This window comes from Cervus elaphus, chromosome 2 (genome assembly GCF_910594005.1).
Source record: "Cervus elaphus chromosome 2, mCerEla1.1, whole genome shotgun sequence".
Classification (NCBI taxonomy): Eukaryota; Metazoa; Chordata; class Mammalia; order Artiodactyla; family Cervidae; genus Cervus; species Cervus elaphus.
The window spans coordinates 32,109,455-32,558,582 of NC_057816.1; the positions used below are offsets into that span (position 1 = coordinate 32,109,455).

General features: G+C 42.3%; 4 protein-coding genes, 2 long non-coding RNA genes, 1 other non-coding gene and 1 pseudogene across 21 annotated transcripts; 3 read left to right on the forward strand and 5 right to left on the reverse strand.

The window, feature by feature from the left end:
• Nucleotides 1-27,487: 27,487 nt before the first annotated feature.
• On the reverse strand, nucleotides 27,488-27,594 carry LOC122677598. The gene has a single exon (XR_006335853.1). It is a non-coding gene; the product is annotated as a U6 spliceosomal RNA (small nuclear RNA).
• A 19,498-nt stretch (nucleotides 27,595-47,092) lies between these two features.
• Nucleotides 47,093-62,330, reverse strand: KCTD21 (potassium channel tetramerization domain containing 21). Of its 3 annotated transcripts, XM_043875579.1 has the most exons (3): nucleotides 62,278-62,309; nucleotides 61,402-61,468; nucleotides 47,093-50,020 (listed from the first exon to the last, which is right to left on the reverse strand). In XM_043875579.1, exons 2-3 carry the CDS (start codon nucleotides 61,407-61,409, stop codon nucleotides 49,207-49,209), a joined length of 822 nt encoding a protein of 273 aa, XP_043731514.1. In that variant the 5' UTR covers nucleotides 61,410-61,468; nucleotides 62,278-62,309; the 3' UTR covers nucleotides 47,093-49,206. The 3 variants fall into 3 exon arrangements, with proteins under 3 accessions (XP_043731514.1, XP_043731523.1, XP_043731505.1); XM_043875588.1 differs by lacking the exon at nucleotides 61,402-61,468 and having other exon boundaries at nucleotides 62,278-62,330; XM_043875570.1 differs by lacking the exons at nucleotides 61,402-61,468; nucleotides 62,278-62,309 and adding an exon at nucleotides 61,108-61,317.
• Nucleotides 62,330-125,943, forward strand: USP35 (ubiquitin specific peptidase 35). The gene is made up of 12 exons (XM_043875596.1): nucleotides 62,330-62,868; nucleotides 69,237-69,919; nucleotides 70,858-70,990; nucleotides 72,540-72,669; nucleotides 73,087-73,188; nucleotides 74,746-74,904; nucleotides 79,563-79,756; nucleotides 120,618-120,711; nucleotides 121,635-121,741; nucleotides 122,208-122,745; nucleotides 122,929-123,738; nucleotides 124,884-125,943. Exons 2-12 carry the CDS (start codon nucleotides 69,247-69,249, stop codon nucleotides 125,049-125,051), a joined length of 3,108 nt encoding a protein of 1,035 aa, XP_043731531.1. The 5' UTR covers nucleotides 62,330-62,868; nucleotides 69,237-69,246; the 3' UTR covers nucleotides 125,052-125,943.
• LOC122676420 lies at nucleotides 107,634-110,544 on the reverse strand. The gene is made up of 3 exons (XR_006335582.1): nucleotides 110,363-110,544; nucleotides 110,066-110,253; nucleotides 107,634-107,882 (listed from the first exon to the last, which is right to left on the reverse strand). It is a non-coding gene; the product is annotated as an uncharacterized LOC122676420 (long non-coding RNA).
• GAB2 (GRB2 associated binding protein 2) lies at nucleotides 124,119-302,047 on the reverse strand. Of its 10 annotated transcripts, none has more exons than XM_043875539.1 (12): nucleotides 301,788-302,047; nucleotides 185,625-185,925; nucleotides 153,012-153,255; nucleotides 137,407-137,999; nucleotides 136,284-136,378; nucleotides 134,974-135,238; nucleotides 133,182-133,272; nucleotides 132,841-132,943; nucleotides 131,181-131,306; nucleotides 128,519-130,395; nucleotides 126,389-127,310; nucleotides 124,119-124,628 (listed from the first exon to the last, which is right to left on the reverse strand). In XM_043875539.1, exons 1-10 carry the CDS (start codon nucleotides 301,866-301,868, stop codon nucleotides 130,252-130,254), a joined length of 2,043 nt encoding a protein of 680 aa, XP_043731474.1. In that variant the 5' UTR covers nucleotides 301,869-302,047; the 3' UTR covers nucleotides 124,119-124,628; nucleotides 126,389-127,310; nucleotides 128,519-130,251. The 10 variants fall into 10 exon arrangements, with proteins under 10 accessions (XP_043731474.1, XP_043731477.1, XP_043731470.1 ...); XM_043875542.1 differs by having other exon boundaries at nucleotides 126,389-126,530; nucleotides 127,058-130,395; XM_043875535.1 differs by having other exon boundaries at nucleotides 126,389-126,721; nucleotides 127,058-130,395.
• On the forward strand, nucleotides 213,735-214,623 carry LOC122677201 (annotated as a pseudogene).
• LOC122676409 lies at nucleotides 300,511-314,976 on the forward strand. 2 transcript variants are annotated; one of them, XR_006335581.1, is made up of 4 exons: nucleotides 300,511-300,636; nucleotides 305,934-306,084; nucleotides 308,733-308,861; nucleotides 314,487-314,976. It is a non-coding gene; the product is annotated as an uncharacterized LOC122676409 (long non-coding RNA). The 2 variants fall into 2 exon arrangements; XR_006335580.1 differs by having other exon boundaries at nucleotides 308,733-308,844.
• Nucleotides 314,977-320,923: 5,947 nt separating this feature from the next.
• NARS2 (asparaginyl-tRNA synthetase 2, mitochondrial) lies at nucleotides 320,924-448,920 on the reverse strand. 3 transcript variants are annotated; one of them, XM_043875631.1, is made up of 15 exons: nucleotides 448,444-448,920; nucleotides 443,640-443,749; nucleotides 443,157-443,277; nucleotides 438,749-438,889; nucleotides 431,761-431,841; nucleotides 389,654-389,748; nucleotides 347,457-347,589; nucleotides 343,028-343,126; nucleotides 342,893-342,930; nucleotides 336,949-337,015; nucleotides 335,347-335,484; nucleotides 327,108-327,205; nucleotides 325,068-325,094; nucleotides 324,951-324,991; nucleotides 321,612-321,748 (listed from the first exon to the last, which is right to left on the reverse strand). In XM_043875631.1, exons 1-14 carry the CDS (start codon nucleotides 448,582-448,584, stop codon nucleotides 324,982-324,984), a joined length of 1,299 nt encoding a protein of 432 aa, XP_043731566.1. In that variant the 5' UTR covers nucleotides 448,585-448,920; the 3' UTR covers nucleotides 321,612-321,748; nucleotides 324,951-324,981. The 3 variants fall into 3 exon arrangements, with proteins under 3 accessions (XP_043731552.1, XP_043731559.1, XP_043731566.1); XM_043875617.1 differs by lacking the exon at nucleotides 324,951-324,991 and having other exon boundaries at nucleotides 320,924-321,748; XM_043875624.1 differs by lacking the exons at nucleotides 324,951-324,991; nucleotides 431,761-431,841 and having other exon boundaries at nucleotides 320,924-321,748.
• Nucleotides 448,921-449,128: the final 208 nt, after the last annotated feature.

A 449,128-nucleotide genomic window follows, 5' to 3' on the forward strand; every position in this document is an offset into this window, starting at 1 on the left:
TCAGACTCTCAATAGGTCTAACGAAGTCCTACAGTGTGTGAATACTGCTGACACCCGCGCCAAAAGAGCCGAGGCACAAAGAATGGAGCTAGTCTTGTCTCCCTCGTGTACTGTCTGATGTTGGACAAATGACTTTTTGAAAAAAAATTTTTTGTTAAGAGTACAGTTGATTTACAATGTGTTAGTTTCTGCTGTAGAGCAAAGTGAATCAATTATTCATATACGTATATATATCCGCTCTTTTTTAGATTTCCTTCCTTTTTAGTTCACCGATGAGTGCTGAGTAGAGCTCCCTGTGCTATACAGTAGGTCCTTAGTATCTATTTTCTACACAGTAGTGTGTATATGTCATCCCCAATCTCCCAATTTATCCTGCCCCCCGAATGACTAACTTTCTAAACCTAGTTTTCCTTTTTAGTAAATAAGAGATAAAAGTGGTGTCTTCTTCCTAGAGTGGTTGTGAGGATTAAATGAGAACACATAAATTGCTTGATATGATGCCAGGACAGAATAAATGTTCAATACACAATGTTTCAGAAAGTGCCTTGCTGAAAGATGAACAGCAGGTGGGTGACAGTGTCACTCTCCTCGTATGAGCGTATGGCCTCTCGCAACTTCACATGCCACCCACATGAATTGTTGTTCAGTCACTAAGTTGCATCCTACTCTTTGCAACCCCATACTGCAGTACACCAGGCTTCCCTGTCCCCACATGAATACGACCCTCAAATTTATATCTCAGGCCCAGCCCTTTTCTCTCACCTCCAGACTGTTATATCCAACTGCCTACCTGCCATCTCTTCATTGTTCAGTCACTCAGTCTACTCTTTGCGACCCCATGGACTGTAACATGCCAGGCTTCCCTTTCCTTCACCATCTCCTGGACTTTGCTCAAACTCATGTCCATTGAGTTGGTAATGCCATCCAACCATTTTGTCCTCTGCCATCCCCTTCTCCTCCTGCCTTCAGTCTTTCCCAGCATCAGAGTCTTTTCCAATGAGTCAGCTCTTTGCTTCAGGTGGCCAAAGTATTGAAGCTTCAGCTTCAGCATCAGTCCTTCCAGTGAATATTCAGGACTAATTTCCTTTAGGATGGACTGGTTGGATCTCCTTGCAGTCCAAGGGACTCTCAAGAGTCTTCTCCAGCACTACAGTTCAAAAGCATCAATTCTTCAGCACTCAACCTGCTTTATGGTCCAACTCTCACATCCATACATGACTACTGGAAAAACCGTATTTTTGGCTATAAGGACCTTTGTCACCAAAATGGTGTCTCTGCTTTTTAATAGGCTGTCTAGGTTTGTCATAGTTTCCTTCCAAGGAGCAACTGTCTTTTAATTTCATGGCTGCAGTCACTGCCCACAGTCATTTTGAAGCCCAGAAAAATAAAGTTTGTTGCTGTTTCCATTGTTTCCTATCTATTTGCCACAAAGTGATGCAACTAGATGGCAGATGGGATCTAGTTCCCTGACCAGAGATCAAACCTGGGGCCTCTTGCTTTAGGAGCACAGAGTCTTAGTCACTGGACCACCAGGAAAGTCCTTCTTAGATGTTTGAAAGGCACCTTACTTTGGTTTCCTAGGTTGCTGTAACAAATTACCAAAAACTTAAAACAACAAAAATGTATTCCTCTACAGTTCTGGAGATCAGATGTCTAAAATCAGTCTCACTAGGCAAAAGTCATGGCGACATCAGCATTGGTGCCTTGTATAGGTTCTGAGAGGAGAATCTTTTCCTTTTCAGCTTTTAGAAGTTGCCTGTATTCCTTGGTTCCTTCCTTGAATCACTCTAACCTCTTGTTTCTACTGACACATCTGTTACTTTTAAGAATCATATCTCCCTTGCTTCCCTTTCATAAGGATACCTGTGAGTGCATCTGGGGTGCTCCCATCTCAAAATATTTAACATAATCACATCTGCAATATCCTGTTTGCCATTTAAGGTAATATTCATGAGTTCCAGGGTTTAGGACACGGTTATCTTTGGAGGCCATTATTCCGTTTACCACACAACTCATACTCATTGTGTCCAAAACTGAACTCATATTTCAGTATTATCCACTCAGAGAGTGACACCAATCATTTCATTTGTTCACCTCTCCTGCCTCACACCTGCAAACTCACTGTGAACTTACTAACTCAATACCCATTCCCAATTCCCCTTCTTCCTTTTCCTTTTCTTCTAAAGAGTCTAGAAAAATTTAACAGTTTATCTTGCAGCTTCCCTGGAAGCTAGGTGTGCCCTGATGACACAGTTCTGTCTAGTAGGGCTTATAGAGAAGTCTGCTGGGGGTTTCTGGGAAAGGATTTCTTTTAAATCCTTCTAAAAGAGGCAGTTGTTATGGATTTTGCCCCTTTTTTCATTCTTCCTGCCTTAGACTTGGTCATGATGCATGGAATAGGACTCTGAGGAAAAGGCACATCATGCTGGCCCTGACATCACTGAGCTGCTAAACAAATCCTGTCCACCTCCAGAATTATTCTTACCTTTTTATTGTCTAAGAAAATTTATTAAGCGAGGAAACACATACACACACATCATCATCCTTATGTATCTGGGCCACTGTTGTTAGATTGTCTGCTCCTTCCAGTTAAAATGTTTCTAACTGCTGTTCCAAATCCTGTCCATTTGACTTCCTTGATGACATCCACTCCTCTCCACCTTCTATTCTCTTGTCTAGCCTGACTGACTTGCTTTCAACTTCTAGTACATGTCATGTTCCCTCCTGTCACTGCACCTTTACACATTCTTTCTCTGTATTTGGAATGTTCTTTCTTCTCCCAGTTGAAAAACAAAATTAAAAAAAAAATTCAACTGAGTAAGTCTTTTTTTTTTTTTAACTGAGTAAGTCTTAAAGATCATATTGGTTTTATTCAATGATTTATGAATTAAGCAGCATCTGTCTAGCAGATAGAAAGGAATTCTGAAGAGCTATATGGAAAAGATGACTTTTATAGGCAGAGGGGAGCAAGAACAAAGAAGTTATGCTAGGCAAAAAAGCAGATTGGTTATTGCCAGGTTTCTTTTCCTGTAGGGGATGCCAGGGGGTTGTCAGGAGGATTATTCACCTAATGATACAGTGATTCCTGATTTTCTGGTTTTTGATTCCATTTCTGGGAGGACAAAACTGTAGTTATATTGACTGGGGGATTTTTGCGGAAACTAATGGCTGTGGCTGGTGATTTTTATTTTGGCCAGCCAAAAACTAATTCTGTTATTTCACCAAAACTTTGTGGCTTATTACATTCAGTAGTTTACCTGACACACCTGTGAAGTCTTCTTCAGCACTGTGAATTTAATTTTCACTTTCCATATCAGAATCAATCACTGAGATTTTTTGTCTTTTTGTTGGTCTAATATTCACATAATCTGAATCAGAACTATATTCTGAGGCAGTAGGTATTTACGTTGCTTGAACAATCAGAGAAAGTATCTGCATAAAATTCACTGAAAATTTTTTCCTCACTCAAAATTTTGTGATATGTCATTTTTTAAAATTTTAAGGTAATAAACTTGCTTTTATAATATACACAAGATTGGAACAAAAACCTAATGGAGCAAAATATGAATGATAATGAATCATAAGTTGTATATGAACTACTGATCAATTTTAAGCTCTAACAACTTTGCACGGTGATGTTAATTGTATCACTCTCTAAAAACATGTTGATTTCCATCTCTGGTCAATAATGTGTTTAGTTAAGTCTTATTTTGGTGATGTGGAGCTTAGCATAAGTGATTCCATTTTGGGCCTATTGTCTTGTTTTTAACTTCTCTTTAAACTATGTGTCTCTCCATTTTTAGCTCTTAGATCAAGCACCACTTTCCCAGGAAAAGCTTCCCTGTCCTCGCTTCAGGCACCTGTCAGCTGAGGGCAATTTTACGTTTATTTGGGTGATTATCTAATTTCCCATTAGATATTCATACCATCAGGGCAGGGACCTTGTCTGTTTTTACTCAAAACTGGCAGAGCAGCCGCTACAACATATGAACTCAATATTTGTTGAATGGCATGAATGTCTGGAACATGATTTCAGCCCAAGTCTCTCCTACCCGAATCACTCTTTTTTCCCCACAGTTTACCTCCCAGAATGAGTAGATTTTAAACCTGGGGAGATATTGTGCCATTTTTCCAACTCCTTGTCACATTTTAGTATTCTTGGAATATTTCATACCTTTTTATTATTGCATTTGTTATGGTGATCCGTGATCAATGATTTTTGATGTTACTGTTGGGGAGGGGGAGCATTTTCCCCTCTACCTCTCTTTAGTTCTTTTTTTTTTCTCTCTTTAGTTCTTGTGGCTGGACTAATAACAGAATTGACAAAAGACAGCTTAACAGAAGAAAAATTAACCAATTTTAATTCATGCACATGGAGGTCCCATAGAAATGGGACCTAAGAAGTGGCCACACAGGAGGCTTTCCTGCTTTTTAGACAAAAAGGAAGAGCAAAATACTAAATTTGTGAGGAATTGATAGGACTAAGAAACTTAGATTTTGGGTGCCCAATTAGTGAAGAAACTGAACAGAGCTTGGACTTGGGATAGTAACTTAAGGAAATAACAGGTTTGTTTTTATAGGCTTCTTGGCTCTGAATTCCCTATCTTTGGCAGTCAGTGTCCTTCTACTTCCAAATGCAGGGAGCACACCTTTCGCATGGGAGAGATTTCTTTCCTGCTTTCAGGGAGACAGAGGGAGACTCAGAGTGTCCTACATTGGCTGTTTCTTATATAACTTTAATTCAGAATAACTAATATACCATCGAGGCCAATTTTGGAGTGGCCTACCTTGGGCTCCAACTTTACTACTGTAATTGTTTTGGTGTGCCACTAGCCATGCCCATAGAAGATGGTAAATTAAATGGATAAATGCTGTGTGTTCTGACTGCGCCACCAACTGGCCATTCCTCTGTCTCTCTACTATTTGCTGAGACACAATAATATTGAAATTAGGCCAACTAATAACTCTACAAAGGCCTCTGAATGTGCAGGTGAAAGGGTGAGTCACACATCTCTTGCTTTAATCAAAACCTAGAAATGATGAAGCTTAGTGAGGTGGGCATGTCCAAGTATTCCTTTTGCACCAGTGGGCCACATTGTGAATACAAAGGAAAAGTTCTTGAAGGACATTAAAAGTGCTACTGTAGTAAACACACAAATAATGAGAAACCAAAGCAGCCTTATTGCTGTTATGGAGGAAGTTTTAGTGGTTTGGATAAAAGGTTAAAGTAGCCACAACATTCCCTTAAGCCATACCCTAGTCAATTCCATGAAAGCTGAGAGAGGCGAGGAACCTGCAGAAGACTTTGAAGCTAGCAGAGGTTGGTCCATGATGTTTAAGGAATGGAGTCATCTCCATAACATAAAAGAGCAAGATAAAACAGCAAGTGGTGATGTAGGAGCTGCAGTAAGTTATCCAGGAGATCTAGCTGAGATAATAAAGGTGGCTATACCAAAAAACAGATTTTCAAAGTAGACGGAATAACCTTATATTAAAAGAAGACACCATCTAGAACTTTCATAGCTAGAGAAGAGAAGTCAGTTCCAGACTTCAAAGGACAGGCTGTTCTCTTGTTAGAGTCGAATGCAGCTAGTGGATGCCAGTGCTCATTTACCATTCTGAAAATCCTAGGACCCTTAAGAATCATGCTAAATCTACTCTGCCCATGCTCTATAAATGGAACAATAAAACCTGGGTGACAACATGGTTTCCTACTCTTTTAAGCACACTGTTGTGACCTACTGCTCAAAAAAAAATTTCTTTCAAAATGTGACTTCTCATTGACAATGCACCTGATCACCTATGAGCCCTGATGGAGATCTACAACAAGATTCATGTTTTCATTCCTGCTCAAACAACATCCCATCTGTAGCCCATGGATCAGGGAGTAACTTTGACTTTCAAATCTTATTATTTAAGAAATACATTTCTTAAGGCTATAAATGCCACAGACAGTGATTCCTCTGTTGAATCTGGGCCAATTCAATTGAAAATCTTCTCAAAAGGATTCACCGTTCTAGATGCCATTAAGAATATTCATATTTCATGGGAAGAAGTAAAAATATCAACATTAACAGGAGTTTGGAGGAAGTGGATTCCAACCCTTATGGATGGCTTTGATGGGTTCAAGACTTCAGAGGATGAAGTAACTGCAGACGTGGAAATAGCAAGAGAATTAGATTTAGAAGTGGGGCCTGAAGATATAACCAAACTGCTGCAATCTCATCATAAGACTTTAACAGATGAGGAGTTGCTTCTTATGGATGAGCAAGGAAAGTGGTTTCTTGAGATAGAAACTACTCCTGGTGATGATGATGTGAAGATTGTCAAAGAGACAAGAAAAGACTTAGAATAGTACATAAACTTAGTTGATAAAGCAGCAGCAGCAGCAGGGTTTGAAAGGATTGACTTCAGTTTTGAAAAAAGTTATACTGTGGGTCAAATGCTATCAAACATCTTTGCACTCTACAGAGAAATTGTTTGTGAAAGGAAGAGCCAATTGATGCAGCAAATTTCATTGTTTTATTTTAAGAAATTGCCACCGGCACCCCAACCTTCAGCAGCCACCACCTTGATCAGTCAGCAGCCATCAACATCAAGGCAAAACCCTCCATCAGCAAAAAGTTTTAGATGATAGTTAGCCTTTTTTAGTAATAAAAAGTATTTAAAAATTAAGGTATGTACATCTTTTTTTTGGACATAATACCATTGCACAATAGACTACAGCATAGTGTAAAGATAACTTTTATATGCACTGGGAAACCCAAAATTCATGGGATTGCTTTACTGCAATATTTGTTTTATTATGGTGGTCTGGAACCAACCCCGAATATTTTTGAGGTAAGCCTGTACTTCCTTAGTTGTGGTTTATATTCTCACCTCATAATCCAGATGGGAAATTCTGCTTATTCACTGGTTTCCAGGCAGATCTGCTCACACACGGTATTTATGAATACAGAAGATTTGACTGTATTTGTCACATAGCAAATCCTTTAAAGTCCACAGGAGTCAGCCTGGCCCTGGCTTTCCCGCTTTGCCCTTTCCTTGTGCAGTACCAATCTCACCATTTCCCTGGTCTCCCCTTACTCTCTGAATCAACAAATCTCTTCCACAAGCAGAGCAATTTCAGAGCACTTTCTGCTCCTAGCCTCTTCTTCCACCCAAGAGCTTATCAAGGTTTTTTCCCAAACAAAGGCAACTCCTTTTCAGAGAGGGATTCTGTGGCCACCTGTTAGGATATCGATTCCTGTTCCTACTTATATGTTTATGAGTGTTGCGCCCATGGGTCTGAATCAGGTCTTACTTGGTTTGTTTTGTTTATCCCAACTTCCTGAGCTGAGCTCTCAGTAACATTTGTAGAATAAATGAATTGATGGTTGAGAAAATGGTTGAAAAGTTGATTCAAAGAATGAATAGGTTGATGTTAATTTGATCTAATGGTTCCCAGGGATCTTTGCTATGTAAAAGAAAGGGGCTGACTGACTAAGAGTCTAGCCCTTATTCTAGTCCCATTTCTGCCTCTAACTTGCTAAATATCCACAGGCTCTCACCTTTCCTTTCTGTAAAGGAAAATTTTGGCTGTAAATCATTTTGGCTGTAAAATGAGAAGGTGGCTCCTAGTTATTCCTTTCTTTTCTATCAACCACACCTCATTCTAATTCCACCTGATACCTGAAGCTTCACTGTGGTTGGCCGGCTGGGTAGCTTATTATTAAAACCCACCTTTCTGGCTAAGAAGTGCTTTCAAAGCGAGGGCCCACCTGGAATTGTTTCAACCAACGCTTCGCCTTCGGCAACACCAGATTTTACCACCTGCACTTCCCTCATTCTCCTCTAATGCCTTAGCTAAGCTGGATGTTGAATGAGCTCCCTTTCATCTTTCCCCAGCTTTATGTATTAAATCTCACCAGCCTTTTCCTAAGCCCAGCCCTCAAGCACAAGGGCTTTGTGTATGCACTTCCTTAACCAGGTTTATTGTCTCTGGAATTTCCTGAAACTTTCTACAGCATTTCTGAAGGAAGTAGGGACCCCATGTGGTATTTTTGGCAACATTTCCATTTTAGCTGCTTTTTCTCTTCTACAGCATTTCTGAAGGAAGTAGGGACCCCATGTGGTATTTTTGGCAACATTTCCATTTTAGCTGCTTTTTCTCTAGGGCCTTACAGCTTGAGCAACTCATCATGAGTCCTCAGAGGAAAGAGTTTGCGAGAACTAACTGACCAATTTTCATTCATTCCCAGCTCATTGGTAGCACTAAGCCTCTGTGCCAGCAACTAAAATTTTACTTTTAGTATCAAAGAATATCCCTGTGTTTCCTTTCATGTGATGTATTTTATTAGTGGTGCCAGGACTCCCATTTCAGTAAACTTTGCTCTGAGGGGTTCTGAGTTAACTTAGGTATAAGCCACAGAATCTTGGAAGATTTGATTGATTCACAGTTTCTTGTGAACTAGGAAATGAATAATTATTTATTATTACTCAATTATACTAATAATTATTCAATTATTAGCATACACATCTCTTTGTCGAACATAGAGCTACATAATGATACATGGGGCATCTCATTTATGTAAACATTATAAGCAGATACCATTGGACAGGTTAAGGAATCCATAGCTGGTGACTGATGGATTTGATGGATTTGGGATTCTAACCGGTCCATTAGATACCAGCGTCTGCATTCCTGACCACCACACTGCTTCTTTCTCCTAGTTACCAAAGTGCTGTTCTGAAGGATTATATACGGAAGAGAAAAACCTCTTTCCCTATTAGCCCTTAGACTTTTACTTTTGACTTGGTAGTGTTTGCTGTGGGGTCCCTTCTTACCTTGTCTTCAGGAGTGTTCTGTACTTTGTAGCTCTCTAACCATAAGCCCAGAGGAGTCCAGACTTCATTGAGTATCTTGGTATTTGGATCCTTCCCCTTGTCCATATCTGAAGATCATACCACTATCAATATTATATGGATCCTGGGTACCAACCAGGAGAAAGATGAAAACAAACTATTCTAAGAGCAAAAGAATTTTTATATATAACTGAATCACTTTGCTGTATACTTGAAACTAACACGACATTGTAAATCAACTATGTGCTTTGTGCTCGTGGGTACTCAGTTGCTTCAGTAGTGTTCGACTCTTTGTGACCCTGTAGACTGAAGCCCAGCAGGCTCTTCTGTCCATGGGATTCTCCAGGCAAGATTACTAGAGTGAGTTGCCATGCTCTTCTCGAGGGGATCTTCCCAACCCAATGACTGAACCCACATCTCCTGCTCTCCTACATCACAGGTGGATTCTTCACCCACTAAGCCACCTGGGAAGCCTGTAAATCAACTATGTGTGTGAGTTGCTCAGTCGTGTGTGTCTCTTTGCAACCCAATGGGCTGTAGCCCACCAGGCTTCTCTGTTCATGGGATTCTCCAGGCAAGAATACTGGAGTGGATTGCCATTACCTTCTTCAGGGGATCTTCCTGACCCAGGGATTGAACCCGGGTCTTCAACTTCTGCATTGGAGGCAGATTTTTTACCGTCTGAGCCACAGGGAAACTCTAGTATAAAAAAACAAAACAAAACACCTTGCTGATTATCACCAGGTGACCCTATTTCATTGGAAGAAAATGTAGATGACATTTTTATGAATAATAGCATTGTTTAATCTTGGAGCACAATGGAGGAAAACATTTGACTCCAAATCCCAGCCACCAAACCAGAAGTCCAAAATAGCCTCTCAATTGTTTAAAACCTTAAAGCATTTGTCTTAGCCTAGTTTTTCCCCAAAGTACACCCTGAAACAAACGCTTATATGAGTATTATAGTAGTTTAATTTGATATGATGATCCCAGGAAGCAGGAAGAAGGGAAAAAGGGAATGAAATAGAACAAATACACGGATAAGACGTCCAGTTGAAAACCATTAAGAGCAGATCCTGGCTCCGACATATGAAACCTTCAGAGAAACTGTATAAAATGCATTTAAGGATTGTCTGCTCAGAGGAAGAAAGGGGGCAGTACCCATCAGCTTCTATCTCCCATTGGTTAAGAATGGCCCCAGGGAACATTTGGATTTCAAGTAAATGAGTGTTAAGTGGACTCCCACAGACATCCCTTGAGGCAGCTCAAAGAGGCTGAAAGACTGCAAATGAGAGGCTTGAGGCGTCACACTGTGAGGCTGTATCTTCATGGAGGTATACTTTGTGCACCTTGGCTGAAACAAGAGGGGAGACTGTTAGGGCTTGAAGTGAAACAGGAGATTTTAGATAGCTCCCCTCCTGCACCATCCAGGCCTGCTTATGCCTTCCTCTGGTGATTCAGACTGTTAAAAGAATCTGCCTGCAATGCCGGAGACCCAGGTTCAATCCCTGAGTTGGGAAGAGAAGGGAACAGCTAACCCATTCCAGTATTCTGGCCTGGAGAATTCTATGGACAGAGGAGCCTGTTGGACTATAGTCCATGGGGTTGCAAAAAGTCAGACACGATTGAGTGACTAATACTTTCACTTTCATATGCCTTCCTCATATGCCTTGGACATATGCCAAGTCCAGTGGGTCATAAAGTCTTCTTCAGTGTGGCTGCTGGCTGCAGTTCCTGCAAACACTTAATAATCTATGAGGATTAGTAAAATAAGTTTTTCCTGCTGCTGCAGTTGGTCCCAAAGCTCTAGCCGATGTTCATCACCGATGTCTTCTACCACCCAGTCTAGATTTTCCTTATCTTAGCCAGCACTTTGGCTGATCTGGATTTCTCATGTGGTGGGGGGTACTATCGCCTTCATCCCCAAAGCCTTTATAGTTGCCTTACCTTTGACAGAAACATAGTTATCATAATTGCTTGCTTATCCTTACCACTGTGTTAGTTAAGTGCCTGACCTGGCACTTAACTAAGCTTTACCTGAATGCTCCACCATTCTGATAACAGTCCTTCTGGGTGGTGAGGTATAGAATCAGTGGGTCCTAAAATAAACACCTTCTTCACTGAAAGTAGGTCCCTTGTTCTGAGTCAATGCTGTGTGTGCACGGGTTCTCATACACTGGTTCTGGTGTGGGCACTTTGGGCAGAGAAGGCAAAATCATTACAAGCTAGGCATCATTTCACTGCTCGCTCCAAGACTAAAGGGGTTCGTTCATTATTGGTTAAGCATCAGCTGTTATGTAGGAAAGAAACAGGCCATAAATTTTTAAAGACATGATGGAGAAGAATGTTAGTATATAGATATATCAGGAAACATTCTCTACACAAATATGCTTAATTTTTGTCTTTTTACATGCTCATTCTGATTTGCCATTTTTATCCATTTGTGTTTAATTTTTCAAGAATGAGATTATGTACCGTACCAATTAACCCTCCACCTTAAAAAATATACAATAAATGATTCTTACTTAAAAAAAAAAAAAAGAATAAAGATGTTCAATGTAATCAACTGGTCACCAAGAGGTGAACTGGTTTCTTTAAGGATTAGAGCTCAGCCTTGCTCTCTGCTACTGACTTTCTAGGCATTTAGCAAAGGTAGTAACTAGATCAGCTTTGATAAGAGGGAACCCATCCTGCTGAGCCCATGCGTTGCCACCATCTTTGTCATCATAGCCACTCAACTCCTGGCCGTATTGTGCTCGCACTGAAGTAGCTGAGGAGAGAGGCTGACTGACATCTACAGGATGAGTCATCTTCTCTCCTGGTTGTTGAGCACCTTCTCTATAGTGGCTGTTCTCTTATGACATTAACTTGGGATACAAAGATCTCTATACCAACTTCCACATGTCCATCCATCTGTTTCTTGCCCAGGTTTCTTTTTTTTTAAAGCATTAAAAATTTTTTAAAAATTTATTTATTTTTGGCTGGGCTAGCTGTTCGTTGTTGAGCAGGCTTTCCTCTAGTTGTGGTGTGCCCGCTTGTCATTGTGGTGGCTTCTCTTGTTGCAGAGCATGGGCTCTAGGGCACACAGGCGTCAGTAGTTGTGGCATGTGGGCTTAGTATTTGCAGCTCCCAGGCTCTAGGCTCAGCTCCCAGGCTCGGCACAGGCTGAGTAGTTATGGTGCTCATGGGGCTAAGCTGCTCCACCGCATGTGGGTTCCTCCCGGATCAGGTGTCAGACCCAGGTCTCCTGCACTGGTCGGCAGATTCCTCACCACTGAGCCACCAGGAAAGCCCCTTGCCCAGATTTCTTTAGTCCAGTCTTCCAGTGGTGTTTCTTTCAAGTCTCTGACCACTCACTTCAAGCCATTCACCTTTGCTCAGGAGACCATGTAGAACTGTACCTCAGGCCACTTTTCTTTCCTTCCAAAGTAATCAGCTGAGAGCACTGATTTTAGCTCTGTCCAGGATTTCCCTTAACTGCTATGCTTTACAACTACCCTTTGAGTCATAAAGCAGTTGTACATTTTTGACTAGTACCAACAAATTGTACCAATTCATTTCTCAAGTAGGGGCTTCCCTGTAACTCAGACAGAAAAGAACCTGCCTGCAATGCAGGAGACCCAGGTTCAACCCCCGGGTGGGGAAGATCCCCTGGAGACGGGCATGGCAATCCACTCCATTATTCTTGCCTAGAGAATCCCATGGACAGAGGAGCCTCGCGGGCTCCAGTCCATGGGGTTGCAAAGAGTCCAACATGACTGAGTGACTGAAGATACAATACATTTCTCAAGTAAGTTTAGTTTTTTCTTTCTCTGTCAGTTGGTTGTATGGTCCTATCCCTTCTACCCACAAACACCATAGGTATGAACTGAAGAAGTGTCTGTGCAACAGAAATCGGGTACATGGGAATCTGGGCATAGTGTAATTGTGCTTTCTGGACCTGCTCATGTCTGATACCTAAGACACAATTTCTATCCTATAATGGGTTGGTTTTCCAATTCTTATGGCTTGGTGGACCTGATAACACTCACTCATGATGGGCAGTGTCTGTCTTATAGTGACTTGGTGAATTAATTTCCTATGGCTGCTGTAACAAATTACCACAAACTTAAAGCTGTGGCTTGAAACAATGGAAATTTATTGTCTTACAGTTCTGGAGGCCAGAAGTTCAGCATCTGTATCACTGGGTGAAATCAAGGTATCATTAGGGCTGTACTCACTCTGGAGGCTTGAGGGGAAAGTTTGTTCCCTGCCTCTTCCAGTCTTTTTGATACCTGCCAGCATTTCTTGATCTGTGGATATATTACTTCAGGGTCTGCCTTCAAGGTCACTTTGCCTTCTCCTCTTTTTATATGCATGCCAAATCTTCTTCTGCTCCTTTCTCATATGGATACATATGATCGCTTTTGGGGCCCAGATGAATCATCCAGAATAATTTCCCCATCTCAAGATTCATGAACTAATCACAAGGCAGACTCTATTTTGTCACTTCAAGGTAGCATTCACAGGTTTTAGGGATTAAGACATGGATATCTTTTGGGAGACTGCTATTCAGCGTGTCACACGTGGTATTCCAAGGTCAAGCAATTACTCTCCACTAGGACCCTGCTGCATTTAGAATCTGGTTTTCAAATGATGAGTGGTTCTGTGCCATAGAAGACATGGTCTTGATCCAGAACTCTAGGGCTGCAGCTCTTGTAGAGTTTTTCAGAAATGCTATATAGCATCCTTATGCCCCACAGATCTTCTGGGTCATATGCATGAGTGTTAAGGTAACTTGAACTGCAGACTGAAACTGCTGCAGAATCCTCTCTTGCCTTGAGCAAAAACAAAACAAAACAGAAATGGCAATCTTCCAAGTCACCAGGTAAATGGACCAGAGTAACATTGTAGTCTATTATATGCTTCCTCCAAAATCCACCAAGCATGTGGTTCTTCTTCAATGATAGGAATGCTACTGCAAAAACTTGTCCTTTACCTTAGGTGGAATGTTTTGCCTACTCTAGGTCACTGAGCCCCTAAAAACTTCTTTAACGTGGTAAGTCCTTGAATCTACCTTGAGTTTTTCTTGCATTCTCTGGAATAATTATGTCTTATTGGGGCATCTAAAGTACTTTTCTTTTCTTGCTCACTAGCATGAGGCCATCATTCTAGAGGACCACTACTAATGTTCTCTGCAATGAGACTACTCTGTGACAGAGCAAGAGAGTTAACACATACTTGGGACAAGATAGCGAATATAGACTAGTATCCTTTCCAAATAAGGATGAACCACTTTAGATCTTTACCAATGGAAATTGAGAAGAACATGTTTGTCAGATCAGTAGTCAGATTTCAAGTTGCAGTAAAGATAGTCCATTCAGCATGGCAGCTACAATTAAAGTTACAAGTTGGTTAAGTTTGTAATAGTCCATTATCATTTACCAGAGCCTGTTTTTTGTAGGGGCAAGTGAGGTGACTTGAATAAGGGTGTAATGGGGATGACCACTCTTGCACCTTTTAAGTCTGTTTGTGCTAGTCTTTGTAATTCCTTCCAGATGCACTGTTGCTTATAATTTTCTCAACTTGATGGGGCAGTGGGCTACCTGGGTAATATCAAAGGCTTCCACTCTGGCTCTTTCTGTGAAATCAAGGCAAAAATTCTGATACCTGCTAAATCTCTACCAATCTCTACTCTCAGAAACTGAGGAATTAATTACAGGGTGGGTCTATGAACGCATTTCACCTTGAGCAATGAACTTGGGCTAGAAGTCCTTTTATCACTTGGCTTCCTTAATTCCCCACTCTAACCAGAGACCTGTAGTGGAGTTTTAGGTCTCCTAGTATAATCAGCATCAGCTTACACTCCATGTCCAATGATCCTGAAAAGTGTTCTTCCCTATCAAGCCATGTATTTCATCCTCCTAAGTCCAATGCCTTCAACCGCATCCACATATGTTTCCCTGATATCTTCCAGTATGTATTAACCAGGGTCTGCAATACCTTCAGTGTGGAAGTTGTCTCCTCCCAGAGATGGTTATTAGCCTGACAACAGATGGAGTGATATTGTCAGATACTGAGGAAGAAGACAAGCACCTGCCTTGGTTTTTGTAGCCTCTCCCAACAAGGAGGGACTACTGTCTTGTGGCGAGACAGAATGAGCTGTTTCTACTGAAACAGAGAATTTTTGAGAATCTGAAAGCTTAAGGTTCTAAGGTTTCCTAGCTAGAATGTCCCCATTTCAGCTGTTAGGATTCTATCCTTTGTCTATTAGGACTCTGACACCCACATAGGAGGCTTAAAAAAAAATAAAAAATTAATTAATTTAGCAGCATCAGGTCTTAGTTGCAGTATGTGGGAATTTTGATCTTTGTTGCAGCCTGTGGGATCTTTTTGTTGTTGCTGCAGTATTATGGACTCAGCTGCAGCATGTGGGATCTAGTTCCCTGACCGGGGGGCAAACCTGGACCCCCTGCATTGGGAGTGCAGAGTCTTAGCCACTGAACAACTAGGGAAGTCCCGTCAGGAGGCGCTTGAGGTTTTGCGTTCAGTCTCTTTTGTAGCTCTGCCACTAGTGCCAAACTGAGAAGGGCTCTCAAAAAGAAAACATGGAGCCTAGTTTTTATAAAATCTTTATTATTTTCTGATTATAAAGTTACTGTATGCTCGTTATAGAAACTCTGTAAAGTATAGAAAAGTATAAAGCTGTAGAAAAGTTCTACCACTCAATGCAGCCGGTGTAATGCCTTCTAATCTTTTTTTTCTGTGAATATTTTAACCTAGTTGAGCTCATATATATATATATATACAGTTTTACTGTTCTTGTAAAGTACTCACTCAACATGAGAAAATTTTCCTGTGCTATTAAAATCCTATTTTTTAGTAACTGAATTTGAATAGAAAGTGAATATAGCAAAATTTACTGAGCTGTTCTTCTGTTATTGAATATTGACTGTGCTGTGCTCAGTCATAGACTATAGCCCACCAGGCTTCTCTGTCCATGGGATTTTTCAGACAAGAATACTGGGTTGCCATTTCCTTCTCCAGGGGATCTTCCCTACCTAGGGATTGAACCCAAGTCTCTTGTGTCTCCTGCATTGACAGGCAGATTCTTTACCACTGAGCTACCTGGGAAGCCCCATTGGGTATTTACTGCTGCTACTGCTGCTAAGTCACTTCAGTCGTGTCCGACTCTGTGCGACCCCATAGACGGCAGCCCACCAGGCTCCCCGTCCCTGGGATTCTCCAGGCAAGAACACCGGAGTGGGCTGCCATTTCCTCCTCCAATGTGTGAAAGTGAAAAGTGAAAGTGAAGTCGCTCAGTCGTGTTCGACTCTTAGTGACCCCATGGACCGCAGCCTATCAGGCTTCTCACCTAGAATTGTGTGGCACATGGTAAGCTCTAGTGTTGTTGTTGTTTTTGTGATTATTATTTGGTCAACTCCATCACTCTGAATTTCTCGCTGGCTGACTTTTTCCCTCAGAAGCCCCATCTAGTGCTCTGTGTCTTAACTCCCCACCCCTTCTTCTCTCTTCTTCCTCCACCAATATTGAATTCTTATTTTATCCTATCTCTATTTAGCTTTTTCCATCCAAATTATACCCACGGGGCTCAACTTTTCTGCAAAATGTAATAATAGAAATATTTACCTAGCACTGACTCTATGCCAGGCACTGTGCTAAATGCTTTATGTGAATTAACTCATTAATTCTCACAACAGTCTTATGTGTACATGAGTGCTCAGTCATGTCCGACTCTTTGCAACCCCCAGGGCTGTAGCCCATTAGGCTCCCTTGTCCATGGCATGTCTCAAGCCAGAACACTGGAGCGGGTTGCCATTTCCTTCTCCAGGGGATCTTCCTGACCTAGGGGTGGAACCCACATCTCTTGTGTCTCCTACCTGGCAGGTGGTTTCTTTACCACCAAGCTACCCGGGAAGCCCAAATATTATGCCTGCTTTATAGATGGGGGACATTATAGTTTTAGAAAGATGTGACAACTTACTCAAGGTCATACTCTAGGAATTGGTAGAGTCTGGAATTGAATACAGCCTGTGGGATTCCATTCCCTGTGCCCTAACCATCAGAGGATGGTATCGCATAGTGATGAAGACTGTACACTCCAGTGTCAGAATATGTTCAAATTCTGGATTTGTTGCGTAGCTTTGTGGCTCCTGAAGGGATTTTTCCATTCCATTTGAGGCAGAAGCATATACAGTCCAGTTGTGTGTGTGTGTGTTTTAATTAGTTAATTTTTGGCTGTGCTGGGTCTTCACTGCTGTGTGCAGGTTTTCTCTAGTTGCGAAAATGGGTATTACTCTTTAGTTTCAGTGCACAGGCTTGTAATTGCAGTGGCTTTCCTGTGGCTCAGACGGTAAAGAATCCACCTGCAATGTGGGAGACCTTGGTTCGATACCTGAGTTGGGAAGATCCCCTGGAGAAGGAAATGGTAACCCACTCCAGTATTCTGGCCTGGAGAATTACATGGACAGAGGAGCCTGGCAGGCTACAGTCCATGGGGTCGAAAACAGTTGTACACGACTGAGCTACTTTGATTTCACTTCACTGCACCTCTCTTGTTACAGAGTACAGGCTCTAGGTGCACGGGATTCAATAATTACAGCACATGGGTTCCACAGTTGCGGCTTGCTGGCTCTCAAGCATGGGCTCAACAGATGAGGCACACAGGCTTAGGTGCTCCATGGCATGTGGAGTCTTCCCAGACCAGGGATCAAACCTGTGTCCTCTGCATTGGCAAGCAGATTCCTATCCACTGAGCCACCAGGGAAGTCTCAGTTGTGTTTTTAAATAGTGCTTCCTCCAATACCCAGCATAGAACCTGCCACAAAACAGATGCCTAATAAACATTTGCTCAAACAAATAAATATATGCAAGATGCTGTTATAGGTACTATGTGGTTATGAAGGTGATTGATTTATTGTCTTTGCCCTCCAAGAACTCACAGACTAGGAGACCCTAATCAGGTGTTTAAATCATCATAATATCAATATGAATATACTAAACACTTCTGTATAGAAATAAAATTATCTCTATAAAAACGAAGAAGAGGGGGAGACTAATTTGGTTGGAGGCATACACTAAGGTTTTCTGGAGATAATCTTAAAGAAACAGTTACCTTTCTCAGAATGGAAGATGGCAAGGAAATAGCATTCTAAGCAGAAGGCACAGAGGAAGGAGAGTTTGGGGTATGTTCAAGGAATGGCAAGTGTCTGGGTAAAATGGAAGTGTAGGTTGTTTGGGGTAGGAGGAGTTGGGTAGGGGCCAGGTGAGTCTGACCTTGGACACCACTGAAATGGCCATTTTGGACTACTTAGTGTTCATTCACCTACTTCCAATAACAACCCCCAGTTTCCATTCAGGGATCTACTGTACGTTATTCTCAGTACATGTTGGTTGAGTAGGCAGGCCCTATCCCTACACACAGTTTAGACCCAGATAAACTGATGCTTGGAGAAGGAAATGGCAACCCACTCCAGTATTCTTGCCTGGAGAATCCTATGGACTGAGGAGCCTGGTGGCTACAGTCCATGGGGTCACAAGAGTTGGACACTACTTAGCGACTAAACCACCACCAACTGATGCTTGGCACATCACTGCTAACAGTAACACACGTCCACATCAGACCAAGCAGAGCCCCCTATGCTCATGTTTTCCCTACAATGTATAGTTGAGATATGGAAGAAATGAGTTCTCTTCTTCCCTAGGAGTGTTCAGGCTGGAACTGCAGCAGCCATCTTGCTACCATGAAGGGACAGCATGACCAAGAAAGGGATTACATTTAAAAAAAAAAGGGACAGCAAAGCTGAGAGATGGAGGGAGAGAAACTATTCCTGGTGAAACCAAAACTTCTTTTAACTTTTTCAGTACATTGAGGCATAAGTCCACACTCCTCCTGCCCTAAAATTTTTTAAGCCAGTTTGAGTTACATCTTCTTTTACTCGCAAACAAAAAAAGATTTAACAAACATAGTCCTGCTAGGAATTTTTATTCCTGTAGATGATAGATTCAATAAAAGGATTCACATAGGGTATGACATGAACCTAGTTGTATTCTGTCAAGCTCAGTCTGACTTCAAATGCTCAAAGTCAGATGGATCTCTATTTGAACCCTGTCTGTATCAATTATTAGGCCTGTGATATCAGAGTGTCATATCATTCAGGATTATACCAGAGAAAGAAAACCTTTAGAAGAAAAAAAAATGTGTATGTGTGTTATATATATGTAATTATAATTTTTTGGGAGGGGCAACAAGTTTTTTTATTGGCGAAAACTTATTCTGACCACGGCCAGTTTACTGGTTCACAAAGGAAGCATGTCACTGCAACACTAGGCAAAAAATATCTACTACTAGATCAGCTGTGTAAATCCATCCTGAGTCAGCAGTGACAAAATGCTTTACTTTGACGTCAGACATTTGACACAACCAAAGCAGAAATAAAATATTTTAAAAATACCTTAACGCTAGCAGCACAAGGGAAAGAATCAGGGCCATGAGCTGTATATCTATATCTATATATATGGACAGGGAGGTGGGAAGGGGGATTGATTGCAACGAATTGGCTTTTGGGATTGTGGGGGCTGGCTAGATAAGTGTGGAATCTGCAGGCAGACCAGCAGGCGGAAACTGTCAGGTAGGAGCTGAAGCAGCAAATATGTGAATTTCTTCCCCTTTTAGGAAACCTCATTTTTGCTCATAAGGCCTTTTTAACTGATTGGGTGAGGTCTATCCAGATTATTGAATATAATCTCCTTTGTCTAAAAGCCAACTGACTGTGCAAAATACCTTGACAGCAACACAGATTTGATTCATGTTTAATTAGAAAACTGGGTAGGATAGCCAAGTTGGAACATAAAATTAACCATCACAGGAAGTTATGTAATTTCTTTAAACCTTTTGTTTTCTCAGCCAGAAAAACTGAGATACTGATACATACTTACCTCAAACATGAAAATATATGTAAAGCAGAACTTTAAATAAAGCTCAGAGCATACAGCTAGACACAGTAGCAGCCCAGTTTATGGGGGAAAAATGAGGCATTTGCAAGAGTTTAGAACATTAGGGTTTGGTTTGGATAAATATATATATTTTTCTTTCCTGAATACTTTTAAAATAAAAGTAATAAAAGGCGAGGGGAATCAAACCAGTTCAAACTGGTAGTCACTGAAAAGTTTGTCACCTCCTACTCCAGAATCTCAGGCCCTTTACTCAGAAGTAACCATTCTTGATGGTTTTCTACCATCTTTCCAGAATTCTGTGTTATATATGTACATATATCCCTTTAAAAATGTTTCTATATATCTTAAATAACATTTTTTATTTAAAAACATTTATTTAATTTATTTAGGCTTCCCTGATAGCTTGGTTGGTAAAGAATCTGCCTGCAATGCAGGAGACCCTGGTTCGATTCCTGGGTCAGGAAGATCCTCTGGAGAAGGGATACGCTACCTACTTTAGTATTCTTGGGCTTTCCTTGTGGCTCAGCTGGTAAAGAATCCGCCTGCAATGTGGGAGACCTGGGTTTGATCCCTGGGTTGGAAAGATCCCCTGGAGAAGGAAAAGGCTACCCACTCCAATATTCTGGCCTGGAGTCCATGGGGTCACAAAGAGATGGACACAACTCTTTTTATTTTATTTATTTGGCTGCACCAGATCTTAATTGCTACATGTGGGATCTAGTTTCCTGACCAGGGATTGAACCTGGACCCCCTGCTTTGGGAGTGTGGAGTCTTAGCCATTGGGCCACAGGGAAATCCTTAAAATTTTTTTAATGTTAAGTTTTAATTTTTTTAAATTGAACTATAGTTGATTTGCAGTGTTTCAGGTATACAGCAAAGTGATTCAGTTATATATATATATACACACACATATATATACACACATATATACATATGTATATATATGTATATAGATAGATCATAGATACAGATATTATAGGCGATGCTAGTGGTAAAGACCTCACCTGCCGATGCAGCAGACCTGAGTTCAATCCCTGAATTGGAAAGATCCCCTGGAGGAGGGCATGACAACCCACTCCTGTATTCTTGCCTCGAGAATCCCATGGACAGAGGAACCTGGCAGGCTATGGCCCATAGGGTTGCAGAGAGTTGGGTGACTTAACACGACTTAGCATGTTATATAGATACATTCTTTTTCAGATTCTTTTCTATGGTTATTACAAGATATTGTATATAGTGATGTGTAGTGGGTCCTTGTTATCTCTTTTACATATAGTAGTGTGTATCTGTTAAACCCAAACTCCTAATTTATCCCTCCCCACCACCCCTTCCCCCTTTGGTAATCATAGGTTTGTTTTCTACGTCTGAGTCTATTTCTGTTTTGTAAGTAAGTTGGTTTGTATCATTTTTTTAGATTCTGTAGGTAAGTGATATTTGTCTTTGTCTTTGTTTTTGTCTGACTTACTTCACTTAGTATGATAATCTCCAAGTCTATCCATGTTGCTGCAGATGGCATTATTTCATTCTTTTTTTTTTTTTTTTCATTCTTTTTTTTAAAAATTATTTATTTATTTTTGGTTGCAGTGGGTCTTTGTTGCTGCCTGCAGGCTTTCTCTAGTGGTGGCGAGCGTGTTCCACTCTTTGTTGTGGTGTGCAGGCTTTCTGTAGTTGCAGTGCTTTTTTTGTTACTGAGCACAGACTCCAGGCTCACAGGTTTCAGTAGCTGTAGCACTGAGGCTCAGTAGTTGTGGCTCACGGACTCTAGAATACAGGCTGAGCGGTTGCGGTGCACAGGCCCAGTTGCTCTGCAGCGTGTGGAATCCTCCCAGGCCAGGGATTGAACCCATGTTCCCTGCAGTGACAGGCAGATTTTTATCCACTGCGCCAGTAGGGAAGTCCTAGTTTATTCTTTTTTCTGTCTGAGTAATACTCCATTGTGTACATGTACCACATCATCTTTATCCATTCATCTATCAGTGGACACTTAGGTTGCTTCCATTCCTTGGCTATTGTAAATATGCTGCTATGAAAATTAGAGTGCAATATATCTTTTTGAATTATGGTTTTCTCCAGATATATGCCCCAGAGTGGGATGCTGGATCTTATGGTAGCTCTGTTTTTAGTTTTTTAAGGAACTTCCATACTGTTCTCCATAGTGGCTGCACTAACTTACATTTCCACCAATAGTGTAGGAAGGTTTCCCCACACACCTTTTTTCACATCCAGCTTCCCCCATTTTGCCCCCAGAATCTTGCTATTTTAATAGTACATCTCAGAGAATGTTTCATTTAGGCACATACAAATCCACTTCCTTTTTAAAATGACTGCAAAATGTTCCATCGTGTATTTTAACAAAATTTACTTAGTAAGTGTCCAGCTGACCGTCATTTAGATTTAGATTACTAACATTTCTGCTATGATATATACAAGAGTAAACATCTTGTACATATATCTGCATAATGTACAAGAACGTCTATAAGATAGATTTCTAGAAGTAGGAGTGCTGCATTAAGGGTTTGTACATTTAAAATGTCAATAAATATTACCAACTTGTCCTTCAAAGAGATCACATTAGTTTACACCCCACTGATAGTATATAAGGATAGTTGTTTCCCTACCCTATTATCAGCACTACCACCCTCGATTTAAACTCACTTTTTTTTTTTTCCTCTGAAGTACCAAAATGCACATTTAGAAGAATAGGCATCATAACGATTCCTTCTCTGGGCAAGAAGTCCAGTTTTGTTTTATCTTTGTGATAATAGAGCTGGGCTTTCTGCCTTGTCCTGTGTTCTCCACTCTGAAGGGTTGGGGCAGATGACCTGACCACAGAATAGCTCCAGGTCACCAGGCAAAAGGGTAGGCCAGACCCGGGCCTGATGATGGAGTGCGAACAAGCCCAGTTCTATAACGGAACACAGAGCCATTGTCGGGAAACCACAAATTGCTGACTTGCTCCTGCAAACAATCAATACTCAGAAGCTGAGTTCAGGAATTCTAAAGCTGCACCCTGCATGAAGGGCTGAGTGGGGGAGGACACTCTTTTAGAAAAGAACCCCACAACAGAGGTCCTGGCGGTGCTTCTTAGAGAGCCATCAAGAAGCCCTTGTGTCCCCTTTGCCATGCCCTCTAATGATCCCAGAACCATAGGCTGCCAGAGCCAGAGTGGATCAGAACATTATCTCACCCTAGTGGAGACAAAGTGAAGAGCCAGGGCAGTTCCAAGAAGTATGTGCTCACTTTCATGGGACGGTGTGGTGCAGTGATTAGTGACCACCCCGAGGCTCAAATTCCAATTCTGCACTTAACAATTGTCTGACCTTGTGCATAGGACTTCAGTCCTCTCAGTCTCAGTTCTTCATCTATAGAATAGAGATAACACTTATCTCAGTAGGACATTGTGAGGATTCAACTGATTATGTTTGTATATAACAGCATGGTGCCTGGCTCTTTGTAAGGGCTTAATGAAATATTATTATTGTTGTATTAATAATAACAATAGGAACTTGTGTGTGTTGTGGGGGGACTAAGGAAGGCTTCCTGGAAGAGGAGCCATTTGAACTAGATCTTAAAGATTTGGGAAGATTTCATACTTGGGATGAATAAAGAGAATGAGTGAAGGCTCTCTTATAGCTTCCTGGGCCTGACCCAGAGACACTTGGAGGCCTCAGTGGTAGGTCAACATGGAGAGGAGGGTGAGGTACAGACAGGGGACCTGCTTTGGAAATTGCCTAGTGGTTTTACAACTGGATAGATGGGTCCAGGGGCCAGAGTGTAGATTGAATGAACTCTACAGTGTCACTGGTATAAGGAGTCCAAACTGGAGCATGTGGCTGGGCACAGTTGTAGGTGTCTTTGCAGACGGTAGTGACATCATAGGAATAATTCAATCCTGGAAATCCTCACACTGAGCTCAGTGGCATATATTCTGATCAAACTGTCTATGTCTCAAATATCTCATCTTTTATTGCAAGGTGACACAGTCTTCTCCCATTGTCCAACTCCCAGCCCGTAATTGCTTTGACAACCCACATCTCGTTACATGTACTGTATACGAAAAATGAAGCTGAGAGCTTGCTAATGCTCTCCTGCCACAGCCTCTTTGGAGACAATTTTTATTGCATCTTCTCCCATAAAATTTGACATTTTATACCCTTCCTGTGAAGTTCATGAATACTGAGTGTTCCCAGATGGATCCAGGTTGCAACAGACATCATGGGAAGAGTACGAGTCTTCCTACTCTTGAAGATAAAGATAAACATAAAAAAAAAAAAGATAAACATAATATTTATACCAGATAAACATAATAATTAAATACATTCTGAATGTAAGCTAGGGGACAGCTGAGGACCAATCTGGGATTTTCACTTATTCATCTGTTTACTTCTTGGGAAAGTGCAGGCAACAGAGGCTGTAACTGCCAAATGCCAGATTTGCATAAAGAGCTTGGACTTTAGGTACTGCTTCATTAAGATCCGTCAGAGAACTTCCCCAGTTCCTACTGAAAATACCTTACCTGCAAGGCCCATAACATAGCAGGAACATCTTTGTTCCAGGGAAGTTGTCCCTATGAAGCAGACATAAACCTGCAACTGGGTAGATGTGTCCAGGGGCCAGAGAGTGGATAGAAGGACTGGCAGAGTCGTATAGTTTTCTGAACCTGTGCAAAGAAGCTAGGGTTAAAGACAAAGTTTTGGCTCCTGGAAGGAGGTCCGAGGGCTTCCCACTTCATTATTCTTGCCTGGAGAATTCCATGGACAGAGGAGCATGGCAGGCTATAGTTCGTGGGGTTGCAAAGAGTCAGACATGACTGAGTGACTAACATACACACACACATACAGGAGAACTGAACCACCTCAGGGTCAAGCAGAAAGCTGGAGCATCAGAGCTCCTCATAGGCTTACTGGACACCAGGCTCATGGGCAGCAAGACCAATTTCAGAAGCGGGATCTGGCTTGGTGTCATGAAACAACCCCTGTTCTTATATGTGTTTCTCTTTTATGAGTAAGGTGAAGATATTTGTTTTAAGTGGGCTATCTGCTGCTGCTAAGTCTCTTTAGTCATGTCTGACTCTGTGCGACCCCATAGACGGCAGCCCACCAGGCTCCTCTGTCCCTGGGATTCTCCAAGCAAGAATACTGGAGTGGGTTGCATTTCCTTCTCCAGTTTGGCTATAAGTGAGAGTAAATAAACAGTAGCTCAAATAAGGTTGACATTCTCAATCACGAAATTGTAGAGGTTGTCAGTCCTGGGCTGATAGAGCACTCCATGATGTCAGTGACCCAGGCTCCTTTCCTGTTGTGGCTCCACCATCCTCAGCATGTGGCTGTCACATCATCATTCATGACGGCTGCTCCTGCCATGTGTCTGACATTCCAGCCAGTATAAAGAAGGAAGGGACAAAGAAGGGCACACTCCCTCACTTTAGAGACATGTCCCAGAAGTTACCTGCACCACTTCTCCTCATATCCTGCTGGTCAGATTTTAGTCATATGGCTATACCTATCTGTAAGGGAGGGTGGGAAATATGGTCTTTCTTCTTAGTGGACAGATTTATGAGTTCCTATTACAGAAAGTAGTAGGAAAAATGAATACTAAGGGACAACCAGCAGCCTCTGCAACAATCAGTTTATCTTCTGTTTTCCTAAGGGACTGGATATCCCTGAAACAAGAGAGTATGGCCATGTTCTTATGGATAGGTAAATCTCTCCTTTAAGGGGGTGATGATTCTTTGTGGAAATTGTAGAGGACAGTTAAGTATAAGAGAGGAAATCAATGTGAAAGATATGCTTGAAATAGGCAAGCTGAAGACCAGCTGTCTGTCTGGATTTCTTCTTGGGAGCTGGGAATCAGAGCAGTCTATATAGGCTGAATAGGATCTTTGGGTGGGGAGGAAAATGGCCTCTGATACACAGAGGGAGGTCTCCCATAGAGTGTTCCTAGCCGAAGAGGAGAGGACCTAACTTTCTAAGGTGATCTAGCTCATGTTGTTCTTAATGTTTATTTCCATTTTGCTGTCCCCTGAACCCTAGGGAAAGTCTTGTTCACTGCCTGTATCTGGTCATAGCTATGTCATTAGAATTATAAGATGGGGTATCTTTCCACATTTGAATGCAGGTTCCATCAGGGCAGACCCCTTTTCTGTTATGTAGTGGCTGCCTGATGATGAAAGGCTCATGCCAGCATGGATTGCTTCTATTACATTCAACAACTGCTGCTTCCCTCCCTTAACACTGCCTGGGAGCCTTTCCCTGTGGCAAGGACTTAGACATGGGATATATCTCTAGTTTAACACTGAATCCCCAGAGCCAGATACACAGGGAACACTTGGTGATTAAATTGAACGAACATAACACAGTAAACTCCGAGAATTGATGATGGACAGGGAGGCCAGGCATACTGCGGTTCATGGGGGTCGCAAAGAGTTGGACACGACTGAGCGACTGAACTGAACTGAACACACAAAACTCTTCACAGTCTGGTCCCAGCATATATTTTATTTATTTATTTATTTTTAAAGAAGTAATGTTATCTTTTAAAAAAAAATATTTGTGTATTTGGCTGTGCCAGGTCTTCGTTGTGGCATGTGGGGTCTGTGATCTTCACTGCAGCAGGTGGGATCTTTTAGCTGTGGCATATGGGATCTAGTTCCCCGATCAGGATCAAACCTAGGTCCCCTGCATTGGGAGCATGGAGTTTTAGCCACTGGAACACCAGGGAAGTCCCCCAGCATATATTTTAGTCTTTTCCCTTAGCCTCGACTCTAGTTAGTCTCTGAAAGTGTTAGTTGCTCAGTCGTGTCCGACTCTTTGCAACCCCATGAACTGTAGCCTGACGGGCCCCTCTCTGTCCATGAAATTCTCCACGCAAGAGTACTGGAGCGGGTTGCCATTCATTTCTTCAGGGGATCTTCCTGACTCAGAGGTCGAACCCAGATCTCCTGCCTTAAAGGCAGACTCACTACTGTCTGAGCCATCAGGGAGGACCAGTTGGTCTCTAGCCTCAACTAACAAAAATGGCAGTATTGATCATTATCATGCATTGAGGGTATAGCAGGTGCCAGTCATTGTTCTTAGCATCTTATGTGCATCGACTTATATAGTACTTATGGAACCCTATCAGGTGAATATAATTATTATCTGCAGTTGTCTGATGAGGAAATTAGAGAGAGGTGAGATACTTTGCTGAAGGCCATGTAGCCAACAAGTACATGCAGCCAGGACTTGAAGTCAGGCAGTATGCCCAGACCCTTAACTATTCCCACTCATCCCTTTTCTAGTGTCACTGTTTCAGAGGCGGCCTTGCTCTTTCCAATCTCAGAGCCTGGGCTCCACTGGAATGCCTTTCTGTAATCTCTGGCTCTAGCAAGCTCTACTTACTTTTTATTTTTTATTTTTTTTAGCCTGTATGAATATATATATTTTAAAAAAGCCTATGTAGTTCTGTAGTTCATGTTCTGTGAGTATTTTTTTTTTTTTTATGGTTGGAGGCTAATTACTTCACAACATTTCAGTGGGTTTTGTCATACATTGACATGAATCAGCCATGGAGTTACACGTATTCCCCATCCCGATCCCCCCTCCCACCTCCCTCTCCACCCGATTCCTCTGGGTCTTCCCAGTGCACCAGGCCCGAGCACTTGTCTCATGCATCCCACCTGGGCTGGTGATCTGTTTCACCATAGATAAAAAATATGGAACGCTTCACAAATTTGCGTGTCATCCTTGCGCAGGGGCCATGCTAATTTTCTCTGTATCGTTCCAATTTTAGTATATGTGCTGCTGAAGCGAGCACTCTACTTACCTTTTAAAGTACTGCCCAAATTTCATCCCTGTTTCCACCTGCCTCTCCAACTAGGGAGGAAGGCTTCCCCTCTCTCCTCTTTGCCCCCTTTACTAGTTGCTCCCAACCCTGACCTGAAAGCTCTCTTGAACTTGGGACTGCATCTCACATCTCAGTATCCCCAACCCTCAGCATGGTACCTGTATGTGGGAGGCCCTTTGTTCATGTTTGTTGAATGAGTAACTGATCCCACTCTTTCACACACAAGAAAACCAGTCCAGAGAGGCGGAGGGACCTGAACACATCACAAAGCAAGTGAGAGAAACAGCCAAGGCCAGATCCCAGGATTCATGATTCTCAGTCCTGCTCTTGTACACAACCATGCTGTCTGTGCAAGGAATATTTGAAAAAGCCTTCATGCGTTTTGAGCCTTTCTTCATTCTGTCTCACATCTTACCCCAAAGAGCACTTCTTTGAGAATGCTGGTGGGAGAGTGAGTTTTGGCAAATCTTGTCTGGAAGTCATGAGGCAACAGGGACAAACAGACAAATAATCTTGGGATGTATTTTGCTGACCCAGTCTTCAAAAACAGCAGAACAAAACACTCCAAACTGAAGCTGTGGCCTCTGGCCAGCAGGGCACCAAGTCAACTTGGACGGAATCCACTAAATGGGTCTCCCTCTTTTTTATTAAAATGGTGGGGCCACTGGATAGGAAATGCTTTCTGATTTGTCTGGATTTTCTTCAAGACAAAGCAAAAAAATATTGAAAATTTCACAAGGTCCTAGAAACTTCCAAATGTAAACTAGCTCTGGGCATATCTTGTCTTGCCCCATCTCATTGTCACATGAGTCCATGTGGCCCAAGACATGGAACTCCCCCCTACGCTGAGGTCAGAAAAGGCTAGAGGAAGAGCTGGTAACCATTAATCACAGCTAGGAAAAAATCAGAGAAATGATTAAGAAAACATTACACTTCTTTTATTAACTCAATTCCAGATGGTAACATGGTGGTGGTGAAAACACAGGCTTTTGAGAAAGTAGACCAGGGTAGGAATCCTGGTCCTACTATTTAACAGTTGTGTGACTTTGAGCAAGTTAATTGCCTTCTTTGAGCTTCAGTTTTATCATCTATAAAAATGATTATAGTACCTATCATGGTGTTGTTGTGGGGGCTGAATGAGATAAAGCAAGTACAGTGCCCAGCATCATGTCTAATATGTAATGAGTGCTTAATTGATATTAGCTATTACTATTACTAGTACATAATGTTCTTTGTGGCTAAAATGCCTTTCCTTGCCTAGGAAACTTCTACTCACCATTCAGTACCTATCATAAGGGTATTCTCCTAGGTGAGGTATCTTTGCCTGTCCCCTGTTTCTTCTCCAACATGGTCCCTAGTTCTTGCAGCTCTCCTTCACCCTTCTCACCTTTACTCTTCTAATAGAGCAATGATCTCACTGTGTAGAAAGTATTTGTTTCTTTGCCTGTTGTCCCCAGTGGGCATGACAGCCAGGAGGAGAGACTCGGGTCTGTGCTCCCAGTCCTAATAGTGCCTACACCCTTAGAATAGAAACACCCCAAGTTCGGGAAGTGGAGGGTGGCAAAGATGACAGATTAGGAAGACCCTGAGCTCACCTCCTCTCACAGGCACACCAAAATTACAATTACTCATAGAGCAACTATCGATGAGAAAGACTAAAAGACTGGCTGAAAAGATCTTTTGCAACTAAAGGTATAAAGAAAGAACTACAATGAGATGGGTAGGAGGGGTGGAGACATGGAATAGTGAAGACCCATACCCCTGGGTGGGTGACCCACTAATGAAGGGTAATTACAATTGCAGAGGTTGTTTCCGGGGACTGAGGGGTCCAAGCCCCACACTGGGCTTACGAGCCCAGGGTTCCTGCACCAGGAAGATAAGCCCCCAGAAAGTTTGGCTTTGAAGGCATGCAGAGCTTTCTTTTGGAGAGCCTGAGGGCAGTGGGAAATAGAGACTACACTTTTAAAGGATGCTCACAAAATCTTACATGTTCTGGGATCCAGAGCAGAAGCAGAAATTTAAAAGGATCCTGGATTAGACCCACTTTCTGATCTTGGAGAGCCTCCCAGAGAGTCAGGAGGCAACAGGAGCTCATGCTGGGGACACAGACACTGGTGGCAGCTATTTGGGGGAGTTCATTCTACCATACGAACCCTGGTACTGGCAAGTGCCTTTATGGGATCCTTCCTCTAACTTATTAGTGCTAGGATCTACTCAACACACCAGCAGGCCGCCACTGGCTCTGAGACATCTTGCACCCCTCAGCCAGCTGCCCTGGGATCTGACAGCATGCCCCAGTGGGCTGACACAAGCTACAGGACACCCCACACCCTGCAGCCAGCTGTGTCAGGAACTGCCCAACAATGGGCTCACGCCAGCTCTGGGACCCCCAGGGCCCTGCAGCCAGAGACCTTGAGGACCTGGCTCTGCCTACTGGTGGGCAGGCACTAGCTCTAGGATTCCCCTGGGCATTGTCCCTGCCCATCAGCAGGCTAACACCAGCATTGAGACACCTTGGACCACTAAGACTGCTGCCCCAGATATAGTTGACCCACTGATAGTGGGTCAACATTAACTTTGGGAAAACACTGGATCCAGCAGAAAGGCATGTCAGGAGCTGGCTCCATCTACTTCTAAGCCAGCTGTCCCCGGGATACAGCCCCACCTACCAGTGGGCCAACATTAACTTTGGGACACCCTAGATCCAGCAGAAGGCATGTCAGGAACTGGTCCCATCCACCAGCAGACCAACACTAGACCTAGGACCCCTGGTCCTGCAACCGCCCACACAGCACCTGGCTCTATCTACCAGTGGGCCAGCCCTAGCCCTGGGCCCCAGGGTATGTAGCCAGCAGCTTCATGACCTGGCTTTGCCCACCAGCAGCTGGCAACCTGTACACAAGGCAGGGCATGGCAACCAGCCAGACCAACGGTCAGCAACTTAAAAACCATCACGTATGTGTATCTGATTGTGTAGCTATACGAAAACCACATGGTAATTGCAAAAGAAAAACCTGTAATAGATATATACACAGAAAAGAAAAAGGAACTCAATCATAACACTAAAAACAGACATCAAATCACAAGAGAACAAAAGAAAGGGGGAAAAAAGACCTCAAAACAAATCCAAAACGATTAACAAAATGGCAATAAGAACGTACATATTGATAATTATCTTAAATGTAAATGGACTAAATACTCCAACCAAAAGACATAGTCAGGCTGAATGGACACAAAAACAAGACCCATTTATTTGCTGCCTGCAAGAAAATCACTTCAGATCGAGAGACACATACAGACTGAAAGTGAGGGGATGGAAAAAGGATGGAAAAGCATCAACACAAATGAAATCAAATGAAGCCAAAGTAGCAACACATATCAGACAGATTAGACTTTAAAATAAAATCATTACAAGAGGCAGAAAATACCACATAATGATCAAGGAATCAATCTAAAAAGATATAACAATTGTAAATATATATGCATCTAGCATAGTAGCACCTCAATATATGAGGCAAATGCTAATAGCCATAAAAGAAGTACTCAACAGTAACATAATAGTAGGGGACTTTAACACCCCACTTACACCAATGGACGGATCATCCAGATAGAAAATAAAGGAGCACAGGCCTTAAATAATATATTAGACCATATGGATTTAAAGCAGCAGAATACATATTCTTTTCAAGTACACATAGAATATTCTCCAGGATATAGCACATGCTAGGGAACAAAACAAGCCTTGGGAAATTTAAGAAAATTGAAATCACACTAAGCATCTTTTCTGACCATAATACCATGAGACTAGAAATCAGCTATAAGGAAAAAAAGCCTGCAAAAAACCCAAACACATGAAAGCTAAACAATATGCTGCTAAACAATATCCAGTGGATCAATGAATAAATCAGAGAAAAAATACAAAAAATACCTAAAGAAAAATGAAAACAAACAAAAAATCCAAAATCTATGGGCTGCAGTAAAAGCAGTTCTTATAGTGATACTATAAGAACTATACTATACTACTTCAGGAAGCAAGACAAATCTCAAATAAACAACCTAACATTACATCTAAAGTAACTAGAAAAATAAGAACAAGCAAGTCCAAAGTTAGCAGAAGGAAAGAAATTATAAAGATCAAAAAAAAGAAAAATACTTAAAAAAGGTAGAAAAGATAAAACCAAGAGCTGGTACTTTGAAAAGATAAAATTGATAAACCTTTAGGCAAATTCATCAAGGAAAAAAGAAGACCCAAATCAATAAGGGTTTCCCAGATAGTGCTAGTGCTAAGGTGCCTGCCAACACAGGAGACCTAAGAGATGGGGGTTCAATCCCTGGGTTGGAAAGATTCTGTGGAATAGGAAATAGCAACCCACTCTAATATTCTTGCCTGGAGAATCCCATGGACAGAGGTACCTGGCAGGCTACAGTCCATGGGTTAGAAAGAATTAAAAGATGCTCCTTGGAAGAAAAGCTATGACCAACCTAGACAGCATATTAAAAAGCAGAGATATTGATTTGCCGACAAAGGTCTGTCTAATCAAAGCTATGGTTTTTCCAGTGGTCATGTATGGATGTGAGAGTTGGACCATAAAGAAAGCTGAGTGCTGAAGAATTGATACTTCTGCAACTGTGGTGTTGCAAAAGACTCTTGAGAGTCCCTTGGACTGCAAGGAGATCCAACCAGTCTATCCTAAAGGAGATCAGTCCTGAGTGTTCATTGGAAGGACTGATGTTGAAGCTGAAACTCCAATATTTTGGCCACCTGATGCAAAGAGCTGACTCCTTGGAAAAGACCCTGATACTGGGAAAGATTGAAGTCAGGAGGAGAAGGGGATGACAGAGGATGAGATGGTTGAATGGCATCACCGACTGGATGGACATGAGTTTGGGCAAGCTCCAGGAGTTGGTGTTGGACAGGGAAGCCTGGTATGCTACAGTTCATAGGGTCACAAAGAGTCGGACATGACTGAGCAACTGAATTGAACTGAGCGACTAACACTTTCACTTTCAAATCAATAAACTCAGAAGTGAAAATGAATTTACAACTGACACCACAGAAATACAAAAGATCATAAGCGATTACTATGAGCAATTATACACCAGTAAATTGGACAACCAAGAAAAAAATGGACAAATTCTTTGAAAGCTACTATCTCCCAAGACTGAACAAGGAATAGAAAATATGAACAGACCAATTATCAGTAATGAAATTGAATCAGTAATTTGAAAATTCCCAACAAACCAAAGTCCAGGACCAGATGGCTTCACAGGTGAATTCTACCAAATATCCAGAGGATAGTTAACACTGATCCTTCTGAAATTATTCCAAAAATATTGCAGAGGAAAGAACAATTCTGAATTTATTCTAAAAGCCAGTATCACCTGATACCAAAACCGACAAAGATATCAGACAAAAGGAAAATTATGGGTCAATATCACTGAAGAATATATAGGCAAAAATCATCAACAAAATACTAGCAAATCAAATTCAACAATGCATTGAAAGAATCATGCACCATGATCAAGTGGGATTTATCTCAGGGATGCAAAGAGGGTTCAATATTTGCAAACCAGTCAATGTGATACACTACTTTAAGAAAATGAGAAAAAAATCATATGGTCATCTCAATAGATGCAGAAAAAGCTTTTGACAAAATTCAATATCAATTTATGATAAAAACTCTCAATAAAGTGGATATTGAGGGAGCCTACCTCAATGTCACTTCATGGCAAAGAGATGGGGGAAGAAGTGGAAAGTGACAGATTTTATTTTCTTGGGCTCCAAAATCACTGCAGACGGTGATGACCATCTGCATGAAGAGCCATGAAATTAAAAAATGCTTGCTCCTTGGAAGAAAAGCTATGACAAACATCAGTGAGTCAGGCAGTCAATTCAGTCACTCAGTCATGTCCAACTCTTTGTGACCCCATGGACTGCAGCACGCCAGGTTTCCCTGTCCATCACCAACTCCTAGAGCCTTCTCAAACTCATGTCCATTGAGTCAGTGATGCCATCCAACCATCTCATCCTCTGTCATCCCCTTCTCCTCCTACCTTCAATCTTTCCCAGCATCAGGGTCTTTTCAAATGAGTCGTTCTTCCCATCAGGTGGCCAAAGTATTGGAGTTTCAGCTTTAGCATCAGTCCTTCCAATGAATACTCAGGATTGATCTCCTTTAGGATGGACTGGTTGGATCTCCTTGCTGTCCAAGGAACTCTCAAGAGTCTTCCCCAACACCACAGTTCAAAAGCATCAATTCTTTGGTGCTCAGCTTTCTTTATAGTCCAACTCTCACATCCATACATGACCACTGGAAAAACCATAGCTTTGACTAGACAGACCTTTGTTGGCAAAGTAATGTCTCTGCTTTTTCATATGCTGTCTAGGTTGGTCATAACTTTTCTTTCAAGGAGCAAGCATCTTTTAATTTCATGGCTGCAGTCACCATCTGCAGTGATTTTGGAGTCCCCCAAAATAAAGTCTGTCACTGTTTTCATTGTTTCTCCATCTATTTACCATGAAGTGATAGGACCAGATGCCATGATCTTAGTTTTCTGAATGTTGAGTTTTAAGCCAATTTTTTTACTCTCCACTTTCACTTTCATTAAGAGGCTCTTTAGTTCTTCTTCCTCCTGAGAAATCTGTATGTAGGTCAAGAAGCAACAGTTAGAACTGGACATGGAAAAACAGACAGGTTCCAAATCAGGAAAGGAGTACGTCAAGGCTGTATTTTGTCACCCTGCTTATTTAACTTATATGCAGAGAACATTATGTGAAATGCCAGGCTGGATGAAGCACAAGCTGGAATCAAGATTGCTGGGAGAAATATCAATAGCCTCAGATATGCAGATGACACCACCCTTATGGCAGAAAATGAAGAGCTAAAGAGGCTCTTGATGACAAATATAGATAGTGCATAAAAAGCAGAGATATCACTTTCTGACAAATGTCTGTTTAGTCAAAGCTATGGTTTTTCCAGTAGTCATGTATAGTTGTGAGAACTCGACCATGAAAAAGGCTGAGCACTGGGGAATTGAGGCTTTTGAACTGTGGTGCTGGAGAAGGCTCTTGAGAGTCTGTTGGACAGTAAGGAGATCCAACCAGTCCGTCCTAAAGGAAATCAGTCCTGAATATTCATTGGAAGGGACTGATGCTGAAGCTGAAGCTCCAGGACTTTGACCATGTTAAACAAAGAGCCTTCATATTGGAAAAGACCCTGATGCTGGGAAAGACTGAAGACAAAAGGAGAAGAGGGTGGCAGAGGATGAAATGGTTAGATAGCATCACTGACTCAATGGACATTTATTTGAGCAAACTCTGGGAGATAGTGGAGGACAGAAGAGCTTGTTATGCTACAGTACATGGGGTCATAAAGAGTCAGACATTATTTAGCAACTGAACAACAATAACAACAACTGGCAGAGGATCAATGAAACAGAATAGCCAAGAAATGAACCCACATTCTGGGCAATTAATCTGTGACAAAGGAGGGAAGAATATATAATGAGAAATGACAATCTCTTCAATAAATGGTGTTGGGAAGATCGGACAGGTACATGCAAAAGAATCAAATTGGACTACTCTCTCACACCAAGCACATAAATAAATTCAAAGTGTATTGAAGATTTAAATGTAAGATCTGAAACCGTAAAACCTGTAGAAGAAAACAGACAGTAAGCTGTTTGACATCAGTCTTAGTAAATATATGTTTTAGAAATGTCTCCTCAGGCAAAGGAAACAGAAGCAAAAAATAAACAAAACTACACCAAACTAAAAAGCTTTTCAAAGTGAAGGAAACTACTGTCAACAAAACGAAAAGGTCACCTACTGAATAGGATATGATACTTGCAAATGATATATCCAGTAAGGGTTAGAAAAGGTAGAGGAACCAGAGATCAAACTGCCAACATCCGCTGGGGGAATTCCCAAGGGAATTCCCCAAATCATCTACTTCTGCTTCATTGACTATGCTACAGCCTTTGACTGTGTGGATCACAACAAACTGTGGAAAATTCTTAGAGACGGGAATACCAGATCACCTTACCTGTCTCCTGAGAAACCTGTGTGCAGGACAAGGAGCAACAGTTAGAACAGGACATGGAACAATGGACTGGTTCCAAATGGGGAAAAGGGTACATCAAGGCTGTATGTTGTCACCCTGCTTATTTAACTTATATGCAGAGTATGTCATGCAAAATGTCAGGCTGGATGACTCACAAGTTGGAATCAAGATAGCTTATGGAATCAATAACCTCACATATGCAAATGACATCACCCTAATGGCAGAAAGGGAAAAGGAATTAAAGAGTCTTTTGATGAAGATGAAAGAGTGAAAAAGATGTCTTAAAACTCAACATTCAAAAAACTAAGATCATGGCATCTAGTCCCATCACTTTGTGGCAAATAGATGGGAAAAATGGAAACAGCAACAAATTTTATTTTTCTGGGCTTCAAAATCACTGTGGGCAGTGACTGCAGCCATGAAATTAAAAGACAGTTGCTCCTTGGAAGGAAACTATGACAAACCTAGACAGCCTATTAAAAAGCAGAGACATCATTTTGCCGACAAATGTCCATATAGTCAAAGCTATGGTTTTTCCAGTAATCATCTATGGATGTGAGAGTTGGACCATAAAGAAGGTTGAGTGCTGAAGAACTGATGCTTTTGAACTGTAGTACTGGAGAAGACTCTTGAGAGTCCCTTGGACAGCAAGGAGATCCAACCAGTCAATTGTAAAGGAAATCATTCCTGAATATTCATTGGAAGGACTGAAGCTGCAGTACTTTGGTCACCTGATGTGAAGAGCTGCCTCACTGGAAAAGACCCTGATGCTGGGGAAAATTGGGGGCAGGAGGAGAAGGGGGTGACAGAGGATGAGATGGTTGGATGGTATCACTGACTCAATAGACATGAGTTTGACCAAGCTCTGGGAGATAGTTAAGGACAGGGAAACCTGGCATGCTGCAGTTCATGAGGTTGCAAGGAGTGGGACACAATTTAGCGACTGAAAAACAACCACCAAAAATATACCAACAAATCATACAACACCACATCAAAACTGCAAACAACCCCATTTCCAAAGATGGCCAACAGGTACATGAAAAGATGCTCAACATCACTATTCATCAGGGAAAACCAAATCAAAACCACAGTGATATCACTTCACACCTGATAGAATGTGAATAGACAATACATATCACTTCACACCTGATAGAATGTGAATAGACAATACATAACAAGTGTTGAACAGGATGTGGAGAAATGGGAATCCTTGTGCACTGTTGGTGGGAGTGTACATTGGTGCATTCACCATGTAAAACAGTATGGAGATTCCTCCAAAAATTAAAAATAGAACTGCAGTATGATCCAGAAATTCCACTTCTGGTTATTTATCCAAAGAAAATGAAAATATTAATTAGAAAATATATGTGTACCCCTATGTTCATTTATAATAACCAAGGTTTGGAAACAACCTCAGTTCCCATCAATAGATGAGTGAATAATGGAACAATGGTCTACCTCTCCATCTGTATCTATTTGCGTATGTAATAGAATATTACTCAGCCATAAAAAGAATAAAATCTTGCCATTTATGACAACATGGATCGACCTGGAGGTTTTGCTAAATGAAATAAAGCAGACAGAAAAGGACAAATACAGTATGATTTCACTTATATGTGGAATCTGAAAACCAAAACAAATGAACAAAGATAACAAAACAAAAACAGAGTTGCAGATACAGGGAATGAACAGGGGGTTGCCTGCGGGGAAAGGGGAGAAGCTGAAGGAAAGAAATAGGTGAGGTAGATTAAGAATTATAAACTTTCAGTTGCAAAGTAAGTGAGTCAGGGTATGAAATATACAGTGTGGGGAATACAGTCAATAGCTCCATAATGGTGACATACTGTGACTATGCTTATTACTGTTAGGCTGTGCTACACGGCTTGTGGGATCTTAGTTCCCAAACTAAGACTTGGACCCAAGCCCTTGGCAGTGAAACTGTGGAGTCCTAATCATTGAACCATCAGGAAATTCCTGTAACTAAGCTTATTTTGGTGGGCATATAGGCATTCCCTGGCCATGGGGCCTTCTCAGTGGTGGAGTGGTAATTTGGAGCATCAGTTACGAAGCCAACTGCCTGTGTGCAAAATCCTCCTTCAGCCTCTTCCTTGCTGTTTTACTTCTCTGTGCCTCAGCTTCTTCACTGACCTAGTCAGCTAAGGGTACCATTACAATGTATCAAAAGCTAGGTGTCTCAAACAACAAAAACTTATTTTCTCATAGTTTTAGAGGTTGGAAGTCTAAAGGCGTTAACAGGGTTGGATTCTTCGGAGACCTTCATCCTAGGTTTGCAGATGGCCATCTTCTCCCTGTGTCTTCACACGGTTTCCCTTGTATGTCTGCCTCTGTCCATGTTTCCTCTTCTTAAAAGAACATCTGGGCTTCGCTGGTGGTCCAGTGGTTAAGAGTCTGCCTGCCAATGCAGGGGACATGGGTTTGATCCCTGGTCAGGGAAGATCCCACATTCTGCGGAGCAACTAAGTCTGTGCACCACCACCAACCATGTCCGTGCACCGCAGCTAGAGCTGGTGCTCCAAAAAAAGAGAAGCCAATGCAATGAGACATCCACACACTGCAATGAAGTGTAGCCCTCTCTCACCACAACTAAAGAAAGCCAGTGTGCAGCAACAAACACCCGGCTTAGCCAAAAATAAATACATAAAAATTAAAAAACAAATGGGCGAGGGAGGAGCAGATGCAGCCCACAGGAAGTTGACCCAGCCCTGCCACCGATTGGCTTTGGGGCCCTGGCCATTTTCCCTACCTGTAAAATAAGGATGGTGGGCCAGAAGTGAAGGAAGTGAGCTTCCAGAGTCGAATTAGCCAAGGCAAAAGGGTATGCAGACCTGCAGTGCCATTGCTTCTGCTGGTAAATGTTGGATTTCATTTACCTAAGACAATTTAAGACACAAGTTTATTTTATATTTTACCACTTAAGAATAAATGCCATCGGGGACTTCCTGGGTGGTCCAGTGGCTAAGACTCTTTGCTCCTAATACAGAGGTCCTGGGTTCAATTCCTGGTCAGGGGACTAGATCCCACATGCCTGAACTTAAAGATCCCACATGTCACAGCTAAGACCCCAGTGCAACCAAACAAATATTTTTTAAAATAAGAATAAAAAATAAAAAAGAATAAATATCGTCAATTGAAAGATCAATTGTTAAATCTCCTCCTGATTTCAGAAATGTTAGAATGTGGAAAAATGTCTTAGAATTGATGAAAGAGAGTGTGTCTTGTTTCTCTCCTTTTGGAAAAATCTACTGAAGGGGAGCAGGCAAGGTCTCTTGGCTTTCACCCTCAGATTTTGGCATTATTGAATGTCAGATTTGTGCAGAGAAGTAGGGTGGTGTTGACACCTTCCCAACTGATGCTCATCACTTGCAGAACTAGCTGAATTCATGGCTAGGGAACAGATCTAAAAAGCAGCATAGACCTCACTTGAGCTTTTGGTGCACCTCATAGAGTGAGTTCATGGCTTTGCGGCCCAATAGACCTGGGTTCTAGTTCTAAGGCTGCTAACTCTGCAACCAAGATGTTAAAAGAAGAAAGACTCCACCCCCCCTAAAAAAACCACACAAAAAAACCAACAAAACAAAAAACAAAATAAAAACCAAAAGAAAAAAAGAAGAAAGGCTCCCATGTGCAAAGAGGGCTTTGCAAGGAGTGGTGTGGACAGGTGCAGTGTATGGAAGAGAGAGAGCCGGGAGTCAAGGGTCCTGGGTCCTCCCTGGCTGTGTAAATGGAACAAGTCCCTCCACCACTCTGAACCTGTCTCCTTATAGGTAAAGCAGTGGCGTTCAGTCATTTATTCAACAAATGTGAACCAAGGAGCTCCCCTTGGAGGCAGTGTGCTGAAGGCTAGGGATCTAGAGGTAGAGAGGTGGTCCTTGCTTTGGGAGTGATCCCCCCATCCAGTGTTCCAGTGTGGTGAGCAAAGAAATCAGAGCCAAGATAAGGGAGCCAGGCGCTATCCATGCATTTCCTCATTTCATTCTTATAATCACTCTATGAGGTAGGTAGCAGGTATTTTTATCCCCACTTCCTAAATGAAGTCATTGAGACTGAGAGAGATGGTGTGCTTGCCAAGGTCACACAGCAGAGCCAACATTTGGACTGGTCTGCTTGACCCAAAGCCAGTTCTCTTTCCTCTTCACCTTTGGTGGTCAGATATAAATTTCCTCCTGTCACAACATTCTCAGATTCTATGCCCAAAATAGCCAATGAATGTCACGTTTTGACAGTCCGTTCTCTTAGCAGGCAAGTAAGGAAGACTCTCAGGAATGCCGGCGGAGGGGGGAGCTCAGCTTGTCTAATCTGCCTCTCCCTCTAAGGATGTGGGGGTGCTGTGTTTCAGTGGAATGAAACATATCCTCACAAAAGCTTTAGGGCTTCACTCTTCACTCAAGGGAATATTGGACTTCCCTGGTGCTCAGATGGTAAAGAATCTGCCTGCAATGCGGGAGATCTGGATTTGATCCCTGGGTTGGGGAGATCCCCTGGAGGAGAACATGGCAACCCACTCCAGTGTTCTTGCCTGGAGAATCCCCACGGACAGAGGAGCCTGGTGGGCTACAGTCCACGGGGTCGCAAAGAGTCGGACACGACTGAGCGACTAAGCACGAGGGAATATTAGTAGTATGATGTGATATCTGAGTGACTCCACTTTGCTTGGTTGTTTTAGCCCCAGAAGCACTTAATAACGTCCAGCATTTCACACTGGACGATACAAAAATTCCAGGACTGCTCTATCACTGAGTGTGTTCACAGGATGAAAAGGTGGCAGAAGACAAGCAGGGCCAGTCCAGTGTCAGAAGCCCCCTGACCACCCCATCAAGGGATTTTAACTCTGCTCACACAGCTCCAGGCTAGGAGGATCATTCTTCCATCCAGCTCTGGCTGGAAGAGACTTCTAGCTGGTAGAGCTGAACTCTACCTTTTTGTCTTCAACCAAGGGTGCTTTCTGACCCAGGACTGGGTGTGATTTGCCGGAGGTCACCTGGAACATTAGTGGAAAAGCCTAGATCAGAGTCCTGGCACCTGGAAGCCTAGTTCTGTTTCTGGCTTCACAACTGAGCGGAATTAATCCTGAAGGAGGGTTCAGACTGGGTTTTCGTCTTGACTTGGCCACTTAACTTGAATCAAATGACGTAGAATTCAATTTCATAATTGGCCACCCTGGTGGATCAGTCGGTAAAGAGTCTGCCTGCAATGCAGGAGACCAGAGGTCAATCCCTGGGTCAGGAAGACCCCCTGGAGGAGGAAATGGTCAACCCACCCCAGTATTCTTGCTTAGAGAAGCCCATGGACAGAGAAGCTTGGCAGGCTACAGTCCATGGGGTCACAAAGAGTCGGACACAACTGAGCGACTAAACCTACCTACCTACCTACCATGTGCCGGCACTGTTCTTACACACGGTGTGTTCACAGGCAAGTCGTTTCATCCTCATCTATTAAAAAAAAAAACCCCTCCTTTGCTTCTTCTCTCAGAGCCTTGTTATGAGGATTAAATGAATAAAAGAGAGCAAATGGCTTTGTAAATGGTAAAGCGGCGTAAACACTGAGGCTAGCCCATCTCTGTGGCCTGCTCCACCTGGAGCAGGCGCCTTAGCACTGCCCACCCGATTGGAATTTGTTTACCTCTCTCCCCCACTGCACACCCTGAGGCAGCAATGTGCAGGGTTCATCTTTACTTTCTCAGAGGCCCAACCCTGGGATCAGTATACGTTAGGCATTTAAAAGAATATGTGAAGAAACAGACCATGTGGTTTGAGAATCTGATTTTCAGACCCATGCATATGCCAACCAGAGGGCACTGAAAGGCCACAGGAGGAAAGGCTTGGTGAGAGGGTGGTGGAGGGTGAGACGGGCGTCCACTGTGGATGGACAGGGTTTGGGTCACTGGAGAGGAAAGGTGGGATGCTTCAAGCAGTAGGAGTGCCTCGGGCAAAGGTCAGGAGTTAGAAATCCGTGCAGATTGCGCAGGGGACATTGACTGCATGAGTGAGTAAGATAGCAATGAAAGATACGGACAAAAGAGACACGTTCACCCCAATGTTCATCGCAGCACTGTTTACAATAGCCAGGACATGGAAGCAACCTAGATGTCAATCGGCAGACGAATGGATAAGAAAGCTGTGGTACATATACACAATGGAATATTACTCAGCTGTTAAAAAGAATGCATTTGAATCAGTTGTAATGCAGTGGATGAAACTGGAGCCTATTATACAGAGTGAAGCAAGTCAGAAAGAAAAACACCAATACAGTATATTAACGCATATATATATGGAATTTAGAAAGATGGTAATGATGATCCTATATGTGAGACAGCAAGAGAGACACAGATGTAAAGAACAGACTTTTGGACTCTGTGGGAGAAGGTGAGGGTGGGATGATTTGAGAGAATAGCACTGAAACATGTATATTATCATATGTGAAATACATCGCCAGCCCAGGTTTGATGCATGAGGCAGGGTGCTCAGGGCTGGTGCACTGGGATGACCCTGAGGGATGGGATGGGGAGGGAGCTGGGAGGGGGGTTCAGGATGGGGAACACATGTACACCCATGGCGGATTCATGTGAATGTATAGCAAAAACCACTAGAATATTGTAATTAGCCTCCAATTAAAATAAATAAATTAATTAAAAAAAACACCAAAGCAGAAAATGAAAAAAAAAAGATACGGACAGAAAATCACGATGATGATGATGATAGTAATGCTTACAGTAATGGTAGTAAGTAATGGTAGTAAGTAGGGTACTTACTGTACTCCTGGTCCTATTCAAAAAGCTGAAGATGTAGTCCTCATCAAACCTTTGGAACAACACTATGAGTTGTAGATACTATCACCATCACTTTACAGACAAGGAAACAGAGAAGTTAAGTAACTTGCTGAAAGTCATATAGGCATTAAGTAGCAAAGCCAGGATTTGATTCCAGGCAGTCTAATTCCAGAACCTGTGCTCTTAAGTAGGTTGAAGCCTGTCTGTAAAAAGCCAGGGACCTTTGGACTTTTTCTTGTGTTATAGGAAAAAGTTTGAGCAAGAATTTTTTTTTCATTTATTTTTATTAGTTGGAGTCTAATTACTTTACAATATTGTAGTGGTTTTTGCCATACATTGACATGAATCAGCCATGGATTTACATGTGTTCCCCATCCTGAACCCCCCTCCCACTTTCCTCCCCATCCCATCCCTCTGGGTCATCCCAGTGCACCAGCCCTGAGCACTTGTCTCATGCATCCAACCTGGACTGGCGATCTGTTTCACACTTGATAGTATACTTGTTTCAATGCTGTTCTCTCAGATCATCCCACCCTCGCCTCCTCCCATAGAGTCCAAAAGTCTGTTCAATACATATGTGTCTCTTTTTCTGTCTTGCATATAGGGTTATTGTTACCATCTTTCTAAATTCCATATATATGCATTAGTATACTGTATTGGTGTTTATCTTTCTGGCTTACTTTACTCTGTATAATGGGCTCCAGTTTTATCCATCTCATTAGAACTGATTCAAATGTATTCTTTTTAATAGCTGAGTAATATTCCACTGTGTATATGTACCACAGCTTTTTTATCCATTCATCTGCTCATGGGCATCTAGGTTTCTTCCATGTCCTGGCTATTGTAAACAGTACTGTGATGAACATTGGGGTACACGTGTCTCTTTAAGATCTGGCTCTTTCAGATCTGGTTTCCTTGGTGTGTATGCCCAGGAGTGGGATTGCTGGGTCATATGACAGTTCTATTTCCAGTTTTTTAAGGAATCTCCACACTGTTCTCCATAGTGGCTGTACTAGTTTGCATTCCCACCAACAGTGTAAGAGGATTCCCTTTTCTCCACTCCCTCTCCAGCACTTATTGCTTATAGACTTTTGGATAGCAGCCATTCTGACTGGCATGTAATGGTACCTCATTGAGGTTTTGATTTGCATTTCTCTGATAATGAGTGATGTTGAGCATCTTTTCATGTGTTTGTTAGCCATCTGTATGTCTTCTTTGGAGAAATGTCTGTTTAGATCTTTGGCCCATTTTTTGATTGGGTCATTTATTTTTCTGGAATTGAGCTGCAGGAGTTGCTTGTATATTTTTGAGATTAATCCTTTGTCTGTTTCTTCATTTGCTATTATTTTCTCCCATTCTGAAGGCTGTCTTTTCACCTTGCTTATAGTTTCCTTTGTTGTGCAAAAACTTTTAAGTTTCATTAGGTCCCATTTGTTTATTTTGAGCAAGACTTTTGAGCAAGATGGAGTTTGAGTAAATTTGTCTTACTGTAATAAGACATGGTAAAAATGTCTTATTTCACAAGTGGAGATATCTTATCTCACAGGTGGAGATGTCTTACTTCACAGGTCCCTCAAACATCATTAAGCACTTTCTGTGTGCTGGGAACTGGCGATACAAAGAGCCAGGCAGACCCCGTTCCCCCAGAAGCACAGGGTTCAGTGGGAGGCACGGACGTGTGCTGGAGCAGGCTCCCTCAGGCTCTCCATAGCCAACTGTGTGCCTCTCTCTCCCCGTGATCAATGACTTCATGTTGGTGCCTTGAAATTGACTATGGTGAGAGTATTTACACCATGAAAATTGGCCAATGCTGCAGATCATTGCTTTTCCCTGAGAGCTAGTTGTTAGATATTTACCAGTATACCACTGCCTGTGAACAGCTGCAGTATGCTGATAAAAGTCCACACCAGATAGAGGGTGGTACAAAGCGGGCTGGAACTAACTCTACTTGGTGAGCCAAGGAGGCAAGGTCTATGCAGAGTGTTGAAGGATGAGCTGATATGGAGGCAGCAGAGTAACGGCAGCCCTGGTGAGGTGTGGAATGGCCTCGCACAGTCATTCTTTTGCTTTGTGAAGGCAGACTATGGATGGCAAGAAGTTTGGCAACCTATGAGATGCCAAACGAAAGGGTGTTTATTAAGCAAATTCAGGACTGGGTTTATTAATTTTATTGATTTATTTTTGGTTGTGCTGGGTCTTGTTTATTTGTGTTGCTGCACTGGCTGTTCTCTAGTTGCGGAGAGTGGGGGCCACACTACAGTTGCGGCACGCAGGCTTTCCAGTGCGGTGGCTTCCCTTGTTCCAGGGCGCGGGCTTCAGGGCACAGACTTCAGCAGCTGTAACACATGGGCTCAGTAGTTGTGGCCCCCAGGCTCTAGAGCACAGGCGCAATAGTTGTGGCACATGGGCTTAGTTGCTCCTTGGCATGTGAGATCTTCCCAAATCAGAGATGGAATCTGTGTCTCCTGCATTGGCAGGTGGATTCTTTACCACTGAGCCACTAGGGAAGCCCGATAATGGGCTTATCAAATGAACTCGTTGGGGTTGGGGAGGGAGAAACCATGTCGCAATGCAGCAGGATCTCCAGAGGATTTGTGAGTCCACTGGGCCTTTACCCAGCAGCTCAGTAAAACAGAACCAAGGCTTTTGGGAGGGACTTGACTTAAGAAAGGTCTCGAACACTCTAGGACTGTCAATTATTTGGAATGTTGACAAATACTACCAGATACATATATTGGGGTGGGAGGGTCAGGTAAGTTGGTGGGAAAGAGGACCAGGAGAGGGGCAGTGAGGTCAGACACACCTGACTGGGCGTGTACTTCCTGCCCAGAAGTCCGAGCTAGGCAGCGGCACCACTGGGCTTGTTGCGTTGTGGGGTGGGGTGCCCTGGATGCTACGGGTTGCTCAGTGATCCTCTGGCTTCCACAGGGCAACTCTTCTCCTCAGGGCCCCGCTTGGTCCCTTTGCCCCAGACTGGGGTAAGCATGCCGCCAGATTGTCTCCATGGCTCTCTGCTTGAGGCCACACTGTCCTGAAGGTTCTGAAGGAGACTGAGGTCACAGAGCTGTCCTGACAGATGGAGGGAGCTGCCAGAGCCAAGACCCCACAAGGCCTGGGAAGGAGCCTGGGCCCCTCTCTGCTGGGCCAGTTGTCAAGGTGGTTTTGCCCTGCAAGATGATCACGGGGTCTTATTTCCCTGCCCAACGCCCCACCAACCCTGAGCCCCCTGGGACACAGGCAGACTCAGGCGGTCAGTTTGAACAGACTGCAGTTCAGGAAATGGACGGGCTGTGAGACTTTGTGTGATTTGAACACATGAGAAATTGGCTCAAGGCTGACCTTGACTATGCCCCCACGTACAGTAGCATGTTTTAGGAATAATTTGTGAGACAAAGCTGGAAGTTTGGGGTGAACAGAGGTGCAGTTACAAAAGTGCCATGCTTTAGGCCACACAGCAGTTTACAAAGCAGTGACTGCATCTCCGCCTGGGGGGCTGTGTAGGGCACTGAGATGTGGGCAAGGGGGCTGGCCACCTCAGCACGGGGAGCTCTGGCCCAAGGGTGGAACCTGGCATCATGAGCTTGTCCTTCAATAAAGGCAAAGGGCTTCAGGTGGTCCTGAGGGTGTGAGGTCTCAGGGAGCGGTGCCTGAGGTGACAGCTCTGCTGGTCTTCCCACAGGTAGGGGCCCTGTTTGATGGCCTCACTAAATGGACACACCAAAATGCCCTAGGGTTTCCCTGAGCACCCTTCCTGACCATCCCTCTGCATGCCCAGGGGACGAACAGAGAGCTGATAACGTCGTGCGTCCAGAAGTGCTCTTTAGTTGGGGACAAAGCTCTCACCTGTGCAAAAAGCTAAATAAACTGAGTCCAGTTGAGATCACTGACCACTATCGGGTCTTGCTCAGGGCAGTAAGGGGCTCAGACAAGCACATACCTGCCTCCCAGCCCACCCTGACTGGTCCTCTGGGATGGGGCCGCCTGCAGGCTTATTATCTGTTGCACCAAGCAGGTGGCTGCACACACCAGAGTGAGATGTGTGCTCAGTGAGTGCCTTGCATGCACTGCCCGTGCCTCCCCTTCTGCTATGGCCCCGAGTGGACACTCACCCACCCTGCTTGGCTCATGGTGTTTCCTGTTACAGTGCAGCCTACTCTTAGAGGCCCAGCTTGACCATCCATTAAGCTCTTTCTGAGAACTAAGTTTGCTTTCCCCAAGTTCCCAAGCCCAGTGTGTGGCCCTCTAATCTTTTCTACACTGAACTTATCTGTGACTGTTCCCATCCTCAGGGCCCATATACCAGGTACCCCAGAAGGCTTGTTAAATTGTTATATGCTTGTGGTGTCTCTGGCACAACAATCCATCATTACTTCTAAGAGAGCAAACATTTATTGAGCTCCTATGTGCCAGGCCTAGCTAGGAATTTTTCACATACACAACCAGGTCACACAACACTGGGAGGTGAGGTTGTCATCAGATGAGGAAACAAATCAGGGAGGCCCAGGGACTTGTCCAAGTTTACACAGCACGCGATGGAGCCAGAATTCAGACTTGGCTCAGCCTGATTCCAAAGCCAAGGTTTTTCCCCTTATATATAGACACAAAATAAAAACAACCATTTATCATTTATACTGTATTCTCATATACATTATTTCATTTGATCCTCACAACAGCCCTGTGAGGTAGATAGGGTTATGGGTTACTGTTATGTCCATTTCACAGATGATGAAACAGAGGTGGCTCAGTGAGGTGAGTGACTTGCATAAAGTCACACAGCAAATTAGTGGCTTCACAGGTCCTGTGCTTTCTCTAAAGTCAAGCTGCTTGAATTAAGAAGCACCAAAAAGATGGAGAAAGAATTTTTATGAAAAGGGACACGGGACAGTAGTGATATATGAAATTTCTAAACTGTTCTGCTGTGGTCACAGCTTCTGCTGGCTGGTCTAAACTGGGTTCTCCTGAGTGGCTTTCCCAAATACCAATAGTCTGGTGGCTGGGACAGTTATGAGTCTCAGGGGTCCCACTGTACGGGGTGGGGGGGGGAGACCTTTATTACTTAAAGGATGTGGCCTTTCCCACAGCCTGGCACACAAGCTCCGTCCTCTGCCCATCCACTGGGGTACCTGTGGCACCAGGCGTCTCTGGCTTTGTCTGAGGGCCCCTGCCTAGTGGGGAGGGCTGTGGGACTTCCAAGGTCACCCTCATTCCAGGGGTGAATCATAACATGCAGTTTTGAGACCTGCACTGCTTATCACCCCTGGGAAGTGGTGGCTCAGGGTGTCTTGCCCTGGGTCTCACCCCAAGGAGGTCAACAGGCACAGAAACAGTACCACATCCCTCAGAGCAGTGCTATAGGGGCTGGACACTTCCTCCAAGGGCAGTGTTATGGTTCAGGCCACTCCTGGGCTCCTTGCTGCACACTGCCGAGACCCTGGTCTCCTTCCTTTGGGGCAGCAATCTTCAAACTTACCAGAAGATGGTCAAAAGCTATGCAGGGTCATGTCTGGTGAGGAGGGAGGGTCATAAACAAAGTGAAGCCGTAAAAAAGAGGGATGACTTACAGGGAATGTCAGGGGGCTAACCTTGGTTTTGAAGACAAATCCCAAGGGGAATCCTAATAATCCCAAGTAGTAATATTTTCAGAATAGGTATGTGGCCTCTCAAAGTGACTATTCTGAGAAAGAAAACAGACATTTGGGTGACAAGAAAGGTCTAACAGGAACAGAAAATGATTGTGGAAGGACAGAATTCAGCTCAAGATAAGGAAGGACTTTCTAACAGCCAACCATGACAGGGGCTGGCTGTGGGGATGATGGACGTTCTGTTGCTGAGAGTACGCAAGCAGAGATAGTTGATCTCCTGAAGGTACTGGGGAAAAGCCCTCGGCCTCAAATGTACTGGGGTGTACTTGGGGTGGGAGAGCACTAAATGACTGTTCAATTATTTTCCAACCCTGAGAGTGCATAATATATTTGTTTAAAAGGTCTGTTTCAATGACACTTCAAATTCTTGGAGAAAGAAGTCAGGGATCAGGCCACATTATGAAGTGCCTTTCACTGTACTGGCTCCAAATACTTTCAAATCTTCACAGGGATTAGCAGCTCATTTCTGAAGCCAGGAATCCCCAAATGCCTAGATTTGGCCCCGTCAAGAGGGACAGCCCCATCTCCTGAACACTGCCTGGAGACTCATTCCTCTATGCCGGGCCAGCTCAAATCCTGCCCCCTACTACCTACTTCATTTCCAAGCCAGCCAAGCAAGCCCCAGGTCCTGGCCACATCCTAGGGATGGAGGGGCAGGCAGGATGGGAATCTCTGCGGACTTTCTGTCCTGAGAAACCACAGAGAGCCTCTTGTTCTCACTTCACCCCCTCTACCAAAGGAACGGCTGCAGGCAGTGCCTCATGGTTCAGAGAGAGCTGGAGTCCAAGGGAAAAGTGCTGTTCTCTATCTAGCCAGGAAGTCCTACAGCCTCCTGTAGGACATGATGGCAGACTTCACTTACAGCAAACTGCCCATCTCCAGCTCAAAGCGGCAAGGAAAAAGATGGCTGTGTCAAGAGGACACATGGATTCCTATAGGTGGACTGCATCGTTGTGGGGGGGGCGGGTAGAATCAAGTCCTGCTATGCGATTAATGCAGATTAGTATGGTACCCTGCCTCACACCGCGGGTGAGACACTCTCCAACATCCTGGCTTTGGGAAGACCCCATCCAGTGTTGCTGGGGTCCTTTTACCTGTACCGTATTAATCGAATTATCTTATTGTTCATAAAATCCACAGCATGTGGGTGAGAAGAGTCGATGCAGAAGCCATCACTCAGAGCGATCTTGAGCACCTCCTCCACAAAGACCTGGAAGCTGTTGATCTGCTTGTTGGCTGGCACCACCCAGAGCCTCTTGAGGTTCTGCTTGGTGTACTCCTCCTCTGGCAGGCCCTCCACGTTGGCCACCCAGTCCAGAGTGAGGTGGTTGGGGTCTTGCAGGTGGCTGGTGATGGAGGAGAGGTTGCCATTGGAGCAGTAGAAGAGCTTGGAGCCGAGGAGCTTGAGGAAGAGGCAAGAGGTGCTGAAGATGTTGGCATTGAAGACCTCCATGCTGGAAGAGGAGAGGCTGTAGATCTGGGGTGCCTCACGCACAGTGAAATGGACCGTCTGCACACGCTGGTTCAGCGTGATGTTGAGCATGGCATTCTTCTCGGCCTTGGACAGCTCCACCTCCTTCTCCTGCAGGGCCTCAATCAGGGGTTGCACCTGGTAGAAGTCGGCCTCCCTGCGCAGCAGGCCCATCTCCTGGAAGTCCTCGGGCAAGTCCAGGTGGGAGGTTCGGAGGAAGTTGAGGATGTAGCGGAACACTTTGCCGTCACGGTCAATGAAGCAGTTGCCCTGGCTGTCCCTCTTGGTGGGCATCTTCCCGCTGAACATGGCGCCCAGCATGGAGTCAGGGAAGCTGGTCAGGGTTGCCAGTGAGGTTGTATAGAGCTTCCCCCCAACATTGAGTGTGATGGGGTCAGACATGGCAGGAAGGCTGGGGTGCAGGAAAATAGTCCTACAGAGAAAAAAGAAAGAAATGACCATTACCCAACCATATCTGATGTCTTAGTCTTTTGGGGCTATAACAAAATACTGTAGAGACTGGGTGGCTTAAGTAACAAACATTTATTTCTCATAGTTCTGGAGGCTGGGAAGTTGAAGGTCACAGTAGAGGCAGATTTGGTGTCTGATGAGGGCTGTCTTCTCACTATGTTCTAATATGGAGAAGGGGCAAGAGAGATCTCTGGAGTCTCTTTTATAAGGACAGTAATCTCGTTCGTGAAGGTGGAGCCCTCTTGATCTAACTCCCAAAGGCTCTACCACCTTATGCCACCCCATTGGAAGTTGGGATTTCAATGTATGAATTCTGGGGGACACAAACATCCAATCCATAACATCTGGGTAGTCACGGTTCTAAATTTCTTATTGTATGTCCTTGGAGTTGAAATGAATGAATAACTCGACGAACAATTGGATGGGTAATAATTGTCACACTGTCTAAGGGAGTTAAAAAAGAAAGAAAGAAATGAAAAAGAAAAAATGAAGCCTGGGTCCCACCCTCCAGAGACTGTTTTAATTGGTGTGGCATGTGGCCCCAGCATTGATACATTTTAAAAGCTGATTCTAAATGTTCAGTTAGGACTTAGAACCACTGGTCTAATGAAAGGCGGAAAATGAGCCTGGACTTAATGCTATGCTGGCTGCTCTTTCGTACATTTGCTTACACACTATCCTTTGACATACACAGTATCACCAATCATCCTTTATACAAGACAGAAAAATGTATTCATGCTTACTAGCCAACTAGTGGGCCATTCTTGGTACTTAACAAATGTTCTGAGGTGTAGAACTCCAAGCCCCATTCTCCTTCTGCTGAATCATTGTTGCCTTCTTATTTATTTTTCTATCTAAAAGAATGCACAACAAATGGCTGTGATTAGTACCACTTCCATCTATCTTCCAGGCCCTCAATGGGTCACTCAGCCCTCTGGGCTCCCAGTGACGCTCCTGCTGGATTCTCACCCTCCCATGATGACCTGCCTGGCCATGAAGATGCCCTTGGCTCCTGAAGGCCTGTCCTTTCCTACCATGATGGAGCCCTCTGGGCTCCCAGTGACGCTCCTTCTGGATTCTCACCCTCCCATGATGCCTGGCCATGAAGATGCCCTTGGCTCCTGAAGGCCTGCCCTTTCCTACCATGATGGAACCCCAGGCTCCTCTGAACCTTGCTTTGTGGTTAGTGCGGCTATGGGCCTCTGCTACCAAGCACCCTTCTGAGGGCTCTTTACCCACTCCGTAACAACTCTCCCCCACTGTCCCCCCACTGACCTCACAGCCTCTTGTGTCCATGGCTGGCGAGTCTCCTTCAACCTGAAGTCCTGGATTCTAACTTTTCTTTAAGGGTCTAGAAATCAGGGGATGTACTGTTTTTGCTCCTAACATGATACCTTCCTAGGAGTCAACTTGTGCAGAGAATCCAGGAATCTTCCCCTAATGTTGGGTGTGGGGGCACAGGTAGGAATCAGTCCCATTGCTGCCCCTGAGAAGAGCCCGAGCTGGCAGAGGAGACCACAACAGGCAGTGACAAGGAAAATGACCAGCTACAGCACAGTGACTACAGCTAATATTTCATAGTAACGTTAAATGGTGTATAATCTATGAAAACCCCGAGTTGCTATGCTGCAAACCCAAAACTAATATTGTAAATCAACTCTACCTCAATAATAAAGAATAAAATAAAAGGAAGGAAGGATGGAAAAAAGGAAGAACAATGTACCAAGAGCTGCAGGAGTAGGTCTGGAATGAATTCTGGCACGTTTACTGTCCAGATGGGAAAACTGAGGTCCAAGCGGGGGACTTCCCTCAAAATTACCCAGCAGGGGTAGCAAGTGGGCCAGGGCAGTTGTCACCAAACATCTGCCTTCTGAGGAGGCTGGCAGCCTCCAACCTGTGAGTCACTCAGTCGAGTCTGACTCTTTGCGACCCCATGGACTATTTTCCCCACCAGGCTCCTCTGTCCATGGGGATTCTCTAGGCAAGAATACTGGAGTGGGTGGCCATTCCCTTCTCCAGGGGATCTTCCGGATTCAGGTATTGAACCTGGGTCTCCCATAGTGCAGGCAGATTCTTTTTTTTTTTTTTTTTTAATTCATACAGATTCTTTTTCTTTTTTTCCTTTTTTTTCCATTTATTTTTATTAGTTGGAGGCTAATTACTTTACAATATTGTAGTGGTTTTTGTCATACATTGACATGAATCAGACATGGATTTACATGTATTCCCCATCCCGATCCCCACTCCCAGCAGATTCTTTACCGTCTGAGCTACCAGGGAAGTCCCGGCTGCACTGAGACCCCTTTACTCCAGAGGGTGGTGGCTGTGCTGGGTGTGGAGGACTCTTGGCTGCCCCACCCAATTCTTTGGCAGGGTGGGGGTGGGAGTGATTCTGTCCCTGTCCAACGGGGCACTTTGATACTGCAGAAAGGCATTAACCATCTGGAGTGTCTGAAGAGAAACAAGCCCATGATGAAGTTACAAAATCATCAGCAGAAGCCTGGAGCAGATGGGCTGCGAGACGGTGGTGGTGGGCGGGGGTGGGGTGGGGGAAGGGGGTGTCCAACAGAGAAGAGTAGGGGAGGGCTCCTAGGAAGGGGCGGTTACCATGGTGCTGAGACTTGCAGCTGAGGCCTATGCTTGGCCTGGGGCCCAAGTCTGACCAATTTTCCCTCCAGGGGGTGTAGGCAGGAGCTGGACCCAGGAGTGGGCTACCTGCTTTCTCATTCCAGCATCTCCTTTTCTTTCTAGATAGTAACCCGCACCTTCTACTTTCCAGTCTCTCTTTCTCTTTAAGGCCCAGGCTCTGTGAAGTGGCTGAGCTCCACGGAAAGGAAAGAGCAGGCTTCAGCGCGGCAGAGAGGCTGTGCTGTCTTTCCTGACAATTCTCTGGGCTGCAAACCCTGTATCTCCTAATACATCAGCTCTGAAGAGCTCAAAGCAGGTGGGGAGGACAATCAGGTGCCACAGAGCATACTGGGGGCCCTTGAATGGGGACCCAAAGTCCTATTTTTCTGCATGCAAAGCAACAGAGCACCCGCCTTCCTGCCCCGGCGCCCTGCTATGCGGCTCCTGGTCATTCATCCAGGGCAGCACCGGGAGTTGCAGTCTGGGCTGAGGCTGGTTAGAAGGAGGTCTCCTGACCCCTGGAATACAGACTCAGACATAGAATAGACTTCCGGACACAATGGGGGAAGGAGAGGGTGGGATGAGTAGAGAGAGTAGCACTGAAATACATGTTACCATATGTAAAATAGACAGCTGATGGGAAGTTTCCATATAGCGCAGGGAGCTCAGCCTGGTGCTCTGGGGTGAGAGGTGGGAGGGAGGGGATATGTGTATACCCATGGCTGATTCGTGTTGCTATATGGCAGAGACCAACACAATGGCGTAAAGCAATTATCCTCCAATTGAAAAAAACAGAAGGTAGGTCTCCTGACCCCAGACTAGGGGGCTCCCTCTGCTCTTCTCCACAGACTTAGGAATCACAGAAGTCAGCCCTTACAGCCCCTATTTCCTAGTCACAGTGCCTGGTGCCCACCATGACAAGTCCACAGGCTCGGTCTGAGAGCCACGACGACACAAGGGGGCAGGAGCTGGCATCCCAAGGCTGAGCAGCTTCACGGAGGGTGGCGGGGGGTTTCACCACTGAGCTCCAGCCCCACTGTGTACCCAGCTGCCTCTTAGACATGACCACCTGTATTTTCTGTGGATACCAGAAGCCTCACAAAGGGTTCCTCCTCCCCAGATCCTGCGGTGACTTCTTCTCAGCCACCCATCTGCATGAGCCCACAGGCAGCCCTGACTCAGCATCCCTGACATCTTTCTCGACTGTCTCCTTGAACCTGTCCCTGTAGGAACTCCTGGAGCTCAGGGTTCACCCCCGTTCCCCCAACATCCTCACGTGGCTCCCTGCCTCCTTTCTGCCCACCTGCCATTTCAGTGCGCAGGCTGATTTTCCTGAAGCAGGGCTGCCTGCTCTGACTACTGTGTGCAGTCCAATCTCACCTTCGACCCCGCCTCTCCCCACACTCTATGCTCCAGCCTTCCTGACACCACGGCATCCGCCCTCCCCTGCCTGCCTTTGCTCTCCTTATACCACCCTTCTTCACTTTTTCCACTTTGTCTGCGTTCAGCCTATGCGTCACTGCCTCGATCTATCCCTAAACCTCTACTTTGCCAGCTCTCCTCTTGGGGCTTCTGGTCCCTCGCACAGCCCACCATTCCATCATGTAATCAATCATGTAATGATCTGTCTTGCATTTGGCCCTCTTTCCTGGCTCTCCCAAGGTGAAGATCACTGGACATCGATATGCACAAAAAGAACCTCAACTCATACCTCGCAACACAGATGAAAAATTAACTCAAAAGAGGTCACAGAAAGATGGACTGTGACTCAGCAATACAAGCCTGCTAGCTACTGACACACAACACAGAAGAATCCTAAAAGCATCCTATTAAGTGGAGGAAGCCAGCCTCAAAAGGTCACATGGTGTTTGATTTTATTTATACAACATTCGGGAAAAGACAAAACTACAGACACAGAAGTCAGATCAGTAATTGGAGAGGCTGAGGGTAAGACTGGCTACAAAGAGACTGGAGGAATATTCTGGAGTGACAGAAATATTCGATATCTTGATGTAGTGGTAGTCACATGACTGTATAAAGATTATAGAAATTCATGTAACTGTACACCTAAAAAGGGTGACTTTTACTGAACATAAATTATGTCTTCATAAACTGGGAAAAAACCAAGATTGTGATTGTGTCATGAATAACATAATACATGGGGTTATGACCAGTTTTATATATATTGTTGTGAAACTTTTGTTTCATTTGTGTGTGTGTGTGAGAGAGAGAGAGAGAGAGAGAGGGGAACTGGAACGTGATATAAAGTGTACCTTCATTACGTGGGTTATGATAAAAGTTGCTTGTGAAAACCGCTGCTTAGTTTGTGATCTCTGACAGCAGTGACCCAGCTCCTGCCCCCGTGTGTTCACTGCCTAGCACACGGGGTGCTGGGGGTACGTGGAGGAGGGGCTGAGGGAGGGAAGAATGAACGTGTACTGAGCATTCTACTACATCCTAGGCCTTTACACCCACCAGCCCTTTTAATTCATATAGCAGTTCTACAAAGCAGGCATCGTTCCATTAGGCAGATAGGAAACAAGAGACTGAGGAGACTGAGGACTTGCCCAGGACTCAGGGCCAGGGAGTGTGGAAAGCTCACTCTCCCCTGCACAGGCTGCTGACAGCTGGAACAGCAACAAAAGGCTGTTTCATAGATTCCACAAGTTTGAGAATCCCTGAAGCAGCCTTTTAAAATAGTGCTAGGCAGCTCGCTTGGCAAGACAGGAGCTACCACCTGCTGAGCACACACTTCCTGCTTTTATAATGCTTTGGCTAACACACAGTAGCATTTTATTTATTTTTAACAAAACTATATAGAGAAGTATACAGAATGACACTACTGTGCTGATTCTTTACCTGCATTACCTCACTTGGTGTCTAGACAAGCACCCTGTCAGACAGATGCTATTATTTCTGTTTTACAGATGAGGAAACCAAGGCTCAGGAAGGTTAAGAGATTGCTCCAGGTTACAGAGCTAGTCACTGGAGGAGCTATGATCTGAATCCAGGTTGATGCGAATCCAACACCTCTCACCATTTCCCCTTCCCACCCTGAGGCCCTAACATGAGTGGGAGGTGCACATTCCCTTATTCTCTGCCCAGATCGGACTGGGGTAGGTCTTTCGGCAGCTGATCTGTGGCTGGCCTGGGACTCTGCCCACTCACATCTGAGGATACGGGGATTGGATCCTGGATGGCCGGGAGCCCCTCTATAGCTGACATACCACAAGTCTAAGCCCTGCTATTTCAATAGCAACCCATGATCCCTAATGACAAAGCAACAAAACACAAAAAGCCAGGTTTTTTTAAAAGCCAGATTAGAAAAGATGAATGAGAATTACAAACCGAACCACGAAACAGGAGATAAAAGAAACTCCACCACTGTGTCTGAACAAATAATTTTTCTTAAACAGGAGAATTTCCAAGTCTGCCCCTCGACTCGAAAAGAACCAAGGAAAAAGATTAACCCATTTCCCTCTCTGAGAAAACCAGGAAATTATGCCAGGTGAATCCTCGGATCATCTGCCTTGGCAGGGAAGGTCAGGGGGCCTGGGAACTTGGGAGGTGGCTGGAATTCTCTCCTCCCTGAAATGGGTCTGTGGCCCAAATGAGGGGTAGTGGATCTTAAGGCCCAGCCTGGTACCATGTGAAGGGCAATCCCAGTATAGAGCCTGAAAATCACCTGGCTGCCACCTCTGATTGTAACAAAGGAAATAGAATTCTTTGAGAGTGGGTGTCCTGTAAGGAAGGGCAGTTAAGATGTTGCTCTAGAGTCCTCCTTTAAAACTATGTCCTTTAAAACATTCCCGCAGGTCTCACAAGAGACACAGCTACTGCCTGGTGAGTACTTATTAGGTACTTGCTAGGTGTCTTAGACACATTAGCTCAGTTAACCCTTGTAACTTCCTTTGAGGAAAGCATTATCTCCACTTCATAAATGAGAATCTGAGGCTCTAAGAGGCAGGTGATTTGCCCAGAGAAATTTGTGGCAGAGTTAGGATTCAAGCCCAGGCCCGTCTGACTGCCATGCTCTGAATGACCTTGGGAATTCAGCAGTCAAACCCCCTGCAGAGGTTTGGCACTTGTCCTCTCCTACCTCTCACCAGGTGCTCTCATACCTGCCACCTCATTTTGATTCTGACATGCACGACCAGTGAGTGTGCAGAAAATCAACATTTCCTGAGCTCTGAGGACATGTCCTGAGCTATGTGAGGCATTTTCCTGTAGATTATCTCACTGCAACACCACACCGAGGCTGTGAGGTAGGTACAATTATTATCTCTATTTTCTGGATTATAAAACTGAAGCACAGAACAGTGAAGACAGCTGCTTAAGATCACATAGCTAGCGGCAGCAGAGCCAGAACTCCAAGTGAGGCCTCTCTTCAAAGCCTGTGCGGCCCAGGGACTTTCCCGGTGGTCTAGTGGTTAAGAACCCACCTTGTAGTGAGGGGACGTGGGTTTGATCCCTGGTTGGGGAACTGAGATCCCACATGCCGTGGGGCAACAAGGAAGTCCATGCACTGCAATGAAAGATCCCATGGATCAGGCCTGCAGGCAGGTAAGTAAATATTTTTTTTAAAAAATTACACCTATCTTAAAAAACCCCTGTGCTCCCTTCGAAAACAAAGCAGCATATGCTTCTTTATTAAGAAGCATAAGCAGGACTTGAATAAATAGAGGCTTGTGATGAGAGGCAGTATCTTAAAGCCGTTCTTCCCTAGTGGCTCAGACAGGAGATCTGCCCACAAGGCGGGAGACCCAGGTTCAGTCCCTTGGCTGGGAAGATCCCCTGGAGAAGGGAGTAGCAATCCACTCCAGTATTCTTGCCTGGAGAACTCCATGGGCAGAGGAGCCTGGCAGGCTATAGTCTATGGGGCTGCAAAGAGTTGGACATGACTGAGCGACTAACACTTTCACACCACTTAAAAATTACTTACAGTTGTTATGCTATTCTAATCCCACTCCTAAAAGTATTTTTTCAAAAGATTAAAAAAAAAGATTAAAATCTTATTTTGGAAAAATTGGTGATAACCTAAAAGAGTATTTGAAAAAGTATATCTTAGTGTAATGTATGAAATCAGTCTGTAAGGCAATGACATTTCAAACTGTAGTGTTAAGCCAATGAAAAGGGGAAGGAATTCTGTAGTACACATGTTGAAAAGACTGATTAGCAATTAAAAAAAAAATAAATATTGATCCTTACAACAACTCTGGGATGCAGGCAAGACAGATCACATTATCTTTATTTCACAGACGCAGTGAGAATGAATCCCTGGCCCAGAGCTTTGTGTCCATTCTTGACCTCTGAGTCATGGCCTCTGGGAGGTTCCAGGTTTGGACACTGATCAGAAGACTTTTGGAGGCAGCCTAGGGTCTTCTCTAACCTGGGTTCTGAACAAGAAACTGAACCCAGATGCAGAGGTCCCAGTTAATAGCCCACACACTAACAGAGCCTTAGAACAACCAAGGGCTCTTTCAGTGCAATTCCCTACATTACTGCCCACTAAGCCTCCATATTGAAGGTATTTTACATGCAATCTACTCCTTCTACACACTGAGGACCAGCTGTTTTAACAATCAATCTACAAGGCATTGATAATTAATCTTTTTATCCATCCATCCATCTATACATCTATCATGTCTCAGCTCTGCTCAGAGCCTAGAAATGAATCCCCAAGTAGCAATGAGCACACCTGACCCCAGATCTTGGTTTTTAAACCTGAACCCCTACAAAAAGAAACCATGGTTTCCTGGCGAAACTGGTGATTCCAGGACTTTGACAGGAAAAGTTCAAGGTGAACCTGGAACATCTCTTTCCAGACAGCAAAGAAGACATCAAAGATTAATGTGATCAAGTCAAAAGAATGCAGATCTCAAAAGTTGTCATCACAAGAAAAAAATTTTTTTGTAACTATGTGATCATTCCACAATATATACAAATATCAGATCATAATTTGCTGTTTTTCTTGTTTAGTTGTTAAGTTGTGTCTGACTCTTTGCGACCCCATGGACAGTAGCCTGCCTGTCCATAGGATTTGCCAGGCAAAAATACTGGAATGGGTTGCCATTTCCTACTCAGGGAGGTCTTCCCAACCCAGGGATTGAACCCATGTCTCTTGTATCTTCTGCATTGGCAGGGGGATTCTTTACCACTGCGCAGCTGGGAAGCCCACTTACTAGTTACAAGAGGGAAAAACTTAACCTTTTATGGAAAGATCAGGCTGTTACGACCTTATCCAATAATCAAACTTAGCATTCATGGATACGATAGTAGGATTCTGATATCATATGCCTCCTAATGTGATGCAATAATAAGTACACAACATTGCCAGAAAAGAAATAAAAAAGCAAGTTGAACCTAACTATTGCTAAAATAAATTTAAACAGGTAGAGGGGCTCTATCTAGATTAAATGAGCTGCTTAAAGAGATATAATTAAATGCAATGAATGAATGAATCTTGACTGCATCTGACTGAAAAAAAATGAGATAATTTTTGACAGTTGGAGAAATTTGAATCTCAACTGTTTAGTAGATGATAGAGTTCTTGCTATTTTTCTTAGGTATGATAATGGTCTTATGGTTATGGTGCAGAATGTTAGGAGATAACATGCTGAAGAATTTAGGGGTCAAGTGTCAAGGCATCTGTAATTTTCAGTAGTTTAGCAAAAAGTGTACCTGTGTAACAACAAAATTGTCAAGTGTGAATAGGTGCATCAGTGAAAGGCTATTCCTTCAATGTTTCTGTAGGCTTAAAAATTCTAAGAATATTTTTATTTTGAAGGAAGAGGGAAGAAAAGAGCACTTCTCTCCTGCGACTACAGATGTAAAGTTCCAGTCAGTGCCTGGCCCTAGTAAATAGCCAGATTCCATAAATATTAGATGTTATTACTACTACTAAGAAGCATTAGCATCTCATGATCTCCTGACATCTCAGTGCTCTGGAGGATGAAGAAGCCAACCAGGGCTCAGCTAAAATAGCCCACAGTTGGTGGAAGGCAACTGAATGTACATCCAAGTGGTCTTCCTACCTAGACTAAACTGCCCACAGGAACCACAAAACTAGGCCTGCCTGTCTCCATGCTGAGATCCAGGCTGGGAGAAGATGGCTGTTTAGGCCTTGTTTCCCCTGCTTCCTTCTGAACCCAGTCTCTGGTACCACCATAGAAAAGAACCTCCTGTGATGGTTTACCAAGAATGTTAACAAGGAGGGGCCGCTTCTGGGCCTCACAGATGTTTGTGGGAAGAGGAAAGTGCATGGGCTTGGTGTCACCTGGGTCTGCATTTGAATCAGGCTCTGCCACTTCATTAGCTGTGTGGCCCTAGACCAATTCTTGGGCACATGATGGTGATCATAACAGCAGCAGCAGTAATAATAATGGCTGATGTTTACCAAACAGTTACTACTATGCTATGCACTTTGCGTGTGATTAGTTGCTCAGACATGTCCGACTCTGCGACCCCATGAACTGCAGCCCACCAGACTTCTCTGTCCATGGGGATTCTCCAGGCAAGAATACTGGGGTGGGTTGCCATGCCCTCCTCCAGGGGACCTCCCCAACCCAGGGATCGAACCCAGGTCTCCCACATTGCAGGTGGATTCTTTACCGACTTAAGCCACCAGGGAAGCCCTTTATGCATGTTAATTTCATAGATGAAGATGATTATTATTATCCCTACTTTACAGACCAACCACATCACGCCCTCTCCTATCTCTGCAGTTTGGCATCTGCTATCCCTCTGCCTGTACTGCGAAGAAGATGCCATTCATCTGCCAGGCCCATTGGCTGCAATTCATTCCTTCCTTCTTTGCATCTCCAGAGCATTTTATTCTAACCCCTTACCAAGGCTCATTTTCCTTAAGTAGACGGTTGCTTGGCCACCCTGTCAGGACAGGGATTGTACCCCAGATCTGTACCCCAAGAAGTTGGCAGGCAGGGGAAGGGGGAAAACTTTCTTCCTGTTTAGTCAGATCCATTTTCCCAGTCCCCTCTGTCATCTACCAATAGGGAAGTTTGCCAATCTCTCCTGAATTTTTAAAACTTTCTATTTTGAAATAGGCTCTTGAATTTTCAGTTTGGAATCTGAGGCACAGGGCAAGGCCCAGGTAATTACCTGGAAGTAAATAAAAGAACTTCCAAAGTGTAGGGGATGCATAGAACATAGCTAGGTAAACTTCAAGGATGACAGCACTCAAAGTGAGTGATGTGTCTCCCAAAAAACTAGAGCAGTCTTCCCCACCTTACACAGCCCACCAGATAAAGAGCCTGGCTCACAGCCCTGGAGACTATCTGGGGATACCGCTCTCCACCTCCCCTTCCTGGCCTCCCCACACCCAACAGCTGTATCTTTAGCTCTGCTTTGCCCAGTTCCTATCTCTAAAAGGCCCAAATGCTGTTTGCTCCATTATGTGCTCACCAGACAGAGAAGGTGCTTCCCAACTCAGATGACACACATGGATCTTTGAAGCAGTCAACCAACAGGGTTGGAGAAGGGAAGTCACCTGACCTGGCTTGCACAGCAAAGTATCTCATCTGGTGTAGATTCCCAACAATCATCACCATCCTCTACCCTCTTCCAGAATCTTCCTTCATCCTTTTGGCTCACCCTTAGGCTTCACCTTCTGGTTTTCCTCAGGCCCAACCACTCTTCCACGGTCTTCCTGCTCCTCACAAGAAAGATAATTTATGAACCAACGGCTTTCAAACCTACCTCCTCATTTCATCCTAACAATAAGCCTCGGAGGTTGGCAGTGAGGAAGCTGGTCCTGTCACACAACCTGTGAAGGACCGGGACACTTGTCATCTATCCCCTGCCATTCGCTACACATTAAATCTCTACTTCCCTGCAGTGCAGGGAAAAAAGCAGTGCCTTGAGAGTAAGGAGTGCTGGGTGGTTTGGGGCAAGTCATTTTACTTCTCTGAGCCTCAGGTTCCTCAACTGTAAACAGATATGGTGACGTCTTCACAGGGTGTGAGTTGAATGAACTCATATGTATGACGCCGAGTTCAAAGAATGGGCTCTTTATTTTCTAGTCACAAGGAAAAGATGCTCCGTTCATCCACAGACATTTGCCCATTTGGGCACCCTCTTACTCAAGTCACATCAGCGCTGCTGACACTGGGCTTTTACAGGGCCGAGAGGGATCCTTTTCATCTTTCTGTCTCCACCCCTCCCTCCCCAACGCTTTTCGGCTCATTCCACCCAATCCAACTCAGGCTTGCTTCCTTGGCCTCTGCACCCATTCCCCAGCCCCTTCTCCGATCTCACGCGCGTTCCACTTCTTATCTAGAGACCCCGCCCCTTCTTGACCCACCCACCGGACTCCTCCCACAGTCTCGGCCCTTATTATCCGGGCTTTTCAGACTATCGCCATCCATCCAGGCTTCTTTCACGAGCTCCGCCCCTTCTTCCCCATAAACACCCCTCCCCCGCAGCCACTGGCGTTGCTATTCCCATTGCACGGATGAGAATGGCGAGGCTAGGATAGGCTAGATGACGTCTCACGGTAGGACAGGTGCCCAGATGGGTCCGTGACCCCTCGCCGGCAGTCCCTGCACCCCACGCCCCCGTCCGTGCCGCACCCACCTCCTGCCCTCGCTCAGCAACCTCCCCTCCGCGGGCGGCCAGCGCAGCTTTGCGAGGGGGGCGGAGGGCCGGAGCCCAGCCCAGGGGCGTGGCGGCCCGGGACCCGCGCGCTGCTTTCTGGGACTTGTAGTCCTCCAATAGGCTCTTTGTAGCTCCGCGCACTGGGCATCGAACTCCATCTCCCGGGAGGCATTGCAGTTAGCCGGCCCGCTCCCGCCCCGCCTCCACCAGCGCTCCGGCCGGCTGGCCTTAAAGGGGACGCAGCTTGAGTGGTGGTTCGCGGGGTGGCCCCCGCTCGGCTCCGCCCCTTTTCCCGCACCTCGCCCCTCCCCCCACTTCGCCCCGCAGCCCCGTGGCTACGCCGCTGAGTCGAGCTCCCCAGTTACAGACTTGTGCAGGGCCGGGTGGAGAGGTTGGGCTTTGCAGTGGAAGCAGCATCCCTGCCGTCTGGGACTTGGCGGAGGGCGTCCCCACTCCGGGGGAAGCCAAGGACCCGCCCTGACCTCGCCTGGCCCAGCCTGGCTCCTTCCCGGCCAGAGCTCCCCTCCTTAGGAGCTGACTCCTGAGGCCGGGGCCACCAGGCTTCCGAAGGTAAGGGGGCTGGGGTGTGTGTGCAGGTTGGGGCAGGGAGTGTCTGAACCATCCTTCTGATGGTTCGAGAGCCCGGACACGCGCGTGGAGCTCTGAGAATCCGGGGCTGGGAGGCGGGAGGTCTGGGTGTATAGTGGGCCTGGCTGTGTGACCTTGGGCGAGTAGCTGCCCCTCTCTGGGCCTCAATCTCCTCCTTCATCAATTGTGTATATAGAGACCCCGCCCCTGCCCCCGCCCCCCTCAGGGTTGAGGGCACCGGCGCCCAGTATATCATTAAGCTCATCGGCCTTCCGTGGGATCCGCAGCCCCACTCTGGGCTGGGAGCAGGTGCAGTGGTATAACTGGAAGGGGTGGGGTGGGGCCGAGGTGGGTTACAAACTGGGAGCGCCCAAGAGGCCACCTGCGCTTGGAATGGGCTCTGCTATTCTCTGCATTCTCGCCCAGGGCGTACTCCAGCTACAAGAAGCCTTGCGGACAGGAGACCCCGGATATGTCAGCCTGGTGCCCGCTCTTCCAGAAAGCCTGGGGTGGGGGTGGGGGCGCGGCCATCAGAAGTGTGTGAGGGGTGGCCCCCATTGCTTATGTGTTTCTGAGACGGGAATATATCCCACCTCCTTCCCTTCTCTTCCTCAGTTCCTCTTCGGTAAAACCGTAGTTGGTTTTTACTGATAACCTCTCCCCACCTCCTTTTTTTTTTTTTTTTTCCTTTTTTCTTTCGGGGCGACAGTTTGGTGGCCCAAATGAAGGTCTCCTTGTAGTGTGGCAAGGGGATCCTTCCCAGGGCTGCCTTGCATAGAAGTTCAGTTAAAAAATACAGAGGGGAATGCTGCTGTCCAGAGGTCTGAGGGGCCAGGGATGGAGAGCTTCTGGGTGTCAGGAAGGACAGCCTGGTGCTCCGCTTTCCCCTCCCACAAGCAGCTCCAGCACCCAGGGGAGCCAAAGGAGGGAGACTGGGTGTGAGGGTCAAAGAGGAAAGGAAATGGGCTCCTCAGTGCTGGGGCGCTGGGGGGAGGGGGGGGTTTGGTTGCTGTGCTCCGGCATCTGAAGAGATTTGAGTGAGTCCTTGAAGCACCCTTCCCTGTCCCAGGAGATTCCGTGAGCTTTCTACCTGAGAGTGAACCAGGAACAGTCTTCTTTGTTTGTTTTCTTTTTCTTCAGCTCTGGTTGTTGGGGTAATTTCTAGAATGGCCCATCCAGTGACCTCTGTAGGGGCTCTCTTGGCTGATGTTTTCAGATCCTCAGGGTTGTGGATACGCACGACTGGACCTGACCAGGGGGCAGTGAATGGACCAAGGGTCAGGCCTGTCCCTGGAAGGAGCTTTTCTAGTGACATCCTTGGTTTTATCTCATCTTGCTGTCACATGTCACTTGGTCACTTGGCACTCCTTCACCTCTGTGCCCGGTCCTGTGCTGGACACTGGGCACAGATAGGGGAATTGGACCTACTTCCTTCCTCCCAAAAGAGATCCCCACCTGGTGGGGGAGATGGATATAAAATCAATCTGGTTCCACTGCTGAGGGATGAGAGAAGTGAAGATGGCCTTGGGAGGCCAGAGCCCAGAGACTTGAGTTGCAGGGGCATTTGGAAAGGCTTCCCAGAGGGAGGGGTCATGTGACCTGGGTATTGAAAAATGAGTCAGAATTTGCCAGGAGAGAAAAGAGAGAAGCCCTTTCCCAGCAGAGAAAACATCCCCAAAGTGTCGAGCAGGAAAAAGCCCACTGCCCAAATTCCTGTAGATTCATCACCACCAAATGGAGTTTGTCAAGTTCATCTGTAACCCTGCCCCATATTAGCTTAGTGTCACAGAAAAGACTTGAATGACAGACTCAGGAGTTTGGACTTTACCTTGAAGGGGTTGGGAAAGCCTTGAGGGTTCTGAGGTTTATTAATTAATGAGGTTAATCTGCCAATATTTGCAGGGTGAGTGGGAGAGACTGGCAAGGGATGGGGAAGTGTGACCTGGGGCCCAGGGATGGGGTGAGGCATTGTACACACATTGTACACATATGCACACACACACGGTGCTTTGGGGTTGATGAGTGATGGACAGTGGATACATTCAGTCTCTACCATGCAGGAACAAAGACTGTCAATACACTGTGGAAAGGTGGAGGGTCACTTAAGAGGGACAGGTAAAGGGACCTGGGCTTTCCAGGGAAGGGGTCATGATTTTCTTCTCGTGTGCTTTCCCACTCCCTGGAGCAGGCTGGATGTTGCTGGGACAGGCTGCCCATGTCAGCAGTGAGAGATATAAGCCAAGGGTGTGGGGAGGAGCCGCAGCACTGGCTGGGAAAGGCTAAGGAGTGAGTAGGTGGTCATCTCCCATGTGGGGCTTCATAGGCTCCGAGAGGTGGAAAAACACCAGCCTTGATGGTTGTGGCCACAATGGGGGTAGCAGCTGGACTAGATCTGAAACCTGGACTCTGTACTGGGAACATGCCTCTAGTGGAGGTTGGATTGGGGAAGGGAAAACGGGGATTGGTTAAGAGGCTACTGCACTAGTCCAGGCAAGAGGTAAAAAGGAGCTGATATTGGGCGGGGCTGTAGCTCAGGAGAAAGAATGGAAATGATAAGTTGACATTGAGGGTTAACGGATGAAATTCCTTCTAGAATCAGCTGGATCAGGAGTATGTGTTTTTTTGTCTCCAGACAGTATCAGTTTTGCTTCTCAGTGCAGATGTCCCAAGAATAGACTCTCATATATTTTTCTCATCTATTATCCAGCTCTTGGGGCTTCCCTAGTGGCTCAGATGGTAAAAGAGTCTGCCTGCAATGCAGGAGACCTGGGTTTGATCCCTGGGTTGGGAAGATCCCTTGGAGAAGGAAATGGCAACCCACTCCAGTACTCTTGCTGGAGAGTTCCATGGATGGAGGAGCCTCGCAGGCTACAGGCCATGGGGTCGCAAAGAGTCAGACACGACTGAGCGGCTAACACTGTATCCAGCCCTTGATGTGCCTCGTGACTTAAGGGATCTCATTTCCCTGACCGAACCGAGGCCATGGCAGTGAAAGCGCGGAATCCTAACCACTAGCCTACCAGGGAACTTCCTGCCCTTATGTTTTTTTTAATATCTTCTCTCAACCTAATCAGTGGTAGGCTCAGAGTGGTCCCCATTTCCAGATGAGAAGGCTGAGGAGTCCCAGGAGGGACGCACCCAAGGTCACCTGGTGATTCTGAGGCAGAGAACCTTCTACCCTGATGCAGGCTTTTCTGGGGGAGGGCACGGCTGCTGCTTGCCGCTGCATTTGGCACGGGGCAGGTGCCTCTTGGGTCAGAGCCAGCGCTGGCAGGGCGTATCCTCCTCCAGAGCCTAGAAGGAACGTAGCTCCCTCCCGTCCCCCCGCCCCCCCCACACACCGAGGAGTGCTGGCGGTCTGCTGCCTCCCCCCAGAGAGGCCGAGTGCAGGTTCTAATCCCACCCTGCCAAGGCGCGTCTTTGTCCCTTGTTGGTTCTCAGCTTCCCCACCCATGCCATGGGGAGAGCAGGCATTGTTCTGCCTCCCTTCTGTGGCCTGGGATGGGTCAGGTGAGGCTAAAAACCCCGTTGCATGAATGCATCCAAGATACTCCTGAGTGGATTCGTTGGTGACCGTGGTGACAGCTGACCTCAGACTGCCTGCGTGGGAGTGGGGGCGGGCAGGCAGGGCTTGCTGGAGTGGTCAGGCCACAGACTGCACGGAGGCTGCAGGGCTGGCCTTGGTGATCACACCGTTGCAGAATGGCTCCACTGACCGAGCTCCCAGCTGCCAGGCCCAGACCACCTTATGAGGCAGGTATCAAACAGAACAATAGGAAATTGCCAGCCTCTGATCCCTTGCTTTGTTGGGGTTCAAACTGATATCATTTATCCCCATTTTACAGAAGAGAGGCTCATGCTATTATGTGGTCAAGGTCACACAATGAGTTGCAGGACTAAATGGGATTTATTCCAGGTCACACTTGAATGCAGGACTCCTAGTTCCTAGTTTGATTTTCTTCCTACTTCCAGAGCCTTCCTTAGCGTCAGAACTCTATTTACGCCTGCCCCAGGTCTTTTTCCTCCACACATGATGTCAATATCTCATTGATTAGGATTTCTCCTTGGTTGCCTGAACACCAGGGTTTCTTGGCATCCTGTGTTGAAAGTATTAAGTCCACTAGTTGGAGGCTAGGGGTTTGGGGGATGGTCTGCAAGGGACTGCCCAGGAAAGAGAGGACCAGAGCTGAAGGTAGACCCATTTTTAAAGACACTTTTAAAGGCCTTTTGAGAGCATGCCTTATGTTGGCACTCCTCCAATGCATCTGTCTCCACTGCCGGACTGGAATCTCCTAAGGGCGAGGACTTTGCTTCTAAAGCAAAAAGCATTGACACTTTCTGAGCACTTTCTTGTGCCCAGCACCGTGCTAAGGCCTTTATATTTGTCTTCACAACAGCCCTACAGGGTGGAAATAGAGGCTCAGAGAGCCTCTATCATTCTGGATGGTAAGCAGAATGGGTCCCGGATGACTCTCAAAGAATAGGGTGTAACACCATTCCAGGTTTGGGGGATATGAACTTGTACTAAATACTCAGGTGATTCTGAAGCAATGAGGCCAGCATTCAGGAACCACTGTCTGTGCCCTCTAACCACAGTAAACTCCTCAGGGGCATCTACTCTGCAGTGACTGGTCCCTGCCTGGAGGAGCTCAGAGTCTGGTGAGAGAGAGAGAAATGAGCCCATTACATTGTAACACTTGTAGTAATGGAGGTTTGGTCTCAGTGGAGAGCTGGGACAGAGAAGGGAGTGTCTCCATAGGGCCTGGCACATAGTTGGGGGTCCCACAGTATCTGTGGCTTTGAATAAAAGTTTCTGGCTCATCATCTATGAAATTTCTGGCATGTCTTCACACCTACTCCAGGTCTTGAGAATAGTTGGTACTGACCCAATAAGTTTAATTAAACAATTAGCCTTATACTGGGTCCTGCCTAGTGTGGGATTAAACAAAAGAAGCAAAGAAATGATCCTGCCTTTTAGGACCTGAACCTGTGGGAACCAGCATGAGAGTCAGGAATCAAAGTGGGTCAGTTTAGGATGAAGTCTTCCAGAAAACAGCTCAAATGGAGAAGGGCAGAGGTAAGTCCATTTTGGCTCAGAGGAATAAGGCAGCAGCAACTCACAGCACACACTGCATCTGCTCATTCAGCAGATCCCTACTGTGTGCCAGGTACTGTGCTAGGTGCTGGGGATACTGCAGTGAACAAAGCCTGACTTGCTTCCTGCCCTCAGGAACCTATATATTGGTATAGTGCAGGAGGATGACCCCAACCGAGTAATCATGATTAGTGCTCTAAAGGAGGATAGGATTCTCTGAAGCTGCTAACAGGGGTGTTTGACCCATACAAGGACGTCAGGCAGGCCCTCCATGAGGAAGAAGTTGCAGCTGAGAGGTTTGTAGTGTTAGCCAACCAGGGAGGGGTGGGACGAGCAAATGTAAGCGCCCAGTGGCAGGGAGGACACAGCCCAGAGTGAGGGGTGGATGTGGGCTGAGGCTCCGGAGGTGGCAGGGACCCCTGTGCAGGGCTGAGCACAGAGATGAGGTGCTCTGCCTTGGTGGAGGAGATTCAAATCTGTACAACCCGGCACTGTGTGATCCCAGCTGCAATGGAGGAAGTGGCCACAGGTGGCTGTAGGAATCCAGGTGAGGGGTGAATTCAGGCCTGGAGGTCCAGGGAGTTCTCATTAAGGTCTGGGTGTTTTAAGTGGGCTTTAGAGGAAAAACAGGACTTTGCCTGGTTGTATGAATATGTGTTCATGGTGGAGGTCTTGGGAGATAGGATGTTTCAGGTGAAAGGCACAGTGAACACAGAGGAAAAGGGTAGGTCATTTGAGAAAGAGCAAGAAGCTGACTGGGGGCAGAATAAAGTGTGCAGGGATCTCTGGAAGAAGCCCTGTCAGCCCTCCCTTCCTGGAGGAGTGATCTGTGTGTGCGCACAGCTCATCTTCCCGCAGGACATGACTTGGCCAGGGCTCTGGACAGCAGCTTCTAGTTCCAGCTCTTAGCTGCCTTGCCAAGAATGGTCGAGGTGGTCAGGGAGGCCCGGGGGTGGGGGGACGGAGGCAAAGGGGCGGAGGCAAGGGGAAGGCTCAAGATGTTGGCTTTGTGAGATGTATCAGCAATAATTACAACCCACTGGGGCTTATTAGGTGCCATGCATTGTGCTTTTATCTCATTAGGATACCTCCCAGGGACTTCGGCATCCTTGCCCCATTTCACGGTTGGGGAGCTGGGGGGCCCAGAAAGGTTGAGCTGCTCGCCCCCAAGTCTCAGCACGCAGGGGACCACGTTGCGGGGGAGGGGGCTCGGTTCTGTCGGGCAGATTGTGACCCTGCTCCCTGTCCCCCGCAGCCTGGCCACCATGGACAAGATCCTGGAGGCCGTGGTGACATCATCATACCCGGCGAGCGTGAAGCAAGGGCTCGTGCGGCGCGTGCTGGAGGCGGCGCGGCAGCCGCTGGAGCGCGAGCAGTGCCTGGCGCTGCTGGCGCTGGGTACGCGCCTCTACGTGAGCGGCGCCGACGAGCTGCCCCGCCGCGTGGGCTGCCAGCTGCTGCACGTGGCCGGCCGCCACCACCCGGAGGTCTTCGCCGAGTTTTTCAGCGCGCGCCGCGTGCTGCGCCTCCTCCAGGGAGGCACCGGGCCGCCGAGCGCCCGCGCGCTAGCCTGCGTACAGCTCTGCCTGCAACTGCTGCCCGAGGGGCCCGGGGCCGACGAGGTGTTCGCGCTGCTGCGGCGCGAGGTGCTGCGCACTGTGTGCGAGCGCCCGGGCCCCGCGGTCTGCGCGCAGGTGGCGCGGCTGCTGGCGCGGCATCCGCGCTGCGTCCCCGACGGCCCTCACCGCCTGCTCTTCTGCCAGCAGCTTGTGCGCTGCCTCGGGCGCTTTCGCTGTCCGGCCGAGGGCGAGGAGGGCGCCGTGGAATTCCTGGAGCAGGCCCAGCAGGTGAGCGGGCTCCTGGCGCAGCTGTGGCGCGCGCAGCCCGCCGCCATCCTGCCCTGCCTCAAGGAGCTCTTCGCCGTCATCTCCTGCACAGGTGCGTGTGCCCTGGGGCCGCAGTGGGGCCCGTGCGTGCAGTCTTCTGCGTGGCGCGCCCCCTTGGCGGTGTGGTGTATGCATGCTAGTGCACAGGGGTGTGTGTGGGGATGTGCTGTGTTCCTTCATTTACTTAGCAGGCCCCTCCTGAGCTCCTGCGGGTGAAGGTGGGAGCTCCGATCCTGTGGTCTGCTCGGTCTGGCCTGGAGGAGTTGGGGGAGGGGGAAGAGTGAGTCAGCAGGAAGCGGGGGTGGTCATCATGCTCTGTGGGTCAGGTGCGTTTCCAAGTGTTGATTTTTGAGGCTGGCCTTGAGAGTTGGGTAGCGCCAAGCAGCAGGGATAGATCGAGACGTGATGGAGCCTGTCCCTGTCAACTGTGAATTGTAAATCTTGGCCCTCTGTTGACAGCTGTGGAAATTGGACTGTAGTTTAAATGACTAAAATAAAATTTGTGCCTTCCCTGATTATAGGGTTGTTCATGGGAAAGGAAGGGAATGCACCTGGCAGGAGGAGGAACCAAGGCTGGGTGTGTAAGGACCTAGGTCTTTTATACAATTGGACAACAAATTTTGATGACTAATTTTTTTTTTTTTAATGTCTATTTGGTTCACCTGGAATGTCCTCCCTCCCCTCAAGTCACATTGCTCTCCTTCCTGTTCTTTCCAGCTCCACTGTTAACTGTCTAAGGGCCTTAGGCGTAGTTAGGGGTTAGTACTTTTTTCTTTGCCCAGCTCAGGGCCAAAGCAGTGCCAGTGAAGGTCTGTTGAGTGAATGAGCTAAGATGAGAAAGAGGCCGGGATGCTGTAGGAGGCAAGGAGGTGGCCCCGATGTGCTCTTTGCACAGGGCCCCTAGTTCCTTGGCAGCATGAAGGACATGGGGTGCTAGGGGAGGTGTGGGCCGCATTTGTCATCTAAGCTCAGCCCCGGCCCCTGTTCCAGAGGAGGAGCCACCGTCTAGCGCCCTCGCCAGTGTGGTCCAGCACCTCCCATTGGAGCTCATGGATGGTGTTGTCCGGAACCTCAGCAATGATGACAGTGTGACGGACTCCCAGATGCTGACTGCCATCAGCAGGTGGGCTGAGAGACAAGTGGTGGTCAGGTCTCTCCCTGTGTCCCAGAAGCCCCTTCCACTGGGTGGGATTGCTGGGCTAGATTTAGTGTCAGAGGGCTCAGGCCCTCGTGCTTGTCCAGTCCATCCATCCTTTGAGCCCTTCCTGTGCCTGGTCCAGGGCTGGGTGTGGGAGACACAGAGAGCTTTGCTCTAGTGATGCCCTTGGGCTGGATACCAGCTCTGTGACCCTAGACCAGTCAGTGGACTCTCTGAGCTTCAGTTCTCCTGTCTGTAATAGCAGAGGTAGTATAAGACGTTGTCAGGCTCCCATGGGGTCAATGGTAGGAGATAAAAGTACTTTATGAAGTACTTTCTGAGTTTGGCAAGTATGGTAAACAGAGTTTGGGTACTTTTCAGCTCACAGAGCTCTTGCACATCCCCCACCTCATTTGAACATCATCACACCTGTGATCTAGCCACATCTGCCTGGCCAGTGATCTCAGAATATGACACCTACCCTCCTGCCTGCGGGCCTTTGGCTCTGCAGACTCCATCTGCCTGGCATCCCCCCTCCCCCTACCATTCTTTCCATTCCTGTGTACAGATCCACTGTCTCCTCCATTGGGCCTTCCCGGATTCCTTGTCTTTAGTGGGTGAGAGAGTGGGCTCTAGAAGTAAACTGCCTGAGTTCAAGTCCTGGCTCTCGCACTTCTTGCCTGTGTGATTCTGGTCAAGTTACTCAACCCCTCTATGCCTCAGCGTCCTCATGTGTAATTTGTAGTATAATTGGACCCATCTTACAGGGTTGTTGTGAGGGTTGAATTAGGTAAAATGAGATGTTATATGGTGCCTAGAATAGTGCCGTGGTAGCTGTTACTACCATATTTACTACTTCTTTGCTTTTCTTTGTAGCAGGAGGTACCGAGTATAAAAATAATGATATTAGTGCTTTTTTTCCCCAAGTACCCACTGTGTGGTAGCTTCATGCTCAGTGCATGCAGGTGTTATCTTGTGGGGGGTCACATGGGTTAATACATGTAAGGCAGAGCAGTGCCTGTTGCGGAATGAATAAATGCAGTTAGCCATGGTTATCTCTTGATCCATACAACAACCCTGTGAGGTAGGTGTTGTCTCTACTTGACAGAGGAAGAAACTGAGGCTAAAGAGAGTAATTGACTTGCTCCAGGTCACAAGCAAAGGTTTGCTGGAGCCAGAGCTTCTGGCCTGGGGGCAGTACTTCTCCTGCCATTGGGTCCCACAGTCCAGGCAGAGGCAGCTGAAAGCCCTGTCCTGCCACCGCAGCGCAGCGTGTGCAGGGTGAGGTTTGGGTCACTGAGAGGGCCCGGCTCCCCCCCTGCCGGGCTGGGAGCCCCAGTCTCTGCCAGGTGCCTGTGCTCGGCTCGTTTGTAGTTCCCCAAGGTGTCCTGTTCATCCCCCAGGTCCCAGGGCTGTCTGGTGCAGGTGTGAGTCAGTGTGGGGGGATCTCAGGTCAGTCTGGCTGGTCCCTGGGCTGCCCCCTCCCAGGCATTTGGGACTCCGGTCCTTGTGTCACTGTCACTCCCCTCACCAGGATGATCGACTGGGTGTCCTGGCCCCTGGGGAAGAATATTGACAAGTGGATCATTGCACTGCTGAAGGGTCTGGCCGCTGTTAAGAAGTTCAGCATCTTGATCGAGGTTTCACTCGCCAAAATTGAGAAGGTTGGTGGGCCCCTGTCCTAGCCCTGGCCTCTGGCCTTTCCCGCTAGTCTCTTGCCAGGGGCAGTGCAGGTCTGGGAGCCAGAGCACTGAGGCTCCCACCCAAGCTCACTGTGACCTGGGACAATTCACTGCTTTCCTCTGGGCCTCAGGTTTCCCCCATTCATTCCTCTGACTCTTCATTCAAGTGTGTGTGTCTATCACTTTTGGTCCATCCATCCATCAGATATCTAACCGTCTTGCTGTCCGTTTCACCGGCTGTCCATCCACCCGAGTCTGTGAGCTCCTCTGTGTTCTTGCTCCCTCATGGGTCTGCTGCTTTGACTCTGGCGTCTCTGGCCCCCTTTCAGGCCTGTGGCTACACTTGGCCCTGGGTGGCCCAGGTCTGGGGGACTCCTGACCAGGGTTTTTTTTTTCCAGGTTTTCTCCAAGCTTTTATATCCCATTGTCCGAGGTGCCGCCTTGTCCGTCCTCAAGTACATGCTCCTGACCTTCCAGCACTCCCATGAGGCCTTCCATCTGGTAAGGACCCCTGCATGTTGCTCCGAGGATGGGTGGGTGGCCCTGCAACCCCAACTGGTCTGGCTAGAGGCCAGATGTGCTCTCTCTGTTGGGGCTTAAGGAGTTGGGGCTTGAAGGCTAAGACCTCCAAGTCCTGGGTATTAGCACTGGAAGAGACTTGAGATCCAATTTTACAGATAGAAAACTGAGGGCAAAGAATGTGTGTGATGCTCCCCCTGGGCCCTGAGTAGAGTGACAGGCCTAGAATGACGGCAGCGGTGTTTCTTGGGTGCCAGCTATGTGGCAGGCACAGTGCTAAGGACATTACACATGTTCGTTCATTTTACTCCCAGAGTAGCCCCAAGACAGAGGTTTTGTCATTTTCTCCATTTTCAACTGAAGAAACCGCAGATTATGGAAATTAGATTGCATGTCGCAGGCACACTGCTGGTGAGTGGTACAGGGAAGATTCCAGCTGAGTTGGTCTGTCTCCTGACCCAACGTCCCTCCTAAACCCCGCTGTCCGTCAGCACCCAGAAGGCCTGTCCTCAGCTTTGGGCCTTCTCGGCTGCCTTCTGGGCCCTCCCTTGGGAAGAGCAGCCTGCAGCCCTGCAGAAAGGGCCTGGGCTTCTTGTGGCCCTTGGTCAGTGCCAAAACATCATTCTTCCTGACTTGTGCAGTGGGAAAAGCACTGAACCAGGGACTGGGGTTGCGTGGGGTTGAGTCTCAGCTTTGCCGTTGACCAGATGTGGTGACCTTGGGCCCGACACTTAGCTCTCAGAGCCTGGGTTGGGGGTAAACCCTTAGGCTGGTGGAACAGGGTTAGATGAGGTCACATTTGTCATAGCTTGTTACACCCAAGGCACTTGATATTACATATATATAGATATATTTTTTAAAATTTTCATCCTTCTCCTGGGCTCCCCTGCCCCCAGTTTCTGTGGCCTGACTCTTTCATCCCTGGTATATTATGGTGTGGCTTCTCTATAGGTTTGAAAGTTAACACTCTGTAGCACAGAGGGAAAAAAATGGGCTTTAGGTTCAGACAGCAACTTCTGCCATAACCCATGGTGAAGTCCTTGGCAAATTGCATCACCTCTCTAATTTAATTTCTTTATCTATAAGATGGGGAGAGTAATCGCCACATGTCACCGTGAGGAGGAAGTACTTCACACTTTAAACGTTTGCTGCCACTCCTGCTCTGTCAGAGCTGCCCCCAGCTGACCACACTGTGGCCCCAGCATCTCTCCTGGGTGACAGAGTAAGCCGGGTCACTCTGGCCTTCGGGCTCTTCAGGCACATCAGTTGGCTGATACTTGGTAGCCTGCCCTCAGCTGTGAGCAGGGAACTGTTTGTCCCATTAAATAGATGATGAGACTGAGGCAGAGTATCCAAGGTCGTGTGTGTTGTAGAGAGTCACCTGCCTGCAGAGCTTAGAGCCCCATGCAGGTAAGGGGCACAGTGGTCAGGCGGGCACACCTCCCTGCTTTTAAGAAGCTCTGGTGCTTCCAGCATTGACCACCACCCCATAAGTCAGGTGGGGAACCTGTGCTGACTCACCCTCCTTTGCTCTCGCAGCTCCTCCCTCACATCCCCCCAATGGTGGCGTCTCTGGTTAAGGAGGACTCCAACTCGGGGACCAGCTGCCTGGAGCAGTTGGCAGAGCTGGTCCACTGCATGGTGTTCCGGTTTCCCGGCTTCCCGGATCTGTATGAACCCGTCATGGAGGCCATCAAGGTGAGCGACAGTCCCCACTGTGCCCGCGCCCCACTCTGACAAAGGTGCCATTTGGGCTTTGCTCAAGGCCACACTGCAGCTTGGTGGCAGCTGTCCATTCTTTGGCCCTTGACTGTCTCCTGTTGTCTCCCCCGGCCCATCTTGTGCTTTAGGCACCCTGAGCCACCTGCCATTCCCCTAGATGGATCTTCCGGTCTTGATTGTTCTGAGCCTTTGTACGTGCCAATCACTCTAACTTAAACTCCTTTCTTGTTCTGCCTGGATCACTCCTGCTCCTCCTCCTAAGCCTTCTTGGAGGCTCTGCTTAAGGGTTACCTCCCTCAGGAAGCCTTCCCTGATGACTCTGAGTGACCACCCCCCCCACTCTGCCCCAGCCCTGCCCCTTGTCTGGATCATGGCCTCTTTGAACTTCCGCAGCCCTCGTACATCCCTCTGCCACACATCGTCACTGTTTGTCTGTGTGTTGGTCTGCTGTTAGACTGAACACTCTCGGAGCAGACATGCCCTACTCTGTGCCAGGCCCAGGCTGGGAACTGGGGATGCAGGCATGAGGCAGATCAAATCTCCTCCCTTTGAGGAGCTCACAGCCTAGTGGGGTGACGGACGTGTTTACCCATAACTCTGACCTAAGCAGCTTATGAAATGCCTGTGAGGATCAGCCCAAGAGCAGTGAGGAGGCAGAGGAGGGACAGATCTCCTCCAGTCAGAGGAGGAGGCTGCAAGGAAGAAAGGGCTTCTGACCCAGCTTCATCTGAACAGCTAGGACAATAACCAGTGTTTATAGCTAGAGTCACACTTGCCAATGTCTTCCAATACATTCTTTCTTCTGTTGCTTACTAGAAACCTATGAGGCAGGTGCTGTTGTTTCAGTTTCATAGATGAGGAAAATGAGACTCTGAGAGGTGTGATGTTTTATTCACAGTCATGGAGATAGTGGGAATCGCAGCCAGGGCGCGGGGTTGCCGAGCCCTTTCCCACTGCGTGATTCAGAGGACAGGTTCAAGTGTGGGTGACGGATGTCCAGGTAGGTGGTGATTCTTTTAGGACCTCTGATCTGACTTCCATTTCTGTAACACAGCAGATAAGTAACCTGAGAAGTGTCCCATTGCCAAACACCTAGAAATGCTTGTTAAAATATAACATCTTTTTAAGTATATAGCTGAGCTTGCAAGAGAGTAAGTGGGGATCCACAGGGGCTGAAAGGAAGAGACAACCAAATTCCAGAGTGGTGAATGAGAGGTGATATTCTTTTGCCATGGGGTGGGAAGGGAGGTTGGGTGAGATGGCCAACCTCAGTCCCCACGGGGCGTGAGCTGGTGGGGACAGGAGTTGAGGTTAGGGCCAGCCCCCAGGAGGGAGTTAGTATCAAGGGGCCCCTGTAATTCAGGACCCAAGAAAGGCTTTACTATTAGCAAAATGATGTTCTATAAAAAATGCACATGGTCCCAAATAGACATCAAGGAAAGCTCTCTGGCTTGGATTGGGAAAAAAGAAATTTGTCGTCACTGGACTGCTCTCATGTGGTTTTAGGGGTTCAGGTTCTTATCTTTTTTTGCAGTTATGGGACCCCTTAAGCTCAGATACTAACACTGAAAGTAGTCATAAGCTTGTAACACCCAAGGGTTGCCTAATAAAAGCAGGAAAGAAACCGCTTTCAAGCCACAAAGATAAAATTCTACTCAAGATGAGTTTATAATCCCCAGATTACAAAACACACAAGGGAACAGTCCACCATGAATGAGAGTTGGTAAACACAACAAACATTTACCTGGCATTTACTTGGATTTTCTCAGTTCTTCCAGTTGAGCATGAGAAAGAGTTTGTTTGTTTGTTTGTTTTTAAAAAGTCAGAACTAGCCAACAGCAGAAGCAACTGCCTTGTTAGATCATGAGCTCCTTGGCACTGGAGGTGGTTGAGCAGAGGAGACAGGGCCCAGACTTGTTGGAAATGACTGTTCCTCTGAGCTTCTGATGGGCAGGGACCGTGTTGTTTTGATCTGTGTGTCTAATAAGTGAATGAATGAACAGGACTGTGGTGTGACGTATGGTATCATGGAGGTGTGAACAAAGAGGGAGCAAGGCCCTGAACTGGGCACCAGGGGAAGCTCACGCTGAGGGAGACCCAGGTTTTGCACAGTGGAGGCTATGGTCTGATCCAGGGGGGCGAGGGGAGACTGCAAATACCTATGCAACTATCTGTAGGCAGTTAAGCTCTGTAAGACAGGTGTAGATAGTGTGAGGGCCCCCCCCTTGAGAAGATTATGGAAAGTCTTCTGCAGAGGGGATATAGGAGTTAGAGCTTGAGGGACAGGAACTGGGAGGAGGAGGCCAGGGGATAAGGTGTGGGAGCAAGAACGTGCATGTCCAGTTTGGTGGAAGGGAGGCGAGATGAGAAGATGAGCAGAAAATGAGGCTGAGTGACTGCTTGGTCCAGCAGATCTGGGCTTCTCAACATCTCCTCTGAAGTACTTGACCCCAGAAGAGGGGACTTACCCCAAGCAGCCTGACACAAGCTCAGTTTCTATAAAGTCTCATGTCATCTCAAAGATTCAAGTATATACTTCATAATTATAAATATCTGTTTTAATAGAAACATATTTTTCTTCCTTGGATTTTAGCTAATATAGATCTAGGAAGATGTGTGATACTTGTGTGGCTTTGACTACCCTTTGGTACAAGCCAATTTGAGAGGCAAAGTCTGCAAAGTATTAATAGGATTTATTGTTTATAAAATTCTTCCACATTTTATTCATCCTTTGAATTGTTGTTTTTTAGTTGCTAAGTCATGTCAGACTCTCTGCAACCCCACTGACTGTGGCCTGCCAATCTCCTCTGTCTATGGGATTTTGCAGGCAAGAATACTGGTGTGGGTTGCCATTTCCTCCTCCAGGGAGTCTTCCCAACCTCTGTATACAGGCACCTTTATAAATTCTGGAAAGTTCTCTCACTTAGGCACTTGTCTTAAGTTATGGCAGTTTCTCTGGGGGCTGTGGTCCTTGCTGAGGGAGCTACATTTTATGTTGATTTATAGTAACAGGAGGAGCTTGAAAGTTATTTGAAAGTTTTTGTTTTATTCTCTTTATTCTCCTATGAGTACAAGTTACCTTCTTTGGGAAAAATGACATTTGAATTTTTTTCTAGTGTGGATATTTTTGCATTTTGTGGTATCTGTTTTGGGGGAGCAGGGAGTGTTGGTTCTGTCTTTTTGTCCCTATTTGTTCATGTTGTGTGTGGGATGGGGTTGGATTTGGGATAGTAGGAAGAAAAAAGAAGGGATTACAAAGTTACTGAGCCCCTAGCTTCTTTTCTTTCGGTTTCTCTGGTGGCTCAGCTGGTAAAGAATCTGCCTACCAGTGCAGCAGACTCAAGAGACGTGGGTTCGATCCCTGGGTCAGGAAGATCCCTCGGAGAAGGAAATGGCAGCCCACTCCAGTATTCTTGCCTGGAAGATTCCATGAACAGAGGAGCCTGGCTGGCTACAGTCCATGTGGCCGTAAAGAGTTGGACACGACGGAGCACACATGCCTAGCTTCTTACCTCAGGCACCTCCTATATTTTTACTATCTGTGGGAGGTGACTGACTAATCTGATAAATTATCTGATAAACAATCGTGGGAAATGAGTGAGCAAATGTATTAAACCACTGCTTGAGCCCTACCTTTTGCAGTGATGAGGTCTGCTAAGCTGGTTTGAAGCTCAGGAACCTTAGACAAATCTAGGAACTGTGCTAGAAAGATCTGGAAATAAGAACGGGGCTAGTGGAACTGTCGTGAATATCACCTAAATCTACTGAATAATACTGCATTATTATGCTTAGGTGTTTTTCTTTAGACTATGTCATCCTTAGAGCCAGTGCTTTGGTTATACTGTCTTCAGTGCTGCTGTCCAGTGTGAAAAAGGGTAGTGAATGGTAAGGTGTGCTACTCCCTGGGCCTGTGACCAAGGACTCATACCTCAGATCCCCAGGATCCTCCCACCGTCCTGACTGTGGGATCAGGTTCCTGGGGCGGGATGTGTGTGTGTGTGTGTGTGTTTGTATGGGGTGTTGACTAATTTGAAAAAGCTGACTCCGCAAACTTGAACATGAAGAAGGTGAACGTAGGAGCAGGCATCATGAAAGTATAGCGTGCTGAAACGTGCTGGACAAACAGTAGGTGGTCCAGGGAGGTTAACTGACTGAGTCAGACTGGCTTACTGACCACAGCTAGGGAGCTGTGAGGACAGGAGTCGGACCAGGGTTGAGATCTCAGCACGGCTGGATTGGGCCGGGGGGCCAGTGTTGTCATTGCTTAAAGTGTGTCCTGTCCTGGACTCATCTTAACATATAATAGAGTCTTCATTTATTGCCTCTCTGTCTGGATCTTGGTTGTTTCATCTACGTCGTGAAGATTTTACCCGTTTCTTTTTTTTTTTTTTTTGATTTTACCCGTTTCTAAAGGCAGTTGTGGCATGAAAGATCATCCGGAAGGCCCACATGTCAAGATGAAAACCTAGAATATGTTTGAAAGCAGGGGATTGTTCACACACATCTCTGTGACATTTTTGGGTGGCGTGCTTGACCCGTGTGTGGTAGACTATACCCTAGGGTTTCCTGGAGGAGGTGGTATTCTTAGAGCTAATGCTGGTGCTCAGTGTCCCTCTGGCTTGTTCCTCACTCAGGACCTCCATGTTCCCAATGAGGACCGAATCAAGCAGCTGCTGGGGCAGGATGCCTGGACCTCGCAGAAGAGTGAGCTGGCTGGCTTTTACCCCCGGCTCATGGCCAAGTCAGACACGGGCAAGATCGGTTTAATCAACCTGGGCAACACGTGCTATGTGAACAGCATTCTTCAGGCCTTGTTTATGGCTTCCGAGTAGGTGCTGCTTTTATATTTCTTGTCTGCCTCTCTCTGCTGGGCTTCCCGGTGTGTGGGGGTGGGGATGGGGGCTCCTGATGTGTATTATCGGCACGGTTCCCTGAGGTCTGTGGGTATGTGAAGGGCAGGTGAGAGCTCCCAGAGGGCTGCAGGCCATTGTCAAGGCAGTAGGTCAAGACTTGATGGGAACTTGAGATGGGGATTTGGGGGCCAGGCTGCAGCGGGAAGTGGGTCTGCTGCGTTGGTCGACATCACTGACTTTTCTCCTGGAGTCTGTGAGGGTGGACAGTGTCTTCCACAGTAGAACTTCCACTTTCCTGGGCATTAGTGAAACAAAATTGTTATCGTCAGTGGGTACCTATTCAACTGATGACTTGCTTAAAGATCAATGAAGGTTTCAGCCACAGAAGCAGACATACTTTCCTCCCTAATTTCCTTTTTTTTTTTTTTAAAATTTATTTATTTATGGCTGCGCTGGGTCTTAGTTGCTTCTCGCCGGCTCCCCCTAGTTGGGGTGAGCGGGAGCTGCTCTGGTTGTGGTGCGCAGGCTTCTTGTTGCGGTGGTTTCTCTTGTTGCAGAGCATGGGCTCCAGGTGCCTGGGTTCAGTAGTTGTGGCACATGGGCTTAGTTGTCCCAAGGCATGTGGGTCTTAGTACCCAGACCAGGGATCGAACCCGTGTCCCCTGCATTGGCAGGCAGATTCCCAACCACTGGACCACCAGGGGAGGCACCTCAATTTTCCTTTTGTGTGTGTGTGTGTGTTTAAAAATGTATATACCTTAAAATTTACCCTATTAACCATTTTTAAGTATACAGTTCAGTGGTGTCAGATTGTATTCACAATTGTGGTGCAACCATCACTACCTTCCATCCCTTTAACTCTTTTCCTGTTGTAAATCTGAAGCTCTATGCCTGTTAAGTAATAGCTTCCCATATTCCCATTCTCCCTCCCCCACAGCCTCTGGTAACCACCATTATACTTTCTGTCTCTGTGATTGTTGTCTCTGCTTCTATGCAGTATTTGTCTTTTTGGCTTATTTCACTTAGTAAATATCCTCGAGATTCATCCATATTGTAGCACATCACAGAATTTCTTTCCTTTTTAAAGGCTGGGTAATATTCCATTGTGTGTATAAGCCACATTTTGGTAATCTGTTAATTGGTAAAATGATAGACACGTGGTTTGCTTCTGTGTTTTACCTGTTATGAACATGGGAGTACAAGTATCTCTTTGAGACCCTGCTTATGATTCTTCCAGATACATACCCAGAAGTGGAATTTCTGGGTCATTTGGTAGTTCTGTTTTTTAGTCTTTTTGAGGAACCTCTGTCTTGTTTTCCACAGTGACAGCACCAGTTTACATTCCTACGAACATTGCATAAAGGTTCAGATTTCTCTATATCTTTCTAAGATTTCTTTTCTGTTTTTTTTCTTCTTTCAGTAGTCATCCTAATAGGTGTAAGGGTTTCCCTGGTGGCTCAGTGGTAAAGAACCCACCTACCCTCCTATAGTTTGATGCAGGAGATGGGAGTTTGACCCCTGAAGAAGGAAATGACAACCCACTCCAGTATTCTTGCCTGGGAAATCCCATGGACAGAGAATCCTGACAGGCTATAGTCCATTGGGTAACGAAAGAGTCAGACATGACTTAGCAATTAAACAACAACAATAACAAATGGGTGTGAGGTGGTATGTCATTATGGTTTTTAATTTGCCATTTCTGTAATAATTAGTGATGTAGAGCATCTTTTTATGTGCTTATTGACCATTTGTGTCTATTCTTTGGCAAAAAGTCTGTTTGAATCCATTGCCTATTTTTGAATCAGGTTGTTTTTGTTGAGGTTTAGGAGTTTTTTTTGGTATGTTCTGAATGTTAATCCCTTATCACATACATGATTTGCAAATATTTTTTCCCAGAGCCTTCTTGGGTTGCCTTTTTACTCTGTGGATAATCTTTTTTTTTAAAAAAATATTTGTTGGAATGTAGTTGATTTACAGTGTTCTGTTAGTTTCTGCTGTATAGCAAAGTGAATCAGGTATACATAGACACATATTCACTCTTTTTTAGATTCTACATAGGCCACTGCAGAATATTGAGTAGAGTTCCCAGTTGTATACAGTAGGTCCTTATTAGTTATCTATTTTATATATAGTAGTATGCCTATATCAATCCCCACATCTCCCCTCCTTTTCCCCCAGTAACTGATAACCATAACCAGTGTTTGTTTGTTTTTTTTTACATCGGTGACTATTTCTACTTTGTAAATAAGTTCATTTGTACCATTTTTAAAGATTCTCTGTGGAATGGATAGTCTTTTTTTTTTTTTAAGTTGTTGAAAGAGGTTGCTTTTTTAAAAATTTACTTTTATTGAGATATAATTGACATATAACATGACATTAATTTCAAGTGTATTGTGTAATGATTCAGTATACCATTAGTTGACCCTTGAACAACATAGGTTTGAATTTCATGGGTCCACTTATATGTGGATTTTTTCCTCATAAATATATTGGGAAAATTTTTGGAGATTTGTGACAATTTGAGAAAAAATTGAAGGCAAACCTTGTAGCCTAGAAGGTATGTCATGAATATATGAAATATATGTTGATATATAAATAACATTAAAAGTATTTATTAACTGCTTATGTTATTGTTAAGGCTTCTAATTGGCAGTAGGCTATTAGCAGTTACGTTTTAGGGGAGTCAAAAGTTATGCATTAAAAAAAAATGTATGCATAGATTTTTGACAGCATGGTTGGCACCCCTCACCTCTGCATTGTTCAAGGGTCAGCCATATGTCTATATTATGAAATGACCACCATAATAAGTCTACTTAACATCCATAGCCACACAGTTACAATTTTTTTTCTTCTGATAAGAAATTTTAAGATTTATTCTCTTAGCAACTTTCATATACAATACAGTATTACTAACTATAGGAACCATGCTGTACATTACATTCTCAGGACTTTTATTTATTTTGCAACTTTAACTTTGTTATCTTTTGACCACCTTCATCTATTTCACCCATACCCAATCCCCATCTCTGGCAACCATCAATCTGTTTTCTGTATCTATGAAATTGTTTTTTTAGATTCCACATATAAGTGAGATCAAACAGTTTGTCTTTTTCTGTCTGACTTATTTTACTTGGTATAATGTCTCCAAGGTTTATCTGTCATAAATGATGAGAGTCCCTTATTTCTTGTGGCTGAATAATATTCCATTGTATATACGCATACCACGTTTTCTTTATCTGTTCGTTTGTCACTGGACACTTAACGTTGTTTCCATGTCTTGGCTATTGTGAATAGTGCTGCTTTGAACATGGGGGTGCATGTATCTTTTTGAATTACAGTTTTGTCAGGTGTGTGCCCAGGTGTGAGATTGCTGGATCATATGGTAATTCTGTTTTTAGTTTTCTGAGAAACCTCCACGCTGTTTTCCTTAATGGCTGTACCAACTTACATTCCCACCAACGGTATAGAAAGGTTTCCACTCCCTCCTCCAGCATTTGTTATTTGTAGACTTTTTAGTGACTTTTCTGACTGGTGTGAGGTGATCCCTCATTGTAGTTTTGACTTGCATTTCTCTGATAATTAGTGATGTTGAGCATCTTCTCATGTGCCTACTGGCCATCTGTATGTCTTCTTTGGAGAAATGTCTATTAAGGTCTTCTGCTGATTTTTAAGTTGGGTTGTTTGTTTGTTTTGTTGAATTGTATGACCTATTTGTATATTTTGGAGATTAAGCCTTCTTTCTTGTTTTTTAATATAAGTGTTGTTTTTAGTTATAAATTTCCCCCTTAGGAGCACCACTTTTGCTGTGTCACATAAGCTTTGGTATGTTGTATTTTTGTTTTTGTTCGTATCTTAAGTATTTTCTAATTTCCCCTTGTGATTTCTTCTTTGATCCATTGGTTGTTTAAAGTGTGTTGTTTAGATTCAACAATTTTGTGAATTTTCCAGTTTTCTCTCTTATTGAATCCTAAGTTTATCTTATGGTAGTCAGAGAAGATACTTTGTATGATATCTATCTTTTAAATCTATTGAGACTTAATTTGTAGCCTAACTTACAGTCTTTTCTGGACAAAGGTCCCTGTGCACTTGAGAAAAATGTGTATGCTGTTGTTGTTGGGTGGAATGTTTTTTAATAAGTTTCCCAGTTTCTCTGTTTATCTTCTGTCTGGTTCTTCTGTTTGTTATTGTGAGTGGGGTCGTGAGGTCTCCAGCTATTAGTGTAGAATTGTCTCTTTCTCTTTTCAATTTTGTTGACTTTTGCATTGTATATTTTGATGGCCTGTAATTAGGCGTGTAAATGTTTGTAATTGTTACGTCTTCTTGCTGTACTGAGCCTTTTATTAATGTGTAACGTCCATTTTTGTCTCTTACTACCTTTCTTGACTTAAGGTCTGTTTTGTCTTAACATTAGTACAGCCATTTCTGTTCTCTTTTGGTTATTATTTGTGTGGCATTTCTTTTTCCAGCCTTTCACTTTCAGCCCCCTTGTGTCTTTGTATCTCAAATGAGTCTCTTATGGACAGTATTACAATTGGATGTATTTTTATCCATTCTGCCAACTGCCAGTCTCTTCTGGTGAGAGAGTTTAATACATTTGCTTTTATTAAAATCCTTTGTAATTTTTTAAAATTTATTTTTTAGTTGGAGGATAATTGCTTTACAGCAGTGTGAAGCAGCTGTATATATGCATACATCCCCTCTCTCTTGAACCTCACTCTCACCTCCCACCCTTCTAGGTCATCCCAGCACAGAACTGAGCTCCCTGTGCTATGGAGCAGCTTTCCACTGTCTGTCTTACACATGGTGGTGTATATGTGTCAGTGCTCCTCTCTTCATTCGTCCCATCCCCTCCTTCCCCCACTGTGTCCACACGCTCATTCTCTACGTCTCTGTCTCTTTTCCTGCCCTGCAAATAGGTTCATCAGTACCATTTTTCTAGAAGGAAACTGACTTCTGTCATTAGGCTATTTATTTCCCATACACCTTCTACCTTTTTTATCCTGCATTTCTTGCATTCCTGTTTTCTTTTGTGTTGATTTTTTTTTTTTTTTTGGGTTCAGTCCCCAGGTTGGGAAGATCCCCTGGAGAAGGGAATGGCGACCCACTCCAGTATTCTTGTCTGGAGAATCCCATGGACAGAGGCGCCTGGCAGGCTACAGTCCATAGGGTTGCAAAGAGTTGGACACGACTGAGTGACTAACACTGCTACTACTACTGTTAATAACAAACAGATACTCTGCTCTTTCACAGCTCTATCCCACCTCACCTTGGTTGTTGATGTCACAGGTTTACATCTTTATCATTGTGTGCCCTAAAACATAAGCAAGTAATTCTTTTAGATGCACTAGTCCCCTGAATTATGCGGAAGAGTTTTGAGTTTCAAACCAAAGTTATAGTAATTGCATCAATAATTGTCTTTTTTCTTTACATATAATCACTCATGTATTTACCTTTGTTGAGATGTGCATTTTTCTATGTGACTTTTAAAAATTTATTTATTTCTAGTTGATTGGTGATTGATTTGCAATATTGGTTTGATTTCTGTCATACATCAACATGAATTAACCACAGGTGTACATATGTCCCCTCCCTCTTGAATCTCCCTCCCACCTCCTGCCCATTCCTACCCCTCTAGGTTATTTATAGAGCCCCAGTTTGAGTGCCCTGAGTCCTCCAGCAAATTCCCATCAGCTGTCTGTTTACATATGTTAGTGTACGTGCTTCCACGCTACTCTCTCCATTCATCACACCCGCTCCCTCCTTTCCCTCATCCTTGTCCATAAATCTGTTCTCTGTGTCTGCATCTTCACTGCTGCTCTGCGAGTAAGTTCATCAGTACCATCTTTCTAGATTCTATATATATATATATATATATGTTAATATATGATATTTGTTTTTTCTCTTTCTGACTTACTTCACTCTGAATAATAGGCTCTAGGTCTATCCACCTCTTTAGAACGAACTCAGATGTGTTCCATTTTATGGCTGAGTAGTATTCCATTGTGTATATGCACCACAGTGTCTTTATCCATTCATCTGTCAATGGACATCTTGATTGCTTCCATGTCCTAGCTATTGTAAATAGTGCTGCAGTGAACACTGAGGAATATGTGTTTTTCAGTTTTGGTTTCTTCAGGGTATATGCCTAGAAGTGGTATTGCTGTGTCCTGTGGTGGTTTTATTCCTAGTTTTTTAAGGAATCTCCCTACTGTCTTCCATAGTGGCTGTATCAATTTACATTCCCACCAGCAGTGCAAGAAGGCTCCTTTTTCTCCACACCCTCTCCAGCACTTCTTGTTTGTGGATTTCTTGATAATGGCCATCCTGACCGGTGTATCTCATTGTCGTTTTGATTTGCATTTCTTTAATTATGAGTGATGTTGAGCATCTCTTCTTCTGTTTATTAGACATCCATATGTCTTTGGAGAAATGTCTGTTTAAGTCTTTTGCCCACCTTTTGATTGGGTTGTTTGTTTTTGTGGTATTGAATTGTATGAGCTCCTTGTATTTTTTGGAGATTAATCCTTTGTCAGTTGTTTCATTTGCTATTATTTTCTCCCATTCTGAGGGTTGTCTTTTCACCTTATTTATAGTTACATTTGCTGTGCAAAAACTTTTAAGTTTAATTAAGTCCCACTTATTAATTTTTGTTTTTATTTCCATTATTCTAGGAGGTGGGTCATAAAGGATCTTGCTATGATTTATGTCATATAGTGTTCTGCCTGTGTTTTCTTCTAAGAATTTTATAGATTCTGGTCTTACATTTAGGTCTTTAATTCATTTCAAGTTTATCTTTGTGTTTGATGTTAGAAGTGTTCTAATTTCATTCTTTTACACAAAGTTGTCCAGTTCTTCCAGCACCACTTATTGAAGAGCTCTTTTTCCCATTGTATATTCTTGCCTCCTTTATTAAAGATAAGGTGCCCATAGGTGCATGGATTTATCTCTGGGCTTTCTATTTTGTTCCGTTGGTGTATACTTCTGTTTTTGTGTGAGTGCCATGCTGTCTTGATGACTCTAGCTTTGCAGTATCGTCTAAAATCAGGTAAGTTGATTCCTCCTGCTCCATTCTTTTTCCTCAAGATTGCTTTGGCTCTTTGGGGTCTTTTGTGTCTCCGTATATTATGAAATTTTTTGTTCTAGCTCTGTGAAAAATGCCATGGTAGCTTGATAGGGATTGCATTGAATCTGTAGATTGCTTTTGGTAGTACAGTCGTTTTCACAATATTGATTCTTCCCACCCAGAAACATGGAATGTATTCCTCCATCTGTTTATGTCATCTTTGATTTCTTTCATCAGTGTCTTAAAGTTTTCTGCATATAGCTCTTTTGTCTCCTTAGGTAGATTTATTCCTAGGTATTTTATTCTTTTTGTTACAATGGTAAATTGGATTGATTCCTTAATTTCTCTTTCTGATTTTCCATTGTTAGTATATGGGAATGCAAGTGATTTCTGTGTATTGATTTTGTATCCTGTGACTTTACTAAATTCACTGATTAGTTCTAGTAGTTTTCTAATAGTATCTTTAGGGTTTTCTATGTACAGTATCTTGTCATCTGCAAACAGTGAGAGTTTTACTTCTTCCTTCCCAATCTGGATTCCTTTTCTTTCTGTTTTCTGATTGCTGTAGCTAGGACTTCCAAAACTATATTGAATAATAGTGGTCAGAGTGGGCAGCCTTCTCTTATTTCTGATCTTAGAGGGAATGCTTTCAGTTTTTCACCTTTGAGAATGTTTGCTGTGGGTTTGTTGTATATGGCCTTTATTATGTTAAGGTAGATTCCTTCTATGCCCATTTTTTGAAGAGTTTTTTTTTTTCATTATAAATGGGTGCTGAATTTTGTTGAAAGCTTTTTCTTCATCTATTGGGATAATCATATGGTTTTATCTTTCAGTTTGTTAACATGGTGTATCAGATTGATTGATTTATATTGAAGAATCCTTGCATCCCAACTTGATCATGGTGTATGATCTTTTTAACATGTTGTTGAATTGTTTGCTAGAATTTTATTATAGCTTTTGCATCTATGTTCATTAGTGATGTTGTCCTGTAATTTTCTTTTTTTGTGATATCTTTGTCTGGTTTTGGTATCAGAATGATTGTGGCCTCATAGAATGAGTTTGGAAATGTTCCTTCCTCTGAAATTTTTTGGAATAGTTTCAGAAGGATAATAGACATTAACTCTTCTCTAAATGTTTAATAGAATTCACGTGTGAAGCCATCTGGTGCTAGGCTTTTGTTTTTTGGAGATTTTTGATCACAGTTTCAATTTCAGTGTACTTGTAATTGGCTTGTTCATAATTTCTGTTTCTTCCTGGTTCAGTCTTGAAAGGTTGAACTTTTCTAAGAACCTGTCCATTTCCTTTAGGTTGTCCATTTTATTAGCGTATAGTTGCTCATAATAGTCTCTTATGATCCTTTGTATTTCTGCATTTTGTAACCTCTTCTTTTTCATTCCTAATTTTGTTTATTTGATTTTTCTCCCTTTTTTTTTTTTTTCCTTGATGAGTCTGGCTAATGGTTTGTCAATTTTGTTTATCTTCTCAAAGAACCAGCTTTTAGTTTTATTAATCTTTGCTATTGTTTCCTTCATTTCTTTTTCAGTTATTTCTGCTCTGATCTTCATGATTTATTTCCTTCTAACTTTGTGGGTTTTTTGTTCTTCCTTTTCCAGCTGCTTTAGGTGTAGAGTTAGGTTGTCCATTCAGTGTTTCTCTTGTTTGTTGAAGTAGGATTGTATTGCTATAAGCTTCTCTCTTAGAAGAACTGCTTTTGCTGCATCCCATAGGTTTTGTGTTGTGTTTTCATTGTCAGTTGTTTCTAGGAATCTTTTGATTTCCTTTCTTATTTCTTCAGTGACCTCTTTGTTACTGAGAAATGTATTATTTAATTTCCATGTGTTTGTGTTTTTTGCAGTTTTTTTCCCCCTGTAATTGATATCTAATCTCATACTGTTGTGGCCAGAGAAGATGCTTGATACAATGTTAACTTTCTTAATTTTACTGAGGCTTGATTTGTGACCCAAGGTTTTCTATGTGACTTTGTGGTTCTGACTAGTGTGTTTTTTTCACCTTGCAAGACTCCTTTGAGCCTTTCTGTATGACAGGTCTAGTGGTCATGAATTCCCTCAGCTTTTGTTTATCTGGAAATGTCTTGATTCTCCCTCACTTTTGAAGAACAATGTTGCCAAATTTAGGATTTTTGGTTGACAGATTTTTTTTCTTTGAGCATTTGAATATATCTGTCCACCTTCTTATGGCCTCCAAAGTTTCTGGTCAGAAAATCTACTGATAATCTTATTAAGGATCCCTTGTATGTGATGATTTGCTTCTCTGTTGCTGCCTTTAGGATTTTGCCATTTGTCTTTTGAAAGTTTGGTTATGATCAGTCTCAGTGTAGGTCTCTGAATTCTTCTAACTTGGATTTTGTTGAACATCTTGGATGTTTACATTTTTGTCTTTCATCAGATCTGAGGAGTTTTCAGTCATTATTTGTTTCAGACGTCCTTTCTGCCCTTTTTTCATTCTCTCTCCTTCTGGGCTTCCCACAGTATTTTGGTCCTTCTCATGGTGTCCCTTGGACCTCTTAGGTTCTGTTCACTCTTCTTCAGTCTTTTTTCTTTCTGTTCCTCAGCCTTGATAAAATCCATTGTCCTGTCTTGAAGGTCACTGAGTTATTCTGCCTGCTCAAACCTGAAAATCTACCTCTAGTAAGTTTTCAATTTTATTTATTGTACGTTTCTGCTCTAGAATTTCTTTTTTTTGTTTCTCTTTTAGTTTTTCTATCTCTGTACTGATATTTCTATTTTGCCCACAAATTGTTTTCTTGACTTTCTCCATTCTTCCTTTAGTTCTTTTATCACCTTGAAGACCATTGCTTTAAAGTCTTGGTCTCATACATCTGCTGTTAAGTCTTTTTCAGGGACAGATTTTGTTGGATTATTTTTTTTTTTCCTCTGAATGGGCTGTACTTTTCTGTTTCTTTGTATGGCTTGTGATTGTGGAGCTCTGGACATCTGTTTAATAATACGGGAACTCTGGAAATCAGATTCTCCTCCTTCCCCTGGGTTTTGTTTTCTTCTGTTTGTTTAATTTTTGGTTGCACTGGGTCTTTATTGTGGTGTGCGGGCTCAGTAGTTGTGATGTGCAGGCTTAGTTGCCCTGTAGCATGTGGGATCTTACTTCCCCAACCAGGGGTTGAACTCGAGTTCCCTGCACTAGAAGACAGATTCTTAACCACGGGACCACCAGGGAAGTCCCTGCTTTTGTTCTTTATTGTTATAGTCTGTCTCTGTGCTGCAGGTCAGCCTGAAGTATAAATTTAATGTCTTCTTAGGTCTTTTCTGAGGCTTTCAAATGGGCATGTGCAGTCACTTTCTAGTTTTCCCCATAGTGTGCAGTTGTTTTTTAATGCCCTAGTCATTAATGTTTAGCTCCTCAAAAGGAAAAAATGAAAAATGAAGTGGTGAAGTAGGAAAGTGAGAGTGGGGAGGGTGCTGGCCTTCTAGGTCTCCTGGAAGTCATAATTTAGCTTGAGATGGAAGGATTTGTAACAGTGGTGGAGACTGTAACAATGATGGCTGCCCATGTCTCTGTCTGCATCTGTGTGATCAGGAGCAGCAGTTGGAGCAGGGTTCCTCAACACTGGGGGAAGAGTCCTTTTTACCCACCCCAGCTCCTGAAAGATGTGTGAAAACCACTCCAGGAAAATGTGCACAGCCGTGCTGCTTCTGAGCAGAGAACTGACAATGACTCCAGCTTACCCTGGAAGCTTTCGCTTGGAAGTTGCAAGCCTTTAACACACTTCAGAGTTCCAAAAATAGTTACATTAGACAGATTCTGCCAGTACAGTTATTGTCGAGGTGGGGAGACAGTTTCCTAATACATCCTACTCTGCCATCTTCCCAGAATCCTCTTTCTTCTTTAGAGTAGGTTTGGTGCCTCAGATGGTAAAAAATCTGCCTGCAATGCAGGAGACCCGGGTTTGGTCCCTGGGTCAGGAAGACCCCCTGGAGAATGATATGGCTACCCACTCCAGTATTCTTGCCTGGAGAATTCTGTGGACAGAGGAGTCTGGCAGGCTACAGTCCATGGGGTCGCAAAGAGTCGGACATGGCTTAGTAACTAACTCTTCACTTAGGTTTACAGAAAATTGAGAGGAAGATTGAGTGATTTCCCATGACCTCTGTTCTCACAGTTGCGTGGCCTCGTCTGTTATCAACATCACTAACCAGAATGGTACTTCTTTTCCCGCTGAGCAGAAACCTACACAAAGACAAATTGTAATCACCCAGAGTCCATAATTAACATTATGTTCACTCTGTATTGTACATTCAGTAGGTTTGGAAAAATGCATAATGCCATCTATCATTATGGTATCATATAGCCTGTTTTTAAAATTTATGTTGGAGCATAGTTGATTTACAGTGTTGTGTTAGTTTCAGGTGTACTTCAAAGCGATTTAGTTACAAATATACAGATGTCTGTTCTTGTTAAGATTTTTTTTCATATAGATTATTATCGAATATTGTTGAGTTCCTTGTGCTATACAAGAGGACCTTGGTGGTTATCTGTTTCATGTATAGTGGTAGTAGTGGTAGTATATACTCGTCTCAGACTCCTCATTTATTCCCCCACCTTTCCCCTTTGGTAGCCATAAATTTGTTTTTTTATGTCTGTGAGTCTGTTTCTGTTGTATACATAAATTCGTTGGTGTCATCTTTTTTTAGATTTGACATAGAAGTGCTGTCACAGGATATTTGTCTCTCTGTCTGATGTACTTTACTAAGTGTGATAACCTCTGCTGCTGCTAAGTCGCTTTAGTCGTGTCCGACTCTGTGCAACCCCATAGACGGCAGCCCACCAGGCTGCCCCGTCCCTGGGATTCTCCAGGCAAGAACACTGGAGTGGGTTGCCATTTCCTTCTCCAACGCATGAAAGTGAAAAGTGAAAGTGAAGTTGCTCCGTCGTGTCCGACTCTTAGCGACCCCATGGACTGCAGCCTACCAGGCTTCTCCATCCATGGGGTTTTCCAGGTGAGAGGACTGGAGTGGGGTGCCACTACCTTCTCTGGTGATAACCTCTAGGTCCATCCATATTGCTGAAAATGGCATTATTCCATCATTTTTTATGGCCGAATAGTATTCCATTGTGTATATTTACCATTCGTTGTTTATCCATTCATCTTTTTATGGACGTTTAGATTGCTTCGGTGGCTTGTTTTTTTTTTTAAATTAATTAATTAATTTTAAGTGGAGGGTAATTACTTTACAGTATTGTAATGGTTTTTGCCATCCAGTGACATGAATCAGCCATGGGTGTACATGTGTCCCCCCTCCTGAACCCCTCTCCCACCTCCCTCCCCATCCCATCCCTCAGGGTTGTCCCAGTACACCAGCTTTGAGTGCCCTGTCTCATGCATCCAATGTGGACTGGTGATCTGTTTCACATGGTAATATACATGTTTCAGTGCTATTCTCTCAAATCATTCCACCCTCGCCTTCTCCCGCAGAGCCCAAAAGTCTGTTCTTTATATCTTTGTCTCTTTTGCTGTCTCGCATAGAGGGTCATTGTTACCATCTTTCTAAATTCCATATGTATGTGTTAGTATACTGTATTGGTATTTTTCTTCCTGACTGACTTCATTCTGTATAGTAGGCTCCGGTTTCATCCACCTAATAATTAGGGTTAGAGTGGATTATAGTAGACTCCAGTTTCCGTCACCTTCACTCAAAGGCATTCTTTTTAATCTCAGTTCAGTTCAGTCGCTCAGTCATGTCCAACTCTTTGTGACCCCACGGACTGCAGCATGCCAGGCTTCCCTGTCCCATCACCAACTCCCAGAGTTCACTCAAACTCATGTCCAGTGAGTCAGTGATGCCATCCAGCCATTTCATCCTCTGTCGTCCCCTTCTCCTGCTTTCAGTCTTTCCCAGCATCAGAGTCTTTTCCAGTGAGTCAGTTCTTTGCATCAGGTGGCCAGAGTATTGGCATTTCAGCTTTAGCATCAGTCCTTCCAATAAATATTCAGGACTGATTTCCCTTAGGATGGACTGGTTGGATCTCTCTGCAGTCCAAGGGACTGTCAAGAGTCTTCTCCAACACCACAGTTCAAAAGCATCAATTCTTTGGTGCTCAGCTTTCTTTATAGTCCAACTCTCACATCCATATATAACTACTGGAAAAACCATAGCTTTGACTAGACGGACCACTCCTCCTGTGCGGTGACTGCTTATTCCTAGGTATTTTCTTCTTTTTGATGCAATGATAAATGGAATTGCTTCTTGATTTCTCTTTCTGATCAATTGTTAGTGTATAGAAATGCAACAGATTTCTGTGTGTTAATTTTGTAACCTGAAACTTTACCAAGTTCGTTGTTGCGTTCTAGTAGTTTTCTGGTACCTCTTTAGGCTCTTCTATGTATGATATCTGCAGACAGTGACAGTTTAACTTATTCTTTTCCAATTTGGATTCAGCTTTTTACCATGGAGTATGATGCTAGCTGTGGGTTTGTCACATATTGACTTGATTATGTTGGAGTATGTACCCTGAATGCTCACTTTCTAGAGAGTTTTTTAAATTATAAATTGCTGCTGAATTTTGTTCAAAGCTGTTTCTTCATCTATTGAGAAGGTCATATGCTTTTTATTCTTTAGTTTATTGATGCCATGTATCACATTGATTGGTTTGTGGATGTTAAAAAATATCCTTGCATCCCTGGGATGAATCCCAGTTGATTAAGGTGTATGATCTTTTTAACGTATTGTTGGATATGGATTGTTAGTATATTGTTGAGAATTTTTGCATCTATATTCATCAGTGATCTTGGCCTGTAATTTTCTTTTTCTGTGATATCTTTTTCTGGTTTTGTCATCAGGGTGATGGTGGCCTTGTAAAACGAGTTGCAAAGGTTTTCTTCCTCTGCAACTTTCTGGAATAGTTTCAGAAGGATAGGTGTTAATTCTTCTCTAAATGTTTTATAAAATTCACCTGTGAAGCCATCAGGTCCTAGACTTTTCTTTATTGGGAGGTTTTTAATCATGGTTTCAATTTCAGTGCTTGTGATTGGCCTGTTTATATTTTCTATTTCTCCATGGTTCAGTCTGGGGAGACTGTGCCTTTCTGAGAATTTGTCTATTTCTTCCAGGTTGTCCATTTTATTGGCATACAGTTGTTCATAGTAGTCTCTTATGTTTCTTGATTTCTGTGGAGTCAGTTATAACTTTCTTTTTTCATTTCTAATTTGACTGATTTGAGTCCTCTCCCTTTTTTTCTTGATGAGTCTGGCTAAAGGTTTATCAATCTTGTTTATCTTTTCAAAGAACCAGCTTTTAGTTGCATTGATCTTTGCACTTGTTTTCTTTGTGTCTATTTTATTTATTTCTGATTTGATCTTTATGATTTCTTTCCTTCTACCAACTTTAGGTTTTGTTCTTCTTTCTCTAGTTGTTTTAGGTGTGAAGTTAGGTTGTTCATTTGAGACTTTTCTTGATTCTCTAGGTAAGGTTGTATTGTTACCAACCTCCATCTAAGAACTGCTTTTGCTGCATCCTGTAAGGTTTGGACCATTGTGCTTTTGTTTTCATTTATCTCTAGGTATATTTTAAATTTCTCCCTTGATTTCTTCAGGAATCCAGTGGTTGTTTAGTAGCATGTTGTTTAATCGTCACATGTTTGTGTTTCTTAGAGTTTCTTTCCTGTAGTTTATTTATAATCTCATAGCATTGTGATCAGAAAACACGCTTTATGTGATCTTGATTTTCTTAAACTTACCATGGCTAGTCTTGTGGCCCAGTATGTAGTCAATCCTGGAGAATGTTCCGTGTGCACTTGAGAAAAATGTGTGGTCTGCTGCTTTTGCATGGAATGCTCTAAAAATATTGATGAAGTCCAACTTATCTAAAGTGTCGTTGAAGGCCTATATTTCCTTATTGATTTTTTTGTGTGGATGATCTGTCCTTTGATGAAACTGGGGTATTAAAGTCCCCCATGATTATTATGTTACTGTCAATCTCTCCCTTTATGTTTGTTAGTATTTGTTTTACATGTTGAAGCACTCCTATGTTGGGTGCATATATATTTATAATTGTTAAATCTTCTTTTTGGTGTGAACCCTTGATCTTTATGTAGTGTCTTGTCTCTTATAACACTTTCATTTAAAGTCTATTTTGTCTGATACGAATATTGCTACTCCAGCTTTCTTATGATTTCTATTTGCATGAAATACCTTCTCCCATCCACTTACTTTCAGTGTGTGAGCGATGGTAGGTATAAAGCAGGTCTCTTGTTGTTCAATGACGCAGTCACGTCTGACTCTTTGCGACCCCATGGACTGTAGCACGCCAGGTTTTCCTGTCCTTAACCGTTTTCCAGAGTCCTCTAAACTCATGTCCATTCAGTTGATGATGCCATCCAACCATCTCATTTTCTGTAGCCCCCTTCTCCTGCCCTCAATCTTTTCCACCATCAGGGTCTTTTCCAGTGAGTTGGCTCTTGGCATCAGATGGCCAAAGTATTGGAGCTTCAGCTTCAGCATCAGTCCTTACAGTGAATATTCAGGTTTCATTTCCTTTAGGATTGACTGGTTTGATCTCTTTGCTGTCCAAGGGACTCTCCAACACCACAGTTTGAAGGCATCAATTCTTTTTCTTTTGTCTTTTTTTTTTTTAGTTTTGTTTTTTTTTGTTGAAGGCATCAATTCTTAAGCACTCAGCCTTTTTTATTGTCCAGCTCTCACATCCATACATGACTCCTGGAAAAACCATAGCTTTGGCTAGACGGACTTTTGTTGGCAAAGTAATGTCTCTGCTTTTTAATATGCTGTCTAGATGACACAACCCTTATGGCAGAAAGTGAAGAACTAAAGAGCCTCTTGATGAAAGTGAAAGAGCCGAGTGAAAAAGTTGGCTTAAAGCTCAACATTCAGAAAACTAAGATCATGGCATCTGGTCCTATCACTTCATGGCAAATAGATGGGGAAACAGTGGAAACAGTGGCTGACTTTATTTTACTGGGTTCCAAAATCACTGCAGATGGTGATTGCAGCCATGGAATTAAAAGATGCTTACTCCTTGGAAGGAAAGTTATGACCAACCTAGACAGCATATTTAAAAAGCAGAGACATTACTTTGCCAACAAAGGTCCATCTGGTCAAGGCTGTGGTTTTTCAAGTGGTTATGTATGGATGTGAGAGTTGGACTATAAAGAAAGCTGAGCACCAAAGAACTGATGCTTTTGAACTGTGGTGTTGGAGAAGACTCTTGAGAGTTCCTTGGACTGCAAGGAGATCCAACCAGTCCATACTAAAGGAGATCAGTCCTGGGTGTTCATTGGAAGGACTGATGTTGAAGCTGAAACTCCAATCCTTTGGCCACCTGATGTGAAGAGCTGACTTATTTGAAAAGACCCTGATGCTGGGAAAGATTGAGGGCAGGAGGAGAAGGGGATGACAGAGGATGAGATGGTTGGATGGCATCACCGACTCAATGGACATGGGTTTGTGTGGACTCCGGGAGTTGGTGATGGACAGAGAGGCCTGGCGTGCTGCAGTTAATGGGGTCACAAAGAGTCGGACACAACTGAGTGACTGAACTGAACTGAACTAGGTTTGCCATAGCTTTTGTTTCAAGGAGCAAGTATCTTTTAATTTTATGGCAGCAGTCGCCATCTGCAGTGATTTTGGAGCCCACGAAAATAAAGTCTGTCACTGTTTCCATTGTTTCTCCATCTATTTGCCATGAAGTGATGGGACCGGATGCCATGACCATTGTTTTTTGAATGTTGAGTTTTAAGCCAACTTTTTCACTCTCTTTCATCTTCATCAAGAGGCTGTTTAGTTTCTCTTCGCTTTCTGCCATAAGGGTGGTGTCAGCTGCATATTGGAGGTTATATATTGATATTACTTCCTGTAAAATTGATTCCAGCTTATGCTTCATTCAGCCTGGCATTTGGATGATGTATTCTGTATATAAGTTAAATAAGCAGGGTGACAATACATAGCCTTGACTTACTCCTTTCCCCATTTTGAATTAGTCCTTTGTTCCATGTCCAGTTCTAACTGTTGCTTCTTGACCTGCATACAGGTTTTGTATGAGGCAGGTAAGGTGGTCTGGTATTCCCATCTCTCTGAGAATTTTCCACAGTTTGTTGTGATCTACACAGCCAAAGGCTTTAGCATAGTCAGTGAAGCATAAGTTGATGTTTTTCTGGAATTCTCTTGCTTTTTCTATGATCCAGCAGAGGTTGATGTTGGCAATTTGATCTCTGATTTCCTGTGCCTTTTTAAAATCCAGCTTGTACATCTACAAGTTCTCGGTTCACGTACTGTTGAAGCTTAGCTTGAAGGATTGTGAGTATTACTTTGCTAGCATGTGAAATTGGTGTAATTGTGAAGTAGTTTGAACATTCTTTAGCATTACCCTTTTTTGAGATTGGAATGAAAACTGACCTTTTCCAGTCCTGTGACTGCTGCTGGGGGCAGTTTAGTCGATAAGTCGTGTCCAACTCTTGCGACCCCATGGACTGTAACCTGCCAGGCTCCTCTGTCCATGGGATTCTCCAGGCAAGAATACTGGAGTGGGTTGCCATTTCCTTCTCCAGGGGATCTTCCCGACCCAGGCATTGAACTCGGGTCTCCTGCACTGCAGGCAGAGTCTACCAACTGAGCTATGAGGGAAGCCCAACCAAATTTGCTGGTATATTGAGTGCAGCACTTTCACAGCATCATCTTTTAGGATTTGAAATAGCTCTACTGGAATTTCATCACCTCCACTAGCTTTGTTCGAAGTGATGCTTCCTAAGGTCCACTTGACTTCACACTCCAGGATGTCTGATTCTAGGTCATCACTGTGGTTATGACAGGTCATCAAGATCTTTTTTGTATAGTTCTTCTGTATATTCTTGCCACCTCTTCTTAATCTCTTCTGTTTCTGTTAGGTCTATACTGTTTCTGTCCTTTATTGTGCCCATCTTTGCATGAGATGTTGCCTTGGTATCTTGAACTTTCTTGAAGAGATCTCTGGTCTTTCCTCTCTCTCTGCATTGTTCTCTAAAAAGGCTTTCTTATCTTTCCTTACTATTCTCTGGAACCCTGCATTCAGATGGGTATATCTTTCCTTTTCTCATTTGCCTTTAGCTTCTCTTCTTTTCTCAGCTATTTATAAGGCCTCCTCAGACAACCATTTTGCCTTTCTTTTTCTTGGGGATGGTTTCTTGTAGAAAGCATATATTGGTCTTGTTTTTGTGTCCACCCAGCCAGTCTATGTCTTTTGGTTGGTACATTTAATCCGTTTACCTTTAAGGTAGTTACTGGTATGTATGATCCTATTACCATTTTGTTCATTGTTTTGGGTTTATTTTTTGTAGATCTTTACCTTCTGTTCTGTTTCTTGCCTAGAGAATTTCATTTACCATTTTTTGCAAAACTGGTTTAGTTTTGCTGAATTCTGGTGCTGAATTCTCTTAACGTTTGCTTGTCTGGAAAGCTTTTGGTTTCTCCTTCAAATCTGAGTGAGAATCTTGCTGGGTATTCTTGTTTTTAGGTTCTTCCCTTTCATCACTTTGAATATTTTGTGCCATTCCCTTCTAGCTTGTAGAGTTTCCATTGAGAAATTGGCTGATAACCTTATGGGTTTTCCCTTGTTTGTTATTTGTCTTTGTTCCCTTGTTGTTTTTAATAGTTTATCCTTGTCTTTAATTTTTGTCAGTTTGATTACGTGTCTTGGTGTGTTCCTCATGGGGTTTATCCTGCCTGGAACTCTCTGTTCTTCCTGGACATGATTGACTATTTCCTTTCCCATGTTTGGGAAGTTTTCAGCTATTATCTCTTCAAATGTTTTCTCGGCTCCTTTGTTTCTCTCTTCTCCTTCTGTGACCCCTATAAGGTGAATATTGGTGCATTTAATGTTGTCCCAGAGGTCTGTTAGTTCAGTTCAGTCACTCAGTTGGGTCCAACTCTTTGTGACCCCATGGACTGCAGCATGCCAGGCTTCTCTGTCCATCACCAACTGCTGAGTGATGTTAAGGGTCTGTTAGGCTGTCTTCATTTCTTTTCATTCTTTTTTCTGCATTCTGCTTTGCAGCATTGATTTCCACTATTCTCCCAGGTCACTTATCCATTCTTCTGCCTTAGTTATTCTGCTAGTGTATTGCTCATCTCTGTTTGTTTGTTCTTTACTTCTTGTTGGTCCTTGGTACACATTTCTTACATCTTCTCAATCTTTGCCTTCCTTCTTTTTCTGAGATCCTGAATCATCTTAACTATCATTATTTTGTATTCTTTTTCTGGGAGGTTGCCTATCTCCATTCCATTTGGTAGTTTTTCTAGGGATTTATCTTGTTTCTTCATCTGGGAAGTAATCCTATTTCTTTTCCTTTGAGGTAGCTTTCTGTGATTGTGGTTTTAGGTCTGGAGGCTGATGGGATTACACTTCTTATTTCTTCCGTCTGCCCTATGGTGGATGAGGATAAGAGGCCTGTGCAAGCTTCCTGATAGGAGGGACTGCTATGGGGAAAACTGGGATTTGCTCTGGTGGGCAGGGCATTGCTCAGTAAAACTTGAATCCAGTTGTCTGCTGATGGGTGGGGTTGTGCTCCCTTCCTATTAGTTCTTTGGCCTGAGGCAACCCAGTCCTAGAGTCTATATGCTTCTATAGTAGGGCTCAAGAAAATAAGGTCTGTCACTGTTTCCATTGTTTCCTTACCTGTTTGCCATGAAGTGATGGGACTGGATGCCATGATCTTAGTTTTTTGAATGTTGAGTTTTAAGCCAACTTTTTCCACTCTCCTCTTTTACCTTCATCAAGAGGCTTTTTAGTTCCTCTTCATTTTCTGCCATAAGGGTGGTGTCATCTGCATATCTGAGGTTATTGATGTTTCTCCTGGCAATCTTGATTCCAGCTTGTGCTTCATCCAGGCTGGAATTTTGCATGATGTGAAACAGTGGAAACAGTGTCAGACTTTTATTTTTTGGGGCTCTAAAATCACTGCAGATGGTGATTGCAGTCATGAAATTAAAAGACGCTTACTCCTTGGAAGGAAAGTTATGACCAACCTAGACAGCATATTAAAAAGCAGAGACATTACTTTGCCAACAAAGGTCCGTCTAGTCAAGGCTATGGTTTTTCCAGTGGTCACGTATGGATGTGAGAATTGGACCATGAAGAAAGCTGAGTGCCGAAAAATTGATGCTTTTGGACTGTGGTGTTGGAGAAGACTCTTGAGAGTCCCTTGGACTGCAACAAGATCCAACCAGTCCATCCTAAAGGGGATCAGTCCTGGGTATTCATTGGAAGGACTGATGCTGAAGCTGAAACTCCAATACTTTGACCACCTCATGTGAAGAGCTGACTCATTGGAAAAGACCCTGATGCTGGGAGGGATTGGGGGCAGGAGGAGAAGGGGACAACAGAGGATGAGATGGCTGGATGGCATCACCAACTCAATGGACATGAGTTTGAGTAAACTCCGGGAGTTGGTGATGGACAGGGAGGCCTGGCATGCTGCGATTCACGGGGTCACAAAGATTCAGACATGAGTGAGCAACTGAACTGAACTGACTCTGCATATAAGTTAAATAAGCAGGTGACAGCTCTGGGAGATGGTTAAGGACATGGAAGCCTGGCGTGAAGCAGTCCTTGGAGTCACATAGAGTTGGACATGACTGAGCGACTGAACAACACCAACAGAAGCAGGGCTATTGATGACCTCCAAGAGGACTTACGTGGAGACACATCTCCTAGGACTGCTGCTTCTGGTGCCCCCATCCCCATGACAGACCACCGTTGACCCACACCTCTGCAGGAGACCCTCAGACACTCACAGGCAGGTCTGGCTCAGTCTCCTGTGGGGTCACTGCACCTTTCCCCTGGGTCCTGGTGAGCACAAGAGTTTCTTTGTGCCCTCCAGGACTCTCTGTTTTCCCCAGTCCTATGGAAGCTCTGTAATCAAATCCTGTTGGCCTTCCAGGTCAGATTCCCTGTGGATTCCCAGTCCCTTGGCTGGATCTTCAGGCTTGGAAACCTAATTTGAGGCTTAGAACCTTCACAACAGTGTGAGAACTTGTTTGGTATTATTGTTCTCCAGTTTTTTGAGTTGCCCACCTGACAGTTATAGAGTTTGATTTTATTGTAATTGTGCCCCTCCTACTGTCTTGTTGTGGCTTCTCCTTTGTTCTTGGATGTGGGGTATCTTTTTTTAGTGGGTTCCAGTGTCTTCCTGTCAATGGTTGTTTAATAGCTAGTTGCAATTTTTGTGCTCTGGTAGGAGAAGGTGAGCACATGTCCTTCTACTCTGCCATCTTGAACCAATCCTTTCATTGTAATTTTGATTTGCATTTCTCTGATAATTAGTGATGTTGAACATCTTTTCATGTGCCTCTTGGCCACCTGTATGTCTTTTTTTTGAGCAATGTTTGTTTTGGCCTTCTGCCCATTTTTTGATTGCATTGTTTGCTTTGATGATATTAAGCCTTATGAGCTCTTCGTAAATTTTGTGGAACAATCCCTTGTCAGTCACATCATTTGCAAATATTTCCTCCCAATCTGTGGTTTGTCTTTTCATTTTATTTATTGTTTCTTTTGCTGTGCAAAAGCCTTTTAGTTTAAGTTGGTCCAATTTGTTTATACATTCTTTTTCACATCCTTTTCCATTATGGTTTATCACAGGATACTGAATATAGTTCCCTGTGCTATACAGTAGGCCCTTATTTATGCATTACATATGTAACCGTTTCCATCTGCTAAACTCAAACTCTCAATCCATTCTCTTCCACCACTGTCCCCCTTGGCAGTCACCAGTCTATTCTCTATGTCTGTGATTCTTTCTGTTTCATATATAGGTTCATTTGTGTCATATTTTAGATTCCACTTAAAAGTGTATCTTATGATACTTGTTTTTCTTTGACTTATTTCACTTAGTATGATAACCTCTAGTTACATCCATGTTGCTGCAAATGGCATCATTTTGTTCTTTTTATGGGTGATTAGTGTATTCCATTGTATATATGTACCACATTTTCTTATTCATTTGTTGATGTACATTTATGTTATTTCCATGTCCTGGCTATTGTGAGTGGTGTTGCTATGCACTTAGGAGTACATATATCTTTTTGAATTATCGTTTTGTCTGTGTAGATGCCCAGGATTGTAATTGCTGGATCATATAGTAATTCTATTTGAACTTTTCTGAGGAACCTCCATACTGTGTTTCCACAGTGGCTGCACCAACCTACCTTCCCACCAACAGAGTTGGAGGATTCCATTTTCTCCACACTCTCTGGCATTTGTTATAAGAAGCCTTTTAAAAGAAAATTGATTATTTATTTATTTTTGGCTGTGCTGGGTCTTCGCTGCTATGCATGGGCTTTCTCCAGTTACATCGAGTGGGGGCTTTTCATTGCGGTGTCTTCTTTTGTGGCAGAGCACTGGCTCTAGGGTACATAGGTTTCAGTAGTTTCAGCACTTGTGGTCAGGCTCTGGAGTTGTGGCATGTGGCCTCCAGCGTGTGTGGGCTTCAGTAGTTGTGGTGCATGGGCTTAGTTGCTTTGTGGTATGTGGAATGTTCCCAGAGCAGGAATTGAACCCATGTCCTTTGCATCGGCAGGCAAATTCTTAACCGCTGGACCATCAGGGAAGTGCCTGTAGACTTTTTAGTGATGGCCATTCTGACTGGCATGTGGTGGTACCTCATTTGATTTGCGTTTCTCTAATAATTAGTGATACTGAGCATCTGTTTTACCGAAAGTTTTCACTTTCGTCTCAGATTCAAAGAATTTATTAACAAAATAAGCTATTTGTTTTATACAAATAATACAGATATTTATTAGAGAATTATTCAGCTTACTTTCAATATACTAACATTAAAAGAAAAGAGGAATAGAAACAGCAGAGGGTGCATCACCAAATTGAATTTTGACCAACATCCAGACTCAAACAGTGCTGGGAAGTCCTGTGTCACAGCACATATGGAGTCCCAACTGGGGAAAGGTCCCAAGTAGTGTGTCCACTCTCAGAGGTTAAAGCGTCTGCCTATAATTCGGGAGACCTGGGTTTGATCCCTGGGTCGGGAAGATCCCCTGGAGAAGGAAATGGCAACCCACTCCAGTATTCTTGCCTGGAGAATCCTATGGACAGAGGAGCCTGGTGGGCTATAGTCCACAGAGTCGCAAAGAGTCGGACATGACTGAGCGACTTTACTTTCACTTTCACTTTCCATGGGTGAGACTTAAAAAATTACAGTTTGCGGTTCATGCTTAAAATCCTTGGATGCAAACTGATGTCATCATCAATCTGCATAAAAGTAGAAGAGCTTTCAAGGTGACTAGAAGAAAGGCTAGCCAGGAGAAGCAGGATCAGATGTTGGACCATGGTGTTAGTGTTTCTCTAAGGATGAGAAGATTGAAGAATTTGGGCTCGTGAAAGATAAAAAGCATTATCTGAAAGCATCTGACTATCTGAAGGCCTGTTTTGTCCCCTTTTCCCGGAGCACGGAGTGAGCGCCTGTTTTCTGATATCCACCCTGAATTGCTTTCAGGGAATGTTGAAGGTCAGCAGTGTCGTGGCCACGATTTAATCTTTGCAGAGGTGGTCTGCTGGTGCCAGTTTCCAGTCAGCAGGGCCCCTTCATGGCCACAGATCAGACTATGCCTTGGGGGCATTTTGTGGCCATCGTGTCCCATGGTGCTAGAAAGGCTCGTTCCCAGGTCTAGAGAGGATTTCATTGATAGGCCACTCAGTGTGCTGCCATTGGACTAGGCCCCATGAATACCAAAAAGTCTCCAGACCATACCTATCTTATTAGCCTCGTGGACCAGGAGAATATCCTCTCTTGTTGCTTCTTCCCATATCTGGAGTTACATTATTAAAACCATTGATTTCATAGGGAACTAAATATATCATTGTATCAGTAGCTCAGTCATATACTTGGTAATGTGAGAGACAACAATTTTCTGGAACAAGTGACATAGAAAATAATATAGCTAGCAGTTATTACTAAGGTCACAAGTAAGAATTTAAGCCAAGAACTATCATTGGGTCTATCTCCAGGTCATCTGACTTAGTTAAATAACTTAGTGTTAATCTTTTGAGTAAACTCCGGGAGTTGGTGATAGACAGGGAGGCCTGGTGTGCTGCAATTCATGGGGTAGCAAAGAGTTGGACACGACTGAGCGACTGAACTGAACTGAACTGAATCTTAGTATTAACTTAGTGTTAACCTCCTGGCTGTAGGTCATGGAGCATCTGATCTTTATCCAAAGATTGACTACTGATATAACAAACAAACTTAGAGTGTCCTTTTAACAACTTAATTAAATTTTAAACAATATAACAACAAGGAACTATATCTCAGAAATGAGTAACAAAACTGGAATTTAATGTTCATTGAAACATAAACATTTTTTTTTGTTTGTTTGTTTTTTGTTTTTTTTTCATAAACATTTTTCATTGTTAAGCACATTAACCCTGCATCCAGGGAAGGCTTTATCCCATCAAATAAACATGAGGTTTATCAGGGAGTAGAGAATAACCATGGAGAAGGCAATGGCACCCCACTCCAGTCCTCTTGCCTGGAAAATCCCATGGATGGAGGAGCCTGGTAGGCTGCAGTCCATGGGATCGCGAAGAGTCGGACACGACTGAGCAACTTCACTTTCACTTTTCACTTTCATGCATTGGAGGAGGAAATGGCAACCCACTCCAGTGTTCTTGCCTGGAGAATCCCAGGGACGGGGCAGCCTGGTGGGCTGCCGTCTGTGGGGTCACACAGAGTCGGACACGACTGAAGTGACTTAGAAGCAGCAGCAGAGAATAGCTAAGTGAATGTTTTGAATTTCCCATAGCCCCTGACTGTTTGATTTTACAGCTATTGCTTACCCATTTTATTATTTATTTATTTTTTTGCTTACCCATTTTAAACTCCCCAATTTAATTGCACTCATCTCACAAGCTAGCAAAGTAATGCTCAAAATTTTCCAAGCCAGGCTTCAACAGTACTTGAACTGTGAACTTCCAGATGTTCAAGCTGGATTTAGAAAAGGCAAAGGAACCAGAGATCAAATTGCTTAATATCCATTGGATCATCAAAAAAGCAAGAGAGTTCCAGAAAAACATTTACTTCTGCTTTATTGACACAGCCTTTGACTGTGTGGATCACAACAAACTGTGGAAAATTCTTAAAGAGATGGGAATACCAGATCACCTGACCTGCTTCCTGAGAAATCTGTATGCAGGTCAAGAAGCATTAGTTAGAACTGGACATGGAACAACAGATTGGTTCCAAATAGGAAAAGGAGTATGTCAAGGCTGTATATTGTCACCCTGCTTGTTTAACTCACATGCAGAGTACATCATGAGAAATGCCAGGCTGGATGAAGCACAAGCTGGAATAAAGATTGCCAAGAGAAATATCAATAACCTCAGATATGCCGATGACAGCAGCCTTATGGCAGAAAGTGAAGAAGAACTAAAGAGCCTCTTGATGAAAGTGAAAGAACAGAGTGAAAAAGTTGGCTTAAAATTCAGCATTCAGAAAACTAAGATCAAGGCATCCAGTCCCATCACTTCATGTCAAATAGATGGGGAAATAATGGAAACAGTGACAAACTTTATTTTTTTGGGCTACAAAATTACTGCAGATGGTGACTGCAGCCATGAAATTAAAAGACACTTGCTCCTTGGAAGGAAAGTTGTGAGCAACCTAGACAGCATATTAAAAAGCAGAGACATTACTTTGCCAACAAAGGTCTGTCTAGTCAAGGCTGTGGTTTTTCCAGTGGTCATGTATGGATGTGAGAGTTGGACCATAAGGAAAGCTCAGTGCCGAAGAATTGATGCTTTTGAACTGTGGTGTTGGGGAAGACTCTTGAGAGTCCCTTGGACTGCAAGGAGATCCAACCAGTCCATCCTAAAGGAGATAAGTCCTGGGTGTTCATTGGACGGACTGATTCTGAAGCTGAAACTCCAATACTTTGGCCACCTGATGTGAAGAACTGACTCTGGATGAGATGGTTGGATGGCATGAATTTAAGGAAGCTCTGGAAGTTGGTGATGGACAGGGAAGTCTGATGTGCTGCAGTCCATGGGGTTGCAAAGAGTCGGACACGACTGAACGACTGAACTGAACTGAATTTAGGAGTAGACTATTGCCATGTTTTAAGGACATCAGAATAGCAATAGTCTGACAGTGCTGGGAAAGCTTGAAGGCAGGAGAAGGGGATGACAGAGGATGAGACGGTAGGATGGCATCACTGACTCAATGGACATGAGTGTGAGGAAACTCCAGGAGATAGTGAAAGACAGGGAAACCTGGTGTGACGCAGTCCACGGGGTCGCAAAGAGTCGGACATGATGGAGTGACAGAACAACAGCAAAACAGAATGAGCTTTATCTTCAGTACTTTATCAGAGTACCATAATCTTCAGAGATCATGGTGAAATAATACTTATTTACTTTACCAAAGGGATAAGAGATTTTAAAAAATAAGATTTTAAAAACAAATATAAATAACTTAAAGGCAAAGAAATTCACAATCTGTAACCAAAGCTGCATTCTAAGAAAACTTTGTTTTCTTAACAAATTACAGTCTGGTACCATGTTACTGTTAATAACAAAATGTGTTTATCTTAGTCTTTTCTATAAATCTTGAAGAAGTAGCAGTATTTTTGCAAAGGCGTGTTTAAAATCTGATTATGTTACAGTTGACAAAGCAACCTGGTCATTGCTGGGACACATAACAGTTTCATATGACAAGTAGAATTTTAATTGACAACATTTTATCAGGACATATCAGGTCTTTATGAATTCCACATAATTTTAGGATATCTATATTAGTAAGTCAGCCATACAGTATAACCTGAGATTTATCACTCCTCCAACAATACTTCTCATGTAATTTAACATGTCAAATGAACCCAGGTAGTTTAATATCTCTCTTTGGGATGTCTCAGGGGCCCTCTAAAGCACCCCAAAGTCAGCTAGAAGTCAGAAGAACTTCATTATATGCAGAGTACATCATGAGAAACACTGGGCTGGATGAAGCACAAGCTGGAATCAAGATTGCTGGGGGAAATACCAATAACCTCAGACATGCAGATGACACCACCCTTATGGCAGAAAGTAAAGAAGAACTAAAGAGCCTCTTGATGAAAGTGAAAGAACAGAGTGAAAAAGTTGGCTTAAAGCTCAACATTCAGAAAACTAAGATCATGGCATCCGGTCCCATCACTTTATCGCAAATAGATGGGAAAACAGTGGAAACAGTGTCAAGACTTTATTTTTTTGGGCTCCAAAATCACTGCAGATGGTGACTGCAGCCATGAAATAAAAAGACACTTACGCCTTGGAAGGAAAGTTATGACCAACCTAGATAGCATATTGAAAAGCAGAGACATTACTTTGCCAACAAAGGTCTGTCTAGTCAGGGCTATGGTTTTTCCAGTGGTCATGTATGGATGTGAGAGTTGAACCATAAGGAAAGCTCAGTGCCGAAGAATTGATGCTTTTGAACTGTGGTGTTGGAGAAGACTCTTGAGAGTCCCTTGGACTGCAACGAGATCCAACTAGTCCATCCTAAAGGAAATCAGTCCTGAATGTTCATTGGAAGGACTGATGTTGAAGCTGAAACTCCAATACTTTGGCCACCTGATGCAAACAGCTGACTCATTTGAAAAAACCCTGATGCTGGGAAAGATTGAAGGCAGGAGGAGAAGGGGACAACAGAGGATGAGATGGTTGGGTGGCATCACCGACTCAATGGACTTGCGTTTGAGTAAACTCCGGGAGTTGGTGTAGGACAGGGAGGCCTGGCACGCTGCTGTCCATGGGGTCGCAGAGTCGGACACGACTGAGCGACTGAACTGAGAATTTAATTTTAGGAAGTTTTGCCAAAACTATCAAAAGGGTTTATAACACTCAGATAGGATCATATAAGTCACTGTGAAACAGTTATTTACTTAGCCAAAGTTACAAAAGATTTTGAAGATAAACATAGAACAGATCACTTTCAGAGGTAAAGAAATTTAAAATCCATTATCAAAGGCAGTTCAATGTCTCAAAACTTGTACTGTGCACAAAACTCTTTTCTTGGGGTCCACCTTCCATAAACCTCTGTTTAAAAAAAGAAAAATCACTTTGTTCATTTAGAAACAGATACCTGTAAGTCAGACCTTTTTTTCTTAATAAAATGTAATTTCATTTTTCATACTTTTTTTAAAACTAAAAACACACATCCTACTTTCCTTAAGCAACCCTGAACTGTCCTTTATATTAGCACTCTGTAACATAGTGAACATAAATACCAGTGATAATTTCTAAAAACATTTGCTTTCTTAGAGAGAAAATCTCAGGATGGTACCAAACATACTCATTAATAGTCCAGAATCTCTTTAGTTTCTCTGTAAGAGGAAGGTAGTGTTCCATAATTAATATTTTAAAATCTTGTTTTATTTGGAAATGACCTAGCTATTCAGTAAACTTTCATCACTTAGTTTAGCACAACTCTAGAAATTCAAGTTACTCCAACCTGGAGAGACTATTTTTAGACAGACATTCCTAAAGCATAATAAAGCATTCATAAATTAATAGAATTTACCTAAAAGCTCCTGTCTCATTTACATTTTTCTTTGTTTAAAAGTTTCTTCACTTGAGTTACTTTCCTTGTGGACAAATTTAGCTTACATTAAACCTAGGCACAATAAAAGTATTACACAGTGTTGATGACTCAAGACCTGTCTTAATTAGATTAGCAAATAAACATTAATGATAAGTTGTTTCAGTTGTGTCTGACTCTCTGTGACCCCATGAACTGTAGCCCACCAGGTTCCTCAGTTCATGGGATTCTTCAGGCAAGAATACTAGAGTGGATTGCCATTTCCTCTGCTAGGGGATCTTCCTGACCCAGGGATCGAACCCTTGTTTCTTATGTCTCCTGCATTGGCAGGCAGGTTCTTTATCACTAGAGCCACCTGGGAAGTCATAAAATATTTACTATTTCCCAATTCATGTCAACCTGAAATTCATTTAGGTTGATTTTCTCTTGTAATTGTTTGATTTGTAAGCGCTTACTTTTCTTTAAGTCAATTGAATTAGAACTCATTTGCAAATTAACCTCAGCAATATTATCCAAAATAAAGACACACTGAGCCATACATAAATCCAGACAGAAATCTCATAGTTTTCCGCTTGAGATTTAAAATGTCTCTTTGACCCCTCCTTTCTTTCTTGGCTTGAAGTTCTAATTTACCCAAGGCTGAGGTCTCAGGCAAAGTGGACATGCAAAGGTTAACTTCAAGTTTTCCCTGTGTGAGTGCTTAGTCACTCAGTTGTGTCTGAGTGGCAGGGTTTATTTAGCCCGCCAGGTTCCTCTGTCCATGGGATTCTCCAGGCAAGAATACTGGAGTGGGTTGCCATTCCCTTCTTCAGGGGATCTCCTGACCCAGGGATCGAACTCTGGTCTCCTGAATGGCAGGCAAATTCTTTACCGTCTGAGCCACCAAGCTATTCCCTAGGCAGTGCTTTTTAACAGGCTAGCTGTTTTTTAACTGCATATGCAAAAAGAACCAGTTTTGCCGTTTCAAAGAGAAAAAAAAAAATGATATTAACCAGTTTTCTCCAAAGTCTAAAATATATCATGGCCATCCTGTGTCCCAAAACAAAAAAAAAAAGTCACCTTTCTATAGTCACAGTTTTACAGCTGAAATATAGACCAAATAGTGCTAAAATTGACCGATAACAGGGGCAGAAGGGCTGATAAAAATCTTGATTTGTCCCCCTGGGGAAGTGGGGTCTTTGTTTGATCAGAAGAATCTGAAAGGGCAAAGAAACTTGCTAGAGTGGGGGAAGCTAGGCTCCTCATTCCCCTGTTAGGGGAAGCTAGAAGGGGATTATCTGATGGAGAGGGAGACAGTGAGTTGGGGAGGTATAAGTCCGCAATAAAGAAAGGAGAGAGGGCAGTGGGGACACGGTTAGAGCTGTGGGCGGGCGCAAGGGAGAGCCTACTTAAAAAGTGAAGATTTAATGCCAGATTTTTTTTAATGCCAGTATAATTTTGGCATTGTAGCATGAACAGTTGCCCTCACAAATCTCATAATCCTTTTTCCAGTTGTAACTTCTTAGACAATTTTAAGTCAGCTTCGTGTACCTTACAGTAGGCAGAGAAGAGGATCCAGCGTCTCACCCAGAGTGTCACATTCTTATCCTCCTTCTGTGTGAGCTGCAAACATTCAGTAACTGCTAAGGGTTTGGACCACTTTTTAAGATTGCAATTCTCACATAATCCAGTGAATACGTACCATTCATTAGCTAACGAGCAATAAGGTGAATCTTCCCATCTGGGAATAAAAGCTTCATCAACATTAATCTTTCTTCTTGAAGAGGGGTGTTTTGTCTCACAGATCCTACTCAGCACCAACTAGTGTCTTGCCAAAAGTTTTCACTTTCGTCTCAGGTTCAAAGGATTTGTTAACAAAATAAGCCACTCCTTATATACAAATAAATAATACAAATATTTATTAGAGAATTATCTAGCTTGGTTTCAATATACTAACATTAAAAGAAAAGAGAAATAGAAACAGCAGAGGATACATTACCAAATAGGCTTTTTGGGAAAAGGTCCCAGCTAGTGCATCCGCTCCATGGGTGAGACTTCAAAAATTGCAGTTCTGGGTTCCTGGTTTTAACCCCTGGATGCAAACTGATACCATCAATCTGTGAGCAAATTGCAGCTCTGGTTTCATGTTAATGCTGTTTTTTTTGTCCTGTGAAACTTGGAATGTTGTTAAGCCTGGGGCTTGGTTGACCAGTACCCCTCCAGAGGCTCAACAATTTCAGAATTTGTCTCCAATCTCATCTATGGTGCCTCAAATCTTGCATTCACTGCAGGCAGTCAGGGCACTCAAAGTCAGGGCAGTGTCCAAGCAGGTGAAAAGCTAGGTCCGAGGCCTGCTCTGCTTTGTCTCTGAAGCCTGAACAAGACTATTGATTTAATTTCCCTAAGAGCATTTTTTCACGTCCTACTGGCCATCTGTTTGTCTACTTTGGAGAAATGTCTGTTTTGGTCTTCTGCCTGTTTTTCTGTTGGGTTGTTTTTTTGGTTGTTGTTGAGTTGTATGAGCTATTTGTATATATTTTGGATATTAAGCCCTTGGTGGTCGCATTGTTTGCAAATATTTTCTTCCATTTTGTAGGTTATTATTTTCATTTTGTTTATTGTTTCCTTTGCTGTGCAAAAACTTTTAAGTTTGATTAGGTCTCATTTGATTTTGTTTTTATTTCTATGGCCTTGGGAGTCTGTCCTAAGGAAACATTGGTATGTTTTGTATTAGACAATGTTTTATGTTCTTTGTTTTGAAGTCTGTTTTGTCTGATAAGAGTATTGCCACTTCTGCTTTCTTTTCATTTCTATTTGCATGAAATAAATTTTCCCATCACCTCACTTTCAATCTTTGTGTGTCCTTTGCCCTAAAGTGGGTCACTTATAGGCAGCATATTGAAGGCTCTTGTTTTTTCATCCAACCTTCCATTCTGTGTCTTTTGATTGGAGTATATTTAGTCCATTGACATTCAAGATAATTATTTATAGATCTGTATTTTTCTTTTTTCTTTTTTTTGCCATTTTAAACCTTGTTTTCCTATTCATTTATTTGGCTGTGCTGGGTCTTTGTCATGGCATGCGCTTTTAGTTGTGGCATGTAAACTGTTAGCTGTGGATGTATGATTTATTTCCCTGATCAGGGATCGAACCCTGGCCCTCTGCATTGAGAGCATGGAATCTAAGCCACTGGACCACCAGGGAAGTCTCCCTGTTGATTTATATTTCTTCTTTGTCCCTTTCTTTTTCCTGCTGTGGTTTGATGATTTTCTTTTGTATTATAGTTCCCTTCTTTGTGTGTGGGTGTGAATGTATTGTATGTTTTTGATTTGTGGTTACCCTGGTTTTCAAGCACGTTCACCCCTTCCTATATACACTTGCCATAGACTGGTAGTCACACCCCCCCAGGTGTAGTCACACTGGATTCCAGCCCTTCAGTCTGTCCCACAGAGCCAGTCCCAGTCCTCTGCCCACTTCTGGTATCTGAAGCCTGAGTTCCAGCGCCCCGCCCTGCCGGCTCCAGTGGACTTGCATGTCAGGCTGGGGCGTGCCTGGTGGCGGCACTGACCGTCTGTGCAGCTCTTCCTCTGCTCCAGCTGCCACAAACAGGCTGCCGCGCTCTCCTCAGAGGCCGTGAAGTTCCCCTTCTATCCTGGCTGATCTCCTTGCCAGTGAGGAGGCTTCCCAGGTGGGAGAGGTCTTTCCTCCTCCATAGCTCCCGCCCCGTGCTAAACATCCCATCCCAATTCCTGTCTTGCTTGCTTGCTTTTTTTTTCCTACTCAGTTACATGGAGATTTTTTTTTTTTGCCTTTTTAGCAGTCTGAGGTCTTCTGCCAGTGTTCAGTAGATATTCTGTGAGAATCATTTCACGTACAGGTGTATTTGTGGCAGAAGGTGAACTTCATGTCCTACTACTCCAACATCTTGATCTCTCCCTGTGGTCAATACTTCTAATCCCATAGCGTTGTAGTGATATGATTCCAAGTTTTCTTAAATTTGCCAAGGCTTGCCTTGTGGCCCAGCATGTGGTCAATCCTGGAGAAGTTCCACCTGCACTTGAAAAAGAATTTGTATTTTGCTTTTAGATAGAATGCTCTATGAATATCAATTAAGTCCATTTTGTCTCATATATCATGCAAGGCCGTTATTTCTCTATTAATTTTCTGTTTGGATGATCTGTCCACTGATGAAAGTGTGTGGGAAGAGTTAGAGTCCCCTACTATTCTTGTACTACAGTTGGTTTCTCCTTTTATGGCTGTTAGCATTTGCCCTATATATTGAGGTGCTCCTGTGTTGGGCACACATATTTATAGTTGTTAGATCTTGGATTGATCCCTTGATCATTATGCAGTGTCCTTCTTTGTCTCTTATAACAGTCTTTATTTTGAAGTCTATTTTGTCTGATGAGCTACTCCAGCTTTCTTTTGATTTTTATTTGCATGGAATGCCTTTTTCCATCTCATTTTCAGTCGTATGTGTCCCTAGATCTGAAGTGAGTTTCTTGTAGACAGCATGTATATAGGACTCATTTTTGTATCCATTCAGCCAGTCTATGTCTTTTGGCTGGAGCATTTGATCCATTTACATTTATCAATATGAATGTTCTTATCGCCATTTTGTTGTTTTGACTTTGTTTTGTAGGTCTTTTCCCTTCCCATCTTCTTTGCTTTCTTCTCTTGTGATTTGTTGACAATCTTTAGTGTGGAGTTTGGATTCCTTTTTCTTTTTTTATGTGTGTATGTAGTGTAGATTTTTGGTTTGCAGTTATTATGAGGCTTTGGTATAGTAGTTTCTACGAGATTGTTTTTTAAGTTGCTAGTCTCTTAATTTCCCATGCATTTCCAATATGCTGCATTTCTACTCTCCTCTTCTTATGTTTGCTGGTCTTGATATCATATTTGTGAGTAGATGATTTCTTACCTTTTTGTATGTTTGCCTTTACCAATGAGCTGTCCCATTCATAAGTTTCTTGTTTCTAGTTGTAGCCTTTTCTGCCTAGAAAAATTCCTTTAACATTTGTTTTAAAGCTGGTTTGGTGGTGCTAAGTTCTCCTAGTTTTTGCTTGTCTCTAAAGCTTTTGATTTCTCTGTCAAATCTGAATGAGAGCCTTGCTGGGTACAGTATTCTTGGTTGTAGTTTTCTCCCTTTTATTACTGTAACTAAACCATACCACTCCCTTCTGGCCTGCAGAGTTTCTGCTGAAAAATCAGCTGATAAAGTTATGGGGATTCCATTTTATGTTATTTGTTACTTTCCCCTTGTTGCTTTTAATATTTTCTGTTTTCAATTTTTTGCAGTTTGATTAATATATGTCTCAGTGTGTTCCTCCTTGGGTTTATCCTGTAAGGGACTTTTTCCTTTCCCATTTTAGGGAAGTTTTCAGCTATTATCTTTTAAAATATTTTCTCAGGCCCTTTCTCTCTCTTCTCCTTCTGGGACCCTATAATGTTGTCCCAGAGGTTCATTTAGTGTATTTTCACTGCCCTAGAAATCCTCTGCTCTATCTGTTCATCCCCTTCCAACTCCTGGCAACCTTTTTACTGTTTTCATAGTTTTGCCTTTTTCAGAATCATACAACTGGAATCATATAGTATGTAGTCTTTGCAGATTGGGTTTTTTAACTTAGTAATATGCATTTAAAGTTCTTCTATTTCTTTTCGTGGCTTGAAAGCTCATTTCTTTTTAGTGCTGAAAAATATCCAGTGTCAGGATGTACCACAGTTCCATTTATCCATTAACCTGTTGAAGGATATAGGATATTTTGTTGCTTCAAAGTTGGCAGTTATGAATAAAGCTTGCATCAACATACTTGTGCAAGGTTTTGTGTGGACATAAGGTCTCACCTCCTTATCTATCCTTAGGGTAGATACCAAAGAGTATGATTACTGCATAGGATGGTGAGAATATATCTGGTTGTGTAAGAAACTGGAAAACTCTCTTCCAAAGTGGCTATACTATTTTACATTTCCACCAGCAATAAATGAGAATTCCTGTTGTTCCCTGTCCTTGCTAGCATTTGGTGTTGTCAGTGTTCAGGATTTTGGCCTTTCTTTTTTTTTTTAAAATTAGTACTTATTGGAATAGAGTTGCTTGCTAATGTTGTGTTAGTTCCTACTGTACAGCAGAATGAATCAACTATATGTATATACATACCCCCTCTTTTTTGGATTTCCTTCTCATACAGGTCACCACAGAGCACTGAGTAATGGCCCCTGAACTATACAATGGTGTCTAATTAGTTATCTGATTTATACATAGTGTCAATAGTGTATGGATTTTGGCCTTTCTAATAGGTGGTTGTTGTTCAGTGGCTCAGCCATGTCTGACTCTTTGTGACCCCATTTACTGCAGCACACAGTAAAGGTTTCCCTGTCCTTCACTGTCTCCCAGAATTTCCTCAAACTCATGTCCATTGAGTTGGTGATGCCATCCAACCATCTCATCCTCTGTCATTCCCTTCTCCTCCTGCCTGCAGTCTTTCCCAGCATCAGGATCTTTTCTAATGAGTCAGCTCTTTGCATCACATGGCGAAAGTATTGGAGCTTCAGCATCAGTCCTTCCAATGAATATTCAGGGTTGATTTCATTTAGGATTGGTGTGATTTCCTTGCTGTCCAAGGGACTCTCAAGAGTTCTCCAACACCACAGTTAGAAAGCATCAATTCTTCGGTGCTGAGCCTTCTTTGTGGTCCAACTCTCACATCTGTACATGACCACTTGGAAAACCATAATTTGACTATACAGACCTTTGTCAGCAAAGTAATGTCTCTGTTTTTTAATATGCTGTCTAGGTTTGTCATAGCTTGTCTTCCAAGGAGCAAACGTCTTTTAATTTCAAGGATGCAGTCACTGTCTGTGGTGATTTTGGAGCCCAAGAAAATAAAGTCTGTCAGTGTTTTCCATTGTTTCCCCAACTATTTGCCATGAAGTGATGGGACTGGATGCCATGATCTTGTTTTTTTGAATGCTGAGTTTTAAGCCAGCTTTTTTACTCTCTTCTTTCACCTTCATCAAGAAGCTCTTTTGTTATTATTTGCTTTCTGCCATAGGAGTGGTGTCATTTGCATATCTGAGGTTATTGATATTTTTCTTGGCAGTCTTCATTCCAGCTTATGCTTTATCCAGCCCAGCATTTCACATGGTGTAACTCTGAATAGAAGTTAAACAAGCAGGGTGACAATAAACAGCCTTGATGTACTTCTTTCCCAATTTTGAACCAGTCTGTTGTTCCATGTCCGGTTCTAACCATTGCTTCTTGACCTGTATGCACACAGGTTTCTCAGGAGGCAGGTAAGGTGGTCTGGTATTTCCATCTCTTTAAGAATTTTCCACAGTTTGTTGTGGTCCACACAGTCAAAGCCTTCATTGGCTAGGCTTTATTGTAGTCAGTGAATCAGAGGTAGATGTTTTTCTGGAATTCCCTTGCTTTCTGTATGATCCAGTGAATGTTGGCAATTTGATCTGTGGTTCCTCTGCCTTTTCTAAATCCATTTTGAACATCTGGAAGTTACATACTGTTGAAGCTTAGATTGGAGGATTTTTAGCATGACCTTGCTAGCATGTAAAATGGGTGCAGTTGTATGGTAGTTTGAACAATATTTGGCATTGCCTTTCTTTGAGATTGGAATGAAAACTGACCTTTTCCAGTCCTGTGGCCACTGCTGAGTTTTCCAAATTTGCTGGCATATTGAGTGTAGCACTTTCACAGCATCATCTTTTAGGATTTGAAATAGCTCAGCTGGAATTCCATCACCTCCACTAGCTTTGTTTGTAGTGATGCTTCCTAAGGCCCACTTGACTTCACATTTCAGGATGTCTGACTCTAGGTGAGTGATCACAGTATTGTGGTTATCCAGGTCATCAGGATCTTTTTTGTACAGTTCTTCTGTGTATTCTTGCCACCTCTTAATATCTTCTGCTTCTGTTACGTCTGTACCATTTCTGTCCTTTATTGTGCCCATCTTTGCATGAGCTGTTCCCTTGGTATCTCTACTTTTCTTGAAGAGATCTCTAGTCTTTCCCATTCTATTGTTTTCTTCCATTTCTTTGCACTGTTCATTTAAGAAGGCTTTCTTATCTCTCCTTGCTATTCTTTGGAACTCTGCATCCAGATGGGTATATCTTCCCTTTTCTCCCTTGCCTTTCACTTCTCCTCTTTTCTCAGCTATTTGTAAGGCCTCCTCAGACAACCATTTTGCCTTTTTGCATGTCTTTTTCTTGGGGATGGTTTTGATCACCACCTCTTGTACAATGCTAAACCTCTGTCCATAGTTCTTCAGGCACTCTGTCTATCAGATCTAATCCCTTGAATCTATTTGTCACTTACACTCTGTAATCATAAGGGATTTGATTTAGGTCATACTTGAATGGTTTAGTGGTTTTCCTTACTTTGTTCAATTTAAGTCTGAATTTAGCAATAACAAGTTCATGAACTGAGCCACAGTCAGCTCCCAGTTTTGTTTTTTGCTGACCTTATAGAGCTTCTCCATCTTTGGCTGCAAAACATACAATCCAATCTGATTTTGATATTGACCATCTGGTGATGTCCATGTGTAAAGTCATCTCTTGTGTTGCTGGAAAAGGGTGTTTGCTATGACCAATGCATTCTCTTGGCAAAACTCTGTTATTTAGCCTTTGCCCTGCTTCATTCTGTACTCCAAGGCCAAACTTTCCTGTTACTCCAGGTGTCTCTTGACTTCCTACTTTTGCATTTCAGTCCCCAGGATGAAAAGGACATTTTTTTTTGGTGTTAGTTCTAGATGGTCTTGCAGGTCTTCTTAGAACCATTGGACTTCAGCTTCTTTGGGATTAGTGGTTGGGGCATAGACTTGGATTACTGTGATAGTGAATGGTTTACCTTGGAAATGAACTGAGATCATTCTGTCATCTTTGAGATTGCATCCAGCTACTGCATTTCAGACTCTTTTGTTGACTATGAGGGCTACTCCATTTCTTCTAAGTGATTCTTGCCCACAGTAGTAGACACAATGGTCATCTGAATTAAATTTGCCCATTCCTATCCATTTTAGTTCACTGATTTCTAAAATGTTGATGTTCCCTCTTGCCATCTCCGGTTTGACCACTTCCAATTTACCTTGATTTATGGACCTAACAGTCCAGGTTCCTGTGCAGTATTGTTCTCTACAGCATGACATGACTTTTACCACCAGACACATCCACAGCTGGGCATTGTTTCTGCTCTGGCCCAGCGTTTTCATTCCTTCTGGAGCTATTTCTCGTCTCTTCTCCAGTAGCATATTGGACACTTGCCAACCTGGGGCGGGGGGGTTCATCTTTCAATGTCATATCTTTTTGCCTTTTCATACTGCTCATGGAGTTCTCAAGGCAAGAATGCTGAAGCGATTTGCCAATCCCTTCTCCAGTGGACCACGTTTTGTCAGAACTCTCCACCACAACCTGTCCATCTTGCCTTAAACATGACAAGGCTCAGAGTTGCGTTGAGTTAGACAAAGCTGTGATCCACATGATCAGTTTGATTCGTTTTCTGTGATTGTAGTTTTTACACTGTCTGCCCTCTGATGGATGAGGATGAGAGGCTTGTGGAAGCTTCTGGATGGGAGGGACTGGCTATGGGGAAAACTGGGTCTTGCTTGGGTGGGAAGGCCATGGTCAGTAAATCTTTAGTCCAGTTTTCTGTTGATGGGTGGGGCTGTGTTTCCTGCTTGTAGTTTGGCCTGAGGTCAAGCTATGGTAGGGGTAATGGCAACCTCCTCCAAAAGGACTTATGCCTGCAAGTGCTCCTCCCGGGACTGCTGTTGTCAGTACACCCGGCCCCGCGGCAGGCCACTGTTGACCCACCCTCCTGCCAGAGACCCTCAGACGCTCACAGGCAGGTCTGTCTGTCTGTCTTGGGGGTCACTACTCCTTTCTTCAATGGCAGTCCACTCCAGTACTCTTGCTTGGAAAATCCCATGGATGGAGGAGCCTGGTAGGCTACAGTCCATGGGGTCGCAAAGAGTCGGACACGACTGAGCGACTTAACTATACTACTAACTATAACTATACTCCTTTCTTCTGGTCCTGGTGGGCACAAGGTTTTGTTTGTGCCCGCCAAGAGCCTCTGTTTCCCCAGTCCTCTGGAAGTTCTGTAATCAAATCCAGCTGACCTTCAAAGCCACATTCCCTGGGAAATCTCAGTCCCTTTGTTGGATCCCCTGCCTCCTGGTGGCTCAGATGGTAAAACATCTGCCTGCAATGCAGGAGACCCGGGTTCAATCCCTGGGTCGGGTAGATCCCCAGGAGAGGGGAACCCACTCCGGTATTCTTGCCTGGAGAGTTCCATGGACAGAAGAGCCTGGTGGGCTATGGTCTATGGGTTTGCAAAGAGTTGGACACAACTGAGCAACTGCCACTTGCCACATCCCCAGGTTGGAAAGTCTGTTTTAGGGCCCAGAACTTTTGCAACAGTGTGAGAACTTCTTTGGTATAATTGTTGTCCAGTTTGTGGGTTGCCCATCTGGTGGCTCTGTGGTGGGACAAATGGTGACCTCCTCCAAGAGGACTTAGGTGACACGCCGCACCTCCCAGGACTGCTGCTGCCAAAGCCCCTGTCCCTGCAGCTGGCCACTGCTGACCATGTGTCCGCAGGAGACTCTCAAACACTCATAAGCAGGTCTGGCTTAGTTTCTTGTGGGGATCACTGCTCCTTTCTCTGAGTCCTTGTGTGCACAAGGTTTTGTGTGCGCCCTCCAAGCGCATCTGGCATGTATGAAGTTTGATTTTAAATGCGATTGTGCCCATCTTGCCATCTTGTTGCAGCTTCTCCTTTGCCCTTGGAGGTGGGGTATCTTTTTTGGTGGGTTCCAACAGTCTCCTGTTGATGGTTGTTCAGCAGCTAGTTGTGATTTTGTTCTCAAAGAACATGAGTGCACATCCTTCTCTGTCATCTTAATACAGTATGTAGTGGTATCTCATTATTATTTTAATATATATTTCCCCGACTGACATGATATTGAGCATCTTTTCACTGCTTATTTGCCATCTGTATGTTCATGTGTGTGTGAGTGTGTGTATTTTTGTGTGTGTGTGAGAGATGTCTGATAAGATGTTTGGCTCATTTTTTAATCAAGTTGTTTGTTTTCTTGTTGAATTTTATGAGTTCTTTGTGTGCATATTTTTAACAGTCCTTTATGAGATGTGTTTTGTACAAATATTTTCTCCCAGTCTCTGGTTTGTCTTCTAATTCTCTTGATACTGTAACAGAAAAGTTTTAACTCTAATGAAATTCAGCTTATTATTCTGGTGATTTTTCTAAAAATGTATTCACCACACTCAAGGTCATTAGGTTTTCTCTTGTTGTTTTCTAGGAGATTTTTACTTGAGCATTTTATGATCCATTTTGAGTTAACTTTTGCGATGAGTGTAGGGTTTGTGTTCAGATTAATTCTTTTTGGTGGGGGACGTGTACTTGTTCCAGTACCATTTTGTTGACCAAAGTGTCTCTGCCACATTATATTGCCTTTGCTCCTTTATTAAAGATTACTTGACTGTGTTTATGGGGGTCTGTTTCTGGGCTGTTTGTTGTATTTATCGGTTCATCTGTTCTTTGATCAGTACCACACTTCAACATCTTTTTGACAAGTCTCAAAGTAAGCCTTGTTTTTGGCTGTGGGAGGAGCTCCAGGCAGTTCCTTCTCTCAGCTTCAGCTCCAGGTTGGGGGACGAGGTTGGAGCTGAACTCCAGGACTTCTCAAGCTGCCTGGGCAAGGACTAGCTTTGTTTTGTTTTTGGATTTCCAGTCTGCTGTAGACTCCTACTTTTGTAGAATATAATGCAATGACTTACTAGGTGATGATCATGTCTGTATGACAGTGATGTCAAATCACTGTACAAGTTTCTAAATGCTCTCTGCGAACTTGCTTTGTTGCAGACTGCTAAGTGGACCACACTTTGGTTACATTGCCCTGTACAGTGGCTGCAGGCTGGAGAGATGCCTGACCCATATGCTAAGAGATTTTTGTGAGAACAAGAGCTTAGCTTGGGCCTGGGAATTGGCTTGTTCCAGGGGATGTGGTTGTCAGGTGGGGCTTCTTCTCATCTCCCACAGGACCAGATGTGTCAAGAGCCCCAGTCTACCCGAGTTGTTCACCTGCCCCCCTGCCCGGCTTCTGGCCCTGAGTTGAGCTAAAAGTGTCTGTCCTGCCTGCAGCTTGGAGGCCTTGGGTTGCCACAGTGTGGGTGAGTTAGAGGCCCTCTGGGTACCCCGGCTTAACCCTGGGTGCGCTGTTTTGCAGTTTCAGACACTGTGTGCTCCGTTTGACCGAAAACAACTCGCAGCCCTTGATGACGAAGCTGCAGTGGCTCTTCGCCTTCCTGGAGCACAGCCAGGTGAGTGTGGGGAGCGGGGTGCGGGGGATGCTGGAGAGGAGGTCTGGTCTGACGCCTCCCCTTCACTGGAACCCGCCTGCTCCTGCCTCTGGGCCCCGGCTTGCGGTAAGCTGTTGGGCCCCAGTCCAGGCAGGCGTGGGTTCACGGGCAGAGCCTGCGGGGCCGGTTCAGTGCCCTGACTGGGCGGGAGAGGGGCCGGCAGAGCCCCCTGTGCGGTGCTGCCCACGTTGCTCCCGTCAGTGGTCTAGTCCACTGTATGAGGTTGTGTCACTCTGTTGGCCGGCTGTCATTTTGGAGCACTCACACTGCCAGGCACCCTGAGGGCTGTATTTGTTTTATTCACGTTGCCTCGTCCTCATGGAACCTAAAGGCCTTGACCAGGCATCCACCAGGCCCTCTGCAGGGGTCGGGGGGGCACGGAGGTGCCATCAGCCACAGTCATGCCTTCACAGGGCGCAGCCTGGTGGGGAAGAGGGCCTGTAGACTGCAGCCGTAGTGCTCAGCAGAGAACAAGGCACGTGTGGTTTCCACGCAGGGTAGGGAGAGGTTGATCATGAGGGGGATGGTGGCCCTTGGAGGACTCCGTGGGACAGGGGACCCTGCATCTGGGACTTGAACTCCAAGCTAAGCTTCTGATAGGGGAAAGGGTGTCTCAGGCAGAGGGAATGGCAACAAACAAGGGAAGAACAGACTCCTGGAGGACTGTTCCTCTCCATGGACCCGATGCCGTGCTCTTAGGCGGCATGGACTTGGTCGGATGGGAAAAGTCAGCTGGGATGGACAGCTGGGAATGAATGGGGAGGCTGGGAGTTTGGGGCAGTGACTCCCCAGAGCCACCCTCAGGCCCGGCACGCTGTGGAGCTGGGAGCTGGCTGGTGAGTGGCCCCCCAGCTCCTGACCCGTCTTTCCCGCTTTGGACGCAGCGGCCTGCCATTTCTCCAGAGAACTTCCTGTCTGCATCCTGGACACCCTGGTTCAGCCCTGGCACCCAGCAGGACTGCTCGGAGTACCTGAAGTACCTGCTGGATCGGTAGGGAGGCGGGGCCTGGCTCTGCTCCGAGCTCCCCGTCTGGAGAGGGTGCTGGTGGGGAAGCCCCATCCCCCTGGGCAGTGCTGTCTCTTCCTGGAGACTGGGGTGTGGCCCAGGGCTTGTGGAAGGCTTGGAGAAGATGGGGCAGGGAGAAGATGGGGCAGGGGCCGCGGGTGGGGGGACGTCCTGGAGGTGCTGACGTGAAGCATGACCGGGGAGGGTAAGTGTGTGTATGTACACTATGCTGTGCTTGCCTGAGCGTGCAAGTTTGTGTTCTCTCATTAGCGCTCTGAGAGGGCACGCGCACGGCTCTTTGTGGCAGGTCTATGAGCTTTATGCAGGTTAACTGTGTAGCGTGCGTGCCTGGCCTCTGAGTGCATGTGCACGGATGCCACCTAGTACACACGTGTGTTCCCTGTGTGTGACCCTCTGAGTGTGGACCAAAGCCCTTTGCTCCCTGCGCCAGGCTGCACGAAGAGGAGAAGACCGGGACGAGGATCTGCCAGAAGCTCAAGCAGTCGAGCTCGCCCTCCCCGCCCGAGGAGCCCCCCGGCCCGAGCGCCACCTCCGTGGAGAAGATGTTCGGGGGCAAGATCGTGACGCGGATATGCTGCCTCCGCTGCCTCAACGTCTCCTCCAGGGAGGAGGCCTTCACGGACCTCTCGCTCGCCTTCCCGCCGCCCGAGCGCTGCCGCCGCCATCACCACCATCACCACCACCACCGCCGCCGCCGCCTGGGCTCGGCGGGGCTCCCCGCGGAGGACGCCGGCGCCCAGGAGCCAAGCCGGGCCGGGCCTCGGAGGCAGAGGAAGCACTGCATCACGGGGGGCGTCCCGCCCACCATCCTGGACATGGAAGGCCTGGGCCCCCACGGCCTCGGGGGGCAGAGCGGTCAGGAGGAGAAGGTGGAGAGGGGGGAGAGCACAGAGGAGGAGGAGGAGGCGGGAGAGGAAGAGAAGGAGGAGGAGAAGGAGGAGGAGGAGAAGGTGAAGGAGGAGGAGAAGGTGAAGGAGAAGGTGGAGGAGAAGTTGGAGGAGGAGGAGAAGGTGGAGGAGAAGGTGAAGGGGGAGAAGAAGGTGGAGGAGAAAGTGAAGGAGAAGGTGGAGGAGAAGGTGGAGGAGGAGGAGAAGGAGATGGAGAAGGTGGAGGAGGAGAAGGAGGAGGAGGTGAAGGAGAAGGTGGAGGAGGAGAGGGCGGCCCAGGACGAGGAGGAGAAGGAGGAGAAGGTGAAGAAGAAAGTGGAGGAGCAGGAGGAGGAGAAAGAGAAGGAGGAGGAGAAGGAGGCCCGGGACGAGAAGGAGGAGTCGGCTGAAGGGGCGGCGGCGGCAGCCGTCCCGGGCCCAGGGCCCCCCCGGAGTGCGGCGGCCGCCTCCGGGGACAGCTCCCGCTCCGTCCTGGACCTGGTCAACTACTTCCTGTCGCCCGAGAGGCTGACGTCGGAGAACCGCTACCACTGCGAGTCGTGCGCGTCCCTGCAGGACGCCGAGAAGGTGGTGGAGCTGAGCCAGGGCCCGCGCTACCTCATCCTGACGCTGCTGCGCTTCTCCTTCGACCTGCGCACCATGCGGCGCCGCAAGATCCTGGACGACGTGTCGGTGCCGCTGCTGCTGCGCCTGCCGCTGGCCGGGGGCCGGGGCCAGGCCTACGACCTGTGCAGCGTCGTGGTGCACTCGGGGCTGTCCTCCGAGAGCGGCCACTACTACTGCTACGCCCGCGAGGGCGCCGCCCGTCCCGCCCCGGCCCCGGGGACCGAGCGGCCGGAGCCCGACAACCAGTGGTACCTGTTCAACGACACCCGCGTATCCTTCTCCTCCTTCGAGTCCGTCAGCAACGTCACCTCCTTCTTCCCCAAGGACACAGCCTACGTGCTCTTCTACCGGCAGCGACCCGAGGAGGGGTCCGAGGCCGAGCCCGGCTCCCCCCGCACCCGGGCAGAACCCACCCTCCACAAGGACTTGATGGAAGCCATTTCCAAAGACAACATCCTTTTCTTGCAGGTGAGCAGACCCCCATGGGCTTCCAGCAGCCCACCGGCTTGGATAAGTGGCTGCTCGTCTCTCAGAGTCTTTTCCTTTTTCCTTTGATCCACTCATCCCGCTTAGTGTTGGGGAAAAAGAAATCAGTGGGCCAGGCAGACCCTCTGCTTTAGAGGGACACACATTCAGTTCAGTTCAGCCACTCAGTGATGTCCGACTCTGCAACCCCATGGACTGCAGCACGCCAGGCCTCCCTGTCCATCACCAACTCCCAGAGCTTACTCAAACTCATGTCCATGCAGTCGGTGATGCCATCCAACCGTCTCATCCTCGGTCGCACCCTTCTCCTCCCCCCTCCTCTCTCCGATCTTTCCCAGCATCAGGGTTCTTTTCAACACACATTAGGAACGACCATTTCTTTATTAAGCTGTCATGTGCTGGAGGAGGGGCTCTGTGAGTGAGCTAGTGGATCCGAGCCGGTGGGGAAGGCCTTTGGGAGGGTTGCCCTCTCACTGTGCCCTCGACTCCACTCCTGAGAGTCTAGGGTGGCATCAAAGTACTTAGCAACTGGAACAGCCAGGGCTCCAAGCAGCGTGAGGCGTGCTGCCGTAAACAGCTGGGGTGGTCACACCAGGACCCCGGCCAGCGGCACCTGGGTGGGGGACTTTGGTTCTGCTTTTCCATTTCTTCTGAGTTCTTCAGGGGGAGATGGGTCTGGGGCCAGTGGCGAGGGGTCTCCAGGGCCGGCCCCAGTGCGGCAGGAGGGAGAGCTTTCTTCTCGGCAGAGTGTCCCTCCTGAGAGGCAGTGAGCCGGACAGTTGCGTCAGGAAGCCTGCAGGGAGGTCCCAGTGGGGTAGGAGGTGACCTTGGAAGTCTCTGGACTGCCTCCTCCAGGATGCTGGGAGCTTATACTGGGAGGGGAGGAGGAATGGTTTTGAAACCTAGATACAGGATGGCTGTGGGTCCGGCCCTCCCATCCTCTGGCTGAGCAGCAGTGCCCCTGTGGGGGAAGCTGGGGCTCCCCTCTGTTGCCCGGCTCTGGGGGCCCTTCGCAGGGGTGAAGCTCCGAAGGGCTGGGTGGCCGCGGGGGCAGGCGGTGAAAGGAGCACTGTGGCTTTGGAGCCTACATTTGAAGCCGCCTGCTTCATCCCCATCTGTGTTTCCAGGAGCAGGAGAAGGAGGCGCGGAGCAGGGCGGCCTACATCTCTGCGCTCCCAGCGTCCCCGCACTGGCGGAGGGGCTTTGACGAAGACAAAGACGAGGACAAAGGTCCCCCAGGGGGCTGCAGCCCTGCAGGTGGCAGTGGTGGTGACTTCCACAGATTGGTCTTCTAATGGGACCCTTGACCCCCGGCCTGCCAGTGCTTGTGGGGGTGCCACAGCCGATCTGGGGGGGGGGGCCCAGGTCCCAGGCAGAGGCGCTCGGCCACATGGGGCCTGGGGGAGGCCGTGGAGGCAGCCCCTTCCAAGGGCGAAAGCGATGGAGCAGGGGCTGCCAGCCTCAGCCTGGAGGGCACACTGAGACACGGAGGTGAGACCTGAGCCCCTTAAACTGGCCCTCGGGCCCCGACACTGGGATCAGCCCCCTTAAGACTTGCACCCGAGAGTTGTGGTCAGCTCGGAGATGCCGAGATGGACACATTCTGGGCCTCAGCCCCTGTCCCGTGCTTGCCATCAAGTAGCAGTTCCCTTCCCTCCCTAGCTCCTTTCAGACAATCCTGGGTCTCTCTAGTATGGACCCGAGGAGGGTCCAAGCCCCAGCACAAACAAGGGGGCTGCGTGGCACCCCTCCGGCTGCCTTCTTGCTTCTCCGAGGGGACTGAGGCGGTGTACGTGGGTGCCGATGCTGCCCTCCTGTGAGGGGCGTAGGTGGGAAGCAGCCTGGCGCGGGAGCAGAGATGGGCCCCCCGACACCGAGCTGCAACGCAGGATGAAGGACAGCCCCTTAGCCCCCTCTCCCGCCTCAGTGCCTGAGATCCCCCCCTTCCGGGTACGAGAGAGAGTCCTTATTTTACTGCAAGTATGTGTGTCTCATGACATCTGTCCTGAGGGACGCTGGCTGGCTCAGGGCCTCAGCTGTTGAGCATTGTCCCCGGGGCCGGTGGGGGCGGTCTGGTGAGGAGCAAATACTGACCTCGTTGTGCCTGACGCTGCTGTACCCTTTCTAAATGGAGAGGAGAGAACCAGGGTCTCAAACAGGAATAAAAAGAGGTTCTCTGAAGCCTTTAAAGCTGTGGTTCTTCCCGCTCTGTCCATGACTTCTCGCCGTGTCTGGGCAGGAAGGCAGGGACACCCCCTTGCCCTGCTGACCTGCGTGCTGCATCAGGGGAGGTGAGTGTGCCGTGCACGGAAGTGCTGTGTAAACATGAGGCCTGGTGGTGGGGATGTGCCCGGATTGGGGGGGGGGGGGTTGGCTCTGGAGGGGGCGGGTGCACAGGCTGGGGGCCACCCGGACGGGACACTGTGGAGGGACTCATCGATCAGCTCTGGGCTGCCCGGAGCTCGTGGCTGCTCCCACACTCCTTTCTTACCCCTGTGGCCCTGGGTGGGGGGGGGCTTCCTGGGCTACAGTGGAAGAGCTGAGGTTTGGCCCCAAAGCCCACGGAGCCCTGAGACTCAGGGACCAGTGCAGGTGGGCTGTCAGAGACCGAACGGTCATGCTCAGAACTCACCTCTCTGGTCCAACGCGCCTTTTAAGAAAGATGAACTGGTAGGGGTCGCTATTACTTCCATTTCACACACCAGGAATACAGATTCCAAGGTAAGGAGGATTCACACTTCTCCCGACAGCCAAGAAAGGTCCCCAGTTGTCTCCTGTTCAATGGAAGGTGGAGTAGCCGGGGATGGGGGCGGACTGTCTGGTCGAGGACGGGTGTCCTGTGCAAGCCCGCCGCCCACTCCCCCTGGATGAGGCAGACGCCGCAGCCCTCTCTGCTTGCTTCTCACGGACTTTATTGTCGTCCAGCTCCACCACCACAGTAACAAGGGCCCTGCAAGCTCCAGGCCTGTACCAAAACAGGACGCCTGAGAATGCATTCCCATCCCTCCCCAGACCTACTCACAGGATAAATACATGTTACAAATTTTTTTTAAAAAGAAAACAATAAATTAATAACTTAAGTGATTAGGCACCAACAGCGATTTGAAAAATTAAATGTCAATTTTAAATGGTAACAGGGCCAGAAACCTAAGACCGGGCTTCTTCTAGCCCGTTTTCTCTTCTCGACAAAGCAACGATTCTGTGGGAAATGATTCTACATTTCAAGACACATGTAACCAACAAACACGTAAGAACACACACCACCAAATATCACGCGCCAGCCCCTCGGTAGGCAGCCCACCTGGCCCCCCGAAGAGCTGAGTGAGTTTCTGAAGGCGGCGGCTTGAGCGCTCCTGTGCGCAGCCTCTGACCCTCGCCGTGTGCAGACGGACAGATGGACGGAGACGGGGAAGGACGTGCCGACTTCCCTCCTGCCCCGCGCTCTGCTTCCAGCTTCCGGAGCTCCGTCAGAGGGCCGTGGGCAGGGCAGGGCGGGGTGGCCACAGCTGGGGGCCTTAGCCCCAGGGCAGGTTGAGAACCGTTGTGCTTCTGTCCTAGGGATGGGACGCAGTTGAACGGTTTCGAGTGTAAAAGTTACTGCAGTCAGGTCTAGGGAGGGCACTGGGTTAACTGGCCCTTGACACAGGTCACAAAGCAGGGAGCAGTCACAGGAGAGCCTCAGGGCCCAGCTGACCCCGCCAAGGTGGGGAGGAGACACAGCTCCCTGCAAGCACTCCTCCCTGCCTTTAACCCCGGGGAGCTGGAATGGGAGACAGCTGCTGCTCCTGGGAGCCCCCGGCAGGAGGGGGCTCTGCTGGCCGGACGCGGGGCCTCCTGGGGTCTCCGTCTGTGCCAGGCCACCAACAGAGATGAACTCTGAGCCACAGACGAGAATGTTAGACACCTGGGACCTGGGGCTTAGCCCCAAGTCTGCTTTCAGCATTCTCTGCTTCTCTTGTACTTCCTCTGGTCTCTGCTCCCGCCTCCACTCTAAGGGTTTGGGGGTTGGAAGAACGAAGAGCTAGAGGGAGGCCTCCTTGGAGGTTAGATTTGAACACCTCCATCTCTTGAGACTCCAGCCAGTCTCACTCACCTTACGGCACATTCAGAAAACACTGACATCATTAGGGCACCTGATGATCAACAGGGGACGATGCTGGGAACTGACGCATCCATACCTGGGCCCACCTGTAGCCTCTGGGGTGGGGTGGGGCTACCATTCAAAGCTCTGCCATATGAGACAGTCTGCAGAGGGCCCTACCAAACCCTGCCCAGGGGAGGCCACTGCCACCATCACCACTTCATCTGTGCGAACACCAAGGCCTTGCTGCTGCTGAGGGCCTGGGCCGGGCCCATACTCCCAAAGGTCTTTTGTTCCCAAAGCACAAGTCTCTCTGTCTTCCTCCCCTGGAGCCCAGACCCACCCTCCTTCCCCTAAAAATCTGACCCTTCTTCCCCTCCGGCCAACTCAGGCACCCGCTTTTCCTAGAAACCACATTCCCTGATCTGCACACCTCCCCACTCCCGCCCGCACACCAGCCTCCTGGAGAAGTGGCCTTGACTTCTCCGCACATCCCCAGCTTTGAGTCTCTCATGGCCATCAGCGACGTGTCCTTGTCTTTTTTTCTCATCGAGCGCGACCTTCTCAAACACAAAGTCTGATTAACTCCTGTGTCCTCAGTGCCCAGTCCAGACCTGGCCACCGCAGCCGCGGCCATCACTTAACTGAGTTGATGTGACTGATACTAGGAGGAGTTCTCACCTGTTGGGACCGTCTCTCCCGGGACGGAGCACGGTCAGGCCTCAGGCTGCTGAGGGGTGAGGGCAGTAGCCACCTCCCTTAGGAAGGGTCGGAACTCATTTCTTTTGGAGGAAGAAGGTCTGTTCTCCCCAGAGTAGGGTGAAACGTCTGGTCCGCCCAGTTGCCTCTGAAACTTTTAAAAAATTTGTCCAAGAACTCTAACATAAGAGCGTCTCCCTCCCCAGGCTTGAGAGAGGGAGCCTGGGGTGATGCCCCCTTCTGTCCTGGCAGAGGGCAGAGGGTGACGCCGACCTGGGGGCCCTTCCAGCCCAGCCCTCTCCTCTCCTGTCTCTGTAGCCAGGCCTGAGTCCAACAGGGCACCTGGGACTCCACAGAGCAACTGGGGGTGCCCTGGCACCAGGCCACGCCCCAACCTTTCGTGGGCCCTGCACAAACCTCAGTCTGAGGGCACAAGCCACCGGTCACCCTGCCACGTGCTCGGGGCTCTGTTCTGCCCGCCATCCGTCAGTCCTGGGAACTGCCCTCGCCTGCCACCAGGCCAGCTGCCCCGAGAGCGGCGTCACCGCTCCCTTTCTGCTCAGCCTGCGTCTCCGTGGCACTGCCGCGGGCTCTCTCTCCAACAGGCGCGCTGGGTGGACCTCCCAGAGCCCCCACAGCCCCCACCCCGACTCTCAGCCGCCCCCGCCGCGCCGCCCGTCTTACAGAAGCTCACTTGCTGCGCCGTCTCCATGCCAGTCCCGGGCACCGCCGTGTGCCTCCGCCCAGGCCGTCCCAGGGTGGCCCCTCGGTACCCCGCCCCCCCGCACACCCACCCTGCACCCCGCGTCACCTCCCCACGGCTCCACCGGCCCCGCTCGCCATGCGGTGCCCCCGCCCCAAGCTGTGTCGCCCAACACAGTCCAAGCCTTGTCCAGCGCGGTGCCCCCGGGCTGGCGGGGTCGGGGGCACGGCGCTCTGTCCGGGATGTTAGAGCGGGCCTGTGGCTTCACGGTCCCAGGGGCCCGGCTCCGCAGCGTCTGTCTCCCCGTCTCCCGGGCTCTGAGCCCCGCTCCGGGTTCTCGGTGGCCGGTCATCCCCAGCCTCTCCCTCCTTCCACCTCTCCCACCCCTGAAAGTGGGGGGCTGCCCTGAAACCCCTGCGGGGCTGCACTGCCCTTCTGCGTCTCGGGCTCTAATTCCTCTGTCCCTCAAGACCGCCTCTGACCTTCCTCCGCGGCTCCTCCACCTTTGGGTGGCCTCGCCCCGCCCCTGCCAAGGGAGGCAGGGACGAAGAGGTCTGTGTCCACACTGGCCTGCTGCTCTTTGGCCGCCTGGTCAGCGGGACGATGTGGCCTCTTCCGGGGCCGAGGCGGGGAGCCCAGTAGCTGGAGGCCGGACGGTGAGGTGCGGAATCGGCTCAGAGCCGCGGCCCCACCCCCACACTTCCGGTAGATATTCGGGTCTGAAGGGCAGGCGGAGGCTTGAGGATGCTTTTTGGCAAGAGCTCTAACTAAGGTAGGATGGCCATTGCTGATAAAAATCAAAGGTGGGCCCGGAGAGGGCGGAGGAAGTGCCTCGATCAGGCCCTCGCCTCCCAGGGGGAAGGGGTCAGGGTCCCTGATGCCAAGTGCTTTGAAGGCCAGAGTGGCAGAGAGAGGAGGTGGGCAGGCGGGCGCGCTGCAGAGGCGAAGGGCGAGCAGACCGGAGGCCGGCTCTGCAGACGGGGCCTCCGGGCCCCTCCCTGGGCGTGGGCCGTCACAGCTTGGCACCCTTGGAGGGCTCCGAGGACTGCCGCACGTCTGTCCACTCCTGCATGGTGTTCTGCAGGGCCTGGGTCTTCTCCTTGTCCACTTGAACATAGTCCACCTTCTCGTCGGAAGTGACCGATGACGTGGATGGCTGGGGGACAGACCAGGGAGGTGAGGGGGCTGTGAGTTAATGTAAGGCGGGGAGCAGCACGCGGCTCTTCCCGAGTGGTGTCTGGGGTGAGCAGGTGGGCTTCCACCTGCCCCTCTGACCTGTTTTTTCCCCCGAAAGTGGCCTTTAGAGACTGACCTCCACCCTGCACCAACCCTCCTCCTGCTCAATGCCGCAGCCCCTGCCAACCCTCTTGCTGCTGCAGCTCTGAGGGGACCCAGGCCCTTCCCTGGGTCCAGGCCTCCACCCACTACCCGTGGCCACTTGTCCACGAGAGGGAGTTGGCCGGGTGCCACCAAGGGCCAGCTGCAGGGCTCTGTGGGGGCGTGTGGTGGGCACGCACGGCCACCTTGGGTCGGGGGGAGTGTCAGTGCTGCTGTCGGGGCCGGGCAGCTAAGTGTGCTTCTGGGAGGGGAGTGGGCACCTTTCCCAGGCTGCACCCGGACAGCGTGTTCTCAAAGAGCTCAGGACCGGGACACGCGATCCCCACGTCTCCGCTCTGTCACGGATTCACACGTGACCCTGAGCAGATCGTGTCTCTGTGTGCGCTCATGTGTCCTTCCACATGGCGAGGGGAGGGACAGGTGGACGGACGAGGGCCTGTGGGCTCAGGGTGCCTGAGTGCTGAGGCTGAGAGCGCATGAGCCCCCTGAGACCCAGGCCTCAGCCCAGCCCGGCCGGACGAGGCACCTGGCCTCCGGGACCTCTCCCCGCAGGGCCCCAGGAGCTCAGCAGGACCCCCCACCCCCCACGCCCACCCCAGGCACCTTGCGGTGGGGGCTTGGGGAGCTCGGCTGGAAGTCCAGGGCCAGATAATCCACACTGCCAGTGCTCTTCTTAGGGGCTGGGCTGTTGGTGCCGCTGGGAACGGGAGATGCAGACACAGGGTTTTGCTATCACAAAGGAGGGGAAAAACTGTTAGTGACTTCAGGAAGTAGACTAACCCACCACTGGGGGAAAAACACGCCTCTGGGAGTGAGAGCAGCCAGCTCACCCAAGGCCTGCTCTGTGCCGGGGACAGCCCGTGTTCCTGTTTAAACCCTCACAACAATCCTGTGATGGAGGCATTATTACTTCTCTTTTTTTAAAACAATGAATATAAAATTGGTTCAGAGAAGTTAAAGCAGCTTGCCTACGGCTGCACAGCTGGTGGGCAGGGGAGACGTTCCAGCCTGAGCCGCTCTCACTGTGCCGCCTCCTGCCTCCCGCCCGGGCCATCAGGCCGGGCCTCACCCTCCCTCCCTCCCAGACCGGCCCTTGCTCGCTCCCCTAAGAAAGGAGCGCGTGCCCCGTGTGCGCTGGACCAGCCCTGCTTCTCTGGGGCGCCCACCACGGCCCTGAGCGGGGCAATCACCCCGCAGCAGCCTGGCCACCCCCCCGTCCCGGCTCCTCGAGGGTCACTAGAGAGGGCCCTCGTCACCAGGCGGCGCGAAGCCCTGGCCCCCCCAGCAGCTCTCGGATGACCCACTGCAGGGCCGGTCTCACCGGGCGCGGAGGCCGGCGTGTCTGGCTGTCTCCTGAGGACGCCTTCTCGTGAGGAAGGCGACAGTCCTGTGCTGCCTTTCGGCTCCTTCACTTGACGGGTGGGTTTGCGCTCTCCTTGTCCATGTGTCTGTGTGTCTCTCATATGTCTGTGTGTCTGTGTGTCTCTCACATGTCTGTCTGTCCACGTGTCCATGTGTCCACGTGTCTCTCACGTCTGTGTGGCTGTGCCCACGCCTCTGAGAGCCCCCCCACCCCGAGGCACACACACGAGCACTTCCCCACTGGGGGCAGACACGCCGTGGACGCTCATACTCCCACACCTCCTCCCGGTCATGCGGAAAACAGGATGAGAAAATGAGCAGACCTTTTGCTTCTGAAAAGTTTTAACAGGATGGAACAAGGGGGTTAACTTGGGAAGCTGCCCCAGTTCTTCCCTGCAGGCCCCCCCGATGACGATTCTGAAACACTATCTAACTGCCCGGCCTGTGGACCCTCGCGTGGCCCCCATGGGACAAGTGCAGGCTTTTGGAGACAGCATTCGGGGTTGTTCGTGGTCTGACTTCTGGGCCAGCCTCCCCGCTGGCTGCCCCCACCTTCAGCCAGAGTTAATGACTGTCACTCTCCGTGTCCCCATCCACAGCCACCTCTGCCCAAGCGCCTCCCCTTCCCCACCCTGCTGAGATCGCCCGTCCTGTGGGTGCGCCTCCAAACACCACCCGCTCAGGGCACTGACCACACTGCCTGGGTCACAGTTGGAGAGAGGCAGGCCTCCTCTCCTCCCTGAGGGCAGGGACCGCGTCTTCCTTGCCTCTGCTGATGACCCCACAGTAACTGACACGTATGTGCTCCAGACAGACTGACAGACACACAGACAGACGGGTAGCAGCACACTGCCCTGGGGCTGGGGGAGTCAGCGAGCTGGGAAGTGTGGGGAGGACTCACCATAGGGACGTAGTTCTCTTCACTGTCTCCGGAGTCGGTGCTGGTGATGCTCTGAGTAGAGATGGGGCGGCAGTACTGGGAGGAGCTGGGATTGAAGGAGTGGCTGTTGGGAGGGAAGACAGGGGGTAAACCCTGGGCATGGCCAGCCTCCTGCCAGGCCCTGGACCTCTGGCCTCCATCATCAGACTAAGATCTGACACGGAGCAGGGACTGTTCTCCCTTCGTCACAGAAGAGGAAGCCAAGCCCTGAGCTACCAACAGCATCAGGAATGTGGTGACCTGTTCCACTCACCAACCCACTGCCCCATTCCAAGCTCTCGCGCCCACAGACAGACACTCACATGGCCCTGGACCAAGACCTGGTGACGGGGGACTTGAAGGGGAGCTCGTCGATGACGGTGTTGTTTCTCAGGTCAAGTGGGGTTGGCTTTGCTGCAGCAGGAACAGAAGGTTGATTCATCAGCCAGTGACGGCAAGGCCACACATACAGACCCTTACACGTGACACACAAGTGCGTTTAAAGTCCTTCCTACTCAGCCCAGTTATCCATGGGGAGACCCAGGCTCCGTGAGGTTATATGATCTCTGCTCATGAAGTCATGTCTTCAGATACCAAATTATCTATTCCTCACACTGTACTGATGGTAATCACACTTTCAGATCTAAAATGGGCACATGGGCTGGGACAACATTTGTGACTGAGAATGAAAACAAGAGATGATATCTGAAACATCATGGAGAAGGCCACCATGAGCCACCCCCTGCCACTTCTGGGCCAGGACTGTGGAGCCTTCTATGGAAGAAGGTGAATGTCACAAGGCCCTGAAGGCTCTGATTGAAATGCTGAGCTCTGCATTCCCTGCCAACCAGACCCAAGGGGGCTTCTGTCTGTCCACTGACTCTGCTTCTCCCCTTGAGTCCCTGTCCCTGATCCAGGCCTGTAGAAGGGCAGGCCTGGAACTTGAACTGCAGTTCTTCTTCCTGGTCTAAATGTACCAGTCAATGTCCTAGATGCTTTCCTTCTGAACAAACCCAGGAAGTAGGCATGACCATCCCTACTTCACAGATAAGAAAACCAGAGGTTCAGAGAATTCACATGATTTACTCAGTCACACACCTAGGAAGCACATCTACCTGGTTTGAGAGCTCAGTCCTTCCTTTTATAGCAGAGTGTATCTTTTAATGGAACACTCTGTCAGTTCTACCTTTTTTAGCCCTAGAGCTAATAAAAATCCCTTATCCTTGAGCTGCATTTCAAACACCGTGAAGCACATTAAGATATATTGTCTATGCCTTTCAATGTCTCTGATAGGCATATTTAAAAAAATTAATTTATGTATTTTAATTAGAGGCTAATTACTTTGCAATATTGCAGTAGTTTTTACCATACATTGACCTGAATCAGCCATGGGTGTACATGTGTCCCCCATCTCGAACCCCCTTCCCACCTCCCTCCCCATCCTATCCCTCTGGGTTGTCCCACGGCACTGGCTTTGAGTGCCCTGTCTCGTGCATTGAACTTGGACTGGTGATCTATTTCACATGGTAATATACATGTTTCAATGCTATTCTCTCAAATCATCCCGCCCTTGCTTTCTCCCACAGAGTCCAAAAGTCTGTTCTTTATATCGGTGTCTCTTTTGCTGTCTTGCATATAGGGTCGTTGTTACCATCTTTCTAAATTCCATATATATGCGTTGGTATACTGTATTGGTGTTTTTCTTTCTGACTTACTTCACTCTGCATAATAGGCTCTAGTTTCATCCACCTCATTAGAACTGATTCAAATGTTTCATACTTCCCACATCACAGATGAGAAGCAAGGCGCAGTGACAGAGAAGGATTCGTTTACAATCACATGTTAGCAGGTGGCAGGCTGCAACCTGAATCCATCCTGTCTTTCTCATCCCTGCACTTCTGCATTCTGGTAGCCAGTCCCTACTGGGATGAATTTGGAGAGAGAGAGTGTGTAATGTGTGTGCATGCGCACGTGTGTGTGTGTGTATTTGGGGCAGTTTAGGCTCCAGAGGCTGTCACTTCCTTGCAAGGCAAGTTTAGGATCCACGGGATCCCTAAATGAACGCACAGTCCCTGAAAAGTGCCCAGAGCTGGGCTGGGGAAACAGTGGACTTACCCTTCCGGTCAGGTTTGAGGTTGCGGTTTACAGGGGGTGGCTGGATCTCACTCCCTCTGCTGGAACCTCGGTGCAGAGAGAGGGCTGAGGAGGGGTAGCCGAGTGGGTCAAAGTGATGCGGCCCCGGGCTCATGGGGATGTAGACACTCTGGGAGTTATCACCGGCTCGCTCCAAAGCCAGCAGGGTGGAGGAGCCTGGGTTCATGGGCACGTAGTTGTCCTCGGAATTGGTGCTGTCTGATCGACCCACGACTGCTTTCGCTGGCTAGGAGTGGAGAGAAATACCGCTGTTACTAGGGAGAGGAAACAGGAGAGGGTGCAGATCTGTACACAGGGCAAGAGAAGATGGAGCTGGGTGCACTGTGAAGCTTATAAGGCAGACCCTGGGAAAACCAGGTAAGAAAGCAGCGGGGAGACAGGAACAAATGAAGCCTGTGGGTCTCTTCTAGCTTCCATGATCCCTTGGAGCTTACGTATAATTTGTGATAAACCTTGTGTAAAACATCCACAAGGCTTTCTGGCCGCCTGACCAAGTCAGAGGACAGCACAGGCCGTGGGTCACAGGTTTGGTTCAGGAACCCCCCCTCAAGCCCACACTCATCACTGGAGGTCAGCAGCTCAGGCCCTGGGCAGGGCAAGGAGCCTCCGCGGGGCCTCGGCGCTGGCAGGCGAGGCCTGGGCAGGCATGCTTCCCCAGGGCAGCTCTCAGTGTGACCACCAGGCTTCAGGCAGAGCGGCAGTGCGGCCACCACCCTGGGCACAGCCTTCCTCTCACTCCTGGCCTGTCTATCGGGACGCATATACAACAACTAAGCTGCTCATGTTCACCATCTTCCTGGGGGGCCTGAAGGCAGGCCCTCGTCGGCGTAGCTGGGCCTGACACCCAGCAGGGCTGTCATCGACCCCCTCCTGACGGCGGCCTGGGACGCTGCTCTGACACCATCCTGTCGCTGAGCCCGACTCTGAGCGCCACCCCTGCCTGGGGTCTCACGCCCCTGGTGGGGCCTCACGGTTGGGGTGCTGCCGGACAGCCACATCCCAGCGCCTGCGTCCCCTGCATTCTAGACCCTCCCTGCTCACCCTCGGTGATAAGCCTCCTTGTCTAGGGCACCTAAGTACACACATTTCTTCCAGACCAGGATATGTTTATCTTTCCAAACACTCAATCCAGGAGTTCTGAACAAAGAAGCAAGGCAGGCTCCTAGGAGGTAGATGCCGTCACGTTTTTGGGCTGTGGTTTCAGTTCCAGGGGGTGAGCTTTAATCCACCTGAGCTGCCTTAATAAGGACCCCTGATTCAACCCCACTCACCAGGAAAGCGCTGACTGCATCGCTCACGGACTCGGCAGACCGGCCGGCACTGTCTCCACCACGCTGCGGGTAGTCGTAGGACTCGCAGGAAGAAGCTGTGGCAGAGGAAGGAAGACCCCTGAGAACTCAGAGCTGGCCCCTGTGCTGACACTTTCCCACACCCTCCCCAGCGTCGCTCAGGATCGTAACTGCTACTCCAGGAGATGCCGCTATCAATTCCTAAGACAAGGTATTGCTTCTACCACATCACCCCTCAACTCACACATTCCTCCTGGGCTTCTGGACGTAGCTCCAGTGTTGTTTAGTCGCTAAGTATTGTCCAACTCTTTGCAACTCTGTGGATGGTAGCCCACCAGGCTCCTCTGTCCACGGGATTTTCCAGGCAAGAATAGTGGAGTGGGTTGCCCTTCCTTCCCCAGGGGATCCTCCCGACCCAGGGATCGAACCCACGTCTCCTGCACTGGCAGGTGGATTCTTTACTGCTGAGCCACCAAGGAAGCCCAGCTACAGGGTTATTAGCAAGATGCAAAATGGAAGAGATTAATATCATTCTACTTTTGCATCAAACGGAGGAGGTCACATGCAGAGTTGGAATACTCTCAGTGGGAAATAAGCGACAGTAGAATTTAAACACTTCAAATAGACATTCAGACTTTAACCAGAGATGCAAATATGGCTTAGAAAATATTTTGCAGATCTAATTTTTAATAGTCTGTTGGTCCACAAAGGTTTGGCTCCAGTTTGGACTAGTCTTCTAAATTTATTTTTGAAATCTTTCATTTGATTTATAAGTGAGTAAAAGACTATGATCCGGACCTCTAAACCCATAATACATTATAATGTGGTTAACCAAGAATGTTCTGTTTCCTTAGAAGAACAGTAACTTCTCCCAGGCAGGATCTGCTAAACTCTTGCCACTGTGGTGTTCACTAAGAGCCTCCAGGGCTGGGGGCCCAGCTAGGAAAGGCCTGGGGTGAGAAGATGCCTAAACCTGTGAGCATGTGTGACCGAGGTGGGCCTTAAGCCCCCTTGGCCTGGATGGCGAGAGCTCGTACAATGCCGCGTCCCCTGTGCCCCCTCCCTTCCTCCCATCCCCTCTGGGTGAGCGAGGGCTCACACTGACCTCGGTGAAGCCGGCTGTTGTCCATGGCTGGGAGGGTGTTACGCCTGGGGATGGTGGCGGCGGCAGAGACCGATCTGCTGCCTTCCCCGACGGGGGGTCTCTGCTGAGGGCTGCCCCATCGAGGTGTGTCTGCCTGACTTGGCTTGGGGGGCCGGGGAGGTGGAGCTATGGCCGAGTCCCCAGGTGTGGCCACTGCCATGGCGTTGTGGTTCTTGTCCAGCGTGAACGTCCTAGGGATCTGGTAGGCCGAGAGCGGGGTGGCTGGAACGTCCACGTTGTCCACCAGGAGGTCCCCAAACTCCCGGCACAGGGTGCTGCTGGGCATCTTGAAGGTATACGCGTCCTCGTTGTCCGTCTCGGAGCCGGTGAGGCTGCCCTTGGTGTGGCCGTGGGCGGCCAGGCTCCGGGGGAGGTCGTAGGCACTGTCTCTGAACTCGGCGTTGTGCCGGCTTGGCTTCGGGAGGCTGTAGAAGCCGTGGACTTGACCACCGACCCCGTTGACACAGTGCCCATTGCCCTGGGCAAGTTTCTGCACGGCTGTGTCGCTTCTCATGAGGAATGAGGCCCTGGTGCCCTGAGAGAAGCTGGCACTCCTAGGAGACAGAAAGTGGGGCGTGGAGGTTAGAGGAGGCTGGCAGGAGTGTCCACACCCCGCTGCAGCGACGCGGTGGGGAACAAACACAAGCTGAGGAGGCTGGCAGGCCTGAGGCTTCTCTCTGAGCTTCAGTAAGTGCATCTGCAAGAATGGGGATTAAAATCATACTCTGCAGTTTGTTTAGGAATTGGACTCGGGTGCATCTAGTAAGTATGTGTTAGCCTTTGTCCTGCCCCCTACCCCCAAGAAAAAGAAATGCAAAAAAGCAAAATGGCTGTCTGAGGAGGCCTTAAAAATAGCTGTGAAAAGAAGGGAAGCAAAAAGCAAAGGAGAAAAGGAAAGATATTCCCATCTGAATGCAGAGTTCCAAAGAATAGCAAGGAGAAATAAGAAAGCCTTCCTCAGTGATCAGTGCAAAGAAATAGAGGAAAACAATAGAATGGAAAAGACTGGAGATCTCTTCAAGAAAATTAGAGATACCAAGGGAATATTTCATGCAGAGATGGGCTCAATAAAGGACAGAAATGGTAGGGACCTAACAGAAGCAGAAGATATTAACAAGAGGTGGCAAGAACACACAGAAGAACTGTACAAAAAAGATCTTCATGACCCAGATAATCACGATGGTGTGATCACTCACCTAGAGCCAGACATCCTGGAATGTGAAGTCAAGTGGGCCTTAGAAAGCATCACTATGAACAAAGCTGGTAGAGGTGATGGAATTCCAGTTGAGCTATTTCAAATCCTAAAAGATGACGCTGTGAAGGTGCTGCACTAAATATGCCAGCAAATTTGGAAAACGCAGCAGTGGCCGCAGGACTGGAAAAGGTCAGTTTTCATTCCAATCCCAAAGAAAGGCAATGCCAAAGAATGCTCAAACTACCACACAATTGCACTCATCTCACATGCTAGTAAAGTAATGCTTAAAATTCTCCAAGTCAGGCTTCAGCAATACGTGAACCGTGAACTTCCAGATGTTAAAGTTGGTTTTAGAAAAGGCAGAGCAACCAGAGATCAAATGGCCAACATCCTCTGGATCACTGAAAAAGCAAGAGAGTTCCAGAAAAACATCTATTTCTGCTTTATTGACTATGCCAAAGCCTTTGACTGTGTGGATCACAACAAACTGTGGCAAATTCTGAAAGAGATGGGAATACCAGACCACCTGACCTGCCTCTTAAGAAATCTGTATGCAGGTCAGGAAGCAACAGTTAGATCTGGACACGGAACAACAGACTGGTTCCAAATAGGAAAAGGAGTACGTCAAGGCTGTATATTGTCACCCTGCTTATTTAACTTATATGCAGAGTACATCATGAGAAATGCTGGGCTGGATGAAGCACAAGCTGGAATCAAGATTGCCAGGAGAAATATCAATAACCTCAGATATGCAGATGACACCACCCTTATGGCAGAAAGTGAAGAAGAACTAAAGAGCCTCTTGATGAAAGTGAAAGAGCCGAGTGAAAAAGTTGGCTTAAGGCTCAACATTCAGAAAACTAAGATCATGGCATCCGGTCCCATCACCTCATGGCAAATAGATGGGGAAACAGTAGAAACAGTGGCTGACTTTATTTTTCTGGGCTCCAAAATCACTGCAGATGGTGATTGCAGTCATGAAATTAAAAGATGCTTGCTCCTTGGAAGGAAAGTTATGACCAACTTAGCGTATTAAAAAGCAGAGACATTACTTTGTCGACAAACATCCATCTAGTCAAGGCTATGGTTTTTCCAGTGGTCATGTATGGATGTGAGAGTTGGACTATAAAGAAAGCTGAGTGCCGAAGAACTGATGCTTTTGAACTGTGGTGTTGGAGAAGACTCTTGAGGTCTCTTGGACTGCAAGGAGATCCAACCAGTCCATCCTAAAGAAGGTCAGTCCTGGGTGTTCATTGGAAGGACTGATGTTGAAGCTGAAACTCCAATCCTTTGGCCACCTGATGTGAAGAGGTGACTCATTTGAAAAGACCCTGATGCTGGGAAAGATTGAGGGCAGGAGGAGAAGGGGACGACAGAGGATGAGATGGTTGGATGGCATCACCGACTCGATGGACAGGGGTTTGGGTAAATTCTGGGAGTTGGTGATGGACAGGGAGGCTGGGCGTGCTGCGGTTCATGGGGTTGCAGAGTCGGACACGACTGACTGACTGAACTGAACTGAACTACCCCCACAAGGCTGTGATGAGCAGAGGTTGGTCTTACCTCCCCAGACAGACATCAGCAAACTACTTACATCAGCCACGTGTTCACCGCTTTAAGTGGCACAGAATATACGCATGAGTATACAAAGGCATGAGACAGTGGAAAGAACCCTTAAGCTGGTATCAGAAAACAGCAAACAAGTCATTTTACCCGAGTCTCAGTCTCCCCACTGTAGAACAAGTCAGCTGAAGCGTTGTTCTAAGTTAAATAGAACTATTCAAATGTAAGCTATAGATTTATTATACATCAATGTTCACTGAGAGGCATTCAGAGGGGAAAATCTGTCTCTCCAGAAGACTAAAATACTATAGGAAAAATGTTTTCCAGTTTAGGAACTATACTCAGGAGAGGAAAGGTCTTGATTATTTTTAAAGTTCAGGTTTTGGGAAAACGAGGAAAGATTAAAAACTAAATGATCTGGGGGGGAAGGGTTTGTGTGAGTTCTATCCCCACCACTGATACACGCTGTGGGCTTCCACAAGGTGGGACCTGGGGGGTCTCACAGGCTGTGGGCATCCCCAAGGTGGGACTAGGGGGGTCTCCAGGGTCCTTTCAGGTCCATCTGGCTCTGAAAAGCCATGACCCCTTGGCCCGACTAGCATGGTTTCCAAACTGCATTCTGTGTTCTGCGTAGGTGCCTTCAGAAATGAGAAGGTGAAGTTCTGAGCAAGCAGAGATTCATGTCTGCTTTTCTCTTATAGGATGATTCTTCATAGCATTCCATTTGGGGAAAATAAAGGAATCAGAATTCTAGAATAATCCTATACAGTGGTGATTCTCAGCTTTTGGGAGGCTATATGCCTCTTTAAGGATCTGATAAAAATCTCTTCTGGCACTTCTCACCAGAGTAAGGCATATCTCACACACATACAGATTTATAAGCGATCAGAGGGCTGGGGAGCCCTTAACCCACTGAGGCCAATCCATGGAACCCCCGCCTTATACAAGCTCTCTCAGCTCATGGGGAGCTTGTTATTTATGGATGTGGCCACCAGATGGTGATAGATATTAAGGCCCATCAGCTTAGAAAGCGGAAGGGAAACAGGTGTCTAGGCAGGCTCTCTTTGTTAGCTAACCTGCATCCGTGACGGCTGAGACTGACATTTCAGACCCCACACTGTTCACGACCCTCGTCCCTGGGCCTCCATGTTCTCTCCCTTTCTGTCCCATTTCACACACGTAAGCAAGCCAACATCCCAGGCCTAGAGCACTGAACACCCAGCCTTGAGATCCTGGAGGGCCTGGGTCTGAGGCTGGGGAGCCAATGGTAGACATCTGGGTTCACACGGTTCACATCTGTCTTTGGTGCCTTTCATTGTGTCTTTTGGAGCTTCCAACTCTGGTGGATGCTCCCATCTGGATCTGTCCATTGGAAAAAACCTTTCCTGACATCTCACTTTCCATCTGGGCCAGGCCCCACGGATACAGAGAAGCCTCCTGCCGTGGGGGAGGGGGCACCGAGGTAGAGGTGACAAGCCTGCAAGTCTTACAGTCAGGCCTGCGAATATGCGGCTGTTGGCACATTTAGAGCAACCCTCCCTGGTGGCGGTGGTGCGGAGTGTCAGGGAGGCGTCTTCAGCGATGTCACCTTGGACTGACTGGCAACTGGCCAGGCAAAAGGAAGAGGAGGGAAAAGGTGTTCCCGTTAGAGGCAGGGCAGTAGAACGCCATCTGGCAAGTTCAAGAACCACAGGCGGTTCAGGCTAGATGAGGAGCCTTAGAGGTGGGTTGAGGGGTCACAGTGGAAGGGCCAGGCCTGGGCTGAGGAGAACAGGAGTCCCTGAAAGAGTCTAAGGGGGTGTGGGGTGCGGACAGCATCGCAGGGAGCCTGCCGTTGCCTTCAACACACTCAACCGTGAGCTTATCATCTCTCTCCTGACTCTCCGGTTTGGGGAAAAGTACCAAGCCACTCAAGCCAGGAAGAACTTTTCTCATTTCTCACTCCATAAGCACACCAGGTCCTATTAATTCCACCCCAGTTCAGGTTCTCCTGATTTTCTTCTGCATTTAACAAAAGGGCTGGTAGCTAACTAGTCTCCGTAATCATCTGCCAGGCTCTCTGGTCCTTTTTTATCCCACTCACACTTCCTTTCCTAACTTCCCAGCTTAACAATTCTCAGTGTTGTCTCTGTGTCTTTATGATGACGGCATGGCCCAGCTACACCTCACCTGCCCAACCTCTTCTCCCCAGCCACCCTCCCCAGGCTGGGATCTACGAAGGTGGCTCTCAGTGTTGCCAGGAGACCCCGGGCAGCCAGGCCCCGTGCCGTGTTTGCTGTCTCTGGAAGACCCCTCTCTCCCATCTGGCAGCTCAAACTCAGCTCCCGCGGCACCTCTTTTGAAGCCAGTTCTTGCGTTCCCCGCCTCCTAGCACAATCACTTGCTCACTCTTCTTGGAGTGGGTAGCAATGGTTAGTTACCTGTGTTACACACCAGTTGCTTATTTCCTCTACCAGGCTGATTTCCTTGAGGAAAGAAACAGTGTTTTATTCATTTTCCTCTCATCAGCACCCAGATTAGTACTTGTCATATATTGAACCATGAATACGTGTTTGCTGAATGAACAAGCAGATAAACTTACAAACAGACACACAGGTAAAGAAAAGCCTTGGTGCTACCATTCACCTTCCCCGAGCTTGGCCTGAACTCTTAGGAGCAGCAGATGGAAACTCTTTTCTCTTCAGAGCATGCAAGCTCCAGGCAGCCTCCCGCCGCCCTGATGTCTCCTCTCCGGAGGAGTGACCTGCTCACTCAGCCCTGAGCTCCCGGCCTGGGCTTGCACCATCTACCCCTCTCTGGAATGTTTCCTCGATGCACCACAATCTTACAAAGTGCCAAAGAAGCCTTTCTGCTCCACAAAGGTGTTTCAGTCCCGCAGACTTTCCTCGTCACTTCACTCACTTTCCACAGCACTCCGAGTTCCCCTCACACACTCACCTCACCCGTGTCTTGTGTGACAGTTATTTGGGTCTTGGCCCTTCCACTTCTACCTGACCCTGTGCTCCCAGAAGGCAGGGCACCACATCCCATCCCCGGGCACAGCCCCTGGCATGCGGTAGATGACACCCATGCCTGCTGAGGGGACTGGTCATCACTGCAAGAATCGGGTGAAAAGAGCTGAATGAGGGAAACAAACTTGCCCAAAGATATGCACTCGGATGGTGGCAGAACTGGGGCCAGCTCCCAGATCCCTGGACTCCCCGCTCCAAACCCTCACAGCTGCAGTGTGATCACTGCGGACAAGAGTCAAGAGCGGGAATTCTGAGCACTCAGGAGTCCTTGGCTTTCTACCACCTTCCCGTAAACCTTCACTGATGCCTGTATCACCCTGATGCGCCGAGGTGCTTTCTGGGGCAGATACCCATAAGCAGTAGATCTGAACAAGGGTTTCTCTTCTGGGCTCTGGGCTAAGAGATCTCATAAACTGAGCACTGCACTATCCCAGATGGGCTTCCCTGCTGGCTCAGTGATAAAGAACCTGCCTGCCAATGCAGGAGGCATTGGTTTGATCCCTGGGTCAGGAAGATGCCCTGGAATAGGAAACGGCAACCTGCTCCAGTATTCTTGCCTGGAGAATCCCCGTGGATAGAGGAACCTGGCAGGCTACAGTTCATAGGGTCACAAAGAGTCGGACACGTCTTAGCAACTAGAGAACAACTGTGCCAGGCACGTCACGTGCGATGTTGCTTTTAATCTTCCTGACGGTTTTGGGAGACAGGTATTACCCTCATGCATCAGAAGAGAAAAACAGTAAATGGCAGAGATGGTGCAAGAAGATACTCAATTACAAGTGTCTAGGGGAGCTCCCTGGGGGCAGAGGGAAGTTTGCCAGAAAATATTTCCCCGTGCCAGCAATCTTCCTTTCCATTGCTGGCCCGCCTTGCTCTAGAGGCTGCTGGTGGGTGGGGCTATCCTGCCACCTCAGTCTGAAATCAACTCCAAACTTCTCTCTTGGCTTTTAGAAATGCTTTCCTAGTTTTTCCCAGCCACTTTATTTTGCACTTTTTCACACATTACAGAACATACAATTTCATTCTTTTCCACTCTGTGAGATACCAAGTACATTTATGATAAAAGGCCCGGTGTGATTTTCTTTTATGACTTCTTGTTGTTCAGTCAGTAAATTGGTTAAGTCATGTCTAAATCTTCACGACCCCATGGACTACAGTATGCCAGGCTCCTCTGTCCTCCACCATCTCCTGGAGTTTGCTCAAGTTCATGTCCACTGAGTTGGTGATGACTATGTTCCCATTTAAGGAAATCTTGTAAACACTTGAAAGTAAATTAGCCACCATTTTAGGGTTCTGTCCCTAAATGATCATGAGGGACCTCTCTGTCCCTAATGATCTTGAGAGGTCATCTGGACCATCATTCTGCATCTGACTCATTCCAAATGGGTCCTTCCAGTGAGGGAAGAAAGCTCAGAAAATTCTGTCTCACAATCTCTAAGAGGTGAGGTGGTCTTTGACTCTCAAACTTTTCTGGCTGCAATATTGAGCTTGCCTTCTCTCTGCATTTACAGAGAAAAGCTGTATATGTGAAACTAACTGAAAGTAAAAGCTGTATATTCTGCCTTTGGTTAATCACAGCCACCAATGATTAATCACTGGTTAAGTTCTCCATCGACATTTCTGATTTTACTTTTTACCCACCATCTTTCTGTAAAGAGTGCTACAGGGTCAGTGATACTTTCATTTTGGAATTTCATCCCTTGAAATTTTGCTTCTCTCAACTTTTACCAGAATTATGGTTTTCCAGGACATGTGACTCACCACAACACACCACTTGTTACAGGTTTAACAGTCTTAAGATAGAGATTGGCTAAAGACTCTCTAGAATCTAGAATGAGGTCCCAAATGCATGTGTGTGTGGTAAATCACGTCAGTCGTGTCCGACTCTTTGTGACCCTATGAACTGCAGTCTGCCAGGCTCCTCTGTCCGTGGGATTCTCCAGGCAAGAATACTGGAGTGGGTTGCCATGCCCTCCTCCAGGGGATCTTCCCAACCCAGGGATCAAACCCAGGTCTCCCACATTGCAGGCAGATTCTTTGCTGAGTCACCAGGGAAGCCCCATGGTCCCAAATACTAGAGGATAAAAATAAATCTAGTGAAACTAAATTGTTTTTGAAAACAAAAATGATTCTGCTTGCTTTGACAGCATCAGTTCAAAATTCTCTCCACTGGCAACAGTTACTATTTTGAATTATTACTTATTTTAGCTTAGTGGAAGAGCTGGATTTTTAGAACTGAAGTAATTTTAACCAGAATACATATTATCTAGTACTTAAAGAAACATTAGTGGCTGGTAGTGTAGTAATAAAAAATTCATGGTTTTATCTCTAGGATGCTTAATTTGTTGTAGCTGTATATCAGGATCCCTCATAAATATAAAAGGGATAGATAGAAGGCTGGTATTATTAGCCTTAGTAAATATGATTTCACTACAGTAATCAATCAGGCATATTTACATCTGTGCTAGGCAGAGATGAATGAGCTGATTCACTCTCAAAGTCCCTACTCAAAAGTAATCCTGTGAGATTACTTTGGAGATCAAAAGAGGTATCTACCATTAAAGTGCTTTGTAAACTATTCATTTCCAGAGTACCTAGTATTTGATGAAGCAGTGCATGACTAAAGCCCATCCACACACTTGCCAACACTTGGCTTTGCTAGTCTTTTTTACTGTAGTCATTCCCAGTGGAGATTAAGCAAAACTTAACTGAGGTTTTATTTGCATTTCCCTGATGGTTCAGCATCTTTTCATGTGCTTATTATTGGCCATTCTTATATCTTTTTTTGTGAAGTGTCTCTTCAAATCTTTTGCCCATTCTAAAAAATTTGGTTGCTTGTCTTCTTCCTGAGTTGTAATAGTTCTTTATGTATTCTAGAAATTAGTTCTCTGTCAGATATATGCTTTGAGTATTTTCTAATATTTGCTGACTTGCTTTTTGTTGTTGTTGTTTTACTTTTTTGTCTGCACTGCACAGCATGCAGGATCTTAGTTCCCTGACCAGGGATCGAACCCATGTCCATTGTATTGTGAGGCAGATTCTTAACCACTGGACCACCAAGAAAGTTCGCCATTTTATTTTCCTAATGGAATCTTTTAAAGAGCAAAAGTTTTAATTTTGATAAAGACTATCAGTTTTTTCTTTCATGATTCCTGCTTTTTAAATCCCATATAAAAATCTTTTCTTACCCCAAGATCACAGGGATATTTCCTTCTATAAGTTTCAGAGTATTAGACTTTACATTCAGGTCTCTGATACATTTAGCTTTTGAGAAGTGTGACAGAAAGTAAAGGTTTTTAAAAATTCCTATATAGATATATATTTGTTGAAAAAACTTTCATTTCCCTATTGGTGTCTTAGTTAAAAAATATATATATATATATATATTCATATATCAAAATGAATATATATATATTCATTCTAACCCCTCCAGATTCACTAACCTGTTCTAGTGATTTATATGTTTACCTTTTCATTAATACAACTGTCATGATTAACCTTAGTTTGACAGAAGGTCTTAAAATCAGGTAGCATAAGTTGTCTAACTTTGTGCTGGTTTTTTTTTTTTTTTTAAATTACTTTGGCTATTCACATTTTCACATACATTTTAGAAATAGCTTATCAATTTCTGTGAGAAAGCTTGCTGGGATTTTTATTTGGATTGCACTGAATCTACAGATTAATTTGGGAAGAATTACCATTTTAATAATGGTAGCTAATGGTATCTAACAAGGTCTTCCAATTCATAACTATAATATATTATTACCCTCCATATTTAGGTCTTTAATTTCCCTCAGCAATGTTAGCGATTTCAGTGAAGAGCTCTTGCACGTCTTTTGTTAAATTTATTCCTAAGGAGTCCACTTCTTTTGGCATCATTATATAGATTTTTAAAGTTCATTTTTTCATTTTTTTTGTTGCTAGTAAGTAAAAGTTATTTTTGTATAGTAATCTTTTTTCCTGTGAATCTGCTAAAATTCACTGATTAATTATAGTACTTATTTTCTATATTCTTTAGGATTTTTAATATAAACAAGCATGCTACCTGCAAACAGAAACAGTTCCATCTTCCTTTCTGGCATTTGTGCCTTTTATATTTTTTGTTCCCTTACTGAACTCACTAGGATCTCTAGTACAACCATGAATAGAAGTAGTAAGAGCAGGTATTGTCTCCTTATCCACAGTATGAGGGGACTATAGTTACTATTTCTCCATTAGGTGTGATACTGGCTGTAGGCTGTCCTTAGAAGTCTTAGTTTGAGATAGTTCTCCTCTATTTACAGTTTGCTAAGAAATATTTTTTATAAAGGTGTATTATGTTTTGTCAAATCTTTCTTAGCATCTACTGAGGAGTATACATGCAATGAAATATTTACTTAGCCTTAAAAAGGAAGAAAATCCTGACACTTGCTACTATACAGATGAATTCTGAGGGCTTTATGCTAAGTAAAATAATCCAGTCACAAAAAACACTGTAATTCCACCTTAAATGGGTTACTGAGAGAAGCCTAATTCATACAGATGAAAAGTAGAATGGAGGTTGTTAGGGGCGGGGGGAAGGTGAAATGAAAAGTTAAGGATACAGAGTTTAAATTTTGAGAGATGAAAAGAGTTCCAAAGATTGGTTCTGTGAGTGTGAAAGTACTTAACACTACTGAACGGCACACTTAAAAATGGTTAAGATGGTACATTTTCTATTGTGCATATTTTAACACAATTTTTTTTAAAAGGAGAAAAAAAAATCAGAGGACGAAAGATATAATTACATCCAGGAGAATAAGAATAAAAAGAACAGTTGACCTCTCATCAAAAACAATGAAAGTCAAGAAGACCATAGAATGGCATCCTTTAGAAGGCTGAAATAAAGACATTTTTATACTAAGCAAAAATATCTCTCAAAAATAAAGGTGATACTGTATGGCACAGGGAACTATATTCAATATTCTGTGATAAACCATAATGAAAAGAAATATGAAAAAGAATGTGTATTTTATTTGTGTATAACTGAACCACTGCTATACAGCAGAAATAACACAACACTGTGAATCAGTTGTATCCTTCAATAAAATAAATAAAATCAAAGGTGAAATATAGGTATTTTCAGATAAGTGAAAGTTGGGAAAACTGGTCACCAGGGGACTCACATGGCCATAACCAGTAACGGAAGCTCCTCACGGGAGTTTGCTGGCAGTCCAGTGGTAAGCACTTGGCACTTTCACCGCCATGGGCCTAGTCCCTGGTCAGGGAGCGGTCCCCACAAGCCATGCAGCATGGCCAAAATGAAATAAAATAAAGTTAAAAAAAAAAAAGGAACTTCAGGTTGAAGAGAAATAAAACCATGTAAAAACCCCACTAGGTAATGTTTAATATTTGTTTTCAACACTCATATATATTTTAAAGAATTTAGAAGGGAAAAAACAATACTTTATAATTTTGAAGATATTTACTATTTCTGCTTGTCTTTCCTCATTCCTGCTCATAGTTTTCTTCTGGTAATACCTTGCTTAAGTCTTATTATTTCTTTAAATTAAATCTCCTAGAAATTCTCTTATTTCTTTTTCACCTGAGAATGTCTTACTTTGTTTTCGTTCCTGAAGGAATACTTTTAAAGAATTTAGACCTCTGGGTTGATAACAGTTTCTTTTCCTTTTCATTAATTTCAAGTGTGTTTTCTTTTATCATATGAAATATTGTTATAATATGGGCTTTTAAATCTGTGTGTAGTAGCTCCAACATTGGTAATAATGAGGTTGGCTCTGTGCTCTCCCTTGAGAATTAGTTATAGTTTGCTCATTTTCTGTATGCCCAGAAATTTTGGATTATATTCTGAATGTTGTGTGGATTGCGTTCTTTTATCATCCTCTGGAAAATACTGATGTGTTTGTTTTTGCAGGCAATCAACATGGTTAGGTTTAGCCTCTTAAGTTCTGTTTCTCCTTTTGTGTGTGGTAGTAAAAATCTTAGTTTAGTTCACAAAGCTCTTGTTATGCTGGTTTGAGTCTATCTCACACATGGGTTCCCTGGTGGGTCAGACAGTGAAGAGTCTGCCTGCAGTGGGGGAGACCTGGGTTCGATGCCTTGGGTCGGGAAAGATCCCCTGGAGAAGGAAATGGCAATCCACTCCAGTATTCTTGCCTGGAGAATTCCATGGACCCTACAATCCATGTGGTCGCAAAGAATCGGACGCGACTGAGCACCGCACTGCTCTATGCCCACACCCTCCTCAAGATGACCCTGAGACTTGTGTGGTTTTAGATCCAGAATTAGGAAATCCCTTCTCTAGCTCTCTCCACTCTGGGATACTCCACTCTTCCCCAAGCCCCAAAGGGCTCCTTTTCTGGTTCCTCTAAGCAGAAAGATGAGATTTCTATTAGAGTTTCAGCAGCCTGCCCCACTGTACTGCTTTGGGAGGGGGCCCATACTCAGGACAAATCCACCAGAGACAGAAAATTCACTCTGTGCAGTTGCATCTCCACATTTTTGCTCTGCTCCACAATCTGCTTCCTTTCATTTACAGAGTCTGTGGGTAATTATATTTTGCCTGGAGTTTTTAGTTGTAATTAGTGGGAGGGATAATCTGTAGTGGTTTCTGCCACCATAGGGGAGCTGAAACGTATATGTTCTTTTTCCTAAATTTCACCATCTCTCTACTCATTATCCATTTTCCCTCCCTGCCACAGATTAAAGCAATCAACACAACTGTTTTAAAGTCTTTGTATGCTAGCTCCACAAACTGAGCTTATTTTGTTTCTATGACCTGAGTTCTCTTGGCTACAGGTCAGCTTCTCAGTGTCTTCAAGTGATCAGCAATTTCTCACTATCTACTGAACGAAGACTTGGGGTGACATGTTATAGGAATTTCATTCAAAAGAAAAGTCATGTAAATTGAATCTCCTTGAGTGTGGGTCCCTTTTTCTTAAACAAATTTTTGATTGCTCTTCAGTACCTTCAGTTTTTTAAAACATTTTGTCTGGAGTTTATAATTGTTATAGTAGGTTTGGTATCATGCACACTGCTTTACTACCACCAGAAACTATACATCCTTCTAAAGAAAGCTTCCTTCCCACCCTCTGTTCCTGCTTGAAATCCTACACACACTGTTTGAGTTTACTATTTTTTAAAATCTCCCTGAGATCCTACTCATCAACCTCTTGCTCCCACACCCACACAAGTCAAAACAAAGACACAGAGAAAAGCACGACTTGATCAAGGCCCCACAATCAAGTTGCTTCCCCAGATGTAGACAAGTTCTGTCTCATTCATTAACATCCATAGGCTACGGAGATAACGTATTTCCATAGCACAGATTTGTTCAAATATTTATCATGCAACTATTATGTGCTCTGAATCCTGTCCCAAAGGACAGTAACATAAATATAAAAATGAAAGTGTGATTTGCAGTCTGCACTAGCATCATTTACAGTTGTGCAGAATACCAGGATCTCAGGACCCACCACAGGCCCACTGAATCAGAAGCAGCATTTCAGCAAGATGCTTGGGTATTTCATGTGCACGCTCCTATTTGAGAGACACTAATATAAAGTGCTCTGTCTTTCAATAAAACAATGACTGTACAGCCTCTCATTCTTTACTCCCCTGTGATCCTATGTGTAGCGGAAGGGGTGGTGGCCTGGGAGAGCATCTGGCAATATCTACTGAGGACCTCCCACCTCACAGGTAACTCAGAAATGTTTTGCAATTTTATGTTCATTAATTATGCTCATGAGTTAATTATTCTCACTCTGCAGAGAAGGAAACTGAAGGTCAAGAAGGCTAAATAAATGGCCCCCAAGGTCACAAAGAAGTGGCCAAACCTGAATCTGAAACCATAACTGACTGAACTGCAGACAGAGCCTGTAAAATACTTTGCATTCTACCACTGTCCCTAGTCTGTGGTTCAGAAGAATCAGGTACTAACTAGCTCAGTGATCTTGGTTAGTTCATTGAACTCAGCCCCTCATGTGTAGGTTGATGGAGGTTGCCTGAACTGGCGAAAGTTCACAAATGAATCATGCTGCTTGAGGAAAATGAGTTTTTTGAGGCAGATTTCAAACTGAGTGTTGGGAGTGTGTGAAAATGACTCAGAAAACCTGAATCACAGAATAGCATGGTGTAGAGAAAAGAGTACACGACCAGAAAGGAGAAGCTTGGGTTCTAGTTCTACCTCTGTCATTCAGAAGTCCTGAGTCTTGGTTTCTACATCCGTGAAACAGAGAGAAATGATCGACCCTAGCAATCTCTCAGTGTATGACTACAAGGAGATACAACCAGTCCATCCTAAAGGAGATCAGTCCTGGGTGTTCATTGGAAGGACTGATGCTGAAACTGAAACTCCAATACTTTGGCCACCTCATGAGAAGAGTTGACTCATTGGAAAAGACCCTGATGCTGGGAGGGATTGGGGGCAGGAGGAGAAGGGGACGACAGAGGATGAGATGGCTGGATGGTATCACTGACTCAACGGACATGAGTTTGAGCAAACTCTGGGAGTTGGCGATGGACAGGTGGTCCTGGTGTGCTGCGGTTCATGGGGTCACAAAGAGTCGGACACGACTGAACGACTGAACTGAACTGAAGTGTGATTATGCATGAAAATATTCTGTGATGTGATTTATCAATAAGCCAGCTAACTGCCTTAATTCTCATAACACAAATTAGTTATTTCTAAGTTAATTAATACAAGAACGTGATTTGCAATCTGCTGGCCATGGTATAATTGGGAACCAGTTCCGGCAAAGTCCACAAGCTCTGTGCTTTTGTTTACCCTAAAGATGAGAATAAAAGGTAATAAAAGTATGTACAGGCTCTATACCTGAGAGAGTTTTCAGTGTCAGAAAAACAAAAACTTAACTCTAGAGCAGGGAGTTCTTGCTACGACTTTCTGTGATGATGAAGATGTTTTGTATTTGCATGACCCTGTATGGCAGCCACTGGCCACGTGTGGCCACTGAGCACTTGAAATATGGCTGGTGCAACTGAGGAACTTAATTCTTAGTGTTATTTAATTAAAATAATTTTCTTTTAAATGCATGTCATTACAGACATCTTTGGCATCTATTTTCTTTCATCATTACCACAGTCACAGCTGTGACTTACTTTGCCATGTCAGGTCTTAGCTGCATCATGCGGGACCTTTGCTGTGGCTCACGGACTCCTGCGTTGCGGCACGGGGGCTTAGCTGCTCCACGGCCTGTGGGCGCTTAGTTCCCCAACCGGGGATCAAACATGTATCCCCTGCGCTGGCAGGCAGATTGTGAATCACTGGACCACCAGGGAAGTTCCCGTTTTATTTAATTTTAATTGACTCAAATTTAGATAGCCACATGTGGAGAGTGGCTGCCGCACGGAACGCCGCAGTGGTAGCGCAAAAGTGAGGCACGGATTTATTCAACAACGTTCAGGTTTTATAGCTATATTGTTAGGGTCAACAAAGGCAGCTGACTTTGTTTTCAATTGTGAAACTCTAGCTTCTTAATGCCTTTTCCCCCAAATTAAACACAATTCTTATAGCAAGACTTTTGATAATGAAAGGCTTCTTTGGAATCCAAGTATCATTATATAGCAACGTAGACGATACCAATAAAATGCGAAGGCTACCTAAACTAGGGCAATGGTTTTTTTTTTTTTTTTTAAGTGTTTTTGTTTTATAATTTAAATGGTGTTTTTGTTTTATAATTATGTATCTGGTCACCTGGAAAGATATAGTGATAGTTTACTCCCGCGTCTTCAAAAATTAAAAAGCAGAGGCTGAAAAGGACTGGGCCCCGCGAGCGGACTCGGCGCGGCCCGCGGCCTACCGTGTGTTTTCCGCCCTCCGGCTGATGCACTGGTGCAGGTAGAGGTACTCCTGCGGCGCGCTGGTGGACAGGGCCGGCTGCGCGTGGTTAGACAGCGAGGGCTCGAAGGTGAACAGGGTCGGCTGGCTGGAGTGCGACGGGGCCGAGGCCTTCCGTTCCCGGAGGAGGTGCTGGCTGGAGCTGCTGAGCTCCGCTGGAGAGGAGCGCGGCCCGTGCGTGGCGGAGGAGATGTTCCTCAGGGAGTCTGTGAGCAAAGAGGAAGAGCGGTGTGAGGGGAAGGGAAGGCGGCCCTCGCCAGGGCCGGGCGGTCGGAGGAAGAGGGGCTGTGAGGGGCAGAGGCAGCGGCCCAGCAGCAGCAGCGTCCTCACTGCCCCGCCCCTGGCTCAGGGTCTCCGCGCTGCCCCTGGGGTCGCCCGGAGGCCACCATCGCCCCGGCACCACCTGCCCCGCCTCCGGGAGGCGAGGCTGCTCTCGGTCCAGGCGTGGACTCGGGCGCTGGGGCGAGGCCAGCCGTGGGCAAGGGAACGCCACTGCCTCCCCTCTCTCTGGGGGCTCCCGGGGCATCGCCTCCCTCAAAGCTAGCTGGCTTTATTAAATGAAGCCCTGCTTCCTGAAGACTTACGCACCGAGGGGCCTGGGCCATGTGTCACTGCACCCACCTGATAAAAGTACATGGGACGGAGCCGTCAGTCCTTCAGAGCGGTCCCAGCCCTCCAGCCTGCCCTTCCACGTCCTCCCAGGACGATGCTGCCCGGCCCCTGTACCCGCCACTCTCTGTCTATGGGGCTTTTTTTTTTTTTTTTTTCCTTAACTCTTATCTTTAACTCTCACTGTTGTGTTAGAAAGGAAGCGAGGTATTAAAGACAGATAATAGTTTAGAGTGCTACACCCCAAGCCAAGGGCATTATTCATTTGGCTGGCTCTCTAAGCTTAGTCCAAATGCCTTAGCACAACATACAAGGGCTTTCACAGTCTGACCTATTTCCTGCTTTCCTCCTCCCATACCCCAGGCATATGGAAGCTTCATCAGTCCATGGACACACCAGCCCCTTTTATGATTCTTTATTTTGGTTTGGGCTGTTCCTTCCGCGTGGATTTTACTCCTTTGGCGTTCACAGGCAGACTTTTAAGACCCTACACGGATATCATATTCTCCCTGAAACCCTCCTGGACTTGGTCATTGTTCTGGGTGCGAACAGCATGTGGCCCACGCTTCATTATATCTACTGTCACCCTGCTTCCTTGCCTGGCCCATGGGTGTCTAAAAGCAGTGACTGGTGATGTTACCTCTTCAGTGCCAGCATTTACCTAATAAAGCCCAGGTACATAGGACAAGTTCTGAGTCTGTCTTTGCAGAATAAGCAAAAAAAAAAAAAAAAAAATGTATTCAGCATACAGTAATTCCACCAGCAAAACTTTTTGTTCAAAAGAAAGGTTAAAGATGTCATTTCTGGCAGTGTGATGGCCAGTGGGGGTTGAGGTTTTAGTGGTGATGATAGGGGCTTTGCTTTCTAGGGCTAGTGAACACTTCAGAGGGGAGTTAGTTCTCTTTCTACCCCCTGTTATCTGACCTGTTTTAGCACCCTTCTCATGGCCCAGGGCGGGATCACCAGCTCTACAGCATTAATGACTCCAGTCTTTTCTGATGCTGGACAGGACAGCTAATGCCAGCATATAGCAGGAAACGCCACGGGCCTCTGGGGAAAAACTGTCCCATCAACAGCTCTGTCGACCTCCAAAGTGAATGCCCATTACAGGTCTTGTGAACTGGATGTCTGTTAACAGAATCAATGGCTTCGTTACTCCATTAGATGTGCGAGATGAGCTCTCTGATGGCAGAGGAGAGGCTTGACAACCCAGGAGAGGAGAAGGCCCAGCGCCAGGGGAGGTGCCAGGGCAGCCTCTGGGGGCATCCTACGCTGTCCGTGATCTTCTGCACTCCCCTCCCCGACCAGCCCTTCCAGGGCCGCTTTTCTCAGTGCTCTGCCCACACCCTCCTGTGACCTCACTCTCCCTCTGGAGACTCTCCAGGGTATCCTGTCCGCTCTCACAGCTTCTGCTATCTGACGACAACTCACAAATCTTAATCGCTGGCTCGGTTCTCTCTCCTGAGCTCTCTGTCCTATAATTGCTCCCTGCCCCTTCCTCCCCGCCAGCCCCCCAAACTGCCAGGCACCTCCATTCAGCTGTCCCACAAGCAGGTCAAACTCCACAATCTCAGTGGAGCTCCTCCTGCATTCTGTATCTCAGTGAAGCACATCAACACCGCCATCCTGTCAGTTCTCCGAGACAGAAACCCAGGCATTATCTATCACCCTTCCCTGTTTCTCAATGACCACCTCATGTCATTATGCCCCTGCCCTGCTTAAAATGCAACAATGGATCCCTGCGATCCTCAGGATGACTTACAAACTCTCTCTTCTTAAAACCACTTTCCTGTTTATTTCTTCAACTGTGCTTCTCACTTGTACTTTCTTGTGTTTCAAACAGAATTTCAGGAGAATACCAACCTCGTCTGTATCACTCCATATATTAGGCTATAAACTCAGTGAGGGCAGAGATACTGTCCCTTTTGTAACAATTTTATCCCTAGAATGAAGCCCCGTCTATGACACAACTCCACAATCATGTGTTGATTAAATGTCTGAAGTACATAGCATAATAAGTCAACCCCCCTCAATACCATCCGTGACTCCTCATTCCCTTCAGAATAAAGACCAGGTTCCTCAAACTGACAAGAATAGCCATTTTGTGACAACCAACTTATCCTGCCTTGTCACCCAATTCCTTCTTCATGTCCCCTATGTTGTGGGTCAAGCATTCAAAGGAAGACTGACCCAGCCTCAGTGCCTCCAGCTCAGGCTGGGGATTCAAAAGCGATGCAGTCTGTTTAGTCACAGAGAAGGAGAAATCATTTCACCCTAGTCTCAGTTCCTTATTTACAAATTGCCAGAGGGTGGCTGTAAGGATGAAACGCAGAAAGGGTCAGAGAAATGCCGCAAGTTGTAGGTACTCAAAATGTGTTCCAGTCTCCTCTATTATCTCTGGTGCCTAGAACAGTCCCAGCACATAGTGGGTATTTATTACATACGTGTTGAATGAATAAAACAATTTTCTCTGGCACAAAAGTCCATTCATGCTTGTTTCTTGTGGTCAAAATCAGAGAGGTTTTCGAGGTCTGATAATAAGATGGAGTAGGGATTAGGATGAGTTGGGCCCAGAGACACTTGCAATTCCACTCTTCTGACATAAAGCCACGTCTATGAAACCAGTTAGCTCCATAATGGTCTACAGCCCCAGGACAGTTCTTCCAAAGCTGTTTTGGCATGAAACCTTGCCAAAAATCCTACCTTTAAAAGACTTCTATCTGAATTCATGTGATTACTCCTTGGTGTCTTAATGGGTTCAACAGTGTCCCCTCCAAAACTCATGGAACCTCAGAATGTGACCTTATTTGAAAGTAGGGTCTTTGCAGATATAATGAATTAAAATGAAGTTACATGGGGTTAGTGTGGGCCTTACTCCAGTGACTGGAGTCCTTATAAGAAAACAGAGACAAAGACACACAGGCAGAACACAATGGGATGACAGAGGTAGAGGCTGGATAAACAAAATGTGGGATATTCATACAAGGGAACATTATTCAGTCACATAAATGAGTGAAATACTAACAATATGCCACAATATGGATGAACCCCCAAAACACTGTGCTAAGTGAAAGAAACTAGTGACAAGAGACTATGGATCACATGACTTTGTTTATGCAAAATGTCTAGAATAGGAAAATTCAAAGACAGCAAGTAAACTAGTGGTTGCCTGGGAAGGGGGTGGGTTGGTAAGCAGGAATGGAAAGTGACTGCTAATGAGAATGGTGTTTCTTTTTGAGGCTGATGAAAATTTTCTAAAATTAGACTGTGGTGATGGTTGCACAACCCTAGGAAATACTAAAACCACTGAACTGTATACTTTAAATCGATGACTTTTATGGTACGAGAAATTGTTGCTTAGAAGCTAAGCCATGTCCAACTCTTTTGTGACCCGTGGACTGTAGCCTGCCAGGCTCCTCTGTCCATGGAATTTCCCAGGCAAGAAAACTGGGAAGCCATCCCCTTCTCCAGGGGATCTTCCTGACTCAGGGATCGAATCTGCATGTCCTGCACTGGCAGGCAGATTCTTTACCACTGAGCCACCAAAAAGCCCAATATAGGAAATATATCTCAGTAAATTTATAAACACACAGTCGACAGTTCCTCAAAAAGTTAAACACAGAATCACCACATGACCCGGCAATTCCACTTGTAGGTATATACCTAGGAGTAATGGAAACATACGTCCACAGAAAAACCCGTAAACAAATTTTCACAGCAGCTTTACTTATTATAGCCAAAGTGGAAACAATCCAAGTGCCTATAAGCTGATGGATATATAGAGAGAAAGTGGCATATCACACATAATGGATTATTATTCAGCAGTAGAAAGAAAAAAGTACAAATACATGTTACAAAATGAATAAACCTTGAAAGCATTGTGCTAAGTGAAAAGAAGCTAGTTTCCACTTGTATAAAATGTTAGAATTGGTAAATATTCAGAGACAGAAAATAGATTAGTAGTTGCTTAAGGCTGGGGTGATGATGGGAATAGGAAGTGACTGCTAATGGGGACAAAGTTTCTTTTTGGGGTCATAAAAATGTTCCTAAATTAGATTGTGATGATGGTTGCACAATCCTGTGAATATACTAAAACCACTGACTTGTATACTTTGAGTGATATATAGTATGTGAATTAAACTCACACACAGGCATAAGCCCTTTGCAAAGTGTGCAGTGTAAAATATATGCAAGAGATTAACAGTCATCCAGTTAAACTCATGTGACCTTTAGTTTTTATTTCCTCTCTGAAAACTGAACACTCAGTAAATACCAAGCCCTTGCTAAACTCCCTTGAGAAAAAGACATTCCCTGCTTCCTACCTTCAGTTCCCTATATCTCCTCCAACCCCACTGTAGAGGGTCTCACCCCACAGTCATAGCAAGGCAGTGGGCAGCTCAGGTAAGCAAAAAGCTAAAATTTATGGTTTGGGGTGAAAAGCCTCAAGCAGGTTGGAATTCCACCTCACAGTGTATGGGCCTCGTGCATGCGACAGGAGTCAGGAGACCAGGGACCCGGTTCCAACTCTGCCTTTATGAGATCGTGGACAGGCCTCTGAGCTCTGGCTGCTTACTTGTGAGGTTGGGAGGATAAACCCTGGGCTGCCTACCTATCTCACTGGGCTGCTTTGTAAAGGGCAAATGAGATAAGCTTGTGAAAACAAGTCTAAGCACTCATATAAAATGTTCGCTTAAGATTTGTTTTTATTGCCTGGGTACCTCCTGAGGAAAGGAAAGACTGCTAAAAATAAAGGAAAACATCAGACAATACGTGGCTGGGCTGTTTTTGGTGTGTGGCTATCAGGCAGTTGTAATGATGTGTCTTGGGTCATTAGGAAGGTCAGTTACACAGCAAGAAGAAAATGGGCATTTCCAGACTTCTGGCCTGAGCTTCGATCTCCAAGTCTAGACGAAAGATAATGTCAGAAAACGCCTGAGTCAATTTGTTTTCTTTTCAACAGGGTTTTATTTTTTCCTCGTCTTCCTGGCTTCTTTTTAGGGCCCTACAAAATCACTCCCCTTCCTTTCCACAATCACTCATGGGAAGCCTGCCCAGCATAAAAACACTCCTCCCACTTTCTTGCAAAACTCTAGAACAGGAAAGCTCTGAAGGATTTCAGCAGAGGAGCCCAGCCCAGCCCAGCCCAGCCCAGCCATCCACTGGCTAGTGATAACAGGAGCAGGAAAGGGGCGGTTGGCGAGAGTTTCTGGAAAAGATGACTGGCCAAATAATGACTGGTTCCCTTATCTCAATGCCCTTTTAATCTTTATCCCCCCTCCCAAACCCTCACCCCAAGCCTTAGTGGGTCTCAGAACCCATAAAACGGTAGACCAAAGCTTATGCTGGAGCCCAGGCTGGACTCAAACCGTGGCCGAGCTCACTCCTGGCTCTGGCCTTGGACAGGTTACATAAACCTCTCGGAACCTCACTTGTTCATCAGGGAGAACACATAGTTTGCAGGGCTGCTTCAAGGATTGGAGGCCAAGTATGCAAAGTATTTAGCAGAGCAATCCACTATTCTTACTCCATCTATTCCTAGGGTACACATGGAAGTGGTTGAGACCTTGACATTGGCCAAGAGGTATGGAATCGCTTTCCAAGTCACAATTATACCTGGTACAGATGTTATAGGTGAAAGTAATAAGAACAAAACGTCTATATTGACTATAATTACAGCTGCCATCTAGCAAGCACCTGCTATGCGTCTCTAGTCTACCCTGTGAAGTAGATATTATTTCTGCCATTGTTTTTGTTTGTTTTGTTTTATGGGGGGAATGGAGAAATTGAAGTGCAGAGACGTTAATAATGAGTTCTGGGTCACAGACCTAGAAAGCGGCAGAGCCTCGATCTAAATTAGATCGCTTTGTCTTCAAAATCAATTCTTTTCAACCATGGAGAGAGAAGAATTCCTACACAATCCTTATGTGGTGAATGGTTATTAGCTTTATGGGAGGCAGAGTCAAACAGCAGAAGGAGGGTCGAGGCCCAGCTCTGTCCCCAGTTGGCGGACTGGGCTTCAGAACGCCATTTCACCTTTCTGAGCCCTGTTTTCCCTGTTTATAAAAGCAAGGACTTGGATTAGATGAGGGATTCACATCAAAGTCATCTTTGGGAAACTTCAGAGAGCTGCCCCATGTAAGATCTAATGAGTTATATTTACACAGAGATTTAGATTCAGAACCAGTGGCTTGATTTTTTAATAATCTCTGGTTCTTAATTCTGGGGCAGGGGCAGAAGCCTTAGGGTTGACTGAAAAATCAAGGGCAAGGCAAGCTCTGAAAGCCAAATGAAAGAACAAATTCTTCCCCAAATCTTTCTTGGTATCATCAAACTTCCAAATTGGAAACCATCCATATTCTTCCTGGCCCTCCTTATCATCTGTTCACGGGCAATTCTAAAGGAACGGGCAAGCAACAGAAAGAGGCTGAAGTGGGTCAGAAACGTGGGAGTCCACATTCTCAGACGACTTTGCCGCAGGGCCTTGGACAAAACTTTTAATCTCTCTGCACCTCCTCTCCCACGCTATCAAATGCCAAAAAGAACTGAACACTTTACAGGGTCCTTTGAAGGATCCAATGAGATAAAATATGAGTAAATAGTAACTATTAAATACTAAGTAAATGGTTGTTGTTGCTACTTGTTACATTATATCATTTGTTCCTAGAAGTAGAAAAGTGGTAAGATGCTGAGGGTTCTTACCTGGGAGAAGATGACTAATGAAAGAATTTTGCAAACAGTGGTGTAGGATTTTATGGGATGAGTGATCCCTGGAGAAAGCTAAATGAAAAGCAAGAATCAGAGAGGTGGTGAGTTCTAAAAATGAAAGCCTTGGACTTCTCTAGTGGTCTAGTGGCTAAGACTCTGTGCTCCCAATGCAGGGGGCCTGGGTTCAATCTCTAATCTCTAGTCAGGAAACTAGATCCCACGAGCCACAAATAACAGGCTGCATGCTGCAACTAAGAGTTTGTGTGGCACAAGGAAAGATCCTGTATGCTGCAATTAAGACCCGGTGCAGCCAAATAAATAAGTAAATATTAAAAAAAAAAAAAAGGAAATAAAAACATCCTGTTGACAGGATGGCAAAATTGGATCAACAGATCTAGGTCATTTTAACTCACAATCACAAGCCCAAAGTTATTTAAGAAGGAGTAATCCTCAGAATCCTCTTGCGGACATCATTATAAAGAGAAGTTATTCCTACATTTATGGTCAAACACAGTAACTCCCATAACATGGCAATTGGAAGGGATCCTGGTGTCTAGTCATTCATTTATCATCACTGTCCTCCTCGCTCACCCCCAAATCTCTCATTTACAATTGGAGAAACTATAGTCCAGAAAGGTGAGGCTACTTGTCCAAGGACACACAAGGGGTCAGATGTAAACTCTGGAATTAAAACTTAGCTCCTGTAGCTCAGGGGTTCTTCTGCAGTACCAGTGGAAAGATGTATCCATGTGAATAAAGATATATTCTCTATAATGGGGGGGGGGGGCAGGGCAGAATCAAGTCAGGAGATCTGATGACCAAGACACTGGATAGCAGAATTACTGTTTTGTCATGAGTTTATGTTACTCATATTTGCATGGAAAGTAAACATTTGCTGGATCAAACTACTGAAGACTAGTATAAATAATTCCCCAAGTTCAAAAGTATAAGGCTCGTAATGTTTATAAAAACTATAAAGCGGAGGAAGAGAAAAGAGGATGCAGAGAGAGGGGATCCTGTGAGACCTTTCAGGGGCCAGGCTTCCCCCGCCGCCACTTCTGAGGAAGGATCTGGGAAAGAACACCGTCCCGGAGATCCAAGAGCCAAGCCCGAGTGCCCTGACCTTGGTGGACATGATCTCTCGGTCTACTTTAGCAGAAATCGATCCTGTGAAGGGCACAGGGCAAAGGCAGTGAGTGGCTGCAGTGAGCTGCAGCCAGTCTCTGGGCACACACCCTTACATAAGGGGCATCTCATGTCACAGATGGGAACCTGAGGTCCACAGCAAATGCCATGCTTTCTGGAAGGTCTCTGGTGAGAGCCAATCATGCCTTCCTCTAAATCTTTGGTAGTGCTTCATTTTGCCTTTCATGTTGGGAATTCACAAATCTCTTGTTCAAAACTGAGGCTGGGAGCTGTTAGAACTCAGGACCTAGACTGTTTTCTCTGACGGTGTTCAGCACAACACTGTGTGCCTACTCAACGTCCAGATCAGAACAAAGGGCTCAATAAACACATCAGGGCAGTAACTGTTGCCGGAAACTACCCTTTTTGGGTCAGAAGAATGAATGGAGAGCTCCAGGATCCGCACATCAGCTGCTGTTCAGGGTGGCAGGAACTGTTATCACTTAGCGAGGCTGTCTGAGCGGTGTGTTTCTGGTTTGGGACAGCTGGTCTATATTTAGGCACGCATGCGCAGTCCTGTTCACGTCAGACAGATTAGGTCACGAGCTGCCTTCTCATCTTACCTGCCATGTGGACGGCGCATCTCAGTTATGACAGACCTAACTCCTGAGTCTTTGAGGCGGGGCTTTGGTTGACTATTGACTGTGTTCCCCGCCTCATCCCCAAATCTCTCACTTACAGTTGGAGAAACGGTGGTTCCCCCACAAAGTCAATCCATAAATGGAATGAAGCACTCTTGTTGTTTACTTAGGGTCATGAGGACTGATTGTGGGAACTCTGCTAAGAGCTACAGGCCTATCAAAAAGAGTGGTCCTTGCTCTATGAGTTTATACTGCAGTTGGGAAGAACAAATTTATACTCAGGGCAGCACCCCTCCCTTTCCCCAAGGAACTTTGGGAACCCATTAGTATTCCCATGGGAATCAATCCATCTAGTGGGCACCATAAGCTCACACGTCAATGATGCATTTGACCTTTGTGACCTTTCCATTGAAATACTGAAACCGTATCACTGTATTTTTAAACTAACCAACTCCACAAGAGGCAAGTTTCCCCTTTCTCTGACAGTGGCTTTCACTAAGAGACAACTGGCCACCAGCATGAACCATGAGTGTCAGACGCTAATAATGGGAGTTTATCAAAAATCATTACCAGGGGCAACAATCACAAGAACAATTCCTGGAACTGCTCAAGTCTGCATAGGGAGGCTGGGATTCTAAGCGCTCCGGCTTGCCGAGGGAATTCTCAGATCCACAGCATGACTTGCCCCAGCACTGTGCCTTCAGGAGAGGCAGCGTGGTTCAGGGAAGGGAGCGTGGGTTCTGAAACTGGACTCTCAGCTGGTTTTGCTGTGGAACCTAGGAACGGCACCTGAATCTATGTCCTAACGGGTAGAATTGGACCGACAGCTACCTGTAGGGCGTCCCAGGGCCTCCAGAGGTGCCCCAGGGCCTGTGGGTCAGTGCTCCACAAAGGGGGCTTCTCCCTCAACACGCCATCGGGGGTCACCTGGGGTGTGAACTGCGTGTGCAGACCTTCAGGGTTTGGTTACAGAGGCAGCACTGGACTGAAGGATGCAAATGGATCCTCTGGCCTTCGAGCGGTGGTAGAGGACAGCAGGCAGAGAGCCTGGCAGGACTCAGCTTCCACCCAGCAGCGCTTCCTCAGCCATGGCCTCCAGTCCTGGGGTCATAACAATTTCCTGGCTTCGTATCTTGAGCTTCCCTACTCATCTTCCACTCTTGTGTCTTGATGCCTCAGCAATCCTCCTTCTTTCCCCACTGGGATCCAACAGGGAGAGTTGTTTTTTTAACATCCCCAGGAGGGCCTGCACACTACGACCATATGTACATGGGTCTGAGCAGGCTTGCCAAGGCATATTATTATCACACTAGAACAGGAGTTGGCAAACTAAGGCCCATAAGTCAAATCTGGTCCACTGCCCGACTTTATAAATAAAAGTTTTACCCCTATTCATGTACATATTGTTTATGGCTGCTTATTATGCAAAGTGGAGTACTTGTGACAAAGAACATACAGGTGTAAAGCCTAAAATATTGACTATCTGGCCCTTGAGAGAAAGTCTGCCAGCCCCTAGACTAGTAATTCTCTGTCTGGTTTGTACAATCATGTCCTCTCTCAAAAATCTCAGTATCTAATTTAAGTTTGTCACTAAGGATACAGAAGTGGGTTGAAACTAAGACCAGTGAATCTTAAACTTATGCTTTGGAATAATCAAGAGAAAGAACCACAAGAAAAGCCAGTTTGGAGAGCTTGTGAATATAATTATAAGAAATCAAATTCATTTTCATTTTAGCACACCTTGGGGCAAAAACAAGCTAGCTAGCTGCTGGTCAGCATACAGAATCAGAAGGTACAAGAGAATAACGTGACTGATTTATACTGCCAGACTTGGGAAAAACACCAGGTTTTTTTTTTTTTCCTGATCCTTAACCATTTCTTCTTCTTCCATATCACAGATGCACAGATGTCATTTTCTGTACAGAGATCTTGTGTGTTTCTTGGGGGGGCAGGGGAGGGGGGTTAGAGTTGCTTTACAACGTGTGTTCCTTTCTGCTGTATGCAGAAGTAAATCAGCTACATATGTGTGTGTATACACACATACACATATATATCCCCTCTGTGGGTCTCCCCCCACCCCTCCAGGCCACCACAGAGCGCTGAGCTGACCTATCTGTGCTATACGGTAGCTTTCTACTAGCTATCTGTTTTACACATGGTAGTTCCAGTCACTCCCTATCACATTACTCTGTCTCCTTTTCATCAAAGCACTTATTACTATTTAACCTCATGTGAGGCCATCGCTGATGCTTCAATGTGGTGGCCATAAAAACACGCCTCTCAGATCTCCTGATGTGGGTAGGCTATTTTCTAACAGCCCTAGCTCTTGGCCCTCTGCATTCCTTAACTCCCCCTGTGCTGTTCTCATCCACTGACAAAGAATGGCCGGAGGACGAACACCAGCCTGTTCCTATGAGAAGTGGGACTCCAGTGGGAAACCTTGGCTTGAGACTTTCCAGTGACCGGCCCGAAGCTGTCTTAGATCTGCACTGCACTCTAATCCGCCTTCCTTCCTTCTCTCCATTACTGGTGTCAGACCTGCAGCCCAGTGAGGGCTTTCTTCCTTTCTCAGGGTCATTCCCAGCATCCTTCACAGGCATTGCCCCCAGTAAGTCTCTCGCACATCTAAATGCATCTTGACAGTGGCTTCTTGGAGAACTGGAACCAACAAACCCAGGGCCTAAAAGAGTTTGATGAACATCTGGTTGGCCCAGGTTCATCCTGCAAGTAAACCACAAACCCAGAACCACAGACCAGTCCTCCAGGCCAAAACCTTTTCTACTGAGAACAATCATCTGAGAATTATCTCCTTGGTACCTTTGTCCAGAGGACCACTGCTCTGAGGAATCTGATGAGAAAATGTCTCCACCAATGACCAAACCCCACAGCTGGCCTCTGAACTCTGTCTACAGTTATGTGGACTCTAGTGGGCATGAGGACGTATCTCTTAGATTCAGAGAAAGCTGAAAATACGGTTTAGGTCAATAAAGAAGAGCTGGCTTAGGTTGAAAATAAAAGCAGCGAGAGCTCTGTGTGATACTCCCTTAAAGGAATGTAGGGAAAGAAGCCACAAAGGCAAAGCCAGAGAAGGTCATTACGAAGGAGCAGAGACGGCAGTGAGTCTTTCCCGGGTCATCATGTGCATGCTGAAGACCCCACACAGGTACTGTGACATCAGGAAGCAAGGAGCACTGTATCTAGAATTTCAGGGTACGGATTAATTGTTAAGAACATGGATTCTGGAGCCAGGCTGTCTGTGTTTGAATCGCAAGTTCTTTACTTAGTAGTTGTAAGAACCAGGGAAAGTCACTGAACTTCTCTGTGCCTCGGTTTCTTCATCTGTAAAGTGGGACTAAGACAGTAAGGTCCCTACACATGAACCTTCCACCTGCGAACTGTCAAAGATGTGACTATGCATTCGTATGTCCAATCACGTAAGTTAGTTCATCCGTCTGGTGTACGCTGTGAGTGAGCTCATCCTCTACAAGTGTACAGAGCCCAGCAGGACAGCAGCTTCATTTCAAGCTAGGTCTGCAAGAGGCTGACTTCACTCAACTCCTTGCTATGCAACCCGAGGAGCTTATTAACGAAGACCTGATGGAACTGGAGGTCCAGAGAAAGGATGCAGAGAGACAAGAAGGATCAGTGAAGGGATTCACAGTGCAGGAAATAGCAGGGGGTTTCCCTTGTCTGAGCAGGCACGGTCAGTTTTTGAGGCACAAGACCCGAACGCAGACCGGTCTGCGGCAGCTGTTCAGAATGCATCCCAGCCCTACTGTGTCATCTATGACGAGGGAAAAAGAGCTACTACCCAGACATCGCTGTATCGGTTTTCTCTAGAGGGTTGATAGCATTGACTCCAGCGAGGAACCAGAACCTGTGCCACCAACATCAGGCATGAGTGATGCAGCCTGGCCTCTGTCTCCTGCCGCTGACGGTCCTCCAGCTCTGCCATCTCCCGCCTCCCCTAGTCAGGGACTCTTCTTGCCTGTTCACTTGATGCCAGCCCCTGTGTGTCAGCTGCTGTACTGAAGCACTGTACTTTCCAAGGTACTGGACTGTAAGATTAAAAATGTTTTATTTTTGTGTTGGTCTGGTATGTATTATTTGTGTGAAAACTATTATAGACCTATTACAGTACAGTGCTATGTAGCCAATTGTGTTAGTTGGGTCCCTAGGTTAACTTTGTTGGATTTATGCACAAACTGGACTTACTAATCTGCTCTCGGAATACAACTCATTTGTATGCAGGAGACTTATTGTAATAGGTGTCCACCTCATAAGATTATGAGCTAAGATCTGTGAAATGCTTTGAACACTGCCTCCTACAAGGTAAGCGCTAGGTTAAGATCTCTCTTTGTTAATAGTAGTACATTTAAAGAGACACCTTTGTTTTTGAGCATCTCAATAAAACTTAAGTGTAATGCATTTCAAATTAAGAAAGTCAGCAAAGTTTGTATGGTAAACATATAAATCACACACAGTAAAGATGTTTCTGAATTTAGGCAAAACAGAGATAGTGTTATTTAGAATGTTTCAGTTTTGGGGAGATAAGACTCTTAAAGAGTCCTTTGGAGATCAAACCAGTCAATCCTAAAGGAAATCAACCTTGAACATTCATTGAAGGACTGATACTAGAGCTGAGGCTCCAATATTTTGGCCACCTGATGTGAAGAGCTGACTCATTGGAAAAGACCCTGATGCTGGGAAAGATTGAGGGCAGGAAGAGAAGTGGGCAGCAGAGGATGAGATGGTTGGATGGCAACACCAACTTGATGGACATGAATTTCAGCAAACTCCAGGAGATAGTGAAGGACAGGGGAGTCTGGTGTGCCGCAGTCCATGGGGTTGCAAAGAGTTGGACATGACTTAGCAACTGAACAACAACAATGACAAAGAATAACATGCTATACACACTCACAGGGCTGCTTTGAAGATCACAGAGAAGGCTGCAACAATTTATTAGCTATATACTCCACAGATATTTAATGTGTACTTATCATGTACCAATGGCTTCCCAGATGGCACTAGTGGTAAAGAATCCGCCTGCCAATCCGGAGACACAGGAGACACAGGTTTGATCCCTGGGTCAGGAAGATCCCCTGGAGAAGGAAATGGCAATGCACTCCAATATTCTTGCCTGGGAAATCCCATGGACAGAGGAGCCTCATGGGCTATAGGCCATGGTATCTCAAAGAGTTGGAGATGACTGAGCATGAGCATAATACAATGCTATCATGTACTAAACACCATGCTATATGATTTTAAGTGGATTCTTATATAACCTTATGTAATCCTTAGAGATGGGAATACCAGACCACCTGACCTGCCTCCTGAGAAATCTATGTAGGCCAGGAAGCAACAGTTAGAACTGGACATGGAATAATGGACTGGTTCCAAATTGGGGAAGGAGTACATCAAGGCTGTATATTGTCACCCTGCTTATTTAACTTATATGCAGAGTACATCATGCGAAATGCTGGGTTGGATGAAGCACAAGCTGGAATCAAGATTGCCAGGAAAAATTTTAATAATCTCAGATATGCAGGTGATACCACCCTTATGGCAGAAAGTGAACAAGAACTAAAGAGCCTCTTGATGAAAGTGAAAGAGAAGAGTGAAAAAGCTGGTTTAAAACTCAACATTCAAAAAATGAAGATCATGGCATCTGGTCCCATTATTTCATGGCAAATAGATGGGGAAACAATGGAAACAGTGACAGGTTTTATTTTCTTGGGCTCCAAAATCACTGCAGATGGTGACTGCAGCCATGGATTAAAACATGCTTGCTCCTTGGAAGAAAAGCTATGACCAACCTAGATAGCATATTAAAAAGCAGAGACATCACTTTGCTAACAAAGGTCTGTCTAGTCAAAGCTATGGTTTTTCCAGTAGTCATGTATGGATGTGACAGTTGGACCATAAAGAAAGCTGAGTGCTGAAGAATTGATGCTTTTGAACTGTGGTGTTGGAGAAGACTCTTGAGAGTCCCTTGGACTGCAAGGAAATCCAACCAGTCCATCCTAAAGGAAATCAAACCTGAATATTCATTGGAAGGACTGATGCTGAAGCTGAAACTCCAGTACTTTGGCTATCTGACATGAAAAACTGATTTCACTGGAAAAGACCCTGATGCTGGGAAGATTGAAGGCAGGAGGAGAAGGGGACGACAGTGGATGAGATGGTTGGATGGCATCACTGACTCGATGGACATGAGTTTGAGCAAGCTTCAGGGAGTTGCTGATGGACAGGGAGGCTTGGCGTGCTGCAGTCCATGGGGTCGCAAAGAGTTGGACATGACTGAGTGACTGACTATATGATCTTTATTACAGTCTTGTGAAGAATGTCTTGTTTCTATTGTACTAATGCAGAAATTGAGGCTCAAAAAGGTAAACTGACTCGTCCAAGACCATGTTAAGACTGAACTCATCAATGTTGTGGATTCATGTATTTATGATTCCAAGAACTGTGCTCTTTGCTCTTTACTAAACTGACCTTCTGAACTGGTGTGTATGTATGTATACACACACATACATGCATATATACATATATATGCATCACACAAGTGAGAGGTGAAGCCTGGGTTTCATTTCTTTTTTTTGTGTGTGTGTAATGAAGTTTTATTAAAGTATAAAGGAGATAGAGAAAGCTTCTGACATAGACATCAGAAGGGGGCAAAAGAGTACCCCCTTTGCTAGTGTTAGCAATGGAGTTATATACTCTCCAATGAATCCAAAGAATGTCTGGAGGTTGTAAAGACCTCACCAGACCTACTCCCATAATTTACACTTTAAGATAACAGAGTTGGCCAGAAGTTTTAATCCAAAGATCGTCCTCAGGCAGGATACATCCTTGTAAAGACCAGACCTACTCCCATAATTTATGTTTTAAGATAACAGAATTAGCCAGAGGGTTTAATCCAAAGACTGTCCTCAAGCAGGATACATTATTGTTATATAATCCTAAGGAATGTAGAGGAAAAAAAGTAAAAAAGTTTGTCCTTTCTTCCTCCTTGAATATCCCAGACCTCTCTCTCCTTGGGGACCCCTAGACTTCTTATCAACCTGCCTAGGAAATGACTCTCTCATTCCCCCCTTTTCTTTTAGGAGAATTATGTTGCTTAGGGAAAAGGGGCGTCGTTCTCATTCCATAACTGCTTCCGAGCTGACAAGGGGCGTTGTCCCTAAATTGATGAGGCAACATATTCTCCTAATCCTCATAGTGAGGATGTCTGATCCAGGGGCTCCAAGTAATAGTTGGAGGAGGCTGTGGCACTCATAGGAGCTTGGACAACTATTTGTAAATTAAAAGCTTTTAGATGGTTAGAAAACCCCATTATACAGTTACAGATGTAAGGCAAAATAGTCATTAAACCAAGTTAAAATCAAAATGAAAAGTCACATTATGTCCATAGTTACATCAGTCCATCTTAAGGTTGTTAGATGTATCACATGCGATTGTTGAAGGTATTTGCAGACTTGGAGAAAGTCCTTTCCTTGAAGTGGAGATGTCCACCATGGGATGCCTTCCATTGATAACCTCAGAGATGCTCTTGGAGTTAGAGCTCCGTCTAGCTTCCGAACTTTCCATGCCTAGCGAGGCTAGGCGCCTCCTGACTACCAATCCCAGTTTGAGACCTAGACCACAGTACAGTAGCAACATAGATTACAAGTCCCTTGAAAGTCTATGATCCGATAGATTAGGTTAGTACTTCTAATTTCCAAGGAGTTATGAAATGGTCAAAGAGACCGAAAGTTTGACCAAGAAAGGAGAGTTCGGTCCACACGCTTTGCCCGTTTCTGGTCGGTTCCCGAAGGAGACATTGGGTGCCTCTTGGCATTGGCAGGTCGGTATAAGCCCCCGACAGGTTTTTGCCATAAGACTTATGAGGTCGCCGAGGAACCGCAGAGCAGGGCTCCTAACTAGCTTCGCGCAGGGCGTTTCATTCATTCACACAAGCACACCGTAGAGTTAGTAAAGAACAGCGGAAAACGTGTTCGCTAGGAGAACGAAGAACTAGAGCTCCAAGCATCCTTACCTTGTCCTGAAGGATCCCGGACGAGCCCCCAAGATGAAAGGTTGTTGCTGAACGATAAGACGCGGGATTCTTGGCCTCCGGAGGAGACGAATTCAATCCGGGGCCAGAGATGAGGCTGGATCACTCAGAGCTTTTGTGTAATGAAGTTTTATTAAAGTATAAAGGAGATAGAGAAAGCTTCTGACATAGACATCAGAAGGGGGCAAAAGAGCACCCCCTGGGTTTCATTTCTAACCTTGCCAGTTAGCTGTATGATCTTGAGCAAATTAGTTCCCCTTTCCTGACCTCCAGACACTGTCATCTGAGGAGTCTGGAACTAAACACCCTCTAAGGGCCCTTCAAGAGCTCATATTCTAGAATTTTCTCAGTCTATGAAATCTACTCCCTTCTCTGTCTTGGCTGAGTGTTTTCACTATTATGATTCACAAGTTATGAAGAATTTGTCCACTGACCACATCCACAAAAGGAGTGAGGAGGTGGGAAAAAAAAGCAAACAATAAATAAGTGATAGATATGTAAAACAAAGTTCAGGTCATTGGCATAGCCTGTCTTTTCAGATTAGTTAGAACATCATCCATTTTGAATTTTTCACTTTTGGTTGTTCTTTTTCATTGTATACCACTGTTTCAACATACGGAATTTTAGACGCTATGTCCTGTTAATAAGGTTAGCATTTCTTGAAGCTTCTTTTCGTTCCCCCCACCCCTCATCCCAGCAGGGAATTTCTCAGAACAACAATGTTTGGATGTAAGCTGTAATTTTCAAACTGTCATTTTATATAATTATAACTATTTACAAAGTTATAACCAAACACTATAACTAAATCATTCATTTGAATCATCACTGGTCAGCTACTCTGTGTCTCTACTAATGCGGTGACAGGAAGACAGAAGGGTCCTGTTCTCACCCTCGGGTCTCTCTCAGCCTCCCCTCGTTCCCGGACTCTGTGCTCCAGCCTCGGCGGATGAATTTCAGTTCCCTAAGCTCTTGGAACTTGAATATGCAGCCCACAGAGAAAGCAAGAGAAACCTGAACTTCGAGGTGGTCGATGCATTAATTACCCTGACTGTGGTAATCATTTTACAATGTTTGCGTATATCAAATAGTCACGATGTACACTTCAAATATATACAGCTTTGTTAATTATACTTCAATAAAGAGATGGAAAAATAAATATCTGTTATTTATTTCTATTTATGTGGGGGGGGGTAAGAGAGAAACCTGAAGTAACTGAGAAAATCCTGTATTGATGGGTTTTAACCTAAGTTGATTAAAACTTCAATTTCTATCATGAGCCAGATAGGGGCTTGATATTAAAATTAAACTCAGAAGTTTGAAAAAACTTTTTCTTTTCACACTTGAGGTTAACCTCAATTTTTTTTTTTTAATATGTTAGCCATATTCTGGCATATAGCCAAGGCACAGTTCTGTTAAAGGCAGGCAAATCCTGCTGAAGACTGAGGGCCTCAGAGTACCCCGGACTGTGGTACTATACACAGAAGAGGCAGGCAGTCACTAAGAAGGGCTCCAGGGGCAGTTTGGCAGAAAGAACATAAGCTAGAGGACTTGATAAAGCTCCTGAGGTCACTGAGAGCGAGATCATGGCTTAAGCTCTTCTCTGGCACATGACCCTAGAACGTGACCCCAGAACAGGTACTCAGGGTGCTGAGTGAGTGAACATAGAAACAGAAACTGGTATCACCCAGCCATGTGGGCTGCAGAGGCCAAGAGGAGGAGGAAGCACGTTTAGGGAAAGCAGAAGCGGATTTTCTTCAGAAACTCAGGCAGACAGACCACTGGCCACCTGGAAGTCAGCCGCCGGGCAGTGGGGCTCCAGCCACTGGCTTACTGGTTTGGGTAAGAGAGGGGCTAAATAAAAGCGGGAGAAGGTGCAGTCCCAGGTGGAAATTCGAGATGACAGTCAGGTTAACAGCAAACAACTCAAGAATAGGAAAAGTAGACAAAGTCCCAGGGCTGACCTTAGTTCTCATGCAAAATGAAGGTCAGAACTGAACAAAAAGGATGAAGAATCCCAAAGCCCTGACTCCAGGCTGGGGTGCAGGGTGGGCCTCATTGGGAAGGCGGAGTCCAAAGGCCTCTGGCCACGAGTACAGAAGCAGAGGCTGGGAATTGGGTGATTCTGACACCATGTAACCCCTAGATCACTGCTTCCCAGACTTCTCCATCTCATGGAGGAGTGAAAACACTGCCTCTCTGTTGGTTTGTTTGTGCACTTTAAAAACTGACACACAGGGTTCACAATTTTTTATTGTGCTGAATATGGAAAAACTATTATTTACTGTGACTGTCGTTTCACACACACACAAACACAAGGACACTTTAACAAACATGCACAGCCATAAGAAGAGACTCTCTGAATAAAGGGAAGTTATAAAATCTGACTACATTTAGTCTTATGAAAGCTGACTACATCCTCATTATGTTTTTTGTTTTTGTTGTGGACTGAGGACATTTTTCACAGCTCAGCACTGGTCTGTGGGACCTTGTTTGGCAATATCTGCTGCAGACCAATATTTTTGCACTGTGTTCCAGCCTTCCCAGGCCACCAAGGGCGAGAAGGAGGGGCAGGCCATCTGGGTCCAACGCCAGCTGACAGTGCTTGACTCCACCCCCCTGCGACATTTAGAACAGCTCCTTCTCGCCTGTTTCACATATTGTGTTCATGTAAGATTTAGTTAACAAGCATTGCAAAAAAAAAAAAAGTTTGAAAATCACTGGTCCCCAAGCTCCTAGATTACTGCTGAAGAAACCAAGAGCTACACACTGAATTCAATAACAAAGCTGAAATTAAAAACCAGGACATTGACTCCCAATTCAGATCCCAGAGAAAGATGACCATACCTACTGATTTTGCAGAGTTCAAAATCCTGGGCAGAACTCTACATAGCTGGCTGTTTTAACCATAACCAAGAGCTTCAGAGGTCCAAGGTGACCTTACCACTAAATTCAAAGTCCTAATTCTACCTTTAGCCAAAAATTAGAGTTACGCTGGGCTTTGGAGTCTGGTCTGGGACCAATTCCACAATAATTTATTACCCTCCTTCACTAGAGATAATTAGAAATATTCAAAGAACAGGAAAGGGGGGAGCATCTCATGGGATGTCTGGAAGTTATCCAAAGCTTCTGGTGTTGAGGAGCTGGGGTGAGGCGCTCTCATTTCTAACAGTCTGTGGGTTTGGCAGGTAACACTAGACTGAGTCTAAGCTGGCTGGCTGGGGTGCTGAGGGGGAGTCTCTGGTACACAAGGGAAAGCAGGAAGGAGGATCAAGGCTTAGAAGGAAGGGAAGAGGGTCAGGTTTCTCCCCGACTCCCTTTCCTCCTCCAGAGGGTCTGGACTTTGCTGCAGGTCAGGGCTGAAGCCTGTTCCAGGACAATGCAAAAGTGTCTGTGTGGATTTTATGGAGTTCATGTCCCAGCTTAGAGCCTACTCTCAGGGTGACCAGACCCAGCTGTGGACAACAAACAAACAAAAAATCGAGGAAAGTCTGATATTTCAGGGTTATTTAGAATAACATTTTCTTTTTCAAAATAAGGCATGAGGACTTCAGATCTGGCTGGAAACTGGTCTGGATGTTTATTTTCCTCATTGTCTCTGGAAAAAAAGGGTGGGTGATTCAGACATCTGCCTCCGCCTCTGGGCTGGGGCCTGGGTCAGTCTTCACTCTGATCTTTGTTCCTCAAGGGACCTGTGTCAGCCTGGGGGGGAAGCTGCCTACCACCTCCCACATTTGCTCTAAGCTTCCCACAAAGGTCCCCCAGAGGAGTGAGAGATCTGAACTCAGTTTAAAAAGGCAAAATACAAAAGGTACGGGAGGGAACAAGGCAGGAAAAGGTCCTCCCATAAATGACAGAAAGGGTGAGGTCTCCAAGAAAGGCTTCTTTCCTCCCCAGCCTCGTCTACTCCCAGCTTTTCCCTCTAACCCCTGCTTCTCCCTTGGCACCACTCCCTGTGTGAGGGGGAAGGACCAAGGTCACCAGAAGGCATCTGAGTGGACTGCCTGACTCCATCACAGCCCTCCCTGCTGTGAGAAGTCCAGCTGGAATAAGGGGGCCTGATCTTTCACGCACTAATCATTCTCTCTGGAGAGGAAGGAGCTGTTTGAAGACCCTGATAATATTCCTCCACTGGAGGCTGAAAACTTTCCCAAAAGCATATTGATGGGTATCATTTCATCTCAGAGGGAACCAGGACTTAAAATAATTCTGCTGTTGAGTTACTGGGAAAACTCATGTATTACTAGAAGTTTATGGCCCCATGTGCAAGGATAACACACAAATTTGTGAAGTGTTTCCATATTTTATGGGATTCCCTAGTAGCTCAGGGCCACTGCAGGCCCTGCCTGCAATGCAGGAGGCCCAGGTTCGATCCCTTGGTCGGGAAGATCCCCTGGAGAAGGGAATTGCAACCCACTCCAGTATTCTTGCCTGGAGAATTCCATGGACAGAGGAGCCTGGCAGGCTACAGTCCGTGGGGTCACAAAGAGTCAGACACAACTGAGTGATTAACACTTTCACTTTTCAAATATTTACAAAATACCTAAAGCAGGGTAGTCTCACCCAAAATTTTAGTAACAACAGATAAAGAAGAGTTGGCTGGAAGGTCATCTTTCCATAGAGTTAGTAATGCAACTGTCCTGAAATTCCTGCCAGGGAGTTTAAGAAGGGAAAAAGCTACAATAAGAAACAGGATATGGAGGAGGCTCTGGCCTTATTTCAAAATCTTCAAGAGTTGCAAATGGGGCTCTGGTGACCTAAACTCCCTGAGCTTTAGTTCACAGTAGTTTGTTGGCTACTTTGAGACGGATCATGTTGTCTTGCTAACTTAGCCCTTTGAGATTAATATTAGTGCATAGATAGCACTTTGCATATGTATAGCTCTCAATGATAGATCAACTTCTTGCTTCTCTTCCTTGCGGGCTATTTGTGATTTACAAACAGCCACAATAAACAGGTCTTCGAGGCCAATATCACTGATGAACATAGATGCAAAAATCCTCAACAAAATACTAGCAATCTGTATCAACCAATACATTATAAAGATCATACACCATGATCAACTGGGATCATCCCAGGTATGCAAGGATTTTTCAACATACGTAAATCAATCATTGTGATACACCACATTAACAAATTCAAGAATAAAAATCATATGATCATCTCAACAGACACAGAAAAAGCTTCTGACAAAATTCAGCACCATTTATGATAAAAACTCTCCAGAAAGTGGACATAAAGGGTACATACCTCAACATAATAAAGGCCATATATGACAAACCTATAGCTAGCATCATACTCAATGGTGAAAAGCTGAAAGCATTCCCTCTAAGATCAGGAACAAGACAAGGATGCCCACTCTTATCACTTCTATTCGGCATAGTTTTGGAAGTCCTAGCTACAGCAATCAGAGAAGAAAAAGAAGTAAAGGGAATCCAAATTGGAAAAGAAGTTAAACTGCCACTGTTTGCAGATGACATAATATTATACATAGAAGATCCTAAAGATGTACCATAAAACTACTAGAACTCATCAATGAACTTGGTGAAGTTGCATGTTACAAAATTAATATACAGAAATCTGTTGCATTTCTACACACTAGCAACAAAAAATCTGAAAGAGAAATGCAAGAAACAAATCCATTTACAATCACATCAAAAAAACAAAAACAAAAACCTAGGAATAAGCCTATTTAAGGAGGCAGAAGACCTATACTCTGAAAACTATAAGATGCTAATGAAAGAAACTGAAGAAAACATATACAGATGGAAAGATATACCATGTTCATGGATTAGAAGAATCACTATTGCCAAAATGATGATACTACCCAAGGCAATGTATAGATTCAACGGAATACCTATCAAATTGCCAATGGTATTCTTCACAGAACTAGAACAAAAAAAAAAAAATCTCAAAATCTGTACAGAGACACAAAGGATCTCGAATAGCCAAAGCATTCTCAAAAAAGAAAAATTGAGCTGGACAAATCAGGCTGCCTGACTTCAGACTATACTACAAAGCTACAGTCATAAAAACAGTATGGTACCAGCAAAAAATATAAATATAAATCAATGGAATGGGACAGAAAACCCAGAAATAAGCTCACACACCTATGGTACGGTAATTTATGACAAAGGATGTAAGACTACTCAATGTTGGAAAGATAGTCTCTTCAACATTAGGTGCTGGGAAAACTGGATAGCCACATGTAAAAAAATGAAATTAGATCATTCTTTAACCCCATACACAAAAATAAGCTCAAAATGGGTTAAAGACCTAAATGTGAAACCTGACACTATAAAACACCTAGAGGAAAACATAGGCAGAACATTCTCTGACATAAATCACAATAACATCTTTTTCAATCCATCTCCCAGAAAAATGGAAATAAACAAAACTAAACACGTGGGACCCACTTAAACTCAAAAGCTTCTGCACAGCAAAGAAAAAATAAACAAAATGAAAAGACAATCCAAAGACTGGGAGAAAATATTTGCAAATGATGTGACCAACAAGGGATTATTCTCCAAAATTTACAAACAGGTTATGACCCTTAATAGCATCAAACAACCCACTCCAAAAAATGGGCAGAAGATGTGAACAGACATTTCTCCAAAGAGGGCATACTAATGGTCAATGGGCACATGAAAAGATGTTAAACTTCGCTAGTAATTTGAGAAATGTAAATCAAAACTACAATGACATGTCACCTCATACCTGTCAGAATGGCTATCCTCAAAAAATTCCACAAACAACAAATGCTGGAGAGGGTGTGGACAGAAGGGAATCCTCTTACATTGCTGATGGGAATGTAAGTTGGTACAGCCACTATAGAGAACAGTATATATATTCCTTAAAAAACTAAAAATAGAGCTACCATATGGCCCTGCAATCTCACTCCTGGGCATATATCTGGAGAGAACCATGATCTGAAAGATTACATGCACCCCAATGTTCACTACCAGACTGTTTACAATAGCCAAGACATGGGAGCAACCTGTATGCCACTAACAGAGGAACAGATAAAGAAGCTGTGGTACATGTGTACAATGCGCCATTAAATGTGTACTCGGCCATTAAAAAGCATGAAATAATGCTGTCTGCTGAAACACGGATGGACCTAAAGATTGTCAGACTGAGTGAAGTAGGTCAGACAGAGAAGGGAAAATATCATATGATATTCCTTATTGTGGAGTCTGAAAACAAACGATACAAAATAGCTTACTTAAAAACAGAAAGAGACTCAGAAAATGAACTTACGGTTGATGGGGAGGAGAAGGGATAGTTAGGAACTTTGGGAAGATCATGTACAGACTGCTATATTTAAAATGGATAACCAACAGGGACCTACTGCATAGCACATGGAACTCCACTTAATGTTATGTACCAGTCTGGATGGGAGGGGGGTTTGGAGGAGAATGGATACATGTATATATAAGGCTGAGTCTGTTTGTGTTCACTTGAAACTATCACAACATTGATAATTGGCCATATCTCAATACAAAACAAAAAGTTTAAAGTTTGATTAAAAAAAACCAGGTCTGTGAAAAGAGATTTGGATCAATGAAAAGGAACCAGAGCACACAGTCCTAGGATGGAGTTAAAACTCTTAAGATTCTAGACCTGGCAACACTGCTTTTTTGGGAATGTCAGTGCCTTTAAACCTGAGTTTCCTTACTGAGCAACAGGGATCATGCTAGCAGCCCTGCCTCTCTTGTGTCTTTATGCTCAAAGGAGACTGTGTTAAGTGTTTCTATAGACTGTAAAGTTCTCTAAAAGCAACAGGTACTTAAATCATATCCTGTTCATCTTGACCTTCAGATATAAAAATCGTCACATTCACCAAAAGCACTACATGGAAAGCAGAGAAACAAGCAGCTACCATTCACACTGCACACCTATGCACTTCCCCAGTTTCCCCCCAGCCCCTCGGTGAGGGAGCATCATCTCCACATGAGAGATGATGACACCTAAAAGAGATACTTACTCAACATCTAGAGCACATAAGTAGTGGCAGCCAGTGTGCCTTTCAGAGTGCATGTGAGAGTGAGGGGCGCTGCAGGCCCTGCACTGGCCATGGAATTAGAGGAAGGCGGGGACCGCTGGGGACGAGAAGCTCTCGGCTTAAAGGATTCGAAGGGGTGGGGGCTTTCCGAGCAGTGGATGACTCCTGAGCCCATGAATAATTCACCCAAGCTCTGCACTCGGAGCTGGCTCTTTTTGTGTGTGGTACATCTGGTCAGGGACAGCTGCCCATGACGGAGCCACAAACGTGAGGTCTTGGCCCCGCCTGCTCGTAAACACAGCTCAGAGCAGCTTTCTGCTCCCTGCTCGGGGACTGAAGGCTGTTTTGATTCCCAGAGAAGGCAGGGTTCTTACTGTTGCTTGTGCATGCGTGTATACACACACGCACGCACGCACGCACGCACACATACACCTCCCCCCCCCAAACAAACAAAAAGCCAACTCCACATATATAACACGAAATCCTGATATTCATTCTTGGAATTGTTTTTCCTTCCTGAGTGTCATTCCTGGTTTCCTTTTGGAAAGAGTTCTCTATCAGGAGGCTGTTTTCCCCACCCTTGGGTTGATATTCAGACTCTGTGTCACTCTTGGTTTGGTCTTGATACTAGGCAGGTTTTATCCTAAGCATTTTTGGCTGAAATATGTGAGGAACTGGAGAGTGGTAGCAGAAAGAAGAAGCTGGGGGTGGCAAGAAGGATTAAAAAAAGACTCCATCTGCCACAGAACTCCTTCCAGCTGAAAGTGAAAAACACAAGTTTTTTTTTTTTAACGACAGATCCCATCACAACTCTTTTTAAAAAAAAAAAAGAAACAAGGAATATGTACTTGAAGGAGGCTCTGTATGGGAAGGAATTTCTACAGGACCAATAACAAGTGAAGGTATGGACGGCACAGGTCTTGGGGACGCCTCTGCATAGACTACAACGTGAATCCGCCACTGGGAAATACGAAACTTGAGGGGCTGCCAGTGGTCTAAGGTCTGTGTTGATAAGCTCATAGAGAAACAGAACCAGTGGGTGAAAAGAAGATTTTCTCTATTTGAAGAAATGAAACTAAGCCCTCAATCAAGTGACTTCTTCACATCATCCCAGAGTTGGGATGTGAGCTCAGGCACCCCCTTCACCCACCCACCACAGACTCACCAATAGAGACTGATGGCTGGATTAAAGCTCTACAGGTTACTAAACTCTTGGAATATTCCAGCCCAAGGATTTCAGCAATATGGACTGGTGAGGAGGGAAACCTGAACCAGCTGCAGAACCCTGGTAGAAGGGGTCAAAGAGTGCTTTCAATCTACTACGTGGTATCCACAGGGGCGAAAACAACAGGGCTTGGCTCTGGCTGATGTTCACATTCCAGGAGGTCCGGGGCAAAGAGATGGCGTGTGAGAATGCAGTCAGACTTGGGTTAGACTAGAATCCTGGCTCCATCATTTTCTAGCTGTGACCATGAGTCGAGATCATTGCTACCTCAAAGGATTACTGTGAATTTTTAGTAAGAATGTATTTTACATACCCTATTTTACAAAGGGTAGATGCTCAGTACACAGCCCCTATTATTTCCTTTTGTGGTCACTGAGGGTTACCTATGAAGTACAGGATGCGTCTCACACGAGGCAGGTGGACAAATCCCAGCAACAGGAGAGTGGCGCTGTGTTTAGGAAGAAACTTAGGCAGACGAGGGCTGGAGAGTCTGTCTGAACCCAGACAATGCATGGGTATGACAGACAAGAGCTTTAGTCCTGGAGTGTTAGGCATGGATTAAAAAATAGCACTCTTTTTTTTATTTGAAAGAAATGGAAACACAGTTGATTAAATGAAATAAAGCACTTCAGCAAAAGTAGGTAGTCAAATGTTAACTTCCTTCCTGCTTTTCCTCATATCCTGATTCTAAAAGAAACACTGACTTAGATGATTAACCTTCCACTCCTTACCTGAAGGTTTTATAGATAAGATATACTTTTAGAAAGTGCTTCTAAGTTAAAACAAAACCTATTATGTAGCTGAATCTTGTTACATACCAGATTCTACCAGAGGAAGAAAATCCACTTATTTTCATCAGAAAGATCTCACAAAGAATCCTAAACCTCGATCATAGACAACTAATGTTCTTGCTCTGATAATTAACCCACTAGACATCTATTAAATAATCCCTTATAAAAGAAGTTAAAAGTTAAAGGGAATATATTGTCTAACAGACAAAGCCGTTGAAAAACACTGACTTGGTTACTTGTCGCCTCCTTAATATTTTCCCTCTTTTCCTTCCCTCGCTGAGCTGGTGGTGCGTGGGCTGGTGCCTCCATCCGTGGAGATGCTTCTGTTATAGAACTTCCCTGGGACTGTCTGGTTATGTCTGTTCCCTCCACTAGACTATGATGTCTGAGTGCTGCAACTCTGCTGTTCATCTTTATAGTCTGTAGCCTCAGTGGTTATGACAGGGACTGTCACAGAATAAGTCTTCCATAAAGATCTGCTGAGTGAATGAACAATGTATGAATGAACAAATGGATATTCCTACCAAAAGAAAATATGCCCAGATGATGCGGTTATACACATTTGAATTTGAATCATACTTAAATTCTATATAGTAAAAGTAGAGATTCAGACAATAACTGTTTTTTAAATATGTGATTTAAAAATAAGATATTTGCACCAACAATAAATTTTGCTACATTTTAAGGATAAATTTTTTTTTGTAGGGACACTTCTAATCCCACAAGAGAATAGTTCAGTTTAAAGTAACTTGCTTTCTGGTTCCTCCCCAACCCCATTATACATATTTCCTAAAATCTGATGTATTTCTTGGACTTACTTCTCACATTTATGAAAGCTTTGAGACTAGAGGGTCTCTGGCTTTTTTCTCCTGCTTTTTAAAAACCTCTTCCTCATTTTCTTCTTTTTTTTTTTGCATAAGCATTTTATTCCTCCATCAAAAATAAAATGAAAAACAAAATCCATAAAAGCTATAATAACAAAGATTTGGTCAAGTAGAACCAAAAATTTCACCCAGGGAGCAAAAATTATACCAAAGAATTTAAGAGTAAAATGGGGCTTCATAATCCTTACTCAAGGAAGATCACAGAATTCCTAGAGAAGGACATCTAGTCCAGGCACAATCAGCTACATAATTTGCAAAGCCCAGTGCAAAGTGAAACTTCAAGGCCCCTCGCTCAAAAATTAAGAACTTCAACACAAATAAATGTAAAGATAACTTGTGCTCATGGATTTTAAGAATCTGCATTGTTAAAATGTCTATACCGCCCCAAACCATTTACAGATTCAGTGCAATCCTCATCAAGATTCCAATAGCATTTTTTACAAAAATAGAAAAAACAATCCTAAAATTCATATGGAACCACAAATCATCCCAGATAGCCAAAGCAATGTGGAGAAAGAACAAAATTGGAGGGGTCACACTTCTGGATGTCAAAGTATATTACAAAGCTATAGTAATCAAAACAGCATGGTACTGGCATACTAATAAAAAAACAGACACACAGACAAGTGGAACAGAACAAAAAGCCCCAGTATATGGTCAACATTTCATAAAGGAGCCAAGAATACTCAAAGGAGAAAAGTCTCTTCAGTAAATGGTATTGGGAAAACCAGATATTTACATGCAAAAAAATAAAATAAAATAAGATTAAAACCCAATCTCACACTATGCACAAAAATTAACTTGAAATGCATTAGACTTAAATGTAAGACCTGAAACTATAAACATCCTAATAGAAAACACGGAGGAAAAGTTCTTTGACATTGGTCTTGGCAATGATTTTTTTTTTTTTTTGGATGTGACACCAAAAGCACAAGTAGAAAAGGCAAAAATAAACAAGAGGGACTACATCAAACTACAAAGCTTCTGCACAGAGAAAGAAACAATCATTAAAATGAAAAAGCAGCTTCAGGAATGGGAGAGAAATACTTGCAAACCTCATATCTGATAAGGCGTTAATACCCCAAATACACAAGGAACTCATATCACTTGATAGCAAAATCTCAAATAATCTGATTAAAAAATGGGCAGAGGACCTGAATAGACCTTTTTCCAAAGAAGATATCTGAATAGTCAACAGGTATAGAAATGCAAATAAAGTCAAAACCACAATGAGATACCACCTCACACCTGTTAAATGGCTAGTATCAAAAAGATTGTGGTAAGCGTGACCAGAGATATGGGGAAAAGGGAACCCTTGTGGACTGGAGGTGGGAATATAAATTGGTACAGCCACTATGCAAAGCAGTATGGAGGTTTTACTCAAAAAATTAAAATCCAAGGCTGATTCATATCAATGTATGACAAAACCCACTGGAAAAAAAAAATAATAATAAAAAAAAAAAAAATTAAAAGTAGAACCATACAACCCAGTAATTCCACATCTGGATATATCACTGAAGGAACTGAAGTTACTGTCTGGAAGAGTCATCTGCCCCCTCATGTTAATTTCAGCATTATTTACAGTAGGAGTGACATGAAAAGAACCTAAAGGTCCACTGAGGAATGAATGGATGATGAAAATGTGACCATATATGTGTGTGTGTGTGTGTGTATATATATATATATATATATATATATCACATTATACATATACATACACACACACACATACTTTTTTTAACTGGAGTATATTCGGTTTACAATGTTGTGTTAATTTCTGCTGTACAGGGAATACACAAATCCACTCTCCTCTAGACTCCAAACCCATACAGGTCACTGCAGAGTCCTGAACCAAGTTCCCTGTGCGATACAGTGGGTTCTTATTGTCTTTTTATACAATAGTGGGTAGGTGTCAATCTTAATCTCCCAATTTATCACCCTCCTTTCCTCCATGGTAACCATAAATTTGTTTTCTGTATCTGTGAATCAATTTCCGTTTTGTAAACAGGTTCCTTTGTACCATTTTACATTCCACCAGCAACATATGAGGTGGGATACATGAGCAAAGTATGTTTCTTCACATCCTTGCCAACACTGGTCACTGTCCATATTTTGATTACAGTCATCCTAGTGGGTGTGAAGTGTTATCTCATTGTGGCTTTGTTTCACATCTCCCTAATGAGTAAGGATGTCCAACATCTTTGCATTTTCTCATGGGCTTACTGGTTATTTGTATATCTTCTCTGGAATAATGTCTATTCAGATCCTTTACCCATTTTTAAATGAGGTTATTTTTCTTGTTACTGAGATGTAATAGTTCTTTTTATATTCTAGATACTAGACCCTTATCAGATATGATTTGGAAATAATTCCTCCCATTCTGTAGCAGGAGTTTCTCAAAACTATTTTGCAGCTGTAAGTCAGACCTACTGAATCAGTACCCATGAATTAAAAGATGAAAGCTTTTATGGTGATTCTGATGACCCACCAGGTTTGTGAACAAATAATCCAGACCAGAGCTTCTCAAATTTTAATGTGCCTACAAATCACCTAGGTATCTTAATACAATCCTGAGGGAGATAGAACATTTCACTAGGATACCATGGTAATAACAGTTGCAAATGTGATCCACAGATGAATGCTAAAATTAGTGGGCAAAAGTTTAAGCAGAAATGGGGTATTTGCTCATCATTAAAGTACTTCCTCCAAAACATTTATTAATTATGAAAGCATAGATAGCAGCTTTACAGTGGAAGAAGGTGTCAGATACCATCTTAACCAAGTGATCAAGGTAACATGACCAGTAATAAGGCATATTGACACCATGTGTCTAATACAACATGCAGAGAAAGGCACATTACCTCTGTGGTAGTCTCCCCCAAACCTCAATTTAATCATGAAAAAACATCATACAAATTCAAACTGAGGGAGATTCTACAAAATATCTAGCCAGTATGCCTTAAAAGTGTCAAAGTCAAAGAAGACAAGAGAGTCTGAGAAACTGGCATCCCAGATTGGAGGTCCAAGAGACAGAACCACCACATCTAATATGGTATCCTGGACCAAATCCTGAACAGAATAAAGACACTGGTGAAAAACAAGTGAAATCCCAACACACTGCAACTAACTGTATTGTACCAATCAACATTTTGACAACTATACTCTGGTTAAGAAAGGTGTTAACATTAGGGAAAGCTGGATGAAAGATACATGGGAACTTGCTGTACAGTTCTGCACCTCTTCTGTTAAGTCCAACATTATTTCAGAATAAGAAACTTAAAAAAATATGCCGATTCTGATCCTGTAAGTCTGAGCAGAAGTCTTCTGTCTTCCTAACAAGTTCCCAGGAGAGGTTGATGCTGTTCGTCCATAAATCCCACTCTGATATTAAGAGTCTAAATCAATGGTTCTCAAACTTAACCGTGCATCAGATCACCTGGTGGGCTGGTTAAAACACCTCCAGAGTTTCTGATTCACTAAGTCTGGGTGGGGCTTAAGAATCTTCATTTCCAATAGGTTCCCAGATGAGGCTGATGTTGATGAGCTAGAAACAGTTTTCATGTTTTTAAAGGGTTCTAAAAAGTTTAGAAAACAGGTATAGGAATCAGAGATTGTATGTGGCCTTCAATTATTTACAGAATATGGATGCTGAGTCCCAGACCCTTGCCACTCGGTGTGAAGCCTTTAAAAGGCTGATGCCTAGGTCCCACCCCTGACATTCTTAGCTAACTGATTTGATATGGATCCTCAGCATCAACATTAAAAAATGTTCCTCTTTAATTCTGATATGTAACCAGGTTTAGGAAACTACTAACTTAGGCTTTCCATCTGCCACACACACACACAAAAACCCTACTCCTCAATCATCCTAGAGTTGGGGATGAGACCAAACAAATGTCAAAGAGCAATTCTGCAACTGAAGCCTCACTTAAAAATGTTGAGCTACTCTTTCTGTGAAGGCTAACAAAATCCAAACACAAGTCAGAACTCCCCCCTTCTCATGTGTCCGTTCCCAGGGAAACATAAAGAACAGTGGATTGTATATCAACAGTAATTACAAAGAATCCCACACCTCCCCATGCCAGAAAAGTGGAAAGTATAACTGTGCAGGTTGTTCGGAAGCAGAAGACAGGAATGGACAGAGGATGGATCAAAGAAGAGAGTAAGGTGCAAGCTGCCCCACGTGTGGTTGACAAGTTAACCAGGCACAGAGAGCCAGACAGCTGAGGGGAGAGAGGGCAGACCTGAGAAACGGCGTGGCGTGGAGGTGCCTGAAGAAATACCATCGAGTACCTTGAGCTTCCTCATAACCCCGACATGCCTGCTTTCCATGTGAGCAGACTCGGGGCTAGGAGGCCCTCTGCTCTGCGGCCAACCCCTTCACACTCTCACCCTCTGCCTACTCCTCCACCTCAGAGGACAGCCTTTCGCTGAAGCCCGCTCTGCTCGTTCAAGGAGTCTGAAGGCTGCCGCCTTGGCCGCAGGGGCCCAGCCACTGCCAGGAGGCCCCTGGTCCCTCCCGAGAAGGCTCTCGTACCTGTGCTCTCTTCTGCCTGGTTGAAGCCGCAGATCTGGCAGATGCTCTGGACCCACTTATTCATGTCCTCCTCCGTCTCGGCTACCAGGTAGAAGGTGCGCTCGCTGGTCTTGATGTCGAACACGAAACTGTCCTGCAGCTCCTTCTTGTTGAAGGTCAGGCCTGCATCCACCTGCTCGCAGAAGTTCAGGTTGATGATGCGCAGGGGCTTCTTGGAGTGATCATTCTTGTAGTACTCCAGGACGTCGGGGTCGCCACTCATCCGGCCGCTCCGCAGGATAAACCAGCGTTTCTTCCAGGCCTGCACGGGAAGGAGTGAGAGGAGGGGGAGAGTATGAATTACTTCAAAGCTTCTCACAGGTCCTCAGATATCACCAGGCTGAGGGTGGGGACTGTTGCACCTGCTGGCCAAGCGTGACCTCTATCTCCTTTTTGTGTTTCCCCAGAGTTTCAAAAACAGCGGATGACTTTAGAAGACACGTTAACGCAGCATTTCACTACTGAAACAGGATCTTATCACTATGAAATGAGATACCGCATTTCCACTTTTTCAGATCAAGAGGTCAGATGAGGACTAAAACACTTTATACAATTATCCCATCAAGCTAGAATACAGCCTCAAACTCACAGGACTTTTAGTCAGGGTGGAACCTGCAAAACCATAACATCTCAGTTTATGGACGGAGTCCCCCACTAAGACAGAGTGAGTGGAAGCAACAATGTCACATACAGCAAGTAGCAGAGAAAAAAGTTTCCAAGCTTTCAGTCCCTGGTGCTTTTACCCAATCATGATGCCTTGGAAGAATGACATAGAAACCCTTCTAAAACTTCCCTGAAGCACATAACTTCAGGATTTCCCCCATCTCAACCACTATATATAGTGGATAATAGTATATCCCTAGTATTTATAATACAGCCCTGTACATAATAAGCACTCAATATATATTCCTGAATGAATAAACTCCTTATGTCATGCCATATTATGGAATTTAACACTCAGTTACGCATTTCCTTATGTTGTCTTCTACATTCCATCTCTTCAGTGAGACTGAGGAATCTGTAAGCAGACATCACACAAAGTGGTAAAAAGATATCACAAATAAAACAGCCTCGGGTGGAGTCTATGCTTCACCAAGGACTAGCTGTGTGATTTTTAGATAAAGTTAATAACTCTTTGGAGCTTGCTTTATCTATAGAATGAGAATCACTGCTTTATCTATAGAATAGAATATCATCACCAACTGTCCTACCTACCTTATAGGGTTTATTCTGCACACAAAGCACTATGATGCAACCCTAAAGCGCCACTAATGCCAAGGACCTGACTGTCATCACGGTTCTTCAGACCTCACTGGGACTCCATTCCATTAATCCTGGCACTTTGCACCCTCACCTTCTATCTCCAGCCTCGCTTCCTTCTACCTGCCTTGTTCCTGTATCCATCATTATAATCATTCTCTTGCTTCTCTTCCTCTCTTTCTCTGAGAAACCATAACCCTTGACTAAGTCTAATGATTAGCCTACTCTGCCTGTTCCCACTCAGCTGTACGGAGCTGGAGAAAATCATACAACCACGTTGGCTGCTCTCACCTTAAGCTCAAGTGAGCCCTCACGCTGCGACAGTCTGACTACGTTTATCTGGTCCGTGATTTTCTCTTGCTCTTTGACAATCATCTGAACCTCACCCTCTTTAAACCTGTAGCACCTCCACTCTTTGGTATGTGAATATACAAGCAAGCAGAAGAGAATCGACACATGTTCCATTACTGTATTTACCAATCTGCCTGCATTATAGCAAAGTAGTTTATTACTATGCAGCATGGATGGTTCACCCAGTTTAAGGCCCACTTTCTTCCACTAGAGCATCACCCCCTCTCACTACATGGGGACATCACTGTATCTTGGCAATCACTGCATCTTCCCTCCCTCCTAGGATCATTCCCACCAGGACACCAACTTGTTCCATCTCAGGAAAAAAAAAAAATGCAAAGTTTGGCTTAATCCCACATTCCCTTCCAACTATAGCCCAGTTTTCTGCTCCTCTTTACGGAAAAACCTCAGAGATTTCTATAGTGTTAATCGTTGTTTCCTCTCCTCCCATTATTTTCTTGGAAGCAATACAAGCAGGCTGCCCCCGACCCCCACCTCCCTCAACAGAGGTCTTAAAGAGTTCAAATACTCTAAAGCAACTTTTGGATTTGACTTGATCTCTCAGCAACATCTGATAATAGTTTACTATTCCATTCTCTTTGAAGCATTTTCCTCATTTGGCTTCAGTGCTCACTCTCAATTTTCGTATCTCCCAGCTTCTCTTTTTCAGTTTCCAGTTCTGGTTCCTCCTCGTCTCCCTGACTTCTAAAGGCTGGAATGCCCCATCCTCAGTTCTTAGACTCTTCTCTTTCTATATCCACCTCTTAGGTTATTCTATTTCATTTCACAGGTTTAAAAGTCATCTAACTGCTGTAATTGGCAAATTTATAGCTCCAGCCCATATCCGTCTATAGAACTCTAGAGTCTCATACCTGCTTCTCACTAATAGGCATCTCAAGTCTTTATTTTTTTTTTTTTATTAGTTGGAGGCTAATTACGTTACAATATTGTAGTGGTTTTTGCCATACTTTGACATGAATCAGCCATGGATTTACATGTGTTCCCCATCCCGATCCCCGCTCCCGCCCCCCTCCCCCTCCCATCCCTCTGGGTCTTCCCAGTGCACCAGCCCTGAGCACTTGTCTCATGCATCCAACCTGGGCTGGTGGTCTGTTTCACCCTTGATAGTATATCAAGTCTTTCTTTAAAAATACATTTTATTTATCTGGCTGCATCGGGTCTTAGCTGGGGCATGAGGAAGTTTGTTGTGTCGCATGACATCTTTCATTGAGACATGGACTCTCTAGCTGTGCGTGAGGGCTCCGAGGTAGCACCACTCAGGCTTGGCTGCTCCACGGCATGTGGGATCTTAGCTACCCAACCAGGGCTCAAACCCACGCCCCTTGCTTTGCAAGGCAGATTCTTAACCACTGTGCCACCAGGGAAGCCCTGGCATCACAAACTTCCTTTAAACTGAGCTCTTCCTATCCTCCAAGTCTCTTCTTCCTTCAATGTTTCCCATCTCAGTTACGAGCAGCTCCAACCTTCCAGCTGCTCAGGCCAAAAATCTTGCTGTCAGTCATCGACTCCTAAACCCAACAGCAAATCCGGTTGGTCCGAACAGTTGTAAACATACATTTACAACCTGGTCACTTCTCCACACCTCCATGGTTACACGCTTTGTCGAGTCCACCGTTCAGCCGCCTTCCTGCTTCTGTGCTTTCATCCGGCAATCTGTTCCCGACATGAAAGCTGCTGTCAATCAGGGCACAGCGCTTCTCTGCACCAAGTGTCCTCTGGCTTTCCACTCCACTCAGAGGAAAAGCCACAGTCCTCACAGTGGCCAGTGAGCCCCGGGCGACACCCCCTCACCCACACTCTCACCCTCTCCGCCCTGCCCCTCTCTGCCGCGTCCACTCTGCTTGAGCCACGCTGGCCGCACACGCCTGCCTCAGGGTCTCCGCTCTGGCTGTTCCCTCTGCCTGGAATACTCCTTCCCCAGATATTCCCATTGCTTATGCCTTCCATCAAGTCACTATTTAAATGTCACGTTACTGGACAGACATTTGAACTGTTTCGTTTTCCTGTTACTGTTTTCCTGGCTGCCCGACCGTCACACTCTCTCCCCCTTACTCTGCTATGCTGATCTCACCAGCACCCACACCACCTAAAACACGGTATGGCTGCTGATTCCACCCACCTCCTAGAATGTAAACTCCATGAGGGCAGGTATTGGTTCTTTTTATCCCATGCTACATTCTCTGCGTTTACAGTTGAGCCTGGCACATCGGTGGTTATCAGTAAGTAGGTACTGGATTAATTACTGAATCATTTTCTCCCATCCAAGTATTAAGCAGGCCCAACCCTGCTTAGCTTTCATGATCAGACAAGGTCAGGCACGTTCAGGGTGGTATGGCCATAGGCTGAATCATCTTCTTACATGAACTCCTGACAGAATCCAGAAGGTCAGGGGGATATAACTATTGCCTAATAAGCCTTAGGTGGAAGTGAAGATTAAGGTATAGGATAGAGCTGAGGAAAATAAACCTGAGTACCTTCAACCATAGTTGCCTAAACTCTTGCCCAGGCCACTGTGTTCAAAACTCTCTGTGCGCTTGTGTGTGTGCAAGCTGCAGGTACATGTACATAATGCAAGTGTGTGGATAGCATGGAGAAGTTTTTAAAGGTATTGAAGGGTGTGTTTCAGTTGATGTATCCTCTTTTAGGGCCTGGCTCTGTAGAAAGAACTGTCTCCAAATCACTGGGGTGCAGGTGCAAACGTCAACACACATACACACACTGTCATAAACAAGAAAAAGGTGTTTCGAACAGATAACATCGGAGCCCGTCAGGTTCTGCTTGCAAGAAATGGTGGAGGCTGATAAACGGCTGCGAACAAAATGCTGATGAATTTATGACAGAGCAGGCAAAGCCATCCAGTCTGGTCTCAGATTCACATCCCTATTCTGCCACAACACCCGCTGCCCCAACTTTCATGTACTTTTTTTTTTTTTGGAAACCACATAATTCAGAAGCAAATATAAGCAACTCCATAGAATCTAGCTCCAAAGACAACTTCTCCAGTGCCTCAGCTGAAATGAATCTCTACTTCCCCCGAACCTTCATCACACTTTTTATGAACTTCTCATGGCATGTCATTTTTTTTTTTTTACAACATATTACAGTTATTTTAGTATTTGTTATTTCTTCCCAAGTAGACAATGAATAAAATCTCCTCCTACTCCTCTCTGAATCTCCATGGTAGGTGTTTGCTAAACATTACTAACTTGAACTGCTCTTATCTCCTTGGCCTCATTTATGTTTATGTTTCCTTCCCGCCATCCATCTATCCATCCATCCACGCAACAAATATTTATTTAGTGCTTAATATGCTTCAGGGCCCTCCCAGGTGGCGCACTGGTAAAGAATCTGCCTGCCAATGCAGGAGACACAAGAACGTGGGATTGATCCCTGGGTCAGAGTGATTCCCTGGAGTAGGAAAAGGCAACCCCCTCTAGTATTCTACCCTAAAAAATTCCATAAACAGAGGAGACTTTACTAACTTCTCAAAGGAGGACAAAGGCATACAGATGGCTGCATTTGGAGGGTATTACGGTAAATGAAATAAAGCAGACAGGGAGGGACAAAACGCCACATGGTATCACCTGCACGTGGAATCCAAAAGATAAAACAAACTAGTGAATATGACAAAAAGGAGACAGACTCACAGATACAGAGAACAAACTCGTGGTTACCAGTGGGAAGAGGGAAGAGGGTAGGGTGAGATGGCGGTAGGGGATCAAGAGGTACAAACTATTACATATAAAATAAATAAGCTACAAGGACATGTTGCACAACGCAATGGAGGATAGCCAATATTTTAGAGCTGTAAGTGGAACATAACCTTTAAAAATCGTGAATCATCATGCTGTACACCTGTAAACTATATAATATTATACATTAACTATATTTCAATTTTTAAAAAGGCATATAAATTGTAAAGCAAGAAAAAAATTGTCCCTATGTGGATGGCATGATTGTCCACATAAAAAATTCCAAGGAATTCAGGAAAAAAAATCCTAGGACAAGTAAGCAAGTCTGGCAGGGTCACAAAATACAGGCGAACCTCACTGTATTGAGCATGGCTTTATTACAGTCTGGGGGTGTTGCATATTATATGAATTGAAGGTCTGCAGCAGCCCTGTGTCCAACAAACCCATTGGTGCCACTTTTCAAACACCATCTGCTCACTTTATGTGTCTGTCTCACATTTTGGTAATTCTTGCATATTGCAAACTTTTTAATCATTATCTGTGATCAGTGATCTGACGAAGCTCAGGTGACAGCATTTTTTAAAAAATAACTTTTATATATGCACCAGGAAACCAAAAACTTCAGATGACTGCAATGTTTGCTTTATTGTGGTGGTCTGGAATCTAATTTGTAATATCTTCAAGGTATGCATGACAAGATGAACATACAAAAATTGATTTACTTCTGTATTCTATCAAATACACACATGGGCATAGAAAATGAAAATACAAGGCCATTTATTCATATAATCATTAAAAGAACACAAAAGAGGCATGAATCTAACAAAACATGTTCAATACATGTATGCTGAAAACTATATACAATGTTGATAAAAGGAAGTTTAAAAAACCTAAATGGAGAGGCACACCATGTTCATGGATTGAAAGACACAACACAGTACATCTCCCCAAATTGATGTTCAGATTTAACACAACTTTAATCAAAATCCCAGCATGAGCTTTTATGGATGTAGGTAGAAGTATTCTAAAATGTACAGAGAAAGGCAGAGAAGTACAATAGCTAAAACTACTTTGAAATAGTAGCTAAAAGGGGAAAAGCAGGCCCACTAGATTTCAATAATTACAGGATAGCTATAGAAATCAAGACCATGTCATACTGGCAGACACACACACAGAACCCAGAGAAAGTGAAAGTCGCTCAGTTGTGCCTGACTCTTTGCGACCCCATGGACTATACGGTTCATGGAATTCTCCAGGCCAGAATACTGGAGTGGGTGGCCTTTTCCTTCGCCAGGGGATCTTTGCAACCCAGGGATCGAACCCAGGTCTCCCGCAATTGCAGGTGGATTCTTTACCAGCTGAGCCACCAGGGAAGCCCACACAAATATGTTCAACTGATTTCTGACAAAGGTGAAAAAGAAATTCAGTGGAGGAACAGCCTTTTCAATAACTGATGCTGAAGCAACTGGGCATCCATAGCAGGGAAAAAAGTGAATCTCGATCTAAGTCTCACACCTTATACAAACATGAACTCAAAATGAATCATGAAAAAAACAAAAACAAACAAAAAAACAAAATGAATCATGAACTCAAATATACAGTTATAAAACATTTAGAAAAAAATTGGAGGAAATCATTGTATCTAGTGCTAAGCAAAGAGTTCTTAGACTTCTTAGACCAGACACCAAAAGCATAGTCCATAAAAGGAGAAGTTTATAAATTAAGATTTCACTGAAATTCAAAACTTTAGAGGCTAAAAAAATAAGCTATAGAGTGGGAGAAAATATTTGCCAACTACATATTTGACAAACGAGAGTATGGAGAACACATAAAGAACTCTCAATACCCAACAGTTTAAAAAGGGAAATAGTCCAAGTAGGACTTAGGCAGAACATGAAGAGACATTTCACTAAAGAGCACATACATATGGCAAATACGCATACGAAAAGTTCAACATCATCAGCAATTGAGGAAACACAAAACCACAAAAAGATATTATCACAAATGCAACAATGGCTAAAATTTTAAAAACTTGTAACAACACAAAAATGCTGGCAATAAGGCAGAGAAAATGTGTCACTCAAACATTGCTGGTAGAATCTAAAAGGATATAGCCACTCTGGAAAACAAGTTTGGCAGTTTCTTTTTTAATTTTTATTGGAGTGTAGTTGCTTTGCAATGTTGTGCTGGTTTCAGGTGTACAACAAAGTGAACCAATTACACAGATAGATATTTCCACTTTTTTTGTTGTTTTTAATGTTCTTTTCCCCACATAGGTCATTACAGAGTACTGTGAAACTCCAATACTTTGGCCACCTCATGCCAAGAGTTGACTCATTGGAAAAGACCCTCATGCTGGGAGGGATTGAGGGCAGGAGGAGAAGGGGACGACAGAGGATGAGATGGCTGGATGGCATCACTGACTCGATGGACATGAGTTTGAGTAAACTCTGGGAGTTGGTGATGGACAGGGAGGCCTGGCGTGCTGTGATTCATGGGGTCGCAAAGAGTTGGACACGACTGAGCCACTGAACTGAACTGAACTGTGCTATAGAGCAGGTTCGTATTAGTTATCTGTTTTATATATAGTGGTGTGTATATGTTAATCCACTCTCTCCATCCCCCCTCCATCCCCTGGTAACCGTAAGTTGCTTTCTACATCAGTGCTTCTATTCTGTAGACAAGTTCATTTCCACCCTTTTTTATTCCACATAGAAGCAGTATCGTAAGATATCTGTCTTTGTGTGTCTTACTTCACTCAGTGTGACAGTCTCTAGGTCCATTCATGTTGCTGCAAATGGCATTACTTTTTATGGTTTAGTAATACTCCATTGTCTATATTAACAGGTATCACATCTTCTTTATTCATCCATCAGCCGATGGACATCTAGGTTGTCTCCATGTCCTGGCCGTTATAAACAGCGCTAAAATGAATACTGGGGTGCATGTATCTTTTTGAAACATGGTTTTCTCTGGCTATATGCCCAGTAGTCAGATTGCTGGGTCATACAGTAGTTCTACTTTTAGTTTTTTAAGGAACTGTAATACTGTTCTCCGTGGTGGTTGTACCAACTTACACTCCCACCAACAGTGTAGGAAGGTTTCCTTTTCTCCATACCTTCTCCAGCATTTACTATTTGTAGATTTTTTTTTTTTGATGATGGCCGTTCTTATTGGTATGAGGTGATACCTCGTTGTATTAATAGCTTTGATTTGCATTTTTCTAATAATTAGTGATGTTGAGCATCTTTTCATGTGTTTTTCGGTCATCTGTATGTCTTCTGTGGAGAGATGTTGGCAGTTTCTTTAAAAAAAATAAACATGCAACTGCTATATGACCCAGCAGCTGTATTCCCAGGCATTTATCCCAGAGAAATGAAGATTCACATTTATATAAAAACTTTTACATGAATGCTCATGTAAGTTTTATTATAATAACTCAAAACTGGAACAATCTAGACATCTTTCAGTGGGTAAGTGGTAAATAAACTGTGGTACTTCCCTACCATAGAATACTAATCATCAATAAAAAAGGAACAAAGTATTGACACATGCAAAATCCTGAATGAATTTCCAAAGAATTATGCTGTATTTTGTTAGAACCAGTCCCAGAAGGTTACATAATGTGACATTCCACTCATAGAGCATTCTTGAAATGACAGAATTTAGGAATGGATAGCAGATTAGTGGGGCTTTCCCAGTGGCTCAGTTGGTAAAGAATCCGCCTACAATGCAGGAGACCCTGGTTTTACTCCTGTGTTGGGAAGATCCTCTGGAGAAGGGATTGGTTACCCACTCCAGTATTCTTGGGCTTCCCTGGTGGCTCAGATGGTAAAAAATCTGCCTGCAATGCGAGAGACCTGGGTTTGATCCCTGGATTGGGAAGATCCCCTGGAGGAGGGCTTGGCAACCCACTCTAGTATTCTTGCCTGGAGAATCCCCATGGACACAGGGGCCTGAAAGGCTACAGTCCATGAGGCTGCAAAGAGTTGGACTAAGTGACTAAGCACAGCACAGCAGCATAGTGATTGTCAGTGGTTAAGGAGAGGGTTGGAACGGGACAGAAGTGGGTGAGGCTACTAGCACGTATAAACAGCTGGTGGGAACCTGCTGTCCGGCACAGGGAACTCAGCTCAGGGCTCTGTGATGACTTAGGTGGGTGGGATGGGGGTGGGCAGGACTGAGGTTCCGGAGGGAGGGGATCTATGTATACATATAGCTGATTCACTTTGCTGTACAGTAGAAACTAACAAAATATTGTAAAGCAATTATACTCCAATAATATTTTTTTTTAAGTAAAAAAAGAATTGGCTGTGGCTTCCCTGGTGGTTCAGAGGTAAAGAATCCACCTGCAATGCAGGAGGCGCAGGAGCCGTGGGTTCAATCCCTGGGTCGGGAAGATCCCCTGGAGGAGGAAATGGCAACCCACTCCAGTATTCTTGCCTGGAGAATCCCATGGACAGAGGAGCCTGGTGGGCTATAGTCTACGGGGCTGCAAAGAGTTGGACACGACTGAAGCAAGTTATCACGTGGCTATGAGAGGGCAGTATGAACGATTCTTTTGGTGATGGAAATGTTCTGGATCTTGACTGCAACAATACCAACATCTTTGTTGTCATACTGTGGCACAGTTTTGGAAAATGTTACCACTGGGTAGAAAGTGGTACAGGTTACTTGGGCTATTATTGTTACCACTATATGTGAATCTAAAATTACCTCATAATTGAGAGTTTAATTTAAAAAACTTATCCACAAGAGAATTGGAATGTTCATAGAAGAGAAGTAGAGATCATGGAGAGAAAGGTTGTTCATACTTGGCAGATGATTATAACCAGACCTAGTTGTCCTCAATCTTTCCCATTAGAGGATAGAGATGGGCTCTTCAGGAATCACATGAAAATATGATTAAACTTTAGAGCATTCAGGGTCCTGAGCAGGAGGACACAAAATGGAGTAAACTAAGAGTCACCAGCATTTCTAAACCTACTGAACTACCTGCCAGATCTAGAAGATCTTCGCTGCAATGGCATACATGATTCTCTGCCTTGGGGAAACATGTTAAATAAGGCACCAGCCAGCTTCTCCTATTTTTCTGTGTAGTTGCCAGGTTCCAAGACAGCTCCTAATGAATCTCGTTTCCCAGTGCAGCCTTATGTAGTCCTCTTTCCTACTGAATGAGGATGAATAATAGGATGCTGCTTAAATGAAAGTGTGTGACTTCCAAGGGTAAGGCATGAAAGACACTGTAGATTCTTTCTTGGTCTCCTTTGGATCAGCTGCCATGTTGTAAGGACACTCAAGCAGTACAAAGGAGGAATGCACATGGTGAGGAACTATGGCCTCCTGCCAGCTGTGAAAAGGAGCTATTCTTAGAAGCATAACTGTCAGTCCTAGTTAAGATCACAGCAACTATAGGTACTTTTTGACTGCAATTTCATGAGAGACCCTGAGCCAAGTCCAAACTAAACTGCTCCTAAATTGCCGATTCACAGAAATCACATTAAATAATAAATATTTATTTCTCCTTTAAGCCAGTAAGCTTTAGGGTAATTCGTTATCCTGCAATAAATAGTACATTTTACTTTGGGCTTCCCAGGTGGCTCAGTGGTAAAGAATCTGTCTGCCAATGCAGGAGTCGCAGGTGACGGGGTATTGATCCCTGTGTTGGGGAGATCCCCTGGAGGAGGAAATGGCAACCCACTCCAGTATTTTTGCCTGGAAAATTCCACGGACAGAGTAGCGTGGCGGGCACAGGTCATGGGATTGCAAAGAGTTGGACACGACTGAGCATGTGTCATGAGCATGAGCACATTTTAATTTTCACTACCAGGGCCATTTAGGTGTAACCAAAGGTAGCCACTGGGAGGACAGCCTTGACTATTTAGAAGACTAAAAGTAGAACCTAAAAGATAGATTAATAGGCTAAAGGAACAGAAGAATCTAGAAAGAGACCCATACGTACATCACCTATAGATTTAAGAAAAAGATGATACTGCAGTGCTGTGGAGAAAAATAAAACAAAGCCAAACTTGTCTTTTCAATAAGTGGAACTAGGTCAATCTGATAACGATGGGAAAAGATTCTTTACCCTTATGTCATGCCATATGTGAAAATTAATCTCAGATCACTGTAAACCCAAATGTGAAAGATGAAATAATAAAGCATTTAGAGGAAAACAAAGGAAAATATGTTCATGACTTTGGGGTAGGCAATGATTTCTTGAATACTCAAAACGCACTAAGACAAGAGAAAAAGTGAGCAATTATACAACATTAAACTTAGTTTCTGATCATCAAAAGGTACTGCCAAGAGAGTGGGAGGAGATATTTGCAATACATATGTCTCATATTCAGAACATATCTAAAAAAGTGTACAAATTAGCAGGAATAAGACCACTCAACAGAAAAATGAGCAGACACTATATAAGTTTGAACAGACACTATACAAAAGAAGATATTAAAGTGGCAATAGACATAAAAGGATCTCAACTTCTTTACTCATTGGAAAATGTAAATCAATAACACTAACAAAACCAGCAGAATGTTTATAATGAAAAAGACTGACAGCAGAAGTATGGTGAAGACTGTGGAGAAACTCTCACGCCCTGTTAGCAGGAATGTGAGTTGGTATAACCACTTTGGAAAGCTACGGCAGGGTTTACTCTAGCTGAACACACACCCCAGGGCCTTGTATCTACTCCCAGATGCCTGCCTCAAATAACTGTGTACATATATTCATTCAGACATATAAAAGTATGTTCACTGCAACATCATTCATAATAGCCCAGATCATGCCTGCCTTTCTGCACTCCTTATTTCAAGTGCTTGCTATCTATAGTCTGAACTGTTTTCATAGCTTCCTAACCAGTTATTCTAATTTAATGCTTATAAATGACTCCAGTTTAATCTTCCAATCAGAGAAAAACTCCAATCACATCATTCCCACTCCCCTATCCAAAAATCTAATGACTCCCTATCACTTGCATAGCAATGGCTAAGTCCTATGGCTTAGTTTTTTTTTTTTTTTTAAATTTGAAAAAGATTTTCAATGTGGTAAAACATAAATTTTACCATTTAAGTGTATAGTTCTGTGGCATTAAGTATATATACACTGTTATAGTGTCTTTGATATTATCCATCTTCAGAACTTTTTTATCTTCCCAACTGAAATTCTCTACCCATGAAACATTAACTTCCCATTCCTCCCTACACCCAATCCCTGAAAACCACTATTAGACTTCCTATATCTTTGAATCTAACTACTCATATATATGGAATCACATATTTGTCCTTTTGTGATTGGCTTCTTTCAACTTAGCCAATTTGACTTATTTCACTTTATGGCTAATTCCTGGCATAACCCAGTCAGGTAGAAGAAACACTATGAATTCAGATCAACAAATACTCAACCAAGGGGGCAAGTGCAGAGAAACAAGGAGAGCAATGAGAATGAGATAGTGAGGTAAGGAGAGAATAAGATGGATGATTCAGAGTGTGATAAGCAAAGCTTGCGATTCGGGTAAAAGACTCAAATTAGGGTAAAAGACTTGCTCTACAATCTTGGACAAACTTAACATCTCCTAGGCCTTAATAACCAAATATATAAAAGGGGAAATAACAAAACTAATAATATTGACTTGAGAATTAAATATGGTTATTAAGTGTGAAGGCAGCTAGGACTAAACTGCATGACACATGCCAAGAAAACATAGTTATTGAATCAAGGGCAGCCCAAGGACATTCTGAGATCATGTAACTGGCAAAAGAGTTATCATTATGAACGATCCCCAGATTTCCAACTTATTTTTTTCACCAGTAAGAGGCGTTATTTTGTCCTTTGTCTGGCCCCATACCACATTAATAGTAACTCCTCTGAATTTCAGTTAGAAGTATCAGGATTCTTCCAGTCTGCTGGATTCAAAATCATCTACTTCCAATTCAACTCTCCTTGCTACTTAATTGTTCCTGACAAGTCAATAGTTATATTCACTAAAACAAGCACAAATTCTCCTAAATGCTTTGAGGGATAAAGAAAGGAGGCAAGACCCAAACATTCCTTTCAAGTAACTTTCAATGTTTACAACAATGCAGGGAGGTAAGACATGATCACATATCCCGAAAACAAAAAGCAGATTTTTATAAGCAACATAAAAGGAAATACAATATGATATTGGACCACTGAAGCAGAGAACCAAACCTTTAGGAATGGGCAGGGAGGGAGACAGAGAAAGAGAAATGAACATGAATGCATATGAACTGAAGAAGGTAGGGTTTGATATATGGTTTCGGGAAGAAGGAGAAAAGGTCAGTTCTTATAGAGCACATAGTATGACCAAGACCTGGGTATGGGAAAATATAAGACAGGTTCAGAGAACATGGAATAGTCTTCTCTGAATGTGGAAAAGGAGGAGGAAAGGAAGAGTTTGGTGGTCCTGGAAAAGTCAACACCATCCTACAGACTTTTTTAAATTTAGTTTTTAATTGGTGCATCCTACAAATTTTTAATCTTTCCTTTATTGATAAGGGGAGCCGCTGAAGCAAACGAATCAGCAGAGAAATGATTACTACTGCTGCACCCTTAAGTGGCAGAATGAGGAAGACCAAGAGAAAGGAAAAACAAGAGGCAGGAAAACTAAGAAGTTGTTGCAACAGCCTGCAATAGTGAGAGACGATGGTAGGGGGACAAGCGCACAGAAGACAATGCAAGTCACTTCACTCAGCGACAGGGCTTAAAGAAGTACACGGCATCAGGGTCTGCCCTCAGGAAGAACCTCCCATTTGCATCTATGATTTAGAGAACACCATTACCATCTTTGTTGAAATAGAAGTGACTGTGTTCCTTTTGTACCCAAATTCAGTAAAACAAAACAAAACAAAACTGTTTCACAACCACCCAGACCACAGCCGTGCACCGTGGGTACACATGGCCCAGAAGTTGCATCATTCTGGCTTTAAGTGGAGAATTCATATCCCACATCAACCTGTCTCTGTTCTTCAGATTCGATCCCAAGGTCTCCAACCATGTAGAATGCAGCCGTTATGTCTTCCTGTTGAACTTGGCACCTAGAATACTTAGAGGGACCCCAATTTAGTTTTACGCTGGCCAGATCGCACGGGAGCACCGTGCCCAGTTTCGGTGGTATGAAGGGTCTTGAAATACAATGGCACCAGGATTTAGTGAGGTTCTGACCGGAGTCATGACTGTCGTCTTCTGAGATACAAGGAGCTGACGCACAGCAGAACGATTTGGTGTGTTCTGAGTGATCCCACACTAAAGCTCAACTAGGGTCAGCAGGGGCATACCACAGAAAAGTAGGTTTTTTTGACTCACTGTAAATAAGAACTTTCTAAAAGAGCCCAAAGCAGGTCCTTTGGAAACTGAAGAACCACTCAGCATCAGAGATACTAAAGAGGAGTTAGCCCAGAGCAGGGTTAGCAAACTTTCTCTCTAAAGAGCAGAGAGTAAATATTTTAAGCCTCAGAGACCAGACATTCTCTCACAACTACTCAGATCTATATGGGCATGGAAGAAGTCATAGACAATTTGTAAGCAAACAAGAGTGGCTGTGTTCCAATAAAATTATTTAGAAAAATAATTTTATGGTGGTGGGCAAGATTCACTCGCTGTCCCCTGACCCAGACTAGAGGGAGGGAGATTCAAGCAGTGGATCAGTAAACAGAAAGGGACTAAGGTCTCTTCCAACCTGGAGAGCCTTATACATTTTTAACCAAGAAAATCTGACATGGTAACACCTCATTTAATCAGATTATTCAGATTCTTGCAACAGAGGGATACGTTCTTCCCCAAAACCAAGTATTAACTAGAACTCCCTTAGTTTCAGCCTTGACAGTTGAAAATATTTCTGAAACTCTAGAATCTTCTGCTTTGCCTTAGGTATTCTACCCAAGATAACAGAACTTTTCTTTGATGACTAAGGACTTCTCAGAGCCTCAAACCATCTTTCCAGATACCAAATCTCACAAGCCTTGTGGCTAAAGTTGTAGAAGGGTCAAGGCATTTCTTGGAAGAGGGTTTTGTGTAACTCCTGGAAATGGGTGTGTCCTTTCAACTTCCCTCATTCTGATGAGGGTAAGGCCAAAACCTGCCAACAAACCAGGAGAACCCTGTTAAGTGAGAACTATAGTTAATTAATTAGAATCTAACTGAGGTTACTGGTTGGTATCAATAAAATGAACTTACTAGTCAGGGACATTAAAAAAATAAAACATCTTCAAAAAGTTCTTTGCTTTAAACACATTAAAAAAAGCCCCACCTATAACACACGCACACAGTCATCACTCACACTTATCTCTCCCTTGGTGAAACTCCCAAGTGGTGGTATGATTCGAGTTCCAGCTCAAATGGTCATACATAGGGAAGAATTTGACCTGACCTGTGAGTACATGATACACAACTATATCCCAGCACACAGTAGCATGAAGAACAGCAGATCACACTTATGCCCCGTAACAGTTAAGAGCAAACCGTAAGAGTCCAGCGGGTTCCATGGCAGTCACACATTTCTAGAGGAACATTTCCTGAGAAAGAAGCTTCGTGCTAACCTTCCTCTAGGTATCCTTCAACTACTCTGGACCACGGTGACTTTACACTCTGGGGAGGGGAAAAAAGGCACTTGCTGAGCTCCCGCTACATTCCATGTGCTCTATCCATTATCACATTTGATCCTCAAGCCTGTGCTACAAGGCAAATCCTTTTTTACAGGTGAGGGAAAGGAAGTTCATCGAATTTAAACAATTTGCAGAGATAACAGCTCTAATCTTCTGGTTCACTGGGTCATGACTTAGGTCCAAAAAGAGGAGAAGCTACTGCAGATGAACTGCTGATTACATTTTGAGAAACACTGGCCACAGAGTTTATGAAAGGTCAAGTTTACAGTCAGTAGGTGATGGCTACAGAGGGATTAGAAAGAATCTAGGTCTCAGTTCTTAGTCCAAAGTTATTTCCAGTCCTCAAATCCAAATGCCTGAGGATCACAGTTATATGCTCCCAACTCATTCATCTGAGTAATAACGTTTCTGACTCTAATGAACCTTCTTTGCTTCTTGGGCACAGAATGAACTTTACCTTACCATAAGATGGGTCCATTCCGAGGTCAGGGGCTTTTTTATCTCCAAAATTTAGCACAGTGCTTGATAAATGTTAGGCACTATGTAACTCTCCAATGAAAGATACACCAAAGGAAAAAAAAAGGAAAGAATGTCTATTTGCCCCTTCTTTTGGTAAAAACAAACAAAACCTCTCAGTTCTATGGTATGCTAATTAACACTTCTAGGATTCTAACCTGGAGAAGGAAATGGCAACCCACTCCAGTATTCTTGCCTGGAGAATCCCGTGGACAGAGGAGCCTGGAGGGCTGCTGTCCATGGGGTCACACAGAGTCGGACACGACTGAAGTGACTTAGCATGCATGCATTGGAGAAGGAAATGGCAACCCACTCCAGTGTTCTTGCCTGGAGAATCCCAGGGATGGAGGAGCCTGGAGGGCTGCCATCCATGAGGTTGCACAGAGTCAGACACGACTGAAGTGACTTAGCAGCAGCTGCAGCAGGATTCTAACCATCTCTCTCCTGGGTGAGATGGTACACAAGACATCAGACACACAAAAGACAGCATGGAAAAACACACGTCTTTTATGTGAATCTGACTCCGGCTTCCAGGGTTAGATCATGGGAACCTAAGCTAAGCTAGTTAGTACATTTCATCCAGTGACTGGTTCAGCAATGAGCATGTGCTCCAACCAAGCTCAAACAGACATTAAGATTCAGCTTGAGGGCTTTTGTTTGCGTTATTCAGAGTGGGCATTCTGTCTCACTGGTGAGAAGGCTGGGATGACAGGAGCCTGAAGTTGCAGTGACCACCCTTTGGAGTCTAAGAACAACCAAGACAGACAGAGTGGAGTGAGATGGACCTGGGTTAAACGTGAGTCCTAAATAAAGATGGTTCGGAAGCCAGGTTTCCCTTCTTGGCTTAGGTGACTCCACAAACTCTTTTTTCACTTCAGGCAATTTAGGGCACTAGCTCATCAACACAGGTTTTAAGCATGTGAACCCAGAACCAGCCTGTTATCAAAATGACAACTCAGGGGTCCTTTCCACATGCTCTTGTCAAATTCATTATTCAATCTATTTCCTACTTCCTTCGCTTTCAATTTCTTTTCCACTAGCATTTACTCTCCTTTTTCTTCAAGTCACTCAATCAACATTTTATGTTGATAAATGTTAGTATTTACTAGCACCAGCCAGGTCCTTTAAGATCTCATGATCTATGGAAAGGACGGGCAGGTACAGTACACAGGGAACTCAGCGGCTGAGGTCAGGGCTCCAACAGAGGGATGAACAGAGCGCACTCTGCTTGGAGGAGTTATGGAATGTCGTGGAGCACAGGTGACCCCTGGATTGGGTTTCAAAGGATGAGAGGAGTTCTGGTAACTCTCTCCAGTAAGAAAAAATACTGGAGGAGGAACTTTTCAGGAGGAGAGAATAATACAAGCACAGTTAATTCTCATTATTCACCATAGTTATGGTCTATAAAGTCACCACAAACACTGAATTAGCAAATACTGAATCATTTCTCCTTGAGGAAATTCAATGGTTAGAGTCCTGCAAGCCTCTGGCCACATTATCTTTACATAATCCATACATAATCTTGTTTTATGTTTGTTTCTGTGTAAAGACACCTGATTTAACATACACCGCTCATTCATTAATGTTGAACTCATGGCTAATAGGACTGCAACTCAAGTCTGATGAGTATCTAATACGTGTTTTCTCCATAAGGCATGTGACGATCTTGTGCTTAGGACTCTGGACAATAGTTCAGCGCTCTGTTTGGGAGGCATTTTATTTTGGTTTAATTAATCAATGTTTTTGCTAAGTAGCTCACATTTCTTTTTTAACATTTGAGTATAGTTGCTTCCCAATGTTTTGTTAGCTTCTGCTGTAAAGCTGAGTGAATCGGTCACACTATACATATGTGCCCTTTTCTTTGGACTGCCCTCCCCATTCAGGTCACCACCGAGCACTGGGTGGCATTCTCTATGCGGTGCGGTAGGTTATCACTAGTTATCTATTTTCTACATAGCAGTGTGTATACATATACATAGTATGTGTGTGTGCATGCCACTCCCAGCCTTGAGGAGGCATTTTTAAATAGTAAAATCATCAAACAAAAAAGGCACAAAAATGTGAATTAAAATGGCTTTAAGAGGAAAGCCATTAAAGTTATGTCTTTGAAGCTGAAGGATGAAGGATAAAAACAGCATGAAAAGGTGACCGCTGAAAGGAAGGCTACGGGAGTGATCTGCGGCTGCTCTGAGTAGGGCTCCACATGCTGGGTTTTACTTATTTCCTGTAGGTCAATCATTCTCAATATAAATTTTGATACAAAATTAAAAATTTGAGGGACCTCTCCAGTGGTCCAGTGGTTGGGACTCCACCTTCCAGGGCAGGGGGTGCAGGCTCGATCCCTGGTTGGGGAACTAAGACCCCACATGCCTCCCAGCCAAAAAACCACAACATAACACAGTAGAAACACTGTAACAAATTCAAAAAAGACTTTAAAAATGGTCTATTAAAAAAAAAAAACCAACCTTAAAAAAAATTTGATAATTCCCCCACAGAACAATAATATACATTCTGTGTGCATACTCAGTCATGTCCAACTCTTTGCAACCCTATGGACTATATAGCCTGCTAGGCTCCTCTGTCCATAGAATTTTCCAGGGAAGATTGGAGTGAGTTGCCATTTCCTACTCCAGGGGATCTTCCCGACCCAGTGACTGAACCCACAGCTCTTGTGTCTCCTGCATTGGCAGGTGGATTCTTTACCACTGAGCCACAAAGGAACCCCAATATGCATTTTAGTATTTATTAATAAACAAAAGCCACTAGGAATTCATTAACTCAATTATTTTACTAATCATAATATCTACATATTTTTTAAAAATACAAACATGTAAAACATTTATTCATTGCATAAGTAATGCTTGGTGTCAGAGAATGTGTGTGTTTTCAAGGACCCAGTCCATCATGCTGGAATTACTATCATGTACCTAATAGAGCCGCCCAGGCAGAGGGAACAACATGTGAAAAGCCCTGAGGAGAAAGAAAACTTGGCTCATGGGAGGACCCGACAGCAGGTCATGGCTGGAGCAGAGAGACAACAGTGGAAACTATCATGAGGACAGGGCAGGGACAGAGCATAATGAAGCCTTGGAGGTCATTTTATGAAGTGCAGCTATTATCTTAAAAAGAACAAGATTGGAACTTTTCTTGGTGGTCTGGCCAAGACTGTGCTCCCAATGCAGCGGGCCTGGGTTTGATCCCTGGTCAGGGAACTAGATCCCACATGCTGCAGCTAGGAGTTCACGTGCTGCAACTAAAGATCCATGTGCCACAACTAAGACCCCAACTAAGACCTAGTGCAGTCAAATAAATAAATAAATATATATATATATTAAGAAAAAAAAGAAGACTTAAAAACAATATGGCAAGATCCCTCAATAGGGGTATATTAAATAAACTGATACATTAGAACAGAAGAAACAAAAACAATGTGATATGATCCTACTTACATCAAAAACCCTGTATATTTACAGATTCTTATCTGTGCACACCACCACATATATACGTGTGTACATATGATTTACATATGTAGTATACACCTGCACACTCAGAGACAGTGTCTTACAAATGCTCACAAAGGCATTCCAAACTGCTACCAATGGGTTTTCGGGGAGAAGAATGGGTATTTAAGAGATTAAGGGAACTTTCACCCTCTAATCCATATACTTCTGTATTTTTAAATAAACAGACATGAGATCACTGGATGGATTTTCATTTTTTTCATATTTTACATTTCTTAAAGATCATTCTGGCTTGTAGCAAATGAAGGGCAGGGTGGAAAGAGCGTGAGTAAGGAGCTCAGTCAGACAACTGGCGTCTGGATCAGCGCAGTGGCAAAGGATATATACTTTCAGGATATATTTCAGAGGTTGAAATGGCTGACTCTGGTGAGGGACTGAATATGGGGGAGAAGGAAAAACAAAGGAAGTCTCTAAGACTTCCAGCTTGAGCAAGCAGGTTTTATGTTATGACTTATGGGGAGAAGGGACCCATAGGCACAATTCTCTGACCTCTCACAGTGCATTCTACCCATTCTATTTGTACTGCGTCCTATACAAAGGAGTAAAATGAATTTGACATGTGTGAGAGGGAGAGGGTCACAATCTGGGAAACCAAAAAGCCTTGTATCAGTGATTACATTGACAGAATTCTATGAGATTGATTCCCCAAAGACCAGGTCAGTCTTTCTGCAGAGGACTCAGGGAATCCATTAGTGAAATTACTTCTCCCATTGAGAAAACAGCAAATGAATCATTGCAAACCCTTTGCATTTTGGAGGAACAAAGGTCATTTCATTGAAGGGTTTCCCTTTCATGTCCTTCAATGTTCTGATCTGAGTTGTATTTAAAGCTTTGAATTAAGCGAAAGTTGCCAGGGAAAAGGAAGGCAAAGATGGGGAAAGGGTAGACAAATAAGGCCCACAAATATAGTTAAACTGTTTCCTTTCCTCTAGGACAAAGGCTTCTCTCATGCATCTCCCCAACTCCAAGGAAGAGAAAGAAGACTTCACAGGTTTCTGCTTCCCTAAAGACCTGGTTTCGTGCTTTCTTAAGCAACAGTGGTATTTAAAACTCTCCTGTGTGTCAGCATCACTGAGACACCTGTTCATAGGTAGATGTTCCCAGGTCCTAGTCTCAACAGAGATTCAGAGTCAGTAGGTCTAGAGTGCGGTCCAGGGACACAAACTCCACACGACTCTATGAAACAACGCCCAAGGACCCCAGTCTGAGAAGCACGTTGCAGAAAGAAGTGGATCGTGGAGCTCTGGGTTGTCCTTTTAACTCTGTCTCTAGTCAGTTAGCTGGGCGTGGAGAGAACACTTTCATGCTCTGAGTCACAGTTTCCCCACTAATAAAGCACAAGTGTTGACTTTCTGGATCTCAACTTACCTCCAGTTTCTGACATTTTAAGACCCCAGGAAAAGAGAAAGGGTTGGAAATGTCAAGTAGGGCTTCCTACTTGTACCAGAGTGACTCTCCCCGAGGTACTTGGACTGTGGATATACAAGAATAAGAGCCTAAGATCCAGTGCTTTCTGGAACTGGCTGGTGATAAGCAAATATGGAAAAGCTACTCTTAAGGTATAAGATGAACTAGGCGTGGGGCCCTTCTGGAGCCTGGCTTCTGTTCCCTAATCACAGCACTCAATATAAAAGCAGGGAAGTAATTCAAAGGATGGAAGGAGAGACTGAACCCAATTTCAAAGATTAACCCAGGTGTTCAAATAAATGCCCTGTCTGCCCCCTGGGAGCCCTTATTTACATCACTCCAGCTGTCTGAACTATGTATATCTGAAAAAACATTCCCATACAGAGATTCCTCTATGACTTCCATGTAATTTATTGGAAAGGCTTTTGTTTAGTCAGCATACACCAGTAGAAGAATGACCTCTGGAGCTAACATTTCTTTTTGTTTTCCCCCTTGTTTTAAATCGATATTACAGAGGTATATAATTCATATGCAATAAAATTCACCAATTTTAAGAGTTCAGGCCGATGGGTTGTGATGAATGTAAACACCATATAACTACCATCACAATCAAGACAGAACACTTCCATCATCCCAAGGATCTGTCTACTCTAGAGTATCACAGTAATGGGACCATACCATAAATATTCTTTTGTGCCTGGCTTCTTACCCACAACATAAAGTTTTATGACTCATCTAGACTGTTGTGTGAATCAGTTTTTAATTGCTGATTTTAACTGCTGATAGTATAACATCTTAAGGAGTTGCCATATTTGTTTATCCATTCACCTCTTAATGGACAGTTACACTGCTTCCAGTTTGGGGCCACTGTGAATAAAACAGCCAGGAATAATCACGTGTAAGCCTTTTTGTGAAAATGTCAATTCTCTTAGGTAAATAACTATAAGTGGAATAGCTGGGTCACATGGTTAAGTACACACTTAATTTTATAAGAAAACGTCAAACTGTCTTCCAAAGTGGTTGTCCATTTTTCAGTTCCCACCAGGAATTTGTGAGCATTCTATTTTTCCACAACACTTAGCCATCAGAGCCAATCTAGTGGGTAAGTAGTGTAATCTCGTTGTGGTTTTAATTTGCATTTCCCTGACGACTAATGATGCTGAGCATTTTCCACGTGCTTACTGGTTGTTTATCTTCTTTTGTGATGTCTGTTCAAATTTTTTGCCCATTTTTAAATTCATTTTGTTTTATTATTGAGTTTTAAGAGTTCTTTATATATATTTTGGTTATGGTCCTTTGTCAGATATATGTATTGAGAATATTTTCTCCCAGTTTAAGACTTGAGTTTTATTTTTTATTTTTAAATAGTGTCTTTTAAAGAGCAAATGTCTTTAATTTTGTTCAATTTATCATTTTTTAGTAGCTGAGGCTTTTTTGTGTCTTATATTTCTTACCTAAGAAAGTCCTATCTCAAGGTCAGAAAGATTTTCTGCTTCATTTTCTTGTAGAAGTTTTATAATTTTAGTTTTTATGTTTAGGTCTATGACCCATTTTGGGTCAGAGTGAGCTAAGGGTCATAGTCCATGTCTTTCCACATGAATATGTAGCTGTTCAAGCAGTGTTTGCTGAGAAGAAATATCCTTTCTTTATCAAGTTGCCTTAAATATAAATGACACAAAATTTAAAATCTTTAAAGTATATCACGACCCAGATAATCACGATGGTGTGATCACTCACCTAGAGCCAGACATTCTGGAATGTGAAGTCAAGTGGGCCTTAGAAAGCATCACTACGAACAAAGCTATTGGAGGTGATGGAATTCCAGTTGAATTATTTCAAATCCTGAAAGATGATGCTGTGAAAGTGCTGCGCTTAATATGCCAGCAAATTTGGAAAACTCAGCCGTGGCCACAGGACTGGAAAAGGTCAGTTTTCATTCCAATCCCAAAGAAAGGCAATCCCAAAGAATGCTCAAACTACTGTACAGTTGCACTCGTCTCACACGCTAGTAAAGTAATGCTTAAAATTCTCCAAGCCAGGTTTCAGCAAAACATGAACCATGAATTTCCAGATGTTCAAGCTGGTTTTAGAAAAGGCAGAGGAACCAGAGATCAAATTGCCAACATCCGCTGGATCATCGAAAAAGCAAGAGAGTTCCAGAAAAACATCTATTTCTGCTTTATTGACTATGCCAAAGCCTTTGACTGTGTGGATCACAACAAACTGTGGCAAATTCTGAAAGAGATGGGAATACCAGACCACCTGACCTGCCTCTTGAGAAATCTGTATGCAGGTCAGGAAGCAACAGTTAGAACTAGACATGGAACAACAGACTGGTTCCAAATAGGAAAAGGAGTAAGTCAAGTCTGTATACTGTCACCCTGCTTATTTAACTTACATGCAGAGTACATCATGAGAAACGCTGGGCTGGAAGAAGCACAAGCTGGAATCAAGATGGCCAGGAGGAATATCAGTAACCTCAGATGTGCAGATGACACCACCCTTATGGCAGAAAGTGAAGAACTAAAGAGCCTCTTGATGAAAGTGAAAGAGGAGAGTGAAAAAATTGGCTTAAAGCTCAACATTCAGAATACTAAGATAATGGCATCCAGTCCCATCACTTCATGGCAAATAGATGGGGAAACAGTAGAAACAGTGGCTGACTTTATTTTTCTGGGCCCCAAAATCACTTCAGATGGTGACCGCAGCCATGAAATTAAAAGACGCTTACTCCTTGGAAGGAAAGTTATGACCAACCTAGACAGCATATTAAAAAGCAGAGCATTACTTTGCCAACAAAGGTCCATCTAGTCAAGGCTATGGTTTTTCCAGTAGTCATGTATGGATGTGAGAGATGGACTATAAAGAAAGTTGACCCAGAGGAATCGGGTGGAGAGGGAGGTGGGAGGGGGGATCGGGACGGGGAATACGTGTAAATCTATGGCTGATTCATATCAATGTATGACAAAAAAAATAAACAAAAAAAAAAAAGAAAGTTGAGTGCCGAAGAATTGATGCTTTTGGACTGTGGTATTGGAGAAGACTCTTGAGAGTCCCTTGGACTGCCAGGAGATTCAACCAGTCCATCCTAAAGGAGATCAGTCTTGGGTGTTCTTTGGAAGGACTGATGTTGAAGCTGAAACTCTAATCCTTTGGCCACTTGATAACGAAGAGCTGACTCACTGGAAGAGACCCTGATGCTGGGAAAGATTGGGGGCAGGAGGAGAAGGAGACGACAGAGGATGAGATGGTTGGATGGCATCACCGATTCAATGGACATAGGTTTGGGTGGGCTCCGGGAGTTGGTGATAGACAGGGAGGCCTCGCATGCTTTGGTTCATGGGGTCGCAAAGAGTCAGACACAACTGAGTGACTGAACTGAACTGAAAGTATACTTGATATACGTAAAAGTGAAAGTCACTCAGTCATGTCCGACTCTCTGAGACCCTGTGAACTGTAGCCTGTCAGGCTCCTTTGTCCATGAGGATTCTCTGGACCAGAATACTGCATGGGTAGCCATTCCCCTCTCCAGAAGGGATCGATCCCAGGTTCCACCGAACCCAACCCAGGGATCAAACTCAGGTCTCCTGCATTGCGGGCAGATTCTTTACCATCTGAGCCACCAGGGAAGCCCTTGATATACATGGGACCTGATAAATACATACATCCTATCTCTTAATTTGCAAAAATTTCCTACAAGTGGTCTACAACAACTTATATTTACTTTAAGATGTGAGACTGTTATCAGATGGGAGAGATGGGAGTTGAATGAATCCTGAATGTTGTACAGAGCATTTCACAGGGAAGGGGAATAGACACACTGGGGCTCTGGTGCCCAAAGCCTTATTACTTTACAAGCTACTGTTGGTCACTTAGCTGATTCAGAGTTGTCTCTAGGTATGGAAGTGTGTACTGACCACTTCAGGAAATAGAAGAACCAGGATCTTTTCATATTAAGAGGTAGAAACCACTTATTCCATTAATTCTAGGTATCCTCTCTCCCTGCATCTGTGTGAACAGTGCAGCTGAATAAATATCAGAATCAAAAATTCAGCTCTCAGATAATTTTCCGTCTTGAGGCAACCCAACTCTGTGATATAGGGTCCTCTGGGGCCCTAGACTCTCCCAGAGTCTCAGTCTCTTCCATGACTTCAGAACAAAAGTTTGCAGGTTCCTCAAGCATGTCCCAGGCTCAACCCTGGTTTTCTAAATAAAGCTCTGTGATTGAAACTAACCATTTCTGACCTTAACCCTTCTCTGAGAAAATAATGTTCCACTGTAGCAGTCAAAATTACAGAAGCAAGTCTAGCAGTTTAATATCTAGACTGTATATTCCTATATTAAAAACCTTACACCTATTCACCATGCCTGACCTCTACAGAAATTCGGCACTTTATTTTTGTTAGAACCTTCAACTTTTACTGTATCCGAAACTGAAATGAGCTTTCCATAAACCTGGATATAACATGAGTCATTAATCTCAATAAATCAATCCCAACGAAATAAAAACCTACACACTTTCTAAAATATCAACACAGAGTGAAATTAGATCAGAAAATTTCTCTAAAAGGATTATAAGTAAGCAGTCTTTGGTTTATAATAGCTCCAAGTGTCATCATGAACATTATTCATGCTACTTCAGATGCAGAAGCATTTTGTAAGCTTCTTGAAGGTAGAGAGAGAGAAAAGATGCATGGTACAGTGGAAACTAATCAGGATTTAGAGTCTGAAGATGTAGGTGCAAATTCCTGCCATCACTTACTAGTTGTGTGACCCCAATGCGTCACCTAACTTCTTCGAGCCTTAGTTTTCTCACCTGTGAAACAGAACGAAAGCCACCTACTTTACATGGTTATGGAGAGAAAAAAATAAGGCAAGGTTTATGTTTTTAAATGTTATGTACAAATATAAACCTTATCTTCTAATTGTTTGGAACGTGTGCTTATTACCCCTGTATTTGGCCATAATTCAGTGCAACAGACAATAGTAGGTAAAAAAGGATCTCCTGATGTCTATGTAGGAGACATAAGTGGCCAGTGAAATCACACACTCTTAAGAAAAGTGAGGTACGGCACCCAAGTATAAACTCCTAACTTTGAAAAGTTAACTTTCCAGCTTGGTCACTAAGGATGCTTAGTGAACACCACCACCTCTCACATGGACCTGCAGTCCTGGATGTACACCCTTTACCCTTTTCCATACACGAAGCTGCAGCTGTAACACACGGCACAAGACTCGAGACAAGTGGTGGTTGAACGCTACATGTCCTAAGCCACGGGCCTTCTTGGCTAACTTAAGACTTGTCACTATTAATATCTGGGTTTCTATTAATACTCTCCCTTTCCCTGTGAGCTAATTTAAATCTGTTCTGTAAAGCTATTCTTAAACCACACGTTCTGGAGCCTGGGCCTGGTTCCCAACTACAGATCATAACTTTCCACTTTGGCTTTTCTACTTGCAGAAATATTAATAATAGGAATTTTGCCCCAGCTGAATCTCGGAGGAGAGGTGGAGCTCTGTTGGAATTTTGGGAGGGACAAGTCTTTGTTATGCAGGACTGTCCCATGCCCCTCACACACACACACACATTTCTACATCCCAGAGGCTGTGGTACTGCCACTGGCTGAAACCCACTATAACACCTACCTGTCTCTGCCACCTTGATCCCTGTTGACTTTAGTCTCTTATCAAGGTAGAACGAGGACTGGGGACGTTCCCCTCTACAGCTTGAGAAAAGAAGGTTCTTAGCTTCTCCAGAGCTCCCATCTTTGTGGAGAGACAGATTAAGGCTCTGATACAAGATCTCCTGAGGATTGGGTTGCTGAGACCAACTGAATGTCACTGTTGCTCTACTGAGACAGTTTTAACCAACACAGGTTTTTATTCTCTTCAAGTCACATGAGGGTTGAGGGGCGGGGAGGCTCAGGTAATGGGGTGCATGCTAAGTCACTTCAGTCGTGTCCAACTCTTTGCGACCCCATGGACTGTAGCCTGCCAGGCTCCTCTGTCCATGAGGATTCTCCTGGCAAGAATACTGGGGTGAGTTGCCATACCTTCCTCCAAGGGATCTTCCTGACCCAGGGATCAAACCCATATCTCTTATGTCTCCTGTATTGGCAGGTGGGTTCTTTACCATCTAGCACCACCTGGGAAGCTCCCAGGAAATGGGGAATGACTGCTAATGAGTCAATGAGTATGGGACTCAGGGAGACGGGGTAACCAGACAGAGAATGGTGGGCCCTCGGAGTGGCTCCTACCGTAGCTCATTCACAGAAATCAGCTTTGTGCCATGTTACAGATGACTAAGACACACTGACTTCCCTCCCAACCCCAGGCTTGGAAACAATTCTTTTTCCACATCTACAAGGCAGAAGGTTATGATTAATAAGATGCCCTGAACCGACTGAATGTCACAATCAAATGAAAGCCCCCGGTGTTTAATGTAAGCTCTGAGCCAGGCTGTCCCATGGAGGAGGAAGAAAAGGAGGAGGAGGAAAGAGGGAAGAATAGATCATTGCCCTATAGTTTTTAGTAAGAAAACACAGAAAGGCCAGCTCTGCGGCTGAGGGGAGAGGGAGGAGGTTGAGGCGGCGGGAAGATGCTGCACTCTGGGGTAAACTGCAGTCGATGAGGGATCATTTCTCAGAGTCAAGTAAGAAGTGAGTTCAGGCAAGTATGGCTGCTGATGCTGCTTTGAACACCTCAGAAGGGAGGACGGATTTCTCAGGAGTGAAAAAGATGAGCTCTCTAGGAGTCAAAGAAAATGATAACAAGTCGAGCACTAGGCCTCCTCCTCCTACCAAACGCAAAGGCTGCTCTGATGAGAAGTCCAAGGATGACTCTAAAGAGAAAGGGGCCTCCAAAGAGTCAAGCGAGAAGGACGGCGGCGGGGACAGGACTCTCAAGAGGCACAGCGCTGCCGGGGGGGCGGCAGCACCAGCTCTCCTCCAGCTCCTTGTCGGTACTGAGCTGCCCAGGACGCTCCAGCACGCACCCCGAGCGGCACTCCTTCCCGGTGCAGACCGGACAGCAGGAGGCATTCCCGTCCCAAATGGAAACCACCCAAGGGAGAAGGAAAGGACAGGAAAAGGGAGCCGTTCCCCTAAATCCACGAAGGAGCACACTGGGAGGCTGACCAGGAATGTGCCCAAGGATCACGTCGGGACGAGCCTCTCCAGCTTCGGGAAAATAAACGTGATTGACATGCCTCCAGAAAGGATGCACCCTCATCTATCTAAAAGGCTACGCCTGTGTGCAGTTTGAGACTCCAGATGAAGCTCAGAAGGCACTAGAGCACACGGACGGAGGACAAATGTGTGGCCAGGAGGATTACTGTCACCGCTGGGCTGGCCCCCAGCCTCAGCCACCCACCAGGCGATTCAGCCCTGCCAGGAGAAGGCCGCCACCGCCTCCCAGGTAGCGCAGGTCGCCCTGACGCTGCAGGAGAAGGTCACGGTCCCCTCGGGCACACAGGTCCCTGTGCGTGGTGATCCTTCCCCCCACCTCTCTGCCACGACACGAGCCACTCCAGCTCCAACTCCACCCGGACAAGCAGGGCCGCTGAAGCTCTGCCCCGTGACTCACGTCTCACCCGACTCACTTTTGTCGCTTTTCCAGCCAATGGAGGATCCGTAGGAAAGAAATCCCTCACTTGGGCAGGCTTCAAAGGTGCGGGCAGCAACCGACACGTTTCCCCTGGCAGCAGAGTTCCGGCTGCAGAAGGGTTGTTGGTTTGGGGTCCTGCCTATTAAGACACCCCCCAGTTTTCTGGCTGGCCAGCTCCCACGCTTCTGGTGCCCAAGACTCAGCTGAGCGTCAGCGCCGGCAGGGATGAGCAGAGGGCTGCAGGTGGTGGCTCAGCCCCAGCCTGGGGTCTGCAGGGCCCCTCAGGAAAGGGTGTGCTTTACACGGCTGCCCCTCCAATTAGCCTGGCCCTGCTCGAGTCCTCTCCTGACCTCTAGGGCCACACACCCACTGTTATCTGCCCCCAAAATGTACATGTGTCTTTTCACATGTACTCATGTGTGTGCATGCATGCACACACACACCCCCTATGGCTCCCTTTCTCTCTCTGAAAATGGTGAGCCAGTTGAGAGTCAGCTCTGCCCAGTCATCATGAACCCCCTGTTGTGCTGGTATCCATGGTGGTCTTACAGATTACCTCGGCAGCCTTTTTGGCTTTTATCGTAGAGTCAGTACTATAAATTTTCTGTCCTGAGTTTTACAACTTTGCAGTATTTTAGATAATATTATGTTTGTACTTTATTGTGTACAATAAAAGGGCTGTGTTTAATAAACCTAGGATTAGAGTGCAGAAAACAAGAAAAGAAAATACGGGAAAGGCAAGAGGGAGATTGTTTTGCGCTTTCTCCAAGCTGTGGGGTGTTCTGCTTAAGAATAATAATTAAATTCTTTTACTCTATGTCAGGCACTGAATTATGCACTTTATTATATATATTTCATCCTTATAACCATCCTATGAGTCGTTACTATTTCTGATCCCATTTTAAAGATGAAGAAACTAGGGTATGAAGCACTTAAGTAAACTTAAGAATAGATAAAAAGCTATGAAGTGTCAAAGCCAGGATTTCTGACTCTGTCTTCTGGGCCCTTCTTGCTAACCAAGGCTTCTTCTCTTAAACTCAGATCTCAGCTAGAGTTGCCTGCAACTTTTTTAGATCTGAAGTATTAAGACTCTCAATGAGGGTGGCAGAAGCTGGAACTGAAATAAGACATTCTGCGGTGTTAGTCTCTAAGTCATGTCCAACTCTTTGCAACCCCATGGACTATAGCCTGCCAGGCTCCTCTGTCCATGGGGATTCTCCAGGCAAGAATACTGCAGTGGGCTGCCATTTCCTTCTCCAGGGAATCTTTCTGACCCAGGAATCGAATCCGGGTCTCCTGCGTTGCAATAATATACTGCTCTGTGTTAAATCTGCCTTTTTTGGCTGCGCTGGGTCTTGGCTGCCGTGTGCAGGATCTTCACTGTGGCATGTGGGCTCTTTAGTTCAGTCTGCAGGATCTTGACTTGCAGCACACGGGTTCTTAGTGGTAGCATGCAAGTTCTAGTTCCCTGACCAGGGATGGAACACGGGCCGGGCTCCCTGCACTGGGAGCACTGAGTGTTCACCACTGGACCACCAGGAATGTCCCCATGTTGAATCTTACAGTTAGGGAAGCTTTCAGTGGTGATTTCTCAGAAAAACTGGGTTCAATTCTTAGTCTATCTTTTAGTGTGTAATCCCAGCAAAGTGTCATGACCTCTCAAAGATGCATGAAGAAAGTATCACCTGCTCTGTTTATCTCATGGAGTTGTAATGTTTATCTCACAAGGTTGTAAAGAGAATCAGATGTGTGCGTGAGCATTAATGTGTCAGCTTTGGGACCACTTTGAAGATTTTTAAGTTCTCCAAATCTTTGGATCAATGCAGCTGCCGGATAAACAAAGTGTTACCCACTACAGTGAAGCAGATAGTCCTGAGACAGATCAGAATCCTGGATTGTTGGGAATATTAATAGCCACTCCTGCTTTTATATGTGACCCCTGTGGAAAGCCCCTGATGTGATTCCGCTCTGACTCAAGTGCTCAGGGAATGATTCCCTTCCTCACCCCTTCTCTGCCCCGATCCTTCCCCTACTCCTACCCTGCCAGCTCTGTGCTTTTATCAGTGAATTACAAGGGGCTTGATACTCCAGAGCCTCAGGAATAATCCAGGTACGAACAGAACAAGAGCTGTCTGGGATTCCCCCATCCCAGGATCACTGGGGCTCACCAGCAGCCTCCCTGTGGTTCAGTTCCCCATCCCCCAAGCAGGCTGATTCATTTGTTCAGGGCACACCATGGAGTCCTGCCAAACGCAAACAGACTGGCTATGGGGCACGTGCCAAGCTATGCTGGGAGCAGGCTCATTACTGCCACAGTCACTACAACAAATAACAACAAAAGCCTCTAGGTACAAATTAGCACACATAATAAACTTAATTCAAGAAACACTGAAGAGACCCTTAGTCGCATTTTGATTCAAACAGCACCATTTATCACACAAGGGCCCGGCGGCCTCTACAAACTGAAAGTAAGACGCTGGTACAGATTAGCTTCTACTATGCTCGGTGACCCTACCAACCTAAATTCACTTACTACTGCTGCTACACACACACACACACACACACACGAATGTGAAAGGAATGCTGGGAAGAGTGCAGAGTAACTGAAAAGAAGTCACAGTCTGGAAATTATGAAGGGGGTCTGTGTTCTATTCCAAACTGGATTATTCCTTAGCCTCCGGACTTGGAAGTATCAAGTCCCATGTAATTCACTCATAAAAGCACAAAGCCAGGAGGGAAGTAAAGGCATCATTCGCTGAGCGCCTGAGTCAGACAGGAATCACATGAAGAACTTTACATAGGACTCACACGTGAACAGGAGTGGCTATTAATAGTTCCAACAAACCAGAGAAACCACTGTGATGAGACTTGCACACCTCTTTCCAAAGTAATAAACACACAGTGTGTTTCAACAGGGACAAAACACCAGCTACAGAGACAAATAATAACAGTTAGCGTTTGAGCACCTACACAATGTGCCAGTATTCTGCTAAACTCTTTACTCATGGACACTGTCTGATTTTCAATACTCACAACCACCTAGGAAGTACATGATACTATCTTCAATTTGTGGATGAACGAACCAAGTTGCTTAAAGTGGTTAAGCATCTTGTCTGGTCAGTCACTAGGTTCAAGTCCCACCTCAATCATCTTCTGCCTGTGTGACTTCATACAAATCCCTCAGCTTTGCTGGTGCCTCCAGAGGTAAAGAATCCATCTGCCAATGCAGGAGACGCAGGTTCAATCCCTGGATTGGGAAGATCCCTTGGCTAAGGAAATGGCAATCCACTCTAGGATTCTTGCCTGAGAAATCCCATGGACAGAAGAGCTTGCAGGTTACAGTCCATGGGGTTGCAAAAAATTCAGACACGACTTAGGGACTAAACAACAACAGCGGCAACATCCCAACAGTGAATGGAGATAAGACCAGTCCTCCCTGGCACTCATTGACTGCTGCAAGGACTACATATTACACAGAAGACTGAAGTGTGCATAAAAGTATTTCATCTTCTCTTAAGTGGGCTGCAGTCAATGGCAGGCAGAGACTATGGCACATGATCTTTAAAAAACCCTGAAAGTAAGACATAAAGCATACACTGAATGATCATGCTTTCATCATGGCCATGAATGAGTAGATGGTATCAATACAAATATGAATACAATGATTATGCACTCAAGATTACAGATGAGCAAAGTCTGTCTGCCTAGTCATCTTTTCAACATATTGACTGAGCACCCACTTCTGCGGCTAGCACTGTGCCATCCTGGCCACAGGGGTAAGTACGAGGCCCTGGAGGAACCCAGCAGGGCACTAAAGGGAGACTGACCCAGAGTAAAGGCGTCGGTGAGAACTAACACAGCTCGAATAAGGGGTCATCAGGCAGGAAAGGAGCGACACAAGGGAGACAGGCTGGGGCAGATGGTGGAAAAGCGATAAACGGCCCTCTTAAAAAGTTTCAGAAGAGTCAGCAAACTGAAGGAGCTACCTTAAGAGAATCAGAGAAGCACAGTCACATGAGGAAGGAGGGAAAAAAAGGGCAGGTGGAGAAATTGTTGCTGCTGTTCAGTCCCTCAGTCGTGTCTGACTCTTTGTGACCCATGGACTGGAACGTGCCAGGCTTCCCTGCCCTTCACCATCTTTTGGAGCTTGCTCACACTCATGCCCATTGGGTCAGTGACGCCATCCAACCATCGCATCCTCTGCGGCCCCCTCCTCCTCCTGCTCTCCGTCTTTCCCCGCATCAAGAGTCTCGCGTGAACTTGAAGCGCACCCCTAAGCTCTGTTTAGGGCTGGCTGCTTATGCAGTTTCCTCCCCTCTCACTCCAGTCCTGTCTTCTTCTGAGTTTATACTGATATCATAAAAGTCTTCTTCTTCTTTTATGCCTTTGGCCTACCTAGGTTACAAATGGCCCTGATTTTAGAGGGTCTCCAGGCATATTTCAACTTCTGTTTTCTTATCTGTTAGATCTTTATAACATCCCAAGAGTATCATGCACATAAAATGAGGTGTCATGTAACTGTTCAACAAATAGACATCCACATGCAAAAGAATGAAGATGAAACTTTATATGGTATATAAAAATCAACTAAAAATGGGTTAAAGACTTAAGTGTAAGACTTAGAACTATAAAACTCTTAGAAGGAATCACACAGGAAAAGCTCCGTGTTGGATCTGGCAATGATTTCTTGGATATAACACCAAAATCACAGGTAGCCAAAGGAACAAAACAGGTAAACTGAACTACAGAGAGATTACAAACTTTGGGGAATCACAGGACACAGTCAAAAGGGTGAAAAGACAACTCAGGCTGGGAAATAGAATATCTGCACATCATATATCTGATAAGGGCTTAATATCTAGAATATGTGAAGAACTGTTACAACTCAACAACAGCAAAAACCACCTCAGTAAAAAAATGGGCAGATGTGAACAGACATTGTTCCAAAGAAGATATACAAATGGCCAATATTCACATGAAAAAATGTTCAACCTACTAATCATTAGGGACATGCAGATCAAAACCACACTGAGACACCAACACACAGTCACTAGGGTGGTTACTATCAAAAAAAGAAGAAGAAAATAACAAGTGAGTCAAGGATGTGAAGGAACTGGAACCCTTGTACACTATGGTGGGAATGTGAAGTGGTGCAGCTGCTACAGAAAACAGTTTGGTGGTTCCTGAAAAAATTAAAAACAGAATTTCCATATGACCCAGCAATTCCACTTCTGAGTATATATCAAAAAAGAATTGAAAACAAGGTCTCAAACGATATTTGTATACCCATGTTCACAGCAGCATTATTTAAAGTAACCAAAAAGTGAGAGCAATCTGCTCTCTCAATAATAATGGAATATTATTCAGCCTTAAAAAGGAAGGAAATTCTGACACATGCAACAACGTGGATGAACCCTGCAAACTGAAATCGCAAAAAGACAACTCCTACACAATTCCACAATTCTCACTGAGTTTTGGATTTTTAACCATTAAGAAAAGGAAGAAAAAAAGGATTAAACTATTCTACATTTCCTTTCAGCTGTAAAAACATGAACACACTGAAGGCTAAAAAGATGAAGAACAGGCTAGCAGAAAGGAAGCATTTTTGAGCACTTCTTATGTGCAAAATACTGTGACGGGGCTGAGAGATTCACAAATACAAACCTAGAAAAGGAAGGCGATAGTTTCTGATTTGAGAGAAACAAAGGTAGACTTCACCATGTAGGTGTAGGTTACAGGAGAGCGTGATTAGCTGCTAGGGGAAATCCAAGAAAATCCACCACAGAGGTGATAATTGAGGGGCCTTGATTTTTGAGGAGGGATGTGAGGGATGAGAAAGAGTCAGTTGGGCAGAAAGAAGCTCAAAAATGCTTCCTTTCTGCTAGCCTATTCTGAATGCAGAGGCAGAGGACCAACGGGAGGCCTTCCAGAGAACGGACGCAACTAGCGAGGGCACAGTCCACAGCAGAGACGGAAGCCAGTCTGGAAAAGCAGTCTGGGGCCTGATTGGTAAATACCCAAAAAGTGGGAAAAGGAGCTGGGATTTTATGCTGAAAGCAGTGAGGACACTGACAGCTGAAATGCAGAGAGACAAGATGGGACGTGCATGTCATAGAAACACCACTTTGGCGGCCGTGTACCAGAGCGGAGATGCAGGGAAACAGGAAGCCACTGCGGCAGCACAGACGGAACAGGATGAGGGAGAGCAGTGGCAGAAGACGAGGGGAGAAAGCTCTCTCTGCCTCACTCAGCTCCCACCGACACAGGCAGGGACGGTGCACGCGCTCCAGAAGGCTGGCTCTTACACGTTATGGACCCTCAACCACGTTCCGACTGTCTAAGCGGTTTCTGACTATTTGTGAATGTCTCCAGGTCCAGGGCAATCACTCAAAGGGAGGAAACTGGCACAAAAGTTAATCTGTTTCAGCTGCGAGGCTACCCCTTCACCCCCTTCGGACGAGAAATAATGGAAGGCAGCAGTGGAAAAGAGCATCTGGCCGCAGTCAAGACCCATCCCTTCCCGTGTTGAGCTGTTGCCTCATCCCTGGGAATCACGACAATCAAGAATGGAGAATCGTTCTTTTCATCCCTTCTCACAGCATCATCCCTGCGACCCCATGCCCTAACAATGGTGGGGTCTGTGTTATGCTTTCCCTCCATCGCTGCCCCTCCCCACCACGGCACAACGGAGAGGCTGTGCCCCAGGGACCCGTGCGGTGGTGAGCCTCACAGCCTCTGAACCGTCTTTGAGGGGCAGGACGCTCCTCCAGAAAGGGCTGCCTGAAGGAGCAGATTTTAAAAGACCCATCGTTAGCTAGAGGGAATGGGGAAGACTGTCTCCCCTCCCTCTATTGCACTAGCAAAAAAGATTTTCATGATGGTTCCCAGTGGTGGTAAGTGTGTGATTAAACAGACACCCCTGTCCATTGCTCAAAGCTATTTGCTGATGTGATGTATTTGGAAAACAATTTGGCAGTATTTCAAGAGCCTTAAAAATGCTCATTCCCTTTTGCCCAATAATTCTCCTTTCTGGCAAGTGACTAAGGGAATAATTCAAAGGAAAGAAAACTGTACATGTGTGAAGACACATAGCATCAGAGGCCAAAAAAAGTGGCAGTTTCTTTTTTTTGAGATTTTTTTTTTCTTCCCATGTCTACCCCTCTGACTCTCCCTTAGGCTTTATAATGTTGATCTCTGCAAGAGAACCAGATGTGATGACAGAAACTGCAACTTCTTACCTGAGTATACAACTGAAAATAGACATGCTGAAAGAAAATTTACATGACTAACCAAACTCAGCAATGAGTTACATTAGAGGCTTCTTACTCATTTTTAAGGCAGGAAATTATTATTAAAAATTCATTTAAGGTAATGAATTTATACATTCAGTATTCTACCATGTACCAGGCACTCTGCCAGGGGCTGAGGGATTGAGCAAACAATACAGACATGGTCCTTGATCTCAGAGCCTGGTGCCTAGCAGAAATGTCAACAAGAAACAAGTAATTATAATAAAGCATGATCAATATTATGATAAAGGGAAATATGGTGTGCTAGTGGGATGAATAGCAAGAGTATCTTATTCTTATTGAAGGGATCAGAAAAAGCCAGTGGAAGAAGTTAGGGAATTTGGACTTTATCCTCAGGACCAGAGAAGTATTGTAGTTTCCAAAAGAGGAGAGCTTATGGCTGGATTTCTGTTCTGGAAAGATCACTCTGGTTGCTGGGTGAAAAGCTGGAGAAGAGTAACTACGGTCAAGCACCATCTGGGAGGCTCTCACAGTCCCAGTGAGGAGAGTGTGGCTTGGACTGCTGTGGGGTAATGGAGAGAAAGAGGAGGCAATGCAAAGGAGATATTTAACAGCTAGAATCAACTTCCTATTCATTGCTAGAACATGAGGGGTGATACAGAAGAATGACTTCTAGACTTTTGCCTTGAGCCAACTGAATGCAGATTTCCTGGAGCTCTAGGAAATTTGGTACTGGGTAGATGATACTGAGTATAATTTTAGACATTTACACCTGGAAGGTCTTCAAGACATTTTTGTGGCACTGAACTACGTAAGCCAAGGGATTCAGTCCTCAAAGTGCATACGTGGGCTGGAAATACAGATTTGGAAGTCATCAGCCTATAGGCCTGGTAACTGAGGCAATGGGAGTGGATATGATCATCCTTGTAACAAGGGTTTATTGAGCTCAGCACAGTACCAACTGCTGTGAGACAGGACAGAAGGGGGAGAGTTTCCCTAGATCACTCCTTCCAGGATGCCCTCCCACAATCTTAGACTAATGGAAATACAACAGACCTCTGTTACTGCTTACACTTACCTCTCTAAGCTATACCACTCAAGAGGTAAGTCTTGGCTGGCTTATCTTGCCTATTGATTGTAAATAAGTGCCTTGCAGGCAGGAACCACGCCTCACATCTCTTTACTTCCAGCCCACAGCAGTGTCTAGAGCAGAGTGTGTGTGTGTGTTTGGAAACTGACGCTGTAATAAGGACATACGGCACAGATTACACTGCATTTCCTCTAAATGCGTTCTTAAATTGTGAAATTATTTCCACCTCCTGTCAAGTCTTTGGTCACGAGCATACACTAGGTGTCTGCTACTAAGCTCTGGACAGATCTGCAGCAGTCTTCAATGGTACCTACCTAAGAGAAGCTCTTTTTTCTCAATACTCTTGATCCTGAGTGGTGATTTATTAACACTTATTTATTCATGGTGTTGTGATGGAGGACAGTCTAAGAGACACAGAGCTGGTGTCTGCCTACAAGTGTACCTGTAATCTCCAGCAGCACAGATGACCAAGGGAGGTTTGGATAGAAGATACAGATAAAACATTAAGACTAGGTAAGATTAAATACTGACATTCCATTCAGACAGAAGACTGAGTACATCAGAGCAGAGGAGAGAAAGGACAAGGGAATGTTAAGGGAGTATAATGGTTAGAAAAAGAGAAGGGCTGGAGGTAAAGCAATGACAAGTTTTTTGGGAGTCTGGAAAAGATAAAAACACAATCAAGCATAGCAGCCTCCACACTGTTCAGGAGAGGGGAATATTCTGAGAGGTCACAGAAGGGGACAGGCTTTGTGCTAAGTGATTTACATGCAGTCTCTCATTATTGACTGCAATCCTATGAGGTAGGAGTCCTTCATCCCATTTTACGGATAGCGTAACTGAGGCTCAGGGGAGTAGAAGAATTCCATAAATATCTCATGACACTCAAGTATTTCCAAACTCAAAAGACTGTAAAGCCTCGATAAAATTCTGTAGGGAGGTTGGTCATTTTCACTTATGGTTGTGGCCAGTTAATTCAAAATCATCCATTTTATAGTGATGTGCTGGAGTCAGCTTCCATCGGCTCACGAAGGCTTATTGTTAAATTTTCAGTAATTCTGCAACTCAGCTGACTTCACCTTAGTAATCTGAAATCAGTCGGTGGGAGTATTTACATCACGGAAACTGGCAAATTCTATAAGTCAGGGTATCTCCTCTTTGTTTTTTTTTTTCTCAGAACCTGCTGTTAAACGTTTATCAGCGCACTGCTGGTTGAGAACCTCAGAGATGGAAGGGAATGATTTTTATCTAACTTGCCAGGTCCCATCCAAGTCCTACCTATGGGTTCCAGTTGGACCGTGCTGAGAAGCGTTCTGAGACTTCTTTTGTGTTTATCTACCGTAAAGAAACTGCTAAAACCGCAGTGGTGTTTGTCATAGGCAGAGAGGGGGAAGTGGCAGCAGTCGTTCCTTGTACATTCCCCCTCTGGCACAATCTAACGCTTTAAATCTAGAGATCCAGAGAGGGAAGGTCGTTTACCTGAAGCCACCTAGTGAACAGGGCAGAGCTGAGGCTAGACGTTAAATACCCCGATTTCTTGTCCAGTGGTCCTTCCAGGCCAGCACAGAGAGGGCGAAGGTGAGGCACGCTCACTTAGCTGGCATTAATACCGAGCGGCATTTAGAGACAGTGACCGCCAAGTGGGAATGCTGCGGAGGGCATGCGGGTATACAGTGACGGGTGAGCTGAATGAACTGGATCTCTCGGCCCTGAGAGTCTATGATGCTAGGTTTCCAGGAACTCTATCTATCCTCATACGCACCATCTTCCTGACCACAGAAACTACTACCAACCCAAAGTGTGCGATTTTCTAAGAATCTTACATGACTTAGCAACACCCTGACAACCACCACACTGTCAGTAGCTGAGAGATATAGAGATTATACTTAGAAGGTGATTTTACCAGAAAAATGAGCTGAATAATGCGATGAATAAAAAAGAAAATCCACAATTGCTTATTCCTATGAATTGCACTAGTAAATTATTCCTAAAGCATTTCCACTCATTTAAACACTGTATTTTTTTAAGTAACAATGCTCAAGAATGAAGAGGTATAAAATGGCAAATAGAAAAATGTCTTCTTCCACCCTAACCCCAGCCATCCTGCTTTCTGCTTTGTATAGATAATCACTCTTATGAGTTTCTTATGTTTCATTTCAGAGATATTTTATGTATGCAACAGTGAATATGTATAATATTTCCTTTTTCATACAAATGGCCATATACTATGATTCAGTATCATGACAGATAATGTAACTGAGGCTTATTTTTCCCACTTAAATTATATCTTGGAGCTCATTCCATATTAGTCCCCAATAGCTTCTTCATTTACTTTCTATGGAAGATGCTTCCAACCTCGTGAGACAGTCAGGTAAATGTCTTATTTAAAACCACCACAACTTGATGCCAGAGGAAGGCCAGCAAACACAAACACCATTCAAATGAAAAAATTACTTAAGCTCATGTTGAAAAACACTTCGGGGCATTTTGTTTTTGTATTACTTCAGCTTTCCTTGTAAAAATGAAATGATACATCATGGTCACAGGTCAATAAAGTAGTAAACGCCTTTGAATCAAATTTGTACAGTATTTTTTCTGTAGGTTAAAAAATCTAAATGAAGAGCTAAAAACTAAATTATGGTCATGAAAGTGTTCTGAAGGACTTTCCTATAGGAAAACAAATTGTTACTTTAAATTACCTTTGTCTTATTCCAAAAAAGATTCAGATTATTTATTTTATTATTTGCCTGTGAGGTGTCTACATTCTGCTCTGAGTTTCCTGAAGTGCTTGAGCTTGTCAAGAGTAACAGTTTGTTCATTTTGTATTCTCAGACATAGACAGAGACACCAACATAAACAGGGACCTCAGTGAATCTTGTTGAATAGATGAAATGATACAACAGACAATACTCAAATCACTTGAGAACTCAGTTTGCTACCCTGAAGCATGTCCAGAGAAGACACAGTTCTGACCCAGTGAGATGAAGGCTAAGGAGAAACTGAATAGAAATGTATCTGGGCAGAGGACCCTGTCTATTTAACCACAGCCTATGCTCAAGATCATTCCTACTAAGCTCAAACGCAAGTCTTGCTTCAGTCGTGTCCGACTCTGCGACCCTATGGACTGTAGCCTGCCAGGCTCCTTTGTCCATGGGGATTCTCCAGGCAAGAATATTGGAGTGGGTTGCCATGCCCTCCTCCAGGAGATCTTCCTGACCCAGGGACTGAACCTGCATCTCCTATGTCTGCTGCATTGGCAGGCTAGGTTTTCATCACTAGTGCCACTTGGGAAACGACACCTCCTCTTCTTATTCAATACAATTCTACAAGTACGTATTGAGCATCTGTGCTGGGGCCACAGTGGGAACTCGATACATCTATATCTGGGTCAACTTTTAATCCCTATATTATCATCACTTCTGTACACACCTAATTCACACCACAGACTGAAACTCTAAGGAATCATGATTCAATCCCCTTTGTATCTGAATATGGAATGGGACTGCTGGGCATTCAAAGTCTAATACATGAGCAGAATACAGACCCATGTACCTCATGCTGGGAATCAGCAGAGAGGGGTGGGGGCAGGGGAACATAAGTGATCCAGGGATGTATCTTGTGGAAGTAATAATATCAGAGATGAGTCAAAGGATTAAAAAAAAATTCCCAAAAGCAAATTCTAGGAACAAGAGATCAAAGATGGAAGAAAGAAAAAAAAATACTCTGAACATAAAGGGGAAGCCATCATCATCAAAAGGCATGGAGGTAGCAATACTCATGAAGTGTTCAAGAAACACTTTACTACTGAGTGTTTCTAGAGTCGAGAGTGTCTTGGGAAAAGAAGAGAATGAAATAGTAGGTTGAGTCCCAATTACAAGGGGTCTCAGATCATTTAAGAAATAAAATGGTGGGGCCCCAAATTTTGAGTAGAAAAAATATAATATCAAGAGAAAAATTCAGGATTTAAGAGGAAGACAGAGCTGGGATTATATCCTAAACTCTTAATCAACAGCAGTGAGACTCTGGAGAAGTAATTCAATTCCTTTACTATTTAGTATTTGCTTTACAAGGTGAGTATAATATATACCTTACTAGCTTGAAATGAGGAAGAAATGGATGTTAATGAGCTTTATAAACTGGCAAGGGCAACATAAATATTAATTGTTGTTACAATCATAAATTGTGCTTTGGGAAAAAGTCTTATACCCTTGTTGAAGAATTGTTGGATGTGAGAGGAAAACCTAGAAGTGGAATAGATAGAAAATGGTGGTAGCGCAATCATTTGCTAGCGCAGATGCAGACAGAAGCTCTGCTCCTTCACCTGCAGACGCAAGGCCCTGACCTTGAGCTCTTCCTGGAGCAAGACCCTCAGGAATGAAAGGATATACATATTAACCTCTAGACATTCATGATTCCAACAGACTGGACAAAATAAATCCTGGGTCAGTGATTTCAATGGGATGACAAAATCAATTTCCTGTTGCAGGGTATTTACTGGTAGCATTGCATCTGTAGTCTTTCCAAACATCAGTCCATTAAGCAATCAGCCAAAAACACTAAGTCAGAGGGAGTCTTAAAAAGGACATTAAGTGTAAGATGCTACTAACAGGGGAAATTGGTATATGGGAAACCTCTGTACTATATTCTCGATTTTTCTACAAATCTAAAACTGAGGAAATAAAAGTCGATTTTTTAAAAGTACAAGGTTAGAGTTTTTTTTTTCCCCCCATAATAGCCCCAAACTGAAAACAATCCAGGTATCCATTCATAGGAAAACAGATAAACTATGGTGTGTGCATGCAATGGAATACTACTAAGCAATAAAATGGAATGGGCTATTAAACAACAACATGGATGGATTTCAAAAGTATTATGCTGAGTGACAAAAGACATACACAAAAAAGCACATACTGTTAGACTCTATTTATATGAAATTCCCAAATAGACAATAATTTACAGTGGGGGGGAAAATATCAGAATGATGATTGTTTCTGGAGGGTGGGGGAAGGAACTATCCAGAAAGGGCATGAGAAAGCTCTCTGGAACGATGGTAATGATTTATAGATTTATTGGTGCTTGAGTTACTACATAGGTGTATGCCTACCAGTTATCAGAGAACAACCACTTAAGATTTGGGCGTCTCTGTAAACTTTCAGTTCAGTTCAGTCTTCAGTCATGTCCGACTCTTTGCGACCCCATGGACTGCAGCATGCCAGGTCTCCCTGTCCATCACCAACTCCCAGAGCTTACTCAAACTATGTCCATAGAGTCAGTGATGCCATCCAACCACCTCATCCCCTGTCATCCCCTTCTCCTCCTGCCTTCAATCTTTCACAGCATCAGGGTCTTTTCCAATGAATCAGTTCTTTGCATCAGGTGGCCAAAGTAAACTTTACCTTAAAGAAAAATACTGAACAACTACTGAACAAATCCCGGACTTTGGTTAATCAGTTAATGATATGCAAGCTGAAATATTTAGGGAAAAATACACTGATGCCTGTAATTTATTTTAAATGCTTTAAAAAATAAGATGAATAATAGATTAACAGATTGATAGGTGGATAGATATGTGATACAGCAAGTGTCGTAAAATATTAACAGTGGAATCTGGATGGTGGATATATGGGCTTAAACTGTAAAATTCTTTGAACTTTGCTGTATGTTTGAAATTTTTCATTAAAAGATTTTGGGAAAAATAAAGAACCTTTTGGGGTCTTGTGTCTGGGTTGGATGATTGAGAGAAAGAGATTATATCTAAGCTTATCGGACTACACTTCTAGGCTCCTAAAACTAATAAAAGTCCTTTACACTTAACTCTTTACATGAATACACACAGTGTTTCTATATTTATCCTCATTTTATCCCCCAATCTGATTTATGTATCTTTCACCTGTGTTCCTTGAGAACATCTTCATTTTAGCATTTGTCATGATTTCCTATTTTTATTGTGTGTCACACTCCTGGACTATCAAGAACTCCTTAAAAGCAGCGTCTTGCCTTTCTTTTTTGACTTTGTGTTCCCTTTGCCTGTGACAATATCTGAAATATATACAAGGCATTCACCCAACATTTTTCGGTATACCCCATGAGTTACAAGGAGAGCCGACCAGGTCAATCAATCTCCTTTGAAAGCCAGGTGGAAATATAGACAATTTCCCATAGAGACATGCATCCAAAACATATTCTATGGAAGTAATTCTGCACTTGGAAGGAATCAACTAGATGGAGAAGGACCTGTATTTCCTCTTCTAGCTTTTATCCTGACATATTGCTACCCAAAATGCTTCTTAGATGAAACCAGTGTGGCATACACTGTAGGCTGGCTCATTCCACTGCCATCCCACCTCCTTCTAGTTGAAAATAGTGGAAAACTAAAAAATCACTTTACAGACTGCTGGCGGTTAATCTACCAATTATGCACATTCACACAAGACAGGTAAGCCGGAAGTGGGGTGACTGCCACTTGCCTCCTCCTGGCTATTTCTTGTGTCCTCTGGCAAGTAAGTACACAGACATTGATACCACAGTGTTTAGGAAGCTGAGGCATTTTTCAGTTTCCTGAGTGCCATGGGGCAGTTGCAGCAGGAGCTTCTCCAAGTGTGACCTCCTAACTGCCAGATCACAGCAATGGAGCAGGGGTAGAGGGTTGGACTGATCACCTCCGTGGTATTCTAGGGGTGGGGAAAGAGTGAGTATCATTTCTGGAGTCCTAGACCAGAACACACTACTTTAGTTCTTGCTAACATTTGGTAAGCATCTAATACCTATGTTAAATTCCTTCCTGTTCAAAGTATCTGGAGTGGTTTCCATTTCTTGCACTAATCCCTGGGTATAAAAATCAAGAAATAAGTTTGAGTTTAAGGGCAGGCCCCTGTGGATGGGAAAGGGGCTGCACTTCAGGGTTTTTGCGAGTACCCATTCAAGGAAGTGGTGAACCCTACTGTGCGCTGAACACTTGGCTAGTGACCGGCCCTCAAGAAACAGTGGTTTGCTTTAGGGAGAAGATCCATGCAATCATGTGAAAGAAGAGGTCATAGTGGTGAATGTTTAAAAGAAGGAAGGAATGGTCAGAATGAGAGGTCAGATGAACTGGGTGGCTTTAAAGGGGAGAGAAAATGCTTAACCTGAGACTTCAAATCAAACACTAACTAAAATGGTTATTAGGATTTTATACGTAGCACAGTCATCTCCATTATCTCCTTTAACACTCCTTTCCCACCATCCACTCCCATTTCTGGGGGTTAATATTTGAGTGTTTCCTACGTGGCAGGAGCTCACATACATTTTCTCACTTAAACTCTGGAACACCCTACCAAGTGGGATCTATTATTAGCTCCCTGACTTGCCTGAGGTCTCACAGTTATTAAAAGAGCAGAGCCAGCACTCAAACTCGTATCTTTTGATCCAAATCCTACATTCTTAAGGGATCACAAAGCCAGAATTTCACTTCCTCAGAAGACATAACATGTTTTAAAACTAACACTGTACAAATATGAGGAACTGTTATCCTTGTCACGGAAAACCTCTTTCTCCAAGTTTGAAGTCTTCAAGGTAAGAGGAACAGTGTCTAACTGGTTTCGGCCCTGGAGAGGCGCTGAGAGGTCCTAGGCTGGCTTAAATAAGACCAAACCCACAATGGACACAAGCAGCGAGGGGCAGAGAAGGGGAACCAGTTGCTGCCACTGCTGCGTCCTCACTGAGACAGCTCTTTATCTCCTGTATCACTGTTTACAGCTCGGAGGACACTATCCGGGCCTAATAAATGAAAGTATCCATCGGGAAGGGGAAAAACACACATGCCCCCTCCACATACAAAGGGACATTTGTGTTGGGCAGTCTCAGAGGCTGACACACACCAAGGGTCTGCCCCTCTCCCCGCACCCCTGGAAACAGACAAGCAAGGCTGCTTTCTGGTACCCACAAAGGGGGTAGGCTGTGGTAGGGGAGACAGCACACACTCTCCAAAACTGCTGACTTGATTCATCCCCAAGTGACACAATGCGGAGAGGAAGACTTCAGGAAATGGGCAGATTATGTCCAAGAAAAGATTTCCTGCAAGCAGTTAACGGGAAACTAACATGAAAAGCAAGGACTAAAAATACACAGGCTATTGGAAGCTAGCGGTGAGGCCCCAGGGCCCCACAGTTCTTCAAGAAGTGTCTAAGGAAGCTACTGGCTTGGAACTCTCCCCGCCCACCGGCCTAGGAAGACCAACTCGCCACTGGTTTTATTCCCTAGAAAAAGTTCATCAGGCCCCGGGTGTGATTTAAATTTCGATCTAACATTCATCAAATCCTCAATGTATTGTAGGCTCTCTGTTCATATAAGTCATTACTACACAGAAGGCAAGGGCCCGAGAGTCTTAGAGCCTGACTCAAATGACGAGTGAAGGGGATAGGCAGTGTAAATGATATCCGATGTCTATGCGAATTTCAATTATCAAGGAATAAACCTCACAATGTAGGACTTAGGAAGATGTAAAGGGTTGGCAAACCTGCTGTGAGGTAGCCCTGGAATGCAGGAAATCTATTTGTACTTGAAGGCATTTGTAATGACAGATCAAAGCTTGGCTTCCACAGGGAGAAAACGAAAATGCAACTTGAGGAGACTAAAAATTAGCTATTACAGGGTGGTGTTTGTTTGATTTTTAAGAAAGAACATTTCTGTGGATGTTTAAAGGCAGAGGCAGGCCCATGGAGTTCCCTCCGTGCCCTAGGGCCTGAGCAGAAATTTGAAGAGACAGAGTTTGTTTTCAGAGTCTTCTCTTTCCCCTTCCCTTATATTTACTTCTAGAAGCCTAATTTTGCCAACTCTTTATTGAGCCCCAGCATCAGAGTACCCCCTGCAGCACTGAACAGCAGATCAAGAATCTCAGTTTAAAAGGAAAAACGCGTTCTGCAAACATCAGAGGCAGGAGGGCAGTGCTGGGCGACCTGGGACGCTAGCATCACTTTTGAAGGGCGTATCACCCGGCTGCCCCATGAGTCCCCTCCTAATCAAACAGTTTATAAGTCCTCACACCCAGAACCTGGGTCCCTGACCACAAGAGGAAAATCTTATCACCAGTCATCTTTCAAACACACAAACACATATACTTTCAGGTTTATGATAAATACTCTGAGACCAAAAATCTTTCTGTGCCTTATTTTTGTGCCCAATCGAAGCCAGATGTGAAGGTACACTGGAAAACAAAACGTAGGTGGTCCTACGTGATTAGTGTCTAGGGAGGCTGGGCAGGGAGAACAGAAAGTTGTTTTTGCCTTTTTTTTTTTAACCAGGGATTATGATCTAAGACTTCTTTTGTTGTAAAATCCCCTGGATGCCTTTGTTGTTGCTGCCTTCAGAGGCCTCTGAGCACTCCTTCTCTCCTAAATGCGGCTCCCAAATCCTTTGGATCATCCGACACCACCACTTCCTGCATCTCTGTGCTCCTTCTCAGGCTTATGGGGATTCTCTTAAGGTCTACAATCCCCCAGGATTTCACCCTCAGCTTCCTCTTTCCTTACTCTCTATACTCCTTGGTAGTTTAGATTCCACTCATTGCACAGAGTTCTCCTAGACTTACCTTTCCAAACTATACTTAAGGAGCTAAAGGGCAGCTATGAGTAGAATTGGCACCTTTACCTCCGTTTGATACCTTCTTCCTATTATCTGTATCAGAAGGAAAGGGGAATTATTTAACTGCTGCCCCGAATCTCCTAAGCCTTGGTGAGCTGCTTTAATATATAAATAGATAATGAGAACTTTGTGTTTTGTCTCTGTGTGTCTGCACATTAAGTCTGTTTTCTAACTTGGAAATGTGCGTACGGCACCTGTCATTTCGTCGTGTGTGCATGTTTGTGTGTGCTCACTCGTGTACGACTCTTTTGAGACCCGGCGGGCTGTAGCTCACAGGCCCCTCTGTCCATGGAATTCTCCAGGCAAGAATACTGGAGTGGGCTGCCATTTCCTATTCCAGGAGATCTTCCTGATCCAGGAATTTCTTGCATCTTCTGGGTTGGCAGGCAGATTCTTTTCTGCTTTGCCACCTAGGAAGCCCATATCTAAATAACAAGCATCATCAAAGAGTGAAAATTGGACAGGAATTAAAAATATGGGAAAATCAAGTGGCCAAAGGGTGTGGCAAACATGGTGCTAAGAAATTCTTGGTTTCTGTACCATTGGAAATAAAGAACAAATCAGATCAGCAACTTAAGAAGTGATATAAATTAAACTAGAATATGTTTGCGACTACTCTCTGCTTCTAAAATCGGAGTCATGATTAAGAGAAGAGAGCCACTGGATTCACCTGCTCAGAGTCTGGCTCTAACTCCCCCGGCATCACTTCTGAAGACTACAGCACTAGCCAAGGACGATGCTGAGAGAATCGGGGACCCGGCCACGGGGCTCCCCAATGAGCTTTGCTACTAAACACTCCTGTGAAGCATTCACTTAATATCTTCAAGTTCCAAGATCCCTACACATTCTCAGCATGTGGTCTCAGCAAGAGATCAGGTAATGATTCATATCTCATTGCAGATTTCAGTCAATGGGTTTGATTTCCTTATCCAGTACTATTTGCCTCTTAAGCCAACTCTCCAAAAAGTTGTAAGGACAGTGGCGGAATATACAAAAGACACCAGAGAAGTAATCCTGCAGTGGTTTCCTTTGGTTGCAGTCTCACACGTGGCAGTGAGGGGGCAGGGCCCTAACAGAAAGAAAAGGGCAAAAGTCCTCTCAGCGAAGTCAGAGTCAAGACTTAGTTCAGAAGAAGCTAGAGAGTCATAACATAGTACATTGGGGAGAGATGATATACTTCATCCCCTGACAATTCATACTGCTCTCTTAGGAGGAAAACAGCAAGAAGGCGGAAGCTGGAGAAAATGGTGGAGGTCTGAGCAAAAGAAGATAAAATTCTTACCCACAGAAAAGCATAATTCAAATCATATTCTACCCCCTACTGTATCAATCCACCGAATGGTGAGAAATAGGAAATGTTCTGTCAATCAAAGAATAGCAATTGAGTTCCTCCCTACATTCCATTTCCTTCTCCAGAGGATCTTCCAGACCTAGGGATCGAACCCACATCTCCTGCATTGCATCTGATGGCTGAAAGGGAAGATATTTACCCCTGAACCTCCAGGGAATCCCCGCTTCGTACATTCCAGAGGGCACATTCTATGCAAACTCTGAAATTAAGGAGCTCAAAATCTAGCTAAGAATCCATGTGTATTTTAAAAATATAAGTATCAGATAAACATTATAAGACATAAGTGATATCAGGCGTTTAGAGCAGTGAGCAACTGCTGTGCTTCTGGGTGGTCTCGGAAGGCTTTATAAGTAACAGACCTGGAGCTAGGCCAGTCAATGTCAAGGCTTTTATGCTGTCCTTCCTAGTTGACCTTTATTCTTCGCATCAATCATCAAGGAACTTCTAAATATCCAACAGCAACAGAAGCCACCAACAAGTTCATTACATGAGTAAGTAAAAGTACTTCGCCAAATGTAAAATATCATATCACTTGAATCTTTACAAGAGTAAGATTATTTGTCACCATCAACATAATAATAGCATTTGACAGATGCAAACTACTATACAAAGGATGGATAAAGAAGGTCTTATGGTAAAGCACCAGGAACTATATTCAATGTCCTATGATAAATCATAATGGAAAACAACATGAAAAAGTATATTTATATGTATAACTGAATTACTTTGCTGCACAGCAGAAATTAACCTATATATAAATCACCTATATGTCAATAAAATATAAAAAACAAACAGCATTTAATGTTAATTGAATGTTGTGCCAGGTATTACATTATTGACTGGAAACATAATACCTATTTACAACCTCTGTCTTCCTTTATTATAGTCTAGAAAAGCAGAAGGCTTGCTTTCCCAGCCTTCCTTCTGACTGTGGGTATCCAAGTTTCACAGTTCTGGACAGAAAGACACAAGCAGATATCTGCTGAGGGCTCCTGAGAAAGCCTTGGATTTTCATGCGACCATAAGGTTGAAAGCCAACACATGATGAATGGCTGAATGGGAAGATAAACAGAATAAGCATCCTTGATCACAACACTGAGTCTCCAAACCAAAGTCAGAAACTTCTTATCCTAGACCTGTAATGTGGTAATAATATTCAACATTATTAATGAACATGAGCAAACTCTGGGAGACAGTGAGGGACAGGGAGGCCTGGCGTGCTGCAGTCCATGGGGTCGTGAAGAGTCGGGCACGACTTGGCAACTGAACGACGACAATGCTATTTAAACCCCTACCAGTCAGCTTAATAAACTGAAAATATTCCTAACATACTTACCATATGCTTAGCGAAGGTTATAGAGTAGATAGGTGACAGAAACAAACTTCAAGCCCATGTCTACCAGACCCAAAGCCCTGACTCTTAACAAGGGTGTAAGCAGTGTAAGCAGGAAAACCTGGGTCTCCCAATGACCAATCCTGCAGTTGTTTCAGTTGGAGGAAACTTTACATTCTGGGTACATCTTAGTGATACGTTTGAAAGAATAATTGACACTACATTCCTTGGCTCTCAGTTTAGGAGTAAACGGACTCAACTTACTGATTTATACCAGTTATCTTCTCCTGATTCCCTTCTTGACAAGTCTATGACCTTCTTCCACTCTGATTTTCTTTCATGTGTGAAATCCAGAAAAACATTTACCTGCAGAAAATTTTCACTTCCCCTTTCTATTTTTCTGCACCCATCTGGACTTTGGAGATGGCCACAAATGAATTTTGTCCTTGTTTTGTATACAACAGACAAGTATCATTTCCACAAGCATCTGATAACACTTAAAAATAAACAGCAGACTGTTTCTGGAGCATCACTTATCCCCTTGCAATAGACCAAACTGGAAGATATTTCAGAATATCTCAAAAAGCCTAAAACAACACTGAGCTGACGGGGACAGTGATCAGCTGTTGGCAGCTTGTTAGGGTTTTCATGGCTTCACTTGAGAGTGAAATGTACTCTTCCTCTGTGGTTACAACTCGCCATTAACAGGAGGATTAATGGGGCTGCTTCGGCTGTCATGGAAAGCTTAAGACACATTCTTTATGTGGATCCCTTCTCTGCAAAGCTGATGGGTCACCTCCCTCAGCCAATTAGCTAATTGTCTGAAATCACTCCTCATAGATCAAGAAACACTGTCTGGTGAATGAACTCTGTTCATGCAAAAAGCAAGAGTCTTTTGTTTCCTGTTGAAGACCCTATTCAACTCCAAGGCCCCCTCCATCTACAAAATTCTAAATTCTACAAATGTGAACAATCAGTTCCAATGAATGAATCTTTCTGGCTTTATGACAAATGAATGTTTTGTTGTTTTTTTTTTTTTAAACTATGGGGGCTTTTTTTTTTTTTTTAAAGGAAAAATAATTTTTTAAATGCAGCTTCCTGACTGTCCCAGGTGTGAAACAGTCAATCAAATCAGCAGCAGTGGTCTTGGGCATCATTGGTTGTTTCCCTCAAAGCTTGTCAGACTAATGTCATCCTGGATGCTTTCTCTTCTGCTGATCAAGCAAGGTCCTCCCAGAAAATCTAGACTGACTTCTCAATTCTAATCAAAACGGAGCATCAAATCCTAAAAGTTCAGGGCTATCTGAAAGACTGGTAGTTGGCTCTCACTACATAAACAAGAGTCAGTGGCCCCTTTTTCTGTGGCTAATACTAGAAACTGGAGACAGCTTCCATCTTTGGCCTGCTGGGAGAAGATGGGCTGAGAATTAGTCACCTTGCATTGGGTGGCAAGACACTCTTAACTTACACTATTTGCCTACTGTCTCTCACTGATTCTTATTTTCTTCTTCCAAATACAGTGCTATTTTACTCAGGTGCCATTTCCCCTAGTACTTAGATCTGTTTTTTCAAAAGTCTAAAATCCCACAAGTAAAGCACAGAAAAAAGGGAGAGCCCAAATCTCCTGCAACTGAGAATATTGGAAAAACTTTACTGGAGATGTAATGTAAGAGCTACATTAAGGATGGACAGAATTTTACTAAATATAGATGAGGAGAGGAGTAAAAGAAAGTTCCCCAGGAAAGAGATAATGGAAAGAGTACATCTCATGTAACTGACACCATGCTTTCATATAAATTCTTATCTATACCTTATAATGACAATGCTGGAAAAGGCAGGTTCTCTCATAGCCTTTAAACACTTGAAGAAATCTACCCCAGGTTACGAAGTGAAGAGGAAGCAAATCTAGGTCTCAAACCCAGATCTGGCTCCCAATCATCTCTTTCCTACCACACCAATGAGGAATAATAGCAAGCAGAGGTGGGAAAGACGTGGCTCATTCAGGGGATGTGATATGAGACAACATGGCGGGCAAGGTCACGGCAGCTTCTGAGTACCTGCTCTTTGGGAGTCACCCTTTAAAGAAAAGAACCCCATAAGACAGACCATACTAGTGCTTTCAGGTATAACCACAGTGAAATTGTTAGCCCTTGACAAGAGAAATCAGACAGGTAGAAAGTAAGGTCATGTCTTTTAGGAGTCATGGAGCTGACACTCTCGTTCAGGGCCATGATGGTTGCGTCTTTCATCATCTCCACTTGGCAACATATTCAGATTGAACCTCAAAACTACCTGAGCCTTGATCCCACTGTGTACTAGTGATGCAGGTCAGCATATACAAAAGGCAGTGGTTATTCAAGGGGATGACCTGGTTATTCAAGGGTATTCAAGATATCCTACATATCACATTTTGAACTCTATGTGGATTCCCCACAAATATCTCATAGTCTTTTCCCATTTACCAACATTATGCCTTTTCCTATTTCTCTATTCACAGGCTCTAAAATAAGGGCTAATTCATAGAAGTTGCTTATTAGAAGTTTACTGAAAAAATGATACATAATAGGCATTCAATAAGTACTTGTTGAGTGAATAAATGAACTGGATGTTTCTGTTAGCAGTGGGTGAGAGATGTTAAGCCACAGACTCAAGGTCTGGGGGACAATGTAAAGTAACATGGTAAATACAAGCTAGAGCTACCAGACAGGCTGGGGGCACCCTGAATGCCAAGCATGGGAGTTTGACTCATTTTAGGCAATGAAAAGAGAATCCTGAATGGTGCTGAGGATGAAAATCTCGCGCTTGATGGTGATGGTGGTGGGGGAGGTAAAACCCCAAAATAACTCCAGATTTTTTGTTAACAGCCTGAAGGAACCAAACAGCTGTTGGGAAAACAGTGCACTCTCTGAAGGGAGAGGGCCAGGAAGATGGAATGAAACCAGAATCCTTGTCTGTCTTCGCTTCACAAAGTTCCTCACCTTTCCATGATGATCGAGAAGATCTTATTCCCCTGCTATGTCTCAGTTACTTTTCTCTTCTGAATCCTCTGACCACTCCTCACATTCCTGATGCAAGTTACCATTTGATTGGATAAATGTAATAATGTGTCACAGCCTCAGAACTGTTTAAAATGCCTCAGAATTTCCAACCTATGTGGGAGAGAAAGGCCAGCGTAAATATATTGTGTTCTTGTCCCTCTGGACAAGACAAACTTCGCCTACTCAGTTCTGGCCAAGAGCCAAGGCTGAGTGAATTGCTTTCTTTCCGCCTACCCTACTAAAGCAAAGCAGAAATAAATACAGGGAGTATCTCACTGCATGGCCCATTCGAGTAAGAAGGCACCTGCCTTTTGTTTTCCAGATGAGCCTACGCGCTAGTGAACACCATTAACTGTTCTGCCCAGAATTTACCCCGCTGCCTTTGCGTAAACTCATCCTCACACCTTCAGGACCCTCACCGCTCTCCCGCTGTGCTGAAATTATGCTCCTCCTTCAAGGTCTACCTTAAACTCTACCTCTATGCTGTTCTCTTTTATCTTTTAAATGAAATGCAAAACCTTCCCCAGGTAAACCCCTTTGATGCCCTGTCCCTTACAAATCACAAGAATTGTGAGATAGTTTCTGGTGAAAGTCTTCTCTCTCTCTATTCCATTCATAAGACATTAGCTTTGAGGCCAGGGGCTATGTAATTTGGACATCCCTTATGGTTCCCAGTGCAGTGTTTGTACTTAGTACAAGTAGAAAGCTACCAAACACTTGCTGAAATAAATTAGTGAAATTATTACTTTCGATGAACTTCCATACACATTACTTCAAGGCATGATTATCCCTACTTTACAAGTAAGAAAATGTAGGCCCCATAAAAGTGATTCAGAAAACAGACCAAGTTTTCCGCTGAAGCTGAGATAAAAGGCCCACGTAAGAGGATGCATATTGACTCTGGACACTTCTTGGATAACTGCTCCCATCTTCTATTGAATAGCCCAATGAGAACATAAACTGCTACATTTTCAGGGAATAAATTTGTTGATATGCATATCGAGTCAAACAGAAATTCATGCAATCTGAACCAGTATGTCTACTTCCAAAAATTCATCTTAAGAAAATATCTAGAGATGTGGACAGACTTACACATGAAGAGGACCACTGCACTGTTGTTCAAGACAGTAATAAAAATCTGTAAAATCTATTGCTTCCCAATTGACAGACTAAGTTTGTATCTCTTTCTTCTCAAATCCCAAAGAAGCACACAGGGTATAAATTAGTACTTGTGGTTAGGGTAGAGAAAGAGAAATAAAGAGAGAAAAAGGAGCAGATCAGAATTTTTTTTAACACTTTTCAAAAGATGAAGAATAGATGTACCTACATAAAACCCAAGTGAAAAAAGGCCAGGCAAAGAAACATGGGGAAAAACTGCATGCAGTACCCAAGGCTGCTCCTCAGTGGGGCTGGGAAGGTTCCATGCTGGACATTAGAGCATCACTGTCCAATAGAAATGCAATGCAAGCCACATACATAATCCTGGAATTTATTTTTACATTTAAAAAGTAAAAAGAAGTAGGTGAAGTCAATTTTAATAATGTCAACTACAAATTGGCACTTGCCACCTACCTCTACAAGGATTCAATAACGTGCTGCTGTAGCCGCTGACTTTCAATACCCCCTGAAAGGAGTTCAGGGTGCAGAAAAGAAATGATGCACTCTTTGCTCTGGGAAAAACTGGCACAACAGGTCTTCAGACAGTTAGGTATTTTCAGGAGGCAATTTTATGAGCCCAATTCTTGTATTTTCTATCTAGAAAAGCACTAAACTCCTTCATGGTGATGACTACTCCTCATGACCGGCAGAAACCTTCTGCAAAAAAAAAAAAAAAAAAAATGCGTGCTTGATTCCATGTACTCCCCCTTCACCAAAATCACATATATACTGACCTGTACCTTACCTCCCTGGAGCAGTTTCTCAGAGCTATATGAAAATGCTGTCTCCTGGGCTATAGTCTTCATTTTGCCCAAATAAAACTTAACTTAAAAATGCACAATGTGAGAGCTGCAAGTCAGCAATAATATATCCAAAAAGCATCATTTTAACATGTAATCAGTATAAAATGAATTTTGAGTTTTTCTTTGAAATCCAGGGTGCATTTTACACTTACAGCGCATCTTAATTCAGATGAGCCAGATTTCAAATGCTCAACGGCTCACACTTGGTTACTGGCTATTGCAACGCATAGTGCAGAATTAGAGGTTAAGGAGAACAAGGTCAGGAAGACGAGCAGAAATCAAAGGGATTGGTTTCAGGGCTGCCTAAAGAACCATCTGGGCAAAACATTTTAGATATGCAAGGACTTCAAAGTTTAATTCCTATGCATTGTTTCTGAAAATACTACCAAGGATGCTTTAAGCAAAAAAAAATTTTTTTAAAGAAAATGACATGGGGCACAAGAAAGGAGATTTAACTCAGGACTTCAGGGAAATGGCAGCAGGCCTTGAAAATAGAAATGAAACACTCTGGATTTAAGAGAAGAATGTGTCAAGATGGAAGTCATTTCCCACAACAAAAAGGATGAATGGGAGCTAAATGACATGAGTAGTCATAAGGTAAAGGCAGATGCTTCTTTCTTCAGTCCAGGAAAAAAAGGCAATTAGAAAATCCAAGGAAAACAAAAAGCAAAGACAAGGTATACACATAGAGCAAAGAGAATGTGGCAAGTGATGTAATGTACAAAGAGAATCTCTTTGATCTTGATGATTGGAACATTCTGGCTTAAATGTCACAAGTTTGTATAGCTGAACCTTATTTTCTTCCTGTGAGTCAAATTATGCAACTCAGCTCTGTTGTGATAAGTACGTAACTGTAATATTGCAAAGTATACACACTAGTTAATTCTTAGAATCAAATCCACAGGGAGAACTTCAGACTTATTTTATAGATCTGAATGTAAATATTATTTAGCTTCACAGTACACATCTTAAGATAGGAATGGACTAATTTTCTCTTTTTACCTGTTGGAGAGTCAAAATATTCTATATACAGTAGGGAGGGAAAAACAGAATTTTAGGACTAAGTGGTAAACTGCACAAGACAAGTTTGACTTACTGGCTTTAATGATTCAGTGATGCCTGTTTACACAGGAAAACTAAGGGTCCAGTTATCTAGAGTTAAAAAGTGGTTTCATGAGTGAGCCACACTACGGCCATTAAATTATCCTCGGAATTTATAATGAGTGTTTTTAAGCTTAAAGTGTTAAGGGAAATAAACTGCATCCAAAACTGTAGAGACAGAATGAAGCCTAGGCAAACGGAATGAAATCTGAGCTACATTTATGTGTTAGGAGAGATTTAGGTTAGAGTTCAGTTACTACGAAACTTTTCAGAGGCATGGGAGTCTACCTGAGACAAAAGTGCTACAAGGAATAGTCAATGTTAAGTGTGAGGCACTGGCACTACCTCTGATCTATCTCTGTCATTATTCCCTCTTTCCCAAAACACACAGTTTGTACTCATTAAATAGTCACAGGTTTAGATCCTCAAGGCTACTTGAATGATTTAGGATGGCCAAGGAACCATCAAACTAGGCAGAGTAGTCAAGGGAAGCTTTTTAAATTTTTCTTTATCTATTTAATTATTTTTGGTTATACATTTTATTGCTTTATTGTTTGAACTTTTTATTTTGCTTTGGGGAATAGCCAATTAACAATGTTAATGTTAGTTTAGTTATCATTTAGTTAGTAAATCATAGCTTCAGGCGAACAGCGGAGGGATTCAGCCATACATATCCATGTATCCATCCTCTCCCAAACTCTCCTCCCATCCAGGCGGCCACATAACACTGAGCAGTGTTCCCTGTGCTATACAGTAGGTCCTGGTTGGTTATGCACTTTAAATATAGCAGTGTGTTCATCTCAAACTCCCTCACTATCCCTTCCCCTCATCCTTCCGACAGCCACCTTCACAACCATAAGTTCCTTCTCTGTTTCTATTTTGTAAGTATGTTCATTTGTATCATCTCTTTTTTTAGATTTCACACATAAGGGATGTCATATGATATTTTTCCTCTGTCTGACTTACTTCACTCAGCCTTTTTTTTAAATTCAAGTATGGGCTTTCCTGGTGGTTCGGTGATAAAGAACCCACCTGCCAATGCAGGAGACGCAGGTTTGATCCCTGGGTCAGGAAGATCCCTTGGAGAAAGAAATGGCAACTCACTCCAGTATTCTTGCTTGGGAAGTCCCATGAATAGAGGAGCCTGGCAGGTTACAGTCCATGGGGTAGCAAGATTCAGACATGACTTAGCAACTAAGCAACAACAGTTGCTGTACAATATTATACGTTCTAGGTGTACAATAGAGTAATTCACAATTTTTAAAGCCAGTATTATAAAATATTGGCTATATTCCCTGTACTGTGCTTGTAGCTTGTTTTATACCTAAAAGTTTGTACCTCTTAATCTCCTACTCCTATATTGCCCCTCCCCACTTCCCTTTGCCTACTGGTAACTACTGATTTGTTCTCTATATCTGTGAGACCACTTCTTTTTTTGGTTATATTCACTATTTGTTGCATTTTTCGGATTCCATATATAAATGATAACACATAGCACTTGTCTTTCTCTGATTTATTTCACTTGGCATAATGCCCTCCAAGTCCAAATTGCTGAAAATGGAAAAATTATATTTTTTATGGCTAAGTAATATTCTATTCTGTACACCATATCTTTTTTACCTATTCATCTGCTGATGGACACTTAGGTTGCTTCCATATCTTGGCAATGCTGCTACGAACTCTGGGGTACATGTATCATTTAGAATTAGTGTTTTTGTTTTTTCAGACATATACCCAGGAGTGGAATTGCTGGCTCATAAGATAGTTCTGTTTTTAGCTTTATTTGAGACACCTCCATCGTGTTTTCCACAGTGGCTGCACCAATTTACATTTCCACCAACAGTGTACAGGGGTCAAGGGAGATTTCTTAGAAGAGCTAAGCCCTGAACTGTAACCTCAAAGGATATGTAGGTTGGAAGATGGCAACTGTGGAGACCACGGAATCCTTAACGGACATAGTGGAAGCAGAAACCAACTCCCAGACTGAAGTGCAAAGGAGGCTCTCATGGAAGGAAGGAGAATGAGGTCAGCTGAAAGACACGGTGACCAGAGGTCCTGAGAGACACTGACCTGTCCTTATCCCACTGCTGACACAGAGATTGTTTTCAGGACTGTATTTCAGAAGATGGAGGTGTAACTCACAAATGTGTAAACTGGGTTTCCTTTTTCCTCCCATCAACCTATATTGATCCTCTCTGTATGAGACCGACTGTCCTTTCTTCACTACTCCTCTTACAACACACATTTCTCCCCATAAGTCTCTCACTAGCAAACAATCACACCAAAGACAGAAGAGTTTGCTTCCAGGGACCAGAACAGTCTACTTGGCAGTGGGTTGGACAATCCAGCAGGCAGAATGACTACAGTGCTTTACTTCCCATGCTGGACTTTGAAATCTGACTCCCCCGCTTGGCCAAACAGAAAGCAGTGTATTTATTAAGGCACCTTGGATAGCTCTTTGTACTCAAAAAGCATCCTTTATAAGTCTCAAACACCTCCTCTTTGCACTTTCCAGGAGCTGGGGTTCAAACCTAAAACTCCTCACTCCAAGTTCCACGCTCTTCTCTCCATACCATACTGCCTCCTAGAAAGTAAGGAAGAAGAGGGAGTGAATTTATCAAGGCTACATTAATGAAGAGCAAGAGCTGAGCACTACAGCCTGTTATCTTCCCATTCCCTCCTGTATTTTTAAAAAGAAACAAAACAGTCCTGCTAAGCAAGACTCAGAGTTTCTTCAAAGATGACAAAAGTGAAGAGCCTTCAGTAGACTTTTCTTTAAAGGGCAGGAGGGCGCATTAAATATCAGAGCACCGGGGACTTTTCTCTGACATGATTCTGTCCTGGGTGAAAGGAGGTTTTGGGGGAAAAGACTGTTTCCCCAGCGTGAGCACACCATCCAGGGGATTCCACAAGGGTAGTGAGCTAGAGACAGAAAGGAGGGAGGCTGACTCACTGTTCTCCGAAAATAAAAACTCAACCCAAACACAGTGAGACTCAGCTATCCAGCTGGGTATTCCAAGGATTAACTGTCTGTGTGGCCAGGCACTTAACTTCATATTTCTGACGGACCAGCTATAAAATGGGAAAAGAATTCACAATATGGCTTCTGGTCAAGAGAGCACCAAGAGAGTTGTATTTATAGCTTCTGAAATACAAACCAATGCAAATGGCCTGACATAGAACCCTTGGCCCTAGGTCCCAACATCCTTACTGTGGATAATGTAAGTGTGGGCTGGGGATATGAATGTCCTCAGAAAGGCAGTGCTACCTCACATTTTAATATCCTTTTCACAGGTTACAGCTGGGCATTTTATAATATAGATTCTACTTCAATGTTAAAAACAAAATGCCAGCATAACAGACCGGAAAGCATATGCATTTTGTTGTTGGGAAATCATGAGTTTGAATTGTGGTTGTATGACTTGAGCAAATTACTTAATCTTCCTAAGACTTCTTTTCCTCATCGTTAAAATGGGGATAATTACCCATCTTAGAATCTTTATTTATTCAGAATTAAAGTTTCTGATACATAAGACACTCAAAAGATAATTTCCATATCAACCCTTACCTCACACCACATACAAAAATTAACTTGAAATGGATCATAGATCTAAGTGTAAAAGCTCCCAGAGGGAAACACAAGAGAAAAGTCTTTGTAAGACTGAGAGACAGATAAACAAACAAAAAAAATTATAAAAGAATAAAACAGACCATCAAAATCGAAAGCTTTTGCTTCTCAAATGGGATCATTAAGAAAATGAAAAGGCAAGCCAGCCCCAAGGAGAAAATACTCACGTTTTCACAAAAAGAAACATTTCACATATTTCTAGCTTACAAAGAGCTGGTACTCAGACCATGTGAAAAAAAAAAAAAGAAAAGAAACAACTCTTACAACTTAATAACAAGAAGATAAATTATACTATTTTAAAAACAGGCAAAAGATTTGAACAAGGACTATACAAAAGAAGCTGTATAGACTAAAGACCAGTTATCAACCCCAAAGATGCTAAAGATTATTTGATATCAAGGAATGCAAATTAAAGCCACAATGAAATACTATTACTTGTAAAGCCATCAGAGTGGCTAAAAAAAAAAAAAAGGTGCTGGTGAGGAGGTAGCACCTCTGAAATCACACACACAGTCGGTGGGAATGTAAAATGGAACAGACAACTTGGAAAATAGGCCGGCAGTTTTAGAAAAATGTTTAATCAACAACTACCATATGACCCAGACATTCACAACCCAGGAGAAGTAAATATATATGCCCACACACGTGCAAATGAATGTTCATACCAGTTTCGTTTAAAATAAGACAAACTGGAAATGACCCAATTGTCCATCCACAGGTGGTATAATCATGCAATGGACTAGAACTCAGTGATAAAATAACATATGCAATGACATGGACACAGCTAAAAAAATCATGCTGAGAGAAAGAAGACAAGCAAAAAAACATATACACTGTATGATTCTACTCATAAAATGCAAACTAATTTATAGCGACAGGAGAATGCTTGCCTGGGGCAGAGGGCAAACGAAAGGACGGAACACGAAGAGACCAGAGACGTCTCTGGGGGCTGATAGAGATATTCTGTATCTTGACTGTAGTAGTCACTTCATAGGTATACACAACTGTTAACATTCAGTGAATTCATTCAGATGCAATTTATTGTGTGTAAATTATCCCTTAAGGTTGATAAGGAAAAAATAAATTCACTCTGCGACTCCTCCTGCTACTAGAATCAAGGTAGAAAGTTACTATTGCCAATCTCATGGCCACACGGAATACAGAAAACTGTATACAAGTTGCTGAGGACAGGAATGGTACTGCAAAAACCTTTTTATTTACTGAGGATCAATTCAGGTGTTTGGCAACGTGCTAGGCACTCTATACATACTCTATACACATTATTCAATATTGTGTAAATAACATTAATATTGTGTAAATATCTTATTAATTCTGACAAGTTTGATGAGGTAGGCACTATTACTTCTGTTACAGAAGAGGAAACAGGCTCAGAAGGAACTCATCAAATCTACCCCAGATGGTAAATGGTAGGTCTGGATTCAATGAGGGATCTGGAATCAAACCAGGTAAGCTAGACTTCAAAAGACGATGCTATCATTTCCTACAGTGCATAAGGCATCCTCAGGAAGGCAAAGTCCTGAGGGCCCACAGACAGTTCATCAGGATTGGCAGATCCTCTCAGGTCCTTCAGAGGGGCCTGAGAGGGTGGGAAAAGGGGTACGCCTCTGCTTGTGAGGCCAAGGAGAATCCTCTCACTGGGCTCCAGCATCTGCTGGTATTTTGTTAATTCTTGGCTCCTCCATACTCACCCACCCACTGGTTTCCCAGAGAAGAAAAGCCAAAATATCTTGGCTGAACAGACGAATGGGTCACAGATGACAGAGGTAAAAAAAAAAAAAAAAATCAAGAAGTTCTGTAATAAGCTTTTTAAAAGCAAAAACAAATTGCACACTTCCTCGTTCTGCATTTTCCTTATTCTCTTTGAGTTATCCATCTTGTGAAACATTCTTCCGTTCACATTTTCATTCATCACAATGGAAAATGTGAGGCCAATGGGTCATGCTGAAGGTTTAAATAAATTTCCAGTCTTCCCATTTCAGACCAGCTATAACTCAGTTCCCCCGAAGCCAGCCAACAGATCAAGAAGAAGGTGGCTTGAGCTGCAGAGAGTGGGCCATGGAGAGAAAACATGGAAAGCTCAGATCTAAAGGGGTATTTCAGGATGGGGACCAGCTCTGAGATGAGGGGGCAGAGACCTGGGTTCTGGGATTAGCACTGTCTAATCATCTCTGAGGCTCTGGCAAGTCACCCTCTCTCTCCGAGCCAACCTCAGAAGATTAGATTGGTTATGTTTTTCAACTCAAAAACAAAGGCCCTCCATTTATAACCAGAAGTAATCTTTCCCCTAAACCTTTAAGATTCTCATGTACTTCCTCTTTGTGAATTGCTCTGTTGCCTCTTTAACTCCCCAGTAGCCAAGCTTTACTTTCTGAAATCTGTACTATAAAAACAGGTAGCTTTTCATTTATCAGTATACACTGTGACACCAAATAAAAAATCTTAAATGATATAGAAACATACACTGAAATTCTGTCATAATCCTGAGTGTGTGTTGTTGATGGCCAGGGATTAAATGTGTTAGTTAATGCAAATTGTGTCTGGGGTGGTTCCTCATTTCCATTCCTGACTTAGTATGAACTGCAATATTACAAAAATTCTTTGCTCCCTCCTCACACAGGTTAAGAATTCATTCACCACAGGGAGGTGTGCTTTTGTGATCATGTAACTAGTTTCTCCTCCCCCAACCAGACTCTGCCAAATTGTTTCTGGTAAGTCAGCTTTGGAAAGTAAAAATTCCCTAGACATTCTGGACAGGGTGTGAGAGGAAGACGCATAACCCAGCAGGGGAACCGAAACATTCCCCCTTGTGTTCACTGCTGTCCCGGGAGGATGGGGGGAGGGAAGTTGCAGAAGAAGCTTTCAGAGGAAACAGACTTGCAGGATTTTTGCTGCAAACAGTTGGGTACTACATCCAGATGTTGACTGGAGAACAAGTGGGCCAGAGTTCTTGCTCCAAAAACAAGAAAGTAGCTCACTTCTGCTTCACGTATTACAGCCTAAAACCTATATTCTAGGTGCCATCCCTGGAGCTCAATGCCAGTGTTGGAAGGCAACTTTGACATCATTAGGACAGTGACCTCCAACCCTCTTTTTAAAGAAGTAGAACCCTTTATTTCTACATACAAAGTTTTATGCAGAACCATGATACATAAAAACAAAATCAGAACTGCTCTGGGAGGTGGGGGATGGACACACGTGGAGAGTTCTGCCAGCTCAGCGGCCACCATCCCTTTCGTCGGGCACCATTCTGGATTCCCAGGGCCATAACCAACACTATTAAGTCTGTTGATGTGTGCTGACTTGTGTGTGAATGGTAGGTCCACTGATTTGTGGAGTTTACAGATAAAAACATCGATGACCACACCTTTATTTTGACTCAGTAGGCTGGTGTGGATGCACTCTTTTTTATTTCCTTGGATCTTCTCCTTCAGTGATCTCATTAACTCTCGGTGCTTCACTTACCATTTCTACATGGAAGACTCAAACTGTACATTTTTAGACACACAATCTCTCTACTGGGCAAAACAGGGTGTCTGCGACATAATGACGGGAGGGGGCAAGCAGGGATCCAGGGATCCATGTAGACAAGAACCTGGAAGTCTGGAGGCGGAATCCAAAATTCTGGACAGGTCTCTAGTTGTAAGAGAACTAGTGAGAAAAAAAGAAAAAAACAAGACTTTCTAAAGACTCAAGTTACAAGGCAGGGACTCGGTCAAAGGAACAGATTTTGAGCAAGAGCCCTTTTTAAAATTGGGGGCCAAAGGCAGAGGGGGACTAGTTTTCAGGCTGACATGATGTCAACTTCTAGAGGTTCAGATCAGGTCCTTAAATTCTACCTCACCTCACTCTCATAGTGAGCAGAACTGCTTCATGGGTCTGTCATAAGCTCTGAGATGACAGAGCCAAGCAAACCTTCACAGCTGAGAAAGTCCAGGTCCTACTTGTCTAGCAAGCTGGAAGCATATGATGAGCTGAGAAGATGCAGGCCAGATGTTCCTAATCTTTTTTCAGGTCATTCGCTGAGACAGATGCAGATCCCTATCAACCCTAGAGTCATTTCTCTCCTTATTGCTGCTAAAAAACTAATGTTTTGTCCACAGAACTGCTATGAGACCCTACGGTCCCAGGGAAGTTAAACCTCCTCCCATTCAGCCCCAGAAGTCGAATCCCAGTTGGTCTAAGCAATTATGCAAACCCATTCCCCTTTGCCAGGAGTGGTCCAAAGGTGGACCTGTAACCTAGTTCTGACCAAAACAACAACAACAACATCAAAACCCAACTCCATAAGGGGTTTTTGAGGAGGGAAAGTGCTTAACTTTCTTGGTGACATGCTTGAGGCACTGAAAGAACCCTGACACTTCCTGCCTCTCTGCTAAATGAACACCAATGTCCTTGTGATTTAAGCCACTATTACTCAGATTTTCTGTCAACTGCTGCTAAAAGTTTTCCTGACTGATCTGCTGACCTACTTGAAAACCAGATTAAAACTATGAGCCCTGTATCCTGTAACCTTCATTATGTGGATATACAATGCTTTTTGCCTTCAGTTTTAGGAGGTTTACAGATTTTAGTATCCTTACTCTGGATTAATGCTTCTCAAAGTGTGCTCCCTGGACCAGTAGCATTAGCATCACCTGAGAACTTGTGATACTTGTTATTTCTTGATGATGACCCCAGACCTACTAAATCAGAAACCCATTCAATGGGGTTTTGCAATTTGTGTTTTACTAAGTCCTCTAAGTGATCTGATTCATGCTGAACATTGAAGAACACTGTTCTGAGCCAAGCATTATTCAATTTTTGTGATGAAAGAAATGTTTATATCTGTACTGTCCAGTGTGGTAGCTGCTAGCCACGTGTGTCTACTGAGCACTTATGATGTGGATAGTGTAACCAAGAATTAGTTTTAATTTATCCAAATACTTGCCCACAGCTAGTGACACCTGCTAGTGCAGGTATTGACACTGCAGCTCTAGATAAACATAAGGGATTTTGTATTTTCAAGTGGCTCCCAGTACCAAGTCACAAAATAAGCCAGTGGTTCTTATACTTTAGCGTGCATCAGAATCACTAGAGCAGTGGTCACCCCTAACCTTTTTGGCAACAGGGACTGGTTTCATGGAAGGCAATTTTCCCATTGAATGGTGTGTGTGGGGGGGTGGTTTGGGGATGATTCAAGCACATGACACTTATTGTGCACTTTATTTCTATTATTACTATATCAGCTCCACCTCAGATCACCAGGCAAGCTCCCAGAGATTGGCGACCCTTGCACTAGAGGATTTTGTAGAACAGACTGTAGGCCCCAACGTGTAGAACTAATGATTCAGCAGATTTGCCTAGGGCCTGAGAATCTGTCTGTGTAGTTGGTTCCTTGGAGAAGGGCATGACAACCCACTCCAGTAATCTTGCCTGGAGAATCCCATGGACAGACGAGCCTGGTGGGCTACAGTCCATGGGGTCGCAGAGAATCAGACACAAATGAAGCGGCTTAGCACACACACAGTGCGAGGTAAACCAAACTTGTGCCTCCTACAACCTATATGAAAGCCACTTTTCTACCATTCAACCAATGTTTTCCTTTGTGTTCATTAAATTAACAAATTGGTAAAGTTCCCAGACAGTAGAAGCTGATATCTTCGAACTTTGTATGTCCCACTGTACACTCTAGCTCAGTGCCCTGGGTCTAGCATGTGCTTGATATTATGAAAAAATGACTGTCCCCTCAAAGAGGAAAAGTTTTGGAAGGGTCTACCATGTTCCAAAGACCATGATTATGTCCTTTTAATCAGGTGGCAGGCTGTAGGTTTCAAAAGAGATGCACAGAAAGGTTAAGTGCCTAAGGCACTAGGCCCTATTTCTTATCTTTCTATATTTCAAATTATCTCATAAACTGTTTAGATCTAAGTCTATTTATAGAAGTGATATATGCGTGTGTGTGTGTGTGTGTGTGTGTGTAAATACTGAAAACTAAATTATTCAAGAATCAAAAATACTTCTGATTCTATAATGGTGGTATGAAAGGCAAAAGGACTGGTGATCTAGACAGGGTGCTCCACCTTCTCAAATAACACCACAGAAAACCATCTCTGCCAAAGACCTGGCTGGCCAGCAATCCGGCTTTCAAGCAAGCATTAATGGGAAAGACAAGAATCAAGGACAAACACACAGGGGACTTTTCTGAAGGTCAGAAAAGCAACAATAAATACCATGCCCAGAAAAGCTTTTAAACCTGACCTTTTCCTCTGCCGAAGCCATTGGCTTTCCAGCATCCTCAATCTAATAGACTGAAGTGGGCTGAAATGGCTCTTAGGAGAGAGCTGGGGCTGGTCTGTTCCTTAATGCTGCCTCTCCAGCACTACTCTGGCAGCAGCATTCCGGGTAATTACATCATTACACCATAATGGAACACATGCAGTTCGAGTGAAACAGCCCGGCAGCTCCCCAGTTGAGGAGAGGAGAAAAAGGCTACCACTTCACCATTCAATTTCCATTAACCCTTCAGGTTCTGGATTATTCTCAAAGGCAAGCCACCCTTATATAGGACTTTTCATAATTTTAAAACAGAGGCCATGGAGGTGGAGCTGAGCTGAAGACTAGGAGCCAAGTGTGTACGTTCATGTCATGGAAATCTTTCACTAGGACAGCAATCAGGAGACCTGGCTACAGCTCTGGCTGTGCTATGAACATCTTATATAACCTTGGGGGAAATCATTTGCATCTTTTAGGTTTCAGTTTCCTTATCTATAAAGAACAGTAAAACTCTCAGAGGATCCCAAAATGTCCTGGTAGGCAATCTGGGATTAGATTGAATGATCACAAGAGCTCTCTCAGCTCTAATATTCTATTATCTAAAAAGACTCACCAATAGGGAAGGCAGAGGAGGAGTCAGAGATGAAAGGCCAACTCAATATGGTCTTCAAGCAGTTTAATTAGATGAGGATTTCTGCCTCTACTCTGATCCATGCATCAGTGTCAGACTATCTTCATCAATATCCATAGCAACTTTTCAAAAGATCAAGGTCAGAACTCATCAATGTATCTTAAGACTGTCTCCCCAAAGAGAGAAAAGACACAGGAATACAAAGCATATTGGGATAGAAGCTAGGAAACCGAGGTCCTAGCTATCACTGACTCCTTTCATAACCCCGAGTCAGTCGCTTAACCTTGGCCAACTCATCTCTAAGGCACAGTGGTGCAGGGGAGAGGGGTTAGAACTAGACCCTTTCATGCGCCTACTGGATACTGAGGCTGCAAGGGTAGGTGGGGGTTGGCACCAACAGCATGCTAAGAATGCCAAACCCTGCGAGACAGAAATGAGTTTTCTTATGATATTCTAAAGGTTTTCTCACAGACATGTCACAAATATTATCTAACAGACCTCAAGGAAAGAATTAAAACATACAAAGTTACATATTAATTGTATATCCGAGAATCTTGTCTTTTTAGTGCCCAAAAGGAAGAATATAAAAATGTGTTCCCTGCAGTTGTCTTCTGGGCTTCATACAGAAGGTAAGAGACTTTGATTTTTAGTGGTAAGGTATTCTAGATATTCTGGAAGATCCTCCCAAGAAAACAATATAAAAAGCTAAATAAATAGTCCTAAAAATTAGTTTTAAAAATGCATCATTGGCACTTCCCTGGTCCAGTGGCTAGGACTCCAATGCATGGGGCCTGGGTTCGATCCCTGGCCGGGAGCTAGAACCCAACTGACACAACTAAGACCCAGTGCAGCTAAATAAATATATTTTAATTAAAAAAATAAACAAAAATGCATCATGCTGAGCTGTCAGGAATACTTGAGAGAATGAAAATTAAAGGAATCTGCACAGAGCAAAAATTAAATGAGATGAAAAGCAGGCGGAAACAACCCAAATGTCTGTTAATAAAGAAAGGATAAACAAAATGCATCTTAACGCATATGATGGATTACTACCCAGCCTGAAAAAAGGAAGTTCTGACACATGCTACAGCATGGATAAATGCTGAAGATGTTATATACTATGTGAAATAAGCCAGAGACAGTGGAAATTTTCTATGATTGCACTTATATGAAGTAACTAGAATAGTTAAAATCAGAGACCAAAACTAGAATGGCAGTTGCTGGTGGCTGGAGGTAATGGAGTGTTATTGTTTAATGGGCACAGAATTTCAGCTTGGGAAGATGAAAATGTTTTGGAGATGGATGGTGGTAGAGATTATATAACACTGTGAGTTATCTAATGCCACTGAATTGCATACTTAAAGACTGTTACATGGTTAAATTTATATTGTGTACCTTTTCACAATAAAAAAGAATTAAATGAAAGCAGAAATCCTAGAAGGAAAGAGAACATTAAAGCCAGCTTTTGCCCTGTGGCTATGTAACAAACACTAGTGACCACTGCAACAATCATTTATGGTATGGGCAACTGAAGATAAAATCCGGGACCCACCTTAGGTGAAACAGTCTTATGTGAAATCTCCTTTTAATTTGGGATACCAATGGGCTATATCCTCAATATAGAGACAAGCATAAATAAACCACAGCACTGAAAGGGGGGACCACGAAGAAGCTATCCTGTCTCGCCCAGAAGAGGAGAAATGTCTTGCCTAAGAATCTGTAACCAAAAGCTGGCTCTGATGAAGATTTGTGATCAAATCCATGCAACGTCAAGCGAAGATCTACAAGTAGTCCACTTAGCAATATTTTCAAGATATTGGCAAAAGCAACTCCTCATCCTTTCTAGCAGAATAAAGGTTTTACCCAGGCCTCAAATAATTCCCACAGATAAAAGTCCTAAGGAACATTAGATCTTAAAACAAAAGCAAAACAAAAACCACACATCCCGAAATAAGTCACATGAGTGATAGCCAAGAAAAACAGAGCAAAATAAGATCCTCAAAGCCTTCAGACATTGAAACTAGAGACAAAATATGAAATGTCTATGATTTTTATATCTTAAGATTTAAGAGAAAGACTGGAAAAAATTAGTGAGGAACAAGAGAGTATTGAAAAAGAACCATGTACATTTGAAAACATACCAAACAGAACTTCCAGAAATGAATGTTATAGTTGAAATTAGATATAACTAAAGAATTAATTAGTAAATTAGAAGAGCAATCCAAAGAAATTCCATTGAATGTGACCAAGAAATGAAGATTAAAAAATTCAGAGTTTAATGGATGATAGTGCTAGAGGGGTCTAACATGTACCTATTCTTTTCACTGAAGTTCAAGTAAAATTAGAAAGAATGGAGAAAGGCATTATTCAAACAGCTAATGGCTGAGAATTTTTCCAGAATAACTGAAAGAACACCAAACTTCAGATCCAGCAAGCTCAACAAATGTCAAGGACAAATAAAAAACAACATATTATGATGAAATTTAAGAACACCAAAGACAAAAAAGATATTAAAAGAGAAGCAGAGAGAGATCATCTACAAAAGAAGAGCAATTAGACCACTGGCTTCTCAACAGCAAAAGGAAGATCTAGAAGACCACAGAAAAATATTTTCAATGTATTAAGAAAAAATAACTGTCAAGAGAATGAGGAGACAAGCCACAGACTGGGAGAAATTTTAGTAAAACAGAGATCTGATAATGGACTGCCATCTAAAATATACAAAGAATGCAAGACCTCACCAAAGAAGTCACATAGATGGCAGGTAAGCTATGACAAGATGCTCCACATCATATGTCATCAGGGAAATGCAAATTAAAACAGTGGGATATCTCTACATATCTACTACAATGGCCCAAATCCAGAACACTGACAAGACTAAATGTTGGTGAGGAGATGGTCCCAATAGGAACTCTCATTCATGGTTGGTGGGGATGTAAAATGGTACAGCTATTTTGGAAAACAGCTTGATAGTTTCTTCAAAAACTAAACATGCTCTTAGTTTATGACTCAGCAATTATGTTCTTGCTACATTTACTCGTGAAGCTGAAAACTTATGTCCGCATAAAAACTTGCACATTGATATTTAGAGCAGCTTTATCCATAATTACTAAAACCTGGAAGCAACCATGATGTCTATCAGTATGTGAATGGATAAACTGTGGTACACTCAGACAGTACAATATGATCCAGCACTAAAAAGATATGTGAATTAATCCCAACACTAGAAGAAATAATTATGCTACATGATAAAAGGTATTAACTAATGCTACTGTGGCAACACAAAGAAAATACAAGTATCAAATCAGTATGGTGTATACCTTAAATTTGTATGTCAAATATAATCCAATTAAAAAAATAAATGATCAAGCCATAAAAAGATATGAAGGAATCTTAAATGCCTATTACTAAATGAAAGGAGCCAACCTGAAATGGTGACATACTGTGTAACATTCTGGAAGAGACAAAGGAGACAATGAAAATATCAGTGGTGGCCAGGGGAAAAGGATGAACAGGCAAAGCACACAGGTCTTTTACGTCAGTGAAAAACACTCTATATGATACCATGAGGATGGATACGTGCCATTACACATTTGTGCAGACCCACGGAATGTACAACCATAATGTCAACCGTGGACTCTGGGTGATTATGACCTGTCAGCGTAGGTTTGTCAGTTTTAACAAATGCACCACTGTGGCAGGGATGCTGATAATGAGGCAGCTACGGGACTTCCGGGTGGCTCAGCTGGTAAAGAATCTGCCTGCAATGCAGGAGACCTGGGTCGGGAAGATCCCCTGGAGGAGGGCATGGCAACCCACTCCAGTATTCTTGCCTGGAGAATCCCTATGGACAGAGGAGCCTGGCGGGCTGCAGTCCAAGGGGTCGCAAAGGGTTGGACAGGACTGAGCGACGAAGCACATCACACGCATCTATACAGGCAGGGGGAATAGGCGAAATCTCTGCAATTTCCCCTCAATGTTGCTGTGAGCCTACAAACGCTTTGTAAAAATCTTAAAAATATTAACTATCAATGCATAAGTCTATAGCTAATGAAACTTTCAACAATGAAAGCAAAATAAAGCTATTTTCAGACAAAAACCATGATTGCCACAGACAAACACTAGTGACTGAAGTCAGTTTTAAAGGATATATTTTAGGAAGAAGAAAAACAATCCCAGATGGAAGGTCTCACATGAAACAAAGACGAGCAAAGATACTGATAAATACGTGGAAAATCTGAATTCTGCCAGTAGGAAATAAGATTACTACTTAATCTGCAAAGTTAGAAATAAAGAAGTTAAAACTAAAATACTGGGTAATCATAGCATAAGTTGGGAGGAATGACTGGAGTTTTTCTATGTTTCTTATATCATTTAGAAAAACGGTGGCTTTCCAAAAAACATGTGCACATTTTAATCCCTGGAACCTGCAGATATTATTGCAAGGCAAAAAAAAAAGAAAGAAAAGAAAACCTGGAGCCACCATAAGCTTAGAAAGGCGTGGAAAAGATTCTCCCCTAGAGTCTTCTGAGGGAGCGCATCCTATGATGCTTTGATTTTGAAACTTCTGGGCCTCCAAATTGTGAGAGATTAAATTTCTGTGGTCTTAAACCAACGAATTTGTAGTTATTTCATGCAGTAACCATGGGAAACTAACATAGATGGTAAAGATGTTAACTTTAGACCAATCAAATTAAAATTTACAGGCTGATAAAGAAGTCAGTTCTCACTAAATGGATTTATAAAAATTTAAACTGAGTAAAAATACTGACTTTTCAATAGGAAAGGGTAACTGTAAGACTCATACAGAAAGACAGAATAGCGGAAGGAGAGACTTAGGCAACCATATGATAAAAACATACTATAAAGCCTTAATTAAAACAAAGTGCACGGTCATATATACAGATAGACAAATGATTGGAATTTAATATATTATAAATCCACAAATGGGTACTAATGCATAAAATACTTAGTTTATGATAGAGGTGACATCTCAAATTCTGGGAAACAGATAAGTATTAGGGCTCAGTCATGTCCGACTCTTTGCGACCCCATGGACTATAGCTCACCAGGTTCCTCCATCCATGGAATTTTCTAGGCAAGAGTACTGGAGTGGGTTGCCATTTCCTTTTCCAGGCGATCTTCCTGACCCAGGGATCGAACCCGGGTCTCCCACTTTGCAGGCAGATTCTTTACTGTCTGAGCCATCAGGGAAAAGAGATATGAGATGGCATTTAAGATTTAAATGAGATTGTGACAAATTTGAATCTGTCCTAGCACAGATCAGGATAAATTCCAAGTGATCAGAGATTTAAATATAACATAAAAAGAAATTATGAAAGCAACAGAATAAAATGTAGTACATTTATTTTATAGCTTTTTATTACAAAGATGCCTAGAAGCCATAAAAAATAAAAGATCATTAAAGTGACTACACAAAAATCTATAAATCTTACATGTCAATACAAACAAATATGTGTAGAAGCATGCATACACAAAGCATGCTAACACACACACGTATAGGCAAAACAAGAGAACAGATGTTAAGCTGTGTTAGAAGTAATAAACATTGTGCTAACATTTGTGATTCCCATTATAAAAGGCCAATCTCTTAAATAAAGAGCTTCTACAAATCAATGAGACCAATAACTGCAGAAAATGAGCAAGGCATATGACAGTTGCTCACAGCAAAGGAAACACAAATGATTTTTTAAACATGTGAAAAGATGATCAGTGATGACATACAAAAGGAATACAAATTGAAACTATACTGAAATTCTATTTTCTACCCATGAGACTGGCAAAAATCCAGAAGTTTGACAACTATGTTGCTAAGACTGTGGAAACATACACTCTCATATATTGCTGTGGGAGTGTAGGTAATGTGGCAAAATTACATAAAACGTATCTAAATTACAACAGTATAGATCTTGTAACTACAAGATTCTTTTCTAGAAATTTGATCTAGAGACAAACTAATACATGTCCATAATGATACAGATACATTTTGCAGATTTACTTAAACAATGAAGACAGAAAACAATGTAACTGTCCATCAATAAACATTTAGTTATGGTTCCTTCAATTGATGAAATACCACCTGACTATAAAAAAAAAGAAAACCGGGGCTTCCCTAATCAGCTGATAAAGAATCTGCCTGCAATGCAAGAGACCCCAGTTCTATTCTTGGGTCGGGAAAATCCAGTGGAGAAAGGATAGGCTACCCACTCCAGTATTTTTGGGCTTCCCTGGTAGCTTAGATGGTAAAGAATCCGTCTGCAATGCGGGAGACCTGAGTTCAGTCCCTGGGTTGGGAAGATCTCCTGGAGGAGGGCATGGCAACCCACTCCAGTATTCTTGCCTGGAGAATCCCTATGGACAGATGAGCCTTGGCAAGCCACAGTCCCTGGGGTCGCAAAGAGTCAGACACGACTGAGCAACTATGCAGGGCACATTAAATATATATGTGCATGTGTGTGTGTGCATATATAGCGGGAAAGTAAACCCATGTATCAATATGGAAAGAGTATCAAGATATACTAAGTAGAAAAAGCTAAGTACATAGAAAGTCGTGCTTTATTACTACCTGTATAAAATAGCTAAATAGGATACTTATATATTTGTATCTAATAATTTGTATTAGAATATAGCCTAATATATGTTATAACCATATATATATATTGGGGAATTGGAATTGAGTATACAGAGACAGGAGGATAAAAGGGAGATTCTTCATAGTACACTTTTCAAATATTTGATATTAAACCATGTGAACCTATTGTTAATCACATTTAAGAATTTTAACGAGTAACAGAATACCTAAGATAACTTCTAATCATTAAACACAGTATAACTTCCAAATTAGTAGAAGAGTAAAAATAAAATGATGAAAAGTAAAATACTCAATCCAAAAGACAAGAATACACATCACAACCCTAGATGGTTGAAATAAATCTAAATATTTCCATAATCACAATAAATGTAAATCAGTTAAACTCACCAATTAAAAGACAAAAACTGTCTTAATGTATTAACCATAACAAACGTGAATTAACTAAACTTCTGACTTGAAAGATAAAGACTGTCAGACTATATAAAACATAATCCAGTTGTACATTGTTCTTAAAAGGGACTTCCCTGGAAGTCCAGTGGTTAAGACTCAATGCTTCCAATGCAGGGGACACAGGTTCCATTTCTTGTTGGGGAACCAAGATCCTATATGCCACACTTGCGGGGTCAAAAAAAAAAAAATTAAGGAAAAAAAAAAGATACAGCTGAAATATAAGAGTAATGGTAGGCTGAAAGTCACAGGATGGAAAAAATAAAAATTGCTTGAGGCATGTATACTACTCAGAAGAACGCTGGGGCAACTAAACGACTATCAAGCAAGGAGATATCAAGACAAAAGGCTAACTTTACACAGATAAGAGGTTCAAAGGTCCAGGAAGATGTATAATTCTAAAACATGGCCTCAAAATATATAAAGCAAGAGCTGTCATCACTGCAAGTAGAAATTGACAAGTCCATTATCATAATGGGAGATTTTATACAACCTCTTAGTAGTAGATATAAAAAGGGCAAGGCTTCTTCTGCCCCCTCAAATTAACCTGCTTTGGATTGCTACACCATCACATCAGAAACAAAGTTTATCACTTATTACTGAGAAAATCAATCATGATGGAGAGACATGCTTCCTGTCTGGTTTTAGTGACCAATATTCAAACACAGAAATGGGAAGTTACACATTATCCAAACATATAGCTAGATACTAACACAAATGACTTTGTCAGCACCTCTATGTGTTTAATATAGCTAGATACTAACACAAATGACTTTGTCAGCACCTCTATGTGTTTATGCTTCAACTTTTTAATCTGTAAGCTCCTCAAAGAAAAATACTGCTCTCTTATACATATTTGTATCTATCCCAGCATCAACTATATACCTGGTATATAGTAAGTGCTTTTTGAATCATCTATTGTACACCCCTTTAAAAAATACCTATTCATTCCAACGTTTATGAAGCACCTCTTATGTAAAAGGCACTAGGTTAAGTGCTGGGAAACAGATGAATGAAACAATGTCTGTATTCCAGCAGAAGAGAACAGATATTTTTTCAAAAACTACAAATGGAGACTATACTTATAACTATAAAAACTATTGATGGAGAGGCAGAAAGAAGAGCCCAGGAAAAGTACCTGGAGATCTGAGGGAAAGTTCTCAACCACTTAACAGGTATTTACAAGCAGTCACTGTATTCCAGAATCAGATAGATGCTAGAGAAGGGACATTTAAGTCAAGCCTTACCAAGCACACATAGGGGGCAAAGTCAGGCAGAGGACATCGAGGACAAGAAAGCAGCAGCATGTGAAGTTGCTGGGGAAATGTGATTTGCTCAAGTAGCTTGGGTAATGACTAGAACCTACATTCCCAATGTCTTTTTCATATTAATTCTTGACACTCATTCCCCTAGGACCCTACTTATTCCAATAATGATCCCTGTCTAGATCCAAGGCTTTCAACCACAATCCAAGATGAAATTCTCTTAAAATTTCAGCAAAGTATCCATAAATTTAACTTAAAAATTTCACGAGATTAACTTCCCTGAATACAACGAATGCTACTATTTCATTTTAAACAATGCTGCTTACAACTCACTACTACTGACTTCATCACTCGTTAATTGCTCTCTACCCCTAGAAGACTCTTGAGAGTCCCTTGGACAGCAAGGACAGCAAACCAGTCAATCCTAAAGGAAATAAACCCTGAATATTCATTGGAAGGACTGATGCTGATGCTGAAGCTCCAATACTCTGGCCACCTTGATGCGAAGAGCCAAGTCATTCAAAAAGACCCTCATGCTGGGAAAGATTGAGGGCAGGAGAAGAAGGGGACAACAGAGGATGGGATGGTTGGATGGCCTCACTGAGTCAATGGACACGAGTTGCAGCAAGCTGGGAGATGGTGAAGGACAGGGCAGCCTGGCATGCTGCAGTCCATGGGGTCACAAAGAGTCAGATGCAACTGAGCAACTGAACAACAACAACCATTTTGTAAAACTGTTTGTGACAGTCCAAATGTGCTTTTCCCAACTGGAAGTGCATCTAATGCCTCACTTGACAGCCTAGGACGAGCCCTTTTCAGGCATATTTACTGAGCAACTGCTGTGTGCAGAGGAAACACTGTACTAGGCCTCAAGAGAGGTGTGTGTAGCTAAGTTCTCCAAAGAGCATAACCCAAGGATATTCTCAAATATTCCTGGACAACTTTTCCCAAACTAGACACATTCACCTCATATCTACTGAGAGTAAGATTTGAATATGCAAATGTTGGGAAAAGCTTCCCAGGTGATAGCAGCTTGATACTTTTACAAAACAAGTATTTGTTTTGCAAAGGAACAGACAGCAGACAAGAAAAATGAAACCTCAGGTAAGTAGACAGACTCTGACCAGTGCTCAGAAAGCCACTAGAAGCAAAGACTAGAATTCAGCTTATTGGATGCCCAGTCCATTTCAGAAAGTTCCCATTAGGAAAACTCTCTCTATTGGTGTTCCTTCTCCTTTTGCACTGACCTTTTATCAGAAATTCCCCAAGGGGGCCTTGGCTTACTCAGTGCTAATTAGATTTCCTCCACCTGCTCTGGGATTTAGAGGGCAGTGCTAATGCAGTGCCCTCCTCAGCTAACAAAGCCACTGGCATTCCCGGTATGCAGGGGCTGGCCTCCAGTTCTTCAGTCAACAGCAATTAAAGGGCTCCCATCCAAAGCTCGAAGGAGGAAGACAGAGATGGGAGGGGTATTCCTCAAACCAAAAAGTCAAGTCCAGCCAAAGACTGTTACTGAAGAGCTGAGTGGAAACAGGGAAAATCTTGGGAGGTAGGAATGGAATCTGGGCGAGGCAAGCAAACTAACAGCTACTCATCATCCTCTCATTCCCCGAAGGAATGCGACTGCCCTCCAGACTGAGGGGACAGGAGCCCTGACCTAAAAATAAGTTATCAGGAAACATTTCCCTTTCTCATTTCAAGACAGGTCCGAACTGCTCAGCCAAGAATGACGAGTCCTCCATAATCCCACCCCTCCCTCTCCAGGCATCACGTTTAAGTGAATGTTCAGCCACTACCTGGCAAAGTACAGTCTGGATGTCCAGTCATTAACTGGCGTGTGACTCTACACCAAACACGGTTTCTCTGGGTTTGATTTTTCTCAACTCTCAGAGTTGATTTTAAGATCGAATGGGAGAACAAATATAAAAATGTTTTCTAAACTATAAAGTGGTGCAAAAGCTTTAATATCACTCACAATATAAACTCAATTAGATTCCGACATTTACTAAATTCCTAGAACAGTGCTTATACAGATGTGGCGCACAGATGTTATAACACAAATACTAGCTGTTAGATATAAAAAAACAAACCAAACAGAATTCTTACGTATGTGGAAATCACAGACTGGTACAGGAGATAAGGTCTCCAAAAGAATACTGTGAGTGCTAAGACAGAATAGCACAAAGTGAAGAATAAGGAGTAATTTATCCTGATACTAAGGAACAGTGCTTGCCTGGTCAATCAACAGATTAACTGCTCTGTAATAGGCTTGCTATCTGGAAAGATATCCAGAAAAATTCTGTCACCTCAAATTCTCAAAGCAAGGACTTTATGCATATTATTCCAGGCCCCCCCTCCCAAAAATTACCTTAAAAGATACATGCAAAAAAATGAGCCCATTCAGCTTTTCCGTGATTCTCATCACTTCTCTCAATTTGACAATGAAAATCCACATATACTTTGACCCAGAAATTCTATTAAAAACTGACTCTACAGCTAAATCACATATGCCTAGAAGTCATTGAAATACAGTACTGGTGATTAAAAAGTATGCTATAATCTCTACTAAATGTATACAGATTGCTATAAAGGTAGTCACAGTATGAGCAAACACTTCAGTAAAAACTGGAACAACGTATACTATAAAAAGCAAGAATTTCACTAATTATTTGTACAAAGTAAGTAAGAGGAGCAACAATGGACTCGAATAGAAGCTGGTATTTCAAAGAATATAGCAGTTCCCCCTTATCTGAAGTTTTACTTTTCTGGGGTTTCTGTTACCTGTAGTCAACTATGGTCGAGAAATATTAAATGAAAATTCCAGAAATAAACAACCCATAAGTTCTAAACTGTGCACTCTTCTGAGTAGCATGATGAAATCTCTGTCCTGTTTGGAATCCGCAACCATTGACAACATCTGCTCCTGAGATTCAATCATTGACACTGTCATGGCTTGATGACTCAGGATCCCACAAAGCAAATGATCCTCTTCCTGATATATTGTAATAAGATCAAGAGTGGACTAATACTTTGTCACAAGACCTGTGTCATTCACCTCACTTCACTTCATCTCATTTTTCCAGTCCGATAAGATATTTTGAGAGAGAGATGACATCCACATAACTTTTATTATAGTATATTACCATTGTTCTATTATATTATTAGTTATTGTTAATCTCTTAACTGTGTCAAGTTTATAAACTGTGTATACATACACACATACAAACAGTATATATACAGTTTGGTACTATCCACAATCTCAGGTATCCACTGGGGACCTTGAAACATATTCCCCATGGATAAGGGGGGACTGCTATATGTACTATATAAGGAACTATACAGAATAAAAGTTATGACAAACCTAGATAGCATATTAAAAAGCAGAGACACCACTTTGCTGACAAAGATTTGTATAATCAAAGTTATGGCTTTTCCAGTAGTCATGTATGGATGCGGGAGGTGGACCATAAAGAAGGCTGAGTGCTGAAGAACTGATGCTTTCGAACTGTGGTGTTAGAGAAGACCCTTGAGAGTCCCTTGGAAGCTAGGAGATCAAATCAGTCAATCTTAAAGGAAATCAACCCTGAATATTCATTGGAGGGACTGATGCTGAAGCTGAATACTTCAGCCAATACTTTGGCCACGTGATGCAAAGAGCTGACTCAATGAAAAAGACCCTGATGCTGGGAAAGACTGAAGGCGGGAGGAGAAGGGGGCAAGAGGATGAGATGGTTCTATGGCATCACTAACTCAGTGGACATGAGTTTGAGCAAACTCAGGGAGATAGTGAAGGACAGGGAAGCCTGGTGTGCTGCAGAGAGTCAGACAGAACTTAGCAACTGAACATCATACAAAATAATAACAGAAAAGAAGAAAAATGATAAATTGTGTAAGCTTTCATCTTCAACTTCAGGCTCTGAAAGATCATCTTCAGAGTCAGGTAAAACATCCCCTGAGCCAGGAAAACTCATCATCCCTTTTGGTCTCCAATTGATTCTTTTAATCACTGGCACTCACTGCAGTAGAAACTGAGTCACCTCTGCTTTTAACATAGGGTTCTGTTGCCCATTAATGGGGTGTGCTTGCAGTGTATGTGAACTTGATAGTTAAGTATGTGTCTCTACTACTTTTGAGCCACAACTTAGTATAGCAAAGTTTAAATCGAAAATGTAATGGAATAGCCAAAAATGGACCTCTGATCAGCTAACATGGCCTATAGCTTCTTTTGGTTGCTGAAACTCTAGGATCTGAAACTTGTGTCTCTGTCACATTCTGTGGGGACATTCTCCTCCATTAGAAGAACCTCATCAGGGCAGATCATCTTACTGTTAGATATCTCCTGCTTTGGGCCAGAAACTTTCATCTGCAAAACAGGTGCATGCAACACAAAATAAAAAGTTTTTTGGGAGTGGGGGAGGGAAAAACACATGCTGCTGCTGCTGCGGCTAAGTCACTTCAGTCGTGTCCGACTCTGTGCGACCCCACAGACGGCAGCCCACCAGGCTCCACCATCCCTGGGATTCTCCAGGCAAGAACACTGGAGTGGGTTGCCATTTCCTCCTCCAATGCATGAAAGTGAAAAGTGAAAGGGAAGTCGCTCAGTCGTGTCCAACTCTTCATGATCCCATGGTCTGCAGCCTACCAGGCTCCTCCGTCCATGGGATTTCCCAGGCAAGAGTACTGGAGTGGGTGCCATTGCCTTCTCTGAAAACACATGTTATGTGTTAGCAAATTACAGGAATAACAAAAGCATTTATCCTCACATAAAACTATATAGTTTTGAAAGCCTGAAGATTATGAGAGCGGTATGGAATGTTATTTGGTTAATGGTTATTCTCAGATGATAGGATTTACGGGGTGAATTCTTGTTTTTTTCTTTGAATTTTCCAGCATTTTTTGATTAATAACAAACATGCTCCATTTAAACAAAAGTGATAACCATCCCGTCAAAAAAAAAAAAAAATGTAATTGGTCTGTAGATGCTAATACAGAACTATTGCCATGGTTTATCTCACAGGATTGCAGTGTACAAAGTCATAATGACTTTTAACAGTACCTGGGATATAAAGCATTCCAATGTTACCTATTATCATACTGTTTGGTGAAATATAACAAAATGCAAGACAGGGCAATCTCAGCAAGGGCCTGGGGTGAAAAAGATACTTTTCTTTTTTTTTAAATATTCATTTATTTATTTTTTGCCGTGCCAGGTCTTTGTTGCTGGGCAAGGGCTTTTTCTAACTGTGGTGAGAGGGGACTACTCTCTAGCTGCGGTGGGTGGGCTTCTCACTGAAGCGGCTTCTCCTGTGGCGGAGCACAGGCTCCAGAACGCGGGCTTCAGCAGTTGTGGCGCGTGGGCTTGGTTAGTTCTGCGGCCTGCGGGATCTTCCCCGACCAGGGATTGAACCCTGTGTCCCTGGCTTGGGCAGGCAGATTCTTAACCACTGGCTCACCAGGGGAGTCCCATTGATTTTTCACTGAATACCACCCTGCCCAGATTCCTCAGAAAACAGCTCCAGGCCAAACTCACCTGCTTCCTCAGCTGTTGAATTGTCAGAGTAGGGGGGCGGCGGGGAGGGGGAAGACTAGTGAGGACGGGTAAGAGGGAACGCAAACACAAGGCTGTGTGTTAACAAGCTGGTTACAGTTTAACACGAAAACACAAGCAAGGGCACAATCATTCAGAACGTTTCAAGCTGAATGATACAGAACTACCGTAGCTAAGAACAGTGTCTGTGAGGGACGGAGGGGGGAGTGATGGGAGGAGAAAGGCAGACAGCGAGGAACTCATCTGCTGGCTGCTTCCCCTCCCCAGCAGAGGTGTCAAGGGCCCCCACAGCCAGGCTGTGCTACCCCAACCCCTTGGGACAGCCCCTGGGGAAAACACACCCAACATCTGAATGTGGAACTGCTAGGAGGAGCCGCAGCCTTCGTGGGTCTGGTTGGATGGAGCTCAGGCCTCGGAGGGGCCATGGCTCTCTCCACAATGGGCAGGACAGAGAAGTACTGGAGCCCAACCCTCACCCAGGGAGGCTGAGACACCCAGCCGTGTTAGGAAATGAGGAGAAAGCCCCAGCCGCTGAGACTTGCCACTGAGCAGCCGACTAAGGCCTGCAGTGGGGGTAGAGGGCAGGCGGGACCAAGGAAATCTACACTTGAGTCCCATACAACACATACACTTGTGTATAGGATGGGACTTGCACCACCATGTATATATTATTTTTTAAAAAACCATTAGAAGAAGCTGTACTTAGTCTACACTCAGTGGCCTAATGGAAAGGGCAAGAATTTGGAACCGGAAAATCCTATTCACTGGGCACTTGCTGTGAATCTTCGGGTGGGTTGCTCATCCGTATAATCAGGATATTACATGGTTATTGTGAAGATTAAAAGAGCTCAGGTGGCTAAAACAGATGTTAGGCTCTGACAGACACGGCTCTGCCTCTTTTCCTTCTCTCATTGGAGCCTTCCTCCACACTCCTCCAGGAGACCTCAGGTTACACGACCAACATCATTCTACTTAGCATTACTTATATTATGATCATTCACTACACTTGGAGCTCCTCGGGAAGAGGGTTTTTATCTGATTCTCTGGTGTTCCCTTTTGGGGTCCATGCTCACATGGGGTGGGGCGGGGCAAGCACATGATAGCTGAATGAAGTAGAACTCCAAACACCAATTCTTAAGGGAGACAACTTTTGTTATGGTTATTAGTGAAGTCATGGAAAGGACCCATGTGACTTCTTAAACATAGTCTAACATCTGTTCTGTCTAGAAAGGTAGGCAAAAATAAAATCGAAGGCTTTGAAGTTAGGCAGATTTGCATTCAAATCCCTCTACCATCCCTACAAGGGGGACATCTGGGTAAGTGACACAAATCCTCTAAAACTTCAGTTCCCTTAAACATAAAACGAGGACCCTCCTGCATTTAATAGAGTTATTGTAAGAACTGAAATTATGTAGTACAAACTATGCCTCAGGGTACTCTCATCCCCCTACCCTCACCCTGACCAAGGCTGCACAGTCCCACAGCTCCTCAGAAGTATCATCCTTTTCCTAATCTCCAAGGCACTGTTCTGCAGGGGAGACTCCACGAACCCAAGTGAGAGAATGATTTGTACAGCTATAATGACATAGTTTCTTTCCAGTATCTTTGAAAATTCATTCACTCATTTGATGAACCTATATTCTCTGGGAGGCTCCCAAGGAAGGACACTTGAGCCCTGCAAACAGCATCCTTCCACTTCTTTCCTTCTTTTCTGAAAACTTACAGTCAGAGAGAATAAATGGTCTGTCGTCCTTTCTAGGAAAAAGAAACTACTTTGAATTACTACTGGCATCTTCCAGGATACTGATTACCTTCACTGTGAGTGGTGCTGTTACAGATTATACAGACGGCATAAATACAGCAGATTCAGCAGCGGTTCATTCGGTGTTTTAAACTTTTCGGTACAAGCTGACTTTCGGAGCACCACTGTTATTTCTATATTCAAAGCAGCAGCAGAAAGGGGAGAGCTTTCTCAGCTGGTTAAGGATGAAAGTCACCAGCAGCAAAGACAGAAGGTCCTTAAAGACTCAATGGATCCATTAGACCAACCCTGGATCCCAGTCTCCGAGCTTCTTTTACATGAGAGAGTAACACTTGTATGTTTAAGCTGCTGTGGCCAAGTTTCTCTTACTAGCAACCAAACAATTCTAACTTACTGAATGGTGGTCCACCGTGTGGGCACCATCCACATAGGTACTCACAGGAAAATCACCAGGTACGGGTACTTGGGCAACTCTTTGGCAAATGTCCTAAGATGTAACTAAATGGCTTTTAGTTTTTTGGTGCTGGTGGGGTGGAAAAGAAGAGATTTTTGGTATGGGTAACAAGTATCTGCATTTTTTTTTTTTTTTGCTCTTCTTTTCATTCAACACACTTTTACTAAATGTCAGCTCTGTGCCAGGCTTTGTACAAAATATCATCCTTCGCAGGTTGACAAAATGCCTTCTCTTTCAGCTCCTACCCTCCTGCCTTTGCTTTAGATCTTCCAGGGACACTCACCGGAGGTGCTGAGAGAGTAAGAGCGGCTGTAACCCCTGCTGTGGATTGTAGCTGCAAGCACAAAGGCAATAAATAAGAAAGACACTGAAGTCGTAGTTGACAATATGGTAACAATGCTTCAAATAAATCTGGCCAGTCCCTTAAGGTTCTACACTGGATACTTAAACTGTGTTATTCCACTAGTGGTCCGAGTGTTAGGCCCGCTCTATCCCTCTAAACAGAAAACTCTGAGAATGAAAATAAGAATTCCTCACTTTTCCAGCTACTTGCCTAAAGAGAAAAATTATGAAGCAAGAAAAGGGACAAAAAACCAGCTAAAGTGGAGAATGATATGTGTAACCTGGATAAATCCTAACAATCTAAGTGCCTTAGTCCTGGGCAGAATGGCATTTAGAGACACTCCAGCAATCAAAGGTTTAAAAAAAAAAAAAAAAAAAGGAATAATCTCAGTCTTTACTTATCAACGGGCTTAACCCATCATTTTATCTTCTCATCATCAATTGCTACAATTGTTCAGGGTGTCTCACTTACCAGTCTACCTACCCCAACCTTCCACACCCAGTTTTTAAATCTGTACTCTTCTCTTTCCTCTTTATCTTTCAACTCTTTTCTATGGAGATTCAGTGCGTCTTCCTGATTTTTACATTTTAATCCTTTCAGTTTATTAGAACAACATTGAGTCTTGAGAGAAGACCCAGAAAGCAAGAATCTGTCCACTTCAGCAACCAGGGAGAGAGTGGTGGGGAAACCATAGATACTGATGTGAATAACTATTCCGTTACCCATTCTACACAGTCAGATCTAAAGCTGCCAGGTGGTTGTCACGACTCCCTCCAATCAAATTAGGGACCCCAAGTCATAAAACAGAAAAGGTCAAAGCTTCTAAACATGGATTTTAAATTCTTTAATACATACTGAAGGGGCCCAAGACAAGGAAAACTTTCAAAAACATAAACAATACTTAATACATGTAAACTGTTTAGAATACAATGCCTGGCACGGCACTCGATTAATGGAGCTACTATCATGGTTTATGTTAACGAGATCCCTTCTATCCCCAGCGCCTCTGTTGTTAGAGTATCCATACATATTTCTATAATAGATTTACTATGTTGTATAATACAGCCATCCCTTGGTATCCGGGAGATTGGTTCAAGGAGCCCTAGTGGATGACAAAATCTAGGGATACTCACATTCCTTACATTCAGTGGAGAATTACAATGAATACAGTTGGCCTTCTGTATCTGTGGGTTTTTTCCATCTGTGGATATTGAGGGGTGACTACTGTTCAGTATAAGGAGTGTGGCAGACTTGACAGCACCCCTAGAGCCAGGCTCTTTTAATGCTTCCTTGTTGCCCCAGCCCCGTGCAGAGCCTGACACAGCTGGTATCAACACCTGCTTGTTGAAGGACTTGCTTTTGTCAAGTGAAACATTCCAGGCCCAGTTTACTTTCCATGAGACCCCTTGGCAGAGATCTGATACGTCAGGAGGTCTGACTGAAGTAATACCATATTAAAGCATGATAAACAGACCAACCTTGGTCACACATTCCAACCAGTGACTTAAAAAGTTGATCCCAATTTGGTTTTACAATCTAGAAGCACCAACTTCCTCAACAGAGATTTTCCACACACTTGACTCCCCTAGGTGTCTCTCTACCCTCAAGATCTCCTCATTGGCTCTCAGAGAAAAACAAAATCTTAAAGACCAGGGTCTAGGATACAAACAATCTTGTATTTATGACAGGTGTGGCTTTTGTTGTGCTATTTCTCGACTCATTATAAAATGATGTCCCTGTCAACAAATACTTACAATAACGAAAGATGTGGGTGGAGGGTAGATGTGAAGCCCTGAGTTCTAGTCTCAGGTCTGCCACTCATCAGATATGTCAGTCATCGCATCTCACTAACCATCCATTTCTTCATGTGTAAAATGATGATTCATTCAAATATTTGCCAAATGCCTATTATCCGCTAGGCATTATGCTGAGTGCTAAAAATACAAAGATGAATAAGAATATCCCTATCTCCCAGGTTTTGATAACTCTATTGGAGTTGGAGAGAGACTGTATGCAACAATAATAGAGTGTGGTAAGTACCATAATTCGAGGACACAGCTCTACAGAAGTACAAAGGTGAGGCTCATTATTTCCTCTGAGTGGGCGGTAGATACAGCAGGGAACTAAGAGGAAAGAAACCAAACATGCTCGGGCTTTATTAATTCTGTGCATTCAAGAGGTAAAGGGGTGGTGAGGAAAACCAGTGCCAGGATGCAGTTGCTAAGTTGGATCTCAAATGAAGAACAGATCAAACCCACTCAGATACTGTTTTAATTGTGGTGTATACTGAATATTCTATGTCACACACAGGGACATGTGCAACAAAGGGAAGATCATAAACCACACAGTTTCCAATATTCAGGCATTTGACTTAAGCTACTACTATGAAACATTCTCATCCATCATATTAACCTTTTTAAATCAAAGGCTACAACTATTCACTTTGATTTTAAAGTAGTCTGACTTTGGTCTTTTAATGCAGATACAGTTTGAAGGATCCAAGGCTCTGCCTCTGTATAAATGTCTCTACAGTCTCACAGACATGGGGGATGTTTTTGTTGTAAAATGCTTCATATGGAAAAAGCGATTAACTATACAGCAAATATGTGGTAAAATGACAAAGTCAGAGGCAACAAGAGACAGTAATCATTAAAGAGCTTAACGACATATGGCAGCATCATTCCAAATGTGGCCACTGGTAAAGAGGCAAAACCTTCAGCTTTATCAATTATAAATGAGTTCCATATCCAATCCTAGAAATCAGGTACAAATATACGAGCTAGAGAGAGAGGCAGAGAAAGGGCCCCAGACCTGGGCCACCCCAAAACCTGCGAAGCTTATAGAGCCAGTGAGTGGTATATCTCCATCGCTGTCTTTGATTCAGTGTTAGGGGCTCCAGATTTTCTTTGGGAGCCTTGCAACCCTGAAATCCTGCCAGGATGTCCTAGCTCTTCATTTAGGAAAGTGTATTCCATTCAGAAGCCACACACACAGACCCTCTTACCACATACACTCAGACACTCCCAGTTCTCATATCACCCTTTTGCCAAACCACCTTAAGTACCTTGGAGGAAGTGACCTCTGTGCCCTCCAGACTCATGCATTTACCCTAGTCTGATGGATCTGACAATGGAAGCTTATTTAAACTCACATGTTTAAAAGATCAGTATGTAGTTATGATAAAGGGACATACGAGAAAAATGTTAATAGTAGGTGTGTAAACAGGACCAGACTGGCAGGGAGACTGTTTTCCCTCTAGAGCTCTGCTCCCTGGATCATAGCAGTTTATCGCCTTAGACTATACTAAGGTGTGTTTGCTTCTTTGAGAGCTCAATGCATACACCCCATATATGAATCCAAGTAACAAAATGAAGATTCCTTAAGTGGAAAGTCTGCCTGTTTTGGCACTAACCACAAGAGTCCACTAAAAATAACACATTTTAATAAAGAGATCTAACACTGATACAGTACTTGCAGGTACTCTAAGTGCTTTATGTATTAGCTTATTCAATCCTCGCTACTAACCCTATGAACGAGGTTCTGTCATTAGCCTCACGTCATGGATGGATAAACCGAAGCACAGAATATGCTGGCTCGTTGGTAGTTAGTGGGATTGAAATACAGGCCATCCAGCTTCTGCTACAACTTTTTTGCTACTTAAGTAAAAGGCTGTGTTCAGAAAACTGTTTTCCAGTTTTAGGTCAACACCCAAGCATTTAATTTTGTTTTAGGGGGAACACATTCTTTGTCTACTACGGGATGAGACAAGGATGTCCTATAGGTCTGGAAGAACCTTGGTTTCAAGTTATAGACCCTTGTTTCTTTTCTTTTTGGCTGTGCTGTGTGGCTTGTGGGATATTAGTTTCCCAACCAGGGACTAAGCCGGGCCCTCGGTGGTGAGAGCACAAAGTTCTAACCACTGGACCACCGGGGAACACCCGCCCCACTCGCCCAGGTCTCAAGTTCGACTCCAGGCTCCTGACAAGGGAGAGATGGGGTGGGCGTCCAGGGGAGGACAGCAAATGACATGCCAGCCAGGAGAGTGGAGCTTACTTCACTCCAAGAGTGTGTTACACTTTGGAAGCAAGAGGACTCAGCTTTAGCTCCTGGCTCCATCACTTGGATGTTTGGTGGTCCGGGGTCAGTTTCTTAGCCTGCACGTGTTTCTGGCTGAAATGGCAGTATTATCTACCTCGCAGGATTATGGTAAAGATTTAATAAGAGGTAATAGACTAATGCATGCCAGAGTCACTTACTACGTAGTAAATGAACTGTAGGATTCACACTGAACCACCTTCCCTACTTTCACATTTCTTGCTTCCCACTCTGTTCAGAGAGAGGAGGAGAATAAATCTGCTTAGGAAGAAAAGCAAGACCGAATAACTATGGACACTTGTTTTACTATTCAGCACCATTTGGGAAAAACTATTCTTCATGCAGTGAGGACATGAACTCGGTGGCGTGGCCACTCACACCCGGCCCCACCTACAAGGGAAGTGTTCAACCAAGTTCTCCAATACCTGGCCACAGCCCGTGATCCATATTAATATGACCCAAGCTGTTAGCATCCTTCCCCAGGACTTTTTAATTTGGAGTTTCAAGAACAGGGACCTTGCCTTTTGGGTCACAGAGACAGGAATGCTAGAGGCTGCAGGTGACTTTCTTGCTTATGACTTGGAGAAAAGAAATCCAACCATAGACAAGCAGTCATGAGACACGAGGGGAGCCCTGGGGCACTGAAATCTGATTGCGGTGTCCCAAGCCCTCAGAGTTGCCCAGGCATCTAGAACATGTCCTTCAATTTTCTGAGCTTCCTTAGTACCTACCTAGCTTTCGGTTTATGTTTGTCTGGGGCAGTTTCTGTCTTCAGTAATTTAGAAAGTCCTTAAAGCATTACGTCATATTTTATGCCAGACTTTCTGCAAGGTGCCCTATGAACTACCAGGCAATCTTCACAGCAGCCCTGACAGGGAGGCACTGGTTCTTTCTGCCTTTTCACTCCGAGGGCATATCCACAACCGCGGGAACCTCTTTATAAGCCTAGGGTCAGAGTACGGATTGATAGCTAACTCTGTGTAACCAAATCACACCCATACACCACACCAACCATCCCTGTAACCAAATCACACCCACACACCACACCAACCAGAGCTTATTCAGATCGCACCTCCTAGGTCACATCCCCAATCCAAAACAATCATGGTGGCCAGGGGACTGGAACTTTCGAACTGGCCAAACCTTACTTAAGGGTGGATGGAGCCAGCATCCTCAGAGTCACACAGATGTCTTAACAGAAATTAAGGCACTGCTAGGATGGAGACAGGGAAAGTGGATTCAGGGGAAGCAGTCAGCAATTGTTCACTACATACTTATAAGGAAAAGGAGAATAAAAATGTTTTTAAGGTGATTTAGATTTCTGAACTATCTGATCAACAACTCCCTCTGCTCACATTACTGTCTCTTGTGATCCCATACTTCTTTAGTCTAATTTAGGACTGTTTTCCTTCTGAGGCTTCAACCATTCTCCATGGGGAAGCTAGTTAGTTTACCAGTGACTCTCTAAACACTCATGAGTACCAAATTAAAATGTGGATTTGGTGAGATTATCAAGAGATCTCAAGGACTTTCCAGAAGCTATAACACTAAAACCTGATTAAAAGCATGTCCCATTTGACTCAATAAAATGTCCTTGGCTGTCTCCTTGCCCTGGCTTCCTCCTTAGTAAGCATAAACCTGAAATTACAGGAAAATCAGGCTTCCCTGGTGGCTCAGTTGGCAAAGAATCTGCCAGCAATACAGGAGACCGCCTGTTAAATTACTAAAGGGTAACTTTGAACTTGTGGAGGCTTTATTTTATGCTTTGTTGGGTCAGGACTATTTTGGTATTACGTTTATCAGTCCCAAAAGGTGCCCTTTGTCTGGGGATATAATCTTTAATTCTAAACTGCAGCCCTTCTAGGGTTTCATTGAAAAGCTTCAGGTCTTTATCATACTCTCCAACCTGGCATATCTCTGCTACGTATGAAATCTCTCTCTCCTGTGTTGAGAGGCAGCTGAAATCTCAGTTCAGTTCAGTTGCTCAGCCGTGTCCGACTCTTTGCAACCCATGGACTGCAGCACACCAGGCTTCCCTGTCCATCAGCGATTTCAGTCTTCCAGTTGTGGTTTCCTCCTGGGTCCTGGAATTCTTACTTGGTGGTGATGGTGATCTAGTCACTCAGTCATGTCTGGCTGTTTCGCGACCCCATGGACTGTAATCTGCCAGACTCCTTCCTCCCTGGGATTTACTAGAGGGGGTTGCCCTTTCCTTTTCCAGGGGATTTTCCTGAACCAGGGACTGAACCTGTGTCTAATGCATTGCAGGCAGATTCTTTACCACTGAGCCACCTGGGAATAACAAAAGTCTCACTTCTCCAAGTACAATTCAGAGGTCATCCAAATATGTGAGGGATGTTTATATGCATAGGCTCTATTGCTCCCATCTTCCAAGATTTTCCCTTTCAATTTCCAGCTGTTTTGTCAACCCCAAACTCTTCAGGCAAAGAGTACAGCTTTCTATCTGAGTTCCAGCCACCCTGCCTTGTGCCTCCTGGGAGATAATAAAACCCTCAGAAGAAAACCCGCGTGACTGCGGCTCTCACTCACACTTTGCATCTCTCCCTTATTTCAGGAGTCAAACCCTCTCTGGTTTTCCTCTACTCTTGTTTCTCTTCAGGGACATCAGATGATAGTTTTCATATAGTTTGTTAAGAGCTTATAAGTTTTTACTTTTTATTTTGTATCGGGGTATAATGATTAACAATGTTGCGATGGTTTAAGGCGAATGGTGGAAGGACTCAATCACAGGCATACATGCACCTGTTCTCCCCCACACCCCTCCCATCCAGGCGGCCACCTAACATTGAGCAGAGTTCCATGTCCTCTACAGTAGGTCCTCACTGGTTACCCATTTTAAATACAGCGGTGTGTACACGTCCATCCCAAACTCCCTAACTATTACAGCTTATAATTTCTCTTTTTTTCCCTGCAGAAGATTTAATCTCATACAGGGTACTTCACCATTACCAGAATTGGAACTTCTTCCAGTCAACATTTAAGGAAGAAAAAGCTCCACACTGCTGCAGGAGAAATCATCTTCAATCCAGACATACATAAAGACGGGACGGAGAGAAAGTGTTTCAGGCACTCAGACCATGCGTCATGTAGTCACCCGGCCCCTCAGTCCCTTCAGAACGCTTTCACCCGTCTTGAGCTCTCTGCTTTCAGAACCTGGCCGTGTCAGGGCTCAGCTGCGGGCCGTGGGACCTTTGCGGTGGTGCGCGGACTGCAGGGCGCGTGTGCTCGGCAGGCTGTGACACAGAGGCTTGAGCTGAGGTGTGCAGGCTCGGCAGCCGCTCAGCGCGGCGTTTTCTATGCCCCCTTACCCCTTCATGTCCTACCACACTCCCCTTACTCGGGTGCTCCAAACGCTCTTTACCCCAAAGCCACTGCCCTTGAGGGTCCTTCTTCCTGAAAAGTCCCGTTCCAGGTGACTGTGAGATTTCTTCCCTCCTTTTAGTTTTTGCTCAGATGTCACTTTCTCAGTCAGAGGCCTTCTCTTTCTTAAACGCACGTTCCCTCCTCCCCTCTGCGCTCCACTTCTACCTTCACTGCCCCTATTCGCCGCCTCCCTGGTGAACTGAAGCCCCACTGTCAGGCACCTGGTCTGGTTCAGTTTCACACTCGGAGTCTAGAACACGGCTGTATATACAGTAGGTGTTTACTAGATACGTTTTCATAAACAAGCACTAGATTTCATTATTCATGTATAGAGTATATGCTTCTTCAAAAGCAGGGAACTTCTTTTATACTGCTGTATCACTAATACCTCCTATTGAGGTCTTCAATACAGTAGGGACTGTCTACTGAACTAATTTAATAGGACCAGATATAAGACAGCACGCAAATGCCAAGTGACACCCAGATGTTTTATGATGCCTTCATTTGTGGCTTTTATTATAGATGTTTTGCAAAGATATACTGCATTCCTGATTTATACTCTTACCTTCCACTACTACGGTCATTTATTCTTCCAACCAACACATATGTCTAATACAGTGAAAGAAATTGGTGAATGTGGGTATCTAAGGCACTGACAGTGTAAAACAGTCATGACAGTGAATTTGGGGAATGGAAAACAAGCTGAAATAAAAAAGACAGACTAACAATAAAGATGAAAATGAAGGGAGTAAGCAGAATTAGAGCAGACATTTCTAAGGATCTTGAATTCTTAGAAGGAGAGAGAGATTTTACTTTAGATGTTAAGTAAGGAACCTGTATAAAAATGCAAGGATAATCATTAAGATGACAGAAATAGGACGCATGTATTCCAAACTATGGGAGGAAGAGAAAGAGAAATGAAGGAAATCAGATGAATTCAACGGAAGGGGAAAAAAAGAAAAATAGACTAGCTTGTCTCTGTGCTTGGCTTTGACCAGCGAAGCCCAGGTTTCTTGTTTCTTTTCTGTCTTTGTATATAGCTTTATGGTTCTGAAATAAAATGTGCGTTTTAGACTCAGATGTCCATGTGTCAGTTTCCATCCGTTGCCACTGAGGAAGGTTTCTGTGAGGGCCGCAGGTGAGCCCCGGTATCTGTGTGAACCTGTGTGTTCCACTTGTGCATCAGGCCACTGAGGGCAGTCCAATGGCGCTGTCAGCTGGCTCTGTCATGTCTGATTCTCTTTGCAACCCCATGGACTGCAGCCCGCCAGCCTCCTCTGTCCATGGGATTTCCCAGGCAGGAAGACTGGAGTGGGATTGCCATTCCCTTCTCCCGGGGATCTTCCCAACCCAGGGATCAAATCTGGGTCTCCTGCACTGCAGGCAGATTCTTTACCTTCTGAGCCACCAGACAAGCCCTTAAAACCTTGGGTCCTGGCTTAAAAAGAAAAAAAAAACAACAACAACAAAAGGACACTGAAGAGCCAAATGTAACAAATGGAGAAAGAGGTCGTTCCTAGATAATTAATTATAATCCATGCCCCAGGGATGCAGAGCAAAGGAAAGAGGGCAACAGAATCAGCTTGTTCTGGAAAAGCTTATTGTTGGAAGAGAAGACCCTGCCGGGAAGGAAGAGGAGTAAGACATTCCCCACATATCTTGCTTTTGCAAGGACTTTTGCCTTGACTCCTTCCCTCTCGCCCTTTCTCTCAGCTTAGACTAAGATCAGCAAAAATACTGATTAATAATCTACGAGGCATAACTGAAGACAGGTGACCTAGGAGCCCTTAGACGTGCCTGATAAGGAGCAAGCCACAGTGGCCTCTCCTGGGAGGAGACCGGCCCTGAGATGCCCCCATCTTCAGGTCACTGCGTCCAAGTCTTGCTCTGGAATGCCAGATCTAGCTTCCCTGATATATTTCCCTGCTACATTAGTAGACATTCACACTAGGTAAATAATACCTGTACCTTCACCTATCTCAGAAAACAAGAACACACAGCAGGTCCCATCTTGGAACTGAGACAGAATTATCCAGACATGTCCATGTCTGGACATGTCTAAACTATAAACACATCTATCTGGCAACCAAAGATGGTAACTCCTCCAAGACTGCAAAAGAAGAGACAAACAGTGAATGGTTTTTTCTTCTGGGACCTCTATTCACTCTGACCATGGGCTAGCTCTGCAAAGCATGGTCCACAGCCCTATATCTGTGTTTTGGATATAACCAGGAGGAGTAGAAATAACGAGAACAATAAAAAGAGCAGTGAACAAAACTAGAAGTCCCAAGTCCCAAGCCTGCCGCTGACCAGCTGGAAGGCTGCGAAGGAGCTGATTTCTCTGAATCTAACTTTCTCCTATTAAACAGGCCAAAGATTAAGCACTGAAGATACACTGCAATGCTCTATACATGTTAATTCCTCCTGTCAAAAGTGTTATTAATCAAAGACAATATATACAGAGTGCTTAATAAGTGCCACTTAGTAAGGCACTATTCTAAGCACTTTGCAGTTATTCTTCTCAATAAGGCAGGTATTACTATCTCAGTTTCCCAGATGAGGAAATTGATTCAGGGAGGTGAAGAAACCTGCCCAAAGTCACAGAGCTTGTAAGGGGAGGATCTGGGCCTAGAATCTAAGCAGTCTGTCTCTAGGATGTATATTTCTTATTTCTGAATACTGGTCCTGCTGCTTCTACCACCATCTGAACTTCAAAAAGCTATCATATTTCATTAATTCTAAAATCCTTTCTTCCTTAAGCATTTTAACTTCAAAATCAGAATGTTATTTACAGGCAATCTACAGTCAAGACACAGCTGTCAACAAGAGTGTACTTGGTTGTCATTTTTGGTGGTGTGACCAGATCAGTACAACTCTGAACAAATAACTCAAGGTTCATTTCAGGGAGAAATGTGAATCTCAGTAGTTGTGAGAAGACTTTTTGTTAAGATCTTCCGGTAAGATCAAGAAGGTGCCAGCGCTGAAAATGGCAGAGTATGTGTCAGTGACTTGGGAGAAAAAATGATGAAACATTTTTAAGACAAGTTGTACCATCAGTGCTCTTGATGACCCAGAGGACAACCATCAGATAGCAAAATATGGATAATAAGTCAAAAAGTGATTCGAAGCTGGAACTGAATATCAGAAAGTTTTAGGAATCCTTTACCAATACACTTCAGATATATTTTCCTTTTTGTATATGCAAAATCCATGTCCAAGTAAGTCTAAGAGTGCTCTTTTTTAAAAGTGCCTTTTTAAAGGCACTTTCTCATAAAATAACAATGTATATTTAAATATATACCATCTCACACTCAACGAATACTGAATAATAACCTTTTAAAGGCCTCGTTTGAAAACTGGCACAATAAAATGCAAATAAAACCCAAATAACACACAGCATTCAAAGGCCTTCTACAGATTGACTAAACCCACCTTTGCCAGTCCTGTCTCCTCCCACTCTTCTGAATGGGCTACATATCAATTATTATATACGTGGTTCCTTTAAGACTGCCTATCCCTTTTTACTTCTGTGCCTTTAAACTGTTTCTTCCACTGAAAATGTTCCACCCCTGACCCATCTAAGTAAGACTCCTTATTTACTAAAAAGTGACTTTGAATAGTTCCTTTCATCTCTTAATTCTTCAGTTTTCTTCTCTCTGAAATGGGAATCTAACTCTAGGTTTGATCTAAGGATTTAGTGAGCTAATGCATGTAAAGTGCTTCACACAGTATTTAATGAATTTGTAGCCAGGCAGTATCATATGTGCCTGGAGGTTGAGTTTCAACACTGAACTGGTCAAAGGCACATACACAGCACACTTAACAGCAAAGCCAGAACAAGAACCAAGACTTCCTCACGCCCAGTCCAGAGTTCTCTTTAAGAAACGGCTGCCCTTCCCTCCTTGCCAATCCCAAATATTGACAGATTGGTGAGCAAGGTTCTTCTATTTTCCTAGAAACCAGTTGTTCCTCCCACTCCTTTCCCTTTATCAGAAGTCCTAAACATGATAAAAGGTAAAAGAAATTTGAAGGGTTCCATGTTTGAACACGCTGGACCATGCATGAAAAAGTTAAAAGGGTTTATCTTTCAGAGCGTTCGGTGTGGTTACATACACAGAGTCTCCAAAAATAGAGAAATACTGTGTGGAATGTTTTCCAAATCATGTGATTCCCAAAACCAAAGGCTCCTGCATCATATATGTGAGGTCAGGCTATTAAAGCCTATGCACACACCTTCACAGTTCCCAGGGTCCCCAGAGAATGAAAGCTCTAATTCCCTAACATAACACATGAGTCCTCAGAACATGACCCCGTCAACCTTGTAAATCCCACTCCTCCTCCCTCATATCAGCTCCATTCCGATCATTCCAGCACATCAGGGGCCAGTTTCACAAGGTCTCCCTCTGGTTGAAATACCTTTCTTCTCCTCTTTCAGTCAGGTCCCTTCACTGAGACCTTCTCTGATCATTTTCACTCAATTAACTGGACCCTCCCCTATTCTCACATGGCACTTTGCTGATGTCTGTGCTGCAGCACTTTTCTCAGTGGATCTCAGTTAGTGGTTGGTTGATCAATTTCCTTCCAATCCAGGCTCCTGAAGGCCAAAAACAGTATTGTTTACATCCCCAGTGAGAGGCATCTCGCAGACACTCAGTACAAGCCTATACACTGCCTTAACCCTCTTCTGCTGGGACATCCATATTCCAAGATCCACAAAAGGGAAGACTCGAGTTATGCTTTTTTTCACAGCACAATTCATAGGGATACTTACATTTTTAGGTCTAATGGACCTTCCAAGAACAGCAGTTAAGGCAGTCTTTGTGTATTGCACAACTCCTACACAGAACTAAGTCACCATGCAAGCAAATCGACCCAATCCTTCCTTTTTGCAGTCAGTTGTCATCATGAACCTCCTTTAGACTTAGCCACTACACATTTTTCTTACAGCTCAAAACACTGGAAAATACTCTTCCTCCAATTTTAATAAAGTCCCTGTAGATTTGAGAGCAGAAAACATTTGCTTTATTTGTGTCTACTAATAATCAGGAATTCCGACAGGATACATGGTTATGAGATCAAAACTAGTGGTTATGAGCCACGATTCTTCTACTCACAGGGAAAGTTTTGTGCTTCGCAGATTCTCTACATGAATGCTTTTCAAAAAATACATTTAATGTAACTTTGATCTGACTTTAGAAACAGGCTTCCAGAAAAGGCAGTAGGTCATTTAGGGAATTCTACCATTTCCATGGAAAGTAGGAAGAAGATATACAATTCACAGACTGAAACACTGAAGACATCGGTGGTCCAGTGGTTAAGAATTTGGCTTCCAATGCAGGGGACATAGGTTTGATTCCTGGTCAGGGAACTAAGATCCCAAATGCCATGGGGCAACTAAGGCTGTGTGCCACAGCTAGAGAAAGCCTGAGCACTGCAATGGAGATCCACAATAGCCATAAAAATAAATAAATAAACAAACAAACACTAAATTTAGCATAAGAAAAATCACAGCTAGAAGAAAAGTAATCGAATTCCTCTTCTTTTCCTCACACCAAAAGGGCTCTGAGGCTCTGACTACTCCTTTTTTGATACAATCCCCTGGTTGTCTTCTCTAGATGTACAAGCACTGGTCAAGATTTCTAGGTACACACTTTCTGAAATACACATTTTAGAGTCTGGGGTTCTCTATTCTCTCTCTTCATTGGTAGCAAACTAAACTGACCATCATATTCTCAAGCTCTACCAAGTTCATAGTACTAAAATATTTCCCACTGGGTCAGAATTAACCCCACAGTAACAGTGGTTTCTCAGTGAGTTTAGGAAGCAACGTTGTAACATGGCCAGAAAAGGATATGCTGAATAGCTTGCTTGCTATACAACCAAACGCCAAAAAATCTCAGTTGAAACCTGCCGTCACACTCCGATTCTGCCCCTCTCAGGTCGTGTGATGTTAGCCAAGACATACCTACATGGAGGCAGCAGGGGGAAGTAAAATGGAATGAAGAGCTTTACTCCCAATCTGCTGGCTACCTGAGGCTCAGAGAGATTAGACAAGCTGTCCAAGGTCATATTCTTATTAAACAGTAGAGCCAGGATCCAAACTCGGACTTGTCCCACAAAAACATGTGCTTATTCTATACGGAGAGGCCAGGCTGCTTGGGGCCAAAAATCTGCTTCCCTTCTTTTCTAATGGAGAAGACTTAGCAAATGTCCTAAATTTCCCTATTTCTCAGTTCCTTGTCCATAAAATAGAGAAAATAAAAGTGCCTATCTCTTAGGGCTGCTGTGAAGATTAAATGAGATAATATGTAAAAAATACATAAGAAACGCTCAGAACAATATCCAATATACACAGGAACAGACGAGTCTATCCAGAAAAGGCAAATCCATATAAATATTTTATATACATACCTACATGTATGTGTATATATATGTGTGTGTGTGGCTCACAATATATTCTCAGAAAATAATTTCTCTATTCTAGACTCAAATCCTCTCTACCAACCTTCTGCTCTCAGAGCTATGGACATGCTTAGAGAACATAACTTCATGGTAAGTAATGCAATGATCCTACTCCACAACTAGTCTAGGTTATTTTTGCTTAAAAAAAAAAAAAAGAAAAACAAAACTTAACTCTCACCTTGCCTTCACATATACTTCTTTGGGTGGAAAAAGTAAAATGAGAAACTCCATATAACAGAAACATGAACTAGGGATCTTGGTCAGAAAAGAATTTTCCTCTTAAAATCTAGTTGACAAGAATAAGGGTGCTAATATAATTCCAATCAGTATCTAATGGGCATGTATGAAGCATAGGCTCTGCTGTGCTCGGTCGTGTCCGACTCTACAACCCCAGGGACTGCAGCCCGCCAGGCTCCTCTGTCCGTGGGGTTTCCCAGGCAAGCAGACCGGAGTGGGTTACCATTTCCTTCTCCAGGGGCTCCTCCCGACCCAGGGACTGAACTCGTGTCTCTTGTATCAGCCGCACTGGCAGGCAGATTCTTTACCGCGAGCATCACCTGGGAAGCCCCAGGTGTATAAACAGGAAAACAAGACTTATTAGTCTTTCCTCCCTCTCTAGGTCCAATCTGGCAGGAAAGAGGTGTACACATGCCTTGATCATTGGCAGAATTTGTTTAGTGCTAGGCAAGAGTTTCAGTCAACGCGCTCTGACGAACAGCATATATTTTACTGTGGGGGAAACTTCTGAGATTGACACGAAGCAAGAGTCCATGTTCTTCTCCATTTCTTCCTTTAGAGACTCTGATAGAAGGAAGTTCTACTGTTCTGATTTTGTGACTTTATAAAAAGTTAGGAAGCAACAGAACTTGGTGAGCTCCAGAAAATATGATCAGAACTAGATATATACTCTTCTTAGTAACCCTGTAAAATTTTCTATTTTAAAAGTAAATTAAAAAATTGATTCATAACTACAAAAATAGTACACGATATAGTCTTTTTATTAAAAAAAAATTGAGAAAAACCATTTGGCAGCTCTTTAAAAAGTTAAACATAGAGTTACCATATAACCTAACAATTCCACTGGGTCCTTTACAAAGAATGGGATGGGAAACTGGTTTCCATACAAATCACCCAAGCATTTAATAGTCACATTAAACCAGTTAAACAAAATGTGAAATATTCACACAATGGAATATTATTCAGACAAAAAGGAATGAAGTACGTAAATATTACAGATGAACCTGGGAATCATTATGTTCAGCAAAAGAAGCTGGACATAAAAGGCCATGTAGTATATGATTCCATATATGAAATATTCACAACAGGCAAACCCAGAGAGGCAGAAAGCAAGGGTGGTTGCCATGAGCTTTGCGGAGGAGGGAATGCAGAATGGAATGGAGAATGGTTACTTCAAGGGTTACGGAGTTTCCTTTTGGGGAGAGATTGCTCTGGAATGAGATAGTGGTGGTGTACAACTGTGTGAATTACACTCGAAACACTGAATTGTAAAGTGCCAAATTTTATGGCATGTGACTTATATCTTAATAAAGTAAAAAAGAACTGAAACATTATAAAGTCAAAGTCCCTCTGACCATCTCTCCTCACCCAAATCCCCACGGGGTACCAATGTTAGCGGTTTCATGTGACTCCAGTCATAATACTTATCCCTCACCACGCCTAGCAGAGGTCCTTGCACCCGGCAGGCATTTAGGCATTTGTTGCACAATAACTTCCTACAAGGGTAAGATAATACTGTTTCGTTCTCTTTAGGATAACATAGATCCCTTTGTAACCACCATCACACAAATTCATGCATTTGCGGATCAGGCAGCTTCAGACAGACAGTTTATGTTAACACCACACACATCAAGGGCAATAACCAAAACACAGCACTTGCTGGCTCAAAGCTCACCAGCCACAAACCCAGTTAACAGAAAACCCTGATAGGAACATCCATGCAAATAAGGAGGCAGTTTGCATCTGTCCCCTCGGTTTACAAAGGATTTGGAACTGAAACTGGGCTTGGCAAGGCTATTGCGCTGAAGCCCACAACAGCAAGCAGTAAACAAGACCAGATTTCTAACCTGGTCAAGTCCAACTTAAAAAGAAGTCTTACAGAGTCTCAGAAAAGGACTCACTCCCAGAACACTACAAGATTATATTTCTAGTCTTTTTTTTTTTTTTTTGCAGAGGTCTTTATAATCAGGGGGTGCACAAAGTCACATGAACTAACTTTTAAACACATACCACCGGGCCTCATCTCTCGGAGGTTCTGATTTATTTAGACCAGAGCAGGCTGGCATCTGTATTTTCTAAAGTTCCCTAGGTCTTTTAGAAACAATGTTAGGAAACTTCAGGAAGCACGGGATGGGAAATGGGTTTCCAACACAAATCATCTCAGCATTCATGTAACAATCCTGATAAACTTACCTGTGCTGCATGCTGAGTCCCTCAGTCATGTCCGACTCTTTGTGACCCTGTGGACTGCAGGCTGCCAGGCTCCTCTGTCCATGGGATTCTCCAGGCAAAAATACTAGAGTGGGTAGCTATGCCCTCCTCCAGGGGATCTTCCCAACCCAGGGATTGAACCCAGGTCCCCTGCATTGCAAGCGGATTCTTTACCATCTGAGCCACAACAGCTGCCAATCAGAAGATGTGAGTGTATTCCCATTTTACTGAGGAGAAAACGGACACTCAAGGGTTCACTTTTTAAAGTCAGTAACAAGGACAGGGCAGCACTTCACAGTCCTGACAAATGCATCACATCTTCTTTGCACAGACTCTCCAGACTCCTTTTATGGTCCTGGAGCTGTGAAAATGTGGTCTGGTAGTGCAAATGTGGTTGATAACCAGTTTAGGTCATTTCACTTGGGACTTAACATAATGGAGAGTAACTGCTTCACTATCTTTGAAATGCTTCCCAATTTGTGTTTCCTTGTTGACGCAGCAGTTTCTCATCATGTGCTCATCTATAAAGTGCATCCTTATTTCAGCTAAGTTTGAGGTGGAAAGGAGGATGTGATACGAGAAGCCCCAGCCATGGAAGGGGAAGTAAAAGCAAAGCCCAGCCCCGCTGGCCTTCTGGGGAAGGAAAAGGGCAGAACAGGTAGACAAAGACCCAAGCCCCATTCACACACCCGCTCCTCACACATATTCCTTCTTGTCACCAAAACCCGCTTCAACTCAGGGAGCAATGGAACTTAAAAACCCTGAGACTCCCTTTTCCCATACAGTACATGTGGGTGGCCTTCAGGCTCCTGAAGCTCAAGCTTCAGCTCTGTGCCAACATATGGTATGGAAGCAAGGGACTGGAGGCAGCAGCAGGCCAGAAAGAAGAGGTTGGGGCAGTACCACCCACTCTCTAAAGTCCGAGCGTGGCATGCAGGGCGTCGAGAGGCTGCTGAGAGACGGGTGGGCCAGCAGAGGTCTGCAGTTGGCGCAGAGAGGCCTCAGTGAACAGGGACTCTGGGACAGATGTCGAGCACCGCCACTCCACAGCGGCTTCCTGCACGTTCGTTGTTCCCAGAGGACAGACACTATGAGTGACAACTCAACAGACAATGCCAGGATACTTTCCAAACTAGATAACGCAGCAGAGGACACCACACAGACACCAATACGGATGGCCACACAGATATCCTCTTCTAACTCACATGAAGACATAACAAGCGTTCTCACGAAGCAGTCAGTAACAGGTGCTGAACATCAACTATTTGTCACACACTGTCCTAGGTTGGTGAAGACCTGGAGGTAAATGATGCAACAAAATCTCTACCTGATCAAGTAAGACTTGGGGGTTTAGAAAGGGAAGGGGGCCGAGTTCTGAAGAATGAAGGATCTACCCAAAAAGCTCTGATTAGGAAGTTGAACTTTGAAAAGATTCAAAGGATATTGTTTATCTGGAAAAATTAAACTATTAATATGGCAGTTTTTAAAAAATGGCCACAAATTCTTTGACATTCCATCGACCAAGAGATTTTGAGTCTGTGCTTCCGTCCCTTGAATTTGAGTGGGCCTGAGACTCCTCTGATCACTAGATTTGGCAAAGGTAACACTGTGTGACTTCAAAGATGACGTCCTTTAAAAAAGGCCATGAAGTGTCTATCTTGGCCACTAAGACCCTCACTTTCAGAGCCCCTGAGCCACCATGTAAGAAGTCTTATTATTTAGAGGCTGCCATGTTGGGAGGAAGCCCCAGCTTCATGTAGAGGCCACTTGCAGACACTCTCAGTCGACAGCCCCAGCTGAGTGAAGCCTCTGAGTCATCCCAGCCCTGCTGACACTTTTCAGATTTCAGTTCCCAGAAGTTGAGGGACCCTTTGCCATTCAAGTCTTCACAGCTGAGGTGCCAGACATTTGGGAGCAGAAACAAGTCCTTCCCATGCCCTGTCTGAATTTTTGACCCATAGGATCTGTGAGCAAAATAGTGGTTGCTTTATGCCACTGAGTTTTGGGCATGACTTATCATGTCCAAAGATTTATTATGAAGCAAAAAAATTGGAACAACAGATGAGAACTGACAGAAAACCAGATCAATGACATAAAATAGATATGAAGCTATAAGTTTCTTTGATTGCCTAAGGCTGGTTTGAGAGAAAATGTTATCATGGGGAACTAAAGAAATTGGAATACTCCTTTGATTACTAAGAATATCTAGTTTATCTATAGCTGCTACAATAGAAAATGCCTCAGTTATTTGGAATCTTAGCAGTCCAAAAAAGCATCAGGTAAGATACCACACTCCTGTGATGATTTTCAGCATGGGGCTAACATTCATGTGATGCCATTCAAGGTTGCCCAATGACTCATTTTTGCCTATTTTCCTTGGTGCAACATGTATAATAGCTATTCAGTCACTTTGCAGAATGACTGCTAGGGTCTGAGGAGATAGGGGAGAGACATTCCAGACAAACCAAAGGATCACGGTGAGGAAAGGGACTGAACATGGGGTCCTGGTGGCGCCTGGAGGCTCATTCTTCCTCCTTCCCCATCTACATACGTCCCTTCCGCATTCAACTGCCTGTACCTTTAGACCTTAGAGAAGCTGCCCTCTTTACTGGAAGCATTCCTCTCCCACCTGCGTGACGAGCTCCTACTCATTTTTCAAAGCCCGGTCCCGCTGTCGTTTGTGCCGTGGCTTTCTCTGTGGCCCCATTTTAAGTGAAATGAATCCTCTGATCCATTCTCCTGCAACACCTTCCACAACCCCAAGTACAGAAGAATGCTCTCCATTATATTTATTAAGTTTAGATGTCATTTTCTTTGATACACTGTGAGCTGCCAGAGAGAAAGGATGGTTCCTACGCATCACTTTACTTCTTGCCTAAGTGCCTGTGTACCCAACAATGGAGGTCAAAACCAAACTGCTGCCTTTGAGATACCCACGTAATTAAGAGGAGCAGTCTAAAAACACAGCCACAGCAACATCCTAAGAGCTGTACAGAGGAATGGGGGGATGATTTGAGGAGATACATGTCCTTCAGGAGGGGACCTGGGAGTGGCACAATGTAGGTGACATTCTAGGGAGGTCTTGCAACTGAATTGAGATGAGAAGTCTGCCCGGGGGAAATCTATGGAATTGGAGCTAAAAGGTCTCGGAAAGCAACTACTAAGTAAAAGGAAAGTCTGGTCAGGTCTGGTCATTTATTTCCCTCCCTATTGCTGGAGATTCCCTGGTCCCCCCTGTCCCACTTTTTTCACACAATACTTCCCAGTTGTATTAAAAGCAACTATTATCTGAACAAGCAATTTGTTAAAAAAAAAAATGAGTCTTTGATACATGAAAATGTATTCAAACCAGTAGCCATCAGATACATCCAAATTACAACAAGGGACTACTTTTTCATTTGTCAGATTGTCAAATATTTTCAATAATTATACTACCTGTTATCTAAGAAGAATCAGGGAAATCAAAACTCCATCCTTTCTGAGAGGCAATTTGGATATAACAAAAACCATGCAAATAACTCCACTCTTTGAACCAGACATTCCATTTACAGGAATTTTTCTTCAGGATAAAAGTCTTTGCTATAAAGATCATCGCATTGTTATTTAAAAGAGTGGAAAACAGTAAACTACCTAAAGGTCTAACAACAGAAGAGTCAAACAAACATAGGACTGAGATAACTGTAACTACCATTTACAGAGGGCTTACAATGTGCCTAGCATTATCATATTTGATACCACAGCAATTTATAAAGTAGTTATTGAAGTGAATGCTGAGTGTGACTTTTCCAGTTGCACCAGGCTGGCAAACAGAAGCCACAAAGGAAGGAGAGCAGTCAGTACCTGAGGCTGGGCTCGTTCGAGACTTTATTCAGAAAGTAGAGTGTGACACCTTTTGAATCCAACCCCATCTGTGCCCCTGCACTGCCCCTCCCCCTCCCCGGCCCACAGAAGGAGGGCCAGAGACGGGAGGGGGGCCCTGGGTCCTCTGACCTAGCGCGCTGTGTCATCCTCTGGGGTGGAACTCCCCCTACTCCCACCGTGCGCTTCTCCAAGTCAATCGGTTACAGAGCTTACGGGTGCCGCACAAAAAAGAACTGGGACAAGAATTTTTACAAATTGTAAGGGCTGGTGAACATCTGCTCAGGCAGCTGACTGACAGATCTGGCCTGGATCATCCTAGACGGGGAAGCGAGAGACGGAGTGAGAAGGGGCATCAATGCTGCTTCCCCACGTCCGGCCTGAATGTGAGTCCCCTCCGTCAAGGAGTCCCATGGACACCGAGGACCTTAAGCCCTCTTGACAGGTTCCCGCCCAAGACAGCTGTCCACCAGGTGAGTGGACTCCAGCTGTGGGGTACCAGGAGAGGGAGCGGTTGGCCTAAAAGAGACCAAAAGAACACACCACCGGTTTCCTCTCGGCACCTGGAGAACACACGGTGGGAAAAGCCTATTCTCTAAGGAGCTTACAAGCGTGGGGAGTGCGCACAGGCAGTGCTGGTCGGGCCACCAGCAGATGCCATCAAGGAGGACCCAAGGGCAGCCATGTAAGGGACACTTTATTCCTGGCCCTCTCCCTCTAGCCCATCCCTACGAACCAACCACTGGAGCTGTGACAAGAGCAGGGAAGAAATACGCCAGACATACTTCTATATCCTCTCACCCCCAAACTCTCTGAGGTGAGGAACAAGGAAGAAGAGTAGAAAGATAAACCAGATCTACCTTTTCCCACTTCACACCCCCAGAGTCACAAGTCTGGACAGTACTAGGAGTAGGAAAAGCTTTCAACTAGATAACAGTGGGATTTTACAATGATGGACTTTCAGCAACCCAGAGTGACCGAGAAGCTTGTGGACTCTGCCCTAGGTCTCATCAGGGATCGGGCCCCTGGAGAAGCGCTCTCCAGCCTTTTTGACACCAGGGACTGGTTTCGAGGAAGACGGTTTTTCCATGGACTGTGGTGAGGGCAAATGGTTTTGGGATGATTCAAGTGCATTACATTTATTGTGCAATTTATTTCTCTTCTTAATACATTAGCTCCACCTCAAATTATGAGGCATTAGATCCTGGAGGTTGGGAACCCCTGCCCTAGAGGAAATGGAGATTTTGACAAAGCATAATTGGGAGTTTTGACTAGAGGGAGGCAAAAGTTTTCATGTTTACACTCCTTTGAGTTAAAATTATTCAATTAACTGGTTAAAGTTATCATTGTCTCCACTTCACAGATTATGAAATGAAAGCTCTGGAAAGATCAAGAAACTTGCTCAGGGCTTCCCTGGTAGTTCAGTGGTAAAGAATCTGCCTGCCACTGCCAGAGACGTGGGTTCAATCCCTGGGTCAGGAATATCCTCTGGAGAAGGGAATGGCTACCCAGTCCAGAATTCTTGCCTGGAGAATCTCATGGACAGAGGAGAGTGGCAGGCTGCCATCCATGGGGTCGCAAAGAGTTGGACACGACTGAGCAACTAACATAACACTTCTTTAAATTTCATACACTAATGACTAATGAGAAAGAAGGAGAGAGGCGATGGCATATAAATAATGTGGTCATACTTATTAAAAGCTAAACAAATGGCTTGCTAGACAAACTCACTATTGGTCAAACAAAGAAAGGAATGGGACACAGAGCAGACAGCCTCTGTAAGAGTAAGGGCTATATCCACATTTTAAACAATTTAAGCAAAATATCCAGTGTTGCTAATGTGAATTATATTGATTTAAAGTTAATCTGTAAATTGTTTTTTGTTTTAATAACTGTAGAAGAGCTGTAAGAAAACATTTTCTACATCATAGTTTTTGTTTATAGACATTTGGGTAACATGATAATAGAGATAAATTAATTCAACATCAAGAACCCATAAAAAATGTTTATAAAGTGTCCTTACATTACACATGCTTGAGAAGCTCTGTGTTATGACACATTAGGGCTTTCCTGGTGGCTCAGACAGTAAAGAATCTGTCTGCAAGGTGGGAGACCTGGTTCGATCCCTGGATTGGGAAGATCCCTTGGAGAAGGGCATGGCAACCCACTGCAGTATTCTTGCCTGGAGAATCCCCATGGAAGGGGGAGCCTGGCGGGCTGCAGTGTATGGGGTTGCAAAGAGCCGGACACAACCGAGTGACTAAGCACAGCACACGTGACACATTATGCCTAAGCAACCATCAAAGCCATGTCTTACAAGACTATTTGAGTCACAGGAGGTATTTTCAATACTATATTAACTTAAGCATACAAAAGGTGGTACAGTCTTGCTTTGATTCTGTAAAATACACAAATCACATATAAACATAAGAAAAGAGAGACTAGGATATGCACTAAAATGTTAATAATGTTTATGCTACAGCAGGAGTATTACAGGTGCTTTTATTAATGTCTCATAATATTTTTTATTTATAATAACTTTATTATGATTAAAATTTAATTACCAAAAATTCAATTTTACAGCCTATCCCAAAGTCTCCACAAACTGCTGCTAAAAGAGAGGGGAAAAAAAAAAAAAAAACCACACACCACACTTTCAGTCCAATTCTAGCTCAAGCTCTTTCTTCTCCAAAGAAATGTAACCAACCCCAAAGTAATATTTGTTCAAAACTTAAAAGCATATAAAGTCCGCTGGTGGCTTAGAAAGTAAAGAATCTGCCTGCAATGCAGGAGACCTGGGTCGGGAAGATCCCCTGGAGGAGGGCATGGCAACCCACTCCAGTATTCTTGCCTGGAGGATTCCATGGACAGAGGAGCCTGGCGGGCTACAGTCCATGGGGTCGCAGAGGCGGATACAACTGCTACACTAAAAGCATAGAGAGTCTTGGCCAACCAGTAACTCACTGTGCTTCAGGAACCCGGGCTGCAAGGATGGACAAGGACATGGTACACTCCAGAAGATACCCCCCCGGGGAAAGCACAGCGTAAGTGAACAGTGGTACTAAGGCCCAGTGGCAGAGGGGTTCCGTAACTCATTCTGATGGGGCTGACCACGCAGGTGAGGCTGCCAAAGGGGACGCATGAACGGAGAGCTAAGAATGCATAAGGAAATGGGTGCAGAAAGAGGAAATGGCAGATTCCCCAGCAAGTAAAATCTAAACGTGTGTCTTCTGACCACACTATACCAACCTCTCCTGGGCTCTTATAACACTGGTCTTTGCCATTTGTATTGTCTGCCATTAAAATCCATGCTGCTTCCCCAGCAAGACTGTAAACTCTGAAGGGAATACCATGGACACTGTAGACCCATTATTCATTAATGATAGTATCTTCAGATAGACTTCTAATGGGCACTGAAGTCAATATACTGTAGCCTTTGTTGGTATGCAAAAAATTATATATCTATTGAGACTATATTCATATTTTCCTCTGGAAAATTACATCAAAAGATCAAAGTAACAGATTCATTCCTATAGTCCTCAAAAGAAGATTAATCTCTTCACTACTGTATATAAAACAGCCCTCTCCCTTGCTCTTGTAAGTCAGCCAAGCTCCAATGAGTATGTTTCTCCAAGGCAGGCTAAGGAAAGATATACAGACTGCCTGTCCAAGAAAACTTTGCAAGTGTACTGTGGTGATACTTAATGATACTTAAATGCTGTGACTTACCAGCTAGGGTGAAACTTTAAGATGATGTTCCACCTGATAACAGAATGAGCCTGTACTGCCTACAGCTGTGAATAACTTGAAGTAACATACACGTCTAACCAGGGGAAATGTGTATATAAGGTATGGTATATTCACACATTTTTTTTTCCTTTGTTTTCACATATATGCTTATAAGACTTATGTACATGTCGAGAAATTTACTTTAAAATATTCCAGCAAAGAAACAGTAAAAGGGACAGATGAAGCCAATGAGAGGAAGTCTTGATAGTATCTGGAACTGTGTGTGTGACCAACACAAAAGTAATAAGCGCCCCTTCAAGCCCATGAGGGTTTCTAGATACCATTTTTACTAAAAGAATTCTTACAGGAAACAGCTAATTCCAAGTCTGGACCAGAAATGTACAAGATAGGCCTGGAACATCTTGTCGTTATCAGATAACAAAGAAACTATCAAATGCTAGTCAGGTGAGGTCAAAAGGATCCAGAAGCCAACTTGAACAGGCTCCCACCAGCTAAAGATAGTGCAAGCTGGACATGAGTAAGGACAACAACCAGAACCGGTTTAAATATATCAAATGTGCATAAATATGTCAGCTCATAATGCCACTCCAAAACACCTTAATTAATCACTTTAAAAGTTATTACATCCAATATTTTGACAACTGGTAGGTAAAGAGAAGCAAACATAACCTGGGGGTGGGGGTCGGCGGGTGGGAGGGCAGTTGTAAAGCAAAAATGACAGTGACTTTGAATGTGCCTTGCTCATAGCTGGTTGCTTACACCATACTGTAAAGGTACATAATCTCGCAAAGGGAGACAGACAAAAGCCCAGCCTGAGAGTCCAAACTAGAAGTGAAAAAAAGTGCCACAGAAACAAGCCAAAAAGAGGGCTCACTTTGGAGGGGCCTGGGAGGTAGGAGACATCAGAGCTTTAAAGGGTGACCACTCACTTGGAAGTTTTTGCATTTTAAGTCATCCTCAAATATGGGTTCCAGAATCACACATTAATTTTTATATCCCTTATCCCACAGGGTTATAGCTTCAGACAAAACCCCATGTGGTTTCACTTCCCTTCCTTGAGATCAGGTGACCCTTGGGATGTTCCTTTTGGGAAAAAAAAAATAACTCCTTACAACTGGATGTAATATCTAGCTTGGGAATTCCACTTACATTCTGACATTGTAAACTTCAGGCCTAACTCAAACTTGAAAGGGATGTGAAGACAACCATGCTCATGTCCTAAATGCCTATGGAATGGTTAAGAAATATAAACAAACATCAGACCTTACTGCCACATCCCTCAATATTAAAGACCTACTCTAGCCTAGACATTATGCTAAGTTTTTTTTTTCCCCACATGTTATTCAGTAAATTCTCAAACCCAGAGAGGTAAGACATATTTTGCCAATTTTTACAAACAAGGAAGTAGACTCAGAACATCACCTCATTTGCTCAAGGACTCAGAGTCCCTTGAAATGCTAAGACAGAGGTCTGAAGATAAACAATGTCAACACACCACTGACATTTCACACTGAAGGAGTGGCTATCTGACAGGCAAAAACTTACTGAGTTAGAGTGATGTTCTTCATTAATAAATGTCATCCTACCACCTAAAGACTACTTTTATAGACTATTCTCAGCTTTCCACTTACTTCTCAATCCTCTTTTTGATTTCTGCTATAGACTCCTCCAGTCTGGATGGATTTCCACTGCCTCTCAAATGCCATGTACACTGCCTACTACCTACTACCTAGTTTCCTTTCTAGGTCCAAATCTTTTGAGTTCAACTCACATCCCCACTTTCTATTCCAGGAAGTTCTTCAATCTTTTTCCAGGCTAAGAGCACTCACCTCCAAGAAACCTGTTGTCTGGACCACACAACTCCATATAAGGACATTGCTCTGTTTCACATGTATATTTCTGGTATCTGTAGCCTGTAAATTCCTTGAAGGCAGGGTTTAGTACTGATTTATCCCCTTTGGATGGTAAAAGATACAAAATACACTCTATAAACAAGTGTCAATGTTAGTTTGGATGCAGGCAATTAGCCTGCTCAGGAAACTATACTCTCTCAGCATTTCTCATAAACTTGAGGTTACCATAATCCATTATTCCCTTCCAGTTAGAGAAAGGCCAGCTAGAGTAGACAGCAACATCAAAGCTGTTTCATTAAGCAAAGCAGCAGGCGTGCCTTCCTGATTTGTACAACTTTACTCCCTCTGGTCCTTAGATCCCTAGAAGAACATTCCATTATCATTCAAGGCTGTGGAGATTCCATCCTGTTTTTTTTCTCTTGGATTAGAAATACTAGCAGCGCCAAGGACTAACAAATGAGGAGTTTTTTAACATGTGGAAAAATACAAAGAGCATAAAATTTACCATCTTAGCCACGTTAAAGTGTACAGTTCAGTGACATTAAATATTCACACTGTTGTGCTAACATCATCAACATCCCTTTCAAGAACTTTTCATCTTGTAGAACTGTAACTCTGTACTCATTAAACAACAGCTCCCCATTCTTCCCTCCTCCTAGTTCCTGGCAAGCCTCTATGAATTTGACTCCTCTGGGTACTTCATATGAGTGGAATTACACAATTTGTCCTTCTGGGATTGGCTTATTTTACTTAGCATAATGTCATCGAGGTTCATCCATATTGCATCATGGCCTTGTGTAAAAATTTCCTTTTCAAGGATGAATAACATTCCACTATATGTATATCCACACTTTATCTGTTGATAGACATATGGGTTGCTTCCAAATGAGGAATTCTGATCCAATGCTGGTGACAAGAAGCTCAGGAGACTGGCCCTGGAATGGAGCAGTCTCTCTGATGCTGTGACCACAAAGAATCAATCCAGTGATTAGGACCACAGAACACAAAACTGTTAAAAGGAATTTCCACATGGTTCTCTCTCCTAGGAACTGGGGCTAGAAAGAGCTTTTGTTTAAATACTAATATATTGGAATACAGCTGTGGCTGCCTAGGATGGTCTAAAAGCAAATCCTGAATTCACCTTAGTTTCTGCAGACCTCCCTTCTCCCCTGTTCTTTTCTTCCCCTCAGCTCTGAGACATAATTGACACATAATACTGTGCTAAGCTTAAGGTATACAACATGCTGATTTGATATGCTGCATACGTATCACATGCTGATACGATTTGATACGATTCATGTGCGGGCTTCCCTGGTGGCTCAGATGGTAACGCATCTGCCTACAATGTGGGAGCCCCAGGTACAATTCCTGGGTCAGGAAGATCTCCTAGAGAAGGAAATGGCAACCCCCTCCAGTATTCCTCCCTCGAAAATCCCATGGACAGAGTAGCCTGGTAGGGTACAGTCCACGGGGTCTCAAAAAGTCAGACATGACTGAGCAAGTTCACTTTTCACACATGCTGCAATATGATTACCACTGTAGCATTAGCTAACACCTTCATTTACATCACATTCTTTTCTGTGGCAAGAACCTTTAACATACACTCTCCTAGAAATTTTCAAGTGTACAATGAACTAAAATTATAATGCTGCACATCAGATCTCCAGAAATTATTCATCTTCTGATTTGAAGTCTGTACCCTTTGATTAACATCTCTTTCATTTCCCCACCCCCTGGTCTCTGGTAGCCAGCATTCTACTATTTCTTTAAATCTGGCTTTTTTATATGCCATACATAAGTGAGATCATACAGTATTAGTCTTTCTCTGACTTATTTCATTCAGTATAATGCCCTCAAGGTCTATTCATGTTGCTGCAAATAGTAGGATTTCGTTCCCTCTCAGGGCTGAATATCACTGTATTGTATGTGTGTTTGTGTGTGGTCACATCTTCTTTATCCATTCATCTACTGATGCACACTTAGATTGTTTTCATATCTTGGCTATTGTGAATAATGCTGCAATCACCATTGTGGTATACATATTGCTTCAATATCCTATTTTCACTTCCTTTGAATACATGCTCAGAAGTGGAACTGCTGGATCATATGACAGTTCTGTTTTTAGTGTGGTGGTGGTGGTTTAGTCGCTAAGTCCTGTCTGACTCTCATGACCCCGTGGACTGTAGCCCACCCTGCCAGGCTCCTCTGTCCATGGGATTTTCCAGGCAAGAATCCTGGAGTGGGTTGCCATTTCCTTCTCCAGGAGATCTTCAGGACCCAGGGATTGAACCCAGGTCTCCTGCATTGCAGGTGGATTCTTGCATTGCAGCCAGATTCTTTAGCGACTGAGCTACGAGGGCAGCCCGCTCCATACTGTTTTCCATAGTGGCTGTGACAATTTGCATTCCCACCAACACTAAAACAAGGGTTCCCCTTACTCTACATTGGCAAGTATTCTTGCCAATACTTGTCATCTCTGGTCTTTTTGAGGAACAGCTATTGGAGTCGGACACGATTGAGCGACTGAACTGAACTGATTCTAACAGGGGTGAAGGAATAGTTCATTATGGTTTTGATTAGCATTTCCCTAATGATTCCTGACTGTGAGTTCATTTTCCTGAACTGCTGACCATTTTTACTTCCCCGTCCACATGTTCTCTCTCGCCTACCTCTCCAGTCTCATGGCCCTCCACTTTCATCATCCTGCTGATGGTCCAGCAACACTAAACTGTTTTTAGTGTCCCTGGACACACAACATGCAGGTCCCTGCCACCTGGCCTCCACTGTCAGTGGTCTCTCTGGCTGGAAAGCTTTCCTCTCTCGGCTTACTCGTAGTTATGGGCATCTCTCCAGGAGGCCTTTCTTTTTCTTCTTTGTAATCCCAGGATTTGAGTGCTTGGCATGTAATGGCTGCTTGATAAATTATTGAACTAAACTATATTTGCTACATTCACATTCTCTGTTGAGAAGACAAGTTTAAAGAAAAATTCAAGGTCAATGGGATTACAGGTAATTTTTATTTATACTTCAATATTGTTCAAGCTTTCTAATGATGTGATGACCTTTCAAATTTTAGAAAAATTTAAGAACACTCTGATCAAGAATAAAGTGGAGGAATCAGTGTACCAGATTTCAAGACTTATCAAAAAGCTAGAGTTATCAACAGTATGCGGTACTGCAGAAGAATAGACACATGGGAACCACTGATCAGTGCAGAGAACCCAGAAACAGACCAACACAAATATACCCAACTACTTTATGACAAATGGAGAAGGAAATGGCAACTTGCTACCTATTCTTGCCAGAAAATCCCATGGACAGAGGAGCCTGGCAGCACAGTCTTGTCCACAAATAGTGCTGGAGCAATCAAGCATCCACTCCCAAGTAATGATGATACTATTAATATTAATAAAAATAATGAATAAAATAAAAATCTCAATCTAGGTCTCACATTTTAGATCACAATTAACTTAGATCATGGACTTAAGTGAAAAATATAAAATAAAAATATTTGGAAGGAAAAACACAGAGAAAATCTCTGCAACAGGGCTAGGCAGAGTTCTTGTATTTGACCAAAATAATACAACCCATAAAAAGAAAAATTGGTAAAAAGGGCTTCATCCAAGTCAAAAACTTCTCCTCTTCGCCCTGTTTGGTAGATGAAAAGACAAGCTTCAGAGTGGGAGAAAATATTTGCAAACCATGTACTGACAAGAACTGATAGCTTGGGCATATACAGAACTCCCAAAACTCAACAGTAGAGCTTCCCCAGTGCCTCAGTGGTAAAGAACCCACTTGCCAATTCAGGAGACACAGGTTTGACCCCACGAGCCTCAGGACAACTGAGCCACAACTACTGAAGGCCGCATGCTCTGGAGCCCGCGCTCTGCAGCAGGGGAAGCCACCACAACGAGAGGCCACGAGCTCAATGAAGAGCAGCCCCTGCTGCTGCAACCAGAGAAAGGCTCGTGCAGCAACAGACTCAGCGCAGCCAAAAGTAAATAAATTAATAGTTTTAAATATATGTAAAAAAAATTTTTTTAACTCTACAGTAAAAAACAAAGAATCCAAATAGATAACAGACAAAAGAGTTGAAGAGAGACATTTGACCAAAGAGTATATACAGGTGGCAAATAAACCTATGAAAAGATATTCAACAACACTGGCCGTTAGAGACTGTAACCAATGGTGAATGGTTAAACAAATGAACTGTTCTACATCCACGCCGTGGAATATTACTCAGCAACGAAAAAGAATGAAAAGAATATTACTCAGCAATGAAAAAGACTAACTAGTGACATGTGCAACAATGTGGATGAATCTCCAGTGAATTATGCTGAAGGAAAAAACCAACCCTCCACAGTTATACTGTGTGAATCCACTTATATAAAACTCTTGAAATATTAACAAGGAGAAGAAATCACAGGTTAAGGATGTGGTGGGTATGGGATGGTAGAGGTAAATTTGGAAATGCGGCTACAGTATGTGAAGACAGGCACTCCTTAAAAGCTTCGGTTTTCTTTGTGAAGGGGAAGGCAAGGTTGTCCGCTAAGACTGAAGGGATGGGTTAACTTCTATTCCCAGAATCTAATCCAGTTTCTGGGACACAGATCTTTTAATAAATGAGCTTACTGAACAAACAAGAGTTTTCTTAACTCAGTTGTTCTTTAGAATCAATACACAATTTTCTCCGAGCTAGCCACTAGGGGGCAGTGCTGCTGCCTATCTTTTCCCTTAATCTTTTAACCCAGTGAAAACAGAAAATAACCGGGCAGTATGTGTCAACATGTTTTTTTTTCCTCAAAAAGATATGGTTTCAACTTTACATCCATGCATATGTGTGTGTTCACACGGTCATGCACACACAGACACATGTAGACTGGAATGATGGGAGCGCAGTTCCTTCCGCCAGCCTCTCACTGCAACCATACTGTGTCACCCCAGAGGCAATACTCACCATTTCCCAGAGGTCACTTTTTTGGTAATTCCTCGAGGGCACACAGCAAATAATGAACAGACCCTTTACACTTTCTTACAATTGATAACTTAGACAAGACATTAATGAAGGAATCCCTAACGTTAATCTTGGTAACTAACATACATGTTCCATAGCTTCAAGTTGATTTTTTTTTTAAACTCCTATACCTACCACCAATCCAAATTAAATAAAAAGTAGATTAAAAAATAATTTTAAATGGTGTAATCTGTTTCATAAACTTCTTTTTGCTTTGTTTCAGATTCCTAACACATTCTTATAATAAAGATTTCTCAATCTATATAATATCACATGGCTAACATTTATAACAGAATAAGCAACAGTTTGGAGGTGTGTGTTTAGTTATGGGGCTAGAAAATTTCCTACTTTGGTTCTAGTGAACCTGGGCCTCTCATGGACAGAGGGAGCTGGCAGAGTTCTAACTTAAAACAAAAATTCTCAAAACCCCCAAAGAAAAGAAGATGCAAAGGAAAACTGTTCCCCAGGAGTTTAGGGTTACACAAACCAGCTCAGCTTCAACTAAGACAAGTGAATATCCACAGCAGGGGAGACTTCTAGTCATACCAATGGAACACATCACACGCTAGCCTAAGAAAACCTGTTACCAGTTTGGCCTTATGGTCTCCAGTATGAGGGAGATAAGGAAAAGGCTGAAGTCATCTTGTGACTTGAGGCTGTCAAGTACTTCAAATGAGGGGAAAAGGTGCTTGACCCCAAAGCCTCTGAACCCTGTTATTTTGAGCTAAAGTTGCTTGGAAACAAAAATACCCAAGAAATGGATCACAAGGAGAGTCTGGGTGAGAGAGCTGAAGTAGTTACCAGTCAATGTAGATAAAGTGTCAAATTGCAAACTGTTTCAAAAACAAAGTTTCAAGGTTGTTTAGGGCAGTGTTCTAACTTGACAATTAAGTCTCATTTTTACTGGATACTTTATTCCACTAGCTGGTAAGGTAAGGTATTACACTTTGATTGATAGTCTTCTGAAGGTCTTGGGGCCAAAGATATTTTTTTGTTTTATACTTGTGAAAAGATTAATAGCAACTTACTCTTCTTACCTAACATAAAAATGCACCTTTGCTAATGAACTGATATGGCCCTCAAGGGGAGAAAAGCTTTTCTTCACAGTTACAGTTCTTTGGCTACATGGACATCTCTGAAAATGAGCTTTAAAACTGAGATGAACACTTTATTGTCTCATCCCTACTATATTTAAAATCTGTGTCCACTTTTGAAAGTCATGTGCTAAATCCTCTTTTTTTCCCCCCAGCAGATGATCTAAATAAGAGCCTGATTTCATTTACATACACACTCACTTGCACTCCCCAACAACACTTCCTTTGAAAAACAGAATGTCACTTCCTCAATCCAGAGGCCAGAAGTCCCTTGGTTCTGATCTGGGGAGCCAAGACAGGAAACTCTGGTAAGCTTTCGCCTCTCCCCCTGCGGACAGCCAGGGGCGCAGCTGACAGCGGGCAGGGTCTGTTCAGAGCTCCCTTGATGCTGTGCAGCTGGAAGGCAACGGCTCGCTTCCATGCTGTGGGAACGATCCCAGAGTCCAGCACGGACAGGCCGTTTAACAAGGGCATTTCACAGCAAGGGGAGAGGAGAGGATGGGAGACCCGGACATCTTTTAGCGACCTTGCTTCTATTTCCAAACTCAGTCGAATAACCCAGGGCTGATTTCAGCCAAATCTCAGTCAGCGGCACCATCTTGTACTTTGACCCCACCAAGCTAGGCATCTTCTGGTGGGGGCGGAGGGGGTGGGACCAGACCGCTCACTGCTCAAACCAGGCTGCACGACCCTGCCCAGGATACGGAGCCTCTCACTTAAAAGGGAGCGGCTGTCCCGGTAATTTCGGTAAACACTGTCGGTTAGCACCACCTGGCAACTGAGACCCTTGATTTCTCCTGACCCCAGACGCCAAAGGGCTGCACAACACAAAAGCCGGGCCAGTCGTGGCAGACCAAACTGCGGTGTCACCGTCGTGGGGTGGGGGGATGCCTGTGAGAGACATACAGCATAAAGGCAAAGAAGGGGGACAAACAAATGAGTCACTTAATACAAGGGCTGCACATGCTGCTGACGCTGCCCGTGATGCAGCGGCTGTGGACTGGAAGGAAGCAGGCGGCCACCGGGAGGGGCAGGCAGGGAAAGCGCGGGGGGAAAGGGTGGGAGGCGCGCCGCTCTTTGTGGGGGGCCCGGCCGCGCGGCCCCACGGCCTACGCCCCCCCTTTCCCGCCCACTCCCCGAGCCCCGCAGGCTGGAGCCGCTCGGGGTCAGTACGGACCCCCCGGCCTCGGCAATCAACTCTTTTCGGTCTCCGAAAACAATCAATACAAACTTCAATGCTGGGTTTAGTTTACGGGAGGCTGGCCGGGAGGCGCCGCAGCCTCACCTGGCCGGCCGCCCGCCCCGCCCCTCGGCGGCGCACCTGACAGGTGTGCTGCAGCCCCGGGTCGCGGGGCGCGCCGCCCGCTCCCGGCGCCCCCGCCCGCGCGCCCGCGGACCCTCCCGGGCGCCCGGCCCGTCGGCAGGCCTCGGGGCGCCCCTCGCCCCGACCCGCACTCACATAGCGCCTCAACTTCTTTTCGGGGGGCGATTTCCTCAGCCAGCCGGTGCACACCACGTCGCCGCCGCCGCCGCCGCTCATGCTGCCGGCCGCCCGGAGCCCGCCGCGGGGTCGGCGGACGAGGGCGCGGGCCGCTGGCTCAGCCGGCCGGCGGTGCGCGGCTCGCGGCGAAGGGGAGGGGCTGGGGCGGCCGGCGGCCGCGGGGCGAGGGCGAGGGCGAGGCGGCGCGGCCCGGCTGCCTCGCGCGCGCCCGCGCGTTCTCCCGGCCCGGCCGCGGCGGGGGCGCCCCGGCAGGAAGGGCGGCGCGCGCTCGCCACGCCCACAGCCCGCCGCGCCCCCGGGCGGGCCGCCTGCGGAGAGGCGGACACCGCCTCGCGCCCTGGGCCCAAGGCTCTCGGGGGCGCCCGCGGCTGGCCGCGTCCCCCGGGGTCTTTTTTCCGAAGCCTCCGGCTGTCAGCGGGGCAGGCGGCCGCGCCCTTGGTGGGCGTGGGGTGATGGGCAGGAGCTGCGCGCCCTCGATGGTGAAGCGACCTTTCGCAGAGAGTCGTCAGCCAGGGGCCCGAGGGCTGCTCCCCTGTCCTGTCCATTCTCTCTGCGTTTAAGGTTTCAGTGGGTCAGGTTCTGGCTGAAATGAGTGATCCGCTTTCCAAGAGTTTCATTAACTCTCTCACCCCCTTGGTGGGAGAAGAAAAAAAAAAAAAAAAAACCAACAGATTACTACGTGCTGGGCTGGGCGTACGTTCCTTGCTTATAGGATCTTCATTACAAATCTCCAAATTGAGTGGGGTGTGTTATTCCCATTTCCCAGATAGCCTAGGGGCCCAAAGCCCTGGCAGTGCAGTCAAGTTTCTCATTCTAGGGATGGGTCGGGGTTGGGAGTGGTACTGCTCATCTATTTAAAGTGGAGAATTGCTTTCATGTCCGCATTAATTTAGGGTCCTCTTATTATCAGAATGGAGCAGGAACTGGCAACCCCACTCCAGTATTCTTGCCTGGAGAATTTCATGGACAGAGGAGCCTGGCGGGCTACAGTCCATGGGTTTGCAAAGAGTCGGATACGACTGAGCGACTAACACACTATTATCAGAAAATAAAGTTCCGCTGGCTCCCACACTGCCTCTGGGAAAAGCAATTCAATAGAAGAAAATTCTTATGATCTGTAGAATCAAGGAGGCAAAAATGGGTCAAAAATACTATTTCATAGTGAATTGGAAGGCAAGATGGTATAGAGTAAGAAACTGGGGTCAAAATTCTTCAGCGCTCCAACTTATTGACAAAGGTTAGGAGAATTCTCTGGGACTCATTTGATGCAGATGCCTCTTACTGCGTTGTGGAAAGGCTTAACTGAGATGGAGAACGCTGAAGCACATACCTGAAGAATCCAGCATTTTGTGGGGAGGTAATAAGGGGTAAAAAAAACTCAGCAAAACCGGAAACCTTTGGTTAAAGGCTCTTTTCAACTCACAAAGTACCTTTACAAGCAGCGTTAAAAGGTTAGGCTCTCCACCCCCCGACCCGATTTTTTTGAAGAGTGGATAGTAACCCGTTACATCAATAGGGAACTGTGCAGGCACCGGAGTGGAACCGGTGGCATCTTGCACTCCCTGAAGACATCAGACTAAGGCTACTTTGCTCATTTCCCTATCTCTGTGCAGCAAAGCTAGCTCTTGCAAGCTGTTGGACATACTTCTGATTTTACAGATCTTTGCTGGGTTGCGGAAAACTCAACCATTTCAGTTTGTAAAAGCTAATTCTATACTCTATGCTTAGCTCTTCTAAGCACCTGGTAAGGTTTAGCGATCAGCAACCCTGGACCCAATTTTCACTGATTTTCTTCACTATCCGGTGTGCTGCTGGATTGTATGTAAAACCAAGACAGTCAGGCTATCTCGGGGACCAGGGCCTTTTAGCCTTTCAACGGAGGAATATTTAAGATACATGTAAGGCTACCACCAGAATGATGGCCATTTTAACCTCTGGCTTTAAGTACCTTCTATAAAACCCGTGACACAAATATCAAAATACTCAGAGCCTGTCAAATCAGTCAGGAGGCGGTGACTCCTGACCAAAATAAAGCAATCCTCTGACTTCATTCACATCTGAGTCATGGTGCCAAGTCTCAGGGATTGCAGAGTCTGAGAAATCTGCATGCCTAGTTTGCAGCTGAGGTTTGTGATGCAAGTCAGGCATACACACAGGAGGCCTTATCTTTCCTTAGAAGAGTAGTCTTCTGTTACGTATCTTTTTATAGTTATAGGATTCAAGACAGACTGGGAGACTGTTCAGCAACCATTAGTTGGGAGTTGGGCTACACTTGGCCAGAAACTCTTGAGGGTCTTATTTTGTTTAAAGATGCCATCTGCCCATATTTTATTTACAATTTCATGTGGAAACATTTTGAGGCCACTGACAGGAGGGCCTTGAAATACAACAGAGTATCAGCTTCAGAAGTCTTCTCTGAACATATCCCTCCTCCCCCAAAAGTTAGATGAAGGGGCTCTTCTTGGTGCTCCCCCACCTCCCCAACCTTTTCATTACTCAGTTGCCGGTACTTAGCTAGGGCTGCTCACCGGTGGAGGGACTGCTGCTGAGGTCCCTGGCTGCACCCCCATGTAGCTCAGTCTTCTGGGCCTGAGGTAGGAGCCCGGCCTAGAAACAGCCTTCGCACAGGACGTTCCTGTCTGGGCCTTTGCTAAGTCCTCTCCATTCCTTGCCTTTGTTGTTGTTTTTTAAATGCTCCTTGGTTTTCACTGGGGAGGAATGGAAAACAAATTATCGGAATGATTTATTTAGATGAAGATCGGCGCCATCTATTGGAACCAGTTGGGACGACAGTACCCCCTTCCCCAGAGAGGACGTGCATCACTAGTCTATAATTTAGGCAATTTTGATTAAAGACCACAGGTATTTCCTGGGGGAATTAATGGCCCGCTGCAAGGAGCGCCGTTAATTCTGTATTCATTAAATCCCCAGGAAATGGCCCGTCTTATGAGGAGGGTTTCTCTGGAGGGGCACTGCAGAGATTAGAGAAACACACACCTGGGAGGAAGCCAGAGCACCACGTTTTGCTCCCGCCCCTCCCCCCACAGAGCCTGAGTTCTAAAGGGCGCACTCTGACTTTTTGAGTGTCGTCAGCGACAGCCTGCATCCGTGCCTGTCTGGGAGTTGAGGCTTTGTGGCCGGTGGCAGGTGCATGGCTGGTGGAACGCTCCCAGGAGCGGGCTGGAAGAAATGTCCTCAACTGCACACCAGACCGGGTGATTAATACCGCCCACGCCAAGCCTGACGTCAGTGATCGGACTGGGGGTGGGAATAGATGTTTGTGTCCTAACCCTTCTGCCTTTTCTCCCTTCCAGTTTAGTTGACAGGTTAATTTCTGCTTGCTGCTTGTCAAGGTCAGTATGACCAGCTGGGCCAACTCAGCTGGTGACTTTCAGGACACTTGTTTCTCAGGCATGTTGAGGTGGGAGCCTCTTTAACACCCAGGTGCTTTGAGCCCACTTGCTTCCCTCCGACACAATAATCTGACCTACTCAAATCACCTTTCAGCATTTGGGTGGGACTGAGATCTGGAAGTGAGCTTGGAGTGTGGTTGAAGTCCTAACCGGGTTTCCTCCCGGTTACACCCAATGGGAGACATTCTGGAAGTAAGCTTTCTTGAAAGAGAAAAGTTTGAGCAAGTCGTTCCCCAATTTCTCCTTTGTAAAGAATAAGAACCTGTGCTAATTGTTTTAGGGCAGTTAGGTTCCTGGGACATCTCTGCTGCCATGGTGGTGACATCACACTCCCCCCACCCAGATCAGGCTGCAAAATCAGGTACCATATTCTTGGAAGAACAAAGGCTGTCAAGGTCCCTGGGAAAGTGCCTTAGAACTCCAAACCCTACTTTGCAGGATGACCCCTTACCTCCTTCAGAGTCCTTCTACCTTGAATTAGGCCTTGAACAGATTATCTCAAGACCCCGTTCCCTAAAATTCATGTATCCAACCCCCAAAACAGTTGTTCATTCTTAAGGGTCACACTGCACCTGTATGAACTGGGTTATCACACTGTACAAGTTCCTGTTTACTTGTCAAAGAACTGTGAGTTCCCCGAAGGCTGGACTGCGTTTTCCTCATTTTTTTTTTTTTTTTTTTGTATCCCCAGAACCTCCAAGCATGGTGCCAGGCACAAAATAGATGTTCAGTAAACGTTTGAGAATGAAGGAACCAACCCTTAAAGGACGACAAGTGAGGTTGTGGACCCTTGGGGCATCCAGAACTCTGGATCATCCACACCAGTATCTGAGAGGGCACCTGTAAGCAGCTGAAGCGCTGAAACTCGGAGGGACTGGCCTGATGGGGGGGGGGGGGGGGCTGAGCAACTGGAGGTAATTCTGTGAAGTTTCACTTGTTAACCCTTGGTTTCCAAATCTGCTGTAGAGATTCCCCAGACAACCTCCCGTCTGGGACTGAGAATTAAAATCTTCTGTGGGTTATCTGGTGTCTGGCTTTGTGCAGACAATGCAGCAGGGCGCTGTCACTTGTACCCACACACACTACTAGCAGGGGCCGCAGGGATCACGTTCCCTGACTCAAGCTGGGCTTCACAGCACAGTGGACCAGAAATGCCTTTCTTCTGCGCCAAGTGCAGGCAGAGTTGCCGTGCACATTTGTTAGTCTTTGTTTTGCTGGGGATCTAAGTGCCACAGGAGATTGTCTAACTAATTTCACCAGTTATCCAAGGAGATTGTCTAACTAATTTCACCAGTTATCCAAGATGACTGTTGGACAACCAGTGATGGGCTGGTAAAAGTTTAAAACCTGGCTCTTTGGTAGTGTCGGTAGTAGCCTTGATTTGTAGTATGTGACAATTTTTGTGAGGCAAATAAGAACCTCCCCACAATTTTCTCCCCAACTATTAATGATTTCAAGCTATCAACTTCATGTCTTCAAATAGAGTTAAAAGATGCACAGTAATACACTTTTAGTATTTCCATCAAAAAGATACAATAGACATAATGCCAAGAGCAAATAGTAAAATGTATCAAAATAATTAGTAACTGATGAATTCTGGTTAGTTTTTAAATTAAGGTATCATTCACATACCAGAAGTATCATGCTTTTAACCTGTACTATTTGTTGGTTTTTAGTATATTCTCCAGTTGTGCTGCCATCCCTGCTATCTAACTTTAAAACATTTTCATCACCCCCAAAGAAACTCCATGTCTATTAGCAGTCACCTCTCATTTTCCCAACAGCATTTGCTGGCAACCACTAACTTACTTTCTGTCTCTATGGATTTGCCAATTCTGAATATTTCCTATAATCGGACTCATATACCACATGGCCTTTTGTGCCTGACTTTGTACTTTGTATAACGTTTTCAAGGTTCATTCATGTTGTGACATATCAGTTTTTCTTTATTCCTCTTTATGGCTGAATAATATTCCACTATAGCCATGTACCATGTTTTACTTATACACACTCATCAGTTAATACACATTTTAGTTGTTTCTACTTTTGGACTGTTATGAGTAATATTGCTGTGAACATTCATGTACAAGTTTTTGTGTGAATCTGTTTTCACACTCTTCACTATACAGCTAGGAGTTAAACTGCTAAGTCACACTGTGACCCTGTGTTTAACTTTTTACAGAACTCTTTATTGTTTCCCACGGTGGTTACACCATTTTACATTTCAAGCAGCAGTGTGTAAGGATTCCAAGCTGTCCACATCTTCTCCAATACCTGTTATTTTCCACTTTTAATGATAATTTAATTTCAGTGTATTCTTTAGCAATCAGCTTGCAAAATTTTCCATAGTTTAACAATCCCTTCTCACAGGCTGGCATGAGCCAGCCCAGAACACCAGTACATACAGCCTTCCACAGAAAATCCCGCTGTCCTGTCTAGTCAGTTCCACTTCTTTTTGCTGATAAGAGTAATACTCAACAGATTTGGATTTCCTTCTTACATCCTTCCTATAGAAAACTGAAACGGAAAATCTCAGGTGTTTTTTTTTTTTTTTTTTCATTTCTGGAATTAAGAAGATTTTTGAATCTGGAGAATCACAAGGTTTTCAGCTCCCACCAAGCACTCTGGGCAGAACAGAGAGTTTCCCTCCTCCATTTACGTTGAGAAGCAAAAATAAAACCCAAAATGTATTTTCCTGACACCCAGATGTATCTTCTGGATGAGCTCTTGAGCAGTTGCTTCAACAGGGCAAACAGCTGTGGTCTGTTTCAACATAATTTGATGTAATCAGGGTTAATTTTGATGATGCAGTAACTCTGAAGACTGTTTTTTAACTGGATTACTGTTGGGTCAACAATCATGTGGCATTACATTTAGTGGCTGAAACAAAAGCCAGAATTAAAACAGCCTTCCCCCAAGCCCCCTTCTAAATGACAGCCCCGCTGGGATTAGAAGTTATGAGGCACATGTAACACAATTAACTAAAAAAGAAAGTAGCTGCAGTCAAATTACATGCAAGCTTCTCCAAGGTCCAGAGGGTCCACTGAGAAAAGAGCTGGAAACTTATTTGTTGTTGTTGTTTTCTTTTCCTAGAGTGGTGAGAACATGTTGGCAGACATCATTATAACTTCATATTTGGAACCATTTCTGCAGAACAAAGGCTTTATCTTACTTTGAGGGATCTGGCTGTCAGTGTTTATGCCAGCCCAAAAGCAGGGTCTGAGCTGCTCTAGGCACACACATGCTTTATTTAGTCTCTTCCCACTTTTCAGTTTTGGCTAGTTTGAAACACAGCTAAGGCCCGTGACAAAAGCCATTCTTCAACAGTTCTGGAAAGCAGAATCTTCAAAAATAGATGTCTTGGGAAGCTGCCAAATGTGTTGGTTCTTCAAAACCTCTTTAATTCAATTTTGTAGCTCAAAAAAGATCTCATATGTATCCAATCCCCTCTGTAAATAAGTCTCCATTCATTTCTGTTTTTGTGATTTAGGGGATCAAGAAACTTGAAAAGCAAAGAAGCCATCACCCTCCTACTGCACGTTATTTATCAGGAATTCCTCATCTAAATAATTTCCTGACCAACAAATATTCTGAAATAATATGTAAGTGTGATAAAAAGGTAATGAGACAAAGAATAACAAGATTTTTTTTTCTATTAGTGTACTAGTGTCTTGTTTTAGTTGTAAAAGCAGATACCCATTTTAAGTTTGCTTATGCCCCTACAGGGAATTAACTGGTAAAAAAAAAAAAGAAAGAAAAGGTATATCTCATGGAACCCAAGAAAAAGTTGACTGTGGCCTCAGGACGAACAGCAACCAAGGACTAAATGTAGAAGAGCGAGGCAGCCAGTTTGTATGTGTCTGTGTGTCTCTCACAGGCCATATGGGTTTTCATTTCTGAGTATTTTGCCTGTAGTTCTTTCTCCCTGCAAAGTGCTTCCTTTGTCTCTTATGGTACATGTTTGTCTTATGGCTCCTAAGTTATGTGCTCCTGGTTCAAGCAACCAGTCCAGGCTCTCTCACCCCCAGTCTCCTTAGAGGGAAAGAGACTGGTCCGCTTGGGGTCAGGTATCCACCCCTAGCCCTATCAGCATGGGAAGCTCATGTCCCCCCAACATTGGTGGCCACCCGGCTAGCAAGGGTGGGGGGATTCTCGGGTGAAAGATGGGTTCAATAACTAACTAGATACCTTGAGAGGTGTTTAATAGAGACACAAACACCAGTCTTGTTTCTTTCAGAACATATCCAGTATTTATCATCTGAAACTCAGAAAATACTTAGGAAGGCATATATTTCCATTCAAATACAAAATATTTTTATATTCATATATATAGGTATATATAAAACTTAGGGGTTTTACATACTTGCTTGTTATTCAATTCTCAATAAAGATTTTCTGAGAACCAACTATGTATGACAAGTTCAGCATAGGAATACTGAGGTAAGATCAAGGTCTTGTTAAGAAGTTCAAGGTATTTCTGGGGAGAGAAGCAGGTAAGCGGGTGTCTACCAGTGGCCTGTGAGCAATGTTAGAGCATGAGAAATGGTCAGCTGCTATAAGGGAACAAACATAAAGGGCTTAGGTTTTACCTGTCTTCTGGTGCCTCACAGAGAGGCACAATTAACGTTTGTTCAATTAATGATGTAAGCAGTAGCTCCTTCAATTTTTAGACAAGAAACTTGTCTAGATTTAGAGAGCAAGGTGGAGAAAACCACTAACTGAAAATACGAGTGACTCCAAGTAGTTCCTCTTAGGACTTGCTTCTGAATTCCTTCCATCAATCAAATACATTCATTCAGCAAATGTTCACCGGGCACCTGCTAGATACCAGGCTTTTGGCAAGGTGCTGGCTATGAAATGATGAACCGCGTGGGGAGGCTCCTGAGAAGCCTACCAAGTCACTGGACTCTGGAAGCAGTGCTGGAGAGACACCCTTGGAATTCACATTCAGTAACAGATTTCAGCAACAAATTACAAGTTGAACTCACAGTTACTTCTCATTCCTGAGTTTTTGTTCTATGTCCAGGCAAGGCTGAAAAGCCTAGTTTAAAAGTTCAATTTATGAAAGATTTTACAGACATTTAGGGGAGAAAACCAGTTTGGGAGTTATATTTTAAGGAATATTTCCCTTTTGTCTGATGGACACACTTCCCTTTTTTGACGGGACACCTAATTCATTCAGGGGTTATTTAATGAGTACTCACTATGTTCCAGATACTCCCCAAGGCACTAGACAAAGATAAATGCCCTCTCCTCTCACGAAGCTCATGTTCTGACAGAGAAGAAAAATGACAGCGTAGGACGACTGGAACTTGCATATGGTCCTGAGGGAGCGTAATGGAGGGAGGGAGTCTGGAAGCCACTGGCCAACCCCTGGTATCCTGATATGCAAGTACTACAAATACTAACAAACGTATGAAAGTGTAGCAATCCGAGCTGCATTTTGGAGTGTCACCACTCTTGAAATAAAATCCCATGGCCTCGGAGAGTGTGGTTAGAGTTGTTAATATCTTGAATCTGGGTGACTAAGAGGCGACAGGTGTGTAGCTGAGAAAGCCACCCAGGCCCGATCACAGGCGTGTGGAGACAGGCCGCGCTCAGCCAGGGTGCAGGGCACACTCCAGCTCGACAGGCAGAACAGGACTCTGTTGAGGTGCCAACCCATGAGAAAAAAGTTAATCAAGAGTGAAATGACAGTCAAAATAAACACCCGAAAGTTTCCATACGTATTTTTGTGCTTGTTGATCCATGAACAGCCCACTCCTACACTTTCTGAGAAACATTAACCTGATACAAGAGCCTTCCAGCACAAGTTAGTGAGTTGGGTTTTTTTCAATAAAGTTGACATGTCTGGTTGGGGGTAGGGGTGGATAAAGGAAGGGGAAGCACCTGGATGTCGCTTTATTACAGGCAAAGGAGGAATCAGAGTGGGAGAGAAACACATCACAGAGAAAAACACGGGAGAGGTAGTGGAAGAGAAAGGAAGAGAGGGAGAGAGAGAGGTCAAGAGGTGCGCAGGGTCTGGGCCGCACGGGTTCCAGGGCCACATCATTCTGTGGGCTGGCTGTCCAGTCCTTGACAGAGAGGCACAGAAGCCAGCTCAAAGGTCCAGACAGAACAGTCAAATTCTTCAGTGAGCAGATCTGTGTAATTATTACTTTTTACTGTAAAAACATTAAGACCTCACTGAAGATTTCACACTAATGGTGTGATATTAAACCATCTATGTTAGAATCATCCGGGTTTCACAGGTGGCTCAGTAGTAAAGAATCCACCTGCCAATGCAGGAGATGCAAGAGGTAGCTCAGTGGTAAAGAATCTGCCTGCCTATGTAGGAGACGTGGGTTCAATCCCTGGGTTGGGAAGATCCCCTGGACAAGGATATGACAACGTACTCCAGTCTCAAACTTAAATTGAAGAAGTAGGGAAAACCACTAGGCCATTCAGATATGACCTAAATCATAAATCAAATCCCTTACGATTATACAGTGGAAGTAGATCAAGGGATTAGAGCTGATAGAGTGTCTGAAGAACTATATGGATGGAGGCTGCTAATGTTGTATAGGAGGCAGTGACCAAAACCATCCCCAAGAAATGCAACAAGGCAAAACAGTTGTCTGAGGAAGCAAGAATATTAAGAGGTGGCAAGAATATACAGAAGAACTACACAAAAAAGATCTTCATGACCCAGATAACCACGATGGTGTGATCACTCACCTAGAGCCAGACATCTTGGGAGTGCGAAGTCAAGTGGCCCTGAGGAACCATCACTATGAACAAAGCTAGTGGAGGTGATGGGATTCCAGCTGAGCTGTTAAAGTACTGCACTCATTATGCCAGCAAATTTGGAAAACTCAGCAGTGGCCACAGGACTGGGAAAGGTCAGTTTCCATTCCAATTCCAGGATGGGCAATGCCAAAGAATGTTCAAACTACCCACAATTGCACTCATTTCACATGCTAGCAAGCCAGCAAAATCCTTCAAGCCAGGCTTCAACAGTATGTGAACCAACTTCCAGCTGGACTAGCAAAGGCAGAGGAACCAGAGATCAAATTGCCAACATCCGTTGGATAATAGAAAAGGCAAGGGAATTGCAGAAAACATCCATTTCTGCTTCACTGACTACACTAAAGCCTTTGACAGTGTGGATCACACCCTCTTGATGAAGGTGAAAGAGGAGAGTGAAAAAGCTGGTTGAAAACTCAACATTTAAAAAAAAAACTAAGATCATGGCATCTGGTCCCAGCACTTCATGGCAAATAGATGGGGAAGAAAATGGGAACAGTGACAGACTTTATTTTCTTGCGCTCCAAAATCACTGTGGACAGTTAACTGCAGCCACGAAATTAAAGACGCTTGCTCCTTGGAAGAAAAGCTGTGACAAGCTTAGACAGCATATTAAAAAGCAGAAATTTCAATTTGCTGACAAAGGTCCATAGAGTCAAAGCTATGGTTTTTCCAGTAGTCAGGTACAGATGTGAGAGTTGGACTATAAAGAAAGCTGAGGAACTAAGAACTGATGCTTTCAAATTGTGGTGCTGGAGAAGACTCTCGGAGAGCCCCTTGGACTGCAAGGAGATCCAACCAGTCCATCCTAAAGGAAATCAACGCTGAATATTCATTGGAAAGACTGACGCTGAAGTTCCAATACTTTGGCCACCAGATGCCAAGAGCCAACTCACTGGAAAAGACCCTAATGCTGGGAAAGACTGAGGGCAGAAGAGGGTGTGACAGAGGATGAGATGGTTGGATGGCATCACCAACTCAATGGACATAAGTTTGAGCAAACTCAGGGAGATAGAGAAGGACAGGGAAGCTTGGCATGCTGCAGTCCATGGGGTCACAAAGAGTCAGACATGACTGAGTGAACAACAATTAGAATTATTCAGGGTGACTGTTAAAAGAATGCAAATTGTGGGCTGCTCCTTCCTAGACCTTTTAGGGTAAAACAGACTTTCCAGGGTGGTACCAGGATAATCTGAATTTTTAATAAGCTTCCCAGGTGATTCTTACACATAATCAGCTTTGGCAAAGATTATACGAAAGGGGAGTCCCTGAGTCATGGGAGCACCTCCTATTTATCTCTGTATCCACAGAATGGAGCACCACACCCAGCACAGTGAGTCTACTGAACTGAACTGCATACACCAAAGACGTTTTTAGAGAAAAGTCACTCCATCCCACATCCTGAAACAGCTGATTCCATTTTCCCCCATACACTTGTAGTCCATGGACATAGCTTTCACACTGTTGCAATTACAAAGTACAGTTAAAATTTTTTTTCAACACATCTTCTCTTATAATTTCTATGGCTATAAAATATTTCATTCAACATGCAATAATTATCTTTGTTCATACAGATTTTTTTTGAGTTTTGAAAGGGATTCCCTTTGAAGACTTTACCTTTGTATAGTGTTTTCAATTTATGAAACCCTTTCACATAGTTTTGTTTCTCAAAACACTGTAAGCTAAATATTATCCTCATTTTGCAGATGCATACACAAACTCAGGGATAAAATAACCTGCTCAAGATTCCGCAGCTAGTATGCAGTATGCCAGACACAAACCACGGTCTTCTCCCTCTACCTCTAATACCCCTTCCAGGACACCAAACATCTAGCACATTTTCTGGCAGGAATCTGACCCCAGAGTTTCCTGATGCAGAAACCTGTAATGGAGGATGTAGAAGATGGAAATTACATTTAAAGAGATCACTGGCCAGCTGTACCCTAACTGTATAAGGAATCAGTTCCTGCCTGTTGCTGCTGCTGCTGCTGCTAAGTCGCTTCAGCTGTGTCCGACTCTGTGCGACCCCATAGACGGCAGCCCACCAGGCTCCGCCGTCCCTGGGATTCTCCAGGCAAGAACACTGGAGTGGGTTGCCATTTCCTTCTCCAACGCATGAAAGTGAAAAGTGAAAGTGAGGTCGCTCAGTCGTGTCTGACTCTTCGTGACCCCATGGACTGCAGCCTACCAGGTTCCTCTGTCAATGGGATTTTCCAGGCAAGAGTGTTGGAGTGGGGTGCCATTGCCTTCTCCAGTTCCTGCCTGTTAGGGAAATGCAAACAAACAAACAAATAAATAAATAAATAAAATAAATGTAATAGTGGTGGAAATCTTCAGTGAAAGATTCAATAGCAAACTAACAGATGACCCAAGTCCATTTCTGCAATCCCCAAATAAAGGGGGCTAGGACTGTCCCAAACATTGTGACACTATTAACTGAGCTTTTTCCATATGACAGATAACAGGAGGAAGAACAACCACTATGGGCTATAAGATGACAGGAAGGAGGCACTGGAGATGTCAAGCCCTTCTAACGTTGCGACTGGTGTCACAGGGTGCTTGGGTAGCAGCTGAGTGGACGGCACAGGGAAGCATTCCTCGACCAAGAGAAAGACCTGCTTTCAGGATACACTGCCTGGTGAACACCCTAGTGGGGTGCAGCCCTTCCGGGAAGGACAGACTGTCCCAACCGAGCAGTTATAGAGTCTATTATGGAGAAGAGATGGCTGAGGAGAAGGAAGTGTGAGGTGGTTTCTCATTTATTATATTTGCATGCCATGGAGAAGCAGGTTCTGTTACTATCAGGTTACAATCAAGATTTCTCCAAGGATTAAAAAAAAAGCTCTCTCTTGGGTTTCCCTGTTGGCTCAGTGGTAAAGAATCCGCCTGCCAATGCAGAAGATCGGGGTTCAATACTTGATCTGGGAAGATCCCCCAGGCCTCGGAGCAACAAAGCCCACGCGCCACAACTGCTGAACATGTGCTCTAGGGCCCAGGAAGCCACAACTACTGAGCCCACGTGCCACAACTACTGAGGCCTGCATGCCCTAGAGCCTGTGTTGTGCAAAAGGGAAGCTGCTGCAATGAGAAGCCCGCACACCGCAGCTAGGGAATAGCCCCCACTCACTGCGGCTAGAGGAAAGCCTGAACAGCAATGAAGATCCAGCACAACCAAAAATGCATGCATAAATAAAAATTTTTAAAGTCATCTCTTAAGATAGACAGTTCTTACTCACTGATGGTTCAATGGGTAAATTATTAGAAACTTGGAAAAACACAGAGGGGAGTAATTTATATATTATATACAGGGGAAGGGATATACTAAGAGATTTTTCAAATCTGGGATCACTGGAAAACAGCAAACCTGCAGTTGTTGTTGAGCCAGTGTGCAGAGAACATTCTGCACGTGACAAAAACCAGGTTCTGCGAAATACAGTTCTCACTGTATATATATATGTATTTATAGCATGGAAAAAAAAAACCAAAACTTTGCTTCAAGGGCCCACCAAGTTTCTATTCTCAGAATATCATCTTGAAATATCAAAGGCTGGTCACTCTGGGGAGTATATTAATAATTCCTATCAAAGCTCTTTCATCTGTCTTCCTATGTATAGTCTAAGATGATCCTAAGAGAAAGGTAGGAAAAATACAAACACAGACTCATTAAACAGGGAAAACACATAGTGAGCTGAAGTATACTGCTGGGTCTGGGGCTCTATATTCCATTTTCCATGTTTCTCTTTACTAGAATATATTTGGGCTCAAGCATCATTTTCCATCACATTCTTAAATTTCTTTTTCCTGTACAGAACAAGGAAATCAGAGGCTAGTGTGCTCTGCACTGGGCCTTAAGATGCAAGATTCGCTGATGACTATAAAAAGTTCTGTGCTTTCAGTTTCTCTGGGGGCTGAGAGTGGTGAGCTTTATTTGTAGTCTTACTCTCCAGGATTATTAGGAATTCCTAATAACCAATCTCCATTAACAAACAAGCTAATCTAACCAAACAAATTTCTGGGACAGTAAGCTACAAAGGAATGAGGTCCATAATCTATTGTGGATATGTTAAAAAAAAATATAGTAAACTGTAGAACAATGCCCACATGATAGCCGTATTACTAATAACAATTATGAACAGTAAAATCACTGCAGATGGTGACTGTAGCCATGAAATTAAAAGACACATGCTCCTTGGAAGAAAAGTTATAACCAACCTCGACAGCATATTAAAAAGCAGAGACATTACTTTACCAACAAAGGTCTGTCAAGTCAAAGCTGTGGTTTTTCCAGTAGTCATGTATGATGTGAGAGTTGGAATATAAAGAAAGCTGAGTGCTGAAGAATTGATGCTTTTGAACTGTGGTGTTGGAGAAGACTCTTGAGAGTCCCTTGGACTGCAACGAAATCCAACGAGTCCATCCTAAAGGAAATCAGCCCTGAACATTCACTGGAAGGATTGATGCTGAAGCTGAAACTCCAGTACTTTGGCCACCTGATGCAAAGAACTGACTCACTGGAAAAGACCCTGATGCTGGGAAAGACTGAAGGCAGGAGGAGAAAGGGATGACAGAGGATGAGATGGTTGGATGGCATCACCGATGTGATGGACATAAGTTTGAGTAAGCTCCGGCAGTTGGTGATGGACAGGGAAGCCTGGTGTGCTGCAGTCCCTGGGGTCACAAAGAGTCAGACACAAGTGAGCGACTGAAATGAACTGAACTGAAAGATGTAGTTGAAGAGTCATAAACTGTTAAATCAATGACTAGCTGCTTGAATAGCAGTTTAAGAACCATCTAAACTCCAGATTTCCTTATAAAGGTCCCCCAGAAACTACAACACAGTGTATTAATAATGGCTGTAAATCCACTGGATTCCAAACCAAACTTTACGGGAGCCAGCTGGAGTCTTAGCTGATCCAACGGGCAGTCTAGGGCCCCTGTCAATGGTGGAATGTCTCAGTTTCTGGAGGGGTGCTGACCACGATCTAACAAGACCCATCTTACAGAAATCCTACTGAATCATTTTGGCTCAGGGTGATTAAGGATGCTTTCCACTCTTTCCTTAATGCTTTTTCCATTTTTTTTTAATAGGTAATTTATTTTTGGCTGCACTGGGTCTTTGTTGCTGTGTACACTTCTCTCTAGTTGTGGGGTGGGGGCTTCTCGCTGTGGTGGCTTCCTTTGTTGCACGCTCAGGGCACAGGGGCTCCTCAGTTGCAGCATGTGGGCCCGGTGGGTGGGCTAAGCGGGTTCGGTGTATGTGGTGCACTGGCTCAGCTGTCCTGCGGCATGTGCAGCTCCTTGGACCAGGGACTGAACCCGTGGTCCCCTGCACTGGCAGGAGGATTCTTGACCACTGGACCACCAGGGAAGTCCAGCTTTTTCTATCTTTTAATTGGAATATAAACTGGGAAGAACTACAATCAGATATTACTCCCACCTCTTTTTTTTTTTTTATTATACATACTTTAGATTGCAGACTGAATACAAATATTGATCAGAAGCCAAAAAGCCCCAGACATTTCTTATCAATTCAATCCAGGCCAATCTGTCTTTCAACTCTGCATTTTTATGTTCTTGCCTCACCACTTACTAAAATAAATACATGAATAAATAGCAATCCAATTCAAATAAGCATCTTTCATCTATAATTATCTGAAGTAAGAGATTTAAAGAAGTGTAGAGTTAATCCATCTCACCAATCGCATCTTCAGTGCCTGTTCAGTCATGCTTGAATGTCTACATTCAATTTACAAAGAATATAAATGTACAACACTGTAGAGGGATGTTTCTGGCCAATCCTGTTTTAGAGGGACAAAAGGTCAAACAGTCCCTTTGCTGTTCTGTGACAGAGTCTCTGGGCTCGGCCAGAGGCTGGGAGAGCTCTGTCTAGATCTGGAATGGATCACTTACACAATTAAGTTCTTGTCAGACCCTCCTAACCATAGCCACCCCCCACCAAAAAAAAAAAAATTGATAGCACAAGTTCCCCAGGCAAGAGGATAAGCGGATGGAAAGTAACTATTTTTCTCCACCTACTTCAAAATTTGAAAAAAGAAAGGGAATTAATGATGGAAAAAACATTTCTAAGTTTTAGAATACATTCTTACTTGAGTTACTATTCTGAGGAAATGTTTGGAAATCTTAGAAAAGCAGAATCTGATTTTTTCCCTCATTGGAAACTGGTTACTCAAGAGAAAATAAACACCCTCAGATCACCTTTTAACTCACAGATTAAGTCCTATAAGAGAATAGACCGTCCTTAGCTATTAAATCCATACCTTTGTTCATTATACACAGAATTATACAATGCTGTTTCTGTGTAGAATTTGGATATTCACATATAAGCTGACAAGTTAACATTTAAAAGTTTTTTTCCGTTGATGCTGCCTGCAAGCAACAGTTTAGTTTTGGCATTTCCCCCCCTATTTTTTAGACATGCAAGGCACGTGGGATCTTGGTTCCCTGACTACAGATGGAACCTGTGCTCCCTAGAGTGGAAGCACAATCTCTCAAGTACGGGACCACCAGGGAAGTCCCTAGTTTCAGCTTTTCATCATCCTTGTCAGACATTGGTACTTGCTGTTTGTTCACTTATTGATAAAATATAAGTACTGAGTCAAAGATGGGAAATAACTAGGCTGTTATATAAGTGGCAAATGTTTGGCTTCAACCAGATACTCATTATGTAATCAACTGTGAGAGAAAAGAATGAATAAGTGTGACAGTTTGGAAATACACTCCTGGAGACTCAAAAAGATAAGGAAGAATATATGTTTGATGCCTTGAGAAGGAACCCTTTCCACCTCACATTCACACACACTGAACACACTTAAGTCTACTGTTAAACGACCTTATACGTTATCAGAGACCAAGTATGTACTTAAAAAAAAAAAAAATCTAAAAGTCAGACTCTAAATCAATTATTTTTAGTGACTATGTCCAATAGATTCACAGAAGATTAAGAGACAGATCCTTAGAATTGACCTACTTTAACACGATAGCTCTGCAGCTGAAATAACTGGGGGCCACAAGGCTGATTTTACTTGCCTAAAGCTCCACAGTGAAGCTAATGGTGGCACTGGGGCCAGAAACCGGGGTTTCTCTCATACAGTATTCTATCACTGTTCTTTTTGATGCCCAGCCATCATGTTAATTGCCATCACAATTCTATCTGGTTCCTCAAAAATCACTGCAGGTATGATTCCTAGCAGCCTTGGAAACTATTACTGCATCCAGGTTTCAGGCCTGTGAATATTTTTGATTCTTGCTCCACAAAATATAGTATCAAGACTTAAATGCCAAATCAAATTAACTGACGTCACGAATGTTTTAAAACAGTTTCTCTATTTTATCTTCCAGGTCTAAGGCTAAATATCATCTTTTCAGAAATGCCTCCTCTAGCAAGCTAATCTACGATTGTCCTATTCTTTATAATTTTTACGCATGCATGTGTGCTAACTTGGTTCAGTCATATCTGACTCTTTGTGACCCTATGAACCATAGCCCACCAGGCTCCTCTGTCCATGGGGATTCTCCAGGCAAGAATACTTGAGTGGGTTGCCGTGCCCTCCTCCAGGGGTTCTTCCCCACCTAGGGATCGAACCCATGTCTCTTAGTCTCTTGCATTGGCGGGCTGGTTCTTGAACACCAGTGCCACCCTGGAGCATAGGTCACATTTTGAAACAATACATTTGTTTACTTATCATTGGAATATCTTCTCTAACAGACTGTAAATTCCATGAAGGCAAGGGTCAGGGCACTACTGTTTATTTAGCAACTAGCACAGTTTGTGGCATGTAGACTAAGCTCAGATAATATTTGCTGACTAAACAAATAAATTTATCTCACTATCCCATGGTTGAAACAAGGCATATGGAAGCCATAATTGTCCCTTTTATGCTGTCCCAAGGCTTCCTGGGTGCTCAGTGGTAAAAAAAAAAAAAAAAATCCACCTGCTGATGTTGGAGATGTGAGTTCAATCCCTGGGTTGGGAAGATCCCCTGGAGAAAGAAATGGCATTCCACTCCAGTATTCTTGCCTGGGAAATCCTATGGACAGAGGAGCCTGGAGGGCTACAGTCCATGGGGTTGCAAAAGAGATACAACTTATCGACTAGACAACAACAACCCAAACTTGGTATCTAAGCCCAAGGATTAAAGTTTCCAGGGAAGCAGATTTTAGCTCAGCAACAGCAACCAATTAGATTCAGAAATGCAATGAGCTGTTTTGTGGGGTACTGAGCTCTTTGCCAAGAGGTTGCCAAGGTACACAGATCCCACTGCTTTAGGTAGAAGTTTTGACTCTGACAACATCTTAGTGTCTCCTATGACTTCCAACTCTAGGTTCTGCAGTTCTTTCCAAACGTTTGATTTTGAGTTAGGTGCATACAGTGCATACAGAAATTCATTAGGAAATAACCTAAGATAAGTTATCTAATGAGACTGAGAAAAATAGATCATTCACGCATGCATGCCTTTTTACAATTATTTGATGCATATGAATTCTGAGTTCACAATTTGCCATAAGTCCATGTACCTGTATGTCAATGAAGACTAAAAATAGAATTAAAAAAATCTGGGTAGCATTTTATGGTTTTAAACACACACACACTTTTATATAATTACTATATCAAGTCTGTGAGGAAAATTATACCTGAGTTTATACAGGGTAAGTGGCTGATCCAAACTCATAAATGTACCTGCTAGAACCGTCAGGACGCAAACTCCCAAATCAGTGATCTTCTCACTCTACTATGCTCTCTAATCACTTTCTGACTCCAAATTATCCACCCTTTAGGTTTAGCTATATATCCTCCTCGTGGATGAAAAATACCTTTCTTCCAAATTCAATGGGAAAAGGCCAAATGGAATTTAAAAACCTGTTTCTTTTCTTTCATAGGTATCAAGAATCTCTTTTATTGATTATCAGAAACATTACAAACATCTAATACAAACAAACTGTAACATGACAGTGATTAGTTTGAACAATTAATACATCTCATTAGCTTTTACACATAAGGATCAACAGTTATTAAATGTGATTTTTTTCACACAGTCTGATGAAAAATATTTCAATTCACAATAGCAACTTTCTTAACTCAAGATTCAAAAAAGGAATATTTTCTTCTTTAGTAAAGCACTGAGAATAAGATGGGAATTTATCACAAGTTAAATGGCAAGGGAGAAAAGGTCCAACAGCATTTTATTTTTAGCCAGTAGTTTCTTGTCAAAGGTCATAGAGAGCAGTGGTCTACGATTAAAGACAAAGGAAAGTAAACAACGTCATCCCATCCTAGAGTTTGAAGGGACCTTTGAGACCATCTAGTTCAATTTCTTCTCTTTTTTCTTAGTTGATGCAATAGCTTTGAGATTTTATTTGCTATAAATACCTATTGAGAGTTCATGTTTCCAAGAAATGCCTTCAACTTTCTAAGAAAATCATGATCACGTGTATTTTTCTGGCATCTTCTGGCATGACAATTACATGTTGAAAACTTTTGCAATTTTGTTCTCCTATATGCATATTCATGTGCAATACCTCTGGCACAGGGTGGTTTTCCTTAGTCAGTCTTCCAGCTACAAAAGACACGAATGAGTAAATCTTGGAAAAGGGATAACATCCTTGATATTGTCAATTCCCAAGATGCACTGCAGATAGCGTTCAAATCCCATCCCAAAACCTCCATGTGGCACAGATCCAAATCGACGGAGGTCCAGATACCTGATTTTGAAAAATAGAGTATCATTACCTATAAATGCTTCATTTAAGATCAGACGTTATGATAGAATATTATGTTTCAAAAGTATCTTGCAGTCATTTGTGCTTGTCACATCACTGTGGCAGACCAGTCTTTTCACCTTACAGACAGATGAAGGACACAGAGGAGTTAGAGTGATCTGTCCAAGATTATAGAGACGAAACAGCAGCAAATCCTGTCATGCATTCATGGGCTTTGGTCACATGATCCTAATTTTTTGTTTACTGGATACTTATATACAGAAAACTTGTCTCCTTAGGCTATAGAGAAATTCCTAAGAACTGTATTATTTTTCTTTAAATACACTCTTCTGTTTCTTAGTATATCAATGATAATGCTCTTTTTTTCTTATCAAAATCATATTGTTCAATATATAGAGGAGGGTGAAGCAGTTTGCCTGATGTATTACAAAAAGAGATTCCCTTCCTACTAGTCTGTAAGCTACATCAAGGGCAGGAACTGCATCTTACTCAACCTTTATCTCCAGTAACTACCCAGAAACATGCTTACTACGTGGAGAGTTATTGTTTGAAGGCATAATAATATACTCTTGAGGACTGCAGTGAGGAAAAACTTCAACTCCTCTGCTTTAAGCCTGGTGGAAGATGTCCAGAGTCATTTTTCTGAACGGCTACACAGCCTCGGAAGTCCATCCATGCACGTTCTACTCCCACATTAAGACTACATGCTAGAAAATGGTACATTCAGGATTCAAACTCAGATTCCAATAAATCAGCCCGGAATACAGTTATTTTATGAAAGGAAGAGCAAGAAGAAGACTCTGTAACTCTTTTAATTATTTCATTTGATGGTAGGAATTCCTGAATTATACAATACAGATTAAAATAAATTTATAGTTTCTTGAATGACTTGTAAAATATACAAACATACAGCATAAAACTTAAAGACCACAGCTGGCAGTCATTTGGCTCTTTAAGAATAAAGACTATAACCTATTCCCCCACTATTAATAACAATGACTACATGTATTGGTATTTTAGCTAATTAAGTACTTCTCTTTCTAAAATAAAAAACAAACTACAACTAGGTGAGTTACAACCAAGTGAGACATCAATAAGAAAGAAGTTATCTAGGATAAAACCTGAGATTAGTAAGCATGATCAGGAATGATGGAAGGAACACAGTCTTGAGTAACTGAAATGTTTGGTAGCTAAATTAACTAACTTTATAAGGCATGGAGGCAGAACATACTTTGATTTAGTGAGAAAATGAGATGAAAGGCATATCATACCACCTGCCACAAACACCTGCAGGATCTGAGCTGGCTGCTAAAAGTCCAGTATCCAGCTTTAGCTGGCTTTAAATTTCTCATACACAGATGTCAGAACACTGGCATAAATTCCTGGAAACTGAATTCAGAAGAAGCAGTCTGCCTGTAGTATTTTTCTTGCCTTTGCTTTGATAGATGGAAAGATTTACGTCTAAAAATAAGTTTTCAAAAGAACCTGTATTTGTTTGATTGTTGCTATATTGGTTCTATAGAAGAGATGGTAAAAAACTGTGGAACTAGTTACAGATTTCATTTGCATGGGGCATGTAGAAACGGGAAGTGAAAAAATTCTTAGACACCTGGGGTAGCTACACATTCAGTGTGGTAGAACACTAGCAGAGATCACAGACTTGAAGATTTTTAAAGTCATTTCTACCTTTAAGATACCATGATTACCATATAAAAGGAAGCAGATTCCAGCTGTTAAAAAATAAAATTCAATGAGTAAACTTTAAAAGTCTTTATTCTATGATTCATCAATCAGGCAGGATCCCACCTAGCAACAGAAAAGAACTCTGAAGAGCTCTACAAAATGATTTTAGGCAGAAGGGGGCAGGACAAGGAAGTTAGTAGCAAAGAGTGAGTGGTTTCAGGCAAGGTCATCTTCCTTTAGGAGATGACAGGTGTCCATCAGGCAGATGACCTCACTAGTGTTGACCAGGTAATTCTAGACTCTCTGGTTCAAGATTCCACCTCTGGGAGATGTTGAAATTATAATGAAATCAGGTATTAAGTCTCAGTTTGGGGATGTGAGCTTAGCACAAGTGACTTCATTTTGGGCCTGTTGTCTCTTAAAATAATAAATACTTATATTTAGAGATGTTAAGAATTTGAAAACTTTAGTTGGGAAAAGAGTAGTATTGAAAAGATTAATAAAGACCAGAAAAAGTCTAAACCAATGATTAAGATATATCTAGCTTTATATATATATATATATATATATATATATATATATGTAGGTAGTTTTTATATACTATGAATAACATCTTGTAGACAGAAAATAAATTGAGGTAAAATGCGTAAGCGTGACAATCAGGTTCATCAACCTAGTAGCAACTCAGAACTAAAGGAGGAAAGGCGGAAGGAAATTAAACTAAACTTTTACTCTGTGTAGACACTTAACTTACATTGCTTCATTTCATCCTCACAAAAATCCTGTGAAGTAGATATTACCATTCCATTTTATAACCAAGAAAACCAAGGCTCAGAGAGATTAAATATGCCTAAGTTCATTACTGATAAATACAGCAATCAAGGGACATTACTTGAACCCAATTTCAGGCTTTTTGCATCTCTGAAATCTAGTTCCATTACCAAAAGGCAAGTGTGTAATTTGACCTTTCCCTCTGCTGAGGACAGCAAAAGAGTTAATAATATGGTTGATACTATTATACAAGATCCTGAAAGTCTTTTATTACAGAAATATGAATAAATAAATAAGCTGCATATACTGAAAAGTACTTGAAGAAGGGATCTGCGGAAAGAACACCAGAACAATCTGGGACTGCAGAAGGATGATCTTCCCTAAGCAGCTTAGGTGGTGGAGCACCTACAGTTGGTGGGACCCCAGGGATCACTTAGCTCAAGCCCCTAATTTCACACATGGAGAAAGTGAAGCATAATGGTTAAGAACAAGGTCCCAGTTCTACGCTTCTGTGTGCTCTTGATGAAGATAGTTAACATCTCCAGGTCCCAGGCCTGGAAGGATAATAAAAAGGGATTAAGAATGGCACCTAACTCAGGGGGTATTGTGATGATTACACAAAACAATATCCATCAAAATTTTAACATTATTATCTGGCACACAATTGGTAATAAATAAATGACAGACATTATTATTACTACTTTTCAGAGATTCAAAGGGAATAACTAACCTCAGAACCTGTTCATTGTTTTAATCCTCTTCTATAGCACCCTGGAAATATAAGTGAAAACTATGTAACGCTCAGATCCAGAACCAGAACAAGAGTTATCAGGGGTCATGTTCTTACCATTGGTAGGCTTCTGTCAGTCCTAATCTGTAAAATGAAAATAAGAAAATTCTTTCAGAGAATGACAATAAGATCAATATACTAACCACCAGACATTTATTCTGGGTTATGTGCAAAGTGCTCTTTATAAAGAAGTAAATACCAAAACCTGCGCTCTTAAATAATAATATACAATACAGTTGAGGAGCTGCACCTTTATTAGGTAGTAAGAAAGGTAAGAAAACCAATATTAGGAAAACTAACAGTTTAATATTATCAAATGACAAATGCTATGGAAAGAAAGCATGGTCCAGAGCCCAAGAGAGAGGGTTCATTTGAGATAAATTTATTGTCCTGTGACATAAGAAAACCACTATTACTACTTCGTAATGATGTCTAAAGGCACACCCAGACAAGGGATGTACAGACACAATTTTCTTTCCGTAATATTAAAATAGTTAAAAATACTAAATAATACTAAAAATACTAAATAATAATATAGATTCTGAGGCTGCTTCATAATATGGTTGCAAATTGTTTTTTTGCCAATTTGAGAAATGTTAATAAAATTTGAAGTTCTTAGTACTCATTAAAATTAATTTCAGCCCTTAAAAGTATTTGGGACCATGGCGTATCTCAAAGTGATCAGGATTATGAAAAATTCAAATATGCAAAAATATGAAAAACATGATAGAAGTCAAAGACAGATCCCGGAGATAGGGAAACACATATATCCACTTAATTAGGAAAGATACATTTGGATATTATCAGGTATTAGGTAAACATTTAATGTTATGAGGAAAGGTTTCCTGAAGGAAGGAAGCAAGTACAGAAAACAGACCAATTAATCTTTCAACAGATGAGATTTCTTGCCATGTGTGATTTTTATTGTGCTTTGAAAAAAAACCCCAGAGAATCTTCAAATTCTTTCCATCTAAGGAGTTTTACTGTCACTTCAATTCCACAATTTCCCCAGAACTTCCTAACACTATAAAAATACTAAGGAGTTAGTAGTCTAGTTGATAAAAAGTCCTCCCAGAACATATTTATCCCCTTTCTTCTGGATGCTAAACCAAACGGAGCAGTTCGGATGACTGGGATTACAAAACCAAGTTACTCAACAGGGTTGTAAGTTGGGATCTTGGAAAAGCAACAACTTTTTAAGCACTTCTCCATTAGGAAGAGAAGGCCTTACAAATGGCTAATTTAACAAACATGTCAAACAATCAAGACTTTTCCAGGTTACTATGAAACCTAGTATTATCTGGAGAGAAAGATTACGCCTTCAACATGGGAAAGTCTTTTTTTAAAAAAAAGTCTGGCACAGTAAAAGTGGAAACCATGGAAAACAGAGGTTTATAACCTTGGTTAGTTTAGGAAGTCATTGTGGTTTTTTGGCAGACCATGCACATACAGGAGTGGTAGTTCAATTAGAAACATGATTCCCCTACTTCTCATCTCCAAAACATTTTCTATGTGTTTATGGATACATTTCCCAGGTCTCAAACAGTTAGTTAAAGTTGTTCAAATACTTAAATCAAGACACTTACATAGTAGAAAACCTGAGGAAGGGAAAACTGCTTATTCTAAATGCTAGCTTAGCAGATAATTTTAGTTTCTTTCTTCCTCCATCTTTATCCTTTCCCTGGTTCAGAGCCTGTCTGCATGATTTAGTTTAAAACCACACACACCCAAACCCAACAACTCCTTTTCCCCCAAAACACAGAGAAAAGGGAAGAACAAACTTTAAGGGGCTTTAGTTGCCTTTCCTTTTTCTATCACTAACTTTTAAAAAAGCTATTTCTATGGGGAGAGAGATAAACAAGTAGTGGGCAAAAAAAAAAAAAAAAAAAATCATTGTGTTTCATATAACAGCTCTAGGCTTTCAGAAAGAGAAGCTCAGAGAGGTTAAGTAACAACTTGCTTGAGTTCACACAGAATCTGAGATTCAGGTCTGTTAGGTACTAAGACCTACATACTATTCTGTTAGTCTGCCATTACTGCCTTTGAGTGTCCCATTCCCATTTTTTAAATTTCATTTTTTCTAGTTCTGACCAGTACCTGGCCAATCGCTGTTCTAAGAAATGGTACCGTTCCTCTCTGAGGCTTCCTCCAAAGAGTTCTCCAACTCCGGGAACCAGAAGATCAACAGCAGCAACCTGAAAAGGAAAAAACTCACAAACACCATTCCGTTTTCAGACCATCCCAACAAGGTCAGCTTCTGAAGCAAGTGGAACTTACAACATTTTGATGACTGGCTGTTTAACTGCTTACAGTTAAACAGAATCTTATTTATGTTAGCTGTTCATGTCCCCTCTTTTAATACTAAATGTTTAATTATTATCTTTAGAATATAAAATGCAGGTGGACAGTTCCCCCTCTGGCACCATTAATGTGGTATACTTAACAAAAATATGTTTTCTGCACAAATGTGGTGTAAATGTTAGTCATAAAAAATGTGGAAAGTATTAATAATTACAAAAATATTTTAAAACACCTATCATCATGCAGAAGCAATTACATGTTAGCGGATTTTCTTTCAGGTTTTTTCCTTGTATGCTTAAAAAGTATAACAGAGATCAAATTACATATAAAATTTACCATTCTCATTATATTAGCCAACATAATACAATAAATATTTTCCTATGTTAGTAAAAATACTTCACATACTTAATGTTTTAATAGCTGCACAGTTTACTGTTTAGAAGTATAGTTTATTTAATAGCTTTCTGTTGAATATTCAGGGTGTGTGTGTGTCTTTCATAAATAATGTGGCAATGATGTTTTTCTTTAATTTGAAGTATGTTAGTACATGTAAAATATGCTCTGATTGTTAATCAAATTAAAACAAAGAGATAACACTTTGGTGTTATCAAAATGGTAGAGATAAACAATATAAACAAATATGGATTAGAGAATGCATAAACTAATACTCTCATACCTCTGATACAACCTTTCTGGTCAGCAACTGGGCAAAAGATAATCAAAAGCTTTAAAAGTGCAATTTGCTTTGACTCAGCAATAGGAGTTCTAGGAACTAGTTCCAACAAAATAATCAGAGATGCAAAAAAAAAGAAAAAAAATTCAACACACAGAATATTTACTACAGTATTGCTTACAGTAACAAAAAATTCAAGTGTACATCAAGAGGAGACCATCAGATAAATTTTAGACATGGAAGAAAAAAGACTGACATCTATAATACATAATGAGGTGTAAACTGTGTTGCTATGATTTCTTTTCTCTTATTCCTATTTTCTTATTTTCTACAAGAAAGGTGTTATACTTTTGTAACAGAACAACAAAAAAATTGTAATAGGGTAAAATGGTGGCTTGATATTTTAACTTGTATTTCTTCACTTACTAGTAATATTTACATTTTTGAGGATGTTTATTTGCTATCTATATTATTTTGTGACTTGGCAATTCTTTTTTGCAAGTGGGGGAGGGGGAGGACAAAGAGGTACCAGGTAGACATTTTTTTTTTTTTTTCAGGTAGACATTTATATGGCCAGTAATAAGAAGGCACAAAACTCAGAAAGATTTAATTTACCAATAAAAATTAGGAATCCATAGAACACATTTAATAATACATAAAACATCTAATCTTTAAATGTACCTTATATTATAAACTCTTTTCTTAAATTTGCCTTACTTTATTGTTACTCACATGCAAGCAAGGTAATGCTCAAAATCCTTCAAGCTAGGCTTCAATAGTACATGAACTGAGAACTTCCAGATGTATAAGCTGGATTTAGAAAAAGCAACAGAGTTCCAGAAAAACATTACTTCTGCTTCGTTGACTACGCTAAAGCCTTTGACTGTGTGGATCACAAAAAACTGTGAAAAATTCTTAAAGAGATGGGAATACTAGACCATCTTACTTGCCTCCTAAGAAACTTATATACAGGTCAAGAAGCAGTAGTTAGAACCAGACATGGAACAATGGACTGGTTCCAAATTGAGAAAGGAGTATGTTAAGGCTATAAAATGTCACCATGTTTATTTAACTTTTAAGCAGAGTTCATCATGCAAAATGCCAGGCGATGAATCACAAGCTGGAATCAAGATTGCTGGGAGAATTATCAACAAACTCAGATATGCAGATGATACCACTCTAGTGGCAGAAAGTGAAGAGGAACTAAAGCACCTCTTGATGAAGGCAAAAGAAGAGAGTGAAAAAGCTGGCTTAAAACTCAACCTTCAAAAAACTAAGATCATGGCATCCAGTCCCATCACTTCATGGCAAGCAGATGGGGAAAAAAAGGAAACAGTGACAGACTTTATTTTCTTGGGTTCCAAAATCACTGCAGATGGTGACTGCAGCCATGAAATTAAAAGATGCTTGCTCCTTGGAAGGAGAGGTGAAAGTGAAAGTCTCTCAGTTGTGTTCGGGATTCTTTGAGACCCCATGGACTATACAGTCCATGGAATTCTCCAGACCAGAATACTGGAGTGGGTAGCCATTCCCTTCTCCAGGGGACCTTCCTGACCCAGGAATCAACCAGGGTCTCCTGCACTGCAGGTGGACTCTTTACCACCTGAGCTACCAGGGAAGCCCTCCTTGGAAGGAAAGCTATGACAAATCTAGACACCGTATTACAAAGCAGAGACATCACTTTGCCGACAAAGGTCTGTATAGTCAAAGTTATGATTCTTCTAGTAGTCATGTCAAATATGAGAGTTGGATCATAAAGAAGGCTAAGCGCCAAAGAACTGATGCTTTCGAATTGTGGTACTGGAGAAGACTCTTGAGAGTCCCTTGGACAGCAAGGAGATCAAACCAGTCAATCCTAAAGAAAATCAATCCTGGATATTCACTAGAAAGACTGATGATGAAGCTCCAATACTTTGGCCACCTGATGTGAAGAGCTGACTCATTGGAAAAGACCCTGATGCTGGGAAAGATTGGGGGCAGGAGGAGAAGGGGATGACAGAAGATGAGATGGTTGGATGGCATCACTGACTCAATGGACATGAGTTTGAGCAAACTCAAGGAGATAGTGAAGGACAGGGAAGCCTGGTGTGATGCAGTCCATGGAGTCGCAAAGAGTCGCAAACGACTTAGCGACGGAACCACCACCACCACCCCTTGGTTGAGTATTCTTCCTTCCAAGATGACCTCACAATATGTACTCTATTGAGTGTACATAGCCAATGTTTAAAATTTTATGATTTAGTAAACAACACTGATACAACTTTTAAAATTAGAATACTACTCAGTGATCCTGGCATCTTATCAGGGACTGCTGGGCAGTTATTTGTCCTAATCACACATGGCTGAATGGAATGAATGGACATTATTCTCTGTGAAACCAATACCCTAGCTGAATATTTGCCACCAGCCTTTGGAGGAATTGCTTAGGACTCAAATTCACAGCATGGGACATTTTGCATGTTTGCTTGGATTCACTTCATTTAGACGCACAATCTGTCCCTTTCAAATGATCAAAATATGTTTGGTCATTTATAAGTTATTCTTATATATTCAAATGAGCAAAAACTTAGGCTATCCGAAATCAGAAAACTTTAGAGCTGGTTAGTACACTGTAGGTCATCCAGTACAATTCTCTGATTTTTATGGCAGGAGCAGCTGAGGCTCAGAGAATGGAAAGACATGCCTAAGGCCATACAAATAACTAGGCCATACAAATAATTAGTAAGAGAGCTGGCTTTCAAGAAAGCACTAGTAACTTCTTAGTCCAATGTACTTTTCACTATAACAATTGTGCATATCACTATTAATAGTATTATTTTTTGGAGAGGGTGAGGGGAAGAAAGAAAGAAAAAGAAACTATAACTGTAAAAATATATCATATTGTTACTCATTACCTCTGGCCAAATGTTATAAGCATAGGTTAAACATTCTCCTACATTCTCTCTTGACTTCCCAGAGAAGGCAACTGTGAGACACACCTGTTTCAATGTTTTTAGATTGCATTCACCCTTTGCAGAAGCTCTTGCAACCCTGCTCATAATCTGTTATTGCATCCCTACTAAAAGAAACACAGAATTCAGTTAGCTGACCCAAAGCCTGTTCACTCACCATTGAAAAAAATAAAGTAGGGATGGAAGCAGACACGTTGTTTAAGTGAGCTGAAAAGAAATCTAGGTCGCTAATAAATCAATGTTGTATATATCAGTAAATTAAGTAAGTTATATTTTAATAATTAGCTCTGAGAAGCTATAGCACTGCATAAATTACAAAAGTACATGAAAGTTTATTATAATACTTTCAGGTTTCAGGCTGTGAGATCACATTAATAGAGAGACCTTTCATAATGAAGGCCTCCTGGTACTTCTAAAAGTAACTGTGACTGTAGTCTATGAGAGAATTGCCTTTTAAAGAATCTTATGTAATGGCATTTAATGATAAGGCAACACCCTGCTCCCACCCCCACATACATACATTTTAACAATACTGTGCTTTAACACAATAAAGACTTAATCAAAATTTAGAAAGAAAGAGGACTTCACACTTACTGACTACCTACCATCCCAAATACTGTGTTATGCATTTTTCATATATTATTAATTATGAATTAATTCAATCCTCATAATTCTGGAAAATATTATCATCTAATTTTTACAGATGGAAAAATAAAACTCAAAGAAATTAAATGGCTTATCTAAGATCACACAGTTTATAACACAAAGACCTGAGACCTGAACCAAGGGTGCCTGATTCTAAAGCCTCGGGACATTCTTATTCCATGGAGCCAACATTCAAACAAAATTTAGAGTAAAAGCTGCTCGTTAGCTTCCCAGGAACTTCCTTAGCAAATCAACTCACTCACTATTTGTCCCAGACTGTGCTGGGCTCAATTCATCCATCTTCCAACCGTATGTGTGTGTCTGTGTGTCTGTGTGTATGTCTGTGTCTGTGTGTTGTATGTGCGCACGCTGAGTCCTGTCCAACTCCTTGCAACCCCAAGGACTGTAGCCCGCCAGGCTCCTCTGTCCATGGATTTTCCAGGCAAGAATACTGGAGCAGGTTGCCATTTCCTACGCCAGGGGATCTTCCCAAACCAGGGATCAAACCAGTGTCTCTTGCGTCTCCTGCACTGGCAGGCAGATTCTTTACCACTGAGCCACCTGGGAAGTCCATCACCAAATAGATACCAGGTGCCTGCTATGTCCCAGGCATTATGCTAGGCAACAGGATACACTCATAAGTGAAAAAAAAAGGTCCTCAAGTCCTTTGGCATAGAGAAAAGTGTCACTAAATAAATAGTTATACAAATAAATGTAAAAATACAACTGTGTTAAGAAATAAGATGGATTAGGTTAGTAACTCCAGGTTTGAAAATTAAAGTGGTACACTGTAGTTTAGTGCATCCCTGACTCAGAAGAGAGGATCAAGGAAGGTTTCTCTGCAGAAATGATTACTGAGAAGAGATCTAAGAATAAGTAAAATGACTTAGCTGAAGAAGGTTGTTCTTAATTTAGGGACCACTATGCGCAAAGACCCTGTGATGAAGGAAAGTCCTGCCTGCCTATCAGAACACATGAGATGGAAGCAGCCAGAATATATTGAGGCTGTAGGCCAAATAAAGAACCTTGACTTTTGGTGTAAGAGCAGTGGGAAGCCACCGAATGGTTTTTAGAAGTAAGAGAACATGACCAGATTTACATTTTCTAAAAGTTCACGCTGAAATGGGGAGAATGAACTCAGAGGAGGCAAGAATGGATGCAGGCAGAAGACTGGTTAGGAGGCTACTGAAGTAGTCCTGGCAAGATATGATGGTATGTTAATCCAGAAATGTAAAAGTGGAAATAAAGAGAAGTAGATGGATTAGAGATTTATTTAGGAGTATAGAAATGGCAGAACTTGGTAACAGTTTCAATATGTGAAGTGAGAGAGGAGAACATTTCAAAGATGACTCAGGACTCTGGCTTGCACAATTAGATGAACACTGAATTTTCAAAGAAAATCAAACTTTGTGGGAGAAAGGGAGAAGAAGTGAAATCATAGGTTCAGTTTGGGGTATGTTAAGTTTGAGATGGTTTTACGATGTGTAAATGGTAGTAAGACAAGTCCAGGGCTCACAGGAGAAGTCTGGATTCAAGACATGAATTTCTGAGTTGTGTGAAAATACACAGTGAGTTGTGGGTAAAGATGAAATCATCTGGGGAGAGAAAAGAAGACCTGGGGAGAAAAGGATGGAGGCATGAGGAATTCCAGCATCTAGTGAAAGAGGATGAACCTGAAAAGGAGACTGAGAAAGAATAATCCACTAAGAAAGGGAGAAAACTAGGATAATGCTATCACGGAAGTCAAAGGGGGAAGAAGTTTTAAGTAGAAGAAAGTCCTAAATAGTGCTGAATAATGCTGAGAGGTGAAGTAAAAGACTTTTTAAAAAAGTCTGCTAGGCTTAATAACATGACAATTATTACTGCTCCCAGAGCTTCAGTGGCACAATTACAGGGAATGATAGTAGTCTGAATATAAATCACATTAGAGGGCGGACAAATGAATGATAATATATACTATGGTGGTTACGAAACATTCACCATCCTGAAGAAGATTTTCATTTGAGAAAGGAAAATTTATATAGAGACTACAAAAAATAGACACAATGCCACTAATTAGTTTTACTGATCCTTTAAATGCCATAGAAATCCAGAAAGGCAGGCTCAGGGTGACTGGGTAAGCTAGGGAAGTCATCACAGAGCAGAAAACCTTAAGCAGAGTATTTATGAGTGCAAAACTGAATGACTGAAAAGTGCTCTACTGAGGGAAATTATGGGAGGAATACACAGTGTGTGTGTGTGCTGGAGGAGAGAGGTGGGATAGGGTGGAGCGATAAAAAAAAGCCAAGAGATACAGACACATTTCTGTTTTTTGTGATGTAAGCTCAACACTGAACAGACAGCCTGCAATTGGATAATCCACTCCCTAGCCACTCTCACTTTTTTTGCTGCCAACCTGTGGGCCTATTCATCTCTCATAACTGATTATACCAGAGGCTTGGTAGGGAGAAGGGAAAATCAGAATAAAAAATCAACTGTGTTGCTTACTGCATTACTGCATTTGCATAATGCTGGCAAAATGTAGGGATGTGTAAAATCAGTGGCTAATGTGTAATTTTATATTTGTGACTTCTGAGGCAGTGTAATAAAGTGGAGAAGAACACAGACTTCAGAGCCAGAGGGAATCAGGTTTGAATAAGAACTCTACCACTTACTATCCATGGAGCCTTGAGAAATGCAACTGGTCTTTTTGCACCTCACTTTTCTACATGTAAAACTGGAAAAACAACGAGTTTCTTGGCAAGGTTGTTTTGTGATTTGTGACTTAAGAGATGACATGATAGTATTTGATTCATACTAATTGGTGGCTAATACTGTTTTAGGAATGCTGTAATATGAGTGAAGACAGGAAAGACATTCAAACAGATAACCTTGTATACCTAAGATGAGGTAATTTTATTTATTAGGGGGTCCTGATCTACATTTTCCTACTGGTATTTATCTAAAAACAAGTGAAAAGTACAAGACAGAAAAGTTTGCATTTGGGACCTTTTCTGAGATAAACATATTTGTCTCATAGTTTTTTATACTTAATGATATTAAATAACTTTCAATACATATTTAAAGAGTAAAAAATATTCTTATTTTATGTTACTGCCAATTTTGTGAAAGAGAGAAGAGACAAAAAAAGAGAAAAAAAGGAAAATACCAGAAGTATAAAAGCCAACTGTAGTTGAGGGAAAAGAAAGAACAGAGGACAAGAAGAGCTAAAGAGGACAGACAGAGACAAGATGATGGAAGAGAGATGGTCAGAAGAGGACCAACCAAGAGGAGAATGCACCCAGACCTCTTTGCCCCTCCACAGCCCTCCCCTCGCTACTTCTATTTGATAGTCAAAGTACTCTAAGCTGCCTGCTACACCAAGCTAGCTCTTCCTTTGTCTGATAATGGCACTCCCATCATCTCCCCCTACCGCATGTGGTCTCCTAATCAGTATTTAATTTGATAGGAGACTGGGCATATTGCTATACACTGCTCTAGGGCTCTCAGTAATTTAAAAATACAAAACAAAACACATCTACATTTGCATCTGCTTAACTGAGGATACCCTACGACAGAAATGAGGGAGTGTGCTTACAGAACACTGGGATCTTCTTTGGAAACACATTTTTAAAGGTGCCTGTGAGAAACATTATCATTTTAAGAGATATAAAGAGTGAACGATATAATTTAAGACAATATGCCAAAGGATAAATCAAATGAAATCAAGGGGAAAACCTCAGACTCTGAGATGACTAACCCCGATTTATTTAGTGTCCCTACTTACTGTATGTTGAGGGCCATCTTCATTATCCCTCATGTAGAACGGCTTGAGTGCTAGTGGATAATTAATGACAAAGACTGGTATGTCGCCACAGTGCTTCACCAGGTATTTTTCATGCTCAGTGTGTAGATCAGTACCCCACTGTAATGAGAAAAAAGAAATTACCAAAGGAGAAGTCAGAGCTGAAATATACAATGCAGGACCTAAAAATAACCTGTATCAGTGCCAAGGGCTTCTTTTCCCTGAGGATCAGGGACGCGTGGAACTGTGTGCTGAGGTTACACAGATAGCGAAACTAGAGAGAGATGTGTGAACAGAACATTCAAAAGCCTGGAAAGATGAAAGCTAGAACTAGTAGATGAACACTGTGCTTTCTGTGCCCCATCTGAGGGAGCAGCATTTAGCAGACAAATAGGAAGACACAGTACGCTTTCCACGGTGCATAAAAGCTGATTCAGAATCGTAATTTTTATTAATATTGGCCAGAGATGCTTCTACAGTTACTGTTCCTAAGTTTCAGGAAATTAAATGATGAGAGATAATATTTCTAATACTCAGTCTATCTTTGGCTAGCTGGCTTCTCCTAGTGATGTTTTTTTTTTTTTTTGATAAAAGAGTCAACTAATATATCAGGTGCTCTTTGATGAATATTTAATAACACTGTTCATCTATTTATTCACCAGACACTAATGTGCCTATTAAACCCCAAGTACCATCTAGGTACTAGAAACAGTGGTAAGGAAAACAAAACCCCTAACTTCATGAAGCTTCTAGGGTAGAAGACAAATAAAATAAAAAAAATTATACAAAGAAATCAATTGATTATAAATATAATAATCACAGGACACTCATAACTTAAGAGAAAATCTAACCTAACATCTAACATCTAACCTAACTTAAGAGAACATCTAACTGGGAATAGAACTGGTATAAGTAGTAGTTTGAAGACAAAGGTATTATATTCTTAACGTTATCTTATTAGTCCCACTTGTCTGGCAGTATCTTAATTACAGGAAAGAAGCAGTGGCAGAGAAATGAGGAGACTCGCCTCCAGCACTATGTGCATGGTCACTAGATCATGCTGTCTTTCTAGACCGATATCCTTGCCAATAAAAGAAGGGAGTTCCGGGAAAAAGCAAAAACACAAAACTCAGTGTTCTTTAAAGTGGATCACAAATTAGAAGCCTCTATAAAGTTCAAAAGAAAAAGAAATCTGTTTAATGTGTTGCCTAAACTTATTTGATCACATGACCTCTTTTGTCAACTGATAACATCATTCAGAAAATACTTTGAGAAACACTGAACTAGTTGATTGCTACACTGATATTCTATTCTATATTCTATGATATTTCTAAGGAATTTCATCTTTAAACTTGGGAAACTTCTCTATAACTGCTTTTGTCACCGCTAGTCCAAATGGTATGATTCTACTTCAAAACAATTTTTCAGTCTATATATGTTGACAAGGTTGGGCAAACATCAAAAAAACCCAATGTACATATATGAAATACTGCATATTGCTAATAAGAGAAATAAGGTTATTTTAAAGGATTCTTAATGAAATCAGATAAATATGAGAAAGAAATTTTCATATATATATCCTACCTCTGGAGTGAAGGTGAAGTTCTGGGATGCCTGCTTTAAGATCTCCACTGCCTCAGTATAAGAAATGCTGGAGAGAAAAGGGGTAAAATCAGAAAAAGGTCTATACAATGGGCTGTTGTTAATTAGTGCATCTGAAAACTGTAAAAGGCTTATTTTCATACTGTCTTTCAGATCACACATGAGTATCAAATGATTGCTGGGTTATCAGGAATGATTAGAAAAAATGATTATTGATAATCAGGAATTATGGCTGATTTAATCTTATGAGAGTGTGAGCAGTGTGAAGAGACATGGCCATTCGATAATCACACCCCGATCCACTTGTAGTGTACACAAAGACGCTAGTCACTCAAGAAAGTAAAGATTTTCTCTGAATTCATGTTATGCTAATGCATGAAAAGGTGTGAAATACTGAGACTGAAAGAGGAAAGCTCTCCTGAGAGCTATCATTCATTCACCCAACATATACTGAGCACTTTCCATGTTCGAGGCATCATTCCAGGCACTGGAGATCCAGTAAAGAAAAACAAAGACCTTGCCTTTATGCAGTGTGTGTGTGTCTGTGTGTGTGTGTAGAAAGATAAATAAACCAAAATAATAAAATGCCAGGGAGCTACTGGTGCTATGAAATAAACAAAGCAAGACAAAAAGAGGGTGTGTATGTGTGTATAGAAAGATAATAAACAAAAATAATATAATGCCAGGGAGCTACTGGTGCTATGAAGATAAACAAGGTAAAAAGGGGGTATTTGGTGTACTATTTTAGATAAGATGGTCAAGAAAGGCCTTGCTGAATTGGTGACATTTGAACAGAATCCTGAATGAAGTAAGGAAATGAGCCATATAAATATCTAAGGGAGAGTATTCCAGGCAAAGGGAACAGTGAGTACAAAAACCTGCAGTGAGGAACAGTTTGGCTTATTCAAGGAACAACAACAACAAAAGCCAATGTGACTACAGCATATTGAATAAGGGGAAGAATGCCAGGAAATTAGATGGGAAAGGTAATGAGGGGTCAGATCCTACGAACTCCTTCAGACCATGGTAAGGGATTAATAATACATTCTAGTACTGGAAGATTGTTCCGGAAAAATGCCACTGGTTACCTCAGTAAGAAACCGCCATGCCTAAAGCAAGCCAAGCTAAAAATTCAACAGTTTGAATAGGTGATGTATGCATATGGTTAAAAAAAATCAAGATGAATAAAACAGTATACATCTTCATCCCACCCCTTTCACATAGCTACTTAGCTCCTCTCCTCATACACAATCATTGTTACTGGTTTCCTGTGAACTCTTCCAGAGGGCTTCACGCATCTCTAAGCAAACACTGATACTCAATCTCCCCTTTTTAGAGATGGCAGCTGTAGCATAATGCTACAGCATACACATCATACACACTCTTTTAGATTGTTTCTTGCTCAATATATCTTGCAGATATTTACACATCAGTACATGAAGAATTTTACCTTTTGAACTATTACATAACATTCCACTATGTGGATATATCCTATTTAGTCAAACCAGTCATCTACCAATGGGTATTTCAGCTGGTTCCAATCTTTTGTTATGGCAAATCATGACCGCATGTATCTAATATATGCTTCCCGGACAGCTCAGTTGGTAAAGAATCTGCCTGCAATGCAAGAGACCCTGGTTTGATTCCTGGGTTGGAAAAATCCCCTGGAGAAGGGATAGGCTACCCACTCCAGTATTCTTGGGCTTCCCTTGTGGCTCAGCTGGTAAAGACTCCGCCTACAATGTGGGAGACCTGGGTTCAATCCCTGGGTTGCGAAGATCCCCTGGAGAAGGGAAAGGCTACCCACTCCAGTATTCTGGCCTGGAGAATTCCATGGACTGTATAGTCCATGGGGTCATAAAAGAGTTGGACACGACTGAGCAACTTTCACTTCACTTCACATGCTCACACAAATTTTGAACATGGGAAAAACAGAATTGTTGGGTTCAAGAGTACTTGGATCTTGGAGTTTTTATAACTTTGAAAGACACTGCCAAAGATATCGTCCATTCCCCTTTTATAGGGTTACACCGATTTATGCCCACTAGTAGTATATGAAGGTGTTTCTCTATCTCCTCTGCAACAGTATTTTGCATGACTAAAAACAAAAATCTACAAGCTTTCTGAAGACCTTTGAGCTAAAATAATAACTTATTTTTTTTAGCTCAACCCAAACTTATTCTCTGAAGCAAAAACAAAGATCAAATTTATAACTACTAACTGGAAAGAGCTGTGTCATAAAGTACAAATAGACCTCCCAAAGCTATGATTTGAGTGATAGGTTTTTAAGATGGAAATTCTACTCAAACAAAAATTGAGTATTAAATAACAGATAATTTCTAAGTTAGAATGGTGTTGGTGTTGATAGTAGTAATGCTTTTTAAATGAGCATTTTATAGGAGGGAAATTGAAGCTTAGAGAGGTTCGGTAATTTGCCAAAAATCACTCATGTTAAGTAAGAAGTAAAGCTTGATGTGCTGACTCCAGAGTCTAAGCTTTTAACTCCTGAGATGACGCCTAAACCACTTGTAGTTTCATATGTTCTATCAAGACAAAACATAATGGGCCTGGGTTCCCCCTCTGACACTACCACTTACTAGCTATGTAAATTACTTCATCTCAATGAAGGTATTTTATAAACTGTCATCTTTATTTAAAAAAATCTAAAAATACAAACATTAAAAAATTAAGTATTTACACTTATAAAATAAGGACACAGGGCTATATTGTCTTAGTTTTTTTTCTGCTTAGATATTCTATTGTTCTGTTCCATCAATTACTTCATATGATCTATTCATTATATTGAGAAATATAAGAGCAGTCAAAAAGGGAAGCACTAGAATCTTGTACCATTGATACATTACAGGTACAATATCAAGAAAAAAAAAAGACTCTTTGTGTCTAACTAGCTCTCCTTATTCTAAATGTTCTGCAATACTCTGCCTATATCTTAAATTGAGGCAAAACTTTCAAGTTCAAATTACAGTTCTGACACTGTTAATCCTTAATGGTCTTCAGCAATTCTCTCTTTTTCTTGGTTATGCATGCGTGCGTGCTTAGTTGTGTCTGACTCTCTGTGACCCCATGGATTGTAGCCTGCCAGGCTCCTTGGTATGTATAGGGAATAATATTTCTTCTCCTTCCCGGAAACTATTTCCAAAGTGCTTTGAACTCTGAGAATCATGTAATTTACATATTCCCTCTGGTTGTTCGGTCCCCTCTTTGTTTCTCGCTGCTGGGACCTCTCTTATATGCTAATGAAGTCAACAATGCATTTAAGAGGATTTCATAATATTTTAACTAACGTCTTTAGATGTTTTGTAGGAGGGTTTTCAAGTTATTGAGTTTTTGACATATTGCTTAAGCAGCATTTGGTCATTTCAACAAAATTACTCAAGTTATCACTTTTGAGATGAGAAAACTGAAGCCTAATCACTTAGAGTTGTTGTGAAGATAAAATGAACTTCAGTATATGTAAAGTTTATCACTGTCTGGTACATAGTAAATATTCAATAAATGGTGGATATTTTCCCTCCATCTAAGATCTTATTCATTAGATAGGAGCTGGATAACTTCTCTCAAGATCTGCCTGATTCTCTGTTACCAGTACAGGTTCCTCGAAATACCCAATTTACTTCTTTCTTTATCTACTTAATTAAAACTTTTATCAATATGCTTATGTCCAGAACTCTCCTGTACACTCCAGATCTGGACACTCAAACTGCCTACCTGACATCTACAAACGGACATCTGAATGGATCTCAATCATAACGTGACACCTCATGGAAATGAGCCTGTTATCACCCTTCTCTCTCCGCAACCCCCCTGCTACTCCTTCCTTTGTCTCCATTTCCACAGCTGTGTAAGTCAAAGGCCTTTAAGTCACTCTCTTTCTCTCTTTCTCACTCTCAGCAAATACTGTTTGCTCTATCTTTAAAACCTATCCTGAATAGGACCATTTTTCTCTCCCTCCACTGTCACCATCCTGGTCTGTGATGGTTAACTTCATGTGTCAAGTTGGCTGGGATGCAATAACCAGATATTTGGTCAAATATTCAGGATATTTCTGAGTAGGTGTTTTTTGGGATGAAGTTAACATTTAAATCAGTGGATACTGACTAAAGAAGATTCCCTCCCTAATAACATCTAGTTTGAAGGCCTCACTAGAGCAAAGAATGGCCTCCTCCAAGAAAGAAGCAATCTGCCAGCAGACTGCCTTTGACTTGCTCTTCCCTGAGTCTCCAGCCTTCTGGACCACTCCAACAGATTTTGAATTTGCCTAGTCTCTACAAATATGTGAACTAATTCCTTAAAATGTTCTTTTCCCACATCCATATAGCTAGTTCTCTTACTTTACTTTCTCGAGATATTTACTCAAAAATCATCTCAGTGGGATCCTCCCCACCATGCTATCTACCATTTCTATCTCCTCATTCTTCCTTTGTCATATCTTCTATCTCTTTTTTGGTTCTCTCCTCTAAGTATTACTCATTTTCACAGATTATATGTTTCACATTTTTATCTTGTTTCTTGGCTATTATTATCTCCACCAGGAATGTAAGCTCAATGAAGGCATGAAGTTTTATCTGCTTTGTTCATTGCTTTAAAAACAGTTTTTAGATGCTAGAACAATGCCTGGCATATAGTAAATATTCAATATATATTTAAGTAAAGAAAAAGTCTCCAAAGCCTTCACTTGTACTTCACTGCCATTTGCTTCTCTACCACAGGGCTCCTGACTCTTCCCTTCTTTGCTTTTCCCACATTAGCTGCCTTGTTCTTGGTTCAGGGTCAACAATTCATCACTTTTAACTTGTAGTCTGCAGGTCTATGTTGCTACCTGATTCTCAGCTCAGTCCAGTGTGCCAAGTTTTTCTTATTTCCCTCCTCAAGGATAGGTTGGATTCTTTATTCTCTTAGAACAGAAACTTGCTAAACTTAAGATGGCAAGGGAAAAATGATACTAACTACTTTGAGAGACAATCTTTTACTCCTTAGAGCATCAACCTTGCTTCCTTGATAGACTGTAAATACCTTGAATACTAAGTTTTTTAAAATTTGCTTTAATTGGAGGATAATTACTTTATAATATTGCGATGGTTTTTGCCAAACATCAACATGTATAGGCCATAGGTATACATGTGTCCCCCCCATCCTGAATCCCTCTCCCCATCCTATCCCTCTAGGTTGCCCAGAGCACCAGCTTTGGGTGCCTGGTTTCATGCATTGAACTCACACTGGTCATCTATTTTACATATGGTAATGCTGAATACTAAGTTTTATGTAAATTGTTTGTATTAGATATAAGAAGTTATTTGCTGTTTTTCCCATATCAAGTATGTGTTTCATAATAAACTGTGAAAAGAATAGCCTATCTGATTAATATTACTGGTTGACTAAACAACCAGTCCAATATCAAATGCTATATAACAGGATTACAGTGAAAATGAAGCAATAATGTATGTGCAGTATTTATAATATGGACTTTTAGGTTTTAAGAAATTGGCTTAAAAAACAGTTCAGAATATATTTTCAGATTTTAGCAAGCAAAGGCAAAGAAAAAGAAAGAAGATTGAAACAGAGAAAAATGGAGAGGCAAGCATTACATGTATCTTAAAAGCATATTTTTTAATCAAGCTTGATTTTGATTACTAAAGAATTAGTCTGAATTGCAGTAATACAGCTAATAATTATCATGTTCATTTATCTTGCTAAGATTTATTCATTTATTTATTCATGCAACATTGATCATCAACTATGAACCAGACACAAGAGCTATAACTATCATTAAAATACAAGTGTTCCTTGAGTCTAGGGAGTATGATAAGCAGATAAACAAACAAAAAGAATTTAATACATAATAAATTATGATAAATACAATGATAAATTATGAATAAAGTTCAGAGAAAGTATAATATCTACTTACATTAGAAAGTTGTTTTTTAGCATATGTTCTAATCTGTCCTTCGTAAAAAAAGAAAAAAAGAGGAATTTACTAAATGCAATTAGAGTCATTACAGGTAATTAACATAGTGAGGGCTTTATCCACAAAACTAATTACCTTTTGTCCAGGAGCTATGAATTTGTGACAGAGTTCAACATCTTTAGGACAATTTGAGAGAACTGTCATTGCTGTAGTCTTGAAGAGGCTCTCCATAACCTAAGAGAAATGATACAGAATTGCCTGACATGTAAGTTTCATGAAAAAACCAGCTTAGGGCTCTGCAGGGACTACCCTCCAGGTTTTAGCAACTCTAAAGCCATTAGGCCTCTTACTTCCTGATTATACTGCAGCAAGTTAATTCAGTTTTCAGACTGATCAAAAGAAACATCACAACTTCTTCTCAGAGTAGGAGGGAAAAAAAGACAGAAAGAAAAATGTCTGAAGTTTTTGTTAACAGTTTCAATAGCAGTAATGAAGTGAGCTGTCAAATGAACAACTAAAACAAACTGATGCCTCAATTTCAGTCTACTCGCTTGTAGAATCAGAGCAGTAATGGTACCTGTTTTACAGGACTGCTGTGAGAATTAAATGAGATAATACATTCAGAAGACTTAGCTCAGTGCCCAGTCCAGAGGAGCACACAACCAACACCAGCTGTCATGAAGAGTGGAACATTCTGAAAAGTGCTTCATTCAGTCATTGACAAATGAAAGTAAACTTTAAGATTACAGAAGCAATGAGATCTAGCTTCATCCAAATACATACATTTTTACTTTGCTAAAGCGTAAAGTAAAAATAATATAGATCAAATATGACACAAATCAGTATATAAGATTTCATTCTACCAGGGATGTCTGTAAGTCTCTCAGGGGAAAAATTTGTTCTTAGAAGAAAAAAGTGACTGGAATGGAAAATATTTCTAAAATATTTTTAATCCAAACTAAAACTCTTGTTTTGAAGTCAATGAGATCATACTGTGATTTCCAAATGTGTCCTCATAAAGAAATACATGCTAAGTCCAGGCTGCCCCACCAGACAGTTGTTTCCCTTTGCTCTCTCAATCACCAGACACCCTATCAATGCTGCAAATACAGTGGGGCTATATAAGTGTCTGAGTAATTTAATTGATCAGCTATAGCAAAGAACTTAATTATCAAGTAACAACTAGTTAAGATTTATGTACATATAGAAAATATTTTGGGCTTCCCTGGTGGCTCAGTTGGTAAAGAATTCACCTGCAGTGCAGGAGACCTAGGTTCGATCCCTGGGTTGGGAAGATTCCCTGGAGGAGGGCATGGCAACCTATTCCAGTAATCTTGCCTGGAGAACCCCCATGAACAGAGGAGTCTGGCTGGCTACAGTCCATGGGGTTGCAAAGAGTTGGACACGACTGAGCAACTAAACATACACATAAAATATTTTATACTTCTTTTTATATATTTTTTTTCTTTTTATATTATTTTATATTACACATGTATTTTATAGAAAAGTAAGGAATAACTTGATGAAAGAAGAGCAAAACGAGGCTAAAGGTGTTTTACTTTGAGGCTATATCACCTTCAATCCAGCAGTGAAATAAAGAAATCACTAAGTAACTAAATGATTTATGAAGGGTTATATCTCTCAATCACTGAAAAAAGCCAATGCATTTTGGGAGGAAAAAAACACGTAAATTGGAGAGTATGCTTACACTATTGAGAGACATAATACACCTATTTGCAAGATAAAGACTTTGCCACTAGGCTGGTAAAACAGTATCTTTGATGAGCAGTATATTTCCATTTGAAGAAGAAAACCATTGGCTCTTCTAACCTTGACTTTCAGACTATGTTTTATGAATATATTAAAGAAAACAGAAACTTAACTGAAGAGTTAACATAATCCTCAGAGGTTTTAAAAAATATATTATTCAATAGCACTGAAATATCAATAGTACTATTTAAGTGTTTATATTTCATAAGAGGAAAATATTCCTTGTTACAATACTGATTTAATATATAAGAGACTGCTCTTCATCAAGGTAATAATTTCCACAGAATTCAATTTATCAAAGGGAGAAAATTAAAACAAGCAGAAGATTACTTTGGGAGGAACATATTTTTTTCTTTTATCTTTAGGAAAAGGTTTATATTTCAATTAATCAAACTATTCAACAGTGTATATCCACAGAGTATCACTCAGTGGAGCAGCAAATAATTAAGAATCAGTTACAGAATACATAATTATAGAGCAAAGATTACAATGTTTAATTAATTCTAACATAACCATGTCTATTGTCTTTATGAACTTTCCCTCTGGTTTTATGTTGGGGCAGTGGAGAAATAGGAGGTAAAAGGTGTGGTTCCATTCTCTACAATACTCTCCTGAGCCAAAGAGTAATAAAGAATTGGGTGGCAAGCTAAAACTAAAAGGTGATTAAGGAATTTTACTGACTCCATGAGGCTCATATTCTGAATCCATAAATCTGGAAAGGCGTTACTCAACAGTGTTACTATTAACATTTTTGGCTAGATAATTGTTTGTTGGGGGGGAAGAGGCTGTGTACTGTCGATGTTGAACAGCATCCTTAGCCTTTATCCCCGAGATGCCCAGCGGCAACCAGTCTTCCCTGCTCCTCCCCCATTCCCAGGTAGGGACAAACAAAAATGTCCCTGGGGAACACTGATCTAGAGAAACCAAGGAGAGACAGTAAAGGAGTGTATGTAATGAGACACTGTGGGGTGTGGTCAGCATACCCCCTCAGGACCAAGATCTTTATCTGCTGGGAATATTAACTGCTGATGGTTCATAGTTGGGTCCTTCTTCAGCAACTGTCCAGACCAAGAGTGTTGTCTTACCCACACAAAGTTACAACTCGTCCTAGGCTACCTCATGTCCAATGACTGGCTAACGGGGGAAGCACTTGCTTTCCCATGGGACACCATGAAGGGCAATTCTAGCTTCCAAGGTCCTCACAGAATTGGCAATGGCCTCTGTAAACACATTACAGTTCAACTTTTCCTTCTGTTCAGTGGTGCTGTCTTCCTTTCCTTTCCAGATATTTCTCTAGAGAGCATTCCCCAGTACTATCTACACACAAATCTCTGCTTTAGGGTTTATTTACTAGGAAATCCAACTTAAGATAGGATAATAAAATTGTGACTCCATTCTGTTAAGAGGAAAAGGTAGTATTTCTGTTTAAGTGGAACTGGGTCATTTACTGGGTAAGTAAGAGTAGAGATGAATAGAAGAATTGATACAAATTTCTAAAATAAACATATTGTAATTAGAAAATCAAACTAAGATATTAACCAAAATGGTAATGGAGAGAGAATTCATAGTAACAGTTAACAAATTCTGGATACTTACTAAGTATCAGGAAGTATCATAAGTGCCTTATAATATTATCGGCCTAATCTTATGAACTACCCCATGAAGTAGGTATTATTATTCCCATTTTTCAGATGAAGAAATTGAGGCTCAGAGAAATTAAGTCCCATGTCTAAGGTCACACAGTCAGTAAGTGACAGAGCTAACAATCAAATCCTGGGCCATCCAACTCCAGAGCTATGTTCTCTCTATGGATTATGGCCACAGCCTCCTGAAAAGTCTCCCATCCTTGTCTTTGTCTCCTTCTAAATCATTCTTCATCATTCATCATTCTTTATCATGCTGCTAGACAGGTATTTCTAAACTGTAACACTGACCATGGCCTTTCCTCGCTGGGAACTCTCTCTTCTTTATCTTTTGTATTAAGTTCAAATCCCTCAGCATGGCATTTAAATACAAACTCTTTCTATCATGATCTGACTCTTGACTATCTCTCCAGCTTCATCCCTGTTCCAGAGTTCTGGCAGCTCCTGTGGATGCGTTCTCATATTATAGCTATAGACATGTTTCTCTAACTATAAAGATGCTTTGTTTATTTGCTTAGCAAATACCAAAAGCTACTATTTACTAAGCCTGCTTTATGCCAGACCCCATACTTAGTGCTTTACACTATATACAGTCTTTCATTGGTTGCTGCTCTTCTACTTGGTGACTACTAAGTTGTGTGTCTCTGTGACCCCATGGACTATAGGCCGCCAGACTTCTCTTCCATGGATGGGATTTCCCAGGCAACAATACTGGAGTGGGTTGCCATTTCCTTCTCGAGGAGATCTTCCCGACCCAGGGATGGAACCCACATCTCCTTCATTGGCAAGCAGATTCTTTACTACTGAGCCACTACTGAAGCCCACTCTTTCATTTACTTCTCACAATAACCTAATAAAATAGCTACTATTTTTCTCATTTTACAGGGCGAATGCTAAAGATCACTATGGTTAGGTAACATAGCAAAGTTAATGGCAGAGTTTGGACATGAACTGAAATCAGTGTGACTCCTGTACTTTAAACTATTACACTAACAGCATTTGGTAGATGTTGATTAAATTAAGTAGTTCTCTATCTTCTTCATTCTGTGAACACCTGTAAGGCACCAATGTCTGAGGTAAAAATGTATACAGAAGCTTTAATGTCACAGATGTCTGATATTTAGAAACTATTTTAAAACCTGAGTACCTACCTGCATGAGATCTTGAAGGCTCTCCAGAAAAGAAATCTCTGCTTCTACCATATAGAACTCTGCCAGGTGCCTCCGGCTCTGAGAATTCTCTGCTCGGAATGTTGGACCAAAGGTAAACACTTGAGTAAAAGCTCTGCAATTCAAGATTAACAGTATAAAAATAGGATTTACATGATTAATTCTAAGTTTTAAAAATATTCAGTGAACGCTTAAGGAAAAAAAGTTTTCTGCCTTTGCCTTGTCCACAAATCCACATTAGCTGCTGTATTTCTTTAATGGGTGATAATAATAGTTTCCTTAAAAATGTTACATTTATAGAAACCATTTTATCCCAAAGGAACTTGCAAATGTTTTACAAACCCTACAGCTTACTAAATATAGACGTATAACCACTTCTGGGCGCACTCCACTGCAGCTGCCTTAAACAGCAGACAAGTACATTTCACAGCAATGGAGAATAAAGTCAAAGACACACCCCACGGCCCAAGAAGCCACACACAGAATCTAGATAGCAACAGTTAAAATCAGAATTTCATGTGGATGAGGCGAGTCAAGCATTTTCTAAATATGTGAAAAAGGAGTATCAGATACGCATGGCAACTTGCCTTGTTAGGCTTACTCAAGTCCTTTATGCCCACTCAAGAGTTTCATTCAGTGTTGAATGACCCCTGACATTTGAGGGGTGGGGTGGATTTTCAAGAACTGTCTATTTTAACTGTGGTTTTCAAGAAGGACTATAGCTCAACAACATAAATGGGAAAAAAAATTATTTTTTTCATGTCCTGCAGAGAAGTGGGCATTATACCTTCATTCTTTAATATTTATAGTGTCCTTCATATATGAAAAAGGTGACAACTGGGACTAGACCAAGCATGTATGAACAAATGAGTATTTCATGAGGCCATGTACTCTTTGAATTGTAAGGTTTCGTTAGAGCAAAACAAGAGATCTGGGGCTCCTTAGCTGTTACCCTGAACACTCTTCATTTGTCTGTCATCAGTCAGATAACATTAAGATCAGAAAATAGTACAGAAAACAGACGGGTTGTAGATATGTATGTATCAGGGTTTTTGTTTTGTTTTGTTCTTTAAGTAAAGATACTCTAGGAGATTAAACAGTAAAACAATAATACCGGAAATTATGAGATTTATTTTTTCTTTCAAAGGCTATTTCAGCTAAGGCCTAGTTGGTAAGAAGCTTAGGAATTTATGTTTTGGTTCTACAGCTACCTTCCTGAGATCACGTGCAGTTAACCTCTGAGAATCCTAGTTTTTCACGGAAAAACAAACAATAAAAACTCAAAATTCCTACGGTAACCTCTCCCAAGATTCAGATCCAGACTTGTCTACTAGAATGTTCCTGAAAACACTGACCCTACCTTGTCCAAAATGAAAACTCCTGTTCCCCAAAACAAATGAAAAATAAAATAGTGAACAATCCTGGTTTTCCTTTTACATTTTCCCCAGTTCTGTTAATCTCAGTTAACCCACCTCATCACCCAAACCAGATCCCCATCCCACCCTCACTGCCCACACGTTTCCTATCACATAATTCCAACTGTTCACACCTAGGAAAACTCTTGCAAATCTAGAGACTATTCCTTCCTCCTCCCAAACACTTGTTTATTTATTTGGCTGTGCCAGGTCTCAGCTGCAGCACATGGGATCTTGTCTGATCTTTGTTGTGGCATGCAGGAGCTTTTAGTTGCAGCATGTGGGATCTAGTTCCCTGACAAGGGATTGAGCCTGGGCCTACCCAGCACTGGGAGCATGGAGTCCTAGCCACTAGACCACCAGGCTAGTCCCTAGAGACTCTTCTTTATTTCCACAGATACCGTCTTAGTGTCATCTCTTGTGTCTGGCTCCTGCCTTTCTTCTGCCAGTCCCAAACTGTGGTAAGTTTTCAAATCCAAATCTGACTATATATCAGCCCTAATTTAAAAATCTTCAACGGTTGCCCCCTGCTCAACGGTTAAAATTCAAACTCCTAACTTGGACCAGACCTTCCTTCCCAAAGCCTTTCCTCCAGCACACTGAGGACACTCCTTACATGCCCTGTGTGCCTTAAGGCCTTTCCATTGGCTGTCTTCTGTCTGTAGTGCCCATCCCCTGTTCCTCCCTCTCCAATGGCAAATCTCCATCCATCCTTCAAGACTTAAATGTCACTTTTTCTTACCATATGTCCCCAAGTTTATTGTTTCCTCCTTTATATGACTAACATTGTGTTTATGTATTTATTATATAAAACGTATCACTTAGAAATATAATTATGCATTTTGTATCCTTTCCCCTCAAGAAACTGTGAAATTTTCTAGAGTGGGAATAATGTTTTATTCATTTTTGCATCTCCAGTGCCTATGATAAAACAGGTGCTCTAGTTGAATGAATGAGCAATGATGATGATGACAGGCTTCCTCAGCTGTGAACTGGAAAAGCACAACATCCTCACAAACAGTAACATTACAAATAATGAACAGAAAAATACTCAGATGTATTTTACTGTGGCTGTCACACAATAACTAAAATGGATCAGAAAATTTAGGTCTGTTCCAACAATAAATTAAAAAATTACAGGGCCATGAGTTTCCAATATATGACTATGCAATCTCTAGGAAGGCTGGCAATAGTATATCTAAATAAATAAAGTGACATTTTTTCTGGCACTGTATCACAAGAAATTGCATATACAGATATGCACTAATGACAAAGGATATTCTACTGAGATTTTCCAGGGCATAAATAGAAACTCCATGGTACAGAAGAAATTTACTTTGAAGGCTCTAAGAAAGACTTCTAAGAAATGGACAGCTATCATCCTGAAATACAAGGAAGGCCAATGGGATTGCTGTTCAAAAGTGACATATTATATGTATCAAGGTACCAGATACAGAGAAAACAGTGATCTAAAACTACTACAGATTCAAGTCACAAGGGCATCTGCTTCTCACATGGATAGGGAACTCTAAGATGAGCAGCGTCAGTGATTTTAAAAAATGGTTAATGATTTTCTCTTGCAATAAACATAGAGGTGCTTCCGAGGTGGCTCAGTGGTAGAGAATCCACCCGCCAATGCAGGAGACGTGGGTTCCATCCCTGGGTCGGGAAGATCCCCTGGAGAAGGAAATAGCAAACCACTCTAGTATTCTTGCCTGAAGAATCCCATGGACAGAAGAGACTCATGTGCTACATGATTCTTGCAAAAGAGTCAGACACAACTTAGCAACTAAACAACATAAAATATAGGAGATGAGGGATTTTTATTTTGGTAAGGATCAGATTCTAATTGTGGTGCTCAAAAATTAAGTATTTCTCTAATAGAGTAAGTAAAAATCAATGGTCAGGGTGCTTCCTCTGAATTACCAGAAAGATAAAAAGAGCTGGAATGCATGCTGAAAAATTCCCTAATTTTGCATCTAGTCTTTAAGCAGATAAATGTTTAAATAATTCAGTAAAGATAACCCTATGTCAGCATCCAGTGTTTTATTTATTTTTTAACTGAAGGATAATTGTTTTACAGATTGTTGTTGTTTTCTGTCAAACGCACCCAGTGTTTTATAATAAAGCAGCTGTAGCAGCAGCAGGAGGAGTGACAGTGGTCACCATTAGCAAGAGCTCCTTTTGGACCAACCGTTAGTTGTGAGAACCGTATAGTGAACTCCTGTATCATCAACTAAATATATATTGTTACTTCTATTTTCCAGGCAAAGAAACAGAAGTTCAGAGAGGTTAGGAAACTTCCCCAAAAGTCATTGAGTCATAGCCTAATAAGTGGTGGAGGCCAGATTCAAATCTAGATCTGACTCTTAATGATCATAGCCTTAACTGTGATATTAAATTAATGATGCTCATAACCAAACATGGACAAACCCAGGAAACAGGAGAGAAAAGTTTGTAATATGTGTCTGCTCCTGATCCCCTTTCTCAAAGATGGCTAGGGTGAGTGGTTTGGTTTATTGTGAATAGCTTATTTATGTGTTAAAACCATAGCTCTCTAAAATAGGTTGCTGTCATGTAAATAATGAGAAGATAAATTTTAACCAATATTTTGTAACTTTCAGCAGGTCATTCAGTCTTTCTGGTCTTCAAATTCTTACATGAGTGGGAGATAGGGGCAGTTTGGCATTATTCTCTAGTATCTTTTACAAAAATTTTGTTTCTAGGTCCCTGTGAAATTGCTATGTTTTAAATTTATCCTGATTTCCTTTTTTTTTTCTATCTTCCACACACATGAAAGTGGTTTGCAGCAAGGCTTGGCCCAAGCAATAGTTAAAATAATATCTGAGAACAAGGCCATTTCTAAAATAAGATACAAAACCAGGTGAAAGGCCAGTACTGCTGTGAGAAGAAACTAGCAGAAAAAACACTCAGCACTAAGAATCATTCTTGTGCCAAATTATGGAGAGAGGAAAGCTATATAAGGAAAGTCCATGAGCTTGGAGTTGATATTTAAGATAACAAAAGTACATTCAATACACAGCAATTAAGATAGCTACAAAAATGGCTTTTTAAAAATAAAAAGTAAAGTTACCAAAAATAGGTTCTATAAAGGTCATTTTCTCCCTTGCATGGAATTTTATAAAGCTGTAAATTGGCAAGTGGATTATTATAAAATAGTCACTGATTGCTTGGCCATTTATTCCTTCTGGCCCTAAAATTTAAGAGCTAATCTTTATATTTTGAAAGAAAAGAGGAATTACTGTTGTTTTTAGCTGAGGAAGAACTCATCATTTAGCATAAAAGGGATCAGCAACTTTCCCTAAGGCCACCCACTTCAAACCTTCTATCACTGTTCTACTTCATTCAGGAAATGTTCATTGAACTCAAGTGAACTCAAAGACAGCTTTAAACAGGCTTTTAAAACAATCTTTGTCAAGTGGTATTCCCATCATCCAGAAAACAATCACCTATTTTACTATTGCTTTGTACCCACTGGGTAAGCAATACTGTGACGTACTTGTCATTCACTGCTTCTACATGCCTAACAGAGTGGACACCGGGCACCTCCTTTTCAGCTTTCCCCTTTCCTCTATCTTGCAATAATACACTTGGTGGAAGGGTTTATAAAGAGACGGAGCTCTCACCACTTCATTAATTCTTACCAAGACATCTTAGCAAGGAGGCACTCTAAAATCTAAAAATGTCTTCTTTATCACTATTGCTAAACATTTCTGCAAAATTAATTTTCCTTATTATGTCCTGTTGTCATTGTTTAGTCACTAAGTTGTGTCTGACTCTTGTGACCCCATGGACTGTAGCCCACCAGGCTCCTCTGTCCATAGGATTTACTAAGCAAGAATACTGGAGTGGGTTGCTATTTCCTTCTCTAGGGGATTTTTCCAACCCAAGGATCAAACCCATATCTCCTGTATTGGTAGGCAGGTTCCCTACCACTGAGCTACTAATATGTCCTAAGTATCTGATTTAGAACTGAATTTGAAGTCCAAGCAAATTTAACCTTAATTGTATGATGAGAGTCAAAGTTTGATAGAGCCTGACAACAGTCTTGCGAAAGGGAGTGGAGAGTTGCCTCCTCTGATGAGCATGTGAACTGGGGGAGGGACATTCGGCAAAGGGAAGACAAATCACACAGGTCCTGAGGTAGGAGAAAGCCTGACATCTTTAAAGGCAGAAGCATGTATATTATCTATGGTGAAACAGATCACCAGCCCAGGTGGGATGCATGAGACAAGTGCTCGGGCCTGGTGCACTGGGAAGACCCAGGGGAATCGGGTGGAGAGGGAGGTGGGAGGGGGGATCGGGATGGGGAATACATGTAACTCTATGGCTGATTCATATCAATGTATGACAAAACCCACTGAAAAATAAATAAATAAATGAAATAAAAAAAATAAAATAAAATAAAGGCAGAAGTAGGCCAGCAGCAAGACGAATGGTAAGAGATGAGGTCAAAGAGGTAGGAAGGGATCGCACACAGAGGGTGATCCTTGTAAGCCACTGTAAGGAGAGTCTGGATTTTATTTACTACTCCTTGAAATATCTAACACTGACCTCACCTCAGTCATTTAATTAATTTTCAATTAATTACCTTTTGGCACACAGAATTCACCAATTTGTATCCCCTGCCCAGGTCTAGAAGCACACATTCAACTCTACTCAATCTTTCACTTGTCTCAAATAGAACTCATGCCTCCCTGACCCCTCACACTGGCTTCAGTCTTCTTCCAACTTTCTGGGTCTATCCTCCCATTAGGTATACCACTGTTCATAGAGTCTTTTAAAATTTTTAGAAAATGACATATATGGATGTGACTATTTGTTTAAAGTCCATATTTTTCACTAGACTGTAAATTTCATGAGTGACCTTATCTATTTTTTGATTCATTACAATATAGCCAGTTCTTAACTGAGTGCACAACACACAGCAGATAATCTAAACTTGTCAAACAACTCATTTTCTGTAAAATACGCTGATGCCCATACTTTGAATCTTTGAAACAGCACTGGGATGGGGGTGAGGACAGAGGAGCAAGAAGTGGAAGACGGTAAACAGAGTATCAATTACTAAGCAAAAAATTCTGCTATTCCCTGAAATAATTTCTCATAGAAGGCACTAGCAGATAAAAGAACCAGTTTTTTGAAAAGACTCCCCACTTGTTAGTTTTCGTGCTGTCGGCAACAAGTACACTTTTGAAAAGTACTGGATCAGAACTTCTCTAATTAGCAAAGATTTTACTTTTTGAGAAACTAAAATATAACCACACGAAAAAAAATTTCCCTAAGTCCTATTCTATGTAAACGGAGAAGCACTTGATGTTTTGGCTTCTGCCAGAGTAGATACCAACAAGTTAAAACAATTATTGTCATTTCATTGTCCCTGCAATGATGGACTTTTCAGAGGATGGACTATATTTAGAAAACAGCATGTTTCTCCAGGATCAAATTTTGCTAATTTTTTTTTGCCACTTTATTTTTTAATTGAAGGATAACTGCTTTACAGAATTTTGTTGTTTTCTGTCAAATATCAACAAGACTCAGCCACAGGTGCACCCATGTCTCCTTCCTCCTGAACCTCCCTCCCCATCCCACCATTCCAGACTGTCACGGAGTCTGACCCATTGTTTGAGTTCCCTGAGTCATAGGACAACTTCCCCTGGCTGGCTATTTCACATATGGCCATGCAAGTGTCCATGTGACTCTCTCCATACATCTCGCCCTCTCCCTCCTCCTCTCCCCCCAGGTCCACAGATCTGTTTTCTACATCTGTTTCTCCACGGCTGCCCTGCAAATAAATTCATCAGTACCATCTTTCTAGGTTCCATATATATGCATCAGTATACAAAACATATATTTCTCTGACTTACTTCACTCTGTATAATAGGCTCTAGGTTTGTCCACCTCATCAGAAATGACTCAAATATGTTCCTTTTTATGGCTGAGTAATATTCCATTGTATATATATGTACCACAGCTGCTTTATCCATTCATCTGTCAGTGGACATCTAGGCTGCTTCCATGTTCTAGCTGTTGTAAAAAGTGCTGCAATGGACACTGGGGTACATGCTTCTTTTTCAATTTTGGTTTCCTCAGGGTATATGCCTTAGAGTAGCATTGCTGGGTCATATGATGGTTTTATTCCTAGTTTTTTAAGGAATCTCCATATCATCTTCCATAGTGGCTGTATCCATTTGCATTCCCACCAGCAAAGCAAGAGGGTTCCCTTTTTTTCCACACTCTCTCCAGCATTTATTGTTTGTAGACTTTTTGATAACAGCCATTCTGACTGGTGTGAGGTGGTCTCACACTGTAGTTTTGATTTGCATTTCTCTAATAGTGAGCGATGTTGAGCATCTTTTCATGTGTTTGTTAGCCATTTGTATGTCTTCTTTGGAGAAATGTTTATTTAGGTCTTTGAGAAGATAAACAAAGCTGACAAACCACTAGCCAGACTCACTGAGAAAAAAAGGGAGAAAAATAAAATCAACAAAATTAGAAATGAAAGAAGAGAGGTTATAACAGACAACACAGAAATACAAAGAATCAAAAGAGAATATTATGAGCAACTATATGCTAATAAAATGGACAACCTAAAGGAAATGGACAGGTTCTTAGAAAAGTGCAACCTTCTAAGACTGAACCAGGAAGAAACAGAAATTATGAACCAGCCAATTACAAACACTGAAATCAAAACTGTGATCAAAAATCTCCCAAAAAACAAAAGTCCAGGACCAGATGGCTTCACAGGGGAATTCTATCAAACATTTAGAGAAGAGCTAGTGCCTATTTTTCTGAAACTCTTCACAAAAATTGCAGAGGAAGGAACACTGCCAAACTTAATTCTATGAGGCCACCATTACCCTGATACCAAAACCAGGCAAAGACAACACACAAAAAAAGAAAATTACATGCTAGTATCACTGATGAACATAGATGCAAAAATCCTCAACAAAATTCTAGCAAACAGAATTCAACAACACATTAAAAAGCTCATACACCACGATCAAGTCAGGTTTATTCCAGGGATACAAAGATTCTTCAATATACACAAATCAATCAGTGTGATATACCATATTAACAAATTGAAAGATTAAAAACCATATGGTCATCTCAATAGATGCAGAAAACACCTTTGACAAAATTTAGCACTCATTTATGATAAAAATGCCTCAAAAAATGGGTAAAGAAGGAACCTACCTCAACAGACTAAAGACTATATATGATAAGCCCACAGCAAATATTATTCTCAATAGTGAAAAACTAAAACATTGCCTCTAAGATCAGGAAAAGACTAGGGTGTCCACTTTTACCACTATTATTCAAGATAGTTTGGAAGTCCTAGCTATAGCAATTAGAGAAGAAAAACAAATAAAAGGAATCCAGATGGGAAAAGAAGAAGTAAAACTCTCACTGTTTGCAGATGACATGATACTATACATAGAAAACCCAAAAGAAACTATCAGAAAATTACTAGAGCTAATCAGTGAATTTAGCAAAATCGCAGGATACAAGGTCAATATACAGAAATCACTTGCATTCCTATAAACAACAACGAGAAATCAGCAAAAGAAATTAAGGAATCAATCCCACTTACCATTGCAACAAAAAGAATAAAATATCTAGGAATAAACCTCTTAAGTAGACAAAAGAACAGTAGATGGAAAATTGTAAGACACTGATGAAAGAAATCAAAGATGATATAAACAGATGGAGAGATATTCCATGTTCCTGGGGAGGAAGAATCAATATTGTGAAAATGACTATACTACCAAATTCAACCCACAGATTCAATGTGATCCCTATCAAATTACCAATGGCACTTTTCACAGAACTAGAGCAAAAAATTTCACAATTCATATGGAAACACAAAGTCCCTGAATAGCCAAAGCAGTTTTGAGAAAGAAGAATGGAGCTGGAGAAATCAATCTTCCTGAGCTCAGGCTATACCACAAAGCTACAGTCATCAAGACAGTGTGGTACTTGCTAATTATTTTAACTGTGTATTTGTCCTCACATTTTCAATGATATACTACAACCATCTTTTCAAAAAAGGTATACATTTTGCAAATGAATCTATTTGTGTCTAGACCACCCCTCCTGTAATCTCTCATGTTTAGCAGTCCTTGCACTGCGGACCATGACAGAGAACGTGTGAGAACTTTAGGTACACGCACTGCACAGCATTTACATGTTATTTAAGTCTACGAAGATTTCAAAGGTTACCTTTTCTGAAATCTTACACTATAGCAGAAGATGAGTCATTAAGACACTGAACTATCAACAATGTCCTGGGCTCAAGTCCTGTACTGATGACCCTTACTTTTTAAAGGTCATCATATTAATTAATCCAAAGTCTGTAATCCAAAGACCTAAACTGAAATTCTGGCTTCTCTGCTTATGAACTAGCCAGGTTAACTTCTTTCAGATTAAATTTTTCTATGTGAAAATGAAGTTAAGTATACATTTATCATGGGGCTATTATAAAGATGAAGTGAAACAAAATATGCATAAAGCTTAATGTAATGTAAACTTAATATAGTATTAATTAATGTAATTAATATGGTAACTGGTTCAATAAACAGGTATGACTATTTTTTGGTTTGTTTCTGTTTATGTCTCCTTTCTTTCCAAAGGTCTATTGTTCTCATTTCATTGGTCTCAAAATCTCTTTATAACTTTCAACCAGTGCAAAAGAGATTCTTTTTATGTAGGCTATGTCTACCAATATTTACTATTAAAACTGAGAAATTTTTTAAACATTGTTCATTTAAAAACAAACAACACACCCATCATATGTCATAAAAACATCTTTTTAATAAAACTTTTTAAGAGGAGTGGTATTGTTTTATACTTTTGTAAATTTTCTTCATATCTGGCTTAATAGAGGACAGCTGGATTCTCACATCTGCTTATGCATTCAATCTATTGTGTTATCATATGTTATGATGACTGGAAAACTCACTGTATACTCACGAAAGAACAGGAATGAAAATAACAAATACTGGCTTAGTAATATTTTGAAAATAGTTTTCATCTCATAGGACTTTCTGAAAGAGTCCTGGGCAGGGGGCAGACAAAACTTTGAGACCCATCACATTAGGCAATGATTCTTAATAAGCAGTATTAATTCTGGGCTCTACCTGTGGAGACTTACATTCAGAAAATCTAGGGAGGGTTCTGGCCATGAGTATATTTTAAAGTTCTACATGTAATGACTATGTGAACTCCTGATTAAGCACTACTACCCTAAAAAATAGGTAAGAGCACTCATCAATATATTTTTCAAAAAGTTTGATGGCTATCATTCTTTAAATGGATATAATATATGCTAGTGAGGATGGGGGGAACTCCTTGTACATGCTGGTGGGAATGTAAAATTGTGTACTTACTGTGAAAAAGTCTGGTGATCCCTTAAAAAGTTAAAAATAGAATTATCATATGATCCAGCATTTCCACTCTGGAGTAAGAACACCAAAGAAATGAAAATAAGTGATCAAAAAAACCCTCTGTGTGTGTTAGTCACTCAGTTGTGTCTGACTCTTTTGACCCCATGGTCTTGTCAGGCTCCTCTGTCCATGGAATTCTCCAGGCAAGAATACTGGAGTGGGTTGTCATTCCCTTTTCTAGGGGATCTTCCCGACCCAGGGATCAAACCCAGGTCTCCTGCACTGCAGGTAGACTCTTTACCATCTGAGCTACCAGGGAAGCCCTCTCTATGTGTATGTTCAAAGCAGCATTTTTCGCAACAGTCAAAAAATAGAAGCAATTCAAATGTTCATCAAAGCATTAACGGATAAATGAGATATGCTATATTTATATGATGGAATATTACTCAGCCATGAAGAGAAACAAAGTACTAATATATCCTACAATATGAATGAACCTTGGAAACATGATGCTAAATGAAGAAAGACAAATACAAAAGGCCACATATGGTATAATTTCCTTTCTGTGAAATATCCAGACTAGGCAAATCCAGAGAAACAGAAAGGAGAAGAGTGGCTGCCAGAGCTGGGGAGAAGAGGGAATGGCAAATGACTGCATCATGGGTATGTGGTTTCTTTCTGGGGTGATAAAAATGTTCCGGAACTGTGTAGTGGTGCTGGTTATACAGTACCACTAAAAGTAAATTTCAGATTATATGTACTGTATTCTATCACAATAGAATTTTAAAAAAGAAACTAATTGTCCAATAGGCACTTTACACATGTTTTATTTCATTCTTGCTACTCTATGAGGCAGGTGATTTCACTTTATTTACAATGGAAGAAACTGAAGCTTAGACAAGCTAAATAAAAAGTGCAGAGCAGCACAGCAAAGGTGGTTTTAACCAGAGCAATTTGACTCCATGGCCCACTTTCTGCTGAGTTGCATGTGTGCACGCTTCAAGACTAACAAAAGTGTAGCACAGATGATCAATGGTCCCACAATCCTGCAAAAGACTACCATGTGCTCCAAAAAGAAGTTTTTGAATGGATTTTGCCACTCCATACAAGGTCATTTCATTCCTGGTTGCTGTTTCCAATATACCTTTCTTCTTCCACTTGCTATCTCTGCATTTGCCACTTCCTACAATGCACAGCTCCTTTTGTCTCTCTTAGGTGTTACCTATAGCCCCTCCTTAGTGGAAGGGGGACAGTCATTTATAAGCTTTTATGGTCAATCAGGATACTTTTTCATTCCATTTTAGGTTACAAAAAAGGATAACACGTAACACTATAACACAGTAATACTGTGGGTCCTAAAAGATTGAACATGAGTTAAAACGAAGCTTTGTTAGAAATGCTTAAATGATCTACAGCAGTGGTTTTATTACTTTAGCACACACAGAATCATGGAGGGCTTGTTACCACATAGCTTGCTGGACGCCACACTCGGAATTTCTGCTTAAGTAGGTCTGAGGGTAGGCCTGAGACAACTACCAGGTGATGTTGATGTCCCTGGTCCAAGGACAACCCTTGGAGAGCCAGTGATCTAGAGTTGGTCTCAATCTTGGCTGCATAGAATAACCTATGGTACTTCAAAAAACAATGTTGATGCCCAGAAAAACCAATTAAATCTGTTTTTCTGGGGACTTGCACTAAAATCTGATGCATCTGTATTTTAAAAAAAGCTCCTCAGACACTGTAACCACTGATCTAGACCTTCTAATTGTTAATTATGATTGAAGGTAAAACATACAAATAATACCCTTGTGGTTTCACAAAAAGGGTATGGTTTGTATAAAAGCTAGGGGACTACAAATGAAACAAAACATTTCTAATATTCTTGACAGATTCCAAATCAGAGCTTGGTCTATGAACATAAAAGCACCAAGGAACCATGGCAGACTAAGAATAGAGGCAAGATCCTTTCAAAGGAGCACTTAGCCTATAGAAATAATGCAGAAACATCTCTATTTCTCTGCATCCATTTCCCCCTAATTGGAACATGAGGAAAGAGGTCAATGGAGGACAGAGTTATTGGATACTCTTCTGAATCTGTTTCAATGCCCAGTCATACATATTCTGTTTATCCCACATCTACTACTCTACCAAGGGCTTCCCCAATGGCTCAGCGGGTAAAGAAACCGTCTGCAACGCAGGAGACAAAGGACGTGTGGGCTTGATTCCTGGGTTGAGAAGATCTCCTGGAGGAGGAAATGGCAACCCACTTCAGTATTCTTGCCTGGGAAATCCTATGGACAGAGGAGCCTGGCGGGCTATAGTCCATGGGGTTGCAAAGAGTTGGACATGACTGAGCATGAGCATGGTGCTGCTCTGCCATACCAGGCCTCTTTCCCCCGCTTCTGATAAAATAACTCTCTGAAAGGCATTGATAACTTTAGAATTATTCAATAAACCATGCTTGCACCTTTTGTTAATATTCCATCTTAAAAAAAATGCATAACTCTCAGAATCAGGCTTTTCTAGGCTCTTTACTCAAAATGAGAAAATTTAAGCCATTTTATTCATCATCTTCTGAAGAAGAGAATGAATGAATTGTTCTCCAGTGGTCATGGCTCCCTGAGAAAGAATATCCAAAACACATACATGATGAAATGGACACAGCCTTCATCTTTTGATTTGGCTTCACTTATAAATATGTCTGTAAAAGCCACAATGAAACAGTGAGTGTTGCAAAGAAACTAAAAACAAATATTCTTAACAGTATATTAATAGATCATGGAATGATCTACACAAAAGGTAAAGAGTCTCTGGATTGAACTATCTGAGCAGTTGTTTTCAAATTCCCAAGCCATACCTAACTCTTTAACAGCTCTCTATAAAATCCATTATCAAAATAAACACATATTTTGGCTATGGGTGGGCATGTATGAAAGTTTGTGAGATACTTCTTTGTATGTTGTTGCTTTTGTTTAGTCGCTAAGTCATGTCTGACTCTCTTGTGACCCCATGGATTGTCACCCACTCTTCTGTCCATGGCAATTTCCAGGCAAGAGTACTGGAGTGGGTTGCCATTTCCGTCTTCAGGGAATCTTCCTGACCCAGGGATGACACTCACATTTCCTGCATTGACAGAAGGGTTCTTTATCACTGAGCCATCCAGGAAGCCCAGTTTCTTGTAAAGTAGTCCCACTATCTGCCTAGAGTTCAAATGTTTTCACTGAATCTCACACTACACTGTCTGAAGAAGAATCAGGAGGAAAGTACAGAAGAGTCACCCAGTTGAAGACACTAAGAAAAGTCACTTAATGATGTTCCAGAAAAAAAAAAAACACTTTAGGTTTTTATCTTTACTTCCCAATCTCCATAATTCATCAGTACTAAATCAGTTTTTTAAGGGTGAAAAAAGGATGGCTCAGGTTTTGTACATTCTCCAAATTGTACATTTTTTGTGGCACTTTCGTTTACTATCCTATGAACCTGTCTCAAGTGCGAAACATAGATTTTATTTTTTCAGTGTAGGGATGTACTATGGGAGATCAAGTGGGGGTTGACTTTAGGAGAAATAAAAATAATATGAACATTAACCAGTATATGTTACTAAGCTTGTTACCAATTTCTACTGAAAGAAAGAAGCAAAATCCATGGCTGAGTTTCTATATAAGCAATTTCACCTAAAGTAACAAAGATGAAGTTTCCCTTTATTTTGTAGAAAAGGAAGTAAATTTAATTTGGTAAAGTAAAATACAAAGAAATGTTTCAGTGGTTTTCATGCGTATAGTTTACAGGTGAATTTTTAAAATTTTGATTTTTCTTAAAAGACACTAAATTTCTGAATTCACACAAAGAAGAATTCATACCAACATCATGGGAATATAAAATGAAAATTCTGCTTTCATATAACGAGGGTACTTTAAAATATCTAAACAGATCCAACATATTATTACCCCAAGTTTGTTAATGCATTTTCTCTTGGGGGACTTTGTTCCCCTCACCTAGAACAGACTGATGAAATAAATTAAAATTACAGGTGCAATTCAAGCCCACAGATCATATCAGCCAAGAAGAAAAAAATACTGTAGCCTAGAGTCTAGCTATGTGTCCTTTATGTTACAGTCTTCATTATCTACCATGAAATCATATTCATTTATTTCTTCAACAAATATATATTAGGCTACTGACCAATATGGGCTTCCCTGGGGGTTCAGTGGTAAAGAATCTGCCTGCCAATGTAGGAGATGCAGGTTCAAACCTTGGGTTGGGAAGATCCCCTGGAGAAGGAAATGGCAACCCACCTCAGTATTCTTGCCTGGGAAATCCCAAGGACAGAGCTTGATGGGTTACACTCCATAGGGTCACAAAAAAATCAGAGAATTAGTGACTAAACAACAACTAATCACTATGGAAAACACAGACATAAATTGGACACAGCCTTTACCTTCAAGGAACTTACAGACTATTAACAGTAGGGACATCACAAACCTAAATCTTCAAGCTACAATTATAAAATTCCTAAGGAAAGAAACAGAGAAGAAAATCTTTCACATTTTTTTGAATAAAATACAAAATTCATGAATCACATAAGAAAAAAAACTGATAAGGTATACACCAACAAAATGAAAAAACCCTGATCTTCAAAAGACAAGTTAAAAAGATGGAAACAGACAACAGACTGGGAGAAAGTAATTACAATGCATAAATTTGATACAGGGCTAATATCCAGAACATATAAAGAATTCTTACAACTTCAAAAACAGATGGAAAGATATACTGTATCTCTGGACTGGAAGAATCAATATTGTTAAAATGGCCATCCTACCCAAGGCAATCTAGGATTCAATGCAGTCCCTACCAAATTACCAATGGCATTTTTCACAGAACTAGAACAAATAATTTTAGAATGTGTATGGAAACACAAAAGACCCTCACTAGCCAAAACAATTCTGAGAAAGAAGAATAGAAGGAATCATGAAAAACTGAAGGAATCATGCTCCCTGGCTTCAGAATATAACACAGAACTGCAGTCATCAAAACAGCATGGTACTGGCATAAAAACAGGTACACAGCTCAACACAGCAGGATAAAAGGCCCAGAAATAAACCCACACACTTGTGGTCAATTAATCTACAACAATGGATGCAAGAATACACAATGGAGACAAGATAAGCTCTTCAATAAGTGGTGCTGGGAAAATTGGATAGCTACATACAAAAGAGTGAAATTAGAACATTCCCTAATAGCATATACAAAAATAAACCCAAAATAGATTAAAGATCTAAATGTAAGACAAGATACTACAAAACTCCAGAGGAAAACTCTCAGAACACTCTTTGACTTAAGTTACAGCAATAATTTTTTGGATCTGACACCTAGAATAATTGAAATAAGAGCAAAACTAAACAAATAAGGCTTAGTCAAACTTGTAAGCTTTTGCACTGTGAAGGAAACCTAACAGAACAAAAAGACAACCTATGGAATGGGAGAAAATATTTGCAAATAATGCGACTGACAAGGGATTAATTTCCAAAATATATAAACAGCTCAATATAAAAAATAAAAACAACCCAATCAAAAAAGTGGGCAGAAGACCTGAAAAACATTTCTTTAGACATACAAATGGCCAACAGGCACTTGGAAAGATGTTCAGTGTCACTAATTATTAGAGAAACGCAAATAAAACTACAATAAGAAACCACCTCACACCAGTCAGAATGGCCATCACCAAAAAATCTACAATAAATGCTAGAGAGAGTATGGAGGAAAAGGAACCCTCCTACACTGTTGGTGGGAACGTGAATTTGTGTAGCCACGATGATAAAAAGTCTTGAGGTTCTCTAAAACACTAAACATGGAGTTACTATGTGAGCCAGCAATCCCAGTTCTGACATTTATCAGGAAAAGACTGTAATCTGAAAAGATACATGCACCCCAATGTTTACAGCAGCATTATTTACAATAGCTAAGACATGGAAGTGACTTAAATGTCTATTGACAGATGAATGGATAAGGAAGATGTGACACACACACAATAAAATACTACTCAGTCACAAAAAAGAATGAAATAATGCCATTGGGAGCAACACGGATAAACCTAGAGATTAAAAATATCATAGGAAGCTATTTATATGTGAAATCTAAAAAAAAAAAGAGAGAGAAATGGAACTATTTATAAAACAAAAATAGACTCACAGACATAGAAAACAAGTTTATGGTTACCAATGGGGAAAGCAGTGTGATGGGGAGGGATAAATTAAGAGTTTGAGATTAACATATACATTCTACTATATATGAAATAAACAATAAGCACCTACTGTATAGCACAGGGAACTATATTCAGTATCTTGTAATAACCTATAATGGAAAAGAATCTGAAAAAGAATATACATATTCAGTTACATATATATTACTGAATCATACTGTTGAACCCTCGAAACTAACACATTGTAAATCAACTATATTTCTATCAAGAAAAAAGAAAAAGAATTCATAACTCAATAATAAGAAGACAAACAGCATAATAAAATGGGCAAATGAATTCAAAAGACAATTCATAAAAGATTTACAAATGATCAGTAAGCACACACACACACACACAATTTAACGCTATTATCACAGACATGCAAATTAAAACTATAATGAGATACCATATACTTAGTAGACTGATTAACAAAATACAACACTGGACTTCCCTTGTGGCCCAGTGGTTAAGAATCCACCTGCCAATAAGGAGACACAGGTTCAATCCCTGGTCTGAGAAGATTCCACATATCTCAGGGCAACTAAGCCTGTATACAACTACTGAGTCTGCGCTCTGGAGCCTGCGAGCCACAAGTACTGAGCCCAAGTGCTGCAACTACTGAAGCCCTACAGCCAGTGCTCTGCAATAAGAGAAGTCACTGCAATGAGAAGCCTCCATACTGCAACTAGGGAACAGCCTTTGCTCACTACAACCAGAGAAAGCCCACGCACAGCAATGAAGACCCATCACAGCCATAAATAAAAATATAATACCAATTTTTTTCAAAGATGTGGAGCAAACAGAACTTTTATACACTGTTGGAGAGTACAAGAATTTCAGAAAACTGTGTGGCAGTTTCTTCGAAAGTTAATCATACATTTATCATACGACCCAGAAACTCTTAGGAATTTACCAAAGGGAGATGAAAACTACATGAATATAATGGGCATATATGCATGAATTTCCACAGAGCTTCATTCGTAATAGGCCCAAACTGGAAACAACCCAAGTGTCTACCAAAAGATGAATGAATTAACAAATTGTACATCCATGCAAAGGAATAATATTCAGAAATTAAAAGAACAAACCAGGGCTTCCCTGGGTGGCTCGGTGGTAAAGAATTCACCTGCCAGTACAGGAGACACGGGTTCAGTATCTCATCCAGGAAGACCGCACATGCGCAGAGCAATAGACCCGTGTGCCACAGCCATTTGAGCCTGCGTTTTAAGGCCTGGGAGCTGCAACTACTGAGTCCGTGGGCCGCAACTACTGAGGCCCACAGGCCCTAGACCCTGTGCTATGCAACAAGAGCAGTCATGGCAACAAGAAGCCTGTGTACTGCAACTAGAGAGGAGCTCCCACTCTCCCCAACTAGAGAAAAGCCTGCATATCAACAACGACTCAGCTCAGCCAAAAATAAATAAAAATTACAACAACAACAACAAAAAACCACTGGATGAACTTCAAAAGCAATACGGTGAGTGAAAGATGACAAACAGAGAAGAGTAAATAAGATGCTGCTGTCGTTCTCCAGTGGCTCAGTCGTCTCCGACTCTTTGTAACCCCATGAACTTCAGCACACCAGGCTTCCCTGTCCTTCAGCATCTCTGGGAGCTTGCTCAAATTCATGTTCATCAAGTTGGTGATACCATCTAACCATCTCGTACTCTGTCATCTCCTTCTCCTGCCTTCAATTATTCCCAGCATCAGGATCTTTTCTAATGAGTTAGCTCTTCACATCAGGTTTCCAAAGTATTGGAGCTTCAGTTTCAGCATTAATCCTTCCAATGAATATTCAGGATTCATTTCCTTCAGGACTGACTGGTTTGATCTCCTTGCAGTCTAAGGGATTCTCAAGAGTCTTCTCCAACATCACAGTTCAGAAGCATCAGTTCTTCAGCGCTTAGCCTTCTTTATGGTTCAACTCTCACATCCATACATGACTACTAGAAAAACCACAGCTTTGACTAGACAGAGCTTTGCTGGCAAAGGAATTTCTCTACTTTGTAACATGATGTCTAGGTTTGTCATAGCTTTTCTTCCAAGGAACAAATGTATTTTCATGGCTGCAGTCACAATCTGCAGTGATTTTGGAGCACCCCAAAATAAAGTCTGTCATTGTTTCCATTGTATTCCCATCTATTTGCCATGAAGTGATGGGACCAGATGCCATGATCTTTGTTTTCTGAATGTCAAGTTTTAAGCCAGCTTTTTCACTCTCCTCTCTCACATTCATCAAGAAGCTCTTTAGATCCTTTTCGCTTTCTGCCATAAGGGTGGCATCACCTGCAGTTCTGCGGTTATTGATACTTCTCCCAGCAATCTTGATTCCAGTTTGTGCTTCATCCAGCCCAACACTGTACATGATATACTCTGCATATAAGTTAAATTAGCAGTCAAAGGCTTTAGCAGCAGACAATGAAACAGAAGTATATGTTTTAAGATAATGTACGTTACCATTTATATAAAATATATAAACATAAATTAAATATTATATAAACACTATTTATATGAAATTCTAGAAGAGGGAACTCTATGATGAGAGAAGCTCAGATCACTCATTGCCTAGTACACAGAGCTGGGGAGACAGACAAAGGGCAATGAGGGACTTTTTTTTTTAGGTGATAGAAATATTCTATGTTTTTAACACAGTAGAGATTACAAAGGTTTATACATTTTTCTAAATTTATTGAATGGTACATTTAAAATGAGTGCATTTTTCATATGTAAAGTTTACTCAATAAAGTTGATTGAGAAGCAATAATAATGAAAAGGGTTTCTCTGTACACTGACATTCCATTACCTACTATTGAAATTATAACCTTATCCCAGCTATAGAATAAAAGGTGAAGTGTCAACCTCTTGGAACCACAGTAAGGGCACAGCAATGATTTACTTAAAGAACAACAGAGTCCAGAACACAGTGATGCCTCGCTATAACAGATTATGTTGACCTAATCAACACAAGAGGAGCACACCTAATCTGCTCTAACAGTTTATTTCTGATTTGGTCTTTAAATTATGACAAGTATCTGATTTTTGTGTCCTAGTCCCTTCCTTCATTCCAGGCACTGGTTTTAGTCTGATGTTCTGACCTGTCTTTCGAGTCCTGAATCCTGGCTGACTGTCAATTTGTCCAAATCCTCTGTCATGTGTAAACTCCATTCTCTTACTGTTGCAAAACAACTTGATTCCTAGCTATCAGCTATTCTTTCTGGCTACACCACCCTGGCTTCTTTCTTTAGCTAGTATTTCATAATCACTCTGGGTTCTCCAGGTCCCAGTTGTCATCAGTACTGCCAATACAGCACTTACCATTTCAATGTCAAACTGTGATAAACACTGGGCTTCACACACACTCTAATCTTCACAACAGTTCTGCAAGGTGGCCATTACAATTTATCTTTTTGGTTAGGAAGCGCAGGCTCAGACATTAAGCTTACAAAACTAGTACAAAAGGAAGAGAGAATTCCAACTCAAACCTCTCAGAGGTTTGTTAATTTCTTCAATTAACAGAACCATTCACTTAATGAATTCAGTACTTCTGGGGAGGGGTAACATTATCTTAGTAGCTAGTTAATTCATAACAGCACTGGTAAGTCTCTACATGTCAATCAACAAGGCTGTCTCATATTTTTTAACAGCTTCCTTGGTATCCAACACAGTTACATGTCATTAGAGTGAACATGAAAATTACTGCTGAATAAATGAGTAGCCATAGAAATCTGCACACAAGAAAACAAGCTTGGGAAAAAGAAGTAAAAATGATATAACTTCTGTTCCCAACCTAACCTATATTCTGCAAACATGCAACCAACACAGATTTCCCCCTCTTCTCCTAAAAATGTAATTAAAGCCACCTAAGCAAAATAGAATTTGAACAAGATTCTATAGTAATTGAAAGACGTAACATCAGTCTTGCTTTTTATAGCTCCCACACTGTCCGTATTAGTCAAATTACTAAGTATTAATTTGATGTGTCACTGTAGTAGCCTTTCAGACAATGCATATAGACACTGCATTTCATACACAATGAGTTCTGTATCATTATTCAAAGGAATGACTGATAATTTTTTTTTTAACTCACAGCAAACTTGCTTATTTCAAAAGCACTCAATATTTCAGATATTCTGTCTGCTTAACAAGAACTCAGCAAGCTAAATAAAAGAAGAGTAGGGCTACTCTCCAGTACACTTGAGATAAAGAAAAGGCAGGTTAGCAATCTCTCCCACAAAGGAGTGCAAAACTCTGAACAGGTAGAGAACCCAATGCTTAGATCTAACACATTTAAACACAGGAACTAACAAAATTCAACACTCATTTATGATTAAAACTCTCCAAAAAGCAGGAATAGAAGGAACATACCTCAACATAATAAAAGCTATATATGACAAACCCACAGCAAGCATCACCCTCAATGGTGAAAAATTGAAAGCATTTCCCCTGAAATCAGGAACAAGACAAGGGTGCCCACTCTCACCACTACTATTCAACATAGTGTTGGAAGTTTTGGCCACGGCAATCAGAGCAGAAAAAGAAGTAAAAGGAATCCAGATAGGAAAAGAAGAAGTGAAACTCTCACTGTTTGCAGATGACATGATCCTCTACATAGAAAACCCTAAAGACTCTACCAGAAAATTACTAGAGCTAATCAATGAATATAGTAAAGTTGCAGGATATAAAATTAACACACAGAAATCCCTTGCATTCCTATATACTAACAAAGAAAAAACAGAAAGAGAAATGAAGGAAACAATACCATTCACCATTGCAACAAAAAGAATAAAATACTTAGGAGTATATCTACCTAAAGAAACAAAAGACCTATACATAGAAAACTATAAAACACTGATGAAAGAAATCAAAGAGGACACAAACAGATGGAGAAACATACCGTGTTCATGGATTGGAAGAATCAATATTGTCAAAATGGCTATTCTACCCAAAGCAATCTATAGATTCAATGCAATCCCTATCAAGCTACCAACGGTATTTTTCACAGAACTAGAACAAATAATTTCACAATTTGTATGGAAATACAAAAAACCTCGAATAGCCAAAGTAATCTTGAGAAAGAAGAATGGAACTGGAGGAATCAACCTGCCTGACTTCAGGCTCTACTACAAAGCCACAGTCATCAAGACAGTATGGTACTGGCACAAAGACAGAAATATAGATCAATGGAACAGAATAGAAAGCCCAGAGATAAATCCACGAACCTATGGACACCTTATCTTTGACAAAGGAGGCAAGGATATACAATGGAAAAAAGACAACCTCTTTAACAAGTGGTGCTGGGAAAACTGGTCAACCACTTGTAAAAGAATGAAACTAGAACACTTTCTAACACCATACACAAAAATAAACTCAAAATGGATTAAAGATCTAAATGTAAGACCAGAAACTATAAAACTCCTAGAGGAGAACATAGGCAAAACACTCTCCGACATAAATCACAGCAAGATCCTCTATGACCCACCTCCCAGAATATTGGAAATAAAAGCAAAACTAAACAAATGGGACCTAATGAAACTTAAAAGCTTTTGCACTACAAAGGAAACTATAAGTAAGGTGAAAAGACAGCCCTCAGATTGGGAGAAAATAATAGCAAATGAAGAAACAGACAAAGGATTAATCTCAAAAATATACAAGCAACTCCTGCAGCTCAATTCCAGAAAAATAAATGACCCAATCAAAAAATGGGCCAAAGAACTAAACAGACATTTCTCCAAAGAAGACATACAGATGGCTAACAAACACATGAAAAGATGCTCAACATCACTCATTATTAGAGAAATGCAAATCAAAACCACAATGAGGTACCATTACACGCCAGTCAGGATGGCTGCTATCCAAAAGTCTACAAGCAATAAATGCTGGAGAGGGTGTGGAGAAAAGGGAACCCTCTTACACTGTTGGTGGGAATGCAAACTAGTACAGCCACTATGGAAAACAGTGTGGAGATTTCTTAAAAAACTGGAAATAGAACTGCCATATGACCCAGCAATCCCACTTCTGGGCATACACACTGAGGAAACCAGATCTGAAAGAGACACGTGCACCCCAATGTTCATCGCAGCACTGTTTATAATAGCCAGGACATGGAAGCAACCTAGATGCCCATCAGCAGATGAATGGATAAGGAAGCTGTGGTACATATACACCATGGAATATTACTCAGCTGTTAAAAAGAATTCATTTGAACCAGTCCTAATGAGATGGATGAAACTGGAGCCCCTTATACAGAGTGAAGTAAGCCAGAAAGATAAAGAACATTACAGCATACTAACACATATATATGGAATTTAGAAAGATGGTAACGATAACCCTATATGCAAAACAGAAAAAGAGACACAGAAATACAGAACAGACTTTTGAACTCTGTGGGAGAATGTGAGGGTGGGATATTTCAAAAGAACAGCATGTATACTATCTATGGTGAAACAGATCACCAGCCCAGGTGGGATGCATGAGACAAGTGCTCGGGCCTGGTGCACTGGGAAGACCCAGAGGAATTGGGTGGAGAGGGAGGTGGGAGGGGGGATCGGGATGGGGAATACGTGTAAATCTATGGCTGATTCATATCAATGTATGACAAAACCCACTGAAATGTTGTGAAGTAATTAGCCTCCAACTAATAAAAAAAAAAAAAAAAAGAGTGAAGTGAGTCAGAAAGAGAAAGATAAATAGCGAAAAAAATAAATAAATAAATAAACACAGGAACTAAATCATCATGCAAATAGTACATTAACTATTAAAGAAAAGCAAATTAATACCTTTCAAGCTAGTAAAAACTGAGGTCAAATAGTGCACAGATATTTATATTCACTCCTTCCTGAGACAACCTCAAAATAATAATTTAAAAAATTAAAAGGAAGAAATAGGAAGGGGGCCTTCAGTGGACAAGAGCTCTCCTGCACACCTTTGGAGGACAAAAAACGAATGGCTGAGTGATGACCAATGCATCAAAACATGGAAACCATTATCTGGAACACACAGTGAGCACACTGCAGCAGAACAGAGACAGCCTGCACAAAGTACCACGGTGAGGCTGGGGAAGGGGGAAATGGAGACTCACTGAGAGTCTGCACGTGGATATGTCAACCTTCTCCTCTCTCCCACCTGAGTGGCTGGACACCACGTGTCGCCACTAACCAGGCCACAGAGGGGCTTTCTCAAGAGCAGTGGCTCTCAGCATCTCCTCACTAGGGAGGTCTGTTATAACACAGATTGCTGGGGCTTACTCCCCTTGTTTCTGATTCAGCAGTGTTTGCCAGGTGCTGAGAGGAGAGGGGAAAGGGAACTTCTTTTTAAAGTGATGAAAACAGTATAGTTAGTGATGAAGGTTTTAAAACTGTGTGATGGTAAGAAACTCTACTGATTTGTACATTTAAAAGTATTTTTTAGTTACTTTTTGCTCTTGAACTGTCCATTTTTAAAGGGTGAATTCTTATGGTATAGGAGTTATATCTCAGTTAAACTGTTCTTTAGGAAAAATCATTCTGTTGACTTTTGACCAACTTGGAGTTGGGGGTGGCCATCAAATATCTGAGTATAACTTAGTCAAACTTCTGTATCAGCAGTTTGTCCATGTTTGTGGTTCTTCATCCATGAATTCAACCAGGCAAGATAGTGTAGCACGGTAGTATTTATTTACTACTGAAAAAAAAAACTTGTGTAAGTGGACCTGGACAGTTCAAACTCAAGTTGTTCAAGGATGAGATTGTATTCAATTGCACACAAGTCTCAGGGCTTCCCTGGGAGCTCAGCTGGTAAAGAATCTGCCTGCTATGCAGAAGACCCCAGTTCGATTCCTGGGTCAGGAAGATCCCCTGGAGAAGGGATAGGCTACCCACTCCAGTATTCTTGGGCTTCCCTGGTGTCTCTGCTGGTGAACAATCTGCCTGCAATGCAGGAGACCTGAGTTCGATACGTGGGTTGGGAAGATCCCCTGGATAAGGGAAAGGCTACCCACTCCAGTATTCTGGCCTGGAGAATAACATGGACTGTATAGTACATGGGGTCGCAAAGAGTCGGACACGACTGAGAGCCTTTCACTTTCACATTCTCTCACAGAAGCCCACCAAATAGATTTGAATTATTAAATCACGTCTCTCCTTTGTCATCCCTATGCTAAATATATCCGGTTTCTTCAACCATTTCTTTAAGACATGGCATTCATATCCCAGTTATTCTGGCTGTTGTCCTAAATGCAGACAAGATACATACTCATAACCTTTTCATATAAAGTTTAACAAAAGAGTCTAAGTATTTCCAAATGAACAAAGGAACAGGAGACAGAAACTAGTCTTCTAGATTTTGAGGATTTGGATAAATACAATTCATTCAAGAATAACTATCAAACACAACATAAAAGTACCAAAGGATGTCCCATTGCCAGATACAAATTAACATGTACTGAAGTAACGAAAACATTCTTTCTACACCACAAAATGCTCTGGAATAATGGTAAGAAAAAGTTGCGTTAACCGGGTTTCTGTTGTTCCAAGAATAGAAAAGCAACAGAATACAAACCAAATATAACAGTCAGCGATCATTATAAATAACATTTTAAAATGCACTCTCATGTAATCATTCCACTGATAAAGTTACCTCTAAATTAAATTCAACCTAGACAAGGTGAAATTCCCTTGTCATATGCTCTTCTTGCCCTCCGGACAATCTTTTTTACAACAGCTACATTTCTAATTCCTTATTTAGTGTCTGCCTTGCTCATTAGACCGTGCAGGGTCAAAAAGGTTGGAATCATATCTTTCCTGATGCTCTCTGTATCTCAGCACCTAACTGAGTGTTAGGCACACAGTGGGCTCTCAACAAATGTTCAAATTAAGATTGATTTTTGAGCCCTGTTTCATATAAGTGGTAGTAATAGAAACCAAGACAACAAAGAGAAACAAGATACAGTTTGAGGAATTTACAGGCTAATAGGAAGATAAAGATACAAACATAATTTCAACATTTTTAAATAAATAAAATTGATAGAAATCCTCTTCTAACAGATATTTAAGTCTTTATTCTGTATCAAGTAACAGAGTTACAAACTTAAACACAGTTAATACAAAAGCTCAGAGTCTTAGCTACAGAGGAAAATAATGATTCTAGAGTCACAAAATAGCTAAGAATCAAGCAACATGCACACACAAAAGAAGGGCATTTAAACAGGAAAGATGTGGTGGTGGTGGGTACAGAGGTGGGTAGGGATTCTGGGTGAGATCATTTTTAAGCTGCGTTTAGATTGATGTGCAGTGGTTAGCTTGACAAAGTCACGGGGGAAGGACATTCTAGGTAGAAAGAGAGAAACAACATATGCAAAAGAAAGTGAAACAGGATGATGCGATTAGAATATTATAAGCAGTTTAGGACAGCTGAAGCAAGAGAAGTGGAAGCAAATGACTGAAAGAATGCAAAGGGTGTGGGGAAAGAGGCATGTGAAATGATATCCATACAGCTGCTGTGACGAGGATGAAAGGATGGTAGTGACATTTTCTCTGATACAGGGACTTCAGAAGGAAAAAACAGATCTGGAGAATAAGATGTTGAATTTATTTTTTAACATGTTGAGTTGAGTATCCAACAGCCAACCAGAGAAAACTGGCGCTAGTTTACAGATGGGAGCTGAGCAGAGATTCCAAGTTCTAGAGATGAACTTCACCATACTGTTCTGTGACTACTGCCTTGTACTTTTCCAGGTTTTTACTCGGGTATGTCCTCATCAACAGTTCTTCAGTGAGACGTCCAATTCTGTAAGCCTACCACTTCTGCCAACATCATTCTCTACTTTTATTTCCTCACTTCTTTCCTTACTGAAGTACAGACTCCATGATCTCTCATTATAACCTTCTGTACTTAGCTACTTTCATCATACCCATTTCGTAACATCCAACCCTGGTTAATCCACATATTCACATTCTCCATTCGTACCTGAGAAAGCTAAATATTCCTACTAAGCAGTCTCTGCATTTTCTGCTCAGTTTGCTGGAAATGCTCATCCCCCGTCTGTATATACAAATAATGAATGAAGTTCTTGAGCCATTCATATCAATAGTCTGCTAATTCATATTTCTATTAAATAGGGCTAATTTTTAATATAAATAATACATTTGAAATAATCTATGTGTTTTAAGGTCCCACAATTAAGAAAACAACATAATCATCATCACTCACACACATTCAGGAAACAATAAGGTAATTAAAGATTTCAAAGTTTCAGGGTTATATCATTTTCATGAATAGAGTAAAAGCAGTGATGAATGTACATTTAACTGCTGTTGCAGACTAAACTTTACAGTAGAAATGGTAAGAGGAAAAATTTTGAAGGATGAGAATTTGTTTTACAAATTCAATTTAACAATACTTACTAAATCACCCACTATTGTCTAGTACATAAGGATGTTTAGAATATTTATGAAACAGGCATATGAGAACAATTACAAACTGGCTAAATGTTAAAGACAATAGAACCATTTTTTTTCCCTCAAGGATATGAAGTGATGGTTATTATAAAAGAACAAAAAAAGAGAAAAATAATCTCAGTTGAGAAAAAACAGGGAAGAAGTCAAGGAGGAAATTATACTTCAGTCGAGCAGGTATGAGCTAATATAGAAAAAGCAGCATTAGAGGAAGAATATCAGAAAGAGAGATACATGAAAACGCAGAACAGGAATAAAACAGCCAAAGAATCTTGAAAATCAAATGAGTATCAATGAACAAAGTCCAGATAAGTAGCTAAATATTAAACGTATGAAGAATGAAAAGTCCTGTGGGATGGGAAGACAGTTATAACTGGCGCCTCACTTTAAAGCAAAGTTCACATGCTGACATACTACCACAGCCACTTAACAGGATGAGCGCATCCTGAGTATGAATGTTTCATGGCTTCTGAGCTCAGCATCTGAACTGATGAGATAACCCAAGGAAATGGATGAGTTTAGGAGTGCTCACACCAGTCACAAAGCAGCCAATTAATCAAACTGGAATGAAATCAATTCAAAGACCATACTGATTTTTTTTCTCCCAAAAGAGAAATAGCCAATTTTTTCTCACTATCAAAGTAATAAACACTAGTTTTTCAAATTTGAAAAAAAGTTAAGGGAGACAATAAAAATGAGCAGAGATAGTCTTGCTTACAAGTTGAATACTGGTGCTTATTTTCCAGACTTCCCCCCATATAATCATGTACACACAATGTAAATAACCTCATGACCACTTTTTTCTCTTTTAACAACACGTTGTAAAGCTTCATCAACAATTTTAATGGCTGTACAGTAATCTATTCTTTAGATGAATCATAATTATTAACAATTAATCCCAAGTTTATTGCTTTAATTTTTTAGTTTCTCTGTTGAGCAATTTTAGCTATTTCTAAAAAGTAGTATTCCATGACTTTTATACTTTCTTAGATGGCTGTACCAATTTAAAACTAACTAGATGACTTAGAACAACAGAAATTTATTCTACCTAGCCTGTGGAAGCTAAAAGTCTGAAACTGAGATGTTGGCAGTGCCTTGCTTCTGCTTGATTTTAGGGAAGAATACCTCCTTGTCTCCTCCTAGTTTCTGACGGCTCTGAGCAAAAGCATTCCTAGGCATCACTTCAATCTCTGCCTCTGCCTTCATATGGTCTTCCTCCCATGGTGTGGACCTTTTTTGTATCCAAAACTTCTCCTTTCTCTTATAAAGATACTAGTCATAGGATTTAGGGCCCACTTTAATTCAGCACTTTAATTTGATCACATTTGCAAAGATTTTATTTCCAAAGAAGGTTGCATTCAGAGTTCTTGTCTTTTGGGGAGACACAATTCAAGACACTACAGAATCATCCAAGAAACATAAATCTCTACTATTTTTTTTTTCCTACAGAATAAACCCATTGGATTCATTCATGAATCTAAGAAAATAAGAGGCTTTAGTGATCTTACATTTCCTGTATATTGAAACATTTTGCTATCTCATCAGCCTAGAAATTATTTTATTATTCCTCAATTATTCCTAATTAAGTTAAAAACAGTAAAACATTTTGAGAACAGAATGATGGATGTCTCAGATGCATAGTGATAAGGAAGAGATGCATAGTGAGATCACCTTCAGTTTTCTCATTGCAGTATATGAACTATCATGTTATTTTTTAAGATATTAGAAAAGCCCAGAGACACTATTATTGTAGTCTTACCTGTAGTTTTCAGAGAACACAGCTGAGAACTGAGATTTCTTATTTTTCACTCAAAATGACAAACATTAAGAAAAATGATAAAGATGCTTCATAAATACTAAACCAGCAAATGAACAGAAAGAGACAGAGAGTAATAATCTAGTCTCTAACAATGTTCGTAAAATTGTTTGTGTAAGTGAAATCTCAGACTGTGAGGCTTTAGATAACAATATCCTAAATCAATTTCTCAGACACAAGAACTGGTAAGTGAATTATACAATTCTATGGGCAAAAAGGAAACAGGGTACTTTCATCTAATAAATCATTTCATAGCAAGGACTGCATCACACAATAATTTGCAATATGAACTTGGACCATACTATTCTGCTAAAAGGATATGTGACAATATTCTTTATCTGTTTTAATATACTGATTAATGTTTTTCTTCTAGTTTCATTGAGATATAATTGACATGCAGGACTGTAAAAGCACCTTATAATAAACTTAAATATTTCAGTAAAATGACTACCACAGTAAGTTTAGTGAACATCCATCATCTTGTATACATCAGTTCAGTTCAGTCACTCAGTCGTGTCCGACTCTTTGTGACCCAATGGATTGCAGCACATCAGGACTCCCTGTCCATCACCAAGTCTCGGAGCTTACTAAAACTCATGTCCATTGGGTTGGCGATGCCATTTAACCATCTCACCCTCTGTCATTCCCTTCTCCTCCCGCCTTCAATCTTTTCCCGAATCAGGGTCTTTTCAATTGAGTCAGCTCTTTGGATCAGGTAGCCAAAGTACTGGAGTTTCAGCTTCAGCATCAGTCCTTCCAGTGAATATTCAGAACTGATTTCCTTTAGGATTGACTGGTTGGATCTCCTTGAAGTCCAAAGGACTCTCAAGAGTCTCCTCCAACACCACAGTTTAAAAGCATCAATTCTTCAGTGTTCAGCATTCTCTATAGTCCAAGTCTCACATCCACACATGACTACTGGAAAAACCATAGCCTTGACTAGACGGACCTTGGCTGGCAAAGTAATGTCTCTGCTTTTTAATAAGCTGTCTAGGTTGGTCATAACTTTTCTTCCAAGGAGCAAGAGTCTTTTAATTTCATGGCTGCAGTCACCATCTGCAGTGCTTTTGGAGCCCAGAAAAATAAAGTCAGTCACTGTTTCCACTGTTTTCCCATCTATTTGCCATGAAGTGATGGGACCAGACGCCATGATCTTAGTTTTTCTGAATGTTGAGCTTTAAGCCAACTTTTTCTCTCTCCTCTTTCACTTTCATCAAGAGGCTCCTCAGTTCTTCTTTGCTTTCTGTCATAAAGGTGGTATCATATGCATATCTGAGGTTATTGAATAAATATATATATACAGCTTTGTATATATAGAAATAGAAAATTTCTATACAAAATAGAAAAAAACTTTTTTCCTTGTGATGGGAACTTTTAGGATTTACTCTCTTGACAACTTTCATATATAAGACACAGCAGTGTCAATTATATGAATCATGTTGTACATTTCATCTTACCAGAATTTTGTACCTTCTGACCAGCTTCAGCCAATTTCTCTTTCGCCTCACCCCTTGCCTCTGGTAATCACAAATCTAATCCTTTCTCTACGAGTTCGTTTGTTTATCTCTGATATATAACTGACTTGCACTAAGTTAGTTCCTGGTGCACAACATAGTGATTTGGTATTTCTACACATTACAAAATGATCACATTAAGTTGAGCTACCACTTGTCACCATATGATATTACATTATTACAGATAATATGCCCCACTCTGTACATTTTATTCCCATGACTCATTTATTTTGTTAACTGGAAGCCTGTATCTCTTAATGTCTCTTCCCTATTTTACTCATTTTCCTACCCCGTCATCTCTGGCAACTACCTATTTGTTCTCTGTATCTATGACTCTGTTTATGTTTGTTTATTTATTTGTTTTGTTTATTCATTTGTATTTTAGATCTCACATATAAGTGAAATCATACAGTATTTGTCTTTCTTGGATTTCTGTCATTTATCATAATACCCTGTAGGTCCATCCATGTTGTTGCAAATGGCAATATTTCATTCTTTTTTATGGTTAAGTATTACTTTATTGTATTATATACTATATCACATTTTCTTGTTCCAGTCATCTGTTGATGGACATATGTAGTTCTCATATCTTGGCTATTGTAAATAATTCTGTAATAAACACAGAAATAAATAAATCTGTAAATAAATTTTTCTGTAATAAAAAACAAATAAATAAATGTCTTTTCAAATTAGTGTTTGTTTTCTTTGGAAAAATACCCAGAAGTGAAATTGTTGGATCATATGGTAGTCCTATTTTTAATATTTTGAGGAATCCCCATACTGTTTTGAAATGGGAATACCAGACCAACTTTACCTGCCTCCTGAGAAATCTGCATGCAAATCAAAACACAATCATTAGAATCAGACATGGAACAACAAACTGGTTCCAAACTGGGAAATGAGTACATCAAGGCTATATACTGTCACCCTGTTTATTTAACTTTATATGCAGAGTACATCATGCAGAAATACCAGGATGGATGAAGCACAAGCTGGAATCAAGATCGCCAGGAGAAATAATAACCACCAACATGCAGATGATATGACTCTAATGAAAGAAAGTGAAGAGGCACTAAAGAGCCTCTTGATAAGGGTGAAAGAGAAAAGTGAAAAAGCTAGCTTAAAACTCAGCATTCAAAAAACTAAGATCACGGCATCTGGTCCCATCATTTTGTGGCAATAGATTGGGAAGGAGCGGAAACAGTGGCAGATTTTATTTTCTTAGGCCCCCAAATCACTGTGGATGGTGATTGCAGCCATGAAATTAAAAGATATCTGCTCCTTGAAAGAAAAGCTATGACAAACCTAGATAGCATATTAAAAAGCAGAGACATCACTTTGTCGACAGAAGTCCATCTAGTCAAAGCTAAGGTTTTTTCAGTAGTCATTTATGATCTGCTGGAATCAAGACTGCCGGGAGAAATATCAGTAACCTCAGATACGCAGACACCACCACCCTTATGGCAGAAAGTGAAGAACTAAAGAGCCTCTTGATGAAAGTGAAAGAGGAGAATGAAAAAGTTGGCTTAAAACTCAACATTCAGAAAACTAAGATCTTGGCATCCAGTCCCATCACTTCGTGGCAAATAGATGGGAAAACAGTGGAAGCAGTGAGAGATTTTATTTTGGGAGGCTCCAAAAATCACTGCAGATGGTGACTGCAGCCATGAAATTAAAAGATGCTTGCTGCTTGGAAGAAAAGTTATGACCAACCTAGACAGCTTATTAAAAAGTAGAGACATTACTTTGCAAACCAAGATCCATCTAGTCAAAGCTATGGTTTTTCCAGTAGTCATGTATGGATGTGAGAACTGGACTATAAAGAAAGCTGAGTGCCAAAGGATTGATGCTTTTGAACTGTGGTGTTGGAGGAGACTCTTGAGAGAGTCCCTTGGATGGCAAGGAGATCCAACCAGTCAATCCTAAAGGAAATCAGTTCTGAATGTTCACTGGAAGGACTGATGCTGACGCTGAAACTCCAATACTTTGGCTAACTGATCCAAAGAACGGATTCATTGGAAAAGACCGTGATGTGGGGAAAGACTGAAGGCAGGAGGAGAAGGGGACAGAGGATGAGATTTTTGGATGGCATCACCGACACAATGGACATGAGTTTGAGTAGGCTCCGGGAGTTGATGATGGACAGAGAAGCCTGGGGTGCTGCAGTCCGTGGGGTTGCAAAGAGTCGGACACGACTGACAGAACTGAACACGTACAATGTGAGAGCTGGACCATAAAGAAGGCTGACTGCTGAAGAATTGATGCATTCAAATTGTGGTTGTTGGAGAAGACTCTTGAGAGTCCCTTGGACAGCAAGGAGATCAAAGCAGTCAATCCTAAAGAAATCAGCCCTGAATATTCATTGGAAAGACTAATGCTGAAACTGAAGCTCCAAAATTTTGGCCACCTGATGCAAGAGATTACTCACTGGAAAACACTCTGATGCTGAGAAAGTTTGAGGGCACGCAAGAGTAGAAGCAGGTGACAGAGGATGAGATGGTTGGCTGGCGTCACTGACTCAATGGACACACGTTTGAGCAAACTCCGGGAAGCAGTGAAGGACACGGAAGTCTGGAGTGCTGCAGTCCATGGGGTCACAAAGATTTGGACACAACTTAGTGACTGAACAACAACAACAATATACTCTTTTGCATAGTGAATGCACCAATTTACATTTCTGGCAATAGTGCATGAGGGTTCCTTTTTCTCCACATACTTACTAACTTTTGTTATTTGTTGTCTTTTTGATAATAAGCATTCTAACGTGTGAGGTGATATTTTATTGCGGTTTTAACACTTCTAGTAAGAGTGATGTTGGGGATCTTTTCATATGCCTGTTAGCCATCTGTGTGTCATTTCTAGAAAAATTTCTATTCAGGCCCTCTGCTCTTTTTTTTATATTGAGTTTTTTTTTTTTTTTTGATGTTGAGTTGCATGAGTTCTTGGTATATTTTGGATATTGGTCCTTTATCAGACATATCGTTTCAAATATCATCTCCCTTTCAGTAGGTGGCCTTTTTGTTTTGTTGATGGTTTCTTTCACTGTGTAAAAATTTTTAGTTTGATGCAGTTTTTGTTTATTTTTGCTTTTTTAAAATAACTTTGTCTGAGTAGACATATTAAAAAAAACAAAATATTGCTGAGACCAATCTCAAATGCTTATATTTTCTTCTGTAAGTTTTACGGTTTCAAGTCTTATATTTAAGTCTTTAACCTGTTTTCAGTTTGTTTTTGTATATTGTATGAGAAAATAGTTCAGTTTTTCCAACAGCATTTATTCAAGAGGCTGCCCTTTTCCCACGGTACGTTGTTATCTCCTTTGTCATAGATTAACTGACCATGTTAAGTGTGGATTCATTTCTGGGTTCTCTATTCTGTTTCAGTGATCTACATGTCTGTTCCAGAATCATACTGTTTTGAATACTGTAGCTTTGTAGTATAGTTTGAAATCAGGGCCTGTGATACGTCCAGCTTTGCTCTTCTTTCTCAAGACTGCTTTGGCTATTTGGGGTCTTTTGCTTCTATACAAATTTAAAAAATATGTGTTACAGTTCTGTGAAAATCATCAGTGGGATTTTGATAGGAATTGCACTGAATCTGCAGATCGCCTTGTGTAGTATGGTCATTTTAACAACAGTATTTATTTTTCCTTGTATGACAATATTTTTTCACTGTTTGTGACAATCATACATCAAAATTTACTTGATATGGTTAATAAGTGGACAAATGCTTAAAGGCAAGTGTGTACACAAAGTTATTTGGAAGGAAAAAAATAACATGTAGAAATGAAAAAATTCACTGATTTGATCATTCTAACTGGTGTTTAGGAATTTAAAAACAAAAATGTTTTGCAATTATGGAGCAAAGAAATGGCCAACCTCTCTTCAACAAAATTAAGAGGTATCAAAGTTATTTTTGATAATGTGCTGCAAGAACCAGAAGTAATAAGCTAGAGCCTATTAAAGATGTATCTGAAATTTGAACCTGTATTTAAAGTACAGACATATTCCAGGATCATACATGGCAACTGATACACAGCTGGCTACATTCAAAAGGGCATCTATTTGGAGTACTTTCAAAACCTAGAAAGGTAAAGACAAGAATCTGGGTTTAGCCATCATATTCAAGAAAATGAAAAAAACCATTGGATGAGAAAAAAATATTTGCAAATCAGGTATCAAATTCTTATATGATTTGATATCTGACATCAGATACCAGTTTATCTGTTATCAGATATGTATCAGTTTATCTGATGAGACTCATATCTAGAATATATAAAGAATTTTTATAACTAAACTATATAAAGACAAATAACTAAAATAACTGAAAACATGAACCAAGGATTTAAATAGACATTTCTCCACAGAAGACACATGAATGGCCAATAGGCACGTGAAAAGATGCTCAACATGAGTCACAGGGGAAAAGCGTAATAAAAACCATAAAGAGACGCCACTTCACACTCAGTGAGTATGTCAGTCCCTCAGTCATGTCTGACTCTGCAACCCCCAGACTATAGCCTGCCAGGCTCCTTGGTCCATGGAATTCTCCAGGCAAGAATACTGGAGTGGCTTGCCATTCTCTGTTCCAGGGCACCTTCCCAACCCAGGGATGCAACCTGGGTATCCTGTGGCATAATAAAAGACATTAAAAAGAAAAAAAGACATATAATAAGTGCTGGCAAGGATGTGGAGAAATTGGAATCTTTATACACTGCTGGTGGGGTTGTAAATTTGGTGTAGCCACTGTGAAAAACAGTCTAACAGTTCCTCACATGGTGAAATTTACCATGTAAGCCATCAATTCCACTTCTAAGTACCTATCCAAGAGAAATGCAAACATGTTCACACAAATACTTGTCCTCAAACAGTCGTGTGAACATTATTCATAATAGCCAAAAAGTAAAATCAACCCAAATTTCTATTACCTGCTGAATGGATAAACAAACATGCTATACTCATAACATCGATTGTTATTTGGCAATAAAAAAGAATCAAATACATGCTATGACACTGACAGACATTGAATATACTCTGAAAAAAAAATAAACCAGCCACAAAATGCTATATATAGTGTGATTCCATTTATATGAAATATCCAGGATGGAAAAATTCACAGACACATAAAGCAGATTGATCAGTGGTGCCTAGGGTGGGAGAGAGGATGGTGAGTGACTGCTAATGGGAAAAAGCCTCTTTCTGGGTGATTAAAAATATTCCTAGATTATAGTGATGTTCAAAAACCTGAAAATATGCTAAAATCCACAGAATGGTACATTTTAAATTGGTGAATTTTATAATAAGTAAATTATCTCAATAATAAAATTCTGAAAAATCTGGGTTTGCTGTATTTAAATACTCATTGAAATTCTAATAAAGTTGATTTTCACCATTCCTTTATTTTTACTTCAGCAAACTATTCATAACATGGCTTAAAAATATTTATTAAAAATAAGGTCCATTACTCCCAGATGGTAAATGGTGCTGAATATTTTCTTGGTACACTGAGGATTAGTCTTAAATAAGTACTTAGATTGTTAGTAATTTTTCATTAGTATAAAGTTGATTTCAACTGTTTCTTTTGCACATCTTTATAGAAATTGTCAGATCATTTCCTTAAGAATAATTCTCACTGCAAAAGTATTTCTCTAGAGAGGCTGTACTAGTTTATACTTCTAATAGTAATGTTCAAAAGAAAAGCATCAATTTTATCCTGAAATATGCCTGACTTTCTGGCTTTGTAAAAATATATATAAAGGGAAAAAAACACCTGCAACAAAACTAAAAATCAACAAAACCAATAAAGAAAACAAAACAGTAATAATCAAAAATCCTTTTAACTACATTAGGCCAAGGCTTCCTCTAATTCTGGGTTTAACTGACAAAAAAAATGGAAAACTTTATTGCATGACATCACTAAGTATAAGTTTTACAATTTAAGGCATTTCTAATTCTTTCAGAACAGACACTCAACTTACACTGCACTATTTATAGGCAGACTGTAATGAAAACACTTAGCTTCCTTTTATTTAAAAAACACTTCTGGCTATGTCTGCTAAAAGGGCTTAAAATCAATAATCCCTCAGTAGCAGCAAGATACTAGTGACTAAGTCTTATTTTCTAAATACCATTTTCCAAGAAAAGGAATCAGGGCTCTCAGAAAAAATGGCTGATTCTGAGATCAGGGTAGGGAAAATTAAAAAATATGGTTGGGATAACTGCGAAAACATGAAGCAACCAAGATGTCCTTCAGTAGGTGAACAGAAGGATAAACCATAGTACTTCCAGTTAATGAAATACTCAGTTGAGTTTAGTTCAGTCGCTCAGTCATGTCCGACTCTTTGTGACCCCCATGGACTGCAGCACTCCAGGCCTTCCTGTCCATCATCAACTCCCAGAGCTTATTCAAAACTCATGTCCATTGAGTCAGTGATGCCATCCAACCATCTCATCCTCTGTCATCCCCTTCTTCCGCCTTCAATCTTTCCCAGCATCAGGGTCTTTTCAAATGAGTCAGCTCTTTGCATCAGGTGGCCAAAGTATTGGAGCCTCAACTTCAGCATCAGTCCTTCCAGTGAATAATCAGGACTGATTTTCTTTACAACTGACTGGTTGGATCTCCTTGCAGTCCAAGGGACTCTCAAGAGTCTTTGCCAACATCACAATTCAAAAGCATCAATTCTTCAGCACTCAGCTTTCTTTATGGTCCAACTCTTATATCCACATGACTACTGGAAAAACCATAGCTTTGACTAGATGGACCTTTGTTGGCAAAGTAACGTCTCTGCTTTTTAATATGCAGTCTAGGTTAGTCATAGATTTTCTTCTAGGAAGCAAGCATCTTTTAATTTCACAGGTGCAGTCACCATCTGCAGTGACTTTGGAGCCCAAGAAAATAAAGTCTGTCACAGTTTCCATTGTTTCCCCATCTATTTGCCATGATGTGATGGGACCGGATGCCATGATCTTTGTTGTCTGAATGCTGAGTTTTAAGCCAGCTTTTTCACACCCTTCTTCACTTTCATTAAGGGACTCTTTAGTTCCTCTTCACTTTCTGCCATAAGGGTGGTGTCATCTGCATATCTGAGGTTACTGATATTTCTCCCAGCAGTCTTGATTCCAGCTTGTGCTTCATCCAGCCTGGCATTTCTCATGATGTACTCTGCACACAAGTTAAACAAGCAGGGTGACAATATACAGCCTTGACGTACTCCTTTTCCTATTTGGAATCAGTCCATTGTTCCATGTCCGGTTCTAACTGTTCCTTCTTGACCTGCATACAGATCTCTCAGGAGGCAGGTCAGGTGGTCTGGTATTCCCATCTCTTTCAGAATTTTCCACAGTTTATTTTGCTCCACACATTCAAAGGCTTTGGTGTAGTCAATAAAGCAAAAGTAGATGTAATACATCAATGTAACGAACTACTAGTCAATGCTAAAAAGACATGAGCCATCAAGCCATGAAAAGATATGGAGTATTAAATATTAATACATATTACTAAATGAAGAAAATGTGAAAAGGCTACATATTGTATGATTCCAACTCTATGACATTCTAGAAAGGGCAAAACTTTGGGGACAGTTAAAAGATCAGGGATTGCCAGGGATCAGGAGGGAGAAAAGGAAGGAGGGAGGGATGATTTGGAAGAGCATCCATTTTTAGAGCAGTGAAACTACTCTGTATGACATCACTTCTCCAAACCTACAGAACATGCACTAGCAAGAGTGACCCCTAAGTAAAGGATGGTCTCTGAGTGACAGTACTGTATCAGTGTGGGTTCATCAATTACAAAACAGTAAAACAAACTAACAGAGGAACAAATCTTGGTATCTTACAGTACCAGAGAGTAAGGAGGTACTTAAAAGACAAAAGGATAGGGGCATGTGAAAGGGATACAAGAATTAAAATATAAGAATTCCCAACAACTAAAACAATCTGAGCAGTAAAGTAAAAAGCAGAGCATTGAAATACAGCCTAAACCATACAATATACATCAGTCGATCTGGATATAAATGATGACATAAATAAATAAATCAGAGCAAAGAGACAACAAATCATTCATACAGATTAATTCTGAATACTGCCCTCACCCCAGGACATGGTGCATAATGCCATCTCCCACTTCCCAACCACTCACTCCTACCTCCAATAAGGGTGGGTACACTCAGTAACTCATTTTCAAAGAACAAAGCAGAGAAAGAGAAAAACAGTACATTTTCAGTGGTGAAACTTGGCAAGTAACACAAGCAATGAATGTGAATAGCATCATATTGATACCAAGTTCTCCCTAACATGATATCACAAGAAGAGCACTTCACTCCTGTGGTGTTCTTTCCACTCCCTTTGCCTCCTGAAATTTAAGAAAAGACGTAAGAAAAACCCAGACTGGCATACTTTCTACAAGCCATGAAAACTAAGGAAAAACTGAAAAACCGTTATAGACTAGATGAGACTAGGGAAACCTGAAAACTAAATGTAATTCCCTGGTGGCTCAGATGGTAAACAATCTGCCTGCAATGTGGGATACCTGGGTTCGAACCCTGGGTTGGGAAAACCCTCTGGAGAAGGGCATTGCAACCCACTCCAGTGTTCTTGCCTGGAGAATCCCATGGACAGAGGAGCCTGGTGGGCTACTGTCCATGGGGTCACAAAGAGTTGGACACGACTGACCAGCTAAGTACATCCTAAAGTGGATCCTGGAAAAAGGCACTGATGGAATGCCAATGAAATCTAAATAAAGTCTGGAATTTATAGTTAATAGTAGTGTATTAACGTTAGGTTCTTAAGTTTTCACAAATGTACCATGGTAATGTGTAAGATGTTAACAATAGGGGAAATTGGGTGAGAGGTATACAAGAAGTCTGAACTACCTCTGCAACTTTTCTACGTTTAAAAATTATTCAGGGTTTCCCTGGTGGCTCAGTGGTAAAGAACCCACCTGCCAACACAGGAGACACGGGTTCCATCCCTGATCCAGGAAGATCCCACATGCTGAGGAGTAACTATGCCCTTGCACCACAACTACTGAGTCTGTTCTCTAGAGCCCTAGAGCCGCAGCTACTGAGCCTACGAATCACAACGACTGAAGTCGCATGCCCTGCAGCCTGTGTTCCGCGCCAGGAGCCACTGTAATGAGAAGCACACGCACTGCAACTAGACAGCAGCCCCTGCTCTCTGAAACTAGGGAACAGCCCATGCAGCGACGAAGACCCAGCACAGCCAAAGATAAATAAATAAAATTATTTTTTAAAATGTTAGTTAAAAAATTATTAAAAATAGAAAGTTTATTTAAAACAACAACAAAATTAAACTTTAAAATGGAACCATAAACCCACTAAAGCAACATAGATATCCTTTTGGAAAATGTTAACCTTCTAAATATAGCTACCATTTACTCCATTTTAAAAGTCTGTTAAATAAAATTTAGAAAAAAAAAGCTGAGGAAAAAAAGACTAACAATTTCTTACTGGAGACTAAATCATGCATTAATCTTAAACATGATGTACTGTGTACTAATAGTACTAAAACTATATTAAACTAGGGATATTTGACTGCCCCTGTCAGAAATACTTCATAACACACTAAAAAGTCCTTCACATTCTGTCCATTTAATCCTGGGTCAAGTTTCACAGTACCGTGTATTCTGTGGTTCACTGTACTTTACTGGTAAAGAGGGAACATGATCCGCTACTGATATTATAACAGAAAAACTTGGGCAAACTTATACTTTTCCCACATTATGACACATTTGAGGGAAATAAACCTTTTCTATAGCTTTATAGATAAAAAGAAACAAATAATGAAAGGTTGTTAAGAAAGGTTATCCTAAACTTGGATAAAGCTAATAGGGAGATAGCACATCCTTCCAATGTAATAAGAGGCTACGGACACACTCAAAGGTTATTTAATTACCTAAGAGATGCGCTTGCTCCATTATTCTATTTACTACTGAACTGAATAGCCCAAATTAAGTAAAGTTACATGTTAACTTATAGATTTTTGTCCAGCAGAGATGCAAATCATTTCTGTCAGGTAAAAGAGAAAATTCCAAAGGTTAGAGTTAATTGATCTGCAGGATATCAGCTAGTTTGTAACTAGCAATCTTATTCTAAAATTCCTTTATTAAACTGGCTATTAATTCACAGCCTCCCAGATGCTCTTTGAACTAGTCTTACTACTTTACTTATTTCCTCAGTAATAACTGAATAAAATATTTGATACATGTTCACTTTATATTTCTATGAATCATGTTTTAAATTTTTAAAAATTATACTGACAGGCACAAGAAACTTTCCATGACATGCCTGACATGGCCTTTCCCACAAACAATTCGGCGGTTCCTACAATCTCACAGGGCTATTATGATAATAGTTTTTCTATACCATATTCTGATAATATTTTCTATTATTTGGTCTCTGTAATTATCAATTAGTATCTTTCTTTCTCAAATCAGAAAAGAATCTAAGTATATATTATTTTCAAGACTATCTTTATTCCACCATTGACATTCTTTATTCTGCCAGTAAAGTCCGTTAAAAAAAAAAAAAAGACACAAATACTATTTCCCCTCAGTTTTTCCACCTGCACATTTAGAAAACAATGGGAAATACATAAAGATTCCCTATTTTCACTGTAGCCATTTCCTAAAGAGATTCTTAAGTCTCAAGCTCTGTATGAGAAAACAAAGATATTTATATCTGGGTAGAGACTCAGTACTTGTTGAGTCAGCATTAAGAAAATTACCCACAGAATATAAGATTTAAAGAGTACTTTAAAGATTTTCCTGTTTAATCTCTAAAAAGAAGGAAATTGCACTGAAAGGATTATAATGACTTTCCAGAGATTTGAAGACTGGCTAAAATTAATGTGATCTGACTTCTAACACTTTTTAATTGGTCACACATCATGATGATTGTGTGAGTTAATTTCCTTTATTTAAACCATAATTTTAAAAAGGTTTTTCTTCCATCTGTTCCAAGTACCTCTCTTATAATTTTCAGGTGTGAACTATAACTGTTTTTACTTTCATAAAGATGTTTAATTGTACTTATATTTTGATTATATATTTTGAGATTTAAGCAAAAAAGATCAGTAAAAAGAAAAAAAAAAAATCACTTCATATTTCCAATGTTACATTTTCACCAAAAATGAAAAGTGGATACTACCATGATTTTTTTAGTAAGAAATCTGGATATTGTCAAAGTGTCAATCTAAATGTACTTTTAGTGAACTGACATGGACTAACCACAAACGTTAACTTCAATTTTTAGGTTTTAGCACTGGGAAAGGAACATTATTACACTCTCACCCAACCCATAAACTTTAGCCCATGCGAGAAAAAAGAAAAGAAAACTCTGTACCCTGACATCACTTCTAGATGAAGCTGTCCTGAGACAGTTAAGAAAACAGGAATATTGAAGAAATTCTCCTCAGGCACCTTTATTTTGCTTGAAGGCTGCAAAAGAAAACAGAGGCCACAAGAAGCTATTATATGTTCTGTACTGCATTCACATTTCTGTCACAATTAAAAATCACAAAGCAATTAAAAATATATGACAGGTCATTCTCATGAAAAAAAGGCAGTTTTCAGTACACACTTGAAAGAGAGAATCTCTGCTTGATAAGTGCTAAGGTCAAGGAAGTTTGCTCCATATTTTTGAAACACACAACAATTAAAGGACAAAGTACTTTGGTCACAAAATATACTCTTTCCTAAAAACTGATTTTGATTGAGGGGCAAGCTGAAGCAAGAAATTATGTTTTAAATGTGAGGCATTACACTGCTGCTGCTGCTAAGTCACTTCAGTCATGTCCGACTCTGTGCAACCCCATTGACGGCAGCCCACCAGGCTCCACCGTCCCTGGGATTCTCCAGGCAAGAACACTGGAGTGGGTTGCCATTTCCTTCTCCAATGTGTGAAAGTGAAAAGTGAAAGTGAAGTCGCTCAGTTGTGTCCTACTCGTAGCGACCCCATGGACTGCAGCCCACCAGGCTCCTCCATCCAGTCTTTTACAATTCTGACCCATGATTAAAATTTAATTTTCCCAAGGGAATAGCCTCTAAAAAATGTCTTGTCATATTATTATTAAATTGTTAATAATGCTTTTAATACAGATTTTTATAAACACATTATAAACTATAAACATGTTCATTTCACTTAATCTTCATGACAACTAGGAGATAAGAAAAGCTGGACCTTATCTTTAAAAGATATGATGAACATTTACATTTAAAGATTTTTATGAACTTGTAATATAGAGTGACTATTCCATTTGAAACTGGTCAGAAACAAGCCAGTCAACATTATTAACAGTTAAGATAAAAAGTTACTTGGAGGTCAAGCATAATTTAAATAGTATAATTAAGAAAACTTCTGTATCAAGTTATGACTATTACATCCATTTGGAGTGAAGGAAGATAATTTACCTACTCTTATATTCAAATTGTGATCTGAAAATGTTTCCGTGTAATGGTGCACTAAAACAAATACTGTAAAAGCAACCAAGCCAATATAAAATGTTCAATAGATGATGTAAGACTCCTTTTAAGAGCAGAGTACCAACTACTGAATTATAGAAACAAATGAAATGAAATTGTCTTATTTAATTCCCTTGGTTGTCCTAAAAATACTGCATATCATGTATGGGTATGTGTGTGTATGAACGTGACTGCTGTTCAGTTGCTGAGTCCTGTCCTGCTCTTTGTGACCCCGTATGCATGCTAGGACTGCAGCATGCGAGGCTTCCCTGTCATCCGCTATCTCTGTGGAGTTTGCTCAAACTCACGTCCATTGAGTCGGTGATGCTATCTAACCATCTCATCCTCTGCTGCCCTCTTCTCCTTTTGACTTAGAAAGGAGAATCAATGTGATAGTTAGTGTAAAATTACCAAATGAAATTATTCATTTATTTTGCTAGATGCCCATCAGCAGATGAATGGATAAGGAAGCTGTGGTACATATTTTGCAACTGCCTTTATTTTTAAAACTTAACTTTGATCTGGTCCTACATGCCCTATTATTGCTTTTTAAAAATTCATCTTTGAGACTCATTATCACTTAAATGATATTGTTTCCAAGGACTTAAATACTCAAAACTAAAATATCTGACTTATGTTAGGATTTCAAAATAAAAGATGTGTTCTCTGATATGTCTTCACTATCTACTAAATGATTACATTTCAAGTAAGGCCCAGTACATTTGTATGAATATTATACTTTTTCCTTTCCTTCACCTCTTCAACTTCTTTCATCTGTAATTTGTATGGGTGTTTTATAGACTTCTCTAAAAGTGGTTTCTCTCATTTCATGTATATATATATAAAAAAATCTGATATTTAGGAATTGATTTTACTCTCATTTATTAGCATTTGTACAAAAGGAAATCTAAGTTTCTTACATGTTTTAAATCCAACTGTTTTAAAGTTACAATGAAAATTGGTGCAGCCACCATGAAAACAATCTGGAAGTTCTTTAAAAAACTAAAAACAGAGTTACTGTATGATTCAGCAATCCCACTCCTGGGCATATATCTAGAGAAATAAAAAACTCTAACTTGAAAAGATACATGTACCCTAATGTTCACAGCGGCACTGTTTACAACAGCCAACACAGATGAATGGATAAAGAAGATCTAGTGTGTATGCACATACACAGAAACACACACACACACACACACACAGAGTGAAATATTCCTCAATCAAACACAAAAAATGAATGATATAATGCCATTGGCAGCAACACAGAAGGATTGAACATAAAACAGCACTTATATGTGGAATCGAAAAACACAATAGGAATAAACTTACTTACAAAACAGAAATAGACTCAGAGACATAGAAAACAAATTTATGGTTACCAAAGGAGAACAGGTAGGGAGTGACAAATTAGGACTTTGTGATCAGTGCAAAGAAATAGAGGAAAAGGAAAGACTAGAGATCTCTTCAAGAAAATTAGAGATACCAAGGGGATATTTCATGCAAAGATGGGCTCAATAAAGGACAGAAATGGTATGGACCTAACAGAAGCAGAAGATATTAAGAAGAGGTGGCAAGAATGCACAGAAGAACTGTACAAAAAAGATCTTCAAGACCCAGATGATCACAATGGTGTGATCACCTAGAGCCAGACATTCTGGAAAGTGAAGTCAAGTGGGCCTTAGGAAGCATCACTACAAACAAAGCTAGCGGAGGTGATGGAATTCCTGTTGAGCTATTTCAAATCCTGAAATATGATGCTGTGAAAGTGCTGCACTCAATATGCCAGAAAATTTGGAAAACTCAACAGTGGCCACAGGACTGGAAAAGGTCAGTTTTCATTCCAATCCCAAAGAATGCTCAAACTACCGCACAGTTGCACTCATCTCACACAATAGTAAAGTAATGCTCAAAATTCTGCAAGCCAGGCTTCAGCAATACGTGAACCGTGAACTTCCAGATATTCAAGTTGGTTTTAGAAAAGGCATAGGAACCAGAGATCAAACTGCCAACATCCGCTGGATCATCAAAAAAGCAAGAGAGTTCCAGAAAAATATCTATTTCTGCTTTATTGACTATGCTAAAGCCTTTGACTGTGTGGATCACAATAAACTGTGGAAAATTCTGAAAGAGATGGGAATACCAGACCACCTGAATGCCTCTTGAGAATGCAGGCAGGTCTGTATGCAGGTCAGGAAGCAACAATTAGAACTGGACATGAAACAACAGACTGGTTCCAAATAGGAAAAGGAGTATGACAAGGCTGTATATTGTCACCCTGCTTATTTAACTTATATGCAGAGTATATCATGAGAAATGCTGGGCTGGATGAAGCACAAGCTGGAATCAAGATTGCTGGGAAAAATATCAATAACCTCAGATATGCAGATGACACCACCCTTATGGCAGAAAGTGAAGAGGAACTAAAGAGCCTCTTGATGAAAGTGAAAGAGCAGAGTGAAAAAGCTGGCTTAAAGCTCAACATTCAGAAAACTAAGATCATGGCATCCATCACTTCCTGGCAAATAGGTGGGGAAATAGTGGAAACAGTGGCTGACTATTTTTATTGGGCTCCAAATCACTGCAGATGGTGATTGCAGCCATGAAATTAAAAGACGCTTACTCCTTGGAAGGAAAGTTATGACCAACCTAGACAGCTTATTAAAAAGTAGAGACATTACTTTGCCAACCAAGGTCCATCTAGTCAAGGCTATGGTTTTTCCAGTAGTCATGTATGGATGTGAGAGTTGGACCACAAAGAAAGCTGAGCGCCAAAGAATTGATGCTTTTGAACTGTGGTGTTGGAGAAGACTCTTGAGAGTCCCTTGGACTGCCAGGAGATCCAACCAGCCCATCCTAAAGGAGATCAGTCCTGGGTGTTCATTGGAAGGACTGATGTTTAGCTGAAACTTCAATACTTTGGCCACCTGATGCGAAGAGCTGACTCATTTGAACAGACCCTGATGCTGGGAAAGATAGAGGACGAAGAGGAGAAAGGGATGACAGAGGATGAGATGGTTGGATGGTATCACTGACTCAACAGACATGAGTTTGGTTAAACTACGGGAGTTGGTGATGGACAGGGAGGCCTGGCGTGCTGCAGCCCATGGGGTCGCAAAGAGCCAGACATGACTGAGCGACTGATCTGAACTGAGATTAACATATACACACTACTATGTACAACATAGATAAACAACATGGACCTACTACGCAGCATGGGGGACTACACTCAGTATCTTGTAATAACCTGTAGGTTATTTCTATTATAATGGAAAAGAATCTGGAAAAGAATAACAAACATAAAACTATCACTTTTCTGTACATCTGAAGCTAATACAACACTGTAAATTAACTATACTTCAATTTTAAAATGGTTATAAAAAATAAAAAACAAATATTCAAATTGATACTTGTACATTAATGTTCATAACAGTATGTTCATAACAGTTCATAACAAAGGTAGAAATATTGATAAGTGGATAAACAAAATGCAATGTACATAAGCAGTGAAATACTATTTAGTCATAAGATGGAATGAAGTATTTATATATTCTAAAACATGGTAAAGCTTAAACACACTAAGCTAAGTAAAAAAACATTAAAAAAAAAGGCCACATATTGCATGATTCCATTTATATACATTATCTAGACTAGGTAAATCCATACAGACTGATTGGTGAGAGCCATGGTCTGGGGAGCCATGGTCTGGTGGCTCAGACGGTAAAGAATCTGCCTGTAATGGAGACCCATGTTCCATCCCTGGGTGGGGAAGACCCCCTGGAGCATAAAATGGCAATCCACTCCAGTACTCTTGCCTGTAGAATCCCCTGGACAGAGGAGCCTTATGGTCTACAGTCCATGGGGTCGCAGATTTAGACACGACTGAGTGACTAACACTTTACTTTCATGGTCTAGTGAGAAGAGGGAAATGAGAAGTGACTACTTAATGGGCATGAGGTTTTCTTTTGAGGTAATGAAAATGTTTTGGAACTTAATAGGTGTGGTAGCTGTATAACACTGTAAATATAGTAAATGCCATTGAAATGTACCCTTTAAATAGTGAATTTATGTTGTATGAATTTCAATTTTTTTAAACACATACATAAATAAGTCATTACTGAACCTGATAGGGTCAAAAAGTAATATGGGATTGCAACTTTAAGATTCACAGTTTTTTAAAAAAAAAAAAAAGATTCACAGTTTAAATACTTCAACTGTAATGAAGAAAGAATAAGATTATATGAATTAACTATCTAACAGTGATTTTGCCAGTGGGAAAGGACCTCTCTAACAAGATCTTCAAATTGCAACATTGAAGTTAAAGATTTTATTTAATAAAGGAAGATATAGGAAGTCAGCAGAACTTAAGGATAAAATATTTTCAACATCTAAAATTGACAAGTGATTAATGGGTAAAAAATATAAGGACCTCCTAGAAGAAAACAAGAAAGAGAAAATAAACTGCTCGCCACCTGGACAATGGGTATGAAAAGTGGATTTACAGTAAGGAAAATTCAAAAGGTTAAGGTGTATGAAGAAGCACTCAAATTCACTATGAATTAGAGAAATACAAATTAAAACAAGGCATTTTAAGATGAATTCATTACATATATCTGACTCACAAAGATTAGAAAGTTACATAGTATCAAGTGCAGAGGTAGAGTCAGTACTGATAGGCAGATTTCTATTAATAAGATGTGTTTCAAGATTCTCAGTCCTGGTTTATTCAACCACTAAGCCAAGTACTGATGTGAAGAGATTTTACAAATTTAATTAAAGTTCCAAATCAGATGTCCTCGAGATTTGGAAATTTCCTGGCTAGTCTTTTAAAAGTAAAAAGTTTTCTACAGCTGGCTGTAAAAAAGTCAGAAATTTGAAGCATAAGGATTTGAAATGCTGTTGCTCACCTGAAGATAGAGAAAGACATATGGAAAGGTGCTTAGAGCAGTTTCTAGGAGCTGAGAGGAATCTGGCTAGCAGCTAGCAACAAAATGGGAACCCCAGTCCTATATATAACCCTATAGCAACAACGTGTTTGGAAAAGCAAGCCCCAGATGGCAACACAGAAAGCTTAGAGAGCTGATACACTGGTTTTGGGCTTGTGAGACCCTGAGTTGAGAGACTGATTTCAGCCATGCGATTCTGATTACTGACCTATAGAGCTGTGAGCTAATAAAGAGGTGTTGTTTTAAGTCACTAAGTTACAATTTGATAGAAAATTAATTCAGAGGGAAACAGGAATGCCGAGGTAAAGCTAGTATAGTGTAAACTGGTACTGTTATTCTGGATAACAGTGATATTAATCCATATACCCTATGACCAAAGAATTTCTGGATAAACATTCTAGAGAAATTTTCATACAAGTCTATTATGGAATATGTAGAAGATAATTGCAATATTTTTTGGGGGGGATGTAACTTAGAATTGGAAACAACCTAACTGTCCATTACTGAAAATGGTAAGCAAGATGTAGAAAGCAAAGATAAAGAATATCACGTAGCAATGACAAGCAAAAATAGGTATACCTATAGCAACAGAAACAGAATTTCAAAACAGAACTAAATGGAGAAAAGTAGAAAATGGAATAATATAACAATAATAATTCTATTATCATTAATGTGAATTTAAAACATACACACAAAAAAATCACTCATATTTTATGAGGTTATAGTCATAATAAAAAGTTGTGTCAAAGACATTAAGGTGAGGAATGCAAGTGGTGATTGGTATAAAGCGGAAAAAATAAAAGCAAGAAAAAAATTATGCTGGATGGTATTTTATCAGCTTGGCATTACTGCTCCCACCTAAACTGAGGACTCTGTTTCCTAGAATCCCCAATCCTGCATGGTTCCAGGCTACGGCTGGCCTTTTATTGTTGAAAAGGAATGTGTGTAAGATCTGAGAGGAGAAAATGGAACTGAAGTCATTACTCTCAGAAGACTGTGGCAGTCTGACACAGTGACGCACTTACCACAGTGCTTGGTTATCTCTGAACTTCCAGCTTGTCCACCTTACTACCGACCAGCAATAGCTCTGTGACAACCACCAAGTGCTGGACAGCAGTTACTACAGAGTCAGCTGTGTTACATTAGTTGCATTAATGTCTCCAATTTGTCACACCTCTCTATTTCAACCCCCTTGGCATACATATTACACACTAACCCTGAGCCTGGCCATGTGATGTGTTTTGGTCAATGGTGTGGTAAGAAAACTAACAAAAATAGTGGCCTGAAAACCTGCTTGTGTAGTTCACATTCTTTCTTGGAGCCACACTACCAAAGAGATTCACATCCTGATTAGCATAATGGAGAAATCTGGGAGGTATGTGGAAAAGAGATGAGTCATCCCACACAAGACCATCCTAGATGGCTCAGCTCTCAGCCAACCCATCAGCTGACTAAGCCCAACCCAATCAACCACTCAAATGACCTGCAGACTCACAGAAAAGAATAAATGGTTTTGCTACACAGAGATAGATACAAGGGCCTTGCAGAGACCAGTAACAACTGTGTGTTGTGAATGAAAATTATGTTTAACTAAACTATATTCCTGAGGTTAAAAAAAATACCCATTTAGATACAGATACTTCTACAAAAACAACTGTAGCCAAGGAGTGTATAAGCATCTAACAAAGAGTATCCCCATTTACAGAGAAGGAAACTGAGACACACAGGTTAAGTTCTTGTCTAATATGACAAAGAGAACGAACCAAGGTGGTCAGACTCCAGGACCTCTATCCTTAACCAAACATTATTTCCAGGATTCATAAGAATGCAGTGGTTGTACTGAATCAATAACAATGGTTGATTCTGGGGAAGGAAATTAGATTACTGGGGAACAAGGTGTGATGGAATCCTCCTGCACTTTGAAATAGGTACTCTTTGAACAATAAACTACATTACTTATTCAAAAACTAAATTTAAAATAGCATATTTCTTAAAAAGTGGAACTCTGAGGTATTATCAGCAAGTACTTAGAATAAAAAGTATACTGGTTTTATTCCCTGTGTATCCTATATCACATAAACACTAACACTTTAATCTTCTGCCCTACAGTGGTGTGGATTACTTTGATAAGCACCAACAGGAAAATCAAAAAGCCAAGAACAAAGTATGAAACAAAGTCAAATACCAAGAAGAATATAGGTGGTTAGTAAAATCTAACACTGCACTACTTATGATGAAAATGGGCTTTTCAGGTGGAGCTATTGGTAAAGAACCTACCTGCCAATGCAGGAGACATAAAGAGACACGTGTCCAATCCCTGGATCAGGTTGATCACCTGGAGGAGGGCATGATAACCCACTCCAGTAGTCTTGCCTGGAGAATCCCATGCACAGAGGAGCCTGGTGGGCTACAGTCCATGGGGTTGCAAAAAGTCTGACATGACTGAAGTGACTTAGCATGCACTCGCACAAAGTCTAACACTGCACTACTTTTAATGAAAAGAGTTGATGCAGGACAAAAGATGAGAAGGTCAAAATACTGAGTTCTTTGAGTGCATACGAAGTTGCTTCAGCTGTGTCTGACTCTTTGCGATCCCATGGATGGTAGCCTGCCAGGCTCCTCTGTTCGTGGAATTCTCCAGAGAATAATACTGGAGTAGGTTGCCATGCCCTTCAACAGGGATCTTCTCTTCCTGACCCAGGGATCAATCTCATGTCTCTTATGTCTCCTGCATTGGCAGGCGGTTGTTAACCCCTAGCACCACCTGGTAAGTAATTGTTCCATAAATGCTTGACCAAAAGAGTGCTGAAAAGTGTGTGTGAGGGGATCAGCAATCAGAAGCACAATGAGCCATAAAAGATTCTAGCCAAGTGTCATGGCATTGCTGACCTAAAAGATGTCCTTGGTGTATATTTAACTTCATGTTTGTTTTCAAACATAGGTACTGATAAGCAGAAATAAACTATTTCTTATATTAATGTATTGCTTATAAATAATTCTCCATTACTTTCCTAGCAGAAGTGTAAATAGATGTTTACTGTGGTTTTTCTTTAATATCATCATCATCTTAACACTGACAAGTATTTTAAAAAACATAAAAGGTGCAGAATGTATTTTCTGCAATATGTAATTGTAAGTTTAAAGTACATCAGAGGAAAAGTTTCATTTTCTTCAGAGATGTAAACTGTGTGACCACTATGAATCCATCTCCTTCCTATCTACTCCCACTCAAAAACACGTAATTTGTAGATATCCTATATAATTAAACACCAGTTTTGACTAAATATAAAAGACATCATCTATCCTCTGCCTACCCTCCCAATACCAAGTCCCTAATTCTGACATCAAACAGAAAGATTTGGAAAAGATGATGAGACAGTATCATCAACATCATCTTCTGATCACCAAAAAAAGAAAAAAAAAAAAAAACCTCTTCAATTTCATCTTTTTCAGCTTTCTCAAGACTGTGCCTCACTTACTTCTACAGGAGGCATCTCCCGGTATATTCGCTCATATAATCTTCCGCTCACTTAACAAATCTTCAGGGACCTCTGGGACAGCTTCATATCCCACCCAACCCCACCACCCCCTCTCTTTTATTCGGTATAGAGACCTTAGTTCCCTGATTAGGGATTGAAATCGTGTCCCCTGCATTTTAACCACTGGACTGCCAGGAAGTTCCTCTGTCTCTCCTTATGCTTGCAAGTCTTAAAATCATCCAAACCTACATCAAGCACTGTGAGAGTCATAAGTAAAAATTAAACATAATATAAAATGCTATGCTTTATTTATTTTTAAATATATAAACCTTATTAAGATCTGCTTTGTCCTGAAGCAAAACACTGAGGTGGGTGACAGTATTTGGCTGTGTGTTCTGTTCTCTTCTGTATGTTTAAAGTTATCCAAAAAAATTGATCAATATTTACATTTCTTAAAAATGTACAGCATATTATTGTGTGATCCCCACAGATGTCAATACTTTTCATTCTATTTTCTTCAAGCATAAAATCAATTATTTTACTTTACTCAGGTTCTCTGTTTTTTGTCTAATTACTAGCATTCTGTAAGTTTAAAGTTGTAGTATTTTATCTATATGATGCATTGATGCACCGTATGCATATGATCCAGTCTCATGGTTGCACTGTGAATATAATTATGTATTTTGGAAAGGGAAAAAAGAGTTCTAAAATTGAAAATAACCAACTTAAAAATAAACTTTCCAAATCTGTGATTATATTTCTGCCATACCTTAAAAAAAAAAAAAAACTAGTCTAAATAAAATGTAAAAAATAAAATAAAAATTAAACTGTTTAACACCCTGTTGAAAAACCCATAATGACAAAAATCAATAAGCCTGAGGCGAGTGATGAGATGCTAAGGTACTCTGGTTGGTATAAGTTTAAAAAATACACAATAAATGAAAGCTCTGATTCCAAAAATTTATTTCATTGAATAATAATAATAAAGAAACATCATCATATTCTACTGTTTTACCCCAAATAAAATACTAAAGGGTTTTACTACATACTAAATACTAAAGAAATATGTTGAAGATGGCATAAGAATAGCTAAAAAAAATTACCACAACATTATTATCTTGATATTTCTTGGGAAAAAACATATATTCACATCACACTATCTGCCACAAGGTAGATAAAAATTCTGCAACTTATTTCTGGTTGACACAATTACAGATGGTCTCCTGCCGTCTGAATTACAAATTTTTGACTTTACGAAGGCATGAAAGCAACACATTCAGTAGAAACCATACTTCAAAATGCAAATTTTGCTCTTTTTCCTCCTAGTATGATACTCATGACTCTGGCAGCAGCTGCAACTTTCAGTCAGCCACTCGATCATGAGGGTTAACAATGGATTCACTTACAACTATTCAGTAGCCACATAACCACTGGTTTTCCACTTTTGGCATGATAGTAAATAAATTATATGAGATATTCAACACTTTATTATAGGCTTTGTGTTAGATGATTTTGCCCAACTGTAGACTGCTGTAAGTGTTTTGAGCATGTTTAAGGAAGGTGAGGCTAAGCAATGATGTTTGCTAGGTTAGTGTGTTAAATGCATTTTTTACTTAATGCTATTTTCCCAATTTACGATGAGTTTATTGGGATGTAACCCAGCTGTAAGTAGAATAAAGTCTGTATACGGTCACCAAGACGCCTAGTACCACATACATTAGTGATTTGAGAAAGTATCTTTATATATTTTCACATGAACGTGGGTTTATTTCTGGGCTTTCAGTTTTATCCCACTAGTTTGTATACTGATATCACACTATTTTAATTTAGATGCTTTATTGTGCATTTTAATACTTGGTTACACAAGCTTGATTACTGGATTCCTTAGCATTACTATGGAGACATTTCCAAGGTTTCTCCATTGATAAAAAAAAAATTGTGTCTCATTTCTAATACAGATACTCCCATACTTCGAGGTGCTGCTTCATTTTTCAATTGAATAAACATTTACAGAGTGAATTACTATGTGCCAGGTACCAGGCTAAATGCAGGAATACAGTAATGACTAAGTGACATAAGGAACTCCAATATTTTTAGTTTTATGGATCAACACTGTGAGACAAAAGTAATTTAATAAGAAGCTTTAATGTAAGAGTTTTTGAAACTTGTGAATATGTCTAAGGGAGGTTACACTGACAAAGTCTTACTTTATTCATTCATTTATCAATTGGTCTGTTAATAGCCTAAAGGAATTTACAGAACTTTCCTCAAGTTTCCTAATGGCTGAATAAGGAGGTAGAAACCATGTGATCCATAGAAAATGACTCACAAGAAGTATCCTGGCCAAGTTTGCTGAAAAGCCAGTTAATACCATACACATCTAGTAGAATGGCCAAAACCCAGAACACTGACAATACCAAATGTTGGATGTGGAGCGAAAGGAACTCTCATTCATGTCTGGTGGGAATGCGAAATTGCATAGGCACTCTGGCAATTTCTCACTAAACACACTTTTGCCATACAATCCAGCAATTGCATGCCTTGGTATTCACCCAAAGAATTGAAAACTTAGATCCACATAAAAACCTGCACACAGATGTTTACAGAAGTTTTATTCATAATTGCCAAAACTTGGATGCAACCAACATGACCTTCAGGAGGTGAATAAATAAACTGTGATAAATCTAGATAATGGAATATTATTTCAATGCTAAAAAGAAATGAGCCATCATGCCTTGAAAAGACATGGAAGAAACAAATACATATTACTAAGTGAAAGCAGCAAATCTGGAGGCTACAAGCTATATGATTCCAAGGTATGACATTCTGGAAAGGGCAAAACTGTGCAGACAGTAAAAAGGTCAGTGGTTGGCAGAAGTTAGGGAGGTGAGAAGGATGAAGAGGTAGAACACAGAGGTGCAGGATTTTTATAGCAGTGAAACTATCACGTATGGTACTACAGTGGTGGATGTATCTCACTATGCATTTGACCAAACACTCAGGCTGTACAACACAAAGAGTGAACCCTAATGTAAGCTACAGACTCTGGGTGACAATGACGTGTCACTGTACTATCATCAATTGTAACAAATGTGCCATTTTTGTGAACGAGGCTGCTAATAGGAGAGGCTAAGCATGGGTGGGGGCAAGGGGTACACGGGAAATATTTGCATCTTCACTCAATTTTTCTGTCAACCTAAAATTGCTCTAAAAACTAAAATCTGTTTTAAAAAGTCAGTGAACATATGGATCTCTATGATCAATATGATATATATTCTTCATCTGCCAAGAGAAATGGTTTCTTCTCTATCAGTCTCAGCAAATGTAAGTAACAGAGACATAAAGAACTCTTCAGATAGAATACCTGTAGCACCAGGAAGCTGAGGAAGTTGTTTGCATACATACAGGGTACAATTTGATCATTACTCTGACTTCTTTACTGCAAAGATAAACTCAGAAAGAGGAACATGGGGGTTTTTTATTTTTTCATACTTTGTAAATGGGCTCAGAGGTTTCAGAATTAAATGATAAATCCAATAAATAAATACTGAAGAACTGGGCTGACTTAATTATTCAAAGTTTGAAATATACTACAATAGCAATAAAAATATCATCTCACTTGATAAAAACAGAAAATTAAATTTCTAAACATGTTCAGAGTCTAGAAAAAGCACTTTTTGAATGCAGGGGTAGTGAGGTTTAAGCCATTTAAAAAACTGATAATAATTTACATTTGAAACAGTCTATTTCTACTAAGAGTAGTTTGCTGAAATACCACTAAAAATTTGCTAATGTTATCTTTTTTTCTATAACTTTTCTGTTGTGACATATAACATGCTAATGCATAAAAGGAAAAAGTACACCTCAATGATTTATTACAAAATAAATGCCTATGCAACAACCACTCAGATCACAAGACAGCAAAGGAACAGCATCTGAGAAGATTCCAGTGTCCCTTCCTCCAGCAATTCCTCTTCCCTTTCCAAAGCTGACTGTTAATCTGGCCACTAAAATATTACATGATTTTTCTAAGAATAACAAAAGACTAGAGATATCTTTAAGAAAATTAGAGACACCAAGGGAATATTTCATGCAAAGATGGGCACAATGAAGGACAGAAATGGTATGGACCTAACAGAAGCAGAAGATATTAAGAAGAGGTGGCAAGAATACACAGAAGAACTATACAAAAAAGATCTTCATGACCCAGAGGATCACAATGGTATGATCACTATACTCACCTAGAGCCAGACATCCTGGAGTCTGAAGTCAAGTGGGCCTGAGGAATCATCACTACAAACAAAGCTAGTGGAGGCGATGGAATTCCAGCTGAGCTATTTCAAATCCTAAAAGATGATGTTGTGAAAGTGCTGCACTCAATATGCCAACAAATTTGGAAAACTCAGCAGTGGCCACAGGACTGGAAAAGGTCAGTTTTCATTCCAATCCCAAAGAAAGGCAATGCCAATGAATGTTAAAACTACTGTACAATTGCACTGATCTCACATGCTAGCAAAATAATGGTCAATGTTCTCCAAGCCAGGCTTCAACAGTACGTGAACAGAGAACATCCAGATGTTCAACCTGGATCTAGAAAAGGCAGAGGAACCAGAGATAAAATTGCCAACAATGGCTGGATCATAGAAAAAGTGAAAGAATTCCAGAAAAACATCTATTTCTGCTTTATTGACTATGCCAAAGCATTGGACAGTGTGGATCACAACAAACTGTGGAAAATTCAAGAGATGGAAATACCAGACCACCTTACCTGGCTCCTGAGAAATCTGCATGCAGGTCAAGAAGCAACAATTAGAACTGGACATGGAACAATAGACTGGTTCCAAACTGGGAAAGGAGTACGTCAAGGCTGTATATTGTCACCCTGCTTATTTAACTTCTATGCAGAGTACATCATGAGAAACGCTGGGCTGGATGAAGCACAAACTGGAATCAAGATTGCCAGGAGAAATATCAATAACCTCAGATATGCAGATGATACTACCCTTATGGCAGAAAGTGAAGAGGAACTAAAGAGCCTCTTGATGAAAGTGAAAGAGGAGAGTGAAAAAGCTGGCTTAAAACTCAACATTCACAAAATGAAGATCATGGCATCCGGTCCCATCATTTCATGGCAAACAGATGGGGAAACAATGGAAACAGTGACAGACTTTCTTTTCTTGGGCTCCAAAATCACTGCAGATGGTGACTGCAGCCATGAAATTAAAAGATGCTTGCTCCTTTGAAGAAAAGCTACGACCAACCTAGACAGCATATTAAAAAGCAGAGACTACTTTGCTGACAAAGGTCCAGCTAGTCAAAGCTATGGTTTTTCCAGTAGTCATGTATGGATGTGAGAGTTGGACCATAAAGAAAGGTGAGTGTCAAAAAACTGACACTTTTGAAGTGTGGTGTTGGAGAAGACTCTTGAGAGTCCCTTGAACTGCAAGGAGATCCAACCAGTCCATCCTAAAGGAAATGAGCCCTGAATATTCATTGGAAGGACTGATGCTGAAGCTGAAACTCCAATACTCTGGCCACTTCATGCAAAGAACTGACTCACTGGAAAAGACCCTGATGCTGGGAAAGATTGAAGGCAGGAGAAGGGGACGACAGAGAATGAGATGGTTGGATGGCATCACTGACTTGATGGACATGAGTGTGAGCGAGCTCTGGGAGTTGGTGATGGACAGGAAAGCCTGGAGTGCTTCAGTCCATGGGGTTGCAGAAGAGTCAGACACGACTGAACAACTGAACTGAACTAAAGAATAACAAACTAAACCCAAAGTTAGCAGAAAAAGGAAATAACAAAGATCAGAATGGAAAGAAATGAAAGAGAAACTAAAAAGATAATAGAAAAAAAAATAAAATCAAGAGCTGGCTTTTTGAAAAAATAAATAAGAGAAATGGATAAATTCCTAGGAACATACAACTTCCCAAGACTGAATCAAGGAGAAACAGAAAATCTGGATAAACAAATTACTAGTAAAAAATACTGCAACAATAATCAAAAACCTCCCAACAAAGAAAAGTTAAGGACTAGATGGCTTCACTGGTGACCTATATTAAACCTGAAAATACTAATACCAATCTTTCTCAAACTGTTTAAAAAATAAGACAAGGGAACACTTCCAAACTTGCTTTACAAGGCAACATTACCCTGAAAAACACCAAAGCTAAGCCAGGCCACTGCAAGGAAAGAAAATTACAGGGCAATATTCTTAATGAACACAGGTGTAAAAATCCTTAACAAAATATTAGCAAACCAAATCCAACAGTACTTTGAAGGGATCATACACCATGATCAAGCGGGGTTTATTCCAGGGAAGCAAAGACTGTTCAATACCTACAACTCAATCAAGGTTTTCTCAATAGACACAGAAAAAGCATTTAACAAACTTCAACATCTTTTCAAGATAAAAACTCTCAACGACAACGAAGGTATAGAAAGAATGAACATCACCATAATAAAGGTCATATATGACAAACCTACAACTAACTTCAAACTCAGTGCTGAAATGCTGAAAGCCTTTTCTCTAAGTTTAGGAACAAGATTTGGAAGATCACTGTCACCACTTTTATTCAGGATAATCCTGGAAAACCTAGCCAGAGCAACTAGGCAAGAAAAATAAAGGCATCAGAATCAGAAAGGAAGAAGTGAAACTGTCACTATTTGCAGATGACATGATATTACATATAGAAAATCCTAAAGGCTGCACACGTGCACACACACACACACAAAGTAGGAATATGAATTCAATAAAGTTGCAGGATACAAATATATAAAAATCTGTTGCATTTCTCTAAACCAACCACTATCAGAAGGAGGAAAAAAAAAGTCTCATTTACAACTGCAACAAAAAGAATAAAATACCCGGGCATAAATGTAATCAAGGAGGTAAAAGACCTATACATTGAAAACTGAGATACTGATGAAACTGACAACACAAACTAAATGACGTTCTGTTCTCATGGGCATGAAAAATTAATGCTGTTAAAAAGTCCATAATATCTAAAGTAACTTACAGATTCAATGTGATTCCTGTCAAAATTTTAATGGCATGCATCACAGAAACAGAGAAAAAATCACCTCAATATTTAATGGAACTACAAAAGACCCCAATTAGCCAAAGCAACCTTGAGAAGGAACAAAGTTGGAGGTGTCATGCTTTCTGATTTCAAATATCACAAAGCTATCAAAACAGAATGGCATTGGCATAGAAAGAGACATCAATGGAACAGAAGAGAGAGCCCAGAAATAAACTCATTATATAAGATCAATCATTTTGTGACAAGAATATACAATGGAGACAAGATAAGTCTTTTCAATAAATGGTGTAAGAAAAACTGGACAGACACATGCAAAAGAATGCAACTGCACTCCTAGCTTACGCCATACACAAAAGTCAACTGAAAATGGATTCAAGGCACAGAAGTCAACCCTGAGTTTAAAAAAACAAAAAACAAACAAACAAAATGAACTTTTGAATGTAAGACCTGAAACCATAAAACTCCAAGAATTTTAACAGAGGGAGGAAAGTTCCTAGACATTGGTCTTGACAATGTTTTTCAGATTTGACACAAAAACCAAAAATAAACAAGAGAGTTTATTTGAGACTATATCAAACTACAAAGTTTCTGCACAGCAAAGGAAATCACCAACAAAATAAGAAGGCAATCTACAGAATGGGAGAAAATATTTTCAAGCCACATATCTGATAAAGGATTAATATCCAAAATACATAAGGAACTCATAAAACTCAACAGCAAAAAATAATATTTAAGAAACTGAACTAAAAAAATGGCAAAAGGACCCAAATAGATTTTTTTCCCCCAAAGATGACATACAGATGGCCAACAGGCACATGAAAAGATGCTCAACATCATTAATCACCAAGGAAATGCAAATCAAAACCACAATGAGATACCAGCTCACACCTGCTAGGATGTGTAGCATCAAAAAGATAAGAGATAAATGCTGGGGAGAATGTGGAGGAAAGGAACTCAGGCTCACTGTTGGTGAGAATGTAAACTGACACAGCTACTACGGAAAACAGTATAGTGGTTCCTCATGAAATTAAAAACAGAACTACCATGTAACCCAACAACCCCACTTCTGGGTCTACATCCCATAGTTTTCCAAAGGAAACAAAATCATTCTCTCAATGAGAGATATGTATTCCCATGTTCATAAAAGCATTATTCACAACAGCCCTGGTATGGAAACAGTGGGTCTATTAGTGGGTGAAGGAAAGAAAATGTGAGACACACACACAGGCTTGCACACATACAAACAGTGGAATATTATTCTCTCTTGAAGAAGGAAAAAAAGGAAATTCCCGTCCTTTACAATGATAGGATGAACCTGGAAGGCACCATGCTAAGGGAAACTAGCTTGACAGAGAAAGACAAATACCTCAAATATCTCACAGTATTACTTAAATGTAGAATCTAAAAAAAAGAAAAAGGTCAAACTCATAGAAACTGAGAGTAGAATGATGTTGCTGGAGCTAGGTGTTAGGGAAAATAGGGAGTGGTTGGTAAAAGGGCAAAAACTTTCAGTTATAAGATGAGTAAGGTCTGAAGATCTAATGTACACACAGTGACTATAGCTGATAAACACTATACTGTGTAAGTAAAACTTGCTTATGGAGTAGAAAGTAAATGTACCCCTTTTCTTAAAAAAAAAAAAATATGTAGGGTGATGGACATATTAAGTCAACTGAGGGAATCCTTCATCAATGTGTAAGTACACTAAATCACCACACTGTAAAATTAAATTAAAGTATTTTAAAATTCTGTCAACTGTATCTCAACAAAGCTGGGTGGAAAAAAACCTTTATATTACTTTTCTGTTTCTGACTTAATATAATCATATAGTATACTTGATTTCATTCACTCAAAACTGTAGTTGTGAGTTTTAACCATGTTGTCTGTTACTGCAGTTCATTCATTTTTACCATAGTAGGGTATTCCATTTCATGATTTTATTACAATGCATCTGTTCTGTTGTTGGTACACATTTGGGTTGTTTGCAGCTTGAAACTAATATGAATAATACTGCTATGTACAATTTTGGAAATATCTAGTTATATGCATTTTCATGTAGAACTGTTGAGTAATTGGGTATGCATATCTCTGACATCAGATTATGCCAAACTGCTTCCCAAAATAGCAACACCAATATCCTTTTCCACCAGCAGTGTATAAGACTTCACACTGCATTATATCAAAACAGTGATTCTCAGTATGTGGTCTGTGGTTATCTGGGGTTTCCCAAGATTCTTTCAGCAGGTCTGTGAAGTCAAAACTATTCTCGTAATAGTATCAGTAAGTTACTTGTCTTTGTCATTGCGTTGATACTTGCCCTGACAGGGCAACAGTAGTGGCTATCTCAGTTCAAATCACGGCAGGGAACTAAACTGTACTCTATAGTCATTGTATACATTCTTTACCACTATGTGTGCATAATGAAGGGAAGAAAAAAAAAGCCAGACTAAAGAATGTCTCTGAAGAAGCTGTTTCAAAAACTATTATTTTAAGTCTTTACTGAATTTGTTACAGTATTACTTCTATGTTCTGGTTTTTTAGCCGGGAGGCATAGGGGATCTTAACTCCCAACCACGAATCTAACATGTACTCCCTGCGTTGGAAGGCAAAGTCTTAAGCAATGGACCACCAGGGAAGCCCCTCAATAATTACGTTTATTAAAAACTGACCTTTAGTACATGCCTTTCTAATATCTGATATGACAAAACAGGAAGTACACATATAGCCCCTGTCCTGCACGGTGAAGTGCGACCGTTGTTGCAAACAAAAGCACCTGTGTAACTGCACTGAGAGCAGAGCAGGCTGCTTCACGTGTGTGCTCAGTCGCGCAGTCGTGTCCAACTCTCTGTGACCCCGTGGACTGTAGCCCGCAGGCTCCTCTGTCCCTGGGATTCTCCAGGCAAGAATACTGGAGTGGGTTGCCATGTCCTCCTCCAGGGGATCTTCCTGACCCAAGGATCGAACCCAGTCTCCCGCGTTGCAGGCAGATTCTTTGTCTTATGAGCCCCCAGGGAAGCTTTACGGACACCATTTTTCACTTGAAAGGCTGACATGGTTTTTCAGTCTTGAATATTTTGGTAATGTTTTCTCAAAAACAACTGAAGGGAGACTACTGCCACAAGGAACACTACTGATGGAATTTTTTTTTAAACCAAGGATAATTTGAGCTTTGAAGCAAAAATTGAGATTTTGAAAAACGTGCATCTGCCACTGTGACCATGATAGCGTTCCAGTCTTTACAGACTTTCATGATGAGACAGAGTGATATTGTTGAATACAAATGTTTAAAAAATCTGCATAATTCAGGGAATCAGCATTTTGCAATTAACAAATGATTAATGCTACAAAATTATACATCATAAAAGATTCACTCAAATTTTAAGCTAAACCAAAGGATTTCAATGTAACAAAGTGTGAAAGCATGAAAATATATTTGTTATAGTATGAACTGGGAAGAGTATTTTAGCCAGCAGAGTGCTCAGTACCTTAAGATACCAGTACAGATTCCACACTGTAACTAATCTTTATGAAACCACCGTTTGCTGAGTTGTGGAACAGAATCAAACAACAGGCACAGCCATCTGAAAGGCTATCAGAACACTCCTCTTTCCAGTTACACACCTGCATGAAGCTACATCTTAACACACTTCAACCAAAACAATGTGTTGCAGCAGACTGAACGCAGACACAAATAAGAGGATACAGATGTCTTGTACTAGACAGACAGTAATGAAATGTGCAAATATGTACAAAAATACCAGTCTTCTAATTCTTTTTTAGAAAAAATATTTTTTCACAGAAATATTTTACGTATGCTAAAATATAATGAACTGATGAATTTTAGGTGGAATAATAAATATTTACATTTTTTTCCCTCAGCTTTGATGGCTAATATGGCAAATACCAACAGACTATGACTCATGTAAATGAAAGTTCTTCAGGGTCCCCCATAACTTTAGTGTCAAGGGGCTTGGGGAACTGCTGAACCAAAACAATCTGTCTCCCCTCAAGAGGAACCAGAGTGAATTTCCTGACACAGTCAAGGCCTACACAAAGCTTTAATAAAGAGAAGATGCCCAAACAGAAGAAATTATAGGCAAAAGTTTCACAGTCTGATAGACTGAAAACCTCCAATCAAACCTCAAGCTTCCTGTCAGAAGAACCTTTGTAAAAGTTAAATTTTGATTATTCTAAAAACAGTACAGAAATCTCCAGATGATTCCCCATAGCCTCCCTTAAACCAGCACTTAAAAAAAATTAATTTTCTGGCATTTACCATTCTAAAGCCTTCCCTAATACACTAGTCATGCTTAACTGCAAAACATTCTCACTAACCTCTGGATTACTATACACAGTACATTGCTCCCCATACCCAGAAGTTCTCTCTTCTATTCACATGGTCAAGTCTTATTTGTCTTCAAGATTCAGCTCACAAATCACTTATCCATGAAGCCTTCTTACTCACAGCCACCCCACTGCCTACTCTGTGCCTAGGCCAGGACAGATGACCCTCTTCTGTACTTCTATAATCACCAAAAATACATAATCATTCATTCACCCAGGTACTGTGCTAAACCGTGAAGACAAAGCAATATATAAGATGGCTCTCTGCTTACATCGATTGTCTAACGGGGAAGAAAGAAAATGAACATATTGGGTTGGCCCAAAAGTTCGTTCAGGTTTTCCATAACAGCTATAGAAAAATAGAAAAACCCAAATGAACTTCTCGGCCAACCCAGCACAAATGAAGAAACAAGATAATTACAAACTGGGATAAGTGAGTGAAGGATGGGGCGAGTGGGAAGGGCAGCACTCTGAAGCATCACCATGTAAGCAAAAGCCTGAAAATGAGAATGTGGTTGCTCTTCTCAGAACTCAGAATATTTCAGGTCGGTTATCATAGCTTGAGAAGCTCAGGCACAAGAGAGAGAGAGAGAAGAGAGTTAAAAGATTTGGTTGGGGAGGTAAGCAGGAGTGAGATCATCATAGTGCCTTTATAGATCATGATAAGCAGTTTAAGTTTTATTTCAGGAACACAGAGTAAACACCGAAAGGTTTTAAGCTGCACTGTGGCATTATGTGTATTAAGATGATGCTAGTGTCTGAATGGAGAACAGATAATAGGGGGATAAGAGTATGAGTGGGGAGACTAATCACCAGACAAGAAGACACAGTGGCTAAACGGACAGGTCACACCGCAAAGAGCAATGTAGACACTGAGGGTTTATGTTGAGATAAGGCAATAGGATTTACTTATGAATTAGATGTGGGGTGGGGGAAGGGGAAACATGAATTAAGCTTCACTTCTAGGTTTTTTACTTAAGCAACTAAGAGGACAGCTGTAACTTTGCTGAGATGGGATGGAGGCTTAGGGGGGAAAAATCTAGAAATACATTTGACAAATACAAATTATATATGAATCAAATTATACTTGACATATTATATATGAATGTATGCTAGACATCTGAGTAAAAATGTCAAACAGGCAGCTGATTCTACAAATCTGGAGTTCAGAAAAAAAGGCTGGGACTGGATATGCGTGTGTAGTCATCACTATGTAGATGGTATACAAAGCCTTGTCACTGGGTGAGATGAGTATAGGGGGAGGAAATTATATGTTAGTGTTTCTCATCAGAGATAATGTTACCTGGCATATATTTTGGAACTCTGTAAGGGCATTTAGTGGGCAGGAGTCCGGGTTACCCAGCAATACGTACGAAGTCCTACATAACTAAGACCTGCAATCTCCCAACTTTCTAACATTTTCCTAGGCATTTATAAGGTGATCCGTGCAAAATCATCAACCAAACCATGCAGACTTGAGCTGCCTGATAAACACAGCCATTATTTTTACGTAGTTTGTAAACTGGGTTTTGGTATAAGACGTTGTTTGGAAAAAGCTTTAGGGCAAAAACATTTGAAAATCACAATGGATGATTTTAAAGTCCCTTCCACTCTAATATTCCACGATTCAAATAACCTTGCTGGACTGCATGAAGCACAAGCTGGAATCAAGATTGCTGGGAGAAATATCAATAACCTCAGATATGCAGATGACACCACTCTTATGGCAGGAAGTGAAGGACTAAAGAGCCTCTTGATGAAAGTGAAAGAGGAGAGTGAAAAAGCTTAAAACTTAACATTCAGTAAACTAAGATCATGGCATCTGGTCCCATAACTTCATGGCAAGTAGATGGGGAAACAGTGGAAACAGTGGCTGACTTTTTTTGGGCTCCAAAATCACTGCAGATGGTGACTGCAGCCATAAAATTAAAAGACGCTTACTCCTTGGAAAGAAAGTTATGACCAACCTAGACAGCATATTAAAAAGCAGAGACATTACTTTACCAACAAAGGTCCGTCTAGTTAAGGCTATGGTTTTTCCAGCAGTCATGTATGGATGTGAGAGTTGGACTGGAAAGAAAGCTGAGCGCAGAAGAACTGATGCTTGTGAACTGTGGTGTTGGAGAAGACTCTTGAGAGTCCCTTGGACTGCAAGGAGATCCAATCAGTCCATCCTAAAGAAGATCAATCCTGAGTGTTCACTGGAAGGACTGTTGCTGAAGCTGAAACTCCAATACTTTGGCCACCTGATGCAAAGAGCTGACTCATTTGAAAAGACCCTGTTTCGGGGAAAGATTGAAGGCGGGAGGAGAAGGGGATGACAGAGGACAGAGAATGAAAGGGCTGGATGGCATCACTGACTCAACGGACCTGAGTTTGAGTAAACTCCGGGAGTTGGTAATAGACAGGCAGGCCAGGCATGCTGCAGTCCATGAGATCGCAAAAAGCTGGACATGACTGAGTGACTGAACTGAACTGATCAAAGTTTATTAGCGAATAATATAACCCAGTCTTTCTTTTTTTTCTCTTTTTTTGCTAAGTTGTTTTGCCAACAGAAGACAGAAAATGCAGAGCCAAGAAAAGGGAACCCAAGAACTACTAAATACTATTAAATGTGTTTCCCCAAAAAGCTTCATACTATGGGGCTCTGAAATCCTGTTTCTTTGAGGTCTTCCAAGAAAGTACATACTTTTGAATTGCTCTCCAGGTATCTGATACAAGTCTGACTCTGTGTCCTTGTAAAGTATGTAGCAAGGAGAGTAAGCAGCAGTTAACTAAAGAGTGGAAATGAATATTATCAGCAATGGAAATTTTATTTGACTTTCATAGTTACTGAAGTACCCATATCCTATTTTACCTCTTCTCATCTTCTACTTTGTCCCCCACCTCCCCATATTTTCCCCTATTCTATTTACTCATAATGCCAGACAGGAAAAATTGAGAAGAGAATGCACAAAGAGGAAGCATGGCACAGAAACTTAAGAGGTCTCAAATCAAAACAGCATGCCCTGGCCGTGTTTCCCCTAATCTTCATTTTCCTTTAAAGAGCACGAAGGAAAGAGACAGCACTCACTGTCTGTAAGTTCCACATAACCAGTGAGTATCTGTTTTCTCTTTACCCCAACTAAGGGTTCATAGACAGGCTATGCCTTTTGTGATACAGATAATACAGAATCAAAGAACCATTGAGTTAGATGAGACCTTAACAGAATGTTCCTTTCATTATAAAAGAAAAGACCCTAAAGCTGAAAAATGTGTTAAAATGTTAAGCCAAATGTCACACACAACCAGTTTTTGGCAAGACCAGCAGTAGATTCCAAATTTCTCAGCTTCCAGTACAATCATCTTTCTAATATATGAGGTTGCTCCCCTGTTTTCTTTCCCTGTGCAATAGGAATATCACTAATTGGATTCAATATGCTTTTTTAAAAAAGTATTAGTCTCTTTTAAGTATTGAAATTCTGATCATATAAAACAAAACACAGGAACTAAATCTGTCATACAGTCCCCAAAGATAAGTGGGTTTTAAGTTTTATGTTCCCCATTGAGCTATGTCTCAAAGGGGGCTGCCATCACACTATAGGAATCACCCCTGCATGCCAATGAAACTGCATCTCATAGATGAAAACTAACACAGGGGGAAAAGGCTCAATTAATTGCATCCTCTTTGGTTTTGTTAGTTTTGAGATGCTCCTGTTATTAACAAGCCACGTAAGTAAGCCTTTCACGGTTCTGATAATTTCCAACAAGTCCTATTGATGTTTCCATACTTCCCAGTTGCTACAAATATGTGTATCTTGGTGTACACTGAACTTCTAGTATAAAAATAATCTTTCTTAAAATAAGGACCCACTTGCATTCCAGAACACCCACTAACTAGAACATCCACTCTTAGCCCTGAGAAAGGATTCATTTTGGCAACTATTTGCTCAGTAGGAAAGGAAGTTATTAGCTTAGATTGTTTGTAAACAGTCTGCTTTCCTGCTGAGCAGCCTGAGAAAGAACCAACATAGAAAGAACTAAGATACAGATCTGGGGAGCCGGCAAGATCAGAGGGTGGCACTGGGGCAAAGCGAAAGGTGAACAAACAATACTGCCTCATTATTATTACTTTGTTTTAGGAAAGAAACACAGTGCAAATTGCCCACAGTCAAATTTGCTCCCAAATGCAAAAGGGTCAGGGAAAACATTTTCTTCATTATCATTCAAAGGAGGTTAATTTTGGCTTATTAGTTGTCAGGCTGGGGCTACAGAGATGAATATATGGCCCCAGTTCATTAACTACCCTCTTATACCAATTTTCTAGCTTTCTGTGAGAAGGGAGATCTGCTGTTCACAATTCCTCAACCACTCATACAAATCAACTAAATGAACATTTCCTCCCACTTTAGTGTGCTAAAGGAAAAAGTGAGATTATGGGGATGAGGAGGTGAGAGGGAATTATTCAAGTAGTGAAGGCAAACTTGGAATATTGCTTATTAGAAAAATTTCCCTTTAGCCCTCATGGATCATGAAACAGATTTCAGATGTTTTCTTCAACACCTAAAACTTTTTTTTTTTTTACTGTTACTTCAATAGTTGGTGAGTTATCACTTTATACCTAGATTTTTATGCCAATGGCTACTATCTCCTACTCCCCTCTCCCTCTTCTAAACTGGTCTTGCTGCTTTTTCCCTTAAGTCTTTTCCAGGCATACAGACTTCACTGATTCCGCAGTGCATCCTCTGCTCTGTCCTAACCTATCTTACCTTTCCAGGCTTCTTTCCTCTTATTCTCCAATAAAAACACCCAGAAAGAGAAAAACATGTTGACAGTACTCTTCAAACCTAAGTAATCTCCTTTCCCCATTTTGCCTTAGTCATCCTTACCCTGAGTGTTTGCAGGTGCTGTATTTCTCCTCTGGAATGTACCTGTGCCTCTCCCCACTGAGAAAGAATGCTTTACCAATCTTTTACCGCTTAATTATACACTGCTTTATAATATTATTCAACTCTGTATGTATCCATCTCTTCTGCTGGAATACAAGGTCCTTATTGGCAGGGACTATTTTATATTACTTTGAATCTCGCTAAAGGACCTGGCTCCGACTAAACACACTAGGCATTTAATAAATATTTAAAAAGCAAAACTGCACTAAGTATCAAGTTGTTTAGTCGCTAGGTCAGGTCTGACTCTTTTGCAACCCCAAAGACTAGAGCCCGCCAGGCTCCTCTGTCCATGGGATTTCCCAGGCAAGAATACTGGAGTGGATTGCCATTTCCTTCTCCAGGGGATCTTTCCAACGCAGGGACCAAACCTGTGTCTCCTGCATTGGCAGGCAGATTCTTTACCCCTGAGCCACCTGGGACGCCGCACTAAGTATCAAGAATCCTCATCAAATTTCCTTCTATGAAAGCTAGTCACTTATCTCCCATGCCTCCTCTCAATATAAAAACTGAATCCAACCAACTATAGCTAAGACGACATAGTTTCTTGCAGTTGCTATGAAATACAAAACAGATTACTGACACCTGAACCAGAAAAACTTGGTCATCTTTTACCTCTGGCTGTAGGACTGAGAGATAATCTACAAATTTCATCATTTGATGCTATTTAAATATCATCCAAAAAAAGTTCATATCATTTGGGGGGATCAAAGTGTCTCTCGAGTCAAAAATGCCATGGACTGCTCCCTTCAAGGATGGTATTAGTTTAGACTGTTTGTAAACAGTGTGCTTTCCCACTGAGTAGCCTGAGAAAGAATGAACAAGGAAAGAACCAACACTATTTCCATCAAAAATCCACTCACCCAAACAATCAAATGGTTCTGGTCCTAAAGAGTATAAGCTCAAAAGGCTTCCTAGTATTTATAAAGCTGACATTTTTCACTTATGAGTACTTAACTGAATTCTACTGAATTTTAATTCCTGTACTGACAACATGCAAGTTCATGTTAAAACAAAAAGGAAAATCCACTTTCTACTTTATTTAGCAATGGAAACAACCATTTGTAGAAAAAAAAAAATCCCCTCCATATTAAAAGTTCAAAGGTTGCCAGCAGTTGTGATCTAGTTAACATAACTACTTCTGGGAAAACATAGGCCAAGAGTAGAGATAAGAAAAACAAAACAATCATGTGCCCTGGTACTGACATGCAAAAACTACTTTTTAAATATATCCAGATTCCAATCACAGTTTAGAATCTATGGTTTCAAGTCTGGTCTACACTACTATCATCTGTTCACCATGATTATGGGATTAGACTCAACTGGTTTTTCTTCTTCTGTACTAAACCACCCACCATCTATTCTCCACACAGCAGCCAGAATGATCTCATTAAGACACTAGTGACTTACGTTACTCCTTTTCCTAAAACTCTCCAGTGACTTGCCATCTCATGCAGAGTTAGAATTCTTATAATGCCTGCCAAGTCCTGTGTCCAAGATTCCTAGTGGAAATGTTTCTGATTATCACAATGAAGAAGGGGAGCGTCTGCAGTTTTAGTTGGTACTACCAGAGTTTCAAATAGCCCATGGAACATTCATGTTAGTGAATTATGTGAATTTTATCCTTTCATTATACTCTGAATTTTCCAGAATGCCTCCTTCATGTAAATTAAGGGAAGGCTGCACTTTGATATAGGACATTATCAATAATTATTCACCATTTCACAAAATCCCATCACAATTACTGTTTACAGTATGAGTCAGCAATATACACACATGCTTAAGTCCTAACTTATAACTCTTAAAGTCAGACACTCTACATAATCACTACTTGTATTCTAAACTTGTCACAGATAATGAAATATACTACTTTCATTTATGTCTTCTTTATATTAAGTTGGAAACACTATTATTTTCTTTAAGTGCTTATATTATCTGTATTTCATTTCAGGGGAAAAAAGAGATTTTTACAATGTATTTGTACAGTTATATACAACATATTACAAATATATAGAGTGTTTCATCTTATCATGTCCCTGTACAACATGCACTTACTCTCAAATCCCTCATTTCCCACTATTCTTCCCATCATTCACTATGCTCCACCCACATGATGATTTCTTGAAAACTTTAGGTAGTTCCAGCCACAGGACCTTTGTACTTGCTGTTTCTTCTGACTGGAATGTTCTTTCCCCAAGTATCAACATTACTCACTCTCTCAACTCCAATTCTCACTATTCAATAAATAGTACTGCATGCAATAAATTGTGAAAAAACATTTGCAACAATATAATCAATGAAAGACTGATACCCGGAATATAAAAACACTGATATGCAATATATAACATAGATAACCAACAAGGACCTAATCTGTAGCAGAGGGAACTACACTCAATATTTTGTAATAACCAATAAGGGAAAGGAATCTGAAAAAGAATGTGTGTATATATATATGTTTAACTGAATTATTTTGCTGTATACCTGAAACTAACACAATATTGTACATCGACTATACTTCAATAAAATAAAACCTGCAAAAAACAAACATAAAAAAAGACAATATAATAGAAAGTACTACAGAAGAGGAAATGAGTGGTCAATAATCATAAGAAAAAATATCAATTTCAATAGTTATCGGGGAAAAGCAAATTAAAATCACATCAAGATCCCATTTTACATCCATGAGGTTTGCAAAAGTTTAAGACTGAAAGTACTGGATACTGGCAAAGATGTGGAACAGCACACCCTGCTGATGGGAGTTTAAATTCCTTCTTCCCTTCTAAAAATTTACATTTGTCTAGTTAAATTGAGACTTCCCTGGTGGCTCAGATGGTAAAGCGTCTGCCAACAATGCAGGAGACCTGGGTTCAATCCCTGGGTTGGGAAAATCTCCTGGAGAAGGGAATGGCAACCCACTCCAGTATTCTTGCCCCACCCCCCGAAAAAAGGGGCTCAAAGAAATGGGCTTCCCTGGTGGCTCAGAGGTTAAAGCATTTGCCTGGAATGTGGGAGACCCAGGTTCTATCCCTGAGTTGGGAAGATCCCCTGGAGAAGGAAATGGCAACCCACTCCAGTACTCTTGCCTGGAATGAACATGTACTTCCACTATTCTGTATGTACACTGAAGGCATACTGGAACTACCTAGAAAGCCTCAAAAAAATACAAATGCTTGAGTCCTATTTCCCAGAGATTCTTATTTAATAGAAATATAATACTGAGGGAAAAAAGCTCATCCGAGAAAAACAGTATGATTCCATTTGTGTAAACTGAGAACCATTCAAATTGAAACAATATTTTTCCTAGGGATCCATCCATATGGCAAAACTATTTTTTTAAAAAGCATAAGAATAAAGAACACAAAATCAGCATAGTGGGAAAAGGCGGGAGATGGAACAGGGAGGGCAGAGTGGAGGATCAAAGGACCTAATAATGCCCTATTTCTTAAATTTAGTATTTAGTGGTAGAGTTGTATGCCTTATACTGCACGGAGCTTACACTAATAGGTTATTTATACACATAGAAGTGCAGTACCCAAAAAAAAAAAAAAGAAGTGCAGTACCCATAGTTCTTACCAACAGTAGCCTATCAGTAAATGTTACTCTCCTTCCCCCAGGAAAATAAAAGGTTGTCTTGAAAGAATGATCAAAAGAAAGAACAAGGATGCATTACTTCAATGTGGTGCTCATTCTTAACAGTTGTCTGTACCTAATAAAACGAGTCTTATTTAATCTCAGAACTTTAGCCAAGGTTTTGGTATCTTTTCTCAAAAGCTCACTTCAGGCATCATTATGGTGTGACACAGCATTTACTTTCCAGCCAAACAGATCTTGTTTAAGTTACAACTCTGGCCCTTATTGTGTGACTTTTGAGAAATTCTACCTCTGGCTAGTTTCCCCATGTTAAAATTTTTTTTTACTCATTCAACAAATATTTATGGAGCAACTATAATGCATACAATATTAAACAATAATGTACTAGATACTCATTGTTTCTGCTCTTCTGAAGGCAAACTTATTCCTACTTCAAAGGGTTGCTGAAAAGATCCTATAATATATATAAAGGAACTTGACATGGCGCTTGAAATATACTTGGTATTCAATAAATGCTACTTCTCCTTTTGCTTGGATTACTTAAAGCTAATAAGGTGGATTATTCCTTTTAAAATCCTAATAGCTTAACATTATAAAAAATCAATAAAATAACATATATGGCAAAGAAATAGAGGAAAACAATAGAATGGGAAAGACTAGAGATCTCTTCAAGAAAATTAGAGATACTTTGCCCATTTCATGCAAAGATGGGTTCAATAAAGGACAGAAATGGTATGGACCTAACAGAAGCAGAAGATATTAAGAAGAGGTGGCAAGAATACACAGAAGAACTGTACAAAAAAGATCTTCAAGACCCAGATAATCACGATGGTGTGATCACTCACCTAGAGCCAGACATCCTGGAATGTGAAGTCAAGTGGGCCTCAGGAAGCATCACTACACACAAAGCTAGTGGAGGTGATGGAATTCCAGTTGAGCTATTTCAAATCCTGAAATATGATGCTGTGAAAGTGCTGCACTCAATATGCCAGCAAGTTTGGAAAACTCAACAGTGGCCACAGGACTGGAAAAGGTCAGTTTTCACTCCAATCCCAAAGAAAGGCAATCCCAAAGAATGCTCAAACTACCGCACAATTGCATTCATCTCACACAATAGTAAAGTAATGCTCAAAATCCTCCAAGCCAGGCTTCAGCAATATGTGAACCGTGAACTTCCAGATGTTCAAGCTGGTTTTAGAAAAGGCAGAGCAACCAGAGATCAAACTGCCAACACATGCTGGATCATCGAAAAAGCAAGAGAGTTCCAGAAAAACATCTATTTCTGCTTTATTGACTATGCTAAAGCCTTTGACTGTGTGGATCACAATAAACTGTGGAAAATTCTGAAAGAGATGGGAATTCCAGACCACCTGATCTGCCTCTTGAGAAACCTGTATGCAGGTCAGGAGGCAACAGTTAGAACTAGACATGGAACAACAGACTGGTTCCAAATAGGAAAAGGAGTACATCAAGGTTGTATATTGTCACTCTGCTTATTTAACTTATATGCAGAGTACATCATGAGAAATGCTGGGCTAGAAGAAGCACAAACTGGAATCAAGATTGCTGGGAGAAATATCAATAACCTCAGATATGCAGATGACACCACCCTTATGGCAGAAAGTGAAGAAGAACTAAAGAGCCTCTTGATGAAAGTGAAAGAGGAAAGCGAGAAAGTTGGCTTAAAGCTCAACATTCAGAAAACTAAGATTGTGGCATATGGTCCCATCACCTCATGGCAAATAGATGGGGAAACAGTGCAAACAGTGGCTGACTTTATATTTTTGGGCTCCAAAATCACTGCAGATGGTGACTGCAGCCATGAAATTAAAAGACGCTTACTCCTTGGAAAGAAAGTTATGACCAACCTAGACAGCATATTAAAAAGTAGAGACACTGCTTTGCCAACAAAGGTCCATCTAGTCAAGGCTATGGTTTTTCCACTAGTCGTGTATGGATGTGAGAGTTGGACTGTAAAGAAAGCTGAGCACCGAAGAATTGATGCTTTTGAACTGTGGTGTTGGAGAAGACTCTCAAGAGTCCCTTGGACAGCAAGGAGATCCAACCAGTTCATTCTAAAGGAGATCAGTCCTGAGTATTCATTGGAAGGACTGTTGCTGAAGCTGAAACTCCAATACTTTGGCCACTTGATACGAAGAGCTGACTCACTGGAAGAGACCCTGATGCTGGGAAAGATTGAAGGCAGGAGGAGAAGGGGACGACAGAGGATGAGGTGGTTGGATGGCATCACCGACTCAATGGATATGAGTTTGGGTAAAGTCCAGGAGTTGGTGATGGAGGGAGAGGTCTGGCATGCTGCAGTTCATGGGGTCGCAAAGAGTTGGACACGACTGAGCAACTGAACTGAACTGAAAGTACTATACAGATATTAGTTGATTTAACATACTTTACAAATGTTAGATGGGTTCTCAGCTGGCTCAGTGGTAAAGAACCCACCTGTCAATGCAAGAGATGCAGTAGAGATGGGTTCAATCGCTGGGTTGGGAAGATCCCCTAGAGGAAGGCATGGCAACCCATTCCAGTATTCCATCTGGAAATACTGCCTGGGAAATCGCACGGACAGAGAAACCTAATGGGCTATAGTCCATGGGGTTGTAAAAGAGTCAGACACCACTAAACAACTAAACAATGACAACCTTTTACCTGGACTATCTTTTTTTGTTTGTTTTTAAGTAATATATGCATATGATCAAAAATTCAAATAATATAGAACAGTGGGCCCCATGTCCAGGGGTGAATGTTACTATGAATATCTATCTTCTAGAAATGTCCTAGGCATCTTTGACATCCAAAAACTGTACTTCCTTAATAGAAATAGAAATCCTCAACAGAAAAATAAATGACGAGTCAGTTTTCTTTCACAACTGAAGCAGAGTTGATTTACAATGGTTTCAGGTGTACAGCAAAGTAATTCAGTTACATATACATCCATATCTATTTTTCAGAATCTTTTCCCTTACAGGTTGTTACAAAATATTGAGTATACCTCCCTGTGCTTTACAGAGGTCCTTGTTGTTCATGAAAATGACTAGTCTTAAGGCTGAAAGTTGTACAAAACTAAAAGAAACCACAAGTATCATCAACAAGCATACAAATTTTCCACCATTGTCAGGTAGTATGGAGGGCAGTTTTCCCCATTAGGATCTTACAGTCTAGATGAGGAAACAAAACTAATGTCAAAGAACAACTAAAGGACATAAACAACTAAACTACTAAATAGGAAATGACAACTAAACAAGGGTTGGAGGAAAAGAGTTGCTTGGAGAAGAGGTTTGACCTGGGTTAGCCCTCATTCTATATAGAGATTAAAAGTACTGAAAAGTGAACACATCAAGCAGAGCTAGTGATGTGTGCCATATATAACAGTCATAAAAATTCACAAGCACCAAATTTCCCAAGGCCAAGTAAGTTCTCATTACCAGCTCTAGAATGCACAACAGTTTGGAAGAGAAGCCTTTGATGTTTACATCAGCCTGCTTCTGTCAATACATATTACGTTTTACTTATTTTTGATTAGCAATGTTAAGTTTTCATATGGTGCAGTGGTAAAGAATCTGCCTGCCATGCAGTATTCTTGCCTGGAAAATTCCACGGGCAGAGGAGCTGGGCGGGCTACAGATCATGGGGTCGCAAAAAAATCAGACACAACTGAGCATGCAAGCACGCACAGTGTTGGAAGTAGGAAGCTGAGAACCGTGGCAGTAAAAAGTAGTCCAAAAATGACTGGCTTTTTCTTCTTCTGGCATGACAGTGTGGGGAGCTCCACAGACCCACTCCTCAGTGAAACTGGTGAAAGTTATAAAATAAAATAAAAAAACAGAAACCTACCCCCATCCCAGCCTTCTGAAGTCCCTTAAAATGGTCCTATGGGCTTATGGCAAACAAAGAAACACAGAATTCAAGAAAATCTACTAGAACTTGGTAAGGACAAGGAACTTTAGTGGTGTCTATAAACAACAATCTTGCTCCCACCCTTCCCCATCACAGCTAAGCAGGACAGAATCTCCACTTCAGACTGATGCCAAGGACACAGGGTTCTCTGAACCCCAGCTCTTAGGCAAAGAACTATTCCATGGTGCAGGATGAGCACCATAGCATGCCGGCATTTCTCATCTTGCCCACAGTTACTCGATGCTGAAGCTACACAGAGTGTGAGTGTGGCTGAGAGGTAGCGGCTCCCTTCTTCTGCCCAGTCCCTGCTCCTGGAATGGAGGCTCTGCCTTCGGTGAGGAACTGCTAAGAACACTAGACCCAGATTGTCTTGCCCCAGCTCAAGCCAAGGAGACCTGGGGCTATAGCCACTATTCAACTGAGCACTCAGCTCCGAAACTGTGATGTCACCTTCAGAGAAGTGTCCATTGTTCCTGCCCTCCGCCCTAGAGCCTGATTCACAGGAGTCACTAGGGCTAGAAGCAATCATGCACCAGACGTCCAAGTCTCTCTGCAAAGGAACCGACTTCATTAGCAACATTAGCTCAAACCTAAGGGCGCTCTCAAAAACTGTGGCTGTAGTGATAGGCCACTGGAAGAGACTGACATTCATTGGAGATAAAGGCTGAATAAACCGTAGATGTGCTAGCTTGCAGAAAGAAGTGGAAAGAGACAGGTAGGAAGAGATCTTTTGGGGGTCAGAATAAATTTCAAAAACTCACCTTAGGAAGCGTATCTTTAAAGTTGCCTGAATTTGACTGCAATAGTCTGTGAAGCAACCTATGTCCCTGAACACTGTCGAAAACAAAAGAGCAAGCAGCTGTAATTAGTGGAGTTTAAGAGCTGGGTATGGTCTGGGAAAGAAATAGCCAAAGAGAGTCCTGCCAGAATCAATGATATTGCTGGGTGGTAGTGGGCATACCCCAGGCTGTACCCGCTGAGGGGCAACATTGAAGACGTCACACTGCAGGGGGAGGGGAAAAGATAGCTTTGTATCTAGAATAAAGAATTCCTATAACTCAAAGACAAAAAGACAAATCAGGCAATTAAAAATTGGGCAAAGGACTGAAACAGATATTTCTCCAAAGAAGATATACAAATGGTCAACAGCCACAAAAGGATCTTCAACATCCTTAGACATTAGGGAATGGCAAATCGAAGCAACAAGATAACCACTTCCCATCCATCTGGATGCTATAATCAAACTGAAAATAATCAGCACTGGTGAGAATACAGTAAAAGTGGAACTCTCAAATATCATTGATGGGAATATAACATGCTGCAACCACTGCAGAAAATAATTTGGGAGTTCCTCAGTAAGTTAAACACAGAACACAGACATGTGACCCAGCAATCCCACTCCTAGAAATATATTCAAAAGAACTGAAAATAGGTGTTCAAACAAAAATTTTAACATGAATATTTATAGTATTATTATTTGCAAAAGCCAAAGGTGGAAACAACCCAATGAACATCAATGAATGAATGGTTAAACAAAATGTGATATATTCATACAATGGAATATTATTCAGCAATAAAAAGAAATAAAATTCTGATACACGTTAACAGAAGGCAGACACAAAAGGCCACGTATGATTCCATTTATATGAAATATCCAGAAATCACAGAGACAAAAAGTAGATGTGAGATTACAAGGAATTGAAGGTAAAAGCGAATGAAGAATTTTGGCTACAGAGCTTCTGCTGGGGTGCTGAAAAATTCTGGAACTATATAGCAGTGATGGTTGTACAACACTGTGACTATATGGTATGAACAGTTCATTAAAAATGGTTACAGTAATACATTTTATATTATGTAAATACCCACAATAATAATAAAAGCAAAACAATCTAACGCCAAACTTCAGTACATAGTATGAGAATCCCCACAGTATAAGATTCAGATATAAAACTACACACCTTCAAAGGTTCCATTTAACATACATTCAATTTATTCTTCACTTTAAAAAGTATTTAAATGTATAAATGCTAGACCTGAATATTGTTCCTATTATGTAAAGTATTACTCCAAGATTTTCTCAGCCTAATTTAATTTCACAATATGTGATTATTCATCTACCACATTTTGGCATAGAACTGCAATTAAAAGCCTAAATATAAATCACATATTTACATATAAATTGTATCTTATCAAAAGAAAAAGGCAAACAGAAAATCCACAGTGAAATACCACTTCACATTGCCTGGTATTGCTATAATAAAAAAAAAAAAGAAGAGCAATAATAAGTGTTGGCCATACTCAGGAGAAACTGGAATCTTCATACACTGCTGTTGGGAATGTAAAACGACATAGTCACTTTGGAAAATGGTTTGGTGGTCTCTCAAAACATTAAACATAAAGCTACCATGTGATCCAGCAGTTCCACCCAAGAGAAATAATATCATCCAAATGTTTTCACAAGTGTTCACAGTAGTCATAATAGCCAAAAGGTAGAAATAATCCAAATATCCATCAATGCCTAAATGGATATATAAAACACTGGACATCTATACAATAGAATACTAGTCAGATATAAAAAGGAATCAAGTACTGTTACATGCCACATGTATGAACCTCAAAAACTTTGTGCTAAATGAAAGAAACCAGACACAAAAGGCCATATGTAGTATGACTGCATTTATATGAAATACTCCAGAAGAAACAAATCTATACAGAGTGGTTGAGTGGTTACCTAGAGCTTGGGGCGGGAACAAGAAGGGACTGCTAATGGGTGGGTAGTAAGTTTCAATACAGAGTGATGTAATGCTCTAAAATTAAACTGTGAGGATGGCTGCATAACTCTGTCACTGTACTAAAATCCATAGAACAGAATCCTACACCCCACCTTTATTTTCTATGATTCACCAATATAAATCTTCTCATCTTCCATCCAGAGCCCAGTGAAAACCCTACCCTTATTTCAACTGCTTGACTCTGCTCACACTGTTCCCCTACCTAAAATACTTTCCCCAGTGTACAGTACAGGGGGCTTCCCTGGTAAGCACAGACAGTAAAGAATATGCCTGCAATGCAAGAGACCCGGGTTTGATCCCTGGGTCAGGAAGATTCCTGGGAGAAGCGACTGGCAACCCACCCCAGTATTCTCGCCTACAGAATTCAATGGACAGACCATGGGGTCACAAAAAGTCCAACACAACTGAGCAACTAACACACACACACACATACATACACACACACACACACACACACACACACAGGGTACAGTTAATTTACATACTTATTTTGAAGATGTTTCTGATCAAGTCAGTCCTCATGAAACTAATCATCCTCTAGATTTCATACATACCACTTAAAACTGGTAACACTGTAACCTCAAATATATACATAAAGCAGTTCCACCTTCCTTCCTATCAATGTTTAAATTTTGCCAGAATCTCTAATTCATGCTTTTAATCTCTTTTATCTTCTCAGAGATAAACTACTCACTGGAGAATCGTGAGGATCAAACATAATTGTGGGAACTCAATTAGGGCTCTAAGACAAAGAGGAAAAAAGCATACAACCAGGGACTGTTGCACGATAAGTAGCATCAAGAGTGAATGAAAAGAACCTTTCTGGTGGTCCAGTGGTTAAGAATCCACCTGCCAATGCAGGGGACATGGGTTCGAATCCTGGTCTGGGCAGATCCCACATGCCAAAGGACAACTAAGCCTGTGTGCCACAACTACTAAGCCCATGCTCTACAGTCCACGAGGTACAACTATTGAGCCTGTGTGTTGCAACTACTGAAGGCTGAGTGCTCTAGAGCCCATGCTCTGCAACAAAGGAAGCCACTGCAACAAGAAGCCCACACACCGCCCCAGCTCGATACAACTAGAGAAAAGTCCACACAGCAGTGAAGACACAGTGCAGCCAAAAATAAATAAATAACAATTCTTTAAAAATTAAAAGAAAGTGAATGAAATGTGCACTCCTTTCTATATCAAATCCTGCAAACTCACCTGCTTCACCAACCAGAATTGTGACTACATCTTTATATCCCTCTTAATAGCCAGCAATTTTCCTGGTGGCTCAGACAATAAAGCGTCTGCCTACAATGTAGGAAACGCCAGTTCGATCCCTGAGTCGGGAAGATCTCCTGGAGAAATGGCAACCCACTCCAGTATTCTTGCCTGGAGAATCCCATGGACAGAGGAGCCTGACAGACTACTGTCCATGGGGTCGCCAAGAGTTGGACACAACCGAGTGACTTCACTTTCACTTTTTTCACTTAATAGCGAGCACATCATCTTGAACACAGATGGTAACAAACGTCTGCTGAATAAGAATCTGATGCTTTGAAAGCAACTTCCTACATGTTTATTCAGTAGTCCCCAAACCTTAACAAGTACCTGAAATTGTAAAGCAGGAAACAGGGATGAGGAAAAAGAAAACTAAAATGATGGGACACACATTCACTTTTTGATAGTGTATTATGTTCTTACTGTGTATTTCAAGGTGGTCATCTTACTGCTTTCCTCAAACCTAAGTATGTATACTAGGTATCCTTACCTTTAACTAGTCACTGCACTTCATCGTTATCAGAGCGAAAAAGAGCACTATTACGAGAAGCAAGAATTTAGGTATGACATTTCACTTTCTCCTAATAGCGGGTGCCAAGCTCAAACTCCTATGCCTCTACATGCAGTCAGGAAGAAACCCACACCATGAAGCTTGGAAGTGCATCGATGTGTGAGGTGGGAATAAGAAGGAGCACTGCTTTCAAAGGAAAGAGGGTTGGTAGGGGCAAAAGACAAGTCTTAGGAGCTGAACTGCTGAAAGCAACAAAGACAATGGGTCATTAAAAAAAAAAAAAAAGCCACGGATTGAAATTTGATCTAGACCCTGACTGCAGGAGCCTAGGATCAATCAATTCAAGAGCATCTCTTTCTGACACTCTGATTAAACAAAGTCTAATTCCACTATATAAAATTCCTCAGCGTGGCCCTGAAGAACTATGAACATAGAACACTTCTTATTTGTTTTACTGCTGTTTAGTCACTCAGTCGTGTCTGACTCTCTGTGAGCCCATGGACTGTAGCTCGCCAGGCTCCTCTGTTCAGAAATTCATTTTCCCCTTTCTATATATTTATACTTGCCTTGTGTTGTTTAGAGTCCATGTTCTAATCATTCAGGCTTGCTTGGAGGATTTCTCTGGTGGTAAAGCACTTAGCTCCAAACTTATTTAAGTTTGCAACAGAAATATTTTTTATTTAATTTGGGCCTAATAATTCCCTTCATACTTGTAAAAACTCCTTTTTAAAAATTTATTTATTTTTTAATTGAAGAATAAATGCTTTACACAATTTTGTCGTTTTCTGTCAAACATCAACATGAATCAGCCATAGTTGTACATATGTCCCTTCATGTCAGAACAACTTCTCGTAGTGAATGCACTGTTCAATTACAGGAAGAGAAAGCATCATTACCAAGAGTCAGAACATACTGAACCACAGAGAGTAGTTTTATACAGGTCCGGTCACTTGATGGAATCACCCAAATGTATAAAGAATTTTGACTTCCCTCAGACATAGAAATCAGTGAATAAATGAAAAATACAAAAAGCACCAGTCATCAACATATATTTCTCTTTGTACATTGTTATACTAACTGGCCAGTGATTTTAAACAGGCTGTCTAACTGGCAAGTGAAAGGCTTTCAACTGCCTACAAGTAAGAAAAACTGGTAACTTTTAAATTTCCTCCAACAAGTGCAGACTAACAATGCCTGGCCCATAGAAGCAGCTCAAAAAATAATTGCTAAACAAAGGATTAAAATAAAAGCCTTCATGAGGTATAGAGACTAAATCATGTTTATGAAAAATATATTTCCTAAAGACTCTGAAAAAAGAAAATATTCACATGCATACTTTTCTATTTTAGCTTCTCTCTTAAAATAAGAATTACACCCAAAAATGTTAACTGGGGCTTGAATCTGTATAAAAGATATCTTATAACTTTTATTAATTTCTTCAAATTTCTCTAGTTTATCACTTCACAGTTATCAAAAAGGCAAATACAGTAGTAAGTTAAAAATCCACTCCTTTCACAAAGGAGGCAAGAACATACAATGGGGCAAAGACAACCTCTTCAATAAGTGGTGCTGGGAAGAAAACTGGACAGCTACATGTAAAAGAATGAAATTAGAACACTCCCTAACACCATACACAAAAATAAACTCAAAATGGATTAATGATCTAAATGTAAGACCAAAAACTATAAAACTTTTAGAGGAAAACCTAGGCAGAACACTTGATGACATAAATCAAAGTAAGATCCTCTATGACCCACCTTCTAGAATAATGGAAATAAAAACAAAAGTAAACAAGTGGGACCTAATTAAACTTAAAAGCTTTTACACAGCAAAGGAAACTATAAACAAGGTGAAAAGACAACCCTCAGAATGGGAGACAATAGCAGCAAATGAAACAACTGACAAAGGATTAATTTCCAAAATAGATAAGCAGTTCATACAACTGAACACCAGAAAAACAACCAACCCAATCAAAAAGTGGGAAAAAGACCTAAACATTCATTCCTCCAAAGACATACAGATGGCTAAAAAACACATGAAAAGATACTCGTCACTCATTATTCAGTTCAGTTCAGTCGCTCAGTCGTGTCCGACTCTTTGCGACCCCATGAACCACAGCACGCCAGGCCTTCCTGTCCATCACCAACTCCTAGGGTTTACCCAAACCCACGTCCATTGAGTTAGTGATGCCATCCATCTCAACCTGTCGTCCCCTTCTCCTCCTGCCCTCAACCTTTCCCAGCATCAGGGTCTTTTCAAATGAGTCAGTTCTTCACATCAAGTGGCCAAAGTATTGGAGTTTCAGCTTCAACATCAGTCCTTCCAATGAACACCCAGGACTTATCTCCTTTAGGATGGACTGGTTGGATCTCCTTGCTGTCCAAGGGACTCTCAAGAATCTTCTCCAACACCACACTTCAAAAACATCAATTCTTCGGCACTCAGCTTTCTTTACAGTCCAAATCTCACATCCATACATGACTACTGGAAAAACCATAGCCCTGACTAGACAGACCTTTGTTGGCAAAGTAATGGCTCTGCTTTTTAATATGCTGTCTAGGTTGGTCACAACTTTCCTTCCAAGGAGTAAGCGTCTTTTAATTTCATGGCTGCAGTCACCATCTGCAGTGATTTTGGAGCCCAAAAATATAAAGTCTGACACTGTTTCCATTGTTTCCCCATCTATTTGCCATAAAGTGATGGGACCGGATGCCATGATCTTAGTTTTCTGAATGTTGAGCTTTAATCCAACTTTCTCACTCTCCTCTTTCACTTTCATCAAGAGGCTCTTTAGTTCTTCTTCACTTTCTTCCATAAGGGTGGTGTCATCTGCCTATCTGAGGTTATTGATATTTCTCCCAGCAATCTTGATTCCAGTTTGTGCTTCCTCCAGCCCAGCATTTCTCATGATGTACTCTGCATGTAAGTTAAATAAGCAGGGTGACAAAACACAGCCTTGAAATACTCCTTTTTCTATTTGGAACCAGTCTGTTGTTCCACGTCCAGTTCAAACTGTTGCTTCCTGACCTGCATACAGGTTTCTCAAGAGGCAGATCAGGTGGTCTGGTATGCCCGTCTCACTCATTATTAGAAGAATGCAAATCAAAACTACAATAAAGGTACCACTTCACACTGGTCAGAATGGCCATCATCAAAAAGTCTACAAACAATAAATGCTGGGGAGGGTATAGAGAAAAGGGAACCCTCTTGCACTGTTGGTGGGAATGTAAATTGATACAGTCACTATGGAAGACGGTATTGAGATTCCTTAAAAACTAGGAATAAAACCACCATATGACCCAGCAATCCCACTCCTAGGCATATTCCCCGAGGAAACCAAAATTGAAAAAGACACAAGAATCCCATTTTTCATTGCAGCACTATTTATAATAGCTAGAACATGGAAGCAACCTAGATGTCCATTGACAGATGAATGGATAAAGAACTTGTGGTACACATACACAATGGAATTATTACCCAGCCAAAAAAAGTGAATCAGTTCTAATGAGGTGGATGAACCTAGAGCGATTATACAGGGTGAAGTCAGTCTGAAAGAGAAAGATAAATATCGTACATGAATGCAAGCATAAATATGGAATCTAGAAAGATGGTACCAAAGAATTTATCTGAAGGGCAGCAATGAAGAAACAGACATAGAGAACAGACTTACGGACACAGGGAGAGGGGAGGAGAGGGTGAGACGTATGGAGAGAGTGACATAGAAACTTTACATTATAGTATGTAAAACAGACAGTCAGTGGGAATTTGCTGTATGTCTCAGGAACTCAAACGGGCTCTGTATCAACCTAGAGGGGTGGGATGGGGAAAGAAATGGGAGGGAAGTTCAGGAGGGAGGGGACACATGTATACCTGTGGCTGATTTACGTTGAGGTTTGACAGAAAACAACAAAGTTCTGTAAAGCAACTATCCTACCATTAAAAAATAAATCAATAAATACAAATTCACTTCTTTAAGTCACAATGTAAGTAATATAGCTGGTTGCACAGAAAATTAAAGAAGTATGAATTTCCTATATGTGTTTTTTTAAGGATTATTATAAATAAACTTCAGGTTCTGGTCATGGTCTACCCATATAACTCATTAAATTTAAATCAACTCTCAAATGAAAAATATTAGCGAGCAATATATCCTCCAAGATGGGATGTACAACTTACTTCAACTTGAAAAAGTTCTCCAGCTCCCTCACAGTCATTGGATGTGATTACTGGAGTATGAATATGCACAAAGCCACTGTCCTGGAAGAAAAAGAGAAGCCACTTTTCTCAGTACATCTGTCTGTGAAACAGTTCCAAGAATATACACCTTTTTATATGATTAAAATAGCACTAAGAGAATGTCACATCAAATTTCTCCTCCAAATAAAACCTACTGGAATACCAAATGGAGTGTTCATTATGCACAAAAAATATTATTAATAAATCCAAACTAACTTAAGACAATATCTAGTCCAACCTCCTCACTTCCAAGATAAGGAAACTGAGGCCCAGAGAAATTTAATGAGAGGCCAAAGTCACACAACTAGTCAGTGTCAGAGCTGGAACTGGAACCTGGGTTCTCAGGCTCTCTCTCTGGTGCCATTTCTTCTTCTCGCTTCTCCAACATACTGGTAGTGATTTAACACTCACTCACTCACTCTGTCTCACTCAGGCTAATGCACCATGATGTTGCCCACATTACTAAGGGAATACAAAGTGATCAATATTAAGTTCAATTATTTTGGGATAAGAAATTGTAACAACTCTAAAAAGGAGAAAAAATTGGCAATCAGGGACTGAAGAAACAAACAGCAAAAAAGGCAGAAATATTACTTAGGAAGTCTGCCATTAAACTGATAGCACAGCGCACTGCACATGGCAGAGGCAGTGTGCCTCCTCCACCGCAAGGAAGATTCTGAGCAGCAAATCCTAAGGCCCCCAACTGCAACCCTTCCACTCTCAAGTGTGGAACTACCTCCATTCAGTTCAGTTCAGTCGCTCAGTCGTGTCCGACTCTGTGACCCCATGAATCACAGCATGCCAGGCCTCCCTGTCCATCACCAACTCCCAGAGTTTACTCAAACTCATGTCCATCGAGTCGGTGATGCCATCCAACCATCTCATCCTCTGTCGTCTCCTTCTCCTCCTGCCCCCAATCCCTCCCAGCATCAGGGTCTTTTCCAATGAGTCAACTCTTCGCATGAGGTGGCCAAAGTACTGGAGTTTCAGCTTCAGCATCAGTCCTTCCAATGAACACCCAGGACTGATCTCCTTTAGGATGGACTGTTTGGATCTCCTTGCAGTCCAAGGGACTCTCAAGAGTCTTCTCCAACACCACAGTTCAAAAGCATTAATGAACCACAAAAGCTGTTACTAGTAAATTGAAATAACCCAGCAACTTCAAAGCTATACTTTCATTTTGACTATGGATGTAGGTAAAAGGTTACAATCATCATAAATGTTGCAAGGTAGGGGTGGGGGCAGCTACAGTGAATTTATGTTGCAAAGGCAGAAGAGTATGTGTTTAATAGACACATTTTGCTCTTGAAATCAACACAATAAATTCATATATATACATCTGCCTGTATGCTCAGTCTCTTCAGTCGTGTCCAACTCTTTGCGATCCCTTAGGCTGTAGCCCTCCAGGGTCCTCTGTCCATGGAATTTTCGCAGCAAGAATACTGCAGTGGGTTGCCATGCCCTCCTCCAGGGGATCTTCCTGACGCGGGGATCAAACCAGCATCTCCTGCACTGCAGATTCTTTATAGCCGAGCCCCCAGGGAAACTCATATACACATCTAATCTCTGCTACATCCTATGGATCACGGGCGAAATGTAAAATATGTCAGTGCACTACCAGGGGCCTCCCATATTTGCCCCTTCCTTCCTAATAAGGCTGAATTCAAGTATTCTGGCTAGGATACAAAGCATCCAGCCAACTACTTGCCTTATGAGGTAGAATGATTACATTTTCAAGCTATAAATTAGGAGTCTTAGGAAGTATTCAAATGTGTACTTAATCTGGGAACAACATTCGGAGAAGTGCTGCAGAGAGCACACTATAGAGAATAAATGAAACAGAATCAATAACATGACTGCATTAAACTTTTATCTCCCAGGAGCCAGGAATTATGGACATGAATCATTTATTCCACATGAATGCAGGCAACTGTGAGCATGAGTGCAGTAAACAAAGAAAGGAAGTGAAAAATCCAAAGGAAATGAGGGTGGCGAGAGGGAGGGGAAAGGGAGGAGAAAATTTAACGGCTGAATGTAATTGCCAGTTAGAACTGGTCAACTGCTGCGAGAAACAATGCTGTAAATCTTATGGAAATAACTGGATGGGATTTAAAAAAATAAAAATTACTCAAATAATGCTAAACCTCCCAAAAGGCGTCACCAGCTTTTTAGGTCTAAACAGTGCTAGCAAGGCCTATCATATCAAAGACTATAACGTTACCACCAAAAGCTATAAAGGAGAAGGTACAAAGGAAGAACAAAGGTGAGAACAAAGTCCAAAAATGAGAAAGTGAACAGCGAAGTAGGAAAATAAAAAGCAAGGGTACTGTCAGTGGCTGCTTCCAATGGGGTTCCGGTGTCAAGTACTTATCCCATCCCACAGCAAAGAGGTTCCTAATGAGAGATACAAATGCCAGAGAAGGGGGCAAAAATAGTGGCCCAATTATTCAGATCTCACCCACCACCTCTAAATATCTAAGTATTTGGACAGATACATATTTCTACAACCAGATATGATAAAACAATGAGTACCTAAAAATTAAAAATTTGTGTACTAAGGCCCACATGTATTACTCAAAGGCTCATGAACTGTTTTTAACACACACAAAACACGTATCATTATTTAATCAGACTCAACAGAAAAGAGACAGGATAGCAACTGCTGGCCGCAGGCATACCACTGGCAACAGTGACAGCAGGAGGAGACTAACAAACAAAACAAAACCCAAAACACACCCCATAAAAAGCAGTCACAGGAACTCAAAGACAGCAGTCTAGGGTCATTTAACCCAGGGTCAAAGTACACTCCCCACTGTGACAAGCTTTGCAGGTGCTGCCAAGCTAAGAAGGAAACAATCTGATACTCAGAGGAAGAAACTCAACTCACCAAGAAAGGGCAAAGTCTTATTAACATCTTTGCGGGAGCCTAAAGTAACAAACAGAAACAGCACCCAATACAGAATAATATATAATTTAGTATGTTCTATAACACTCATACACAAGTGGGTAACATCTTAAAACGGGAGTATCGGGATTATGTTTTCTAGGGCCTTACAATTAAAAAGTAAATTTTTAAGATTCAAAAGTGCCTATCTTTATAAACATGTTCAACACTGCAAAAATTCATTATTTTCAACCACCTAAAAGATCCCTGGGTTGGGAAGATTCCCTGGAGGAGGGCATGGCAACCCACTCCAGTATTCTTGCCTGGAGAATCCCATGGACAGAGGAGCCCAGCAACCTACAGTCCACGGGGTCACAAAGATCAGACAAAACTGAGTGACTAAGCACAGCACAAAATGTTTTTTAAATTTTACTTTGCTGATTCTTTGATTTCAGAGTTTTCTAGTTTATTCTCTCATGTAAAAATTGTTTATCTGTAAAAACTTCAGATAATAAGCAAGTGTGTTTAAAAAAGTGAAATGCATGAATTAGGAAAAGCCCACTTGTTAATGGACTGCCAATACCACCACCTAGTGGCCAGAAATCCATAAAACTTTCAAAATTAAAGCAGGTCCACTGACTACCAGCTGAAGACAAATTGGGGAAATACTTTTACACCTGAACAAATTTTCTGTTTGTATGGTTCAAGCACTACTGGAAAGCCACTTGGAAGCTGTGTGAGAAAGCTTATGACGGCATATGAAAATGCACCCCTTTAAACCATAATGGGATGACATTGTATAATGTGATTTATTTTCCTTTGTTTATTCTTATGCTTTCAAGCCATGCTGTTCTTTAGCTGTCACACCAGAAATTACCTCTTAAGGAGCTCTGCAAAGAGCAAGAATTTTCTTGTGTTCTGTGGCAGGGCTGCACCTGCATGAAGTTGGATGCTGTCCAAGGGAAGGGTATGCTGTCAGACAATCTTCCCAAATGAGCTGGATCTGGAGAAGTGGCTTAGGAAGAGTTCCAAAACTACATGGAATAATACTGAACTTTATATATTGGCTCACTCTTGCCTTTGGAGCCCTTCCATTCACTACATGGGAGGAGGGTCTCATCAACTGATCAACTACATTCCACTGTGGCTTTCCTGGGTTGGGGATAAATGGCTGAAAAGCAAAGGTAAATGAGACAAATGTCTTTAATCATTCGATCAACCTACTTGATCATCAATAATCCTTTAAAATTAGTGCTTACTATATATAAAATCTCTGTGACCAAGATGGAGAAACAGGAACTAGATTTACCCTCCTGTCTGAAACAATCAAAAAACAAAACAAAAGAATCCACAAGCAAACCACATGGAACGACAGTTTTCAAGACACTGGATATCAGACAACAAAGAAGAGTGAACCCTGAGAGACAGGAAACAAACATAATGAACCCCACCAGCAGCCCAATTTATTGCTTTAAGATTTCCCAGATGACAACAGGAAGCAGGAATAAATAAAGCAGGTCCAGCAGATCCCCTAAGTTGAAGAGATACAGCTGAGAGTCTGAGGAGGCCAAAGTGGCAGGACTTGACAGGACCGAGTCCCAGAGAGCAGAGAGGTGGGCAACAACTCCAGAGACACACAGAGTCACCCTGGAGAATGGATCAGTATTGATCAGGTGGAGGCGTGATCAGTGCATGCATGTGAGGAGGCCATCCAAGGCCAGGGAAAGAAGCATCCAAAATGATCAGAGGAAACAGTGCCTATTCCCACAGGCAGGTTAGAAGATCTTGTAATTCACAAGGTACTAGGTAGACTGCTCAGGAAGGCTTTGCCTCAGTAGTGGGGAATAACAGACCTAGATTGAGCACTGCTTCAGATTTACTTGAAAGTTAAAGTGTCAAGTCACTCAGTCGTGTCCGACTCTGTGACCCCATGGACTATAGCCTGCCAGGCTCCACTGTCCATGGAATTCTCCAGGCAAAAATACTGGAGTGGGTTGCCATTTCTTCTCTAGGGGATCTTCCCAACCTAGGAGTCAAACCTGAGTCTCCTGCATTGCAGGCAGATTCTCTACCATCTGAACCACCAGGGAAGCCCAGAAAAAAAGGCTTCCCTGACTGGGAATCGACCCTGGGCTGCAGCAGTGACAGAGTCAAATCCTAACCACTAGACTACCAGGGAGCATACAAATCATAAAAGCAAGATCCTTCCAGTAACTTAACTACATACCAGAACAGAACTTAAGAAGCTTTATAAATATCCAGCACCCAACAAGATAAAATCCACAAGGTCTGGCAACTAATCAAAGATCTGCAGGTATAAGAAGCAGCAGGAAAACACAATCTCTAATGAAGAGACTAATCAATTAAAACTGACTCATTAACTGACTGACATGTTAGGACATAAAAATGGTTACTAAACTGCTATGAAAACTGTATATAGTTTTAACTAAAACTGCTGAATATGTTCAAAAAAGTTAGTAGAGACATGGAAGACCTAAAAAAAAAAAAAAGCCCCGATTTTTCCAAAGAAGACATACAGATGGCTAACAAATGAATGAAAAGATAACTCAACATCGCTCATTATTAGAGAAATGTAAATCAAAACTACAATGAGATATCACCTCATACCAGTCAGAGTGGCCATCATCAAAAAGTCTACAAACAATAAATGCTGGACAGGGTGTGGAGAAAAGGGAACGCTCTTGCACTGTTGGTGGGAATGTAAATTGATACAGCCACTGTGGAAGATGGTATTGAGATTCCTTAAAAACTAGGAATAAAACCACCCAGCAATCCCACTCCTAGGCATATACCCCGAGGAAACCAAAATTGAAAAAGACACATGTATCCCATTGTTCACTGCAGCACTATTTACAATAGCTAGAACATGGAAGCAACCTAGATGTCCATCGACAGATGAATGGATAAAGAAGTTGTGGTACATATACACAATGAAATGTTACTCAGCCAAAAAAAGTGAATCAGTTCTAATGAGGTGGATGAACCTAGAGCCTATTACACAGAGTGAAGTCAGTCTGAAAAAGAAAGATAAATATCGTATTCTAACACATATATACAGAATCTAGAAAAATGGTATGGAAGAATTTATTTACAGGGCAGCAATGGAGAAACAGACATAGAGAACAGACTTATGGACATGGGGAGAGGGGAATAGAGGGTGAGATGCATGGGAGGAGTAACATGGAAACTTACACTACCACATGTAAAATGGAAAGCCAATGGGAATTTGCTGAATGGCTCAGGAAATTCAAACAGGGGCTCTGTATCAATCTAGAGGGGTGGGATGGGGAGGGAGACGGGAGGAAGGTTCAAAAGGAAGGGCATATATGTATACCTATGGCTTATTCATGTTGAGGTTTGACAGAAAACAACAAAATTCTGTAAAGCAATTATCCTTCAATTAAAAAATAAATAAAATTTAAAAAAATAAAATAAAATGAATGATTCAGGAAAAAAAGGGGGGGGGGGCCAAATCATACGAAACCTATAATGTATGGAGTGAAAAATGCACTGAACATGAATAACAACAAATCAGGCATTGCAGAAGAAAAGATCAGTAAGCAAAAAAGCAAAAAAGACACAGTAAAAGCAACTATTCAAAAGAAACACACTGGGGGAAAAGAAGATTTTTCAAAAAGAAAAAAAAGAACATGAGTTAGCTATGGGAATATTATCAAGTGGCCAAATATACACGGGTAACTGAAGTCCCCAAAGGTGAGAGGTAACATAAAAAGTATTTGAAGAAAAATGACTGAAAAACCTAGTGAAAACTGAAATGCATAGGTAAGAAATTCAATGAACTTGAGACACAAGAAGCATTAAAAAGCTGTGCCAAGGCACATATTAATCAAATTGCTCAAAGTTAGTGATAAATAGAAAAGTTAAAATCAGTCAAAGAAAAAAGTATCACATAATAAAGCATGCTTGGGATAAATAACCAGAAGCCTTTTCAGGATACTACTGCAGTGTTACAATTATTCAACTTCTTCACCAGAATGAACACTGAGAAGCAAAGCCCCTTACCTTAAAGAAAGAATGGATAGCTGCTGTGGCTTCACTGCGAACCCTCAGTATGGAACCCAGAACATTGGTCCTACACCTGAGGTGAGGATATTGTCTCAGATACTCCAGAGGGTGCCTCTCTTTATATTTAAAAGGGAAAGCCTGAAACAACAGGAAAAACAAGTGAGAAGCTAACAAAGATACTGCTTTATAACACCAGTCTACAGTGCATTTGTTAAACAGCAGTGTTTTAGTATAAAATAAGATGCTTTCCTTCTCATTTTCTTAACATAACTGAATATGGTCCACATTAATTCTAACATGTTAGTACAACAGTGAACGAAATCAGAGACACGGGTTTGAATCCAGCTCGACTTTGTACTAGCTTTGGGATCTTGGGCAAAATTACTTATCATCAGAGAGGCTAATATGCTACTTATCAAATTTCTATCCATTAGCTATTAATCACTATTTACAAATAGAGATTAGGATATAATCATGCAAAACACTCCTGGAGAAGGAAATGGCAACCCACTCAAGTATTCTAGCCTGGAAAATTCCACGCCAGGGGAGCCTGGCGGGCTACAGTCCATGGGATCGTGACGAGTTGGCCACGACTGAGAGACTGAGCAAATGCAAAACATTCCACTGTTGGGCACACAGTTTAGAACATTGTAGATATTAAAGATTATGTTCTCTATAGCAGTATACGTACGGCTGGTATTCAATTTTAAAACCACTGAAGTATCTTGAAAGTCCACAAACACTCATAATCTATTAGCACTAGTTATCACCATTTATCAACATGTGCTGCTGCTTCAGAAGATGGAAGAGGGTCAACAGCTTTCTGTCATCTGGGGGAGTATATGTTCATAAAAATTTTAAAGGAAATTTTGATCCTACCTAGAGAAACTTTCCCAAAAACTGTATGACCAAAACCAAAGTTTCAATAAGAAAGCTAACATAGAAGTGAAGTAAAAGAGCTACTGTTGTTCAGTTGCTCAGTCATGCCCAACTCTTTGCAACCCGTGGACTGCAGCACACAGGCTTCCCTGTCCTACACTATCTCCCAGAGCTTGCTCAAACTCATGTCCATTGTCAACGATACCATCCAACCATCTCATCCTGTCGCCCCGTTCTCCTGCCCTCTATCTCCCCTAGCATCAGGGTCTTTTCCAATGAGTCAGCTCTCCACAACTGGTGGCAAAAGCATTGGAGTCTCAGCATCAGTCCTTTCAATGAATATTAAGGACTAATTTCTTTTAGGATTGACTGGTTTGATCTCCTTGCTATCCAAGGGACTCTCAAGAGTCTTCACCCACCATAGTTCAAAAGCATCAGTTCTTTGGCACTCAGCCTTCCTTATGGTCCAGTTCTCACATCCCTACATGACTACTGGAAAAACCATAGTTTCTCTTTGCACCTTTGTCGACAAAGTGATATCTCTGCTTTTTAATACACTGTCTAGGTTTGTCATAGCTTTCCTTCCAAGGAGCAAGCGTCTTTTAATTTCATGACTGCAGTCACTATCAGCAATGATTCTGCAGCCCAAGAAAATAAAAGTCTCTCACTGTTTCCATTGTTTCCCCATCTATTTGGCACGGAATGATGGGACCAGATACCATGGTCTTTGTTTTGTGAAAGCTGAGTTTTAAGCCAGCTTTTCAGTCTCTTCTTTCACCTTCATTCAAGAGGCTCTTTAGTTCTTCTTCGCTTTCTGCCATAAGGGTGGTGTCATCTGCATATCTGAGGTTATTGATATTTCTCCCAGCAGTCTTGATTCCAGCAAGTGAGTCATCCAGCCTGGTATTTTGCATGATGTACTCTGCACATATGTTAAATAAGCAGGGAGACAATATAGAGCCTTGATGTACTCCTTTCCCAATTTGGAACCAGTCTGTTGTTTCATAGTCAGTTCTAACTGTTGCTTCTTGACTTGCATACAGCTTTCAGGAGGCACGTAAAATAGTCCGGTATTCCCATCTCTTGAAGAATTTTCCACAGTCTGTTGTGATTCACACAGTCAAAGGCTTTAGTGTAGTCAATGAAGCAGACGTTTTCTGGAATTTCCTTGCTTTTTCTATGACCCAATAGATGTTGCCAATTTGATCTCTGGTTCCTCTGCCTTTTCTAAATCCAGGTTGTACACCTGGAAGTTCCCAGGAAGTTCACATACTATTGAAGCCTCGTTTGAAGGATTTTGAACAGTACCTTGCTAGCATGTGAAATGAGTGCAAACTGTGGGGTAGTTTGAACATTTTTTGGTATTGCCCTTCTTTAGGACTGGAATGAAAACTGACCTTTTCCAGTCCTGTGCCCACTGGTGGGTTTTCCAAATTTGCTGCCAGACTGAGTACAGCACTTTAACAGCATCATCTTTTAGGATGTGAAAATCTCAGCTGAAATTCCATCACCTCCACTAGTTTTGCCTGTACTAATGATTCTTAAGGCCCACTTGACTTCACACTCCAGTAATGGTAGCCTATTTTAAAGTTATCTAATCCTTTTAGACCTGTGCACACACTAAATTATGATGTATAGAAATAGGTCCCATACCTACGAAAGTGACAATGTGACCAAATTAACAAGAATCTGGGACTACTAGCAGGCTCTGAGTTTCCTAATGTGTGAATACTTACAAATGACACTGAAATGAGGGGGAAGAACAGGGGAAGGCATCAATATTCACCAAGGGAAAACAATTTACAAAGAGTAAAACACAGGGCAAATTTTTAATAATGAAACATCTCTCTAAAAAGCAAACATAGTAATGGTTACCATTTTCATTCTTCTGAGTTCCAAATTATTTTCACAGTCTATTTTTCAGACACCTTAGTATCTGATTCTTAATTTTAAACATCAATTAGAACCTCTTTAGAATATTATTCAGAAAGACATTTTAAAAAATTGCCTATTTTCTTTATTTCTTGTTTTTAATTTCTTCAAGTTACCCAAAATGAGCTAAAATGATGCTATTTCTCTGTATTTCCTCACTTTTTGTTCAGTAAATATTTGAAGATGAGTACAGATAAACCACAGGCAATCAAATGGCTAGGACATAAACTTCAGCTGTGCCACTAATTAGCAACATGACCTAATGCAGGTTATTGTACCTGGTTGGGCCTCACTTCCTCCAACGAGAAAACGGATTGATAATCTGTGAAACTATCCCCTTTGACCTCTTTGTTGCTGTTCAGTCATTAGTCATGTCCGACTCTTTGTGACCACGTGAACTGCAGCAGCCAGGCTTCCCTGTCTTTCACCATCTCCTGGTGTTTGCTAAAACTCATGTCCACTGAGTTGGTGATGCCATCCAACCATCTCATCCTCTGTTGCCCCCTGCTCCTCCTACCTTCAATCTTTCCCAGCATCAGGGGCTTTTCCAATGAGTCTGTTCTTTGCATCAGGTGGCCAAAAATATTACAGCCTTACCATCAGTCCTTCCAGTGAATATTTGGGGTTGATTTCCTTTGGGATTGGCTGGTTTCATTTCCTTACTGTCCAAGGGATTCTCAAGAGTTTATAACCTGTTTATCAACCTAAAATAAAAAGCTACGACCACTCCAGTAGTCTTGCCTGGAAAATCCAATGGACAGAGGAGTCTGGCGGGCTATAGTCCATGGAATCACAAAGAATCAGATGCAACTGAGCTCACACACACTAACAGGAGAGTGTTCCAAACACAAGAGTAAACATGTCTTAATGTAGCATTTATCTTTGTTCAGCCCAAGCATCACCACACTCTAGCACTGTCCTAATAGAATTTCCTGTGATAAATAGAAATGCTCTGTATCTGTGCAATGCAGGACGGAAGCCACTAGGTGCATGTGACTACTGAGCACTTGAAATGTGGCTAATGTCACTAAGGAAGGGAATTTTTTATTTAATTTTGAATCATTTAATATTAAATAGCCACAGGTCGCTAATGGCTACTGCACTGGATGATATGGTTCTAGATAATGGAAAAGTCATTTTGAGGCAGAGCATTCCTAAGAACTCAGTCTGCCCTGGTATGTCTTTGTCACTGTAGCTCACTAGGCATGCTTGTAAAAGTGGCAAATTTCAACAGTGAAAGGCACCACAGAGTTGCATGGAGTAACACTTAGTTCCTACTCCTAAGACTCAACCATTTACATTCTGCTATACTTTCTACATTCCTCAGTCTATAGTCTGTTTCAATTATCTAGGAAGTCATGATCAAAATGTTCCAAGCCATCTTCCTAACATCAAACATAAAACACTAAGTTGCTTCAGTTGTGTCCGACCCTTAGCAACGCCATCGACTGCAGCCTATCAGGCTCCTCCATCCATGGGATTTTCCAGGCAAGAGTACTGGAGTAGGTTGCCACTGCCTTCTCCTAAAACACTGCTAAAGTTTTAAATTAAGCCATTTTTAAAACAGCCTCTGTAAAAGTGTTACAAAACATACCTTGGCATCACAATTGCCAACAACTTCAATTTTTTCTGCCTTCAGTTCCACATTTTGCTTTTTGGACGGACTTTTTACCAGCTGCCCTTGAACTTCCACAGAACTCCCAAAAGCCAGTTCTCTACAGTAACAAAAAACCAACATAAACAAGATCTAACAAGTAGCCCTCATATTAATATAAATCTTGCTATCAAAACACTAAAGTACTTAATGATAGAAGTTTACCCTTAATTGGGTTAAGAACTACATGTAGTTAAAAAAGAAGCAAAGGATAGGTAGGGGATATTGTCATCTGAAAATGTTAAAGAAGAAAACAATCTCGATTCTAAGCATTTGGACTTGAGCATCAATGGTATGAAAAGCAGATCTGTTTAGAAAGATCACTGAGGGGCAATATGAACACCTGGATGACGGAAATGAGGAACAGAGGAGATGAAAAAACAAACAAAAAACCCCAAAGTATTCTTAAAACAAAAACCTCACCTACTGTCAAAGCTTGAATCTGCTACAACCTGAAGGCTTTCCAAAGACGACCCATCATTTATGTGCAGGAACAGGACTTCCTTCTGGGAGCGGACTGAACGAATCCATCCCTGATGAGAAATACTTCTAAACGTGAGTTTAAAACACAAACATTTTATATTTTCATTACATATACACACAGAAGACTAAATGAAAAACAAAAAAATCCTCATAATACTGCCTGAACAAATCAATTGCTTTTATAATAGTTCATCCACATGCATATATAATTTTATATGGTCCTTATCAAAGTGAAATATAGCTTTGGCATTCCAGTGTTGTTTCGTTAATAAAGCTCACCATTTTGAACAGATGCCCCAAATCCCATTAGGTTCATGAGCCTAATTCACATAACCAGTCCCCCAATATTCCAGGTTTTCTTCCTGCCCCTAACCCCTCCCCTTCACAACAGGGTACATATCTTGGTTCCTTTCTCCTTTTGTATCAAATTCCCAGAGAGATTATGTACAGACTAGAAAGGTCTGCATGGGATTTCGTTATTTTTCCCAAAGTACCACACAAAAAGAGTTCTCAAGAAACTTAGTATGAACACACACTAAGTAAAACACAAACTTTCAAAGACACTATGAATTTAAATGACAGGTACGTATGAGGGCTTCCCTAGTGGCTCAGTGGTAAAGAATCCGCCTGCCAATGCAGATGTGGCTTCGATCCCTGGGTGGGGAGTATCTCCTGGAGAAGGAAATGGCAATCTGCTCCAGTATTCTTGCCTGGAGAAGCCCATGGACAGAGGAGCTTGGTGGGCTACTGTCCATGGGGTCACAAGAGTCAGACACAACTTAGACACTAAACAACAAGAATGTATGAGTACAAATGAGATGTCTTCAAGTAGACCAGTAACACTAAAAACAGCTCTCTGAGAGATGACAACTGACTTACATTTAACTAGCATAGAAGTTGAGAATATTCTAGCAGTCTTTCAACAATTATGAAACAACTGAAAGGTGTCTGATTAACCAGTTAAACACTGGGAAACCATGATTGGCCATTAAACTTGGGGAAAGTGGTATGATCCTACTTAGAAAAACTGTATTCACCCTGGCTTTCTTTGTATCATCAGCACACTCTGTAAACACTGTTATTCAAGCCCTTCTATTACTTATTTGCATGTTCATATTTGGGGGGTTTAGGAACATTTGTAGTTGCCTCGAAGGCTATTGTCAGGGACACAGTAGATAACCCACAAGTATTTTCCAGTGGAAGAATATCTATCATGCACTGAACACCTACTATGTGACAGGCATTTTACTACCTTCTTCATATACTGTCTCAATCTACTCCTCACAACAGCTCTATGGATTTTCATTAGTCACATCTTACAAGTGAAGAATTGAGGCTCAGAGAAGTTAAATAACTTGCATAAGGTCACACTGCCAGTAAAGGATAAAGACTGAATTTGAACTCAAGTCTACCAGGAAGCCCTTGATCTTTCTCCAGGGCTATACCAAATAAAAGGTAAATTACCTCAGTCTCATGCACAAGGCCCTTCATAACTTGGAGCAAGGCCAATCAACAGTAATTTCCAAAGCACCACAGGCTTGCTTTTTACTTGTTAGTAAAAGCTAATGTTTATGGAACACTGTTTAATGTGCTTCTTACTTCACTCTGTGAAATAAGGACTACCATTATCTCCATTCTTATAAGAGGAAATTGAGGTTAAGAGCACATAAGTGACATGCCCATCATTAACAAGCTACCAAGTGGAGAGATTTAAATGTAGGCAGCTTGACCACAGGTCTGTCACACTGCTATACTCCATTTTGCTCTTTAAAAATATTTATCTACTTAATCCTCACAAGAACTTAATGAAGTGAATATTACCATGTTCAGTTCAGTCGCTCAGTCGTGTCCGACTCTTTGCAACCCCATTAACCATAGCATGCGAGGCCTCCCTGTCCATCACCAACTCCTGGAGTCCACCCAAACCCATAACCATTGTGTCGGTGATGCCAACCAACCCTCTCATCCTCTGTCGTCCCCTTCTTCTCCTGCCCTCAATCTTTTCCAGCATCAGGGTCTTTTCAAACGAATCAGGTCTCCACATCAGGTGGCCAAAGTATTGGAGTTTCAGCCTCAACATCAGTCCCTCCAATGAACACCCAGGACTGATCTCCTTGCAGTCCAAGGGACTCTCAAGAGATCCCCAGCACCACAGTTCAAAAGCATCAATTCTTCGGCGCTCAGCTTTCTTTATAGTACAACTCTCACATCCATACATGACTACTGGTAAAACCATAACCTTAACTAGATGGGCCTTTGTTGGCAAAGCAATGTCTCTGCTTTTTAATATGCTGTCTAGGTTGGTCATAACTTTCCTTCCAAGGAGTGTCTTAATTTCATGGCTGCAATCACCATCCGCAGTGATTTTGGAGCCCAGAAAAATAAAGTCAGCCACTGTTTCCCTATCTATTTGCCATGAAGTGATGGGACTGGATGCCATGATATTAGTTTTCTGAATGTCGAGCTTCAAGCCAACTTTTTCACTCTCCTCTTTCACTTTCATCAAGAGGCTCTTTAGTTCTTCTTCACTTTCTGCCGTAAGGGTGGTGTCATCCGAATATCTGAGGTTATTGATATTTCTCCCGGCAATCTTGATTCCAGCTTGTGCTTCTTCCAGCCCAGCGTTTCTCATGATGTACTCTGCATATAAGTTAAATAAGCAGGGTGACAATATACATTATCATGTTAGGGATGAAGAAACCTATTCAGAGAAGTTAGGATAACCTTGTTAAGTACTCAAAAGTTACCAAGTAGTAGAGCTGGAATTCAAATACAGTTCTTAGTTCAAAGGTCACATTTTTAATCAATAAATTCTTCTGAAATGCTCTTTCCACCCCCTCCCCCCTTCCTCTACCCAGGAAACATCTTTCAGGATTCAGCTGAAATGTCACCTCATGCAAGAAGTCTTCTTTGACCGCCTCACACTCTTAAGAACTTCCCTCTGTCTTCCCAAAGTTTTCTATAGAAATACAGCTAATACTTCTCATATTGTTATAATTTCTTGTCTTAGGCATCAGACCAGGGCTGTATACAATACAAAGTGAGCCACACATGTAATTTTACATGTTTTACTGGTCACATGAAAAGTAAAAAGAAATGACTAAAATTAATTTTAAGCAGTATATTTCATTGAATCCAAAATATATATCAACACGTAATCAATATAAAAAATACTGAGCTACTTTGCTTTTTGGCTCTTCAAAATTGGTGTGTCTTTTACAACTACATTACCACTCAATTCAGATGCTTCTAAATTAGACTGTTTTTGCCACTGTTTAGTCACTAAGTTGTGCTGGACTCTTCGCAACCACAAGGACTGTAGCCAGTCAGGCTCCTCTGTCCATGGCATTTCCCTGGCAAAAACACTGGTGTGGGCTGCCATTTCCTTCTCAACGGGATCTTCCCCCATCCACAGATCCAATCCTCCTCTCCTGCCTTAACACTAAGCCACCTGGGAAGCCCCAAAATTAGACTGTACAGCACTGAAGCTGCTAAGCTAGGGAGTAGGTTCTGTTCTTAACTCCTCTCTAGACTACCACACAGAAGGTATCATTAATGTATGTTGAATTAACAGATGAATGCAAGAAAATGATTTGTATTATAGGAACCCATGAAAACCAAAGAAACACAAAGAGGGGGAAACTGGTCACACAACTATAAATCAAGGATATGTGAGGACAACAAAAATAACTGTATGAGTGTTACAGTAACCTAATAAGTCAAACCACCTTGCTTGATCTGCTCCTTTAAGCAGGAATCTTCTGTGTGAAGCTCCTGCAAATATTATTAACAAGAGAAATGTTAGCAGCTAATATTTACTGAGGTGGACCACTGTCCTAAACATTTTATAACTAATCTTTAGGACTATGAACTAAGGATTATTATTATCTCCATTCTTATAAGAGGAAATTGAGATTTAGAGAACATAAGTGATACGCCAATCATTAACAAGCTACTAAGTGGCAGAGATCTAAACCTAGGCTATTTGACACCAGAGCTCTTTCAAACTGATACACTCCATTTGTTCTCCTAATTTACCGCATGTGTGTGTCTGTGTCTGTGTCCCCGTACCCATGGACTGCAGCCCGCCAGGCTCCTCTGTCCATGGAATTCTCTGAGCACATACACTCCTACACTCCATTTGTTCTAATTGTGTGTGTGTGTGTGTGTGTGTGTGTGTAGGGACGGGGCGATGGACTGTAGGGACGGGGCGATGGACTGCAGCCCACCAGGCTCCTCTGTCTATGGGTTTCTCCAGGCATGAACACTGGGGTGGGTTGCCACTGCCTTCTCCACCTAATTTACTAACATAAGTTATATGTGTAGTTAAAAGTTGAATAAACGGTATGGTTTGGTTGACCAAACATTTACTGCCAACTATGTGTGAATACCAAGACGGGTAACAGACAGTTCCTGCTCTCAAGGAGCTTTGTCACTGTGAACACACCACATGAGGGGCAAATGAAAAGGGGTTTGTTCATTTTTCTCTATGATTAACAACAACCTGCGTCATGAAAGCAAACTTTCAGCACTTTTCAGGCACTGAAACCGCTTTCCGAAAAGTAACGGTAACCAAGGAAAGGAGAAAAACATGGACACACGCTCGCCTGTATTTTCTAACTTTCCCCGCCGGTCATTCTGTCCACCGACAAGCTGAGAGGTAGGTGAGCAGAAGGACAAGCTTAGAGGCGGATGCGCCACATCCGTCAACGAGGACAAACCCGCCCCCTGCCGACACACTAACCTGGACCTTAACGCGCTCCCCGTTCGCGCTCTGGACCCCCAGAGCGCCCCGCACGCTCACTCTGGCTGCAGGTCTGTGCCTCGGGCAGGGAGCCGAGGAGCAGGAGCGCAGGGCTCGGAGTAGGCACCGCGCCCCGAACATCGCGCGGCCGTCCCAGGCCCTCCACGGGACCAGCCCTGAGGCCAGCGCGAGCGGGCTCTGCCAGCGGGGACCCTCTCTCCGCCCCTCTTCCGGGCCGCAGCCCTACACTCCAGCGCTAGAGCCCCACGCGGGCTTCCTTCCCCTTCACGGGCCCCCGTTCGGTCCCCACAGGACCTCTGCTTCCCGAAAGGGCGGAACGGAGACCGCTCATTCAGCGGCTAACGGCGAAGAGAAACCGCTCCCTTTGAGCAAGGGGAACACCTGACAGACTCCCTCAGATTCTAAACCCACGCCCCGAGCGCCGGCTGAAACACGCGCGGCGGTCGCCCGAACGTCACCACGCCAACGTTCACGTCATCACGCTACGAGGAGGTGCCGAGGGAGCATGCGTATTTACGACTCCTTTTACAGAGGCGCTGGGGAGGAGGAAGGGGAGGAGTCTGGGGTGGGCGGAGCTAAGACCCAAGGGTTGTAGAGATTAGCAAGGAGCTAGATAATCTATTTAGGCTGACGTCTGACCGTCCGTTTCTAAAGCTTCCAGGTG

Excerpts from the sequence above, each read along its gene's own strand:
- KCTD21 (XM_043875570.1), bottom strand. The coding sequence starts at position 61,253 with ATGGTGATGATTGTTGGGAATCTACACCAGATGAGATACTTTGCTGTG. Across the intron at positions 50,021-61,107 it reads GGAAGCACCTTCTCTGTCTG|GACTATTTTCCTGCACCCCA; the intron begins GTGAGCACATAA and ends TTTTCTCTGTAG.
- USP35 (XM_043875596.1), top strand. The coding sequence starts at position 69,247 with ATGGACAAGATCCTGGAGGCCGTGGTGACATCATCATACCCGGCGAGC. Across the intron at positions 73,189-74,745 it reads CCCATGAGGCCTTCCATCTG|CTCCTCCCTCACATCCCCCC; the intron begins GTAAGGACCCCT and ends TTGCTCTCGCAG. Across the intron at positions 74,905-79,562 it reads CCGTCATGGAGGCCATCAAG|GACCTCCATGTTCCCAATGA; the intron begins GTGAGCGACAGT and ends TTCCTCACTCAG.
- GAB2 (XM_043875539.1), bottom strand. The coding sequence starts at position 301,868 with ATGAGCGGCGGCGGCGGCGGCGACGTGGTGTGCACCGGCTGGCTGAGG. Across the intron at positions 138,000-153,011 it reads CGGAGGGCGGAAAACACACG|GAGTGCCAGCTTCTCTCAGG; the intron begins GTAGGCCGCGGG and ends TCTGTCTCCTAG. Across the intron at positions 130,396-131,180 it reads CCCCAAGCCCCCACCGCAAG|CCATCCACGTCATCGGTCAC; the intron begins GTGCCTGGGGTG and ends TCTGTCCCCCAG.
- NARS2 (XM_043875617.1), bottom strand. The coding sequence starts at position 448,584 with ATGTTCGGGGCGCGGTGCCTACTCCGAGCCCTGCGCTCCTGCTCCTCG. Across the intron at positions 443,750-448,443 it reads GGGAGCGCGTTAAGGTCCAG|GGATGGATTCGTTCAGTCCG; the intron begins GTTAGTGTGTCG and ends ATTTCTCATCAG. Across the intron at positions 347,590-389,653 it reads CATCTAGAAGTGATGTCAGG|AGCTTTTACTCAAGTGTTTA; the intron begins GTACAGAGTTTT and ends CTTGAATTGCAG.